Source organism: Heloderma suspectum, chromosome 1, assembly GCF_057233095.1.
Source record: "Heloderma suspectum isolate Gila_16-S chromosome 1, 16-S_ref, whole genome shotgun sequence".
NCBI classification, from domain to species: Eukaryota; Metazoa; Chordata; class Lepidosauria; order Squamata; family Helodermatidae; genus Heloderma; species Heloderma suspectum.
In genome coordinates, this window is record NC_139458.1 from 130,635,868 (window position 1) to 131,132,650 (window position 496,783).

The 496,783-nt window shown below is 42.2% G+C and overlaps 5 protein-coding genes and 1 non-coding gene across 69 annotated transcripts; 4 read left to right on the forward strand and 2 right to left on the reverse strand.

The window, feature by feature from the left end:
• The first annotated feature begins 230 nt into the window (after positions 1-230).
• Positions 231-170,137, forward strand: LRP5 (LDL receptor related protein 5). Its single transcript, XM_084857481.1, has 23 exons — positions 231-373; positions 53,519-53,915; positions 66,842-67,039; positions 71,623-71,819; positions 75,659-75,790; positions 91,525-91,921; positions 92,842-93,013; positions 122,762-122,978; positions 125,455-125,744; positions 126,164-126,390; positions 129,506-129,690; positions 130,907-131,230; positions 134,059-134,261; positions 137,520-137,731; positions 138,335-138,525; positions 146,323-146,532; positions 147,992-148,117; positions 158,172-158,408; positions 158,905-159,015; positions 164,110-164,346; positions 166,176-166,315; positions 168,485-168,582; positions 169,876-170,137. Exons 1-23 carry the CDS (start codon positions 292-294, stop codon positions 170,135-170,137), a joined length of 4,845 nt encoding a protein of 1,614 aa, XP_084713607.1. The 5' UTR covers positions 231-291.
• Positions 170,138-193,294: 23,157 nt separating this feature from the next.
• TRNAA-AGC (transfer RNA alanine (anticodon AGC)) lies at positions 193,295-193,367 on the reverse strand. The gene has a single exon. It is a non-coding gene; the product is annotated as a tRNA-Ala (tRNA).
• Positions 193,368-193,848: 481 nt separating this feature from the next.
• On the forward strand, positions 193,849-300,388 carry PPP6R3 (protein phosphatase 6 regulatory subunit 3). 50 transcript variants are annotated; one of them, XM_084857816.1, is made up of 28 exons: positions 193,927-194,066; positions 205,246-205,396; positions 208,739-208,810; positions 208,964-209,159; positions 209,572-209,632; positions 220,811-220,937; positions 223,568-223,800; positions 225,202-225,388; positions 226,766-226,903; positions 227,964-228,029; positions 228,343-228,455; positions 237,363-237,476; positions 238,393-238,522; positions 245,944-246,096; positions 248,020-248,169; positions 250,006-250,070; positions 250,903-251,018; positions 253,173-253,258; positions 262,552-262,638; positions 264,262-264,341; positions 267,126-267,180; positions 269,130-269,260; positions 271,961-272,079; positions 273,036-273,189; positions 273,382-273,488; positions 274,000-274,150; positions 281,708-281,830; positions 298,912-300,388. In XM_084857816.1, exons 6-28 carry the CDS (start codon positions 220,926-220,928, stop codon positions 298,961-298,963), a joined length of 2,622 nt encoding a protein of 873 aa, XP_084713942.1. In that variant the 5' UTR covers positions 193,927-194,066; positions 205,246-205,396; positions 208,739-208,810; positions 208,964-209,159; positions 209,572-209,632; positions 220,811-220,925; the 3' UTR covers positions 298,964-300,388. The 50 variants fall into 50 exon arrangements, 47 of the variants coding, with proteins under 47 accessions (XP_084713915.1, XP_084713826.1, XP_084713754.1 ...); XM_084857590.1 differs by lacking the exon at positions 298,912-300,388 and adding an exon at positions 287,388-288,336 and having other exon boundaries at positions 264,244-264,341; XM_084857934.1 differs by lacking the exons at positions 208,739-208,810; positions 208,964-209,159; positions 209,572-209,632; positions 220,811-220,937 and adding exons at positions 195,731-195,766; positions 200,104-200,206; positions 200,377-200,539 and having other exon boundaries at positions 264,295-264,341.
• LOC146357872 (solute carrier family 9 member C1-like) lies at positions 300,193-425,156 on the reverse strand. Of its 4 annotated transcripts, none has more exons than XM_084857495.1 (28): positions 424,894-425,142; positions 416,600-416,700; positions 410,753-410,878; positions 401,745-401,910; positions 398,470-398,586; positions 395,786-395,947; positions 395,560-395,659; positions 394,976-395,119; positions 385,965-386,142; positions 382,804-382,885; positions 382,103-382,269; positions 375,777-375,917; positions 366,364-366,461; positions 364,816-364,935; positions 363,142-363,337; positions 362,165-362,353; positions 351,123-351,272; positions 349,934-349,985; positions 340,256-340,348; positions 338,022-338,170; positions 334,756-334,881; positions 333,168-333,266; positions 320,993-321,217; positions 313,940-314,077; positions 307,401-307,586; positions 306,292-306,409; positions 303,633-303,694; positions 300,193-302,130 (listed from the first exon to the last, which is right to left on the reverse strand). In XM_084857495.1, exons 1-28 carry the CDS (start codon positions 425,087-425,089, stop codon positions 302,083-302,085), a joined length of 3,729 nt encoding a protein of 1,242 aa, XP_084713621.1. In that variant the 5' UTR covers positions 425,090-425,142; the 3' UTR covers positions 300,193-302,082. The 4 variants fall into 4 exon arrangements, with proteins under 4 accessions (XP_084713621.1, XP_084713646.1, XP_084713629.1 ...); XM_084857520.1 differs by having other exon boundaries at positions 424,742-425,015; XM_084857503.1 differs by lacking the exon at positions 340,256-340,348.
• On the forward strand, positions 424,899-450,807 carry GAL (galanin and GMAP prepropeptide). 12 transcript variants are annotated; one of them, XM_084857971.1, is made up of 9 exons: positions 424,899-424,957; positions 435,513-435,633; positions 437,981-438,160; positions 438,962-439,042; positions 439,896-439,950; positions 443,355-443,420; positions 444,014-444,094; positions 447,478-447,555; positions 450,335-450,787. In XM_084857971.1, the coding sequence occupies exons 4-9, from the start codon at positions 438,962-438,964 to the stop codon at positions 450,394-450,396; spliced, it is 423 nt and encodes a 140-aa protein (XP_084714097.1). In that variant the 5' UTR covers positions 424,899-424,957; positions 435,513-435,633; positions 437,981-438,160; the 3' UTR covers positions 450,397-450,787. The 12 variants fall into 12 exon arrangements, with proteins under 12 accessions (XP_084714097.1, XP_084714117.1, XP_084714175.1 ...); XM_084857991.1 differs by having other exon boundaries at positions 435,524-435,633; XM_084858049.1 differs by lacking the exon at positions 443,355-443,420 and having other exon boundaries at positions 435,419-435,633.
• Positions 450,808-479,085: 28,278 nt separating this feature from the next.
• LOC146357874 (spexin prohormone 1-like) lies at positions 479,086-493,970 on the forward strand. The gene is made up of 5 exons (XM_084828648.1): positions 479,086-479,197; positions 485,885-485,962; positions 486,043-486,100; positions 491,928-492,008; positions 493,600-493,970. Exons 2-5 carry the CDS (start codon positions 485,924-485,926, stop codon positions 493,683-493,685), a joined length of 264 nt encoding a protein of 87 aa, XP_084684774.1. The 5' UTR covers positions 479,086-479,197; positions 485,885-485,923; the 3' UTR covers positions 493,686-493,970.
• The last annotated feature ends 2,813 nt before the right edge of the window (positions 493,971-496,783 follow it).

A 496,783-nucleotide genomic window follows, 5' to 3' on the forward strand; every position in this document is an offset into this window, starting at 1 on the left:
CGAGCCGGCGCGCCAGCGACAGCCCGCGCTGGGGGCGCGCGGCTGTCCCACACAAGGAAAGAGGCGGGGCGGCCCCTTGGCTTCCGCTCAGCTCATCCTCGGGTTTGAGGGAAGCGGGAGGCTCCCAGCCCCCTTCCCACCCTCTCCTCCGCAGAGCGGCAGCACCGCACCGAGGAGGCGGAGAATCTGGGGAGCGCCCGCCTCCCTCCCTCCCTCCCTGCCGAGCGCGGCGCACACCGAGCATGGAGCCCGCCTGAGCCACTCCGCGGGCAGCTGCTGCTGCGGCACAACATGGAGGCGGCGGTGCCGCCGCCGCGGCTGCTGCTCCTACTCTCCGCCTTGGTGCTTCGGTGCAACTTGGGCTCCGTCGGGGGTGAGTTGAGCGGCGCTCCCGGAGGCGGCAGCTGCAGGACGAGGCGAGCCTTTTGTTGTGGAGACGGAAACTTCTCTGCAACTCGACGAAGTGGGAATGGAGGGTGGCACTGGGACGGAGGAGGCGTGTGTGCGGGGGTTGTGAGGGAGAGCAGAGAGCGGGGGCGCTGGGAAGTGACTTGCATGGGTGAGGGGCACGGCGTCGGGGAGCGAGGGCGCTTGTAGCCGCGGGGGGTAGGGCGACGGGGACGCGGCAGGGGAACTGGGTGTGAGAGAGGGAGAGGGAAAGACCGACCCTTAACCAGATGGGGCAGGAAAAGGAAGGAAGCTCCTTCGTTGTGTCTCCCAGAAACCACAAGTTCTCGTCTGAACAGGGAGGGCGCTTCCGTGACCCCCCTCCCCCAATAAATATATTTCTGGGACCTTTCCCTTTCCCTGCTGGCCGGGAAAAGATTCCTCTCGCCTTTGGCGTGCTGGGGGCTGCTGCTGGGCTTCGAACTCAACCGTGTGCCTCGAGAGCCAGACAAAAGTTTCCCTTTCCCAGCGCTTTGCGGCCCTCAGAGGCAGTGATTTCCCCGGAGTTTGGAGGAGTGGGTGTCGGGTGTCGATCACAGGCTGAATCAAACTTTTGGCATCGGCTTTGGAGTGGGGGTTGGGGGGGGGCGAAAGAGCAGATCTTCTTTCCTTTTATTTTAAAGATGTAAAGGGGGGTGTATGGGAGAGAAGCGGGAGGCGGCGGGGAGAGACTTGCCTGACTTGTGAAACGTAACACTTGGCAAAACAGACTTCTGAGAAGAGTTTGTCTGTCTGGGGGTTTACCCAGACTTTAACTACAGCGAACATTTGTTCCCTTCCTTGACTTTAGGGAGCGTTCAGACAATCACGTACATTTCCATATCGAATAACACTCGTTTTAACGTTTCGAAAGGAGTCTCTCCCCGCACCCTCCTGCGCCTTCTTCTATACATGTGTGTGTAAATTCGGATTGGGAAGTTTGCATTGCTGTGTGGTGTATGTAAGGAGGAGACTGAGGAAGGGGCTGGAGCTGTATTGGGGCTAGAGTCAGCAGGGATGTGCAAGAGGCTTTCCTTCTACATGTTATAACCTTCGCTACACTTCACTATAGTGCACGGAGCACATGGTTTGTGTTCTTACTACCCTGTTTGAGGTCATTTTTAAGTTTTTCTTGCAGAAATTCCCACTTACTGTCAGAATAGTATTATTTGGTGGTGATCCAGGGGTGCCATCAAAAGGGGAACCTGAGTTGTGCGTTTCTGCTTCTCCCTTGTGATATTGCCTACAGAAAAGTTTCAACTTGTGCACAAGGAGCCTCGTGATAACTAGGTTTGTTTCTCTTTAGCTTAGCAGTCAGCAGCAAACTGAAGTCTTGATCCACTAATGAATGTTAATTGTTGTAATTTCCCAAGTAGTTGAAGAAATATAGTAGTGTGGCTAACAGTCAGTAGTGTATCCCCTCAGGGTAATTCTTATTAGGCCACCCACTCCTCTTGAAATAATCTGTAGTTACCAGAACTGTCATTTGGAAGCTCCAACCCATTTTCTTCATAGCCATTGCGTTCTGTTTGCAGTCAGGCTTAACTGCAGGTGTATATTAAAATCTTTGTGCCATCGTAATTATAAATGTGAAAAATCCTTTTCATCCCTGACAATTAAATCTTTCTGATAAAGTCTTTGAGTCAATATTCCTGTAGAGGCTAGACTTCATTGATCCACTAGTTTGTTACAGTGTCAAGGTAACCCAATAATAATTTTTCTACTTTTGATTTTCCCAGTGGCTTCACTCTAAGACAGGTCTCTGAAGCATAATGCCATGTAGGCAGTAGGGCTGCTCTTTGAAATCTTGAGTGGGGCAGACTTGGGCCAAAACAGCCCCAAACAGGAGTTGTTTTCTGGCTGTCTTATATTTTAAATATATCTATCTGTGATAAACTGTCTATATTTACTATGGCCAGCTACAAAAAGGGCAAAGGCTGTGTACCTGTTAAATTAAGTAAAGTTAGTTTGCAACAACATACCCAGTATAAAATCGGTGCCCAATTTACTGTGGTAGTGGTTCAGTTGATGTGTATTCTGACTGTTCAAATAAGGAATTTCCATTAAAACAAAAAACGTTCGTAGTCCACAAAATTTAAAGTAACTACAGTCAATGGTTGGAACTTAGCATAGCTTTTAGCTAATAAGCGGTTTAGGAAATTGAAGTCACAACTGTTCATTTAAGTTAAAACAACATTAATATAAATTTTTCTCAAAAGTGTTTGGCATAACAGAGGTCTGTATTCTTGAACTCTTTTATTTTTCAAAATTGACATTTGGTTGACTATATTGCATTTCTAGTTACAGTTTCCTTTCTCTGGGCAGTTGTTGGTTCGTTTGTGCTTCCATATCAAAGACCGTGGCCAGACCACAGTTTCTCATTTGGATCTACAGCACAAAGCCACAGTGTATAAGGATCGGGGGGTGGGGGGGATAGGTACATCTTACCCAGGGTACCCCATTACTCATTGTGGGGTGTCAGCCATGCAGTCTGCACAACCCACAGTGATCTCTATTAGTTCTGTGGACCACCAGGAGAGCAACGTGGGTGGACTTGTGGAAGCAAAAGTGCTGATATTGTGCTCTAGACCCAGAAACTAGTGCCATGTGGAGTTACACAAAAGTGCATTTCCCCCCTAAAAGATTTATTTATTTATTTATTAAATTGGTTAATCACCCATCTGGCCGGTCATCCAGCCACTCTGGGCAATGTACAATAATAAAAACAATTTAAAACAGTAAAATTCTACATTTAAAAACATCGTATTTCTAAAAATACCCTAACCCACTCCATATGCCTGCCTGAACAACCAGGTTTTTAATGCATGGCGGAAGCTCATTAAAAAGGGGGCATGGTGGAGTTCCCTAGGGAGGGAGTTCCACAGAGTGGGGGCTGCCACAGAGAAGGCCCTCTCCCTTGTCCTCACCAGTCTAGCTCTCCTGGCTGATGGGACAGAGAGAAGGCCATCCGAGGCTGATCTTGTTAAGCGGCCTGTCTGGTGTTGCTGGAGGTGCTCCTTGAGATAGGCTGGGCCGGAACCATATAGGTCAAAACCAACACCTTGAATTTGGCCCGGAAAACAACTGGTAACCTGTGCAATTCCTTCAGCACCAGAGTGATGTGATCACACCAGCGGCTGCCTTTAATCAGGCGAGCTGCCGCGTTCTGTACCAGCTGCAGCTTCCGAACTGTCTTCAAGGGTAACCGCACGTAGAGTGTATTACAGCAGTCTAAACGAGAGGAGACCAGGGCATGTACTACTGATGGGAGCAGATGGTCAGGAAGGTAGGGGCGCAGCCACCGTATCGGATGGAGTTGGAACAGCGCTGTCCTGCTTACAGCTGACACCTGAGCCTCCATGGACAGCTGGGAGTCTAAAATGATAAGTACATTTAAAAGATAAGAACATTTAAAAAAGTACAAAACATAAGTACATTTAAAAGTATCTAAAAATATAAGTACATGAGCTCAAAATACTCTTTGTTGTTAGGTCTCATTTCCTGTTTTACCCGTGGTATATATCGTCCAAGGCCAAGAAATGTTTGCAAAGTGTTCATCCTCTCTCTAGCCACTCACTAAATTGGACTACTACACTGATGTTTTTCATAAAACAGCCTGAGTATAGGTAGTATGTGCAGCAAATAGCACAGTGTGTTGCTTGTTCACATAATACACAGACATTGTCGTCAGAGACAGCAGTGTTCACTTAGGGGGAAATGTATGGAAAATTCACACACTATCCTTATACCCTGAAGTTAAATGTATCCCACTCAGTAAAGTTCCATGTAGAGTTGTCATAGAACTACAGAGTTTGGAGATCATCTAGTCTAACCCATGCTCAGTGCAGAATGCAGCTATGGCATCCCTGACTGATGATTGTCCAGCCTCTGTTTAAAGATCTCCAGCAAATGAGAACCCATCAGCTACTGAGGCAGTTTGTTTTACTGTTGAGGCAGTTTGTTCCATTGTTTCTCATTGTTAGGATGTTTCTCTTAATGTTTAGCTGAAATCTGCTTCTCTGTAATTTCCACCCATTGGTTCTAGTCCTGCCCTCTGGAGCACTATGGAGCAAGTCTACTCCATCTTCTGCATGACTTTCAGATATTTGAAGACCGCTTTCATGTTTCTCCTTAATCTACTTTTCTCCAGGAAAAGATGCCCAGCTCTTTCAACTGTTCCTCACAGAACTAGGTTTCAAGACCCCTCACCATCGTGTTTGCTGTTCTCTGGATGTGATCCAGTTTGTCAATGTCCTTCTTAAAATGTGGTGCCCAGGACTGAACACAGTACTTCAAATGCAGCCTGACTAATACAGAATAGAGCTGAACTATTACTTTACATGACCCGGATACTGTGACCTGAATACTATGCTTCTGTTAATGGAGTCTGAGATTGCATTAACTTTTTTAGTAGCTGGATCTCACCTCTAGCTCATATTCAGCTTGTGATCCATTAAGACACCTAGCTTCTTTTCACATGTTCTGCTGCCAAGCCAGCTCTCTCCAGTCCTGTACTTGTGCCTTTGACACTGGGTTGTTTCCAGTGTTGTAATTCCACTGATGGAAGCAATTCTGTCAACAGAATGGGGGTGGGTGGGGGGTGATTCCCCCTCCCTACTGCACCCCCCTTGGTGAATGTTGGAAAAAGTCTTGTCACACTAGCGAACTTCCTCTAGTGCAACATTAGACTGAACCCTTTACATTTATCTATGTTGAATTTCATCTTGATAGTTTTGGCCCAATGTTCCAGCCTGTCAGTATTCTTTTGAATCTTGATCCTGTCTTCTATGGTGTTGGCATAACCTCCTAGTTTTGTGTCATTTGCAAATTTCACAAGCATCCCCTCTACACCCGCATCCAAGTCATTTATAAAAATGTTCAACAGCACAGGGCCAAGGACAGAGCTTCTGTGGCACTCCACTCAAGACCTCCATGCAGGAGGATGCTGAGCCATTAATGAGCGCGCATTGAGTACAGTTGCGCAACCAGTTCCTCAAGGATATCATTGGAAACCTTGTCAGATGCTTTGCTGAAATCAAGATCTACTATGTCCGCAGGATTTGATTTTATTATTCATTCATTCATTCATTCATTCATTATGTTTATACCCCACCTTTCTTCCATTGTGGAACTCAGCGTAGCTACATGTGGTTCCCAGGTGGTTTCCCCTCCAAGCACTGACCAGACCCAGACCTGCTTAGCTTCGGCAAGGTGACTGCCTCATGTACCTTCAGACTATGACCTGGGAACCCTATGATCTACCAAACTGACAAACCTGTGTTTACTCCTAATAATTAATGCATTATTGCCTAGATGCTCACAGGCTGATCACTTAAATCTCTGTTCTAGAGTTTGGCCCAGCATTGACATCAGACTAATTGGTCTGTAGTTTCCTGAATCCACCTTTCCCCACTCTTGAAGGTATGGAGAACATTTGCATTTCTCCATTCGTCTAGTACCTCACCTGTTCTCCAGGAGTTCTCAAAGGTTACAGATAAAAGTAACCTGAAATAATGTCCACAGTCTCCTTCAGCACTCAGAGACGTAATCCATCTTGTCCTAGAGACTTGAATTCATTTGAAGTAGCTAGATGTTCTCTAACCATCACCTTATTGACCCTGGGATGCAAGGTCCTCCTTCCTTATATCATTTGTTCTAGTTGTTTCAGGCTGAACTAAAATCCCCTTGTGGGAGAGGACTGAGATAAAATAAGAGTGGAGTAGTTATGCCTTCTCTATCACCTGTTAACAATTCAAGTTCTTCCCCAGGCAGCAGACCTACCCCTTCCTTGATCTTCATTTTATTTATTTAGCCAAATAAACCCCTTTGTTTTTAACATTGTTCCCAATCCGCAGCTCATTCTGGGCTGCCTAACACGTCTTTACAGGTTCAAGCTACTCTGTTATACTCCTCCTTGGTTATATGTCCCTCCTTCCATCTCCTATACATTTCCCTTTTGAGTCTCAGGTCATCAGAAAGTTCCTTGTACAGCCATACCGGCTTCTTTAGACATTTTCCATTTTTCCTTCTCAAGGGAACCCTCCCCCTCCAACTGAGCCCTGGAAATTATCAGTTTAAATCTAGTTTCCTATTTTACTTTGAACATTTCTTAGAAGTACATACTCTTGGTTGATGGATAGCTGTAAGTTAGCTTATTTTAAATAGGCCCCTGGGTGCCTGTGAGGACATTGAGCATTTGAGCAAGACCATTGACTTGAAAGCTATATGTTCAGAGCTTTGCAAAAAGCAAGAACTAGTAGTTACTGGACAAAGGAGGAGGGAATCATCAGAGAGTGGGAGGAGGGAATCATGAGAGAGTGACAAGGAAGTGCATGAACCTGCAGTATGTTCCCTCTCTCCAAACCATGATTTGACGATGGGTTTTTGGAATGTCAAGCAAATGTATCTAATGAAGCGTCATGGATCAGTTTGAAGATTGTCTAGGTTTTAATACATGTGTGTTTAATTCAGACTTCTTGATGAACTAGATTAACTGCTAAACTGATTTTTAAAAATGCAGTTTAAATGTAACTTCCCCTAATTTTCTTATTTTAAAAAAGATGAACTCTTTGAATCCACCGGTGTTCAGTTGCATAACTCTGCTTACTTCTACCCTACACATGTCAATGGGACTATTGCTAAACTTTGTTTCAAATATAGAGATTTCCTCAAATGCTTTCTCACTCATCACGCTAAAGTTGACTAGCTTGTTATTTTAAAGGCACCAACAGTAGTATTGATCTTATGGGGAAGGCATTTATTTTAGTTTAGGGTAGGATTTTATGTGGCCATAAGTTGAAAGCAGGCTTGTATCACTTATGTGAGACCTGTAAGTCCTTCTTAGAATTTTGGTCATTTTGGTTTGAGCGTGCATGTGTAGTATTGTTGTTGTTGTTTATTCAGTCAGTCGCTTCCGACTCTTCATGACTTCATGGACCAGCCCACGCCAGAGCTTCCTGTCGGCCGTCACCACCCCCAGCTCCCCCAAGGTCGAGTCCGTCACCTCCAGAATATATGTGTAGTATACTTTTATCTATATGGCTTTGGAAATTCAAACTAATTTACAAGTGTAAAGGGAACATCTTCTAAACATGAAGGCAAGTAGAAAATGGCTACAATTGTTTCAGTTTGATTCAGAAATGTCATTGCAAGACACCCTCAGTATTTCCCCTCCCTTAGTGAGTCTACCTTCTCACTGCCATTGGCCCAGTTCACATGTAACAACATCCCATGGGTTGTATAAACCATGGGTTGTTGGGGCTGTGAGTGAGGGAATGTATGTGCTGACTCCTCTGTGCCCAGTTCAGATGTCCCATCAAACAACCCAGGAACAGGGTTGTCAATTAAAGCAGATTGGAAGCAGAAGCGATGAGAGCATGGGAAGCCACGTGCTCATTTCCTTGCTCACAGACTCATCAATTCAGGGGTTAAACAACCCATGAATTGGTGTTAAGTGGAAACCAGATCAGTGTCACCAGGTACTCTTACTCCTCCTCCTCTTTCTCATTATTGCTACTGCTTGCTTGCTTGACAGGGAGAGAGCCAGTGGCATCTACTGCTCTTCCTTCTCACCACCACTTGTCTGAGCCAGAATGAGAGGCAGGAGAACAAGGAGGTTGCAATGGTGAAGATGAGGAGCAAATCCAGGGGGCTTTTCTCAGTGGGCCCCTGCTGGGTGTGGGCTTTTGGCAAGTGCCCAGCCATGCCTACCCTTCACGTTAACCTTGAGGAATGCCCTAGAGCCAAGAAGACTTACTCAGATTTCCCCTGAAAAAGGAAATTGTATTTCCAAAACACATTGGACTCTTAAGAAATTCAGGCACTTTTGAGCATCCATTTTTCCTTCACCTTCTTGTTTCTAAATTTCAGGCACTTATTTCAATTGTTATTCAGGCCTATTTCAATTGTTGGCACATGGCTGCGTAAATTTGCAGTTAGTTGTTGCTAAATAAGTGCATGTTAAAAATGACACGCAACGCAAACAAGGAAATTTAACCGCAGTCCACCAATTAATGATATGAACTGCTGAAGAACATAGCCACCTGTTTGTTTTGCTACTTTTAAACACTGGGATTAGAATAACATGTGAACTTTATGCTTAAAAACTGCTGTACCTGAGTGTCTACATAGGGCATAAGTCAAGGACACATATTGTCCATTTTTCAGAACTGTGGGAATGTATTATGTCAAAGCCTGTGTGAATTTCATATGTGCTTTCTGCTGGCCTGAACAATTTCTGCAGCTGTTCTTACCCCAGTGGAAACTTATTTAGCAGACTTGCATTTATTTTTTTACAGTATTCATAGGTCATCCTATAAGAGTTCTCTGGGTGGTTCTCATTGAGAAATAAATTAAATAATGTTAATAACAATAGCAGTATGATACAGCATAAAAACATATGCCATGGAGAGTAAAAACATCTTAAAACTAAGACAGATTAAAAGACCTAGGAAAGTAAAGTGGTCTTCGCATGGTGCTGAAATGACACCAAAGTAAGTGCCAGGTGGACCTCTCTTGGGTAGGCATTCCACCACCAGTGATCTGCCATTTTAAAGGCCCTTTCTCTTGTAGATATCAGCCATCCCTCACTTGGCAGGTGTATTCAAAGATTGTCCTCAAATGAAAATCTCATAGTCCAGGTAGCCAGCCACATGTAGGAAGAGGCGATCCTTCAAGTACTGAGTTCCCAAGCCATGAAGAGCCTTAAAGGTCAAACCAGCACATTGAATTGAGCCCAGAAATAGACTGAGAGCCAGTGTAGATGGCAAAGAACTGGTTCAATATGCTCGTATTGCCCAGTCCAGTCAGTGGCCTCCCAGCTATATTCTGAATGGAGTGAAGTTTCCAGACCATTTTGAAAGGCAGCCCCACGTGCAATCCATTGCGCTGTCTATAATTTGTAAACCAAACTAAAACCATATGTCATATTAATTGTGTGTGCTGCATAAATATCTGAACAGATTTTCCATTAGCCAAAAGTAGCTAAACAGAAATACTTGATAAAGAAACCAGCAAAGTGCACTTAACAGCATAATCCTATTCATGTCTACTCAGATGTAAGCCCCATTGACTTCAATGAGGCTTACTCCCAGGTCAGTGTCTATAGGATTGACGACTTGAGTGTTGCTTAAATGTTACGATCAAATTCATAATTTTACCTGGAAACTATTTTTATTGGAATACTTGTAAATATTTTTAACCATGACAACTCAATATCATATACTTCCCTTATATTAGATTTTAAGGGGGTGGGGGGATGAAGGCATTGAAAACTGCTAACATACTAATTTTAGTGTGCCTGAAGAGCTGTGGGCACATATTTATGTGCCTCCTGGGATAGTCACTCTAGGAGTGGTGGGGTGGTGGTAGTTAAATTACAACTTTAATCTTAGATTAGGCTGGTATTGTATCCATACCGCTTGCCCAACTTGTCTTGCATTCATGCTGGCTGCCATATGCTGGGAGTTGTAGGACTGTTTTTTGTCTAAAGATGTGTAGGATTCCACCCCAAGAGAACAATGCTAACTGGGGTTGGGAGGGGAGAGTGAAGTGCCAGATTGCCCATCACTTCCAAGGACAGGAGGTGTCCTTTACCAGGGTTTTAATATGCCAGGTCCAGGTTGGTGTAGCTGAGGGCCCAATCCAGGGTCCTTTTGGGAGAACAGTAACCTGCCTCCAACTTGCTCCCACTCTGCCTCTGGAACACCCTGTTTTGGGGCCTGCTGCCGGTGAGAAGACTGCTGGTGGATTTATGCCTGTGGAGCTTTCCACTGGTGTAACAGGGGCTTCTGGGGTAGACACTCTCACCCTGCCAGCAGAGGGAGACCTTTGCTGCATCTAACCTCCCACTCCCAGTGGTTGTCCGAGGGGGCTAGGATTGCTCTGCAATTAATTTTATGAAAAAACGCACTTCTAAAAGTGGATTTTTTTCCATCCTGTATGATTGGTCTTGAGCATGAGAATATATAGGTATAGGCCTGATTTATTCAAGCAGTTTTGATATGATTTTTAAAAGATGTGTATTGTCATTCATTAGCTATGTTTAGAAGTATGTCTGTGTTTTAGTATGACTATTCCATGCACTGAAATGGGTACTACTGTGACAGGGCACTTTGACAAGTAAAAGTTTAGCGTCTCGGTTCCCTGACCAGTTCTCCACATATTGATGCATGTGGGAGTTCCACAGAAGCTGATTGCAGCTCATGTCTTTAAGCAGGGATTGGAATGCCCAGTGCGGGGAACTGGGCAGGGATGGGGCTTCTTAACAGGCTCTAAAGGCCTTCTACACCAAGTTTTCCACATCTCTCCCCACCCTCACCATCAAGATGCTGAACTGCACTGGGCAGCATCGTACTGTGCCATCAGCTGGTTGGGAGGTAGAACATAGCTCTGCTGGTGGGGGATTATGGAAGTTGTAGTCCAGCACATCTGGAGGGTGTCAGGTTTGGGAAGGTTGTAGTAGGGACCAAATTATGTGGGAACTGTTGTGCTAGGATATGCTCAAAGGGTACTTAAAAGGGGAAGATATAGGTGCAATATTAGTTTAGAGCATTTCAGATTTACTTCCATGTAATTGATTGCATATTTTGTACACCTGGGCACTGTAAAAGGCAAAATAAGATTTGTTACCTGCATTTTAGCAAAAGCTGGGATGGTGTGGAAAAGATCTGACATTCGTGGAACAAAAGAATGTAGCTGTAAAAGTGTTTCATATTATAGTCTTGTATTAGTTTGTTGTTGTTGTTTATTTGGTCAGTCGCTTCTGACTCTTCGTGACTTCATGGACCAGCCCACTCCAGAGCTTCCTGTCGGCCGTCGCCACCCCCAGCTCCCCCAAGGTCGAGTCCGTCACCTCCAGAATATCACCCATCCATCTTGCCCTTGGTCGGCCCCTCTTCCTTTTGCCTTCCACTTTCCCTAGCATCAGCATCTTCTCCAGGGTATCCTGTCTTCTCATTATGTGGCCAAAGTACTTCAGTTTTGCCTTTAATATCCTTCCCTCAAGTAAGCTGTTGTTGTTGTTCAGTCGTTCAGTCGTGTCCGACTCTTCGTGACCGCATGGACCATAGCACGCCAGGCCTTCCTGTCCTGCGCTCTCTCCCGGAGTGTGCTCAAGTTCATATTCATTGCATCGGTGATGCTATCCAGCCATCTCATCCTCTGTCGTCCCCTTCTCCTTTTGCCTTCAGTCTTTCCCGCATCAGGGTCTTTTCCAGAGAGTTTTCTCTTCGCATTAGGTGGCCAAAATATTTGAGCTTCAGCTTCAGTATCTGTCCTTCCAATGAGCAGTCAGGGTTGATTTCCTTTAGGATGGACTGATTTGACCTCCTTGCAGTCCAGGGGACTCGTAAGAGTCTTCTCCAGCACCACAGTTCAAAAGCATCAATTCTTCAGCACTCAGCCTTCCTTATAGTCCAGCTCTCACAGCCATACATTACTACTGGGAAAACCATAGCTTTGATTAGACGGACCTTTGTCGGCCAGGTGATGTCTCTGCTTCTTACTATGCTGTCTAGGTTTGCCATAGCTTTCCTCCCAAGGAGCAAGAGTCTTTTAATTTCATGGCTACAGTCACTGTCTGTGGTGATCTTGGAGCCCAAGAAAATAAAATCTGTCACAGCTTCCATTTCTTCCCCTTCTATATGCCAGGAAGTGATGGGGCCAGATGCCATGATCTTCGTTTTGTTAATGTTGAGTTTCAAACCAGCTTTTGCACTCTCCTCTTTCACCCTCAACAAGAGGCTCTTTAGATCCTCTTCGCTTTCTGCCATTAGGGTGGTATCATCTGCATATCGGAGGTTGTTGATAATTCTCCCGGCAATCTTAATTCTGACCTGTGATTCATCCAACCCGGCGTTTCTCAAGATGTACTCTGCATATAAGTTAAATAAGCAGGGTGACAATATGCAGCCTTGTCGTACTCCTTTCCCAATTTTGAACCACTCGGTTGTTCCATGTCAGGTTCTTACTGTTGCTTCTTGACCCTCATACAGGTTTCTCAGGAGACAGGTAAGGTGGTCTGGTACTCCCATCTCTTTAAGAATTTGCCACAGTTTGTTGTGATCCACACAATCAAAGGCTTTAGTGTAGTCAATGAAGCAGAAATAGACGTTTTTCTGGAATTCTCTTGCTTTCTCCATGATCCAGCGAACGTTGGCGATTTGATCTCTAGTTCCTCTGCCTCTTCGAAACCCAGCTTGTACTTCCAGTAGTTCTCGGTTCACATACTGCTGAAGCCTAGCTTGTAGGATTTTGAGCATCACCTTGCTAGCATGTGAAATGAGCGCAATTGTATGGTAGTTTGAACACTCTTTGGCATTGCTCTTCTTTGGAATTGGAATGTAAACTGACCTTTTCCAGTCTTGCGGCCATTGTTGAGTGTTCCAAATTTGTTGACATATTGAATGCAGCACTTTAACAGCATCATCTTTTAGGATTTTAAATAGCTCGGCTGGAATACTGTCATCTCCGCTAGATTTGTTGTTACTAATGCTTCCTAAGGCCCACTTGACTTCACTCTCGAGGATGTCCGGCTCAAGTTCAGTGACCTCACTATCATGGCTATCAGGGACATTCAGATCTTTCCTGTATAGTTCTTCTGTGTATTCTTGCCACTTCTTCTTAATCTCATCTGCTTCTGTTAGGTCCCTGCCTTCTTTGTCCTTTATCATGCCCGTCTTTGCACAAAACGTTCCCTTGAGAACTCCAGTTTTCTTGAAGAGATCTCTAGTCTTTCCCATTCTGTTGTTTTCCTCGATTTCTTTGCATTCATTTAAGAAGGCCTTCTTGTCTCTCCTTGCTATTCTCTGGAACTCTGCATTCAGTTGGATATATCTTCCCCTTTCTCCGGCTTTATTTCCTGGAGTATGGACTGGTCTGATCTTCTTGCAGTCCAAGGCACTCTCAGAATTTTCCTCCAGCACCACAGTTCAAAAGCATCTATCTTCCTTTGCTCAGCCTTCCTTATGGCCCAGCTCTCGCAGCCATAGGTTACTATGGGGAATACCATTGCTTTAACTATGCGGACCTTTGTTGTCAGTGTGATGTCTCTGCTCTTCACTATTGTATCAAGATTTGTCATTGCTGTCCTCCCAAGAAGTAAACGTCTTCTGATTTCCTAGTTGCAGTCAGCGTCTGTAGTAACCTTTGCGTGTAGAAAGACAAAGTCTGTCACTGCCTCCACCTTTTCTCCCTCTATTTGCCAGTTATCAATCAAGCTGGTTGCCATAATCTTGGTTTTTTTGAGGTTTAACTGCAACCCAGCTTTTGCACTTTCCTCTTTCACCTTCGTCATAAGGTTCCTCAGCTCCTCCTCGCTTTCAGCCATCAAAATGGTATCATCTGCATATCTGAGATTGTTAATGTTTCTCCCAGCGATTTTAACTCCAGCCTTGGCTTCATCAAGCCCAGCACGTCGCATGATGTGTTCTGCGTACAGGTTGAATAGGTAGGGTGAGAGTATACAACCCTGCCGTACTCCTTTCCCAATCTTAAACCAGTCCGTTGTTCCGTGATCTGTTCTTACCGTTGCTACTTGGTCGTTATACAGATTCCTCAGGAGGCAGACAAGATGACTTGGTATCCCCATACCACCAAGCACTTGCACAATTTGTTATAATCCACACAGTCAAAGGCTTTAGAATAGTCAATAAAACAGGAATAGATGTTTTTCTGAAACTCCCTGGCTTTTTCCATTATCCAGCGGATATTGGCAATTTGGTCTCTAGTTCCTCTGCTTTTTCTAAACCCAGCTTGTACATCTGGCAATTCTCATTCCATGAATTGCTGGAGTCTACCTTGCAAGATCTTGAGCATTACCTTACTGGCATGTGAAATAAGTGCCACTGTTCGATAGTTTGAACATTCTTTGGTGCTTCCCTTTTTTGGTATGGGGATATAAGTTGATTTTTTCCAATCTGTTGGCCATTCTTGTGTTTTCCAAATCATCTTGCAAGATTTTAAACAGTTCAGCTGGGACACCGTCATCTCCTGCTTCCTTGTTATTAGCAAAACTTCTTAAGGCCCAGTCAACCTCACTCTTCAGGATGTCTGGCTCTAGCTCACTGACCACACCGTCAAATCTATCCCCAATATTATTATCCGTCCTATGCAGATCTTCCGTATATTCTTGCCACCTTTTCTTGATCTCTTCTGCGTCTGTTAGGTCCTTGCCATCTTTGTTTTTGATCATACCCATTTTTGCCTGGAGTTTACCTCCTATGTTTCTAATTTTCTGGAAGAGGTCTCTTGTCCTTCCTATTCTGTTATCTTCTTCCGCTTCCGTGCATTGCTTGTTTAAAAATAATTCCTTATCTCTTCTGGCTGACCTCTGGAATTTTGCATTTAATTGGGCATATCTCCCCCTATCACTGTTGCCTTTTGCTTTCCTTCTTTCTTGGGCTGCTTCCAGTGTCTCAGCAGACAGCTGTCTTGCCTTCTTGGTTTTCTTTTTCTTTGGGACGTTTTTTGTTGCCGCCTCCTGAACAATGTTGCGAACTTCTGTCCATAGTTCTTCCGGGACCCTATCTACTAAATCTAGCCCCTTAAATCTATTCTTCACCTCCACTGCATATTCATTAGGAATATTAGTGAGCTCATATCTAACTGATCTGTGGGTCTTCCCTATTCTCTTTAGTCTGATTCTAAATTGTGCAATAAGAAGTTTGTGATCTGAACTACAATCTGCTCTAGGTCTTGTTTTTACCGACTGCATAGATGTCCGCCACCTTTGGCTACAAAGGATGTAGTCAGTCTGATTTCGGTGTCGACCGTCTGGTGAAGTCCATGTATAAAGTCGTCTCTTAGGTTGTTGGAAGAGAGTGTTTGTTATGCACAGTGAGTTGTCTTGGCAAAATTGTATCAGCCTATGCCCTGCTTCATTTTGTTCTCCCAGACCATGCTTGCCTGTAATTCCAGTTATTGTTTGACTACCCACCTTAGCATTCCAGTCTCCTGTAATGAAAATAACATCTTTTTTTGGCGTACTATCCAGTAGGTGCTGCAGATCCTCATAGAACTGATCTACTTCTGCTTCTTCAGCATCTGTGGTTGGGGTGTATATTTGGATCACTGTGATGTTAAATGGCTTACCCTGAACTCGAATTGAGATCATTCTGTCATTTTTTGGATTGTATCCAAGCACTGCTTTAGCCACTTTATTATTAATTATGAAGGCTACCTGTTTACAGTAAAAACTTTTAGCTGCCATTCCTTCTTATAAAGACTGCTGGAAACTGTAGTTCCTTATTCTTTCACACGTTACAGGATTAAAACAGGTAATTGAGAACACACTTCAGACTTGACCGAGTCTGAGATCTGGGCTTGAGTGAGAAAGTGTGTGAGTGAGGATGGGGAGTTCATTCCACTCAACCATTTGGGATCCACTTGTAGACTTGACAAACCTTTTGAGCTTTACTTTTCCCTTCTGCTGCAGAAAACACAAGTATATCACATCAGTAGTTAACAGTTAACACTGAACAAGTTTATATATTTTTTAATTTTTAGTGTTAATACAGGTATATATAGGCCATATGTATTTGAATAGTGTTTGAGCACAAATAGCATTAAGTATAAGGAGGGAGGAAAACTGTCTGTCAAAGGGGCTGTGCTACAGGAATGGTATACTGTCACCCTGATGAAAGAAGAAAAGCCCTTAGAAATGAAAGAAGCCCCTCACTGTGTGACCCACCCAGGAAAATGTGGGGCCCGCTTGTGGTTCAGGGCCCACAGTTTGAGAAGCATTAGAGAGGTGGATTTTGTTAAAGGTATTATATTTTATCATGCTGTAGTTTGGGGTTTTAATTTTTGTGAATCAGCCAAAGAACTTTGGCTGTTGGGTGGTATAGAAATGTAATAAATGCAGTGGTTTAATGTACTTGCCTCTTTTGAATTTAATTGTGGGATCACAGGTAATGCATTTAATCTCTTCTTCCTATTCCTCATCTGTAGAACAAGTCTAATAGCAGTCTAATAATAACGTATATAGCACTTTTAGTTCATAATGTGTTTTGTGGTCTTATTGTGAGGAGAGACAGCAACCCATTTTATAGCTGAGAAATAGTCACTTATCCAAGGTTATACAACAAGACCATGGTGTAGGTAGAGCTTGCACTCAACTTTTCCAAATCTACTGGCTCAGCAAGGAAAAAGCAAATGAAATATTGTGTACTTGTCAAGTATATTGTTATAGGATTAAGCTATGTTGTAACTTCATGAGCCTTTTCCTCTCCTAGGAGCTATATTACATACTGAAAGCTATGCTGCATATAAACTATGCCTTTGCACTTATAATATAGGGGACAGAACAAGTAACACTGTAGTTAACTACAGCTATAGTTGTCAGATGTTTGAATCAAAAGCCTTTTACCAGTAGTGTAATTCTGGCTTTTGTTAGGAATACAGTACTGAACCTTAGATTTCAATAAATATAACGTTAATGGGATATTTATTGAAGTCTGAAGTTTAGATTAGTAAAATGCTTCACTCATTTTATAGAAATGTTCTTTTTTGTGCTTTAGATTTCCTAAGTTGACTTCAGTCTTTACATATGGACTGTGTTAGTGGGGTTGCTTAGTCAGTGCTTCTCGGGTTTTTTAAGATTGCTCTCCTTCCCTTATTTTCCCCTCTGCATTACATGTTTGGCTGTCTTGGTATAAAAGAAAATAATCAGTCCTTGCTTTTAAAGGTGTATTTTAGTATATAATGAACCACGAGTAAAGAAATGCATATGAGCCGTAATGTACTTAAGCATGGCATGGATGTGTGATTGGTACCAAAGAGGAAGAAGGGCATGAACATTTGCAGTGAGTCCTGGCTGCTGGTCATTTTCCTTGTAATGCAGCAAACTAGGGTCAGTTGGCAAAATTCATTTTCAGACATAAGACATAATAAACCAATTGGGCTGGCTCAGATGTAATGCCTAACCATAGTTGAACATTACAAGTAAGATCCATTTTTAATTAACTGCAGCGTGCTGTGCCATCTGAACTTGGACAAACTGCAATTAATCTTAACTATGGTTAGTGGAAACAAGCCAACTTCAAACCCTAGCTTTTGAAGTTGGCTTGTTTTCATCAACCATAGTTAAGATTAACCACCATTTAGGGATTAGATGACATGCTAAACTGCAGATAAACTGAAATGAGAGGGGAAGCTTTTTATGTCCTTGCAGGCATACTGGAGGAAGGAGAACATGTGAGCCTGGGGGGTGGGGGGTAGGGAGAGGCTAGCTTATTCTCATAATTCAACACTGTGGTTTAATGTTGTATCCAAACACAGCCTTTTTGAAAGGAAGTGAGCCTTGGGTCACTCATGCCCGACTCTCTTTTCCTGGATAGACAGTAACATCAAGCCCAGCTGAAATACCACATTTATCTGTACCCAGGATCACTTTGAATGATTACAGGTACAAAGCAATACAGTGTTCATGTGGTTCAGATTATATTTTCAATGGTGGGAGAATGGGACATTGAGGCACACAAGCCTGAAATTGACATTGTCTCATACCAGGCTTGGAAAATAATATCAAGCCTTATGAATATTTGGAAGAGCAGTAAATGCAAGTAAGAAATACCTCTAAATTGAGTCTACTTATAGCACTGGTATTGTCAATAAAATATTGCAAGTGTGTTAATTGTCTCCTAAAGCTTGTTTTCCACAACCCATGCCTTCAATGTTTCCAAGATTTTTACATTTCTAGCTATAAAATAACGAGCATTTCAAATTTTATACAGCTGTGGATCATACGAAGCTCTGCACATTTTATGTCTGAAGTTGTAAAAAAAAATCTACCACTTTCAGGGCTTCTGTCTTAATGTGATGCATAAAGTAAAAGAAAGAAAAATCCATATTTGTGCAGATAGTCAATTGGATAACACTGTTGTTCATCAGGCTCTGATTTAGAAGACTAGTCTGTTGCAATAAAAAGATAGTGCTTGGAATTGAACTACCATAAGCAGAAGGAGAAAATGTATTAGTGCTGTACTGTTAACATTTGTGCAGACACTAACAGAAGACTTCCAGTGCTGTGCCACAATGTGGGGATATTGTGTTTCCTTATGAGAAACAGGGTGAATAAGGAAGATACAGGTTTTAGCAGTGGGTGGGACAATATGTGGCCTGTGGGCAATTTGCACCCCGCCCAGCCCCCCAGCATGGTTGTAAAGACTTGACAAGAGAGCGTGCAAATGCAAGTATTTCCCTGGATTTGGGGTCCTTTTTCTCAAGCAGTGCTCTTCTGCTAGGTTGGAAATAGCTCTTCCATGAGTGGAAGAGGCTTTCTGCAAGTGGAAGGGCACCTTTGGATCCAAACCAGTGCCCTGTGGTATTTAAAGGCTTATGGCATGAGCTTTGTTAAACAAGAGCTGTCCTCATCAGATACATGGTATACACACCCCATGTGGGTTGAGGTACACTGGAGGAAAACCATCTTTCCAGTCCACTTCATGCCTAGAATGAAGAAGCCTGTTGCCTATGAAAGCTCATACCACAATAAATGTTAGTCTTCAAGGTACATCTGGATCTAGTTAGCTAAGCTGCATAAAGTGAGATTTAAGTCGAGTAGAGGAAATGGATCAAAAACTGTAGTGCAACAGTAATAAGTCAGATTTCAGGCGCTTGAAACCTGTCCTTTGTGACTCCTAGAATTCACACTGAGTTTGACTCTTTTTCTCTCCCCCACCCCAGCCCTGGACAGCCAGCCCCACAATTCGCTAAACTGATTGGTCCCATAGGAGTTGTAAAACCACACCACAGTAGATGACAGCTACTTAGGGATCTGTTCAACCTCTTAAAATTTGTATTTGCTGTAAATTTGAACACGGAATTTTTAGTTTAAAGCTACAGTCATTAATGCACCTACTCATGAGTTAGTGAGAACTTTCTTTTGGATTTACAATTCCAGAGTAAATGGGCCTGTATTGGGATCCAAATTATTCTTGTTTGCCATCCTTTCCAAAAAAGAAAAAGTCTCCCAGCATGCTATAATTTAATAGGAGGCATGTGCAAAACCCACCAACACTTAAAGCATTTGCAGAAGGTAACTCTGGAATCTGCGCTCTTTTCCAAGAGATGTTCATCCATTTGGGAAAATAAAATTGTTGATGTAGCTTTGAAAAATGGGAACTGAATTACTTGCAGATGACCAATACTTTGTTCACCAAAAGCTAATAATCTGGAAATGAAGACTGTTTTGTGCAGTGCCTGTTGCTCTGCCTCCCCTTTACCGCTGCCGCACATTTTATGAAGCCATTTTGTTGACTTCTGTTTATCTCTCAAGCTCTAGAATTACACTACGAGAGCATGATAGAACAAAGTGTTGGAAACTGGCTGCTGGGTGTAATATAAAATATAACTACCTTTGAAACTTCACGGGAGGGGAGGGATGAGGGCTCTTTCTGCCTTGGATTCCCATTGCTATAGCCCTTTCCCCACCAGGCACTGTGCCATTGTGTTGCTTGCTGCTGCCTCTCATGCTTAGTCTTCTCTCTCCCCTGGAAGGGAAGATGGGCACTGCATATCAGGTGGGTAAGTGGATGCTCGTGGGGATACTACTAGGGTGGGCACTAAACATCTCCCCTCAGTGATCCCAGTTTCTGGGAAGGGGTGTGTTGGGGGTCCTTTGGCTTGTCAACTGTCTCAAATTAATCCCTTTTACTTTATCCTATTTAATTTCCTGAGAGGCTATCTCAGTTCTCAGTCTGCATGGCCCTGCCCTTGGTCCTGTGTTTTGAGCCCAGTTCTTTTTCACACAGTTGGCCGTGCCCATGTTTTTCCCCACTACTCATTGCTACCCTCAAGCTGAGAAGTTGCTTAGACCCTGCTCCTTGCTGTGATGAATGGAGTAGTGAGGAAGTGATGGAGGAGAATTCTTCCTTCAGCCCTCTGCCTTCCCATCTGTCATTGAGGTCAATGTTGCTACCAGGACAAAAGGCAGGATGTTGCCTGGTTTTCTAACCCTGGTTGGTTCTGACTCCACGCCATGCCAATCATGGCCCTGAAGCCCTGAGAAGTCTCCCCTGTCCTTTCCAAGCCAGAAACTTAAGTTCATGATGCATTGGGGTGGGGGGTGGGGGGTGTTTCCTTTCTTCCCCTTTTCTGAACTTGGTTCCTGGGTGTGTGTGGCACTTAAGCCGGAAAGAAAAAAGGGAAGGGGAAAACATACAACGTTAGGTACTTATGATAACAAGAGGTTCACCAACAGTTGGCTAGATAGGTATACTTTTTATCTCTTTTCAGCATACTTGACCTGAGAGTTGTTGTTTCTTTTATCTTTGTTGTTTTTTGTACAGTCCTAAAGTTGTCTTGAGAAGGGTAAAGAGAAACACTTATTAATCCCTCATGACATCTCTCTTGAAATGTGGATGAATATTGAGAATGAGCTTTGTTATATTTTATGTGCAAACAAAAACAAATTTATTTATTTATTTATTAAATTTATTAATCGCCCATCTGACTGGTCACCCAGCCACTCTGGGCGATGTACAACCCACCATAAAACAATTTAAAACAATAAAATTTTACCATAATTTTTTTTTTTTTTAAATACCCTAACCCACCCCAAATGCCTGCCTGAACAACCAGGTTTTTAATGCACGACGGAAGCTCATTAAAGAGGGGGCATGACGGAGTTCCCTAGGGAGGGAGTTCCACAGAGTGGGGGCCACCACAGAGAAGGCCCTCTCCCTCGTCCCCACCAGTCTAGCTGTCCTGGCTGATGGGACAGAGAGAAGGCCATCCGAGGCTGATCTTGTTAAGCGGCCTGTCTGGTGTTGCTGGAGGCGCTCCTTAAGATAGGCTGGGCCGGAACCATATAGGGTTTTAAAGGTCAAAACCAACACCTTGAATTTGGCCCGGAAAACAACTGGTAACCAGTGCAACTCCTTCAGCACTGGAGTGATGTGATCTCGCCAGCGGCTGCCTTTAATCAGGCGAGCCGCCACGTTCTGTACCAGCTGCAGTTTCCGAACCGTCTTCAAGGGTAACCCCACGTAGAGCGCATTACAGTAGTCTAAACGAGAGGAGACCAGGGCATGTACTACCGATGGGAGCAGATGGTCGGGAAGGAAGGGGCGCAGCCGCCGTATCAGATGGAGTTGATACAGCGCTGTCCGGCTCACAGCTGACACCTGAGCCTCCATGGACAGCTGGGAGTCCAAAATGACCCCCAGGCTGCGGACCTGGTCTTTCAAGGGTAGCTGTACCCCATTCAACACCAGGTCAACATCCCCCAGCCTCCTCTTGTCTCCCACCAAAAGTACCTCGGTCTTGTCAGGGTTGAGCTTCAGCTTATTACTCCCCATCCAGCCACTCACCGTCTCCAGACATTTGGACAGGGATTCTACGGCCAACCTTGGTGAAGATTTGAATGAGAGGTAGAGCTGCGTGTCATCCGCATATTGATGACACTGCACCCCAAACCTCCTGATGATAGCCCCCAGTGGCTTCACATAGATGTTAAATAGCATCGGGGAGAGGATGGAACCCTGTGGCACCCCACAAGTAAGTGGCTCATAATATATGAGTACATACATGTATATGTGCACACAGAAGAAAACCCCAAATCTCTCTCTCTCTCAAATCTGCAGTACCTTCAATGTGGCTGTCCCATATACATACACTTATTCATATTACTTATACACGACATTCACATAGCACTATTTCTTTCTCTCTCACACACACATACCCCCCTGCTTATCATCATCATTTTCCTCCTTATCCTCCACCTCATATCCTATCCCAATTCCTGTGCCTCTTGCAATCTGCCCTCCACACAAGCCACCTCATCCTCTGTTGCTGCCACTGAGATCTGAATTGAGAGAGAGGTAGAACCTTCAAGAGGGCTTCTAGAATAGCTACTTCAGGTGGCTGCCAGCATTCACCCGTGCATCTCTGATTTCTTGGACATTCACAAAATGTCTGGGATTGCCAGCATTCACCAAGTCTTGGACACTCACTTTTAACATATTGTTTAATTGGTGATATATAATCTTGTGGGTCTGATAGCAAAGGACTGGTGTCATCTAAAAGTTGTCGCTTTTAAAAGTTTGTTGGCTAAGTGCACTAGTATATTATTTGCACTTCTCCCAATCTCTCCCCCCCCCCCAACACACAATGGCTCAAATCATTTAATGTTCTCTACCAACTGTTGACATTCAGAAGCAAGCAGGAGGGAGTTCCTGCTACTGCAGTTTCTATCATTTCTATTTATTTCAATGTGTTTCATCTCAAGTAAAGTGGTTAACATCCTTCTAAACGGAGTTATTTTAAAGAGTACTGAAATAGCATACGTGCACCCTGTGTTAGTTTAAGTTGTGTCCTGCTTCATATTTTCTCTTGTTATACTGAAGTATTCATGAGTGGTAACTGTAAGAGGAGTGACCCTGAAGCTCTTATTGGAGTTTTTTTTACTCCATGGAAGCTTTTACTTAAGTCTCAGAGAAATAACTAGAAATTAAGATGTCAAGTGTTTGCTCGCCGTTGCCACACTAACTGTGTAAATATAACATATAAGCCCTTTAAAGGAAACAGTGGAATGTTGCTATAAGTGTATCCCAGTGCTACATTCTTAAACGGATCTTGACTTCAAGCTGTCTCCATGTAAAACAGAAAAGCAGTTGAACATTGCACATCCATTTTAAGAATGTGCAATAAATAGTAAAAGGTGCGTCTTCATTCATTGAGATGAGAAGGTGGACCTTGAGTGACATGTTGTAGGCTCTACTTTGTATCACCTCTGGAAAAGTGTTCTGTTTCATATTGCTTTCTGCCCCTTCGATGGTTGGCCAAGAGCTGTAGAACTGAAAAGTGGAGCACTTCCTTCATCTCTGACTGAGAGCAGATTCAAATATTTTACAAAGGGCACATCTACGATTCTTGTGGGACTGCACTAACTTACAGTGCATATAGAGCTTCTGCGTGTTTGTGTGCATTGAAACATGAGTTTCCTTGCATGTGCAAAGCTGCTATGTCAGGGATAAGGCTCTATCCCATGCCCTTTTACAATGTTTTTGAATCTGTTGTGAGCCTGGTGGTAATTGTGGTGCTGGGGAGTGGTTGTAATTCGGTTAATTAAAATAACCACACTGACAAACCTAAGGGCAAACCAGTCAAACAGCATTAATAGATGTGAGAAGGCCGCAGTCACCCTAAGCAGTCCTCAGCCTATCTCCCACTTCCTTAATGATCAGTACTTGAACATCCTGTTTAGCCTGTTTTAAGAGATGGCAGTGGCAGCAGCGGCTTGGACAGTCCAGTAAACAGAAACCTCTTGATTGAGAAGATGAACTGACCATTTATTTAAATAAAAGTAAAGGAACTTTCACTCCATCTCTTAAATCCTAACTGACTAAAGCATCATTGGCAGTTTTTACAGCCTAGAATATCCCTTTTTGTTTTTGAAAGTTACTAATGCAGCTACCTATGTCTTATGGATGTTTTGAAATGGCCTAACTTGGATTCCCCCCACCCTTTGTATAACCATTCCTAGCAATGTAGTGCAATAGAGTAGTGTACTTTATGCATAGCATTGCACAAAAAAGCAGAAGCACAAATTCAGTGGGCTGTGAATTCATTTTTGTGTATCCAAAATACTCTTGAAGAATGAGGGCTGGTCTGCCAACAGGCAACTTCCTTATAGTTGGGTTGCTTCTTGAGGGGGCACTTACTGATAAATCTTTATGTCAGAGAGGTTATTTCCAGGAGCAAACAAGGATTGCACCGCAAGTGTTTTCCTTGGGTGGGTAGTTAACTGCTTGTCAGTTTTGAGCCAGAGCATTATTTTTTTCCTCCTCTTCCTCTCCTTCTTGCTATCAAAGCTGCTTGTCAATGAAAAGAGAACATATCAGGGGGAAAAGCGGTGGCAGTATAGGACTTCACAGTTTCCCACCAGTAACTTGTAGACCAGTCTTGCAAATAGTTACTTAAAGACAGTTGTACACCCCAGTATTGCAGTTAGTTTGTCGTCGTCTGGTGCAGTGTTTGTGTGCTGAATGCTGTGTCTAGCAGGAGATAGAAGTATTTCTAGATTTGTGTGCATGTGTGTAATCTTGCACTTCTGTAGCCATATGGGTGGTAACTGGAATAAGCTTTATTACTTTCTTTTCCACCACTACCCACCCCTTTCCAGAATGTACCATGTCCTCCTTGATTTGTCTCTGTGATTTGTCTCTCTACATTACTCCAACTTAGACATGGCTAACCTGTTTCTGTTTGTCACATTTGAGTGAGACCATCTTTTTCCATGGTTGCCATGCAAAGAGTATCCTGCATTTAGTAATTATCATAGTTGGGCTGTCTTTAGAAATAAGTTAGTCTGATTTGGTTTCCCAAATTTTTGACAAGAACTTAGCATGGATGCGTTTGTATCTTCTTAAAAGAAGAAAACTTGTAATAGAGACTATGGGACAATTACACATTATAATCAAGAAAGAGGAAAGAGATGGCAAGAGTCAAGCAACAAGTGGCAAGACAGAAGATTCAGTTTGCAGGATTGGCTTAGTTTAGATGTCACGGCCAAACCATGATTTAGCCATTTGGAACATGCAGCCGGCCTGTGAATTCCCAATTGAACACTGATTCTCTCTTCCACTTCCTAGCTTGCAGTAACCATAGTTTGCTGTGACTTCTGAACTGGACAAATTTCATGGTTACCACTAAACACAACTTGTTTCCAAATGAGAATTGGAAACCAGTTTGGTTTGTTGTTGTTGTTGTTCAGTCGTTCAGTCGTGTCCGACTCTTCGTGACCCCATGGACCATAGCACGCCAGGCCTTCCTGTCCTGCGCTCTCTCCCGGAGCGTGCTCAAGTTCATATTCATTGCATCCGTGATGCTATCTAGCCATCTCATCCTCTGCCGTCCCCTTCTCCTTTTGCCTTCAGTCTTTCCCAGCATCAGGGTCTTTTCCAGGGAGTTTTCTCTTCGCATTAGGTGGCCAAAATATTGGAGCTTCAGCTTCATTATCTGTCCTTCCAATGAGCAGTCAGGGTTGATTTCCTTTAGGATGGACTGATTTGACCTCCTTGCAGTCCAGGGCACTCGTAAGAGTCTTCTCCAGCACCACAGTTCGAAAGCATCAGTTCTTCGGTGCTCAGCCTTCCTTGTAGTCCAGCTCTCACAGCCATACATTACTACTGGGAAAACCATAGCTTTGATTAGACGGACCTTTGTCGGCAAGGTGATGTCTCTGCTTCTTACTATGCTGTCTAGGTTGGCCATAGCTTTCCTTCCAAGGAGCAAGCGTCTTTTAATTTCATGGCTACAGTCACCGTCTGCGGTGATCTTGGAGCCCAAGAAAGTAAAATCTGTCACTGATTCCATTTCTTCCCCTTCTATATGCCAGGAAGTGATGGGGCCAGATGCCATGATCTTCGTTTTGTTAATGTTGAGTTTCAAACCAGCTTTTGCACTCTCCTCTTTCACCCTCAACAAGAGGCTCTTGAGATCCTCTTCGCTTTCTGCCATTAGGGTGGTATCGTCTGCTTATCGGAGGTTGTTGATAATTCTCCCAGCAATCTTAATTCTGACCTCTGATTCATCCAACCCGGCATTTCTCATGATGTACTCTGCATATAAGTTAAATAAGCAGGGTGACAATATGCAGCCTTGTCGTACTCCTTTCCCAATTTTGAACCAATCGGTTGTTCCATGTCTGGTTCTTACTGTTGCTTCTTGACCCTCGTACAGGTTTCTCAGGAGACAGGTAAGGTGGTCTGGTACTCCCATCACTTTAAGAATTTGCCACAGTTTGTTGTGATCCACACAATCAAAGGCTTTAGCGTAGTCAATGAAGCAGAAATAGACATTTTTCTGGAATTCTCTTGCTTTCTCCATGATGCAGCGAATGTTGGCGATTTAATCTCTAGTTCCTCTGCCTCTTCGAAACCCAGCTTGTACTTCTGGTAGTTCTCGGTTTGCATACTGCTGAAGCCTAGCTTGTAGGATTTTGAGCATCACCTTGCTGGCATGTGAAATGAGCGCAATTGTCCGGTAGTTTGAACACTCTTTGGCGTTGCCCTTCTTTGGAATTGGAATGTCAACTGACCTTTTCCAGTCTTGTGGCCACTGTTGAGTGTTCCAGATTTGTTGGCATATTGAATGCAGCACTTTAACAGCATCATCTTTTAGGATTTTAAATAGCTCGGCTGGAATACTGTCATCTCCGCTAGCTTTGTTGTTACTAATGCTTCCTAAGGCCCACTTGACTTCACTCTCTAGGATGTCCGGCTCAAGTTCAGTGACCGCACTATCATGGCTATCAGGGACATTCAGATCTTTCCTGTATAGTTCTTCTGTGTATTCTTGCCACCTCTTCTTAATCTCATCTGCTTCTGTTAGGTCCCTGCCTTCTTTGTCCTTTATCATGCCCGTCTTTGCACAAAACGTTCCCTTGAGATCTCCAATTTTCTTGAAGAGATCTCTAGTCTTTCCTATTCTGTTGTTTTCCTCGATTTCTTTGCATTGTTCATTGAAGAAGGCCTTCTTGTCTCTCCTTACTATTCTCTGGAACTCTGCATTCAGTTGGGTATCTCTTCCCCTTTCTCCCCTGCTTTTCACTTCCCTTGTTTCGTGAGCTACTTGTAAAGCCTCATCAGACAGCCACTTTGCTTTCTTGCATTTCTTTTTCTTTGGGATGGATTTCGTTGCTGCCTCCTGAACAATGTTATGGACCTCCATCCATAGTTCCTCAGGCACTCTGTCTATCAGGTCTAATCCCTGAAATCTATTCCTCACCTCCACTGTATATTCATCAGGGATATGATTTAGGTCATACCTGAACGGTTTAGTGGTTTTCCCGAGCTCCAGGTCTTGTTTTTACTGACTGTATGGAGCTTCTCCATCTTTGGCTGCAAAGGACATAATCAATCTGATTTCGATATTGACCATCTGGTGATGTCCATGTGTAGAGTCGCCTCTTATGCTGTTGGAAAAGAGTGTTTGCTATGATCAGCATGTTCTCTTGGCAAAACTCTATTAGCTTTTGTCCTGCTTCATTTTGTACACCAAGGCCATGCCTGCCTGTCATCCCGGTGATTTCTTGACTTCCTGCTTTAGCATTCCAATCCCCTATGATGAAGAGGACATCTTTTTTTGGTGTTAGTTCTAGAAGGTGTTGTAGGTCTTCATAGAACCAATCAACCTCAGCTTCTTCGGCCTCAGTGGTTGGGGCATAGACTTGAATTACTGTGATGTTGAATGGTTTGCCTTGGATTCGTACTGAGATCATTCTATCATTTTTAAGATTGTACCCCAGTACTGCTTTTCCCACCCTTTTGTTGACTATGAGTGCTACTCCATTTCTTCTAAAGGATTCTTGCCCACAATAGTAGATATGATAGTCACCTGAATTAAATTCGCCCATGCCTGTCCATTTGAGTTCGCTGATTCCCAAGATGTCGATGTTCAATCTTGCCATCTCATGTTTGACCACCTCCAGCTTACCTTGATTCATTGATCTGACATTCCAGGTTCCTAAACAATATTGTTCTTTACAGCACTGGATTTTCTTTTCACCACCAGACACATCCACAGCTGAGTGTCCTTTCGGGTTTGGCCCAGCCGCTTCACTCTTTCTGGCGCTACTTGGAAATACCCTCTGCTCTTCCCCAGTAGCATATTGGACACCTTCCGACCTGAGGGGCTCATCTTCTGGCGTCATCTCTTTTAGCCTCGTGATACGTTCCATGGGGTTTTCTTGGCAAGAATACTGGAGTGGGTTGCCATTTCCTTCTCCAGTGGACCACATTTTGTCAGAACTCTCCGCCATGACCTGTCCGTCTTGGGTGGCCCTGCACGGCATAGCTTATGGCTTCATTGAGTTACGCAAGCCCCTTCGCTACAACAAGGCAGTGATCCATGAAGGGGAAACCAGTTTGGTACATCACAGCAAACCATATTTACCATAAACCAGGAAGTGGAGAACATATTTGGAGTGTCTGTGAGGGGAGGAATGAGTGTATGAGCCTATAGCATGTTTCTGATGGGTAAACAATGGTCTGAATTGAGCTACTGACGCAGCTTACCTGGTGTTTTCAGTGTGTGAACATAAGAACACGAGAGCCATTCTAGATCAGACCAAAGTCCTTTCTAGTTCAGTATGGTTCGTCAGTGGCCAACCAGATGCCGCAATGGGAAGCTCACAAGCTGGACATGAGCACAATAGCAGCCTTCCTTTCGTATTCCCAAGCAATTGGTACTGTGCACTATACTGCCTCTGATCATGGAAGTAGCGTATAGCCACCATGACTAGTAGCCACTGATAGTCTTATTCTCCATGAATACTATAGATCAGGGGCGAGCAACATGTGGCCTGCTGACTGCATGTAGTCCCCTGGCCCTTTTTACCTTCTCCTCCCCCCCATGCTCCCAGTATGCCTTATTTTCAAGCAAAATTGCAGCGGGGGGGGGGGGTGCTGCTGCTGCTGTGATGTGCTGCCAAATATAGGTGTCAAATTCAGCAGTGGGAGGGGGATCACTTGGTGGGCTTGCCCATCCTACTTGTAGGTGATGCAGATAAGGTGTGTATTACAGATGCTTCAGATTATAAATTATAAACAGAACTATAAATAAGCATTAACCCCCCTCCACCCAAGATTTATGTGCTCACCTCCTATGTTACTTTTCCTTCCCAGCTCCCAATTTATGATCTGAAGATTCATATTCTACCTGGCATTCTGGGAGTCGTTTAAACCTTGGAAACATAGGAATTATATAATTTTAAGGAGGGGGGGATCCAGATATTCCAGTGCCTATCTATGCATCTTTTCACTTTTCCCATTATGTTTTCAGACTATTTTCTGATCTGAATATCTTATTAGAAGTGGCTTTCTTATGAATTTGCTGTGTTTCCTGATTTTTCTCTGTAAACAAAAATATGGCTGTTAACATGCTATTGCAGCAAAGCTTCGCCAGAACTGTGGCAACAGAAGGGAAAGGCTCGTTAAAATATGGATTAATAAAATAAATGCTGGTATCGCCAGATTGGATGCTGATGAGATCTACATAGACATCTGTATATGGTGGGTGGGGTTCCCTCTATCAGTTCACATTACTTCATTTCCAAACCAGGTTGAGATATGGGGTTTCTCCCCTGTCAATGTTGCATTTATATTTACTGGATCTCTAGTGCCTATGTGAATAGTTGGTGTGCTATACTAGGCAACAGGCAAGAGGAGTTAAGTTTTTATTTTTGAATTGGCTTGGTTTGCGTAGGAACAAGTTCAAGTCATTTCTTATTTTAAAAGGTTCCAGGTACCATAAATATGCAAGGAAAAGTGTTCCCTGGACTCCTATTTAAATTTTGGGGTGGGCTTTTTGTGAGTTGTTTTGGTTTGGACGGCAGCTTAGCCAATAGTAGATTTTGTGGTGGGGAAAGTTTTTAATGATGAGTAAATTAAATGATGGTTTAGTTATAATGGAAAATTTGACTTGCAAAAACATTATAAGACGTCAGTAAATAAAACGTTTCACAAAGGTATGCTTGTTTCTGATCACTGTTGTTTCTAGTTCCAGATGTTGGTTCTGCTGACTCCAAAAACTTGACTGGGTTTCAGGAAAGTTGGAAAGATACATTGCCTTTACCATCTGCACTGAATATACAGTGCATATACTTGGAACTGAAAATAATCTGAAATATAGCACGTTGCTCAGAAAAATACACAGGCGAGAAATAATTTATCTGTGAAGTTTCATGGCTGCAAGCTCAGCACCGTATTTCAGCATGTTTTCCCCTTGCCTTATAATATGGCAATATACTCTTAATCTTTTATGAGTGTTTGTGTCAGACTGGTCTAATTCTATATATTTAAATCATTACTCTATATTGTGAATGAAGTGTGTAGTTAATGAGTAAACAAGATGGAGATTTAAGTGGGAATGGTAGGCTTGTAATAAAGTGCTAACATGCGAGGATGGGTAAGCTTTGCTAAGGATGTGTGACTTTCCTTTAGAGAGTGAACATTTCCAGAAATTTTGAAACCATGTAAAAACCAGTTATGCTTCGGGGGTTGGGGGGAGCGTTGGGCTGGAAAAAATCCTGGAAATTTTGGAAATGTACTATCAGTGGAATACTTTCTTATTAAAACCAAGCTTATTTTACTGCTTTAACACCATCAAATATTTTATTTATAATTTAGCATATAAAAGAGTACTATTTGGCATATTTATGAAATTTACAGAGCAATTTTATATAAGTATTTTTAGGCCACCATTTAGGGAAAAAACTTTCCCAAGGCGGCTTATATAAAAGAACCCAATGCTTATTTACTCAAAAGTAAGACCCACTCTCTTTTGATGGAGCTTACTCCCAAGTAAGTGTACATTGGATTGCACCCTCAAAAGTAAAAATTATGTACAAGCAAAATTGGAATATACTGAGAATAGAACAAAGAGAGCTACAAACCGTTGCACCCTATGCTACCTAAGCACATGTATCTTAGTTTTCGCCATCTGGGAAGTAGAAAAAAAAACATGTTGAAAATGGAAACCACACATTTTGTAGCAAACAAAAGGAAGTGAATTATTTAGACAAAAATAGTATTATACATTCACAATATGTATAATAGCAGCATATTTGGATATTAAGCTAAAATAGCTGGATTTTCTCAACTGCTGGTTTTACTCTTTTGGAGACTTTATTGGTGTATTCTTAATCTTTGTTTCTTGTTTAAATGGTTTTGATATTCTGTACACTAGCTAGAGGGCCTTATCTGAAAGGTGACATATAAATACTTTAATTATTTAAATGTTTAACAGTGCTGAAAACATTTAACTCTTTGATAGTATGTTATCCTCCTCTAATGCTGTAGAAGATTGTCTTACATAAAAATCTTCACACTACACATTTAAGTAAGTAAAATTTGTATTAAAAGGCATTTTACTCATTCCAAAAGAGAAACTATTTCATAGGAGCTTTTTTGGTGTTCCTCCAAATTTCCATTTTGTCCACTGGAAATACTGGGGGGAAAAAGCCTGACTGTGGGGGGGAACCCACATTTTTTCCTGAATGTCTTCTGTATTTCTCCTGGGTCTTTACATCTCTGTCCTTCACCTCCATCCTTTAATGGGGCATGCATGGAATACTTGGGTGGAATGATATGGATGTCTTAAACATCTTTTTTGTATATCTTTTAAAAACCTTGAACACTGGAAAGTTATTACAATTATGTTTGATTATTTATCAAAAGGTTCAAGTGATAACAGTGGTATAAATACCTATGTGTGTGTGTTTTTACCCTTCTTTCCAATATCTTGCAAGCCTCTCTCCTTTATTAGATATACTTCTGCTTTAGGCAGAAACACTGATTAAGGCCAATTCATTCCTTAATGGCATCTCCTCTCAAGGGTTAGGATTGCTTTGTGTGTCTGGAACTACATGAAGGAAGATTCTCAATTTCCTTTTATATTGTTTGTAAATCCCAAGTGCTACTTTTAGAGACGGTGACTATGGAGTTTCTGGGACAAGTCTTCTTTGCAACCACACATGGCATAGTCAGATGTTGTTATGGGCACACCAGTGATCAGCCTGTTTGTTTTGTATTGTTGCACCAGTTTGTTCATCAAAGATGAGCAGAACCAGAATCGGTAATAAAACTACATAAGAATAGGTATTATGAAGTCTTCTCTCCCCCCTCCCCCGCTTTCCTCCTGTTCATTCTTTCAGCACTTGTATGCACTGCAGGCTGTCATTGTGATCCAGATAATCGCTGCTTTTATTAACATAAAACCTAGCCTTTGTGGCTCTGTAATAGGAAGTCCGAAAAGTGTTATAGCCATGTATCCTGGAGGCACGGACACTACAAACTTATTTTCAGGTCGTCTGATTTCTGAGTCTGTTTGGCTGAGATGCCTGGCCATTATTTTGAAAAAATTGAGCATACCAGCCAGTTAGAAGAATCTTTGGGTAAGAGGATACTTGAAACGCTTCTAAATGGCCAGGCATTGTTTCCTTAAAAAAACGAGACAGCATGTATGTGGCAAAATCCAAGGCATGTATCTTGGGTGAAGAAATTGCACTTGGCGTTCGAAAGTTTTATTTGTTTTAAAAGAACTATGCAACATTCTGCTTTTTTACTAGCGGTTTTGATAGCGGTGTGCAGTTTGTGTGTGGAGTGGTTTTTTCCCATATCTGTTGAATCGCTAGTGGGGGGTCTCAAATGAGAAACTGTGCAAGTGGCAGCATAAAGTGATTTGTGTTTGTCTGTCCAAAACCTTAGACTTATTATTCATAACACTTTGATGAAATGTAGATACGTAAATTAGCTGCAGTTGCATGTTGTAAATGCAAGTTGGTTCTCCAGTACTGAATGAGTTCACTTATCGTTTCACTAAATGAATTTCAAGTGAATCTTAGGTCATAATCCTATAGTCAAGAACCTAAACGGCCAAGAATTTGAGCTCTGCCATGGGCTTCAGTTTTGACTGGAGTCTGCCCTGTCATTATGGCAACAAAGGCTACCCTACTTGAATTCTTAAATTTCATTGCCCATGCTTGCTGGTTTCTACATGTTTCTTCTGCTTTCTATACTATCACTATACTTTACCTGCTAAATTACCTGCTACCAAAGAACCAAGCATGGGGAGTTGTAGAGTTGACATACCCTTAGTGGCTAAGAATGTGAGCTGGGAAGTGCCCAGATCTCCACTTTGAACACACTATTCGCAACCTCCTCTCTTCCCCCACAATATGATGATAATCATGGTACATGTTATAAAGTTGATGTAAGGATTTCTAAGACAATGTATGTGAAGTGTTTGAACATGCAAGCTCCATATAAGAAGATAATGAACAGAGAAGGGTCCGAATCTCTCTGTCATCTACTTAACATTGACACTACCCTCCTGGCCACAGTATTGTATTGGGTAAAATTAACTATTCTGGCAAAATTCTGACTTTAGCCTCCTAATTCCTTCCCACCCCTCAGCAGTATTGCCAGCAAGTCCCTCTCTGTGCCTTGTACTTTGCTGTAAGTGGTAGCTAGGCAACAGTACTTCCCATCTTCACCAACCTTGTAAGTCAGCTCACAAATTCAGGAATAATGAGGTCAAGGCTTGGACCTTCTGCCATTGATTGAGTAGGGTAGCAGAAACTTGCAGAATGTATTAGGAAGCTAACGCCAGTGCCTGGGTTTTTGAAATGGAAAATGGAATAGAAATGTGTTAAATAAATTTGCTGAGTTGTGGTCAGGGTAGAGGGTGGGCTTGGTATTGGAACCAGACTGCCTGATTTATATGTGTGCGCTTAATTTCAGCTGTGCTTCATTCCTTTCCTTGGGAATAACATATCACAACCTTATCTCTCACACACCTGTATCTGTGATTCCTTTCTTTGTTGTTGAAAGGGCAGAAAGCAAAATGCAACTATACACATCTTCCTCTGTAACTGTCTTTTATGAAGAGTTTCTAGTAAGCTGGAGCCTCTGGACACATCTGTAACTTTTTAAAAAGGACTTTTGTTTGGGCATTTCCAAAAAGGAAGTGAAATCTAGGATAAAAATTTGTATTCAGAAAGTGGTTTGTAAGCTGTCCGCTTAATTTTTGTGCCTTGGTAATTTTAATACAGAGACATGCTAGCGACCCTCTCAACAACAACAACAACAGCAAAGCATATATGGCCATGAAGGATTCTATTCCAGGTGAGCTCCCACCATATGCTTGGTTAGGATGACAATTATTGTTTTGCTAGCTACTGTGCTTTGATATAAAGGATCCAGTGTGATGCCACTCTTCAGTACTACAGAGCCAAGGGTAAAATGAAGCAGAAAAGAAAGCAAATTTGTTTTCTTCAGTGTATCAATACACACCACAAAGGAAGAGGATGAACTTTGACAGGTTACCATGAGAATCATTCCTAGGTGAATTATATAATTCTTTTTGAAACTATATTGTCCAAGCTCCATCTGTGTAACTTGTTTGTCTTACACATTTATATTCATTTGGAACAAAAAAATATGGGGAGGAAAATTTCTCTGGCCCTTTTCTTGATGGTGCTTTTATACTAAATATGTAGTTTAAGGCCTAAAATAACATGCTTTGATATGGGTGATATATAAGCTCTATTCAGGTGTTTAGGTGAACGTGTGGGGGCTTAAACTGGGGAACCACTTCACCAGACCTTTGTGTGTTCAGTGTGAAGGACTGAAGAGGGCTTCTAGGCAAATTCAGCTGAACTTGCTTGAAAGCCTCCCAGCAACTGGGAAACCTGAGTTATCAAATTTCCTGATTGCGGAGGGCTTCTAAGTATGTTTGCCCACACATGTTTGCTTGAAATGCCTGAATAGGCATTCTGAGAGTGCTGGGTACTGAAGTTGTGGGATGTTGTGGAATATTCATGAACATCCTGAACACTTGGGGTGAAGATATTTGTAGAATGTTGAGAAACAGTGCAGCTTCTATGAACAGGTCAGTTTGGATGGGAGGAAAATCTCATGTTGCAAGGCAGCGTGTAGAGCTGTATGCTAGCTGTGGTGTGGCTGGGCTGGATGAGCAAAAGTAGATGCTGGACGGGCAAGGTGCTGAGTAACAAGAGGATCTATTCAAGTTGGTGAGCTCAGAGGCACAGTGTAGCTGAAGGAGTAGAAACACACAGAGAAAGAGTAGTAAAGGGGGAAGTGAATTGAGGAAATGGCCAAGAAGAAGAGATGTGTGTTTGTGTATAGTTAGAAAGGGAGAGAATGGGCAAAGGCACTTTGGGTGAAAGGGGACTGTGGGCCATGGTCAGGGAGCCCTGGTCAGAGAGGCTCCAGTGATGCAGTTCATGACATTCCTTTACAAACTAGGCTTCTGTATATTACAAGAATATAGTAAAGCTGAGAAGCTTTTTTTTTTTTTGCTTTGTACTTTTATAATGCACCTTTGTCCACTCTGCCAGAAAACGTGGTTTTTTTGTTGTTGTTTAGACAATGTCGTTTTGACATTAGTCTCTCCAGGGAAATAAAGTAACTTTGTCCAAATGAAATGAAATAGTATATAATCAGAGTGCTATATTTCGTTGTAAATAATAATGTTAGCAGTAAAAAAACTGTAGGCTGCCAAGTAAAACCAGGATTCTGAAATAAATCTCTCTGGTTTCTGAAACCCTATAATTAGTGCAAAAATCTTAACCTACACCGAAAATGTATCTTTACAAGACTCCTGAAAATGTGCAATGCTTGCCTGTGCAAAACAAATTCCCAGTGCTAGCTGCCCAAATTGCCTAACATAACAGAGGATGATGCTTGTGAAGCGAGGGTGGGGAGAGAGCAGGTAAATAAATTTGGTTTTATTGGCACATAATAACCAACACTTTGGGACATTATATAGTAAAAAAGTTTTGAGATGGAAAAAATGAATTTATAGAGCTTCCCTTTTTCAAATGAGCTGTCTCCTTTATAGGATATCTTGCTTCAGTTCTATCCCTTGATGCTTGTGTTCTTGTGAAACTGGAGGGCAGCTCAAGGGAAAAAAAACTGTATTATTAGTTCCGCAAGAGGGAACTAGTATTTAATATTCTTCAGGGTAGCTAGTTGTTGGTCTGATAAAGTCCTGATAGGGCTGGTTTCCTTTAGTTCTTAACAAGAGCTTCGGGCCTTTTGGACAGAGTATAGGGCTTGGATTTGGATGATGAGTTGAAACATTGGTTCTGTCATAGACTCACTGTGGTGGTGTTAGACAGCTTCTTAAATAGAGTCTAGGGTTGCTAAAGCATTTTATACATTAAAGAGGGCTGCAAATTTTTCAGGAAGTTATGTATCTTATGAAACTTAGGTTGGAAGATCAATAGCCATGTTTTATAAAGAAGTAAGTAGCTCTGAATGTTCTGTGGGAAAGAGAGCTAGTTTGTCAGAATCAAGTGCTATAAGCTTGTACCAATTTTAGCAGCAGGTGATTATACACAAGTAGGATGTTAAAGAAAAGATTCGTCCTAGCCGTCTCCATGATACAATGTTTTTCTCTGTTTGGGGATGTTTTTCATAGGGAACAGTCAACTGTGCAACCCTTTACTGGCAACCTAAAGTGGATGCAGTTCAGAAAAAGGTTTACCACTTCATTCTGAATAATGTATAAATTTACTCTCAGAAATTTGAGGAGCGACTGGGATGTATCCAGTCTAGCTTAAGTCCCATTTATTTCAACCTCTAAGTAGGACTAACATTGGATTCAACCCACTGTCTCAGGAGCTTCTGCCTTAAGGCTGTGCTTTTCAAGCTCCTTGTTAGGTTATGTTCTTTTGATACTTGGAAGATTCAGCCTATCCTCTTCACTAGTATGATAACCCAGCACAATGTTTAGCATACATAAAGCTGACACTAAAAATAATTCATATTTTGAAATGTAGGCTTGGATGAGATTGCTTAACAGGAGCTGGTTGTGCAGAGTAGCCATCTTAAAGTATAGGCTGTTAAAGTTTAAAGTAGGGGTGAAAAACCAAACTCAGACATCTGTTGCAAATCCTATGCATAAATTATTCTTACAGGGCTTAAAATACATTTTCATTTTCTCCTTCTCCAAATTTCTAACATTACTTGCATGCAGAATAAAAAAGTGAAACGAAACTGTCTCCCTTGATAGATGGCATGTTTCACTTTTTTGCCATTTAAAGATGAGACGTACCTCAAAAAAATAGTGAAGCAGAGAAGGCATCTTATCGTGGTGTGGAGGGAGGGGTTGAAATGCCAATGAATGTGGCCTATAATATGTTCTCTGAGGCATGGGCTGCAGTCGATCTAAGATAGCTGCATAAAATCTTCACTCTTGCTTCTACCTGCTGTTTAACCACTCTTAATGGCCTGTAACACCTTTTTTCCATGAGGAAGAGGGGCAGGATGAAGCGGACTGGACCCTTGAGCTGTCTTTGGAAAGTGACCTTACCTTTCCCATCAGGAAAACTCCAATTTCTTGGGCCTGGCTGACAGCTCTAATGGGCCCAACATGGCACCAGGTCTTTCGAGGTCCCTTAAAGCACCTATAGATAAGGGAGTAACGCAAGATGATAAGAATGGGTGAGCCCTTTTTCACCAAATCAGAATGGAATTGTAATCAGATTGGTCAGTAGTGCTCCACCCCCACTATATAAAACTGAGTAGCCTGTCAACACAATTGACAGGCATTTTAAAAACAGCCAATACTGGTATGGAGCAAAGCCTACTGTAGGGCAGACATCTTAAAGACCCTGAATCTTTAACTCTGGATTTACAAGACAAGGCGGAAGATCTGTAAAATAGGAGCCACAGACAGAATATCTGTATTTGAGGCCTGGCAGAGTGATAGGGGTGGTGGTGATATGATTACTCTCCTGGTGACCTGGTTCAACGATATCTGTCCTGGCCTACAGCTCACAGATAAAGACATAGATAGGGCCCATGATGCCTAGGACCATGCAGGGACTCACCTGATCACCCTCAAGATATCATAATCCACTTTGCAAACTATGCCAAAAAACTCCAAACCTAGTGAGTTCTTAACAATCTAAAAACTGTTGAATATAAGGGAATGAAAGTTCAGATATACCAGGTTTTAGCATGTCAAGATGGACACTGAGCCCATAGAACCTCATAGCAGTTCTGATTCTGAGGAGGAACAACCGTCTGTGGGAGAGGAGCACGCTCATCCCTCCCAGGCCCTGCAGCTGGCAGAGATTCCTCCTGTCGGCATTCCAGACATAGATAGCAGTCCTGGGAGTGAAAGAGTGCGGGAGGAGGTCTGGCTGGATGCTCGACGCAGACGCAGAGAGCGACGAGCTATGGAGGGCACGGAAAGGAGGCATAGCGCCCGTTTGGCGTGCAAGCAACGGTCGCGTCCAGAGGACCCAAGGGAAAAGGGGAGGGACTCTCCCTAGCCCATAAGTTCAGGGTCTGCAAGTGATTCTCGTTCAAACGGGGACCAACTGTTTCCAACCCGGGGCATAGATTACTCTGCTGTTCATAGCTTAGTCGCTGGTGATAGAGTTATTAAGTTGTAAAAGGAATAAAGCCTTGAAAAGAATCCTTTGTCTGTGTCTGGAGTTGGCTACTGGAATAGACTGAAAGAGGCCGGCTAGGGCCTCCTGACATAGCAGTGGAGATGCTTCAGAAACATAAGATTCTTTATCCACTCAGTTACCAACTTAGAGAGGTGGGCATTATCAGTGGGGGCAATGAAAGCTGAAGAAGCGGCTCTGTGTGAAGCACTAGATGTGCCTATGTCAAAACTGGCTGAGCTGCCAGAGAGGAGGATACTGGCGACCACCTCCAACTTGCTGACCCTGAACGTGGATGGCAGAGAGTCCATGTAACCAGAAAAAAAGAAGACAGCAGAGAATGACAGCTCAAAGGAGTAACAGTATTTAATTGAGGTTCTTGCCACTATGAAGGTGGTTCTTCAGGGCCTCTTTATTAAGGAAAGTTCATACCTAAAGAAACAAAAGTCCCGAGCCAGAGACAGCCTGTTGGAGGAAATAAAAAAGCTGTCATGCACACCTAAGCAGACAGGTAGCAACAAAGCATAAAAAAATCTCCTAGATAAAAGAGTGGAATTACAGGCCCTTGATCCTGACCGCATTCAAACTTCACTAATATATCTCAAACACTTTTATGAATTTGGCAATAAAAATTCCCAAATGCTTGCTAGGGCGTTAAAAAAGATGCATTCCAGAAACAATATAATGGCCATTAAAAACAAGTCAAGGAAGGTGGAAACATAGCAAAAAGCCATCAATAAAGTTTTCCAGACCTCCTGTACAGAACTATATCAATCATACAATCCTGGAGAGGGAGAGAGTAATGAGCTGTTCAATTCCTTGTGACCTGAGCAGCTCTCAGAAGCCCATAAAACCGATTTGGACCAACTTATCTCTGAAGAAGAGATCAGGACTGTAAAAAATCTGAAATAAGGTAAGTCACCTGGAATAGGTGGGTATAGAAGCAAATTCTATAAAAAGTTCTGTGAGGATCTCATGCCTTATCTTAAAACAGTTCTGAATGCCATATTAATGGATGAGGAGATTCCAGGAATGTGGAGACAAGCCAGAGTGATGGTTGTCCACAAACCTGGTAAGGACTCAGTTGGTAGGCTCCTTTCGGCCCATTTTACTCCTCAGCCAAGATGCATAGCTGTTCATGGCTGTTATGGCCAAGTGACTAAATACCTTCATTGCTTCATATATAAATGACCAAAAGGGCTTCAGGCCTGGAAGGCAGATGGCAAACCCCTATTCGTAGGCACTTAATATCATCCACCACAGGATTAAGAATAACAACCTGTGACTCTTCTGTCACTTGAAGCCTTCAAGGCATTTGATCATTTGGAATGGTCCTTTATTCTGGAGCTCCTGAGAAGAAGTGGTTATGGGGAATGCTTTCTGACAGGAGTGGGACAAGTGTACCAGGCTTCAGAAGCGCTAATCCACACGAATGGTCTAGATTCTCCCCCAATAACGTTACACAGAGGAACTAGACAGGGTTGTCCCCTATCTCCTGCCCTGTTTGCTGTAGCTATAGAACTCCTAGCCCATCCTGAACAGATGCTAGGATCAAAGCAGTTAATATCTGAGGTCAAGAATATCTCAATTTTTTAATACGCTGATGACATTTTGTTATTCCTGTCAAATCAGGCAGAGATGCTGCCAGCATTAAAGGAAATTCTGGAGAAATTCCAGAGCTGCTTGGGTCTGAAAATCAACTATGATAAGTTGATGCTGTTCCGTGTGTCTTCCAGACACCAGATGTACTTGCCAAATGACACCCCTGAACACCCAATGTGCCCTTTAGAGAATGTCTTAGATAAGACTGCAGCATTCATATCTGAGATACTTAGGTGTTTTAATTCCCAAAGACTTCCATCAGTTGGTTAGCAGGAATTACAATCTGGTCATTAAAAGTATTAAACAGGAACTCTGGTCTTGGAAAAATCTGCAAGTGTCATTGTCGAGGAGGATAGCCTCTATCAAAATGATGCTCCTGCCCAAACTGCTTTTTTTTGGGGGGGGGGCACCAAATGATACCTCTACCACCTTCCAGTACCAAATTGAAAAAATGGCAAAAGCTATTGGGGATGTTTATTAACAATGGCAGAAGGAGAAGAATCGCCATGGGTGCAATGTATAGACATCACTCAACAGTGGGATGGTGTATTCCTAATCTCAAAGTATATTGAACTGCTTTTCAGATCCGCCAACTTTTTCTCATTTTACAGGGAGATACTTTAAGTCAGTGGGTATCTATGGAGGCCCCTCAGAATGTACTGAATTATGAGGCTCTTCCATTCTTGATGCTCACAACTGCTCTCTTTAGTAGGGCGGAGAATCCATTTTATGCAGCCACGCTCCATGCATGGAGGCCTTGGGCCAAAGTGTTAGCACCTCCTCTCTCACCACTCTACCCTTTTTTGGATCATCCCCTCTTTTGGAATCCAGACAAATATCTACAGTATCATGAGTGGAGAGGAAAGACCTGTTCGCGAGAAGCAGACCAATTCCGATTGAGGCACTGGCTCTTTCCTTCCAAGAGGGAGAATTTTCCTGGTTGCAAAAGCACCAAATCAGTTCCTTCACTACAGCATTAATCACTAAAGGGGAACTGAGTGATCCTTTACACTTTTTGAGAACTTGTATAGGGAACCACATAATAATCTCAAAGGGTCTGTTTCCCTGATATATAGCTGGTTAGTGAATGAGACTGAGGGGAACTACTGACCTCAGCAGGCAATGGGAAACAGATTTGGATGAGACATTTTCAGAGTCTCGATGGACTCAGTTATGATCAGCCCCTTCACTTAAAACTATTTGGTCCTAGATTAGAGAGTCCTCTGTGAAAGTTTTAAATAGGTGTCACCTTTCCCCTACTACACTTTCTAAGATCAATCCCTCTCTGTTCCCCCTTTGTTAGCGAGGATGTGGCTCTAGAGGTTCACTATTGGACATGTGGCTTTTGTGTTGCAGAATTTTGGAAGATGATGTTAGACGTATTATCCCATATAACAAATCAGGCTATAAACATTATGGAGCTTTAATTTTACTGTCAACATTTCATAATGAAAGTGAACAGCTATTACATAAAGACTTGTTGAGACTTTTGTTTGGTGCTGCACCTTTAGAAGTTGCGGCTCATTGGACAACTGGAGTTGGACTCTCAGAAAAGCAATACATGGAGCAGATTGGGTCAATTGCTTTCCCTGAGAAACTGACACATTATATGAGAGTCCTAAGAGAAACAGGATCACATGATGTTTCCACAGCTACCTGGTCTCCTTTCATCACTTGTATCGATGAAAATAATCAAAGGGAGAGTCCACCAGCTGCCTAACTCAGATTCTGGAGAGACACATTCTAAACTTGTCAGACGTAATATGTTCCCTCAATCTCTGTATGTATTATTGGGTTATTAATAAATATATGTATTTAAATATATATTCTATATTCTCTCCTCCGACCCCCAGTATATGAACTGAATGTGGGATGCTAATCTCTTTCTTTTGTTAATGTAGCAGAATTTATTTCTATAGTAACTTTTGCTAAAAGATCTTAAAAGTATTTTGCAGACAGTTAAACATTAATGGCACTACTGAGTAGGTATTATGATTACATCCTAGCCATGATTTCCAAAGAAGGGCAGTGCCAAAGAGTGTACAAACTACCGTACAATTGCGCTCATTTCACATGCCAGCAAGGTTATGCTCAAAATCCTACAAGCTAGGCTTCAGAAGTATGCAAACTGAGAACTACTGGAAGTACAAGCTGGGTTTCGAAGAGGCAGAGGAACGAGAGATCAAATCTCCAACTTTCGCTGGATCATGGAGAAAGCAAGAGAATTCCAGAAAAATGTCTATTTCTGCTTCATTGACTATGCTAAAGCCTTTGATTGTGTGGATCACAACAAACTGTGGCAAATTCTTAAAGAGATGGGAGTACCAGACCACCTTACCTGTCTCCTGAGAAACCTGTACGAGGGTCAAGAAGCAACAGTAAGAACCGGACATGGAACAACCGATTGGTTCAAAATTGGGAAAGGAGTATGAGAAGGCTGTATATTGTCACCCTGCTTATTTAACTTATATGCAGAGTACATCATGAGAAACGCCGGCTTGGATGAATCATAGATTGGAATTAAGATTGCTGGGAGAATTATCAACAACCTCAGATACGCAGATGATACCACCCTAATGGCAGAAAGCGAAGAGGATCTAAAGAGCCTCTTGTTGAGGGTGAAAGTGGAGAGTGCAAAAGCTAGTTTGAAACTCAACATTAACAAAACGAAGATCATGGCATCTGGCCCCATCACTTTCTGGCATATAGAAGGGGAAGAAATGGAATCAGTGACAGATTTTATTTTCTTGGGCTCCAAGATCACTGCAGATGGTGACTGTACCCATGAAATTAAAAGACGCTTGCTCCTTGGGAGGAAAGTTATGGCAAACCTAGACAGCATAGTCAGAAGCAGAGACATCACCTTGCCGACAAAGGTCCGTCTAATCAAAGCTATGGTTTTCCCAGTAGTAACGTATGGCTGTGAGAGCTGGACTATAAGGAAGGCTGAGCGCCGAAGAATTGATGCTTTCGAACTGTGGTGTTGGAGGAGACTCTTACGAGTCCCCTGGACTGCAAGGAGGTCAAATCAGTCCATCCTAAAGGAAATCAACCCTGAGTGCTCATTGGAAGGACAGATCCTGAAGCTGAAGCTCAAATATTTTGGCCACCTAATGCGAAGAGAAAACTCTCTGGAAAAGACCCTGATGCTGGGAAAGACTGAAGGCAAAAGGAGAAGGGGACGGCAGAGGATGAGATGGCTAAATAGCATCACGGATGCAATGAATATGGACTTGAGCACGCTCCGGGAGAGAGCACAGGACAGGAAGGCCTGGCATGCTATGGTCCATGGGGTCACGAAGAGTCAGACACGACTGAACAACAACTAGCCACGATGCAATAATGGGCTTTGCAAATAGAGAAGAGATGACATGAAAGAGAAAAAAAAGTTTTTAGAGAGAGGGATGTAGTCTTTAGAAGTCCTAATACCATTTTGAAATTACAACGAACTCTTAAATCACAGAGGTTCTTGAACTTTACCTGTTGCCTAAGCTGTACTTTCAAAGGTTTTTATTGGTCAACAAAAGTAACTTGTGATATTCACAGCTTAGCTGTATAGCAACATATTAAGGAGTAGAGGTTCCCTGACCTGATGTGTGGATTAATTTCCCCACCTATGTCTTGTTTGTTTCAGGAGGGAAAAAACACCCTAATGTTCCACTGTGTGCTTCTGTAAGGTGAATTCCCCCCCACACACACACACACACATGTGTGCACACACACTTCTCCAGGATGAAAGGAATATTCTTCCATTCTTTAGTGGACTGTATTCAACAAGTTTAAACTCGGGTTAAATAAGAAGGTTCACTGCGTGAAAATCAACATTTAATCTATCTTTTGAAGTTGGTGATCAATGGATTTCAGGTGTTCTACAGTAGTAGCTGCCAATGAACAGGGCTGGGCTCAAAACGCAAAGTGGTTTAAACATATTTATGTTAAGTAGTCATTCCAAATAGTAAAAGAAGCCTCTCCTTCCCTGCTGTTTGACTGGCTAAAGCTGCAATCCTATGCAAGGTTTCCTGAAAGCAGGCCCCATTGAACACAGTAGGACTCCCTCCCCCCCCAAACCATGTAGCCCAATTCCCATGTTGGCTGAGCGTGACTGTGCATGTGCGTACATGAATGTGCTTCCAAATATTGTATCATTGCAAAAAGTACATACGGTGAATAATGGATACATAGGAAGTTGGTGGCATTCAGATTGAACCCCACAAAGATAGAAACCACCGCTTTCTCTCCTCTTCTCCTTAAATATCTCCAAGACATCTGTCTTTGATCTGCTGAGATGGCCCTCTTCACAACCACATCAGTGTACTAAACTGGAATATAAAATTTTGGCTCCACCTGGATTTATTAGTGTGACAAGTAGATTAGTTTGCTGATTTGGGTCTGCCATTTTTAAAGCTCCTCAAACAAAAAAGATTTTAAAAAAATCATATTCTCTTGTCTCTGAAAGCTCCCCTCCCTTCCATGCATCCTATTCAAACATCCTTTTTTCCACTAATTTCTGCCTCTGTTGGTTGTTACTACCATAATCCTCAGGTACAATTCTTTCCCCTTCCCTACAGGTGGTATTTTTCATTCAGGGGCTATTGAGAGGTCTTTGGCTGCTCCAGTTTTTAAAACCCATTTCCCTTGGAGGCCTACCCAAATCCAAGCATAGTTGAACAACTATTTTTTGTTTGGGCTTGCCTTTGATTGGGGTTAAGCTAGCCAAGACACTGTGTCCTGTAAAACCTAAAGACCTGCTGATAGCTTAGTCAGAGACATAACTGAACAAGAAATTGATGTCTCCGTGTTGTACAGGTAGCACCAGTTTTTCCTGCAAACTACAGGTGTAAGTGAAAATATGGGTCGGTCTCTTTGTAAATGCAGATGTGTTCTAAACAGGCAGTGAATAGGTATGGGCATGATACGTGATTACTCCCAAGGCAAAATACCTAGTCTTGTCTGCAGCAGACCACATCTTGCCATTTTAAGAGGCTTCCTAGGTGCACCAAGTCTCAGTTGCATTTTTCACAGAAAAGGAACTCTGTGTGTACATTTATGTGTGAGCATGTATGTCCTTCCTTTATGGATGATGACTTTTCTTCTTTTGAAAGTGAACTCCTGTCTTAGTCTACCATATGCCACACCTCTCTAAACAGCATTGGTGTATCAGTGACATTTGAGAGGTCTTTTTAAATGTTTACGCAGTTGTTAAGTTTAGATGTTATACCCCAAGGCTGTTGTGCTGCTATAGGGTAAACTGTACTTTCCCAGCACTGAAGCCCTGAAATTTATTTGTAACTAAAATTCTTGTCCAGCAGCACAGACAATATGGGTAATATTTCCTCAGCCTCAATAAGGGTGCTAAATGTGGATTAGAATTGATGGGTATGGAATTCCTTCCAGCAAAACATATTTCTGGGATACTGGTGAAACATTGCAGTCATCCACATATATTGCTGGAGCCTACTTTGAGAAGGTAAAGCACAGAAACTTTTTATGCATCAGGCTGGTTATGATGGACAGAAGTATCTACCATATTTGATTTCTGATGGACCATACATCAGCATCAAGATATCAGCAAATTTATGGCTTGTTTTATTGTATTAGCAGACAAATATGGAACACATGCCTATATGGAAGACTTTAATAAAGTTTCTCATTCTGTTTGGCTTATCCTTTCAAATGCTTCATTCCTCTCATGGGTTGCTCCCCAATTCCCCTACACCCTGTCCCTCATAGATAAACTGGACATCCCTAAAGGGGGCGTAGGACCTGGTAGCTGTCATAGTGATCTGGGGCAGAACTCCATGCTCTCTGGTATTTCAGTTTTCTTTTAGAAGGCTTTCCCACAAATCCTTGGATTGCTGGGCTGCTGGTAATAGTCCTGCCACCTTGGTATTGGGAAGTAAGGAGGGACAGCTTTCAGGTCAGCCATCTTGTACTTCTGTGAGTGACTTCCCATTTTGAGCATTTCTGCATTTCCTTAGACGCAAATGTGGTACTCTATCACATGTGTTTTGGACATTGATTCTATCAGCCCCAGCCAGCATGGCCAATGATAAGGAATGCTGGGAGTTGCGGTCCAGACCTGGGCAACAGGTTGGGGAAGGTTGTGCTACACTTCATTTTCAGTAGTGCATTCATTGTGACAACTGCCCATGTTCTCTCTAGCTGTGAGATTTGCTATACAACCAGATGATTTACATTGTTCTTATTAGTTTCAGAACCATAAAAAGGGATGGTACTTCCTTGACTTGAAAATGTATAAAAGTGGCTTTAAACCTACCCTGCTTCCTCCCTCTTAAAAACAAAGAAACAAAACCCTGAATTCATGCTTATCATTTCAGATAGAGATTGGCAGAAGTGTTTCTCAGTTTGCTTGCTTATGAATGAAATTATATGTGCTTTGTTTCATGCTGTGTAATGCATGTTACATAATTACTACAATTAACACACAAACTATAGTTCCTGAACAGTGAAGCAGGCATCATTTTAAGACAAGAACGGTCTGGTGCCTCTGTCGTTCAGGTTCTGTATCTTGTCTTAATTAGGCTTCTGCGATGGCATCCTCGATATATGCAGTGGATATGTTATGGGATAATCCCTGTTCCTCGCATAATTTTTGGCACAGCACTTCTTATCAATCTAGTGCTGGTGGTGGTTGTGGGAATCTGTTGCTACTATGTGGTAAGGGTGTGGTGTTACCCCTAGAGTTCAGATGATAATTAGTTCCACCAGCTGAATGCACCTTGACTTCCGTATTCAGCTGGCAACACTTCTTGTATATAGGAAAGTGTGAAGGGGAGCTTGACACCACACGCTCCCTCTTGTGTTGAGTTGTGCCAATTGTCTCCCCAACTTCTCTTTTGAATGTTTCGTAAAGCACTGCCAGCCAAGTGAGCAAGTGTCTATACATCCAGGTGGTAGTGCTTCTCTTTATAAACTTCCGAAGCTGCTAGGCCCCTTACAGGTGCATCTGCCCTTCACTGCTCTTAAACTAGGATCATTGCCCTAGTGGTCTCCAAAGAATCCTAAGGCAATGCACACTTACCTGAGAGGAAGTAACACTTCTTGTGACACCAAGTTCTTCCAGACAAGTGCCACCATCATCCAATGCATAATATGGATTGAGAAGATTGTAGGTATCACATATGGGTTTGAAGTTCTAGTTAACACACCAAACCTAAAGATGACAGAACATGGTCTGAATATTACAAATAAAGGCAATCATGTTGGCCATAAGAAAAATTCTAAAACCTATATAGTGTAATGCATTTATTAGGCCAATTCAAAGATCACCAAAAAATGTGCAAGTTTTTGTGATCTCCAGATCTCTTAATTAGGCAAGATGTTACAAAAAGCAAGGGGTGGGGAATAGGAGTGTCAGGGGAGGAAGGCTGAGTTGATATTGTTGTCAGGATGTCTTGTGTACTCAGAGTCTTAAGATGATATGGAGGAGTAGGATTTGCAGACATCCAGATTGGGCTCTGCGAGGTGCCGTGGTTGTTTCAGGTTTCAGTGCCCCTAGTACCACTGGGAACAACAAAGCAGTATAGACTTGTTGAGGATGTGGAGATCTCAAAAGCTTGCACATTTTTCTGGTCTGAATATTGGAACCCTCATTATATAATTATATCATGAATTCGGTACAAAGCCGAATGTGAGGCAATCATAAATCATTCTTGAATAAGTTCTGAATATTTAGTATTGATTCCCACTTACAAGATTGTATACGTATACATACAGTCAGGGCCAGAAATATTGGAACTAGGATAACTGTTTTGGCAGTTGGCCTCTGTACACCACCACATTGAAGTTGAAAGGAAGCACACCCAGATGGGAGCGAAGTCAGGACTTTCAGCTGTAATTCAAGGGGTTTGACAAAAGTGGGGCACTAACCATTCAGGAAGGACAGCCAGTGGCATACACACACACCCATTGTTGGGGGCTCATCAGTAATGGAACGAATGGCTGACAAGCAGCTGCATGGCCAGGTATGGCCTGTTTCCTGGGTACGCTGTGACCAGTCAAGCAGATAAAAGGCCTGGAGGTGGTTCTGAGTGTTACATTTGCATTTGGTAGCTGTTTACTGGAACTCCCAACATGAGGTCCAAAGAGGTGTCCACGCGAGTGAAGGAGGCCATCATTAGGCTGAGGAAACAAAATAAACCCATCAGAGAGATAGCAAAAACAGTGGGAGTGGCAAACACAACAGTTTGGAACATCCTGAAAAAGAAGGAATTAACTGGCAAGCTCAGCAACAGCCAAAGGCCTGGCAGACCACGGAAGACAACTAAAGTGGATGACTGCAGAATTCTGCTCATGGTGAAGAGGAACCCTTTCACAACATCTAGCCTGGTCAAGAATGCTCTTGAGGAGGTAGGCATGTCATTGTCAACATCTACAGTCAAGAGATGGCTTTATGAATGTAAATACAGAGCCCTCACAACAAGGCGCAAACCACTGGTAACGCTCAAGAACCGAAAGGCCAGATTAGTCTTTGTCAGCGAACACCTAAAAAAGCCTGCCCAGTTCTGGAATAAGATTCTTGGACTGATGAAACCAAGATTAACTTGTATCAGAATGATGGGAAAAGTATGGAGAAGGAAAGGAACAACTCATGATCCAAAGCATACCACATCATCTGTCAAACATGGTGGAGGCAGTGTTATGGCATGGGCATGTATGGCTGCTAATGGAACCGGGTCAGTGTTGTTTATTGATGACCTGACTGCTGATAAAAGCAGCAGGATGAATTCTGAAATGTATAGGGCTATACTTTCTGCTCAGGTTCAGCCGAGTGCTGCCAAACTGATAGGACGTCGCTTCATATTTCAGATGGCTAATGACCCAAAACATACAGCAAAAGCTACCCAAGAGTTTCTGAAGGCAAAGAAGTGGGATGTTCTTCAATGGCCAAGTCAGTCACCTGATCTCAACCCAATAGAGCATGCTTTTCACTTACTGAAGACAAGACTGAAGGCAGAAGGACCCACAAACAAGCAGCAGCTGAAGGCAGCTGCAGTAAAGGCCTGGCAAAGCATCTTGAGGGAGGGAACTCAGCATTTGGTCATGTCCATGGGTTCCAGACTTCAGGCAGTCATTGACTGCAAAGGATTTTCATCCAGCTAATAAAGGTATTCCTTAAGTTTGAAATGATGTTGGTTTGTTCCATTACTTATGAGCCACCAATGATGGGTGTGTGTGTATGCCACTGGTTGTCCTTCCTGAATGGTTAGTGCCCCACTTTTGTCAAACCCCTTGAATTACAGCTGAAAGTCCTGACTTTGCTCCCATCTTGGTGTATTTCCTTTCAAATTCAATGTGGTGGTATACAGAGGCCAACTGCCAAAACAGTTATCCTTGTTCCAATATTTCTGGCCCTGACTGTATAACGGGATAAAATTTGTTGGGGCAAAACATGGACAAGAGGAATTTGAAATAAATGACCGCAAAGAAACCTGATTTAGATAATGCTGTATTTTTACTGTAGTGTGTGAACTGAAAATTCTGGTCTAAAGGCACTGCCCAAATCCATCTGTCACTGCTGCTCTACTCTACATGCTCTTAGAGCTGACTGACAAGAGTTTGGATTTAGGAGTCTGAAACATCAACTAGAGCTACAGATTTCTTGTTGAGGAGCCAACAATTGATTAGCAAAGACATCTAGCAGCTGTTGCTAGAACTTGTGGAATTGCTGCAGAGGGCTTGAAGTGACAAATAATTTGGCAGAGAAATGTTCTGTGTTAGTTTACAGTAGAGAGCTGCTGAACTGGGCAGGTCCTGAACAAATTTTTGCTATTTACAGCAGTTAGTGCTCTCTTCTGGAGTATAGATATTTCATTTAGTTAATAACATAATGTTAAGTGCTATAATATATAGGAAACAATCTAATGATGAAGGTTTATCATCTCGTTTTACAGAACTATCTAGACAGAGGTGCCCATGTTAGCGTACAAGCTAATGCAGTTAGAGGAAGTGCTTCTGTGTAGGATGCTTGGCTCCTATTCTATTCCAATTTCAAAAGGAGCTGCATGACTTCAGCAATGTGCAGACTGAGCTGTGCATTTTTAAAAACAAATATGTAGATATTTCTAGTGTAACCACACATTTTGTATACCATTTATCAACTAATAAAAAATATAAGATGAATAATTTGCCTTTTAATTGATTAATACGTCTGCCTATTACAGATTTTAAATATTTAAAATATCTCAGTTTTTAAATATTAAAGCACATGGAGACTGCCAGCTGCCCTTGGAGGTCTTCGGTGCACTCTGTCAAATTTTCTCCACCCTGTAAAGCATGCTCCTGCCAGCCTGCCAAACAGCTGTTTGGCAGGCTGACCTGAGTGCAATTTAGCTGAAGAGGACAATGCAAGGGATGATTCTTCCTGTGTGCCTTCTTCCCTGTCTCAATTATGCTTCCACCAGCTTGCCAGACAGCTGTTTGGTGGGCTGGCTGGAATGTATTTTAGCCCAGGAGGACAATACACGGAGATTGAGAAGGTTTAAACCTCTCTTCCCTGCATGTGTCCTCCCCATGAGTGAGTGAGTGTGCGTGCGTGCGAGCAAATCGGTTTGAGGTGGGATGAGGAGGATGCCAGGCCTAGCCCCACCCACCGGCCCAGACCCTACTACATAATAGTCCAAAGCTACTATTGATAGCTAGAGAAAGGCAAATCGTTCTCATTTCCTATTACACTAACTCACCAGAAATAAAATAAACATGTGGCCCTCATAGTTCTACCAATTAAAGTTGGCATATGCCAGTTTATTTAAATTTAACTGTTAGATCGATCAATTAAATCTTGAAGGGGTATCAGACACATTTTGCAAAAGGTATAATGTATACAATAACTAATATGACATTTGTGGAAGATGGGCCTGTAGCCAGTGGTAGACTGCATGATTTGATATTCAGTCCCTGGTATCTCCAGGGCAGGCTGGGAAAGATTTTCATCTGAGGCTCTAGAGAGCTGCTGCTATTCAGTGTAGACCAGTACTGAGCTAGATGGAGCAATGGTCTTACTTGGCATAGGGCAGCTATGTCCTTAGGCAGACCTCCTAGACATCTACAGCCAGGGCAAGCACAAGACATTGTATCTTCTGAGGTACGGCAACTCCCTCCATCCCCTGCTTGCCCTTTAAAGTTGTTTTTGTTGCTGTGTTAGCAACAGCAACGTGAGTGATCCAAGGATTTAATGTTTGCTGTAGCAAATGCGATGAAGCTCTACAACAGCATTTGCTGCCGTGATGATGTAGGTGCTCTCTGGGGTCGCCTTGCCAACAGTGCTTTGCTCTGAAAAGGGCCCCTTCTTTATAGCAAAGTATGAGTGATTCAGAGATCTCCGTAGAAGTGTCACCAGCTGCTTTTCTGCAATGGCAAATGGAATGTAAGATTATTATTATTTTGTTGCAGTATCAAAGTGGCAGTGGTGGGCTGGTGGATGGTGGCAGCAGCTGGGGGTGTGTAGATTCAGTGGCAGTGCTGAGTAGCTCTGTGGGTGGCAGAGGAGGGCTGCCACCTTTCCTGATCTGCCACCTAGGCCACTTGTCTCATCATGACTCATGGTAGTGCTGCCCTGTATCAGAAACAAAGCTGTTAGTTTAGCTATAAGCATCTTAACTGAAAGTGGTGACTGATTTGTATGACAGATGAATGCTGGAATGAAGGGAGCTAGCAATTTTTGTGGACTTGCTTGCTTGTCTAATAAGAGAATTTGCAGTGCTTTTAAAGGATGTGCAATTTTGGGCTGAAGCAGCTCATTAAAGAGGCAGTTCTCTATCACTGGGGACACAATAGAAAAGGCCCTGGTTCAAACATGAATCAGTTTCATACTCTGGGTGAATAGAACTTGAAGGTCCACTGTGGGAGTGGTCAGACGGGGAAAGGTACCTTTATGAAGTTGAGGATGAGTTTTGTGTTTATGATGGAGTGGTTTTGGAGGAGCACCACTGACTCTAGCATTCCGAGTGGTTTCCTAAGCATTAATTAAATAAGTCCCCTAATTCCTCTACTTTGGGACTAATGAAAAAGAACAATTGGGGCATGGAGAATACTGAAAGCAGTAAATGTTTGGAGGCAGTGTTTTTCTTTTGCCAGATGATTCCAGAGCCATGAAGACTAGACATTTGCTTTGTTTTTGCCTTATTATGGCAAATACAAGATTCCCTGCTTGCATGGCAAATCCTGCAAGTTTTATACTGTTTATAATCCCACTGGACTTAGAAGATTTTAACAACTATTGCCGAGTTGTGAATATACCATTTTTGGATAAGGTGGTTGGGTCCAACTCCCAAGTGCTGTGGGATGATTTTTTTTTATTTTGGCCTATTTCAATTTGGATTTAGGCCAGGGCTAGGCACAGAGACAGCCTTGGGGTGCCCTGATGGGTGACCTTTGTCAGAAGAGAGAGAGAGAGAGAGAGATGGGGGAAATGCAACCCTGCTGATTCTCTTCATCTCTCAGTGGCTCTTGAAACCATTGACTAAAGTAACTTGCTAGGCTGGCTTGGTGGGTTGGGGGCCACTCGTACCTGCAGGAGTGTTTCAGAAAGTAGCAGATGGTTGCTTGACTCCATGGCATTTGGGTTGTGGAGTTCTGCAGGCTTACATCTTATCCCCCATGTTATTTAATATCTATATTATATATTAATATAGATATTAAATAGCAGTAGAGCTGACAGCCAACTCTATTACTCTTTTTTGTCAGATCCAGGTGTGGAGGTGCTGGACTGTTGTCTGAACTCAGTAATGGACTGGATGAGGGGCAGGAAATTGATGCTGAATCCTGGCAAGATGCAAGCACTGTGGGTTGGTGGTTCCCAGGTCTGGGAAGTTGGTGTACAACCTGTTCTGGTTGGGACTGCACAGTCCCTGAAGAAGCAGGCGCGCTAAATTACTGTAATGTACCTTGAAAATGGTTTGGAAGCTCCAACTAGTATAGAATTTAGCTGCTAGAATTCTGGCTGGTTTGCCTAGGTGGAGCCATATTACATCCATTCTGAGGGAGCTACATTGCCTATTTACTACCAAGCTCAGTTCAAGGTGCTGGTGCTTACCTTTAAATCCCTAAATGGCTTGGGGTCCAAATATCTGATGGAGCCCCTCCTCCCATATCAACCTGCCCATGCATTAAGATAGTCTGTATTCCTTCTGCAAGATACATGCATTTATCATCTACAAAAGAAAAGTCCCTCTCTGCAGTGGGGCTCCAAATTTGGAATTCCCTCCCAAGGGTGATGGCATCAATGCTGCATTCTTTTCAGTGCTAGGTTAAAACTGCTTTATTTGCACAGGCACTTAATTTTTTGAATTTAAATTATATTTGTAAATGCTGGTTGAAATAGTTTTATGCCTCTTGATTTTACTCTTTTATGTTTAGGTTATGTTGAATGCTTAATTTTTGTGTAGGCTGCCCTGAGATCCTCTTTGGCATGAAGGTGCGGTATATAAAACTTTAAAAGAAATAAATGCAATAATCATTGTTCTTTTTAATTAAGAAAACATGCAGAAGTCAAGATTTTGCTGCCTTCTTATAACATTTTATTTCTTTTCCCTTTCATAGCTTCTCCCTTCTTGCTTTTTGCTAACCGACGAGATGTCAGACTGGTGGATGCCGGAGGAGTGAAGATGGAGTCAACAATTGTTGTCAGTGGCTTAGAGGATGCTGCTGCAGTTGACTTCCTGTACTCGCAAGGTGTTATTTACTGGACAGATGTGAGCGAAGAAGCCATCAAACAGACTTATTTCAACCAAACTGGGCATCAGGTGCAGAATGTCATAGTTTCAGGTCTGGTTTCCCCAGATGGCTTGGCATGTGACTGGATTGGGAAAAAATTGTACTGGACAGACTCTGAAACTAATAGGATAGAAGTTGCTAATCTCAATGGAACATCTAGGAAAGTTCTCTTTTGGCAAGACCTTGATCAGCCAAGAGCAATAGCCCTGGATCCAGCTCATGGGTAAACATCCTTTCTTTAAACTTTTTGCATTCGTTTGCAGGATCATGGTTGTTTAGTTAGGATTTTCTGTCTCTCTGTACAAAATATAATCTCTTGTTTCAGATTCTGTTTTCTCAAGGTATTTTTTCTCTGAACATATGTTTAGATTGAAATAAAACATGGGAAAGAATGGCAGGCCATATAAGAGTGCGCTGACTTAAGTGGCAAAGAAAACATTAAATCAGCCTAATTTTTCAAGCTTCAGCTTCTCTAGAAGCTAACATTATGAATTTTTAATCTGCAGTTAACATGGCCAGTTAAAGCTGCTGTGGGAAGTTTTGAGTTTAAATGCATGATGGGTTCATTTATATAAATCTTTGTCCTAATCCGTTCTCAGACTCCATGTTGGGTTAAAGGAAGATCCAATAGCTTGGAGATCTAGACTTCTCTTTCAGGTGTTGCCGTTACAGTACCCAAGAGATTTAGGGCGCAATCCTATGCATGTTTAGACAGAAGAAAGTCCTACAACTCCCAGCATGCTAAACATGCCTAGGATAGCACCCTTAATCTACTTAAAGATCCTCTGCAGTAGAGAGGGAAACAGACAGACACCTGCAAACTAGAGATCTGCTTAGAGAGACAAGGTTTGGCTGACTGGCACAGGTTTTACAGTTTTATGACAAATGTGTACTTGGGATAAAGTCTTAACTGTTACAGATCATTGCATTAGCACCTTGCTAATGCATAAGCATTGTTGTGTCAGGTGCAATATAGTTTGTAAGAGGAGGCAATCTGTTTTGACAAGATGGTAATATAAATAAATAGAATGCTAGGCCTGGAACAAGCTTGAACAGGGAGTTGAACCATTAAAAAGTTGAGTTTCATTTTATACCAAGTTCATCAGTTTTTTCTAACTTTATGGTTCAGACACTAACTTAAAAAATGGTTCGGTAAGTATTTCAAATACATTTCATGCAGATTACTATTAACGGCTTGTGATGCACAATTCTATGTGTGTTTACTGAGAAGCAAGTCCCACTGTGCTTTGCTATTCCTACAGAATTATACAATAATAGGTTTTTAATTTGAGGAATTCTTTCTGAAACATGGTGGTTAAGATCCGAAAGGCTATGCGGGGAACTTTTCTCTATTTCTTCCTTTTCTCCCTTCACCCCCCCCCCCCCCCCGTGCATCCAAGAACCTAGTCCCCATATTCAGGAGACTTTTCAGAGACTCATTTGATGAAGAAGCACAGGTGCCAGCAGTTTGAAGTATTATAGAAATTTTCCTGTGCACAGTTAATTGCAGTAGGGGAACGTGGGAGGGGTGTGTAATTCTGATCCTGTTCTTTTAACCATTATTAAGATTGTCACTGTTACATTTGCAACAGGTCTTTTTTGTGCTGGCAAAATGTAGGGCTTAAACAATTTAGAACTATGCTACCTGTGTTGCTCAACTGACATCATTTCAAATCTAGTTGCCTTTGTTTTCCTTCTTCGTATGAACTTGCTTCACCCACACCTGTGTTGTAGTTCACCATTGGTGTAGCCGTACAGAAGTAATGCTGCCAGTTATCTGAATTCCTATCCAAGTATTCTGGTTGACCACACTAAATAAATGTGGTTGTACTGCCATCTAGGAGCAGTTGTTTCCCAAATACAGCTTTTCCCCTTAGGCTGGCTTTTCAGAGGCTAGTAAGGGGAAACATGATAAGAGGTGTACAAAATTATGCATGGTGCGGAGAAAATGGATAGGGAGACATCTTTCTTCCTCTCTCATAAAACTAGAACCCAGGGCCATGCCATGAAGCTGATTGGTGGGAGATTTTAGGACAGCTAAAAGGAAGTACTTCTTCACACAGTACATAGTGAAACTATGGAGTTCACTACCGCAAGACGTAGTGATGGCCACCAATTTGTATGGCTTTAAAAGAGGATTGGACAAATTCCTGGAGCAGAAGGCTGTCAATGGCTTCTAGTCCTGATGGCTATATGCTACCTCCAGTGTCAGAGGTGATATGCCTATATACACCAGTTCCTGGGGAACATGGGTGGGAGGGTGCTATTGCACTCATGTCCTGCTTGTGGATTTCCCGTGGGCAGCTGGTTGGCCACTGTGTGAACACAATGATAGACTACATAGACCCTTGGTCTGACCTAGCATGGCTGTTCCTATGCCCATGCTATCCCCACCCCCAAGACTGATGGTTGCTCCAGACCAACTTTCAAGGGGGCAGTAACAGAATGTCCCCTTATCTGAGATGATTAAACTGACATTACTTGAGTACATTTTGCCTTCTGTGGTAGCTCCAAGCCCTTAATTTTAGTGTGTCCACAGTTGTTTTGGCCCATCTCAAAGCAATTGGATATCCTTACGAAATTGAAAAGAAAAAAGTACCATAAGGTGGCTACCAGCCCTTTGTCCACTACAGTTACCATCTTGCCTTGACCCTACTTTGTGATATAGGTTTCAGGGTCATGGATATGGGACATATTGGCAGGAATCAAGTAACATATTCACCAAAGTTCTTAAAGGTCTGTCATTTTGTTGCAGAATGTGGGTGCTTGGATTTTAGTTGTAAAGCTTCCCTTGTAATGGACATGGGTTGGGTTACATATACGTAGCTGTTCTTCTACATAGTCTGTTTTACGGATCTGTACCCTGCATATAAGAGAGTCCATATATAAACACTGCATATGGAGAGTCCATTAACAGCTAGATGGTACAGCCAGTAGCTTTTATAGCTCAGACTGTAAAGATTTTGATCTTTAGCTTCAGGGATTTGCACAGTTCCATTTCCAGATAAGTCTCTTGAGGAATGACACATTTTGTTTGCTTTTATTTAAAACATTTATATCCTGCCCTTTCATTGTAAAAACAATGCTCAGGGCAGCTTACATCATATTAAAACAATTAACAAAACATAATAAAAACCAGCAACAGAACCAGATACAGGCCATAGCAGGTAAAACAATCTTAAAGACACGGAATCAGCTCCATGAAATTATTTAGCCCAGCAGGCCAGAACCCTGCAAGAACAAAAATGCCTTGGCCAAGCAGCAGAAGGCCAGGAGAATGGGGGCCACGTGAACCTTTCTAAGTAGGGAGTTCCACAAAACATTCTCCCCTCCCACCATTAGTTCTCTGACACATAGGCATTGTGGGGGGAGGACTCTAGTGTTATAAAAGGTGTGCTTACAAGTGCACTGTAAGAAAATATGAGTATGTCATCGGGAATTCATATATTCATGGGGAAAGTTTATCTTCCTACTGAATGTTTATTCCTTACTGGTGATATTTAATATTTCCCATTTATCGTGTACTTGGTCTAGGAGAATTTCAGTCCAGTGTCTGTTTGGTAAATGCCATTCTAGACATTTCCTATATATAGGAGAGCAGGAAAGCTCATCTTAACTCAAGATCAAACTTCTAATACCCATGATCCAAAAGGCTTTGATAGAAATGCGAGGGGCATGTGTATGCTACTATAATTGTCCTTTATTGCTAGTGGGTGATGAACGTTGAGTTGCTGTTCAGCAAGGTAGATTTCATTTGCTAACCTCACCTTTCCCCATTAGTAAAGTGTTTTATGGAGTCATCTTTAGGTTACACATTATGGCCTGTTCTATAAATCTGGCCTGTCTTTCCTAGTGTCTGTTGCTCCAGCTGGTCATGGGGATCAGCTGACTGGATAGGCTGTGAAATGCACCAAGCACTGCTGAACACTGCACCAGCTTTAGCTTAATGTCTTCTGGATTTCTGCACAGCTCTTCTCTCTTTCAGGCGCACCTCCCCCCACCGGCATGGCTGCTGCAAGGGGTGGAACTTTGCAAAGTGGGGAGGCTTTCTTCTGCTGACCAAGAAAAGTTAGCACCTGCTCTCTCTTCCCAATGGTTTCTATTATTTTTTTATTATTAGGGGATTCAGGCCATTAGAAAGGTGGGATCCACTCACAGCTACTATCTTGAGTATTGTGTTCTTAGTGATTTCACGTGGATACCAAGTAACCTGGCATCCATAAAGAGTAGGACCTGAAGGTACAGTCGCTTTAAAAGAAATATTGAACCACCTTGGTTCTTCCAAACAACAAGATACAGCAATGAAGCAATGAAGAAAATTGGTGCGATACTTCATTGTTGTAGAAATTTAATGTTTTTGTTGGAGGGTGCAAAATTTCCCTATTGGAAGCCTTTATGTTAGGGTTTGTTCTAAACCTTGTTGTTGTTGGTCAAAAAAACCATCTTCAAAAGGCTTTCTGAGGAATATATTGCCAAAACAACTGTACATGAGAGGAAGATCTGTGCTTTTTTCTTGCAAGTTACTGTAGTAGCTAAACAGTCTAATAGAAAATCCAGATCAAAGTTAGATGGCTTTCCATCTTGATAAGGCTTTATTTTGTAGCAATTGTGCCATCCTGCCTCATTTTTTTTATTCAGTCATCCAGAGTTCTGGTGTTCATAGTAGGTTCTGAATCCAAGACCTCTACTCTCTAAAATGTTTCGACAAGCCAAGATTATTACACTGTATTGCTTTTTGCAAAAGAGAGAGTGCAGCCCATTAACCTTAGAACTAGCCATGGAACATTTACTGGATAATACTGAATATGTTACTTGTGATTTTTTTATTGCCTTGATATTCATATGCACATCTATTTTGTAGCGTGATTATAAAATACCTGTAGTGCACCTTTTAAAAATAGATTACTTTCTCCAATATAAACATTAGAAACTATTGCTTTTATATTTCCGTGGAAAATATTTGATAAAAGTGCTTGAAGTACCACCTTTACTGAAACTGCAGTTATGATCCTTTAAAAAAGAACATTAATGGTAGCTGGAAGACAATGTGAAGTTTAAAGTTCATTAAGAGGAATTTTATTACATTTACTGTATAATATAATGAAGGGATTTTTAAGAAAATACTGTTATTTGGCAGAGAAGAAAGCTCTTTAGTATAAACAAAATGTTGTAGTCCATTTTGGGGGGATGTTCTGCGAATGCATCACATGCTGAATTTCTCTAAGCAACTCTATTGGCAAAGCTTTACTAGTAATTTGTAGTTGGATCAACACCATGCAACGTTCTACCACCCACTTATAAAAGAAGTCTTCTTACCTTATGGTTTCAATATCTGCAGTACCATCTACTTTCAGACTTCTGGTTTTAATTTAACTTTGGCCTGACATCCTGGACAATGAATATAAGATTTGTTCTGCCAGTATATAGTCTTTTTGCCTAGCCACTTCCAGGGCAGGTGGTCTTTTGCCTGGAATCTTGGCAGTTGACCCTTAAATTCCCTTTAGTTTCTTTTTTCCCTCTTGTGGGGCAGGATGCTGTTTGTAGAGCTTGTATCCCCATTGCTGGGTTAATGACAAACACAGGGATTGTTTACACACATACCTTTGGTCACTGTTGTGAGTCATCCATCTCCTTAAACCTGAAATAATTGCTTTATTGCTTAAAGAGCATAAAAAGAGCCCCTACATAACCTGTGGCTCTAAAGATGTCCACATCTAGTTTTGCCAAGGTGGCTTTGGGCTTGAGTTTCTTGAACTGCACACCCTTGTTCACCCATGGTAAACTGCTTTTGAAACTAGCTGGGCTTTCAACAGCTATTTTTGATATGGTCTGCAAAAGTTCTGCTGTTCAAGGAAGAAAGTCAAAAAACCTGCTTGGCATGCCGAAAGTAGGTCTTTGAATCCCAGCCTTTGTCTTTCATATTGCTTCAACTTTTGATTAAGAGTTTGAGGAAGAGTTTGATTAATATGGCTACTAATATTTTACAAACTCAATTTTGGGAGCCTGAAAAGGAGCCAGTCTTAACTGGTATGTGTTTAATTTCCTGTGTCTTAATTCGGTGCGTCTCGCAGAGGGAGTAAGTGGCATTCAGACCTTTATTCTATCTTATGATGACTACTGTAATGTTTTATTCATCAGCCTTCCTGTCTCTCAGTTTAAACATATTAGCCCTCTTTCCAAACTCTTTGGCTTGTTTAATTTTTCTTTCTTCATGCTTTAATAATTTCACAACGTTATTTATTTCCCTTCACTGGCTTCCCCTGTTTCGTAAAGTTTAAATGTATATCTTCATTGCTTTCTCTCTGTTCTCTTGGTTCCGCAGTTCACCACAGGCTAATCTTCTTATTAAACCTCCATCCCATGTTATTTCTTGTTTCTATGTTTTTTCTCTTGTGGCCTCTTAAGTGTGGAACTAATTTCTTTCATATATTCATTTGGCCTCTTGTCAGTCTCACTTTAAGAAATTACTAAAAATTAATCTCTGCTCTCTTGTGTTTTCCTCTTGACATACTACCTGAATTCTTTTGTATCTTTCATATTTCTAGGTTAATTGATATATTTTTGAACTCTTTCCTTCTTTCACTCTCTGCTACCTTCTGCAAAATTTGTGTTTTCTCTCCAACTCCCCCTCTCCTTTTATCTCACAGTTGTTGTATTGTGTTTTGGTTTTTTAGATTGTAAACCTGCAGGCAGAAGCTTGGCAGTGCTTTTTTCATTTCTGTCTAGTGAATATTACACACCTTATAAATAATAATAATGATGATTAAGTTTTATGTTGTCTCTAGTATGCTTGTCCTTTCTGGGATTCTCAATTTAAATGTTAATAAGCTTTGTATCTAACAGAGGTGTAGTTACTGAGCTTTGGTGTATGAGAGCATTCATGATTTGCACAGCTTTAATTGGCCCAAGAATCGAACTGTGGGTGTACAATCTTGTTATTAAGGTGCAAAATCTTGGGTATTGAAGAAGTAGACCTAGAACTCTCTCTTTGCACTGGATTCTACTTGATAGTTGAAAGGAGAAAAATGGGCTGCTACAGGACTATGTGGTCAGTGCCATCTTGTATGCTTTTAAATGACATGAACACGAAATCTTTGTAATACAGATGTCCTTGAGCCTTGTTGTCGAATTTTGTAATGTAACTGAGCAGCTAGGAAAGGTATTTCCCAAAATGGCTGGAACCTGTACAAAAATGAAGAGGCCCTACCCACAGGCTTACACTCTAAAACTATGTCTTTCTGCCTAGATTGCTTGGTTACATGATTTCTTTAAAAAGGCTTCATGCCCAGATTAGCAAGGCGAATCTGGAATGCTGCCTGAGACAGAATAGTACCAGGCCTTAAAGCAGTTCTTGCCCATGGTTTGTGCTTGTTCCCGAGCATTCAAGTGGCCCCAACAACATTGTGGCTATTGGAGAGAAGTAGTCCTAGCCAGTAAAGCAAGATATTGCATGTGGCAGTTTCCACCAACTTGGTGTCCTCCAGATGGTTTGGACTCCAAATCTCAGCGTTCCTGATTGTTGACCATGCTGACTGGGGCTGCTGAGAGTTGAAGTCCAAAACATGTGGAGGGCACCAGGTTGGGGAAGGCTGGCATATAGTATTGTAGGTCCCATTGATTTTAGTGGATCTACTCTATGTATAACTAAATCTGGATCTAGCCCTATCTGTGGTACTGCAGCAAATGCATTAAAGGCAGTTTTTAAAATTCTGGTAAACCATTACAAATGTTTTAAATCCAACAAAATTAATTAGGTCAATCCATGGTGTGTGTAGGACACAGAATCCCATCACAGAATTGGATTTGAATTAAGAAGTTTGTAGTCCTAAATACCTTATGCAGACTAGATTATAATATTTCTCTACCTTGGACATCACTAAATGCTTTGATGTTAGCAGAGAAGTAAATACCTATGAGACATGGTTCCTTTTAAAACCTAGATAGGAATGGGTACTGGTTTTACTTGGTTCAGTGTACAAAAGGTTCATGAATTTCTAAACTAGCTGATGGTTTGGTGTTGGGTGTCATTGGATGAGATTTAGGGTGCAATCCTATGCATGTGTGGACAGAAAAAAGGTCCTACAACACCCAATGTTCCCCAGCCAGCATGGCTAGCTGGGGAATGCTGGGAGTTGTAGGGCTTTTTTTGTCTAAACATGCAAAGGATTGCACCCTTAACATATCATGTAGCGCTAATATTTGCTCTTAGTAGAACAACTTGGACCCATGCCATTCTTACTAAAAGATTTACTAAAGACCAAAGATGTAAGCTAAACTATCAGAACATTAAATCTGGCCTGCTGTTTTTAATAACAAAAGCAAATGCTATGCCCTGCAGATGAAATGTTACTGAAATGCATGCTCTTTGTATGCTTCTTTAGATATGCTAAACCCTACTTTTTAAGAACGCATTTATAGTGAAACTGATAGGTATCAAGTTTCTTGATTGGAGCAAATGCCTTCATATAGTCCTTATTGATCATTAAGCACTAATAGATTCAACCTGTATTAATCTGTTAATTTGAAGGCTTTATTAATTCTAGCCTGGTGCCCCATACTGATGAATGTGACCTCATGTACCTAATTTGCATCTCTGCAGCAGATCCTAAATTTTGAATGCTAAATTTATCTTGAAGTTGAATAACTAGAATTCCTATAGGAAGCAGGCATTTTTCATTTTATTACTTTCCAGCTGGAACCTGTGTGTGTGTGTGTGTAAAAAAAATTTGAAATAATGAAAGATGAAAACTCTGGTGTGTCCAAACTGAAATGGGTTATTCTCTAACTGTCCCTCTATATTGTAATGAAAAATAGTGTGCTAGTACCATAAGGAATAGTAGTCATTAAGCTTTCTGAATTACAACTTATGTATTATGGTCAACTATTTTTCATGTCAGCCACAATTTGCAATAGGTCATTAGAAAAATAAAGTTCTGCGCCTAGTAGACTATTCAGGTTTCGGGTAGTCCCTAGTACTGCTGAGTCAAAGAATCACACAGTGGTTGATCCCCCAGATTGGTCCTTATATTTAGGCAAAACACAGGCTCTCCTGTACAGGATATAACAAATCAGACCTAGTGTGGAGTACTTGTAGCTCTCTCCTTTCTGAATGTAACATCATCTCTGCGAGCTGAGCATTCAACAAACTTAGATTATCATGAACTTTTTATTTCAAGAGGATTTTTTTCTTTTTGTGTTTTTAACTTTCTAACATTTATGCATTTAGTACATTGGAGGGGGATCCTCAGGAATGGGCAATGGTATTTGGGCTTTCCCAGATCCATTAGGTGAATTAGGATTCTAATTTTGTTGGCTTTTCCCTCCCTCTGGGGAGCCCCTATGTTCTGGAACTTGCCCTCTCCCATCATTAATTTTTGTGAATCACCCAGAGAGCTTCAGCTATGGGGCAATATCGAAATATAATAAATGAAATGAAGTGATCCCCTCACCCCATTGTAACTCACCCCAGGCTAGGGAAATTTGAGTCCTACAGACCTCTTCAGAGATGGTTAAACAAGTAAACAAACACAACCCATTGCATGTTATGGGTGTCCTGTAGCTCCTATTAGAATGTGTACAGGGAGTTCTGTAAGAATTCCCTGGTCCCCTGAGAGAGTTGACATAGCCCCAACTGTTGGGACCCACTGAACAGTAAAACTGTTCTCTGCACCAGCTAGAATCACTTGGTTGTGCTACCTTTATCCATGATATCAAATCCACTTTCTTTCATTCTGTGGCTGGGGTGTCTTGGCTGGGGGTAACAACCTTTTGCCACAGCTGTGTATAGTACAGCACATATCTAGTAGAGCTGCGTTTGTGACATAGGTCATAAATATATTAAAAGTTGTCAGGGTACATGTACAGGGTACATAAACGGTTCATGATTTCTAGTAAGCATTGAAGTGGGCGTGGGGGACTAAAAGCCAGTTCTGAAATAAGTCTACTACTTTGGTTTAATGCAGAAACTGCTGTATCCAAATATTCCCTATGACATTGTGACTCTTCTTCCATGTATGTTTCCCAAGATAAGTCCGTACATGCATTAGTGGGATTTATCTCACACGACTGTCAGCAGAATGGCATTTGTGCGACTGGGGTTTTGGTGGGGAGCAGTGTGGGACAGCCAGAGACATGTAGGGCCACCAGTATTCTGGTATCCTTAATCTGTTTGTTCTGCAGGAAAATATCCATCCTCTGGGAAAGCAGTGGCATGGCTCCTTGGTCACACAAGAGTTCTGATTCCTGGCAGGATCAGAAATGCTCTTGATTTCTGAGCCACGGTTCAGGTTGCTTGAACTACCATGAAGCAAAAATGTAACCTCTGCCTCACTTTTCCCAGTTCCATGGATGAGCTCCTATGTCCCAGATTTCTTCAAGGGGTAGATTAATTACACGTGCAGTATTTTTGGAAATGCCAATCACTTTACATAAAAACTAGTTACTAGCAGTGAGTGCTTTCTGATTTCTTCATCTCTGTGCAGATTTATCTTTACTGATCCTCACTTTGAGTTTTCACACCAGTGGCATAGTAAAGGTCTTCTGTTGCACAGACCTCTTTTGCATTTAAACAAGAAACATGCAGTGATCCGTTTAGCAGAAATATGAGTTATTTTAAGGGCTAGAGTCAAAACCTGGCTTCAATCTTGCAAGTATTAATCATAACTGAAAAATCAACTTTGATTTAAAAAAAATAAAAGCTTCTTTTCTCATGCAACATTGAACTCCTCCTGTTCTAAGGCCCATTTATAATTATAGTTGATTTGACTATAAATTATTCACGGCTCCTCTTGTGGAACTTGTGTGCCTATTGCTTTTGTGGGGATTGCGGTGCGGAGGTTCAGGCTAAGGCCTTGTGGATTTCAGGCATCTGGATAAACTCTACACTCCTTATCTGTCTTCCCTTTCAACCACCACTCCCTCCATCCTTGGCACAATGCAGTAGTCAAGCAAGGCATTACGTGTAAAAGACCCTCTCGGTGTTTCTTCCACACTGTTTAGCTAAATTTATGAGCCTGTCAGTCTTGGAGAATGCCATGGCCTTTCTGAGACTGTTTCACAGGGCTGTTCTGACCTATTTTAATCTGCAGTCTCCTCTGGTAAGTGTTTGTGGTGGTGATGGTTGCTCCTGCAGTGGCATTTGCTAGCGTTGCCTCTTGGTGCCTTTATTATGTCAGTATTTCCACAATAAACCACCATGCTTTTTTTTGTCTCAACTTGGTTGGAAATATTTTAGCCAGACTACAATGACTGCATACATTGTGTAGGGATTTGGTATATTGTTTTGATTTTGCTGTTCACTTTGGGAATGCTTGACCTTACTTAGGAATACTTTGACCCAGTTTGCACCATCAAAACAAGCCACTGTGGCTTGTTTAAATCAGTGGCGCATGCTGGGCACCATTAACCTAATTACCCACCTGGGCATGGCTTGTTGTGTTGTCCAAACTGGGACAGCATGGTTTGTTTGAGGGTGAAAGAGGCCAGAAGTTATTTGAAGGTCATTTTCCAACTCTAGTGCATAGGAGGCAACACGGTTTTCCTTCTAGAGACAGGTTATTGAGGGGGAAATAACCTTCAAATAACCCCTGGCCTCTTTCCCCCTCAAACAAGCCATGGCCTCCGGTTTCAGACAACATGACAAGCTGTGCCCAGGTTATGGGCACATTTGGGCTAATGGCGCCTGGCACGCACTGGCACATTCTGCCTATTTAAACAAGCTTCTTGTTTAAGCCACGGTGGCTTATTTGATCATGTGAACTGGCCCTTTGCGTTTACCTAGCATCCTATTGCATAACTTGCTCTTTACAATACCTTCTGAATAGCTTCTTTAGTTGATTTCGGCACAACTACAATATGCCAACAATTAGCTCTACGGTTACATCTTTGTAGAATTTAGGAAAGAGGGTGTGTGCATTTATTGCTTTTATTACTAGCACATTTATTGCTAATATATAGTACAACTAGTTTTGTAGCTGTAATGTGAGCAGGGTGCCTACTAATAGTAAATTTGCTGTTATGAAATCAGATGTGAAATGTGATATGCGATATTGTACGCATAATACATATCCATTGCATCTGTATTCATTAATCAATGCTCTAGTGTTCGGTTTGGCTCAGTTGATTCCCTGATTAATGGACATAGGTTAATTGATGGTACAATCATATTAAGCCAGTACTTAGCCATCTGCACTGGCTAACAATCCATTTCTGGGCCCAATTCAAAGTGCTGATTTTAATCTTTAAAGCCTTAAACAGCTTTGGGCCAGGTTACCTGAAGGAGTATCTCCTCCCACACCTACGTATCTTCCTAGACCCTGAAGTCATCATCTGGAGTCATCCTCTAGATTCCCCCACTGAATTAAGTGAGGCAGATGGCTACGAGAGAGAGGTCCTTTTCAGTGGTGACACCCTGTTCGTGTAATACTCTCCCCAAAGAGACTCACCTAGAGTCTATGTTATGGTCTTTTAAACACTAAGTGAAGACCTGTCTATTCTCCCAGGCATTTTAAGAACTGTTTTTAGAACTTTGCACTGTTTTATTTTGTTACTGATTTTACGTTGGTTTTATGTGCTGCATTGTTTTTACCCCTTTGCTGATGATTTTATCTTAGTCTTATTATGTGCTATTTTATCATTGTTTCCTGCTTTTTATTCTATGTTTTTAATTTACCAGCACACATTTCCTGATTATTGGGTGTTCTAAAAGTGTAATAAATAAATTAATAATAAGGAAGTTGTTACTCCACTCTGCTATTAGTCAGATGCAATTGTAATTTTTTATTGCACTGAAGGGTTTATCTTACTTCGCTGAAAATAAGACTGTAGATTAAAAGATTGAATTGTACTGCATGTAACCATTCGTATCTTATGAAATATTTGTTAACATATTATAATAGTGCCTAGAAGTTCCACGAGCCTAAGCGCATAGTGGCATTGTATATGGTGCCAAAAAATGTTGGAGAAGATTTTCAACTCTAGTGCATAGGAGGCAACACAGTCAATGAAAGTGTAAAATGTTAAAATGCAGATGCTCACATTTTAAAATAACATTGATATTCTATTTCTTTTTTAATTTCAGTGTCATATGGATTAGGAAGGTTCAGGAAGGTTTCTATTCTGTCACCATAACAATTCTATTTTTAATTTCAGATACATGTATTGGACAGACTGGGGAGAGACACCTAGAATAGAGCGTGCTGGAATGGACAGCAGTGTTCGGAAAATAATTGTGGATTCTGACATTTATTGGCCTAATGGACTCACCATAGATCTTGAGGAACAAAAGCTTTATTGGGCTGATGCAAAGCTGAGTTTCATTCACAGAGCAAATCTGGATGGCTCTTTCAGGTATATGTGTGTGTGTGTGAGTGTTTGTTCCCCCATAAATTTTACATTGCTCAAATGTCACTATTTGTTTGTTTTCTGTTCAAACTTATTTGCTGCCAATGCACTCTCTGGTAGCCATGTCAATGCAATCCTACTTCTCTTCCTGAACCTACATTACTCAACCAAACTGCCCTAGGATATTTTGATGTCTGAGGTGGAAAATTTAAAATAGCACCTGTCTATCCTGTGGCATGTCATGGCTTCTTCCTTTTTTCATTCATCCCTGTGCCCTGATAGTAGCTTGTCTTCACCACTCACACCTTAACCCTGCTGCTAGTCCCCATCCCCTGCTTTTTCCTTGTAATCTCCCCCTTGCCCGAGATTTCTTATACATTCCCTGGCCCACCTTGACTGCATTGTGCAATGTAATATCCTCCAATCTGAGCTGTTTCCAGATATCTCTATTGACTCTTTAGCTCAGTGTAGAAATCAAGTGTGTAAATCAGCTGTGCTTCTTTCGCTCATGATGTCAGTGTAAATCTTCAGTGTGTTCTCAGTCCTCCTCCTTCATGCAGTTCTTTGTTATGTCCAGACTTGGAACTATGGTTTTTTTCTAACCAACGTTAGTTAACAAACCAGAATCTGAAACAATGATTTGTTTCTGGTTTGTTTAAGCCAATTTTGGTTTGAACACACCAACAGTTCCCTGAGTTTATATGTAACATGGAACTATGGTTTTGTTCTACTTACCTCTTCTTGTCTGTGATGGAAGGAAGAGAGGAGAGTGAGGGCCTGCAAGCCCAAGCTTTGCTGTGAATTATTCTCAATCACATAAACCATGGTTTAATTGATAGGACCTAGTCCCTAAATCAAGGGTGGGCAACACACTGGACATGGGATGCATGTACCCTCCCTGGTGTGGCCTCCGCAGGCCCCACCACTGCACTGTCAACATTGATGTCGACAGCAAAAAAATTGCTGATTCATCTGCAGAAATTGGTGGCAAACTGGTACAGAATGCCACAGTGGCCAAATTTAGCTTGTTTTCGAGCTAAATTTGGCCACTGTAGCAGATTGTTGCAAATTGGTGGTGTTTGCTTTTGGTTTTTTTACAACAACACCTCACAGAACTCTGCGGGCTGGTGGTAGTGGCAAAAGTAGTCTAGGGGGACGAAAATAACCCCAGGCCTCCCATAGTTGCCCATTCCTAAATGAACAGAAATTGGTTCAGTAAAAGGTTATTGTTACACCCATTTTTTATTATGAGGTGGGGCGCTACCTGCCTATACCAAACTGATTACGATGTAACAAAAGTATCTGCACAATATTGTAGAATTTTCTGATCTCTTAAACTGTTTAAAAATCTGTTTTGCCATTCTGTTGTGCATACTTTCCTTGGATTAATTGAATGGGGAAATTAGTATTCAAAAGAAAAATAACAGGGAGTTTTTGGACTGAATGCAAGTCTAAAACTAAAGGAAGGTTCTCTAACTGCTCACAGGAACAGTCTTTTTACATTTCATTTTTGCTTTTATTTATTGTAGAAAAGCACTTTCATCTTTTGTGCACTCTCAGTGATTTTAATCTGTTTGATCTATGTCCCGGACACTAGAAGGAAGTGTGGAAAAAGCCCCCTGCAAACTGTGTGTTAAGGCTGCAGGGGACTGTGCACCCCTTGATCTGAGGGAAAGTTCCCAATCTTTGGGTTCAGGGGAGCTATAAATTCTTTGAGCTTGTCTGGCCAAGCTCATGGAAGCTCTTCAGTATAGCTAAGCTAAAACTTGGACAGAGTTCCTTTATATTTGGCAGCACCAGTGCAGCACCCATGGATCACCAGCTAGGTTCTCCGCACATTGGAAGTGGGGCTGGAGGTACTAGAAATGGGGAGGAACATAGGAGCTATAGCTGCCTCACGGGGCACTTCTCTTTACAACACCAGGTGAGGCAGCTGCAGTTGCTGCCATCTTCCTGATCTCCGGTGCCTCTGAGCTGCACCCCTGACATGCACATCAGGGTGAAGCCCAGAGATGTTGCAGATCGGGAAGATAGTGCTGTGCCTGCTCCAGTGAGGAAGTCAGGGGAGGGAGGGAAGTGTGACTGGCAGTGGGGGATAACTGTGAGTGGCAGAAACCTCCACAGTCACAGCAACAGACAAGCCACAGCTGCCAACAACTCTCCCTCAGCAGCAGCAGCAGTGGCATCCACTTCCTCCTCTTCACCACACCTGCAGTTAGTTCAGGTCGCACTCACTTGTTTGCTTGGTTCCCTTCCTCCCTAAAGGCCACAGCAGGAGGAAGAGAAGGCCTCAAAGCTAGCAGCCTTGTTGTGGGGGGCAGGGGGGCAAAAGGGGGGCTGCTTTTACCAGCAGCTGTGAGACTTGCACTGTGCTCTCCAACCTCCTTCCCTTCCTCTCCCCTGCTGGGTGGGTGGTACCTGGGATTTAACCTCTTTCTCTCCATCACAGCACAGGAAAACTCAACCTGGCTCCTTTCCTCTTTATTGTTTGATCCTGGCCTCCCAGGTGAGAATTGAAACCATCCAAGGCTCAATGTCAAGGCTGGATGTGGTCTCTTTCTACCCTCCTCTGCCCTCTTAACCCTTATGGCCACTGATATTTGGATCCTCTGATTTCTCCTGATTTAACATATATGCAAACAAAATAGTCCAATCCTATTCATGTTTACCTGGAAGTGAGGCTTCCAATCGGAATTCCCCCCAGGTAAGTGTGCATGGGGGGGGGAGAGGAAGAGAGAAATCCACATCCCCCCCCATGCAGAGAGAAAGCGTGCACATGCGCGTGCACACAGAGAGAGAAAGAGAGAACAAACCTGCTGTACATACATTCTTTACTTTTCTGTGGGGCCTGGGAAAAAGTCAGATCAATAGAACTAAAACATGTTCCTGAATTGACATGATTTGTACATGGTATCCCCCCAAACCACCTTCAAATTGAAGCTTACAGTAGTATCTAGGAGGCACAGTTGAAGTCACTTGCCAGTACCACCATAGTGCAAAAATGTGGATCTGAGGTGGAGATTTTTACAAGGGAGTTCCCCCTCCCAAACACCATAAACTCATAGGTCACCTCTATCTCCAAAGATGTGTTCTGTGATTTGACAGTGGGTTTTTTTGGCATCCCATCATGAAGGTTCATGAGGACCTGCGCTTAATATAATCTGGGTTGTTTAACCCTTGGTGAAGCTGTGGTGTGTGTGGGGTGCATGCAGCTGGTATTTTGAATATGCAAACCCTGCTTGGGGGTTGTCATTTCGTGTGAACCCAACGAGCGTGGGTTATGCGGGAGTTAAACAATGCTCATATAGCCCATAGTTTGTTTAACTCTTGCATAATCCATACTTGCCAGGTTCACGTGACATGACACCCCCCAAGTGGGGGTTTCAAATGCAACCTGGCACCTGTGTGCTCTTTTAATGGGCATGACTGGGGAAGGCAATGGCAAACCACCCCGCTATAGTCTGCCATGAAAACACCAGCGAAAGCGGCGTCCCTCTAGGAGTCAGCAATGACTTGGTGCTTGCACAGGAGGAACCTTTCCTTTTCCTTTTAATGGGAGTTTTCCCCCCCAAAAAACTTGTTTGAGGTAGTGGTTTGCATTTTACATTCATACTGCCATAAAGAAATGTTACTGTACTGTAGAAATCCAAATAGCATGTTTGCCAGTCAGGATGTTCACCCAAATATGAATTCATCTTGCACCCTTGAAAGCTGCTTTGGAAAGCATAAATAACTCCTCATGTTCCAGGTAAGTACTGTTGGGACAGTACCCCCTCCCTCCAGCCACTCCATCGAGCAAAAGTATTGGCCATGTACTGTGTAACAAAATTAGCTTCAGAATTCCAGTCTGCTTCTGATTTGTACTGCTGTCACTTAGGATAAAGTATTGCAGCAAGACTGTCTCAACTAATCATATCTTCCCTGGATTTGGTGGTTAAACTTTGTGCAGCTCATGTTTATATTTTATGCACAACACAAATAATTTAATTCCTTTCTTTTTATATCATACTACAAACTTTAAATTACTTTGGAACAGAAACGGAAGATATAAATAGGTTATTTTCAAGTATGAGTGTCCTTTAATTCTAATGGTGCTAAATAAACTTTAAAGAAATAAATCCTCTATGCTGCAAATACTGCCACTGCCACTTGCCTGTGATACTGACTTGATGGCATTCCAGAGTGATTTGTATTCTGCATAGAGTGGATTAAACTTGCTGTAGCAGAATCCTTGTGAGGAACCCTCCACTTTGAAAACACATCAGCCAGAATTAGTCAGTGGTACACAATATCATTAAGAGCAAGGTAACAGATGGGAGTTGAAGGTTTGGGAAAAGCCACATGGTTACAAATAGATGTATCTTGAAGTTCTAGTTGTTTCTTGCAGCCCCCGTGTATTTTTCTTTGAGATTATTCAGTTGAAAGAATTTGAGTGGGGTTGGTTGCTGCTGTTTTTGGAAGTCAGTGTTCTTTTTTTAAAAATCCTGACTTAAGCATTTAAGGAGCTTCCATCTTGGTTTTGAGTATTAACTCATAAAATAGTTATGGTATAAATCATCTGTAAAAACTGCTTTCCCCTGAAACTCTAGGCAAAAGGTCGTGGAAGGTAGTCTCACTCATCCATTTGCCCTGACGCTGGCTGGAGATACCCTGTACTGGACAGACTGGCAGACACGCTCCATTCATGCTTGCAACAAAAAGACTGGAGAGAAAAGGAGAGAAATACTAAGTTCACTGTACTCACCAATGGACATCCAAGTTTTGAGCCCTGAAAGGCAACCGTATTGTATGTTTCCTATGTTTATTTGCAGTTTTTATATATTTATTTATATAGGCCCTGTTCAGATGCACAATGGGGAAGCCTGGTTAGGCTAACCATGGTACATGATGATTACTGCTAACCACTGCGAGTGCTACTGCCACAGGTGCAGATAACCATGTTCCGCAATATGGTTAGATGAACCATTTTCTAACTACCCTCTCTGCTACAGCAACCTGCAGTCCTCCAGATGGGCAGCCATGCATCCCAGTAGCCTTTGCGCTTGGGCCTCGGTGGCTACTACTCCTTTGGCTACTCGTGCCCCAGAGCTCTGTGGCAGCTGTCAATTAACCATGGAGGCTGTTCAGACATCATGCTAAGCCATGGTACAGCCCACTAACAATCTTGCAGCAAGTGGTTAGTGAACGTGGTTAGTCTGTGGTTAATAAACCACCACGATTGGGACAGATGCTGTTCAGATATCATGCTAAGCCAACATGGTTAGCTCAAAACTCCTAACCATCATGGCTTAATGTAGTGTCTGAACAGGGCCACTTTTTTCATTACTGCAACGTTAGCAAGCATTGTGAATGGCAAGTTAGACTGAAATTTAGCTGGTTATGTGATCAGCTAAAGTCCTGGATTTGACCATCCTTTGGGGAAGAGTGCTTTAAATTGTTTTGCTGCCACAATGTTTACAAAATACTCATGACCCCAAGCTTTGGAAGCAAATAGGAACTCCCTTGTACTCCGCATCTCATCCTCTGATGTCTTAACTCTTGCAGTAACTTCCTTGATCTCTGCTGTGCCCTACCCCTTGATGTCATTACTAATCTGGGATGTTTCAGTGGGACTTCGCAGGTGGAGGTGCCACAGTTCCTCAAATTGTCGCTGGCTAAGCTGCTGTGATGTTAGTGGGGCCAGACAAGCTAGAGCTTTACAGCTGAATAATGATATAGAGGTGTGAAACTTGGAATTCAAGTTCTCCAAGTCCACAAGTCACTTTCGTTAAATATAATAACTAATTATTGCTTGGGTACCTTGGACTTGTAAACAGTGTATTGGAGCAGAATAGGAGAATGGTTTCCAAGCCTTTAGATGAGATTGTCATTATTTGCTGATACATGTGATTCCTAGTACAAGTAGAACATGTGTTAGAAAGTAGAGCCAAACAAATGTAAATTCTTCATTCAGAAGAGATCTGCAAGCCCCCTTTACCTGTTCGTCTAGACAGCCTTTTATCTAGAATTGATTGCTGATGTTTATCGTATCACCTATACCATTCCTTAAAATAGCTTTAAATGAGTGATTCTAAGGAATTGCTTCCCTCCAGCCCATTGCATTTATTTAGTCTCTTGCTGCTGTTGTACATTATGCTAGAATCTCAAAATGGCTATTGAGATCCTTTGCAGCAGGAAGAGCTAATTTGCTCTGTGTCTGACTTAGGATATGAATTTCTCCTTTTATTCCACGTGGATGGAGCTTCTATCTTTATCAAGGAAGTTTGGGGGGAAAGATGGAGTAGATAACACACCCTGCAGCTTATGCATTGTTCAGGAAATTGTAGCTTGTGGGTGCTAAATGTTGGAAAGGTACGCAGTAAGCTTACAATTTATCCCAGGAATCAATATTCTGTCATTTTAGTAGGCACTTGCTGTTGGATCTAGCATTGAACAAATCTGAAAGTTTTGGTCTCTGTGCATGGTGCTTCCTGTACTTTGAAAAGGCAGGATGGTTGACAGTAAACAGTCATGGAGTAAACAAAGGAATTTGGGATCTGCTGTAGCTGAGAAACAGGTGCAATACTTCAGTAGAAGGCACTGGGCATGTGCTCTGCTACAGGGTGTCCTTGCGTTCCAGATGGGGTTGTGTGGTGCTCTCTGAATTCCTGACATTTCTGTCAGCTGAGGGAATGTCCCGCCCTTGGGTCACAGTATTTCTGGACAGTAGCAAGGAAAACCTGGTGCACAGGGAAATACTATCTGCTAGAAATAGCTCAGATACCACTGTCTCTTGACTAGGATCGGATTTGGATTCCATCTCTCCCAAGTTGTTATATATTGCTGGTCTGATTATGGCCCATGTATCAGACAGTCTGAGAGTGAGCGGAATATTAACTTCTCAGTTGCTTAGCACTCCTGAATTATCATCCCCTTTTGTATTGTTGGATGCCTTTCTTTTTGATGTCATAATCTAGCCAAATCATTTCCAGGAGATGGTGAAACAAAACTAAAAACACCTTAAACTGCTCAGGTGTGAGTGTGAGACACACTGACTACATGCATAGCCACAGTGGAGTGTGTGCATGGTACTAGTAAATGCAGCTTTTGTTCTTCAAGCATATTTTGTAGATGCCACAGGAAATCTCTTTAACAATCCTTGTATTGGGAGAAAGGAGCACTTTTCTCATCTATTAAGGTTCCCATAGTTTTCTACAGATCTCTCCACTCCACTCTAGGTTCGCTAAAGAGGGTGGGTCTTTTGGGGTGTTCAGTCTAAAAGTCTTTAAAGGAGTCTGGTGGACAAAGTGCTGAACTTCACCCTTGAAATTAGACATATGTTTTTCAAGATTTGTACCTAGGGTCATATTGTTTAAATCTATGGGTTCAGACTCTCAGTTTTTTTGTCCCCCAACAACTCAGAGTTCTGGGTTCAGATGTCACAATAAACAACAAAGCATCCCAGGGTTGTTTATCTCAACAGGAGCAGGGGGGCATGCAGGCACCAGCGCGCACACTCACTCCCGCTTGTCTTCTCAGCAGCTCATGGTTTGTCACAACATGTGAATCAGGTCATTGTAATTTTAGATGATCTAAAATGTTTTGGCTGTGATTAAGACTTTGCTTTAAGTTCTTTAGCAAGCATGACTGAGTAGAAAACAGCTGAGCTGAGAAATATTTAAAACATCATAGTAGAGTGACAGATCAAGGGTGCAATCTGTAGTTTGCTGTATGATCCCCATTGAAACAAATGGGGATTGCACAGGTGCAATTGGATTGTAGTCTAAGGCCATGATCCAAATTAGCAGGACATGCGTAGCATCTGCATGTACCCTTGCATTTTTTTACACTTTCAGGCGCTGCCCGACAGAAGCCCCAAGCTGCTTTTTGAACTCCTACAAGTTTTAAGAAGCAGTTTGAAGATTTGGTACGTGCATTCTTTAAAGGGAAACTACATCATGCATCCCAGCAGCAGTTTCCCTTTAAAGAAGTCTGGTACCAAGTCTCCAAACTACTTTCAAACTATGTTTTAAGTTAAAGCAGTTGTGAGAAGGCCAGATGGGACTTTTCCAGGGAAAAATTAGTGGGTGTGCATGCGCTATATGAAATGCCTCCTTTAAGATTGGCCTAAAGGTACCTCCAGATGGAGGGCGCCAGCACTAACAATCAAAAGACATTATGCAGCAATTCCAACTTTTCCTCCTTAATAGATTATTTTTTGAGCAAAGAAAAAAGATGGAAGAAGCAGTGGGAAAACATGGGAGGGTTACAAGTTAAAGACAGTGGACATTAAATTCAGTGAATGAGGCAGGGCAGTTGCAAATGAAAGCCTCACCTGGAAGCACCCTTTGTCTCACTATGCAGCCTGTCCTGCTATCTTTTGTAATATATAGATAGATATAGATACATAGGTATTATTTATTTATTTGTTCATTTGTTTTCAGGGAAATATAAGTTCTACAAAATGTAATAAGTATATAATTTCTTTAAATTATTTTCAGAGTTGTTCAGAACAGGATACTGCAGTGTCTGCCTGCCTGGACTTCTGGGGGGAAATAAAGCTCTTTAGTTCACATCAGGGAATTGAGCTTCCTCTATGTTTTATAAAAAATGTAAATTGTTTTCTGTCTTCTCTGATTTCTGTAGTTCATACACCCTGTGAGGATGATAATGGTGGCTGCTCCCATTTGTGCTTATTGTCCCCAAGAGATCCATTTTACAGCTGTAACTGCCCCACTGGAGTCCAACTTCAAGAAGATGGGAAGACTTGCAAAGCAGGTAAGTAATCTTTATCAGTCATGTCCCTGGCCAGAAGAATGGTTGCTCAAGAGAATTCAGGCATGCCAGAAGATGGGTAGATTTAAAGATTATTTTGGACAAGTTGATTGCTTCTTTGTCTACAGACTTGAAAAGCGATTTATGTAATGACTTCTCTCTGACCTAGTTCACATGATCACCATGGCTTAAACAAGCGACAGTGGCTTATTTAAGCTGTGGTGCGTACCGGGCACCATTTGCCTAATCACCAGCTCAGGTGCAGCTTGTTATGTTATCCAAACCTGGGCAGCATGGCTTGTTGGAAGGGGAAACAGCCCTCAGATAACCCAACAACAGCTCCTTATGTGTGCTGCTATTCCTCCTCTCTCTCTCTCTCTCTCTCTCTCTCTCTCTCTCTCTCTCTCTCCAACCACTACTCTCCCCTGCCCCCAAATTACAGGGTCTTTTGTGGATATGAAATCTGTTGTAGCTAAATTCATTTGACAGAACTTCAAGGCTTCAAGTCTATAGACAATGCTTACGTATTACTGAATTCAGGGTTCGCTTAAAATACAGAGGCTGCAGATGTGAAATACATAATCACATCATATCTTAACATCATGAGGCGAGGGGGTTGAGGGCTGGTATCTCCTAGTTGGGTACATTCCAGTTCTGTTGCTGCTTTCTCTGTTTTTGTAACATCTGCTTCTAATGTATGCAGGGGGTAGAAATTGGATGCAAGTACCTATCTTGGAATGTGGATTTGTGAGCCTGGCTAGTCCCTCATTTAAGCATTCATGCATTACAAAGATTGTGTTTCTCTGTCCATTTTCTGGCTCCTTTCCTGCTTGAGGTTTTAGAATGCAAGTATGGAAAAATACTATTGAAAGGGTCCATAAGCTTATGTTGGTATACAGTCTTTAATGTAACCAGAATATAAGGTCCAGTTCACAAGTAGATCAGGATCTACCATGTATTTTTAGTGAAGGAATGATGTTTCAGCTATTTGAAAAATCAAAATGGTGTGTGACAGGAAAATTGGCTGCACTTTGGATTGCAAGTGGCAGTGCCTTGTATTTCATGTTTTATGACGTCACAAGATTCAGTTAGGTTAAATGGGAATGGTCCACATACAGAAATACCAAACTTGGATTTGAATAAATTTAGTGGGGTTTGTGTATTGTTCAGGAGTGGGGGTGGGGATGGTGTAGGGGAAGGGTGCAAAGCATAATGACAGAGAACATCTCGCTGGCCTAGTTTGTGTTGCTATCATATTAAAAAACAAAAGACTAAGTCCAAGAGCTTCACAAATCTTGTTCTTCTGCACTTGATATGAGGCTGCTATCTACCTACTTTTTATTGCAATAGCAAGCAAGAATTCCAGTAGGGATTTTGTAGTAAAACACAACATAAAATGGAAGCAATGCAGAAGTTTTACCCTGACAAATATACAAAACAGAACAGCAACTTAACAGGCAAGTTAACATGCAACATGTTAGCAAAAGGTAAACCATTTCTGCTGACACGACTTCTTACATTGTGAAAGGGAAAACGGTACTAAAGAAAAGCATGTAGGACTTGAGTGAAGTAGCAGTGCTTCCTCATGTGAGCGCCCTTAGCATCCTGTACTATAACATCCTCCACCATCAGCCTCTTGGTATTTGTAACATACCATGCGGATAATATCCTATGTTTAATTATCTTGTGTGTCATATTGGAGATACTTGCATATAATGAAACAACTTAGTTATTAAACTGTCCATTGATGTTACCTCAGTCTGGGAGAGACACGCTTGGACGCTGGTGTCCAGTGCAGTTGGCAGAGGACAGCTTGTTGTTTAATTGTAGCTTGTGAAAAACAGACAGAATATGCTGTGTTAGTTGTGCTTCTGTCTCCATTTTTCCTTCTGCTCCATGAAACAGGTAACAGATAGGCTGAAGAGGCCTGACTCTGGCAGCAGATTTTGAAGTGCTGTTAAAGGGCAGCCAATGGTAAATTATCTGGTTTGATTACATTTTTACTACCATGGTGGGGGACACCATTTGGATTTTCTGCCTGATGCATCAAAATATCTTGGGCCATCACTGCCATCAAGAAGTCTTCCATAAATACTGCGCAATATCTGAGTACAAAGTTAACAAAATAATATCTGAACTTGTATGGATAGACATTCGTAATCAGAGGAATGACCAATAAGATTTTAAAGTCACTTCCCGCCTCCCGCCCCCACTACCCCAGTTAAGTAGTTGAGAATAAAAATGACTTTTAAATGGGAAAACACATTTAAAGTCAATGATGGGGAATTGGAAGAGGAAATCAAGACGGGCTAAATTAAATATTTCTTGAATGGGCAGTGTAGCCCTAATTAAGATGTTTTTCCTGCTGAAATTAGTATTTCACTTGTACAAAAAATCAGTGTATATTTCCACATTTTAGTTTAAAGAATGAGAGAAATAAGTTTTTAGTTTGGTTTCATTAAAGATTCCAGACTAACAAAGGGCAGTTGATGAAGTATCCTAAGGAGGATGGGGTTAGGTCTGCTAAATGTCAGCCTATATCTGTGTCACCCACCTGCAATTTCTCACTCTGTTGGTATCTAGAATCATAGTGTTGGAAGTGATCTCAAAGGTCATTTATTTATTTGATTTATACCCCACCTTTCTCCCCAAAAGGCAGTGTATAGTGGCTGCTTACAAAAACAATATAAAATACATTAAAACAATAAAACACATAAATTACAAAAAAAACCCATACCAATTACAGAATAAAAACAGCATCCAAACCAACAGACCCACTTATAGGCCAAAGGCTTTGCTGAATAAAGTGATCTTTGCTTCCTGGCAGGCAGACGGCAGAGAACCTAACCTCCCTTGGGAGGGAATTCCACAGTCTGGAAGTGTCCATCAAAAAGGCTCTCTCCCATTTTGCCACCAAATGTGCTTCTTATGGTGGCTGTCTTGAAAGAAGGGCCTCTCCAATGCAGGTAGTTGAAAAAGGAAGCAAGGAAGATCTCAGGGGAGAGAATTAGAACAATTTTATTTTAAGAACCCTTTGGAGTATGTTCTATGGCCTTCTGAAAAGAAGAGAGAGAGAGAGAGAGAGAAAGCATTAGAATAACAAACCAGTATTCTTAACTGTAGGCCTTTTGATGGCCTAGAAGAAAGTTCAGTACATTGTAAATAGTGTTTTGCTTGTTAAAAATCAGTGTGCTGTGGAATATGGTTCATGAAACACTCAATAATAACAACAACAACAACATCTCCCCTAGTGGTCTAGATCTTGATGTACCAAACCATGGTGGCCATTGCCTGCTACATTCCCCTTCTGCCTCTTCCTGTCTCTGTGACTTTTTTAGCTATAGTTTTGTATGGACATATGCAATGCTGCAAATGTAACTTGTATCTGGTAGAAAGCAAGACCAGTTTCATTTACCCCTCCTGCTGCAGTTGTGTTAATGACATGTTTTCTAAGGTACCGAAACAAAGTTTTTTCTGCGTCCCTTAAAAAAAGTCCTCTTTCACAGCTTTAGAAACCCTTGCTGAATGCTCAGAACAAGCTTTTCAAAACATTCATATTGACCTTGTGTTTCTGGCAATGGGAAACAGCCCCAGTGGGCATTTAGTACTTTGGCTAAGGGCACAGAAATGAGTGACTGTTTATATGGCGTTAGCACCTTTGTATTGTTGGGCCAGACATTCTTTCAAGGGCTTTCTGTCAAAAGGGGGGAAAGTGGGATGGGAACAGGAAGTCTGGTTTTGCATAAGAATGTGGCTTTTTAGTTCAGTTTTATGGATTATTTCTTTCCCAAGCTCTGCATCTTTTGTGGCTAGCTGCCTTATGCCAACATCCATGTGCTTTGATTCTTGCTCCTATTAATTAACTCCTTGGTTGCCAGAGGCTGGCTTTAATTCATTATTCAGAGGGAAAGAAATTACTTGGGTTTCAGACTGAATACACATTGGTACAACCTGCATAGGTCAGTTTGTACTTCCCTCAAGAATCAGATCCTTCGGATAAGTACTTTTCACATAGCAGACAACCTCTTCAGCATTGTTGCAAACCTTGATTTAGGGTGAAATTAGATAAGATGTAGGAGAGCCAGGATTTTTTTTTTTAAAGTGAAGAGCAGCCAACCAAGTGGTCGGACCAAGGCCATGGCACTAGGGGAAGGGGTGTTAATCCTTTCCCCCCACCCATTTCCCCTGATTTTAGTATCTCCTTCTGAAACTACTATTTGCCCTATGGGAGAAAGCGTAGTATCGTGTGTCTTATTCTGTCTTAAGCCTAGTGTAGAACTCTTGTGATATTTCCTAGTACTGAATTGAAATGCTGCTGTTCTTGTCCCCCACTGCTCTCTTATTTTAATTTTTTTTTACAGGTCACTTATCGGAAAACCTAACTTCACTATCGACTTAAGAATGCAAATGTCACAACAGCATGTAGTTGCTGAAAACAATGGTGATGCGCCTGATTATCTTATAGGAGGGAGGAAGTAGCAGTGTATTGAAGCTGTAGCCATGACTTAATTGTAAAAACATTAGGCTTGATATTGTGAGGTATAACCTTAAATACAGGGTTATACCTCACAGTGGACATCTTCATTGGTGTTATAAGATGTGAGCTAACCAGTTTGATCGGATGACTTGTTGTTTTCCAAACAGGGGTTTTGTATCCAATGGGTTGCATCCAATGTTAATCTAACTTAACTCCTATTCATTTCAGTGGGTCTACTTTAAGTGTGACTTCGATTGGATACAACCCAAAAATTCAACAAAAAATGAAACTTGCAGCAAGCTTTAAGTGGCTATTAATACACACACTCTGACACACACACATGCAAAGAAGCAGACATATACACAAGAAGATATATCTCCTTTTAGATGTGGAGAGGCTTACGTTGGTGGATAGTAGGCCTCTTCAGCCTGTCTGTTACCTGTCCTTTTTTTAACTGGAAGTAATGGTTTAGTTAACATATATAGAAGCTTATCTCTCTGATTTTTATAATATTTAAACTATCTCTAAGAATATAATAACAAAAATCCTCATTTAAAGAACCTCACTATTTTTATAACAGCTGCCTTAGCTATTTATTGGATTGTAAATGTTGAATGTGCATTTTTCCTCATGAGTCTTAGTGAGGGCAGCAAGTTGTACTGAGTTTTTTTGATGGGGGGGGAACAATTCAAAGTAACTGTTTCAGAGTAAATGTGAAACAATTCATACATGGTGGCATTCCTTTGCCTTTAATTCCCTGTTAGACCCTGTAATAGTAGCATTTATCATGCAGTTCATTTTAATAAAATAAAACTGCCTACAATGATCATGTTGTTTTCTTCTCCATGTGAAGATCAGTGTTAACAACTGGTTAATATGAAACTTCATTGTGTTGAATTTTCATTGTTTGGCATGTTGGCAAGAATATTAACGAGCATGGTAATTTCCCTCCATCCCCTGCATTTCTCTTCGTCTATGTTCTCTCCCAGTACCTGCAGGGGAAACTCACCAGATAATTTACTCTGTTACACATATATACATACATATACATATACATATACATATACAGCTCATATATGTATGGCTCTTAAAAATCAGTTTGGGTTTAATAAAAGTGAAGGTGTGTTCTGTATTTAAGGGGCCCAGATCGTGTAGCTTTACAGTGTAATTACAGTGATCTGTTTTCCAAAGGTGGTAATAATTGTATGATTTGTGAATTAATGTTTTATAAGTTGCTAATCTTCCCCTCCCAAAGTCATTCCCAGCAAAATGGTGGCTGTAAAAGCAGTCGTTGAAGTAGGGGAAGGAAAAGGAAGGGGGCTAGAGAAGCACCCACAATAGAGCATTGTTCTAGTCTGATGAGTAGACAGACAAATGGGAAAGGAATAGCATGGCATTTTCTGGTGTGGATTAGCAAAGGCAACCAGTGCTGTCTACATTTGTTTAGGTTGGGTGAATAAATTGGAACATTTGTTACTGTATTATAGATGTCTTGTCACTTGTCAAATGTGAAGTGGGCCAAGGGGAGAATGACAAACAGCTCTTGTTGAGCTGGCGAGGTGGACTGCTTTGCTGCTGTCAGCTCTGATTGGACTTAATTTTGTAAATAGAATGCAGCTGCCATTTTCAGAGCTGAAACATGAATTTTTAATAACAGCAGCACAAAATAACCAACTTGGAAAGTGCTACATCTAGTGTGGATATTTAAAATACAAAACTAATGAATTAAAGAGAGCACTACTTTGGCTATAAACTATCCCCCCCCCACTATTTTCTGCATAGCTTCTCATTAACTACAAAATGAGAATATAGTGTTCAGGGACTGAGGATAAATGGACCAACACGTGTTTTGTGGTGTGTTTTTCCTTTCAGATTTAGTTATAGTTAGCAGGTGTTCCTAAATGCAACTCATTAAAATGTATAGGCTTATATGGATGTTAGTTTTATCAGATCAGCTGACAAAAGATCTGTGACATTTTGGGAATGGAAAGACAAAACAGGTTAGACAACTTAATAGTGGGTGGTGGTGGTGGCAGATGAAAAAGTTTTGTACTACTAAAAAAAAACAACCTACTTCAGTGTGGGAAATCTAAGGAGAGCCCAGGTTTCTTGCTTACCCTCTTTAACATAAGAAATTTGTGCAGTTTTTTCCCTTGCTAATTGAGTGAGTCATATGGTGTTACATATACATTCTTTTCCTTTTTTTTCCCTAGCAAATAGTTGTTGATGGGTATAGATATAAAGTTTTAAAAACACTGAGAGCATGCGTATTTCCTTAAATAATGCTTTAGATTCCCTTGTTAGCTGGGGAAGGGATTTTCCAGCACAAAGTCAGATTGGCTGGTGAACCTAGATTTTGGGAGCAGGGTTTTTCTCCTGTATACCACGTGAGAAATAGCTGACTGCCTGGCTTACTTTTAAGCATCTGTGGAATGGGCTAATATTTGTATGGTCTGTTTTATATGTAGTGAGTTTTACTTTGAGAGATTGAGGTTGAATTAGCTAACTGTTAGGTATATTGAACTCTACTACCAGCAATGGAAAAATCTCAGGTGCCTCAGAACTTGACCCCTCCCGCCCCATCAATGTTGCCTGCAATCGACTGCATATATGATCTGGAAACGGGATTGCAGCCTTGCATTTTCATAGTATATATCTTCACAGTGATTCCTGGTGTCATAGTTATGTGAATAGACACATCCCTTGATTTAAGCAAAAGCAGAAACTTTTGAGCATGTTTAGTTGAGTTAGTTCCACATTTGAAAATGAGTATAAAGCACGCAGTGCTTAAGGAATTAAAATATGTACCAGATCATGTGTTGGGATATACTAATGGATCATAAGTAGTGGTGGGGTCAGATGGATGGGAACTTCTGAGTGAATTACTAGTTGGTGAGAAGTAAAGGCTGTAGAGACAGTACTGCAGCATAGGAAAGTGTTTGTATTTGAGATTATATGTTTGAAATACAATTTATATGGCAAGTACTTGGAAATTCATATAGAACAAGTTCCAAACACTTGATTTTAGAATGCTTTGTTTTCTGCTGTATTCTGTATTGCATGGGAAATTTTGGAAATGTGTTCTTGATGAAGAAGATAATGTCCTCTTTGCACAGTTAACTTGCACGAAGCTTACTCTATATCTCACCATTGCTGGAGGCAGCATGGGTCCAGCATTTGCTGCCTTAGAAAACAGAGGTCAGAGCAACAGCAACTAGGCCTAGCTGTGTAAGTTCAGGATAACTCAGGGATGTGTACTACTTGCAGAGTTAAATGGGGGATGAGTGCCCCTGTGATACTCCCCAGGCTTCCAGTGCTTTTACCCTGTACTGAATGTACTGCGTTCAGAAATAAGGTTGTATTTACCAACTAAAGCATTTACTTTGTATTTGAATTACTCAGATATATATTTTTTCTAACTCTGTATCTAGCACAAGAGGCTAGAATAGAGTTGGGAACTGGAGCAGGAAGGGTGCATCTGGAATACAAAATTCTGGTGGGTCCCACCTCCCTCAAAAGTCTGACACAATGTTTGCCTGAACCACACTTGGAACTGCTGAGACACAAAATCCCTTTCAACAGTGAATCTTAATTACTCTATTTTTTATATCTTAAATGTTTTACCAAGGTTCTCAGAAAAATTCAGTTTTCCAAGGTCACTGTGCTAATTGGTACCTACCGGTTTATGGATAACAAACAAATTCTTGCAACAGTGTGTCCTGGCTCTGTGTGTCTCCTCTCAGACAGGAGTTATTAGGGCATTAAAAAAAAAAAAACTTATGAAAGTAACCCTCCACCCATATTCTTCAGGTTCTTAGCCTTTTATAGGCTTTTAAACAACAATGGGACTTTCGTTAGTACTTGCTGTGATATTTGTAGCTCAGTATGTTGTTGGAAACCTTGCTTTTGTACTTAAACTATGTCTTATGGAGTTGTCATCAAGGCAGCGATTATTTATTTCAAGAGAGTTCTTTATTTTGGTTTTTCTAGGGAGACTTTTGATATGTTTGGATGTGCATTATTTCATTGTATCCAACACTGTAGGTAACTGCTCTGTGGATCTACCTATTACTTCCTCACTGAAGCAGCCACAACCTGGACTCCAAACTGCATGGGGATCAAGTTAGTCATCAGGGGGTGGGGGTGGGGGCAGTTGGGTGTATGAGTCTGTAACTGCATATGCAAGATGACAGTTGAGGGTCCTGAAATTAAAAAAGGGTCAAGGGGCTTTGGAGAAAAACGTGAGGAGGCTTCTTTTAAGAAGCAGAAGCATAGAACTATCTTCATAGTGGGAAGGAAACAGGAGATGTTATCTGGGGATGGTCTAGCAGGAACTATATGTAAGCCCTATATGCATAAGAGGATTTTCTCCATTGGGAAGGCCCATTAGGCTCTATGTGGTGGATGGAGGACACTCCGTTTTATCCTCCATCCTTAGTAAAGGCAAACAACTTAATAGCTTGTTTTGCTATTTTGGGGACAGCTGGTGTGATGTAGTGAATAGACTTTTGGAGCTGGGCCACAGAATCTGGGTTCAAATCCCAGTGACCTACCTAATGAAACAGGATTACCAAGCTGAGGACACTCTCAGCCTAATTTATCTACCAGAGATGATTTTTTCCTCTCTGATGAGAATGTACCTTACTATTGAGACTTTAGTAATAAGATAGCTCTGTTAAGGGGTCTGTAGTGGTCAAACCTGCTGTCGACTTTGCCTCTTCAGAAAATTATATATTATGTGTTGTTTTATACCTGCTTTATGTTTTTTGTGGTTCACTGGTCAAGGGCATATGGAGTGTATTGTCATTTGGATTTCGTTTTTGTGTGCGAAGCAATGGAGACAGTTTTAAATGTTGTCAAGTGGCATGGTAATGGTATGGGAGATGAACATGGAGTCAGGCGAGCTAGTAAATGGAGCCACTAATGGTACTGGTGGTCAAACCTCTGTGTGCCACGTGAGAGTCTCCACTTTTAATAAATGAGGTTCATTGACTTTCAAAGATCAGTATTTTCTAGATGGTCTGGGTTTAAATTAAAAAATACCTTAAAAGCAGAATTCAAAATACTGGAAAGCACATATTTGGTTTGATATTATAGAAAACAAAGTTCAGTGTAGCCCTAGCTTAAGCAGCTCCCCACAAATGTATGTTTCCTAAGAGCATTTTGCCATGAAACTTGCTGACGTGCCTTCTCCACAGACTTAAACTTTGGCCTTGGTCATGTAAGCCCTATTTAACACACACACACACACACACACACACACACCCTCTTTCTTTTAGAATTGGCGTTTTAATGAAAACTGGGTGAGAATGACAGTGTGGTGTAATCATAGGTCATCAATCCTTGGTGTACTAAGGTTCTTGTGTGGGTCCCAGTAACCCAGTTAAAATAAGAAACTGGCTGTGTGAAAAAAACACGCCCTACTTCTCATTTAAATCAGGCCTAATTTAACCAACAGCTATGCAGTTAATCACTTGGCTTTTGGGTGAGTAGCTCAGCAGAGTCAACAGTTAAGCAAACTCCTGAGCAAATTTAGCAGTCATGGAATAAGAGGACAGGTCCTCTTATGGATTAATAACTGGTTAAAGAACAGAACGCAGAGAGTAGTAATGAATGGTAAATTCTCCCAATGGAGGGAAGTAAATAGTGGGGTCTCACAGGGATCTTTATTTGGACCAATGCTTTTCAACCTGTTCATAAATAATCTGGAATTAGGAGTGAGGAGTGAAGTGGCCAGGTTTGCCGATGACACCAAATTATTTAGGGTGGTCAAAACAAAATGGGATTGTGAAGAGTTCCAAAAGGATCTCTCCAAACCGGAAGAATGAGCATCCAAATGGCAAATGCGGGTCAATATAAGCAAGTGTAAAATGATGCACATTAGGGCAAAAAAAACCCAAATTCAAGTATAACCTCATGGGATCTGAGCTAGCGGTGACTAACCAAGCTGTCCACTACAACCTCAAGAGATCTTAGGGTTGTGGAGTACAGCTCAATGAAGGTGCCAACCCAGTGTGCAGCCGCTGTAAAAAAGGCAAGCTCCATGTTAGGCATAATTAGAAAAGGAATTGAGAATAAAACTGCCAATGTCATACTGCCCCTATACAAATCTATGGTGCAACCACACTTGGAATACTGTGTACAGTTCTGGTCACCACACCTAAAAAAAGATATTGTAGAGCTGGAAAAAGTGCAGAAAAAGGCAAGTAAAATGATCAAGGGGCTGGAGCATCTCCCCTATGAGAGAAGATTACAACAGTTGGGATTGTTTAGCCTGGAAAAAAGGAGGGTAAGGGGAGACATGATAGAGGAGTACAATATTACTCCTCTAAACCAAAAATTGTGGTTTTAATGTTCTATATATTTTAAATTGTTTTACTGTGTGCCATTTGGTTTTAATTTTTGTGAACCGCCCAGAGAGCTTCGGCTATTGGGCAGTATAGAAATAATAATAATAAAAAATTATGTATGGTGTGGAGAATGTGGATAGGGAGACATTTTTCTCCCTCTCTCAAAATACTATAACCCAGGGTCATCCCATGAAGCTGATTGGTTGGAGATTCAGGACAGATAAAAGGAAGGGCTTCTTCACACAGTGCATAGTTAAACTATGCAATTTTCTATCACAAGATGTAGTGATGGCTACCAATTTGGATGGCTTTAAAAGGGAGTTAGACAAATTCCTGAAGGAAAAGGCTACTAGTCTTGATGGCTATATGCTACCTCCAGTACCAGAGGCAGTGAGCCTATGTACACCAGTTTCTTGGGAACATGGGCGGAAGGGTGCTGTTGCCCTTGTGGCCTGCTTGTGGTTTCCTGGTCGACAGCTGGTTGGCTACTGTGTGGACAGAATGCTGGACTAGATGGAACCTTGGTATGATCTAGCATGGCTCTTCTTATGTTCATATGCTCTTAAGCAGATGGGTGTGGGTTAAAATAATTCTCACATCCACCTGGATAACTAATATTAGTCTTTCTTTCTTTCTTTCTTTCTTTCTTTCTTTCTTTCTTTCAGATTTAAACACATCAGAAGCTCTAATCTCTTCCCTTTCTGTCTGCACATAGATGTCTGAATATATTAACATGTGCTTACCCTTTCTCATTCTTCAGTTGAGCCAGTCTGGCAATATTGTCTCTGCTTACTCTCATCCATTAAATTAAGCACCACCTGTCTGGTCCACTATGAATGTAAACAGATACCCATACATTCTTGCGTTTAGTGCTTACTTTTGAATAAATATTCCCTCCATACTAGATTTTTTGATGGGGTGTTCTACACATTCTTTGAAGCTTACATCATGAGGCATGCCATTATATAACTTGTTTCATAGAGAAGCTATTTTTCAGTATTCTGTTAGGGCAGTTTTGTTTCCCATTCTGAGACCTTGATGTCTCTCTGTCATGGCAACAGCAGTGCCTGTTGTCAGTTTGGTTGAGCCACCTGGACTTTTCTCAAAGTTATGAGATTATACACAACTTTGCAGAGCTTAGGTGGCAATGCCATAGTCAGCTGCCATGCCCTGCGGCGGATATTTCAGGCAGTGCACACAGCGATGGCTCCCGTCAGCCCAGGATCTGTAAAACGGGCTTGGCAGCCTGCATCTGGTATGCGGGCTATAAATTACCCATCCCTGCATTGCATTATACAGAGTCCCATATACATTTCTTAGTCAGTAATTACATCTGTATTCTTTGCCTTGTCTCCTTAGTTCAGAATCCATTAGGGGATATTGAGGCAAGATATGAATGGCCATGGTGGAGAGGCTTCTTCTATTCCTTGTGCAGCTTACTCTGTTATTCCAACTTACTCAGTTATTTCAGTCTTTTTTATCTCTCCATACTCCCTGCTCCCAATCCTCAAGAGCAGGCCTTGAACAACATGCTTCTCTTGTCTCAGGGTTCCAAAAACATGAATGATCACTAGGTCTGGATCTGGAGAAAAGGGTTGCAACCTCTGTATTACGTGGGGTTGCTGGAAAAGCAACCCTGACCACTGCTGCAACCTGAGCATCCCGGCACAGCAATGGATCCAGGAGCATCCCGAGTCTGCAAGCCTGAGAAATGGTGGAGGCTGGATTCTTCCTTTGAACGGCACCTCAGTTCTCCCCAAATCAAAGGACCTGTTCATCACTGTTACTTTTCTTTCTTTGTCTGGAATCAGCTTTGGTTAGTAGCTAATTTCAGGCCCCTGTTATGGCCATACAGCGAGTAATATAAGCAGAGAAACTGCAGGACCTGGATTGAGGGAGAGTGAACACGGTTGGTTGGTGTTGAACCTGTAGCAGTGATCTCTGTGCTCTTGTATGGTGTCATTCAGTAGCTTCATATATGTGTTGAACAGGAGGGGGACAGGATGATTTCTTATTTCTGCTGATTATCTTTTGGTTTTTAGTTTCTGTGGAGTTTTGCTACTGTGATTTTGTTTTCTTGTGTTGCTATGGGTTGTCAAGCTGTCTAGGGGATTCATAGAATCAAAAAGCAGTGTAGAATATTTTTTTAGAATAAAAGTCTATCCTGGGGAGAGAAGGGGAACAAAAAGCAGTTGAAAAATGTGGGAAGTATTGTGAATTTAAGTGTCATTTTTGTAAAGGTGTCACTTTTTATTTATTAAATTTATATCCCACCTACTCAAGTAACTCTCTAGGTAGCTTACAAGTTTCAGAAGAACAACCTAAAACCACAATGCAATCGTTTTAATATATATCTAAAACCTAACACCACAAAAGTGTGGCAGTAATCCTGCATTCCTCTGGAAAGTTACCACAGGCAAGGTGTAAGCCCCTACTGAAAGTAGAGACCCCCGAGGCATGCAAAAAATAATGGGTGGGGGGCAGTTGCACTCTTCCCTCCCAAAGGCTGAGGCTTGCACATGCATGCCAGCTTCAGGCCACTAGAAAGTTCTACCTTTTTGGCTTGTGCACACACGCTGTCTGTGATGCGATATATAAGGAAGTGACTGCCTGCCATGCCCCTGCTTCCATTGTGCTGCCTAGTCAGTGTCACTGGCTACTGGGGAGAAGTGCCTTCAAAAGGACTCCTTCCTCTGTCACTAGAGCAGTAAGGAAGCCTGTCTCTTGGAGGCAATTCCAGTTCCTTGGGGTGGGGGTGGAGGAAGAAGTATCACAGCAGCAGAGGTTCAGGAGAAGTTGTAGACAGGCAAGAGTGGATTGTTCCTCCACTTGCTGCAAGTGTGTTTTTATGTTTCTGCTTGAATTGCGTATAAAACTAATACAGAATAAAATGGCCTGTTAAACATTTACACAAAGCAACCCAAATAAAGCTGCTTCTATCAGAGCTGTCCTTTGGTCTACTTGTAAGACAGCTTTTTCTCATTGCCTCCTTCTGACAAGGAGGATTGGACTGAGCCCTGAGCCCTATTCAGGCATTCCCGACATGTATTTATTAAACATGTGGGGAGGTGGAGTGCGCTAGCCCCACCCCCTCTGTCGTTGCTCTTGCCATCCTCTACATGCGGAGGGTGAATTTGTCAAGAGGAGAGTCTCCTCTATTTCCATGCGATCCAGGACTCTCCATGAGATCTGGAATCCCCTGACATCCCACATGATGCTCAACCCAGAGAGCTTGGGCTAATGGGCAGTATAGAAATGTAATTAATTAATAAACAAACAAACCTACCCTACCCTGCCTGTGCTTCCCCTGAAACTGCTTCTCTTCAGGTGTTTTTTCCTCATGGTCAGCAAGACATTCTAACTTAAAGAGTGTGCCACCTTCATGTCTAGTTTGCGCCATAGTAAGTTGTGATTGCTTACCTTTTATTGTGTCTGTTGTAACTTGTGATGTTGTGTTTAGTTTAATTGTAAGCCACTTTGAGACCCCTTTCAGCTACAAGATGTGATAAAGGGAGCCTATTTAAATGTTCTTTTCTTATTTATAGCTGACATACAGATGTAATAAGATGTTGGGAGGAATTTTAGGTATCCTCGAATCTTGATAATATCAACATCTGAGGCCTTCCTCTGAGTGCCACCTCCAAAGGAGGCTCGGAAGGTGGCAACAAGGGAGAGGGCACTGTCATCTTTTTGGCACCAGATTAAAACTATTCTTTACTCCCAGGCATTTAATGGGATTTGATGCAGCATTTATGCCAGCTGTTTAAGTGGTCTGATATTTTATTGGAATTGTTTTTAGCTGTTTAAATTGTTTTAAAATTTTGTATATTTATTTTTATGCTGTGTTTTTATCTTGTGAATTGTTGTGCACTGCCCTATAAGCTTTGGCTGTTGGGTGGTATAGAAATGTAGTAGTAGTGGTGGTGGTGTATCATTTTGTTTAGTCAACTTGTTCATTGAAATCAATGTATGCAATAGAAATTTTAAAAATCTTAAATAATAATTTTTCAAAACTTAGTTACATGAAAGGAAGATAGTACTTGTAGCAGACTCTAAATTACCCCCAAATAGTTACTCAGTGTGCCTCATGTTAAAAGAACTTTAAGACTTGTTCATATCATTTGTTGGATAGGTGTGCTGCTGCATATAGAAACTACATCCAATGCAGTCCATTCAGGAAACAACTATTGGCTGGTTTGAAAGCTGTGTGGGATATGATGTCTGGACATTTTCCCCTAATCCCTTTCTTTTCTTTTTTGTATTAGCAAATGAAATCATATCCTTATCTCGTGTATGTATGTGTGTTTGCTGTTATATAAGTCTTTGTAAAACAATCCATTTTTCCTTTTGCAATGGAAGAAAATGAAATCTAGACATCACTGGGTTGGCTGTTTATTTTGCCAGTCTCAATAATCAAAATCTTGCCTTCTGATACTTTTTATTTTGCTCGAAAGTTGTATGTTTATCTAGAAAAAGATGGTTTCATAGGAAAGTTGTGCTTGGGAAATGTATATTGCTAGGACCAGCATCTTCTATTGTTCACTTCCTCTCCAAAACATTGTTGTCAATGGATCAGAAATCTCCCAAGTATAGTAGGTCCTTCTCCACCCCCACACCCTTGCATTTTTCAGTGCAGTACTTTGGCTTGATTTCCCCTTTACTAACATAGGAATGGTAAAGATTACCAGAAACAAGGGGCATTGGGATTCAGAAACTATAGTTTTGTCTTTCTGCAAATCACTTTGAGGGGCTTAGGAGCTCAGAATCACTATTACATGACCCTTTGCTGAATAAAATGTGAGCATGCTTGTTAAGTCAGTCTTTGTTTTCCCATTATTTCTGCTGCATTGCCTTCTGAACAGTAAACTTACTTAGTGGAAAGTACTGATTACTGCTGGTTATTTTTTCAGGTGCTGAAGAAGTACTCTTGCTTGCTAGAAGAACAGATTTGCGAAGAATTTCATTGGACATGCCAGACTTCACTGATATTATTCTGCAGATAGACAATATCAGGCATGCTATTGCAATAGACTATGATCCTGTTGATGGTTATATATACTGGACTGATGATGACGTCAGAGCCATTCGTCGGGCTTTCCTCGATGGATCGGGAGCCCAGACCCTTGTGACAACAGAAGTAAATCATCCTGATGGTATAGCAGTGGACTGGGTGGCTAGAAACTTGTACTGGACAGACACTGGAACAGATCGCATTGAAGTGACTCGGTTGAATGGGACATCAAGAAAAATCCTTATATCAGAAAACCTAGATGAACCCAGAGCAATAGTGCTTAATCCTGTGATGGGGTGAGTCTTGCAGGTCTTCAATTAATGTTACACAAGTTAAGTGGTAGCCCTGTCTTGTCTTGTCCTTTGTTTTCTTTTCTTTTCATAAGCTATGAAACAAGGTATGTAAATGCTGGATATTCCAACTTAACACAAGTTATGTTGTTCATATCCTTCATTACTATTTAATATATTTGAGGTGATCAAGCATCAAAGCTTGCCTTCATGTTTTGTTGAGCAAGGTTTTGTTTCTCTTTCCCCCTTATTTAAAATTACAAGCATGATGATAAGAACATAAGAAGAACCATACTGGATCAGACCAAGGGTCCATTTAGTCTAGCATTCTGTCCACACAGTGGCCAACCAGCTGCTCACAGGAAAGACACAAGTAGGACATGAGTTCAACAGCACCCTCCTGCCCATGTTTCCCAGCAGCTGGTGCACATAGGCTCCTTGCCTCTGGTACTGGAGGTAGCACATAGCCATCAGGACTAGTAGTCATTGATAGCCTTTTCCTCCAGGAATTTGTCTAGCCCCCTTTTAAAGCCATCCAAATTGGTGGCCATCACTACATCTTGTGGTAGTCAATTCCTAGTTTGACTATACACTGTGTGAAGAAGTCCTTCCTTTTATCTTTTACCCAGCCTGGTACCCTCCAGATGTTTTGAACTACAGCTCCCTTCAGTCCCAGCCAGCATGGCCAATGGTCAGTGATTATGGGAGTTGTAGTCCAAAACATCTGGAGGGCACTAGGTTGCCTACTCCTGCTATTATCTGTTTATGGATTTTGCCAACTCTGGGAATATATAGAAAAATTCTCTGTAGTACCTGTTAATGGGGACACTCCTTACCAAAAGTCAAAACTTGAAACTGCAATAATATATTTTTATAAAGTATTTGTGTGGATGGATGCATGTGTGCCTTTTCTTTGTTCCCAACAGCTATATGTATTGGACAGACTGGGGTGAAAATCCAAAGATTGAGTGTGCTTATTTGGATGGCTCTGAAAGGAAAGTCCTGGTGAACGCCTCACTAGGGTGGCCTAATGGTTTGGCATTGGATCTTGAAGAAGGCAAACTTTATTGGGGAGATGCAAAGACCGACAAAATTGAGGTAAATAAGAAAATGTACATTTTCCAAATAGCTGGATAAAAACTAGCTCTCTTTGAACTAATAGGAGTATTATATGGGGGGGGGGTTGCTTGGAAACTTTGTACTTTTACCATGAATATTTTCTGAACAGGTTGAAATAACAAAGCACAACATTGTTCTGTAAACTAGAAGTTGGAGTGGGGATGAGAATTCTGTAGTTGTATCATGGCAACTAAACTCAGTTTAATAAGCTGAAGCTTAAATTCTGTGCCCACTTGCCTGGTTCAGCTACGTTGAATTTAACAGAACCTACTTCTGAGTAGACATGTATAGGATGGCACTGTCAGAGATAAGAATAAAAGAAAGATTGGAACTAAAATATTAAAGGGAGCTTATTTTATTGAGTTCTGGCTTATTCTGGAATTCAAATATTGTGATACTTTGCAGTTTTTAAAGCAAATACTGTTCTGTTTGAGACTCCTCAGCAGAAAATTTTGTTCTGTATGTATAGCTTATTTGTCTTTTCTCAATCATCCTGGTGGAAATATTTTTTTATAACTTCAATTCTTGCTAATTTTAAGCAACAGATGTAAATAAGTTCAGTAAAAGGTATCTTGTAATCTACAGCTCTCAAACTGGGATCAATAATGCATACCTCTTCCTCAGATGCTTACCATTAAATGCCTTTTTGGAGAGAAGAAAATGAAAAATAGATTAGGCTGTCAGCAAGGTTTAATCCTTCCAAAATTCTGTTTTTTCTCTCTAATAAAAACAGTACAACCGAAAATGTTAACTTTGGGTGTTAATTCTGAATTAAAGGATTACAGGTGTTTTAGCTAAAGTTCAACTTTAGTGGCTCTTTATTACAATTATCCAAGTCCACAGTAAGGCAGTACCTTTATTAGGACCAACCAAAATGCTGCAAAAGAGCGTGTAAGCTTTCAAGTTCTTCAGAACTCGTCACAGTGCAGAACTCTTCAAGGGTAGATGGTATGAAATGCAGAATATGAGTTGGGGTGAGGGGCAGGGACACACACAAAAATGTACAAAGATTAGGACAGATGTTGTGGCCATGAAGTCTGTGGCTTCGACTCAGTCTCAAGACAGAGACTGAAGAATGAATGAGTCACCAGAACCATACTTTTTTGTGGCATTTTGGTTGGTCCCAATAAAGCTATTGCCTAGCTGTGGATTTTTGCTGTTTTCCTCATGGACCCGCACAGCTATATTAGTTTTTTTTATATATATATATAATTACGATTAGTTTGCTGTAATAGTCTGCTTCCTAAAGGGTGTACAGAGAACACTTGTACCCTTTTGCCTTTTTGTATGTGGGAATTTTGTGTTTAAAAGATGAGGGGAGAAAATGAGACCGAGAGAAAATGAGACCGCCCCAATATGAAGCAGTTCTACACCGTGTCAGACCGTTAGTCCATCTGACCTACTACTGTCTGTTTGACTGGAAAACCACATGCCCTACCACTGGTCTGTGCCTTTTCCTTAGGGAATTGTCACTAGCATCTGAAATCCTTAGACATTAACTGCAGCCCAGTACAGTCTGTGCAGCAATAATAGACTAATATAGCATCCATTATGCTTGTGGGTGCTATATAAATTGCATGCATTACCTATGTTACTAGTTCACTTGATGCTGGAACATGTAAAGTGTTTTTCTTGGTATCTCTTCCCTATTTATAAGACTCCCTTCTCCCGGAGTAAAAAAAAGTAGAGAGATTGTTTTAATTGCTCATATTTTAATTAAAATTTTATTACATCTCTGAATTTTTGGAGTAGTACAGTACACAAATTCCAATAAGCTAACTGCGTGTGGTGTGTGTGGGTAGGTCGTACAAAAACACCACCTTAGTCATCAAGGCCTAGAATTTGGGATTGCCTGGCAAGATCTATAGCTAAGGATGCTCAGTTGGTAGCTTTCTCTATTCCCTGGCAGATCACAATATTTCTCAGGTACTATTTCTCTTGCAATTTTTTTTTTAAAAAAGGGTGAATAATAGTTTTTTATTTGGATTAATCATGGATTGCATATTTAGCTGCTGCCGTCCAGAAAATCTTTTCCCCTACCCCATTCCTTGAGGTGGAAACCCCCAAAGCAGCAAAATTCTGCCATATACATAGGCGTGAGCGTGCCTTATTTATGTGTGTAAAACTTCACATGGCAGAAACAGCAGTTACTCTTTCTTGGCAGAGACCTTCCCATCTGCAGCATTCAGCTGTAAATACAAAGGACTCAGTCACTTCACAAGCAGTTTATATCCTGAAGAAACCATTTGGCAAGCCTTGTCAAACTTTGCGTGACAACAGCCTTTGGGGCTTTCACTGCAAATTTGGCACCCTGTGGTAACATTGTTCCCAGCTTTTAAAACTTTTTGCTAAGTTAGTTTGGCAGTATGTGCAAAGGGGAGGGGGAGAGGGGAGGGAGACGAGAAATATAGCAGATTTCACGTAATGTATCTGGAAATAATATATCTGACTCAACAGACTCAGCTGCCACAAAGTAAATGGCATAAATGAATTGAAAGCAAAATTAGGACTTCATCAGAAAAAGGTACTTTCCAGGAACAAACAGATTAATACAGATTACAAGGTTCCAGCAGAGAGCAAAGCAAAGAGCCACTGGCACCCACGTGCAGAAGTTCCTAATACTTTTAAAAAACCAGTTTTGTGGTTTGGTGGTATACCTTCAGCATTTGCTTAATGACCCTGAGGTATATTGGCATAATTACAAGTTGTTGAACTGTTTGTCTGTTACTAGGCATGTTTCTAATTTGAATCTTTTTGAGGCTATAGTTCGGGATAAAGTGCAACATGGAGAATTGTTAAGTGTGGATTCCTACCTTTTTCATTTATAATTTCAAAACCTTTGTAGTTATTTTCCTGAAGGAAAATTTCATACTTTGTACCCAGATGTTCTCTGAAGTATTGTGCTATGCAAAAAGTGTCTGTGAAGTATGACATAGGTCATTAGTGTCAGGCTGTAATTCTGCCCCCTCCATCTGCAGACTCACCAAAGCTCACTTGATACTTCTTATAATCCAATTCTTCCTAGTTTTGCTCTCTTTGGACACATTTAATACATGGTATTTTGAAAAAAATTCTGTAAACTCAGAAGAGGTAATGCCTTTTCTGAATTCCTGTGATCAGAAAAGGCTTATGAAGTGTTGACTTCTATCTAGAAATCATTTTTTCTGAAGTAATTTCTACCATATTAAAGGTAATATTTGAAATAATGGTCTTAAATCTAGCTCAGTGCATGGAAGGATTTCCGCCTATACGAGATAGAAGGAACTAGTGGGTGCTTTTACATTCCTAAATGGATGCAAATTAATCCAGAGTTTTGGAATTCATCCTTTCATCTATTCATTAAAATATAATTATATTCTTGTTTTGTTTCTAATTTTATTCTAGAACTCTAGCTGTTGAAAGATTTGGTAAATAAATGAAAGACAAAATCTGAATAAAAATATTAGTTGCAGGGAAAAAGACATAACACCCTTCCCTGTCCTCTTCAATACTCAAACTAAATTTTCCTTGCCAGAGTGCAAGAGGCAGGAGACCACAGTATTAACAAGAAGAGTGAATTGTGAGGAAGACTTCTTTTGTCTTGAAATTCTAAAGTTCATAGCCTGTGATATTTTTAATTTGTTGAAACTTTTCTATTTTCGGTGTGGAATTGTAAGTAACTTATTTTGTTCTTACGGATGCAAGCTATGCATAGTTAGCCAACATTTTAAAAGTTGTTAGGCAACTTACATTTTGTATCTAAAATTAATTGGCATTCTTTATCCTATGTCAAATTGAGCTTTTATTTCAAAAACTGGGATGGGGAGGAGGAGACCTTTGGGAGCCCTGAATAGGAAGGATATGACCTTTGACCCCTGAGGAGGCTATGTCAGAAGTAAAGCAATTGCCTTCCCACAGTCAAAGGAGAAATGGGCATTGATCATCATGACCGCTACTGAGTTGACTGATCTCCAGGGAACAAATAAAGCAGCCTTCCCCCAACCTGAAGTTGTTTGACTAAACCTCCCATCTATCTGGGGATGAAGTTGAACGCATCTGAAAGGTGTCTGGTTGGGGAGGACTGAACTAATGGACCACTGTGGACTGCAGCTGTACACAACCTGTACACAAGCTCTACAACTGTACACAAGCTTCTACACAAGTCTGAAATTCTGATAACTAATAGATTATTTCCTGTGATGGAAATAGAATGCTAAATTTCAGTTACTTCCTATACATTTTGCCTTTGTCTTGTGTTTTTAAAGTGGAAGCTTCAGGCACGGGTGTCACGTGGAATGAGACCTCACTTGTGTGAGCAGAAGCTCTGACTGTGCATGGTATGTATGTCTCCAGTGTCCTCCCCTCAGCTCCAGAACCTATCTGAAGGGTCCTCTGATCCTCTAGAGGGGTTTTTTAAGGGCAGCAAGAGACTGCAGATGGGAGTACGTGGGATAAGCCTCTCTGCCCCAATATGATCAGAAGAGTGTTCTGCTCACACAATGGGGTGGGGAGTTGGATCCATGCCAGTGTCTGTATTTTATTTATGTATTTATGTATTTATTTATTAAATTTATTATTTATTCTGGGCGATGTACAAGCATATAATAAAACAGTTTAAAACAATAAAATTCTACAATAAAAACATTTTCTAAAATACCCTAATTCACCCCAAATGCCTGCCTGAACAACCACATTTTTAATGCATGGCGTTAATGCATGACAGTTATTTGAACTGTCTCTACCCTGTTAAATATAGTAAGCTTATTGAGAGGAAATCCTGAGGATTCATTAAACTAAAAAACTGGAGAATTATATGAGTTCTACATGGTTGAGGTGCTACTTCCGGTCAAAGATTATTTTTACCTACTTAACATCAGAGTGTACTTTCCTGCTAGTCTGGAAAGAGGATTAAGTGCTGCTGCCTTTATGGGGAGGACGTATTTTGTACATTTAGAAATGTAATGCTTTTCAGAATTTAAGTTAACTTGTAGGACGTCTTATGGGGAGGGTTTTTTTTTAGTACTTTTAGAAATAAAATGAAAAAAGAACAGCTCCAGTCCAAACCGTTACTATCATTAAAATGTATTTCTTTGTTTCAGAGTGTGCTAGGAATACAGTGTTGATCCATGTCCAGAAGACTTGTATTCTGGTAAACTAGATAAGAAGGAGTAAAAGAGAATAAAACAGATGAAGGAAGGAAAGATGGATAACTTAAAAATGGCAGACAAATTTGATGTATTTGGAGTTCAGGAAAGGCCTAGACATGTTTTCTGTACCTTCTGGGATTTGTCTCTTCTCCTTCCAGTTTTATAACTTTGAGAGCTGGTATAGTAGTCAAGTGTGAGCTGTGAACCAGCAAGTTCCTGGTTCAAATCTTATCTTGGCTACAAACTGTTCTCTCTACCCTGCTCCATCCCATTATAGGGAAAATACTGTACTATAGAAAGGCAGTGAAAAATTTGGCCTGAACTTGAATTAAAGATCTGTTAGCATCTATGTGTAATAGTGTCCACATTACTTGTGCTCTTGGGCATATTTAGGTTCTGGAAGGTGATGGAGTTCAACTAAATTTGTCTTCTAAGGCCCAGTATTTTAACCAAGAGTTAACCGTGGTAATATATTTTACAGTATTTTTTTCTTTTCTTTTCCATGCCCTCTGTTCCCTTGCCTTGATTCTGTGCCCTCTAAAGCTCAGTTCAGGCATTCATTCCAGGTAGGAAAAAAATGAGTGTGGAGTGGAAGATAAGGAGTTCTGTCCCTCTCCCCCAATTCTTTGGAATTTGTGCACAGAGCCTATGTGTGTGGACCCCGAAGCATGTAGGCTCCCATATCCAAAACCTGCGTATATCACTTTGTCCTCATGGTACTGATTGAACATGTAGGTGCCTATATACTCTAGGTGAACACGTGACCCTTAGACACAAGGGGGTCAGGAATGGGGTCAGCAAGTGCATCCCTCATTCTCCCTCTTCCATACGCCTATCTAGACATTTTATATCTGTGGGTACTGAACATGTGAAGAGGCCAGCAGGATTCTGTTATTGTGAGTGTCAAGCCATGCCCATTTGATGCTTCTGTGCACTCCAGCCACATTCCCTGGCCATCACATGACTTGTTAGTTTGAAGGGGGTACTTTCTATACAGTGGGATTCCCTTCACAGGGATAGGGACATAGAATGACTAGGGTTCCTTTCACTGTGGAGGAAACCTTATACGTGTAGAAGTGACCCTCTTCAGATGGACATGGATTGTACATGTGCCAGCAGCGGTAGCTGTTTGTGCAGTGATGCTGAGGGGTGCAGTTAGCCCTGCTTGTTCCAGGTGGCCCCTTCATGCATTTGGTACCCATGGGTACCAAACACCTGAATAGGGCTCATGTGTTCGTTTATTATGGTAGGAATGGCTGAGCAGGATTTAAGAGTCAAATGCCTTTGTAGTTGGGAGGTTACATGGTGGTAAACAAAAGTAACATGCATGGCTCCACCATGTGTGCTAGACAGAATGTTTAGTTTGGCTCTTAGTTTCTGGTGTGAAATTAACATCTAGTTCTCCTATAGGTCACTGAGACAACACAAAGTTCCCTTTATCACTGAAAGTAGAAGCTGAAATTCTGGACCAAACTGTAACCAAGCAAAGTCCTTTTCAAGTATCTTACAAATTCCATGTTTGTGAAACCTTATAATATGGATGAAATGGAGGAAGGTCACCATCCACATAGGCTGGGAAGGCACAGCTGTGTGGAGCTGCTATTCCACATCCTGTCTACAGAGCAGAAGCAGCAACTGGCTAAAGATAGAGTTTAATTTTAAAATATTCAGAAACATTATTTTCAAGTGAGAGTGACAGACTAAAATGTAAATCACAAAAGCTGCTCAGGACAGACTCTGCCGGTGGGTCAACACTGCTGGCTCCGAAGAGTGAAGGAGATTGTATAGTGAAGAGGGGCAGCGGTGGACTGTCCCAACACACCTCACTTTCTTCTTCCAATTGCTAAATGGGCTCTCATATGCAGTGGTGCAGCTAGGGCTAGACTTTGGGGCTAAAGACAGGGGCCCCACAGCCCAAGGCCTCCCGAATGGCCACCCAGAGTAGGTGATGGGGGCAGCAGCAAACTGGCCCCAGTGTCAGCACCTGGGCTGGCATTGGCATGCTGGGACCTATTTGGGCTGACAGTGGTAGCTGTAGCATCCTTTCTTATGTTTAAGCACATTTTATAGTTGGAGGCCAGCCAGGGATGTATGTCATTACTGTATGTGGCATAAGCTTTTGTGGACATTGTCCACTTCACCAGATGCATGATGTGTTAACTTCAAATTGGCAGATTTATATACACGTGGTGGGTGGGGGTTGGAATCACTGTCTGTATGTCCTGCATTTGTTTCCTCTGACAACACAGTTTACATCTCCCACGACCACCACACCAGCATGCAAATATAAATCTGCCCGCTTGAAGTTCATGCATCTGGTGAAGTGTCCACAAAAGCATATGCCAGAATAAATGTGTTAGTCTTTAAGGTGCCACAAAACTCTTTGTTGTTTCTGCTGCAACAGACTAACATGGCTACCCCTCTGGAAATCATATTATATTGTATTCACTCATAGAATTACTTTGAACAAGGGACTCAGCTGCAAAGACACCCTGCAAGCAGATGCCCTACAGTAAAGGTATCTTATGCAGACATCCGATACCTTTATTGCTGTATTTTGGCTTAAGTGCCATTTGAATTTGTCAATATGCAGAACACGGAATAATGGGCTCAAGTTACAGGAAGCCAGATTTCGGCTGAACATCAGGAAAAACTTCCTGACTGTTAGAGCAATACGAGAATGGAACCAATTCCCTATGGAGGTGGCGGGCTCTCCCACACTGGAGGCATTCAAGACCAGGCTGGACAGCCATCTGTCAGGGATGCTCTGACTTGGATTCCTGCATTGAGCAGGGGGTTGGACTCGATGGCCTTGTAGGCCCCTTCCAACCCTACTATTCTATGATTCTATGATATATACAGAACTTACCAGACTATAACTGATTTATTTCTCAGCTATTTATCGGGCAGACTTAACTTAGCAAAGGCATCACCCACACCCACACATGCTGTCATGCTGTTTCATATAGGCCAATACACAGTGGAGACCTGAATTTCCACACAGTCTGGATTGTAGATGGCTTCTCTAACTTTCAAGCCCATATTATATGACCCAATTGGGGGGGAAAGCCAGTTGGACTATATGCAGAAAATAGTGTCAACAGCCAGAATCCTTCTGCATTAGTGATTAATAGTAATACTCAGGCCAGTTCCATCTGACTGGGGTCTGCAGTGGTGGGAAGATTTTTTAAAAAATGTGTTTCTTCATCTTTTTATAAGTGTTCAGTGCCCTGATGAGACAGCAGTCACTCAAAGGCGAAGGCTTTGCTCACAACTTTGATTGACTAGAGTCATCCTGTGGGAAAGGAAGCTAACTCACTCTAAACTGTAGGTGACCCTTGCCTTTTTTTGTGAGCAATAAAGACATAATGGGGGCCCAGCTAAGGCGTAGCGGAACCCCCACAGCCATCTGCGCACTTCATTGGCAGAAGTGGCTTTCACTTGAACTTGCATTTGACAAGTGTGCTCTGTCTTTCTCATTCAGAAGGGTCCTTCAAAGCCAGCTAATTGAAATGCTTGCACCCCTCTATTCCTTTTCCTTGTCTCACCCCATCCCAAGATTTGCTTAAATTGCAGGGCACTAGTATTCACTGTTAATGAGCAAAAAAGAAAGAAAGAAAACAACAACCAGCCCCATGCAGTTCTAGAACTGCATTTCTTTTAAAAAGCACAACTCTATAGGAAAGTTTTTAAAAAAGAGTTTTCTCTCACCCCTCATGCCAGTGTCCAAGGATCTAGTTTAGTTTAATAAAGAAGCTTTACACATATACCCCCAAGTTTCTGTTGCACACTTGTTAAAATTCTTTTTGTCTTCCTAGCCCTGGACTTTATGAAATGAAACACAAATAAGGACTTTGGAATGAAAGGTTGCATGTATGCCTTGTGGCATTTGGAATGAAACTATTCACTGCCTGAATGACTATAAATAGAAAGCCAGGAGTTGTCTATTTCTCTACTCAGTGCTCCTTGCAAAGAACCACCCTTCCTAGTAAAGGGTGACTTTTGAAAGAAAACTTTGTTCCATCCTTGTGGGAATTGAAGTGGTCAGGAATTCTTCTTCCTGCACTTCTGATTAGAAGGCATTAATCTCCAGTTTATTTTTAACAGCAGCATTCTCTGTAATAAATGTGTATTCTTGGACCTACAGCCAGATATGCCATCTCATCTGTGGAGTTCCATATAAAATTCTGAATGCAGAACAAACACGGTTCTTTTTGCATTTTGCTCCTGAAAGCTTTCTGTTGGCTCTTTTCCAGCTGTCGGCTCCTTTTTATCTTGTATTCATTCTTTAGTAAGGCTAAATTAGTGGTGCACAGGTTTTTTCAGGTTTTGAGAGACAGAACAAGAATTGTGATTGGTGTTTTTTTTTAAAAAAAATTATAAAAGATTTTATTCTCCCAATGGACTTCTGAAGTTGCCGACATAAGAACCCCAATAGCTTACTGTTGCAGTTCTTCAGGCAATTTGTTTGGTTGATTTGGCCGTTATGAATGCTTAGAAATTCCCCTGTGTTGTGCATTTATGCAAATGCACTGACAGACTTTTTTCTCCTCCCCTTTTAGGTTTTTCTAAAGAAACCAGGAGATACAGGGGTGGGGTGGGGGGGAAGTGCTCATTGACTGGTATATTCCCATTGGCTTTGATGGAACTACATGAGTGAAAGTGGTCAATACATCATCTGCTTGAGCAAACAATTTTTAAAACTGTCTCACCACAATTATTTGAGTTGTGAGAAGGGGAATTCATGCCTAACTTTAAAGTTTTCTGCAATATTAACGTTGAAATGTGAACCATGTTTTGGTTAGACATTAAAGTTTCTGCATGTCTTTTGTTGCTTGTCTATATTGTATTGAAGGATTGTATATATAATTGGGGATAGTTTATGTGTATTTGCATTCTAGTCTGTCTTCATTCCTTGGTTTCTAGTTAACAGGCTTTTGTTACTATGAAAGCTTACAACTAAAACCTACTGAAAGCTAGCTTATTTACATTGTTTATTTTTAAAAATAAAATGGAAACAATTCTTAAGGCATATCAGATTTTTGTACAAGGAACTGATGTTGAACTGCGAAACAGTTGTCCTTCAGCTTGCTGGAGTCAACGATGGAAAACATTTAAATTAAAAATGATTACTCCCATGGCTTAGCCACGAGAAATCCCTAGGTGGCTTAAGTTATTTTTAACTTCTCCTAATTTGATTTATCCCCCTGCTGTTGGAAAATGAGTATAGGCAAAAATATAAAGTATGTTAGTTTTAAAATGATGCCTCCTTCCTTTTAATCTTGGTCAAGTCTCAGTTTTTATGATTGCAGTCATTGGTGTCTCTTCATGCTGATTTCAGTGTGATGGTCCATATGTTTTGCTTGTCACCTTTTATTGTATGACTTCCTTCACCTAAAGTGCCCCCTGCTGCCCTTTTGCATTGACAACTCCTATAGGTAGTCCTGCTGCCTTTTCTCTTTCTGACTTTCCCTTGAGAGCCTGTTGTGAACTATTAAAGACATTGAATCCTTTGTCAGTTTTCATCTTGTTTTGTCTTTGGTGACTTTGTCCAACATTTGCTCCAATTTTACAAGGGGTTTGTAAATGTTATCTATCATCTATTCGTAGACATAATATTTCTTTTCAGTTGCTCACAGGTTCATTCTGTTTATAGTGCCTAGATATAAAAATAAAATAAAATCACCTCTTGGTTTACTTTGCTTCATGTTTGCAGCTAAATTTGCATATGTATTTAACCTTTGTGAATATCCTCTGGGTGTGATGATAATTTTCTTTACAAAAGAACATCATAGCATGGTACTAATTGTTGCTCAAGGTTGTTTGATATCTTAGGTATAAGCAGAAAATTTTCTATAGCTAAACGTTTGAATTTTAAAATATAAAATACTGCAATTGCTTTATTATCCGACACTAGCTGTTACCATAATATATTAAACATATAGAAATTAGTTGAACGTTTAGGTACTGACACATTTTTTTTTAGGATGTTAAAGCATTATCAGTTTTTTTCATAGATTTTTAAACTGTTCTTGCAATTGTTAACTCTGGGCATGTTTCCCAATTGCAGCAAGTTATAATCTTTTACAATAATAGTCAAGTTAGTCTGCAGTGCTGCACACAGCCTGCTTGAAATCCCATTGATGGATTTTAAGCAGACTAACTGTATGCAAGATTATAGCTAGTATCATTACTGATTGCTACTACTATTAGTATGGTTCCCATTACTAGTTATTCTAGTAATTGTCAGTGGATGAAAGCCAAAGATGGATATTTAAAAGGAAAGTCTAGTTGCACAAAAACTGGCACACAAATTTTCTTTCCAGATGTGCACCTAAGCATTCAGTTATTTCACTTCAACACTAATTACTATCTTTGGATCCAAATCTCACTACTTTGGTAGCTTGTTCAGCTTTTGAATTTTTTTGCTGTTCAGCACTATGGTTTGCATTTTGAAGTTCAAGCATTGGAAGACTAATTGCCATTGTGAAATTATTGTGAAAGCTTTCCTTTTGCTAATATGCAAACTACCATTGTGAATTCTTATAGTTCATAAATTATTTGTGAAAAGTTGGAAGATAAGATATCTTGAAAGTGTATGTAATCTCTCTGCCACTGAACCCATTTTGAAGTTTGAAGGACTGCATGATGTTGTCATCTGCTACAACTAAAGAAAGACTTCTTTTAACAAATAACTGCTACTGCGTAATACATTTTCCCCTTTCTGTCTGACAGTTTTTATTGCTAGGAACTCCATATTGAATTTATTTGGCATGGTTTCCTGGGTGCTATGTATTATAAGTGTTTATGTCAAGTTTTATTTGCTGTTGCTGTCCAAGGGTGTGGACTAGAAAGAAGGGTGGTGGAATTAATTTGACCTAAGCTTAAATCAGGGGAGGGGAACCTGTGGCACGCCACATATTGTAGACTTCAACTTCTATCAGTCCTAATCAGCAGATCTGACTAGGATCTCATAATCTGAGATTATGCTAGGTGTAGTCCAAACCATCTGGAGGATACCCACCACAGTTTAAATACTTATCCTTACCGTGAAACCCTATACAGATTTATGTTGATAGGCTTGGAGGAAGTGGGATTAGAAAGGAGGTTGGGATCTGAAAGTTACTTGAGCTCACAGTTCCTCGATTCAGCAGTGAGCTATAATCTTGAGATGGTAACAGCTGAACTCTTGGGAAGGCGAATCAGTGGAGGTACTATTGCCTCCCACAACATAGCTATCTTTATGACAGAAGCTAGTTACTATTATGTCTGTATCACAATACATTTCTTTCAGTAAAATGTTAGTTAAAAAAAAAGATAGCAATGACAGCAAAGTGGAATATGAGATGACCAAGTCTGTCTGGAGATACATTCTTTGGCCCTGTGCTGTGATATGCAAATTTAGTAATCCTTGATGCTTTCACTAATCTCAAGACTTCAATAGTGTAAATCAATTTTTGTTGAGCTTCTTTTGAATGCTGTTCACAGTTTGAAATGGTGTGAAATATGGCATTCTGATTCATGGTCATATCACCATGTTTACACTTGTCTCCCAGTACCTACACCAGCTTCCCCCAACCTGGTGTCCTCCAGATGTGTTGGACTACAAGTCCAGTCATCTCCAGCCAGCATAGTCATTGCCATGCTGGCTGCAGTTGATGTGGACTGTAGTCCAACACATCTGGAGAGCACTAGGGTGGGGAAGGGTGGTCTATACGCCACTTTCTCTTTTGTCTCCAAGCCAAAGATACTCAATTGCCGACCTTGATATAAAAAACCCAAAGTGGCATGGATTATATAAATACATGAAATAAAATCTCTTACTGGCTAATAATTATGACAAAAAGAAGTGCAGTTTTTACGCCCAGAGTGAATATGCCTCAGTCGACAACATAGACAGATATCCCTATTCATTCTCTTTGTATTAATGTAGCCCTGCCGTTTCGCTGGCTGCTGCCAGAAGACAGAAAACTGAGCTAGGTTAGGTTGTTGCTCTGACCTGGCAGACACATAAAAATTCCATGGTTTGTGTAGGTGTGTTTCCAAATGTACATTCCAGTGTGGGTGGTCTATGTGTTCTGCATTGCTTTCCCTGGAATGAACACTTGGATGCATATTGAAATGTGCATTTGATTTGAAGCAACTCATAGACCTTTTACACTGCCCATTTATCTTGGGTGTGATTTATTTGTATATGTGTGTTTGCAGTTTGGACTCTGAGAGTGCACCTAAACTGATCCTCTGAGGCCAATTCCTACGCACACACCAAAACTCAAGATAATCTGAACCTCCCAAAAAACTCTTGTTATTGGGCAGGCTAAAAATAAACAAACAAATTCCTCACCCTCTTTCAAAGGGGCAAATTCACTTTGCCCTTTTCAAAGGGGCAAATTCACCTCACAGTTAGAACTATCCTGTTAGACGGGAGGAATTGGGTTTGCAGGACATGCACCTCAGGGCAGCAATCCTCTATGGCCAAATTCAGAGGTGGACTACAGCTCAGTGGTTGAGCACATGATTTGCATGCAGAAGGTCCCAGGTTCAACCACTGGCATCTCTTGATTGAGCTGGGAAAGATTCCTGCCTGAATCCCTGGAGAGCAGCTGCCAGTCAGTGTAGACAATGCTGAGCGACATGGACCAGTGGCTTGACTTGGTTCCTATGATAGTTTGAATCTTGCCAACAGCATTCTGATTTGCAGCCTTAGAGGACTAAACTTGTGCTATTTAAGGCTCTGAGTTCAACATTATCCAGCTGGCATCACATGAGCCACAACTGTGTTGTAGGAGCCTTCTTCCTAGCCCACTTGCATGCTTTATTCATCTCTCCATCCAGCCTGCAACTGGGAAGACAAGTGTAGTTGGGCCCCCAGACACAAGGTAGTAAGGAAGGGGAAATGGGATTGTGAACAGTGGTACAGTGAGTTGATTTTAGACACTGGATTGAATGATCTGGGCAGATGGCGGGCTAGATGGCCATGTATATTACTTTAGTTGTGAAACACACAGCTAATATTTCTCTCCTCTCCAGCCGCCATTCCATGTTTTAAAACTACTTCTACATTTTTGATACATTAGAACAACAACAAAAATGTTTGCCAGCGCAGAGCACGTGTAGTTTTGCATTTTAGACGCACTTATATCATAGCACCATCATGATTACAGGAGTAAAATGGAGTTTGCTTCTGCTCCTGCCGTGCTCTGGGTGGTCATTTGGGGCCCTCCCCCAGTGCTGCAGTGCCATGGACTTTGGCCCCAAGGTCCAGCCCTAGCAGTACCACTGATGGTGAACAAAATGTATTTAATCTGGGATAGAGGAGTGCAGAGAAGGGGGCATTGGGGCTGGTTAACAGAACCTCTGTCTTTAGTTTGGGGACTTCTGCAAACATTTTGCTGGACAAAAGCTGGCATTCTCAAGATCCTGTTGCCACACCAATATGCTTTTAAGGCTGAAGTGTATTGCCCAACCTTGGTTTTATGAAAGTTTAAGGGTGCAATCTGATGCATGTTTAGAGAGAAAGAAGTCTTATAACTCCCAGCATGCCCCAGCCAGCATGGCTGGCTGGGATATGCTGGGACCTTTTGGACTTCTTTCTCTCTAAACATGCATCGGATTGCACCCTAAGCCTTTGCAAAAAGTGTGTGCCATCTATATAGGATTTGTGTGCCTGTGTTCTGTTAACTTGTGCTGAATAAACTGGACAGATACAGTTATCTGCACGCTCCAATCCAGCCTTCCCCAGTCTTGTTCCTCGTAGATGTGTTTTACTACAGCTCCAATTATCTCTAGCCATGGGGGGTTGTAGTCCAACACTTATGGAGGGCACAAGGTTGGGAAAGGCTGCCCTGATCTCTGTGACTAACTCTACAGAATGGGTGAAGGAAAACTTTACATGACAACCTCACTTGGATAAATAAATCGGGGGGGGGGGTTGTTGGGGGTGGAGTAGGACTTCAGTTCAGTGCTTAAGCTGTACACATGTATAGTTTTAATTTAGTTAAAGCGATAGGTTAGGTTCTACAAAACCTCTGTTTGCAGAAGAAGGCTTTTCGGCTGCAGGTTGCTGCACTGTCCAGAAGCTGGTCCTGAGTGCCAACGCATCCTCCCAACCAGCAGGGGTGTATGTGTGGGGAGGAGGAATTGGTGGAAATTGCTGACCCACACCCCTTCGTAAGCAGAAGTATCTTTCTGTTTGCACAGGGCACCATTGGATCCAAGCCAATTTGAAACGTGGTGGTGATGGTGATGGTGATAGTGATGATGATGATGATGATAATAATAATAATAATAATAACCCCCCTCTCTTGAATGGATAAATAAAGCCACATTTGTATCTACAGGTGTGATCTTACGATATTCACTGCATGGGCTAAAACATATATTGATAACTTTCATATTTACAAGCTGTGGGTCTTGAGTTTAAATGAGGCCATTACTTAATATCTCTCCAAACATTTGGCAAACATAATTGTACTTGTGTAGCTATAGGCAATGAAAGTCCCTGATATGTATTAATTAAAGGTGGGGAGAATAACATGCATTGATCTTTAATTAGTCAGTGGTGCATAGTTTGCAGAGTCTTGTTAGGTATTAATAGAAGTGTGTGTTGCCTGGGGGTTGAGGGCAGGGGAAAAGAATGGGATGTGTAATTGATCCTGCCCCGATCATTCATTATGTCATGAAATTCCAGTCAGACATAATCGGTATATCTTGGTTTGGTTATGTGTTTAAGTAACATTGGCTTCAGCTTGCTATGCTCTTATTTTGTAATGCAGCTGAAACACTACTTGAAATTGAAGTATCATTGGTCATACTTAGGGACAGGTCTTGGTTTTCTGAAATCTTTATTGTCCCCATTGCCGATAAACCAAGGCAAATAGCCGAGATGTGTGTTGGTATACATCCAATAAGTTATGATTCGCCTGAGCTTGACACCTACTAAGCCATGTTACCTGTTTCTTTGTCAAAGGCTTGGTTCTGGGAGTTTATTTTTAAGTGGAAGCCACATGTGTTTGGTAAACTTTCATACTTTACAGCAGTTGTAAAATTACACTCTGGGTTAATTCCCTGCAGAATATGTAAAATAAATTAGTATAGGCTGGACACCTGGAAAGTCTATTCTAGGAGCAGAATACTTGGAAATGCATTCAGTGAATTACTGGTGCAGTATTTATTTATTTATTTATTGCATTTATACCCCGCCTTTTTTCCTCTTGCAAGGAACCCAAGGCGGCTTACATTATCCTCCTCCTCTCCATTTTATCCTCACAACAACAACCCTGTGAGGTGGGTTGGGCTAAGAGTGTGTGACTGGCCCAAAGTCACCCAGTGAGCTTCCATGGCCGAGTGGGGACTAGAACCCGGATCTCCCGGCTCCCAGTCCAACACTCTTGCCACTACACCACACTGGCAGTGGAAGACTTAAGATTGCACAGTTTAATTGAGGCCTGTCAGGATTGTGATCCAATTGACCTGCAATAAAACAAAAAATCCTCGGCGTCATGGTTTTTAATTGAATAAATATTTGAGTGTCTTTACATAGACACAAGGAATTGTATATGTATTGGGTGAAACATACCTTTCAAAATGACTGTTGTGGTAATAGGGACTAATGTTCCCTGTTTTTAAAACATACACACTGACTGGGTTCGGATGACACGCTCTAGCTTGCCATGGATTATTTCACCTATGATGAGCTGTGGCACCCGCTGATGCCAGGTTGCATTTGCAACCCCCCGGTGAATGTGATGAAACAACCCTCACATAACCCATAGTCTGTTTCAGGGTAATGCAAGGGTTGTACCTCACATAACCCATGCTTGCCAGGTTTGTGCAACCACCAAGCAGGGGTTGTATATGCAGCTTGGCACCCATGGGTGCTGTGGTTTGTTTGAACCTAGTCTCTCCCCCAGTGCTCAAGCATGACACTGCATAACTTTTAAAAATGGAAAGGATGAAAGAATGGCTTATTTTTCCCTCCAAAAGCCCCAAACTCAACTCTTTATTTATTTATTTATTTATTTCATTTCTATACCGCCCAATAGCCGAAGCTGTCTGGGCAGTTCACAAAAATTAAATCCAAACAACACACAATAAAACAATTTAAAATATACAGAACATTAAAACCACAATATAACAATACAACCACAATAAAACTTAGCAGCAGTGCAGAAGTTTAAAATACAGATTTAAAACAGCAAAGATAAAAATTTAGAAGGCTAAAATGCTAAAATGCCTGGGAAAATAAAAAGGTCTTCACCTGGCGCCGAAAGGAATACAATGTAGGCGCCAGGCGAACCTCACTAGGGAGCTTATTCCAGAGCCGGGGTGCCACAGCAGAAAAAGCCCTCCTCCTAGTAGCCACCCGCCTCACTTCCTTTGGCAGGGGCTCACGGAGAAGGGCCGCTGATGATGATCTTAAGGTCCGGGCAGGCACATATGGGAGGAGGCGATCCTTCAGGTAACCTGGCCTCAAGCCGTTAAGGGCTTTGAATGTCAACACCAGCACTTTGAATCGGGCCCGGAAATGGACCGGCAGCCAGTGCAGCTGGAAAAGTACTGGCGTAATATGAGCTCGCAGGCCAGTCCCTGTTAACATCTTGCTGCCCTATTTTGGACCAGCTGAAGTTTCCGGACCGTTTTCAAAGGCAGCCCCATGTATAACGCGTTGCAGTAATCCAGACGAGAAGTTATCAGAGCATGGATAACTGTAGCAAGGCTATCTCTGTCCAGATAAGGGCGTAGTTGGTATACCAGCCTGAGCTGATAAAAAGTGCTCCGTGCCACTGAGTTCACCTGTGCCTCAAGTGACAGTTCTGGATCCAACAGCACCCCCAAACTACGAATCTGATCCTTTAGGGGGAGTGCAACCCCCTCCAGAACAGGTTGAATATCACCTAGCCAGGCAGACAAACCACCCACTAACAGTACCTCCGTCTTGTCTGGATTGAGTTTCAGTTTATTAGCCCTCATCCAGTCCATTACCATGCCCAGGCACTGATTCAGAACAGTCACTGCCTCACCTGGTTTTGATGTAAAAGAGAGGTAGAGCTGGGTGTCATCTGCATATTGATTACCTGGGGATCCGATTGGAACTGATTACCTGGGGAGGTGGTGGGCTGTCCCACACTGGAGGCCTTCAAGACGAGGCTGGACAGCCATTTGTCAGGGATGCTCTGACTTGGATTCCTGCATTGAGCAGGGGGTTGGACTCGATGGCCTTGTAGGCCCCTTCCAACCCTACTATTCTATGATTCTATGATGGCACCTCAGCCCACACCTCTGGATAACCTCCCCCAGCGGTTTCATGTAGATGTTAAACAGCATGGGGGATAAACTAGAGCCCTGTGGAACCCCATGGCACAATTGCCATGGCACAGAGCAGTAATCCCCCAGCACCACCTTCTGGAATCGGCCATCCAAGTAGGAGCGGAACCACTGTAGTGCAGTGCCTCCTACTCCCAACCCAGACAACCTATCCAGAAGGATACCATGGTTGATGGTATCGAAAGCCGCTGAGAGGTCCAGGAGAATCAACAGGGTCGCACTCCCCCTGTCCCTCTCCCTAATCTAACCTGAAGTAGAATACCAGTGATGAAATGATGTTTCAACATGTCCTTGGTCTGTATGACAATTAGATTCTGAATATAGAATGGCACCTGTTTACTCTCAGAACCCACTGTAGGCTAGAAATTTGCATTCTTTTCACTTTTTAGTGGGCCACTGTTCAGTTTCCCATCCCACTTAGCTTTATGTAAAAGTTTTGCATGGTGTGAGCTTGTGGCTGAGATCAGATTCATGACACCTAGGAGGGAATTAATAGAAGCTTGCTCATACCACTTTGAGAAGCAGCAGGGTGGACCTGCTTTAGAAGTACCAAAGGGGCATGTAACAATGATGATCCATGAGTAGGACATGCCTCTTGGAATGAACAGCAGAAGATGTTCAGAGTTGATTGTCTAGCTAGCAACACGATTCACGGGTTAACTGAGTCAAGCAAGTGAGAGAGTACTGGTGATTTAATGGACTAGATGTACAATAATTTTCTTACTTTTTTTGTAAGTTGACCTTGCATTCAATCACATTGGACTTCACGAAAATATAGCAGGCTCAGCCCCACAGAAAGCTGGTTAGGCTGGATGTTGCTTCTCTTACCCCACCCCAAATTAATCCCCCTAGTTTATAGACGTATCCTTACTCATACCTCAGACTTTCTCCTCAGAGGAAAATTGGTGGCCTTTTCTACCAACAAATAGGAAAATGTAGCATATGAATCATTGCTAGTAAAATGGCACTGCCCTCACTCTTCTTTGGACTGAGTTGTACTGCTCCTAATAAATAGCTCAAAATTTGACAAGCCAAACAGTGATATTTTGCATTAGTATTGTGATCTCTTTAATGTGAGCAGGCAAGGATCATGAATGGAAATGAACAAACTGGGAATAGAATTTCAGGTTTTTATTTCTACTTCCATATCTAGCAAACAAAGTGCAAAAACAGCCAACAACAAGCTTGGAAACTCATTAAGGAAACTCATATTTATCACAAATACAAGGCAGTGTTTTTTTAATGCTAAGTCTTGCTAGAAGTGACACAAGAACATTATTTATTTTACAGAATAATTAATAAGACAATTCATGCAGTACTTTCAAAACTTAATAAAGCTCCATGTCTCCAATTGCTCCTATCTAGTCACACACACACACACACACACACACACACACTGGTTTCTGGTTTTCTATTCCTGGTTTCTGTCTTTGTCACTCTGTAGGGTAGGGGTAGGCCCTCCAGATGTGTTGGACTACAGCTCATAATCCCTTACCATTGAACACACTAGCTGTGGATTATGAAAGTTGTAGTCCAACCATCTGGAGGACACCAGGTTGTTTAGCCCATCTCTAGTATAAATAAAAAATGCTCAGTTTTCTGTGGTGCTGCTCTACGGGGCAAAGTAATAAAGCAGGCTGTAATTTTGGGTGCAGGAAAGAAGGGAAAACCTTTTCCCCTGACTCAGGCATTGAAGTCATTAAGGGCAGATGTAGCCCCAGTTCAGAAAGCTTCCCTGCTCTCCTGCAAGAGCGAAGAGATGGCCGGAGGGGGCGGGGAGTCAAAGTGCTGCATTTGGATTCATGTGAAGTGGGGGGCAAAACCATCTCTCCACTCCCAACAGTAGTTTTCTTGGACTCCCCAAGCTGTGATTCTCTGGGGGAAAGAGGAAGGGTCCCTGCAGTATGTGAGCATTTTTCTCCCCATCATCCCTGTCCCATGTTTCACAATGACAGACATTTCCATGTACATGTGGAGGGAAACTTTGGCTACTTCCAGCTGCCAGGAGCATGTATTTGTATAATACATATGTTTGCATGCACATTACTGCTTAAATATTCACATAAAAATAATTTGTGTCCATGAGGGCCGCGTCAGTCTAGATGGGGGAGACTTTTGTACTAGAGAACAATAACAAGGAAAGTAAACCTATAAATGCTGTACCTTAAACGAACATTTGAATAACTACATCATACATGTTTCCTGTTTGAGACTACAGAGGCTATTCAGAAGTAACATTTTCATGTTACCATGGCCTAAAGAATTGGGTATTACCTATGGTGACCAAGAACCACAGTTCTGTTACTATTGTTCTTGGTCATCACAGGTAATTTTTGGCTATCTCCCCAGTGACACTTTCCAAATGTGTCACATATACAGATGGGAGTAACTAATCTGCAGCACAGCACTAACTGATGTGGATGAGCAAATGAAGCATCTTCAGAGGCAGAAATTCTGTCTGCATCTGGACAGACGTGGTGACCATCCCCTTAAATTATCCTCTTTCTTTGGGAATATTTTCTAATTCTGCACCTTTGCTAAGTGTAAATTGGGATCTCAGCTGATGATTAACCTCCTTCTTCCTGCAGAACAAGGCAAAACAATGCAGAAATGCAATGTATCCTCCAGCAATAGTTTGAAGTAAAAATCACATTTGTGTATAAATAAAATGTGCAGACAAGCCATGGACATTAAATTCATTTTACTTTTCCAAGGAAGTTCCTTGGTACTGAACAGTTCTCACCTTTTGATTTTTTTTGGGATATCCATCCAGCCTTTAGATGGAGAGAATAAGTGCTCTAGTCTCTGGTCTGACATGGATTTTGAAATTTAAAAAAAAACTATTTTATAGACAAAAAGACAATGTGCAACTGCTATGTAGCCAGTCCTCGCAGTCATCACCTGACTTGGGTGATGCAGAGAAAAGCCAAGCCACGCATCAGTGAGCATGCTGTGAATATGAAAATAGTCTGACAGAAGGAAAACTTCTACTATAAATTAGGCTTTGATTTGGAGAAGTCCCCAGTGTTGAAATCAGTTTGGAATATCTGAGAAGTCAGTCCTAAAATAACTGTAGCTTAATTTCAGGGTGTGTTTTAAGTTGCACCAGGCAAGTGTGCCTCGCTTGTTAAATGTTAGCGAAGCTTCTGTTAAGATTTCCCTTCAACTAATTATCTCACACAAAAGGAAATGTGCATAGTAGATATTTATTATGGTTATACTTGTGGCTTATTAGCTTAATCACACTGAAATGGGGATTGACGATTCCTGTTTTATAACAATGTTGTGGTTCACAGTTGCCATCATGGCTAGTCAATTCTCTGTTCATAGTACATTCCGTATGTGCTGGAGACCAGATTGTGTAGGAATTTACAGGGTACAAGAAGGGAGTGTAAATAGTGGGATGGAAATGCTGCTCTATTGTTTTTTTTCTCCCCTCCCTCCCAAAAATCCATGTATAAAAGGCTTGATAGAACAGCAGGGGAGGTACTTTGTATGTGAACATTCCAGTGCAATTTAATTTTGGTTGAAAGACCACAACATTTGCAGGAGCAGTTGGCTGAACTGGAGATATACAGTCAGGGCCAGAAATATTGGAACAAGAATAACTGTTTTGGCAGTTGGCCTCTGTACACCACCACATTGAAGTTGAAAGGAAGCACACCCAGATGGGAGCGAAGTCAGGACTTTCAGCTGTAATTCAAAGGGTTTGACAGAAGTGGGGCACTACCCATTCAGGAAGTACAGCCAGTGGCATACGCACACCCCCATCGTTGGTGGCTCATCAGTAATGGAACGAATGGCTGACAAGCAGCTGCATGGCCAGGTGTGGCCTGTTTCCTGGGTACCCCATGACCAATCAAGCAGATAAAAGGCCTGGAAGTGGTTCTGAGTGTTACATTTGCATTTGGTAGCTGTTCACTGGAACTCCCAACATGAGATCCAAAGAGGTGTCCATGCGAGTGAAGGAGGCCATCATTAGGCTGAGGAAACAAAATAAACCCATCAGAGAGATAGCAAAAACAGTGGGAGTGGCCAATACGACAGTTTGGAACATGCTGAAAAAGAAGGCATGAACTGGCAAGCTCAGCAACAGCAAGAAGCCTGGAAGACCACAGAAGACAACTAAAGTGGATGACCACAGAATTCTGCTCATGGTGAAGAGGAACCCTTTCACAACATCTAGCCAGGTCAAGAACGCTCTTGCGGAGGTAGGCATGTCATTGTCAACATCTACAGTCAAGAGACAGCTTTATGAATGTAAATACAGAGGCCTCACAACAAGGTGCAAACCACTGGTAACGCTCAAGAACCGAAAGGCCAGATTAGCCTTTGCCAGCAAACACCTAAAAAAGCCTGCCCAGTTCTGGAATAAGATTCTTTGGACTGATGAAACCAAGATTAACTTGTACCAGAACGATGGGAAGAGAAAAGTATGGAGAAGGAAAGGAACAGCTCATGATCCAAAGCATACCACATCATCTGTCAAACATGGTGGAGGCAGTGTTATGGCATGGGCATGTATGGCTGCCAATGGAACTGGGTCACTGGTGTTTCTTGATGACCTGACTGCTGATAAAAGCAGCAGGATGAATTCTAAAGTGTATAGGGCTATACTTTCTGCTCAGATTCAACCGAATGCTGCCAAACCGATAGGACGCCGCTTCATATTGCAGGTGGATAATGACCCAAAACAAAGAAGTGTTTTGGGGCAAAGAAGTGGGATGTTCTTCCATGGCCAAGGCAGTCACCTGATCTGAACCCAATCTGAGCATGCTTTTCATTTACTGAAGACAAGACTGAAGGCAGAAAGACCCACAAACAAGCAGCAGCTGAACGCAGCTGCAGTAAAGGCCTGGCAAAGCATCTAGAGGGAGAAAACTCAGCATTTGGTCATGTCCATGGGTTCCAGACTTCAGGCAGTCATTGACTGCAAAGGATTTTCATCCAGCTAATAAAGGTATTCCTTAAGTTTGAAATGATGTTGGTTTGTTCCATTACTTATGAGCCACCAATGATGGGGGTGTGTGTATGCCACTGGCTGTCCTTCCTGAATAGTTAGTGCCCCGCTTTTGTCAACCCCTTGAATTACAGCTGAAAGTCCTGACTTTGCTCCCATCTTGGTGTGTTTCCTTTCAACTTCACTGTGGTGGTGTACAGAGGCCAACTGCCAAAACGGTTATCCTTGTTCCAATATTTCTGGCCCTGACTGTATATCAAACTTTATAGAGTGCCTATAGGGGATGAGTAGTACAGTGTGTAAAGAAGAACTCGGATTGAGCAGATAATTCATGGATTGTGCAGCGGTGAGGTTGTAAGAAGTGGGTACTCAAATAGGAATGTAGACTAGTTCAGGTTCCCAGCCCACTTATGGATGCCATGTTATGGAACTTCATAAGCACTTGATTCCTGTGGAATTTTAAAACTTTGGGTTTACAGACTTGCACCTACATTCAGTAAATTGTCTCAGCACATGATTCCCCAGTCTACAGTGTTTAATTGGAGGATGAAAAATACGACCACACCTGATTTGAGGATTAGAGTTAATTTGGGCTACTCATAAGGCATAGCCCAAATTTAACCTTCCAGACTCTGCCTATTGTAAATTCATATTACAGCTGTATGTGTGATCAACTTCATATCAGTTGCCTCTAAAAAGTGTTTCAGTGTTGCTGCTTGCCACACCCAAGCATCATGTAAATCTGCAGCTTTAACTTTGCCTTTCCATTTTTCTCCATGGTTTGGAAATTTGTGATCAGGTAATTTGTGGCAATTGGGGTTGGCTGGTTTCTCTGTCGTGTGCATTCACGTGCGCACACACACAACATGCATAAGCAGGAATTTGTAGGCCATTCTTCCCTACCTGCTTGGGACCGCTTCACACTGAAGTTATATCTGTATAGAAATTTGTCAAAGCAGGAAGCTGCATGTACCCTGTGTGTACACCACTGTATGACAAGTGCATACATATCTTTCTACTGTTTCGGGTTCAAGCAGCAGGAATCCTCATTTGGTGGCTGATTCCTAGCATCTGTTCATGTAGTAAAATAGGTATCAATGTGTCCATTACAGGTGACAATGCAGAGTACAATTTCCTATGCTTGATTTATGCCTATATCAAACATTTATGTTTTGTAATGTGGCCCAAGGTGCCTAAAGTCTATTCTGAACTCGGCATACTGGTTCAAAAGGCTGAACTTATATATATGGATTTGTTTCCTACTTTTAACTACAGTAATTTGGGTCTTGGCCTATAGATGGCTGTAGGTTGGCTTAAGTGCTGGTATTCATCAGAAGTACCTTATTAAAGACAAAAATACAGAACACCGTTGTCAGAAGATCAACCACAATGTGGGAACTCAAATCTCAGCCAAGTTTTTTGAATGGCAAATACTAATTCAAAATGGAAAACAAAATAGTTGAAAATATGTCTCTTTACAAACCTATCTTTCAAGGGTTTCTGCAAGTATTTCTTGTGATGCTTTAGTATTTCGACAAAAAATTAGTTTTCATTCTAAAATAAATATTTTAAAATCAAGTTGTAAACATGTGCTTTTGTTTTTCTGATGCATAAAGTAGGCAGTCTTGTAATTAAAATATTTAACCTTGTTGCATGCATTATGCAAAACCATTGAATAGACTTTTCCCCATGGTAATTCAAGCAAGGTTGGACTTAGTTTCCTATGACGATCACACAAAGGGAAAAGACAGCGGTAATCTTTAGACCGGTAGCAATGTAAAATTTTAAAAAATAAATATGTCTTACTGGAGCAAGGTGCACCTTCCCATTTCTTTTTGTCTGTTCCATTCTGCCATTCCAAGTTGCCCTGTGGCAACCTTTCATTTCTACAGGTTGCCTCTGTTTTGAGCCTATCACTTATATGCATTCCTCAGTATCTAGTCTCCAAAATGCATATGTGGTTTAGATGCACACACATAGAGCTTTTCTAAAGCTGTTTCCTTAGACCAGGGGTGGGCAACTTGTGGCCCTCCCGATCTTTTGGCAGAGAACTCTGATGATCCCTCATCATTAACTATGCTGGCTAAGGCTGATGGGAGTTGTAGGCCAAAATATCTGGAGGTCCACAAGTTGCCCACCCCTGCCTTAGGTGATATAAATTGATCGATTCTACATCTTTTTAAGGTTCATTGCTGGTGTTCACTATTTTGGAATAACTGTGTCCTTCTGAGAATACCAACAAATTTCTACCTAGTAAATAAAACAAGCACTGTTAAATCAGTTAGTATTCATCTCTGTAACTTCATAATTTTAGAAATGTGTCAAGGTTTTGTACACTATTAGGGTGTGTTTGTTCAGCACGTCAGATATGTATGCCAGTGTTATAGCTATGAGTGAACAACTGAAAATGGTCATAAATTTTCCTGTACCTTATACTCCTTTTCAGCATGTTTAATACCCTTTAAAAGTGGTATTAAAAAAGTGGTTTAAAAAACATTTGGGGCCATAGGTTATAACTTGCTAATATACTTGTAAATACTGCCTTAGGACTAAGATCTTAAAGACTGGAATATATGATAGGTAGCTGATTTTACTTCTTTATTTACTTTATTAGCTTTTTTTTTCCTAAGCTCTCAGAACAGGATACAAGAATAAAGACATAAAACACAATAAATATCAAGTAATAAAGCAAACCACAACGTGAGCAGATTCCAGCATAAAAAACCCAAAAGGTCCTCAACAAATAGAAAGGGGTTTACCTGCTGTTGAAAAGAAAAGAAATAGAATCCAAACCTCCCTAAGAATTCCAAAGATGAGGTGCCAGAACTGAAAAGGCCCTGCCTCTAGTCACTATTTGACTTACTTTAGATCAGGAGTGGGCAACTTGTGGCCCTCCACGTGTTTTGGCCTGCAGCTCCCATCATCCCTCACCATTGGCTATGCTGGCTAGGGCTGACGGGAGTTGTAGGCCAAACTATCTGGAGGGCCACAGGTTGTCCATTTGGTGGGAATTGGAGTAGGGTCTCAGAGGGCACTCTTCGTGTATGGACAGGTTCATGCAGGAGCAGGCTATGCTTTAGGTACTCTGGTCCCAAACCATTTAGGGATTTATAGGTTAATACCAGCACTTTAAATTGTGCTTGGAAATGGATCAGAAGCCAATGTAGCTGTTCTAAAAGTGGCAGGGTATGTTCCATACATCCAGTCCCAGTTAGTAAATGTGCTGTTGTATTATACGCCAACTGTAGTTTCTGACCCATCTTCAGAGAAAGCCTGACATACAAGGCATTGCAACATTAGGCACGACTTTGGCCTGTAGAGGTGATTTTTTTATCAGCTGCTGATGGTTTTTTGTTTTGTTTTTGTTTTTATCTGCTCTTGCTTTTATTTACTGTTTTTTTATTTGGGGTGGGCTATTACCAGTTGCTGGGCAGCCACAATAGGAGAGGACTAGCAGGTCACTGTGTGAAACACAAAGCTAAACCAGATAGGCTTTTAGTCTGATTCAGCCGAGGTTGTCTTATGTCCGTTTTTTGATACTGGCTTTTATCTTGTATTTGTGTACTACTTTTGTTGACTGACTTGGCACCTAATTGCAGACAGGTGATCTATAAATTTAAATGATGATAATGATAATAAATAAAATAACCCCAGTAAGTTGTTACCGGTGCATGCGTAATTTCATTTTGTGGGTAATACATCAGCTGCAGTTTATGGAAAATGTTTTGTGCCACAGAGGCCTCTTGAGCCTCTAAAGTTAGACCTGAATCTAGTGGCCTGCGAGCCTGATCTTTCAAGGGGATTGCAACCCCATCCAGATTAGGCTGAACACTACCTCTGAGTCTTGATTAATCACCCACCCACAGAAGGTTCGTTAGCCCGCAACCATTCCATTACTGATAGTAAACAGTGTGCCTGTTTGCATGATCAAACAGCCCACCATGGCTTCTTTCAGCCACAGTGAGCTGCAGTGCGTGCCGGCAGCCATTTTGAATATTCAGGCCGTGACTGTGGTTTGTTGCATCTTCCAAATCTGGTGGGGGTGGGTTGTGTGAGGGTTAAATAATCTTTGCAGAACTCATGTCCTGTTTTAGGATTATGCAAGGGTTGTTTAACCCTCACACAATCCATCCCCACCAGGTTCGGATGACACGACAAGCTGCGGTCATGGCTTCAATTTTCAGGATGCCTCCTGTGAGCGCCACAGCTCATTGTGGCTTCAATAAGCCATGACAAGCTGCGGCAATCATACGAACCCATTGACCTGGCACTTCCATGGAAAGAGATGGTTGTCATCAGCAGACTGATTACACCATGCTCCAGATGACCTCATTTAACTGTTTCATGTAGACTTTGAGCAGCATGGGGGACAAAACAGAGCCTTTTGGAACATCATAGCATAATTCTCATGGGGCAAAACAACTCTCTTCCACCACCACTTCAGTATTCTCATGTTTCTCAATTTCCATCAAAATGTGTAACCTTCTTTCAGATGGTGCCTTTTTTTTTAAGTATATTTTCTCCAAATTAAAAAAAAGAAAGAAATATATTGCCTTGAAGTTGAGCACAAAAATTTACCAGACTGCAGTGTGCTACAGGACAACTTCAGCAATCGATTTGGCAAGCTGCTCAAACAAAAGGAATTGTTACTTGTCCAGAGCAACTGGATGATGACATTGTTTGATAAATTTTTGTCTTAAGTCCATTATTCCAAAGAAAAATATACCTGCATTTTTAAATGATGCTTAACCTGTGTCACTTAGTCATCTTTAGGTGCTCAAGTTGTGTCTAGATTTTTTTTTATGCCATCTTAACTTGGTGTACCTTGAATAAGTGTCCCATGGCAGAGTGAAATACAATATGGATACTTGGGAAGAGCTGATACGCTCAAACACTCTAGTGTATTTCTGCTTTGACTAGTATATATCTGTTTTGACACATGGTTTCAAATTGCCATTAATGGATTCCATATATCTTATTTTCTGGAACCTCTGCTATCATCTACTTGATCTCTGCTGCTGTTTTTAACATGCCATTTTACCAAGTAATCTAACCCGTGCATATTATGTACTGCTGACAGCAGCTGATGGTTTAGTTAGGAATTATTTTAAAGATATGTCCTTATTGGTAATAGATATATAAATTGTTTTCAAAGACATAGCCAGCATTGAGTAATCTTTTAGGCGCATTACAATGGGCATAACAAGACCATAGCAACAAAATAAATGTCAAGCTTAAGCATAGAAAAGTACATTTGCAGAAAAATAGTTGTTTTGTGAATTTACCCCAAACTCAACAAAAGGGGGGGGGGAGATTTGAGGTACACACGGACTTTTCTTTTTTTTTTAACCATCTGTCGTTATATTGAAAGAATATATTGAAAGAAAACTTCTCTAGCCATTGGCTCAGCTGTTGAGGTATTATGGAAAATTTGTGAACATTCCAATTGCTCAAAAGTTCGAAAGACTGTGAACATAGAAGGACTAGGAGCAGATGAGACAGTGGGCCAGTTCACACAATCAAAATAAGCCACTGTTATTGGCCAATGGCTTATTGGAGGGGGAAATTACACCACAATAACCATACAACAGAGAGTTGTTTCCCTTTCCAACAAGCCATGCTGCCCAGGTTTGGACGACATGACAAGCTGCACCCGGGTGGTGATTATGGAAATTGTGCCCCACATGCTCCACAATTTAAATAAGGCACCATGGCTTATTTTGATCATGCAAACCAGGTTAGTGTTCATTGGAAGAGATGCAGCAGAGAAGTGAGTAGTGCTAATCAATTTTTACGCTGTGGCTACAATCCTAAACGTACCTATTGTGTTTTGTATTCTTCTGTTTGCCTACCATTTATAGTTTATTTTGTTTGCTTTTATTTATGCTCATTTTATTGTGTTTGATTACGTGGTTAGCCATTTATTTTTTTTTTGCAGGGGGAGTTATTCAGAAAGAAAAGTAGGATATAAAATGCTAAAATACTATAATAATTTAAAGATTATACAGATGCATGGGTTTATCTACTGCTATGAGCTAAATTGAACCTCCATGGACAATATACCTCCATGGAATATCTCTGAATACCATATGCTGAGGAGAAACAGGAATATTGTCCTGTGTGTAAGCTTCCAAGAGGAATTTGGCTTACTGCCATTTGAAGCAGGAAACTAAACTAGATGGAACTTGGTCTTATCCAACAAGGGCATTTTTTAATACCCAATGATCAAACAATTTATTGTAGCTGGACTACAATAAATATCTTCTTTCATTGTAGTTGGACTACAGTAAATATCTTCTCTCATTGCTTTTGCAGGTAATAAACATGGATGGAACCATGAGAAAAACTCTTATAGAAGATAAACTTCCACATATATTTGGATTTACTTTGCTGGGTGACTACATCTACTGGACAGACTGGCAAAGGCGAAGCATTGAAAGAGTTCACAAAGTAAGGGCAAGTAGAGACATCATCATTGATCAGTTGCCTGACCTGATGGGCCTTAAAGCAGCAAGTGTCACCAAAGCTGTTGGTAAGTGAAGGCAATGTATAATTGATTCATACTAATGTTTCACAGTAATATTTTTTGCAATGAAAGCAATAGCCAATGTCTTGTAATGGCAGTGGGCACTATCTAGAAATGTTGAGTGAGCTGCTAATTAAGAAGACAAGCTTGCATTGGCCAAAACAGAGTAACTGAAACCCTCCCTGTGAGTTCCTTGTCTTGACAGGCAAGGGAACCTTGGGAAAGTCAGCTCTGAGACTTCAGAGCTCTTGGATGTGGCACCAGTCCCCTTCTCAACAGTCCCCTAGCCCATCCCCTGCAGTGGGTTTGGGGATAGTGTGTATGTGTGTGGTGGAGGGGGGTGGGACGGTGTGAGAAAGCTCATGTGGGGCTGAGCAAACTGAATCCATTGAAGGGGCTCTCACTTAGAGAGAGCCCCTTGGGTGATGGAAAGCAAGTGGCAGACCTATACATCCACCCAGACGTGTATTCCTAGTTGACAAGGGCCTTGCACCTGCATCCTACTTTAGCTGTCAGGAGATTTTCTTGGCAGCAAAGGGAAGGATGCATGCATAATCTATATGCAATGATAGTTTTTGAGATTAGGGGAGGTGGGGGGAACAAACGGGGGTGTGGCTTGCTTTTGGTCCCCCTATGAGTTTGTAGCAAATATTGGGGTAGGGTCTGAACCATTGGTATGGGCCTTTTCCTAACTTGCCCAGACCCAGTTTCCTATCCTCACTCTCCACTCACTGTATTGGCAGGTTACGCATAGATGATTGTGGAGGGAAGGGGCATCTTATCCAAGCTGTGTCCAAAACGATTGCATGAGCTGGTGGAGTTAACATGATATTAGTCATCTGGTTTCTTGGAGTGCTGATGTTTACCTATTTTTTCCTCATGCTACCTATGTTGTTCTATTAGGTAAAATAAGTAGTTTATCATGCAGTCTTGCAAATGAGAAACGAGTGTGATTTTTAGAGATGCACTGAACAGGCCACAAAATATATGCACTTGTAATACCTTCCCTTTTTAGCTTCTTTTTTTTTTAATGCTTTTTATTCTATTTGTTATCTTTATAAATGAAATAAACAGTACCAATAACCAAATCATTATCTACAGTTTCCAACAATACAGTATTCTTAGGAGGACACAGCAGTAATGAAGAAGAAGAAGAAGAAGAAGAAGAAAAAGAAAAAGAAGGAAAAGGAAGAAGAAAGCAAGAAAGAAAAAGAAAAAATAATAAAAAGTTACTTAAAAGGATTAAATTCCCTTTTTAGCTTCTTAATGGCAAAGGCACGCAGTATTAGCTGCAGATCCCATTATACTTTTTTGGCCTATTTTAATGTCTAGAGAGGCTTTCTGTTTAATTATGATGTCTGAAAAGAGTAGTTATTCATACCCTTCATGTCTGCCTATATATGCAAGCTTTCCTTCTGACTTTACTTAACTGAGCTCTGTTAAGAAAAATTGTTAAGTAAAACTTTACTTAACTGAGCACCTCCAAGATCACTTTGAGAGGTTTGTGAAATCTCCCCTAGAAGTGTGAAATCTACCACCTTTTGTACAGCGTCGTACTCTGCCCACAGTTAGGATTTCTTCAGGAGCCAGGTCTTCTCTATTGCCAAACCATATTTGATAGCTGTAGGAAAGCCAGACAAAATTTGGTCCACCTGCTTCCAAGTTGTTCAGGATTCTCATTTTGGCCCGGAATCTGTTACACTTCAAAAAGTGGATCAATCTTTGGATATCTAATTCAAATATTTAGCTACCTGATTCAAACTTGGATATTTAATTTTGATGCTAAAGTTACTACAGTTCCCAGTATTTCAGGTAGGGAGCTGAGGCTGAAAAAGATAGTTGCTTGTCAAAGGTCACCTAATGAGTTTGTGACTGAAGTGAACTTTAGGACCAGGGACTTCCAGATTTCAAATACGACTGAAATAAATGAGAGGGAAAATGCTTTCTATCAGTTTCCTTCAGAGGAATTCTAGAAGACAAGTTCATGGCTTGGGATAAGGTCTATTTTGAGCTCTTTCAGCTATGTGAGCAGTGCCAGCTTCAAGTTTTTGAGAGCGCTTGGGCAAGGCACCTTCCATGGCCCCCCTCCTTCAATAAGTCTAGCTTCCTGCCACCACTGTCACCAGCTGCTATTGCTGCTGTCCCTCTTTTTCATCATTGCTACCACTGGCTTGCTTGACAGGCAGAGAACCAGTAAGCAAGTAATGCTCCTCCTACTCACCATCCCCATTGTCTGGGCCAGAGTGAGAGGCATATGGACAAGCAGGTTGCAGTGGTAAAGAAGAACAGCAAGTCCAGAGGTCTTTTATTAGTGGGCCTTTGTTGGGGTCTAGGCCCTCAACAGGTGCCCAACCATGCCTACCACTGATGCTGGCCCCGCATATGAGTTCTCTTCCCCAACCACTGCAATATTTGTAGCTATGGTTCATGCAGTTCTATCCTAGCCAATTTCCCCCCTTCAAATAACTGTTTTACCTTCCAGGAACGAATCCGTGTGCGGAGAATAATGGAGGCTGCAGTCACTTGTGCTTCTTCACACCTCAGGAGTGCAGATGTGCCTGTCCCATCGGACTGGAGTTACTTAGTGATATGAAGACCTGTATCATTCCAGAAGCCTTCCTTGTCTTCACCAGCAGGGCAGCCATTCATAGGATTTCTCTTGAAACAAACAATAATGATGTAGCTATTCCACTTACTGGTGTCAAGGAAGCATCTGCGCTAGATTTTGATGTGTCTGACAACAGAATCTATTGGACAGATATTAGTTTAAAGGTATTCATGGCATCTTAACTGAACAGATTGTTGTGATAGCTTGCTGTACACAGTAAGTTTCAGTCCACTATTTCCAGAACAATAGTTTGGTAATAAATGAGTTGTCCTGTAAATTTTACAAAATAAAACACGTGGACTTAGTATTTCTTGTACAATGAAATCAATAGGCATAAATAGTTTATGCCTATGTACTACAAGAATATAAAGATAAATGTAAATATTATCTACCATTTGGTATGAATAGTTAATGTCTATTTGAAATACTGGAGTGGGTTTTTCTTTTTAGCAGTGCTATAGAATTTTTTTTCTAAATATGCATTTTCTTTTTCTTTGGGTTAATAACTTTAGTAAAACAGTTATTACTTAATTTGGTTTGTGTTCCTGAATGCCTATAATAATTCCACAAAACTGTTTTGTAGACAATAAGCCGGGCTTTCATGAATGGAAGTACGGTTGAGCATGTGATTGAGTTTGGGCTGGATTACCCTGAAGGAATGGCTGTGGACTGGATGGGGAAAAACCTTTATTGGGCAGATACTGGAACCAATAGAATTGAAGTGGCACGCCTAGATGGGCTATACCGGCAAGTTCTTGTATGGAAGGATTTGGACAATCCAAGGTCTTTAGCTCTTGACCCATCTAAAGGGTAAGGAAGATTTGTTTTTCTTTTCCAACATAATTTCATTAGAACAGTGACAGGCAATGGGTTCAGCACACAGGCCATGCTTTATATGAAGGGCCACAGCTAATCCATATGTCCTGTCAATTCAAATGGCTTATTTTAATTTGGCAACCATTCAATTGCTGGTGGTAGGCAAGTCATTTCTGACTGATGTGAGTCTTCATGCCAGCTAGTGTGACCAAGAATTCGGATATTGCTTGATGTCTATGTACAAAATGATTGAGCTCCCTAAGGTCATAAAATGGACTTAAAAACGTGTTTCTTGATTTATAAAGATTTTTACCCATCTGCCTTCCAGTTAGGCGCCTCGCAGATACCTTTATCTGCTACAGTAATCTTTGCATTGGTAACTTCATGTTTAGATCTGTAATGTGCTTTATGTGGAGCTACCCTCGTGTCTTGGTCCGGATGCTGTAGCTGGATCAAAATGCATTGGCCAGGATGCTAACTGGAACACCTGGGTGTGTACATATTACACAGTGTTGAAGCAACTGCACTGGCTGCCTGTTACCTGCTGAACCAGGTTCAAGATTTTGTTGCTGGCATATAAAGCTCTGAACAGCTTGGGACCAGGCTACTTGGCAGATCACCTTTCCTGATATAGACTTGTTCTGTTCTTAAGTTCATTGGAGGAGGCCTTGCTGCTGGTACCACAACCATCTGGCAGCAACCCAGAAGATGAGCTTTCTTTGTGGTGGCACCCACTTTGCTCCCTCCCACTTTGTACCTGGGAGGCTCCAATTATGGCATGTTTTAGGTCCCAGTTAAAGACCTGTCTTTTCCCCAGGCCTTCTCTGACTGATTGTGCTACCCAGTTCGTTGATTATTAGTTCTCTGTTTTTAAATGTTTTAATTGAGGATTTTATCTTTTGGTTTTAAATGTGTTCAGCTGAGAAGGTTTGCTTTCTGTTTTTAAATGTTATAACTGTGGGTGTTTTGTATTTTACATTTTTATGTTTTAAACCTCTTCAAGATGTATTTTAGTCAAGTGGTCTATAAATTGATTAAATAAATAAATAAATTTATTCTCATATTCAAATATAATCGTAAGAGCTTGAAACTTTTTTTAAGAAAATGAAACCCAACAGGAGCTTACAGGATGCAAAAGAATGTGTTGATGGCTACATACAGCCCCTGGACTGATCATACATTTCCTCTCCCATCCCCTGCCTGCCCCTCCTCCTGCCCTGGTGTTAGAAATAATTGAAGCCAGATAAATTTATAGAAAAGAGAGAACATTACCAAATGTATTCCAACAAAACTGATTTAAGTGCAAACTGGGATCCAGAGAATCTCAGGTGCTACGCTTTATGTTTTTGTATGTCAAGTTGGGTCTTCCCTGATTTGATTTTTTTTTTTACCTTTCTCAGTTCCTGACTGCACTGTGGGGATAGGACTGAAAGGTGGTTCTCTTCCCCACCCCCAGCCCCCCAAACGTTTTGAGATAAGCTTTTGGGGAATGAAGAGCAGGATTCCCCAAAGCTGTACAGTGTGCATGTAAGCTCCCTGTTGCACCACTTTGGTTCTCTCCCAGCCAAGATGTATAAAGTCAGTAAAGCCGTATTCAGGTTTCCTCTTTCAGCTTCCTTGGAGCCAAATCAAGCTGAGTATCTGTTGAAAGTTGGCCTTGCTGTCAATAGTTCTGCACATTTTGCTGGTTGTATCATTCTTAAGTGTTTACATTCCTTATTTAGTTAAGCTTTGTAACTTCCTGGCGTAATCTCATCAGGGAATATGAAAGTGATCTACAAATATTACACTGTCAAACATACATTGTAAACTTTTGGAATGAGCTATTGCATTTTCCTTTTGAATAAGCTCTTTGCTTGAATGTTTTGACAGAAAACCGAAGGGTGTGTGTTTGTGTGTGTGTGTGTGTGTGTGTGTGTGTGTGTGTTTTGGATACTTTTAGCAGTGCTAACATCTATCCATTTGTTCCGTTTTGTATTCCATTTCATATCTTTTCATGTGAGTAATGCTTATTCTACCTGTGCTTTATTATACATTATGCTGCTCCTAGGTGTGAATGGGAGGTTTCATCCTTTCTCACTTCTAGATAAGAGCAGCACATGGCTAAGCATAGTAGCTCGCCTATTTGTTCTTCACTTGTGATAGTACTCAATGATACAGAATTGCCCAGCACATATACTAATATCTATTCATTCATTTCTCTAATGTAATACCTTGATCTTCAGTCCAAAAAGGATTCTCAGATTGGTTTACAACACAGTTTAAAATTACATAAATAATGTAACTAATAAAACAATAAAAACACAATTAAGCAGCACAGCATAAAATACCAGCACAAGACAGAAATAAAGTGAAGTCTAAAAGGCCTGGGAAAATTAAAAAAAGGGTTTTCACCTGGCACTGAAAGTATGTCAAGCTTGGTGCCAAGTGAACATCCCTGGGAAGAGAATTCCAAAGCTGGAGTGCCACCACCAAGTAGTCCCTCTCTTTGATTACCACTCACTTCAATTCTGCTGGCAAAGGTGTCCAGAGAAGGGCCTATGAGGAAGATCTTAATACATGAGCAGGTTCACGTGGAAGAAGGTGGTCCTTAAGGAACCAGGGTTTCAACTGCATGCCCTTCTATGTATATCAGCTTTGTAGAGTTGAGTATCTTGACTTTTGGTTAGATAACCACTGAGATGTTGGCACCATGCCATTATCTGTTGGTGTCTAAATGTACTGGAAAATATGTAAGCTTTTGAATTGTTTATTGTTCTGTCTGATGAGTTGGGTGCAAATAAAAACCTCGAATCTGCATACAGAAACACTTGTCCTATAAGATGTAGCTGGGATCAATGTGTTGACTAATATCTATATGGGACATCTGCTGCTCCAACTCAAATGTTTTAAGATACTCATTGAAAGATTAGATGTATTATTCTTAGAGTTAGTACTGTTACAAATTACTTTTTAAGCACCTAAAATTGATCTTTACAAAATGTATAATACATTTTGCTATCCTCTTCTTATATGCCTGGGAGCATGTAAACAAAGGTCCAAGCACATTACCTTGATATGGTTAAACAGTGAATCGCTGTCCTGATTTTTGTTACGTTTTTAATTACAGGTACATGTACTGGACAGAATGGGGAGGCAAACCAAAGATTGTTCGGGCATACATGGATGGGACAAACAGCATCACTTTAGTGGATAAAGTGGGACGTGCCAATGATCTTACTATTGATTATGAAGATCAAAGACTCTATTGGACTGACCTGGACACAAGCATGATTGAGTCATCAAATATGCTAGGTAGCATGACATAACTTAGAACATACCAGATGTGATGATGTACCAAGAAGTCCTATACAAATTAAGTGGCAGAATTATTTTAATCCAGGAATTCCACAAATTCAGTCCAGGAGTTCTAAACTTCAGCTCTCCTTTTGGTACAGAGTACTCCTGTGTTAGACTTAGCCTGCAGTTCTATGCACACTTACCTGGGAATAAATGCAATTAAAATGAAATTGGGCTTACTTCTGGGTAGACTTGCATAGGATTGCTCTGTCAATATCTCATAAAACCTTCCTATTAAAACTAACAAACTGAGGGGGGAAAACATGTCCCTGAAAGCTCTTCTAATTTTGCCAGAATGGACAATAACAATTAGTATAATCCACTTTTTTATTGTTACGCTCTTGTAAACCTGCTATGCAAAGTTACCCCTTTGGTTACAATTGACCTGGGTGTATCATAGGGCATCTTTAGCTGCCAATTTAATAACATTGAAAAGTTTTCTCCCTGAAATATTACTTTAAAGTATTTCAAAATATTATTTGAAAAACCCAATCAAATCTTTCAGACATCAGTCGATTTCTGTGTTGATTGTAAGAATTGTAAGAATTTCTAAAGCACCTGTAGCTTCATAAAGCAAGTGAGATTCTGAGATTCACCGATATACTTGGTTTTTGTCTCACTGAAGCATGTAAGGAATGGAGCTTTTTATATATAACCTACCACCACATGCCTTCCTCAAAACTGCCCATGCAGCGGAAGATGGCCTGTCCTCTGGTGGAGGGGAGACCCCTTGCCTGAGAGTAGTCTTTCTCTCTAAGTGGGGTGGGACTACTGGATCCCAAACACTTGTATTGTTATCTTCCTTTTTTTTTAAGGGACTGAAGCATTTATCAGAGATAATCAAGGAAACACTCTGAGCTTTTCTGTGTTTGATAAGTACTTGCTATGGGCTCCCAGCCTAGTCCAGTACTAGTTTTAAGTGCAATCCAACAGATTCTGCTGTTGTGTAAGCGTCCTTGGGAGAAAAATGGGAATTGTGGATGGAAGACCTGTGTCTCCGGTGATTAACAATTATTAGTAACAATTTGGAATCCTTATGTCATCCAATTTGATGTGCTATGTTTTGAAAACAAAAAATAGTTAATTTATCCTCGGCAATTAATCTTTTACTATTTGCCGACCAAGTTTCAGTTGCTGTGTTTATTAACAATGTGTGGGTTATGTTTTTCAGGGCAAGAGAGGGAAATAATAGCAGATGATCTTCCTCATCCCTTTGGATTAACTCAGTACAGTGACTTCATCTACTGGACAGATTGGAACCTTCACAGTATAGAAAGAGCTGACAAGACAAATGGGAGAAACCGGACACTAATTCAGGAGCGTCTGGATTATGTGATGGATATATTGGTTTTCCATTCATCACGACAGGATGGCTTCAATGATTGTGTGCAAAGCAATGGACACTGTGGACAGTTGTGCCTGGCCATACCAAATGGCTATAGATGTGGCTGTGCATCTCACTACACCTTGGATCCCAACAGCCGGAACTGCAGTTGTATGTTTATCTTTTTGCGGTTCTCTAAATAGTTGCAGTTCTTTTAACCCCCAAGTTTTCATATTTGTTTTGTGTGTGTGTGTGTGAGAGAGAGAGAGAGATTGAGAGAGAGAGAATGAGACAGAGAGAGAGAGAGATTGATTGCTGGAACTTTGAGAGTGATCCACAGCCATTGCTGCCAGAAGCCAAACCAGAGCTGGAGAGCATGCTGTTCTGGGAGCCTACCCCCACTTCCCCCCACTATCCTTGTCCCCTCCACCTAAACAGAGTTCTGGCACCCATACAAGCAGGGCAGAGCAAGAGAATGGAAGTGAGGCAGAAGATCCTGAGAAGGAACTTAGAAAGGAGAGGCAAGAGGAAGGAGCCACTTGGTTCCTACTCCAGAGCGGTAGGGCAAATCCATTGCTTCCTTCCTTCCAGCACTGCATGGCTGGACCGGGGTGGTTCCTTCTTCCAGTCCTCCAGGCAACTGGGAAGTGCTAATATCCTTCCCCTGGCATTGGAGCTTGTTCCAGCAATGTAATTATGTTGCTCATTCACAGGCCGGACTTGGAGATTGGGAGTGGGTGGGATTGGTGGTGGAGGGGGGAGTGAGGCAGCTTAAAAAAAAAACCCTTTAATATCCTTTTACTGCAGTTCATAAGTCCTTACCCACAGCAATAGTTTGGATGCTTATGGCTGTAGGTAAGGATTTATGCATACTCGCCTAATGAATGCTTGCCTAAGATGGCCTTGCAGGTCAAGTACCTTTTTTCACACAAATCCTTCCCTCCCATTTCCAAATTCATTATGTCTATGAATGGTTGCTTTTTTTTTTTTAACAACCTATATACAAATGTATATCCTGCTTTCCCTTCTGAAAGCATTTAACAAAGTATAAAAACAAACAAACAAAAATAATATGAACAATAATCCCACTGTTAAACAACTAGATAAATTCCAACACAATTCAAGACTAACATCAGCATTGAAAAATGGGCCCCAGAGAGCAAGGGCTAACAATTAATAAAATTAAACAGCAACAGAATCAAACACTTGTTTAAAAAGAAAAGTCTTCAAATGCTGAGAGAACACAGGTAAAGAGAAAGATTAAACTCCTGGAGCAGTGAGTTTCACATATAGGCTTCCTTGCAGTTGTCTCAGTTAGAAGGGCTATGCATTTCTCTTTACTTTTGTTTGTAGAGAAGCATTTTTACTTTTTTGGTTCTCTAGGGCTTGTTCCTGATACTGTTTAAACACTGAGACAGTGATCAATCTATTAACCAAACTGTAACATCTTAATCACAGCTGTAGTGCATTTCAGAGATTTTCCAAAACCTTACTTTGAGATTTGTAATAATTTCAGCTCCACATTTTGGAGGAAAAAGGCACCTAAACCTCTAAGCAAAAAGTAAAGAACTCTAAATTCATTTTTAATTTATCAGAATTTAAACATCAGCATTATGATTCGAGAGGCTTCTCTTATTAAAGTAACAGTGCCAGATTTTAATATTATTCTTGTTAAATGCTTGCCTATGGATAGAGACAAATACCCTTCTAGCTTACTGTGCAGCACAGAAAGTGAGCTGGAAATGCTATGGAAAAACCTAGGGAACACTTGCTAAAATGTTCTACATAGTTGCTTAGCATAGACATAAGTCCTGGACTGGTGTCAATGGCTGGCATCATTCAGCACCTGCTGAGGCCTATATCCGAGCAGGGAACTCACGGCCACCTCCTAGAGCCCCTGGCCCTCCTGTGTCTCCTCTTTGCTGATGCTGCCTGTTCACCTGTCCCCTCTCAGCAAGTGAGCAGGGACAGTGACAGGAGCAATGAGAAGAAGGAGCAGTAGCCTCTGTTGCCTTGCCCTCTCCTTCTCAGTGGCTGTGTGGAGTTGGGCCCCAAAGGAGAGGGCAGGCAAATGAGCAGGTGTGACAACACCAAGGAGGAGATGTGCCCGCTCAGGGTCCACTGAGGGCATCTTGCCCAAAGGCTTCCCAAAACCGGGAGCTGGCAATGCATCAATTGAAGAGGTTTTCAGGAAGCCTCTGGTCCCAGGGGAGCAAGCCACACAATACTACAGCTGTACAGTGTTCAGTTTTGATCGGGCTTGCATGGATTCCTACATAAGCCCCACTGAAAATCGTAGAGACGGTAGAGGAACACTGCTTAGTGGCTTTCACCCCAAGTCTGAAATATGGAATGTGAAGCAAATATGACTTATTTATATATATCGTAAGTCTCTCTGGGAATTTGTTAGAAAAGTGGGACAGAAATCTCCACAATATATTAAATAAATGTATATTCATGGCTTAAAACGAGATTTTTTTCTGAAGTCTGAAATGCACAGTTGTGTGACGCTAAAAAGTAAAGGGTTTAAAACTAATAATCACATTGCTTGATAACCAGTGATACAGTAATTATTTTATTTAAAACATCATAGTTCTGAAATGTTTTGCTTTTTTTGCAGTGAACTAATTGATTATTTATATACTGGTTGAAAATATTTCCTCTACTACTCAAATGGTCTTGAACTTTTCAGTTGTGCAGTACCAACAGCAAAAATTTACAAACTTAAACACTTTCTATTTATTCTGTGATATTTTCACAAATATCATGCTTGATCCTTCCAGGGTTTTTCCCCCACTAAGGGTACAATCCTATGCATGTTTAGACAGAAAAAAGTCCTACAACTCCCAGCATTGTCCATCCAGCCATGCTGGCTGGGGAATGCTGGAAGTTCTAGGACTTTTTCTGTCTAAACATGCATAGGATTGTGCCCTAAATATATTATATCAGTGTTTTTATATGTGTAGGTGATGATGTACATGTTCTTTGTGTTCTTTTAGCACCCAGCAGCTTCTTACTTTTTAGTCAGAAGTCTGCAATAAGTCGGATGATACCAGATGACCAGCAGAGTCCAGACATCATTCTTCCTATTCATGGTCTAAGAAATGTCAAAGCTATTGATTATGATCCTTTGGATAAATTGATCTATTGGGTAGATGGACGTCAAAATATTATTAAAAGAGCCAGAGATGATGGCACTCAGGCAAGTGTTTATGTCATACTGTATGTGTATTTATTTAAAGCTTATATCAATTGTTGGCATATGCTTGCTAAAAAATATGTTATATAAGTATTGCAGTGAATCTCCACCCCCTAAGGGAAGTGCTTCTTTTCAGGGCTCGTACCAATCTGGAACAGGAACCTTGTAGTGCTGTTCAGGCCTCTTTGGGGGTGAGGGAGTATTCTGAGGAGAGGGGAATGGGATAAAAGGCTCACCAAGACCTTCTCCTGCTGTGTTAGAGAACTGCCATCCTCAAACCAAAGCAGTTTATAGTGGAACAGCACACAGTTCTGGAGAGTGGAAAAGGGAAAAGTTGTCCTTTTTCCTTTCTTCTCCTGAAATATCCTTTTAGAGTGCAGGATGGAGGAGAGCTTTTTAAACTTCAGTGCCCCACCACTTCACAAATCCTAATATCCTCCCTCCAGGGAGTAAGAACTTACTATAAGTTGTTAGGGGTTTGAGAAGGCCAGTTACCATCTCCCCATGCCCTCAGTTTTCCTTCTTGTTGTTTTTGTTGTCAACTGACTTAACATTCTGTGTGCAAACCGCTATCAGCCATAGACTTAATTGATAAATCCCCACAATTTGCCTGAGATCTAGTTCTTTAGACACTCCCCCGCCCCAACCCACCTCTTCAACCACCGACAACATTCTGTAAGCCAGTTCATAGGTCCCTGTCAGGCCATTTTCATTTTGTAATGCGTTTTTCTTCCATAGGGAGTCCCCTAAGTACGTAGGAACTGCTGTCTTATTTGTTGGTGGCCCTGTTTCACTTTCAAGCTGATAGGCACTCGAATGTCTGAGTTTAATATCAGAGGGAATGATACTACACAGTTTTGAGTTTTGATATGTATACCATTTGGAATGTTATTATTCATAGTGTTAGCATTAGGCCTGAGTCAGACATAATGATAAACCATAGTGGGCCGGTTTGCACGATCACCTCAGCCCACTATGCACTGCAGTTTGTCGAGGAATCGGGACAGTTTCCAATCTTTGGGTGAAACAGGAAACTGTGGGTTGTTGCAAACCACTAATGGAACCTTTACATCTCCCCTGCCCCCTTATGTAGGGGTGTGGGAGAGAGTCCAAGGCTCATGCTTGCTTGCTTGCTTGTTCCCATCCTCCAAACATCTGGATGTGGCCTCAGATGATCTGCCTGTGCCTGCCCCCATTTTAGCTTCTTTCACACAAACAGGGGCTTGTACCACCAACAGCTAAAGTGGCATCCTATCTGAGTTAAGTAGGAAAAAGTAGTATTTTTTATTTTTAAAAAAATACAAACCCTTCCACACCATTTCTAAATTGACTTAACAGGTGGAAACAACTAAGGTACTAGAAAGCTGTTGCCTCATGGCTTAGGATGCAGAAAGAAAGCTGAGAGAGCTCTTTCTCTCTTCCTGCCCCACATCTGTGTCAGTTCTATGCTGCTTAGGAGTTTCTCTTTCATTTCAAATCTCTCTAAAGAGCAGGACCTAGTTAGCCTTAATTATAATTTAACATTGGCATTGATGTAATATTGTAAACATAGTTAAGGCAGAGTTTGGGGGAGTTTGTTCTGGGGAGGGGCTAGGGGAAGAAAGCACACAATCCTGCATCTTGCTCTCAATAACTGTACTTATTGGAATCTCTTCATTACGTCTACACTGGCAAACTGGTACCCATTTGACATGTATGGTATCTCATTGGGCTATTCCTTGTACCCCCATGGTTAACACTGGACTAAATGATATTGCACAAGCCTTTCTCTTCCTATATGTGAGATAACCTATATTTCCAGTGTGCTTTTCACCCAGGAATATGCTGCTCATATCCTAAAGGAAAGGAAAGTTTTTTGTTTTTTTTTTAAGAAAGAAAGAAAAAAGTACCATCTGGGCCAATGTGATTAATTTTCTGTAGTATTTTCTTGCCAAATAATGAATTATTGTTTGTAGTGAGGAGGGGCCTTGTAGTGTCAGACCTACCCTTTGAGGGATGCCTGCCAGGCGTTAATTGCTCATTGGCTTCCCATTAGTGGCCCTTCCTAGGTGCAAATTACATTGGAGACTACTTGTTGTGACACGGCTTGTTGTACAGCATAGGCCAAAGAGTTTCAATGTTTGAAGAAGTACCTTCTTGGGACATTTTGGTATCCAGATTTGCGGTTTTAATTGTTTCGTGATTTTTGCTACCTCATTTTCCAATTAATTCTGTTAATTAGGGTTTTTGAACATTAATAAGCATCACTGAATATTACATTTCCATGTTTGTGCTTTAAAAAAAATAAGGAGAGAGATAGGCCTCTTATTTAAATTTCATTATATAACTGCAAGCATGTTTGTTTGCTTACACTGAAACTGTTCTGATAGTTTTTCAAGTCATGCTTGGACCAAGTGAATTAAACAAACTGCATCAGTGATTGATGAAAAACAATATTTTTATACCACTTCTCATTTGCACAAATCCCAAAGTGGTTTACAGCAACACCATGAAACAGACAATAGAACAATACAATAAATACACAATAATACAATATTAGAGATTGTTAAAAGAGTTCATGGCTGGGAAAAAGCCAAAGTAAAAAGATATGTTTTCAACAAATGCCTAAAACATGCCAGCATTGATGCCTGATGTACCGCAGAGGGGAGATAATTCCACAGAGTGGGTGCCACCACAGAGAAGGTCTGTCTCTGGAAATCCATAGGACATGGCACAGACAACAGGGCTTCCCCTGAAGATCATATTGACCTGGGAGGTTGATATAGGGGAATGATGATAAGAGATGTCCAACAATATATTTTAATACATGCATTGTATATTTACACGTATTCATTATTTCTTCCATCACCTACTACTGTCATTTACAATTTGCCATGTATAGTTGATTGATCAGGCAGCAGATTTTTAACAAATCTAAAATTCACAAAATCAACTGCTGGTAGGTGCCATCTTAGAAAGAGATATTTTGTCTTCACTCTGTCATAGCTGGGAATGCCTCACTTAAGATGTTGCCTGTTTCTTCATATGGGTGAAGAAAAACTGCTTTTTCTTCAAAACTACTGTTTTTACTGAAGTAATCAACTGAGGCTGCAGTCCTGTTTGCACTTACCTGGGAATAGGTCATTGAACTCAATTGGATTTCTGCATAGATATGCTTAGTATTACATTGTTAGATTTGTTTTAATTATGTGGCAGCCCTAGTTATTAAATTGGCCTTATAGTAAGACTTATTTACTCTCTTTTTTTTTCTTCCCCTTGCAGCCTTTCACAGTCATGGGTACTCCCAACCAAAGCCAAAATCCAGAGAAGCAGCCACATGACTTGAGTACTGATGTTTTCAGCCACACTTTGTACTGGACCTGTGAAGCCACAAATACAGTCAATGTCCACAGACTTAATGGGGAGCAGATTGGGGTTGTACTACGGGGAGACCATGACAAGCCAAGGGCCATAGTAGTAAATGCTGAGCGAGGGTGAGAATTCTTTTATTTTGTAAGAATTAATGGAGCAGCTACATTTTTGGAACTTCATAAAGTTGCTAAAGCCTGAAATGTACTCTGTTTTCTTTACTTCGGTAAATTCAGAGCAGCTTACATAGGGTTCCCAGGTAATCTCCCATTGTTAGGCCACTGATAGCCTATTTCACCTTTAAAAATGTAAGAGCTTTCAGACCATTTCCTGGGATGTAATCCTTGAAAGGGTGTGTTTATATATGTTGTTAGAAATCTTCAAATTAAAAACCTAACCTTTATTGGCATATCCTATCAACTGCGCAGTGTCCATGATGGAGGCCTGGCTCTGGAGTGGGTGGGGAGAACCTCTCGAATATCCTACTTTTAGCTGCATATATATTTTAATTTGCAAACAAGATGCTTACTAATGTTAGCAGGATTTCCCTTCACCAAAGGGCTGTCAAAGAGCAAGGTATTGATTAATCATTCCTGGAAGCTGAGCAGTAAAATCCTACTTGGGAATACCCTTTCTGAACCTCCAGGTTGAGAATACAGTTATAGATTTTATCCTCATCCCACAAAACTGTGTTACCTGAGCCAGCGGTTGTTCATACTTGTTTTCAGGTATATGTATTTCACCAATATGCAAGAACGAGCCCCAAAGATTGAGCGTGCAGCCTTGGATGGTACAGAACGAGAGGTGCTCTTCACTACCGGCTTGCTCCGGCCTGTCGCTCTAGTGATTGACAACAAGATTGGGAAGCTCTTTTGGGTGGATGCGGATCTCAAACGAATTGAAAGCTGTGACTTATCAGGTGCGTTCTATTCCATTTCAGTAATGTGAAGCTTAAAGAATTTAGATCTCTTCCTTTTTGTGAAATGTCCCAAGACTTTTCTTTGCTTCTAGTGAGCTACAAAAAAAAGAGGGCAGTTTTTTTAGTATCCTGTCTAGGATACTAATTTATCATAATACAATTCTGTAATGGTGCTGGCTGAGATGGTAATACATATTCCCTCAAAGCAGGCTTTCTGTTAGTAGGTATGAAGTTCAAATGCTGTTAGTACTGTTCACATATCATTTTCTTAGTAACTTTCCTGCCCTTGTTCTTCCCTATTTGTAACTAACTGCTGGGTGGGGGTGGGGTGGGGACCACATGTTTTTGACCATCTGCTTCAGATACCGACACTGCAGAATCTGAATGTAGTAGTAGCAGTAAATCATCATTATTATTTCTTTTCTTTTATAATCCTTTTGAATATATTTTTATTTATTTTATCTTTATAAATGAAATAAACAATACCAAAATTACCAGCAACCTGATCAATATTACAAATTCCCAACAATACACTATTCTGATGAGGACACCACAATAACAAAAAGAGAAGGAAAAAGGAGGAAGAAAGGAAGTGAAGAAAAAAGAAGATGCTTTCCCCTTCCCTCCCCCTCTCCCTCTCTCTCCCCTTTAAAGAATTAAGTTTAAACTCCAATACCCCCCGGCCTCCGATGCCATTCTATTTTAAAAACTATATCTATAACCTTAACAGTCTCACAGTTTAATAAACAACCTTACATTTCAATCTCATATCATCAATCGTATATCAAAGAAACAGGTCTACCATTCACTCCCAGAAGCCGCCATTATTATTATTATTATTATTAATAATAATATATAGTGTTATATAATAATAAAACTTAATATAAACCTTCAACAGTCAGTAATATATTTTATACTAGATATATTATCTATTTTGAAATAAAAAATATAAAGAAAAGCAAGAAAAAAAAAGATGAAAGAGAATAAATGAATCATTTATCTTCTGAACTAGCCTGGATCATGAAGACTAAGGATTCCACTTCATGTTGTAACAGAAATCTCACGCATATTTACGTTCAGCCATGCCTCCGCCATTTCATGATTTAGAAACTTCTTCATCTGACCTTCAGACACAATACAAAGTGTAGCAGGATATTTTAAGTAATATTGTAAGTTCATTTGTTTTGCCATATTTTTTGCTTTGATAAATTGCCTTCTTTTATTCACCACCTCTTTGATGTAATCTGGAAATAACGTAACTTTATCATTATTATTATTCTATCCTGCTCTTCTGCTTTCATGCCCAGAGCAGCTCACAATTAATATAGAAAGCAGGGGTGGGCAACATGCAACCCACAGGCTGCATGCAGCCTCCCCTCCCCACCCCGGTGTGGCCCCTTGCTGCCATGTTGCTGAAAGTTGTGGAAGCAGCCAAAAAAATGGCAGTTTAGCTTGAGAACAAGCTAAATTCGACCTATTTACTGCTCCATAGTAGTTTTCTGCCAGATTTCAACTGGCCTCTTTTTTTTGCCACCACTGTCAAATTTGTAGTGTGGAGGCTGGAGTGCAACCTACAGGGAGATCCAGGGAGATGACAATGGTCCCTGGAACCCCCTCACCCACCCCAAGTTGCTGCTACTGAGTAGAGACTAATGAATGTGTGGCATTTTGTGCCGATATAGATATTGGTGAAGATTCAGCCATGGACATGATATTGTTTAGATATTAAATGTGGCAAGTCTTGATTCACTACAGAAAAAATATTTATTTGACAATGATTAAGATTAGGACACCAAAAACAAGGCCCTGTTGGTATAATGAAAAGAAGAAAAGGTATCAGGATAAAAGGGAATTCTACTGTTTGTTAAATAGGCAAAAGGCATCACATATTATGACTCTGATTTCTGTGTGATCATTTTAATGCCACCCACAGTACTTCTGTTTGTTCATAAATTAACACACTTGTGCTGCAAATAGAATGTTCCATATTGTCAACACAGAAGAATGATAGATTGGTTTTAAATGTTCTGCGCAAACCGTGTTGATTTATACAAAGGTGCTGTGAGGGGTCAGTGGGGTTTGCCACCTCTTACTAAGCGCCTGACGAGTCACTCATGGCATTGCTGGTTTTTCCTGCATTCCAAGGAATTGGCATGCCAAGGAATTGCACATTTCCTCTCATGCCAGCACAAAGGGAAAGGACAGAGCAGCCACGGATGGCGACGGTTCAAACAGATGGCGTTGCCAGCCATTGCATGCCTGCAGCTGGCCCCATCAGCCAAAATGGGCATCACCTGAAGTGGGGCGGCAGGCAGAGGAGGGGAGAAGCGGGGAGGATAAAAGGAAGGCAGGAGAGCAAGGAGGGAGGTGGCTGTGGAAAGAGAGAGATCGCCCACGAGCAAGGACAGCAGAGGAGGCAAGCCCAGGCAGACAGACAGAAAGGCAAGAAAGAGGAATTAAAAAGGAAGGAACTTGGGAAAGACAAGGGAAAGGTATATCTGTCGTGGAGGGGAGGGCAACACCCGAATGGGGCGAAGAGGCTTGGGGAAAAGAGAGGCTTTCCAACCTCCTGTCATTAACCCTAGCATGGCAGGATGGACTGAGTGACCTAGTGGCTCAACTGTCAGGCTTTGGAGAAGGTGAATGTACAAGCAGGATTGCATATTAGAGGCAAAGCAACAAGGGGAGTTGTCTGAGAAGAGTGGGCAGCGCTTAGTGCCCTTCTTCAGCTAGCACTCTGTACGAAGACCTTTTCCAGGGAGGAGAATATCCCTTCCTTGAATGTCAGAGATGAGGATGGATAGACTTGCCTGCATTCGTGATCACCGTGCGCCTGCCAAACCATCACCACCACCTCTAATCTTGCCTGTCCATTCACTCCTGTAATCTTGCTTTATGGCCATCATTTCAGTAAAAGGCCTTCTATGAAGAATAATGAGCTGCCATTTTTACACAAAATGTCAGCTCACCAGGGGGCCAGGCAGCTGGGTGCTCATCTGGCCATCCAGTGGCTCATGTCATGTGGGCAGCCAGCCAGCGGAGTCCACAGACCCCAGTCCAGCAGGCAGAGCAGGCCAGAGTCTGCTGCACTCCACCCCAGTGTCAGATGCCTGCAACATCCCTAGTCAGAGACGGTTCTATTATTGTTTATGGAGAGCTAATCCCTTTTGTGTTATAGTTTTAAGGGGACTGTCAGTGAATGTAACTAGCACAGTCCACATCAATAAAAGCTATCTTAACACTCACTGACAGTTGCCATTCTGATGGAGACAATGGATCAAGGGGGTTTTGATGTTCCCCTTCCTCAGGACTGCGAACAGGTGCATATACTGAACTACCTTAAATTAAAGGACAGTGGCTTGAATCCTAAGCTGTTAACTAGTTCCACAAGAGTGTGTCCACGCTCACAAGATATTTTTTTTTCTTTTTTAGTATGGTTGGCTTCTATTATCTTTTGAAAGCAAGAAAACTTTCAAAAACATATTGCGATAAATCCCACTGGTAATTCCTAGCCCTTGAGTGTACCTAAAGTAACTCTTTGGATTCCAGCCAATGTGATTTCATGTCTGTCTTCAAACCATATAAGTACTAGATTTTCAGGGAATTGGTGCTAGGAAGTGCCTTGAGAAACTGCAAGGAGCTTTCTTGAAAATGCCTACCCTTCAGATATTTTCCTCCCTTTAATATAATTTGTATGCTGTGTAGTTTTTCTTTGTACATTGTAATCTTTTGAATCAATTTAATAGCAGCTGCAGTAAGAAGAAATGTTATGTTTGCATGCCTGGCTGAGCTCCAGTAATTTTATTCAGTAAATTAGCTGAGTTGCTTGTTTATTAGCATTTTCCACTCTGCACCCACAATGTAATTTTATTCTGTGTCCATTTTTAAAAGTCAGAGTAGAAAAAGCGGTGTTGACTTACAGACCAGGTATGCATGACCAAAACAGCCCACTGTGGGTTGTTTAAGCTATGGTGGGCTGCAGCATGTGCTGGACAGGATTTGCATATTCAACACCCAGCTGTGGCTTGTCATGTTGTGTGAACCCAGAGACTGTGGGTTATGTGAGGGTTAAATAACCCTCACATACCTCAGCAACAGACTATTGCTTAACCCTCGCATAACCCATGGCCCCTGGGTTTGCATGACATGACAAGCAGGGGCCGGGCAGTGAATATTCAAAATGGCTGCCCACATGTGTGGAGCCCACTATGGTTTAAATAAGCCATGGTGTGCTGTTTGCATGTGCAACCCAACCCACTGTGTTGTCACACAGATATTCTCTCAGTCACATGCACACATTTACACATTTACACATACTTACTCTTGCAGGGCCATTTGTGCCCTGTGAAGGGGGTGGGGGCATTCCTAGCAACTTTCAAAGGAGTGTCCAAAATTGAATAGTTTTCTTTGGGAGGGCCATTTATGGTGGAGTTGCTGTCAAAGCCGCCTAGTGGCATTCCCATTTATCAGTGAATGTCCCAATAGGAATTATGCTATGTCATAAATATGATGGGACAGGTTATTTTCTAGTTTACAAAAAGGAGGGAGAAGAACAAAACCCTCTACTGCCTCACCTTAAATAATTATAACACCCCCCCCAATGAAAATTAATTAATTTCAGATGACCCCTGAACATTATTAAGCTCTTTGGGGGGGCATTTTCACTCTACACCTGCCCTTAAAATGACCAAAAAAGCTGAAATGAATACTTTGGCTCAGCTCTTATTATGCTATACCAGCTGTCCTCGACCTGGCACTTTTCAGATGTGTTGGACTGCAACTTCCAGCATTCCTGAATGCTGGCATTGCAGTCAAATACATCTGGAGAGCTGCAGGTGGGGGAAGACTATACTGGAATGGCTGGAGTGTCACTTTTCTGACAATATAAAACAATTCAGGTTGATTCTTCTTCTTCTTTATTATATTTCTATACCGCCCCATAGCCGAAGCTCTCTGGGTGGTTTACAAAAGTTAAAACATTAAAATACAATATACAAAGTTTAAAAACCATATACATAAAAGGATATGGACAATATATACAAAGAACATATAACTAAAAACAACTTCAAACTAAAAACATTTCTTTTAAATCCAGCAATAAAACACAGCTTAAAACAACACCGCTTAAAAACAGTATACAAAAGTCAGCAAAAGGAACAAGAGTTCTAAACAGGGAAGGCCTGCTGGAATAATATAGTCTTTAATGCCTGCTTAAAAACCTTCAAACTGGTCAACAGGCACATTTCAACTGGCAGGTCATTCCACAACTGAGGGACAGCAAAAGAGAAGGTCCTCTTGCATGTGGCTGCCAGTCTCACATTAGGCAGCCACAGCAGAGAGCCCTCAGAGGACCTTAGGTGGTGGACTGGGACATAGGGGAGAAAGTGCTCCCTAAGGTACCTTGGACCTAGACTATGTAAGGTTTTAAAGGTAAGAACCAGCAGTTTATATTTTGCTCAGAAACAAATTAGCAGCCAGTGTAAAGATTTTAAAACCGGTGTAATACGGTCTCCATGGGATGTCCCAGAGACCAACCTGGCTGCCCTGTTTTGTACCAGCTGAAGTTTCTGAACTAAATATACAGGCAGCCCCAAGTACAGCGCATTACAGAAATCAGGCCTAGAGGTTACCAGTGTGTGCACCACCATTACCAGGTCCACATGTTCCAGGAAGGCATAGCTGGTGTATCAGCCAAAGTTGATAACAGGCACTTCTCACCGTTGCCTCCACCTGGGGTGCCTGGAGCAGGGTTGGGTCAAGAAGCACCCCAAACCACGAACTTGCTCCTTCAGGGGGAGTGCAGCCTCATCCAGAACTGGTTGACATACCTCAATACCTGAATTAGGACCTTTCATGATAAGCACCTCTGTCTTTCCTGGATTCAACTTCAGCTTGTTCTCCCTCATCCAGCCCATTACTGACTTCAGGCAGTCATTCAGAGGAGTCATACCTTCCTTGGATAGAGATGTTAAGGAGAAATAGATTTGGGTGTCATCAGCATACTGATAACACCCAGCCCCAAATCTTCTGATGATTTCTCCCAGCGGTTTCATGTAGATATTAAATAGCATCAGGGATAGAATGGAGCCCTGAGGGACTCCACATAATAATTCCTTTTTTGAGGAACAACCATCCCCAAGTGACACCATCTGGAACTGTCCGGAGAGAAAGGAGCGGAACCGCTGCAGAGCAGTGCCCCCAACCTACAACTCCCTCAGGCGATCCAGAAGGATACCATGGTCAATGGTATCGAATGCCGCTGAGAGATCCAAAAGAATCAACAGGGATGCACTCTCCCTATCAATTCCCAGGTGAAGATCATCCACCAAGGCAACCATGGCAGTCTAAACTCGGTATCCCGCTCTGAAGCCAGTCTGAAATGGGTTCAGGCTTTACTTAAAGCCTTTCTGCAACAATGTTGCAGTTATGTATTTAAAAGCTGTTGAAAATAAACCTACATAGAACACACCTTCTCTTCCACCTTCCCTCTGCTTATCAGTAAGTACAAGTGAGGATGAATCCTATTCAGTAGGACAGTGTCCAGTCCTGTTGGGGACCAAAATTTAAATGAATCAAATTGAGAGAGAGACTAAAACAACTGAATGTGTGATTATGTGTAAATAGTGATACAAGGTATGCCGTATGTCTGTGTGTATGATGACATTTATACTTAACAACCTGCCTAAAAATCTATTGCTGAAATCCCTGTGAGGCTGTGTACTCGCCCTACTCCATGGAACTGTAGTATTCTTGGAAGCTTCCCAGTGCCCCCCCCCCCCTTACAGACACACCCTACCACAAGGCAGTCAGCTCTTCCAGAACTGAGAGCAGTGATCATCTGTTTGGCAGGGGACATAAGACTCTGCATTGGTTTTTCAGGGTACATCCACACTTCTGCTTCAGAAGTAATGTCCCTCAAGGTAAGCAGAATATATCTAATTTTAACCTGTCGCTGCTTACATTCAACATCAGCCCATATTTATGTAGTTTATGAGTGGTTTCCCCCCAGTCCATATATTTCTGGCATGCACTTTGTATATGGGGCTAATGCACAGAGTAAAAAATGTTTTACTCTGTGCATTATGGTAGCCGTATGGGATGGTGCTGCATGTGGGAAGCAACATGTTTTAATTGGCCCATATGCTGGGACCAAATAGTTTGCACAGTCCGTTGTAAGATCTTACGTTTTAATGAAATAGACCACTTGCTGCTCACAAATTGGGTGTGTGTGAGCATTGTACCATATTTGAAAAAACTGAAAAAGCATTTCTATTTTATGTATATAACTTGGTATTTTCAAAAAAGGGGCCAAAAGTCCTCTGAGAAATTGAGACACATTAAGTCCGATCATGTTGAATGTGTTTTCAGCTTTTGTTTCCTACATCTGTTGCCTTCAAGCCTTCTACACGCTGCTCTGGATCCCCCTCTGTCCATCAGGCCAACTCCCTCTGCCCTCCCACTTCTTAATTAGTGTCAAACCCACTTCTATAGCAAAGGCTTCCCAAGACCACTATATTCTCCTCTTTTTCTCCACTGAATGATACTGATTATACTTCCTTCCTTACTACTCCTTTAGTGGGCTCTTGCATCTGCTTCTGTATCCATTTTATCCCTCTGATTTAAAATGTGAGCCCTTTGTGCAAGAATTTCATCACTTCTGTGATATGTATAATACTCAGGTGGTTGATCTTGCAAAGCAAATACTAAGTGGTTATAGTAATTTTATAAACAGTGTTGTTGTTGTTGTACTTTAAAGTAAGTAAGCAAGTAATCACACAGGTTGTATTTACCTTTCAGGAGCTAACCGTGTGACATTACAAGATTCCAACATTCTTCAGCCAATGGGTCTGACTGTGTTGGGAAATCATCTATATTGGATTGACCGCCAGCAGCAGATGATAGAAAGAGTTGAGAAAATCAATGGATACAAGAGGACCAGAATACAAGGTCGAATTGCTCACCTAACAGGCATTCATGCAGTTGAAGACATAGACATGGGGGAATTCTGTAAGTTTATCACAGTGCTGCGTACTTTCAGATGAGGTCACTTTCAATGGTATAGAACTTTAAGCGGATACTGTTGACATGTTCTAGTATGTGACATTTTGGTAATTTTAAAAAGTACCTAAAGATATGAAAGTTATTGTTAGAAAAACATGATACATTTCTACCCTGAATAAATTTGTTGTAGAGCATACAGACAAATACTTTATTGGGTCAAAAATTGTACTCTACACTTAGTAGAACTACAGGAAGGGTATAGAGCAATGTTTGGTTGGGCTTTCCTGGTGGGTCATTGGACTTCACTTGGAATTCCATAAGCTGCCAGCAGCAAATGAAAATTATACAGTGTGAACATAATGATGCAGCAGGTTTCCATTTCCAGACTAAATTTGATATGCAAGTCCTGTAAGATAATTTTTGCTGAGTTCTCTTATTTTAAAAAAAAACTTGGTGTCACTAAGTGTTATAATCTGATTTTGACTCATAAAGATCTAAAGATTATCCGTTATTTCAACCTCCTGCTCTAATGAAGGACGTGCCATATATGAACCCACATCAACACTATACATTAGTCTCTTTAAAGGTTAGCCCACATCTTGTTCCATTACACCACTCTAATTAGAGGCTGTTCATAAGAGAGTGGAGACCCCTACCATGAACTAAGTAGCAGGTTTCATTTGTAAGTCAGGAGTTTAAGTAAACAGGCATGTTCTGTGGAAAGACATATATGTTGAAGGGTCTCATAAATGTGTGACAGATTTTACAGTATTTTACAGTATTTTATTCATTAGTTACTGATTCATTATTCCTTAGTGTCATCGTTCCACACCATGACATAGCTTGCCATACCATACTGAACTTCAGTGTCCCTTTCCTATGACACTGGAAGCAGAACAGGGCCATGGTCAATGGCCAAGGATTGTAGGAGTTGTATTCCAAAACATTTGGATGGCATAGGGTTTCCTGCTCCTATTCTATGCAATGGCATCATGAGCCTGTGTGTTAAATGCTGGCTATTCAACACACAGCCAGGTGGAAGCCAGCTAAAGCTGGTCTCTCAGCTAAGTTGATGGAGTAAGCTCCACTGTCCCATCTCTCCATCAAGTTCAGCCAGGTAGAGTGGCTCCTACTACTAACAAAACAAGCACACAGCTTTGCTAAGTCCCCTAAAATATAAATGTTGTTATTTGAAAACCGCTCTAATCTCTGAGGTATTGTTTTGCTTTCCTTCTCATCTTGTCTAAGTGCTACCTTTGTGTGTAGCAAAAAAGAAAATGAATTCTGATCCAGAGACTGTGATTAAGATGTGACAATTTGATGCAATGTGATGATATGTATATATAAAAGAACGTTGGACTCCGAATGTCTTATGTTTTTATTGTGTTCTTGTATAGTTCTTAGTACAGTATTTTTCTAAGCTACAAACAAGCAATAGTCTTCTCCTTTTTCTTTATTTACAAAGCTGCCCACCCATGTTCCCGGGACAATGGTGGATGTTCACACATCTGTATAGCGAAAGGAGATGGAACTCCAAGGTGCTCATGCCCAGTTCACTTGGTCCTTCTCCAGAACCTTTTAACATGTGGAGGTAGGTGATCTAAGTGGAAGCTTTCCAGATGTGCCTGCAGTAGAGGTTCACAAGCTTTTTTAGGCTCCAGTAGGCAAACATATTTAGATTTCATTGTGCTATAGGCTTTAAGCTGTTTGTTAGGTAGAATTCCATGACCAACTCATGAACACAGTTCCTTTGCTATTGACCAGCAGTGTTTGCACCCAAAACGTGACTGCGGTATAAACTCAAAGGAAACGCACAAGGTGTGTTTTCACACAATGATTGCACCTTGTCCTGACCTCCCCTTAGCTATGACAATGAAATCAACTATGGTTCTTTAATATCTTATTTAGAGGGAAAGAGTTAATAGCATATATTGCTTGTATATATTGCACAGAATTGTCTTTGCAGTTGTATGACAGATCTCAGATGTTCACACTTGAGCCACTTTTGTGGTTCTTTGGCCTTTAGTATGAGGATATGCTTTAAGGAAACACTAGAAAAACTCAGATCTTTATGTACTTTAGTTTCTTAGGCTCCGCATGTCTATGGAATAGAATGGGAAATGAGAAGAAGAAACAAAACAAAGTGTCAGTTTCCCCTTCCCATGTGTAAAGAGCATGTTTGTTCAGCTCTCCTTTTACCCAGTTTCTTATTAAGCTAGTCACTGTGCTGTCGGTTTTCTAAATGTACCTGGAATCTAAATAAAATCATTTGTGGGCGCTATCCAGTGGTAGCTTTGCATTAAAAGAAAGCATTTCTGTTTAAGATGGGGCACCTGATTTTTGCTGATCTGCCTGATCCACTGCAGCCCCCCGCCCCCAGCTGCTCCTAAGAGCTGGGGCCCCTGTGGAACACTGCAGGATATGGCACAGACTACTGAAGTAGATATGGGGGAAATCAGCAAAAATTGGATGCCTTGCTTTGCGTGAGCAGAAGTACTTTCTGCTAGTGCAAAGCAACCGTTGATCGTCTGGGTTAAGTCCTCTGAGTGAGTTGTGGTTTGATCTTCTGAATAAATTTATATACTAAATTTTTATGAGGAGCAAAAGGACTCTTCTGCTTTAGGAATATATAAGAGCCTTGTCTCATGAGCTGAGTCTGGCTTTAAGAGTTCATAGTTGGCTAATATGAGCCTAAATTACATGTAAATGAGTTAACTGCTTAGGAGTTTTGCTTCAGAGTTTTGAATATAGTACATGGGCTTCCAAGTCTTTTCCTAGAATTAAAAAAAAAAGTTATTCCTTATTATGATCATGGTGTGGTAATTAGGTATAAATCAGGATTAAAAGGAGCAACTTTTGCAACTCAGCAGAAATACTGTAGCACTAAAAAAAATTGCCCAGTTCCAGTATACTTTGTTTATAACGTGGTTCTTCATATTCCAGCACATACCCGATGTTTCTTTTACAGCTGAAAACATTTAAAATATATATTTAGTTGTATTTTCTGGGAAGTTAAACATCTCCTCTCTTAAGGAGGGAATCTTCTCCAACAATTTCAGCTTTTTGCTTCTCTTCTCAAGTTTGCTTTGGAAATACTTGTTTCTCTTAAATGGCACATTTGCTGGACTATGAGCTCCCCAGGGAGAGTAATTTCCCTTATAAACAGTTTCTGTCTCATGACCACAACATGCTCTGTGGTACTGGAGTTTTTGCATGTATTCTGCAGAGGAGGAAAGAGAGTCGATTGGCTCATGTTTCTCAGTTTGCAAGAAATTGCCAGTGACAGATTCATTTTTCCTATTGCTGTTGCATGCTTTAACTCCAAAATGAATCCGTGTCCTCTTTTCCCTCCTGATCATTTCAGCTTAATCTTATTCTGTGCCCTGGCTATAGCCATCTGAAGCCCTCAGCCAATAGCTCACAGTGACCGGGTCACAGTGACCTGGTTCACACATAACGACAACTTATCAGTTAAACAACCCGTGGGTTGCCATGCATGAGTGGGAGGGAGCGGGCGCGCTGCCTCCTGCATAGGCACCACTTCTGCTTTTGCTCCACAACCCACAATCAGCTCCTTCATAGGTTGTGGAGTGTGATGTCCAAACCCGGACCGATGGGTTGTTTAACCCCTAAAAAACCCAGTGGTCTGGGTTTGGACATCACGCTCCACAACCTATGAAGGAGCTGATTGTGGGTTGTGGAGTAAAAGCAGAAGTGGTGTTTATGCAGGAGGCAGCATGCCCGCTCTCTCCCACTCATCTGCAACAGCCCATGGTTTATTTAACCCATGAGCTATTGTAATGTGTGAATAGTGTCAGGAGCGCCCAAGCTGCCTCTTTAAGGCCCCTCCAATAGCCAACTCACCACACAGACGAAAGGGATTTTTTCCAAGTTCCTTTACAACTTAATGACTCTTTCAGATGCTAATCACCAGCGACTAAGCAAGGAAACGCACTGGGGTAGTTAGCAGAGTAGCCTAAGCTCCGGGTGAGGCAGTTGGTCCCCGTTTGAAGGGAAAGAGCGGGAAAACTCTGAACTTATGGGCTATGGAGAGGTTCTCCCTCTTACCCGGGGATCCTCGGGATGCGACCGTTGTTGTAGCGCCAAGCGGGCAAAGCGCCGCCTCTTGGCGCCCTCCATCAGGCGCTGCTCCCTCCGTCTCCGCTGAGCATCCAGCAAGATCCCATCCCTCACTCTCTCACTGCTAGGGTCACTATCTCTCTCAGGAATGCAGGCAGGAGGAATCTCTCCCTGCTGCTGTGCCTGTAAGAGATGAGCGAGCTCCTCCCCCACGGGTGGTTGGTCCTCCTCAGAATCAGAGCTACTCTGGAGCTCTATGGGCTCGGTATCCACTCTGACAAATAGCCCCTATAACCTGATATTATCTACTGCCTTTTTCAAACATGATTTTTCATATTTTTGAACAGCTTTTATTTGCATTGTAGCTGTGAAGGGAAAACTCTATGAAAGGCAAACTTCTCCTTTGGGGTAGGAGTGGGGGAGAGAACTAACCTATATCTGTATTGCCTATACTGTATATGTTTGGTCCTGTGAGTGGCAAACCCTAGTTGCAATTTTATTTCCTGCAACTTCTAAATTCTGTAGTGCCTGCACATTAACTACTGTCTTAGAATTTGGTGTTTATACTAATAATACTTTCATTGTCAGGCATTGGATTTATCCTTTTTAGTGCCAGTAGACAACAAAGGGTGAATTCGTACATGTTCATAATTTAAAGATTAAAACACCAGGTGTAACTTGACAAAACTCTGACACTGTTTGACAATATTTCAAAACACAGGAGGTGAGATATGGCATAATATAGAAATGTGTGAATTGGGTCTAATTTTGCTGGCTTTAGCAATTCACAGCATTTCAGTACTGATGGTATAGCATGCTGTCTGCTTTAATTAAATTGATCTAGAAAAAGTTATACAGGGTAAAAAAAAACCCATAATGCTATTATACCTGTCTTCTGAAAATACCTGCTGTGAAGGAATTTGCATTTATATCTGTCTTCTGAAAGTACTTACTATTAAGGAATGTGCATTTTAACATGTATTTATTTTGTGCATGAGTCCAGAGGCCTCAAAACAGAAATAATCATTTGAAAAACAAAACAAACGACCACCAGTAGCACATCCAGTTTATAATTTTACAGATTTTTTAAAAATGTTAAATTTAAAATGTTATAGATTGAATTTTTTTTAATTTTTTTTTAAAATTATAGCTTACAGATTTTTAAAATGTAAAACGTTTTGGTATAAAATACCAGCTTCAACCAGAACAATTCAGGAACAGGCCAAGCCCTAGTGAGGGAACATGGATTAACAGTTAGCACCTGTATTCAACAGCCAATCAAGCTGCATTAATAAACATCATGGCTTGTTTCATCTCGTCCTTTACACTGTTATCAGTGCCCCTTCATGGATCACTGCCTTGTTGTGGCGAAGGGGCTTGCGTAACTCAGTGAAGCCATAAGCTATGCCGTGCAGGGCCACCCAAGACGGACAGGTCATGGCGGAGAGTTCTGACAAAATGTGGTCCACTGGAGAAGGAAATGGCAACCCACTCCAGTATTCTTGCCAAGAAAACCCCATGGAACGTATCACAAGGCTAAAAGATATGATGCCGGAAGATGAGCCCCTCAGGTCGGAAGGTGTCCAATATACTACTGGGGAAGAGCAGAGGGTATTTCCAAGTAGCACCAGAAAGAGTGAAGCGGCTGGGCCAGAGCCGAAAGGACACTCAGCTGTGGATGTGTCTGGTGGTGAAAAGAAAATCCAATGCTGTAAAGAACAATATTGTTGAGGAACCTGGAATATCAGATCAATGAATCAAGGTAAGCTGGAGGTGGTCAAACATGAGATGGCAAGATTGAACATCGACATCTTGGGAATCAGCGAACTAAAATGGACAGGCATGGGTGAATTTAATTCAGGTGACCATCATATCTACTATTGTGGGCAAGAATCCCTTAGAAGAAATGGAGTAGCACTCATAGTCAACAAAAGGGTGGGAAAAGCAGTACCAGGGTACAATCTTAAAAACGATAGAATGATCTCAGTACGAATCCAAGGCAAACCATTCAACATCACAGTAATTCAAGTCTATGCCCCAACCACTGATGCCGAAGAAGCTGAGGTTGATCGGTTCTGTGAAGACCTACAACACCTTCTAGAACTAACACCAAAAAAAGATGTCCTCTTCATCATAGGGGACTGGAATGCTAAAGTAGGAAGTCAAGAAATCACCGGGATAACAGGCAGGCATGACCTTGGTGTACAAAATGAAGCAGGACAAAAGCTAATAGAGTTTTGCCTAGAGAACATGCTGATCATAGCAAACACTCTTTTCCAGCAGCACAAGAGACGACTCTACACATGAACATTACCAGATGGTCAATATCGAAATCAGAATGATTATGTCCTTTGCAGCCAAAGATGGAGAAGCTTCATACAGTCAGTAAAAACAAGACCTGGAGCTGACTGTGGCTCAGATCATGAGCTTCTTGTTGCAAAATTTCGGCTTAAATTGAAGAACGTAGGGAAAACCACTAAACCATTCAGGTATGTCCTAAATCATATCCCTTATGAATATACAGTGGAGGTGAGGAATAGATTTCAGGGATTAGACCTGATAGACAGAGTGCCTGAGGAACTATGGACGGAGGTCCGTAACATTGTTCAGGAGGCAGCAACGAAATCCATCCCAAAGAAAAAGAAATGCAAGAAAGCCAAGTGGCTGTCTGATGAGGCTTTACAAGTAGCTGAGGAAAGAAGGGAAGCGAAAAGCAAGGGAGAAAGGGGAAGATATACCCAACTGAATGCAGAGTTCCAGAGAATAGCAAGGAGAGACAAGAAGGCCTTCTTAAATGAACAATGCAAAGAAATCGAGGAAAACAACAGAATGGGAAAGACTAGAGATCTCTTCAAGAAAATTGGAGATCTCAAGGGAACGTTTTGTGCAAAGATGGGCATGATAAAGGACAAAGAAGGCAGGGACCTAACAGAAGCAGATGAGATTAAGAAGAGGTGGCAAGAATACACAGAAGAACTATACAGGAAAGGTCTTAATATCCCTGATAGCCATGATAGTGCGGTCACTGAACTTGAGCCGGACATCCTCGAGAGTGAAGTCAAGTGGGCCTTAGGAAGCATTAGTAACAACAAAGCTAGCAGAGATGACAGTCTTCCAGCTGAGCTATTTAAAATCCTCAAAGATGATGCTGTTAAAGTGCTGCATTCAATATGCCAACAAATCTGGAACACTCAACAGTGGCCACAAGACTGGAAAAGGTCAGTTTACATTCCAATTCCAAAGAAGGGCAACGCCAAAGAGTGCTCAAACTACTGCACAATTGCGCTCATTTCACATGCTAGCAAGGTGATGCTCAAAATCCTACAAGCTAGGCTTCAGCAGTACGCGAACCGAGAACTACTGGAAGTACAAGCTGGGTTTCGAAGAGGCAGAGGAACTAGAGATCAAATCGCCAACATTCGCCGGATCATGGAGAAAGCAAGAGAATTCCAGAAAAACGTCTATTTCTGCTTCATTGACTACACTAAAGCCTTTGATTGTGTGGATCACAACAAACTGTGGCAAATTCTTAAAGAGATGGGAGTACCAGACCACCTTACCTGTCTCCTGAGAAACCTGTACGAGGGTCAAGAAGCAACAGTAAGAACAAGACATGGAACAACTGAGTGGTTCAAAATTGGGAAAGGAGTACGACAAGGCTGCATATTGTCACCCTGCTTATTTAACTTATATGCAGAGTACATCATGAGAAACGCTAGGTTGGATGAATCACAGCTCGGAATTAAGATTGCTGGGAGAATTATCAACAACCTCAGATATGCAGACGATACCACCCTAATGGCAGAAAGCGAAGAGGATCTAAAGAGCCTCTTGTTGAGGGTGAAAGAGGAGAGTGCAAAAGCTGGTTTGAAACTCAACATTAAAAAAACGAAGATCATGGCATCTGGCCCCATCACTTCCTGGCATATAGAAGGGGAAGAAATGGAAGCAGTGACAGATTTTACTTTCTTGGGCTCCAAGATCTCCGCAGACAGTGACTGTAGCCATGAAATTAAAAGACGCTTGCTGCTTGGGAGGAAAGCTATGGTAAACCTAGACAGCATAGTAAGAAGCAGAGACATCGCCTTGCCGACAAAGGTCCGTATAATCAAAGCTATGGTTTTCCCAGTAGTAATGTATGGCTGTGAGAGCTGGACTATAAAGAAGGCTGAGCGCCGAAGAATTGATGCCTTCCAACTGTGGTGCTGGAGAAGACTCTTACGAGTGCCCTGGACTGCAAGGAGGTCAAATCAGTCCATCCTAAAGGAAATCAACCCTGAGTGCTCATTGGAAGGACAGACACTGAAGCTGAAGCTCAAATATTTTGGCCACCTAATGCGAAGAGAAAACTCTCTGGAAAAGACCCTGATGCTGGGCAAGACTGAAGGCAAATGGAGAAGGGGACGGCAGAGGATGAGATGGCTAGATAGCATCACCGATGCAATGAATATGAACTTGAGCACGCTCCGGGAGAGAGTGCAGGATAGGAGGGCCTGGCGTGCTGTGGTCCATGGGGTCACGAAGAGTCGGACACGACTGAACTACTGAACAACAACAACAGGTTTCAGCTTATCACTAAACACGGCCTCCTTAATCTTTCCCCTTTGGAGTCTCCTTTCGACTGCTAGCACCGAGATCTTCACTGAAGTTGTTCTTCCAACATATTTCTCTCTCAAACGAAGGGTCCAAGGTCTAGCACGTGTTTCATTATGCTGAATATCATCCAAGTGCTCCCTATATCTTTTTAGAAGAGGTCTTCCAGTTTCACCAATGTAAAAGGAGTTACATTCCAAACACTCAGTTTTATAAATAGCACCCTTAACTGCACATTCCCACTTACCGTCCACACAGATAGGGCATTCCTGTGTTCAGCATTTGTTGTCATACAGCTGAGACTTCACAAGATGTTGTTTCAATGTTATTGGGACAGTACAAACAACATTAGCCTTGATGTTATGGCAATCAAGAATATTTTGGGCTTCACAAACAAATCTGTCAGTCACAAATGGGATTTTCAAGACAGGTAGCCCTCTGATATACCTCACACTCCTAACAACTGGAACTGGTAACCTATAACCAGTAGCCTCTGCCAGTTTTACTGCCTTTTGTTTTGATTCCTCAGCATAAATAATGGTAGACACCCCAACAGCTTTCTGAATCATGTTCATTACTACCTGCCTTTTCGCTGGCACAGGGTGTGCAGAGTTACAATTCAATAATATATCCCTCTTCATAGATTTCCTGTACCACCTTGTTTCAAACTGCCCATTACAGATCTTTAATTCTATATTTAAAAAGGGAAGCCAACTATCTACATTTGGCTGCTCCCATGTTAATTTTATATGGTCCACCCCATTCATTGCATCAAACTCTTTATCTGCTTCGATCACTCTATGCATTATAATTATAATATCATCTAAATAATAGCGATACAGGAGGATGTCATGATCAATACAGCATCTTTCAATTGAGTTCATATATGCAATGGCCAATAATGGTGCCAATCAATTTCTCATTGCTACGTCATGTTTCTGTGAAAAATATTCACCATTAAATTGAAATATATTACACTGTAAACATGCAGCTATCAACCCATCAATGTCCTCAGTACTAAAGCCATAAAAATTAATTAGATGGTAATTTTCTTTTAAAAGTTCTACCAAACTGGATCTTGCTCCATTATCCACATTGGTGTACAGTGCTTCAACACCAAAGCTCTCCATGTGTATTGTGTCCATCTGATATAACTTATCTAATAGTTGCTTGGTGTTTTGCAAATGAGCTGGGACACAATTTAACAGAGGGGTTAACATAGTTGTAATCAAGCCAGTGTGGCGTAGTGGCTAGAGTGTTGGACTGGGAGCTGGGAGATCCGGGTTCTAGTCCCCACTCGGCCATGGAAGCTCACTGGGTGACTTTGGGCCAGTCACAGACTCTCAGCCCAACCCACCTCACAGGGTTGTTGTTGTGAGGATAAAATGGAGAGGAGGATGATAATGTAAGCCGCCTTGGGTGCCTTGCAAGAGGAAAAAAGGCGGGATATAAATGCAATAAATAAATAATAATAAATAATCAGCCAGCTCACTATGTCTGCTGGCCCATCACAGCCAGAAATAATAGGCCTTACTTTAAAAGCCTTCACATCTTACATTCCTCAATCTTACGTGCTTTTAACAGGAAATAGATAACCGGGCAACAAGGATTGTTATTGTCCAACAATAGTTTTAAATTATTATTAACCTTCCACCTTTCACAAGTGCTTTTCCAAACTGTCCTTATATTTTTCCCACTCCCTCAAAACTCAGTCAACAATGCAGGAGTATATGTAGTGTGGTCAGACAGATGTAACAAAGCAATTTCTTTATCTTGCTCTTGACTCATTATAACAAAATCTCCTCCTTTATCACTCCAGATATTCTTTAGATGCCCTCATCTTGGAGTGCTTTTAATTGCCTTAATGCAATTCTTGGATCTTTTAGCACATTATCTCTCTGATGTGTTTCCTCAACATCAAATAATTTGTTGATTTCGTCAGCTGCCACAGTCATGAGACAATCAATATCTTGAGAGACTGGGGGTGCCATAGCTGGAACTTTCTGAAAGGACAGCACTTTTCCAGTTGTTTCTGAGAACTGTCTTCCTCAGTTGGCACAACCTCCCTCCATTTCAGTGGATTAGCTAAGCAGTGCAGCCCAGTTTGTAGCTCCATTCTAATATGCTCATTCACTTTTAAGTTCAGAGCAAATGATGGTCCTAAATCACATAAGTGCCTGATATTATCTTTCACCACCACATCTCCAACCACTGTACACCGTGCTTCTCCCACCTTTTCTTTAACTTGTAAATTACAGCCTGTTCCAAAGATTCACAGGAACTTGTATGAACATTCGGTCTTCACAAGTTCTTCATACACCTACGCCACGTAACGCAACGCCATGACAGAATTTCTCAAAGCACTTTTGAAAAGCATGTCCATACATTTTGGGTGCCTGCAGATGGAGGACTCCTAGTGCTACAAGTGAATTGTGCAGCTATTCCATCCTCTTCTCCTTAACAGAGAAGGTGGAACAAGCGGTGGGAAAACATGGGAGGGTTATAAGTGGAAGATGATGACCTCCACCCCTGTACCCCCCACCCTTACCATTCTGTGAATGAGGCAGGGTGATGGCACCATGAAAGCCTCATGTGGAGGCACAGAAACAGCTTTCACTATGGTTATGCATGTAGCGCTTTCTGTATCAAGCTCAGAATTTGGAGGTTGAGCCATAGTTAGGCAAAGCCTGCAGTGTCTGCCTCCACCGCCAGAACATTAGATTGCAACTATTGTCAATACACATAGTGGGTTATGTGTGCTTCGTATCTTGGTTGTAAAATTGGCAAAACACCCTTGTCTAGGCATAGAGTGAGTTTTCTTTCCTTTATAAAAAAACACTTGATATTATTAAACAATCTAACAATCTCTCTTCTACTTTTTTCATACAGTAAAATTCTTTCTTTGTTTCAAGTTGCTTAATCCCTTGGAATACTTTAAAATAAATGTGTGCTTTTTAAATTCCCTTCCCCAGAGCCTCCAACATGTTCTCCAGACCAGTTCACGTGTGCAACTGGTGAGATAGACTGCATCCCTATGGCATGGCGATGTGATGGATTCTCTGAATGTGATGATCAGAGCGATGAGGATAGCTGTCCAATCTGCTCAGTAACCCAGTTTCAGTGTGAAAAGGGGCAGTGCATTGATGCAAGTTTGAGGTGTAATGGAGAAATCGATTGCCAAGATAAATCTGATGAAGCTGATTGCGAAGGTAAGTTGTGTTTTCTTGATCTGTTTGCAGAGCTTGTGTCAGAAGCTGGGCTTTCCTGCAGTCAATCATGGTAGCTGGCAAAAAGGAAGTATAAATGGAAATTACTCTTTGAAGCAAATGTGGCTGCTGTATTTTTGTCTGAGTTGCCCCCAGTTTTTTGTCACAGTGGTAGCCCTGCCTCCCATGCCATCCTCAGTTGCACAGGGCACTTAGCAGAAGGACTGTGGCTGATTAATATTTCCTTGGTTGTCCATTTCAGCTGTGTCATTGCCCTCACATGCCAGCACTAGACACACTATGAACTATTTATGCAGTGGTGACCATTTTTTTTTCAGTGAAGCATATGTTTGGTTTCCATATAAACAGAGCAAAAAGTACATTTGAGTATTTGGGGACCGTTTAAAAACTGTTGTCTAGCTTCATGGTAATGATCTGTTCATTATTTGATTTGGGCTGAGAGTGATATAGAATTGCTCCACTGTCCTTTTCTTTGCAGCAATTTGTCTCCAAAATCAGTTTCGATGTGCCAGTGGCCAATGTATCCTCAAAAAGCAGCAATGTGACTCCTTTCCAGACTGCATAGATGGCTCTGATGAACTTGCATGTGGTAAGAGACTTGTTGTTGTTGTTCAGTCGTGTCCGACTCTTCGTGACCCCATGGACCATAGCACGCCAGGCCTTCCTGTCCTGCGCTCTCTCCCGGAGCGTGCTGAAGTCCATATTCATTGCATCGGTGATGCTATCTAGCCATCTCATCCTCTGCCGTCCCCTTCTCCTTTTGCCTTCAGTCTTTCCCAGCATCAGGGCCTTTTCCAGTGAGTTTTCTCTTCGCATTAGGTGGCCAAAATATTTGAGCTTCAGCTTCAGTATCTGTCCTTCCAATGAGCAGTCAGGGTTGATTTCCTTTAGGATTGACTGATTGGACCTCCTTGCAGTCCAGGGGACTCGTAAGAGTCTTCTCCAGCACCACAGTTCGAAGGCATCAATTCTTCGGCGCTCAGCCTTCCTTAGAGTCCAGCTCTCACAGCCATACGTTACTACTGAGAAAACCATAGCTTTGATTAGACGGACCTTTGTCAGCAAGGTGATGTCTATGGCTTCACTGAGTTAGACAAGCCCCTTCGCCACAACAAGGCAGTGATCCATGAAGGGGGGTAAGAGACTACCTTTCACTATTTTGTGTCTAGAGACAAGTACTACTACTTAGTTCTTGAATATGTCCCTGTGAGATATGACTCCTCAGTCCAGAAATATAAATCCACTTCTTTATTACTCTGTGAAGCCTGATACTTTCCACATTTGTGTGTACGTGCTTAAAAATGTAATATCCTTCAACGGTACTCTGCAGTGTTCAGAAATCATTGGGTGGGTTTTTTTAACCTAACCCAATCCACATCCTGTCAAGGAGCTACTGTGCTGTAATTGGGCCCCCAACAAAATGTAGCCCAAAACCAATTATCAAAAGGCCAAAGCGGATGCAATTATTTTTGTCTGAGCCTTTGGTGGCTGCTCAAATTGGCTTCAGGCCCTGTGTGGTTTATATTAACCATAAATGCTTTAAGAGGCTTTTTGAATATAGATGGTCTGATAATAATTCTGTTCTCTCAGCCCTGGGACCTATGTAAGGAAAAACTAGAGATGATAGCCCTGAGGTTGTCTCAAGAGATTTATAATGGGAATTGAACAGGGAGAGTAAATGGGCTATTTGAAAGGCTGCAGTTAATAACTTTGAACTGCAGTAGAAGTCCTGTGAACCCAAAACATTTTCCCTGTATGAGGAAATGCTTGTTGCTGTTGTTCAGTCGTTCAGTTGTGTCCGACTCTTCGTGACCCCATGGACCATAGCACGCCAGGCCTTCCTGTCCTGCGCTCTCTCCCGGAGTGTGCTCAAGTTCATATTCATTGCATCGGTGATGCTATCTAGCCATCTCATCCTCTGTCGTCCCCTTCTGCTTTTGCCTTCATTCTTTCCCAGCATCAGGGTCTTTTCCAGAGAGTTTTCTCTTCGCATTAGGTGGCCAAAATATTTGAGCTTCAGCTTCAGGATCTGTCCTTCCAATGAGCACTCAGGGTTGATTTCCTTTAGGATGGACTGATTTGACCTCCTTGCAGTCCAGGGGACTCGTAAGAGTCTTCTCCAGCACCACAGTTCGAAAGCATCAATTCTTCGGCGCTCAGCCTCCCTTATAGTCCAGCTCTCACAGCCATACATTACTACTGGGAAAACCATAGCTTTGATTAGACGGACCTTTGTCAGCAAGGCGATGTCTCTGCTTCTTACTATGCTGTCTAGGTTTGCCATAGCTTTCCTCCCAAGGAGCAAGCGTCTTTTAATTTCATGACTGCAGTCACCGTCTGCAGTGATCTTGGAGCCCAAGAAAGTAAAATCTGTCACTGCTTCCATTTCTTCCCCTTCTATATGCCAGGAAGTGATGGGGCCAGATGCCATGATCTTAGTTTTTTTAATGTTGAGTTTCAAACCAGCTTTTGCACTCTCCTCTTTCACCCTCAACAAGAGGCTCTTTAGATCCTCTTCGCTTTCTGCCATTAGGGTGGTATCGTCTGCATATCGGAAGTTGTTGATAATTCTCCCAGCAGTCTTAATTCCGAGCTGTGATTCATCCAACCTGGCGTTTCTCATGATGTACTCTGCATATAAGTTAAATAAGCAGGGTGACAATATGCAGCCTTGTCGTACTCCTTTCCCAATTTTGAACCACTCAGTTGTTCCATGTCTGGTTCTTACTGTTGCTTCTTGACCCTCGTACAGGTTTCTCAGGAGACAGGTAAGGTGGGCTGGTACTCCCATCACTTTAAGAATTTGCCACAGTTTGTTGTGATCCACACAATCAAAGGCTTTAGCGTAGTCAATGAAGCAGAAATAGACGTTTTTCTGGAATTCTCTTGCTTTCTCCATGACCCAGCAAACGTTGGCGATTTGATCTCTAGTTCCTCTGCCTCTTCGAAACCCAGCTTGTACTTCCGGTAGTTCTCGGTTCGCATACTGCTGAAGCCTAGCTTGTAGGATTTTGAGCATCACCTTGCTGGCATGTGAAATGAGCGCAATTGTGCGGTAGTTTGAACACTCTTTGGCGTTGCCCTTCTTTGGAATTGGAATGTAAACTGACCTTTTCCAGTCTTGCGGCCACTGTTGAGTGTTCCAGATTTGTTGGCATATTGAATGCAGCACTTTAACAGCATCATCTTTGAGGATTTTAAATAGCTCAGCTGGAAGACTGTCATCTCCGCTAGCTTTGTTGTTACTAATGCTTCCTAAGGCCCACTTGACTTCACTCTCGAGGATGTCTGGCTCAAGTTCAGTGACCACACTATCATGGCTATCAGGGACATTAAGATCTTTCCTGTATAGTTCTTCTGTGTATTCTTTCCACCTCTTCTTAATCTCATCTGCTTCTGTTAGGTCCCTGCCTTCTTTGTCCTTTATCATGCCCATCTTTGCACAAAACGTTCCCTTGAGAACGCCAATTTTCTTGAAAAGATCTCTAGTCTTTCCCATTCTGTTGTTTTCCTTGATTTCTTTGCATTGTTCATTTAAGAAGGCCTTCTTGTCTCTCCTTGCTATTCTCTGGAACTCTGCATTCAGTTGGATATATCTTCCCCTTTCTCCCTTGCTTTTCGCTTCCCTTCTTTCCTCAGCTACTTGTAAAGCCTCATCAGACAGCCACTTGGCTTTCTTGCATTTCTTTTTCTTTGGGATGGATTTCGTTGCTGCCTCGTGAACAATGTTACGGACCTCCGTCCATAGTTCCTCAGGCACTCTGTCTATCAGGTCTAATCCCTGAAATCTATTCCTCACCTCCACTGTATATTCATAAGGGATATGATTTAGGTCATACCTGAATGGTTTAGTGGTTTTCCCTACGTTCTTCAATTTCAGCTGAAATTTTGCAACAAGAAGCTCATGATCTGAGCCACAGTCAGCTCCAAGTCTTGTTTTTACTGACTGTATGGAGCTTCTCCATCTTTGGCTGCAAAGGACATAATCATTCTGATTTCGATATTGACCATCTGGTGATGTCCATGTGTAGAGTCGTCTCTTGTGCTGTTGGAAAAGAGTGTTTGCTATGATCAGCGTGTTCTCTTGGCAAAACTCTATTAGCTTTTGTCCTGCTTCATTTTGTACACCAAGGTCATGCCTGCCTGTTATCCCGGTGATTTCTTGACTTCCTACTTTAGCATTCCAATCCCCTATGATGAAGAGGACATCTTTTTTTGGTGTTAGTTCTAGAAGGTGTTGTAGGTCTTCATAGAACCGATCAACCTCAGCTTCTTCGGCATCAGTGATTGGGGCATAGACCTGAATTACTGTGATGTTGAATGGTTTGCCTTGGATTCGTACTGAGATCATTCTATCGTTTTTGAGATTGTACCCCAGTACTGCTTTTCCCACCCTTTTGTTGACTATGAGTGCTACTCCATTTCTTCTAAGGGATTCTTGCCCACAGTAGTAGATATGATGGTCACCTGAATTAAATTCGCCCATGCCTGTCCACTTTAGTTCGCTGATTCCCAAGATGTCGATGTTCAATCTTGCCATCTCATGTTTGACCACCTCCAGCTTACCTAGATTCATTGATCTGACATTCCAGGTTCCTAAACAATATTGTTGTTTACAGCACTGGATTTTCTTTTCACCACCAGACACATCCACAGCTGAGTGTCCTTTCGGCTCTGGCCCAGCCGCTTCACTCTTTCTGGCGCTACTTGGAAATACCCTCTGCTCTTCCCCAGTAGTATATTGGACACCTTCCGACCTGAGGGGCTCATCTTCCGGCGTCATCTCTTTTAGCCTTGTGATATGTTCCATGGGGTTTTCTTGGCAAGAATACTGGAGTGGGTTGCCATTTCCTTCTCCAGTGGACCACATTTTGTCAGAACTCTCTGCCATGACCTGTCCGTCTCGGGTGGCCCTGCACGGCATAGCTTATGGCTTCACTGAGTTACGCAAGCCCCTTCGCCACAACAAGGCAGTGATCCATGAAGGAGGAAATGCTACAGATCATTTATTAGTCCAGCCTTTCCCAAACTGGTGCCCTCTGGGTGTGCTGGACTTGAACTGGCTGAGGCATGCTGGGAGTGGTAGGACTTTTTTCTTTATGAACATGCATAGGATTGCGCCTTTAGTCCCGAATATGCTTCTGATTCATTATTTTTCAAGCCCCCTCCCATTGTTCTCTGTTCATCCATTTCCAACTGCTGTCCAACTGACACTGTACAACATGTCAAAGCTCCCTTTGATTTTAATTTTCCTGAATTGCATCCACTGTCTTGATAACTTTGAATGCAAATTGACTCTTGTTTGAAAGTAACAGTGTTAAGGGCTGTGCACAGGGTAGCCTCAAAAGAAAACATGTATATTCTCAAAGATGGCAGCTGAACTCCTATATTTGTATTGTACATTGCTGGAAAAAGTGGTTTGGCGTATAATTATCTATGGCCCCATCTTCAGAGAGTGTGACTGATTGATACTGCTAACAATGGGGGGGGGGGGGCACATGCCCAAAAAGACATTTTACGTTACTGTACTGTTTTTATTCTCAAATTTTGTAAGGCTCCTCAAATGTGAGAAGATAGAATTAAAAAATCCACAAATATGCCATAATCTGGCTTCCTTTGTGGAGCTTAGTCCAGAGCATCTACATCAAATTAATTTTAATTTATCATTATTTATTTTTTACAGGGAAAATTAAATCCTCCTCAGATGAGTCCCAGCCCCACAGTAGTGCTATTGGGCCAGTCATTGGTATCATCCTTTCCCTTTTCGTCATGGGAGGAATGTACTTTGTTTGCCAGCGGGTGGTATGTCAACGTTATGCTGGGCCCAATGGTCCTTTTCCACACGAATACGTCAGCGGCACACCTCACGTCCCCTTAAATTTTATTGCTCCAGGGAGTTCTCAGCACGGCACTTTTACTGGTAAGGATGGCCCAGCGGTTGCATCTAATTCTTAATATTATGTTCCTTGCATTCCCCCCTTACCTTCACAACATGTCAAATAGCAGCTTAATGATGCTTATGATTGTCATTGTTGTATTGTTCCTATCATGATATACCAGAATATATGGCAGCTTAATACTTATTTGAAACAAGAAGGGAGGGCAAACTTTTGAAGCTGACTTGGTTGCTCACACATCTAGATTGAAATCAGAGCTTTGACTATAGACTCTTTGTATAACTCTTGTCAGGCTATTCTCCTTGTGCCTCTGCTCCCCATACATAAAATGAAAACAAGACTACTTCCATTCCATATGAGATACTCACCCCAATCCAGAACAATGGGGCCCTGCAGTGAACGCATAGAGCTCCTCTATATGCAGGCTGTTCCATTCACATCAGTGGAGAATGTCCTTGGCATATGTAACCCTTGTGCATATGGAGCTGCCATTTCCATCAAAATAAATAGAGGAGACCATGTGCACATTTGAGCTCCCTGAAGCCAGTGGTCATTTTGGTCCTTAACCCATTCTTCTATTATTCTCCTTATTGCTGTTGCTAACCTAGCTCCTCTCATATTAAGGGGCAGGTATACTAAAAACTTCTTGAGAACCATGTTCACTCTTGTGTGTTTTATTTATTTATTTGATTGTTTAATGTATTTCTGAGCTGCCTTTCAAGACTGCAGTCTTCCCACGGTGGCTTACGATACAAAATGTACAATTCTATATCAGTGTAACATTCATAAAATCAAATTTTTAAAAACCAATTTAAAAATAAACCAATAACAAGTGCAGCATATATAATACAAAAATCTTTCAAAAGCCAAAGAAAACAAATACAGTTTAAAACCCCTCTTTAAAAAAGGAAAGAAAAGATGGATGTCTTAGTAGGGAAGTTTCATAGATCGGGGCAACCACTGAGAAGGCCCTATCTCGAGTGCCTGCCAACTGTACAGATCTTGATGGCGGGCCAATAAGTAAGGCCTCCAACAATAATCTTAACATATGGGCAAGTTCATAAGGGTGTAGATAATCCGTCAAATAACCTGGACCCAAACCATTTAACTCTTTCAAGAACAAAATCATCACTTTGAATTGGGCCCAGAAACACTGGCAATCAGTGCAACTGGTACAGAATTGGTATAACATGATTCAACCATCTAGCCCCAACAGAGACTATAGCAGCTGCATTCTGTAACAGCTTGAAGTGTCTTCAAAGGCAGCCCCACATAGAGGACATTGCAGTAGTCCAGTCCAGATGTAATTAGAGCATGCATAACTGAGGCAGAACTTCAGCACAGGGATGCTTATTGCTCTCTTCCATGTCCCAACCCCCAGCAATGCCCTGCTGTTTTCTGAATTTTAAAATTTGTTTTAAGCATTAGGGCTACTCTGATCTTATTTGGGAACACACATCAACACATTTTTAGAAAAAAGCAAGGTGGTCAACAGCAGCAAGCCACCCCCTCCCCCAAATCCATTAGCAGTGTGTTTGGTGTTTAGAAAGGGGCTTACTGGAATTTTGTGCAAAGCTAAGATCTGTTTAAGGCTGACTGTGCAGAAAGCCCTTAAGTTCTAATATTCAAGGAAGAATAGAAATTCCTATAGCAAGGGATCCTTCTGTCTGATCACTTAAAGAGAAATGCCTTTATCTTTACATAAGACAAGGAGCTTTGTGATAAAACTGAGAAGGGTTTTGCAGACCACATAGATGTGCATAACTACAATAACTTATTTCAGTTGATTTCAATGAGTATGTAAATTCTTGTCTACTAGAAACTGCAGTCCAATCTTGTTATATCCATGTAGGCATCTCTTGTGGAAAATCTATGATCAGCTCCATGAGCCTGATGGGAGGAAGCAGTGGTGCCCCTCTTTATGACCGAAACCATGTAACTGGGGCCTCCTCTAGTAGCTCATCTAGTACCAAAGCCACTTTCTATCCACAGGTAAGTTTTGAAAAGGATAGAAGTCATTTTCTCCTCTTTCCCCTGTTCACAGCTAAAAAATTAGCCATATAATAAAACAAAAATAAACATCATAACCATGTCCTAAGGATGAGTCAGTCAAGAATAAGGTTGTCCTTGGAAGTTGTAGCCTGTTATTTGCAGGCCAGCCTAGTACCCACTGAAGGTGTTGGGCATCCTCTTGTTCGGTTCACTGAACAATAATGAAACTGTTCTCCAGAACAATCCCAGAGGAGTTAAAATGATCAGTGAGTCTGCTAATGAGTAAACAGTGTAAGATTTTGTAGGACATGTTTTTGTTAAGATTATGACCTTTAAGAACAGTCTTCTGAATGTTTGCGTTCTTGTGTCATGTTTTCTCCGAAAGAGTAATCATTCTGTTCTTTGTGAACTTTTTGATGTTGCTGACCTGCTGGGTCACTTGGTACTGTGTAGTCCCGTGAGCATAAGCCAGAGTGAGAAAACAAAGAGAGGCACTTGGTCAAAGATGATGGGGTGCCTTAAAGGTGAAACATTCCATCTACTGTTTACTTACACTGAATTTGTCGTGGATCTCTATGAACCAGCCAAAATCCTCTGACCCATTTCCCCTTAAATAAAAATCATTTTAGTAAACAAAGCAGGAAGTAGAAAGAAAACTCGAGAGCAGACTTATACTGATTGGTCGAACGTGACCATTTTATTTTGTGATGTGTTTTAGGGGTCCTGCATAAGGGGACAGTGCTTCCCTACTCATCTTCATTCAGTTGTGCCCTTGTCTCAGATGTTGGCAGCTCAGGGTCAAACTAGATATTAGAAGCTGTTTCCTAGTTCTGTTGCTTGCTTCTGTGACCTTGAGCAAGTCACCTCAAATATCTTACATCAACGCTGGTATGGACTGAGTGAAATGTTTAAATAAACTAGGTATCCTTAAACTTTCAAAAGGGGGATGTTGAACAGTTAGAACCTCCAGAAGAAGTCCAGAAGAATCTATAGAATCATAGAATAGTAGGGTTGGAAGGGGCCTACAAGACCATCAAGTCCAACCCCCTGCTCAATGCAGGAATCCAAGTTACAGCATCCCCAACAGATGGCTGTCCAGCCTCATCTTGAATGCCTCCAGCGTGGGAGAGCCCACTACCTCCCTAGGTAATTGGTTCCATTGTTGTATTGCTCTAACAGAAATCAGAAAATCAGAAGTTTTTCCTGATGTTCAGCCGGAATGTGGCTTCCTGTAACTTGAGCCCATTATTCCATGTCCTGCATTCTGGAATGATTGAAGTTATGAAGAAGTCCAAAAACACCCCCCAAAGTCAAGGATAATAGCTCACTGGGTGTGAGCGGGTTCAAGACCACCTGCTTTACATGCAGGAGGTCCCAAATGCAATGCTTGGATTTTCCAGTTAGCAAAATGTGTATCTGGCAGCAGTGCTGGGGAAGACCTCCGCCTGAGACTCCCTGGAGAGCTGCTGCCAGTTGGTGCAAACAAAAGTGGAGTAAGTGGGCCAGTGGTCTGATGGTATCAGACAGCTTCATATGAAAACAGAATATTACAGAAAGTATACTGTCAATATATTAATTAAATGATTAGCAATAAGTGCAGTCAGTATTTCATTTCCCCCCCTCTATTTCAGACAGAAACTATTCTGTATTGATATATGTTAGTGACATGGTTCTATGATCATATTAAACAACCAGGACTTAGAGCAGATTCATACAATGCTGGCTTTCGTGGTGCAGTATCCAAGCCTGCCTGTGCACTAGCAGGACCTGCCACTAGTGCAACAAGGAGTTAGCGGTTGTAAAGGCAACACAAAATGAATAGAAATGCTCATTTCTGGAGCAGGGCAAGTCAGCAGAGCTTACAGAAGGAAGCTCCTCTGACCTGTCTCAATCCAGAATCAAGGGTTTCCGCTTGTTTCCAGAGTTGTTTTCTGAAACGCTAGCTTTCTGTTGTGCAAGTGGTGGGTCCCACTTATGCAACAGATCAAGCGGGAGTACGGCAGCGGTACTGGATACTGCCTAAGGATGCACAGAAAGCCGCTTTGTGAGTTGCTGTTTGTGTGAAATGACACTTCTTCAATGCTGTGCACCGGGGCCAGAGAGATGTCTTTGGCTCCAGAAAGCAATGTGGTATATTAAACAATTTCTTTTCATTTTATTCCTCCACAGATTCTCAATCCACCACCTTCACCAGCCACTGATCGCTCCCTCTATAACACAGAAATGTTCTATTCCTCAAACATTCCTTCAACAACAAGATCTTACAGGTAACAAGCCTTTTGAATTCTTTATGCAATGTTAATATCAGTAAACCAAAATTAACTTCTTAAAACCTTCACACTTTAAAAACTTAAAAATCTCTCCCCTCATTCTGTTTCCACTGTAGTTTGAGCATGAGTCACCTTTTGTTATATTAGTGAATGTGTTATTTTTCTGATGCAACTGTTTTAGAATTGGGATATAGGACTGTTCAGAGGTGTATTCAGACACTGGCAAGTGAGGGGAGACAAGACCAGCAAAGGCCCTGCTTATGGTACTCAAAGAGACACTTGAATGATTAAGAGTAAACAGCTTTTCATTAAGCCTGGCAGACCTTGCTGGCTCTTAACCATTGGCAGTGGGTTTGGCTTTAGCTACAAGTTGTAGCCTCTCTGCAACTACAATTAAGGTTTTGTTTTGTAAAGATTTTCTATACCACCCTTTGCCCGTGCTTCCAGGGCGGGTTTACATTAAAAAATAGAACAAAATAAAATACAAATATAGTTTTGAAAATGCAATTAAAAACAGCAGGAGCAGCATCTAAAAACAATTTAAACTTTAGGAGGACAAAATTGTCTTTGCCTGGCAACGAAAAGATACTGTTGGTGCCAGGCAAGTCTTCCTGTGAAGAGAATTCCACAAGCAGGGCACCACCACCAAGAAGGCTCTCTTTTTTTCCTTTTTATTTTTTTTTAATGTTTTAAAATATACATGCCTAAATGTGTATATATCCATAGCAATGAATACATATGAAACACATATATATATGAAAATATCTTACTAGCAATTATACATAGGCTTCAACAAAAGTGGACCAGATATCCAAATAAGTATCCATTTGAAGATGATGTTCATAAGCCACCTGTTCAAATGTTTAAAGTGCTATAAGGTCCTCAATCCATTGTGTTATAGGAGGTGAGCGTGTATCCTTCCAGTGTTGCAATATCAGTCTTTTAGCTGTCAAGAAGGCACAGAGAATCCAAGAAGGCTCTCACCTCAGATGGAAGTCTCCAAAGATAGTGTCAGTGCACAGGGAGGCTGACGTGGATATAACATCAGTTTTCCTGTATCACTGAAGTGTAATCTGGGCACCAGCTATCATAATTGCCTCCTAACAATTGCCGCCAATCATATTGTTGGTGCAGATGGGGGGAAAGTGCTAACTCTTCAATGCCTATTTCTCCCCCCTTTTTTTCTAACAAGCACACTGTTTGTTTTTGTGTCTATGTAAGTATTAATTATGCTTTTCTCTGTCAAATGTATATTTTTACCACACAAATAACTTCGGTGTTATTTTCCAGGCCCTATCTTATAAGGGGGATAGCTCCACCAACTACTCCTTGCAGCACTGACGTATGTGACAGTGACTACACTACAAGCCGGTGGAAAGCCAATAAATACTACATAGATCTAAATTCAGACTCAGATCCTTATCCACCTCCTCCCACTCCCCGCAGCCAGTATATGTCAGCAGAAGAGAGTTGTCCACCCTCTCCAGCCACAGAGCGAAGTTACTTCCACCTCTATCCCCCTCCCCCATCTCCTTGTACAGACTCTTCATGATTTCAGCAGAAGGAACTTGTCTTTTTTCTGTAAATATATTTTAAATATGAACAAAGATTTTAAAATATATATTTTATGTTCTAAAATGGGGTGGGAACTTTAAAAAAATGTGAATAAAAATGGGTGGGCCAGGGCTGTGAAAACTGTACAGCGAAAGAATATTTATAAGTTGTGTTTTTTTAACTTAATATCCATTCTTTTGTGCCATATTTTGCCTTTGCATTGAAGTCACAAAATTTAAATTGACCTCCAAAGGAGGTGGGGAGCGGGGAATATATACTTGGAGCGTTTTGAAATCACCATTTTGATTCCGTAAAGGGGAATGTGCTGAGTTTATTTTGTTCTGTTCTGTTTTGTTTGTTTATTTTTTTAAGTAAGGGTAGTAAGAAATACTGTGTGAATGAATGGCAATGTTGTTTGAAATACACGCGCAGGAAATTAGTTTTTTTTTAAGGATACTTGATCATAGGTAATTAACCACAAAAATGCCATTTCTTTTGGAATGCTGAATGCAAAAAGAGGCCTCTTCTGTTTTCATTCCATCGTCATTCACTTTCCAGAGGAACCTGTGCATGAGGAAATATGGAATTCTGAAACTTGCACTCAGTTACTTGCTCTCACTGTGATGAAATAAGCATGCAGGCTCACTGGGCACCTGTCATGGTTCTGACAACCTTAATGTAGTATTTAATTGGGGAAGTAAATGAAGCTTCATCATTTAGAAGAAGCCATAAATTCAGGTTAGCAATTGTCAGGAGACATGTGGCCATGAAACCAATGGTAGAAATAGAAATGGATAATCAGATGAGAGATACCACTGTCAGTTGTCTTGCTTTTCTGGAAGATCACAATATTCTAGTTGTATAGATCCCCTCTGCCTGGAGGCATCTTCCTCTGTCTGCTTTTTTGGGCCCAAGCAATCTCTGTATGGAAATTCCAAGTTTATATTTTTGTTTGCAAAAATTGGGACAGCCACATTTAGGGTGCAATCCTACGGGAATAGTTGGCCGCCTCCAAACTTGGAAGCGACCAACTATCCAATGCAGGGCAGGCAGAACAAGGAGGGGATCTTCTCTGCTCTCTGGCTGCCCTGCATTTGTGGCTAGATGGCCGATTTCGGCTGTCTAGCCTGAGAGGCTTGGAGCCAGGGGGGAGAGGGAGGCTGGGTGACACATAGGAAGTGTCATACTGGCGCTTCCATCATCCCACCCCTCTCCACCCCCCAGAAGCACCCCCTTTTCCCCCACTCTGTGCTTCTCTTCCAAGCACAGAATCGGTGACGAACCACACCTCCTACAAGGGGCAGGTGGAGGGGTTAGGTAGGCCCTGGCTCCAAGGTCAGTTCCCGAGAACTGAAAAATCCTATGGCCATCTAGCCTCTGTCTAGCAGCCATAGGATTGCGCCCTTAATGGCTTAAAATATTTTGATTAGAAATGTGTCCCTAAGTCACTGAGCAGCAGATATATGGAATTACTTACAAATGAAATGATCTTCTTAAAATAGGCATTTCTCCTTCTCTCACACACACATAGGAGGGAGTGCCTGTTCTAAGTTGGGGCCTGTTGTCAAATCAGAGTGAGTGCTTTTTTTCTTCAGAAGTATTGTTTTATTCATATGCAGATTTAACTGATGGATCAGCTGAAATATATATGCCTAATGGACTAAGATTTCTTTAAGTGCATGATAGCCCTAGCAAAAGCGTTTCTGGTGCTCAGGATTGGATTCTAGTGCAGATTTTCAAAGCATGCAATCTAAAAGCTGGAAAACCTTGAAAACAAATTTTGAACTCCCGTTGTTTTAGAGGTTTGACTTCTTTCATCTCTTGGAGAAGACATTATCTACATTACTCCAGTTAATAGGGACCAAATTACCTTAGATCAGCCTTCCTCAACCTGGTGGCCTCCAGATGTGTTGAACTACAACTCGCAGCATGCCCCAGCCAGCATGCTAGGAGTTGTAGTTCAACATATTTCGAAGGCACCAGGTTGGGGAGGGCTGCCTTAGATGAAGCAGAGTTGGAGGGGAGTCTTGTAGGCTACCAAGTCCAACCCTGTGCTTGCTGCAGGAAATCCAGAGCTAGAGCATTCACAACCAGATGATTATACAGCCCTGCCAGTCACCCCAGTTGGTTCCATTGTCAAACTGCTCTTACCATTAAGAAATTTCTCATAATGTACAGTTGAAAATCTGCCCTCTGGTAACTTAAATCCATTAGATCTGATCCTACCTTCTGGGGCAGCAGAGAACAGTTCTTTGCCCTTTTGGAGACAATAATACTAGATCTCCTTTCAGGTAACTTTTCTGCAATTAACTGAGGGCCCCTATAATTTGGGAGCAACCTGTTATAGGTCCATATAACATTAAGCCACCATTAATCCTGATCTTCCTGTGATACTAGTACAACTTCCCTGCATTACCAGCACAGCACTGTGTTCTGAAGTGATGTGCTAGCATAGCTGTTATTATCTCTCATCCTAATGCTGGCATGCCAGATTTTAAGCTCTGTCTCTTAATGAGTTTGTACTTTCCAACACCAGGCTGCTGCTAATTAGGACAGAGAGCTCCATACCCAACCTCTGGATGCACATATGGAACTTTTTATTTGGATAGGTTTTTCTAATCACTTTGTATATTTAGAGCTGTTTTCTCTTTGGAACTGAATGTGGAAGCCTGTTCATATACGTTAGCTCTCCCCCAACATGCAAAAAGAGAGTACTGGGTCAAGGGAGGTCTATATTTGTACTTGAAGATGCTAGTTTTCATAGTGGGTTGGAAGGAAAGAGAGCAACACTTCTGTGTTACCTACCTGTACATTTGCTTTTGCATGTTCAGTCTGATTGCATTGCACAGAATGCTTGGAACCTGAGTATTGCGAGAGCTACAATGTGAACAAACAATTACATATGATTGGAAAGGGGGCGGAGGAGAAAACAAAAATTACAATCTGTTTTCACAGCTGCAGAACAGCAGGTGCAGCAAGCTTTTGACAACCTTAAAACCACTGACAAGAATGAAAAATGTTCCTTTTTGAACTTATAGCTGGATTTTTTGCAAATATTTCTGGCAGAGCATGATGTGAAACTCCTCCAAACTCTGGCCAATATTTCCCATCATATTGACAGGGTGAAGTTGCACTTCTTACATTTCTTACCACTTCATTCCTTACATCTGCCTGTTTATCCTAACTATTTGGACCTTAGAGTGTAATTTCAGAGAAGGAGGTGCTGCTTAGACCTGTGTATGGGGTGGGGTGTATGTGTGTGTGTTCAGGTCCAGTCTGTCAATACATTAGTATTTTACAGCCACATCTCCTACTTCTCTTATCAGTATGGTGGAGAAAGATCTATCATTATTTGTAAATGTCAACTCTGTGCCCATGAATACTGCAAACATAATGTCCTAGTCCTATAAACTTCAAGATGCCATAGATGTGGTGGTACTGCTTGCACTTCTAACACAGACGGCACTCACATCCATTTAGTTGGCTCAGGTCAAAGTCATAATAGTGTGTTAACGTGTTAAGTATTCTCAACAAATCTCTGATTAATGATGTAAACCGATGGAGTTGGAAGGCAGGAAAGTCTAGTCCTATGCTACGGTCTCATATCTAACTGAACCATAAGTAAAGCATGCATGTATATTTTACAGTTAAGCGATTTTCATCCAGTTGTTTGACGTTGACATAACTCTGTTTAATCTTTTGTGTGGCATTTGTAAAGAGGTTGCTCTTTTAGCTGTTAACATTACAGGCCTTTAGTACATGTCTATGCCAATTTCCTATTGTCTTACAAGTGACACCGAACATTTAAAAGATAGAGGGTTGGATCCAGGATCTGCCTTCCATGGATGGGAAAGCTTCCACTCACAGAAGCTGCCTCTGCTCAATACTCCCTCTCCACCCCATTCCTCAGGTTCTCTTGACTCTCTGTGTAGCACTTTCAGAGGGTTGGAGGGGCTACTGTGGTAAGGAGGTGGTGGAGAAATGTGTTTCACCAGCCTAACTGCACATACCTAAATCTGGATCCAGCCCAGAGATTTCAGTAAACTACTAATCTTAAAAGAAGGCGGGGACCGGGGGCACTCATGATTTTGGTGTCTTCATCTGTTTTCTCTGAAAAATGCTGTTCTACACTAAGTTGGATACAAAGCACCTTGAGCAGACAGAAAATAGCAATTAGTGCTGTTCAGTAAACAGAGTTCACGTAGTGCTACATAATAAGGTTATCTAGTAGTTATGCCTCTGCTACTGCAAGAAGGTTCATAAGCTGTTGCACAAGCAGAACATAATCTTTTAACTTAATTTCACTTTTCTCACACAGTGTTCTAGTGCAAGATGTAAAACTAGTCTTTACAGAACCAAAAGAAAATAATACACTTTGGGGGTTTTTTTTAACTGAGGACTGTCCCACTGATTTCAAGGAAACCATTGAGTGTTTGCGGGAGTTTAAAAGCTCTCAAATCTGTTTCCTGATCCCCCATACCCGATGTTCATTTCAGTCCATTTAGACCCATTTTTATTAACATTAATTTCAAACCTGTATGAACCTAGGCCTTAAAGTGAATTCAGTGTTGATAACCAACCTGGCATGCCTTTTTAGAGAGAAGTCATAGACCTAAAAGATAGCTCAGTTTCCCAAAAGCCTTGCGTCTAAAAATAAACTATTTAAAAATAAAGCACCTTTAGGCAAGGAGCTATGTTCCCTGGAGGTCCCCTGTGGTTAACTTTTTCTGTGTGTGCGTGCGTGCGTGTTGTGAAGGGTGTAATGTCAAGCTTAACTTGTAAAATAATACTTGTGGAAAATACTTTGTAAATAATGTAATTGAAGTATTTGTAGTTAGAAAAAGAACAAACAGTTGCTGATTTAATTAAATACAAAACCCTATTGGCCTGGAACAAAATGAAGCAAAATTAGAGTTGCCAGGTTGCAACTCTGAGATTCTTCCTATTACCTTTGAACCTACTGCTCAGTTAGGTGACCAGCCTGCCAGCCTGCAGTTCCTCCTACCTCTCCTCTGGCTCTGTTACCTGCCCTACCTGCCTTGCAGTATGTCTGGAGTCCTGCTCATTAGTCAGAGCGGGGAGGACAGATGACAGAACCATGGAGAAATGGAGTAGGAGAACAGCAGCAGTCTCATCACACCAGTTCAGTGGCTATCTTAAAGATAAAAGGGAGAATCTCTGGATTGCAATCTGGCAACTCTGAGTAAAACATCTTAAGGTGGGGTAATGCTTTGCTTGTTACCCATGAAATTCAGAGGGCATTCTAAACAGAAATGAAACCCAGGCGGCTTTCTGTATTGTATCTAAATATTTTGCAATTGCTGCTAATGTAAATGTACATGAATATATACAAGTATTGCCAAGAATTGTTATAATAGACTCGCACCAATCTGTTTTATATTTATATTGTAAAATGTATCCTGCAAACAGCCTAAATATTTTAGCTTTATACTCTTATCCTTTTTGTAGACACAATTTGTCATAAACATTAAAAAGTGCCTTTGGTATTTTTAAACAGCCTAGCGTATTGACTTGGGCAGATGATAACAAAGCCTTAAAAAGCAAATAGCCTTTTATCCATTGTGCTCCATTGGTTAATTTTTCACCAAACATTGTGTTGCAAAAATGTATTAATGTGCTCAATTCATTCCAAACAAAGGCATTCATGAGATGGTGGAGCTAAGCTTATTTGTACATCTTCAATGCAACATCACTAAATATTGACTTTAGAGACTTGATGTGATTTCGAGCAAATATCCTGTGGGGGAATCTTTGCTCAGAAATGACACTATTCCAAGGAACTTCCACTCAACCAACACATTTCCTTTTGATGGAGTCCTAGTCCTAGTTTTACTGATTATGCTATCAGTTTAAAATTATATGTACAGTTAATTTAGCAGAGTATCAGTGCAAAAGTTAAATTAGCTATTTTCCTCTCAAGGTCTGGCACTCACAGCACTGCTGAATTTTTAATACCATGAAATTAAAATCCTTGTATCACAGCAGAAGCGTTATTAAAATCACTGTTTAGAGTATGGCATTCAGCATATAAAAGAGGACTGCTGAAAATATCATTTTTCTTACAAATACCCCCCCCCACACACACACACACACCACTGTACAAGGTACAGCCCCTTGCCAGCAACAAAACAGAGGAGACCTAAAAGTGCATGCCTTGGGCTGGATGGTACCTTTAAAAAATGAATCACACAGTAAGCTCTTGGCATTACAACCTATAATTGTTCCATATCACCAGTGCTAGAGTTCTGTTTGAAGTTACTGGCTTTGTGTATACCTGTAAAGTTAACTCTGCATTTTGTACTATAGATTTTGATTACTTTGTTTTGTAATTAAAACTTTGGGAAAAAATTGTTTGGCACCTTCCTTCATAAATGATTTTTTAATCTAAAAAAGTGTGTGTATGTTTTTCTGCTGGGGTAAACTTTTAAAGGAAATCAGTGCATTTTAAAGAGTATTTGCCTCATTATTTCCAGTGCATACTGGTTTCATACTTGCTTCTGAAGTTTAGAGACTGTCTTTCCCCGTTTCAAATAATTAATGTTGTTGAATGGATTTTAGATGAGCAGATTTACACTTGTGCTGAAGTTTGTGCTGGTGTTCCCACTCTCCTCTCCCCATCCCCCTTCATAATCTCTAGAAAGGGCTTTTCCGAAAATTTCTTAGACTTCCAGTGCAATCACATACATGATCTATTTGAAAGTGAGCCCCAAATGAGTCCAATAGGACTTCATCTCAGATAAGAGTATATAGGATTGTAGCCTAAAGTTCATATAGTGCTGATTCATTCATCCAAGTGCTGATTCATTCATACATTGTTTCATCAATTGTTGACTACAGCAAAAGTTGGTGACTTATGTTGTGACTCATGCACACATCCAACACCACAGCTAGAATTTTTTGTACCTTCTCTCAAATGTGGAGCATGGTTTTAATACCCGGAGATGCCGAAGGTTGATAAAAATTGGTGATTGTAGCTCATAGGGTACCTGGAAAGTCCATTTTTAAAAATACACTTGGTGCTTCTTTCTTCCCTGTATGGTTCTAAAGCAGACTTCTGCTGTAAGGGATTTTGATACCATGTATATTGTATAATCTTGAAGGCTTCAAAGTTATTGCCCAGAAAATAAATACATTGATAATTGGAATGCTGCAACAATATGGCTGATCTCATATTTAACTAGACTTAGCCCAGCTATTGTTGTGGCTTGGAAAGGTTTACAATGCAGTCCTATGTGCTGCTTACTGAGAAGCAAGTTCCACTATGTCTAATGGGGCTTACTCCTTAGTAAGTGTGTTTTGGGTTGCAGCCTAAAACAACAAAACAATTTGTGGTGATTTTGGGATTGGAGGGGCAATGGAAATCGGTCAACATATTTTAATTAAGAAGTAATATATTGAACCTGACTTTTCTCAAGTGCTAATAACTATTCTACTGTTAGAAATGGCAATTCCACATGATACACATTATGCAAGCATATGGGCATAAATTGTATGTGTTCCCTCTTTTTTGTACACGCATGTGTGCGCGCACACACACACACTGCGCGCACACACACACACACACACATTTGGGATGACTGGGATGGGGTTCAAGATTCATCTTGCCAGCTGGTGTTGGCTTCTTGTCCAGAGAATCATACCGGCAGAGTTGTGAAAATGAACAGGATGCTGCAGAGATAAATAACTATACACCCAGAAAATTTCTCCTGCGTTATACAAGAAGACATTGTAAAATCATTTCACTCTGGGTTGCAGCATTTAACAGCTAAGGGCTGCCAGTTCCAGGATAGCAGTCTGTCATTGCTTGCTGCCCTTGTGCTCACTGTGGGGGTTCCAGAGGAAGAGTTGAGGATGTGGTTGCTCAGCCTATAATAAAACCACAAGTTGGCATGGTTCTCCATGAAGAAATGTTCTCTCTAGGCAGTGGGTAGGTTGTTTATATCCCAATATGCAACTGCACATGATGCAGCCTCTCCTGTGCCTGACCTCTCACAGAATCTCCTAACTTTCCCATCCTTTCAATAGCTCTTGGCCATTTTTTTCATGCTTGCTGCAGAACATATGCAGTCCTAGTATCTTTGAATGCTGTTGCCTCTGGTCTGCAGAGCTGGGGATTGGCAATACTGGAGCAACAGCCTATTGAATCTGATTGCCTTTGAAAAAGTGCATGCTTGGCTTAATAGCCCAATGGCCAAAGTCAAGAAGGCAGAATGTCATTTTAGTAAACATAGACAGATGCATTTTTTAAATGACATTCTGGCTTCTTGACCCTCATCACAGTACACAACACGCCACTGGATCCATCACCAAGAATTGCTGCATTTGGACTTAAAGCTCAGCTTGTCCTCTAAAAACTAGCATGTCCTTAAACTACAGGCCACTTCCATATACCTTTTGAGATGGGTTTTTCTTGAAAAAACCTTAAAAATGTGTATGCTGGCTCTGTCTCTGTCCTTCCATCTCTTCCACCCACCCACTGCCTCGCTAAGGAATCTAAACAACTGCATTGTTTTCCTCCCTTGTTAAGACAGGCTGTTGGCTAGATACGTTTTGCTTGCAGGTTGTACGCTCTTTGCCATTTTATTGCATCTGGAAATAATTTTGCTCATGTGGAGTGTTTGTTTTGCTTGCCTCTATCAGGAATCATGCCAGTGTCTGATCTGACCATCACTTGCGGACAGCCGAACACTTGGAATTGCCTGTTCTGCCCTGTTCCAGGCATCCATCTTGGGTTTATCCTATTCTTCATAACAGAAACAACTATTGAAACAGATTTTGAGTAGTTCTGGCTCAATTCAAACATCATGCTGAACTATGATTTGGGCTAGCCGTAGTTAAGAACCCACATCATAGTTTGAGCTTTTCAAATGATTCGACACTTATTTTTAGGTGCATGTTGAAGACACATCTGTTTATGCAAGCCTTCCCTGTGTAGTTTAGTTTACCATCTTCTCGATACGTAGATACAATATATTCTATGTATTGGTGTTTATATTCATACGCTTTTATGATTTGTGTATACCACTTACATCTGTAGATAAATATTTGTAAGTACAACACATAAACCAGGAGTAGGAAACCTGATGCCCTCCAGATGTTTTGGATGACCAACTCCCATCAGCCCCAGGCACCATGGTCAGGGATTGTGGAAGTTGTAGTCCCAAAAAATCTGGAGGGCGCCAAGCTGTCTACCCTGTTGTAAACCATGACTTAGAGCTGCTTGTCTGCTTTCATTTCTTATCTGCTCAGCACTGTGCTTCATAAGCTCATACATTTGCTCCCCATCTCCATGATGGAGCAGACTCTTGAAGGAGAGCAATGGCCAGAACTGACAGACTCCCTTGAACATGTGTTTGCTATATGGAGGGATGCATAGGGGAAAGAGGGGAATCATCTTTAGTGTTTGCATGTATATAAAACATGGGGATTTTTTCCTTACCTTCCTTTGTTGTTGTCTGACCTTTTAATTGCCCCCTTCTATTTTCCCTGTATCTGATTTATAGAATGAGCCCCTTCACATTTCTCTATATATTTATTGTTAGCTGCCTTGTGTCAATAAAATCTTCAGAGTACATGACTTGTGGCACAGTTAAATTTTTGTGCTTTGAAAATAATCCATGCATATGAGTTGAATAAGGCATTACTCAGCACAGGGTGAAACCACTTTCACTGACTACTACTGCAATTATAGATAGGAGTGTGTGTGTGTTTTTAAACACATGCTTAGTTGCTCACATGAAAATTGAGATATGTGGGGTTCCCTCGTCAATCAGTTTAACCAAAAATTGCTCAGTCATTAGTTGCTTCAGAAGATCCTAAAGTATTTCTTTGAGAAAAGACAGTTGTTACTCCATTGCTGTGGTCATCTGTTGTAAGGAAATGGTATTTTCCCAGCACAGAGATGACAGTATTTTGCTACTATCAGATGTATAACTTCTCCCCACTCTCTAATAAACACTTCCATTGTGATGCTGAATATTGTGTGGATTGTTGTGAATGTGAGTATCTGAAGTATCTTATTGGACAGTGCTTATGACATCACTGCTTGAGGATTTACAAAAATATTCCCTCCTTGATCACATTTTGTGTACTTTTTTCCAATTTTGTAATTATTTTTGATCTTTTAGAGCAAAGGTGGGCAGCTTGTGGTCCTCCAGATGTTTGGGCCTACAGCTCTCAACAGCTTGAGCCAGCATAGCCAATGGTGAGGAATGATGGTAGGCCAAAACATCTTGAAGGCCACAAATTGCCAAACCTTGTTTTAGAGACCAAGCTCTTCTCTCTGCACTACTCAAATCTGTGAGTGGGCTGTTCTTTTTAAACAACTATGAAGTAGTGAACAGCAAAGTTTTCTCCTCCAGTTACAGCCATGCCCTTCCATTTCATAGATTACATACACACACATGCGCGCGCACACACACACACATCGTGTACTAGTGCACTTTACCTGTGGAGAAAAGTCTTGTCAATTGCACTGTCCAACTTTTGATAATCAGTTGAAATCGACAACATACTATATCAAAGTACTCTGACATCTTTCCCTTATTCTGCGGCAGCTGGATTAGATGCTATGCGTGCTTGCAGGAGGATTGCAGAAAATAATCATGTGCATTTGGGATGTGCTTTACACAACTGTTTTGAATAAGGTTGCTATGACTTAGCCAGGGAACTAGAAATTGTTGTTCCATACCTCCTACAATTGGTGTATGTAGTAGCTACTACAGAATCTCGAACTTCTTTTTTTTTTAAATAGGTTCCTAGCTCTTATGAGTGCCAAGCAAATTCTGACAACATATGAGTGTCTTTGGCTGAACTAAAACACAAGGAACCAGTCTGAATGGACTGTCCCAATCAATGCGGCTCTTTTATGGATGCCAGCCTCTAGTCCACAAGTTGTTCAGCAGGGACGAATGAGATATGACAGGCGCTGCCTTCTTTCCCCTCACATCTCATTTACGTGGGTGTGTATCTGAGTTTTACAACTAAAGGTGTGCATCATTTTCTCCCCTGCCTGACTCACCTCTGCTTAGGACAAAACTGCCGGCAGTGGAAGAGCACAGGGTGGAAGGGGAGGGAAGGGAGGAGGATTCAGTTCCTTGCCTGACCTTTTTACCCCACTCTACCCTCTGCTTCATGGATGAGGAAACATTTTCAGCCTGAGGGCCAAATTCCATCTTGGAGACTCTCTTGGGAGCTGCATTCTAGTAGTGGGCGTGGCTAAAGACAACAAAGGCAGGGCCAAAATGCCAGCATATTTTAGCTTCTAGCTCTACCAGTAGCTAAAGCTTTAGGGGAGGCATTTCAACCTTTAAAAATGGGGGAAACTGTACAAATGCTAGGAAACCACCACATTCCAAGTGGTTGGGAAGGGGGGAAGGGGTGCAGCAATCTGGGGAACCCCGAAACTCCTGAAGTTCCCCACACCTGCTCTGCTTCACATGGGAACAACAACCGTGGCTGTTCCCATTGCATCTTGCTTGGTCCTTGGCTTCATAGATCATTGAGTAAAGCAATTCTTCCGTACTTAAAAAAAAGAACACTGCAGCACCAGAAGTTAATTCATATTAATTAGAATCAACGTATTATTTGAATAAATCTGCCCTAAAATGGTTGCTGAATACAAAATTTCTGGGAGTATACTTTTAAATTGTTTAATGCAGAATTCAAAACTCTGAAAGCCTGAGATAAAGGTTATGATCATCAGAAACAGCTGTGTCCACGTGAACAACAGACAGTACGTACATCCTCATTTTCCTGATTTCCAAATTCAGTCACAGACAACTTTTATTGTTTAAGGCCCAAGGAAACAGCAACCAAAACCAAAACCAAACCAGAACTAATGTAGAAGCCTAAAATAGAAATAATACCTAGAGATGAATAACCTTTCTCGTAGCTGAGCATCCCCCAAACAGCAAACCCCATTGTGTTTAAATCTCCCTTAGGTTTTAGAGCTGAAGTAGCAAAAATGGTCACAAATAAATGTGATCCATTTAGTATATAAAACACATTTTCTGCTGATTGGCAAACCCAGATAACTTTACAAGAAACAGGGTGATCAGCTTAAAAATTGACTAAAACAGGAAAGAATGTCTTGGGCTCAGCTAGGTTGACTGCAGTAGCAATTGCTTCTTTGGAAGGCTGGCGAGCGTCCACCACCTCAAGAGGGTTAGGATTCAAGTTTACATTTTGCTAAGATTTGCTGTCCCAGGCTCGGGTGTTTTTCTAATTAGTGAAGTGACTGAAGCTATCCTTCTTCCTTATAAAGCAAAGAAGAGACTAGAAGAGTGCTAGATGCTCTCCCACTTCCTGAATAGGGGGTGCTGGCCTCTTCCGATGAACTGAGAATGCATAAAACAATTCTAGGCCAGTCTATGTGGTCCTGGACTATGTATTTAGACAGGTGTTTATCCTAGAGAGCTGTTCCTCTTCTGTCCCTTTCACCAGCTCAAGCAATAAATCCTTCCTTTCTGCAGATGTCTAATAAACATGAGTAAAACATCAATTTGGGCGATTATGAAGAGGCTTGGCAGTTTGCATGGTCTGGTCATCTAGGGGAGCTATTTCCCACCTTAACTTCCTTTTTAGGTGTATTCAGGGAAAGGGGAAAGGCCTTCACATTGATAAGCTTCATCTCTTTCTCTCCATCCATAATTCTGCCCAGCTTCTCCTGCCAGCATCATAATAAGGAAGGCTGAACTTGAGAGATCTTGGGAGTTCCCCCATTTTTTCTCCCACTGGCCAGTCTACCTAGCAGCTCCCTGAATTGCCAAGTGCCAAGGTACAGAGCAGAAATGCTGAGTGTCTCCTGAAAGGGTCAGGCTGGTACCTTTTGCTTCTGCACGGGTTCAAGTAAGACATCAGACTGCACAGCCGACCCTGATCCCATAGCGACCCAGTGCTGGAAGAGCAGCACAGGGGCAGGGGGAATTAAATATGTTGAAACACCATGTTAGTTGAAATTACCTGGCCATGTTCACATATGCAGAGACCTTTACCCCCCCCCCCGCCATCTACTCACTTGTTTGATGTTTGAATGCTTGAGCGTGGTCCCCTTCACCAAAGGGGCTCTCCCACAACATTTCATTCTGTGAAACTCTTCTTCAGATGTAGGAGCAGATTCCCCCTTGCCTCTGTGAACACTGTTCTGTCCCCTCCCAGCATTCATTATGGGAAATATCAAGAGCAGCTTTACCATCAGCCCAACAAATGTAATCTGTGCTGGTCACTGGAGAATAATATGGTGGAAGGGAATGTTTTCTAGCACATGAAGCTTTCAATGATGTGAAAGGTGACAGTAGAAAGCCAGCAAATGCCACCTGTCCTGTGCATGCTCAGTCTCTCAGTTGCATAGGCAGCAGCTTAGTGACCCCATCATGACAACTAAGTTGGTCAGAACACACCACAACTGGGCCTAGTGCTTGTCCTTACCTACCTTGGCTGTTTCCATCTTGGATTTCTCTTCTAGAAATGTAAGACTGGCTTGCCAATTTGCCCTGGAATGTCTATGTGCAAATATTGCTTGCGCAGCTTTGTGTTTCAGCTTTGCCCATGCCAGTCTCAGATGTCTTCATGATGCAGACTCTGGTGGTGGCTGTGTTCTTTTTCAAGTATGCCCAACCCATTTTTTATGGTCTCTGCTCTCAGCATCTAGGCCATCTGTGTGGAGCCCAGGCCAGCTGGGAAGGACCAATGATGCATATGGGTCAGTGCAATAAACACTCTTGTGGTCACCGGCATGATAAGTGCATCCCCTCGGGGAATCGGGGTGACTTTAATGTCCGCTTTAGCATGGCCAATGTTTCCAGCATGTGTCAATAACCAGCTGCAGTTCTGCTGCAGTTGCTGTGCTTGAACAATTCTGCATTATTCCCTGATCCCCCAAAGACCCCGAATTTTAAACCTAGAGCAAGAACTACGGGGGAGGGGGGGGGAATTAAAACTTGAGTCCAGCAGATGGCAGCAGACTAGAGTTCCTGAAGACTACAACTTTGTGAAGTATGTGCTGATCCTAGACTCTGCATTCCCTTTATGAAGTGCAGAAAGGCTTGATCAGGTGGGATTCTGGGGCCCTCAGGTGGTGAATTTGGAAAACTACAGGCATGTCCCTCAACACAGTCTTAATAGTGACATCTTTTTGCTTAAAACAGGCAGGAGTCTTGCAACCAAAATAAAAAGTCTCCAGGAACTTTTTGCTTAAAACAGGCAGGAGTCTTGCAACCAAAATAAAAAGTCTCCAGGAACTAACTCCAGCCTTCTGCTGGAGCTTGCTAGCTAACTAATTATACAAAGTTAGGCCATTATACAGAGTTAGGAAGCACCTTTTCTGCGATCAAGAGGGCACTTGAATGTGTACATGTGTTAGAGTGCCAAGGGGAGGAAGGTGTTAATGGCCTGAGGGAAGGGGGAGTTCACCACCAGATGTCCAGAGCCAATATGTAGGTCACCCATTTTCCCCTTCTGGAACCTGAATGGCTGCACTGCACCCGTGCATAAGTAAGGCCGAGTAACATGGCAGTAGCGAATTTGCTCCATTTCAGGCTATCTCAGTCTGATTTCTGAAAGCAGATAGCTCAGCTGAAGACTCCTTGGCAGTCTCTGCTGTTTTTCAATTGCTAAGCATTTTTTAATGGATTTATGTTTGGAAATTCTTATGCCAGTAGACTTGACGATAATGTTAAGCCAAATAACTGTGAACAATGTTAAAACTAATGATGAATTTCAAAAAAGCAGAACAGCCTCAAATAGATCTGTATCTAAGGAGATTCACTATGCTAAGGCAATTATTGGGAATCCTCCCCCAACCCATCCTTTTCAATTATATAACCATTTTTCCTGAAGTATTAACATGTGTGCATGTGTTTATTATTTCTTAATTATTTTATGTATTTTAATTAAATGATTTTAAAACTGGGCTTCATCAAAAGATATGGGGACAGTGTACATAATGAAACCAACAATGGCCATACGATGAAATACAATTTTAAAAAAATACAATATACAGTCATCAGACCACGTTAAAAATGCAGGAAAATACCAAGGGCAGACTAACCCCTGCCAAACAGAAAAGTTTCAGCCTGTCACTGAAGAGCTAGCGAAGTTGGCACCTGTCTCACTTCTACAGGGAGGATCTTCCACAAAAGGGGCACCGTAACTGAGATGATCTTTCCCTTGTTGAAGCCTACCATTTAGATTTTATTGTAGAACGTACTTTAGGGAGAGGCTGTTCGGCAGATCTTGAAACACAGGGAGGCTGGTACAGAGATGCTCCTTCAAGGTATTTGGGCTTTAAAGGTTAAAACCCTAACTTTGAATTGGGCTCGAAAGCAAATCAAAGTCCAGCTCCACCTGGGTCAGTGTAATGTAACCCTATCTGGCCACACCCATTAACAAGTTAGCAGTGGCCTTCTGCACTAGTGGAGACTCTAGGCTGTGGCCAAGGGAAGCCTTGTACAATACGTATTGGTAGTCCAATTGGGAGGTTGCCCGAGCATGAACCACTGTGGCGAGGAACAATTGTAGGAGGCAGGTCCAGCCCTCCCCTAAGATGGGGTAAATTCCCTGGCTCAGACAGTGGACCTGGAAAGGTAGTAATTTGCACCAGAAGTTGTCAGGCAAGCATCTGCTTGGAGAGCCCTGCTGGCCACTCTCCTGCTGAAGCTGGTAAAAGGCAGTCCTAGCCATCAGTGCCCCTGGGCCTAAAGTGACAAAGCTGGATCCAGGAGTGCCCCCAAGCTACACATCTGCTCTTTCAGGGGGAGTGCAACCCTGTCTAGAACAGCCTGCACACTCCATTCCCAGACAGGAGAACCACTTAGCCATGGAGCCTTTGTCTAACTGCGATTCATCTTCTGTTTATTGGCCTTCATCCAGCCCATGACTGAGTCCAGACACTGGTTCAACTCCAGCACAGCCTCACCTGAAATAAAACTCCTGTCAACAGTATGTTGATAACACCTTACTCCAAATCCCCCAATGAGCTCACCCAGCGGCTTTATAGAGAAGTTAAAAAGCATGAGTTGCAGGGCAGACTTGGTGCCCTCCAGATGTTGTGGACTTCAGCTCCCATCAGTCCCAGCCAATGGTCAGGAAAGCTGGGGGTTGTTGTCCAAAACATCTGGAGGGCACCAGGTTGGGGAAAGCTGTTGTAGAGGAAAAGTATTTGGAAATTATATTAATGAGAAATATTGGGATTTTTACTTAGTCCATTGTAGATCTGTGCAATTTGAGTGAGAAAGTAGGAACAACAAGTTTGGCCTTTATGAAATATAGGCATAAGAACTATTTAGGATGTATAGGAGCAGATGGTCCTAATTATGTGAATACATTAACAGAGAACATGTAGTGCTTTGTACTTTACATCCTATACATATCTACTCAGAAGTTCCACTGAGTTCAATGGGCTTACTTCCAGATAAGTAGGTATATGGCTGCAGCCTAGGCAGATAAGTATGAGCTTTTTTAAAAGACAATCCAGATATGAAAGGCTGCGGATTATGAAGAGATGGGCAATTCCCTAAATAGAGCAACACTGGGCTAAAATAATAGAATTTGCATCCAACACATAATGACAATCATCTGAGGATGCTATTTGTCCTTTTAAGAAATCGTATTTCATCATTTTTTTGTAATGGGTAGTTTTCCTAGAGTTGTGTGTTTGATGGAGATGGAAGCTGTGAACCAGGGATAAACAACCTGGTGTCCTCCAGATGTTTCGGATCACACCTCCCACAATCCCATTGGCCATGTGGGCTGGGGCTTATGAGAGTTGTAGTCCAAAACATCTGGAGGATGTTGCCTGCCCCACCTAAATCAACTTATCAAAAAGCTTATTTACCTCCAGACTCTCTTAAGGTATTATTTAGGTTGGAACCTTATTTTAAAAGGGATAACGAGAGATAAATGGCTGATATGGAAACAGTAATTTCTCCTGTATAATAAATAGGTAGGATTTTATATACCAGTGTGGTATTCTATTCATTCATTCATGAAGTTATTTGTACAGATTTATATACTGCTGAACAGAAAAGTACCACAGTGGTGTACAACATTAAAAACAGAACAAACACAAAGCTAAAACAATCACATAATCTGGCTCACACTACAGGGAAAGCCCAAGTGAAGAGATGTAATTGAAGCAGGCACAACCTGTTGGTGCCTGCCTAATATTCATGGGAAGCGAGTTCCACAGGGCAGGAGCGGCAGACCTAAAAGTGCTGTTCTTGGTGGCCACGAGGCGCACCTCGGAGCGTGTGGCGCCACTGAGACCCATCTCCAGTAAGCCAGTGGTAAGAGCTGACTGCAACTTGGGTGTGCTTTGGAAAAAAAACTTGTTTATGATCGAATCTTTCCCTTTCTTTATGGTTTGGGTAAATGTAGAGCTGCAGCATTCATACGAGTAATGGATTAGATTAATCCATTAAAAACTCTTACAAATCTGTGAGTGGCATGGGCAGCTGCTTTCTCAGAAAAGCATTCTCCCTGCTCTCTTGCCCATATGAAAGAATGTCTCTTCTGAGATGGGGCTCATTGTGACCCATGCATACATCATCTGAAAACAGAGAACTATTGCTTTATTCATATGCAAACGTATATAGATCTAATAGATTAAAACTCATTATTTGGCTATGTTGAAAGACAGCCCTAATTAAGCATGCCCCACACATGGTGATCTGTTGGGATACAAATATATCAATTTCTTTTAAATGATAAGGCATTGGTAGTTACTGAGATTTTGCGGATTTCTGTCCTCTGGAGTTCCCTACCTTGCTAAAAGGAAAAGGCTCTACCTCAACGATTTACCTTGTGTCTACATACTGGAATACTTAGAAATAGGAGGCTTCTGGTAAATGGAAATTGATGTGGGGCTGCAGCTCAGTGGTGGAGCCCCTGCTTTGCATATAGAAGGTCCCAGGTTTGATCCTCAGCATCTACAGGTAGGGCTGGAAAAACTCCTACCCGAAACCCTGGAGAGCTGCTGTCAGTCAGTGTTGACAATACTGGGCTAGATGCACCAATAGTCTAATAAGGTAGTTCCCTATGTTTCCAAGAAAAATCACATTCCTGGGAGGCTTCCAGGAGCATGATTTTCAGCGGAGGTTGGTGGCTCTGATATCAGTGGGGCTGTAAATCAGCACCCTGCATAGCTCCTTAAAGTGGATGCACAGCCCCACTGACATCAGAGCCACCAGCCTCCACTGATGATTTTGCTTTAAAGTAAAATGCCTTCTTTTTTCCTACTGCCAAGATTCAGCAGCAAAGGGCTGTGTGTGTGTGTGTGTGTGTGTGTGTGTGTGTGTGTTTGCTGCTGTTAAGTTTCAGCAGTGGAGGCCATACAAAAGTCTGGGGGCTGCATGTGACCTCCAGGGCATGTGTTGCCCGCCTCTGTTCTAGAAGATTATCTGCTTGTCCAGTATAATGCACAGGCTTCTGGGAGTTGAAGTCCAAAACATCTGGAGACCTACTTTCTGCCCATCCCTGTTCTACAATACTGGCTGGGATCAAGGAATGGGTTAATCAGAGACACTACCTAAATACCTGTGAAGCTCGGTTCTGTGCATTTTTACTTAGAAGTGAGTCCCACCTGTGTCCAGTGGGACTTACTCCCTAGTAATTATGCCATTGGATTGAAGCCTTTGGATTGTCACCCTTTAAGCCAAGTAAGGCAGCAATCTTATGGCTGCTAGTCAGTGGCTAGGCAGCCATAGGATATGTGGATTTCTAGGAACCGATCTTCCCCTCCTCCCATGCTGCCTCACAGGCAGCATGGAACGGCCTCGCCCCCCCATGTTCGGAAGAGGAGCATGGAGTGGCCAAAACAGGGCGTTCCGGGGCAGGGAGGGCAGAAATACTGGTATGACACATCGTATGCATCGTCCAGCAGCCTCCTCCCCTGCTCTGCCTTCCTGCAGCTAGGCAGCTGAAATCAGCTCTCTAGCTGCAAATGCAGGGCAGGAGAAGTGCGGAGGGAACGATCCCCTATGTGCTTCTCTTGCTGTGCACTGGATAGGTGGCCCCCTCCGAGTTTGGAGGTGGCTGCCTATCCCCATAGGAATGCGCCCTAAATCATGGACTGTCCAGCCATTTATTTAATCACGGGTAAAACTAGCACAACATCAAAGGCTTACTTCAAGCAAGTATAGTAATGGTCTAAAACACAGTTTCATTTCTTAATTTTCACTGTTAAATACAGGGTTGGAAGACTGGCTGTACTTACAAATGTGTCTTTACATCAGGAGTTGGCAGACATCGGGCTTGTCTGGTCTTCTTTGTTTTTTATTAGAACTCCGAGATCCACCACCTAGAGCCCAGTACAAAAGCCAGGCACTTGGAATTAACAGAGTGCCTTTAAGCACATTCGGAACCTAGGAATTTGTTTTCAGTACCAGAACTGAACTCCGCTCACAGTCCTTACTCTCAAAATCCCCTCTTGGTTTCTCCTCCACGCTATCTTCATTTCAGCAGCCTAATTTAGGTCAGAAAAGTCATTTTGTTGTTGCTGTTGTTAAGTATGTGGGAGCCAGAAAGAGTGAAGCGGCTGGGCCAAAGCCGAAAGGACACTCAGCTGTGGATGTGTCTGGTGGTGAAAAGAAAATCCGATGCTGTAAAGAACAATATTGTTTAGGAACCTGGAATGTCAGATCAATGAATCAAGGTAAGCTGGAGGTGGTCAAACATGAGATGGCAAGATTGAACATCGACATCTTGGGAATCAGCGAATTAAAATGGACAGGCATGGGCGAACTTAATTCAGGTGACCATCATATCTACTATTGTGGGCAAGAATCCCTTAGAAGAAATGGAGTAGCACTCATAGTCAACAAAAGGGTGGGAAAAGCAGTACTGGGGTACAATCTTAAAAATGATAGAATGATCTCAGTACGAATCCAAGGCAAACCATTCAACATCACAGTAATTCAAGTCTATGCCCCAACCACTGATGCCGAAGAAGCTGAGGTTGATCGGTTCTATGAAGACCTACAACACCTTCTAGAACTAACACCAAAAAAAGATGTCCTCTTCATCATAGGGGACTGGAATGCTAAAGTAGGAAGTCAAGAAATCACCGGGATAACAGGCAGGCATGGCCTTGGTGTACAAAATGAAGCAGGACAAAAGCTAATAGAGTTTTGCCAAGAGAACACACTGATCATAGCAAACACTCTTTTCCAACAGCACAAGAGACGACTCTACACATGGACATCACCAGATGGTCAATATCGAAATCAGATTGATTATGTCCTTTGCAGCCAAAGATGGAGAAGCTCCATACAGTCAGTAAAAACAAGACTTGGAGCTGACTGTGGCTCAGATCATGAGCTGCTTCTTGCAAAATTTCGGCTTAAATTGAAGAACGTCGGGAAAACCACTAAACCATTCAGGTATGACCTAAATCATATCCCTTATGAATATACAGTGGAGGTGAGGAATAGATTTCAGGGATTAGACCTGATAGACAGAGTGCCTGAGGAACTATGGACGGAGGTCCGTAACGTTGTTCAGGAGGCAGCAACGAAATCCATCCCAAAGAAAAAGAAATGCAAGAAAGCCAAGTGGCTGTCTGATGAGGCTTTACAAGTAGCTGAGGAAAGAAGGGAAGCGAAAAGCAAGGGAGAAAGGGGAAGATATACCCAACTGAATGCAGAGTTCCAGAGAATAGCAAGGAGAGACAAGAAGGCCTTCTTAAATGAACAATGCAAGGAAATCGAGGAAAACAACAGAATGGGAAAGACTAGAGATCTCTTCAAGAAAATTGGAGATCTCAAGGGAACGTTTTGTGCAAAGACAGGCATGATAAAGGACAAAGAAGGCAGGGACCTCACAGGAGCAGATGAGATTAAGAAGAGGTGGAAAGAATACACAGAAGAACTATACAGGAAAGATCTTAATGTCCTTGATAGCCATGATAGTAATGTCCTTGATAGCCATGATAGTGCGGTCACTGAACTTGAGCCGGACATCTTTGAGAGTGAAGTCAAGTGGGCCTTAGGAAGCATTAGTAACAACAAAGCTAGCGGAGATGACAGTATTCCAGCTGAGCTATTTAAAATCCTAAAAGATGATGCTGTTAAAGTGCTGCATTCAATATGCCAACAAATCTGGAACACTCAGCAGTGGCCACAAGACTGGAAAAGGTCAGTTTACATTCCAATTCCAAAGAAGGGCAACGCCAAAGAGTGTTCAAACTACCGCACAATTGCGCTCATTTCACATGCCAGCAAGGTGATGCTCAAAATCCTATAAGCTAGGCTTCAGCAGTATGCGAACCGAGAACTACTGGAAGTACAAGCTGGGTTTCGAAGAGGCAGAGGAACTAGAGATCAAATCGCCAACATTCGCCGGATCATGGAGAAAGCAAGAGAATTCCAGAAAAACGTCTATTTCTGCTTCATTGACTACACTAAAGCCTTTGATTGTGTGGATCACAACAAACTGTGGCAAATTCTTAAAGAGATGGGAGTACCAGACCACCTTACCTGTCTCCTGAGAAACCTGTACGAGGGTCAAGAAGCAACAGTAAGAACATGGAACAACCGATTGGTTCAAAATTGGGAAAGGAGTACGACAAGGCTGCATATTGTCACCCTGCTTATTTAACTTATATGCAGAGTACATCATGAGAAATGCAGGGTTGGATGAATCACAGGTCAGAATTAAGATTGCCGGGAGAATTATCAACAACCTCCGATATGCAGACGATACCACCCTAATGGCAGAAAGTGAAGAGGATCTAAAGAGCCTCTTGTTGAGGGTGAAAGAGGAGTGCAAAAGCTGGTTTGAAACTCAACATTAAAAAAACGAAGATCATGGCATCTGGCCCCATCACTTCCTGGCATATAGAAGGGGAAGAATTGGAAGCAGTGACAGATTTTACTTTCTTGGGCTCCAAGATCACCGCAGACGGTGACTGCAGTCATGAAATTAAAAGACGCTTGCTCCTTGGGAGGAAAGCTATGGCCAACCTAGACAGCAGAGTAAGAAGCAGAGACATCACCTTGCCAACAAAGGTCCATCTAATCAAAGCTATGGTTTTCCCAGTAGTAATGTATGGCTGTGAGAGCTGGACTATAAGGAAGGCTGAGCGCCGAAGAATTGATGCTTTCGAACTGTGGTGCTGGAGAAGACTCTTACGAGTCCCCTGGACTGCAAGGAGGTCAAATCAGTCCATCCTAAAGGAAATCAACCCTGAGTGCTCATTGGAAGGACAGATACTGAAGCTGAAGCTCAAATATTTTGGCCACCTGATGCGAAGAGAAAACTCTCTGGAAAAGACCCTGATGCTGGGAAAGACTGAAGGCAAAAGGAGAAGGGGATGGCAGAGGATGAGATGGCTAGATAGCATCACCGATGCAATGAATATGAACCTGAGCACACTCTGGGAGAGTGGGCAGGACAGGAAGGCCTGGCGTGCTATGGTCCATGGGGTCACGAAGAGTCGGACACGACTGAACGACTGAACAACAACAACAACAACAACCAGGCTAGTACTGAATTTTATTCCCAGGTTTTATCCATCAATTTTAGCTGTTGATTTCAGAGGGACTGAAATTCACCGGCATTGGACCACAGCAACTCCTGAGCCATGCTTCCCAACTCCACTGTCCTATATATTTGTGCATTAACATTTTTTAAATGTGAGCTGCCTAGATCCATTATGGGGTTTTCAAGAAAGATGCATGAAGTTTCCATCCTGTTTTCAGCAACTCTTTGACCACAATTTTCTTTCCCTTCCTCTCTCCTCCCCCCAAGAAACGCCGCGATCGCGCAAGGTTTTTAAACGTTGGCATGCACATTCTAAGGAGTAAAGCTATATTTATTTATGGGGCTGTTCCTTTCAAAAAAAGTTCAAAGCCTTTTTAAAGCGTAAAGCCAGGGGAAGAAGATGTTGCGGGCCTGTTACATAATGCTGGTGAGATGGAATATAAATGCAAATTTAAGCTTTTTCTGCATTTATCAAAAGGTTACTACAGAATAGAATTTACACACAAAGAGACATGTGCCACCTTAAAGACTAAATAATTTCTTCAGGCCAGAATAAATTTGTCAGTCTTTAGTAGTGAGTGCAACAGAATGACATGGTTACTCCTCCGGACATTTTTTGAACAGAATTTCAAACCAAACCAGGACAAGCCAAAACTGGAGAATGCGGGCATCGATCCCGCTACCTCTCGCATGCTAAGCGAGCGCTCTACCATTTGAGCTAATTCCCCTACCCGAAAGCCGCTTTTCGATAGGTCTACAAATAGCTCTCCTTCTCAGCCACGTTCCTCTTAATCCCCTCCCCCATCTATTATGGAAGTCGTTGTTGCCAGGCAGTTCGATTCCTTCAATTGAATGACGGGGCGGGCTCTTACGCTGCCCAGTAGGAAAACTTGTTCGCCCATAGTCATTAGTGTGCGGGGAGCGCCGTCTTTAGCTCTGCCTCCGTTAATTCTCATTGGTCTGAGTCCTACGGTAAGTGATTGGACACTACTGGTTTATTTTTAAACGGAACTGAAGGTTTCAGTTGGACAACATGAATGCCTTTCAAAGTGACGTAAGGTTGTTGCTAAGGCGTGGAGGTGGGGAGCCGAAGCCGCCCCTCCGAACACGCTGATTGGGTTAAATGAAGCCGTGACCCCGGCCCTTATCCCTCAATTGTCCAATGGGAAAGTGCTTGTCTTGTGATCGACGACACAGTGGAACCAGTAGAAAATAGAGGCTTTTACCATTGTCCAATGGAAGAGGAGATGGATGAGGAAAGGTGCGATCCGTAGAGGGTTGATTGGCAGGAATGGGGGGGACGGGGATAGAGGAGGGTTCGGAGGAGCTATGTCCGCCATCTTGAAGAGTCGGTGATGGTGGCCAGCAGCAGTTTTCCCGCCTGAGCGGGGGGTCCGCCAGGGGTGGGGGGAGACATACTCTCTGAGGTAGGGGCTGCGTGAGTGGGTCTGCTTTCCCTTAGCGGCTTGAGTCGAGTTGGTACCATCTTCATATGGCTCGCGGAGAGTGAAGAAAGGAAGCGGGGGGTGGTCGTTCCTCCGAGAAATCGCGTCGGGTGGGCGACGGGGAGGGGAGGAATCGCTTGGGCTGAGGTAGTTCTTTCTCTCTCACTCGCCCCTTCACCATCCCTCGTTCCCGTGTCTTGAGTCGAGGGCGAGTGGAATCAGGCCTTCTTCCTCCCCCCCGCTCCCCCCCACTCCGAGAGCAGCGGCCTAGTTGCCCGGTTTGTTTTGCTTCCTGAGATGTGGCCGCCCCCTCCCCCCCTTCTGTGTCGCAGCGGCCTGACCCCCTTCTCTACCGTGGGATGATGGGGTGGGAAGCGAAGGTACTCGATGCCTTTTCTTCCCCCGACGGCAGGGTTTGAGTTAATGACCTTTCCCCCACCAGAGAGGGGATGCGCGTCTCCTCCGAGGAGGGAGCGGGAACACGTATATATGCATTCACACGCACTCATTCTTTCGCCCTTACCGGCTTCAAGGGGCACTTGCTGGTGTGAGAACTCGTGTGGTCTGTCTTCTGGGCGGCGGGAATGCAGGGAGTGCCATTTATATTCTCTGTCTTTCCTACTGGGCGCCAGTTGAAAACTACATTTTTTATAAAAAGTAGTAGCATGACTCCTTTTAGTTTCTCTAATCGTCAAACATAACCTTTGGACTTGCTTCCTTGCCTGAGTCGAGATGTGAAGTTAAGCTTTGCTTAGGGGTAGTAGAAGTGAGATGTCTGAAACCAGGACATGTGAAAGTAGGTGGTGAGAACTGGCTAAGGCTGCAGTCTTTACCCACTCTCCAAGGAGTAAGCCCCATTGAACTCAGTGGGACTTACTTCTGAGCACACGTGCATAGGGTTGCACTGCTAGTGTATCAGGCTCGAGCTATTCTATGACTGTTAATAGAGAAATCACGATGTCAGTGTCCTTCCTTAGGCAGTGTTTTGGCGGGACTTAAAATAAGGTTTCTTGCTGTTCTCCCCCCCCCCCCCTCCACTGTCCCTTGACTTCCTGGGTAAACTTGGGTAGACGTATTAGTTCACTCAGTATTTGAAATGCTGGTTTAAAAAAGCCCTTGAAATAACACATATGTAACACATCTTCAGATTGAGAAGGTGGAGGTTTTTAAATTTACACTTTATTGTAATAGCTGTTGGAAAATTTCTCTGTGCTAGGAAAGTTTCATTTTAAACAACTTGTGTCATGATCATGGTGCAGTGGTTGTGATAGTAGTGTTTGGAATCTGTTTAGGTTGAATTATGATACCATCAATTCCATTAATTATTTTTGGAAGTGTTGTCAAGGACAGGAACCCCATGCTTACTAGTATGGTGGCCATCAGTTTGATAGCTATCCTGCATAATTTCTCCCAGGCTTTAATATTACCTCATTCTCTATATGTACCTGGCCAGATTAGGGTCAGGAAGGATATAGGCTGGTAACTGATTGCTTTTCACGTTTTCTGTTGAATCACGTGGTGTAGTTTGAATCATCTGGATTTTAAAACCATTGATCCTTTCGCCTACATCTCAGGCATTGTGTAGTTTTCTTGATTTGTGATGCACTAGTCTTCTAGATTTGAATGTTTAAATTCTGTTTTTGCAGATGGTACCTCCAGTGGTTCTTGCACCTCTCAATTCTGTAAGTAGAATGAAAAACAATCTACATTGGCTAGAATGTACATAATACATTTTAAACCTTATACTTTACCACACTACGCCACAACTAATCTGTCTCACTTGCTTTTCAAATAAATCTCAAAGTGAAATTAACATTTGCAAGTGATAAACTTCAGACTAAGAATAATTCATCACATCACCTGTAAAAATTTCTTAATTTTCAAAGAGTTAGAGTAGATTACTATAATGTTTTTCCAGCGGGGTGATTTTTGTAAGCTGCTCTGAGAATTTGATTGAAGGGCCGGATAAAAATATTCTAAATAGATTTTGACCTACCTATTGATGGAATTGTTTTTATGGTCAAGACTTTTGTAGAGTGGGAAAGACCCAGTGCCCAATGGCAAGACCAATTCTGGTGTGGCATAGGTGACATGGGCTGCAGGCATTTTTTTTCCACTTGAAATTAAGGCTGCAATTCTAAGCCTATTTACCTGGCAGAAATCTCCATCAAACTCAATGGAACTTACTTCTGAGTAGGTCAGTAAAGGATTGCTTAGCCAGGCTCTTCGACTGTTTTTGTGAATGCTGTTAATCTGAGATAAAAAGTAGGAGCCATTTAAAAGTTTAATGCACATTCTAGCCAATAAAGGTTTTATGCTCTTATGGCAGAAGTGGGAGAAGTAAAACATTTTTTCACATATGACACTAAAAGCATTCTAAAAGTTGAGTTCCAAAATGCTTTAGGCTGCCCAGTCCTATGTAGAGTTATGGTGTGCCTGAGCCCACTGAAATCAACTAATGTTGATTAGAAATCAATTGACATCGATTACATGTAGGCTGTACAGTGCTATGTGTAAATTATTTTGAATACTCACGATGATATATTCCTGTAATCTAGGAGTATGTTAGGGCCAAAGCAAAACAGACATTAGGAATCCATGATCATATCTTTTGTGTCTCTAAATTTTTCTTAAAAGTGGCCATGGCTCCCTGAATTGGATTAGGACCACAGTGCTTGAGGGAATGTTTTTTGAACCATTATCCTGTGCTTTTTTCTTGGTATAACCCTCCATCCACACACGCTATTTGAACAGCCAGTGAAAATGAACAGGTACCCATATGTTTTAGTGGGACAAATTAAAGAATGAGTGACTTGCATTCACAAAAGGGCATGGGGGAAAGACTTCAGCCCTTCATGCCATGGTCTTCATCCAATTTGGGGGGAACTGTGGTTGCTTTTAAGAGACTTAAGGAGATGGGAGGTTTGATCCAAGATACTGAACCTCTCATTTAGTTTTGTCCTTCATCTGCTGTAAAAATTCCAGGTTCTGGCCTCATCATTGAGTTCCAATTTGAGATTAAGGGTTAGAAACACTGGATCTAAGGAGGGTGCATATTGGATCTAACAAGCCTGGATTTTGTGTTTAAAAAAAACACAGTGGTATTAAAGGTTGGTAAAAGGTGATGTGGAATTATCTACGTTCATGATTTTGTATGTTCAGATTGATTTGTTTAGTGAATGACCATCACAAGGACAAAATTCATATTTTATACATGCAAAAGATAGCTTGGTTTACATAAATACAACCATAATATACATTTTTGGAGAGTCGGTGTGGTGGGTAGAATTGACTCGGTAAATCTGGGTTCTAGTCCCCATGCAGCCATGAAGCTCATTGGGTGGCCTAACCTACCTCACAGGGCTGTTGTGAGGATAAAATGGAGAGAAGGATCATGTAAGCTGCTTTGGGTTCCTTGCAAGAGGAAAAAAGATGGGATATAAATGTAATACATACATACATACATACAACTAGTAGGAGCGATCTCCACTGAGAATAATGGATTGGATCCAGCTTCTTTCCTGCTGGTGGTAACGTTTCCATAGCATATATCTGCTCAGAATTCTCTTGCCAGCAGAAGCGGGCGGATGGCATTATTTGTCATTTCCTCCCTCCCTCTGCAGCCCCAAACACTACTTCCTCCACTGTTCCAGAACATCCCTCGGAACATCCCCCAACTTTCTGGTGCAGGTTTTTGGGGTACTGCAGGAAGAGGGGGGAATTGGCAAAGATTGCCTCCTTCCCAGTTCGGCCCCGGGGAGAACCTTAGTGGGAGGCTTTTGCTGGATCCACCCCATTGTGAGCTAGAATTGCTTCTGTATGGAACTTGGAATAGCTGGTTGTTCTGGATTAATCCTTGAATAAAAGACAACTGTGTGTGTCTTAAATACATTTGCATTTATTCATGTTAGTTGAGAGCACAGAATTCTGTGGCCTAAGTACTAGCAGGCTTGCTTGAATGAAGAGTTGGGTAGAAGTTTGCCATTGTTTGACTAAGACTGTTATTGAAAATGCTATGTTCCTTTCCTATTTTTATACTTATTTAATGAGGTTACATTAAGAGTTGAACAAATAATATAGCAGGAAAACCTGCGATAGTATATGCCTAAGCAGCGTTGGGCAACTTGTGACCCTCCAGATCTTTGGGCTTACAGCTCCCATCAGCCTCGGCTAGCATAGCCAGTGGTGAGGGATGATGGGAGGTGTAGGCCAGAACATCTGGAGGGCCAGAAGTTGCTCACCCCTGACGTTAAGGGTAGGCTCTGATTATTTAGCAAACTTCAGATCCTCATGGTTCCACTGCCTTCATATGTGTCAGTAGCAAACTAGTACGTCTGAAATAGATCCAAAAGATTTCTAATCTATGTGTTCTAGTGACAGTTCTAAAGTAGGCTGATCAGGCTTTGCAGACAGATATTGTTGAATTATCAGAGTATCTCAGTCTATGTAATGAGTGCAGCAGGTCGTTCCTAGCTTGCTTATGAAAGTGGATGAAAACAGAAGTGGCGAGCATGTGGGAGCCAACATGCTTGCTCCAGCACAGTCCTGCCAATTCATGGGTTAAACAACCCATGAATTGGCATTATGTGTAAAGCAGGTCAGTGGTTCCTTGAGTTCCATGGAAGGAAGAATATACATACATGACTGGAGAAAATTCGATAGATTCCATTTTAGCTAAGCTGATGGGCTCTCTGGTCTCCAATGTGTGCTGTTTTTTTGTTTGGTTCAGGTTTACTTTGAGCTGCTGAAAAATGCCTGCTAACCTGTAGTTTTTCCATAGTGTTTAAAATTACTTGAGCATAGAAAACAGGAACTTCCTGTACTTACAAATAATAATCAGAAGGTAGCTGTGTTTAGTCTGTTGTAATGAAACGGGGCCTTTTGGCTTATAATGATCCAAACCATGGTTTAGGACAGGGGTAGGCGGACTTCAGGCTTGTTGGATCTAATTTGTTTTTCACTAGAACCCCAAGATTCACCAGCCAGAGCCAGGAGGAAAAGACATCCTCTTGGAACTTAAGTACAGGTTGCAACCTAGGAATTTGTTTTGAATACTGGAAGTTGGCTGACCTTGTAGTCCTTTCACACAACTCTGTTCCTCATTACTTTTTGCTTGCCACATTTCAGCACCATAATTTAGGTGGAAAAAGTAATTTTACTGCTATTGTTAAGTAATTGGAAAACTTTTGCTCATGTACTGTAAGCAGGCCTTGATGGTGACACCCACCCTCTGGAACACTCTTCCACATGTGGTCCAAGAGGTGGAAACTGGCAAGCTTTAGACCCTCTTGAAGACATATCTGTTTACTCAGGCTTCCCTGATGTGTAATTGCACTGCACTGCTCTGTTCTGCTGCTGTTGTAATGCTTTAAATGTATTATTTTATATCAATTTTTACATTATATTGTATGTATTTTTATGTAAACAGCTTTGGATATCAGTAATTTAAATTAATAAATTAATATTAATACTGCAAATCACTGAAAGATCTACTGGTAGGGTGGGATCTGTCTTCTGCCCAACCATGGTTTAGGAAGTCTCCTTGTGCGCTAGCTTTAGCACTCCAATCCTGGTTTTTCGACCACATTTCCTTGTTACATCTGAAACAGGGAACTGTAATTTAATGTCTGTTTACTAATCAGGTTTTTAAACCACTGTTTGATCTTTGTTAGTAAACTGACATTAAGGGCGCAATCCTATGCATGTTTAGACAGAAAAAGTCCTACAACTCCCAGCATTCCCCAGCCACCATGCACCCTTAATCAAAGTTGCCCATCTTGGATATAATGGGGAATTGTGGTTGAAAGAGACAAGGACTGAAGTAAGAGGATGTTTGTGGCACCTTAAAGACTTAACAGCCATGACAAATCTGTCAGTGTTAAGGTGCCACAAGACTTCTTGTTTTAAAAGTTTTGAGTTACTGCTTTTATTTAGATTGAATGTTCTTTTCTAGACTTGGTTTCATAGTTCCTAGCAGCAGTCCAAACACCTTGGTTTACTAACTAGCCATTATTTGTAGTTGCTACTGAGCCCTCCGCTTGGGATAATTTCCTTGTATTGGGCTTCTGAAGGAGGCACTGAGGTATACTCCAACCACCTTCTGGACAAAGCTCAGTGGAAAGGTGTGTATGTGCATGTGTGCGCGCGCTAGGGGTGTTGGGCAGGGGCACCTGCTATTCATTAGGGAGTGGGCTTGGGGAACCCTAGTTTCCAGGTAGGCTATAACACTCTAACTTGTAGAACTTCTTTACACTGTCAAATGAGAAAGGCTTACTTGCTCTTTTGGTTAAAGTGCAGAGGACTTGAGGGGAAAGCAGTGTGAAGGCAGAGAAAACAATCCATTCTCTACACTTCAACCCCTAGTTCTTTTCAGTTCATGGAGAGCTTGGGAAAAAGAAAAGATGTTTCATTTCGACTGGGTGTTGCAGGAGGCACCTAGAGAAGAACAGTGTAAGGTAAAAAACCCTCCTCCCTTTCCCCACCAGGAGTTTTTTACACATGTCATAGAGGTTGGGACTGGTGGTGACCACAAGTAATGCTTTTGCTAATGAAACCAGTTTCAGTGAAGGAATTATCCTTGTGAGGTTGGGGCATTGATGCTGTTAAAAGCTCCCCACTTCCTTGAGTGGTGAAAATTTCCAGGGGCAACGCCTACCTAAGTTTGGCTTACTTTGGAGGGAAAGCTATTTGGATTTATTTACAAATATGTAAGTTGAGCATACATGGATCAAACAGATTAAGAACATGTACAAGCAGCGGATCCTCCAGAGAGAGGCACCCCTATATCCCCTGATGGTTTTCGCTAACAGTTCTCTTAGTCTGCTGTCTTACATTCTGTTCCCAAAAATGTTTGTTATTTCCTGACACACATGCACCTAGCCCCACCTTACAGTTTGAGGTGGTGATGAGTCACCTTTGCCAAAAATGGTGCTCTCCCTCTAAAGAGCAGTTATTTCCTTGCCATTCTGTGCCATTTTACCTGTAATTTTCCTGATAATAGATGTGGCTGCCATGTGGAACTTTAAGCAGTGATTTTGGTCACCCTAGTCTTCTCTTGTCCGTACCCCAGACTCCTTCAGAGCAATGAAATAGTAATCTTATAACAATACTTTCTTTTTGGGAAGTATCGTGACAACCGTTTTTACTACAAGCCATGTGTCTTTGTCAGGCTGGGTAAAATCAATGATTAAAACAAAACATTTAAAATGTCCCTTAATATAGTTTGATCCTGATTTTAATATATAGCTGCATCAAAACTAGACATCCACAGCCTTTGGTTGAAAGACTTTCAACCAAAGGCTGTGGATGTCTAGTTTTGATGCAGCAGGAGAAGACTGTTCTACCCAGTAACCATAGGCTGTGGTTCTGGAAAGTTGAGGGCACTGAAGGGCCCATTTGCAACATTAGGAAATTTGTGATTACTCCTGAAGGTTTTCTAGAAACTGAAATGCAGCTGTGAGGAGTTCAGATCAGCTAATCAGAGCTGTGATTGAGAGTTGCTTAACCCTTTACCTACTGGCTAATTTCAAACTAATTTTAAGCATCCCTTCCCCCACCTCTACTCTGATTGAATTTGGAGCCCCCCACATCTACATACAGTGTTTGGGTTTTTTAAAAAAAGCTGTTGGGAGACTGGTCATGTCTCACCTATTTTGGCTCTTGGTCTTCAAGTAAGTGATCTTGCTTGGTTGTGTCCGTATGTGTACAGAGTGCTGAAGGAAAGACATCCTTTGTTTCACAAATGCTACCTTGCACCTAACCAGATAAGCTTGTAATGCAAAAGAAATATGAGCTGTCTGACCAGAGATTTTTCTGTTATAGTATAAAGGTCAGTTTACCACTAAATAGCACATCTTTAATAATTATAGCAACCAATTAGTATGAATCCATGTTTTTGAAGTAAATATATTATTGTTATTGATATTATTATGAGCTTGATTTAAAATATGAGGGAAAAAGCCAATTTTAAAATAATTCCACCTTGGTCTAGTAAGAGTTCTTCAACAGTATTTTTATATTGTTGAAACTATGCCAGGTAAAAATGACAGTTCCAATATCTAACTTGCTGCTTAAATTGAAGCAGGTCATTGTTATCAGCGGGCATTCAGTAAAAACAGCATCTCTGTTACAAATGTAAACTAGCCAAACCATTCTGGGAACTGCGGTTTTGTAAAGGCATTTTTAAGGCAATCAGTACCTTTACAGAACTGCAGTTCTCAGGGTTCTTGGAAATCAAACAGGATTTAATCTTATGTATATCTATAGTGTATGCATAGCTTTAGAATTGTCATATGATCTGCAACTATTAACATTAACAATTGGTCTCCATACCAGGCACTTGTTAAAGAGAAACCTTGAAAATATGCCTAGTTAACATGCAGTTCCATGTAAATTGTTGAAAGAATACAAAACCAGTAATCATGAACCACTATACCAGTTCTGATTATGATTGTAATGGTCAAGATCGAAATAACTATTCTAGATGTGTTTATGCTCACCCAGTGCTCTGTTTTCTTTGAAAAGCAGGCGATTACCCCCTTGCCATAGCACATACTACTTTTCAAAGTCGCCTTTCAAAAGTGGTTTGCTATGCAGCATTGGGAGCTGCTGTTCAAGAAACTTCTCAAGTCTCCTTGGATACGTAGAATGATTGTCCAGTTATTTTGATCCTGGCTACTGTTCATATCTCAATAACTTCAACCTTAACTGTTGCATGGTGTACAAAAGCATAGATATCTGCTCTTCTGAAAGTGTTCTTTTAGAATTTTAAACATAATAAATAAAAACAGCAAGCAAAGCAAAGTGGCAATCCCCTATGAAAATTTAGTTCCTTTGGAAAGAAGACTCTTCCTTTTGATGCCTATTCCAAGATACTTCTTTAGCTACTGGAGAAGATATGATAATCAGAACAATGACATTTCAGACCTAGAAGTGTTTGGGTATGATTCCAGTGGTTGGTGTAGAAACCTTATGTTCGCTGCAGATGGCCTCAGCAACTTCTCTGAACACAATTTAAGAAATCTACTCCCCCCCCCCCCCCCCCGGTCAGGCAGTCATGCACTTTTTCAGAAACGCACCAACTTTGTATCAGTTGTGGACTACTATGTGGTGATCATTTTCAGATATGCAGGCAAGTGATATTGAATGCATGTTGATAAGTATGGATGTTTTAAAGTAAAAACAAAATTTAACTTTTTCTAATCATTTAATCTAATCATTTATTGTTACGTTCAATGACCAGCATAGCAAATAAAAACACATAAAACACATAAAATTACACATAGAATACATAAGATAAAAACATAAGATGAGAGAAAATGGGGAGAGAAATAGGATAATATTATACAGTTTGTGATCATATTTCAATCTCCCAAGGAGGGTTACAGAATCTCTGAGGTCAGTTCTTGGTGATTTTTGCATGCTGCAGCACAGAATTTGATAACGTTAAGAGTGGTGGCTGCATTTAATAAATTTGTTAATACAGTCTACGACCAGCTCATATGTATAAACAATCTAAAAAATCACAATAAATTAAAATATTCCCAAACGATAGATAAATGAACAATATAAACAATAAATGAACAATAAAACATTTTAAATTACCTGTTACAGATTAAAATTAATATTATTAGGATTTTAAAACATTATATACAATATCCCCACGAATCTTACAAGTGGCTACAAAAAACCTTGCACAAGGATCTGTTAACTGCACATTAGCACCTAAAAGAAGCTTCCTGGCAATCTCAACATCAAATCTGCCCGGAAACCTTCTAAGCAGAGGAGAAATAAACTTTGTACGAATTTCTTGATAGAACCAACAAGAAAAAATAACATGTTCAGTTGTTTCAACTGCTCCAGCACTGCAAGGGCAAATCCTCTCTGCCATTGGAGTCTTACTATATCTCCCCTCCAGAACTGCTGAGGGGAGTACTTGCCATCTGGCTAAAGAGAAAGCCCTGCGGAGAGTAGGAGGCTCCAAAAACAATACATAGGCTGCCATTTTTACAGTGTATCTGGTGTCCTCCGGTGCCAGAAAGTCTGGTACTCTGCTAATATCACACTGCCGTTCAATATCTAACACTCTGTTTGGTAGTTACCATCGCCTTATCCAATCCCATTGTTAGGAGAGTCTGTGAAGAGAATCCTAACAATGTAATCTTTTGATGGACTGCAAGAGGAACGAAAGCTGTCCCGAAGAATTAAAGAAGTTAATCCTTGCGGGCAATAATTTAATTTGAGCCAGAAGTTAATAGAGACAAGGCTTACCCTAGCCTCTATTTTAATCAAGCCAGAGTCTCGTGTAGGGCAGAGTGGTAGGCGGCAGTACTGTTTAACAAATGTCCAAATTTTGATTTGATTTCTAGGAACCTGTGCAGTATTATATGTGGCTAACGTACATACATTTTATCAAATGTTTGCATTGTACGTACGCAGTATATCAACACTTCATAAAACTACAATATATGATCAAATTTATTTTGGAATTTCTAATGATGTTATGAACTGTGTTCATACCTTATGTTGCACAGGAGTCACTGTGTACCAAATTCAAATTGGCTGCACATATGCACACATGTGCAATATTATGTCTCAGTATCAGAAAATGATCATATATTAGTGTACATTTGGTGCTTTTATGAAAAAGTGCACAATTCTTGTGAAATATTATGCCACCACATTACCACTGTTTTAAAATATGATGTAGTAAGGGAGGTAGTGGGCTCTCCCACATGGGAGGCATTCAAAATGAAGCTGGACAGCCATCTGTCAGGGATGCTTTGACTTAGATTCCTGCATTGAGCAGGGGGTTGGATTCGACGGTCTTATAGGCCCCTTCCAACCCTATGATCCTATGATTCTGTGATTCTAATGGTGTGATCCTATGCATGTTTAGACAGAAAAAAGTCATACAACTCCCAGGATTTCCCAGCTAGCTGGCTGAAGAAAGCTGGAAGTTGTAGGACTTTTTTCTGTCTAAACATGTGTAAGATTGCATCCTAAGAAAAGTTATCCTGACCAACTGGGCTCTCATGTTCTGTCTCTTTGTTTGTACCCCAAATAGCTCTCAGTGTAGTACATCGTACATTTCTGTATCTAGTTGAAGTGGCTCCTGAAATCCTTTGTTGACATTATGAAATTGTCTTGTGTTTTCTTGTAGGAAGAAATCTGCTTCATCTTAACCTAATTCAGTCTGCTAATCTGCTAATACTGTAGACTGAAAGATTTTGCTGTTGCCAGGATACCCTGTAATGGGCAAGAAGCCGCAAAGAATAGGATTTTTTTTTCTTTTTAAATTTTTCTGTTAACAGGTAAGACATGTCAATAAGTTTGCTTCTACAGGTGAAGGTTTATGCATTAGTACCTGCTTCTGAAAACATTGACTAAACACATCATCCTTTAGAAATTCCTCCTGTAGCATATACCTTACTCAATATTTGCTTATTTACTTTTTTCTTTAAGGGGTTTTCCTTCTTGTACATGAGGCTTTTGGTGTCTCTTTCTTCTTGTTAGGCCTTTAGTTACAATGCAGTTTATCTGCACTAATAGTGACTTAAATTCACTTTGGGATCAATATGGCATTGACATTGCAAGTTACTAATTTGGTTTATGCTTACAATAGTGGTGCATAACCTGATCTGGCATTTAAGCCCTGTTTGGAACAGGAACTGAAGCATTGCGTTGCTGGGAAATAATACATGATTAAGTCATGTGCACGTTCACTATACTAAATCTGATTGAATAGGATTGCTGGGATTAATTCCTTTTTGTGAAAAAAGTTTTGCCTTCAGTTGAAGTTTGCTTCCAGTTGCTGCTGTTCCTTCACTTGTAGATAGGCTTTCTGGTCTGTTGGCATGTGATAGTCATTGCTATCATGTATATGACTTGTTTACATTCTCATATATTGTGGCAGTGCTACAAGGTGAGGTTTACAGCACTGTTGCTTGCACTAGTGTGTTAAATATCTGCCAACTATCTGGTATAAAACACTGCCTCCTTAATGCAAACATTGTCTGCTACTTGCCATCATCCTGCTCCCATTAGAAGGCTGGGGTGTTCCCATGGAAGCTAGATAAATCAAATGTATAGTTACAGTGACAAGATGTTGAAGCCCCTCCATCCCAGCAGTGAGAGATGGTGCTGTTTGGTAGGCTGAAAGGAATGCAATCTACCTGGTGATGGGATCACTTGGGAGGAGAGGTGTTAACCTCCCCTGCCCCCTGACTCGATGTAGCTAGGGTTGCTGTCCTCACACTGCTAGTATGGCTGATCAGCTGGATGGTGGGGGAAAGTGGGAAAGTCATGGGTTGCCCACCTGTGTATTAAACAGAATGGGAAAGAGAATGATATCTTGCAGAACTATGGAGTTCTCCTATGGAATGCAGCAGAACCTGCCAGCACCACCTTTCGAAATCTGCCAGTTAGGTAGTGGAACCTCAGGAGTGCAGTGCTGCCAACCCCCTTCCCAAATAGGTGCTCCAGAAGGCTACCTTAGTCCAGCCTTTCCCAACCTGGTGCCCTCCAGATGTTTATCTGAAGGGCACCAGGTTGGGGATGGCTGCCATAGTCAGTGATATCAAATTGCTGAGCGGTCTAGGAGAGGTTGTACTCTTCCAGTGAAGGTTATCCAGAAGATTGGTGAAGGCAGTTTATGTACGAACGTCAGGTCAGACGATGGACTGAAATGGGCCCTGATAACCATCCAGAAATGCCTGAGTTGACCTGCTGCCATCACCTGCTTGAACACCATGCCCACAAATGAAGACTGGTGACTGACAAGTGGTAATTTAAAGTCAATTGGTCAAGGAAAGGCAGGTGTAGGAGTACTTAAAATGAAGCTACATGCATTTCTGTTCAAAACTTTAAAGGATTCCTGTAGCAAATAAATATTCTCAACTTTAATGTACATAATTAGTAAAGGTGATTGAACTTGTTCATTTGTAAGTCAGTACTTTGTCACTTGGGCCAGAATTGTGCACACAAAAGGGACTTTGTCACCTTTCCTTAGAGCCCAGAACTCTCAAACTGCTTTTAAAACTAATTACAGTGCAGCTTGCTGAAGCATAAGAGTTGCTGAGAGGAGAAACTCAGTGAGTACATCTTGATCACAGTTGGTAGCTGGAGAAGAAATTGTTACCTTAAGGTCTCAAGATATAATGTTAAGAGTAAGGAAATAATTTCTGAAAATCCATAAAAGTGCAGTTTACAAATATTTAGAAGCCATGTGATTCAATTATGCATGGATGGGAAATGTGATATACAGCAATTGGATTCTGAAAATAGCTTTGTTGATAAAATATCACAGCAGTTAGGATATTGAAGAGCAGTGACATGCTGATAAATTGTTTCGTACTAGCTACTACATAAAAGTACATAAAATGAAGTTTTATGTAGTAACTTGTAAGAAATGTAAGGAAAATTGCTGGAGGAGCTATTTTATTTTTCTGAATGAAATAATGCATATAAAATGTGTGAAAAGTAGGAAGTCCAGATGAAGATGGAAATGGCACTTAAGGTCATCAGAATTCTGAATATATGATAACAGGTTGGCATCTTAAAGAAAGACAGATGTTTTGAATAACTTCAGGTTTTTATCAAGGTAGGCCACCTGGAGCCCTCCAGATGTGGGAGTTGTAGTCCAAAAGAATCTCTTAACATTGCTTGCTGGTTCTGATGGGAGTTGTAGTCCAAGACATCTGGAGGGTACCAGGTTGCCTACTGCTGATTTATATAATATATGTTGATAGGTGGGAAGCTTTCATTTGTATAAAGTTCAACAAGTTTGTTTTCAGAAACACCTCATAATATTCCATCTACACTGGAGTGGGGCAGCTTGTGGCCCCCCAGATGTTTTGCCTGATAACTTCCATCATCCCACACTATTGGCTATGCTGGCTAGGGCTAATAGGAGTTGTAGGCAAAACATCTGCCAGGCCGCAAGTTACCCACCCCTGATCTGCATTAAAGCTGAATTATTTTAAAATACCATGCAAGTAGCGATAATCAAGTTTAAGAGAGTCTTTGGTTTGCAGTGATGTGGTTTTCCAGAAAAATGTCCAGGGCAAAATTAGGTTAATTTGCATAGGATTTTTTTTAGCTTGCATCGGAAAATGTTCTGATACACTAGAGAGAGAGATAATTAACCTGTTTATTTTACTTTAGTAAACAACAGAGCTTTTAAAAAGGACCCCATGTTAATTTTTGTCTCAGTACACCACAAGTATTTGATGTGAAATATTTGATGAAAAAAATTAAAGCACCCTTAATGTAAAGAAAATAGCATGTTCTTCCCTTACATTGTTTAAATTTAAGGAAAAAACCCAAAGGTCCTGAAAACTGTTGACACACTAATTAGTCTGAACAACCCAAAGAACTGTGCATGATAAGCTTACAACCACTCATTTCTTTCAACAAAATTCCACTCTCTTCCACTGAAGTTGTTGGGGCACCTTCAGCTTCGCTATCACTATTTATTAGTTCCATTTCACTCTGGGATATAAATGTACTTCAGTGACATATATGTATGCTAGGGATCATCACCTGAAAAACATTAATTACAAATTTGAAACTGCCAAGTTTGCCTAATACTGTATTTGCAAATTGCATCCATACATTGTTACTAATGAACTTATGAAATGGAAATTTTTCTACAGAAAAATAAAGCACGGGACATTTCTCCACTCCGCATCACTGTTGGGTTGGTATTCTGTCTTTTTAATGCTCAGGTCAGTAGAGTACTACCTATACCATATTGATGATATGAGAACACTGTGGGCCACTGCAGACCTAACACACAGGCTGTTCCTTAACCATGAGGGGGGATTAGAGGCAGACTGTAACCACACTGCCATCACACTCCTGATTTTTTTCTTGACCAGCATTTGAAACCAGCTTCAAACTCATTAGAATGGATCCCTGGCTAACCTTATCCATGGTTAAGGCTGACAAGAATTGTGACAGCGCACATGACATCGTGTGGCCTGTTCCCAGTTTTATAACGGGCAGGCCACACTATTTACTTCAGTCTTCCTCCTACAGTTGGGTCGTACAAAGTATATAAGCAAAAATTTAACTGTAAGTAAGAGTGTGAGAGCGGCGTTTAAGTAGTATAGACTCTACTGCTAAGTTTTTGATGGTGATGGAACAGTGGGTGAAAAATGTGCACATAAGTCCAAAATGTGTTCACCCCATGTTTCTAGTAAAAAGCTGAGTGACCTTGTAAAAACTAAGAGATGGTGGGATAGAGGGAAGCACTTGGGAAACTTAATTGCCTTTTCAAACATGGTACTGTACTTTTCTGAATGCAAGTACCTGACCAATGCGTAATGATGGCCTATGGATTTGAAAACTGACAATGTAATGCAAACACCATACTGTAAAAATTGTGAGCTTTATAAAGAAACCAAGAGTGAGACTCATCCTGCAATATGTAGTGACTCTTATCCAATGAAATGCTTTTTAAAAAGTTGAACATTATGTATTATAGGTGATGAACACTTTCTAGTTCAGGGTACACATTTCTGCTCACCAGAAGTTTTAATAAGAAAGTAAGTAATTAGAACATTTTCTTATGTATCCTATTATACTATAAATATCTACATACAAAAATGTCCCCTTGCATTTTGCACGATGATAGACTTCAGCCAGTGTGCTTAATTTTCTATACGGTCATTGTGTTTTTTTGCTGCAACTGTATGGGGTTTGTAGAAGGAACACATAACTTCAAAACATTCAGTTCTTAGAGCTTTCAACTACTCAGTGTTTGTATATAACTTCACTTAGGGTGCAATTCTATGCATATTTAGACAGAAGAAAGTCCTACAACTCCCAGCATTCACCAGCCAGCTATGTTGGCTGGGGAACGCTGGGAGTTGTAGGACTTTTTCTGTCTAAACATGCATAGGATTGCACCCTTAGAATTTTGAAAATGGTTTATATCCTGCTGCTACATATGCCTCCATGTGGTTCCCCATCTGTGAGGAACAGATTAGGCCCATCCTGCTTAGTTTCAGCAATGCTGCTGCATTAGAAATTTCACACAACTACCCTTAAGTAAAGGTGGCCAGGGCTGGCAAGCAGCTGTAGGACAGGCATACTTTTGGAATGAGGACAACTTGTGTAAAAATGGTTATTGCAGTAAAAATACTTACGAAGTAACTGAAGATGATGAGTTGAAGGCTGCACTGGAAGTACCTTTAACTTAATTGCGAAGGTGTTTCATTTTATGTGTGTTTGCTGTAGAAGCTGACATTCTTGGGACTTTACTAATTGGCTGTTGATTTATGTGCACCTTTTAAAAAAGGCATAAGAACATAATCTGACCTCTAAAATTAAGCTCTCATGATTACATACAGGAGTTGAATGACGACTGAGACAGTCTGGAACTCAAACTCATTTACTCATCTTGTGAAAATCTATGTAGGTAGTATGCATAGCTTCATTTGTCTCTGGAGTCCCACAGATGGCTTCCTAGTCTGCGCAGAACATCTCTAGAACCTTCTAGAACATTAATGTTCATGTTAAGAGGTGTATTTTTAATGAATGAGGATTTTCTATATTATGTTATGGTTGAAAATTGTACAGCACCATGTGAGTGCTTTTATGTCCTGAAAGGTGGTTGATAAGTCTTCATAAATGATCAGGGACTGACAGACTACCATGCTTGGAGACAGATGCTGGTAATATGACAGAAGAAGAAGAAGAGCTCTACTAAATGTGGCATTAGCAAAAGCCTAGACATTCAGGGCATTTAATGTACATGGGTGGAGTAGATCATATGGCAGCCTTGCAAAGTTCAGAGAGAGATCTCAGCTCTTCTTGCAAGGTAGCTTCTCTCTAAGTTGAACGTCTATTATTGGTTAGTATGAGGAGTTTGGCTAACTGGCAACAATAGTGAAGTTCATCCAGTGGAAGACGTTCTTTCACTAAATGTTCTTCTCTTTGTTAAGGGGACTACAGCAAGTAAACGGATTATTGTCTTTATAGATTCTGATGCCATATAGATGTAAAACACTAGTGTCCTGCAAATATTTAGGGGTACGTTCATTGTTTTTCCCTTGTTCTGGGAAGAAGAGTTTTAATGTCTTGGTAGAAGAGTAGTGATGTTTGGTCTGTAGACTACCTTTTATTTATGCATTCTTAAGAAAGGTGAATCGCAACACAAAACCAACAGCTCACTCTTGTCTGCAAGCAGACATGATAGAAAGAAGGCTCTTTTTGAAGCAAAGAAGGTAGAGATCACAGGTAGCCATTCATTCAGAAGCTTTGCCCATGAGTTGAGCAAGAAGATTCAACGTGGTGAAGGTGTCCTAATAAAAGAACACATATTAGATAGTCATTTCCAGAAAGCTTTTTATAAGATGATTTGAAAGTAGGATGACCTTCCGCTAAGGGAGATATGAAGATATCGCCAGGATACAAAGTTGAAAGGAAGAAACAACCCCTTGCAATAGAATTGTACTGTGTACTCCAGAGTTTTCCATATGGAACAAGACGGCGTTTTAGATTATGAAACATGCAGAAATTTGACCACTTCAAAACATGGAATTATTTTGTGGATGGCTTGTGCGCTTTTACTAGCACAGATAACAACTCTGAGGACTGGCAAACTGCTACTAATAGTGGAGATGGAGAAAGATGCCAGGAATTATAGTTCACCAAATAAGGAGCAGGGACAGTACTAGGGAAATGATATGCAGCAGGGAATCCTTTTGAGTTTTAATGAGAGAGGGTGCGTCATGTGAAAGGTAGAATGTATAGATTTAGAGTGATTTCAGGAGAAAGAAAGAAATGGTTGGATCGGGTAGATTTACTTTGTTTCTGAGTAAGGGGAACCCATAGTTAAAGGAGTATGAAAGGACGATAAGGAGTTTACAGAGAAGCTTAATTCTTTGCATCTGTCTTCACTGCAGAATATGTAGAATGAATAGCCATGCCTGAATTGGTATTTTCAGAAAGGGAGTTTGAGAAATGGAGGCAAATGGTTATGACAGATGAAGTTCTAGATTTTATTGAGAAATTGAAAACAGACAAGTCAGCAGAGTCATTAAACTCAAATGTGAAATTGCTGATCTTCAAACAAAAAATGTAATATGTTCTAAGATTGTCCTCTGTACTAGACGACTAGAGAATGATCAGTGTAATGGCAACTTTTAAAAGGGGGATTCGGGGGACATCCGGGAAGTTGCAGACTGGTTAGCTTAATGTCTGTTCTGGGTACATTGGTGGAAAGGGCTTTTAAAGATAATTTTATCAAGCATATAGAAGGACTAATCTTGCTGAAAAAAATCAACATGGCTTCTGTAAAGGTAAGTCCTATCTCACTAACCTTTTAGAGTTCTTTGAAAGTGTTAATAAACATATGGACATGGATGACCTGCTAGACATGGTTTACTTGAACTTCCAAAGGGTTTTTGACAAAGTTGCTCACTAAAGATTCCTAAGCAAACTTGGCAGACATGGGATAAAAAGAAAAGTCCTTTTATGGATTGGTAACTGGTTAAAGAAAAGAAAGAGTTGTTGTTGTTGTTTATTCGGTCAGTCGCTTCCGACTCTTTGTGACTTCATGGACCAGCCCACGCCAGAACTTCCTGTCGGCCGTCACCACCCCCAGCTCCCCCAAGGTCAAGTCTGTCACCTCCAGAATATCATCCATCCATCTTGCCCTCGGTCGGCCCCTCTTCCTTTTTCCTTCCACTTTCCCTAGCATCAGCATCTTCTCCAGGGTATCCTTTCTTCTCATTATGTGGCCAGAGTACTTCAGTTTTGCCTTTAATATCCTTCCCTCAAGTGAGCAGTCTGGCTTTATTTCCTGGAGTATGGACTGGTTGGATCTTCTTGCAGTCCAAGGCACTCTCAGAATGTTCCCCCAGCACCACAGTTCAAAAGCGTCTACCTTCGCTCAGCCTTCCTTATGGTCCAGCTCTCGCAGCCATAGGTTACTACGGGGAAGACCATTGCTTTCACTATGCGGACCTTTGTTGTCAGTGTGATGTCTCTGCTCTTCACTATTGTATCAAGATTTGTCATTGCTGTTCTCCCAAGAAGTAAACGTCTTCTGATTTCCTGGCTGTAGTCAGCGTCTGCAGTAATCTTTGCGCCTAGAAAGACAAAACCTGTCACTGCCTCCACGCTTTCTCCCTCTATTTGCCAGTTCTCAATCAAGCTGGTTGCCATAATCTTGGTTTTTTTGAAGTTTAACTGCAACCCAGCTTTTGCACTTTCTTCTTTCACCTTCGTCATGAGGTTCCTCAGCTCCTCCTCGCTTTCAGCCATCAAAGTGGTATCTGCATATCGGAGATTGTTAATGTTTCTTCCAGCGATTTTAACTCCAGCCTTGGCTTCATCAAGCCCAACATGTCGCATGATGTGTTCTGCGTACAGGTTGAATAGGTAGGGTGAGAGTGTACAACCCTGCCGTACTCCTTTCCCAATCTTAAACCAGTCCGTTGTTCTGTGGTCTGTTCTTACTGTTGCTACTTGGTCGTTATACAGATTCCTCAGGAGGCAGACAAGAGGACTTGGTATCCCCATACCACCAAGTACTTGCCACAATTTGTTATGATCCACACAGTCAAAGGCTTTAGAATAGTCAATAAAACAGGAATAGATGTTTTTCTGAAACTCCCTGGCTTTCTCCATTATCCAGCGGATATTGGCCATTTGGTCTCTAGTTCCTCTGCCTTTTCTAAACCCAGCTTGTACATCTGGCAATTCTCGTTCCATGAATTGCTGGAGTCTACCTTGCAAGATTTTGAGCATTACCTTACTGGCATGTGAAATAAGTGCCACTGTTCGATAGTTTGAACATTCTTTGGTGCTTCCCTTTTTTGGTATGGGGATATAAGTTGATTTTTTCCAATCTATTGGCCATTCTTGTGTTTTCCAAATTTGCTGGCATACGGCATGCATCACCATTAATTCAAGCAATGGAGGGAGGGAAACAATGGGGTTCCCCAAGGATTTGTAGAGATACGTGCTTTCAACTTGTTTTTAAATGATCTGGCATTGCAGGTGAGCAGTGAGGGGACCAGGTTTGCCAATGACAGCAAATTATTTTGTGTGGTTAAAACAAAAAGGATTCCCTCCAAACTGGGAGAATGGACATTAAAATGGCAAATATGGTTCCGTGTAAGCAAGTATAAAGTGATGCATGTTGGGGCGAGAAATCCTAACTTCATGTATACATTAATGGGGTCTAAACTGGTGGTGACTGACCAAGAAATAGAACTTGGGGTTGTGGTGGATAGTTCAATGAAGAGGTCAACGCAGTGTGCAGATATTGTGAAAAAGGCGAGTTCCATGTTGGGCATAATTAGAAGTGGAATTGAAAAGAAAACTTCCAATATTATTCTGCCTTTACACAAATCTATGGTTCAACCACAGTTGGAATACTGTGCACAGTTCTGGTCACTGAACCTAAAAAAAAAATACTGGAGAGTTGGAAAAGGTACAAAAATGGCAACCAGAATGATCAAGGAACTAGAGCATTTTTCCTGAGGAAAGGTTTCAAAGGTTGGGGCTGCTTAACTTAGAAAAATGGTGAATAAGGGGAAACATAGAGGTGTATAAAGTTATGTGTGGTGTGGAGAGAGTGGCTAGGGAGAAGTTTTTCTCCCCTCAGTACTAGAACCCAGGGTCATTCCATGAAGCTGAACAGTGTGAGATTCAGGACAGATAAAAGGTAGCACTTCCTCCCACTGCACATAGTTAAGCTATGGAATTTGCAAGACTTTTACAAGATGTAGTTATGGCCATCAACTTGGACAGCTTTGAAAGAAGCTTAGACAAATTCATGAAGAATAAAGTCACAACAACTACTAGCTGTGATGGCTGTATATTAGCTACAGTATCAGAAGCGTTAAGTCTGTGTATGCCAGTTCCTGGGGAACATGGGTGGGACTCTTGTACTCAGGTCCTCCGTATGGGCTTCCCAGGGCATCTGGTTGGCCATTGTGTGAACAGTGCTGGATTACATAAGCCTTTGGTCTGATGCAGCATGGTTCATACATTCTTATGCCATGTCGTTTCACTGTGATACACAGGTTCCCTGTAGATTCAAGACGACAGGTCACAGATCCACAGTCCCAACAAATGTGGCTGTGCACACCAAATGAAGATCCCCTCATGTACGCCTTCTGACAGCTAACTGGGCTCTGAGTTTGGGTGGGTGACTGTGCTGAAACAGCTGTGGGCAAAATGTAGCAATGGGTACTTTGCACGGTATGACGCTCTGTCTGGACATACAAATCAACTGATCCATTTTGGCATACAAGGCACTGAAGTGGTTCAGGCAAAGGAGATGGAAACTGCCCCTGGAAATGTGGATTAGGCAACAGACTAAGAGGGGAAGAACGCTAAGAAGGTTCATGATGAATAGGCTGAGAGCCAAGTGAATCCAGGGCAGATCTTGGAGCTGTGTGACAAGATGGTCTGTCCACACTGTCCCATGATCAAAAGGAACTTTCTTCAGGTTGGAAGCACAAAGGGGCAACAACTTGGGGCAGACTCAGGATGGGATAGAACAAAGGGATCAATAGCCTGACTCTAGGAAATGAAAGGGAACCTCAAGAAGGTTCTGACTTCTTGATTAAACTAAAGTGAACTGACTAAGCATTACAAAAGGCATGTTTCTAAGAGAACTTCGGCAGAGAGGTACAGAACAAACGGGTGTCATGAGAGGTGCCCAGGTGGTGCTTTAACCTGCTGATCTACCTTGGGGGGAGGATGCTTCAGGATTGGACCATGTTTCCTGCAAAGCTTATAGATTGGCCAATTTCAAGGTACCCTTGTGGGTTATGTGACTAGGATGGTGACTTGGTAGTCTGGAAGGTATTTGCATTTCTTCATAGTTCCCAAGCTCTGTATACTCTAGAAGGGCAACTCCTCTGATTAAGTTACAGTAGAAGACACAGAGCAAAGAACCTCAATTACAATAAAGGCAGGTAGCCTAGCATACTAATGTCAGGATCCTCTTGCTCCTAGCTGCCATGAACTTCCTCGTCATGCAGCCTTTCTGAGAACAGAAATATTAGACAAGTTGCTAGTGTGATAACAACAATACAAAATACAAATGGCACATACACAAAAGCAGTTATGGCTGAACTGCTCAGTTGCAGTTCAGAACCCAAATGAGTGTCTGCACAGATGTCCACTTGAATAATAGTATAGGGTAAGCAAGCTGTCTTTCTTTACATCATAATGCTAATAAAGAACATGCTAAAATTAGCTTACAGTGTATAGTGGTGCAGTTAAGCGAAGAATTGACCAAATTGTGTGCTTTAGGTTAAAAGCATCAAATGTGGCTATGGGCATGCAGTTATAATGCATAAAAAATTCTTGTTATGGATCCTCCCATCTACTCTTGATTTGGAATGAATTAATCTTAATTTTTAAAAAATATTTTTGCTTATAAATGAATGCTCACAGAATGTTCTGAATCCTGGTGAGTGTAAGTCACAACAGAATTAGATGATAAATACAAAATGAATGTTCACCAGACAATGAACATAACAAGGCATGTGTATTCATGGTGTAACATAACTAAACCATATGAACAATATCATTGGTTCAGTAAAAGCATAATTGTTAAGCCTAGTAAGTAATATCTCTGGAAAATAGTGTTTTCCTTCACATTGGCAAAGAGCAGTGCAATTGCAGCTGGCTTCGTTAGCTGAGACCTCTGCATGTTTTTGTACAGTTACGTTGTATTTGCTTCATAGCTCTTTTCCTGCGTTTGGCTAGGAGTTGCTCACTTTGGTTGCTATAAAGACCCAACTCCAATGCGCAGGATCTGTTTTCTCCGTACATGTGCTACCTGTGGTGTTGGGAGTATTCTCCAGGGGTTGTGATGTTCTTGAAAACAGATGCTGCCTTACCTTATTTACTTTGCACAATCCATTCGTTCCATCATGCAGAAGTACTTGCAGACCTTGCAAGTAGCATCATGGTATTATCAGAAGAGTGCTAGGGCTTCTGCCAGAGTCCAAAATGCATTTGAGCCATCTGGAATACGTTCCGTGTATCTCATGACTTGTGACCTCACTCTTTGCAACATCACATCCATATAACAACTGAATCTGTTTGCCGTACTAATCATGATCTTATACCCACTGTATAATGTACTGTATCTGATGGATGCAGCAGTAGGTGCATGTCAGCTTTCTTGTGCAAGCATGTCTCAATGTTATTTTTGTCCTTTCTGCCAGGTAAACATAATACTTGTTTGCTGTATACCTCTTTGCCTTCTTTTTAAAACTGAGGTAACATCTTCCTCCAGCAGATGAAACAGTTCAAATGTATTTATTTTTGTTACATTCATAACCTGCTTTTCCTCCAAAATCCTCTCCATTTTGTCCTCAGGTAGGTTAGTCTGAGAGTCAGTGACTGGCTCAAAGTTACACAGTGAACTTCATGGCTGAGTGGGGACTATGACTCAGGTCTCCTAAGTCCCTGTCCAACACTTTAACCACTACACCACACTGGCAGTTTGCACTGACACCAGGGAAGCTGTGCCAGTTACGGGGCACTCTTAATGAAGGAGCCATCTTCCACCTCAAACCTTTACCTCTTTGTATGCTGTCTTTAGACTCTGTGATCAAGGCATTCCGTACTATGTCCAGCCTGTGTCTGTGTGCTCCGAGCATTGCAACAAACATTCCAAAAGAAGTGTTTGGGAGGTTCCTGATGAAAGCATTTGAGCAATGATGGCACTATCCAGTAACTTCGTAACTTTTGGGGCTTGTATCTGGAGGTAGTGCTAGTGACTTGACTTCCATAAGTAAGTCTGCTTTATTGCAAATCTCATTTCACTGAGCTTAGACCATGATGGAGTCCATGGCTAATTCTTATGCTTGAAAAAATCCTTGAGATAGCATGACAGTCGCAGGACATCAGTGTACGATCTAGAGAATAAATCGGTCATCCTTCAGTATTGTGACATGCACCTTCTGCTTTGGCACTGTTCTAGAGAGCAGTTGTAGTTTTTCTGTGATCTCTAATTGGTTTGGATCACTAAACAAATGTCTGTTTAAGGTCTTATTGTTCCTGAGCCACTATGTATGCACTTTTGCTAGTATCCTTTCTATTGGAACCTATTATGTCCTTGGTATCCAAAGTTAGGTCACCACTGTCTTTCCCAAAAGGGTTTCTGATGTCATTCATGAGAGTGATCAAAGCTAAGACTTGATTGGACTCTTGCTCACCTGGTGCTTGATCATGGTGACTTGTGCATTCCTTGCAGATGACAGCACCTTCAGATTCCTGAATTATCTGTACTTCAGATCTTATCACCATCCAGTGCCTCAGTGATGGTTTATCCGTCAGCCTCATTACATCTCCACCTCTGTTAACTGAAGTGTTGACCTGTTCATGCATCTGATAAGAGTGCCATACCAGAGAATAGGCACTTCATACGATTTGCCACAAACACATCGTGCAGAAATACGCTATGTAGCTGAGTGTGTCTATAGTAAATGACACATCTCTAATATGAACTGAGAGCCACTGTACATGGTTCACATGATCAAGATTAAACACCCATGGGCTGAGCTGTAACAATCTTCCTTCCTAAATTGATCCTATCAGGTCTAGTGTATTAAACTGCAGTTCAAGAACAATTGGCCAATACTGACATTGTGGTTGATCTGCTTTCATTTTTACACACCAAGCAGTGGTATCCGAAGTCTCTCCATTTGGTACAGTTTCCTTGTCTGCTGAGTGCATGATGTTGCATGATGAAGAGGGCATACTTGGTCCTAGTCAGGGGTGGGCAACTTGCAGATGTTTTGGTCTACAAGTTGCCTACCCCTGACTTAGAGCCATGTCAGCAGTACAGATGGCTATTGTCCTACTATTGCCTACAAGCCAGTCTCTTAAGTAATGGAGCAAATTCCATTTTGGAGTATACAAAACATATTTGGTCATATCCAGTGTTAGTTTAAATTAGTCTAATTTACACTACCATTGGATACAACCCTAGGAATGTGTTGCCACCATGAGTATCAGAAAAGTTCAGTTAGATTCTTTTAGGCAAAGCAAGCTGTGGTTGGTTGACCACAAGCCAGGTGCCTAATTTGGTTTCAGGTGTTAAACAGCTGCTTTAATCACAGTTGTGGAATGCTTTATCATGCCAATGAAATGTACTTTCTGAAAACAGAGGTGCAGTTGAGTGCAGTTGCTGTCATAGGGTCTTTTGATTGTGCTGCAACGAAGAGAGAAATTTCCCTCCATGAGAGAAAGTTTTGTTGAGCTCTGGATTTCCCAAGCAGCTGTCTCACGTGTTCCAACTAATTAACATACATTTGTTAATTCATTGGATAGACTATGTACTTCCACCCTTTTGAAGTAACTGAAAGTAGCAGCAGCACCACCACAGCCCCTTACCCTCTCTGTTCCCAGTTCAGAGAACACATGGGAAGCTTGAGTGGCGTAGGAGGGCATGCTGAGGAGAACAGTGGATGTTAAGAGGAGGGGCACTAGGCAGTGTGAAGATGGTAGCAGCTTCTCCAGGCTAGAAGGGGTCACTGCAGGCTCCCTGAACCACAGAGTCTCATCCTAGCCACACTAACATGCACAGTTTGAGGCTTGGATTGGGACCCTCATCTCATAGCACCCTCATGTCAGTCACGATTGTGGCAATTCATATCACTGCCATTCCTTGACTGTAGCACAAAAACATTTTTTCATTTGAAGTATGGTTAGAGTGAGCACAAAAATTTAAGAAAGACTTGCGCATTTTTCATTTTCCTGTCCCCCAGGAGTCATTGTTCACTTGATTACATATCAAATGGTTAGTATGGTGCACTGCATAAGTGTGCCAAGTTTCATACTTTTAACCCAATATGCACAGTTTTAGCCTTAACCACTCCATTATTCCACTCGTTGCAAAGAAATAGCTGGTAATTGCCTTCTATAATGTGTTTAAAAGTGAAATGTGCAGTGCTTTAAACTTCAGTTGAAGTTTTAAAAACGCTTACATTGCATGAAAGTAAGCCAGACTAACCTTGTTAACCAAAACTAAAATATGAAACAATATAAAAAGGGTTTGCTGGCCACAGTCACTGCAACAGTTAAACCTATGAACTGGGATTTTAAGTAGCTAGATTTACACTAACAACTTCCTTAACATTGAGTCTCGTGGCAGTCCACATGATTTGGACTGTTTGGCATAGCCTTACTGAAGAGGATGACACTAACACATGAAACACTTTAGCTTGTCCTAACCTTATTTTTAATTGACACTAGTGAAGTCTTATTCTGTCTGTTCTAGCCCAGGCTGCAATTCTATACATGTTCTCCTTGGGAGTAAACACCATAGAACACATAGGACTTGCTTCCAAACAAGCCTGTATGAAATCAGGCAGCTTTTTTTACAACTAAAAATGGAAGACAAAGAGTACAGATTCTAAAAGTATTTGCATCTATAGGAGCCTTCTCCAACATGGTGCCCTTCAGATGCTTGGGGCTACAACTCCCATAATCCTTAGCCAGCATGATTAATGCCATGCTGGCTGGGAATGATGAGTGCTGTCATCCAACACATTTGGAGGGCACCAGGTTTTTGATTTATAGCAAGCAGTGGAACTTTCATTCCCAAACTAGAACATAGAATCTAAATTTGCAAACTTGATAGTTGTAATGCTATAAGTTTAATAAAGACAAATTCTTTTAAGGGTTCCTGTAATTTGCCCTTTGATCCATTTTGTGGTGTTTTTCCTTATTCCAAGGGTCCTGGTGTCCTGTTGAAAAGTGATGGAGTAATCTGGTCAGCATCTGCCATATTGAGAAACCAGCCCCTAATACAGCTTGCCTGGGAGAAAGTTTGTGAAATAACGCAGTAACATGTTTGCAGTAGTATGCTTTCTTTTTTGTTGCTATTTACTGTCAGTCTTTCCTGAATTAACTCACTGAAAATCCGTGGTGGTTATATGTTGTACTTTGGAGAAGATTTTCACGCAGCATGATCTATGCATGCTTACTTGGAAGTAAGCTGCACTGGATTCAGTGGGACTTACATCCAAGTAAATGAACAAAGGATTGTAAGCACAGGAATTTTTCTGAAACTTCTTACCTGAAGCTGTTCGTTTGCAAAGATTCAAGTTTCTTTGGGATTGAAGTCTGGAAAACTTGCTACTTTAATGTGTGTAGAATTGATCTCGCTGTCTGTATTGAAGTTAAACTATTTGTCAACAAGAAATGGTTGCAGCGGCCTGACAAATAAGCCAATGTTTGACTTCAGTTGTGTGTGTGTGTAAATGATACCTGATGTATAGAACTTGAGCAACTTGTGTAAGTGCACTAATATTTTAATTGATTGGTTAGTCTTTGATTGCTAACTTCTGGCTGTTTCTGCCCTTTTAATCTTTATACATGTCTTAGACTTAAATACTGATGTATATCAAACAGCCAATACTTAACTTTGGGGGCACACACTTCAAGAGTTCCCAATCCCCAAAATGTAATGTTAGAAATAGGTTTAAATCTTGGTGGTGGCTTTGCATGACTAAAAATCCAAATCATCCTTCTGATCCCCTTATTGTGTGCCAACTGAATATAACACACCCTGAATGTGACTGGCACTGAAGTCCTAAGCACATACATTTGGGAGTAAGCATTGTTGGTTTCAGTGGAACTAACTGCTAAATAAGTATGCTTAGAGAACTGCAGCCTATTTGAAAAGGTCTTTGTATCAATGGCAGGGCCCCACAAATTTTGGCTGTGCTTGTTAATTCTGTTTTCTCCACAGAATCAAAACAAATACTCCTCTCTCTTTACTATTGAGAGCATCACACATGCACCTAGATGAGTACTAATCATCTGTGTTTAATACAGGGTGATCCAGAACTGGTTGTATATGCAGTTCTAATTCTCTCTGTTGTAGACTTAAAATGAGAGAATTAAAGATGCCATAGTGCTGAATTAATGCAGAGCAATATGGGAAAATTAGCACATATCACTCTCCATAAAGAGTGTTCTGCATGGGTGCTTGCCAGTGGGCAGTTGCTCTTCAACTCTGGCAGCTGGCAAATTACAAAGGCGTTGATGACTTTGAAATGCTATTGTAGACTACTGTACTCTGAAATTCTAAATTGGTCTATACGACACACTTTAGCTAACTCCATTACTGTTTTTCCTCATAAGTGCGATTTGCTGATGCAGCTGATGTCTGTTTATTTGTAGCAGTGAGAGTTATATATGATCTTTCTCTCTCTCTCTCTCTCTCTCTCTCTCTCTCTCTCTCTCTATATATATATATATATATGTATATATATATATATATTCTGCCTTTCTTCCATCATGGAGCTGAAGGCGGTACATATACTAACTTCTGCTCAATGCAACCTTCCTCAGACCTGGCTCTCTCCATATGTTTTGTACTACAATTCCAATCATCCCTGACTAGTGGCCATGCTGGCTGGCGCCATTGGGTGTTGTAAGTCAAAGCATCTGAAAGGACCCAGGTTGGGGGAGGCTGTGTAGAGAAGGTGGTATATGTGCTGCCTTGGTTTAACATTTGTGGGTACAGATTGAAATTTGGGGAGAATACACTTTTCTTAAAAGGGAGTCTATGATAACCAGTAATTGGGGCCTGGTTTATAACTTTTATAAATTGGGAAATAAATTCTGGCTCTGGCCCCTGTTTCTTTACTCCTTCCTAATTTTTATGTGGATCATGCAGCATTGACTTGTTAAGGAAGTAGTCTGTGTTTCAGAAATTTTATGTGCATCAGCACAGTTTAAAAATATGCTTAATTTGATATGTTTGCATCAGTAGCAGTGGGGAGAAAAAATCACTTAAGGTTGTGAGTCAATGTGAGGTGTAAGGTATATATGTAGTGCTGATGGAATTCCTTTTGATTGTTGGCCTTATAGTGAGTTTCACAAACTCTCAAATCCCAGACTAGGGAAAGCAAAGCCAGATTAAGCTAATAAAGGGCTTAATTCTATTCCTGTTAATAACATTCATAGAAGTAAAGGATAATAGTGTGCATAGACACCTTATGAGAGGATCTTGGCTCAGCAGTAGCGTGAGTTAAAATCCTCTTGGGTTTCTTTATCTGACTCCCAACTAACATTTAGCAATCTCTTTGAGTTTGACCCCTGTAAACTGGCTTAGAATAAAAGGGGCAAGAAGATACTGGAAAATTCTAAGATGAACTAACATTTTCCTCACTGTTGTTGCATTAACATGTCATGTGTTACATGTCAAAGTATTAAAATCCTTCAGCTGGCTAACTATTTTATTGAAAAGTTAAGACATTGGCTTATCGTTCAAGGCATTTTAATATACCCATTTATCTTCCATGGAGTCCATTTTTTTACATTGGTTTATCTTTCCCGGCTTTCTGATCTTGCTTCTGTAGTCTGTTATATGCAAATTGAGTGCAGGGGAGTAGGTGGAATGGCTTTTCTATGGACTATTGGAGTCAACTCCTACTAACTACTTCTTAATTAAGACTGTGTGTGCTTTTCCTTTTCTCTAGACCAGCATGTTTTGGAAATTTGATCTTCACTCATCATCCCACATAGACACACTTTTAGAGAGAGAAGATGTAACGCTGAAGGAATTGATGGATGAAGAGGATGTTTTACAAGAATGCAAAGCTCAAAACCGCAAACTTATAGAGTTTCTTTTAAAATCGGAATGTCTGGAAGATCTAGTTTCATTCATTATAGAAGAGCCACCTCAAGACATGGATGAAAAAATCAGATACAAGTAGGAAATGTCTTTAATGTGGGTGCTTGAAGTTGAGGGAAGACCACAAGGGAGGTTACATGCTGGCAATATAGCTGTAGGTGCCACTCGCTTCAGTGGGGTTCAGAATAAGCCTGTTACATCTGTGTGGTTTAGGGGTGGTGACTTGACTTTCTTCATAGTATGAGTTAGTCCAGCCTTCCCCAACCTGGTACACTCCAGATGCGTTGGGCTACAACTCCCAGCATCTCCCAACCAGTCATGTTGGGGAAGGCGGAGATAGTCTATAACTCATTGGGTTGTATGCACAAGGATGCTCGTGCAAGGTAACTTCTGTGCCCCCTCCTCCAAACTGCAACCTCCTCCCTAAAAGCATCTCCTGAGGGTTGGGGATCCTCAGAAAAGCCTTAGGATGCATGAGGGTGGAGAGATGGAGTGGAGGCAGCTTACACAGCCATCTCTTTCAGGGTTTTCAGGTGGTACACGATTCAGTAATGGGGTGGAGCGGGTGGGAGATCTCTCTTGCATGAGTATTGTCTATAACCCATTCATCCTGTACTTGGTTAAGAAGATTAGTAAAGTCTTCTGCAGCATATTAAATGTCTGAGCCTCTTCCACCTATATATCAGGCCCCACATCAGCTTTGGTCATGAGAGCAGGCCCTGTTTCACACAGAGGAGGAACATGAATTTAGAACTGTTATTGCTAGAAATAGGGTCTTTACTTCAGTTTCCCTAAGGCTGTGGAATTATTTCCTTCTCCCAGAGGTTCATAACTGCCCCCGCCTTGCTGTCCTTTAAGAGGGATTGAAAAATAAATCTTTTCTATTTGGCCTTGGATGCTGCTGGCTAGTCATGGGTGTTTTGTTTGTTCACTATTTTGTGTGAATGTGTGCTTCAATCTGCTATCTGATTTTTGTGAGCTTCCTTGAGCCTTAGTTCATAAAATGGTATTTGAATCAACAAAACATTCTATCTATGAGGGTGACATACCAGTTTTCCAGTATATATTGTACTCAAATTCAATATATGTCCAGAATGGTTCCACTGGAATAATCGTGTCAAATTATTTTGTGTCATTCATGTCAAATAGAAAAGGAGTGAAACTTTCATAGGTGGTAAAAGTTGTCTGTGTTCTTCTAGTCACTTTAAAAGTTAGTAAGCTGCAAAATAGCAAAAGTTGTCATCTGCTTTATTATGCATTCTTGTAGGATCTTAGCTTTTCCAAGTGCAATGCAATGTGTATTGCAATGTATTGATGTATCAGTGCAGTGTGTATTGAAATCAATGTATCAATGCAATGTGTATTGAAACTGCATATGATGATAAATTGATCATTACTGAATATAGCACTTTTGCTAATAAAATCTGCAAGACTAATTTATTATTCTAGTAAAGTAAAATGTCAACTGTTCTTTTTTAGGTATCCAAACATATCTTGTGAGCTGCTTACTTCAGATGTTTCACAGATTAATGATAGACTGGGAGAAGAGGAGTCATTACTAACAAAGCTGTACAGTTTTCTTTTGAATGAGCCCCCTCTGAACCCATTATTGGCCAGTTTCTTCAGCAAGGTGCTAAGTATCCTTATTAGTAGAAAACCAGAACAGGTAAGTAATTATTCCTTTTTGAAGCTCTGTGTTTAAACAGCTGTCTAGCGTAGTTATTTTCAGTTCACTTACTGACCCGATTCGCACATCGTTAACAAACCCTAGGTTATTAGCAACGCAGCGGGAGCGTGTCAGCTGGTTCCCACACAGCTGCCCATTTCTGCTATGATAAACAACTCAGGCCCTCCTCGTCCCTGGGTTGTTTACTGATGTTTAAACCCCAAATTCTGGGTTGTTAGGGGATGAACATCTCAGAGTTTGAATCCATCCCTGGGTTATTTGTCCCTAACAATTCATAGTTCCAGGTTCAAACATCAGTAAACAACCCAGGGACAGGGTGTCCCCAGGTTATTTATTGTAGTAGAAGCTCGCATGCATGCATGAACTAGCACACACACTCACTCCTGCTATGTTTCCAGCAGTGTGCTGGGGACATGCAAATCAGCAGAGCGTATCGAGAAGAACAGCATACATTCCAGCTCTCTGGGTAAAATTGAATAAGGATGAAGTTACATCAACACTATAAGGCAGGGCTAGGCATCCTGGTAACAGCGTTCCGTGCACCTCGGTGTTCAGTCATGCCAGCCACATGACCACGGAAGCATCTTCGGACAGCGCTGGCTCTTCAGCTTAGAAATGGAGATGAGCACCACACCCTAGAGTCGGACACGACTGGTTGGGGACACCTTTACCTTTAGGCAACCTGGTGCCTCCAGATGTTTTAGACAGTTCCTCAAATCCCCATTGGCCCTGCATGATGGGCCTCATAGAAGTAGTCCCAAACATCTGGAGGACACCAGGTTACCTACCCCTGCTATAAAGGATGGGGAAACTTGTAGGACTCCATATTTTGGGTTTTTAACTCCCATCAGTTGTACTTGGGAGTTGTACTTCAACATCTGGAAAGCCACAAGTTCCCCACCCCTAGTATGTGGACACCTTTTAAAAATTGAAAAAAATGTTCAGGTTTTTGGGGTAGGGATGGGGGAATCTATGTAAGTCATGAATGTGACATGCCTTGCAGAACTTACTTTTTTCCTCTGAAATCTGGCATCAGTTTGTAGACTTGTACAGAATGCTGTATATGAATTACAAACTATTGACCAGCAAGATGTTGTGCTGCTGTGTCATGGCTGAGGGAACTCTGAGGCCTTTGTTCCTTCGTGGCTAATCTTCCTAGGACCACATGCCAGCAGTGGGTGGGACCACTCCATACATCCATTTATGCACATGCATCAGTTCAATCATCTATAAGTTGCCAGGGAAAAACTGATCACATCAGTCTGGAAATAACTTGCTGTTTTTTGTTGGCTTCATAATATTTTACAGCTTGCTGTAAAATGTTAGTTATTTCATATTTTTAAAATTCTTTCACAGATTGTGGATTTCTTAAAGAAAAAGCATGATTTTGTAGACCTCATTATAAAGCATATAGGGACCTCTGCTATTATGGACTTATTACTCAGGCTGCTGACATGCATAGAACCTCCACAGCCCAGGCAAGAAGTTTTAAATGTAAGTAACTTCTGGAATGAGGCATCTGTAAGTGTTAACTTGAATGGCATTGTCTTTTAAACCTAAAAATCATAATTTTTGTGAACTACCTAGAGAGAGAGCTTCAGCTATTGGGCAGTACAGAAATGAAATAAATAAAATAAAATAAAAATAAATTGTAACCAACTAATGAGATACCCTTGGAGTTACATTTGTATCTAGAGCAAGAAAAATTATTCCATTGCAAAGAACACAATACTGCACTCACCAACCACATAAATCAGGGATGGATCACCTTCTTGGTCCTGCGGGCTGCATCCAATACCAGAAGGTGGATCGGGGGCCAAATGCACATGTGCATGGAGATGGGATCACTGGTGAAAGAGGAAGTTAAAGCTTCCTCCCCCGCTCTCCTGCCCTGATCAGGATTGTTGTTTCCGTGCTGCCCTTACTGGCTAATAGCAGCACCAGAACAGTGGTCTTCTCCCTGCATCCCAGCTCCTGCAGGCCATATGCAGGCAACCCTTGACTTAGATCATGCATTTGAACTGTTTGAAATCATGCATTTGAAATGTTTCAGCTGTTGGTAGTTTATTATCTTTTGATTGTTGGCCTTATAGTTGGCCTTATTCATTATTATCAAGTATTATTTACTTGATTTTCTCCCTTCTTTCTTTTCCTTGCTGAATTGGTGGCTGCAGCACATGCTTCCAGCAGTTCACATACAGAGTGATTCTCATATGTTACTGGGGTGCATGGCATGGCTTGAAAAGCTGATGTCAGCTCCACCATGCAACTCTGAATCTGTTGAGAAGATGAGCAATTGTAACATGCAGATGCAGGAATTCTCTTATTCTCTGGTTGCTTTGAGCCTTCAGCGTTTCACAAAAGTTGGAAAGGACTGTAAAGAATGGATGCCTGGAATCCAGGAGATTACAAATAGGAAGGGGCCTGTATTTGGCTTGCAGACTTTATGTTATGCAGGCCAGCCCAGCAGCATAAATGTTCAGTAAAGACTTTTGAAGATAAATGAGAAAAGAGATTTTTTAATTTTTTTTTTTTTTACCACATGTCTCCACAGTGGCTAAATGAAGAGAAAATTATTCAGCGGCTTGTGGAAATCGTGCATCCTTCTCAAGATGAAGATGTAAGGAATAGTATTTCACAGTTCATATTTACTTAAATTTTGTATGGCAGTTGAATGTGCTTTGCTTTCAAAATCCACAAGCTTCAATTTTGATCAGATTGTAGGCAGAACTATAAGATTATAGGAAGGTGCTAGGTCCCGAATACTGAGCAAAGTGGACAAGCTTCCCAATCAGTTTATTTAAAGCATAATTAATGTTCATAATTTGTGTTGCTATCTAGGAAATGTATGAATCTGCATTAAACCTAACTTTTGCTGTTAACTTCTGATAAATATTTTAGATCTCTTTATAAACTGTGCTCTTGTTCTTCAGAGACATTCAAATGCATCCCAGTCACTCTGTGAAATTATACGCTTGAGTAGAGACCAGATGCTACAAGTACAAAACAGTTCAGAGCCAGATCCACTGCTTGCAACACTAGAACAGTAGGTTGGCGTAATGTTGTCTGGCTGTCATGGGTATGAGTGTATGGGTATGAGTGTATGTGTGTGTATTTATTGCATGGATTTTGAAATTTTGAAAATATTCCTTGTGTTGGAAAGAACAGTAGAACTTGAGTGGAAGCTTTGTAGTATGATGTAACATTTCCTTGGAGAGGAAGTGCTGTTAAAAAAAAACCCCACCACCAAGGGCTAGAACAAATAACCGAAAGGGGGGAGTGGAAAAGTCATCTGTGTTTAAGGAGGCTTTTTTTACTTGAGATGCACTGTGTTCTGAGTTGGCTCAAACATAACACCAAATCACGGTTTAGTATTATGACGGCGGTAGGTACTAGCATTAGGCTTGAGTGCTCTCCTCTCCCCCTTCCTTCACACACACAGAGGGGGAGGAAGTTTCAAAGGTTCTGTTTGTGGCTTCAAACTGTTTTCCCTACTTGTCAAAATCCAGTGGTACTGAACCTTTGGGTGCTCTCCACTCAGTGGAGAGGAAGGCTCTTTTAAAGAAAGACTTGGCTTGAGGTAGGACTAGGAGGCACCACCTTCTCCAGAGCCAGTCTTTCTCCCGCCTCCACAGTGTAAGTCTCTTGGTTTGTTCTGCCAGGTAGGACAGTTTCTAAAGTTAAAAAAATAAAGTGAAGACAGCTGTAGAGCTGAGCTGTGCTTCACTTTGGCTCTGAACTGTTACCCCTGCCCCCCGTGCCTGGAGAAGAAGCTGAAGGTGCAAGAGGGATGAGTGAGTGCTTAGTGCTTAGTACTCAGCCTTGTGGGCTTTTCTCAGGCAGCCAGGCTTCTGGACAGCGTAAGGAATTCCCCTGCCACCGTTCCTTTCTTGGATCTTTCTGTCCTCTCTCCCATTCTTTGGGTATCCTGGGAGAGGTGTAGCTATGTGATAGAGAGCATGCTTTGCATGCAAAAGGTCCCAAGCTAGAAAAACTCTCTCCTGAAACCCTGGAGAGCCTCCGGCAGTCAGTGTTGACAGTACTGGGCTAGGTGGACCAAGGGTCTGACTCAGTGTAAGGCAACTTCTGACGTTCCTGTGTAGTGTGCTGGGATGCTAGAGAGGGCTGCATGGAGAGGACTGGGCAGGTTTCTGGCAGTGGTTTTCCTACTGCATGTGGGGTGGAGATTGTTTTGAGCGTGTGGGATTCCCAGCTGTTCTGCTCCTGTGCCAGGGGCTGACGTGCTTTGGTGGGCGGGTGGGTGGCTTTTTGCTTATCTCTTCCCTCCTTCCCCCAGGTGCAGGTTGCCTTCATTTGCACCAGGGCTCATCTCACTTCTGAGGAGAGTGCTACATTGTGCCTGGCTGCCTTTGTTTGGGTAACTGGCTCCATACTGGCTGGCACTGGACCCCTTTCTTCCCACAACTAGAGATGTGAAGGCCTGGAAAAACCCAGAAAAATTGAGAAAAGAACCATTTTTTTCTGAGGACCATTTTTTGTTTCCCCCCGAAAAATTGAACAGCTTTGGATTATGAAATATTTCCTTTCAGAATTTAAAACAAAGTATTTATATGTTGTTAGCCAGCCTTTACCCCCCCTCAAAATGATTTCTAAAAACTATGTAATAAGAGCACCCTTATTGAAAGACTAGGGATGTAAAATGTCTGGAAATAATGAAGCCATGGGGAAAATGTTGTTTTAATCTTCTCTGTAAGATTCCCAGCATAGTTATTTCTTTCATTCCTTATTAAAATTATTGATCTAAAATATATTTTACTGATAGACATCTATGCTCTGTTTCCCAACACGTGAGTAGAGTCGCCATTGTTCATTCTTGACAGTAAATGTGCGTTCTTGACAGTTTGGGTTTTGTTCTGTGGAGTCCTGTGTTTCTGGGCTTGTTCTGGTTAAATACTGTAGCAGTCATTTAATGTAGTTTTAATCTGTTCAGACAATAATAACAAATTTTCTAACTTGAGTTTATTTTTAAAAGTTTTAAAATATGATAATTTTATGAGCAAACTTAGTTATACTGGAATTCTAAAATTAGATTGTAATATTAAAATGAATTACAATTACTAAAATTACTGAAAGGACCAAGAAAACAAAATAAACCCTTGTACCCCCCTTCACAGGCAGGCCCACCCACCCACCAAGTATGGAGACTGTTTTCTGACTCTGTAGGAAATGGTATTTAGTTAAGTAATTATTTCTAGTGAGCAAACAGGCAGGTGGAGTAGGAGGGTCAGTAACAAACACTGGGACCACAGGTGGGCGCACTTCTTCCCCTCTGGCAGTCAGTCAAATTGATAGGCAGGCAGGCAGATCTCATCCTCATCTTCTCTCCCACTTCCTCTGCCAGGGTACAGCCTTTTATAGTGTTTCCTTCCTCTAATAACTGGATGCTAACTAAAAAAACAAAAACCATCCAACAAGCATCAGCCTTGCAAAGTGGCAAGTAGGTGCACTGCCCCTCCTTCCTTAAATCATATATATATGCTTGCCCTCACTGGCACCGAACGGGCATCAATCAGGCAATGCCCTTCGGCCACTGCCTTGGGCATGTGCAGCTAAGTAGCCTCTTGCTGGGCCACACTTCTTGGAGCTGCAGGTGGGAACGACTGCTTGCAAACAGACTGAGAAGCAGCAGGCAGGCAGACAAATGGGCCAGGTGGGTGCTCACCAGCTGCAGCAGGTGGTTGCCAGAGCCCCTCTCCAACATAGTTATACATAAAAAATAACTTTAATGACAGAAAGACTGCTTTATGTTCTTAAAGCAACCCTCCCCAACTTGGTGCTCTCCAGATGTTTTGGAGTATAATACCCAGCATTCCTAACCATTGGCCATGCTGCCTGAGGCTGATGAGGGCTGAAGTCCAAAATAGCTGGAGGGCACCAGGTTTGGGAAGGCTGTCTTAAAGCAACCAAGTGACTTTAGATCTGTAAAGACTGCTAAAAAACAGGCATTGCTTGTTTTTCCATTTTCCCCAAACTTTCCGGGGGGGGGGGGGGTTGCAAAAAAACGAACAACAACAGAGAGGGGGGGCGGTTCTTTTTTCCCATGGCCTCAAAATTTCTGGAAATTGTACATCTCTACCCCCAGACACCCAGATCTAGGCCAGGCTACCCTGCAGATTTTGTACTGGAGCTGCATCATGTCTACCTTCTGTCCCTACTGCTGGCTTATGACGAGCTTGTAACAAACTGCCATTTTCTTGATTTCTGTTGACAGAAGTTGGGTACTCTTTCCTTGTAAACTTCTGTTCTTAACGCAGCCTGTACTAAGCTTGCCCTGTGTTTTCTTAGAGTAATGGACTTGGGCCAGGCAGCTTTCTCCAGGTGACTTTAGTCTTCCCTATTTGGGACTGGCTTGTTTGTGAATTTGTTTCCTGAGGTCTCCCTGTTGCTGGCTGGGGCAGTATTAGGCTCCTTGTTGCTGGGCAAGTGGTGGTCCCACTCAGTAACTGTGTCAGCCTCTATGGCTCACCACATAGGACTGTAGCACAGAAGACTTGGACCCCTGGCTCTTAACCCAGCAGCCTCTTACTTCCTTATGCAGAACGTTGCCCTTTCAAAGGCAGCGGGTGGGGCATAGTTCATTGGTAGCACACACAAGGCCAGCTCTCTTATGAGTTTATGTTCCACTTCCATTAGTTCAAATACTGTGACTTATAAAGTGGGGTGGTGGTGGAGAGCTTTTGGAGTCATTTGGCAGTGAAGAGGAGGATGCATCCTAACATTCTTCTCTACTACAGCCCTGTCCAAGTTTCTTGGTGCTGGAGGTCTTTCATCTGCAGAGTTCTGTTTGAGACACAACAGGGCCCTGCTACAAAGGTGGCTAAATTCATGCTCCAAGCTCCAAACTCATAGAAGATTGTGCCTCTGGCTCCACGTTTTCTCCCTATCTGCTTTATCCCACTACAGCAATTGAAAAGATTTATGTAATTTCTAGCTGATTTCAAGGAATTTTATTTATTTAATTGTATTTGATTTATATTCCACCTTTCTGCCAACAATGGCACTCAGGGTGGCTAACAATAATAAAATACAGGTTAAAAACACCATTTTAACTAAAACATAACAACAGATGCATAAAAACACAACTAAAACACAATACACAAAATAGGCAGCACCCAACCAATGAACCTCACTTCAGTTAATGTGTGGTCCCTGTTGATGAGCTCCTCAGCCAGGGATTCCTGCCTTCCTCCTGAAGGTGACACCATACATGGGGATCAGACAGATAGGACTGAGGTTGTGCTCAGATGGAACATGGAGCCTAACAATATGATCTCCAGGATGGTCACTATGATATTTCTAGTCATCAGAGCTTCTTTAGCTTGGACAAAGCCCTTCCATCAAGAACAGTTGTTGGAATTGGTACCCACTGTGGTCAGTGACATATACGATTCCTGTTATCTCCTTGATGATTGGCCTTCTTGGCATACTACATTGTATATGAAAAACCATTATGTCTGCAGTTTCAATAGGAGAACCCTCTGGCTCAGGCCTTGGAGCAAGCTACTGGGTACATAGCAGTTTTTACCTCAGCTAGGTAAGAGGGCTGTTCCCTATTTAGGAAGTACGTGGACAAAGCAGCAACTGAAGCTACTGAAAACACTAAGAAGGTTCTACTATTCTCTTGGAAACGTTCCATCATGAGCTCCAGATCTTAATTGTCCAGGTCCAACAAAAGTGACAGCACCAACTACCACCATTCCTCATGTTGTCAGAAGCAGGCTTGTAGGAAGCCATTTATACCTTCCAAGCCTCTTGGCACTTTAGCAATAGGTCATAAATCTCATGGAATCAGCTGGCAAGCCCTATCACAAAGAGTGGGGTACAGAAAGTATAATTGACTCCTGCTGGTAGACAGCTCCTGATGCCCAACTCTGTGCCACTTTGTACCTCTCTACGTTTGACATTGGGTATGGGAGATGGTCTGTCTTGCATACTCCCTGGATTTCTGGAAGGTACTGGCACATCCCTAGTGTTCTTTACTAGTGTTCACATCTTTATCAGCTCCAACAGAGCATGCGAGCTGCAATCTGCAGACTGTTTCAAATTGAGGCTATTGAATTGTGTGTGTGTCTGTGTCCCAAAAGCAGGAAATGTGCCTATTCCCCCCCCCACACACACACCTCTTCATTCTTCTTGAGGACAACAGAGATGAGTTTTTCCAAGTATGCTGGTTCAAAATGGAAATGTTGTTCTCCATCCTATTGGTGGTTTCCCTAGTCATTTTTTTTTTACTTTCATAAAGGATGCTTACCTCCACGTCTCTGTAATATATACTCATCACAGGTTCTTGTGCTTTGCCTACAGGATTGACGCATACGCTATTGTACACTGCCCTTTGGTTAACCTATATCACTCAGAACTTTCACTGAGGTCCTAATGACCTTACAGACCTTAGACTGGGAAGAGTCCAGGCACATCCTTATCTTTCATGATCGTGCTTGATTGTGGAAGTGGAGAAGCAAATGGTCACCTTGCTGCAAGAAGATGGGTTTGTAATCTACTGGAGCAAGGGGCATCTTGCAGATTGCAACACCTGGGCATGCTCATAGATGCTTCACAATTCAGGATATTTATTTCACCAGAGTCTGTGAGCAATCATCTGTTAGGATAGAGTGCCCAAATGTCTCTCAGCACACTATCTTGTGATCTGGTGTTATGGAGAAGACATCATCTTAGCCCCCTCTAGTTAACTTTACCAGACACTTGTTGCAGCTGGTGGGGACTGTCCATTCTCGGTGTCCCAAAGCCTTGAATCCTCCCTGGCTTGGTAGCTGAAGGACAAGTGCTTTGGGGTATTCTGCTGTCATTCTGAGCCAATGAGAATTGTCATTACATCGGATGCTAGCCTTTTGGATTGAAGGCCCTAGTGCAAGAATGAGGTACTCCTGGTCTCGCTACAAACACACACTTCAGGATCCCACATCATGATCCATATGGGCAGCGTGTCAACATTATCATGTGAACAAACTAGGGGGTGGGGAATCAGGGTTCCTGCCCTTCTCAGAGTGAATTGTCTCTTCCACAGATGAATGGAACAGTCTGTGCTGTCAGCGAGGGCCCTTCACATCAAAGGGATAGCTAACATGCAGGCAGACTGGCTAAGCAGATGGAATTTTGACCTAGGAAGTGAATTCTCCACAATCAGGTTGTCAATCGGATCCCTGCACTCTTCAGGAACCCCTTTTGGGACCTTATGCATCTGCATTCACCATAAAGCAGCAAACCTCACATGACTCAGGAATTCCCAAACTCAGGGCATAAACGTGCTGGTCCTGTTATGACGGAAATAGCTTCTTTCTGCCCTCTTGTCTTTCCCCCCATTTTCAAGGTCTGGAAGGAGAGGGCCAACATCCTCATTGTACCAATAGACCAAGACTCCACTGCTTTGCTGACTCAATCTGAATGCAAACTCATCTGCTCACAAGACTTCCTTTCTGCCCCAGCCTCAGCCAGGAGCCATTCCACTACCTCAAGGTGAAACTGCTTCAGCTCTTCTTTCCCTTGAAAGCTGAAAGGCCAAGACTAGGAAGCTTGTGTTACTCCACTCAAGTGGTTGACAGCCTTGCAGCATGGAAGGGATTCTCCAAATAGACCCTACCAAAGTACTTGGGCCAATTTATCCAGCAGCACCTGGACAGAGGCTGCAGGCCTCTAGAGGTCTTTATGCCTGCTATCCTAGACTTCCTACATGATGATCTTGACTTGGGCCTTACACTGAACCCAGTCTACAGACGGGGCTGCCCTCTGTTCCATCCTTGCACTAGTCAGAGTCACTGTAGGGGCCCACCTCCTATTAGAGACTTCGTTAGTGTCACTGCTTATCTCACCCTTGTGTAGTGCACTGCTTAGTGCCTGACAGCTTAACCTAGTTCTCCAAGCCCTCATCAGGTCTGAAGTCTAGCCACTGAGGGAAGACTTTGTTTTGCGTTTGATTAAAACTGTCTTCCTTGTTGCTATTACCTCAGCCTGTAGAGTGTGTGAACTGATGACCCTCTCCATTATCCCAGCAGCCCTCTCTACCAACCCAGCCTTTAACATGATGGGGTATCCTCTGGGACCCTTCCGTTTATCCCCAGTGTGAACTCCCTCTTAGACCATGAACAGGAACTAGCCCTTTCCTCCTCCTGCCCTAATCGCCAGCACCTGAACGAGGGGTGGCATTACTTAAATATTAGGAGGGCCCTAATGATCTACCTCCCCAGAACATAACCCATCTGGCAGTCTTTTTCTTGCTTACGGAATCAAGGTTAGGAGTTGAACTGCCTCCAAAATCTTCTCGAGGTGTCTCAGTCTTTAAGGCTCTGTTCCATCCTGGAGGAATACTGACATGATCTGTGAAATGACCTGTGACCTCGGCCGATCTGGGGCTCCGTTTGAGGTGGCATGCAGGATCACCTAGTCTTCACTCTACACTTCAGTAAACACTGTAAGGTCAGTCTGTGCTGTTGCGATCCTGACTTCATTTTCTCTCCCCGACTTCCTGGCTAGGTGGGCCAGTGCTCTTTTACGTGTCAGTGTTCTGGACCACTGGATGGCAACAAGTAGGGAGATTGGAGAATTTGCTTACTTGTGTGTGAATTCCCCCTCTACTTGCTTGCCAGACAGTGGTCCGGTTCCTACATGGTCTTATCTGTCATCACTGGACTCCTTGTTGGGTTATGCTAGGGTTGTCTCTTGCAGTTATTGTTTTGTTGCTAGGATCTGTCTCTAGAGAGGATGTGGGAGGTACCTCCCAGTCCAGCCCTGAGCCAAGTCTTTCTTCAGAATAGCCCTCCTCCAGGGGAATGGGGTAAAGAGTCTGACGAACAAGTAAAAGGAAAATTCACAGGTAAGCAAATTCTCTGTTTTCCTTTGCATGCCAATAACTGTTTTAATATTCTGGTTTGTAAGCTAAGTGATATGAACAAATCAGTTTACTCATAGTTGGACATAATGGGGAATCCTAGTGTCTTCCAGATCACAAACAGAGGCTTTAGACTTGCTCCCCTTATGCATGAAATGAGGAAGGAAGGGGAGGACACCTGCTCCTCCTCATAATGCTAAACCATGGCTTACCATTACAGCTTGTGTTGTTGGGCTGTGTCCCGGTGTACTGTTCTTGTACTATCCTAATGAATTACACATCCATTTGGCTAATAATGCTAAAAAAGAATAGTTCTTGGACAAAGCTAAAGTAGATAGTTTGCAAAGGTGATGATACCAAGGAAACTTATTTGAGTTATGCTTTTTTTTTTCTTCAGCAGCTATTAAAGTTACTTTGCCTTCAGCTACACATGTTAAATCTAGGGTGTATACTTTTAAATAGGGCTCAAAGGAATTTTATATACAGTGAGTTAATAACTTGCAGTACATAAATTAGCACACTTTGTCTAGGGTATAGCTTAGTGTGATCCACATAATGGTTGAGACAGCACTAGGGCTGGGCAAGGGAGTACACCTTCTGGCAAGGCTGTAGCCTGTAAGCATTGCATTCAAGCACCTAGGAGAGGTGGTAGGGGGCTAGGTTGTGTGCATAGTTGGTAATGGGCAAACTCACAAATCCTAAATGTTTATTAGCTCATCCCACCCACCCCTAGTTATTTAGTGTCATGTGATCATAGATTTTCTGGTTTGTGAACACTTGCTACCCAAATGCTTGGTACCGAAATTTGCAATTCGCCCTGCAATTGTAAAAATATGAGTTGATACCAAAACAGGTGTCTGGCTTTGTCTGGCTTTTGATGTTTGTTTTAAACAAGCAACTCCAGACCAAGCAGGACTATTTGAAGGCCATAAGTGTACCTTTTCTGTGAAATGTATCTTAAAGAAATCATTAAATGTCAGATTTTTGTGAACTGCCCAGAATTTTTGTGAACCGCCCAGAGAGCTTCAGCTATTGGGCGGTATAGAAATGAAATGAATAAATAAATAAAATGATGTCTTCTCTTTTTAGAAAAGAAATAATTGAACAGCTGCTATCAAATATTTTTCATAAAGAGAAAAATGAATCTGCAATAGTCAGTGCAATTCAGATATTGTTGACCTTACTGGAAACAAGACGGCCAACGTAAGACAGTCTTTATCTTTCTACCCCAGTATTATCCTTGGTGGCATTTTGTCTTGCAGTTGTTATTTGTTAGTTATTCATCCCTCCATCCCAATATGGTTACAGGTGTGTACGCACACATAAAAGTTTCCGAATGAGTATATTTCTGATGTCTTTATTTGATCTTCTTGATTCCAGATAGCAAGAATTAATTTCAAATATTGTACTTATACAGTAATGGGCCTCCTGTTACCCAGCCTGGCACTGATTCATATGTGGCACAAGTCACTGTAGTGCTGTGTTTGTTTTTTTTCATAAGGCAGTAGAGTGTTGCCTTATGAAAAAAGAGACTACTTTGATAGTTACAGCTATCTAAGAGTGCTTTGATAGCTGTAACTTTGAGCAATATTTGGGAATAAGATTGTACTATTTGCATAAAGTAATGTCATGATTTAAATCCATGCAAATGGTGACTGCATACAATAATGAGTTTCATCTTTTGTACATAATTAGCCTTCCCATAGACATTCTTCAAATAATACTCATGCACACTTTTTCCAAGGGGATGCTCCTGAATGAGGTCATTAGTGAATGCATCACTGCAAAAAATAGAGATTATTTGTCATGTTGAGGGTGTTCATGTCAGTTGGAAAGCTTTAGTAAAGCTCTTACATAGTAAAAAAAGATTCTAGCTTCATTTGGCTGAAATGTTTGCTTTGGCTTGTAGAAAGAATAAGACTAAGTAATAGTTCGTATGGAGAGATGAACAACAGAGTGAACAACTGTGTCACCTTTAGGTGAAAGGTGAATTGGATCCTGAAATCCAGTGAGCTGACCATTTCTATGTTATGCTAACAAAAACAGATTGAATCTTATTTTAAGTAGCCTTGCTTGCTGTGTTCATGGAAAAACATTTTATTTTGTGTGTGTGTTTTAGATTTGAAGGTCACATAGAGATTTGCCCCCCAGGTATGAGCCACTCAACATATTCAGTCAACAAGAGTGTATTAGAAGCCATAAAAGTACGACTTGCATCCTTCCATGAACTGCTGTTGGAACCCCCCAAAGTAAGTAAAACACAAAGCCAGGGGTGGGCAGCCTTAAATTGGGGTGGGTGATGGCTGCAGCCAGGATTGTTTTTGCACAAGTTCGGTTGCTATGCCAACTGCATCTCTTCCTGGAGAAGATAGGCCTGGCATCAACTGAGGTTTCCAAACTTTCCTAAAGAGCCCTACATAGAAATGTATTGCAGTAATTCAACTTGATTTAGTCATGCATGGTTTAGTTATATCAAAGTACTGTAATACACTCTATGTAGGATTGTCCTTTGAAAAGTTGGTTGAAAACATATTAGCCAAAGTTACAATATCATGGTCAGTGGCGCTTTACACAGAGCAAGGGAATCACAGGGAAATACCTCAGAAATAACACGGAAACTCTGGGAGGGATTGTGTACATGTGTGCACTGATTGTGAGAAATAATTTTGCAAGAGATCTAGCCTTACAAACCGCAAAAGAAGAATACACAAAGGAGGGATGCTGCATAAGTGTGCCACTGGTGGATGTAGCTTCCATCTCCACTAGGATTTCATTAAGCACCAGAGAGAAACTATACCAGTGTTCCATCTGTGAGTAATGCTTCAGTCACAGATCAAATCTAATTGCACATAAAAGATCTCATGCAGCAGATAAGCCATATTGGTGCTCTTATTCTGAAAGAAGCTTCTCTCAAGAGTTCAGGTCTCATTAGTCATAAGAGACCCACACAGCTGTGAAGCCTTATCAGTGCTTTGAGTGTGGTAATCACATCTAACATCACTCTGATCTCATTAAACACAAGAGGATCCACAGAGGGGAGAAACCGTATAAATGCTCTATGTGCAGGAGAAACTTTACTCAACAATCAAGCCTTATGGACCATGAAAGATCTCTTACAAAGGAGAAGTCATAGAATGCTCTCAATACAGAAATAGCTTTTGTCAGCACTCTTATCTCATTAAACACAAAATGATCTGCACAAGAAATCACATAAATGCCCCCTGTGTGGGAAAAGCTTCAGTCAGAAATCAAAACTCTCAGTCCATGAAAAGTATCACATGGGGGAAGATTTCACAATGGGCAGATCTTCTGCTGGCCTGCAGTGCTCTGTGTGAAGTGATTGACACAGAGAAACCATTCAAATGTTCTACATGTGAGAGAAGCTTCCTTTTCTGATCAACCATTGTTTCACATGAAAGAACTCACACAGAAGAAAAGCTGTTTAAATGCTCAAATTGCAGGAAAATTTTTCTTTGGATTTCATGAAGCAGTGGAGAAGCCACACAAGAGAGAAACGATACCAACGATCCACATGTGGGAGAAGCTTCACTGACGCATCAAATTTTATTTTACATGGAAAATCCCACACCATTGTAGGACTTGTTTCTTTCAGAAACAAGATCTCATTAAACACCAGGAAATCTACACAGAAGAGAAACCTTACAAATGCTCCATGAGCAAAAAAAAAATTCTGTCAGGAGACTGACACTTCTTGTACATGAAAAATTCAATAGGAGATGGAGGCAGCGTAAGTGCTCTGATTCTGGAAGTGGCTTCTGCTGGAACTCAAGAGTTGCAATGCAACTATATCTGTTCAGATTTGTCAGCCGAATAGAACAAACTTATTAAGGCACAGGTGCAAAAGAGAAAACAACAGAGCAGCACTTGTTGTCACCTACAGTTCCCAGCGAAAACCTCTCAGATGTATCATTAATGATCTACAGCCTATCCTAGACAGTGACACTTCCTTCCCACAGGCCTTGGATGGTAGGCCTGTGCTTGCTTATAGACAGTCCCCCAACAGGCCACATAACAAGGATAGAAACATAGGAACTAGACCCTGCAGTAAACCCAGATGCCAGTTCTGTCCCCATATTTACTTTGTAAATACTATCATAGGATCTAATAATGTCACCCACAACATTCAGGGCTCATTCACTTGCTCATCTTCTAATGAGATATATGCCATCTTCTGTCAGCAATGCCCTTCTGCAGCGTATATAGGGCAAACAGGCCAGTCCCTATGGAAAAACAATGGACACAGATTGATAGCAGAAATGGCAATATTCCAAAACCAGTGGGAGAAGTCTTCAGCCTCCCAGGACACTCAGTCACTGACCTTAACGTGACAATTGTGGAGCAAAAAAACTTCAAAGTGAGATAAGTGTGAGTAGAGATTGAAGCTGAGGTTGATCGGTTCTATGAAGACTTACAACACCTTCTAGAACTAACACCAAAAAAAGATGTCCTCTTCATCATAGGGGATTGGAATGCTAAAGTAGGAAGTCAAGAAATCACCAGGATAACAGGCAAGCATGGCCTTGGTGTACAAAGTGAAGCAGGACAAAAGCTAATCGAGTTTTGCCAAGAGAACACGCTGATCATAGCACACACTCTTTTCCAGCAGCACAAGAGGCAACTCTACACATGGACATCACCAGATGGTCAATATCGAAATCAGATTGATTATGTCCTTTGCAGCCAAAGATGGAGAAGCTCTATACAGTCAGTAAAAACAAGACCTGGAGCTGACTGTGATCATGAGCTTCTTGTTGCAAAATTTCGGCTTAAACTGAAGAACATAGGGAAAACCTCTAAACCATTCAGGTATGACCTCAGTTATATCCCTGATGAATATACAGTGGAGGTGAGGAATAGATTTCAGGGATTAGACCTGATAGACAGAGTGCCTGAGGAACTATGGACGGAGGTCCGTAACATTGTTCAGGAGGCAGCAACTCAATCCATCCCAAAGAAAAAGAAATGCAAGAAAGCAAGGTGGCTGTCTGATGAGGCTTTACAAGTAGCTGAGGAAAGAAGGGAAGCAAAAAGCAAGGGAGAAAGGGGAAGATATATCTAACTGAATGCAGAGTTCCAGAGAATAACAAGGAGAGACAAGAAGGCCTTCTTAAATGAACAATGCAAAGAAATCGAGAAAAACAACAGAATGGGAAAGACTAGAGATCTTTTCAAGAAAATTGGAGGTCTCAAGGGAACGTTTTGTGCAAAGACGGGCATGATAAAGGACAAAGAAGGCAGGGACCTCACAGAAGCAGATGAGATTAAGAAGAGGTGGAAAGAATACACAGAAGAACTATACAGGAAAGGTCTTAATATACCTGATAGCCATGATAGTGTGGTCACTGAACTTGAGCCAGACATCCTAGAGGGTGAAGTCAAGTAGGCCTTAGGAAGCATTACTAACAACAGCTAGCGGAGATGACAGTCTTCCAGCTGAGCTATTTAAAATCCTAAAAGATGATGCTGTTAAAGTGCTGCACTCAATATGCCAACAAATTTGGAACACTCAACAGTGGCCACAAGACTGGAAAAGGTCAGTTGACATTCCAATTCCAAAGAAGGGCAACGCCAAAGAGTGTTCAAACTACCGCACAATTACGCTCATTTCACATGCTAGCAAGGTGATGCTCAAAATCCTACAAGCTAGGCTTCAGCAGTATGCGAACCGAGAACTACCGGAAGTACAAGCTGGGTTTCGAAGAGGCAGAGGAACTAGAGATCAAATCGCCAACATTCGCTGCATCATGGAGAAAGCAAGAGAATTCCAGAAAAACATCTATTTCTGCTTCATCGACTACGCTAAAGCCTTTGATTGTGTGGATCACAACAAACTCTGGCAAATTCTGAAAGAGATGGGGGTACCAGACCACCTTACCTGTCTCCTGAGAAACCTGTACGAGGGTCAAGAAGCAACAGTAAGAACCAGACATGGAACAACCGATTGGTTCAAAATTGGGAAAGGAGTATGACAAGGCTGCATATTGTCGCCCTGCTTATTTAACTTATATGCAGGGTACATCATGAGAAACGCTGGGTTGGATGACTCACCGGTCGGAATTAAGATTGTTGGGAGAATTATCAACAACCTCCGATATGCAATGATACCACCCTAATGGCCGAAAGCGAAGAGGATCTAAAGAGCCTCTTGTTGAGGGTGAAAGAGGAGAGTGCAAAAGCTGGTTTGAAACTCAACATTCACAAAACTAAGATCATGGCATCTGGCCCCATCACTTCGTGGCATATAGAAGGGGAAGAAATGGAAGCAGTGACAGATTTTACTTTCTTGGGCTCCAAGATCACCGCAGACAGTGACTGTAGCCATGAAATTAAAAGACGCTTGCTCCTTGGGAGGAAAGCTATGGCAAACCTAGACAGCAGGGTAAGAAGCAGAGACATCACCTTGCCGACAAAGGTCCATCTAATCAAAGCTATGGTTTTCCCAGTAGTAACATATGGCTGTGAGAGCTGGACTATAAGGAAGGCTGAGTGCCGAAGAATTGATGCTTTCGAACTGTGGTGCTGGAGAAGACTCTTACGAGTCCCCTGGACTGCAAAGAGATCATCAGTCAATCCTAAAGGAAATCAACCCTGAGTGCTCATTGGAAGGACAGATCCTGAAGCTGAAGCTGAAATATTTTGGCCACCTAATGCGAAGAGAAAACTCTCTGGAAAAGACCCTGATGCTGGGAAAGACTGAAGGCAAAAGGAGAAGGGGACGGCAGAGGATGAGATGGCTAGATAGCATCACTGATGCAATGAATTTGAACTTGAGCACACTCCGGGAGAGAGCGCAGGACAGGAAGGCCTGGCGTGCTATGGTCCATGGGGTCACGAAGAGTCGGACACGACTGAACAACAACAAGAGATATGAACCGGAAAAATTCGGGGGGGGGGGGGGGCAGACATTTTTTTCCAAGGAGCATTTTTTTCTTTAAAATGGGAAAAATTGAACAGCTTTGGATTATGAAATACTTCCTTTTAGAATTTAAGACAAAGTATTTATATACTGTTGCCAGCCTTTTCTTCCCCCAAAATGATTTCTAAAAACTATGTAATAAGAACACTTCTATAGAAAGACTAGAGATGTAAAATGTCTGGAAATAATGAAGCCATGGGGAAAAATATTTTTAATCCTCTCTGTAAGATTCCCAGCATAGTTAGTTCTTTCATTCCTTATTAAAATTATTGATCTAAAGTATATTTTACTGATAGACATTTATGCTCAGTCTCCCAACATGTGGGAAGAGTCACCATTGTGCATTCTTGACAGTAAATGTGCATTCTTGACAGCTTGGGTTTTGTTCTATGGAGTCCTGTGTTTCTGATGCTGTAGCAGTCGTTTAACGTAGTTCTTATCTATTCAGACAATAATTACAAATTTACTAACTGAGTTTACTTTTAAAAGTTTTAAAATATGATAATTTCATGAGCAAACTAAGTCATTCATAAAGTAACTTTAGGAACAGAAAGGCTGCTTTATGTTCCTAAAGCAGCCCTCCTGAACCTGGTGCCCTTTGGATGTTTTGGACTACAGTGCCCATCATTCCTGACCATTGTCCATGGTGCCTGGAGGGCACCAGATTGTGGAAGGCTGTCTTAAAGCAACAAAATGACATTAGATCTGTAAAGAGCGCTAAAAAAATAAGTATTGCTTATTTTTCCATTTTTCCAGAATTTCCCATTTTTCCAGGAAAAAAACCACAGGAAAAAAAAGTTTTTTCCCCATGGCTTCAAAATTTCCAGAAATTTTACATCTGCAAGTGTGAGAGACTGTTGAGTTAGGTTTCATGAACAGGTTCAATTCTATCAGTAGAGGCTTGAATCGGGATAAAGGAGTTTTATCACAGCAAATGTATTAATTGGCTTACCTAGTGCCAGGATGTTTATGTTAGCTGCAGAAACTGTTTTGTGAATGGTCACTTTTAATAATGTGATTGCCATTGTCAGTACTTTATTCTTCTGACCTCACTCTTTACAATTCTCCCACCATATGTACTTTATAGAAACCTGAAATGCTGTATCACTCCATGCATCTGATGAAGTGAGCTATAGTCCACAAAAGTTTATGCCAGAATAAATTTGTTAGTCTTTTAAAGTGCCACAAGACTGTTGTTTTTGCTAACAAAGGCTAACTTGGCTACCCTCTGGAAACTCATATAAATGTTCTGTGTGTGAGAGCTCTTATCAGCAGTCCTATCTTGTACATGAAAGGTCTCACAGGAGAGTAGCTGTTTAAGTGCTATTACGACTCTTTCCTCTCTCAGAAGGCAGCAGATGTCAATAAACATCGGAGAATCCTAGCCTGCTTTTAAGGACAATATCTGCTGTTTTGTTCTTGCTTTTATTTTCTGTTATGTTATTTTTCTTGTTAAACACTACTTTGCAATCCAACTAGGATGAAAGATGATATATATACATGCTTAAAAATAAATAATCAGAGTGGGCTTTTTAGACCATGTGAAGCTTCATTGGGTTTTGGTTAGTTTTGGGGCCCAATTCAGAGCACTGGCTATTCCCGTTTTACACCCTAAACAGCTTGGGACTAGGATGCTTAGATGAGGGCTCCCATAAGAGTCTGTCCATTCACATGATTGGGAGAGACTGCTTTGTGTCCCGTTCACCATCTGATGTGATTGGAGACAAGGGAGAGGGCTTTCTTCTGTTGTAATGCCCAGGCTGTGGAACTCTGTCCCAGGAAAGATTCTTCTGGTCGTCTTAATAGTGTTGATAAGTACAGTAAACACTTATTTGTTCCATCAGGCTTTTGGCCTGGGTGATGTGTGAACCCCCCCCACGGGGGGGGGGGGGTTAAGCGTTGCTGTTTTTAATCTGTAGCACTGTTTTTGTTTTTAACAGTGATATGATTTGTGGGATGTTAAATTTTTGGGATGTTAGCTGTCTATGGCATCTCAGAAATGATGGAAAGGCATGGATAAATATTTTTAAAAACTATTCCTTCCCTCTCCCAGGTCCCACAGGACCATGGATCTTGTGGACCCCGGGCAGGCGGAGTGTCCTCATTGTCTTAGCAACCAAGTTGCTGCTCTCCCCCATCCTCTTGTTGGGCCACCAGTGCAGGAGTGCTTCCATTGCCAAAGCAACTGAAGGCATGTCCCCCGCTATGTTGCATGACCCTAGTTCTGCTGCCTTCTGTTTCTTGACTGTCAGCGTGACTGGCTACACTGCTCCACCTTCCAGCTTTGGCAGTGGCACTTCGTAGAAGGTAAAGAGTGATGCCAGTATCCACTCCTTCAATGCTTCTGGAGGTGTTGGGGGAGGCAAAGCAACTTGAGTTATTTTTGCTGCTTTTTGGTTTCTCCAAAGCCCTGCACTAAGTTAAATGACCAAGAGGGGCTGAGTCTTCATCTTTGCTCAGGCCTTTTTTCACAAGAAGCACAGCTCTCTCAGAACTTGAGGGAGAGTTGTTCACCTTGGCAAACATTCCATAAAGCCTCTAATGTACCTGTGTAGCCTCAGTTTTCCAGCTCATGAAATAACAGAAAATTATCTCTAGAACTAAAATTTGTCTTTCCCTGATAGGTGTTTTGCTAAATGTTGCAGAATTGACTGTGATGATTACCTTGTGGATAAATAATGCTTTGGGGTCCTGAGTCCTATTTTAATATTTTACGCTGTTCTTCTTGTCTAGAAAAGTATTATGAAGACAACATGGGGTGTGTTGGATCCACCTGTAGGGAATACCAGATTAAATGTGATAAGGTTAATATCCAGCCTTCTGCAGACAAATACAAACAGCATAAACCTGGAACTTATAGAGCTCAATAGCATAGGAGTTATACTGGTAAGGACATAAATATTTGCAAGATTGACTTTCCTATCCTTCATAGAGTAACAAGATGACATTGTTCTTAACTTTTTTTATTCTGGTAATTGCTAGTTATGTCATGACATAGGTGAAAGATATCTCGCTTCTTTGAGTGATATAATGGAACATTAGCTATGGAGTTTCTATTTCTGTGTTGCCTTAACTTTCTTAGACAGCCAAGTGATGTTCTGTGGAACATCCATAATTGGATTTTGCAGCTTGAAAAAGCATGCAAACTGAAATGAAGCCATGAGAGGCAGTAAGCTTGCTCACAGCACTGTGGGAAGAGGTGGGGACATTGTATCTGTATCTCTTCCCCCCAGAGGGCAAAGAGTAGTGTTGAGTGGGGAGATATTTTGATCAGGAAAATGGGGTGGGGGAAGGCTTAAACCTTCATTGTTACGAGCAAAGTTGCGCTCCCATGTCTGTATTTTGATGTTGTGGGTTTCTTTACTGTTGGGAGGTGCAATCATGCATAATATCCTGCATAATATGTAGCTTGGCTCAAATAGCTTAATCTTTTGTTAAGGTCAGGTATAATTGTGGGAAATAGAGGTAGCAGGGTCTCCTGAGCTCAAATGACCCCAAAGGAAGCACTCTAGAGAAGCACACGTCTCCTGGAAAAAAGGGGGAATTACCTCATTAGTCGAGCACCATCTTAAACCAAGTTGAAGATGCATGCAAATTGTTTCATGTTGCATGGAATGAAATGGACTAACAGCTAAATTGGCACATAAAATCTGTGTTTGGGAGGGGAATTGAGGATAGCTTGTGTTTTCATGAGCAACTGCTTGTGCCTATGTAGGGAGGCTTACGTCACATTCAGAATCAAGTGGATATGATACACTCCAATATTCATGTGAGTAGTATAGTCCATGGCAGCTGCAGAAATCCCTGCTAAGAAAAGCTGCTGCATCTTCTATGCATAGGCTTCTCTGGGGTACTGCTTGCAGAAAGAGACTACTAGCGTAAGCTGGTATATGTGTATATCTGGGCCAATGCACAGTATTATTGTCTCTAGAGAGCCCAGGATCAAGGCTTAAATATTACTGTTGCTGCTTTTATGTGATTAATTATGGAAATTGTTTCCTGCATCTCATGAGGTGACAGGTGAGTGATAAACAGAATATGTCTAAGAGGGCTATTGCAAAATTTCTACAGTTCTTCAACAACTGAAGTGACAAGCAGAACTTGTGATAGTTGGGTGGTGTGTTTTTGCATGTGTGTGCTATTACACAAATGAACATTGTGGCTTGGATTTTGAGTTACCCATCAACAAACAGAAGGGACTCCGATCCATCAGAGGATCCTGCTGGCAGAAGGGGGAAGTGATTTTTCCTGATTTCCCTCTGCAAACACCAGTTCCACCTCCCACATTGTTCTGGGGGGGTCTCTCAGTACTGTTCTGGAACCAGTTTTCCAGGTTAGAAGGGAAAAATCTGGGAAAACCACCCTCCTGTTCCACTAGTGGGAACATTCCTGTGAGTGGAATTAGGATATCGGGGCAGTAACAAATGCTGCCCATCCGCAAGTGGGGCTCACCACTGCTTCTGTTCTGCGAATGGCCAGCCCTGCCGATTCTGCTGTGCAAGCAGTGCCTACCACTTGTGCAGTGGAGAGTTAGTGTTTCCGGGGGCAAGCCCCGAACTGAGGGGAAATGCTCATTTCTGGAATGGGGCAGGTTAGTGGAGCTCCCTTATGTGAGCTCCACGGACCTTCCCCATACCAGAAACTAATGTGGGCTGTGGAAGTGCTAAATCTTCGTTGCGCGAGCTGCTTGCATGACGGAATCAACAGGGCTGGCCACTTGTGGGCAGTCACCCTTGGATAGTGCCCTAGGCCTGTATGTTTAGCAGATAATATAGCTACTTCTGATTCCAGTTTCTTTTTACTCTACAGGACATGTTTTTTAAGTACACATGGAATAACTTCTTGCATACTCAAGTAGAAATTTGTATTGCATTGATCCTTGCAAGTCCTTTTGAAAGCACAGAAAATGGTACAATCTCAGATCAGGATTCCATCGGAGACAACCTTTTGCTGAAACATGTAAGTTGTTCTCTGGTTTCATTTGTATAATTTGTAGTACTTAGGATATAGCTGTGTTAGGCTTTCCACAATTAGAATAAAGGGAAGGCTACCAAGATGATGAAACAGATGCAGTGTTCGTATTATTCAAAGAGTTCTTACGCTTATTAGCTCCTTTCCACACTACTTTCATCCAGCAAAAATACTTCCCCTATTTTTTAACAGAAATCTTGTAGCCAAAAACGGAGTCGGTGTCAGTGCAATAAGTATACTTGCCGATCATTTCCAAGTTCTAACTAATACTTCTGGGTCCTTTTGCTTTACTGGATTAAATAGGTAACACTTCCGCTTTTACTCAGCCTACAGTTGGCCCATTCATAGGTTGTTGAAAATGATGTGCAAACCCGGAGCACTGGGTTGTTGAGGGGCTAACCAACCCAGCAGTTAAAGCATGATTAACCCATGGCCTATAGCATGCCTGCTCTCTCCTGCTTGTCCCAGACAGTCCATGGTTTGTTCAATCCATGGACTGTTATTATGTGCAAACTGGCCTATTGTTTTTTAAAAAGGTGTTGACAGGGAAGCAGTTGAGTAATGTGTGGTCACAATACTTGGAAGAAGAACTGCAAAATATAGATAATTTCAGTGTAATTATCTTTTTCAGATATAGAATATTGAGAGCTATAAGAATGGGGAAAAATAAACACAGTCTTTTGAAAATGTAGTGCTGGATTTGGGATTAGACTGCCTTCTAAGGAGGGAAGTGTGCTCAGATAATGCATCTGTTTAACCAATATTGATAGGGGCTGTACTTGGGATGTTGCATGTGCTTTCAATTCCTGTACTTTACATATGTAAAGCTGTACAGCCAGTTCTTAGCCTGCACTATCACCTTGCAAGCTTGCATAGCAAAATGCTTGTGCAAATCCGGTGGTGTTTGCGAGGGCAGAAGCACTGATAGTGCTTTCTCCTGGTTCTAGAGGGCCACTGTCTACAAATCTCCTAGGATTAAAAGCTGAAATGGAAATACGAGAAGCTCCCATATAAACATATACATGGGGATATGAGTAGGCAAAGCAAATCATTGGAATAGTCTTAAGTAATATGGAATACTGGAAACCTGATCTGAGTAATTATCAAGAAGATAGAGCATCCCATAAGAATCCTAGTTCTGTGGCCAGTAAAAAGCATTGCATTTGTGGTGGTGAAACAATTTTTACACGAATTAAATTCAGACTATAATGGCATATGTTAGTCTTTGTCCCAGCTCCATTTAAAAATATCCTGGGAACTGTTTCTTTTTTATATCTTGAATGTGTGATGGACATGGAGCTGGTTGCACATTAACAGTTTCTTCCTTGCTCTTTCTAAAATGTTTCTTGTTAGTGTCTTTAAGTATGTTAACTTTACTCGTTGTGAACCTTAGAGATGTACAGCTCTTGGTGCCAGAATCTTCTGAATATTTGGAAGCAGCTTCAGATGCAGAATTCACAACAGTGATAGCCTGTACACTTAGAATGTTAATACTGGAACTTCCTGTGAAGATGTTTTTATTTGTAGAATTGTGCAAGGAAGTGATATGATTCCCCATAGGCATGCATTTGTAAAATTAATTTCTATGGCTTGAGTGTAAGAGATGCATGACTGTAAACCTGGGCTTTCCTAGGGAACAGACAAGGGCACTGTATACTTAAATTTGTGTTGGAGGACCAGTACAGTAATCCACTGTATAGATGGGTGGCTAGCTAGTCACTGATCTGGTCATTTGTTCTGTGATTGAACAAACTGCTGCGTGTTATGAGGCATTTAATTTGTTGGGTTTCTCCTGCAAAAACTAAAGAAGCTTTTCTTTTATAGCTTTTCCTTAAGTGCCATTTAATAGAACGAATACTTGAAGCTTGGGAGATGAATGAGAAGAAACAGTGAGTAGTCAAAACTTTTGCCCCTCATGTGCAGTTAAGATGCTGTACAACATTTGGAAAGTAACATAGTAGTGGATTTAGTAGTAGGACAAATCAAAACAAAATGCTGTGTAACATAGAATTGGATTTAATTTAGGACAAATCAAAGCACTAACTGTAATTGACAGATTTTCATAAGGCCCAAATTCAGTACACTATTTTTGCCGGTGGGGAGTGGTCATGATCAGATCACAGGATTCTTAGTAGGAAGACATGAAACAAGTTCTCCTTATTTCTACTCCTGCATTGTTCACTGCTGCTCTTTGTGGTTGTGCAGGTTTGCACAAGCAATATAGATTGGCTTGCTGTCACAAATTTAAGTAGATTTATATGAAAAGAGCAAATTTATATTGGGGCGAAGTTTGCAAACTTATATATCAGCCTTCCCCAATCTGGCACCCTCTAGATGTATTTGACTACAACTGCCATCATCCCTGGCCAGCATGAGCAATAATGGTAAGGAGGTGATAGGAGTGGTAGTCCAAAACATCTGAAGGGCACCACATTGGGGAAGACTGGTATATATTGATCTAATGAAAAACACTTTGTGTGCAGAATAGGCAAATATAAGCTTATTTATCCTTAAAATCAAATTGGGGAACAGAGTTTGAAATATTTAATTGCCTACGGATGGATTGGTCCTGTTATGGAGGACCGAAAAACCAAACTGCTCTGCATTGCATAAATGAGCATCTGTTCAAGTTCCATGCCCAGCAACTCTATGCAAGTAACATATATTTTTTTACAAAATCAGCTGTCTGTTTAAATGATGAACTGTGTTCAACTCTTGCAGGGGTGAAGGAGGAAGGCGATATGGCTATATGGGTCACTTAACAAGAATAGCTAACTGTATCGTGCATAGTACTGATAAAGGGCCAAACTGTACACTAGTACAGCAGCTTATTAAAGGTAATATTTTAAAAAGAAACGAATAATGCCTTTACTTGATCTGCTTACTGATTCACACGTGTGGAGAATGAGAATATACGTATCTCCACCCTGCTCCCATGCCAATCTTTTACCTCCAGGTTTTCTCTGAACTTTATCTGCCAGCCTATTCGTTCCAGCCTGGCTCTGAAATCTGTTCCCACATTGCTTAGAGCTTCCTAAGAGTCATCAGCTGTGGCGTAAAACATCAGGGCCCGACATCTAAGCAAAAATCAGACTTTTCTACCTGACATTCTGCTTTGGTGCCATTAGCACCAGATTACTCATGCAGATGAGTTATTTTTGCACTCTGTCCCTACTGGTTTTTGTCCTTAAAATGTAATTTTGTATGCAACTTCTAGTAAAGGGTATGGCTGTGTGTGTATTCAAAAAAAATGTTTGGCTTTCAGGGTAAATTGATTTGTGTCAAGGAAATTTAAACTATGATTTAAATTGCTAAGAAAAAGACATTTCAAATCAAGTTTCCCCGCTTTGGAATAGATATACTTTCTGAACAAGCATGCATACTACTTGATTACTTTTAACAATCACATTTTGGTCTGCGATCAGAGTCTAAAACCTTGGAGAGCCTCTGGCAGTCAATGTCGACAGTATCGGGCTAGATGGTTTGACTCTGTATAAGGCAGCTTCCTATATTCCGTATACCAGGATATGCTTAGGATACTTCTAGAATTGAAATCTAAAAGTGCTTGTTAAGAAATGAAGTTGGACAAGAAGCATTTCTAGATTAATTTGAGCCTACAGGCAACAGTATTTCCAAAATAATCAAGAATATGCCGCCTTAACAATCAACAAGATTATTTGAAAAGGTCGTCACAGGAAATTAGTTGTTTAAATTGTGGCTTATTTTGGTTATAAAAGCTCTCTAGGAATAGATGCAATCCATAACTGAATCCAGACATAATGACAAACCATGGTTTGCCATTACAAACTGAGCAGTTTTGGACTCATGCACACCCTTCTTTTCCTGGTTTGCAGCAAATGAGGATAAAACTTTGATTTGGGATTCTGGTTTGAGGGCAAACTATGGCTTGCTGGAAATCAGGAACAGAAGCAGTTCTAATCTCCTGTCAGGTGTTGAGGGGGAGGGACTGCACAAGCCAGAGGCTGGAGATTGTTAGTAAGAGTAATGAGAAACCTTGGTTTATTGCAGGATTGGGTATTTGACCTGCCAGAAATTAAATCTTTAACATTATTAGAACAATACAGAAGATAATTAATTATTAACAGGTTTGATACTTATGCTGATTGCAAAGAAAGAGTAGATTAAAACAAATTGTGATGTGGTGTTTGTTACATGTTTATTCCACCCTTCTTCCAAGTTGCCCAAGGCAGTGTACATAGTCTGTGCCCCATCCCCATTTTATTCTCACAGCAATTCTCACAGTTAGGTTAGGCTAAGAGTGTGTGTCTGGCCCAGTGTCACCTGATGAGCTTTTGTGGCTAAGTTAAGATCTGAACTTGGGTTTTCTTGGTCCTAGTCTGATGTTCTGTCCACTAGGCAGTGGCTTTTGCCGTTCATGGCTGTAGCTGTTTTGGAGTTGTAGCAGGAAGATGGTGGTAGAAGCTAGCTATTATGCTGGATTTGTCCCCGACTGTTGCCTGGCTAGGGGGCAAGCTGCCTTCATTCCTGCCATTGCTAACAAATAACACTATGATGTAGTAAAAAAAAAAAAAAAAAGGGTAAGCTGCCATCTACATAGTGGCATTCTTGGAATATTTGGCTGGCATGCCGGCCTGAGTTTATTACGTCTGAATGACTTTGTTCTGTTTGAACAGATGAATTAATCAGTTGTTGAAGGCATCATGATGATACATTGAGGTTGCAGACATTTTGGGAAGAGGGAATAGAAACGTTAGCTTAGCTGCAGGATGAAACCCCAACCAAGTTTCCTTGCTGAAGTTAGTCTGACTTTTCGAAGCCTCATATATCCCTTTGGTATGTGGAGAGGAGCAAAGCAGCATATCCCAAATGTGAAGGTTCCATTTAATGTGCTTTGAGGAATGAGTGTATATGTTTTGTAATAATATTGGTAGCTTAAAGTGCCCAGAGTACAAAATAAGGTGCCTTAAGTGACAACATTTTTAGTATTAAATCTCTTTCTGACTTTCCAGAGCTTCCAGATGAAATCAGGGAGCGATGGGAGACTTTCTGCACAAGCTCCTTAGGCGAAACCAACAAAAGAAACACAGTGGATCTAGTAGGTTTCATAACATGTGTTTTACTGTTTTTTCATTGAAAAGCTCTCCATAGCAAAGAAAAAAGGAAATGCAAACAATAGTAGTGATAATATAATAATAAATAATGCATTCCTTTCCTTTCACTGATTTTACTTTAAAAAAACTGATAAACTTCATTTCATAGACACCCCCTTATATTAGTAACCCTTTTTCCAGTTTCTCTGAACCAAACTAAGTGAGTAAACTTCATCATAAGTAGTGTATTCCATACCCTATTCTGCCAATCATTTATCTGCAGGCCTTGTGCATTCTTCTATATATTTGCCACCCCAGTTTAATCTGTAATAATGAAGTTACCCACCGATCCTTGTTTTTCAGTATTTTCTTCTTCGTGGTCTCTGTGCATCACACATAAGGGCTCTGTGCCTGCATGGAGCCCCATTTGGGAAACCTCTATAGCTGAGGAATTCTGGTGGGAATGCTTCCCCACCATCCCAGTGTGCATGTCCCTAGTATGTTCCCACCTATTCCCTCAGTTCTCTTTTGACCACCAGTGTGAAAGCCTCGTTGGAAACTTCTCTCCATTTAGTAATCTAAAATTATGAACTGCTGAGGTTTTATTCGTTTGTCCATGGTCTGTTGTAGGGTTATGTGAGGCTTGTTTAACCTTCAAATAACAACCGCCAGACAGGTTTGCACAACTTGACAACCCCTGGTTGGGGGTTGCATATTCATAATGTAATTATCCAGACTCATTCCAGTCTGGATTTTGACCTGGTTATGGGACTGAATCACCCTTGGTCACCCTGATGGATGACCTTTATCAAAAGAGGGACAGGGGGAATGCAACCCTGCATTAATTCTGCATGATTTCTAATCAGCTTTTGATATCATCAACCATGGTATCCTCCTGGATCGACTCAATGGGATGGGCATTGGAGGCACTGAGTTTCAGTGGTTCCAATCTTACCTTCAGGGCCAATTTCAGACAGTAACATTGGGTGACCATTTCTTGGCCCCTTGGCAACTGAGCCAGTGTTGTTCAAATCTTGTCCCCAATATTGTTCATGTCTATATGAAGCCGCTGGGAGCAGTCATTAGGGGGATTTGGAGCCAAGAGCCTTCAGTATGCTGATAACAGACAGCTCTATCTCCCTGTGACATCTGAATCAGGTGAGGTTGTGCAAGTCCTGGATTAGTGCCTAGACTCAATAATGGGCTGGATGAGGGCCATTAAACTTAAGCTGAATCCTGGCAAGATGGAAGCTCTGTGGTGAGTGGCTCCCAAGTCCGGGAGGTAAGCTCATTGTCTGTTTTGAGGGTTGCAGTCCCTTTAAAAGATCAGATTTGTAGCCTGGGCATGCTCCTAGATCCATCACTGTTGCTGGAGTTCCAAGTGGCCCTGGCAGCTCAGAGTGCCTTTTACCAGATTCAGCTGGTTCACCAGGTATGGCCTCTGCTGAACAGGGACAGCTTGGCTGCAGTGGTACAGGCGCTAGTAACCTCAAGACTGGATTACTGCAATGCACTCTTGTGTGGGGCTGCTCCGGAACCTGGAGCTAGCGTAGAATGCAGCAGCTTGGGTGTTGTCAAGAGCTGCCCCTTTTTGGCATGCAACTCTTTTGCTGAGGGAATTGCATTGGCTACCTCTTCACTACTGGGCCAGGTTTAAGGTTTTGGTACTAGTGTACAAAACCCTAAACAACTTGGGATCAGGATAGCTGAAAGGGCGCCTTCTCCTTTATCAACTGGCCCGGTCATCAGAGGGCATGCTCCTGGTGGTTCCACATGGACCTGTGGCCTAATTGGAATCCACCCAGAGAAGAGCCTTCAGTGTAGTGGCCCCCTTTCTATGGAACTCCCTGCCTCTGGAGGTCAGGCAGGCACCAACACTGTTGTTTCCAGCGCCTCCTGAAAACATCTTTATTTCAGGAAGCCTTCCTTGACTGACCAGCCATGGTTTTTATCGGTGTTCTGTTTTTTAAAATATTATTTATTTATTTATTTTCATTTCTATACCGCCCAATAGCTGAAGCTCTCTATAATAGAATAACAATTTTTAATATGTAGTTTTATTTATCTTTTTTTGTTCACTGCTCTGGAATCTGTCTAGATGTGGAGTGGTATATACATGTTGTAAATAAATAAATAAAATAATGGTGGCCAGTACACACCGCAGCTCCTTGAGGGTAAATTAACTCATAATGGGCTGTTGTGTGGTGTGAACCAGATCAGTATATAGCCATCATTACTAGTAGCTATGGATACCTTTATCCTCTATGAATTTGTCTAATCCCTTTGTGACAAACTGGTATTTCTGCACCTCCAACCTTGTGAGGTGGAGCAGACTTTGTTAATGTTATAAGTACAATCCTTGGGCTTGGATGGTCTTTGCTCCCCTCCAGCACAGCCACAAAGAGGAGATGGGAAGCTTCCACTTCAGTTTTGGATTAACCACAGTTTTGCATTAGATCTGAACCTAAAAGCCATGGTTTGAAGCTGGCTTGTTTCCACTAACCATAATTAAGGCTAAAGGCAGTTTGTCTGGGTTTGAATGTCTTGACAAGCTGCAATCAGTCTAAAATGGAAGCAAACACTTCTGAAGTCCTTGTGGCCAAGTGAGAGGAGGAGGCAGATAGCATACAAGTCTTAGGCTTGCTGTGGCTTGTCCTCATCATGCCATGACAAACCATAGTTTGTCATTATGCACAAACTCAAACAACATATGACTCCCATTGGAATTGGTCTGTGTGTGTTGTTGTTTATTCAGTCAGTCACTTCCGACTCTTTGTGACTTCATGGACCAGCCCACGCCAGAGCTTCCTGTCGGCTGTTGCCACCCCCAGCTCCCCCAAGGTCAAGTCCGTCACCTCCAGAATATCATCCATCTTGCCCTTGGTCGGCCCCTCTTCCTTTTGCCTTCCACTTTCCCTAGCATCAGCATCTTCTCCAGGGTATCTTTTCTTCTCATTATGTGGCCAAAGTACTTCAGTTTTGCCTTTAATATCCTTCCCTCAAGTGAGCAGTCTGGCTTTATTTCCTGGAGTATGGACTGGTTGGATCTTCTTGCAGTCCAAGGCACTCTCAGAATGTTCCCCCAGCACCACAGTTCAAAAGCATCTATCTTCCTTCGCTCAGCCTTCCTTATGGTCCAGCTCTCATAGCCATAAGTTGCTTCGAGGAAAACCATTGCTTTAACTATGCGGACCTTTGTTGTCAGTGTGATGTCTCTGCTCTTCACTATTTTATCAAGATTTGTCATTGCTGTCCTCCCAAGAAGTAAACGTCTTCTGATTTCCTGGTTGCAGTCAGCATCTGCAGTAATCTTTGCGCCTAGAAAGACAAAGTCTGTCACTGCCTCCACGTTTTCTCCCTCTATTTGCCAGTTCTCAATCAAGCTGGTTGCCATAATCTTGATTTTTTTGAGGTTTAACTGCAACCCAGCTTTTGCACTTTCCTCTTTCACCTTCGTCATAAGGTTCCTCAGCTCCTCTTAACTTTCAGCCATCAAAGTGGTATCATCTGCATATCTGAGATTGTTAATGTTTCTTCCAGCGATTTTAACTCCAGCCTTGGCTTCGTCAAGCCCAGCATGTCGCATGATGTGTTCTGCGTACAGGTTGAATAGGTAGGGTGACAGTATACAACCCTGCCGTACTCCTTTCCCAATCTTAAACCAATCCATTGTTCCATGGTCTGTTCTTACTGTTGCTCCTTGGTCGTTATACAGATTCCTCAGGAGGCAGACAAGAGGACTTGGTATCCCCATACCACCAAGTACTTGCCACAAGTTGTTATGATCCACACAGTCAAAGGCTTTAGAATAGTCAATAAAACAGGAATAGATGTTTTTCTGAAACTCCCTGGCTTTCTCCATTATCCAGCAGATATTGGCCATTTGGTCTCTAGTTCCTCTGCCTTTTCTAAACCCAGCTTGTACATCTGGCAATTCTCGTTCCATGAATTGCTGGAGTCTACCTTGCAAGATCTTGAGCATTACCTTACTGGCATGTGAAATAAGTGCCACTGTTCGATAGTTTGAACATTCTTTGGTGCTTCCCTTTTTTTGGTATGGGGATATAAGTTGATCTTTTCCAATCTGTTGACCATTCTTGCTGGCATATGGCATGCATCACCTTGACAGCATCATCTTGCAAGATTTTAAACAGTTCAGCTGGGATACCGTCATCTCCTGCTGCCTTGTTATTAGCAATGCTTGTTAAGGCCCATTCAACCTCACTCTTCAGGATGTCTGGCTCTAGCTCACTGACCACACCGTCAAATTTATCCCTGATATTATTATCCGTCCTATACAGATCTTCCGTATATTCTTGCCACCTTTTCTTGATCTCTTCTGCTTCTGTTAGGTCCTTGCCATCTTTGTTTTTGATCATACCCATTTTTGCCTGGAATTTACCTCCGATGTTTCTAATTTTCTGGAAGAGGTCTCTTGTCCTTCCTATTCTGTTATCTTCTTCCGCTTCCGTGCATTGCTTGTTTAAAAATAATTCCTTATCTCTTCTGGCTAACCTCTGGAATTTTTCATTTAATTGGGCATATCTCCCCCTATCACTGTTGCCTTTTGCTTCCTTCTTTCTTGGGCTGCTTCCAGTGTCTCAACAGACAGCCATCTTGCCTTTTTGGTTTTCTTTTTCTTTGGGACGTTTTTTGTTGCCGCCTCCTGAACAATGTTGCTAACTTCCTAATGGCTATGAGAAAGAAAGAGCTCTTACTGCTTAGAAATTTCTTCCTCTCCATTGTTGGGAGGCCCACTCTAGATGGTGGGATCAAATTGTATTCTGTTTAAGTTAAACAATTTCCTGTAAAATAATTTATTGAACATTAAATAACTGCTTCACTTTCTACTTAGAGGTTGGTGTTTCATATATAATGCTTTCACAAATTGCTTACAAATTTCCCATCAAAGTGGGAATACAAATCTTCTCAATACAAATCTTATTTTGAAAGTCGCAATCTTAACAGAGGCAATATTTTGTGTTTACTGTACTTCAAGGCCAAAATCTGAAGAGCAAACTGCTTTCAAAAGTGAGGTGTCTTTCACAAAGCATACAGGATGAAATCTAGTTAGTCCTCTGCCAGTGGAAAGGTTCAGTCAGCAGAATGGGGGGGGGGGGGATTCCCCTCCCTCCATCTGCTCTGGTGGGTTAAGGGACCCTCTGGAGCCGATGGAAGGGCGGACATGGGAACCAGAGGAAGTTCCATTGCACAAGCAGAAGTCCACTCACACATTGGATGTAGCCCATCATATATGGTGAGCCTGTTCAAAAATCTCAGCTCTTGGGTGTGGCTAACATAGCTCTTTAGAGCTCAACAAATGAATTTCAACTGTAAAGCCTTGCAAACATCATAACCATCCCCGTTTACTGGCTTTTAAAAGATTTTAAAATTCTTACTATTACACTATTATTCTTCAGTAACACTTTAAAAAACAGGTTCCCGGAGTTAGATATACTGAGGTACTGTTAGTGGGTGGTTCGTCTGCCCAGCTAGGTGATATTCAACCTGTTCTGGAGGGGGTTGCACTCCCCCTAAAGAATCACGTTAGTAGTTTGAGGGTGCTCTTGGATCCAGAACTGTCACTTGAGGCACAGGTGAACTCAGTGGCATGGAGCGCTTTTTCTCAGCTTAGGCTGGTATACCAACTATGCCCTTATCTGGACAGAGATAGCCTAGCTACAATTATCCATGCTCTGATAACCTCTCATCTGGATTACTGCAATGCGTTATATGTGGGGCTGCCTTTGAAAACGGTCCGGAAACTTCAGCTGGTCCAAAATAGGGTAGCAAGATTGTTAACAGGGACTGGCCAACAGGCTCATATTATGCCAGTACTTTTCCAGTTGCACTGGCTGCCAGTCCATTTCCAGGCCCGATTCAAAGTGCTGGTATTAACATTCAATGGCTTGGGGCCAGGTTATCTGAAGGATTGCCTCCTCCCATATGTGTCTGCCCAGACCTTAAGATCATCTTCAGAGGCCCTTCTCCGTGAGCCCCTGCCAAAGGAAGTGAGGTGGGTGGCTACTAGTAGGAGGGTGTCTTCTGCTGTGGTACCCCAGCTGTGGAATGAGCTCCCTAGTGAGGTTCACCTAGCACTGACATTGTATTCTTTCCGGTGCCAGGTGAAGACGTTTTTATTTTCCAAGCAATTTTAGCATTTTAGCTCTTTAGACTTTTAGCTTTGCTGTTTTAAATCTGTATTTTAAATCCCTGCACTGCTGCTAGGTTTTATTCTGGTTGTATTCTGGTTGGATTGTTTACTATGCTTTTAATGTTTTATATATTTTGTATTGTTTTATTGTGTGCTCTTTGGTTTTCTTTTTTGTGAACTGCCCAGAGAGCTTCAGCTATTGGGCAGTATAGAAATGAAATAGATAAGATAGATGGATGGATGGATGTGGAGTTAATGGATTATTCTGCTTGAACATAATTTACTGGGCTAGGACATCGTATATTTGAAGCCCCTGTTCTAGAATTTCCTGTCCAGTCTTAACTTGCAAGAAAAATATTAAGCTCCCTGGGTAGCTCATTTCATTGATCAACTTCTCTTACAGTTGACCTGTGCTTCTCATGCTCCTCTGTAACTTAAAACTTTTGCTGCTTTTGCTATCCTTGTCAGATAACACTGAATAATTAACCCATTATTCCCCCCAGATCTTTTAGAATGTTGAAAAACAGCAGAAAATGTGTCAATCTTATCTTTTAAAATCTGAATGTACTAAGATCTGTGAGCCTGTCTTCATTATTTGCTATCTAGAACTCTTAATCTCCTTCAAATCATTCTTGACATTGTTCTTGAACTTGGTGCCCAGAGCTGAGCAAAGCCATTTGAATGAGGACCTACAAGTTCCAAGGCTTATTGGATCTTAGCATGTGATGATTCCATTTGATATCTGAAAACAATACTGGCTGTTTCAGTCACAAAACATTACTTGATGTTCATATGAAGTCAGTTTACCAGAAATAACAGCTTACCTTTTCTCAGATGTTGCTATCCACTTTCATCCATTTTTTACTTGGATATTTGTGGCTTGTTCTGTGCAAGCATATATTTGCCCTTGTGTTTCATTTTGTCAAACTCTGCAGTGTTTAGTGTTCTGTAGACCCATTTGTTAACAAAACTAAAGAATAAGCTTGCACTCCTGTGAACTTGGTGACTCCAAATTTAACTCCAAATATAATTGCATGGCTGCTTCACACAGCACTATGTATTCAGTGTATGGGTGTAATAAAAGCAACACATTGTCAAATATTATCCTTGTTATACCACTTTGTGCCAATAGCACAGTGCACATATTTTTCAAACACATGAAAACCCCCCACAGCACATACACTGTTGTTTTTATTCTGTGAGCTGTCCAGATAATTTGTTGTTATACAGCAGCTTGTAAATAATGCACATGCTTGTGCACGCAGGCAACATACACATAAATAAATCTATAGGTATATATCACATGTGATATTTGACCATTTGTGTGTTGTTGTTTTTTGTGATATTTGATCACTTGCTTTAAAACATGTGTACAGGGCTGTATGATATATATTACATACCCCAAACGTATGCAGTAACAGGTTGATAAAAAATAAGACATGGATGTTTGAGAGGAAAATACGTTTCCAGATGCATACATCTGCTAACCCCCCCCCTTAAACTGGTTTACTCTGTTGATCTATTTGTATTTCATTTCTACCACTTTGACATATTTCCCCTTGTTGCTCTTGTATTTATGCCTAAAATGCCTTCCCCAAACTAGTACACTGTGATGCCGCTGTTTATACTTTGCTCAAAAACGACTTCTTGGATTCGACCTTTAACTCTTACCGTGCTTTCTGCACTCCTCAAATTTGTACTAAGGGATCATACATTTTGCTCTATAATTCTTTCCTCCTCTTTCCTCCCCATCTGATTATTAAAGTTTCAAATAGCTAATAGGATCATATGACTGACTGTTCCTGTGGAGCTAGTGCACAGGTTGATGTGCTGATCAGGATTGCATTTACTATCCATGTAGCGCATATTCTGACCCTGCTACGGTATTACCATTTAAATCTTAAAATTCCTCTCGGCAATGCTTGAAGCAAAACATGATGTATATAATGTTTTATTTATTTGATTTGTACCCCGCCTTTCTACCAAGAAAATGGCATTCAAGGCACCTTGCAATCATAGGAACTATAAAGATTTCAAAAGATTAAAGCAATAATAAAAGAAATACATTAAAAACAATGAAAAACATAACAATAAAATTATAAACAGCACCCAGCCCAACAGAGCAGCTTACACACCATAACTTTGTGCTTAGAAGATTTGGATAATGTCTGGACAATACAAAGAAAGCTTTGGGCTTTTTCAGACTCTGTGCTGAAATAGTGAAGAGATCAATATAAATACAATAGTACAACTGCCTTTAAGTAGGAGTTCCATTTTTTATTGTGTCTTTTGTTTTGTTTTTTCTTCACTTGCATTTTCCTGGTTACAATTTTAACATTGTTCGCATTCAGCCAAAAGTGAGGGCTTTTGCAGCAATAATTTAATGAGGTTGTAAACACGTAAACACTACTAAGCTTTTTGAACTTGTTTCTTTGTTTCATGGCTTGCTTTATTATACCTGCTAAGTTATCATGATCTTTCCTCCGAGGAATTGTTTGTAGCAATGTGACGGTCATACTGTGAACTAATTTAGAGAGCTAATTTTCTAAAGTTGGGTTTGGATTGTGTTTGCAACACTATTTGCTACACTGAAATAAACTGCAGACTAGTCGAGCATGCCTTCAAACTTCAGCAGTGGCCAATATCTTGTACTTCAGGGAAAAGTTAATTAATCTTGCATTGTTATTGTGTGGTGCTGCATAACTGCAACTGATAAGGTGTTGCTAAGAGGCTCCTTTTGTTTAGTGTATACTTTTTTTTAAAAAAAGAGAGGTAATAATACTTCATTAACTCTTTCCAAGTGGTGATTTTAGACATGGGAGTGATTTTGGAGAGCATTCCAGTATTACAAAAATGTATTGCCAGAAATGTATTGAGAGGTTGCAATATTTGCATTACAGTGGATAACTGCTGCACTGTATAATAACATTATTTTTAAAATGGCATTATCTTGTATTATAAGCAATACATGTTGGGTTTTATACATGTCTCCTTAAAACCAGCAGTGGGTGTACTCAGTGTGGTATAGTTGTGTTAGTCTTGCTTTGCTACAAGGAATTTAAAAGTTTCTACCCTTTATATGAGGGCAGAATTTTATGGAAGTACTCTTTTTCCTACGCTAATTCCTTAACTTTTTATCTCTAGGTTACTACCTGTCATATTCATTCATCCAGTGATGATGAAATTGATTTTAAAGAAACGGGTTTCTCACAGGATTCCTCTTTGCAGCAAGTGAGTTAAACTCTGGGCTGTTTGCAGTTGTATGCATTAATACCTTGATTGAAAAGAGCTGCTTGTGAGATTTGCTTTAGGATCTTGCAACTTTTCAAGGGTAGCATATTTAAAAAGAGAAACCAATTTGAGGGCATATCCTGAAAGGTATGTTATCTATTTGGGAATGTATGATCACAAGTTCCAAGGTAATTTTGGTCTCTGATTTGATTAGAATATTTCAGTTCTCTATTGACACTTGTCAGTTCCACTTTCTGAGGGACATAGAAATTTGAAAATAGATGTTTTTATTACTGCATTCCATGTTTTGTTCCAGTTGGCTGCCTTAGAAAAATAATTGGGTAGTTACTTTCTTTCACAAATGTGTGAGTACCCTCGTGCTGGAAGTATTTGGGGGGTATTTCTCTAACAGTCTCGGTGAAGTGAATTCTGTACAGCCTGTTCCTACTTGCTTTCAGGGATGACTTTCATTTTACAATGGAATTAAAAGAAGTCTGTGGTCCATCTTATCCATGAGGGAAAGCAGACTCAAATGTTCACACAGTCATGTGAAGTCCTGACCATTTAGAAATGGTGTTTATGGCAGTTGTACGAATACAGGCATATATGACTAGTTCTTTAGGTGCGACTTGTTCCAGCAGAGTTGGTCCATCCCTAATGGAATGATTGAATCACCTTATAATTTTGGTGGGCAATCTCTGGCACTTTAAAAAATCCCCTGAAAATGTACTTAACTGTTGGAGAAAATGCAGTCTTAGTTTGGCTGCAATTCTAGAATATGGCTCTTCTCCTTCTCTCACCCCTCCCCTCCAGTCTTACTTTGTTTGTGGATTTCTTAACCCATGGCCATCGGAACTGTCTTCATATATACAATGGTATTTTGCCAAATCTGAATATAGCTGTTATTCCAGGAGGTTACTGATGGCTGCTGGAAAGCAACAATGCATCATTTTTACTTAAGGAGCTGCAGTAGTTTTTACTAAGGGCACTGTAAAGTAGGACAGTGGTTTTGCTTTTTTCTGTGGGCTATGCAAAGAATTATCAAATGTCGCCAGCTTAATAGCTTTTGGTGGCTTGGGTTATCAGTCACAAACATCAGAAACATCAGAACTGTTCTTTTCACCAAAAATATACGAATGGATATAGCCTCTTAAAAGTTTTGCTTTGATAATATTCCCTCCAAAATAACTGTTGCTGTTACTGTATGTCTTGTTATATCTCAAAGACTCCTCTCTATCTATTCCTCTGAGTGATGGAGGTGCCATGCTTCTTGTTCTTTTCTCCACACTACTGCAGTCAGTATCCATCCAAACTTGTATTACCTGTTACTTTTTAAAAGATAAGTTTGAGGCCAAAGGTAATCCTTAGTTGAACATATACCAAACATTTGCCCTAAAACTCCCAAGTTTCAATCATCTGGTAGTTTGTAGTCCTTAATGATAAAATAGCTTTTTCCTAATGATAAAATAGCCTTTTCATACATACATACAAACATACATATGTATATGTAATTTAACAAAAGTATTTCTGGAACAAAATGGGCAAGTAGTATTTAGACTATTATTAGAATCATTATATCACTGTCGTTGGTCCTGGGGTTGCCAGGCCTTTTCTGATTATCAGATGCAACAAATGACGTCCAATTTTATTGACCAGTTTGGCTTCAACGATGAGAAGTTTGCTGATCAAGATGATATCGGCAAGTGAGTATAGTTTTCTTTAATGTCTGCCTTTTGTTTTCCATTTGTTTGTGTCACAGTGGTTAGTGGTTGTTTCTTCATTGATGAAACTGTGTATAATCAGCCTTGTTCAGTTTCTTCTTATGCATTCTGCACACTCAGAATATTTCTCTTATTATAAGCCGTGTGTCTAACACCTCCATCCCTATCATTTATGAATCAAGTTCTCTTGACTCACTAAAGTAATAGAATAGGAGGCTCACTGTATGAATTTCTCTCTGAAGTCTCATGAACCTGATTCAGAATACCAATGCTTGGAATGTATTGTGCACCAGGCTTTTGATTGGACCTAGCTTCACAACTTCTGTATGGTGCTGTAAAGAAAGGATTCAAAGCCCTACCTCTATGTTCAGAACCAATTAAGTTCTGACAAGAGAACTTTGGTCATTGGGCAGCATAAAAATGTAATAAATAAATCATAAATATTTTTGGGATAAGTGAAAGTTGTAAATATAGTTCTGATCTGTTTAGAGCAACCTCCCTCAATGTAACAGCCTCCACATGTTTTGGAATACAATTCCCATCAGCACCAGCCAGCATGGTCTGTAGTCAGGGATGATAGGACCTGTAGTCTGGGGGCATCAGGTTGGGAAAGGCTGATTCAATGTATCCCTTTGGTCCAAAAATACACATATTTCATTAATGCCATCAATTTATTATATTTAAATGTGTGACCTCAAAGGCTTGGGCTAATAAGAATTTAAATGATAAATAATGTATCCAGTTAAAGTATTTAAAAGACTAGTTTACATGTATTCTGGTTGGATCTCTTTCTTGTGAGTGGTTGTTCAGTGCTGCGAGCATATGCATTAGTTGTTTCATTTTCTTTTTATGCAAACAAGATATTCTTCCAGATACTATATAAATTGTCTATAAAGGAAAACTGTTAGCTTTGTTAAGTATCTGGAACTAACAGTTTAAAGTACTTTAATAGTTTCTGTAACACTGGCTTGTGCTCTTTTCTGATCTGTATAGCTTGTTTTATATGCTATGATTTTTCTAAACCTTGTTAGGCATGTTTCTCTAGCTTGGATTTTGTTTATCTTCTGTGAGAGAAAACATTATTTTTTTTAACTTACACACACCATACCTTTCTGACAAAATGTGGTAGTCTTTCTTTCCACATATTGATAATAAGGATGATAAATCAACTGGCCATAAGTCCAGTTGATCCAGGTTAACTGAAAGACTGTATTTTCCCCTATGAGCCTGCTTGTGCCCTGAGATCTTTAGCGGAGGCCCTTCTCGCGGTCCCACCACCATCACAGGCTCGCCTGGTGGGAACACGGGAGAGGGCCTTCTTGGTGGCTGCCCCAGGGCTCTGGAACTCCCTTCCCAGGGAGGCAAGAGTGGCACCCTCCTTGGTATGTTTCTGCAGGCAGGCAAAAACTGTTTTGTTCCAGCAGGCCTTTGGGGATAGATAGTCTGATCTGTGAGAATAGGATAGATTGATACTAATGTTTATATTCTTGCTGTCTTTTAAAATTTCGATATTTTATTCAGTTTTAATATTATTGATGATTCAATTATATTTTTCACTTTTGTATATTTCTATTTATATGTTTTAACTGTAAAAGTTTTAATGTTGTAAAGCCGCCTTGAGTCCCAGTATTGGGGAAAAGGCGGGATATAATAATAATAATAATAATAATAATAATAATAAAAAATCAGTCAGCCCTAACAGAAATGTATAAAATTCACTCAAAGTCAGGGCATCTCAAGCTGCATATAAGCAGTTGCTAAAATACAAGAGAGAGAACTATAAGCACCAAAATGCCTAATATATGTACAATAAGATTCAGATATTTTTACACAACTAAATTAGTAATAATTAATCAACCACAAACATACAGGAATAAAAGAATATAAAAGACATAATGAAAAATATAGCTAAATTAAAATCAGAGGCACTGGCTACATATGCATTTGGAATGTAATATATTGGGCTACATAAAACATTTTCTTATTTTAATTTGGTTCTCTGAAAATGTCTGAAATGTACTGCACGTATTAACATAAATGTATCGATCTATATCAGAAAACAGTACGCCAAATGGAGAGACATCCAAAAATAGGTCGGAAGCAGCATGGGCCATCTCTCTTTCCTTTCTTAAAAGTGAAACATAAGGCAATGATTTTTTTCCTATCCAGGAGTAAAAATAATACTGTGTCATTATTGAACTGAATACTTCTTTCATGATTGATGCCTGTCACTGAGACAAGTGGGTTTCCTCCTTCTCCCACTTGAATCTGTTTAAAATAGCTTTCAGCTATTCCAAATCAAGCCACTTATTTATCCTTGAAGTTTGGAGGACCACTTCATGTGTAACCGGAATTAGTAGGCACACAGTTGTACTTGTCTGTTTTGAGCACATGCTGCAGTGACGTGGAGCAAATTGTGGTTCCCTGCAGTGTGTACACATGGTTTTTAAACAGTGGCTCTTGCATATTACACTGCAGAGGTGTGAAGTATGTGGGAGTGCACTTTCTGTTTTTGTTACATGTGAAATTGCACTGAGACTTTCTTGACTGAGGAAGGAGCAGTATTATCAGTCAGGCAAAATAGTAAACTGAAGGCCAGTCGTAGTAAGAGAACTGATAGTCACAATTGCTCCCTTCAAAAAGCTTATATTAGAAGACCTTTCACTGTTTCTGATATAAAATGCAGTAAAGTGAAATATTTCAGAATGTCATTTAGAATGCCATTTTTCTTCTGTTTTAGTGCATAAATTTGTACTTTGTTCACAGTGTTTCTTTTGATCGCGTGTCAGACATCAATTTTACCCTCAATACAAATGAAAGTGTAAGTATATTCTTGCAACTGTATCATTTTGTGTGTTGTTGCTTTTAAAAAGCAGCATTTTTACAGAAGAATTTTCAGTGCTTTCTGTTTGTAAGTCTGCAATGATTCAAGCTACTTTCTTAAGGAACGTATTGATAGGGGCAACATCTAACATTGTGCAAGCGGACTTCTGCTCGCACAACATAACTTCTTTTCCCCTCCTCTTCCTTCAGCTCCCTGTGCCCTTCCAAAATCTACTCTGGAGGATTCTCCAACCCTCCGGAGCAGATTTGGAATGGTGGGGGGATATGGGGAGCTTCAGCAGGAAGGAGGAGTCATTCCACAAGTTGAAGCTGTTCTCCTGGTGGACAGACATGGTTGCATTCAACTCCAGGTGGTGTCCTCAGTTTCACACTCTGTGTTGAGTGTTCTGCCACCCTTTGGTAAACATAACGCAAGCTCTCCTTCCACTTGTGAAGTTGAAGAGGGTGCTGGGATCATCCCTGCTGCATTTGTGGGGGTGGGGGGTAGTCAGAGGGCCTCAAGAGGTCCAGCATTACTATGGGGATGCACTGCACTCCCTCTCCAGTTTCAAGATTGGGAAGAGGGCTGGGTTTTCTTTTGGAGCCTGATTTCCAAGGCACTCAGAGCACCACGGAAGTGCAGTTCAATTCCAGGAATGATCCCCCCCCACCGCACCTCTGTTTGACTTGGAGCTGGGGAGTAGAGCAAGGGATCGTCCCTGACCTCATGCTGCATTTCTTGGTCTTGTTGCCACTTTTCTAGTCGGATCAGAAGTGTCAGCTGTTTCAGGGTTGTTGTTGTTTATCTGACAGGCTCCCCTCATTTTCCAGAGGGGAGCCTTTAAGTTAAGCAGTACCGCATGAGTTGGTCACAGTGCACCACGGGGATGAGTTGTGGGGACTGGGAAAGAGGTGCAGGCTGCTGCTTCCTTGTGGGTGCTTCACCCCAGAAGTGAGCATCTAGAGTGACCTTTTTGGGAAGGATTTTGCATTCCCAGACCGTAGATTGAAAGCAGTGTGCAGTTCTTCCACACTGTTTTCAGCCAAGTTGGCACCAGTCCTTGAGACCAGTGCTGAATTAGCTAAAACCACTGAGAGAGTCAGTGGTCTTGCTGTTTTCAATCCAGCAGGTGTCTCTCTCTTTGGGAAGAGAGGCTACTCTCTGATGTGACCTCTTATTTTCTTGTGGGAAGAGTAGGGTGACTCTCTCATGCAGTACTTCAGGCACTGACTGTTGTCAGCTTAGTGTGTATGTATCTTATGTGTGGGGTGAATCTTCCCAGCTAAGACACTGATGAGAAGGGCAATGATCAGGGTGGTGGAAGTGGTGGTTTCATAGCTAGGTGGAACGTAGCCCCTACAGACAAACTTGCTTAGGATGAACCTGGCCCAAGTTCATTGAGTTGGCTCAAGAAATAGGCCATCCTGTGATATGGCCCAGAAGCCCAGATGAATCTGAAAGTTTGAGCTTTCCAGTACTTAGAGTCCGTGCTGTGGCTAATAGCTGTTTATCCATTCATTAAACTTTATAAAAAAGAGTTGAGAAGAATTGGGTAGAATGTTGCTTTTCAACAATTTCCTCTTACGTATGCCAAATTTAATGCAATCTTTGTCACTTATAAGCTGGTGATAGGTTTGCTGAATTATGTGTTCTGAGAAAATTTGAAATGGTACATTTAGTGAGTGGCAACCTAGTAAATTGCCCCTATTTGAAATTTGCTTAAACCCTGACTATACAGAGGGATTTCCACAGAAATGTAATCTTTTTCTTCTAGTTTGGGATGTATATATTAAATCATGGTGGGAAACTTTTTCTAGAGGCACACCTCATCTGTTTTTCAAAAATAATGAAAATGATTAGACATATACATGGGGTGAGTAGGAGGTTCAGTATTTGTCAATGATGTTCTTAGTCCTCTTCATATATTTGCTTCTAAAAATGCTTAGGGCAATATCGCTTTGTTTGAGGCATGCTGCAAGGAGAGAATACAGCAGTTTGATGATGGTGGTTCTGATGAAGAGGATATCTGGGAAGAGAAACATATTGCTTTTACATCAGAATCTCAGAGAAGATCCAGGTAATTTTAAGATGACAGAATATAAATTAGTGTGTATACGTGTTTGATTGCCTGTGTCATTTGATCTACCAAAGAAACAAGTTCTGGCTCTGATTAAATCTATTCATTTTTAGATTCTTAGCTGGCCACCACTGATAAACCTGTGCAATATGCTTTGAAAGAGTATATAGTACATCATCGTGATGTACTATTGTTGACTTGAGCATGTGAAGAAACAGTGACTGAGATTTGTCTCTGCCCTTCCCATTTTAGTACCATGCCGTTTTTGCTTTTTTTGCTCTTTTCTGATCTGTTGGACCAGATTTGGGAGGCATTTCTCAGCACAAGGCTGACTCTGTGTCTTTGTGGGCTTCCCTCAACTCCATCCCTTTGGTGCTATCCCTTCTTTATTCCATTTTTGTCCCACTGTATTACTGTTAAGCAAATATATCAATTATTACTTGGAAGATCCTCTACAGCCCAAATCAAGTTGAACATTGATTAAATTACTACTGTCAGCAGCACTGAGAAAGAAATACCACTTTTTATTAAAAGCCCTTTGATTTTATGATTGTGGAAGTAGTTAGCTCTAATAATCAAAGCACATTGTTTGCTTTAGAATGTAGGGTATTCCTTTTGATCTTATTTGGAAGGATTAAACAAAAATATGTGTATTGTCTGGCTGATATGCACATAGTTGTTATATGCATTGTAATTAATTGTTTAATTTTTAGAATCTTTTTATGTGAACTTTCTTGGGAGGGCTTTGTTCTGAAAAGCAGCATATAAATAGTGGAATAAATAAATATAAATACCATCCAGAGCACCAGTTAAGTTTATACTGAATTCTTCCAAAAATGCCAAAAGGGGCTGGGGTCTTGAACACAGGATACCTCTTGGGAATCCTTTTAAACAGTATGGTATATATATAATCTCCCAGTTCTTCCTTCTTTTAACCATTTCTTCACATTCCCAAATAAACTCTTGATGCAGCGTCTGCAAGAAACAAATTAGCCAGCTGGTGGTCACTGAGAAATGATGAGAGGATAAGTGACAAAGCGAGATGCTATTAAGAAGCAAACTAATCCATGCAGTGCAGCGAGAGGTCTTAGGTCTTTCATGGAATAAGATGACTTTTTTGAGACAGCAGGACCAAGTTATTTGAGCTATATGCTTGGAAAGCAACACAATTAGAAAGTGAAAGATTGGGCAGGCAGAGAATGAGAGATATCCTATGCATCACCAGCAGGTAAACATCTAGCTTGTCTGTCTCTTCCCTCCCCACCTCTTGTATAAGTCACATCATGCATCTTTTTTCCTTCTCTCTCCATCTGGAGGTAGTTGTAACAGCAGCTTCGGCATCTAGGGATAGGGAGTCACGTTGATTCTCGCAAGGACTTCTGCTCCTAGGGGCAGCAACTGGCTGCTAAGTGGTGGGATTAGTTAAATAGTTGGCAGCTGTCAGACTTCAAGCAGTGAACTAAATCCAGATAGGTTTTCCTACCAAAAAGACAAAGTTTGCTGAAATAGAATGCTGGTGCCTTGAATTTTAAAATGATACCATCATGTCTCGCCTTTCTTGCCTCTGGCTGGCATGCGGGCCAGACACAGCTGCAGCTCCTAGTCTCTGATCGCTAATGATTCCTGGCAGGGTAGAGGATCACAGCTTGCGTATGGTAGAGATTGTCGCCCCTTAAATTGGCTTGGGGCCCTAGCAATTGCCTAGTTGCCAACTCCTATAGTCAGGCATAATCACTGTAGGAGGATAACTTTGTGCTCTTCCTCCCAGGAGTGGAAGTCCCCTTTATTTAAGTTACTATATTCTACTTCTTCCCTGGAGTAGAGTAGTAACAACAGATTAAAAATAATATATAGAATAGCCTATAAATGTTTACACAGAACAGCTAAAACATACCAGATTCAAAATCCCTAACCTTTTATTAGCTAAAACCCACCCAACTACAAATGGTTCATATGATGAGAGACAGTGAGTGCCTGCCTTTCTACCCAGACGTTGCTCTTTAATATGTTGGGTTCAGAAATTTTAGGGTAGTGTAGATCCAAGTGAGTATCTTGAATTACACCTAAAAAGCAGAGGAAGTAAATGTGGTCCACACTCATCAGGAACCAGATGTTTAAGTTCCATGCCGGATAACCCTCCAGGTAGATGATGATGATGAAGATTGTAAGGGATTTAATGATAATCACTTGATCTACATGTGATTAAAGGGTTTCAGCATTGTAATATCTAAAGCATTCCTGGCTACTGCCACAGCCTGGAATTCCAGGCATGCCAGTGAATCCAGGAGTGCTTATGGGAAGGCTAAACTACATCAGTAGCAGTTGATACTTGCATAGGATTCTCCAGGTAGCATGCTCAAGTAAGAGTGTCTAGCTCAGCTGCCTTGTTTAAAACTTACATTCTGTCCCCTCTTAGCAACTTCTGAAATGGAAGTGGAAGAAGCATGCAGTTTTTAACTTCCAAGTTCAAAGAAGTCTGAAAGCCTTAAATACTTAAAGGTTTCTCATACTGTGTTTACTATTGAGCTCCGCAAAAATCAGTGGGATAATTTGTTTTTGGCGGGGTGTGTGTGTGTGTCATCTTTTGGCATCTCGTCATTTGACTGTATTAGAATAAGAGGAGTCAGTTAGACATCGTCCCTTCCTCCTAGTCCTCCCTACGGCTCTTTATATCTCTTTCATTTTTATTTTTTTTTAAAGCTCAGGCAGTACAGACAGTGAAGAGAGTACAGATTCTGAAGAAGAGGATGGAACAAAGCAAGACTTGTTCGAATCAAGCACCAATACAGAAGACAAGATGGAAGTAGACTTGAATGAAGGTTGGTAGCTATTATGCCGCAACTTCTCCCCATTAAGATACTGGATACAGAAATTTGGCTACTGTCACTAGCATAATAACTATAAAAAGCAAATGTGGAAGGCCTTGGCCTTGTTCGAATTTTCCATTGCTTACATTTTAAAAAAAAAAAACATTTTTTTTAATTAATGCTGCTCTTAATGCAAAGACCCATCTTCTTGTTCACCTCATCAGTAGAGAATGTGACATGAACTGTTTAAAAGTTAGAACAGGGTACTTTGGACTTCCGTCTGTTTGTTTTGGGATAAGTTGACAGTGGAAGCAGTAGCATGGTCATTATATCAAGTTAACAGTGGCTAATGCAATCCCAGTGATGCAAAAAGATGTGTGGCTAAAGTTTTGGGATTTAAACAAGGGTAACTCTGAATCAAAACCTCAGGTATATGACCATATAATCGAACCCTTAGAGATAATTCAGCACCTAGTTGGAGCGTACATTCAAATGTGTGGAATAGGAAATACTGCTGGAGGAGTAAAGGCTTGGAGAGATCCAAAATAGGCTTCCACAAAAGTTTTAGAGATAACAAATATGGAGTTTGGGGAGTTTTACGTTCTGATACTGAACTTAGGAAATCATATTTTATATGTTCCTTAATAAGCTTTACATTGTCTCTGTCAAGAAATGGTGTACATGTGTGCAAGTTCTAAAATGGCACAGAACGCTTCCATCAATCAGAATGGAAGCATTCATTCTCTGGTATGGACAGAGGATGGAAGACTGTTTGCAAATGCCCCTAGAAACTATGACAGAGCGCTCTAGCATTAGGACAGCCTGCAAGCTTTTTAGTTTAAATGACCAAGGAACCCCCAAATCTCTAGTTTAATCTGTTTTCTTAAAATCCATAACCCTGTTGCAGATTTATTTCCCAGGTTTTCATTTTAGAGACTGTAGCACTATTAATACATCAATCTTTCTAGCACCTAACTGGTCAGCTAACTTTGATGTTCCGATGGAAACCACACATGGCACCAATCTGGATTCTGTTGGGTCTGATGTATGGAGCACAGAAGAACCTATGCCAGCAAAAGAAACTGGCTGGGCTTCCTTTTCAGAGTTCACATCTTCTCTGAGGTAGGAAAGTATTGCATTAGGAGTATTGTACTCCTAAACTGTCAGCACAAATGTTGAGGCATCTGCTCTTTTGGTACAGAACTGACAATTTGTACCTCACCTATCTAAAATATATTACCAATGTATTTTGACTCCTCATGTCAAAAAGGATTGAAAATAGAACTCATCAAAGCTTCCATTTTGTTTTTAAAGTCCAAAAGATTCCCTGAGAAGTAACTCACCTGTGGAGATGGAAACCAACACAGAGCCAATGGATCCTCTGAGTGCAAATGTTGCTGTGCATGCATCTCAACCAGAAGGTAAGAGCACTGAAATAATGCAGAAACACATTGTGCGAATGGGGAAACCTTGTTTTGTTTTGCTACCTGAAATTATTAATTTGAGACTATGCCATGTTGGATTTCTTCCAAATTGCTTGTCTAATGTGGACATAAGAGGTTATAAAAGCTTGGGATGTGACTTCAGATGTGACTAGCCAGCTATTTTAAAGGGAGCCAAGTTGCAAAATAAACTGGAAAAGGGGTTGTTATAGAGTGTGTTTAATTAAAATAGCTGTTATAAACAATCATATACTTACATTTTGTGACTATTAACAGTTGCAAAGAATACATAGTTCAAGAATTGTACAAAAGTAAATCTTTGGGATCCTTTTGAACTTCTACACTTGCACAGACATTGTTCTTGCTCAAAACAGTATCTGGATATTGTGTTCATTGATCTTAGATATGCTGGTCAGGGAGCCTTTTCAGCTGAAGAGCAACAAACATGTTGGTAATTATTAATCATCCTTATTCAAATTCTTTTTTCCAGCTGCAGGAAGTATTGCAATGGAAGCTGGTTCTGATGGAGAAGATGATGTAGAAAATGCAGATAAGGTGACTGAGACAGTAATGAATGGCAGCATGAAGGAGACCCTTAGCCTTACTGTAGATGCAAAAACTGAAACTGCTGTCTTCAAAAGGTGAGAAAACAAACTCTGCTCTGATTCACTCTAAGGGTGGGTCTTTATTACATCAATCTTTAAAATGTTGGCCTATCATTCCATCCTTCATTCTAGAAGCATTTAAAAATGTAACACCCTGACAAAACCATGAGCTTTCTGAAAAAAGAGTAAAGGGTTTAAAGTGTGGCTTGATTGTGGCTATAAATATTCCATGATCTAGCCTTGTTTCCTGTGAACTACAGTGACTATATTTTTGTTATTAGCAGTGAGGGTTTTTTAATCTCTCCAATGTTCCAGCTTCTGAATCCTGTATCGGCTGTATTTTTCATCTTTGACTTTGTTTTTCTAGTTTAAACAATTATTTCTAATGTTCTAATCATGTTGTAAGCCACCATGAGTTTGTTAAATAGCTAACATAGATATTTGTTTGCATAACCCAATTTAATACCTGAATTAATGATTCCATCTATATTGGTACTATTTCAACTTTTGTTACTTTAAAATGGTGGTGTTTAAATTTAATTTTGATGGATCTTAGTGGAGCACAGAGAATGTATCTGGGTGACCCTAAACTTCTTGGAGTTCTTACTGCTTTTTCTTTAAAAAAAAATTACAAAGGAGATTGCACTGCATTCTCCCCTCCACCTTTTACTATTCTCCTAAGTTATCCCTACTTCTTTTCAAATTCCTCCATCCAGTACAGTTTTGTACTCTTTCCTAGCATTCTCTTCAGATATAGCTTAAATGCCCTGCAGTTGCACTTTTTAAAATAGGTATTCACAGGCAAGATACTTGCATCCTATTACACTGCCAGTCACTTCTTCCTGTATTGGTGGAAGAGGGTGTCCAGAGCAGGGTTATCTCTTATCACTTGTTCTTCAGCCAGGACTTACGTTCATGTGGAAGACAGCCCTTATGTGAAAAAAGGCCACTTAAGGCGAAGAAAGCTTTGTTCCAGCCCCTTGAGGAGTTTAATGGATTGTTTTTTTATTGCCATAGCATGACAAGGCCTAGGAGTCTGCTGAGGAGTGGCCTCCTCTTTCTTATCCAAGGGGTTCAGTGCTCAGAAAAAGGGGCAGGTGCCTGCAGTTGAGTACAGAAATTAGCACCATGATGGTAGTGGATGCCTTGGGGTACTGTAGAGAGCAGCTTTGCCACTAAGGTGCCTCTGCAGCCAGTGGTGTGGAGGTAGATTGTTCTCCAGCAACTTGGTATTCTGTGTGTGTGTGTGTATGTGTGTGTCCCAACCAAACTGTGGATGATATTGATGGAGATGCACCTAACCTGGAGGTCATTTTGTGTAAGCACCAAACTGCCCCAAGCCATGAAATGGCAGCTGCACCTCAAAGACCTGCCAATCCCATTTCTACAAGGACAGTAGGCAAGGGAGATGTGGACACTAAAAGTCCAGTTCATGCACTTCATTGTGGATGTAGTCTCTTCACCCCAACTTCTGCTGTTGGTTTATGAAATAAAATGTTAATGACATTAGAGCAGATCTAGTCAGGTGGGAGCAAGAGAACACCCAAAAGGATGCATATGAGGGAATCTTCATCTCCCTTTACATCTGCTTCTTCCAGCCCCTATTTCTTGTGTATGTGCCTCACACAGCCAAGCACTGTCAAAGAGAGACTTGCTGCAGCAGAGACATGCACTCCTCTGAGTAAGCCTGGGATTCCCCTGACTCTTACTTCATCCCTGTGGTGAGGCAACATAAGCAGACTCAGAATACACAAGGGTGCTCAAATGCCATGTTTCCAAATATTGTGCTTTCCTCAAGTCTCTCCAATAAAGGTAATGGAAGTTGTAGGTAAAAACATCTGGAGGGCCACAAGTTGCCCACCCCTTGTTGTTGTTCAGTCGTTAAGTCATGTCCGACTCTTCGTGACCCCATGGACCATAGCATGCCAGGCCTTCCTGTCCTCCGCTCTCTCCTGGAGTGTGCTCAAGTTCACATTCATTGCATCGGTGATGCTATCTAGCCATCTCATCCTCTGCTGTCCCCTTCTCCTTTTGCCTTCAATCTTTCCCAGCATCAGGGTCTTTTCCAGTGACTTTTCTCTTCGCATTAGGTGGCCAAAATAGTTGAGCTTCAGCTTCAGTATCTGTCCTTCCAGTGTGCACTCAGGGTTGATTTCCTTTAGGATTGACTGATTGGACCTCCTTGCAGTCCAGGGGACTCGTAAGAGTCTTCTTCAGCACCACAGTTCGAAAGCATCAATTCTTCGGCACTCGGCCTTCCTTATAGTCCAGCTCTCACAGCCATACGTTACTACTGGGAAAACCTTAGCTTTGATTATGCGGACCTTTGTCGGCAAGGTGATGTCCCTGCTTCTTACTATGCTGTCTAGGTTTGCCCACCCCTACACAAGAAGAAATTGAAGAGGCTTCCCGAAACCAGTCTGGCAGGGAAGAGTGGGTAATGTTTGGGAGAAAATGGAGCCTTAGATATCCCCTTAACTAAGCTCTTTCATTCTCAGGTTTTTATGCCCTTGTTAGCAAAAGCAGCCACAGTGCTGGAGTTCTAGCAAGAGAAACAGGCTCCTATTCCTGCTCATGATGTGGCTGACTTACGTCTTTCCTAAGATGAAGTTGCCTCAGCATAGTATCCCTCTTCCTGAATGCTTTGAAGCCATAAAGGCACAGACCTGGTTTGCATGTAATGACAACCCAGCATATGGGTTGAGTATGACCTGGTTCACACATAACGCTAATCCATGGTTTATTTAAACCATGCTTTGTTGCCCTACCCATGGTTTGTCTGACAGATGATCAAACAAACCATGATTTCTTTTTTCAGTTCCTGGGTTGTTTGTTTCCATCCTCCTTTACCCTCTCCCTCCCTTTATCCCAACTGCCTTTGTGGCACTGTGGTACTGGCATGTAAACGCCTGTGGGTTTTTTTGACACCTCTTGTCTGCTGCCTCTGTAGCCCGGCAGAACAACCCATGATACTGGGTTCACATGTAATGTTGTTGTTGTTCAGTCGTTCAGTCGTGTCCGACTCTTCGTGACCCCATGGACCATAGCACACCAGGCCTTCCTGTCCCAGAGTGTGCTCAAGTTCATATTCATTGCATCGGTGATGCTATCTAGCCATCTCATCCTCTGCCGTCCCCTTCTCCTTTTGCACTCAGGGTTGATTTCCTTTAGGATTGACTGATTGGACCTCCTTGCAGTCCAGGGGACTCGTAAGAGTCTTCTTCAGCACCACAGTTCGAAAGCATCAGTTCTTCGGCGCTCAGCCTTCCTTATAGTCCAGCTCTCACAGCCATACATTACTACTGGGAAAACCATAGCTTTGATTAAATGGACCTTTGTCGGCAAGGTGATGTCTCTGCTTCTTACTGTGCTGTCTAGGTTTGCCATAGCTTTCCTCCCAAGGAGCAAGTGTCTTTTAATTTCATGGCTACAGTCACCGTCTGCGGTGATCTTGGAGCCCAAGAAAATAAAATCTGTCATAGCTTCCATTTCTTCCCCTTCTATACGCCAGATCCATGAAGGGGTCACATGTAATGGCAACTTGTAATTTAAACAACCCACAGTTCATAAGCGAACAATAACCCATGGGTTCTTTTCATGGGCTGTTCGTGGTTAACAACGCATAGTTCCATGTTCACATGTAACAACAAACTATGATTCAGAAGACCGTGGTTAATTAAATCATGGTTTGTTACATGTGAACCAGGTCAATGGGTTGTTGTTGATCATGGGTTGTTGTTACATGGAAACCCTTCACTGTGATTTAACTATGGGTTGTTAACCACGAACATCCCAGGAAGAGAACCCATGGTTTGTTAGGTTGTGAACTCTGGGTTATTCATGGTTAACAACCCATAATTAAACCATAGTGCAAGGTTCGCACATAACAACAACCCACAATTCAACAATCCATGATTCAGTGACAACCCATACTCAACCCGTACTCTGGGTTGTCATTACATGCAAACCAGAGCAAAGCAGTTTGCCCCCCTTAGCAGTAGATGCATTAACAGTTCTGGTAATAAATGGTATATGTTACCTTAGGCTCAGAGGGACAGGCCTGCTTCTGGTTTTGTGGGGGCCATAAGCAAACTTCCCTTAGCGCCTCCCATCTGATAAACGACAGGCCTGCTGGTGGTGGTGGTGTCACATGCAGTGGCACCAAGCAGAGCCCTTGGCAGTGATGTGGGTTTACTGGAAAATTTTGAATTGGAAAACGTTCCAATGCAAATTAGGTTAATCTGCATAGGGCAAATTTTCAGTTTGCATGGGAAAATTTTCTGATGGCCTAGAGAGATCTAATTTCTAAAGCTAAAAAAAGTACCCCATGTTAATTTTTTCATCCCATTGTACCACAAGTATTTGTCCTGAAATATTTGACGAAAAAATTAAAGTACACTTAATGTAATTTAAATGTTAGATTGTTTAGAAATTTTTATTGGAATACTTGTAAAAATTTAAAGACAATATCATGTACTTCTCTTACATTGTTTAATTTTAAGGGGGGAAAGCAACAGTACTGAAAACTGTTGATACACTAATGTGTTTTAGCAGTCCCAAAGCACCATGCTTGATATGCTGGCTACCACTCCTCTGTTTCAACATAGCTCAACTCTTTTCCACTAAGGGTTGTTGGAGCACCTTCAGTTTAGCTGTCACAACTTATTAGTTCCACTTAACTCTGAGACATATCGTATGTATTTCAATGACATATATGTATCATTTCTCTCACATGCTTGCTAGGGGTAATCACCTGAAAAACATTAATTACAAATTTGGGACTGCCACGCTTGCCTAATATTGTATTTGCAATTGGCATATGTTCATTTTTACTAATGAACTTGTGAAATGGAAAAATTTCAGAATTCAAAATTTCGCAGAAAAATAAGAGCACTGGAAAAATTACCAACCCACGTCACTGGCTCTGGGCTCACATGCCTGTCCTGTACTCACCAGCACTGCCACCTGAATACACCCCCAATGTGTGTATGTTGGGAGTGGGGCTGGTATCATTCAGGTAGCAGACACTTGTGCAAGGAGCTCTGCTCAGCACTGACAGGCCATCCACCCCAGTCCGTGCTGAGGCTAGCAGGGACTGGAGCGGGGTATGGCTGAGCAACTAGCCCATGAGCCTGTACTCACTAGTGCCATCTGAATGATGCAGGCCCCACCCCCAATGTGTCCATGTAGGGAGTGGGGCTGGCGTTACTCAGATGGCAGCACAGGCATACATCCAAGGCATTCAGCTAGGCAGCAGAGGTAATAAGTCCTTCCAAGGATCTGGTGTTTTCCCTTAGCATATCACATACTGACACTGGGTACGTCTATGGATGCCCTGGGTCCCTATGGTAGCTGCTCTGGTAGCTGCTCCATTGGGAGCCATAGTCTCAAATGATGGTGATAGCTCACTTAAGGAACTAGGAGATAAGAAAACAGATGAGGAGATAGCTCACTGGTGGAGCACATGCTTTACACGGAAAACACCTTAGGTTCCACCCCTAGCATCTCTCAGGTAGTAGGGCTGGGAAAGACATCTGTCTGAAACCCTGGAGAGCCACTTGCAGTCAGTTCAGACAGTGCTGAGCCTGATGGACCAATGGTCTGATTTCATATAAGGCAGCTTCATACGTTCAAGTCCTATGGGGTTTTCCTTGCTTCCAGCAGGGATCACGAGATAAACAGTAACCCACTGGAAGAGAGATTTCAGGCAGCCTTGCAGTCTTCATTCTCCATGTTTACCAAGATGCCTTTTCTTCCATGGATGCAGCCTTTGGAAGAAGGTTGCCTTGGAAGGTTCTCTTCTCCCCACCCCTCACCGTTTAGCTGGAGCAGCGAGAGAGCTTGTCTAAGACGTTAGGACTGCTTTCGTATCCTACTCTGGATAATCACCTCCATCAAAAAAGAAATGTTGGATTCACCATGGAAGTTTCTTCTTACTGGAGGTTATCCAACCCCACTGGTGTTCCTTGGGTTGTCTTGCTGTTCATATGGTAAGACAGGGGTGGCCAGCTTTGGCTTCCAGGGTTTCATGCAGCAATAATCCAAATCCTGGGGATTATCTTCAGTCCTATCTCGCTTCCTGGGAAGGGCTGTAGTTCATTGATAGAACACACTAAGGGCAGCTTCCCATGTTTTACTTTCTCCGTTGTAGTTTACTCCAGCATTTTTGATACAAAAATTTAGCTGTCTCAGCTTCACCATGTCCTAGAACTAGGAAAGTCTTCCTCCACGTGAAAGGGATAAAGCTTACTTAATTTGCATAAGTCCTGCCTCAAGAGCAAGTGGGAGGAAATAACTCCACCCTGGATACCCTTCATCCACCAGTGATAAGAAACATTGATGGTGAGTCCAACATTCCTGGCTTCATGTTTGCATTAATCCTGGATGTCCTTTTGTTTTGCCATAATTCACCTGAATCCACAGATGAATGTTATGCTTTGTGAATATGAATGATTGCTTAACCAAGCTGTTTATGTATATTCTTTTAGCAATCTCCATCTTGCTGCCGCTGTGTTCTTCCTGTATGATTTATCTAAGGGCCACTTCTTACAAGTGTCTAGTACTAAGGTACAGATACCAGAATACAAATACATGTATACATCAGTTATAAGGAGTACACATGTGTGTGAATTGCACCATTTTCATTCCTTTTTAGATACATGCAAGTGGTGACTGGGAAACATCAGACTCGTACTTATGTGTTGACTTTCTCAAGCTTACATCCTATTCTTTCCTTTGGGAAGCTCAGAGCAGCTTACACAACATTGCTTATGAGACTGTCATCTAGAGCAAAGCCTAGTTCTCACGAAGGGCAGATAGGGCAGGAAACCTGTTTCTGGACTGTACCATTTCAAACTCCATGTGGGGCTTTACATGATTAAATGCTCCTCCATACAAAAAAGATCCTTTCCTCATACAAAACTAACATGCAAAGCAGCAGTCTAGGTTACATGGATATTGTGTGGACTCCCACCTGCAGTCTGAAGTGGTGAGTCCAGACAGAGGCTTAACACTTCATCTGCTGTATGTGACAAATAGGCCTGAGATTTGCTTAGCTTTAAGAATGTAATAGCATCTTGTGTCCTCAGATCATAGAGAGAGGCTAGTTCATCTAGAGATTTTTAGTAATTGTGTAATAAACCACTACTACTTTGGTTGCTGCATGAATAGGCTTGGTCCAAGGGCTGTTTTTTCTAGAAAAATCTTGATGGTCTTTTTATATTCCTTTTCTGTTTTTCCCCCCCTCACTTTTGGCTTCAGAGTGTTGAAATCCTATCGGTATGTACAGTAAAGGATAATCAATGTTTTTCACGTTGGGCATCATGTACATTCTTTATTCCTCTCTTTACTACTCTGTAATCTTACATCCTGCATTTTTTCCAATCCAGTACCTTTTAAGTGAACATATAAACTGATGCCAGTGATGAATGTGAACAGAATCCACAACCTTGTGCTTGTTTTCCATGTTTCAGTCATATTTCTAAAATCTGTTTGCATGTGACCTGTGGACCCCTTCTCCCCAAGCCTCCCATAAATGCATGATGATACAAATGTATAAAACACCAATGAAACTGTAATCTGTTTCTTCATTAGTGAGGAAGGAAAATTGTCTACCTCGCAAGATGCTTCTTGTAAATATGTGGTGGAGGAAAACACAGAAGCTGGAGAAGAAAATCCTGTCACTCCACAGCCTGCTTGTAGCAGTCTGGAACAGAGGTAGGTCTTCACCCCCCAAATACTTCCACGTTTGTGGTTTGTTTTACTTACGGACGGATTTCTTTATTTATACTCTGCTGTTTAGCTGGAAAGGCTTCCAGTTCACTAAAAACAAGGTATTCTCTGGTTTGACGAAGCATCCAAGTATTAGATTACCTCTTCTCACTGCCCACGAAGGCAGGGATCACATGATCTTTGAAGGAAGTCCGGGTCCTCAAGCTCTACCTCCAGTTTCCTTCCCTGCCTTCACCCAGGACAGTTGCTACTCTCAGAATTCTTCCTTCATTGTCTCTAAAAAGGCTAAGCTACTTCCTCTACCACTTAATTTTGATTATTTACTTTGCTTTGACCTCCATCTTCTTCAGCATTTTTTTAAGGCGCCTTTGTTACTTTCCCATTCCTCTGTCCTAATGACTCTGGTGGGGAAGGTTTCCTCTTCAGCAACCAAGCCTGGAGAGCAGCAGCAGCAGGCAACATCAGTCACACACTTGAAGCTTATTTCACACTGCTGTCCTGTGTTGCCCACCTCCAACCACAGCACACGCCCAGTGCGCTGCCTCACTGCTGCCAAGCCCAACTTGTCCATTGATCCAGAGCCTCCAGAACAACTATTGCAGCCTTGGTGTTAGGAGGATTCACACGGTGGCAGTAGTAGTGGCTCTTTTGCAGCACAAGAGCATGACCAGCAAGGCAGCTGCCTTGGTCCTATAGAGCTTTGAGCCGCCATTCAGGACATTGAAAAGGGAGGCTTGTAGTCCACATTGGTAGAGGTCATTTCAACTCTAGATCAGGAGTTTGCTCTTTTGAGGATTCTAATCTAAGGCTGCGGGGAGGAGCCTTGCCTATTTTCAGCAGTCTGGGATTGTTTGAGCACCAAACAGAAGCGTTTTTGCTGCGGTTCCTTTAGCCCACGTCAGTGTCCGCTGCTGCCCGTTCCTCACCAGCCAGTTCTTTCTATCCAGCTGGGTCAGTCTGGGAATTTCACCAGAACCAGGAGTATTGCTCTGTTCACCCAGTCCCCCCTCCCCCCAATCAGCCAGTTTCCTCATGTTGCAGCCCACCTAACTCTTTTAATGAGGACTCCTTCATTCAAAAAGTTAAATGAGTGGTAGTGGACGAAATTACTGATGGACTCTTACAACAGGATCAGTCTCCTGTTTCCCAAAAGGGGGTTAGATCTTGTGCCTCTTCTGATTCCTCCACTTCTCCCTCTCCACTACATCAACTTTTGCATGCTAAGAGAAACGAAAACAGGCAACTAACCACACTTAAGGGCAAAGCCAGCAACAGGTGCCTAAGTGCAAAACCTTAGCCACTAAATCCTAGGCTCTCTTATACTCAGAGAATTCTAACCAGGCCTCCCCTAGTCCTTCATCTTCATTGCACAAGGGTCACATCTGGATGATAGAGACAGTGATGTCGTTAGCATTCAATCCTTGCATGATGAATCTGAGGAGGAGGGCGAATTGTTGGATTCTACCCAAGTTGAAGAGGCGACAGATTGTTTTAACACTGAGAATTTTCTCCTGTTTCCAAGGCAATAACTTCCGTCAGATTGCAGCCAACATCATAACCCTATGAACCACAACCTTCTGCCCTCATCTTGGAGGCTGCTCCCAGGGGAGCATCTGTCTTGTTGGAACTCAAAACACCAAACAGAGAGGTACCTTTTCGACAAGCTGGTCAAGGCTGAATTGGCCACTCCATTCCAGGGCAGGAAAGGGGTCAACATGGCCCCAACATTACATTCTGTGCCCCAGCAGGCTGTGGATGACCTCAAGGCACCCGTGGTGGATGCCCCTGTAGGTGTCTTCCTGTCAGGCACCCTAACCCCCAAGGAAAGGGATGCCCACCTCAGATTTGCAGGGGGGAAGACCAAATATTGCTCTGAAAAAGATCCACAAGGCGGTAGCCTTATCCACTAGAGCCTCCTCCATCTCATGGGCTTTTGCCCAAGCTCCCGCATTTGGATTGAGGATCTCTTAAATAACCAGGGTCTCAACTGCAAAACCCTACTTGCGGATCTAATTATACAAATCTCTTACTCTTGGTTGACACTATTCAGGATGCACTCACTTTTTCACCCCAGGCCATCTCCACAGCTAGGTGGTAGCTGATGCAGAGGACAGGGCATCTGTAGGTAGAACCAAGATTAAAAACAGCAGGGAAAGCTCCAGCAGAGACCCATTTGAGCAAGGGAAACTGAGGCAAACAGCAGTCACAAGGAGAGTTTTGGTCTGATCCCCATAAAACACAAAAATAGTCCTTTCAGTCTGGATTTGTCTGATCCAACAGCAATCCATTATGCAGAAAAGCCAAATTGAGGCATGAAACTTAAGTTTAAGATCATAAGTGCAAGGCAAATAGTTGAGAGGGGTGTCTCTGACCCATACAGCAACATAAAGGCACTCCTTGGAACCCAGATTTGGCTGATCCACAGCAGTGGAACAGAACACTGAGGGATAACATACAGAAAAGAAGGGGAAATTGATAATATCTCATGTGATACACAACACATCCCACGATCGCTCCTCTGCTCTCAGGCCACCAGTTCAAAAAATTAAAAAAGGTTTTTAAATTAGTTTTAACAAATAGCAAGCAAGGGCCACATACATCATTTTTGCACATGCGCACAAAAACAAAAGTCACAAAGGCTCTCTCACACAGGATGGAGGTGCATAGGTGGGATGCTGAAGGGATTAGATAAAAGAACAACAGTGATGGGGTACTAATATAAGAAAAGTTGAGCAGGGCTGTGGAGGCACTCAAACTGTGCTGGAGCAGATGGCTTCCCTATCACTGCTACTAAGTTCAGTTTTTCTCATATGCTAATGTTGCCTAAATTAATCTTTTTGACTAGCGAACTTAGTGAAGCTCATACATTTAACCCCTCAAACAGACACAGATACATTCTCTGAGTTTCTGCAGGCAGTGTCAGCTCAGAAAGAGCAAATGCCACAGGAGACAGCCAAGGCAAACAGTACCACAGAGCTCTCCCCATGCTGGCTGGCACTCAATAGACTCCAGAGGCAAATGGCGGCTCTCCAGCCTTCTGCTTGCTCAGCTTCTCTTTCCTTGCTTTCCCCCACATCCTGTGCATGCAGAGCAGCCAGCTGTTCCCCCCAGCCATTCCAACAACAGTTTTAATTAGCCAGTGCGGCCTTACTACTGTCCATTCTAACCCTCCTCCAAGTTCTGATTGGCTGCTGCTTCTGGGCAGTGGCCTTTGCTTTTTTATTATTACTTCCCCTCACTTTCTATGTCTGTTGGACCCGCCTCTCATGAATAAAGCCTTCCCCATGTCTTTGCATGGGGAAAAGCTAGTTCCGCTCACGTGTGCTGCAATTAACGTAGGCAGTCACCACTGATGGGAGAAGCACCTGTGTGTGTGGGGGGGGTGTTTTACTTTTTTTGTTTTGTGCGGGTCACTAAACCCCCCACACTCTAATTAGCACAGGCTCTGCTTCAGCTACATCAGCCAGACCTTCCATTTGACGCAAACTTCAGAACACAGACTCTTCCTCCAGAGCAAATTTGGCCAGGGTCCCCTTCAAAAGGGTCTGCGTCTTTGGAGAGGCTACCCGAAAAGGACATACTTGTAGACACTAAAGACAAAAAGAGAACTATGCCATCCTCCCACAAAAAGGATGAAAAAGAGCTTCAGATGAAAAATTTCCTTCCTTTAGGAAGGCTGCATTCTTTAGAGCAGTGGTTCTCAACTCGTTTCAGTCCACAGACCACTAGGCCAGCCAAAAAAAATTTGTGGACCACCCCCATTTATTTATTTATTTGGGTTGAGACATGATTAAAAAGCGCAGACACATTTTGGTTTGAATTTGGATTCTCTTCTCACTGGCAAACTTTTCAGTGTTTGGAGTGGTACTTGATAATGCACAACAAATACTGCTTTCTATTGCAAGCCAATTCCTCTGTTTGGACTTAACATGGAACAAACACAAAAGTCCTGACTCGCACATATAAGTTGATGCAAATGGCAAAAGAAATCCTACTGCGTGTGCTGACAGATTTGGGTAACTCCCACTCATGCTGGCCCCAAAATTCTCTATGGTAGACTGCTTGTACACATTTTGGGTCACAATATCATTTTTCAGATCCAGGAATTCCTCCTGCAGACCCTCTGGAACACTATTAACATCTGTTGTCAATGGATTCCTGATCAAAGATAATCCATCCTTTGTCCTGTCCACTTCCGGAAAGCGTAGTTGGATTTGTCTCATAGCTTCAGTAAATGATAGAGAATTTGCGTCTGAATAGCTTCCTTTTTCCTGAGCATGGCATCCACGCATGGAAATTGAACCAAATTACTGCCTTTGACTCTTACCATCCAGAGTTCCAATTTGTCAAGAAAAGCCTTGATGATGCTTTGGCAAGAGAACAGATTTGCACCTTTCCCTTACAGCTGAAGAGTCAGTTTGTTCAAGATTCTAAAAATATTGACAAGATATGCAAATTCTAAATGTGACTGAGTCAGCACATTTCAGAATTCCTCTTTCCCTTGAGCCTGGAGAAACAAATCCAACTCCTCTCTTAACTGAAAAACTCTGTTGAGTACATTCCTGCTGACAACCACCATACCGAAGTGTAGAACAGCAACACGTCAAAGTCAGAACCCACGTCCTGGCAAAATCTTTTGAACAGCCTAGTGTTCAGAACTGATGATCTAATGTAATTCACCATTTTCACCAACCCTTTGAAAATGGAGTTGAGTTGATCAGGCAATGTTTTTGATGCCAAAGCTTCCGTATGAATGAAGCAATGAACTCCGATTACCATTGGAGCATGCTGTTTCACCAGTGCTCGGAAGCCTGTTCTTGAGCCCAGCATGGCAGGTGCACCATCAGTGATTTGCCCAATCCAGACCATGCACTTCAAAGAAACTGTTAAATTGTTAATAATTTCCATCATATCCTGAGCCTTTCTGGTGGTCTCAGGAGACTTACAAAAAAGAAACTCCTCTTTGAAGTCTCCCTCAACCATATATCACGCGAACACCAATAGCTGAGAGTACAATGCAGTGTTGGTCAATTCATCCAATTGTACTTACTTTTTACAACATAAATTATAAAGAAATAAAACCGCATATTTAGCACAGAATGAATGACACAATAACCACTCAGCATGATGGCAGGAGCTACACTCGTGAACCACACGTATCTAGACGGGTCACTTCCACCTTCCTGCTAAAAACAAGTTTTTAGTTGCAGCCCAGCTGTTAAGTGGCGCTTCTATTGTACAAAAGTGTATGAATGTAAATAATGGGAGACAAGCATGGCCTTCTATTGCGCTGTTTCCCTCATGTAAAGAAGGTTAAATTCTGTAAACATGCTGACTCTAAAATGTTTTTAATCAAACTGTATAAATATAGATACCCACAAACTTTCTCTAAGAATGGTATCTATATTTAATTTTATACAGTTATGTATTTGTGCGGACCACTGAAAACGTCACCATAGTCCACCAGTTGAGAACCACTGCTTTAGACCAAGGAATTAAAAATCCTTAAACCAGCCTGGTTCTGCTCTCATTTCTCCTCCAGGACCCAACCCTCTGCCACCTCCAAGTCTGCAGCTGCTCAGTTTTCCAAGGTAGGATGTCAGCAGTTCTGATGCCAGCAGTTCTGGGACCACCAGTGGGCAGCAGACTTCTGTCCTTTTGGTCAGCTTGGGATCTCCCCACAAAGGACGAACGGATTCTCTACACAATTCGAGAAGGCTATTGGGTAGAGTTCACCCACCTCCCCATGGACAGATTTCTGCTGTCTCTGGTCTCAAAGTTCCTGACCAAGTGGGCAGCCATAGCCCAAGGGGTTATAGAACAGGTACCACCCTCCAGGAACCTTCTCAGGCATCTATTTGATATTCTTCATGTTCCCGAAGAAGGGAGGGGACTGGAAGGCAATCCTGGACTTCAGTTACATCAACATGTTTGTGGTATACCACAACTTAAGGATGGAAACCTTCTAGACCATCCAGAAGGCTCTCCACAACAATGAATGCCTGGCTACAGTAGACTTCACAGTCTTATCACCACACTCCTATAGCCCCTGTGCATAGAAGATATCTGAGGTTTGTTTACAATCACAGTCACTTCCAACATGCTATTCAACATCTATACGAAGCCACTGGGAACTATCATTGGGGATTTGGAGCAAGGTGTCATCAGTATGGAGGCCCAGCTCTATTTCTCTACGGCAAGGGTAGGCAACCTTTTTGGGTCATGAGCACATTTGGCAATTTGAGAAACTTGACTCATAGAATCATAGAACTCAGCCATCTATGGTATGTAGTGCACAGAAGAATATACAGCACTGATTAGCTTTTTAACTGTGTAGTTTTATTATCACAGTTTATTGTCTTGATTGTATGACATTGTATGTTCATCGCTTTGAAACTTTGTGGAAAGTGGTGTATAAATCTGATAGATAAATAAATAAAATTTTAAAATACTGGGCCCTTCCCTTAGGCCTGGCATACAAAAGTATTCAGAAAGCTAATGGTGCCAGTAGTTGCCTTTTTATGGCTCTAAGAGATACACCTCTCTTGCCTAGAGTCACGACTTTGTGATAAAGACCAGGAAGAGTCACCTTTGACCATCCAAAACAATTATCCATATGGGGGCAGATACAAACACACAGAAGGGTCTGATTTCTTTGGCCTAAAGGATTCGAAAGCTAATACCCAAAATCAAAACTATACACAGGCAAAAGACAGCAGATCTGTCAATTTGCTAATGATTTGCTGGATTCAAGTCTTTCCATGGGCAGGTTTTCACTCCCACTAGCAGCAGAACATAATAATGAAATAATGCACTGTCCAATTCTCATCTCCCCAGAAGTGAAGCATTTCTTCCTATGGTGGGGAACCTCAGGAAGGGACTCTCTTCAGGATCCCACCAGGATTGTGTTAACTACAGATACCAGTCTCCTGGGTTTGGGGTGAGGGGGGCATTGTCAGAACCAAGTGGTACAGGAAACCTGATCTGCATGGAAGGCAAGCCACAGTATAAACTGGCTGGAACCCTGGACAATCAGTCTCTCCGTGCAGCGCTTTTCTCAGATCTTCACCAACCACCATGGCCTAGTAAGAACAATGTTTCTGCAAAGGCTGGTATCAACCACCAAAGTGGCACAAAATCCCAGTTGCAAAATTCTTCCTAGAGTGCGTGGGGCAGTCCATTCTATCATTCTCAGCCATGCACATCCAGGGCATCCTCAACACAACCTCTGATTTCTTCAGCAGTCAATATCTTGATCCACGGGAGTGGGCTCTAGATCTTCCAGATCTAGGCCTGATTTGGCATCATGCTTGTAGATGTGTTTGTGTCTCCCAAAAACAAGTTCCTACTTTTCTCATTTCCTGACACCCAGGCAGAGGGCCAGGATGTGCTTATGGCCCCTTGGCCTCCACATCTGTTGTACTTGGTCCCTCCCATTCTTCTTTCCAGGGTCAAGGAAAGTCAGGCTGGAACAAGCTTTGTTAATTCCTCATGGGCAAGGAGAGTGGTTCACAGAAGCCCTGCAGCTGGCACAGTCCACCTCCTAGTTTCTAACCAGCAGGCTGGACCTCCTCATTCAGGGACCCATCCAGAAGCCAGGTGGCTCCACCTAGCTGTTCGGAGGCTGAGCAAAAAGCTCTCATAGCATTGGGTTCTCTGTAGACGTGGTAACCACCATCCTTTCTTCATAGAGATGATCCACCCTGCATATTTATGAAATGATATGGAAAGCCTTCACCTGCTGGTTCAAAAGAAAGCTGGTCTCCTATTTCAAGGCCAGTATCAAGGACTAGGGCCAACCCTAACACATTTACCCATCACTGTGAGCCAGACAGATTCATCTTGGCAGAAGCCACTTTCAGGAGACAAGTAATGTAGAGTGTGGTCCCAAATAGCCAGCCACTGGCCCACCTGGAAGGTAGCCTGGCCACATCCCAGTCCTTGGATGCTTTTTCATACCAACCAGCGAATGGAATGTTAGGTATTCCCCATAAAAGTCCATTCTGGGTTGGTGTGACAGAGGTATCCAACCCCACCCTTCACATGGTTGATATGTTTTTCTCACCTAATTGGCCTGTTCTGTGCACTCCAGTCGTTGCCTTGCCCTCCAGAGAGGTGTCTTCATTTCTGGCTCTGCTGCTCTGTCTTCTTTCCTGGTTTCTCCTCTAGTGTTCTGTCTTGAGCCTGGCCATGTACAAAAACTGGAGGCAGAGCATGAGGACCAGGAAGGACTTCTTTCGAATATCACTAATCATGTAATCCCTGATATGCTGGGGGGAGGGGGGAGACGAGATCAAATCCTTGGATACCTCCATTATACCACCCGAGAATGGACGTCATGGTATACACTGTTCCAGTCCCTGCCTTCAGGCTTACAATCTAAAAAGACACGATACACATGGAAAAGGGGATAGGGAGGGGAAAGGAAACAAGAAAACTCAAGACGCTTAATTCTTAACGTTATACTCATCTTAGAATGGCAAGCTGTAATGGCTATAATGCAGCCAGGAGTGGCTGTCTGGCTGATCATAGCCAGCTAGAATGGAAATAGTTCAATAATTCAAAAGAGGAGGAACCAAAATACATAGTGTAATGCAGTCCAGCCACCCTTAACTTTTTTATTTTATGGGTGTAAAATGTGTGGTGGGTGTAGTCATGCACTGAAGCCAGAAGCACTCTGTCTTTACTGGGATTGCTTCCAGGGAAAGGTGTCAAGGGACAATCGTCAACATGAATGAAAAGATGACCATATACCCAGCCTACACACAGCCTAATTAAGAACTTATGGACAACACTGGAAAACTTAGGATATCGTCATCCCTAGGAATACTCTTGGTTATGTCAATGAAAGGAGCCTGAAGTACAGGATAATGCTGAATTTTTAGCAGCAAAAATAAAAATCTACCTCTAGGACAGGGCCCTCCCAGTCCTTTTGGGCTGGTGGGCACATTTGGAATTTTGAGAGTGCCATGGGCACCATCACAAAAAGTCTGCTGTGGGAGGGGGGTGCCCATTTGCAAAATTGCTGTGTTGGGATGCAGACCCCACCTTTGCTTTGTAGTTTGGTTTTGAAGCAAGTTACTTTTCTTTTAGAATCACCAGTTTGCCTTTTGTGAAATGGGTGACTGGCCATGCCCACTATTCCAGCATGTATTCGGAGACATGCCCATTAAAATGCACACAATTTTTTGTCCTTAATTTTAAAAAAATCGCAAACTGATGCAGAAACAGGATGAAATGAACTTAAGGTTGGAAAAATGAGAAATTGAGTGAAACCGAAATTGACAGATTTGTTCAGCCCTAATCTGGATCCTCATCCCCTCTAGCCAGCTGGAGGGGGCAATGCATGTGAAAAGAACAATAGATGGCAAGGCTGAGAGGGAATGGGAAAGAGACAGAGCTGGGTATTTAGAGTACATAAGTATCTTAGAGTTCTAGCTGATTTCCTAGCGATGTGATGGAGTGGTGGACTGTGGCTATCTGTTGGAGTGTTTAAGTTGTGTACCACCACTTATGCTCAACCTGTATATACCACTAAAAAGCCTCCAGTGAACAACTTCCAAAGGAAACCAAACCTGAGTAAGTGCTGTGTCCCTAAAATTTCTCACAGCCCAGAGAAATGGGAGATCCACCAGAGTGCACTTTACCCAGGGCCCACTCAAATCTGAAAATGGCCCTGCTCTCCAAGGTGCCCACCTGTACTGTACTGATATCATATCCCCAAGGTATCTGTGGCCGCAGCCTTTGCGCAATTCAAGGCAGTAGACTTGGGAGAGCAAAGATCTCCTGCTCTCAATATTCTACTTACCCTCTGGCCTTGTAGGCCACTTCCAACCCTACTATTCTATGGTTCTCTTTGTACTTCTTACACCTGGGAGTTCTAGTACACCTACGTTGTGCTGGCTCTCTTCCGTCAAACTGTTCTGCAAAGCCGTTCACCCTAGCTGAAATAAAGCTTAATAACATGTAGAGACAGGTTGCTTACCTGTAACTGTGGTTCTTTGGTCATCTCTGCATTCATACATATAGGCTTTGCACCTGCTCGGAGCCTCAATTCAGGAACGTACTACAGCTAAGGAAAATTTTCATCGGGAACCCTTCCTCCACCATTCCAGTGTGCATGCACCTAATGGGTTCCTACTTATTTTCTCACCCTGAGACCGACATTGTAGCCTCAGAACCAAAAAGAACCTCTCGGTATCAACATTAAACTCAAATGTGACACCAAGCAGGGATGGTGCGTGGGTTGTGTGAATGCACAGATGACCATGCAGAGAACCACAGTTACAGGTAAGCAACCTGTCTTTTTTGTAGTCTCTTTGCATCATACATATGGATGAGTAGCAAACTGGCTTACTGGAGGTGGATCAGTGTCTCAGTTTAGGATTGAGGAGAGGACCGATCTTTCAAAGGTGCAGTCTGCCCAAACCTGAACATCAAGGCGATAATGCTTAACGAAAGTCTATGGCTGTGATTATGTTGCTGCTCAGCAGAGATCAAGTAATGGAATTCCTCTCTTGAATTCAACTGAAGTAGCCACTCCTCGAGTGGAGTGCGCATTGACTAGGCCAGTAAGCTGTAGGCCGGCTAGGGTGTATGCTAACTTTATAGTCTGCACAATCCAAGCTGCAAAGCATTGAGATGTAACCGTCTGCCCTTTCCGGGCACCCCCATAACATATTGAAAGCTTCTGTGACTGTCAGAATGACAGACATCCAGAGTTTGCATTGTAGACTCTTAATACAGAGGACGAGGATGGAAAGAAAGGTAAAATTATGTCTTGATTAAGGTGGAAAGAGGATACCACCTTCAGTAAAAATGCAACATCAGGACACAACACTACATTGTCCCTATGGAAGACTGTGTATGGGACATCAACCCTCAAGGCATATAGCTGACTAGATCGACAGGCAGATGTGATAGTAACTAAGAAGATGACTTTCTAAGAAAGAAGATTAAGGTCCGTTGAAGCCATAGGTTTGAAAGGCTTCACCGTTAATGTCTTCAGCATTACAGAAAGACTCCAACACAGGATCAGCAAATGAATTGGAGGAGCAAGATTCTTTAGTTCTTTAAGAAATTGGTGTACCAGTGGGTACAAAAAACTGTGAAACTGTCAACTGCAATATGTCTGTCAGAAACTGCTGCCAGGTAAACTTTACTCAATGCCAGTTTCAGACCTTTGTCAAACAACGAATGGAGAAACTTCAAAGTAAAATGGGGCAAGAGAGAGGATCCCCAGAGGATCTCCCTTGCAAGTGTCCCCAAACTAGGGATGTACGAAAGTCACTTACCTTTTCGAAGAGTGACATTCGCGGTGCAGGGGAGGCGCTCTGTCCCTCCCCCCGAAATTCTCTCCGGCTGGCTCCGCTCTGCGGAGATTCCGCAGAGCCGCCAGCCAGAGCCGCCCGCAGCCGGACATCCGGCCGCTAGGCAGCCTGCAGGGATGCAAATGGCGGCGGCCATAGCCACCGCCATTTGCATCCCTATATTTTGCCGTGATAGGCTACGTAAGTATTTACGTAGCCTATCGCGGCTTAACTAGGGGAACGCAAGTGGCAGCAACTATGGCAGCCACCATTTGCGTTCCGTTTTTTTTTTTGCCGTTTTAGCCTACGTAAATATTTACGTAGACTATTACGGCAAAAAAAAAGGAATGCAAATGGCGGCCACCGTAGCCTCCGCCATTTGCGTTCCCTGCATTAGCCGTGATAGGCTACATAAGTATTTACATAGCCTATCACGGCTACATGGAAGAAGCGAATGGCAGCTGCAGACAAGTCAGCCTGGCATCAGCAGCAGGTAGGTGCTCCGTTCCAGGCCCATTTTGTGGGGTGGGGGGGCAGGGGGGGCTTCATTCCGTCACGGATTTCGGGGGGCTGAATGCACTGGCATTTAGCCTCACCGAGATCCGTGGCAGAATTCTCTGACATCCTTACCCCAAACCCATCCATTTACGAGCATATGAGAGCCTCGTCGTTGGTTTCTGTGCAGACTTCAACACCATCTGTATGTCTCAGGAAATAGGTGGAGCAGTATCTATTGTCTTAGTCTCCATGCCATCATGTGCAGTGTAGGGACATTTGGTGTCCGATCCTGCCCTGATCATGAGACAGGAGATCCAGTATGGAAGGAACATAAGAAGAGCCATGCTGGATCAGACCAAGAGTGCATCTAGTCCAGCATTCTGTTCACACAGTGGCCAACTAGCTGTCAACCGGGAACCCACAAGCAGGATATGAGCACAACAGCACCCTCCCACCCATGCTCCCCAGCAACTGGTGTACTGCCCCTGGTACTGGAGGTAGCATATAGCCATCTAGACTAGTAGACATTGATAGTCTTTTCCTCCAGGAATTTGTCTCACGCCCTTTTAAAGCCATCCGAATTGGTGGCCATCACTACATCCTGTGGTGTAGTGAAGTTTAACTAAAAGAAGTACTTCTTATCTGTCCTGAATCTCCCACCAATCAGCTTCATAGGATGACCCTGGGTTCTAGTATTTTGAGAGAGAGAGAGAGAAGTCTCCCTGTCCATATTCTCCACACCATGCATAATTTTGTAGACCTCTGTCATGTCTCCCTTTACCCTCCCTTTTTCTAAGCTAAACAATCCCAGTTGTTGTAACCTTCCCTCATAGGGGAGTTGCTCCAGCCTCTCATCATTTTAGTTGCCTTTTTCTGCACTTTTTTTTTAGGTGTGATGACCAGAACTGTACACAGTATTCCAAGTTTGGTTGTACCATAGATTTGTATAAGGGCAGTATGATATTGGCAGTTTTATTCTCAATTCCTTTTCTAATGCAACATGGAGTTTGCCTTTTTTACAGTGGCTGTACACTGGGTTGACAAACCTCTTTCTTGGTCAATCACCGCTAGCTCATACTCCATCGGGTTATACTTGAAGTTGGGATTTTTTTGCTCCAACATGCGTCACTTTACATATTGTCCCTTCACCTTGCATGGCAATGGGGTGAACCACAGTTGGCAAGGCCACCAAAGGGTTCTCAATATGCAGTTCGTATTGTGCACTGCTATTTCTGCCAGCACACGTGTAAGAAGTGGAAAGCGGGGAAAAGGATGAAAATACTCCTTGGTCTGCTGAACCATGAAAGCATCTCCCATCGAACTAAGTCCGGACCCCACTCTACTGCAGAAAGTGTCGCACAGTACTGCAGAAAGTGTCGGGGGTGCCCTCTCAGTGGAATAGACTGTGTATGACCTTTGGATTCAGTTGCCATTTGTGATTTCCATTATCTTTGTGGTTCACCAAGTCCGCTAGGACATTGCCAGTACCAGCAATGTGGATAGCCACCAGATCGATCCCTCATTGAATACACCAATTGTAGATACCGAGGGTCAAGGAGGTTAGAAGCTGTGAGCAAGTTCCACCTTACTTTTTCAGGTATTGCAAAACAGTGGTGTTGTCAGACACCACCTGAATAAGTTTGTTTTGAAGGCCAATATTGAATGCCAGAAGAGTTTTTTGGAGTGCCAAGAGTTTGAGGAAATTGGTGTGATGGGTCTTCTCATGAACCCTCCAGACACCTTGGATTCTGGGCTCCCCACCCATCGACTAACACATCTGTCAGTACCACTGCTGGTCATGGATGAAGGAAAAGAATTCCTTTTTAGAGATTGTTTGTTGGTCCACCACTGAAGAGACTTTAGGATATTGTTGGGCATGTAGCTGTATCCAACACGGGTTCATAGATGGATTGAAGACCCTCAGGAACCAGTTTAATAATGTTCGCATGTGAAGTCCCACCAACAGTACCCCTGCCACCATTGCTGCCATGAGCCCTAGAAGCCTCTGGATTGAGGTGGCAGTGGCCTTTCCAACCAGGCATATTGTCTCTATCAGGGCAATTAATGTGTCTGCCTGCTCCTGAGGTAAGTAGGCTTGTGCAGTCTTGGAGGTCAAGAGCACTCTGATGAACTGTATGGTATGTGTGGGTTCAAGCGACAACTTCTCCACATTGTGGTAAAGTCCAGGACCTTGGAGTAGATGTACCATCACTTGGATGTCTCGGCGAAGATTGTCTCTTGTAGGAGACACAACCAATCAATTAGGCAAGGATACACTTGCACACCTCAGAGCGGGGATACGCACAAACCACCGGCATGCATTTTGTGAATACACGTGGCGCTGTCGAGAGTCAGAAGGGGAGGACTTGGAATGGGTAGGTGTCGGGACCAACTGCAAACCAGAGTTATTGTTGGCAGATTCCTCTAACGCAATGTGGAAGTATGCTTTTTCAAATCTACCGACGTGAACCAATCTCCCTTATGTAGCAGTGGCAGGATGGTGGATAAAGTTGTGATCTGAAACTTTTCGGTTTAATGAAAAAAAATCTCTTAAATGTAGAATTGGGCAAAGCCCTCCATCTTTTTTCAGCACTGTGAAATAGCAAGAATAGAAACTGCTTTGATGATGCTGAGGTAAAACTGGCAGATTGTCCCTTTGTGAAGGAGTGATAATGTCTCCTCTAGAATCGCTATCGATGGGTGCACTGATGCTGAGGAATGGAGGAAGGGCATCAAATTAGACTCTGTATGCCTTCTGAATGATCAATAGAACCTATCTGTCTGATGTTATACTTTCCCACACCAGAAGGAAAGCAGACAGGTGAGATCCAAAGGAAGGGGTAATGACAGGGCAAAAGTGGAAAGGGCCATTTGCCAGAGTTGTCTCCAGTATTCCTGGAGGTTCATGACAGAAAGGAAGAGTATTGCCTTTCTGATCCTGATGGTGGTTGCTGATGAGTGGATCGTTCCACTGGCTGGCGGGTCTGGTAAAAGGGCTGGCATGGCCAACAATTGTATCAGTACAGCTGTGTTTGCTGATGTTGTTGACCTGTTCCCATCCTTTTAGCTGTGATTCTTGCCTTATGTACCGACTCTATAACATCATCTGTGCCAGTGTTAAACAAGGCTTCACCATCAAATGGCCCACTGATTGCAACCATGCATGCCTTCTCAACACTATTGCCCCTACTGTAGTTTTCGCACTGCAGTCGGCCTAATGTTGCGTGGTGTTAATTTGCTGATGTGATAGCTACACGGCTTCAGATTGGAATATCCATGCCAGTTCTCTCTGATCATCTGGTAGATAGTCACATAAGGAGCCAACTTTTCCCCCTAAAAACAGCTGGTACCTTGGAATGGTGGCTTGGTAATTTGCCACCTTCAGCCCCAGAGCGACAGAGGAGTACAGGCATCCACCCATCAAATCAAGCCTCCTGCCCTCCTTATCCACTCAGGAAGAGTGTATTTTTTGAGATCTTCCTTGAGAAGACTCAACAGTAACAGAACTCAGCTTTGGATGAGAAAACAAGAAGCCTGCATCTTTCTCTTGCATTTTGTACATGGCTTCTAATCTCTTTCATGTCAGGGCCATCCAAGACTGTTTTTATTTATTTATTTATTTCATTTCTATACCGCCCAATAGCCGAAGCTCTCTGCAACAGTGTGGGGAGAAACGGTATGGCAACTGGTATCAAAGTTTCTATGCAGATAGCATTGAACACAGGGTCTATTTTCTGTGCGGGCTGCTGAGTTTCCAAGCCTAACGATTGGCTATCCTGGACACTTCGTCGGAGAAGAGACCCGTATCTTCAGAAGGTGAAGCACCTTCCTGAGTTCCCACAGCTCCATCTCCATTTTCAGAGAGTCCCATAGCTTGAGACCACTCAGACGGTTATCAAGGATTCGTTATTGATGGAGGTATAAATGCACCCAGAGCTGCAGGTTTAGAAAGGGATACAGATGGAACTGGTCGATCCCATGGCTGATCACATGGAGATACAGCACCTAGATACCACATGCGATTGTAATACTAGCCGCTATCTTGATGTGCTGTCCAGTCAATCCAATATGAATGTCGAGGGGGAAGTGACTAGTCTGAACGTCAGTCCCATTCAGACATCAGGGATTTAGACCTGTCATGTTGTGGCAGAGGATGATAGTTGGCTTCCCTTCGCTCCCTCCGGTATGGATCCGAGATAATTTAGTGTGGGGATCCCTCTCAGTATCAAGGATTACTTCAGACCCAAGGGCTCATAATAGAGCAGTTACAGGGCCCGGATAGCATTGTGGGGAGAAGAATCTCTTATTTCTGAGGTTTAAGGGAGCATAATCGGTTCCTGGCACACTTCCTGAGTCAGTGCTGATGGTACCATGGCCATTGGAATTGGCAAATCCAAAGAGGTGGAGGAGCAGGTACAGTGGGCTCCTTTGTTTGGTTTTTAGGCTCTCTGGACTCCTAGTTTTCCTTTTTCCGAGAGTCTGATGACTTCAGTTCTGGCTTCTTTTGCCAGTTTCTTAGCCACCATAAAAGAGAGAGGTCGCCCTGGGATTGGTGGATCCATCTTTGCCCCTTGCAGTGATTGGCCCGGGGACATTGCCTCCAGAGGTGGGGCACCCTGGGCAGCAGGTAAGGGAGAAGTCAGTCACTGCAGTTGAGACATCTTAGGTTTGGCCGTTTGTACTGCCTCGAGTGCTCTCTTCCATAGTTCCGCGTGAAGTCTATCTGCCCTATTTTGTCTAGCCTGTTTTGTAAAAGACTCGCAATGATGGCAAGTTTCTACTATGTGCCCTTCTCCTAGGCGCAATAAACAGAGGGAATGTCTGTCCCTGGCAAGCAGCTTACTCCTGTATCTCATGAATTTGCAAAAGAGAGCCTTTGATGCCATATGCCTCAATCACAGGGAGAGATCACTAACCAAAATAAATATAATAGTTAAAGACAGAAAACAACAGTAAGAATAAGAAAGAACTTCAGAGCTTCCAAAAAACAGTCTTTACAGTGTTCCCTACAAAGCTCGCACAATGGCAGTCGAAGAACTGAGGGAATAAGCAAGAACCCATTGGGACAGTGGGGGAGGGGCTCCCACCCAAATTTTTCCTCAGCTGTAGTATGTTCCCAAATCAAGGCTCTGTGCAGGCGCAGAGCCCGTATCTAATGTAGAGGCCATGAAGAACTGTACTTTAACATTTATCTGTTAACTTTATTGTGCAATTTTTTAATGTTAAGGTGACACTTAGATCTTCTGTTTAACTCCATAGGACTAATCAACAAGCTCTTCTAGCAGAGGCATCTGTTAATGGCCCTGTATGATATGTGATATCAACTGCTGTTGGCTGAGGATTATGAACTGATATCCAAGGATTTGTGTCTCTTGAGGATTTCATCTAGAGCCTATTGGAGCCAGTCACTGCTGCACTAATTTCACAAGGGATCAGGACCAGCAACATTTATATTCTAGATTTTAAGACATTGTACAGAAATTCATAAGTGTAAAAATTGCACATTGAGAAATACCAAGAAATTTTTGCGTATGTTTATATTGTATTGTTCTAAATGATGGGTGGCCTGTGAAATAAGATCTTGCCACCCAAGTAACAATAGTAGTGATACTATAGTTAAAATGGCTGTAAGAATAGTTTTATAAAAAAGTGAATACACAATTCTAATGTATTTGAGGCATAACTATTTGACAATTAGTGACCAAAGTATTTAGCAGTTTTCATAATATTTTCACCCTAAAAAGTCCTGAAGTCCATGTTTCTTTTAGTTTGGCAAAGATTTGTTCAACTGCAATGCCCTTTAAATGTTTTGGTTGTTTTAGATTTAAAACAATGATTTAAAAAGATTTTTTGGTGTTCAACATTTTACAGCAGGCTTTCGATTGGTAATTGTTTTCTGTATTGTTTAAACCGGATCAAAATGTAAGTCTATTGGTAGAGATTTTAAGTATTTATTGCTACAACTTAGTTGACAAATTGATGTTATTGTAAAGCCATACGTTCTGTTCAGTCTTGTTTGCTTGAAACAATACCTTACAGGTGAAACACTATAATATTTTGAAGTGCACATGGCTTGTTGTGTATTTTTAAGTGATTCACCTGTTTTTAACCCATTCACCAAGATGTAGTTTAATTCAAAGCATTATAAAATTAAACATTTTGGAACAATCTTCATATTTAAAACACTGTAATCCTTTTGACAAATCAACTAAATATAATGAAATGCCCATGCTGCTCATGTAATTACAGTTCATGTGTTTTAAAGGTATAATATCTTTAAATATCAAAATTGGGCACTTGAGCATGTTAATTGTTATACTTTCACTGTTTTGATCTGTGTGAAGTTTTTCATTTGTAAGTTTTAAACCAGTTTTTTCATATCTGGCTTGTGTATATATATATAGTGATTATGGAAACTAATTGTAATTTATAATTTTCTATGTCATAAAATTCCAACCGCCTTCTCAAACGGAAGCAATATAATGTATATTGCCACATTGTCTGGTGGAAGGGTAAAGTACTTCACCTCTTGCACTTTTAGATGCAAATCCATTTTTATTTCTTTAATAGAAAGTTATTCATTTATTTTTACATCATTTGTTTTCCTGACCAGTATTTAAAAGCCAAAAGGATACTCTAAACAATGGCCAATGACTTATTTTAGAAAGTGTCCCAAGCTATGTGCCTAATACTACATTGCATACAGAAATAAAGACAAATGTATACTGGTACTTTTATTCTTCCCTCATTTCTTAACATTTCAAAGGGGGGGGGGAAGCAGGTGGGTGTTGTGCTGTGTCCCCTCCTCTCTGAACCACTGCAGAGTAGTTCCAGAAGCCACCTGTAGCTTATAGCTCCTGCTGCTGGGGAAATTACCAGATCCCATTTCTCATGTTACAGCAGCTTAAGTAAATGGTTTCCTAGTGTTGTAAATAATATACACAACTTAGTCACAACATCTTTGTATCATCCTGAAGTATCCTCTCAAACCCAAAAAACTGGAATTTATTGGGGGAATAGTTGAGTAGTGGACACTCTTAAAACAATGTACTAAGAGCTTCAGGTTTCTTCATCAAAGGAATTACATCCTACGTTTTGCTGCTGTGTTGGATTATTATTCATGCTGGAAAAAAGTGCTTTGATAAGATAAGCTTTTAGTTGGCTTTTTACTCTTAGTTGCAGCAGCACAGCCCAACTTTTCAAAACAATCATGCACATTTTCCTACAGCACAACATTTACACTATTTGTGGACTAATACATAACAATCATTTTCAGATCTAAGGCATGTGATATTTCACATCTGTGTGCAAGTGCAGTTGAGCAACTATTTGAGCATGGTACAAACTGACTCATGATACAAATGTGTAAAGTTAATACAAATAGGATAGTGTTGAACTTTTTTACTGAACTTTTGGCTGTGCACAAGCACTAACATTTGATATGTCTAGGTTAGCCCCATCCATAGTCCAGAGCATCTTTTCATAACAGCACCAGATTTACACCACATGTGGGACATGTACTAGGGACTGCACTTGTACCATGAATCTGATGGAACTTCCTTCGTCAAAGAGGGAAGGGTTTTCATGAAACTGAGTCTTTTTAAAAACCTCAAGCATCTTGAATTTGTATATGATTAAATGCTTTTAAAAACTTGAAACTGCTCCAATCATACTTGGAGTGGTGGGAGGAGGTTCTTGCGACAATCAGTCACTGCAAACACCTAGATCTATAAATGTTTACTCAAAGGAACATTCATTTTGTTCATTGGGATGGGCTTCTGTAAGCTACTTGGCCCCAAACTGCTATTCCACTACACATTTACTCAGAAGTAAATTTTATTTTGGACAAGTGCATACAATTGGGCCAAATAAACCCTTTCTCTGTATAATATTTTTACTCCATCTTTCAAGCATAGCCCTTAAAGCAGATATAATTCTCAAAACCGTGTGGGCTATAGGACTAATGGTTTCATATTATGCTCTGTGGTTATAAAAGGCTCTATTTAGTTGCAAACCAACATTTGTATTGTTTATAGCAATCAGTTAGTAAGAAATACGTAAATTTCAAGATGGGAAACAATATCAATAGGCATTGTTTTTGTTTCATATTAATCTAAATATTCTGAAATTTTCTGAGGCATAAAGTCAGTTCAAACTTTATTACACAGATTGTCACAACTGAAATAACATCAAATATTCCAAAACTCTTAAATTTAGAACAGTAAACAGTTTGTATTTATATACTAAGCTGTTGTTTTACTAGCAGTTTTGTCTAAAAATCTTTTAAAACTTGTAAAATATTCAATATGCACAAAAAGTCTAACTAATACAATTAACTGGTTCCATGAGGGGGCTGATTGTTATGCCTTGTTTCTCTGCAAAATCTCATATCCTTGCTCCTTGATACTGGAACATGATGGGCATTTCTCATTAAACTCTTCTCAAGTTGGGATTTTGGGAGCTCAAATACGTATACTCCTGTGTAAGAGGAAAACCGCATGTTTGAACAATCATCTGCATAAACATCCAATTTAATAAATCAGGTATAAGTGATTAGACAACTCTGATACATTTTCTGACTAGCCACTTCTGTAGTGAAACTAAAGCCAACAGATTTAAGTATGCATAACTAGGTGTCACTATTCCATACACAAGTAAGAGATTGGAAAGTGATCAATGATCAGCTCAGAATGTGCAGAAATATAGAAACAACTCATTGGACTTGATGGTCTTATAGGCCCCTTCCAACCCTACTATTCTATAATTCTATGATTCATTCATTAAGGAAATAACTCATTTCATGGTGGTCTCATTTTATGGGAACCTTTTCTTAAAAGTGCTGGAAAGCGTGGTGCACTAGAGCAGGGGCCCCCACCCTTTTTGAGTTGATGGGCACAACTATAATTTTGAAAGAGTATTGTGGGTACTCTCAGAAAACGGCTGCTGTGGGACCATGGGGCTTGCCCATTCATAAGATGTGTGGCATGGCCAGTCACAAAACACTCATTCCTCAGGAGGCAAACTGGTCAAACTATAAGAATAGTGATTATAGAGGGTTTTAGATGCTCAGGTCACTAAGAGCCCCAAAGACCTTTATTTAGCATTATTCATCTTTCTAGGTGCATGGTGTAATATAACATATTTCATAATGCGATCTTACACATGTATACTCAGAAATCCCACTGAGTTCAGTGATTGAGCTGTTCCTGATCTATAATTTGACATAGGGGAGACAAGAGAAGGAGGGAGGGGAGAGGGGAGGCAGTGTTAAACAGGGAAAGGATATGATTATATATGGAGCAGGAGACCGCTGGATAACAGCTCGGTGGAGCTGGAGGAGCAAAGGCTGAATCCAGAAATTGGGATATAAGAGTGGAAAGAGGAGAGCAAGGCCATTTAGGACTTTGGAGATAAGGACGAGGAGCCTATGTTGGATCTGGGAGTGGACATGAAAGCAGCGTAGGCATTTAAGGAGGGGCATAACATTGCATCTGTGCTCCAGCTGCCCCGTATTAGGATACTTGGCAGCCTCCAACTTCGGAGGCTGCCCTACAAACATAGGATTTCACCCGAAGTTCATTAAGATCAGTGGGCATACCTACTGTTGTGTTGGGTTATGCTGACGGTTACACTTCCACAGCACTTTTACTTCCAGACATGCTCTCCTCTCCAGCCCCTTAACACTGGTGTGTTCTTTTCTGAATCATTGTAGTCACTGAGTATGTAGTTACTGGACTAGCAGTTCTTAGGGCAACGCTATCCTATCCTATCTTCACAAAATGAAGGTGATCCTGTGGTTAAACAATAGTTTCCCACAAGGCGGTGTGTTGTGTTTTAATAAAAACAATAGATCAAGCTAGTTGTTTGAGACTGAATATAACTTCTCATAGTTTTGAAAATTATTTCATAAAAAATCTTAACATTACATGGAAAATGTTAGAACCTAATTTGGCTTACATTTAGTATAGATTTATACTTACTAAATCAGAGGCTACTGTACTGTGACTGCTTGTGTCCAGTGCAAAAATATGTCCCATGGTGGCTGTAAATTCAAGGGGGAAAAAGTCATTTTATTTAATTTATTAAGATTTCACCAAATTACAAGCAGAACAACACAGTATTAAAATAGAGAATTTCCCCATATTCATCCTGTTCTACTGTTTCTGAAAGTTTACAAAACAATTGTTAGAAGTAAACAGAGGTCTATAAGCAATCTCTACAAAGATTATTTATCCTGCTTATTTATCCTGTGTTTATAAAGCACAGAAGTGGCATGTTATTTAAAATAAGCTTAGGGTTTTCTTTGCTTCCTACCAATAATATATAGCAGAACACTGCACTAACAGTGCCTCAAATTTTTACCCCAGCCCAGACTGTGATTTTTACATTTCCAGCTGATGGGCACTGCTACATTAAAAATAGTTTAACTACAACTACAGTTATACAACTAACTGCATTTTCGTAAAAGTAATGGGAACTACTTTTGCAATTACTTTGAAGCAGTTAAAAGTAGTTTCAACTCCTTTTTTATAACTTCAACCCAGGGAGAAGAAGTAATTTAAAACATTTCAAATAGCTAAATAGGTAAGACAAAACAGTTTACTGACATTCAGGAGCTTTAGGATGTAGTCCTATGAACTACTATGCTAAAGCTGGAAAATCTGAAAAAGAATCTTCAGTCTTCTGAGTTCCATCTAGCTCCTTACAACTCTTCCGCTTATGACAGATTTCTAAGCTACATAACTGGAGCCTGGTAGTTGCCTGAAAGAAAAGCATGGTGGGTGGGTTGGTGGGGAGAACTTGGGCCATAGAAGAGCTTGGATAGCAAGGATGATTATGGGACTAAAGAAATTGGTATGTGCAATGATGGCTCAATAACAACCCATCACCTCTCTTAAAACTATTCTCTGCTTCTAATAGGGTGAATATTAAAAAATAGTAGCAATGGGCAGTAATTAAATTAAAAGTAGTCAAGCTCTTAATATAATTGAATAGTAGTTACAAGGGTGTGCATTCGGTGTAGACAAATCCTGAACTGATGCAGGCCCCTTTGGAGAGATTTGGGGCTTGTCCGAGATGAAGTAGGTATCCTCCAATCAGGTCCAAACCAAATCAGGCTTCTCTTTCTGATATTTCCAGTTTTAGCATAGAAACTCGTAACCCACTTTTCTGAGTAGCATCCAAATTATATAGTCAATACCATAACAGTAATTACTCATTCTGGGATAGCACAGCATGCTCAATCAGAGGCCTGTTCCCTTACTTTTTTGAGAAGGCCCCAGCTGCTGTTTTTAGGCGGCTACAAGGAAAGCTGTGATTTGGCTAAATGTAGTGGGAAACTGGGGCTCAGGCTTATAGTCTTAATTATGGGCCCCCTACCTTTTCGCCATCATTCAAGCACTGTATCATACATTACATATATAATAATGGTGTAGTTAGCATTAACTAGATAATGTTAGGTGCCATGCCCATCAAATTTCCAGCATGCTACTGTGTATTCAAACCACCAGGCATTTGATTCCTCCTGCCTTTGAGGCCTTCTATATGTAATAATGGCCAGAGGAAAAGGCCTTTAGAGGGGTCAAGTGTCACACTAAACTAAACTGATAGTGCCTATCTCTTTACAAATATCTGCTAAAAGGGCTACTTTCTCCATTGTAGAGAAACTAGCAGGGTGCATGACACTTGCCTTTTCTCCAAAGCCACAGAACAAGACTTTTTTGTGCTAAATCAGTCAGTGGCTGAAGGAAAACATCACCCCGATTTTCAACTCTCCTTCCTACCTTCTGTAATAGCCAGCAATGATCGTCCATCTTCTCAGGCACCCCTGCCAATGTGATGTTTACAACTAACACACTTTTTGCCAGGCCTGATTTGAGGAATTTCATCAACCTGTCAATAACACCCAAACTATACAGAATAAACTTGAGGAAGTTTTCATTATACTTTGTCTTTGACTGGACATCCACTGAGCACCCATGCTGCTAGCATGTAAGTTGTGGAGTCTGGTTTTATAATTGCTCAATACAGGGTATGTTGAGGTTATTTTGTTTATTTTCTATTGTACTTTGCTTGATTTCTATTATCCCCTTTTCCCTTTATGTTAAAATCTTTCTAATTGGACTCTGAGGTTGTCTGCCTAAGTAAGCACCCAGGCATTATCTCCCATGTGCCTAATTGCTTAATTTATGCTACATGCACTGATCCAAAGGACATAGGAGGGTGGGCTGAAGCTTGCATCTGGGGATTTGGCTGGCTGTGTGTCTCTCTTCCCAAACTAACAACCCACAGCTTGTGCATTTCCCTTCACTCCATAAAAGAGGGTAGTTTTTAAGGGTGGTGGAAGAATGATAAAACAATAGTGTGGAAAGCAGCCCGCCTTGGAAGATGATGCCCGCATTTCCACAGCGTGTCTATAGGGAACTATATTCAAAACCATAAAAGGACTACCATTAAATTTGCAAAGTGACATTTGTCATTCAGTCTTGTTTCATAACACTTGTTTCATTCTAATAGCTTGGTCTGTAATAAGGGGCTCTGGAATTCTGTTCCTGTTTCATTTTAAAATATTGGCAATAAAGCCAGAACAACGCATTTCTGTTAATTCTCTAGTTTTAAGCTTCCCAACTACATTCTCACCATGTCTCCGAGCTGAATGATAATGGCAAATGCTACTGCATGTTCCAGTGCTCGTCCGTGCTCCATGCTCTGTAGTTCGTATAATTAGCAGTTTTGTTGCAGATGCAGTGCCTTGTACCTAGAATATCGCTATAGTAATAGTTATTGTTGAAATCACAAGAATTCATTCATCCAGGGATAATGCAGTGGGCTCTACATATAATACTAACTGGGCTGATCCTGGGAGCTATACAATCACCTTATTCCTCATTGGTGGAAGGACACTCTCCCAGCCAGCAGCCTGTCTTCATATACCTTCTAGGAAAAACTAAAATATAGTTGAGCCACATCTGTCAATGTGCACATTCTTCCACACACGAGGGGAATTGTCAGTGGACATGTTTGGGCTTTCTACCCGAAAATATACTCCCACTGCATTTTAGCATTGTGCAACAGTCCCTTACATCTCTTTCAAAAGACAGTAGCTTGATATTCCACCCTGTTGCTATTGGTGCTAAGGGGAGGATTTGGAATACTTGTCTGTTAATCATACTCCTTGGAAGACTTGGGGCTGCTAACTTGGTACTTTGTGACAGGCCCAAAGTCAGTGACAGGCCCAAAGTGACCCAGTGAGCTTCCATGGCTGAGTGCTCCCAGTCCAACACTGTCACCACTCCACCACACTGGCTCATCACACCACAATAAATCAAATAATGTTGACGAAATAGATTAAAATGGAGAGTTAAAGTAATGTTGAAAGAAGGCAGTGAAATGTAGTGCAGAAAGTCAAAGTATGTGAGAGGGGAAGTGAAACTGACAGGGACAGAGTCAGAGAATGTATAGGAGATTTTGAAGAATGGGCATTTCAATATTATAGGAAGATAGGTTAGGAAGGAGGGAATTGCTTACCTACAGAACTTTGGCCTAACATTCTGGTGTAAATGAGATTTTATTATTCAAATTGTTCCTTTCTCAAGCAGAGAAAAAACTAGCTAATTTAAAAAGGGAGTTAGTTCACAATCTCGCCGCATTTTCTTCTTTTATTTTTTTCTTGTTCTTTGTGGGATGTGTGCCTCCCACTCTGCAGTGCCGAAGCTATACTATGGGCTAGTTTTAAAAAATCCTCTTACCTGGTGGCAGGTTTTAGGTAAAATACATGGTGCACTGTAACGCTGTCCCAGTTGACAATCTTGTACTGTTCCATGTACAAGAATGACATCATCCATAGCCCCATCATAGATGTCACATTTAGTGTGGTTTGCTATATCCAGCACATATATGTTAGAAAACTGCACGCATACCTTGTATGACCAGTCCTACAAGACAAAGCCATAAAGTATTAATTATATAATAATTTATAGAAGTTGCAACATGAGAACTCTGTTTAAACTTTTAATTACTACACAGTAACCCATCCTGGAATAGGAAAGACAACATTCAAATATTATTTTGTAGTTATGGTTACTATTTCAAGCCTTTGTGTATGACAATATGAGTTTTTGGTCTCCATTATTTCAGGCCTGTATCTTAAAAAGTAAATTGTAGATCAGAGTTTCCAACATAAGCAGTTTTCTGCAAGCTCAAATTATTTTCCCAATTTTGTTAAGTATTTATTAATGAAGTATCAAAAAAGGAAACCTTGTACACTATAATTATAATCCATTCAGACAAACAGTGAAGCAATGTGCGCACATACGCACGCACACACACACACACTACACAACCTTCATTACACATCAGTTGTAACAGCAATTCATCAATAAAATATGTTAACTGTATTTTAAATCTTTGCAATCCTGCTAGGTTTTATTTTTTTTTTTATTTTGGTTTCATACTGTAGTTCTAAGCTTTTATATTATGTTTTATCATGTTGTATTTCATTATTTTAATTGTTGTGAACCGCCCAGACAGCTTTGGCTATTGGGCGGTATAGAAATGTAATAAATAAATAAATAAACATTTTCTACCACATACAACCACCTCAATATGCATCACCTCTGATGAAGAGAGGGAGGAAAAGGAAAAAGCTATGCTAAAATCCTGTGCAGGATTACTCAAAAGTAAGCTATTTTGAACATTCAGGGACATGACTTGTTTGTGATTTGTTATTTGGTTTTAGTTTTTTTGGAACCCTATAATAATAATTTTCCTTTTTTAAAAACCAAGGAAATTCAATAATAAAAAACCTGCTGGTTTAAGATTAGTCACAAATTATGCTTACAATGTCACAAACTGTGCTTGCTTACAAGCAACAAACAGGCATGGGTCAATTCACAGGAGGATTCCTCTAGCAATACAGTAACATCCAGCTGCTTCATAAAACAGTGTTAAACAAGAGATAAATTTTGTAGTGGAACAGTCTTTAATATTTGCTGATGTACATGTTCTTTTAAGTTATCTACCCACTTCATGGAAATGGTCAGTGTAAATGATTCTTCAAGTCCTTTTAACAGCTAAAAGACTCATATTACAAAATTTGAAGAATAAATGCTCGCCTTCTATAATGTAATGAATTAAGGAACTTACAAGGCTTTCAATAACTGAACAGGTAGGTGGCATATAGATATCACCTTCGAATAGATACTTATCTGGATTTCTGGTCCACTTTTGTTGAAGCTTATGTGTAATTGCTAGAAAGTTGTATTTTCATATATATGCATTTTGTATGTATTCATTCCCCTTCATGGATCACTGCCTTGTGGCGAAGGGGCTTGCGTAACTCAGTGAAGCCATAAGCTATGCCGTGCAGGGCCACCCAAGACGGTCAGGTCATGGCAGAGAGTTCTGACAAAATGTGGTCCACTCGAGAAGGAAAAGGCAACCCACTCCAGTATTCTTGCCAAGAAAACCCCATGGAACGTATCACAAGGCTAAAAGAGATGACGCCGGAAGATGAGCTCCTCAGGTCGGAAGGTGTCCAAGATACTACTGGGGAAGAGCAGAGGGTATTTCCAAGTAGTGCCAGAAAGAGTGAAGCGGCTGGGCCAAAGCCGAAAGGACACTCAGCTGTGGATGTGTCTAGTGGTGAAAAGAAAATCTGATGCTGTAAAGAACAATATTGTTTAGGAACCTGGAATGTCAGATCAATGAATCAAGGTAAGCTGGAGGTGGTCAAACATGAGATGGCAAGATTGAACATCGACATCTTGGGAATCAGCAAACTCAAATGGACAAACATGGGCGAATTTAATTCAGGTGACCATTATATCTACTACTGTGGACAAGAATCCCTTAGAAGAAATGGAGTAGCACTCATAGTCAACAAAAGGGTGGGAAAAGCAGTACTGGGGTACAATCTCAAAAACGACAGAATGATCTCAGTACGAATCCAAGGCAAACCATTCAACATCACAGTAATTCAAGTCTATGCCCCAACCACTGAGGCCGAAGAAGCTGAGGTTGATCGGTTCTATGAAGACCTACAACACCTTCTAGAACGAACACCAAAAAAAGATGTCCTCTTCATCATAGGGGATTGGAATGCTAAAGTAGGAAGTCAAGAAATCACCGGGATAACAGGCAAGCATGGCCTTGGTGTACAAAATGAAGCAGGACAAAGACTAATAGAGTTCTGTCAAGAGAACACGCTGATCATAGCAAACACTCTTTTCCAACAGCACAAGAGGTGACTCTACACATGGACATCACCAGATGGTCAATATCGAAATCAGATTGATTATGTCCTTTGCAGCCAAAGATGGAGAAGCTCTATACAGTCAGTAAAAACAAGACCTGGAGCTGACTGTGGCTCAGATTGTGAGCTGCTTCTTGCAAAATTTCGGCTTAAATTGAAGAACGTCGGGAAAACCACTAAACCATTCAGGTATGACCTAAATCATATCCCTGATGAATATACAATGGAGGTGAGGAATAGATTTAAGGGATTAGACCTGATAGACAGAGCGCCTGAGGAACTATGGACGGAGGTCCGTCACATTGTTCAGGAGGCAGCAACTCAATCCATCCCAAAGAAAAAGAAATTCAAGAAAGCCAAGTGGCTGTCTGATGAGGCTTTAGAAGTAGCTAAGGAAAGAAGGGAAGCGAAAAGCAAGGGAGAAAGGGGAAGATATATCCAACTGAATGCAGAGTCCCAGAGAATAGCAAGGAGAGACAAGAAGGCCTTCTTAAATGAACAATGCAAAGAAATTGAGGAAAACAATAGAATGGGAAAGACTAGAGATCTTTTCAAGAAAATCGGAGATCTCAAGGGAACGTTTTGTGCAAAGACAGGCATGATAAAGGACAAAGAAGGCAGGGACCTAACAGAAGCAGATGAGATTAGGAAGAGGTGGAAAGAATACACAGAAGAACTATACGGGAAAGATCGGAATGTCCCTGATAGCCATGATAGTGCGATCACTGAACTTGAGCCGGACATCCTAGACAGTGAAGTCAAGTGGGCCATAGGAAGCATTACTAACAACAAAGCTAGCGGAGATGACAGTATTCCAGCTGAGCTATTTAAGATCCTAAAAGATGATGCTGTTAAAGTGCTGCACTCAATATGCCAACAAATTTGGAACACTCAGCAGTGGCCACAAGACTGGAAAAGGTCAGTTGACATTCCAATTCCAAAGAAGGGCAACGCCAAAGAGTGTTCAAACTACCGTACAATTGCGCTCATTTCACATGCCAGCAAGGTGATGCTCAAAATCCTACAAGCTAGGCTTCAGCAGTATGTGAACCGAGAACTACCAGAAGTACAAGCCGGGTTTCAAAGAGGCAGAGGAACTAGAGATCAAATCGCCAACATTCGCTGGATCATGGAGAAAGCAAGAGAATTCCAGAAAAGCATCTATTTCTGCTTCATTGACTACGCTAAAGCCTTTGATTGTGTGGATCACAACAAACTCTGGCAAATTCTGAAAGAGATGGGGGTACCAGACGGACGAATTTCCCAAATACGGACGAATTTCCCAAAGACGCAGCTGTGACAGCAGTCGAAAAGGAACTGAGGAGATAGGCAGGAACCCACTTGGACATGTGCAGTGGGATGGTGGAGGAGGGTTCCCACCAAAAATGTTCCTCAGCTATAGAAGTTTCCAAAATAGACGCTCCACAGAGGCACAGAGCCCATATGTGTGATGCACAGAGAACACGAAGAAGAAATACAAAACTATGTATGTGTACTATAAAAAAAAATTAAAATGGGGGGGGGGAATACTTGCAAATGAGGGATATAGTTAACTAGTTGCTTTGGAAATATGGTTCCCTGACAGAAAGGCTGAATTTGAAATAATAATTCACTCCAACAAGTCACAAGGAATATTGAATAGGATTTATAAAATTATTGTTAAAATGGAATAATCTAAAAATCATTATCAGGTAAAGTGGGGAAAAGAACTCTCTTGGACAACATCAGCAGAAACACAAAAATGGGTATGGATTACAGTACCTAAAGAACTCTTAAAGTGAGTTTTTTAAAGATGATTTGTAGGTGGTAACTGAGTCTTCTGCGGCTGAGTAAAATCTATGTAGGCTTGAGTTGTAAGTGTTGAGGATGTGGGTTGGCAAAAGCAGATAGGATTCATATGTTTTGGTCATGCCTAAAAATCAGAAGTTATTGGATATTAATCCGGAAAGAAATAAAAGATTTCACAGGATACTATATACTATTAGACTCACTGGTGGTTTTATTGTGTTATATTAAGGCTTGGTACTGGAGGACTCTGTAATGGTTGTGCATATGTTAACAGCAGCTTGCATGACCATTGCTTATAACTGGAATATAACTAGCCTTCCATCACTTAATGAGTGGATTAACAGATTGTGGGACATGTTATATATGATCAAACTAACTAACATAGTTAGAGTTAGGGAACAGAGACAACATGAAAGTAAGTTCATGGAAAAATGGATTCTGTTTATTTCCTTTTGAATAACTAAGTGCAGGATAATATTAATCCCTATGTATTATTGAGTATGATTGAATGTTGTTTAATTATATTTAAAATGTTTTATTTATTTGTATAATATTACTATTATAGGTATATTATCATGTTATTGGTATGTATTTATATTTTGAATGTGTTATACTTTGACTGAAGCTGTAGAATGATTTTGATAGATTATTCTAATATACTATTAGAATAAATAAACTTTTTAAAAGGGAAAAAAGTACCATGGATGAATAAATGAGGCACAAAACATCTACACCACCCTAAAATGTATGCCTGGAGGGACTATAATTAGATTAATTGATGGATAAAATTTGTAAACAGTTTACCATTTATTATTATTATTTATCACGTTTCTATACCGCCCCATAGCCAAAGCTCTCTGGGTGGTTTACAAAGATTGAAAAACCATTAAAAATACATTATACAAAGTGTAAAGCCATTTACATAAAACATATAAACAGACAACACACACAGAGACAACATATATCTAAAAACAATTTTAAACTATCAACCATAAGACAAATCCAGGACCTGATTAAAAACCCATGCTACTGAATGCCCGAGTGAAGAGATAGGTCTTCACCTGGTGCCGAAAAGATAACAATGTTGGCTCCAGGCAGGCATCGTCAGGAAGGTCATTCAAAACTGGGGGGCCACCACCAAGATAGCCCTCTCCCTTGTTGCCACCTTCCAAGCCTCCCTTGGAGGAGGCACCTGGAGGAGGACCTTAGATGCTGAATGTAGCGTACAGGTAGATTCATATCAGGAGAGGTGCTCCATCAGGTACTGTGGCCCCGAGCCATGTAAGACTTTATAGGTTAAAACCAGGCATTGAGGTAATCTAACTTGGAGCTTACTAGAGCATACACAACTAATGCCAGGTTATCCCTGCCAGATAGGGGCGTAGCTGGGCCACAAACCAAAGTTCACACTCCATGCCACTGAGGTCACCTGAGCCTCAAGTGACAAAGGTGGCTCCAGAGGAGCTCCCAAGCTATGAGCCTGCTTCTTCAGGGGGAGTGCAACCCCATCCAGAACAGGTTGAACATCCTCCATCTGGTCAGAAGAACCACCCACCAACAGCATCACAGTCTTGCCTGCACTGAGTTATTAGCCCTCATCCAGTCCTTGTTGCAGCCAGGCACCGATCTAGCACATCCACAGCCTCACCTGATGAAGATGAAAAGAAGTAGAGCTGCATGTCATCAACTTACTGATGACAATGCACACCAAAACTCTAGATGACCACACTCAGTGGTTTCATGTAGATGTTGAATAGTATGGGGGTCAACACCAATCCCTGCAGAACCCCATACTGTAGAATCTACAGGGCTGAGCAATGTTCCCCAAGCACAACCTTCTGGAGCTTACTCTCCAAGTAGGCGTGAAACCACTGCAATGCAGTACCTCAGAGTCCCAACTCAGACATTCAACCCAAGAAGATACCTTGTCTGATGGTATCAAAAGCCACCGAGAGATTAGGGGGAATCAACAAGGTCATACTCCCCCTGTCTCTCTCCTGACATAGGTCATCATACAGGGCAACCAAGGCTGTTTCTGTGCCAAAACCTGGCCTGAGCCCTGATTGAAAATCCAGATAATCAGTCTCATCCAAGAGTGTCTGGAGCTAGTTTGCAAACACTCACTCAAGGACCTTATAGATGCCCAACACAGATCTAAGATGCAGATTTTTCTAATTTTATGAAACTTTTCTCTAATTTTATGAAACATGTTAATTATTACACATACAAGCATGCATACATACCTACCTGGTTAGGAAGGGTTTCCTTGAAAGTTTTGAGAGCAACATCAAGAGCCAGTTTCAGCCATATTTTATATTCTAAGGAGGGTGGTTCTAAAAACTTATCAAAAGCTTCAAGTAAATCATCTATAGAGATAAAACATGTCTGGGGAAAAACAAAACAATGCCAGGAAAAATTATAACTGTTATTAGAACCTTCTGTTAGAGCAACTGTACTGGCATATTTCCATGCATTTGGCGTTACACAGAGCTTGCTACATTCTGCAAAAGATTTAGTGAAGTTCTTTGCAACTCAAAAGTATTTTTATGTTTTATTTAAAATATATCTTCCTTGGGAAGAAGACACACATCTATGTCTTTTAACAGAATTATTTCAAGAGAAGAAATTTGCTGCCTTAAATCATACCCTTTTAAGTCCAATTTGAAAATCATCACAATGAGGTGATTGCTGCAGATTGCTTCCACAAAGCCATGGCTCCTCTCGGCAGTTAGAATTCAAATGGTTACTTTAAATGTGTAAAAAGCCTTGGGCATGCCCAGGGAGGTTTTTGTTTTGTTTTCTTTCTTGGAAGTGGAGACTACCCATATTGCATTACAAACAGATTTTGAAAGTGCCCTCAGTTTTAAAAGCAGTTTGCCATCTCACATAGAGGGCTACTCCGTGGGGAAACACAAACACAATACCCTCTTGGGTGAGTGGAAATAATTGTGTGATTCTTTGGATCCCAATGGCAGTAAAATCTGGATTATGGTTGCTTTCTACACCCTGAAAACATTGAAGTTTACAAAATTAATAATGAAATCATGGCTCCCAGCATGGTCAGACAGCTGCCTATGGCCCTGCACTTGGGGGTTGGGGAGAGCGATCGGTACTTGAGTAGGGCTCTCCCACCCAACTGTACTCCCTGGCTTGAATTTACTGAGCAACAGCAGTGGCTGGGATATGCTATACCAGGGCACTGGGGGAACATCAGGAAGGTGGGCAGCTTGCACGCACCACCACAGATCAAGCACCGCTGATGCCACCATTTCCAGTAAGTCCACAGGATGGCAATTTGTTGCAGGTCCCCTCACAGATAACACCAGCTTTGAATAGAATACTGACATTTCTGAAAAACGAATTCCTGTTCTCTGAGACTCCTGGAGAGCATTCCAAAACATTGGGATAGCACCTCCACCTGGATCAGCAGGAAGGGTCAAAATCCTAGAGTGGCTTCTTCTTGAGTAGGGGCTGCCCTGCCCTCCAAGACTAGTAAAGCAGAAGCAACCCCTCAACACAAACTGTACTGGGGGCAGGGTGGGTGTGTGCGTGTGTGTGGGGGGGATGACAACATTCTTAACAAACAGCTAACAGATTAACATTAAGTTTCAATGGAACAAATGTCTATGAGATATTGAATAGCATTCAAGAAGGCATGGTGATTTGCTGGATTTCAGACTGATGAGGCATTACAAACCTTTCCTCAGGTATTGCATGCAGCTCCAGGGAATATCTTCTGGCAATAGCCGCGTAAACCCGCATGTTCAACATGGCCTGGGTCCACATGTGCACAGAATTGTGAGAATAACCCCCAACTGCCCCCAGACATGGAATCTGCCTGATGTCAGATGGAGGAGAGCTTCTTTGTTCTCTTTGTTCTGCTATAAAAGGAAGCCAAGGACAAAGGAGGCTGAGATGAATTGTTGGGGAGCTTTGGTTGGGACCATTTGGATTTGTATCCATCATAGGGGCAAGATCTGGGGGTTTCTTTGATGGTATGAAAAGATTGCTGAGTCAGTGATTTATTTTTTTGTAGTAGCCAAGGCTTTCATTTTGTCCTGCATCTTCATGAAGACTTCCTCCAGAGGTTCACAGAGTAGTTTTGCTCTGATAAAGGGAGAACTAGCTAACTGAACTTGGGAACCACACCCCAATTCTGTAGCAAAATGTTTGTTCTGGCTAGGGATGTATGAAACCCCTACCTTCCGTTCCGGGAAGGGGGGGGTCCATGTGGGGGAGACAATCTGTTCCTCCCTCCCGGAATCTTCCGGAGCGACTCCGAGGATTTTGCAGAGCCGCACTCCAGCTCCAGATCCTTTATGATACGGTAATGGCAACCACCATTACCGTATTCCTTGGAGAAATACAGCCACAAATGGCGTATTGGACGCCACTTGCGGCCGTAAAGCCCTGAGTTTAACTAAATGCAGCCGTTTATGGTTCTATTTGGGTAAAAAACAGTGCTTTACAGCCGCAAGTGGCGTCCACTATGCCATTTGCAGCCGTATTTCTCCCAGCGAAACAGTAATGGTGGTTGCCATTACCGTATCGCAAAAGATCTGGAGCCAGAGTGCCGGTCCATGGGGAATCCTTGGGAGGCAGAGGTGAATGGTGCTGTTCTGCCGTGGAATCCGGAGGCCAGATTCCAAAGAATCCAGTCTCATTTGAGTCCGTGGCGGAATTCTCCGCCACCTCTAGTTCTGGCTACCAAATAAGCAGCCCTAGGTTTGTATTCAAACTTCCCATCCAGCAGTGAGTCAGCTGCTGGGAGCACGCTCTTCTTTATTTTGTCTTTTATTGGTTTGTGTTGGAATCCAAGGAAGTGAGTTCTTCTGACCATTGGTAAACTGCTCAAGAGAAAACAGATACAAAGAAAGCTGGTGCCAATCCCTAATTCAGCTGCGGAGGCCCCTGCGGAAGTCCCCAGACCCTGTCTAGGAAATCAAGGAAATTAAGATTCTTAAAAATAGTTTAGAATTTCCAACAATGGAAAAGCCTCCTAGTGCTCAACTAGTTTGAACATTTTTAGCTAGACTGGAAAGGAAGCAATGCCTACTGAAGGGCAAAGGTTTTTTTTAAATTCTACCCGATGGCCTTCAATTAGAAAAGAAATTTATCCTTAATAAGTATGTTAAGTAAAAGAAACAGAAGCATTCGATCTTCAAAACAGAGGGTTGTCTCTAGCAGTGTCCTTCTGCCAGCAAAATGGTTACTGGCAGATCAAATTCAACCTCCCCCTGCAGTCCCCCAGGAGATCCCCAAATTTACTCTGGAGCATTGGGGACTCTCAAGAGCAGATGTCGCAGGCATGTGGGGGGCTGCAGGGAGTGGAGAAAGGAAACTTCCCTTAAAGAGCAGACTGTAGCCACTGTAGAGAAAAGAGTATGGTTGACTCCTACAGGTGAAGTATGTATGAAGTTATTCTTGTCTTTGTGAACACTGGAAAAGACGAAGATCTTCTGCTTATGACATTTTAGGACTGAGAGCAAAGGCAATCTTAAATACAAGGTAACATCTCTGGCACGCTCTGAGTTTCGGGCAATCTTTCTATTCGTATCACACCATAGGAGGGAGGTATTCCAAATGATTCAGTACAAACAATTTCTTGAAGAGTAATTTATCTCTTCTAACCATTTCTAGAGTCATACAAGTGACGACATTTTTACCTGTGCATGCACTTGCAGAGTCCCACAGCAATGGAGTTCTATCCACCAAACTGCAGTGCTTACTAGGTTGGAGCCCAAAAATATTGTTTCAAGCATTATGATGCAAGATCAGTGTCCTGGATACCCTGACAGGCTAAGTCTCACTGGCTTTGGGCAAGTGCAACGCATTTAGGGTGCAATCCTATGCATGTTTTGGCAAAAATAAACCCTACAACTCCCAGCATCCCCAAGACAGCATGGCTGGCTGGGGGATGTTGGGAGTTGTAGGACTTCTTTCTGTCTAAACATGCATAGGATTGCACCCCCATTAAGTATTAGTGAGTCATGTATCTGTTTCCAAGCTCATATCTACTTGCTGCACCATTGTTAAACTGCCATGTAGGAGACTTACGCAATGGATTTTAAATCTTTTGTTACATTTTGAGCTCCTCCATTATGGAGTTATAGAAATGGTGTTCAAAAATCACTTCCATAAACAAAGCAACCTAGTAGGTTCTGTACATTTTAATCCAAGATTTGCTAAGCAAACAAATGGGGAAACCAGTTAAAGGATCACAGACTTTGTGGAAGCAATAATACGGTAGCACTATACTGTAATGGGTTATGCATCCAGCCATTATTACAGCAATAAAAACTACAAATAGCAGTTTTGGCACATAATGGTTACCAAAGCTTACAGAAATTCATATTCCAGTAAAAATAAGGACAACCCATAATAAAAAGGGCACTTTCATAATAAGAGATCTGCTGGATCAGAGCAAACACCTATCTAGTCCAGCATTCTGTTCCCACAGTGACCGACCAAATACCTATGGGAATCCTACAAGTATGACATGAGCACAATAGCACTATCCAGCTCATGTTCCCCAGCATACTGCTTCCGATACTGGAGCTAATATAGCATCATCATGACTAGTAGCCATTGATAGCTATATCTTCTGAATTGTTGAATTCCTATTCTCAGAAGATACAAGAGGGCATTCTAAATAATTTAAATGTTGGCCCTCTATACACCCCTACTACTGATGGGGCTCCCTTCTTCCCTAGATAAACTGAAAAGAGTAGCAACCAACACCCCACCATAGTGATCAGAAGAAACTTCTATGCATCCCTGAAAATACAAACAAGTAATAGAACAAAACAGTGAAAAGGGAAGAAATATACAGCCCAGGTAAAAAGACAGTTCACCCTAGAAGGCCCAAACTACCACTTCCATATGTACCTATCAGCCAGAATTATGAGCCAAAGAGAAAAATATGAGAAACTAAAGCAGCAGAGAGAATATCCCCTGTATCTCCAGAGAATAACAATTGCCTTAAGAAATCCTCCTTTCCCACCAAGAGATAGAGAGCATTCTATACTATTTGGGATATAGCAGAGCAGTAGCCAGAAGGGTATTTAGGTGGAAAGTGAGTCCTTACTGGATTAGAACCCACCAAGCAACTCTTTTGTCAACAGCTGCCTCAGTGGAAGAGCAAACAATTATTTTCTAAAGTAAACTTGTGCCTCAAAATGCTCATGGCTGCCCAGTACATCTGTTCCAAAGGGGTCCTCCCCATTAAAGCAGCCGACATGCCCCCCTCCCCCACAAGACACAAACACACAACCAAATGGGCTGTAACGTGCCCAGGAGATGACTTTTCAATGGTACAGTAGGCCATGTCTTTTCAATACAGGCCCACAACCACATGGAAAGGTAGTTTTTGTGATCATCTTCCCCAAGAACCCTGGTGAAAAGACATAAACAAAGCTTGATACTTTCTGGTAGGGTGCAGTCCACTATTATCTAGGCAAAAATCGGAAGGCCCTCTGCATAATCAGCTTATATCACTGTCATTCCTGCTAGTGCACAGGGTGAGAACAAAATGAGCCCGCCACTCTATGCATGCTTGCACCACATCATCCCAGCTTGGAAAAGGCTGAGTGGGAAGGGGAAGAGGTCTTGCAGTTGTGTGCAGCTGGGACAAGCTTTGGCATGTTTTTGCTTCTTCTTGTTCCCACCAGCCTGGTCCAGGGAAAAAGGCTCACCTAGGAAAAAGGTGTGGGATTTTTGCTCTTGGCTCCTTCCTAAACCAGCCTAGCCCAAAGAGAAGGGCCTACAAAAGCGTTGCTCAAGATCTGCACTACTCAAGTTCTTGTGCCTTATTCCTTGTTCATTCCTAAAGCTTTGCTAGGACATACATAGAAAAGGGAGTAGGAAGGAAGAGAGAAAATGAAAAGAAAATTGCAAGTGGTGAATGAACTTTCCTATAGCTTTCATTTCTTGCACAAGGAAAAGGAGGTCCAGGAAAGGGAGCCATTCAAGTAGGGATAGGGGAGAAATCCTCCATGGACCCCAGTGAGGCCAAATTCAAAAGAATCCGCCCCCCCGGAGTCTGTGGAGGACTTACCTCCGCCTCCTGAAGAAATCCTTGCCAGCCAGATCCTCCCTGCTGGCCAGCTCCGGAGCACCAGCGATACAGCCGCCACTGCCGTATCGCTGGCTGGACGGATTAACTGCGGCTGCAAATGGCGTCCGTAAAGGCCTTAGTTTAAGGTAAATGCTGCCGTAAATGGCTGCATTTACCTTAAACTAAGGCCTTTATGGCCGCAAATGGAGTCTTGGATGCCATTTGCAGCCATGCTTTTACTTAACGTGATAGGCTGTGCAAATATTTGCGTAGCCTATAGCGTAAAAGCAGGGTCCCTTTGCTGTAAATCAATTTGGCGATTTGTTGTAAATCAATTTGTTGTAAATCAATTTGGCAGATACTGATTGCCTTATGTCAAGAATGAAGGCCTGCTCTGTGCCATGAGAGTAGGCTGGGCTGTCACATCCCAAGTGACCACCTGGAGCTAGTTGTTATCTACCCCTTTCTCAACTCTACAGCTCAAGGCGAAGTTAATTGGGAGAGAGATAACAGCTGCATTTGGTGAAAAGATCCTGCCCCTTCTGAGATGAGGGTGATGCGTCCCGCTGCTGAGCTTTGATTGGCTATTCGACTTCTGTCTTGAGTTGCTAGAGCTGCGCCCTAAACAGAGGGCTGAGGAAGAGGTAGGCTGTCTCCGGTTGTCCTGATGGTGCTTGTGTGTGTTGAAAGCTGGAAGTTGTCCTGGAAGGCCCATACTTCGTTATGTATAGGACAGACTAGCTAGCTTTACTGTTTTGCTTCTTGGGAGCGTGTACAAAGGCTCTCAGTGTTCCTAAGTACTTTTGTATTTGTAATCTTGCTTGTAATTTCCTGTACAACCTACCACCTCCTCCCATACCTTCCCCATTGTTCCTTCCTTTTAATAAACGTTTCCCCAACTTTTAGTTGGTGTGGTGTGTTCTGCATAACTTCAGTGCTAATTTCAGTGCCTACTGGCCAGAGGGGAAGGCTACTGGGCTTTGAGTGGATTTGTGGCCATGTTTGGCCTGTCCTACCTTGCAGACTTGTTGGGTCTAGGCCCAGTGATCCTTCACACCTTAAATCTATTGATAGGGCTTAATATTTAATTTTAAATGTCCTTGAATTCAGTTTCTAAAATCAAAATGTCAAAGATTCAGGTTTTAAATATATACAGAATTTCATTTCAGCTCTAACCCAACCCTCCTGTGATTACTATGTAAAATAAACCTCATGAAATATATTGAAAAGCAGAATTTTCCAACCTGCACAGCAGTTTCACAAGTAACTCCATATTCCATTTCTTGCTTAGTTAGGCAGTTGAGCTCTCCTATTATAGCCCCAGTGACCAAGTAGTCTGTATAGGAAGACACTGCATGACCTTTCTGGGCTTCTTTGTTAACATCTTTCTGGGCTTCTTTGTTAACATCTTTCTGGGCTTCTTTGTTAACCTCTTTATCAACTCCATAACGAGGAGCGGAACCAGAAAGCTAGTAAACAATTTTAAAAGAACAAAAATAGCAATTACTTAACTAGAAAATGTAATAAGATATAATACCTACTGTATATTATATTCCAAAAATAACTTTCAGATATACATTTGGTAGACATCATGCCATAAGTCCAGAAATGGATCTGACTGAGGCTGTAACCCTACACACACTTACCTGGGAATAAGTTCCATTGAATTCAGTGGGGCTTATAACTGAATAGACATGTATAGGACTGCACTATTAGATAGGAAGGTTGCCCTGCCTTTCTCTCTTAAAAATAATGATCACTTTAGTATTTCTTACACTATGGACCACAACTGTAAAGGGTAATGTTTACAATGTAACCATTTATAAAGGGTAACACAGACACAAGATTCAAATCTCCTGTATAATTGTCACACAGATCTACACTTCTTAATATATATATATATAGTAGGACTGGATGTGCCTGATCTCATCTGATCTTGGAAGCTAAGCAGGGTCAGCCCTGGTTAGTACTTGGATGGGGGACCGCCTGGGAATCAGGCTTCCTGCATTGAGCAGGGGGTTGGACTCGATGGTCTTGTGGGCCCCTTCCAACCCTATGATTCTAAGTCTTTGAAGTTCAGCACTGATGTCACTATTAGGGATGGTAGAGAATTCTGCCACGGATCTTGGTGAGGCCGAATGCCAGTGCATTCGGCCCCCCGAAATCTGTGGCGGAACGGCCTGCCTGTGGTGGAACGGCCCCCCCGCGGATCCCCCCCAGGACGAGACTTACCTGGGGCGGATCTTCCGGGCGGTGGCGGCTCTGGCGGCAGCTTCAGCGGCGGCTGGTCTTCCAACCGGCTGCCACTGCCACCATTTGCAGGTTTTGTTGTTTTTTTTACAGAGACGTGATAGGCTAAGTAAGTTTTTACGTAGCCTAAAACGTCTGGGTAAAAAAAAAAAAAAAGGCGTACGCAAACGGTGGCGGCTACAGCCGCTGCCATTTGCGTACACTTTTTTGTTTTTTTACCCAGACGTTTTAGGCTATGTAAAAACTTACGTAGCCTAAAACGAATGGGTTAAAAAAAAAAAAAGGCGTATGCAAATGGCGGCGGCTACAGCCGCCGCCATTTGCGTTTCTTATTTTGGGCCGTCTTAGTCTACGTAAATAATTACGTAGACTAAGACAGCGAAAATAAGGGGAACGCAAATAGTGTCCGCTACGCTATTTGCGTTCCCCTTATTTTCGCCATCTTAGTCTACGTAAATATTTACGTAGATTAAGACAGCAAAAATAAGGAACGCAAATGGCGGCGGCCATAGCCGCCGCCATTTGCGTACGCAGGTTCCCCCCCCCCCCCGAGCCCTCTGCGGCCGGAAATCCAGCTGCCGACGGCTCTGGCCTGGCCAGAGCCATGGAGAATTCCGGGGGGGAGGAATGGATCGCCTCCCCCACCATCCAGGATTCTGGGGGGAGGGACGGAACGCCTCCCCCCCCACCATCAACATAATCCGCGAAAGGTAAGTGACTTTCATACATCCCTAGTCACTATGACCCATAGAGGCACAGTTGTCAATTGTCTGGTTTTTGCATGGTCCAGCCATCTGGTGGATTTAGGGATTGGCTGAAAGAAAATACTAACTTTTAAAGGGAGGAAGGTGAATCATCCTAGTGCCTGTACTTAAATTTATTTGGAAAATGTGTTTATTTTGTTCATTTATGTGTTGCATATACATGTGTACTAGGGATGGGGGAGGCTTCCAAAAGCTTTTGTTAATGCACATGGCACTGGCCTCCCACACAAAATTTGAAATGGCTATTGTGTCCTGATATGGGCATGCTCACCTCCATCACTTAACTACTGGTCTGCCACCCAAAGTGCACCACAGTCTGCCCCTTGCTGCCAGGCTCTACATCCACATGTGCAAGACTCCACCCAGGCATCATTTTATTTACTTAAAGAGTTGGCAACTCTATGCAGAACAGGACAGGGAGAAGCTATCCAGGTATGACCCAGGTCCAAGTTTCCTTGTCTTTCCTCAATAAAGGTTTGGTAGTTCATTTGTGCACTTCACTATTCCTGGAACATGCTGCCCCTCCCCCATGGCATATCTATATCTGAACCCTAAGAAGACACCTGTACTTGAAATAATTGCATAGAATTTCACCAGGTGTGGCTTTTCTTGCCGTAGTGTTACAATGATGGGAGATGCAGCATGTTATAGAATTTTCTTTGTACAAAAACACTCAGGTTTGGATTTGGCAATTCTATCCCCCTTTGCATCTGTGGCCCATCATCCTCTGGCTTCCAAAGCTTACTTGCCTGTACTATTGTCACCTCTTTCCCAGTCCTGTACATTTAACAGTGGATGACAGAAGAAATCAAGTAGACTTTCCCTATCACTTTATTTCCATGTTAATGAAAACTTTATTTCATTTGTGACAAGGAGTCACTGCCATTAGAAACACCACTACAGAAATGTTAAGTCACTATCAACATTTAGGATAGAGTCTCAAAAGGAAACCAGGCAGGAGCCCCAAGTACAAATTAAATCCCCTCACTGGAAATTACATATAATAGGTGAACAACTGATCTCTCCTGTATGAAAAAAATACGAAGATAGAAGAAGGAGATGTATGACAGCTGAAGATATTAGAAAACAGATTACTAATCATTAAACCTTGTGGTAAGATTCCATTTGAGAAAAATATCTAACACCAGACAAGATATCTCAAGTATAGAATTTGGGGAATTATTTGGGGAATTATTACAGGTGATGGAACAATCTATTCATGGAAGAACAATGAGAAGCCATGAGAATGGACTTGACCTCTTTTGCAAACCTTCATAACCTCAGATCAAGGTCAATGCTGAAGGCCAAGGGACCTCAGGATGCTAGATATTATCAAATTGCTCGATGGCTAGAATAGCACCCTGGAAATTCTTTGCATTTTACTGTTCATTTTATGGGCAGGGCAATTATGAGTTAAAAGTATTCTTTTGCTCATGAATCAGAAGGTTGGCCTTGCTGTGGGAAGAGATTAAAAAGGTGCCAGTCTGAATATTCAAGTTCAGAAAAGCCAGTGCTAACGCACTGTCTACAAGAACTATAATTCTGTGACAAGTTAATCACTCAAAACAAATCAAATTATCTTGAACTTTAGTTCACTTATTTTTACTCCTCCATCTTCTGTGTGGATCAAAGCTGGCAAAAAGATTTACTTATAAGGTACATCACAAGGCCCCCCAAAGCAACTTATAACTTCCCTCAGGCACAATCCTATGCATGATCGGACAGAAAGAAGTCTTATAATTACCAGCATTTCTGGCTGGGAAATGCTGGGAGATGTAGGGCTTTTTTCTGCCTAAACACGCATAGGATTGTGCCCTTAAATAAATAAATAATAAAAAGTATTAATAGTGTGGGGAGTGGATAGAGTGCAATCACATACTAGAATGTAGATGACCCAGTGAAACTGATTTGTGGTACGTTTACGACTATTTTTATTTAATACATTTATATACCACTAAACATATTTAAAAATATCCCTAAAGACTTTATCGGAATGATGATTTATGTAACTCCATCAGTGTACATGGTGCTTTATCAACTGGCATAAACAAAAAAGACTGATCCCTGCCCAAAGAGGTTCATAATGTAAATGTGGACAGTGAAGGAGGCAACAAAGGGGGGTTGGCTTTTCGTGCAACCCATGTACAAACCCAGCTACTTATCCCCTCTTGGATCAGAACTATTGTGCCAAGTGACCTTTCGTGGATCCTTATCTCTTGTACGGATGTCAGAGAATTTCACCACGAATCTCGGGGAGGCCGAATGCCAGCGCATTCTGCCCCCCGAAATTGGTGGTGAAACAGTCTGACCCCCCGCCCCCCCTGGGACGGGACTTACCTTGGGCGAATCTCCCTGGCGGCGGCAGCTCCGGTGGTGGTGGCTGGTCTTCCGACCAGCTGCCACCGCCATTTCCAAGTTTAAAAAAAAAACAAAAACGTGATAGGCTATGTAAAGATTTACGTAGCCTATCACGGCTAGATTTTTAAAAAACACCGTGATAGGCTATGTAAATGTTTACATAGCCTATCACGGCTGAGTGGGAAAAAAAAAAACCGCACGTACGCAAATGGCAGCGCCCATGGGCACCGCCATTTGCATATGCGCGGTTTTGTTTTTTTTCCACTCAGCCGTGATAGGCTACGTAAACATTTACGTAGCCTATCACGGCTGACTGCAGGGACACAAACGGCGGCAGCTACGGCCGCCGCCATTTGCAGACCTGGCAGGACAGGATTCGCGGCGGGAGGGACGGGGCGCCTCCCCCCCTGGGCAGAATTTCGGGGGGGAGGGACGGGGCGCCTCCCCCCTGGGCAGAATTTCGGGGGGAGGGACGGAGCGCCTCCCCCCCACCGTGAATCAAATTTCGTCACAGGTAAGTGACTTTCGTACATCCCTAAATTTGAGGTTTGTTGCCGAAATCGTGGCCCTAAGCTTTATTCAGCATTTGGTGGGTGGGAGGTAATCATCTTAGATGCATGTTTTACATGTAGTGTTACCTTTTAATCCTCATCTTACTGATTTTATTTTATAAAACTTTGAATTCTTTAGCGTTCAGCAGCCTGTAATTCAAAATAAAAATGTTGTCTATTTCAATTAATGTTTTAGAATATGAACCAATTTCATGATACAATGCAAGATCTGAAGAATCTCTTTCATGTAATATAGGAGCAAACATAATTTTCAGAGAGCATACAAATGATTTAAAACAGATGTGAAATTCCCTCTACGTAGACAATTATAGGCACTGGTGATGACATTAGAGACATATGACTAATCATGGTTAATGCTTTCTGTTACCAATTAGCCTTATTAGCACAAGCAATTTGTGCACAGGATGACATTACTTTAATTACTGTAAGCAGCTTGTTCATTTATTGAGTAGGATACATTTGTAAAAAGGTTACTTTATCCGCAAATTAATCATAACCTTCTTTATTATGAATTCCAAAAAGCTGAGGGAAAAAACTTCTACAGGCACAGCAAGAATGTAGGTGATGAAAGTCTAAATGTAATTTACTGTTATTTTAGTAGCATTCTTTCTGTCGAGGTGAACTAAGGTATTGTGTCCTTTTTATCTGAAAGCTCTATGTATATAAGTGGGAGACAAAATTGCTAGCATTATGACAGCTAGGGGGGACAGCAAAGCAAAAAACTATCTTATGAACATTATGTGTGTGCGTGCATGTGTGCGCGCATGCATACACACACAGTAAAGATATGTTGATCATTCTGATATAAGTAAATTAGCATACAGAGAATTTTGAAATATTCTGATCGCTGCTTAGCCATAATCAAAATTACTCAGAAATATGAAAGAATGTGAAAAAGAACACCGAATTGTATCAGCTGCTCTCTTAATACAAGTTCCATGTTGACTCAAGCTGCAATTTTGACATCAAAATAGTTCTTGAAATTTCTGAAAACAGATTGATAAGGTACATTTAGAACTGGAAAATTATTAATCCCCTTCTCTCATCCCTTCCTGAACCTAACTTTTCATGCAATTTAAGCATGGTGGGAATTTAAAGGCTCCGTGAAAGAGGTGATTCCTGCTTTTTCACCCACCTATGCGGAGCCAGGAGAAGAGCGGCCAGCTGTGGCTTATTCTGAGAGTAGGGGAGATCACTGAGGTGTTATCATAATTCCCTTATTGCAAGGAGTATGACTTTTTCTGGTTTGAGACAGTGATTCCACACTAGACATTTAGGTGGAAACCCTCTCCAATTGGGAGGAGCAGCACCATGGAGGGGAAGTGCTCCTACAAACATCTAATAACCGCATACTGGAAATACATTTCAGAGTAATTATTCCATACAACCTATGTTAGTTCAAAATGGCCTTCTAAATGCTCATCTTAAAGGAGATTATGCCATTATCCTAGAGTTTTAAAAATAAGAGTCATTGAAGGAGACAGATAACTTGTCTCATTCAAAATGAACATTAAAAGAAGACTAGTAAACCAGTTTTATCAGTTTACTGACTTTACGTAGCTTGGAACGTTTTGAGGGAGAAATTGAAAAGTGTATTTTCTAGTTTTAAAATCTGACTCATTCATTCAAAACAAACGATGCATGTTTCTGCAAATACATTTTTTTGCTTGTTGGCAACATAGCAGGTACATAGAAGAAGGAGGTGCAGGTTTTTTCAGTTAAGATTTAATACAACCTGGAATCCTGACGTAACTGCTTCCATCAGTGGAAAAACACAATAGAATTCCACCCCATACATTCTGGCCAGACAACATACAATACAAGGTTATAATTATACACAGCCATCATATAGGACATATGTGCTGAGCTGGCCACTCCCAGCCTCTCGCCAAGCTCCGGGGCACCTGGCGGCCAGGTCCATCAGTGCCCCACGGCTCGGCAAGTGGGGTCTGGGTATGGGGGAGTCTGCCGGCCTCTTAGACCAATCCGAGCACTTGTGACACCCCTACTCTTGGGCCACAGGACAGAAGAGAACCTGATCTAATGGGCTGCTTTCTGGAGAAAGACACTGTAATCACTGAACTCTGACCTCACTCTTGTGGCGCAAGCAGCAACCACATCAGCCTGGCCAGTTGGGCCAGCGGAAGAAAGATCTTGGAGTACTTTAAAACATAAAAGCAAATCAATTAAAAACACATCAATAATCAGAAACAAACAGCACCTACCAACTAAAACCTACAAACAGCTTAAGAACCAAAAACCTGCCTGAATAAAGACAGGTTGCTATCTGTAACTGTAGATCTTCGAGTGGTCATCTGTGCATTTACACGTATGGGATCTGCGCGTGCATGGAACCTCAATTCAGAAAACGTCTATAGTTGAGGTGTTTTGGTGGAAACCCTTCCCCCACTATCCCAGTGCACATGTCCCTGGCTGGTTCCCGCCTATTCCCTCAGTTCCTGAAGACCAACATTCTAGCCTCGGAACCAAGAGGAAATACCTTCGGTAGCCAACATCGAACTCTAATATGACACCCAAGAGGGGATGGCGGATGGGTTGTGTGAATGCACAGATGACCACTCGAAGAATTACAGTTACAGATAGCAACTTATTTTTCTTCTCTGTGGTCTCTGTGCATCACACATATGGGCGAGAAGCAAGCTAACTTACAAGGTGGTGGGTTGGCATCCTATCACAAAACAGAGGAAAGGACAGCACGACCAAAAGTACAGTCAGCTATAGTCTGAACATCCAGTCTGTAATGTCTAACAAAGGTAGATAGTGTCAACCCAGTTGCAGAGTAGCACAGTTCAGGGATGGCAACCCCTCTGTCAAATGCGACTGACAACGCTATTGCATGAGCAGAATGAGCTAAGCCTGGGGAAGACAGTTCAAGTCCCTCCAGCTCAGTGGTCTTAACGACCCAGGAAGTGAAGCTCTGAGCCAAGAGAGGCTGGCCACCGTAGCAGACAAAGAGGCAAGGCAAAAGTCTGAACTGCTCAGTCCTTGACTTGTAGAAAGCCAAAGCACAGCGCACATCAAGTGTATGCAATGTTGACTCCAGAGGTGTAGACAGGGAAGCAAAGAAAACAGGAAGAATAGCGTGCTGGTTTAAAAAGTCCAACACTACTTTAGGCAAAAAAAAGGGGTCATGTCCGAGAACCACCTTGTCTCGGTGAAAAGTGAAGTAAGGCTGGTCTACTCTGAACGCACAGAGTTCACTGACACAACGTGCAGAAGTAACAGCCACCAAAAATGCCACTTTCCAGGAAAGGAGGTACAAGCCTGTGGTTGCCAGTGGCTCAAAGGGCTTGGACGAAAGTGTCTTTAACACTACCAAGAGGCTTCAGCTTGGTATCGTGGAGTGAACAGGTGGTGCCAGATTCCTGATTCCCGTTAGAAATGTCTTTGTTGTTGGATTATTGGATTAAGAGAAATCTCTTGTGTTGTGCAAGGTGATCTGGACCAGTCTGCCCACCAAGTCCAGCTCGAACACTTGAAGGTTCTTTTTCACTGCCCTGCGCTCCAAGAGCTTGATATGCTGTTTCACCTTCATGATCCACCATTGTCTGTGGACATGAGGCCTGAGCAATGAGCTCCCCATCTTGAGAGCAATGCATCTGTAGTAAATACTTGGGATGGTGAGGGTTGAAGGAAGGGCATGCCCTCTGATAAACTGGCTGGCACTGTCCACCATCGTAAGGAGTCCCTGACATTCCTTGGAAGCTGCAGCCTGGTCTGACAGGCATCCTCCGTGGTATCAACGCTGCATATGAGCCAGTTCCAGAGAGGCATATGTTCCATATGCAAACGAGCATAATAAACAACAGATGTCATTGCAGCCAGTAGGCGTTGGGTCTTGAATGCAGAGGTGGACTTGTGGTGAATGAGCTCCACTGCCAGCAAAGTCAATACCTCCATTCGGTCTGGAGGAAGAAAGGCTCTGCCCACTCTGGAATACAGCAATGCCCCAATAAACTGAAGACTTTGGGTAGGCTGTAGATGAGCCTTCTCCAGACTGAGAAAAAGTCTTAGGCACTGAAGGAGATTGCAGGTCACCTTTATCGATCAGAGAAGATGGTTTCATGTCGACACCACCAACAACCAGTCATCAATGTATGGGTATACCTTGACCCCTTGCATCCGAAGGTGGGAACAGACCACCGCCATGCACTTGGTGAATATTCTCGGAGCAGTGGCAAGACCAAAGGGTGTCACCAAGAACTGGTAGGCATTGGTACCGATGGTAAAGCGGAGGCAGCATTGGTGCGACTCCTCTATGGCAATGTGGAAGTAAGTGTCTTTGAGGTCTCCTCAGGAGAGAGAGGAAACAGAGATGCCAGAGGAAACTATGTGGAACTTCCTGGGCAAAATATACAGGTTTAACTCTTGAAGGTCCAGGATCGGCCAGTGTCCTCTGTCTTTCTTCAGTACCGTGAAATGCCTTGAGTAGAACCCATCATGGAGATGCAAACAAGGAACGGGTACAATGGCTCCCTTCCTGAGTAATGTGTCAACCTTTTGGTGGAGAACAGTTGATGGAGCCATGTCTATACCGAGTGGAGGGACGGTACTGAACTCGATTCTGTAGCCCCTCCATACAATGGAAAGTACCCAGGAGTCCATGGTGATGTTGGTCCAGGTAAAAAGAAAATGGAACAGAACAGTGCCAAAGATGAGGGGCTGGGCAGCTGGACGATGAGAAACGGGTTGCCTATTTTTTCTGTCACCCTTCTGGTGGAAGGAATGGTACTTCTATGCTGAGTAGAGCTTGTTGAAATGCGAAGGCTGCTGTCATTGCTGTGGGGCAGCTGAGGCAGGATGTTGGTACGGAGCAGCAGATGGTCAGAACCACTGTAGCTGTCGTGTGGCCGTAGGCTGAGGCTAGATCCCGATTTTATGGGTCATGGTTCTGGCTTTTTGCACTGAATCCAACGCCTCATCTTTGGCATTAAACAAGATTTGTGTCAAAGAGTAGGCCTGAACCGAGCCTCCCAAGAAAGTTCCACTGACCTCAGCCATGAGTGTCATTGAAGTGCAAAGGAGCTTACCAGGAGCTTGGCATCACAATCCACCTGGTGTCTCGAGGTGTTTATGACAGCTTCATCACCTCATTCTGAAACACACGGGCTAAAGCTTTCTTGTCCTCAAGTAAATGTTCAAAAATCTTTCCCACCTTGTTCCAAAGGAACAACTGATAACTGGACATAGCCTGAAAGTTGGAAACTTTAAGGCCAGGTGCAGCAGAGGAGTATATTCTCCATCCCAAGAGTCAAGTCATCAGCCCTCCTTATCAACTGGTGAGGAGTGAGCCCTAAGGGATTTTCCCTGAGCCGCTTTGACGACAATCGGATTCTGCGCAAGGTGGTTAATTAAGAATTCCACAACCATCTCCTGCAGCTAATACATCCCCTCCAGGCACTTTGATGTGGGAGGCATAGTGGAGGGGGCCTTCCACAATTGTTTAATCGTGTCCCACAGTGGGATTGCCACCGGTCTGGTTGCATCCATGTTGATGGAATTGAAAACCGGGTCCTGAACTGTTAAGGCGGATTGTTGGGTGGCAAGCCCCACTGATGCCACCTGTGATTCCACAAATAGTGCTGAGTCCAGGAAAACTTCCAAGATATGAACTTGATCCTTCAGAAGAAGCACAGCCCCATCCAAGACTGGTCGTACACCTCCATCCAAATCAACTGGCTTCTTTACTCACAATTTCTCTGTCTTGTCTGGATTAAGAGTCAGCATGTTCACCCTCATCCATCCCAAAACCATCTCCAGACACCTTTTAAAGAGTTCCACAGCCTCCCTGGGCTTGCAGGTAGAAAAGAGAAGTAGAGCTGGATGTCATCCACATATTGTTATCGTTCTCTCTCTCTCTCTCTCTTTCAGTGGTGGAGAACAACAAAGAGATGAACACCAGTACTGGTATAATAAAATTTGTACTTTATTATAGTGCTAGCTTGAAAACATGAGAAACAAATCAATAATTCTGTGCTGGAGATCAGACAGGATGGGCCACAAGCTCACAGATACAATCCCCGAAGTTCCAGAGTCTGTGCCCTACAGGTAATGTCTTTCACCCCACAAATATCTTACTGTTGCTCACAGACTTTGGGTTTGAGCTCTGTCTATGCTCCAGAACTAGTTTATGGAACCCCAAACTCCATGTTAGTTTCACAAATGACCTCACTTCAGACATATGAAAATTCTTCATATCTAAACATGTAACACCACTGTTATTCACAAGGCTACCTAACATGGATTCCACAGAGGCCTCAATCTTTCACTGAGCAATCTTACCAGACCTTCCGGTAAACTGGAGGAGGGGTTAAGAGAAGAGATATACGAGGGGTAAATTGTTAGGTGAGACACTCAGACACAACCCAAGTAGGAGAAGAATTGCTGCGAAGAACAAGAGAATGCACAACACATACATTCCAGAGATTCCTCAGGATGACATGAGGCATCCAAGTTATGCTGGGGCTGGCTGAGTAGAAACAAACCCTGAAGAGGTTTCATTTAAGAAGAAATATTTTCTGAAATTAAGATAAAGATCAAGGTAGGGTATGCATAACCACAAGGAAAACAGAAAGTTTAACCAAATTTTCTTTTCCATCCATGCTCATAAGGTTGAAAAATATTATTCTTTTGCTGTTTTTTGTAGTTTTAAGTAGGGACATGTTCTTTTTATAATTCTTTTTAAGAACAATCAATACTGTGTTGCTTTATTTTTGGTTTTTCATTCTCAGTCATTACTAAATTACTTTAGGGAGGTAGGAGAAAACACTTCTGATCTGCAACTGTTATTACCAGAGGGATGCCTAACAATCAGAACTTTCAGCACATAGTGAAGCGGGGAAATAAGGCCAGAGGAGTAACACAATGGCAAGGGAGACTTTATAGCCTTAGATGAAGAGATTACTCCATGCTGGGAGCTGTAGGACCTTTTTCGGTCTAAACATGCATAGGATTGCACCCTAAATGTACAGAAGCATTTAATTTGAAATTACTCCATTCTCCTGTTGGTGACCAACCTAAGGATACCAACCTTAATATCTGGGATGAAGGGAAAGGACGGGGGGTGAATGGAAAATTCTACTCACTGAAATCTAGCAACTTGAAGATTTAAAGCTGAGTGAAATTTCTACCATGAGGAAAAACTGGATGTGTGCAACCAATTTTTACCACAGAGCTTATTTGCAGGTCTAATGAAATGGTTATCATGGTTTACAAAAGGTTATTCTTTCTGTTACAATTACATAAGGAGATAAATAACTATCATGACAAAAACATTCCACTAAAACCTGGAAATTTTTAGTCCAATAAAAATGTATGTCAGTCAAGAAAAGTCTGCTGAAAGAGCAGCATTGAAGTTACAAGCTGTATTTCATACAATTAGCGTTACCATTTTAAGTCATGGTCCTTTCCTCTTTGCCAGTTACATTCTTAGCTGGTTGGTCTATAATCCTTACCTTAATCATTCCTGATACAATTAAATGGATTCCTTGTGGCAATTCACCTTCATCAAATATGATATCTCCATAATCATAATAAAGAATTTTTGCTTTTTTCTGAAAATAGAAAATACATGAAGAGCATACAGAAAGCATTACAGACCATAGGGCGTGCAGTTCACACAAGGATAAGAAAAATATTTTAATATTTTTGAAAGGGTGCTTGAAAGTTTACTTTGAGAGGACAGCAAGAAAATAAAGGAATACTTTCAGTACGATTTTTTAATTAGAAGACAGTATGGGAAAATATTTTATAGATAAATGGGAGAAAGACACTGGGCAGGTAATATCCAAAGAATCCTAAGATATGTAAATTTAAAGCATTTAAATGTTTTAAATACATACAGAAACAGATTAATATTTCAAAATTTATATGACATATTTGTCTAAAATGTTTACAATATACTGGACTAGTTCAAATAAATGTGAAAGGGAGTGGTGTGAAGCTGATTTTATACATGTATGCTGCTTATCTGGGGGAGATGAGAAAATACAACAAATGACTGAAAGTATTTCTAGGTTATAAATTGTCTGATTTGTAGGAATACTATTATGACCAACCATTATTTACACACTAGCAGCAAAGATGGCTGTAGCCTCTAACAGGGGAAAAAGGAAACCTAGTAATTGAGAGCTATGAGTATCAGGGATGCGGCAATAACGAATTAACCAGTAACGTGGGTTCAGAAAGCTAGACAACAAACCCCCAAAAAGTATTCACTACTATTTGTTACATTTTGGAATAACAAATATAATGACAGAAAGCAGTCTATGAAATGTTTACACTGATTTAAAAGTTAAACTGAAATACTGACATATTAATGAAAGTTGACAAACCGATGGACAAGTTAGACATTATACACTAACATGCAAAATGTAGTTCCAACAGTTTTAAAAAATGAAAAGTATCCTCAGGAGCTTGCAATTTGGTAAAACGAAAAGTGGATGTTTAACCTTTTCCCTTCTGGCCATTTTGTCAAAATTGCCTCTCACAATCCACTCCTCTTACCCCAACTACGGTTCCAGATGCAGATTAACCTTGTACAAACATAAGGAAACCCACATGTACACAAGAGAAAGGTGGGGGTAGAAGCCACCAGCATGTCCATCAAGCTGAGAAAGTGGATGAAGGCCAGTAGATGGAACAGCAGCAATTTTCAGAAGTATGTAGGAGGTGAGGAGGTAAGAAGCAGTAAATGGGTATGTATTTTATAAATGGTAATAATTGGCTGGTCCACACCATTGTGCATTATATCCCTTCGAATCCATGTGCATAACAGCCCTGTGTGTGCATTCTGATCACATTGCATAAATGCAGAAGCAGAAATGCATCAAAAACAGGGACGAATAATTGTGCAGAATTCTGAGAGCACAGACCATATTCAAATGACATATTCAATGCACCAGTACAAGACAGGCAAAACAAGTGCACCTGGTGAATGGAGCAGCGAGGATCCCACTCCCCCATGGAGTGTTGCATCTACACACTTGGGCCTTGTGTGAATAGGGTGTAGGACATTTTAAAGTACTGGAATCGAAACATTACCTGAATATATTCTATCTGGTTTTTGTCATTCTGTAGCCACATAACATTACGCAGAAGATCCTGTGCCGTGGGCGGTGCAATTGTAGGTGGAAGTGTTGCAAGCTGTTTTCTTTTAATTAGAATCATCTAAACAAGAAAAGTACTCTTATACAGACAATTAAAATTTCCCTTTAGACTTAAAATAAGAGCTTTAAATTCAAATTAGTTCATTAAGAACTATCCATTATTAAACTGTTTTTATACATCTAAGACCAAGTCATCTTGAACCACACAGATTTAGAGGTCTCCTAAAGTCATGCGGAGAGCAATCCTATGGCCACTAGATAGCATCTAGATGGTCATAGGATTTTTTGGTTTCTGGGAACTGAATTTGGAGTGAATGCTCTGAGCTTGGTTCCCAGAAACTGCGCTCCCTGCCCCCACTGCCTTGTAGGTGGCACAGTTCTTCCCCGTCTCTGCGCTCATAACCACAGCAAGGAGCAGGCAAAAAGGGGGTGTTCCAGGGGGTGGGGAGGAGACTGAGGAAACGTTGTTACAATGCCTCCTATGCACCATGCAGCCTCCCTCCCTGCTCTGAGGTCCACAGATAGATAGCCAAAATCGGCTTTCTAGCCACAAGTGCAGGGCAGCCTCTGAGTTCAGAGGGGGCCAATTATCCTGATAGTATTGCGCCCTTAAGTAGAAAGCTGAATTTAAAAAATGAGAAACAAAGATATATGTAGAAGAAATATCATGACTGAATAGCAAGGGCAAACAGCAGCTCTCTTAACTATAAGAAAATTTATTGCCCCAGTCCAGAGAATGCAACATGCACTTACAGAAAAGTTTCTGTACATGAATAAGCCAGATGTGGAAATGCCAGAGATGGCCTGCAAACCATAGTATGTCTTCTAGAATTCAGTCTCACCACGATCCGGTGTATAACATGTGTGAGGCAGAACAGAAAGAGGGAGTTCTCCTTTCCTCTGTTCCATCTAACAGGTGTTTGACATTATAGGAATAGCGGTGTGGGGGTGGGGAAACCACACAGTGACTCGTTGTTAATGCACTATTGTTTATAGGGCATCCCCCATTAGAACTGAGACACTTCATTCTGTGATTGCAAGGAGATGGGAGAGTAGAACCACCTTGGTTATTGCTGAGCCAAAATGTGGAGGCACATTTGCAAACATTTTCACCTCCCACAAAATTCAGCACTTTTCAGCTATTTTCATGCCATTTGTGAAAGGGTGTGAGACTTTTTGCAAGGGAATATGTGTCAGAAGAAAAAGTGTCCCTGCTGGCCAACTCTCCCTCTCCCCAATCTAGTTACGTTTAGTTGGTCAGCTGGGACAAATGTAAATGGTGGGGTGCATCTGAATGTACATTTCCATCTATATTCTGCCTCAATTAGTTACAAATAACAACACATTAGAGTTAAATTGAGGAGAAAGCCTTGCCAGGCAGAGGCAGCCCTCCAACTAATGTTACTAGATGGAATGCATTACAAGGCAGGGAGCATTGGCCAAGATCACAGGGAGGCAACATGCAGGCTGCATGCAGCCCGCCCAAACCCCACCCACTTCCCCTGCGCCCCAGGTGATCAAGCATCAGCTGGGTGGCAGAGAAAAGACTGCTATTCTGGGGCACTGCTATTAACCTCCCTATCCCCTAGAAATCTTGAGGTAGCAGAGAATGTTGTAGCAGCAGGGAAACAACAATCTGAATCAGGACTGCTGGGGGAAGGGGGGAAGCTATTTTAACCCCCCCCCCCAATCCCATTCCCTGATCTCAGCGAGCAGAGAGGAGAGATTTAAACCTCCCCATTCCTGTGTATCAAGATATGGATGGGTTTGGTGAAATATGTGTGCGTGCACACACACACACACACACACATATATATATGTACACACACACACATATGCACCCATCACTGCATGCAGCCCTCAGGGCTGAAAAGGTTACCCACTCATGTCCTAGATACCCGTGCAATAGGGATATCTTATCTTTCCCCCCAGCCAGGCTCAATGTCAGCACCTGGCATGATTAGGCAAATGCCAAGGCCCACAGACTCCAGAGTGCCCCTCAGCGGCTGATCACTGGATTTTTAAAAAATTTAGTGTTAAAGGCCCAATGCTGAATGGAGAAACGCAGGGCCAGAAGTAGCAGCAGCACCATCTCTTCATCCTTGCATGCCTCTGGCCCCTGACCTCAACCTAACAACACTACAGGCATTTGGAAGCCACAGGCATTTGGAAGAAAGAAGATTGCAGCTGCTACAGTGGCACTTCTTTTAATGCTAGGCTGACTTGAAAGACAAAAATAAAGTCTTGATGGCCCAGGCCAGATCATCACCCCTGCAGCTGGTATGCTTGCCAGCCAAGTGGACTCATCGTGGTACTTTGGGACCACCAGAGGACACTTTGACCAGGACCACCTCAAACATGCCCTATGACCTCGTAAAGGGAGGGTTTCATTAGTCCTCAGTGACATCATCTATGTAGCCAAATCTGACTGGACATATGGTGCCATGACATCATAATGTTCACTACATGATCCCCAATTGGCTGCGATCACACTATTAAGGTCCTTTCAAAGTTTTTAAAAAATAGTGCTGAAGCAGAAAGTTTGAGAAACAATGGCTGCAAACAGGCACAATGACTGAAAGGAATTTAGGACGGGAAGTGAGTTTTGCAACCATTTTCTCAGTGGAGTGGGGGGTCCAAACAGAACTTTCACAGCAAAAATTAAACCTCGTAAAATTTAGCTCATGATTGATCTTAGGCTCTAGTTCACAGTAGGAGTGAAGTTTTCACTGGGCCTATAGAGAATTTTAACTACATCATATGCATACAGCCTTGTACTGTTCCCACATTTCTCTTAATCAAAGTATACTGTTATAATGTACTGAGGTCAAATGTAGTATTCATTCACTTTTTAACACTAGCCTCCTGGAGTTTTACTCAGGTGATGCTGAAATCCAAAACTACATGTACAATAAGCAGAGATAATATACCTTGAAGATTGTTTATTCAGGGGGGGAGGGGACCTTTGGCTCTTCAAATGTTGTTGGACCCCAACTTCCATCATCCCATACCACTGGCTATGCTGACTGGGGATCATGGGATTTGGAGTTCAACTTCTGGAGGGCCGCAGGTTCCCCACCCCATTCTACAGTAACAAAACCACTGTAGATATTATGAGATATGTATATTATGTATATATGTATATCTCATAATATATGTGTAAGAGTGAATATACAAATGGATTGGTTTTTTAAAAAATACCTGTTGCAGTTCAGTTCCTTCATTTTTATCAACAATTCCTCCTGATATCATAAACCTAAGTGTTTCAGAAGCTGTATTCAGCACTGTTTGGACTGCTTGTTTGGTTTTCACAGCAGTGACAATATCTGGATAATCACGCTGCATTAACCCTAAAACAAATACAAATACGTTTTTTAATGCAGGAAATGTTAAATGCCTACTCAACTGAAGAAAAATGATTTATAGGTAACTGTTTACCATAGTGATACCTTACATTATTTACTTAGGAGGCAATCCTATGGTTATTTAGACAGAAAAAAGCCCTACAACTCCCAGCATGTGCCAGCAAGCCATGCTGGGAGTTGTAGAACTTTTTTTCTGTCTAAACAGGCATAGGATTGCACCCTCAAGCTATTAAGTAACCTTACATCCTAAAAACTTGTCTTACTGACATGAATTAATTGATTTATATATGGTTATGGCTGACAATGGAAAAAAAGCTTCAATCCAACTACTGCTTAGTGGAAAACTTAGTGGAATTGATTAATTACATGAGACTGAAGGACAATAAAACCATAATGGATTTTTTCTAAAAAAAATGGGAAGTTCTTTACTGATGTTTAGCAAAATAAGGCACACTTATCTACAGTGTGGATCATTTAATTTACTTCATAATAAAAAATAGATGTCTGAAGAAATACATTATAACCTTGTTTTTCTTTTTAAAACTACTAGAATAAAATTTGTATTTAAAAAAGTAACACCATTTCTTCTAGTCCCAGAGACTTCAGTAGGATTTATTTGGAATAAAACGGGAAGTTGCCTACTGTGAATTCCCTCTTTCTCCCAAAGGTTATTCCATAACCTTCAAGACAGAGCCTCTCCCTGGACAACAGACAAGGTTCAGTTGATCATCTCCACAGAGAGGGGCTACAGTGCTCTATTAGACTGGACTGGAACAACAAAAGAAACCTATCAAAAATCCTCCGTCTGAATAAATAAAAACTACCTACAACACAACCAGTCTTGACCTGCTGAAATAAAAATGCAACATCTAACTGTAACAAGGTCAGTCATGGCAGGATGGAACTTGCTCAGAAACCCCCATCTACCTGCCACATGTATAAGGCAGAAGCCTTAGGAAAAAGTAATGGTCCACTGGAATACACAGTGATGGGTGGAATGCCATCCAGGAGACACAAAGAACAGGAAATCACAATAAGAAACTTCCCTTTCTCCTGTGGCTGCCAGAGGGCACTCCATAAAGTGTCCTTGCTGGCTGACTACAGCTGGTATGCAACGGTTGCAATAAATCACTTGCCATTAAGCTGGGTAATAACCCTGCCAAGGCCAGGAAAAGAGAGAGAATGCACAGAGCTGGGGAGTTCACCAGTTCAACAGAGATGAGTCAGCTAGGCAGAGAGAAGTCCTTTTAGCAGTCCAGAGTCTAAATTCAAGAGTATAGGGTGAGGTCCAGGCTCAGGGTCTATTGCGAGGTTGACAAAGTCTGACATGTAGGTATGATGTTTTTCTCCAGAGTTTTGCCCCTGCCTGCTTCCTGCTTTTAACTACAATGTCCTGGAGCAGCTGCTGGAAATTAGTCCTCTGGCTTCTGGGAGCCTGTCTGTCTTAAACGGACAGAGACTCGCCCCAGTTGTTCCTTCACATGAAGCCGCCTTCGCTCTGCTGGGGTCAGCAGGGCTTCACCCTCTGAATCCAACGGAGGGGCTGCAGTGGGGCATTGATCATCAACAGGTGGTGAGGGGTCTCAAGCTGCTTCTGTGCTAGTCCCTTCTCCCGGGTCTGGAACCTGCCATTCCCCTTCATCCTTGGAGGCATCCAAGGGAGGCATGACATAAAGGAAGGTTGCTTACCTGTAACTATAGTTCTTTGAGTGGTCATCTGTGCATCACACATATGTGCTCTGCGCCTGCATGGAGCCTCAATTCGGGAAAGTTCTATAGCTGAGAAACGTTTTGGTGGGAACCCTCCCCCACCGTCTAATTGTGCATGTCCCTGATGGGTTTCTGCCCAGGTCCTCAGTTCCATGAGACTGCCTTTTATGGCCTCAGATCTGAAGATTTCACACCTCAGTACCAACATCGTTATCGACATTAACACCAAAGCGGGGATGGCAGGTGGGTTGTGTGAATGCACAGATGGCCACTTGAAGTACAGTTACAGGTAAGCAACCTGCCTTTCTTCTTCATGGTCTCTGTGCATCACACGTATGGGCAATTAGCAAGCTCACTTACTGGAGAAGGGTAGGTGTACATCATCTCTGTTGCAGCAGTGCTGACAAAACAGCCCATCCAAAGCTGCAGTCTTGTCAGGACTGGACATCCAGTCTATAACATAAAATAAACATAGAGGGCTTTGACCACATTGCAGCCTACAGAGTTCTGCTATTGAGACACCCGTTCCAAAGGTTGTTTACGTTGCCATTCCCCTTGTGGGATGTGCTCTAATCAAGCTAGGTAACTCGAGTCCCACTATTTCATATGCTAATTTAATGGTGTCCACTATCCAGGATGACAGCCTCTGGGGTGAAATTGGCAAACCTTTTTTCACACCTCCATAGCAAATAAAAAGACGCTGAGTCTTATGAAAACTCTCTGTTCTTGATCTATAAAAAGCAAGGGCTCTCCATACATCCAGGGTATGGAGGGTCAATTCCAATGCAGAAGAAGGAGACTGGAAATATGTAGGCAGAATAATATCCTGATTAATATGGAAGTCTGAGACTACCTTCGGTAGAAATGCCAAGTCTGGGCGAAGCACTACCTTATCTTTATTGAAGACCAAGTAAGGCAGATCAACATGTTGGGCACACAGTTCCGATGACCCCCTCGTTAATGTGACTGCCACTAAAGAGGCTACTTTCAGAGACAGCAACCGAAAGTTAACGGTAGTCGGTAGGGAGGGGTTCAGACGGCTTCGATGTGAGAGCCTTGAGTACAACTGACTGTACTGCAGGACTGGAGGACGTGATGGTGGAGCCAAGGTTTTTAGCTCTCTCATGAATCATTTCACCAATGGGTGAGTAAAAGCAGAGAAACCTTGTGTTTTCTAATGATAAGCCGAACGGCCACCAAGTATACTTTAATGGACGCAGATCTGGGGCCTCTCTTGAAGAGTGTGTTTAAAAAATAAAGGAGACTATCAACTGGCCCTTTAGCTGGGTCAGAGCCAGAAGCAAAAGTGAAAGTGACAAATGCCTTCCATTTACTAGCATACAACTTCCTTGTCACCAGTTTCCTAGCAGCCTCTAAAAGTAGGGATGTACGAAACACCCCTTACCTGGCTCCGCCAGGTTCCGCTGGGGGGGGGGAGGCACTCCGTCCCTCCCCCCGGAATCCTCGCTTGGGGGGAGGAGCTCTGTGACTCCCCCCCCGGAATCCTGGCCGGCCGGCTCCACTCCGCGGAGATTCCGCGGACCTGCCAGCTGGCTCTGCCAGCAGCCGGTCATCCGGCCGCTGGCTAGCAGAGACGCAAATGGTGGCGGCCGTAGCCACCGCCGTTTGTGTCCCCGAATTCAGCCATGATAGGCTACATAAAGACTTACATAGCCTATCATGTCTGGGTTAAAAAAAAAAGCGTACGCAAATGGCAGCGGCTATGGCCGCCGCATTTGCGTTCCTTATTTTGGGCCGTCTTAGTCTACATAAATATTTATGTAGACTAAGACGAAGACAAGAAAGGGGAACGCAAATAGCGTCCGCTACGCTATTTGCGTTCCCCCTTAGTTTCGCCGTCTTAGTCTACGTAAATATTTACGTAGACTAAGACAACCAAAAACAGGGAATGCAAATGGCAGCAGCCATAGCCGCCATTTGCGTACGCGGTTTTTTTTTAACCCAGACGTGATAGGCTACGTAAGTCTTTACGTAGCCTATCACAAATGGGGGGGGGGGAAGACTGCAAATGGCGGCGGCCAGTTGGAAGACCACCCGCCGCCTCCGCCGAAGCCACCGCAGTCCGGAACATCCACCCCAGGTAAGTCTCGTCCCGGAGGGGATCCACGGGGGGGCAGTGGGGTGGCAGGCTGTTCCGCCATGGAGTTCAGGGGGCCGAATGCACTGGCATTCAGCCTCACCGAGATCCGTGGCGGAATTCTCTGACATCCCTATCTAAAATAGCCCTTAGTTCTTGCAGGAGGGATGAGAGGTCCTCTTCCCACAGATCCTCTACGCTGTTAGCTTGAGTATCAAGTTGTCTGGTTGTCGAACCTTCCCTTTGTCTTTCATTAAGAGGCTCAGTGTCGACGATAGACAAAGGGTTTGGCTCAAGCTAGTTTGAGGAGGGTTGCAAACCAGAGTTGTCTCGGCCACCATGGAATTATAAGAATGCAATTCATCTGTTCTCTCTGATTTTGACAATCACCTTCGCCAGAAAGGGAAATGGAATTAAAAGGAAGACATCTCCTGTTCATGACTGAAGAAATGCATCCCCTACAGAGTCCCTGCCCAGACCTGCCCTCATGCAGAACTTGGAGCACACAGCGTTCATTTCAGATGAAAATAGATCCATCATTGGTAGGCCAAAGGGGAACACTGTGAATTCAAACATGTATGGACCAATGACAAAGTATAGATGCTTTTGATGCGACTGATGGACGGCTATGTGAAAACAGGAATCCTTTAAGTCCACAGCTGCAAACCAGAAACCTTTTTGTAATAGAGGAAGGATTGTAGCCAATGCCACTATCCGAAACTTTTTTGGTGTGATAAAAACGTTGAGGTCCCTGAGGTCCAAGATACAGCAAAGTCCTCTGTCCTGCTTCAGTACCGTGAAGTATCAGGAGAAAAACCCATCTGTCTCCCTGTATGGTAGAACTTGTCAAATGGCACCCTTCAATAGAAGGGATTTTGTTTCTAATTGCAGTACCTCTGAAGGAGGAGTCACTCTCATGGTACCAAGGAGAGGGAGGACATTGAATATCTTTTATCACATTAGGATGTGATACATAATCACATTATCAAGGACCCAGGTATCCGACGCTATCGAATTCCAGGCTGGAAAAAATTGGAAAGTACAGTTACGAATATTAGCGGCAGTCAGGGTGGTTTCAGACTGTGGCTGAGAGTCAAAGCCGACGCTAGGAGTCAGCATCTGATGTCAGTCTAGACTGTTGGAACTGACCTGCAGGTGATTGCTTTTGCTGCTGCTGTACACTTTAGTAGCGAAAAGTACAGCCTTGTCTTTGACAGGGCTGAAATTGAGGAGGCTGATGATACCATTGCTGAGGCTGGTAAGGAAGTTGTTGCTGGAGATGTTGCTGGCCTAGCCCCACCTTCTTTGTTGTAATCTTAGCCTTTTGAATGATATTCATTGCATCATCTTCGAACTGAACAGACCTTCCCCATCAAAGGGAAGATCTTCAATACAGGAATGTGCCTCTGGAGTCAGACCCTCCAATCTTAGCCAGGCCTGTCTTCGTACTGCGGCAGCCCCCACCATATCTTTAGCCCCACAGTCAGCTTGATGTTGAGCTGTACTGATCTGCTACCTAGACAATTTTAGTGCTTCATCCTGAAACGCTCTCACTGAACATCAGGTAAGTATGAGCATAGAGAGGTCATTTTGTCCCACAAAAACAGCTGATACCAAGCCATGGTGCCTTGGTAATTTGCCACACGTAGACGCAGAGCTGCCAAGGAATAGATCCTATGTTCCAACATATCCAGCCATCTGCCTTCCTCATCCAATGGAGAAGTGTGGAGCTTTTATGAGTGGCCCTGTGACGATTCAACAATGATTGAATTCAGTTTAGGATGCGTAAAAAGAAATTCAGCATCCTTTTGCTGCACTCTTTACAGGGAATCAAGCCTTCTTGATGTAAGTGTCATCGACAATGGGGCCTTCCACGACTGCTGCACCATCTGAAGGAGCATCAGTAAGAATGGGATGGATACAGGAGCAGAGGCATCTGTAAACACAGCATCAAAAACAGGATCTTGGATGCGTTCCGTGGGCTGTTGGGTGTCGATACCCAAAGACTGTGCCATTTGCAAGACCTGCTCAGTAAAGTGAGCCATATTGTCAGATGGGGAAGCTTTTTCAGTTCAGTTCCCATTCACAAAAGATGGGAAGAATGTGTTTGGCCACAGCATGAAGTACTTCAACAGGAGGGCTTTAAACTGAATCCTATGGGGAAGGGAGATGTAAAGTTGGGGATAACAATGGACGTAGGCTCATGCACTGCAACGGAGAGAACAGTTCTAATAGCGCCCAGTAATAGTCTTCAGACACATGTAGGAAGAAAGCCAGACTATGAAGCACATGGTCTTCGATGTCTATATACTAACGCCCAGAGTATGGGAAACAAACAGAATGAACTTGAACTCTTAATACAAGAGGGAAATTATGACTTGATAGGTATAACTGAGACTTGGTGGGATGACTCTCATGACTGGAATACCGCAATTGAAGGATATAACTTGTTCAAAAAGAACAGGAGGAAGAGAAAGGGAGGTGGAGTTGCACTGTATGTGAAAAATACATATCTCTGCATAGAAATACAGGAGGATGAGCTTGGTAGCCCCATCGAGAGCAACTGGATCAAAATAAATGGAGCAAAGAATACAGGAACCTGGAGGTCGGAGTCTACTACTGGCCACCCAATCAAAGAGAAGACGAGGATGAAACTTTTGAAAAGCAAATAGCCAATGTTTTAAGGAAGCATGATGTAGTAGTAATGGGGGACTTCTATTTCCCCGATATTTGATGGGAGACAAATTCTGCAAAACATGGCCCCTCTAGGAAATTCCTGACTTGTGTGGCAGATAACTTCCTCCTACAGAAAGTAGAATCATAGAATGGTGGGGTTGGAAGGGGCCTACAAGGCCATCAAGTTCAACCCCCTACTCAATGCAGGAATCCAAGACAAAGCACCCCCGACAGATGGCTGTCCAGCCTCGTCTTGAATGCCTCCAGTGTGGGAGAGCCCACTACCTTCCTAGGTCATTGGTTCCATTGTCGTATTGCTCTAACAGTCAGGACGTTTTTCCTGATGTTCAGCCGGAATCTGGCTTCCTGTAACTTGAGCCCATTATTCCGTGTCCTGCACTCTGGGATGATCCAGAAGAGATCCTGGCCTTCTTCTCTGTGACAACCTTTCAAGTACTTGAAGAGCACGATCATTTCTCCCCTCACTCTTCTCTTCTCAAGGCCAAACATGCCCAGTTCTTTCAGTCTCCCCTCACAGGGCTTTATTTCCAGTCGCCTGAACATCTTTGTTGCCCTCCTCTGAACCCTCTCCAGTTTGTCTGCATCCTTCTTAAAGTGTGGTGCCCAGAACTGGACACAGTACTCCAGATGAGGCCTAACCAGTGCTGAGTAGAGGGGAACGAGTACTTCCCGGGATTTGGAAGCTATGCTTCTATTAATGCAGCCCAAAAGAGCATTTGCCTTTTTTGCAGCCACATCACATTGTTGGCTCATATTCAGCTTGTGATTGACAACAATCCCAAGATCCTTCTCGCTTGTCGTGTTGTTGAGCCACGTATCCCCCATCTTGTAACTGTGCATTTGGTTTCTTTTTCCTAGGTGCAGAACTTGGCATTTATCCCTATTCAATGTCATTCTGTTGTTTTCAACCCAGCGCTCCAGTCTATCCAGATCACTTTGAATGTTGTTTCTGTCTTCCAAAGTATTAGCTATCCCGCCCAATTTGGTGTCATCTGAAAATCTGATCAGCATTCCCTGCACCTCCTCCTCCACGTCATTAATAAAAATGTTGACGAGCACTGGGCCCAGGACTGAACCCTGAGGTACCCCACTCATTACCTCTCCCCAGTTTGAGAAGGTCCCAGGAAGGAACTAGAGGATCAGCTATCCTTGGAGGACGCCACACGGTCACCGATGAGGGTTGTCGGAGTCGAGGTGATGTCGCTCCCACATACCTAGCCTACTCAAAGTAGAAGTCTTGATCTCTATGGGATTGCCAGTCATCCCAACCATAAAGTCTACGGTGGGGAAGTGACCACTCTGAGCATCTTCTTTCCCAATCATGTAGTGCAGATCGTGAGCACCTGCTAAAATGATCTGGACATCTGTCTCTCTTCCTCTCATAACAGACTGATCTAATTGAGTCAGGAGATTCCTCTTGAAGGAGTCTTATCTCTAGGAAGAGTCCAACGAACCTCTGGCATTGAAGGGCTCGGGGAGCAGCACTCTCTCTGTGGAGATTTGTCCTCAATCTCTCCCTCTGAAATGGAGGCTGTTAGCACCGGATCTGACCTCGGCACCGACACCATTACCAACGGTATCGGGGAGTTTATTAATGGAGGCGGAGGTGGTATAACAGCCACAGATACTTGTTTGGGCTATTTCCTTGTCTCTTTCTTTCTCTTTTTCTGGGCATCTAGAGAGGACTTATGGTCTCTAGCCCTTTTAGATATTTTCTTTGCCATGGCAAAAGTCAGTGAGCATCCTGGAGCTGAGGGTCTGTGCAGCCCGAGATTGGGACCGAAGGACCCGGAGAGGCAGTCTTGGTGGAGACATCCATTTGGAATATGGGTCTTTCTCCTTAGGGTGCGATTCAGCCATTTTTGCTGTTTTAGGAGCATCCACCACTTCCAGGGCCCTCTTCTACAATACCGCCTTAAGACAGTCTGATCGATTGTGACAGGCTTGTTTGGAAAAGCCCTGACAATGAGTGCAGGTTTCCGCTATGTGTGCCTAGACAAGGCAAAACAAACCAAGTGAATGTCTGTCTGTTGTTGGCAATTTATTACCGCATTTCATGCATTTACAGAAGGGCACTTTTAATACCACGCACAGTCCCCTCAGCGATCAGGGACAGTGAAGTAAAGTATGGAGAACTATCCTAATGACCTTTTTTGTTTTTTAAAGAAAGACAAAATAACAATGAAATAAACTCAGCTAAAGATACTAAACACTCCAAAGGAGGAGAGATGCTCCCTACAAGGAAACCAGCATGGTGGTTGAAAGATAACTGAAGAGCTCGGCGGGAACCCGTCAGGGACATGCACAACTGGACAGTGGGGGAGGGTTCCCACCAAAACGTTTCTTATAGAAAATTCCCAAATCGAGGCTCCGTGCAGGTGCAGAGCCCATGTGTGTGATGCACAGAGACCATAAAGGAGAACCTTCAGGATGTAGCTGAAGAGTACCATCCCCAGGGCAGACTTCCAAATGGACCAGAATTGGGAAATATGCACTTCCTGCAAAACCTTTGTACCGAAAGCTGCATCCACAGATCAAAATACGTATATTTTCTAATGTCTTGCAAAAGTGTGCAGAGAAGCCAAGTGGCTGCTTTGCAAACCTCCTCCCAAGATACATTGCCCCCAAATGCAGCTAGATAGCCGCAGTTCTGAGGAAGTGAGCAATGACACCCAGAGGAGACATCTTCCCCAGGTTTTCATATGCCAACACTATGCATTCCCTAAGCTATCTGGAAACAGTAGAAACTGGCACTATATTCTGCAGTTATTTGGGGTTGGACTTGATGGCCTTGTAGGCCCCTTCCAACCCTACTATACTATGACTATGATTTGTCATGAATAAATGGATATGGCTTCAGTCTCTCACTCTGAAAAAGTCCTATCAAAATAAAGATGAAGAGCCCTATGTTTGTCAAGCTTCTGCCACTCCTGTCCTTATGGGTGCACTGGTTTGGGTCAAAAGACAGGCTTCTTCGGACCTGTGAAAAATCAACTTCTTTTTAGGAATAAAGGTAGGACTGATTCAAAGAACAACTTTATCCTGGTGAGAAATGCATAGTTACAGATCCAAGAACAATGGCCCTACCTTTGAAACACATCTGACCAAGGTAAGCAACCAAGAAAACAGTCTTCAGGGTAAGAAGCATAAGAAAAACAAATAGTCAGTGACTTGAATGGGGTGTCCCATGAGGGCTTTGAGCACACAATTAAAGTTCCAGATGGGAAATCTTTGTACCATAGAGGGACTACATATAGTCACCTCCCTAAGGAAACTTCTCATATTGGAGTGACTAGTAATTGGTCCCTTCTCCCTACAACCAAAAATGTTGTTTAGGGTTGTTGCCTGTATTTTCAGAATACTGGTGCCCAAATGCTTACCTAAGCCAGCCTATACCAGTATTCCCTTATGTCTGAACCAACTGGAACTCTGCCTGACTTCTTACACTATACAATAAATGCTTTTCAGATGTTACAATAGATCTTACTAGTGAATATCCTAGCTGACTCAACTACTGCTGCTCAGCCTCCAGGCCAGCATTTGGAAGAGCTATGGCTGAAGATGGAATATCACACACTGTGATAGAAGATCTTTCTGGCAAGGTACAATCCAACTCTTCCAAGTGATTCAATCCCAAGTGATTGATTAAATCTGGAAACCATGGTTTTTTCAGCCAATGGGGAGCCATTAGGATTACCTGCGCCAACAACTCTTAGGTCCTCTGAACTACTTATGGCATAAGAAAGAATGGGGAGAAGGTGTATACCAGACCCCTCATGGCCATTGCATGTTCAGCATGTCCATATCTACAGCTCTGTGAATGGAGGAATATGCCAATCTGAGCATTTTCTGGTGTGGCGAAGAGATCCCATATCAGGAATTCAAATCTGATTGTCAGCTACTGAAAAACACAACAGAGCCTTCACAAGGATGGAGCCTCCATTTTGACTCCTAAAAGGTCATTCTACTGAGTCAGTTCACTTTCATGTTGGATGTCCCCACCAGATGTTCCACTGTGATGTACAACAGGTGAGTCTCGGTCCAAATCAACAGTTCATGGGCATTTCCGTGAAGCTTTTTTGACCACATACCTCCTTGCTTGTTACCTGTTGTCATAAGCTTTGGCTAATATATGCTCAGATGAAACTATGACTGTTGAAAACGTAATCCTGGAACACCAGAAGGGCCATGGCCAGTTTTATCAAACACAAGTCTAGTAGGTTTATACTTTGCCGGGATTCCAGGCTCTACCAGACCTACTGAGTTGCATGTTCTCTCACACAAACTGGTGTCCATAGTAATCACTATTCTGGATGGTGTCTCTAAGCTGATCCCCTGTGAAAGCCTCTTTAATCCATTGAGTGATACAGACTTCAGGGAATCAGTAGCCACAGTCATGAACAGATGGTTATCTGATCCTGCAGTGTAGTATTGTCTGTAACCCCCTAGCATGCAGATGTGGTCATATCACTAAATCCTGGCAGAAGACCATCAGACCTTTTAGGTGAGTTAAGACCTGTAGGTCTGCTCTTTGCCCACACAGCTTGCACAATGATTTGCTACCATTCTTCCATCAAAAACAGACTCTTGTCCAGTATTAACCCCAGCTGTTCCAGGAATTAATATGAGGACAACAGAATTTTGTCTGTGTTTACCACAAAACCATGATCTTTCAGTTAACCCAACATGGATATCTAAAGGCACATCATTTAGTTTAGACCCTTTTCTCTGGAAAGTGAACTAATCAGTATATTGTCCAGGTATGGATATAGTTAAATAACCAACCTCAGGTGAGCTATAAGTGTAATTTGGCTCAAAAGGGCCCTTAGGACAGTTTACATCCATAAAAATGTTCCTAAAAGTCTGCATGTAGCAGCTTATATAAGGAAGCATCAACTGAGAGCAAGCAAAATAGCACCTGCAGCAGTGTAGGTGGGTGAGTTGTGTGACTGCACAGATGACCAGTTGAAGTACCACAGTAACAGCTAAACAACCATTTTACTTCTTCGTGGTTTCTGCGCAGTCCCACGTAGGGATGAGTAGCATGCAAACTTACTGGAGGCAAACCAGGGGCATAGGAAGCCATGGAGCTCAGCAAGGCCTTCTAAGAACAACACTTTAAATCCTCCTCAGAATTTTGGAAAAGCTTTGGAAATTTGATCTAAATAAATGTAAATTATTTCCATAGAACTACCAATTATAACACAGCCATTTATATGTTTGATACCTGTTTAAATGCATACCTAACTCCTTCATAGCCTCCTGTTTGTTTGTTTCCAATATTTTATTTATTTCCTGTTAAAAAAGGAACATACATCTTATGTTGAGCAAAACACATATTTCTTTGCAAGATAATTTTATCTCTATAATCAGGAGCAGCCATTCTAGCAGGCTGCACAGCAGAAGGAAAGCAGAAATGCAGGGACATTCCATCCCTTGTGCTCTGAGACTGACTGCTTTGGCCATCACTCACCTGTCACCAGCAGCAACTATCCCACCAGGCTACCTGAGCTGTTTTCATCTTAGCTGGTTGTTATAAGAACTGTAACTTTATGAACTGGTGCCTGAGTTTGCTCCCCCCTCTCCCTCTGTCCTTTTTTCCTTGTATGCATATCTTTTAAACTATAAACCTGAGGGCAGGGACTGTATTACTCCTAGTTTATATAAGCTTTTCTGGGAGCATCTTTGGCTAAAGGGCAAGGTTAAAATGCTTTAAATACAGAAGTAAATATAATCACCAATGAACAATTATACCAATTACTAGTGATAATACAGAAGAATTTATTTATTTATAATTATTTATATTTTATTCTTGCCCCCATCCCAAAGGCTTATGGCAGTTAAAATAAAGAAAACTGGAAAAGTTTCCAGTACAAAACAAACCATGTTTGCCAGTGCAGACATAACACTCCACCACAGTTATGGCAACCAGGGAACAGTAGGGAAGTTCATGACACTGAGGGAAGTGGAAGAGATAAGCCTGTGGAATGTCTCCTAACTGTTGCTAGTATCATATCTGCACTGGATTTTTATCAGAGGAGACATTTTTCCTTTAACTTTGGAGAAGGGCATATATGTAAAAGATATTCATTTCCTTACTGCTGAGCAGTACCACATTATTTGGGGCAATACTTCTACTATGGTGGTGAAGTGCATTATCTTGTGGATTGCACTTCTCATGTGGTTGCTTGACTGAACCTGAACTGCTTTTTAGAGTTTAAGTTCCCTAGTTTTGGTCTTGTAATCTGTTGCTTTGAGAAACTCCTAGAAACCACTTGTACTCTGACTTCTTAAATGTACACAATATTTTAGTGATCCCACTCTACACAGTCCTTCTCAAAATATATTCTTGACTTCTTAAAGAATATAAATGAAGAACTATGTCACAAATAATTTACTTTCCCCATTAGAATATAAGACTATTTTACTCACTATATAAACTTTCTCATGGCCAGCAATCTGTCCAATTAAACATTTTATATCTTCTTCACCTTGAACATATCCTTTGGCAATATCATACCGGAATGTGAGCTGTCTGTTTATTTGTTTATCCAACAAGTAAATCGTTTTGGGTATCACAAGCTGAAATACGTAACATATTTAAAATCACGTCTACAAAAATATGTATATTATATGTGGCAAAGTCAATGGCCATACTAGCCCATTGCCAATCCTTTAATGGCACCTAGCCAAGATCATCATGAGCCCTGGACATCCAACTGCTTCTGGGATAATGATCTACATCCACACAAACCAGTTGTTTGAACAGACTGGCAAGAACGTCTCATAAGCAAAGGTGCTCACACTGAATGCAGTGAATTCTCCCAGAGATGGGAGTTGTGTCTATTAAAACTTGGCAACACTTGTCAAATCACTTCTGGGTCTGTGGGTTAAAGAGGATGGCTAGGAACCTATCAAAGGAATGTGAGGAAAGTATAGAAAGATGTGAGACTGCAGCGACATGTATGTCTCTAGAATGAAGTACAACAGTTGTATGCAGAAGTCCACAGTAGGGATGGAGGTGATTTTGGATATACCATGAGGTATCTGTCTATTAATTTAAAACTTTCTTATACCACTCTTCGACTAAACATTGCCACTGGAGCTACACTATGTCATAAAACAATAACAAGGAGAACAATTGACAACGACAAAGAGCGGCACCAAAATCACAGCAGAAATACAAATATATCAGAGAGAAAAAGGTGTTTGCTAGTTGCCTAAAAGACATCATAGTAGGCGCCAGAGTTCCCCAAGCACAGCACCATCAAGAAGGCTCTCCCCATGGTTACCATCCACCTCATCTTAGATGGGAGGGAACCCAGAAGAGGACCTCCAAAGAAGAAGTTAATGTACAGATAAGTTCAGTCATTCCTTCAGGTACCTGGGTCTTTAGAAGGTAAATACCAGCACTTTGAACTGTGATTGGAAATGAAACAAAAGCCCATAGAGATCTTTAAGCACTGCTGAGATGTGTTCCCAACACCAAGCTTATTAGCTTGGAAAAAAGGAGAGAAAGGGGAGACATGATAGAAGTCTACAAAACTATGCATGGGGTGGAGAATGTGGATAGAGAGACATTTTTCTCCCTCTCTCAAAATACTAGAACCCGGGATCATCCTATGGAGCTGACTGGTGGGAGATTCAGGACAGATAAAAGTACTTCTTCACACAGTGCATAGTTAAACTATGGAATATGCTACCACAGGATGTAGTGATGGACAGCAATTCATTTGGATGGCTTTAAAAGGGGGTTAGACAAATTCCTGGAGGAAAAGGCTATCAATGGCTACTAGTGCTGATGGTTATGTGCTATCTCCAGTACCAGAGGCAGTGAGCCTATGTACACTAGTTACTGGGGAACATGGGTGGGAGGGTGCTGTTGTGCTCATGCCCTGCTTGTCAGTTCCTGATCGACAGCTGTTTGGCCACTGTGTGAACAGAATGCTGGACTAGATGGACCCTTGGTCTGATCCAGCATGGCTCTTCTTATGTTCTTAAGCACCAGATAGTAGCCTAGCAGCTGTTTTGTAGTTTCCAGTCTTCAAGACCAGCCCCACTTTGCAGTAGTCTAATCTGAAGTTTACCAGAGCATGCACAACTGTGGCCAAGCTATCTCTATCCAGGAGGGGTCACAGCTGGCACACCAGCTTTATCTGGTGAAAAGTATTCCGTACCACTGAGGTCAGTTGAGCCTCTAATAATGGAGATGGATCAATAAACACCCCTGTATTCCTATGTAATCCAACGTAATCCTATAGAGGTAGCGAAACTATACCCCAAACAAGCTGAATAGCACCTCCCTGGAAAAATAAATCACCCAGTAATGACTCTATTTTGTCAGGCTCAAGTTTCAATTTGTAGGTTCTCATCCTGTCTATTACTGCTTCAGCATTTCCAATGCCTCATTTGAATCCAATGTAAAGGAGTTGAGTATAAGATGTGTACTGATGACACTCACCCTCAAAACTCCAGATGACCTCAGTCAGTGGTTTCACGTAGAAGTTAAAAAGCATAGAAGTCAAAATGGAACCTTGTGAAACCCCACAGCACAGATGCTATGGCATCAAGCAGAAGTCTCCCAACAGCATATTCTGGAATCAGCCCTCCAGATAGCAGCTGCTAAAAAAGTGAATGTAATCTTAGGCTGCATTAACAGAAGCATAGTGTCCAGAACATAAGAAATAATCACTCCACTCTATTTTGAGCTGGTCAGATTGCATCAGGAGTACCGTGTTCAGTTCTTGGCACCATATTTTAAGTAACATGGTGGCCCTGTTCAGACACCACGCTAAGACATGATGGTTAGGAGTTTTGAGCTAACCATGCTGGCTTAGCGTGACATCTGTCTGAACAGGTGTCTGTCCCAACCATGGTGGTTTATTAACTATGGACTAACCACTTTCACTATCCACTTGCTGCAAGATGGTTAGTGGGCTCTACCATGGCTTAGCGTGATGTCTGAACAGCTTCTGTGGTTAACTTACAGCTGCCATAGAGCTCGGTAGCAAGAGCAGCCAAAGGAGTAATTGTTCTTTCCTAAGTGGCAGATTTCTGTGGTTGGGATCTGCCTAGCAGCAAATGATGCGGCTGCTGCGAGCCTGCCAATACGCCGACCCCCAGCAACATCCCACTGCACGCCAGCAGAGAAGCAAGTGTAGAGCTGCGGCTCGTGGCCACTTGCATCCTGGCCCGCCACCACTATGGGCATGGCAGGTGCCACCATATGCAATGGCAGCTGTTAGAATGTGACTGCAGAGGCAGCATGGACTCTGGCACTGCACCTGCAGCAGCAAAAACAATTGGCAGAAGTGATGGAAACTGATTCCTGATGGCTGCCCATGTCCATCTGCACCACAGGGGATGCTTGAATGTGCTGTGCATCAGAGTGGCAAATTACAGCGGTGAGCATGTAATGGAAAACAGCCAAAGAGGCCCATGTGGCCGCCTTGTAGATCTCCTTCACTGAGGCACTGCCACAGAGTGTAGCAGTAGTGGCCACTCCTCGAAGAGAGTGTGCTGTTACCCCCGATGAAAATTTTCCCAGAGATTGGTAGGCCAAGGCAATGCATTCCCTTAACCATCTGGAAATGACAGATATTGAGACCTTCTTACCCAAGGTACTGTCGTGGTGAGAAACAAACAAGGCCTCTGTCTGCCTGATAGCAGCCAGTCTGTCCAGGTAAAAGCAAAGGCCTGCACACATCCAGTTTATGCCAGGCCTTCTCCTGGGGATGCACTGGCTTAGGGCAGAAGGAAGGCAAAACAACCTCCTGCTGACGATGAAAAACAAAATTAACCTTAGGCCAAAAGGAAGGATCTGTCCTAAGTACCACCCTGTCCTGATGGAATACACAAAGTTGGGAGTCAGAGGACAATGCCCCTAACTCAGAGACTCGCCTGGCTGAAGTGAAAGCCACCAGGAAGATGGTCATGGTCTTGAAAGTCAGAATCTTAATAGGACAAGTGGTCAAGGGTTCAAAAGGGGGTGCCTTCAGAGCTTAAGTCCCAATTCAGGTTCCACGTGGGAAATCTGTGAACCACTGGAGGATTACTGGGAGCCACCCCCCTCAAAAATCTCTTGACATGGGGATGGTTAGCAAACGACCCCCATCCCATGCTATTCAAAACACTGTTCAAGACTGCCACCTGGCATTTTAAGTGTGCTAGTACTGAGTCCTTTCTGCAGTCCTTCCTGAAAGAACCTCAGAATTTCTGACAAATCTGCCTCCTCTGGAATTCTGCCTGAGAGTCGACACCAAGAAATGAAGGCCCTCCAGGTATTATTGTACACCCTATCAGTAGAATTGCACCGAGAGGCCAAAAAGGTGTTCAGGACCTCATCTTAATATCCAAGGTGGCCAAGCCACCTTTGCTCAAATCTCCAGGCAGTCAACTGAAACATTTCCAGCTGAGGGTGCACCAAGGGACCCTGGGTGAGGTCCCTGCAAACAGGAAAGTGCCAGCTCCTCTGAACAGACAGCTTCACCACATCTGGGAACCATGGTCTCCATAGCCAATGGGGAACCACCAAAATCACCTCAGCCGCCAACTGTCGAACTCATTGGATAACACATGGAATCAGAGGAAATGGAAGGAATGCATGCAACAGCCCCTTGGGCCATGCGCTGGTCATAGCATCCACTCCTGCTGTCCCTGTGCAAGGATTTCTTGACAAGAAGTGAGGCACATGGGCATTTTCTACTGTGGCGAAGAGATCCACTGAGGGTTTTCTGAAGTGTCTGACCAGTTGTGAGAACAGCCGGGGGTGTAATATCCACTCTGCATCCTTTTGCCTACTCAGCCAGTCTGCGATCGTCTGTCCCTACAAGATGGACTGCCAAGTGAGAGTGAAGATTCTCTTCTACCCAGTTCAGGATCTCCAGGGCCTCCTTGTTTAGCCTTCGTGATCTTCTGCCTCCCTGTTTGTTTAAATAAGCTTTGGATGACATGTTGTCTGTTCTGTTCAGCACGTGGCTGCCGCTGATCATGGCTTTGAAGTGGCGAAGCACCAATTGTAAGGCTCTTGATTCAAGAAGACTGATGCTGAGCGAGGACTCCTGCGCAGACCACACCCCTTGAGTGACCAAGCTGTCCAGGTGAGCCCCCATATCCCATCTAGTTGGCATCTGTTGTGATGACTATCACCAGGCTGACTCCTGTGGACAACCTCTGGGTGGTCAGCCACCACGTCCAAGACTCTTGAAGGGCTTGCGGAAGGGATAGCTGTAGCTGGGACCTGTTGGCAATCACCTCTTGTACGGCAGCAAAAGGCTCTGTAGCTGCCTGCTGTGTAGGCATGACCAAACCACCAGGTCTTGCCAAGACACCAGAAGACCCATCAGATGGGCCAGACTGTAGATGCACCTGCATGGATCCCTGAACTGCATGAATGGCCAGAAGGATACTGTGCTGCCGTTCCTTCGTGAGAAACATCCGGAAGCATTTGGTCTCCAGAATCACTCCCAAATGTTCTAGGGACTGCATTGGAACCAAGATTTTCTCCTGATCCACCACAAATCCGTGGCTGCTGAGATGTTCCAGTGTTGCCTGGATATCCTCCATCCCTTTTTCCCAGGAGGGAGATTTGATGAGGATGTCATCCAGGTAGGGGTATAGGTAGATACCCCTCATCCATAGATGGGCCACAAGGGCCACCAAAATTTCGGTGAAAACTCAGGGGGCTGATGAAGGATAACTCTATTTAGCTGAGATTGCAGAGCTCTGTGTGGACCCTGTTCAGTCGATGCCAGGAAGCGCTTGTCTGGGCAAGCTTGATTGCCCCTCCCCTTGGAGAAGATTGTTAGATTGAACCTTGCCTGTCGTCCAATTGGAAGGGCTAACCCGAAGGTCATGGAATGCCCTCCAGAAGATACAGGAGAAGTTGTATGTTTAGCCTGGAGAAGAGAAAATTGAGAGACATAGTAGCTGTCTTCAAAAATCTGAACGGCTGTCACATAGAAAATGGAGCAGTCTTTTTTCTGTTGCTCTAGAATAGATGGAAATTGCAATGAAAAAATCTTGATTACATAGTAAGAGAAACATCCTAACAGTAATAGCTGTTCTATAGTGGAACAGACTGCCTCTGGAGGTAGTGACCTCTCCTTTCATGGAGGTGTTTAACAAGAGGTTGGACAGCCATCTGTCAGGGATGCTGCAGTTGCAAGATTTGCACTGAGCAACGGAATTGAACTAGATGTCAGGGTGGAAACTGAGCCCATAGAGCCCCAGAGCAGTTCTGATTCTGAGGAAGAACAGCAATCCGTGGGAGAGGAGCTCACTCATCTCTCACAAGTACAGCAGCTGGCAAAGATTCCTCCTGCCAGCACTCCTGGGATAGTGACCCTGGCAGTGAGAGAGCGGGGGAGGGGGGTTGCTGAACGCTCGGCGCAGGGAGCTGTGCCAGATGGAGGGCGCTGAAAGGAGGCACTTCACTCGTTTGGCGCTAAAACAATGGTCGTGTCCCGAGGACCCAAGGGTAAGAGGGAGGATCTCTGCATAGCCCATTAAGTTCAGGGTCTTCCCATGGTTCTCCTTCAAATGGGGACCAACTGCCTTACCTGGAGCTTAGGCTACTCTGCTATCTACCCCAGTGCAGTTCCTTGCTTAGTTGCTAGTGATTAGTATCTGTAAGAGTCATTAAATTATAAAGGAATAAAGCCTTGGAAACAATCCTCGTTGTCTGTGTCTTGAGTGGCTATTGGAGGGGACTGTAAGAGGCAGCTAGGGCGCTCCTGACACTAGATGACTTCCAAGGTCCCTTTCAACATTAAAATTCTATGATACTAGGAGCAAAACTACAGAAACAGCATGATACCAACTCCAAAATCAGAGAACAGATAGATACCACGCTTCATAATACTGGAAGCTGCTGAGAGTACAAATTAATAGAGTTGTACTCCTCCTGTCCTTCTTTTGGTATATTTTGAACCAAGGCAATTTCTGTGCCAGAACCCAGAATGAAATGGATCCAGGTAATTACTTTCATCCAAGAGCAACTAGAGTTGCATGGTGATCAACATCTTGAGGACCTTCAAAAAAAGGGGTCAGCTAGCATCCTTTCACATTGAGGAGAGAGAGGACTGAAACTGCAAGTCAAATCATCTCCAGTAGGAACCTGAGAGCATTTTGTGCATACTCACTTGAAGCATGCACAACATATTAATACTTGGAACACATGTACAAAAATCAAGCCATTTTGTAACAAGCATAGAGATGTTTATGCTTCCCTGTTGTATTACCCCCTGGTCTCAGCCAGTCAACCCTCCTCTGCTATATATAATAAGCCAAAGAGTCAAGCAAGCACATGGTATGGCAAACTCCTTCAAGCAGCTTCTTCAAATCAGGCTGCAATAACTGAAATTCATTCCATAACCCAAGACTGAATGGTGTTCTAGAAACACCCAGGCTGAAATGCTGAACTAGCAGAGTACAAGTCAAGAAGCATACAAGTAACTTTATCCACAAAGTGCTTAGCAAACATCATGGAGGGCCTCTGAGGTTTCCCTAAATCATCCCCTTGTGGGCCAGGTTGAAGATGTATCACTGAATAAAGTTTCACTGAACAGCGATGGTGATGGAGACGTATTACTTGTTTGCTGCCATAATTGCCACAGAGTAACACGATGAGCTCTTTCCTATGTTTGGCTGGATTTGTTTCAGGACTTCTGCCACACTTGCATTCTAGTCATCTTCCAGTCTGCTTTGTTTCCACTAGCTCTCCAAAGAGCAAACAGCAGTTTGAGCTCTGTGGAGTGGGAGAGGGTACTTGGTTGTGATTGTGTCTACCACCCAAGTAATCTACGTATTCTGCAAAGACCAAAACTTCAATAGAACCATCCATACCAACTGAAAACTGCCCAAGAGCAGTAAGGAAGTCTTCACATTTTCCACTTCATCTGAAACCAGGAGTTGCAATGTTCACTAGTTCCAGTCGGCAGGAAAGGTATATTGCTTTGCAACTTTATTTTACAAATTGTAGCCTCTACCCCTGCTCCCCCACCATGGGTGTGTGTGTGTAATTTGGATATAATCTTGAACTTGTTAGTGGTTGGACCTCCAGCCACTTTTGTGCAGCCTGCGTAGGTTGGCATGAATTGCAGCCAGGGTCCCCTTTCAAATTGGTATCTTTTTCCTTTAATCCCCTCCTCATACTCAAGACGAACCCTCTATAGAGAAGTTGGCTGGAAGGACAGTTACATTGCAGCGGGTTGCCCCACTGGCAAGTTTAGAGGCTTCCATAGACAAGAGATACCAGAAAAATATACACATAGAATTGGATGTTTCAAGCCTCAGTAAACTCGTGCCCATGCTCTTGCACGCTGAAGTGAGCAAATGCCAGGATAGCTGGATCACAGTTCCCCTTCCTTTTCGAATAGCTTCCTTTCCAAACTGCTCCTCCTACCCCACTCCAAATCCTTCTCCCCAATCCTGTGCTCTCCTTCTCTGCCATTCCCATGACTGTAGTCCTATTTACCCAAACCTCTCCCCTTTGCTCTATCACCTCAACCTACCCCTTCCCTAGCAGCACAAGCAGTTCATGCATGTCCACAACCTCACTTCTAGGCCTGGTGCCCAGCTTAGCTGAGAACACAGCTAATTTCCCCATCAAAGCACAAGTCTCAGTGCTTAGTAAAACCCAAAATTGGTAAAACATTTAACAAATGCTTTGCTCAGCTAGATTCCCTAGAATCAGCTCGTGCATTTAAGATCTTTGTAAAAACTCAATAAATACGACAAAGTGGTGTGTCTTTTCCAAGTGTGGATCTTCCTTGGTGAAAATTGCCTTCTTTGCCATAGAGGCTATATTTGACAATGTTGAAAGCTCCCTTAAGGGAATACGAGTCATGTGGGAACATGCGCAAGCTTGTACGCATACCCCGACAGGAGCACATTCCATAAAACTACCTCTGAAAGTCTTCTCTCTCTCTCCCTTTCTGCTACATGTACAAGTTGGCTTTTGAATCTGTCCTCAAAGGCAAATAATTCTTTATTGACTTTATAGCGATTTCTTCGCTGTAGATATCTTCAAACCCTGGGAGAGAACTCCTCTTCGGAAAGAGATGCATATTTGCTTCTGAGTTGGAAAAGGATTTAACCCTTTCCTTCCTTCCTTCCATCATGGAATTACCCCTGTCCAGGATCCCTGTCTGGTCAAGCTCGAGTTTTGAGTGTTCATATGTGCTATTGGGCACTAGGGGCCGACTACCCTGCTGCCTAACATTCTCCTTACCTGAGCTGACAAAGGTAGTTCAAATGTAGTGTTGAAGTCTCCCAGGCTTGTTGGATGTGGTTATGCTCCCTTGAAGAATCAAGCTCATAGCTGGGTTAGGGCAGAGCAGGGCAGAACTGCAGCATCTACTACTTGGGTTAGGCTCATTATCTGGGCTTGCCCAATACTGGTGGGATGCTGAGTTTGCATTTCTCCCCAAACCTTGCATTTCAGCCCAAGCAATCTTCACCAGGGTGAGCTCTTCTGAGTCTAGGCAGAGTCCTGTAGCAAGGCCACCCCATGGAGTTCCAATCAGCCATGGTTGGACACCAATTCTCCTAGGAAATATGGTGACCTCTTGCAACAAAAATCCTACCTTCTTATACTTTTTACACAAAAGAAATGACACCACAACCCATATGACAATTTTGCTTAAAACTTACAGAACTTGCTCCTCGTACTGGGAATGGCTGTGCTGGCTGACAGCAAAAGACCTAATGTCTTTTCTTCCCTCATAATGAAGGAGGGTGCTTGTACTGAGTTGGTTGGTGTGCTTCACAGTGTTCCTATATGCTGGTGGTATACCTATGTAATTTGGCCTAATTGGCAGCTTTATAGTTAATTAATTAAGAAGCTCTTTCACACAGGCCAGTAAATCACAGCCTGACTTGAAGCGGTTTATGCCAGCTAGATTATGTCACCTTAGACATAATAGGTTTTGCTTCCCATGCTAAACTGTTGAGGCCCTGTTCTCAGAGAGGGGGTGATTGATTTCCCAGCCTGCGATGCTTCAAGCACCTTTGGGAAAGAGAAGCCCCCCTTCTCCTGAATGTGTGTGTGTTGACCTGTAACCTTCTGAGAAGGAGGGAGGCATCTAGCAGAGAAGCTTATAAAATCCAATCCGTGGGCTTTGCATTTTGGTCTCGCTCTAAGGGACAGCTTGAAGAACATTTGCAAGTCCTGAGGGAATGACTTCTTTTACTCTGTTGGGGGGCCCGAGAGTACAAACAGTGTGGCAGAGAACTGTTTTGTCAACTGAAGAGAGGTGTGAGCTTTCTTTGCATATCTATTTTGCATCCATTTTCTTTCAATAAACTGTCATTCTTTTGCACAAGTAGCTTTGTTTCATCTTGGTAATCTAAAAGAATCTATTTTGACTGGGTCCTGACAGAAACAGAACCCCAGATCAATACAATGCTTGTGGATTGGTAGATTGAACAGCTAACGAACAAGCTCTATTCTGGGCGAAAAGCAAGGACAAACTGGCAGGAAGGAGCCTGGGACCAGTAAATTACACAATATTTTATCATGTGGGTTCCTACTTTTCCTGGGCAGTAGAGAGATTTAACCCATTGTGAGATGCCTTCCTCACACCAACCCGCAGAAAGAGATGTTCAGAAGTGGTTCCACATCCCAGGCCAGTCACGCTCTCTCAAAACGAATGTTTTCAATAGCTGTTCAGGCATTCAAAACTGGGTTAACAGCAATACGTGAGAAGGAGCAATCCAGCCCTGCCCCTCTCCTTTGTCGTATTTGTTGCTCCGTACTTGTGGAGGGTGGCTGTCAGAAGAGAAGAGCCTCCTGTATCCATGGGGCCTCGCCACATGAGCCAGCAAGCTGATTTTCAGCATTCTGGCCCACGTGGGGGGTCTCCTCTTCAGTCACCTCCTGAGTACACAGCCACATATGGAGAAGAGGGGTGGGGCTGGAGCACTCCTTTTCCTCAAGCTTTGCTGTTAACCCTTTCTGAACGCCTGAATAGCGCTATTATCTGCCGCCTGATGTGCCTCTGAAAAGAAAGCAACTGAAAAGGTGAATATGTCAAGCTTATAATGATGTCCCCAAATGGAAAGAAAAGCCTATGTGTTTGTCTTTCAAAGGTATACAATGGATGCACTGGTATGGAGAGTCCCTGCTTTTCAGACAGAATACTTATATCCCCCCCAGCCCCCCCCCCACACACACATATATACTGGCATGCGGCTTATGGTAAGGGGGAGGGTGGACATAAAGGAGAATGGCTGGAGCGTTGTTTAGTGCCTCCTCCTTCTCCCTAAATGAAGTCTGGTAGTATTAGATTATCTTCACAGTTTTAAAAGCCAAAATATAATCAAATGGATTTAAGCTAAACCAATATTAAGGAAGAAAATATTTTAACCCATTTAAAAAGAACTTTTAAAATACTTTTTAAACATAAAAAATACGTTTTCAACTAGCACAACATAACACACATTGCTGAAAAATGACAGATATATCTTTTTACCTTCAAGAGCCGCAGAACTCTTAAAAGGCGAATAATCCTGAATATCCTGATAGTATTAATCATAGGGTATGATGGACTAAGTGATTTAAAGAGATTAATAACCATGACATCTATAACTCCCACTACTATGATTAGAATATCAAACTGATTCCAGTGGTAATAGAAGTAGGAGCTGCCCATTGCAAAAGCCTGTTAAAAACAGATATGAAGTTGAAATTAAATGTGTAGAAGACATTAAACTTCGGATACTAAGCCTTGTACTTTAAAAATGCATTCAGACACTTATTTACAGGGCATACTTTGTTTAACCTTTGTGTAACCCATGACACCTGGGTTTGCATAACAAGCCACAGTGCCCTCCCGCCACAGCTTGCATATTCAAAATGGCAGCTGGCACACACCAAAACCCTCTGTGACTTATTTAAACCACAGTGGGCTGTGGTGATCATGCAAACCTGGTCACGGCTTATTTGTGTCATCTGAATCCAGGTGGCATAGCCTGTTTGAGGGGGAAACAACCCTCAAATAACCCATGGGTTGTTGCTGGGTTATTTGAAAGTTGTTTCCCCTCAAACAAGCCATGCCACCTGGACAACACAACAAGCCATGCCTAGCTGGGTAATTAGGCTAATGGCACCTGGCCCACGCCACCTATTTAAACAGGCCACTATGCTAACATGCCTACGATGTGAATTATCGACATTTGTGCAGCCACGCAGAACTTAAACAACTGTAGTTGTTTCATTTAAATCATAGGGAGAATCAGAATATCAACTGAAGAAAAACAATGAATAAAAAACTAAAAGATGATACTAATATAGGGAAAGTATTGTACTGTTTCGTATCACCAAGAAACAAGAGCTACAGTTTTACATACTCTTGGCAAAATGAAATTCAAATTCCATTTTGTAAAAATATAAGTCAGTAATTAACACTGCCATTAATATAAACATTTCAATATTTTATATTGTCAGTACCTTCAATAAGGCTTCCAATATATATAAACCCAAAAAATAGTAGTTGCACAATTTTAGTTCTGGAAGATATGACGAATTAACACTTGGTATAAAGTGAAGAACAATAGGTATGCAATTCAAATATGTTATCATGGTACTTATATATTCAAATTCATCCATAAACACTATTTGGTGGGACAGCCTCAGCAACTTGTTTCTGTGGAGGGGAAAAAAAGATTTTGACTTTTGAGTTAGTTACCACTGAGTTATTTAGAAAATTGACATCACTATATTAATTTCTGCTTTTTTATATCATACATAGCCAGTGATCAACATGGTCAGAGAACATGCTGAGACCCACCAAGAGGCAAGAGTTCATCAACAACTGAAGATGCCAAGGAGATATGTAAAAACTCATGGAATGAAACAGAGTGCATGAGAGTCATCCTCTGCTTCCTCTGCTACCCCTGGGTACTGCTCCAATTGAGAAAAGGGTGATTTCCATACATCACTGCACATGCCCTCGGGGTCACTCACCTATTATGCACAAAGGGAGAGCACAGAGTGGTAGCAGAGGAAGAGCAGTGCAAGACTCCCGTGCTCCTTTTGGTCTCACCAACACTGATCTTCTTGCTCCAGAGGTTTGGGGCTCAAGTAAGGAGGCAAAAGAAGTTTGGCTAAATATAGCACTCCACCTCCTCCCTTACATCTATCACTGTCATTACAACAGCCTTAACCTCATTATCCAGGCTAGAAAGGGTAGAGATATGTCAATGGAGGGCATGGGCAGCTTTCATGCTTAGAACTGGTCTTTTAAAACAGGCCGGGATTGAAAAGGCAGAGACAGTAGGAATGGAGGAGGTGGAGGCAAGGAAGGAAGCAGTGGATGTAACATAGTGTACAGGGAGGGGAGCTCACAGGGAAGTCTCCTGTCTGAGCCTGAAAACATCCTGTACATACGACTGGAGCATAGCACTGAGCTGAAGAGAAGAAAAGAAGTCTTAATTGAACTGTATACTGATCCCTTCCTCTATGTGCAGCTGAATCCATAGGGGCATGGACTGGTGCCAGATTTCTAAAGTCAACAGTCCCAGCAGACAGGCTCCTATGCCTTAGCTTCTGTGCCATGAGGGCTGCGTTTCCTCCACCGGCCTCACAGACTGAACTGTAGGCCTCCAAAAAACCGTCCCAGCTACAATATATCCCACCATGTGATTTAGAACTGTCAGCCGACCCTGAGGACCAATTTAGTTCCCAGCTTGCTCATTCTGAGCAACTTGTCTCAACAGATGGGCCCATGTCTGGATAATCTTCCGCTCCCTTCCCCACATGGCTGCCTTTGGAATCAATCACTTGCCTATCTTGTCCTTCCTCATCTTCACTTCCTGATGTTAGAACTTGATCTCCTGCTATTGGGAGCTTCAGCCCCTTCAGATCTTTGCTTGCCATTTTGGGACTTGACCTCTGACTGGCTGGGACTACATTTCTCACCTCTTGCCCAACCTGATTGACAACTGGTTCTCCACAAACCTAGAACTTTGATTTGTTGGGGCCAAACTCGCAACAGACCTTGACAGCTATGTCAACATTTTTATTATTAATCCTATCACATGAGACTGTACATGACATTTTTATTTTGAAAACATGCTACCTTTTCCTTCATTCATATTGTAGCAAACGTTATTATATACTAACTTTGGTAGCTTAGATGTTTCATCTTTCACACAGTAAACCCAATCAGACAGCCATTTCTTCATTATTACCAATATTCCTTTGCTTTCCCAATATGTCTTTACTTCATGAATATTCATAAATCTAGAATAATGAAAATAATATACAACTGAAAATAGAAGCCAACTTGTGAATACAGTATAATCCTCAAAATAGAATACGAAAATACAAGAAAAATAAAACAGCAGGAAAGCAGGTTGAAATCTATGCTAAAATTTCTTTGTTTTTTGTTTTTTTAAAGCCTGGCAAAAGTCCTTAGAGAAAACATTCCGGGGGTGGGGGTAGGGAGATGGGACGGGACAGGACGGGACAACTCTCTACCTGATTGCTATCCATCACAGCTTATTCAGTGGGGACACCTAGAGAAAATAAAAAAAATTCTTACCATGAATTTCTATTCTCTGAGTGTCATGGAGGGCATTCAACACCTTGGGATGGTTCCTCCTCCTGGAGTAAGTAGGCAGGGTCTACTTCTGGATCTTTTCCTCTCCAGGGGGAGGAGTCAACCTGCTTCCCAAGCTGGACTGAAAATCAAGAGCACCCTTCAACACCTATCACAGGAACCAATTCATTCTATGATCAAGTGACCTAATAGTAACTAAAAACTGTGAACAATAGTGTGCAAAGAGGCATATAGAGAAACGTTTGATTGAAAGACTGTACAAGAAGCAGATTAGTCATTCACTTTACTACATATGTACCTGCCAGTTCCTCTCAGATTTCTCTCTATAAGAGTAGTTTACTTTGTCCTGATGGCTCTTTTCACAATAATTTCAAAACCTAGCTATATTATAGTGCTACAAATGAAGCGGCATGCTGCAGATGCGGGTTCTGCGACATGTTTAAAGAACAGCAATAATGAGACAGTTAGCAGTCAAAGAAAAGGCTGTACTACTCTCTCCCCTCAGAGTGTTAATTCTCTATGGAGGAGCTCATAAAGGGAGGTTGCATGCCCATACTATGATGAACAGATGAAAGAAATAGGTATGGAAGCAAAGAAAAATGGAAGGTTTGAAAAACTGAGCCTTTTAAATAATGTTTTGGAATCATTAAGCATAACATGCTGTTCAGTCTTTTTCCCTTCTGTGTTTTCCCTTCTTTTATTACTATTGTGTATGTCAGTAATTTACTATTATATACTTCACCATTCTGTCTCACTGTATTCTTTATGGTGTGTGGGTCTCTTACCGAATCACCCAAATCATGAGCTGAACTGAGTCTTGTGGTTCAGGCACATGTCTAGTTATAATGATTATTTAAGAAACCACGGGTTGGATCCAACTGTGTCCTTCTGCTAGTGGAACAGATTTCCCACTCTGCTGCAGCCCACTGTGGGCCTACAAACCTGTTCTGGATGGTTGGAGGACCCTGTGGAGTAGATTTGGGGCACGCACAGGGAGCTGCCAGGGGGAGGAGAGGACAGGGAACTCCCCACAGTTGGATCCAACCCCATAGGTGCAATTTAAAAAATAATTCAGATGTCTTTTTCTTTGATCAAAATGAAACACTTACTTTCCTTCAATATCAACGTAGCTTTCTGCTGCACCTATTAATGTTTGGGCAGCATCTTGGTTCAGCATTCCACTGTTGTATTGCTTCTGATAACTGGCCTATATTTTGACAAATGGAATAGTTGCTGAATAAATCAAAAGACAGAATTACTGATTTCTTTATTTGTATAGCAATATGTACCCACTCAACATACCTATGCAATAGCCTCGACACAAGCACACACACTTATCCTTTGATGCTGAAAATTCACTGCTGAATCAGCCTACTCCATTGAAAAGCATTGTCTGAGGTGATGAAAGCTTTACGTGTGGTGCTGATCTGTGAGGTCACATAATTCACACATGCAAGTCACCACTAGATGTTGCAATCATCAAACGACCCAGTTGATAATATTTAATTAAATAATTAAGTCAACCTTTGGACTTCGTTCTAAACCCAAGCCCCAAACTAGATGGGATGGTGGCAGACCTATTTGTTTAAAACTGGGTCAGCCCCAATATCTATAAAGCATGTGTGTGGCCAGTTTTTAGAGCAAATGGGGTGCTCAGCTGGCAGATAATAAAACCCTCTCCCTGATCACAGCCTTTCTTCCCAGGCACGTTTCCCCTTAGATCTCCAGAATCATGTATTAGCCTGGCTGGGAAAAGAGCACTGGGCAAGGTGAAGCTACAGAGAAGTAAGCAGTGCATGGGGGTGGGGTCTCAACTCCCCTCAAATAACTAGTTACAGATAGCCTGGTGTGTGTTTTTCCTTTGTAGTATCTGGGAGAACAGCAAACTGACTATCCAAACCTGAACAAGTCTATAGGGCTAGACAAATGTTGAGCCTACAACCAATCAGCAGCACAACAAAGCTCTAGCAGACATTCCCTTGAGGAAAGCTGTAGAGGATGCAATGGCCCTGGTGGAGTCTGCACGCTACACACCACAAAGGAAAGGTCTGGCCAATTCGTAGCAGAGCTTAACAGAAAATGAAATCCAGTGGGGAAAACACTGGGTGGAGACTGGAAGACCATTCCTGGGATCCTCATAGCAAAGGAACAGTCTGACTGAATCCTGTTGGCCTGTACAAGTAAATTGCAAGTGCTCGCCAGGCATCCAAGGTGTGGAAGGACAGTTCCAATAGTGAGCAGCAATTGGGGGGAGGGAGAAAATTAGGAGAACCAAGTCTTGATTAAGGTGAAACACAAAAAACATCTTAAGGAAAAAAATAAACATCCTGCTTCAGCCTATCTAAGGCCAAATACAAGGAGTCTAAGTGCAGCATATGAAGTACACTAGCTATTCTAGCTGAGGTGATGGCCACAAAAACGTGACTTTGTAAGTCAGCAGATAGTCACAGGAAGCTAAGGGATCATATAGCTTGGCCACTAATTGAGCAAGTACCACAGAGAGGCTCCAAGTAGGCAGGGGTGCTCTAACAGGAGGGTAGAAGTTAAGCAAGGCCTTCATAAAACGCCCCACCAAGTGAGAAAAAGCAGTATCTGTCAACAGGACAGTGAAAATGGAGACAGTGCTAAATAAACATTAACAGAAGTAAATACAAGACCCTCAGTCTTAAGACATTGTAAAAATATCTTATATGGGGCACATCCATCCACCAAACTCATGCTGCACTACAAACATCAGAAACCAAGACCACTTTGCCAAGTAGGAGGTTTGAGTGGATGCCTTAAATGCCACTTCCAGCACCAATTCTACCTCCTCTAGGAAGGCTGGCATGAAACTTGGTGTCAGCTTGTGCCTGAGGATGTTGGGATAGATGATTTTGCCTCAATTCCAGGACAGCGGGCCTACTGTATCCTACAGCTGGCAATAATAGTCATATGGGGAGAGGAGGAGCAGGACCTCTCAGCCACCAAAGAATGACAATGATACAGTTGTCCTGTCCTGTTGTATCTTGGCGATTGAACTCGTGATGAGCAGGATTAGTAGGACTGGTCCACCTATAGCAAAAGGCATCCACCAAAGACCTCGGATCCACTCTCACTCTGCTGCAGAACAGGTGGCATTGCTTGTTATAGAAGATGGCAAAAATATCCACATACAGCATCTCACCATACTCCATTCTGGCTGCTGACCAAGGACTTCAGGCCTTACATCTGCTCTTACAGGAGCAACCGGACCAATCCAAGCAATCAAATAAATATTTTGCAAATAAGAAATGGCAACTGGGACCCCGCCCCTTGCAGGCTGGGGATCAAATATGACTTTGTGGATCCACAGTTGGCTACAGAATCGGACTCAAAGAGTGCTTATCAATGGGACCTTCTCAAGCTGGGGAGAGGTAACGAGTGGGGTACCGCAGGGCTCAGTCCTGGGCCCAGTGCTCTTCAATATTTTTATTAATGACTTGGAGGAGGAGGTGCAGGGAATGCTGATCAAATTTGCAGATGACACAAAATTGGGAGGGATAGCTAATACTTTGGAAGACAGAAACAAAATTCAAAGTGATCTGGATAGACTGGAGTGCTGGGCAGAAAACAACAGAATGGCATTTAATAGGGACAAATGCCAAGTTCTGCACCTAGGAAAAAGAAACCAAATGCACAGTTACAAGATGGGGGATACGTGGCTCAACCACACTACGAGCGAGAAGGATCTTGGAATTGTCGTCGATCACAAGCTGAATATGAGCCAACAATGTGATGTGGCTGCAAAAAAGGCAAATGCTATTTTGGGCTGCATTCATAGAAGCATCGCTTCCAAATCCCGGGAAGTACTAGTTCCCCTCTACTCAGCACTGGTTAGGCCTCATCTGGAGTACTGTGTCCAGTTCTGGGCACCACACTTTAAGAAGGATGCAGACAAACTGGAGAGGGTTCAAAGGAGGGCAACAAAGATGATCAGGGGACTGGAAACAAAGCCCTATGAAGAGAGACTGAAAGAACTGGGCATGTTTAGCCTTGAGAAGAGAAGACTGAGGGGAGATATGATAGCACTCTTCAAGTACTTGAAAGGTTGTCACAGAGAAGAAGGCCAGGATCTCTTCTCGATCATCCCAGAGTGCAGGACACGGAATAATGGGCTCAAGTTACAGGAAGCCAGATTCCGACTGAACATCAGGAAAAACTTCCTGAGTGTCAGAGCAATACGGCAATGGAACCAATTACCTGGGGAGGTGGTGGGCTCTCCCACACTGGAGGCCTTCAAGACGAGGCTGGACAGCCATTTGTCAGGGATGCTCTGACTTGGGTTCCTGCATTGAGCGGGGGGTTGGACTCGATGGCCTTGTAGGCCCCTTCCAACCCTACTATTCTATGATTCTATGACTGTCCACTCATCATCTGCTGACATGCTAAAAAGGTAAAGGTGTCCCCAACCAGTCGTGTCCGACTCTAGGGTGCGGTGCTCATCCCCGTTTCTAAGCCGAAGAGCCAGCGCTGTCCGAAGATGCTTCCGTGGTCATGTGGCCGGCATGACTGAACACCGAGGTGCACGGAACGCTGCTACCTTTCCCGCTGAGGCGGTACCTATTTATCTACTTGCAATTTCTTGCTTTCGAACTGCTAGGTTGGCAGAAGCTGGGACTGAAGACGGGAGCTCACTCCGTCACGCAGCACTCGGGTCTCGAACTGCTGATCTGCCGACGACCTTCCAGACTGCAGTTCAGCATCTTAACCACTAAGCCACCACAGCTGACATGCTAGCCAAGCTGTAAACTAGACGCCCACTTCATAGGCTCCTTTCCCATGACTACTCAGATTAACCCAGTTACCTAACACTTGCCATTGCCACCATCCCTGTGCATTCATCCCATGTTCCATTTTTTGGCTCCTGCCACACTGGACCATCCTTTCTCTGGCCAACCAGCCCCATCACCTCCAGTGATCTTAGAAGGAGAAGAAGAATACGATGTGGCCTACATCTGAGGTTGAAATCCCATTAAGTGTTTAGACAGAAAAAAGTCCTACAATTTCCAGCATGGCCCAGCCACCATGGCTGGCTGGAGGGATGCTGGGAGTTGTAGGACGTTTTTCTGCCTAAATATGGATAGGATTGTGCCCTTAAACTCTCTCCCACAGCAGCCACCTCCAATATCTCATTGATTCAAAGGGTCACAGCCCTGAAGAACTATCATGGGAGGTTGCCATCACTGATTCCTGGAAAAGCTAACACCACAAATCTGTCAGGCGCAATCGTGGGGAGGGAAGTGGTGTCATGTTCCCATTGGAGGAGTCCTCTTCAGAGGAGGTACTAGAGCTCCCAGAGACAAACCACAATGAGGAGCAGGCCATTTCAGAAGACCTGGCCCTTGGGGGATATGGTCATGGGGGTCCATCCTCAAAGGAGAAGGGGAGCTCTGCCTCCGAAACGGGGGGCCGAGTGACAACCTAGTCCCCAAGAGAAGCAGGTCAGAATGATCACTGTGAGAAGTACCCACTGTAAAGGAAGGCTCCTCATGAGTAAAGGGCTCATTGTCAGCAGAGCCCTCCTCACAAGGAAGACATCTTCCAGAAGCCTCTGATATGCTGCAGCTGAGTCCTTGATGGGGCTCTGGAAGCTCCAGCTTACAAGCCTCAGTCGTAGGCAGGGAAGGCTACTGGGACAATGTCTTTACACCAGCTCTGTTCCCTGATTACCTTGCCTCTGACTTCCTAGCCCGTGGACATCCTGTGAGTAGATCCTGGATCACCTTGTGACTTTATGTTTGAACTCTTTGTTGCCTGGTACTGTTTGAGCCTTGCTGGCCTTGACCTTAAGACTGCCTGTTGACTTCATGTTTGTACCCATCCTTGCCTGGTGCTGTGCTTTTTGTGTGAATCCTGCTGGCTTAGACTGCCTCTGACTCTGTGTTAGGACTTTCTCCAACCTTGGCTCCCCCATGAGCGGGACATGCCCCCAGTGAGAATGACAGAAGAAGCAAGAATTGCAATGGCAGCATCCATCACCTGAACCTTGAGAATCTCCATGACCTCCTCCGGAAGGGAATAGATTTTGTTAGTGGCCCTGAGTGATGGTTTCCCCTTGGCCATGTTGGTCCATTCTGCCCTCCTCACCCTATCCATAACTTCAGGAAAGGGTACAGTTAGAGGTTTGGAGGCCGCTGTGGACTAAGACTACCTTGCCCCCTTGGCACAGCCTTGGCAGAGGGGCTTTTTACTATTATCTCCAGCTATAAGGTATGGATTATCTCAGCTAGCGTTGTAGGTAACTGATCTAAGGGGAACAGTCACTCTTAGCTGGGCAAGGCAGATTCATATCCTCTTCCAAAAATTTCCCCTCCTTCTTCACATCCAGTCCTACTGAGACTTCAGAATGGTGGGCCTGATTCCCACTAAGTTCTGGCTTTAATGGACAGAGATGGGTGGAACCCCCAGCACAACTCACTATTCCCAAAGTGTTTGATGGTCATTGCTGTGGGACTGCCTTGAAGGAGCCTTCCCCAAGTGCTGCTGCTTTTGCTCTCTCAGTCATTTTTGGGGTGGGTTGTTGTTGTTGTTGGTAACTTGACTGTAAGCCTTGCCTGGGCCCTGGCTAGATGTAGGCAGGCAGAGGGCAGCAGCAATTCCTGGCATCCCAGTCCTTGGATGCAGGGGCTTGACACTGCTAGTCTAGGTGCTTTTTGTGCCAAAAAGGCATCTCTGGCAGCCTGGCTACCACCTGAGTGGGCAGAGTGCATAAACCAAGGACGTGTTTCCATGCTATCGGCTTCACTTCGTTTGCACCTTTGTTGCGATGTTTCCCGAGTTGCATCTTCTCCTTTTCCTGTTTCCACAGCCCTTAAAGACCCGGCTTATCATCGCTGTAGCGTGGGGCTCTGTGCTGTTTCCACTGAGCTCTAACCTAATTATTTTCTTGATGGCTGGGTGGCATCTGGGTTGGGTCTGATTACCTCATCAGTGTTCCCACCTCCTCGGCCATGTTTCCAGGACAACGGAAGGAGACGCTAATGGAGGAGTACTGGATTTTTTAAACGGAATCAGCTTTGCTATGAAGAGAGGCTCCCCCCCACCCCTCCACTTTCTCCTTTCCAGATGCACCTGCATTTCAGGAGCAAGCCTCATTGAGCACAGTGGGAGTTACTTCCAAGTAGACACACATATCTTGTGCTGGGGAAGGGGGGGGACACACAAAGAGGGAAACCAGCCCCCATTTTAACCCAGAGGACCTCATTGACCACAATGGGAGTTACTTCTGACAAGACGGTAATGGGTTTGTTGGGGGAAAGAGAGCAGTAAACTAGGGATGTACGAATCCCTTACCTTGCTCCGCTGAGGGTCATCCGCAGTGGGGGGGAGGCGCTCCGTCCCTCCCCCCGGAATGTTGTCCGGCCAGCTCCACTCTGTGGCCAAGCTGCGGAGCCGCCGGCCGGCTCCGGCTGCCTGCAGCCGGACATCCGGCCACTGGGCAGCCCTGCAGGGATGCAAATGGCAACTGTCGTAGCCACCGCCATTTGCGTCCCTGTATTGAGCTGTGATAGGCTATGTAAATTTTTTTAAAAAATTTCCCCCTGCCGTGATAGGCTACGTAAATACTTACGTTGCCTATCACGGCTTCCGCAGGGACGCAAATGGCGTCTCTGCGTTAGCCGTGATAGGCTACGTTAAGTATTTACGTAGCCTATCACAGCTTGAAGAGGAGGAAGCAAATGACGGCCGCAGGACAGCCGCCATTCGCAAAGCAGTGCGGACAGGAGCAGGTAAGTGCTCCGTTTTGCGTGCCTTTCGTGGGTTGGGGGGGCGGGGGCTTCGTTCCGCGACGGATTATGGGGGGCCGAATGCACTGGCATTCGGCCTCACCGAGATCCGTCGCGGAATTCGCTGACATCTCTACAGTAAACACAAAGACAGAAACCAGCCCCCATTGTAACCTGTGGGATCTCTAGAATGAAGCTGTGAAGTCCTTTCTTCCAAAGGCAATTCATCACAGCCTCGTAATCCTGCTTGGTCACTTAATCGCGCTTAAGGAATTGGGCTTTAAAGTGTGCTATTTTAATTGAGGGGGAATCTCTTTAAGTTCTGATGTGGGCATTCAAAGGCAAGCCTCATCAACTGCAATGGGAGTTACAATGGGAGGAGACACTAATGGATTTCTTGTGGGAAAGAGATGGAACCCAGCCTCCATTTTAGCACACAGGATCTCTATATGGAAGCTGTGAAGGAGTTACATCCTAAGGAAATGTACCAGGGTCTCGAAATCGCGCTTAATCGCATTTAAGGAATTGGGCTTTGATATGTGCAGTGTCAATTGAGGGGCTTCTCTGTTATTTCTGCGGTCATTGAGAGCGCAGGCCTCATTCAGCACAATGGGAGAAAACACCCCTTGACTGGGGTCATGGGCTGTGTTCTGGTGCTCATTTTCAATGATGTTTTAAAAGTTGGTCCCTTGTCATCCTGCTCCAAAACAGTGATGAAACTTCCAGAAAACAGGGAGAGAAAGGGTTGGATCACTGAGGTCAGAGCAACACACCCACAAAGGCTGGGCTAGACACCCCATGGGAAGGACTATGATACTGAACCCAGTGTGGTTGTGGAAACAGGTTAGTAACAGAGCCAAAGTAAGCCAGAAAAGTCGGACTATAATCAGTCTCAGAAGAAGCAGTTTTTCCGCATTAAAATGCAGGGCTGGTGCTGAATGACCACGACGTCATGGAAATACAGAGACCACACCACGCAGCCAGGTTGGAGTAAATCGCTGGTGGAAACACAGCCCAGGCTATCACCAACAATGTGCACAATGGGAGGGTCTGTGGAACCGGTTAGGACAGCATGGCTGTCCACACTGGCATGCAGACACTTTTGATGCTAAAAAGAGAAGGCTCTGTTGGTCCGGCTGCCTATCAAGTGGAAAGAATAAACAGCCCAGCTTAACACCAGTTGCATGTGCACCTGAATACCCACTGACCGAGACAGGGTGGTGCAGTCTTCAGATCTCCTTGTGTGGAGTCCACATGGTGTTTGACCGGTGGGGGGGAGCTCTCAGGCCTACCCCTATTCTCAGCACACACACATGCTTCCCACCTAGGATTTCAGGTAGGAAAGTGGGGTGGGGTAGTGGGGAAACCACAAGAAAATCTAAAGATGAAAACGTAAAGAAAAGCCAAAGAAAATTCCAATTTTAACTGCTGAGCTTACAGAGCTCAGCATAGACCATGTGTAGCTGATACTAGGCAAGACTGGTCTGGGAAGGCTAGGAGGCCACTCCCACTGGAGAGGGCTTTTAAACTGGACTCTGCCTGTTGTCCAGTGGGAGAGGCTAAGCCAAACATCATGGAATGTCTGCCAGAAGAAGACAGAGAAGAAAGCCTAGTTCATGTTATGAGGGAAAGGAGCAAACTGAACATCCCTGATGATGCTATCACAGTAGTGGTCAAAAAAAAACTGACCGGGAATGCCGAAGCCTTGAGCATGTGCACTGAGGGTGAGGGTGGGCTTCCCACATAAATGCTTCCCTGCTTATAGAAAGTTCCAAACATAACCCGTGCGTGGACTGCACAGAAACCATGAAAAACCACAGCATGTCCTATATGCATTTAAGCCTGTAGTCCCAGGACTACAATAACAGCATGATTTTCCATACATACTTAGGATAGCCTTGCATTAGGAGTGGCACATCTGTCAGCCATGCTGCTGTTTGCCACTCTTTTTCTTTAAGCATTGATAAAACTGTGCTCGGAAATGCAGATGATTTTTTTTAATGGCTGCAGTCTCTAGCTTTGTCAAAGTACCTCCTAGCACCAGATCAATTTTATATTCAGAGAATAGAGGGAAAATGTTACTAGAGGAAGAATGTTAAAAGTTTTGAAATTATAGTTGGGAGATGGTACAGTGAGATTTATTTTTAAAGCTCTAGATGCATACACACACTGGGTTCCTCTGGATTATGGCCAAAACACTCAGAAAAATATAATATATTGCTGTAGTAGTCCAGTTTAAAAGATTTCATGGCGCATTAGGGAGTACAAGTGGTTCTCGGAAGTAGTATCTTTTATGACACAAACACACCATGTATTTTAGATTAGTTCCCACTCCTCAACTGCTTTGATTACAAATATAAAACAGGCAGGGAAAGTGTATTATGGAATAGTTGATCCATAATACATAAAATTCTCTAAACATGCATCCTATAGCAAAGGAGTGACTTCTAAGAAGCTTCATGTTTATAACCTAACATTAGACCCAATCCTCAGATTCACAAAGAATTTATTTCTAGGATTAAGAAGATAGTAATAAAGGGCACATAAATAAAAGGCTTGTTCTTTCTTAATTATGGGGTAACTAAAATTCTATTTATTTTAATAGCTGTGGAACATACCTGAGAAAATGTATTTTCAATTCATACTTAAGTATACATCTTAAGATTCAAGGGTTCTCAGGAGCTAGGATATTTTTTCTTGAAGCATCATCATATGCTTAATCATACTAAGTGCTGAAATTAGAATAAAGGGCCAAGAGAATAAAAAATACGAACTATTTGTGCAGTTAAGAGACGTAACCTCGCTTCTTCCATTATGTCAGCAATTTGTTGAGGACTTCTCTCAAATGTAATATCAGTATTACAGTCTGGACATCTAAGTGTTTTGATCAGTTGATTAACTTCTTCTGAATCTAACTGCAGAAGGAAACAAGAAAAATAGAAAATAGCAAGTCTTAACATCAAACCAATGATAATGGTATTAAATTAACATAGCTGGTACTGCCATAATTCTGCTTTTCTTTGGTGGCTTGATGGCTTTAACTATGTGCCTTGGTGTTTCTGTGAACCTGGGGAAGAATGGGAGTGCCCCTATAAGAGTGGTTATAGATAGGGGGTGATATGGCATTGAGGTTTGGATAAATTAGATGAGAACAGCAATCCAACATCTGTTTGCTCTTCTGGCTGTTCCCTCAGATGAAAAGTCCCTGGTTGTCCCACCAGCTTGCTGTATGTCCTGCTGCTGCTATTGCTGTTGAATGCCAGGCTGGTCCAAATAAAATCTGTCACAAGAAGGGGCCCACAAAGCTTGTATCAGTAAGACCTGTGTAGGAGTCTCTCCCAGCTATGCCTGTCACTTTACATTTGCTTACATGGAACTGCATTTGCCATTTTAATGTCCATTCCTCCAGTTTGGAGAGATCTTTTGGGGGCTCTTCACTGTCCCAAGACATTTGCTACCTGAAGCACAGCCCAAACGTTCCCCCCACCCATTTCTAACGCCAACACTCCAAAATGTCGTGCTATACCATTCAGACATCAATTCCTGCCTTTGTTTATCACCTCATGGGGTAACCTAAAGCAAGCTGCTTCTCCTTGCTACATGGCAGGGCCAGCCCTGTTTAAATCACATTGGTGACAATGTTAAGAGTTAATGGCAAGGCCTTAACTTTGTCTGGATTGTGCCCTAGGTTACAAAAGCAGTATGCCAATGACACCAAAGTCTACCTCTCCTTTCCAACATGTTCCAGGAAGGTTGGAGAGGCAGCCTCTCTCTTGTGCTGGAAAAGGAATCCCCACTCTTATCTCCAATCACTAAAAGGCTGGCTTTCTCTAGTGCTGGGAGAGGGGGTGGCCCTCAGTGTTCTCCAGTTCCCATGACTAGTGCAACCATTTCCAAAGTTCACTTCTTCTAAAGCCAAATGCCTACATTATGCTGCTGTCAATCTGGTTTTCAAAATTGTTTTTCATATGAATAAGCATTTTCCAGTCCCTATCAAGTCCTACATTAACTATTTTCACCCATTAATCAATTAAAGTTACTGGCAGGTCAATTATTATATAGAAAACTAGAGAAAGGATTCGGCTTGGCATGCGTTAGAATAGCTCTTAGTGTGATACAATGAAGAAAACTTCAAGCAAACTTATTCAGCTGTCAGAGTTGAACACATTGTACCTGCCCTGTCTCAGTGAAGCCATGCTCACTGGCACCCCTAGCCCCTCACAGATCTCATAGAATCATAGGGTTGGAAGGGACCTACAAGACCAATGAGTCCAACCCGCTGCTCAATGCAGGAAGCCTGATTCCCTGCCATAGTGCACCCCTTTAGCCCCGAGGGAGGGGTCTGTACATTCTTTTCCCCTGAGGGCTGCCCCCCAATAGGGGGCAGGTGTGTAACTCTGTCCCTTGGCCTACTAATCATTGCATGGACTGGTGAGGGAGGTCCGCCCGTAGTGGCTAAAGAGGTTACTGCAGGCTTTAACCACACAGACATAGGCAGGTTGCTTACCTGTAACTGTGGTTCTTCAAGTGGTCATCTGTGCATTCATACATATGAGCTATGCGCCTGCACTGTGTCTCTTTCAGGAAACTTCTAAACCTGATTAACATTTTGACAGGACCCCCCCCCCCATCTGTTGCACATATCCCAGCAGGTTCCCACCTGTTCCCTCAGTTCTGTGAGACCACCTAGTGTGGCCTTGGATCCGAGGGAAAAAACACACCTCAGTACCAACATCGGAATTGACACTGACACCCAAGTAGGGATGGTGGGGGAGGGTTCCTGTCAAAATGTTCATCAGCTTTAGAAGTTTCCCAAAAGAGGCTCAGTGCAGGCGCAGAGCAGGTGGGTTGTGTGAATGCACAGATGACTACTTGAAGAACCCCAGTTACAGCTAAGCAACCTGCCTTTCTTCTTCGTGGTCTCTGTGCATCACATATAGATGATTTGCAAGCTCACTTACTGGAGATGGGTAGGTGCCACACTATAAGATCGATGACAGCATGGCTCGCTCAAAGGCACAGTCTAAATGTGCTTGGACATCTAGTTTGCAGTGCTTTACAGACATCGAGGGTTTTGACCATGTTGTCACTTTGCATAAGTCCAACAATGGAACAGCTTTGCCAGATGCTGTAGATGTGGCAACTCCTTGCGTTGAATGCGCCCAAATGTGAGACAGGCGCTCCAAGCCAGACAGCTCATAGGCTAAAAGATTGTACAATCCACGAGGTGAGTCTTTGAGATGATACAGGAAGAACTTCCTTAGGGCCCCTGTTGCAAATGAAAAGTTGCTGTGTTTTATGGGAGGATGCTGTTCTTGACTTATAAAAAGCCAATGCCCTTCTCACATCTCAAAGTCGGTAGTGAAATAGATTGGTTGACATGGCAATCAGAGACCACCTTTGGTAAAATGTCAGTGTCTGGTCCCAGGTCAGCTTTGTCCCTGTGGAAAATCATATAGGGATGATCGACTCTTAAAACACAAATTTTGCTAACATATCTGGAGGAACTGATAGCAACCAAAAAGGCAACTTTCCACAACAGACGGAGATTCACCATGGCCATTGGCTCAAAGGGCTTGGAAAGTAAAGCATGCAAGACAACCGAGAGACTCCATTGAGGCATCAGAGTTCTCACCAGAGGTACTAAATTCTTTAACCCATGCAAAAACTGATGTGTAGTGGAATGTGTAAAAAGGGAAAAGCCTTGTACTTGCCCTCTATAAGATGAGAGGGCTGCCAAATAAACTCTTATGGATGAAAGCTTCAACCCTTCCTGGAACAAGTGGTGCAGGAATAAAAGAACATTTTCAGTTGGTCCTGTGAGTGGATTGAAACTGTAAACTTTTGTAAAACAAGACCATTTAGAAGCGTAAGATCATTGCGTGGCAGGTTTTCTGGCTGCATCCAAGACAGTTTGGAATTCTGACGGGATCCGAACAGGGTTACTACTGGATTCTCCAAGCTGTGAGTTTCAATGCGTTGAGGTCTGAACGTTGGATTCTGCCCAGAGTCTGAGAGATTAGATCTGGAATCTGTGGGAGACATAGAAATTCCCTGTTGGACAGATGAGGAAGGGTCATGAACCATGGCTGTCTTGGCCACCAAGGAGCGATGAAGATACAATCCATCCCATCTTCTGTCAATTTCTGGAAGGTCCTTGAGAGGAGTGGGAACGGAGGGAAGAGGTAAAACAGCTCTCACTGGAGTTGGAAGGCATCACCCAATGTTGATTGGCTGATCCCTGCTCTCATGCAGAATCTCCTGCAAATCACATCTGATGGAGTTGCAAATAGTCCGTCATTGGATGACCCCATCTCCAGAATAGGCAATGTAGGATGGTTTGGGACATTTGACACTCATGGGAAGATTGATACAGCTGGCTCAGAGTATGCACAGTAGATGGGAAGAGTTCCTACCAAAACATTCCTCAGCTTTAGAAGTTTCCCAAAAGAGGCTCAGCACAGGAGCAAAGCCCATATGTGTGATGCACGGAGGCCACAAAGAAGAAATTTAAATAAACGTGTTTTAAAAAACAAAATAACCCTGAGGTGCACATGCCAAGTTTCCGGTGTCTAAGTTTCATGGTCTTGATGCTATGATGTTGACAAACTGACAGGTACACATCCTCTTTTATTATTATGGATAAAATATATATATTTGTGAAATGTGAAAGTTGAAGTATGTAAAATGCCTGCATAGGTTGAAATTCAGCAGTACATGAATGCAAACAAACTGATGTCTTAAAGCAGGAGTGGGAAGCTGCACTCCTCCCCCAGAACCTACCAGGTTCTTACCACTGCCAAAATTGCAGCAAGGAAATAAAACGCTGATTTTTCAAGAAAACAAACCTCCATAGGATGCGTTCTGCTCCCCACATACCCTTAGGGATGTATGAGAATTTCATTTTTGCTCACAAAACACGTGAGCATGCTCTGTTTGAACCCTGCAAGTGACCATGAACATGTGTCTGCCAAAAATGTTTGCAAATTTCAGGACATGTGCTAGCATTCAGTTTGTGCAAGTTTCCCAGTTCACTTAGCACAAATTTCCCCTGTAGACTGAACTAGCCCGTTTTAGTCTATGGAAGACAGTTGTGCAATACAAACAATTCACACAAACTGGGGAAAATTTTGCGCAAATTTCACATTAGAGCACTGCTGGATTTGCACTATTTTCCATTCGCAAGGAGCAATAGCAAATGCAAACAGGAATCAGGCATGAGATAAGCGGCGAGACGATGTTCAGAGAATCTTAGCGATCTCGAACATCGCTTGTTTGCCCATCCCTATATACCTTGTTTTATTGAAAAATCACTGCTTTTTTTGGTGCTGCAGAAAATGCTACACAGGAGGAGCAGGTGGGTACCACAAAAACAGATGGGGGGCACAGTTGGTGGGGAGGAAGGATTAAGGTATTGGCCTGGGTCAATTTAACATTTCAAATATCAATCAGAGCACTGACAGCATAACTTGCCAAGTCCCACAGAAACTCCCAAAGAGCCAACTAGAAATCCTCGGGATCCAGACATTCCTTGGACAATGATTTCTGGATTGAGCCCATGGATAAACCCAGTCAATGGGGGGATCATCTAGTGAATGAGACAATGTCACAACACCGCATAGCAAAGCAATTTGGCTACATGCTGACTTCGCTACAGCAGACGAAATGAAATCAAAGTGAGAGCATTGCTTCCTTAATAGGTAGACATTCTTGTATGACCAGGAAAGAGATCTTGGAATTGTGGTGGACAGCTCAATGAAGATGTCAACCCAGTGTGCGGCCGCTGTAAAAAGGCAAACTCCATGTTAGGCATACTTAGAAAAGGAACTGAGAATAAAACTGTCAATATCATACTGCCCTTATACAAATCTATGGTGCAACCACACTTGGAATGCCATGTACAATTCTGGTCCCCACACCTAAAAAAAGATGTTGTAGAGCTGGAAAAAGTGCAGAAAAGGGCAACTAAAATGATCAAGGGGATGGAGCATCTCCCCTATGAGAGAAGGTTACAACAGTTGGGATTATTTAGCTTGGAAAAATGGAGGACAAGGGGAGACATCATAGAGGTCTACAAAATGATGCATGGTGTAGAGAATGTGGATAGGGAGACATTTTTCTCCCTCTCTCAAAATACTAGAACCCGGGGACATCCTATAAAGCTGATTGGTGGGAGATTCAAGACAGATAAAAGTACTTCTTCACGCAGTGCATAGTTAAACTATGGAACTCACTACCACAGGATGTAGTGATGGACAGCAATTCATTTGGATGGCTTTAAAAGAGGGTTGGACAAATTCCTGGAGGAAAAGGCTATCAATGGCTACTAGTGCTGATGGCTATGTGCTACCTCCAGTACCAGAGGCAGTGAGCCTATGTACACCAGCTGCTGGGGAACATGGGTGGGAGGGTGCTGTTGTGCTCATGCCCTGCTTGTGGGTTCTTGGTCAACAGCTGGTTGGCCACTGTGTGAACAGAATGCTGGACTAGATGGACCCTTGGTCTGATCCAGCAGGGCTCTTCTTATGTTCTAACAATTGCAAAACTATAACTAAAAATATTGCCGAAAGGAGATACCACCTTTCAGGCCTGCTAAAAAGATCCACAAAAAGCAATCACTACTCCTGGTTCAATTGTCAATATTAATCTAAGAGGTTTGGAAGTAATGATCAAAGAATCATATTTTGTGGCAAAATGCTTCTATGTCTTTGACAACTATGTGATGCTATAAATATACAATAGCAATGCTTTCTTCACTGCAAAAAGGACATTTTGTGCATTCAGTTGATCTAAAATGCTAAACGAAAGTTGAGATAATGCCTCTTGTGTCTTTCTTGCTGAGTTATTGTGCATACTGGTCCATAATTTTTATTCATAATAAATAAGTAAAATTTGGCTAGCTATCTGATAACAAAATATAAGATGGTAGAGATCTTAGATAATGTAGTGCTATATCAAGTTGCCTCCACAAAATCATAGACCTAATAGATGAAATCTAGGTCATCTATGCTGCATTTGGTAGGAGCAACATTGTGAATGACATTTGGCTTTCTATATTTTCTAAATTATATTATTTCTTTAACAGTAACATAATACTCACTTTATAAGGATAATCAATTTTAATTGCTTCTTCAGCCATTGCCCAATTTGCATCAGCCAAAAATCTATCAAGCTTCAACATTGAAAAGGTATTGGCCTCCATCTGTCTGATACGCTGAACAGCATTATGCATTGCCATACGCTTTGGAAGAGTAATATTACAAAGGCCTGTAGAAACAAACAAATAATTAATTGGTCATTATGAGATGTGTAAGGGAGTAGCAACAGTCTATGAGACTTGCCCAGGAAATCTTTATTTGAAGGGTAGGTTATGAATACATACATACATAATAACAATTTCAGGAAATGCATAAGGGGAATAGTAGGGGCATTCTTCAGAGTCTTAAGCTATGACAGTCATGCAATTTGCCACTAGCCTGGGAAAGACAGAAGTTGCTCAAGAAAACATGCAAATGGAAGACTACCCCTGCTGCACACATGAACCAAGCATGAAAGAATGTGAGAATAAACAACACGAACGTGTGGTCTCTGACTAAATGAGACGACAAAATGATTATTTTTGGGAGAACTGGAAACCCTTTATTAATTACCAGAAAAGCAAATTTCATCATCCTATCAACAATGACTATATTTTTCACTGACATCAACTATTTCATGGTTCTTTGGTGTACTACGTCAAAGCATAAATTAAAGACATTCATTTTCTAAAAGAAAAAAGAAAAGATGTATTAAATGCATTACCTAATGTCATAACTAGCTTTTTCACAGTGGTGGAATTAATTATCAAAGTTAACAGAGATGCTGTCCCAGAATGCAATAATATCTGAAACACATAACATTTGGCTAATTAGCATCTTTATCATCATAACCAGTAAAAGCAGTAATATAACATTAAATGTTAGTATATTTTATACCACTTCAGTATAGGGGGCAGGATAGAAAAGCAGTAAGACAGAATGACGTAGTACATCACCTGATGTGATAAAACCTGAATTACTTCTCCTTTTCAGCAATATGGCAATAGGAAAAATGTAAGGGCAGTATCCAATACTTTACTGCACCCCGGATCATTCTGTTGTGCCTGCAGGACCAACCATCAGTACAACAGGAAGCTAGTACTTCCTAAAGCAATGCTTGAAACGAGCCGAAATGCTAGTTTTTGGAATGGGGCAGGTCAGCTGAACTCCCTTCTGCGAGTTCTCTCCCATTTTGGAAACCAGCATTTCAGATAGTTTCCAGTTGCTTTAGGAAGTACTAGTTTCCCATTGCACTAGCAGTAGGGCCCACAGGCAGTGTTGGATACTGCCCTAGGCTTGAAATCTGCATTGGAAAAACAAGATCTCAGTTAAAATGGAAATATATGCATCCTTTTGTAACCAGAACAATAAAACATTTACAACTAGAAACAGCACCTGATATTATCTTAGAATAATTCTTTAAGATTTCCAGTTGTTCTTATATCCACGTTTATATTGGCATGTTAAATATTTCTATCGAAAATATACCGTAGCAGAAGTAAAATAATAGGATTTCATTACCATTTTTAAAGAAATTTAAACAGCTGTTTATTTCCCTGAAGTTGTGACAGAATCTAAATGAGCAAAACAAAAATCTGGTATATTATGAGTGTAGAAAACCTGGATAAAAACAAGTGGGTGCTACACTTCAAGGGAATACATTTCAACTGCTGTATCTCAGCCATTGCTTAGCCAGACATTTTAAAAATTGGCCATCTTATGGTGCTCACCATGGAGATTCTCTGCAATTATTTCATGAAGCTGGGACACATAATCTTGATTTTATTATGATTAGAATGTTTAGGCATTATCAACTGCTGAAGTAACTGTAGTAGAAAACATAGAATTTCACAACTTTGGAAATGCCTACTTATAACCAATAAGTAAAAAACCTACAGTTATAAGCAGAAACCATCCTGATAGAGCTGGTATTGTCTTTATTCTAATGATAGGACTTTTCTCAAGCTACAAACATTGTATTTCATTAACTTTAAAATTTATCACTGAACAGGAAAAGCAACAAGTATTTTTATACCTGTGCTTATGTTTGATTAGCAAACAGATTTGGATTTGGCAGGTCAAAAACCAAAAAGCATTCAAGCAAACAAATTTCCTTTAAATAGCCTAAAAACCTGGGACATTTTTAAAAAGAGAGAGAAAAAAGAAATAATTGTCCACAAAATGGAAGAGCACTGCTGGACAGGAGGCAGTCTTTTAAAGTGTATTTATTAATAGCCTCTATCCCACCTCTTCAGAAAATGCTAGAGGTGGACCTGTAAAACAAAAATGAAGAAGTAAAACAAAAATGAAGCAATAAAACAGTCAACTCCAAGACAATCAAAGCAAAATAAAAGAAATAGTAATAATAAAAGTAGCAGTAATAAAGCAGCAGTAATAAAACCATATGAGAAGACTACGTAGCAGTATACTAGAGAGGTGGCAAGTCCCAGGCTCTGAAGGTATTTCAAGGTATTTAAAGTCAAAATTAGCACCTTGAATTAGTGTCTACTATACTGACTGGTAACCAGTGCAGTTGCTGAAAAACCTGTTATATATACCCCACCATCTACTCCAGTGAGGAGATTCCAAAGTACTGCATAGAGTTGGAAATTCAAAAATATTTTTTAGGGTAAAGATATTTAGTATATATAATCTATGGCCCGGAGAATGGACAGTTAACATCATTGTCCCCCCTCCAATGCTTCAATCAACCATGCTGCTAGAAAGAGCGAAGACTCGCAGACTATCCAGCAGCAAAAAGGGGGTGCCACACCCCTAGATAAAAACCACTGGTGTTGCCTGGCCCTGGTAGCTCACTTCTGGGGGAAAAGGGGAGAATATTTTTCTCCTGTGAAACCACAAAATCACAACAGCTGGTGCAGCAACAGTAATGTCTAAAGCCTTGTAAGTGGACAGTTAACATCATTGCCACTTTTGTTCACCACTGCAGCCAAGAGGAAGAGCCAAGAACTACAAACTTATCAGCTGCCCATGGATTGAAATTATGTTGGGGGAGGGCTTGTTTCCTATGTGGTAACTGTAAACTGTTTCAAGACCAAAACATTGGAGCACAGTACCTTTTTTAGTCACAAATGTCTTCTTGTTTTAAAGAAATCTTATATTTATTGTGTCTTAATTCTCCCTTATTGTTAGCCTACCATGGAGGCTTGTCATCGTGCAGAAAGAAAGGGAATGCTTTAAACAAACACTTTGAAGAGGTTTCATGAGTGTTCTATGCTTGACTAGTTGGTAGCTAGGAAGCAACTACTCTCCTAAAGGCATTTAAAAAATATTTAAATGGTCACAAAAGGCACCGCAATGGGTAGAGATAGTTCTGTCATACCAGTAATACCAGAAGCACTATCTAATAGGTGCTTATTACACTCTCTCATTTACACCGTACATAGCACTTACAGGCCCACATTAGATGTGGTGGGAAGGGGGCTGTATTTTTCCTATCAAAAAATATTGAGTTTTGAGTTCTAGGAAATGAGATTTTGCAATAGACCACAAACTGCAGGGGAGAAAGCATGCATCAATACTAAGTCATCATACAGGCTGAGAAAAGCACAAATAAACAAACAAACAAACAAATAAAAACATTACCTTTCAATATATTTTTCAATATAAACTGAGATCTTATTTTTAAGGTCAAAATTAAACAAATATTTCAATTACCATATGCAATATACTGTGTGTGCCTTTAGTAAAAGTTTTCATAAACAAATTAGTGATATACATACATTTTATATACTTATAAACATAAATGTGACAAAATGGCTTCAAAATAATATACATCTTCCTATACAAATTTCCAAGCAGTTTTGTAGCACAAATTGATCATAAGTTTTGATAATACTTTCCAAAATACCGATTTATCTTTACCATGGTCTTAATGTGAACCTCAGCCGGAGTTACACTTTCTGTCTGGCTAATTCCAAGTGCCATGTTCAAAGTGAAAGTGCCCCTCATTCCGCTCCAAACAATAATAGCTCCCCAACGCCAATTAAATCCATAACCAAGACGACTCAAAAAAGGGCTCAATGCCAAAACAACTAAAGCCCTGAGTGAATAAAATAATGATTAGTAAATATGCCTTTAAAATATTAAGCAATGTGTTACAAAATAAGCAAGAGATTAAAAGACACCTTTACTGGACAACAGATCCAAATTAATTATATCCTGTGTAAGGCAAAAAAAAAAAGCCTTTATTATCCAAAATAAAGTTCCTCTTTTTTTCATAACCTCTAGTAGCATTGCTGAAACTGCCAGAGCTACACAGGGAGCCACTTGTACAGACGAACTGCCAAGAGGAACTGATTCTACCTGCTTGTATTTCAAGCAGGAACCATGCTGCTATACTATAAGATGAGTTAGCTAAATATTCTATATATACCTTTAAAAAAAATACTGCTAATCTTAATATACCCTTGTGTTGTCTAAGATCATCCTGATTTGTTTTGGAATATGCTGTACTTTACGTGTTTGTTTGTTTTTAATAAACAGCAGGCACAGCGGGGGGGGGGGGGGGCTAAATCATATTGAGGCATAGGAGCAGGGGCTCTTTGCACCTTACCATAGTCCCAATCCAAATCAGGGGGACTCATGCCTGATATTTGCAATGAAGGAAAAGCAACAAGTGTCTCATTTCAAGACATAATATACTTTCTAATGCTGCCAAAAAACAGCTCCAGTGGAACTCTATTCAGAAAGCCTGCCCATTGTTTTCAATAGTGAAAGAGAATTCCCAGCTTAAATCTGGGATAGTTTCCACTACGTGATAAATCTATGAAAATAAACTAAACACAAATTCTAGGTGTTATATGACATTTGAACAAAAACTGCAATATTTTGGCCTCCTTGTCTTCAAAACCTTTAATCTAAAACCCCATGTCAAGGTATTTACCTCAGAAGTGGCCATTTAAACATCTTACAAAATAAGATGATGAAACAAGTGATATGTGAGGCTGAATCATCAGCCATAGCTCCTATATACTAACAGCAAACTCACTGAGATGGAAACACCCATGGTCACCCTGTTGAATTACTTACACTAGGGAATGGATTCTCCTGGACCTCTCTGGCTTTCAATACCATCAACCATGGTATTCTTCTGGACCATTTATCTGGGCTAGGATTAGGAGGCATGATGTTATAATGGTTCCAGTCCTTCCTGGAGGAATGGTCTTAAAAATTACTGCTGGGGGAATTCCATTCCATTAGGCTATGGTGTGCCACAAGGCTATGGTCTCTTATCCCCCATATTTTTCAACATCTTCATGCAACTGCTGGGGGAAGTCATCTGGAGGTTAGGGCTGAAGTGTCATCAGTACATGGCTGATATTCAGCTTTACCTCTCATTTCTGCCTAATCATTGCAAGGAGCCTATAGAAATCTTGAATCAGTGTCCAGAATCAGTATTAGGGTGAATAAGGATGAACAAATTGAGGTTTAATCCAGACAAGACAGTAGCACTGTGGGTAACGAAACTAACTACTCTGGTTGCAGGTTTACAACTGGTCTTAGATAGGTTTGCACTCCCCGGGAAGGACCAAATGTGCAGTTTGGGAGATCTCCTGGACTTGGCACTAACTGGAAAAGCTCAGGTGGCAGATGTGGCCAGGAGTACTTTTTACCAGCTTAGGCTGGTTCACAAAGTGCAGCCTATCTAAAAAAGCCACTCCTTGCTTCAATTATCCATGCACTAGTAACAACCATGCTGGGCTACTACCATATGCTCTATATAGGGCCACCTTTCAAGACACTTTGGAAACTTCAACTGCTGCAGAATGTGTCTGCCCTAGAGTTGGAAGAGAGGTTAGGCCGTTGGGTCATGACCTTTAAAGCTTACCAAGTTACATGGTCTTCACCAATATCAGCCTGCCAGAGTTTGAGATCATCATTCAAAGACCTACTCACATAATCAACTCTGAGAGCAACTAGGTCAGTGGGTACTAGGAGTGGGCAACTTTTTTAGCCCCGAGGGTCACATGCAGTGCCAGATGGTGGGTCAGTGGCCAGACATGCATGTGCATACATGCATATACACACAAACACTCCCCACCCCCGGCCGCCCTTAGCACACAGGGATTGTGCTAAGGATATTCCCTTAGCACAGAGAGATTGGGAAGTTTAAGCTTTCCCTCACTGCCTGCTGGATGGGATTGCTGGCTGGGTGGGGGAGGTTAAAGCCTCTCTACCCCACTGATCCTGATCCACTTCACCGTTTCCACAGCTATTAGCAACAATCTCTGCGTCGGAATTGCTGGGAGGGGGTATGGTTAAAGCCTCTTCCCCCCTTCCTCCCAAAGTCCTAGATCAAGATCACTATAGTAGTGCTGGAAGAGAAGTCTTTTCGCTGCTGCCCAGCTGATGGCTGATCAGCTAGGCAGTGGGGAAAAGTGGATGGGGGAGAAAAGCAGAGAGTCGAAGATCAGAACAAGGTAATCTGCTCCCCAGAAAAATGGTGGTCTGGGACACAGCAAAGAACTAAATACTGAAACACTGAAAATAAATTAGAACGCAAATGGATAGTATAGAAAAACTGAGAATATACAAAGAACAAAACAAGGGAATATCAGAAAAAAAAGATTCATTCATTGTGATTTTTTCTTTGGCATAGAGCAAAAGTTCCCTGAAGCTTCCAAATGCTTCATGCTCCTTGACCCTGCAATTAGATGGAGGGGGCAATGACCCCACCAAAAATTTAAGCTAGATAGAGGTTTCCTAGATGGAGCTCTCACAAACCCCACAAAGTTAGGGATGTACGAAAGTCACTTACCTTATGACGAAATTGATTTGCGGTGGGGGGGAGGCGCTCCGTCCCTCCCCCCAAAATTCTGGCCGGGGGGGAGGCGCCTCGTCCCTCCCCCACAAAATTCTGGCCAAGGGGGAGGCGCCCCGTCCCTCCCCCCCGAAATTCTGGCCGGGGGGGAGGCGCCCCGTCCCTCCCGCTGCGAATCTTGGCCGGCCGGGAACACAAATGGCGGCGGCCGTAGCCACCGTTTGCATCCCTGCAGTCAGCCATGATAGGCTATGTAAATGTTTACGTAGCCTATCACGGCTGAGTAAAAAACAAAACAAAACACTGCGCATACGCAAATGGCGGCGTCCACGGGTGCCGCCATTTGCGTTCCTTACTTTGGCACGTCTAGTCTACGTAAACATTTACATGTTTAGTGTCTACGCTATTTGCATTCCCTTTATTTTCGCTGTAGTCTACGTAAATGTTTACGTAGACTAGACGTGCCAAAATAAGGAACGCAAATGGCGGCGCCCATGGGCTCCGCCATTTGCGTACGTGCGGTTTTTTGTTTTACTCAGCCGTGATAGGCTATGTAAAGATTTACGTAGCCTATCACGGTATTTTTTTTTTAAATCTAGCCGTGACAGGCTACATAAATCTTTACGTAGCCTATCACATTTTTTTTTTTTTTTTTTTACTGGAAATGGCGGTGGCGGCAGCCAGTCGGAAGACCAGCCACCGCAGCCGCCGCCGCAGAACCAACGCCGAACCGCTGCCGGAGCCGCCGCCGCCAGGGAGATTCGCCCAAAGTAAGTCCCGTCCCGGGGGGGGGGGGGGCAGACCATTTCACCACCGATTTTGGGGGACCGAATGCGCTGGCATTCGGCCTCCCCGAGATTCGTGGCAAAATTCTCTGACATCCCTACACAAAGTATACCAAAATCTTCAGAAAATTTTTTTTAAAAGGCGGGGAAAAAAACCAAAATCAGCACAACAAGGCATAGAATGCTCAGTGACCAAAGAATGCTGTACTGGGGTAGACAATGGAAAACTGGGGGAAGAGGAATGGAATAGATTATCCTGAAAAACAACATGGCTTGCTGACTGGAACTCTGAACAGAAGCACTCCTGTTAGAGGGAGAGGATATACTGCAACATGTGGAGGTTCTAGTTCCATATACTAATAATAAATTCAGGTGGTCAGGAGCCTATCAGTTTGGAAATAAAACAGAGCCAGCTACAAATCTGGGAGACTCCTCACATACACAGATGTTTTGTAAATTAAAAAAATAAAGGGAAAAAACCCCAAACAGCTCAAAGAGTATGCTAAGGAGCTTCCAGGAGCAATGACATATTGTGTGCCAGTCAGAAAAGAAAAATGGAAAAGTGGGCACCGGGGAGTGAATTGACTTGCTTGAGCCTCTAACAGCTTATAATATCCCAAAGAGAGGCATGCTGGCTGAAACACTGAACCTCCTGTTAAGGGGTAAAGGTACAATGCAACATTTTGTTTCAGGTCCCACTTGTATATACCAACAGCAAGCTCAGGTCTTTGAGTGTGTATCAGTTCAGAAGTGAAGCAGAGCTACCCCAAAATAACGTAGCAGTTTCAACACATCTCAGGAGGCTCCTCAAGTATAAATAACTATGTAGGTTTGTAAATCAAAAGAAAAAAAAACTAGCCCAATGTAGACTGAGCACACTCAATGGTCTCTAGGAGCCACAGAATATTTTCAGTTGGAAAAGACAGAAAACTGGAGGGTGCGGTAGGAGGAATCAGCCTGCTTGAAACCCTAGCAACTTATACGCCACCTGCACACATTATTTTTTTAGCAGGATCATTCTTCTTTATCACTGGTTTTCGTAGGACCTTTAAACGACGCTGCTGCTCTCCTGCTGCTATCTCACAACTTCCCCTCCCCCTTCCCGTGTTATCTGAGAACGGGGAAAGCCCGACATTTTCTGTGCTTGCAAGTGAAATCACCACTTCCCCTGTGTATTTCCCTTTAGCACTTTGTCCCACTTTATGTGAGTGTGTGCTGGGAGGAGGGTGTTGATAGGCGGTGTTGAATAACACTGTCATGGCAACACATCAGTGGGAGAGTGGGGGCAGGTCACTGACCTCGCTTCCAGTGACCGTTTCTGCCCCCTTCCCATTCCACTACGGGCGCTTGAACTGTAAAGTGGTTAACCATCCCAAATGCTTCTCTGAGACCCCCCTGAACACAGCAATGCTTACTTCTGAGTAAACACATTGGCTGTAAGGCTTTCCTTTCCTGGGAGTGCTATTGAAACCTATGTGGATTGCTTCTGAGTAGGCATGCATAGGAGTGCATTGTAAGTCTACTTAAAGTAGCAGACTTAAAGTCTCCCATCCCCTTCAATGCATTTACTTGGAACTTCCCCCTCCCATTGATTTCACTGACTGCTTCTTCTCCCTTTTGCTCACCAGTTTGATTGGCTTTGTTCATACAGCCGTTGAATGGACTTGCACTCATGCCTGTAAAAACATCTGTACAATTGGGAAGCCAGCCAGCCACTATCTCTTCTTCTAGCCCACCTTGCAGGGTCATTGGGAAGCCAGAATAAGGGGGAAGAGCAACAACAGCGCAGGGAGGGGAGAGAAATCCCGCCACTATCTCTTCTCCTAGTCCACCTTAAAGGGTTGTTGGGAAGCCAGAATAAGGGGGAAGAGCACCAACAGCGCAGAGGGGGAGGCAAGCCAGGTCTAATGAAGAAGGTATCCCTGTGAAGTGGTCGCCGCAGGGGGGAGGGGCTGCTAGGGATGGCTTGGTGCATTGACTGCATACAAGTCCATCTGTGGATTTCTTACTTCTGTAGAGGGGAACCTGGAAATCGGTATACCCTTCAAACTCAGTAGTGCAAGCAATGTACTTCATTTAATTCCATCACACACTGACGTATTTAGCAGAGAAGGACTGGAAGTGCCAGCAACCTTGGGGTAAGCCACCGAGAAGACTCTCTCCCTTGCCACAAAGTCAGAGGAAGGAGGTGGGCAGAGAACCAGCTCCCATAGCCCGCTATCCCAGTCACTAGAAGGGCTTCCAACTTCTCTCCTGCTGTGGAGGAGTGGAGGGACGGGTGGAGCCATCAATCATGTTACAGGAACCAATAATCAGGGGAGAGGAGGGTGCATGGGGCCAGCAGCCCCCTTCTGTCCTGATTTTTCCATGCAGCTCTGCCCAGCCATGAAAAGGTATAGAGCAGAGGGAAGTACTACGAGAGATGCCTGTATACAGGGCCAGTCTAAATCCCAAAAAGGATCTAAAATCAAAATGACCGGTTTGTAGTGGGTTAAAATGCCAGGTGCGAAGACAGCCATAGTATACTTGAGGAAGCATTTTTTGCAAGTCCCACTTACACTTAAGTGTATATAATTGTCAAGTTCCTTCTTCCTTTCTCTCTTTGCAATCAACACACTCCAAGATACCAGGCTTCAAGATTACTACTTTATTAGTTAATGACCAGGTTCTTTACAGATGCAAATTCTAGGAAACTTTCAGGCTACAAAGAAAACAGCTACTCCACACTATTACGAATACCAATAGAGGAGCCAAAGTGGAAGTTAGAGAAGTTGCCCAGCCAGACTAACTTAGGGGGGATGCCCCTCCCTTACAATTGCTCCCCCCTACGTAGGTTATCACGCATAGCCAACCTGGAGGAGCGTCTGAGCTCCGCCTCTAACTTTTCCTACTTCGCTCTGCAACGGACCCTAGCATCCCTCAAGTCACGCACCTCACTCTCCTCCTCCCCTGAGACCTGGGTTCTCATGGAGGAGGAAAGGGGGGAGGGCTTCAGGTCAAGCCATCTGTAAGTCAAGGTCTTGGGGAGAAGGCCTTGCCAAATCTGAACTCACTAGAGAGGGACCCTCCCGGTTCTGGCTGTTCCCATTCTGAGTCTGAGCTGCTAACTATCTCCACACGCTTAGATTCATTCCTGACAATAATTCTGAATTGTCCAGTCTGACAGACAATATTGGGCTTTAATTCCTGTCTCACCCCTTTAAACATAGGTAATGGAGACCAATTATTTAAGTCATAAGGAACATGGCTAAAATTGGTTCCAGTTTGTAAAGAGCACCTTCCTATATCTTTATATCTATCGCTATATAGATATATTTCTATATCTGTGAATTGCTTAGAGATTTTATTATATTAAATGCTATAGATGTTATGATATAATAATACTTTAAAAATTCACTTAACTATTTTATATAAGCCTGACTCCAAATCAGACAACATAGTCGGGATAAGCGCATGTCCTTCTCCTAACTTCTATATGGAGGCAGGTGGAGAGAATATCAGGCTCCTGCTGGCCTGCTTCCTCCTACACCAAAGGGCCATCTAATACCAGTTCCTTTGTGGTACAGAATCCAAAAGGGGGATGAAAGCAAACAGAGAAGAGCAGGTACTTACTCATGCTCCACCTGGGCTGGTTTTAAGTGTATGGTTTAATGTAGCCACTGCATTTTATAAATGTTTTGAGCTACTTTGAAGACTCCAGTCATAAATCAGTATATAAGTCTACAAACAAACAAACAAATAAAAAGCCTCCCTTTGTACTGATTGGGTAAGCACAGTAATTTCAGAATTCTGTAGATTTTTTAAAAATCCGTTTGGAAATACTTTGTACAGAAGCTATAAATTATCAATGTAAAAAAATCCTCTGCTTTGACTTTTACTAAGGGAGTAAGTTGTTTAAAAAATCATGCTCCAACCACCACTACACCTGATCCAAACCACCCTTGATATTTCAAATATTATTTTATATTAAGAAATGACAATTTGTAATTGCTAACATTTTATCTTGTACAGTATTCAACAACACATATTACTTGTTCCATCAGTGTCCTTATCAGGTAAACACTGGGCCCCAGAAGCGGTGTATAGGGGCTGCCACCTTCTACATGCCCAAGAATTCATTCATAACACTGACAGTTTCGATGATGCTGGAAAGTTTGTAAGGTTTTTAAATAGCCAAACCTTCTGCTCCTTAAGAAGTAACTATCTCAGCTTCTGATTGCTTTCTACAATCTCTGGGAGAGGTTAGGCAGATGGACAAGTGGTTAGACTGGTGGGACTCAGTGCAAAGACTTGTACGTATTATCTGTGCACAAAATGTGGACCAAAAGGACTCAGAGGTATTCTCAATGACTATTCCGCAAATGCTAGAATGTTTAAGAGGTTAATGGTGAGGAAATCCACCTCCCTGGTTAGAATAAGAATTGGGTTTCAGCAAACCAAGCTACTTCACAATATATCAGAAAATAGCTTGGTTAATTCCAAACTCAATTCTGAGATCAATTCAGACCCCAAACCACCTTTCCTGGTTGCTGCTGTGGTGGTCAATGCTGCTGCAGTGGTGACAGTAGCAACAGCAGCGAGGGACATTTTCCCCTCCTTTTCATGCTTTCTTTCCTCCCTTCCCAGTGTCTACCAAGCCCCTGGAAAAAGTAATTCCCCTAAGACACCTCACATCCTTAAAATGGATGTCAGTTGCCCTGAAAATTATGGGAGATGTAGTTTCCAGGACACCTGAAATACAAAGGAAATCAAGCACTCTGAGGCAAACTACATTTCCCCAGAGGGCCTGGCACCTGGAAAATTGGAGTAGCGGTGTTCCAAGCAGCAGGAAGGAAGAGGGGGAATTGAGAGAATGAACGCTTCCTCCCTGCTCCTACGCTTGCAGAAGCAGGAGCAGCCAGATGGATGGGTAGGAAGAGTTTGTCTCCAGCCTGTATTACAATCCAAACTAGGGGGGAAACTGTGGGGGTGGCCTGGTTTGGAATACAGGGTGGCTTGGTTTGGAATGTGCTTTATAAGCATGCCAAATACATAGTCCAAACTGGGTAATTATGAAGTTCAGAGACATCACTAATAGAGGTCCTGTTCACACCCTTGGTGGCTCCCATAAAAATATGTTGGGCTTATCAAAGAATTTTGACAATTCTTTGATAATCTAAGAATTCTAATAACACAATCCTATGCATGTCTATTTTAAAGTACTATTGAGTTCAATGGAGCTTGTTCCCAAGTAAATGCATATAGGATTCCAGCCTAAAACTATTAGCTAGGCTTTGTGAATCCAGCAACATTAATCAAGAGAGAAAAAGCAGAAAAACAATTCTTACCGTACAAGGTTCAATGAAAGGTAGACTGTTATAATATAAAAAAAAGCACGAGTATTTATATATGGAAATGTTTTTTGAGCTATAACAATTCCCATTATAAGGTATATCATAATGTGAGCCAAAAATGTCAACATTGCCCAGAACCTGTTTAAGAAAAAACACATTAAAGCACATGTTAAACCACGCCCATGAGGAAAAGTGTTACAATTATGCATCATGGACAATGACAGTGCAGCGAAAGTACAAAAGCTTTTTTCTCTCTCCCCTCATCTTCCACCAAAATAAATGTCCTAAAAAGGTTTCTATGCTAAACATTTTCACCATATGAACATCTGGTCAACAATATATTTTGGCTGAAAATATATAAAAAAGCTGGAAGTAGGGATGGGCAAAACTTTGCAATTGAAATTCTATATATTGAATATTCTTTATTATAAAGAAATGGAATTAGTATTATCAGTCTGCTAAAACCACGTCACTCCTATAGGTTCAAGTACCTTACATGACATGTAAAAGGGAGAAACTCAGCTAGCACAAATGTTTTCAAATTGATGCAAACAGAAATTTAAGGGATCAATACTTACTTATAAAGAAACACATCCATTCCTGGGCTAAAGCTTACAGAATCTAAAAGAAGACCCAGAATACAAAGAGCAATAACTCCAGACATCCCAAGCCATTCAGCTAAAGTCAGAAAGAAAAACAAACATTAAAATTACTATTATTTGGGTTTATCCAAGAGTAGACATGCCTACTTTAAAAGTTAAACATTAAGCATTATATTTGGTAGGGATAATACGGTCAACTTACCCAAGAAAAAAATTATATATGCCATTGAGAAGCTCAAAACTACTTCAATAACTCCATCATTGAAAATGTGTTGCAACCAGAAAATAACAAATCTTGAACTCAAAAATCCAAACACGGCACTTGCAAAGAATTTTAAAATCAATTTTACAAAAATCTCTCTAACTGTAAAAGGAAAAAAGCAGTTATTGCCAGTTTGCATTGCAGTTGTTAATTTCCATAAAATTACAGTTGCTATTGTACAACTAATTGTACTGATATCCTTCTATATAAAACTCACCAGGTTAGGAGTAGTAGGCATGATGTGATGGTGGTTCCACCCATACAGTTCCAGCTGGTGGTGCTGGGAGACTGCTAGTTGGGGAAAAGGGAATGGCCATCTGGGGAACCCTGGAGGACCAGAATGGAACCCCAGATGGCTCATAATACTAGAAACCAGGGTTATCTCATGAAGTTGATTGGTGGGAGATTCAAGACAGAAAAAAGGAAGTACTTCTTCACACAATGCACAGTCAAACTATGGAATTCGCTACCATAACATGTAGTGATGGCCACTAATTTGGATGACTTTAAAAGGGGGTTAGACAAATTCCTGAAGGAGAAGGCTATCAATCGCTACTAGTCCTGATGCCTCTATGCTACCTCCAATATCAGAGGCAGTAAGCCTAGGTACACCAGTTATTGGGGGATATGGGAGGGAGGGTGCTGTTGCACTCATGTCCTGCTTGTGGGTTTCCCATCAACAGTTGGTTGGCCACAGAATACTGGACTAGATGGACCCTTGATCTGATCCAGCATGGCTCTTATGCTCCACATCACTACCTTTTGCAGTGTGTGTGTTTTGTTCCATCAGTGTCCTTATTAGGTAAATATTAGGCCCTGGAATTCTGATGAATCATTTTATGGATTATCTTTTATTTGATATATATTGCATTATTATGAATTGTTCTATTCTATTTATTGAGATACTGTAGACTGGTGTAGGCATCATGACACCTGCAGGCTGCATGCTCTGCTCATTGATTATAGTAAAAAAAATTAAAGATGCCTCCAGCTACATGATGCTTCTACCCTGCCCATACTGTATTGTAGCTGTAGGATTGCAGCCTATGCCCAGACATCCAAAGACTTCATATATCTTTGAGAGGGACAGGGGGAGTGCGACCCTGTTGATTCTCCTGGACCTCTCAGCGGCTTTCGATACCATCGACCATGGTATCCTTCTGGATAGGTTGTCTGGGTTGGGAGTTGGAGGCACTGCACTACAGTGGTTCCGCTCCTACTTGGATGGCCGATTCCAGAAGGTGGCGCTGGGGGATTATTGCTCTGTGCCATGGCAATTGTGCCATGGGGTTCCACAGGGCTCTATTTTATCCCCCATGCTGTTTAACATCTACATGAAACCGCTGGGGGAGGTTATCCGGAGGTGTGGGCTGAGGTGCCATCAATATGCGGATGACACCCAGCTCTACCTCTCTTTTTCATCAAACCCAGGTGAGGCAGTGGCTGTTCTGAACCAGTGCCTGGGCACGGTAATGGGCTGGATGAGGGCTAATAAACTGAAACTCAATCCAGACAAGACGGAGGTACTGTTAGTGGGTGGTTCGTCTGCCCAGCTAGGTGATATTCAACCTGTTCTGGAGGGAGTTGCACTCCCCCTAAAGGATCAGGTTCGTAGTTTGAGGGTGCTCTTGGATCCAGAACTGTCACTTGAGGCACAGGTGAACTCAGTGGCACGGAGCACTTTTTATCAGCTTAGGCTGGTATACCAACTACGCCCTTATCTGGACAGAGATAGCCTAGCTACAGTTATCCATGCTCTGATAACTTCTCGTCTGGATTACTGCAATGCGTTATACGTGGGGCTGCCTTTGAAAACGGTTCGGAAACTTCAGCTGGTCCAAAATAGGGCAGCAAGATTGTTAACAGGGACTGGCCTGCGAGCTCATATTACGCCAGTACTTTTCCAGCTGCACTGGCTGCCAGTCCATTTCCGGGCCCGATTCAAAGTGCTGGTGTTAACATTCAAAGCCCTTAACGGCTTGGGGCCAGGTTACCTGAAGGATCGCCTCCTCCCATATGTGCCTGCCCGGACCTTAAGATCATCGTCAGCGGCCCTTCTCCGTGAGCCCCTCCCAAAGGAAGTGAGGCGGGTGGCTACTAGGAGGAGGGCTTTTTCTGTTGTGGCACCCCGGCTCTGGAATGAGCTCCCTAGTGAGGTTCGCCTGGCGCCTACATTGTACTCCTTTCGGCGCCAGGTGAACACCTTTTTATTTTCCCAGGCTTTTTAGCTTTCTAAATTTTTATCTTTGCTGTTTTAAATCTGTATTTTAAATTCCTGTACTGCTGCTAGGTTTTATTGTGGTTGTATTGTTATATTGTGGTTTTAATGTTCTATATATTTTAAATTGTTTTATTGTGTGTTGTTTGGTTTTAGTTTTTGTGAACCGCCCAGAGAGCTTCGGCTATTGGGCGGTATAGAAATGAAATAAATAAATAAATAAATAATAAATATCCCAATCTCCCAAATTTAGGAAAATATATTTTCATCGTATTTCTTCTTCAGAAGTGTTAGTCTGTGTTATAACCTAGTTAACCTAGGTTTTAACAGTTAAAAAATCGGGCTCAGAGCACAATACAAATGGTAGTTTTATTTAAGTAAACATTACAGGAAACAATTGACTTACCTACTTCATGATGACTGCGATTTACAAGGTCCCTATATAACTCAAAAATAATTACTGTGGTAGCATCATTAAACAAAGACTCGCCTTTAATTAAGTTGATAACTATTTTTGAAAGGCCTAAAGACAGAGAAAAAAAAAGAAAAATAGCGAAGTAAACCACTTAAGTTTTTACACTTGACAACTATATAGGTGACTTAGGTGTAACAACTGGGGATTTCCCACAATTTGGATGTGCTTCTATTTTTAATGTATAATGTTCTTAAAGACAATAATGAAAGAACAAACCCCTGATTCTCTCCATGCACATCCCATTAGCACCTCAGAGTCACTGTATATCGCAATGAGGCCACTATAAAGTTCCCATAGTTCCTGTCATCCTTCCACTCAGAAGCCCGGCTGAGGTGCAGACTGTATATAACAGGGATGGGAGACTTCAGACATTCCAGGGGCCAATTGTAGTTCTAGCACCAAGTACTGCTACCTATATTTCACAGTCCAACAAGAATAATTTCTAATCAATTTTTATTTTCATAGAAGTGCATAGATACGCACATATACCTTCACATATAGGTATCTGGCATTGCCTGAGTAGTATAAATAAGCATGCACAAGTCTTCCATTTTGGAGACAGGAAGGATCCGTTAAGGTTACCCCTCTTGGAGATGCCTCCATCAATGGTTATCATATAATGTTTCATAGAATCATGGAGTTGAAAGGGACCTCACAGGTCATTTAGTTCAACCCACGGCGTATTTCCTTGGAGACTTTAAGTTACATGTCTCTACCCCCCTCACTCAATACCCCTATCCCCAGGCTGGTTGAATCTGAAGATAGGACCACTGGTGATGTTAACCTATGGCAATGGAGCAGCAGCCAATCCCAAAGCAAGATATACTTAAGGAATATTCCCTACTCCTCTATGGGTGAGTTGTACCACCCCCCTGCACATACCCTGTGGAAAATTGTGCACTGGTTGCTCTAGTTTAACAACAACAAGTCTACCCTCAAAACATACAAACACTTAACCTAATAAAATATGAAATTTTATATGAAATAAAATATGAAATAGAAGATTCTATTTTGAGTAATACAATATACAAAGCAAAATACAGTCTCTTGCCACATTCAGATTCTCCAAACTAGGGGTTGGAAGACTGAGGACAAGCAGGCACAAGCCTTTGGCTCACTCATTCATTTCTCCAAGTTTCCCCCTGCCCCACCCCATCATTCACAAGGGGAGAAGATGAGAAGCTTCCAATCATGGTTTGCAACAAACAGCAGTTTCTCATTTCATCTGAATACAGAAAAGAGTAATCAGATTTGTGCAAACTACAGTTTGTTCACAAGATAGGATATCATGTTTCCACAAACCAGTGTTTCCCATATTTGGACAAAATGGGGAAATTGAAATCTGTTGAAAGCCATGACTGGAAGCTTATTTATTATTTTATGTATTTATTTATTATTAACATTTGTACACTGCCTTATCTACTAAAAAGCCATCAAGGCAGTGTATAACAATTTAAAACAATAAACCCCTGCAAGAGTTAAAAGACTATTAAAAACAGTAAACACTTTAAAACATTAAAAACTACACATTTTAAAAGACTAAATTGAAAAGATGCATCTTTACACCCTTTCTAAAGGGCATTCCATAATTTGGGGGCAACACTGGATGAAGTCCTTTCACATGTGCCCAACAAACGGACCTCTGTGGGTAATGGTGTCCTTAAAAGGGCCTCTCCTGCAGATCTTATTAGTCGAGCAAGTTCACAAAGAGACAGACAGCTCCTTAGATAGCCAAGTCCTAAGTCATTTAGGGCTTTAAAATTTCTCGTCCAATAATCCATGCAGTGTTTACTCCCTTTATAATTCTAAAGGAAGTACACTGCTTTGGCTCAAAAGTGTCCATTTTCTCAGTAAATGTAGGCTGGCATGGTCTGATAAACTAGGATAAAACAGCCATGAGTTTTTTTTAATACTCTTGTATTGTACTGTAATGCGCACACGCACACACAGACCAGGCACCATTCTTCTGTTAAGTAGGAAAAAAACAAGCATCTTTTCTTTTTTTTGTACCTGGAAACTGTCCATTTCAGGACCCCCCACCCTTTTGTATTGTTGTTTTCTAAGAGAAATAACTGTTGTTGGAGACTAGAACCCAGTATGACTTTCTAGAGAGCTGCCTTGCTGGAATAGATTCACTCTGGCGGGCTCCTAAGCTCCTGGCTAAGTGCCCATTCTTGCACCTCTGAACCCTTCAACTCAAAGTTATTCCAGAAGAGGTATTGTGGGATAAACATAGCCTGAATAACTCTAGACTCCTGCCTTTTGGTCCTTTTTCTGCACTCTCATATCTAGTGGTCCTCACTTGTTAAAGCCTTGATATGACCAAGGAAAACCTTTGTCTCTTGAACTCTGCTCCTCTTCCCTTTGACATTGTTCTCAGGCATATCATTAGGAAAGGTAGACATCTATCTCTTTCTTTTTTTTCTTTTGTCAGCTTTCCAGTCTCCACTGCTACAACCTCCCTCTTTCCCCCCACCCCCAAAAGCTTAAGCACCAGTGCTCAGCCTCCTTTGACTCACCATCATCTTACTAAATTCCCCTTCTACCCCACCCTTCGCTACAGCAGCCTGCAACAGTTTCCTGAAAATAGCCTTTTGTTTTATTTTCTCTATAAATCTCAATTTCTGGAAAAGCTCTGATCTCATTTCTGTTGTTCCCTCCCAAGTACTTTATGAGGGTACTCCACAACCAAGACTATTTATACTACATTCCTAAACTTAAGTACACTGTGTGAGTAAATGTGCTAGTTTCTGGGCCAACTCTACTGGACTGGCAGCAGTCTGTTCTTCAGCAGAATAGAGCTTCAGTGGGAAATGATATCCCAGCGTTTGAGCTAAATTCCCCAAAGTCATTCATGTTTCGGAAGGGCATTCTCTCTGAAAACAGAGTACTTTTCAGATGTTTATAGTCACATGTCCTGAGCAAGCATGGTAACACCATGCTGCCACAAAAAGGTAGACATACTTGAAAAACGACAGCTAACTGACTTGTAACTCGGACCTCAACTCAGATTTGATTTAACGTTGGGGAGGTCATTCTTGTTCATGTCCGTAAGATGCCCATGTCTCTTTACTTTTTTATTACAATTCATTATCAATTAATTAAGCTCTGTGAAGCTAAACTGTAAACAATATGCTACAAATTCTATAGTACTACACAAAGGGTTCAATGTTATGTAAAAAAAATAAATGTAGAATCTTACCCACCAATGTTTCTTACAGAAGCCACAGAGAGGACAGGATCTGTTGTGCTAAGAATTATTCCAAACAACATGCTATCATCCCAGGACCAGTTATACTTATTAATTTTATAAGTTAACCATCCAAGGAAAGCACAGTTCATCAAAAATCCAGGAACTGCAAGAATTAACACCTGTAAAAACAAAGTATATATATATATATATATATACACACACACACACACACACACACACATCCTATTGGAATTAAAAATATTGATAAGTATTTACATCATCTCAAAATCATTTGCTAGATACAATTATATTAAACTGAAATGGGTAGGACTGGAGATTCAATGGCACAGTGGTATGTATGACATGACATTCAACCAGCTCATTTTAATTGAAATGTAAAGAATATAAAAATGTGGGTTTTTTTAATATAAACAAACAATATTCTTACAAAATTCACAAACTCAGAATATCATAGACAACGATTCCCTTTTACCTTTGGCTGCTTGCAACTAGGGATGTACGAATCCCTTACCTGGTTCCACACAGGGGCATCCGCGGTGGGGGGGAGGCGCTCCGTCCCTCCCCCCGGAACCCTCGACAGAGGGGGAGCGACCGCCATTCCCAAAGCAGCGCGGATGGGAGCAGGTAAGTGCTCCGTTTCGTGCGCCTTTCGTGGGGTGGGGGTGGCGGGGACTTCGTCCCCCGCGCTTTCGTGGAGTGGGGGGGAGGGGGCTTTGTTTCATGACGGATTTTGGGGGGCCGAATGCACTGGCATTCGGCCTCACCGAGATCCGTTGCAGAATTCTCTGAAATCCCTACTTGCAACTCCAAAATAGTTCAGCCTATAAAGAAGTTATACTTATTTGGGGCAAGATAAACAGGTTGTTTACAATAAGTAGTTCTTCAAGTAGTCATCTGTGCAGTTACATATATGGATTATGTGTCTGTGCAGAGCTCAATTTGGGAAACTTCTATAGCTAAATTAGAGTTCTGGTAGGTGCCCCACTCCCACCCTTGCAGCACATGCTCAGAAGGGTGTGATTCCTGCCTTCCCTAGGGATGGCAGAGAATTCCGCCACGGATTTCAGTGAGGCCGAATGCAGTGGCATTCAGCCCCCCCAAAATCCGTGGCAGAACGGCCTGCCACCCCCGCCCCCGCACGGATTCCCCCCGGGACGAAGCTTACCTGAGGCGGATGTTCCGGATGGTGGCGGCTCCAGCTGGTCTTTCGACCGGCTGCCGCAGCCTCCATTTGTGTCTGCTGTTTGCCATGATAGGCTACATAAGTATTTACGTAGCCTATCACAGCAAGCAAAAAAAACACAAAACAGCGTACACAAATGGCGGCGTCTACGGCGGCCGCCATTTGCGTTCCCTATTTTTCGCTGTTTTAGCCTATGTAAATATTTACGTAGGCTACTACAGCGAAAAAAGGGGAACGCAAATAGCGTAGTGGGCGCTATTTGCGTTCCTTTTTTTTACACTGTAATAGCTTAAGTAAATATTTACGTAGGCTAAAACAGTGGGGGAAAAAGGAACGCAAATAGCACCCACTACTCTATTTGCGTTCCCCTTTTTCTTCGCCGTAATAGCCTACGTAAATATTTACGTAGGCTAAAACAGCGAAAAATAGGGAACGCAAATGGCGGCTGCCATAGCCGCCATTTGCATACGCTGGTTTGGGGGTTTTTTTGCCTGCCGTGATAGGCTACGTAAATACTTACGTAGCCTATCACGGCAGCCTATCTGGATGTAAATGGTGGCCGCTACGGTGGCCGCCATTTGCATCCGCACCAGCCAGTCCGTGGCTGGAACTCCGACTGCAGACAGCCCTAGTCGGCTGCTCTGCAGAGCTGCCACGGAGTGCAGCGGAGCCGGCCAGGCAGAATTCCGGGGGGGGGGGGAGACCAAATCGACTCCCCGCCCCTGTGGAGGATTCCGGCGGAAGGAATGGAGCGCCTCCCCCCCCCACCGCGAATCAATACACCAAAAGGTAAGTGACTTTCGTACATCCCTAGCCTTCCCACTCAATTCCACTTCCAACCGACATAAGGATTATAAAAACAAGCAATAACTGAAATACAGTTACAGTACTACCTGCAATAGGGCAAGTTGTCTAATTGCATAGATGACCACTCGAGGAACTACAGTTACAGGGAAGCAATCTGTCTTTCTTCTTTGTGATCTCCAGCCAGTCTCACATGAGCTTACATAAAAGAGGTTGGGCAGGTGCTAAGAAGTCAACGTGCTGATCATGACCCTTCCAAACAAAACATGAGTCCTGGTCCTAACATTAAGCTGGAAGTGGCAGATGAAACAGGAGGGCTAAGAAGTGAAGTGTGTTGGTGAGGTAGTTGAGGAGGAATTGTCATTAAGGTGCCACCAAGAACCAGTCATTGATATATAGAAAGGCACTGATGCACTGTAGATGGAGGTGGGCACATACACACACACACACACACACACACACACAGACTTCCACCGGCAAGTGTTTCTCTTGCCAGGTGGGGTTTCCCTTGCCAGTGCTAGCAAGGGAAACCCCAGGCTTTCCCTAGCTAGTGCTAGCACTGGGAACAGAAAGCCTTCTGTTATCTCCACTCTCTGATTAGAGATAAAGAAAGGGTTGCTAGCACTAGCCCCAGACATTCCTTAGCTCATGCTTGAGAGCAGGCTTTTTCCAGCTAGCACTTGTGTTAACAAGAAAAACTGTGCCCTTATCTCTGATCTCTGGGCAGGGTCTCCACAGGCTACCTCCATATGCTACCAGAGGTCATGCACCCCTGGCTTAAAGGTTTTAAAGAGAATGTTGAGGGTGATAACTTGAAAAAATATTGGCCGGACCTCTTTAAAGATTCTACTACTTCTGAGAAAAAGGACAAGATATATATAGATTCCACTTACAGCATTAATAGCAAGTTTGCAAGTAAGAACAAAGTTCCCAGAGATGTATTGGTTAAATTCATAAGTCTGGAATCATGAAATGAAGTTATGGACACTTTTCAGATTCAGCAAAGGATCATGGTGGGAACAGAGGTATCCACGTTTGCAGATTTATCTTCTCATATTAAAACAGAGAAGGTGGATGACATTTTTAACATGGCAATTAAACAAAGAAGATATTTCATGTACGTGGGGCATTCCCTGTTCAGGTAATAATTAAGTACAGGCATAAAATAATAATTTTAAGGACAATGAAGGAGGCTAAGAATTTTTTAAATACAGCTAAATAGCAATGAAGAGAAAGTGGTGGCCGATGAATGATATTGGTGTTCAAGTTGATCCTCAATCAAGCTGGGACTCACTCACATTTACATATGAAGTAGGAAAATCTGCGGAAAAGAATAGGAACTCCAATGGACTGATCCAATACATATTTTGTTTCCGTTTGTTTTCTCCCTTAATTTCTTAAACACAATGAATAAAAATATATATTTTTGTCAATGAACATAAATGGTTTTTGTAGTCCATATTTAAGGGAATTTAAAAAAGACTTTACATAAGGACAATCCAGACTTTTTCTTTTTTTCAGGAAACACATTTAAAAACAGAACAGGAAAAATTTCTTGGGACATTATTCAATGGGGTTGAGTATCATACAACTTCTTCTACCGAAATGAAAGGAGTTATGCTTGCCTAGAGAAAATATTTACCTTTCTCTATAAGCATAGCATTAAAGGATATGGAGGAACATTCTGTCTTTAATTTTGTCTATGTAAAGATTTACGTAGGCTAAAACGGGGAATCAAAAAGGAACGCAAATAGCGCCTGCTACGCTATTTGCGTTCCCCTTGATTTTCGCCATCATAGTCTACGTAAATATTTACGTAGATTAAGAGAGCAAAAATAAGGAATGCAAATGGCGGCGGCCATAGCCGCCATTTGCATACGCGGTTGTTGTTGTTTTTAACCCACCCAGCCATGATAGGCTACGTAAAGATTTACGTAGCCTATCATATCGTTGTTGTTGTTTTTTAAACATAGTCATGATAGGCTACGTAAATCTTTATGTAGCCTATCACGTCTTTCTTTTTCTTTCTTTCTTTTTTTTTTACAAGAGTGGAAATGGTGGCGGCGGCAGTCGGTCGGAAGACCAGCCGCCGCAGCTGCCGCCGGAGCCGCCACCGCCCGGAAGATCCGCCCCAGGCGAGTCTCGTCCTGGGGGTGCGGGGGGGCAGGCCATTCCACCACGGAGTTCGGGGGGCGAATGCACTGGCATTCGGCCTCACTGTGATCCGTGGCGGAATTCTCTGCCATCCCTAGTCCTGTATGCCTCTGGCCAATCAGAATGAAGAGATGAGGCATGGCTGAGATATCCGTTCAATGGAGGAAACCACTTGCAGCTTGAGAAAAAAGCACGTTGAAACATGTAGAGCTGCTGTGCAGTAGCTTGAGAAACAAAGCTACTACTTTGTGATCAGCTGGTGACGCCCGTATGAGGTGTTGAAATTTTTGCTCCTGATTATGGGTATTATCAAGTGAGCTCACTGAAAAGGCCCTTGCCATCAAAAGCGAGGTCTTCAATAAAGTTCATTGCTTACTAAATAAAAGCAGCTGAACTGAGCCAGGCATGGCACTGCAAACTTATGGCCACTGCCATAAACTTAGTACCACAATCAGCCCTATGCTATAAGGTTTTGATTTGCTGTTTGGTAAGCAGACTATCAGATTATGGAAGACTTGCACAAGTTCTCACTTGACTTCTGGTAAGTGGTCAAAAACCAAAGCAGACTTTTCCCAATGGAAATGCCAGTACCAAACCATGCAACTTTCACTACTCTGACAAAGCCTCAGTTGACTACACCAGCCTAAAATCCTGCATTTAAAACGGGGCTTTCCATTTTAAATGCAGGATCACAAGTGACTTCCTTTACACATGCTTCCTTTCCTCCTCCCCCTTCCTTCTCCCCATATTGAGTCTTCCATAACTTTCATTGATCTTGCTCCTCTTCTTGCCGCTTTTCCTCTTTTCATGGAGGGAATTCAAGCGGAACACAATGGGGTAATTTGATAGCTCATTATCTGCAATCTATTTAAAAACGGAACAAAGGGCATTTAGTGCAGGAGATGCCCTGGAGGTTCACTGCGTCATGTAAAGAGCCTGCAAACTTCCGAGAGAGAGCCATCTCAATCACAGGATCAAAGCTCCGTGTGAAAGAACCCTAAACCTTACAACCTCAGGTATCCAATCTGTGATCCTGTTTGTCCATGAGGGCAGAACTGATGGAGTTCCCTCAAATATAATGGAATTTGGCAAAGACTGTTTAAATAGAAAGTCACAGTCCTTATCTTGTACCCAATCCTCTTAGGCATTCATGGTATAAAGGAAGGCTTTGGCCAGGATTTTTTTTTGCTACTTGCAGGAGGGCAGGTAACATAGGAATAGCAACCAATACTGATGTGTCAGTATGTACAAGATCAAAAACAGTCTTGAATAGGGGTGGGGAGCGAGAGGGTGTTTTGCCTGTGCAGTGTGTGCATGTGCATTTCCTTTTTGGATGTGTTAATTGGCTTGATTGGTGTGTTGTTTTGCCTGTCTGTGTGTTGTGTGTTTCTGAGCATCACCACTTTGCTGAGAAATGGGCATTTTGTTGTGCATTGTGGGGGCAAATATGTGATTTGACATTTGAGACTCCGACCCCACTTCTGTCTTGTACTCAGTTTTGTGGCCAAGTTACTTGTTGCTGAGCCTCAACAGTTTGTCTTTTGTAAAATGAGTGCCGAAACAGACAAATGTAGATTCAGTCTTTTGTTGCTCAGACCGCACCTCAGCCGTGTACTTAGAAAAGTAATTCACCCAAAAATCTTTTATTCTCACCAGTTTGCCTTCTGAGAAATGGGTGTTTTCTGATGAGCCACATCCACTATGGCAGCCATTTTGTGAGAGTGCCCATAACACTCTGTCAACATTCCAAATGTACCCCCACTGACCCAAAAAGGGGGGGGGGAGAGTTCTGAGTCCTATTTCCAAGGTCCCCTCCTTTCATTCCAGCCTTAAGGAAAAATAAAAAGAAAGGCACTTTGGATTTTCTTCCCAAAGCCCAGACATACAGAAGTTTACAAAGGTTTGTAAAAATCCTAAGAATAGAAATGGTAGCTTTGTAACAATGTATCTTTCATGTGGCGAAGAATTTTTAGTGTGAAATTCCTTTTTAAAACAACACAGCCAAATGTCCAAATATAAAAAGGAGTTTATTTGGGGGGAAAGTAAAAAGGGTAAAAACAAGCAAAGGCAACAATCACACACACACACTTCCAAATAAAATCAAAAAAGCAATCTAACTTAGCTAGTTCCATGTTAACTACTTGAGTCTTATGTTCCAAAGCATATGTAGAGTTCATTGCAAAGAGGATAGTTGAAAAAGAGCATTTGGTCTCCAATTAGATGGTATATAGAAGGTTCATGAGGAGTGAGCAACCTCTTACTTTTATGGGGCTCAAAAGGTCAGCAAAAGCCAGCCCCTTAGCAGAGACTGACTATTGTTTTGTCCAATAATGCAATACCCTCTATTTCAGTAGTCAAGCCAACAAATCAGGAAATTAGTAGCTGGACCCTCCTAATGGCCCTAAACTTACATCTCAAAAGAACCAGCTGTTGTGAACAAATTAGTCTATCATTTATAAGCTCGTGTTTTTGGATGCATTTTGGAGAACAAGAACGTGTTACAAACCTTTTCCGGTGCTCTGGCATGGTGTCAATCTACCAGATGCTCTAGGGGACACTGTTGAGCTACATAAGAGTACAACGGGGATTGTCACAAAGCCAGAGAATGACAATCCAGAATCTGACAGTGGTTTCGTTTCTCCACTTCAAAAGAAGGCAGTACAGCAGAGGCCAAAATAGCTATGGCTGTAGAGACCAGAGCCACAGACATTGATACTGACTATTGTTGCTGCATAGAAGACAAATCTGATGCCGGAGGAAGGGAAAATTTACCGATGAAAAGCTCATATCCCAGAAGATATCTAATACAGAGAATGTTGTAGCCGGAACCAAAGTGGCCACTACCAAAGTCAGTACTGACTGCATGAGACGCAACGCCACCAGAACAGATACTGCAGTGTAAGCACTGCAGGTGCTACAAATGTTTTTTGAGGTATACATACTACAGAAGCTGAAGACTTCAGGTCAAGTAGCACGACTGAAGTATGATCATGCCTCTCCACAATCCTAGTATGAGATGGAGAAGGGACAGTAACTCATGATATCAAAGTAATGGTGACCTACTTCAACACTGATGATTGTGGGGAGAATAAGAAGAAAGATTATATAAGACCAATAAACTTAGGAAGCCTCAGAGTGGTCATATTCATGGTAATATTTCTCCAAGACTGACCAGCAACAAGAATGGGAGGCTGACAATCACAACAGACCAAGGGAACAGTACCATGAACAAGAACCAGGATGGACATCATGCACCTGATGGAGTGAATGTGGACTTTCAGGCATAAGTTCAATGACCTCTCCCTTTAATGAAAGTTACCCTGGAACTGGTCAGTACTGAGTAACAGGCCAGGCTGTGCCTCTTCCACTGGTGGAATCTATGGGTACATTGTGGCAAACTTATCCAAGATCAGTATGGAAAGAGAGACATGTCAATCTTGACTCAGAGAAATTCCCAGATGGATTCAGTTCCAAGAACTGTTTTGGTGCCAGAGATTGCTTTGGTACTGATGGGATGATCTCTACTGACTTGTCCTTCTTTTTCTTAGAAAAATATCCAAAACCTTCAAACCATATAGCTTCAAAGCAGACATACTTAAAAGACCCAGAACTTGGAACCATAGCCAGGGCACCAGGAAGTACAGGGCACCTGTAGTAGCAAGGTAGAAAAGAAGCCTTCAATGCTGAAGGCAATCTCTGAAGAAACACTGCCAATTCTCCCTACTGGCAGCAAGTTGGCTCATCCATTAAGATAGCAGTGGACAGAGCCGGACTTGAACAGAGAGTAGAAAGCCAAGGTAAAGCTGATTTGTTTGAATCTGAACCTGAAGAGCCTTCTCCCAGAGGAGCGTATGAAGCCAAGATGTTCTTTTTCTCCTCACCTTTCTAGTAAACGCTTGACAGAATCAGACAAATGGCGTTCTCCCAAGCCAAGTAGATAGAGGGAGTGGCCACCCATTGATGGCACCGTACTATCACAAGAGCAGTTGAGGGGGAAAAAAGCCACCTTTTGAGCCATAGCCCAAAAGGCCCACTCAGAAGAACACACTGCCAGTGCTAAGGAAAAGACAGAAAAACAAACGAAAAACACAAATATATAGTCAGAAAGACTGAGGGGATAGAAAGTCTGAATACATAAAGAAAAAAGTTGAAAGAAAAGAATGTGGATTTTTTCTAGCCTAGAATGAGCAAAGTTCCTGATGCTCTTACTGTGGAGGTCAAAAGAGAACTGAGCAGGAAGGCGGAAGCCACACCCACCTGAATGTGTACTGAAAAGGCAGGGCACAGACTACCTGCCAGAACTCTAGCCTACAGGTTTCAAATTTGAGCTCTGCAAAGAAACCTATTTGGGACTGCGCAGAGATTACCAAGAAGAATCACTCTTTATCAATATCTCTGATTTATTTATGTGGTCATTTATTACGAATATTGCATTTGTATCCCATCCTTCCTCCAAGGACCAAGGGCAACATACAGGGGGTTATTTAACGTTATCCCCTGTAAAACAAATTAGCCTGATGGATAGTAACTTCAGGAAGAGCACCTGCTAAGCAGCAGAACAAGGATGAATGTGGTATTCTAGCAGGAGAAAGGCACCATCTAGCTATGCCATAATATAGCTGCTCAGAGTCCCTCCGATCAGCATACTGAAGAACAAGAATTAAAAAAGCAAGTGTGCAAAATCTTTTCTAATCTGAAACTTCTAAACGTTTTCTGTGCAGACTGGATTTAATGGGTATCCTCTGAAAGGACAGTTTCAGGGTTTGATTATACACATTTGTCAACAATGTGCAGTTATAGTCTTATATTTATGGTTAAAGACCACTTATAAAAAAGAAATTGAAAATTATACTCCTTACCTGCCAAAATGATTTTCGAAATATATAAAAATCCATTTCAAATGAAGCTGTAAATATTATAACTGGTGTAAACAAATGAAGGAAAAGCACAGGATCTATATCTGCAATGTTCTTCACAAAAGGTAGCTGGCAATATAAATGAGCGGAAGATATTGTTAACCAAAAATCATTTCTACGATAAAATACTACATTTTTCTTTCCCTCTCAGACACACAATCAATGGAGTGGAAAAGGGGCACCTGGGGTCTCCACGAGCGATTTACTCTGAGCTGGCTGCATTTGAATGTCGTTAGGGATACATGACGTCATGGCCATCTCACAGCCACCCCAAAGCTTATTGTGCAAAACCCAGTTCTTCAAGACTACTTTTAGTCCAATTGTTTTCCTTAATTTGGCTTGTCTGCACTTCTGTTGTGGTGTGCACCACCTTCCGCATTTACTCCAGCATAATAGCCCTGCCCAGGGGTGTGTCTTTCACCTGGCTGTGACCTCAATGACCCCAGTCAAGGGGTGTTTCCCCAATGTTTTCCCCACCTGTGTTTCCCCGATGTTTCCGCCATTTCATGGCTGGCCGTCAGAGTTCTAAGCTACTTCATGGCATTTACTTCACCTTGTCTCCACTAAACTCTTGTGGCTATCCCTGCAAAGTATAGATGTGTTCCTGGCAGCCTGAAACTTTTTTTAAAAAGTAAAGAATTCAAGTGAAATGGCGCTTTTGTCTGCAATACCTACACCCCCTATCTCGCATTTGCCAGCTATTCCTATACCCGCTATCTCAATATCTCGCATTTGCCAGCTATTCTATATCCCCTATCTCACTATCGCACTATTGTGTGATAGTGAGATAGGGGGCATAGCTTTGCTGGACAAATGTGTGATAGTGACACAGTGACATTCAAAACCTCTTTGAAGGTATGATTTCTTTAACTACTTACTTTCAGGATGGGTGATTTTTTTCTATCTCACTATGCCTCCATCACGCTAATGCTCTATCACAGAACTGTGCAATTGCACAATTGCATGATAGAGCATTTGCGTGATAGAGCAATTCCGTGATAATGGCATCGCGAGATAGCGGATGCAGGTGTTGCTGGACAAATGCGTGCAAGTGACAAAGTGAAATAGCACTTTCAGAGGGGAAGAAAAAAAAGAAATTGGTGGCATCAGGCATAGCTTGGGGAAGCAGGTGTCTCCTCAGAAGTAACTCTCATTGTGGTCAATGAGGCTTGTTCCATAAATATCCATGCTGCGTGCCTTTACTGTTTGTTTCGTTGAAAGGAAGTAATTAATGGGGGGGGGAGATTGATTTTTGGCAAGACCATTTCATGGGAGGACACCTCCCAGGATTTTATGAAGTAACAAAGGATCTGCAGCTCTGTTTCCTTACTGTTTGCTTCATTGGTGTAAGGAAGTATTTAGTGCTAAGCTTCGACCCATTGCATTACAGGAGTATCAGCAGAAGGAGAAAAGAGAGCCTGGGGGGGGGGGCTCTTATTGACTGAGCAGCCCCCGCCAGTCTGATGACTTTTACTCCAATCCCCCCACCCCACCCAAAAGTATGTTCTGTGAAGCGACTTATACTGGTGCGGTGCACTTGCTTGTGGAGCCCTATGCGGACCAAAGCACACCAAAGCCGATTCCTTGAAAAAATCGGGTAATCCTCAATTCGCTTCTCCTTCTGTTGTCGTGGAGAAACCCTCCTCGTCTTCTTTGACCTCTGTACAACATGAAAGGCAAGTGGGGAGGGGCTGGATTCCTGGGTTGGACACAATGCCAGGTGGGAGGCTGGATGTCTGAAACTCCAACTTTGTACAATAGCTTCTAATGCCATCTGATGGGGCAATCAGTCCATGGATTTTTGAAACAGGTATTTTAAACATGTGGAGCATGCAGGACAGAGTAACGATTGGGTTCAATTTGGAATTGGGTTTAGCAAACCAAGCTATTTTCTTTTTTTTAAAATCAGAAAATAACTCAGTTTTTCCCAAGCTCAATTCCAAAATTCCGATTTCATCACACAGCTGATGATGCAAACAGAAGCATGACGGGATCCAGATAACTCCAGCAATCCCTTTCCCCTGCGAGCCCTTGTACCCTGCTTGGCCACCCCCTTTCCTTTCCTCCACTTCCCTTCTCACTTATCTTCTGGTGATGAGAAAGAGCTCTTGCTGGAGGCCTAGGCGGCATCCATTGCTCCCTTCTTTCTCTGGTACCTTAAATGCTGCAAAAATAGTATCTCAGGCACAAAGAGCCCTGAAAAATATAATTTTTCAGGATGCATTCGAGTTCTTAGCATATGGAAACTACATGTCCCAGGGCTACTTGCTCCTCAGATGTGGCCATAAGCAAGCCAAACAGTCATCACCCATGGGTCCCATATTCCCCCTCCCCTAGAGTCAATAAAACTAAGTCTAGCCACACTTACAACACTACTGCTTGCTTGCCTTTTCTTCCAGCAGCACCAGCCTGGCAGTGGCTTCAATGCATTAATTGTGCATACACGACAATTGTGCATGCACAAATCATTCCCCCTAGAACTGGGGAACCTCCTGTAAGCCACCTGGGGAAAGATCGCACTAAAACTAAAATTTGCCATTTTTGGCTCTCTCAGCCTTTGCAGACAGAGGAGGGGCATCACATTCTGCTAGTAATGGGTGTCACTGTGACTGCACGGTCCAATCAGGGACTGAATCGGGGGGGGGAGGCTGTGCAGGTTTGGCCTCCTCCTCGCCTCCTCCTGCTAGCTTGTTGCTTACAGAAGGTGGCTATGTGAGGCGAGCAAGTTGTCCCTCTCGCTGAGAGCATGTTGGAAGAATATTATTTATAAACTGTTGAATTTGATGTAGAAAACAAGGAGTGAGAAAATTTGCTTGCTTGCTATTTCTCCGTTTGAGAACCCAGACCAGCACAATCTACTCCCAGTATGTAAACTTGCTCTAATGTGGGATGGGCAGGTTCCTCCTTTTCCCTGGATAGTATGTTATTTTTCTCATTAAAGATAATTTCAAAACCCTTTTCTCTTGTTGGGTGCTGGTGCTGCTACTGAACTTTTTAAAAATGTTTGTGTTGATTGTGAAGAATTAGGCACTGATTTTGATTAGTTAATTGGTGTGTATGGATTTTTATTTTTTTCTTGGGTGAGTGTGGATTTTTATTTTTGCTTTGGGTGAGTGAATTCCACACCACCACCACTGCTTTGTTGTTGGAATAAAAAATGTGACTTCAAAAGGAGTGCTTCTGTGTGGATGATGAAGATGATTACTATTATATTACATACAAAAGGGTACATACTCTCAGAATTTGCTGCTGGGTTCCAAAGACTGCTTTTCTGTGTGGCTCTGGGATGATGATGATGATTCTGTGGTGTGGCTGTGTGGATTCCCCCCTCCCCCATTTTGCACTACTAATCTTAAGGTTACTTGATTGTCTGAGCAATGAGTTGTTGCTAGATCAGGGCAATGTGGGCCCAAATGAGTCCTTTTGTGTGGCTGTGGTTCTGCCTTTCATGACCCTCTTGGCACCGCCTATCACCCTATCCTTCACCCCACCAACCTCAGTGGGCACCAGCCACCACTGTGAAACAACCTTCTAGATGCAAGAAGCCCCAAAGACATCCTGTTTCCATGGTACATGAAATCCATAACATAGACTCCGATGCCCTGGAAATAACATTTTCCAGGGTCCCTGGCACCTGGGAAAAATAATTCTAGTGTTCAAGATACCAAGGAGGGAAGAACCAATTCACTTTAAATTCTGAGCCAGAGAACTTTTGGGGGGGACATCTGGCTCGAGGTCTAATGCATTTAAGCAGGGACATTAACAAGGAGAGGGCTAGGAGGTGTCCACCTTCCAGCAAAGGGCATCCAATAAATGGTAATAGATTAGTATTTATCAAGTATATGATCTGCCTACTCATATCTACAAATATGAACAAAATGACATAAGGAAACAAATGATATGCTGTATGTATTGCACTGGCAGCAGTTATCTGCCAATCCATCAGCACTCACAGTAACACTAGATAAAGATAGTGGGTTGTATCCAATGCTGGCATTCTACAAGCACAAGGCTTCTATGACTTGCGGAAACCATGTTTTTATCCTTGCAAAAGCCATTGTGCATGCTGATGTTCCACAAACCGTTGCACAAGGCACTGCGCAAAGCATTGCAAAACTCATTACAACTTCTCTCAACCTGGTGTTGCTTGCACTAGTTCTGCAAGTTCTAATAGCAGTTGCTCAACTGTTAGCAGAACACCAACTCGGCATTTTTCCTTTAATGTTGGATATAACCTAGTATTACTCTCTACTGAAGGTAACTGTGGATGTTGTGGTAGATATGAAGCTTCTAGTGAAAAGAACTCTGACATTTATAAGTGAAAATGGAAAAGAATTAAACAATGAAAAGAGATGCGCTGTTGCAGATCCTATAGGAATCCAATACGTCACTTCATCAGAAACAATACATACTGTATATAGGAGTGGTTGATAAGAAAGTGGTGAATATATAAACTTAATAGCAAATAAACAAAATAAAAATGGGCTTTATGATGATTGCATTTGACAGAGAACAAACCACACCTATGATTTCTCAGCAAACCATTCTTAACTCAGTAATTTTGGACTGTTCTGAATGACAGAATTTATATTCAAGCAAGTATGCTGAGGACCTCAGTCCAAGTTAGCAACTTTAAAATCTTATTAGTTTCATGAGCCACCTCTATTTTACGAACAAGACATTTCTCATTAATGATCAACCCCCATTATATTATATAATTTTAGTAATTTCAGCATCATGTGGACTCACATGTTTAGAAATATCATATGGCCAACAAATGTTCTGTCGATCATTACCAATCTACAATCCCCACTTCATAAATTGTTGCTTTAGCCTATATTAATTCAGAGCTCAAAACCAGTATGTGAACAACTAAGGAAATAGAAATGATCCCAACAGTACAGACCTTGTAGGCTTTCCCAAAAATATTGGGGGAGGAGGCATTCCCACTTATCACCAACCACAAACCTCTCTTACGCTACAAACTAGCTATCACATCAATACTGACCTCAGCCAGCTAGTACTTCAAAGGCTGATGTGCATATGCTGGCAAGCAATATAGTCAAGCATATTAGGTTGGGGTGGGGCTGCCACTCTATTCACTCCGGCTTTACTGAATCCCCTGCACACTGTTGGAGGGTAGGGGTCAGTTACTGCACCAACTTTAGGCAACCAAGACTTCCCAAAAGATGAGCATGGAAAATTGACACAGGCTGGGAGAGAATGGACCTACTATCCATTCCCCAGCCCCCCAGCCTTAGTAAATCCTTTACTCCCTAAACCTTTCTCTTTCAAGGGGGAAGAAACAGGCACCAACTATCACCACCATAACAAACCATATCAATCTGGTAAGTTCCCAAGCTGAGTGGTCTTGCAGTGATAGCATCAACTGGGTCTCTCTGAAAGTCATCTTCATGAAAGCAACTTGAAAAGGGGTCCACCAAAACCAACCCATCCTAGAGAGACCAAAGACTGATGGACTACTGTTACCATCTGCAAGCAACATGGAGGCAATTTTTATAGGGACCTACTGTCAGAGACCTGCAGAAACAGCAAAAAGATTGAGTCTCTTCTCTCCTTTTGCCAACTCCTGAACTACTGTATTTTCATCCCCATTTTCTACTTATAAAACGTAAGAAAATATATTTCCTGGTTTCCTTGGGCAGTACCTAATGGTAGTCCTATGTAGATGAGTCCCATTCACTTCAATGGGTGTACTCTGTGTAGAAGTACCATTGGATACTGCCCCTTATTTTCCCCCTTTTTAATAAATAACTAGTAATACAGTACCTCATATGAAAAATGGGCTATTATTCCAAGGATAAGTCCGATGGAAAATATAATTACAAGAATAGGAATTTTCGTTTCCTTCAGAACAGTTCGTAACAGGGCTGGAAAAAAAAGACATTACTGTTATATATGTAATCAATACTACTTTTTACACAATTTCAAGATAGAGTCCATGTGATAAGTAAATAAAACTCATTTTGATTTAAGTGTTGAAGACAAGACAATTGACAATTCATATGCATGATACAAAGTCACTTTTTAACCATAAATGCTGCAAGTTATATATGGTTAGTATGGCCAGACAGCATCAACCAAACCCTAATGTATTTTCCCCTAGTAAAATGCACAGGCACAAACTAAAAGGATACAATTAACATATAAAAACAAGCAAAGCTGGCTTGGAAAAATGGTCTTTGCCTGATGCCAAAAACACAATAAGGTCGGTACCAAGCAAGCCTCTCTACAGTGCCTTGCATAAGTATTCACACACACATCCCTTTGACTTTTCCACATTTTGTTGTGTTACAAGCTGGAATTAAAATAAATTTAATTGGAATTTTTACCCTTTGGTTTACACCACTTTACACTGTGAAGGTGCAAATATTTTTATTGTCGCGCAAAAGTTAATTAAACAAAAACAAACTGGCATTGGCATTTGTTGGTTGCATAAGTATTCTCTCTCTCTCTCTCTCTCTCTCTCACACACACACACACACACACACACACACCAGAGTGAATACTTCGTAGAAGCATCTTTGGCAACAATTACAGCTGTGAGTCTTTTTGGCTCTCTATCAGCTTTGTGCATCTGGATCCTGCAATTTTTGCCCATTCTTCTTGGCAAAATTGCTCAATCTCTGTCAGGTTGGATGGGGACCATTGGTGAACAGCAATTTTCAAGCCTTGCCACAGATTCTCAGTTGGATTGAGGTCTGGGCTTTGACTGGACCAAAGACATTCCAGTGCTTGTTTTTAAACCACTCCAGTATAATTTTGGCTGTGTGTTTAGGGTCACTGTCCTGCTGGAAGGTGAACCACCACTCCAGTCCAAGGTCCCTTGCAGAATGAAACAGGTTTTCCTCTGCAATTGACCAGTATTTGGCTATATCCATCTTACCCTCAATCCTGACCAGTTTTCCAGTGCATGCCAATGAAAACCATACCCACAACATGATGCTACCACCACCATGCTTCACTGTGGGGATGGTGTTCTCAGGACGATGAGCACTGTTGGCTTTGTGCCACAATTTTGGTCTCATCAGACCAGAGAACCCGTTTTCACATTTGCTGTGCCTCCCACATGACTTTTGGCAAAATCCAAATGGGATTTGATATGGGGGCTTTTCAACAATGGCTTTCTTCTCACCACTCTCCCATAAAGCCCAGCTTTGTGAAGTGTCCGGGTGATAGTTGACCCATAGACAGTGTCTCCCACCTCATCTGCGGATCTTTCCAGCTCCTTCAGAGTTACCATTGACCTCTTAGTTGCTTCTCTGACTAATCCCCTCCTTACCTGGTCACTGAGTTTTGGTGGACGGCCTTCTCTATGCAAAGTAGCAGTTGTGCCATATTCTTTCCATTTTGTAATAATTGATTTAATGGTGCTCCAGGGGATGTTCATAGTTTGGGATATTTTTTATAACTCATTCCTTACTGGTGCGTCTCCAGAATGTTATCCTGGACTTGTTTTGATAGCTCCTTGGTCTTCATGATGCTGTTTCCAACAAACTCAGTGACCTTCCAGAAACAGATTTATTTAATCTGAGATCATGTGACACTTGAATTGCACACAGATGGACTCCATTCAACTAATTATGTGACCTCTGAAGCCAGTTGCACAAGACCTTCTTTAGGGTGTCACAGCAAAGGGGGTGAATACTTATGCAATCCAGACTTTTCAGTTTTTTATTTGTAAACCATTTTGTAAAATATGTAGATTTTTTCCCCACTTTGACATTATGGACTATTTTGTGTAGATCAGTGACAAGAAATCCTAATTAAATCCATTTTAATTCCAGGTTGTAACATAACAAAATGTGGAAAAGTCAAAGAGGGTGAATACTTATGCAAGGCACTGTAAGTTGAGCGTTTCACAACTGAGGTGCCATCACCAAGGCAGCTTACTCCCTAGTAGCAACCCGGTTCAATTCACATGGTGGGGGCACCCACAGAAGGCCCTCTACTGAATAGGGTGCAATCCTATCTAGACAGACGGCTGCCTCCAAACTCGGAGGCAACCGCCTATCCAAAGCAAGGCAGGAGAAGCACGGGGGGATCGTTCCCTCCGCATCTCTCCTGCCCTGCTATTTCTGCTAGACAGCAGATTTCAGCTGTCTAGCCGTGGAGGAGACAAGCGGGAGGAGAGGCTGCATGCACATAGGATGTGTCGTACACGCAGATCTGCTCTCCCTGCCCCAGAACACCCCCAGCCCTGCCCCTTTTCAGCCTCTCTGCGCTCCTCTTCCAAGCGCAGAGCACAGGGCTTCCCTGCGCTGCCTGCGAGGTAGGACAGACGTGGGGTGAGGTCAGTTTTCCAGGAACCGACCTCAGAGCACGGGCTCTTGAGGTCAGTTCCCAGAAAAGAGCATATCCACTGTCTAGCGGCGATAGGATTGTTCGCTTAATGTGCCAGTTCACATGTCACAGCCAATTCCTAGGTTGTTTAACCCATGTATTAGCAGGAGTGCACTGCCTCCTATCTACTTGCCATTTCCACTTTCAATTAAAAACCTGGAAACTCTTAAGCTGTTTAGGGGTTAAATAACCCCAAGTTATCCCAACAACAAATCATTAACCTCTAAACAACCCAGACTTTCTGGATTCGCACATCATGAACCCACATATGTCCTGGAGCCAGGCAAGTGAGCAGGAACAAGCTCACCCCTACATCCTCAAAAATAACCACGATTAACAAAGCATGGGTTGTTTGACCATGCGAGCTGGAATAATATAAAGTTAGGCACAAATGGAGGCAGACATCTTGGTCCTAAGCCATGAAGGGCTTTAAAGGTCGAAACCAGAACTCTGAATTGGGACCAGAAACAGACTGGGATCCACTGCAGCTGGCATAGCTCAGGTATATGGTCATTTCATCTGCAGAAGAAACTAAACTAGACACCATACATTGCTGCTGGAGTCATAAGATCAGGACATTACCTGCGCCTATTTTATTTAATTTGTTTTACAAACCTTAATGAAAAGAAATTCAATTTCATCATTTTTGCTTTTAGAAGTAAGATTCAGCAAGGCAGATGAAGAAAAAAAAGTCATGTTCTTTTGGTAAAGTGCATTCCTGAAAACAGGGTAGCGTTTTAAAGCTAAATTGCTGCTCTCATTTCATTTTCTTGATAAATAACTATTACATTTTAGGTAGACTGCACAACAGTACTACCAGCAATGCTAGAAATAAAATAATCAACAACTCTGAAATATCCTGCCAGGCAAATATACAGAAAACACAACATGAATATACTAAAGAGACTTTTTGACTGACAGTCTAGATCAGAACGTTCCAGGCACAACTAGATAAATAACAAGGCAAATAGCAGCTTCAGGGAAGTGATTTTCATTGAAAAACAGCAGAGAGAAAGGATTAAATCCCCCACCCAGCACTGCTATCTGAGATCCTACCTTTCCCATGGCCACTATTAAACTTTTTTAAAACACTGCGCAGTCCAATCACAGATCCTACACAGATTTCATGTGTAGTTAGTTAGTTAGTTTATATTACATTTACATCCCACCTTTCTTCCATTATGGAACTCAAGGTGGCTACATGTGGTTCCCAGGTAGTCTCCCCTCCAAGCACTGACCAGACCCAAACCTGCTTAGCTTCAGCAAGGTGGCTGCCTCATGTGCCTTCAGAGTATGCCCTGGGACCTTAGTTTGGCACTAAGGACGTCATTTGAAGCCTGGACCAGGCAGGGGAAGACAGCGGGACATCCAACAGAGGCAGGTGGGCCAACTTACCACCTTACTGGCCCTGCCTGAGACTGTGTAGCTGCCACTGAGAAGCCCCTCCCACCCCAAGCTGGAGCTGAGGAGGGAAAGAAAAACTCCCCCAGACTAATTACGGCTGATTCGAGCTGGCTGGGCCCAAGCTCCCTGGGAAGACTCTTATCTGCCCAGCTGCGACGTGGGACAGCAGCGCCCCGGCAGCAGCAACACTGAAGGCGGTGTCACCCCTTGGGGGGATGGGCAAGGGCCACCCCCCTAACACTGGGTTGACTGGTTCTTGGGGTTTCTACGTGTGGGTGTTGGTTGTTGTTGTTTTTGTGTTGTTTTGTGTCTATTTTGCTTAGGATCCTGTTATATGCCTGGGTGAGAGGATATATGGCCAAGACGGGGCACTTGAGGGGCCCCCAATTAGTGTGGTTACGGGTCAAGGGAGATATGGAGTTGGGAGGAGGGCTAGCCAGGTTAGGGGAACATGGCCCAGACAGTTAATGGCTGTGCCGTGTTCCGGCCCTACCTCCAACCACATGCATGGTGGTTGCCCTATCAGCCTGCCCTCGGGTCTCTGGATGCTACTTTTAAATGCTGGATCAGTTCAAAGAGCTCCCTCATCCATGACTTAATAGTGGATGAGGCAGCCAGTACAGCATGTATAACTAAGACCTGGGTGGGTGAGCAGGGAGGAGTTAGTCTGTCCCAGCTCTGCTCACCAGTGTACTTCGTTCAGCATCAGAGAAGACCTGAAGGCTGGGGGGGGGGGGGTTGCTGTGGTCTACAGGAATTCCATCTCCCTCTGCAGGCTCCCTGTGCATGGGACTACTAGTTTGGAGTGTTTGCACCTTGTGTTGGGCCAGCAGGACAGATTGGGGACTCTGGTGTACCGCCCACCCCGCTGCTCAACAGACTCCCTATCTGAGCTGGTCTCTGGTGCGCTGTTGCGATCCCCCAGACTGTTGGTTCTGGGGGATGTCAACGTTAGTGCTGAGGGCACCTTGTCTGAGGCGGCTCAGGATTTCATGGCCTCCATGACGACCATGGGACTGTCCCAACATGTCATTGGCCCGACTAGGGATGTTAGAGAATTCCACCACGGATCCCAGGGAGGCCGAATTCCAGTGAATTCGGCCCCCCAGAATCCGTGGCGGAATGGAGCAACCAGTCAGGGTGGAAACTGAGGCAGCAGGTAGGTGCTCTGTTCCGGGTCCATTTCGCAGACAGCAGCAGGTAGGTGCTCCGTTCCAGGCCCATTTCACAGGGTGGGGGGGCGGGGGGCTTCGTTCCCCCACGGATTTTGGGGAGCCGAATGCACTGGCATTTGGCCTCACCGAGATCCGTGGCGGAATTCTCTGACATCCCTACACGTGCTTCCTTTCCCCCCTCCTTCTCTCCCTTATCTGAGTCTTCCATGTGTTTCATTGATCTAGCTCCTCTTCTTGCAGCTTTTCCTTTCTCACAGAGAACACAAACAGGGTAATTTGATACCTCATTATCTCTGATGTATTTAAAACTGGAATAATGGTCATTTAGTGCATGAGATGCCCTGGAGGTTAACGGCCTCATCTAAAGGGCCCGCAAACTTCTGTTAGTGAGCAATCTCAATAGCAGGATAGAAGCCCCATGTGAAGAAGTCTCTGAAAAGGGAAGGGAATAAAAAAAGAACATGCTCCTTCTCAGGGGTTTCCAAGGCTGGAGAGGACGGGAAGGCACAGGACGAGAGCTAGGCCATGTTGCTGCAGCTCTCATGGTGGGAATCATAGAATAGTAGGGTTGGAAGGGGCCTACTAGGCCATCGAGTCTAACCCCCTGCTCAATGCAGGAATCCAAGTCAGAGCATCCCTGACAGATGGCTGTCCAGCCTCATCTTGAATGCCTCCAGTGTGGGAGAGCCCACCACCTCCCTAGGTAATTGGTGCCATTGTTGTATTGCTCTGACACTCAGGAAGTTTTTCCTGATGTTCAGCCGGAATCTGGCTTCCTGTAACTTGAGCCCATGATTCCGTGTCCTGCACTCCACAATGATTGAGAAGAGATCCTGGCCTTCCTCTCTGTGACAACCTTTCAAGTACTTGAAGAGCACTATCATTTCTCCCCTCAGTCTTCTCTTCTCAAGGCTAAACATGCCCAGTTCTTTCGGTCTCTCTTCTTAGCGCTTTGTTTCCAGTCCCCTCATCATCTTTGCTGCCCTCCTCTGAACCCTCTCCAGTTTGTCTGCATCCTTCTTAAAGTGTGGTGCCCAGAACTGGACACAGTACTCCAGATGAGGCCTAACCAGTGCTGAGTAGAGGGAACTAGTACTTCCCTGGATTTGGAAGCTATGCTTCCATTAATGCAGCCCAAAAGAGCACTGGCCTTTTTTGCAGCCACATCACATTGTTCGCTCATATTCAGCTTGTGATCGACAACAATCCCAAGATCCTTCTCGCTTGTCGTGTTGTTGAGCCACGTATCCCCCATCTTGTAACTGTGCATTTGGTTCCTTTTTCCTAGGTGCAGAACTTGGCATATATCCCTATTAAATGTCATTCTGTTGTTTTCTGCCCAGTGCTCCAGTCTATCAAGATCACTTTGAATTTTCTGTCTTCCAAAGTATTAGCTATCCCTCCCAATTTTGTGTCATCTGCAAATCTGATCAGCATTCCCTGCACCTCCTCCTCCAAGTCATTGACAAAAATGTTGAAGAGCACTGGGCCTAGGACTGAGCCTGCGGTACCCCGCTCGTTACCTCTCCCCAGTTTGAGAAGATCCCATTGATGAGCACTCTTTGAGTCCAATTCTGTAGCCAACTGTGGATCCACTGGATCGTTGTTTCATCTAGCCCACTTTGAACTACTTTGCTCATCAGGATATCATGGGGCACTTTGTCAAAAGCTTTGCTGAAGTCGAGGTGTATTATGTCCACAGCACTCCCACAGTTCACAAGGGAGGTTACTTGATCAAAAAATGAGTTCAGGTTCGTCTGGCAGGATTCGTTCTTGACAAATCCATGTTGGCTTCGAGTAATCACTGCATTGTTTTCAAGGTGCTTACAGATGGATTGCCTTATCATCTGCTCCAGAATTTTCCCACGGATATCAGACTGACTGGTCTGTAGTTCCCAGGTTCCTCCTTTTTACCCTTTTTGGAAATAGGGACATTAGCCGTCCTCCAGTCATCTGGCACTTCCCCCATCCTCCATGATTTCTCAAAGACAATAGACAGTGGCTCTGAGAGTTCTTCTGCCATTTCCTCTATTACTCTAGGATGCAGTTCATCTGGCCTTGGAGATTTGAACTCATTCAAAGTAATTAGGTGTTCCTCAGCTCGTTCTCAGCTTTAGCCTTCCTGATGCCATCCCTGCAATTCTGTGCTACCTGTCTGTACTCTTCCTTTGTTGCTTGGCCTTCTTTCCACTTCCTATATGTGTCCTTTTTTGTTTTCAGGTCATCCCTAAGCTTTTTGTGACGCCACATAGGCTTCTTCTGTTGTCTTCCACCTTTTCTTCTTGTTGGAATTGTTTGTAATTGTGCCTTGAGAATTTCCTTTTTTAAAAGCTCCCACCCATCTTGGACTCCTTTTCTCATTAGAGTCACTTGTCATGGGACCTTACTTATCATTGTTCTGAGTTCATTAAAATTGGCTTTCCTAAAATCCAGGGTACGCGTTTGGCTACACTCGGCTTTTGCTTCCCTTAGAACCAAGAACTCAAGTACAACATGGTCGCTTTCCGCCAGAGTTCCTGGTGGAAATCTCTATGAGCCATGTGCCTCCAAGTTGCCTCTTTTCACACTTACTCTCCCTTACCTGCCCTATTACCCAGCGAGGGAGTTGGCCTAGCCAAGCCCCACTGGGAGCCGGAGCCCTGAAAGCGGACAGGCACTCTGGGCTGGGCTGGTGGTCAGCAGCACTAGCGCCTGCCCTGTAGAACGGTCTCCCCTCTGAAGTACCTCAGGCCTCAACAGTGGCGTCTTAGGCATTTATTGAAAACCTATGCTTGCTTTGGATTTCTCCTAGTCATGAGCCATCTTTGTACCAAACTCATGATGCGTGTGCGTGTGTGTTTTCTGTTTGTTTTTAATCTTTGTAAACAGCTTTGGGATTTGCTTCAAATGAGAAACAAATATTGCTAATAATAAACAAACACCCCACTTCATGTTTCAGGCCATACTTAAGGCAAGTCTCCCTTAATCCTCACACCCACATTGCCCTCACCCACTCAGCGGCAGCATAAGACATCGCAGGGCAAAGGTGCGCCACACACACTCTGCTTCCCTGGAGACCTGAACGGCAAAAGCCGCCTCCAAAGGCGCGGTTCTGGGAAGGAGGCCGAGCTCTTCGCCATGAAGCAGTTAAAGCCCTCCTACCTCCCACGGCACAGCTGAGAAACACCAGCAGCAGGGTGATCGGCCGGTTCTTACGGATGATGTGGTATGTGCCATAAAACAGTTCCCCGTTATGGAGCTCAACGTCTAAATCGTCGCCCCCTGCGCCGCGCACGGACACGGGGTAGGCCGGGCGGGCGGGGCCCGTGATGGCCAAGCTGACGTTGAAGGAGCTCATCGCGCCTCCGCGGCCCCCAAAGGGCGGGAGGCTCACGCGGCACCGCCTCTCTCCCTTCCCGCCAAGTCGGCTCGCCGGAGGAGGGTGGCGTGAGCGTCCCCCTCGCGCGCAGCCGCCTTCCCCAGCAGCGCCCTGGACGCGCCGGCCTTCCACCGGGAGGGCCGTTGGGGCTGGCGCGGGCGGCCGAAGCCTTTTCAAGCTCTGCGCGCGCCGGGCCTAACGGCCGCTTCCCCGCCCCCGCCGTTCCGAGGCCAAACTCCAGCCGGCCGTGCAGGGTTCGACCCCAACGCGCGAACAGCCGCGGGGTTTCGAACCCGTCAGGGCATCTCCGCCAGCACGGGCCGCAAGTCTCGTGAACGGAACGCTTTGGAAAAGAGCGCGGCCGGGTGCGGGTGGGGGCGGGGCACTGGGGTGGAACCCAACAAAAGGTTCGACCTACTTGGAGGAGACCCATTGAAATGAATGGGACTTCCGTTAGCTGTGACTAACAAGTCCCGTTCATTTCCATGGGTCTCCTCTAGGTAGGCCTTTTGCTGGGTCCTTCTACCCCATGAGAGAGGCCACCGTGCTCTCTGCAGCAGCTGACCTGGGGCCCGCTTCAGTGGCTGCTGAAGGAAGAGCGGCTTGCGGCTCCCGAGTCGCCTGGAGCCGAGCCTAACACGCCGAAGGCCCGCTGCGAGCTGCGCATTTCCCGAGAGTTGCCGCAAGCCTCCTCCGCCGCACGATAGCGTGCGGTAGAGGCGGGCGCGGCCCCGCGCCCCACGGGCAAGCACCGCCTTCCCTAATCTGGTGCCTTCCAGGTGGGTCGGACTACAACTCCCAACATCCGCCGGCCGTGCTGGGCGTGGTAGCCTAACACCTCTGGGAGGCCCCACGTTGGGGAAGACCGAGCTAGTCTATCCACCCGTGATTGCCAACAGTCGCGGACAAATACGACAGAGCCCTTGAAGGCAACGTGGCGGTCGCATTTCCCATTAATTTCCGAGCAACGTCGTCGCTGCGAAGGGCGAAATGAGGCGCACTCTGGGCCTTCAGGAGGACTCGCTCGCCGCCAAACTGGGAATGCTCGAGCTCATGTCAAATGGGAAGCGAGAAAAACGCCCCAAGTCCATTCACCTCACAGTCGTGTTTCCCCACACACATATGGCTTCTAAGCACTTTTAAACGTTGCTGGCACCTCTGTTTAGAGAGATACTGCTGCTTCTCCTAGATACCAAGAGCGGTATATGCGTAAAAAATTACTATGCAGCTCAACGCACTTTTGCCCAAGAGACTGGCAAATATGGCTATGTAGTGAAGCGGTCAATCATAAATTGAAAGTTTGCTGGGCACCCAAATAACGGCTATTATTTTGAGCTCACCAGTCATGTAAATCAAACGTTGAGTGTAAGCAAAGCAGTAGAACTAAGCAACTACACCATAACTGCTGTGAACATGAAGCTAACCCACACTGATGAACCAACACAGTGGTCCATCCTTGGTTGGGCAGTGGTTCTCCAGGGTCTCAAGGCAGAGGTGGTTCTGTCTCTGCTACCCAAGATCCTTTTAGCTGGAGGTGCCAGGAACTTCTGAATACAAAGCTTGTGCTACCACTGAGCTGCGGTTGTTCCCATACTGAGGCACCCTAGAGATCTACTAGTGTTCCACAATAAGGGCACAATCCTATGCATGTTTAGACCGGAATGCTGGGAGTTGTAAGACTTATTTTTCTGTCGAAACACATACGATATTGCCCTAAAAAAAAATTTTAAGAGCCCCTGTCAGACCAAAGTATCCACCCACAGAGGAGGCTGCTTGCTGTGCATCCTCATGATTCACTTGCTCTGGCCTCCTTTGAATCAGCCTCAATTGGAGGTCAAGTAATTCTACTGCAGCTCTACTTTAGGTGTGTTTGGATCAGAGGAGGCTGCCCATTGTGTCTCTGCAAGAGTCACTGTGCTGGACTGGTTTTCCAAACAAGCATTTCCAGATCAGTGATTCATGAAGAAACATAGGATAGATGCTCCACTATGAATGGGTAATTCTTACATTTAAACACTCTAAAATTAACCGTTGGGGGAAGTAAGAGTGAAATGCGCCTCCAATCTTAGTGCTTTAAAAGCATGTACCTCTACTATCTGATGTTAGGGGAAATGCTGATCTGCTCTATATACGCCTTTCCGAGTCTGAAATCCCAATGTGCTGCTCAGAGCCTGTTATGCAAAGCAGTACTCTTTTTAGAATTTGGTCCAGTATGGTCATTGACAGGGGACACTCATGGGCAATGGGCCACAGCAAGAAATTCTCAAGCATCTGGAATGGACTATACCCATTTGCCAGAGTGGAGGTTGCAGCCAATTTTGCCTAGTCTGGCAGAGTGGCTAAGAGGGTTTGGGGACAAAACAGTTTTCAGGATTGATGGTCCTGATAATGCTTTGGGACTAACGCTGCCTGCCCATGTGCTTGCTTCTGCACCCCCACAACGCTTGAACAACCCATGCATTTGTAAACAAATACATTGTTACAAAGGTGTCCCCCCGGACCCCACGTTCTCTCTTCCAAAGGATATCTCCTGTAAAAGGTTCCCTGAACTTCACACTGCGGGAAAGGAGAGAATATGAAACAATAGTATTAGAATAATGCTGTAACATTAGACTGCTGGATGGAATGCAGTAGTCCTTAGATAAGAAAACAATAGATTTATACTGAAGATTAGCCGTGTATACCTTGCTAATTAAAGAAAACCTTTATGAATATTATAGGTGATACCATAAGTCTCCAGTGACCTCCTTCTAAGGACACCAACCCTAGGGAAAAATGCCTGCACCCCTGGAGTTCTTAACCATTTGGAAGATTGGGGTGCAGAGAGGTGTAACAGTATATTCCATTTATGTCACTGTATTGTCTTCTTCTTTGTGACTAAAGAAGATTAAAGATTAAAATCATGGATAAATCATAATTCCAGTCCTTTCTATAGGTCAAAGAGAAAGTCTCTAACAATTTATTGCTGCAATTTAACCATCTCATTTTTAAAAGGATAGTATTTAGATTTAACTCTATTTTCAGCATTAGAATATAGTTTAAGGAATAATATATGCTACTGAAAGATTCCATTCATTCAACCATTCAAAACTAATAGTTATTATAGTATATACTAAATAATAGTTAGGCTCTCATATAAATGCAAAATTCTAATTCAATAATAGGACTCTATTACATCCTGAGTCATGAGTAGAGTTTAAAGGCTTTCTATGCAGCTGCAGAAATTTCTATTGAGTTATGATGCCACTGCTTTTAAATAGAACTCAATATTGTTTGTAATGTAGCAAGAAAGTTTAAGAGCAGTTAGTCTTCAGATTGTTTAGCATTAACATTCATGGTAGCAGCAAAGGTTGCCTCATATGGTATGACAAAAGGATATGAAAAAGTATGATGTATGAGCAACGAGGTCTTTTTTAAGTTTTTAAAATGTCCATTATAGTAAAATGGAAACTTTAAAAACTTTTTTTCAAAAACCTGTTCATATTAATAATTATTAATCCAATTCCATGCAAGACACTTTATTCATACTGCTGCCAAATTGTTGGCTTAAATGACATATTTCTGTTAACCATCTCGTTTCTATAGTATTAAAATTAATAATTTTCTTCTTCCTTTCTACCACCATGATCATTAAGAGCCATTGTAATGTTTTATCATGAGTATAGTATTGTGAATATTTAACATTTTATATTAACCTTTTAAAGTGAATAGATATAATAGTATGATGACTTAAAAGGTAAAAAAAAGGTAAAGGTGTCCCCAACCAGTCGTGTCCGACTCTAGGGTGTGGTGCTCATCTCCATTTCTAAGCCGAAGAGCCAGCGCTGTCCGAAGACGCTTCCGTGGTCATGTGGCCGGCATGACTGAACACCGAGGTGCACGGAATGCTGTTACCTTTCCCGCTGAAGCGATATCTATTTATCTACTTGCAATTTCTTGCTTTCGAACTGCTAGGTTGGCAGGAGCTGGGACTGAAGACGGGAGCTCACTCTGTCACACAGCACTCGGGTCTCAAACTGCTGTCCTGCCGACCTTCTGGTCGGCAGTTCAGCGTCTTAACCACTAAGCCACCGCTTATTTTAATTACTACAAAATTCCGTCATCATGGGAGTATATTGCAAGGTCCACTCTGTGTGTATCTCTGTGCACAGAAACACTTTGCACCCTCTGCAAGGTCTCTCCCAACCCTCTTCAAACTCCATTCCCTCATATAGGAATGGGTGAACTAATTAATAAGTGAAAATTACAATGTGAACTTGTGGCAGGAGCAAAACCTGTCCTTGCTGATCAGAGCCACTGAGAATCCAGACTGCTATCTACATAGCCCCACCCATCCATCTGCATAGATGCACCCTGGGTTTGATTTCTTGGAGTGACAGAATATTGGGGACTGGTGTTTATTTTTTATGTAAAATATTTACCATGCCTTTTTAGCTTGAAAATCCACAAGGCAGTTTACAGCAATAAAACCAATACATGTAAAACCATAATAAAACAATAATATCATGAAGGTAGCAGCAAAAGGTAATACAAGTAGTAAAAATAACTATTTATTTTAAAGAGTTGCGCTTTTCTGAAAACCAAATCTCTGTCATTTAGGTATCCGGTTTATTAATCTAGGATATTCAGGGTGCCAACATTTAACTTGTATTAGGGATACTTTTATCCCTATGCTGGGCACCCCACAATACAAAGTTGTCATTCTGAATATATCTACCTGTCCAGAAATGGTTATATTCTAAAAGAACATTTACAATTTTCATTCATGCAACCTTCACCATTAGAGAGAGGGATATAGTATTATTATTTATTAAATTTATGCATCACTTCCCACCACAGTACTTGCATACTTATGAAGCTATTTACATACACAATACAGAAATCCATGATTAATGTAAAAGGGAAAAGCCCTCCAAAAATGAACAAAAATCAATAATACCAATAAATGCCAATATGAATATGCAATAATTTTGAATAGAACAGAATCAATGGGACACTTTGTGATAATGCTATAACAGGCCCACTGTGAAATTACATCCCAGTGCCCCCTGTCATATTGGTAATGTGTAAAAACTCCAGTTGTGTCATCATCATCACAGAGGAAAGCAGTTTTTCAGTGGCTGCCAGACTGCAAAGTGACAAGCAAATTACCCTTAATTCAATAACACATTGAGTGACCCTCCCACATGTACAACTCCAATTATATATAACACCTTTGATGTGTTCAGAGAGGGGCACACATAGATGTGAGGGGGTGAGGGGTGTCCACCAACTCCTTCCCAGCTAACCCCCCTGACGATGACACAAAATAGTGGCTAGTCCTAGGCACAAGTATATAAGGAGCTGTTTTGCAGTGAGTCAGACCATTTGTTGCTCTAATACAGTACCAGCTCTCTGACTGACAGCAATTATTTTCTAGTGCCTCTCACAAAAGATTTCCCCCAGTCCTGATACATAAGAAGAGACTACCTGGAAACTTCTGTTTCTGGTAGTGTCCAGCCAGATGTTTATGAGAAGCTTACAAGTTTTATTTGGCTGGTTTAATTATCAGATAGATGGGAAGGTGGGGTATAAATGTTCGGAAATAAATAATTTCCCTACATTGTTCAGATGCCGCAAAATAATGGCCTGCTCACACTGGTGGCAAGTGAAAGGCTCACCCAAAACATATTTTACATTAGAACATTTTACATTAGAACTAAATGTACAAAACACATCACAAATACGAGGAGAAAAAATGGTGATACAAGCAAAATAATGTGGCGGTGTGTGGCAATAATATGGGAGAATTAGGTTCCAGTGCAGGCAAGCTTGTAATTTAGCACAAAAGCATTACAATCTTAGTTCATATGTTCCAGAGTTCAATCTACCAAATATACTGCTTCCAGGGCTGACCCCTTAATTCAGATCAAGTCCTTGGTGTTACATAGGATGCAGTTTGGTTTGTTTTGCACCATTTGATAAATTATGCCATTGTTAATCCTGAATTAAATGCTGCCCTCAACCTTTCAAGTCAGTTTTTGCAAATGAATTTTGCCCTGAATGGCCAGGAAAAAATGTATTTAGGGAATTGATGCTCTTCCTTGGATATCTAATATATAATTATCCGTCCAATTCACAATCAATTAAACTGAAGTATTTGAACTAAATTATTTTGATCCAGTCTTAATCCTTGCCATGTTAGAACACAAGTGTCTAGGAATAGCTTTACAAACAGCTAAGTCAACGCAAGATTACAAAGCCCAACATTGTTGTAGTGTTATTGCAGTTTTACCCAGGCCCCACCAGGACCAGACTGGGGATGCTGGAAGCTATGGTTCAATCAAGACCTGATGCAACATCAGCCAGGGCAGGAGCCTGAAGTGCAACACGAAGTACTGATATCTCAGAAGGCTACATTTATACTAGGCCTAGCCAATCCAGATGCCTGTGTACCAATCACAGGGGCCGATTTGCACACCCTTATTGGAGTTTTGTTACAGTTTTACTTGGAGCTGTCTGTCTATAGTTCAGTACTTTGGAAGCCTTTAGCTGCCTGTTTAATCTCTATAGCAGATTAAAACACTTCTTTAAAAGAAGTGCACACCTAAGATTGTTTGGTGGGTCGCAGTCCAGGTTTAGTACTAACAGTAAAGGAATACTAATAGTACTAATAGTAAAGGAATCTTTGCATCCATTTCTTTCTTTTATTGATACAAATACATACAAATCTAAGTTCCCAGTTAAAATACAAGTAGTAAGGTATTTAAATACAATTAAAGTTATATTTCCTAAGCATTTCTTGTGGTTACAAAAGAGAGCATTGCTGAGTTTATTTTGCTTACCAAGACTTCTTTAGGGAGCAATCCTATGGCTGCTAGTCAGTGGCTAGACAACCATAGGATAGGTCAGTTCCCCAGGCTCCAAGGTTGGTTCCCTGAAAACCAACCTCCACCCCCTCCCGCACTGCCTCATAGGCAGTGCGGAACGGCCCCACACTCTGCGCTCAGAAGAGGAGTATGGAGCAGCAAAACTGGAGCATTCCTGGGGGCGTGTCAGGTCGGGGAACTCGGAAATGCTGGTACGACACATCCCATGTGTCATCCGGCTGCCACTTCCTGCATTCCAAGGTCCCACGGCTAGACAGCCTAAATCGGCTGTCTAGGCATAAATGCAGGGCAGCTGAAGCAGAGAGGGGACAATCCCCTCCCCACTTCTCCTGCCCTGCCTTGTGCCCTTATAGGGATATCTGGCAGTATCACCTGCAAGGAGCTTCAATACCAAAGAAGCTCCGGCCCACATATGTATACAGTTTCTAAAATTTTACACTGCCAATATGTCAATACTAATTGCTGTTTCATAAATCTAAGTTCACAAACTTGACTTCTGAAAGAATCTTTGATGATCAAAAGACACATACCAAAACCTAAAACATACACTTTTCAAGTTAGAAACAATTTTGATATATGTCTTCAGCAAAGCCATTTCTCACTCAAAGTTTACCAATTAAACCTAAGTACATGAATTCTCCTACACATCTATATATCAGATGTAATGTTTACACATCACAAAATATTTTTTGTTTATTAATTGATAAGGAAAAACTTTTAAGTTAGCTCTGACCCTGAATAATACAGTTTGATGTCTCTGTATTTTTCACATAATCTTTTTCATATCTGGTGATGAGAATAATTCAGCATTATCTCTTTGGATATTATCCAAACTGCTTTGCCAATTACATTTTGATAGCAATTACCTAAAGTTCATTGTGAACTCACTTCGTATCCTCCCTATAAGCAGTCACCTTATTATTTATTTAATTATCTGGATTCCTAATTACCTTCTATTTGTTGTTGTTCAGTCGTTCAGTCGTGTCCGACTCTTCGTGACCCCATGGACCATAGCACGCCAGGCCTTCCTGTCCCAGGGTGTGCTCAAGTTCATATTCATTGCATCGGTGATGCTATCTAGCCATCTCATCCTCTGCCGTCCCCTTCTCCTTTTTCCTTCAGTCTTTCCCAGCATCAGAGTCTTTTCCAGAGAGTTTTCTCTTCGCATTGGGTGGCCAAAATATTTGAGCTTCAGCTTCAGTATCTGTCCTTCCAATGTGCACTCAGGGTTGATTTCCTTTAGGATTGACTGATTTGACCTCCTTGCAGTCCAGGGGACTTGTAAGAGTCTTCTCCAGCACCACAGTTCGAAAGCATCCATTCTTCGGCACTCAGCCTTCCTTATAGTCCAGCTCTCAGAGCCATACATTACTACTGGGAAAACCATAGCTTTGATTAGACGGACCTTTGTCGGCAAGGTGATGTCTCTGTTTCTTACTATGCTGTCTAGGTTTGCCATAGCTTTCCTCCCAAGGAGCAAGCGTCTTTTAATTTCATGGCTACAGTCACCGTCTGCAGTGATCTTGGAGCCCAAGAAAGTAAAATCTGTCACTGCTTCCATTTCTTCCTCTTCCATATGCCAGGAAGTGATGGGGCCAGATGCCATGATCTTAGTTTTGTGAATGTTGAGTTTCAAACCAGCTTTTGCACTCTCCTCTTTCACCCTCAACAAGAGGCTCTTGAGATCCTCTTCGCTTTCTGCCATTAGGGTGGTATCGTCTGCATATCGGAGGTTGTTGATAATTCTCCCGGCAATCTTAATTCCGACCTGTGATTCATCCAACCCGGCATTTCTCATGATGTACTCTGCATATAAGTTAAATAAGCAGGGTGACAATATGCAGCCTTGTCGTACTCCTTTCCCAATTTTGAACCACTCGGTTGTTCCATGTCTGGTTCTTACTGTTGCATGCTTAATTGTCCGGGGCTTGCAGCAGCAAGACAAGACAGCTTTTGCTTTTTTGTGGGGTGGAAATAGTCCCTTTCTTCCGTAATCATTTTGAGCACATTGAGAAGTGTGCCACTAAACTTTTGTGGCAGATCCATGACAGTTTGGCACAGCTTTAGTGCAATGTAGTTCTTCAGGAGTTAGTATTTCTTATGTTTGGAAGTAATACATAAGGTTGTTGTCTCTTATGTGTCTCCTGGAGAGCAGAGGGCTGGACTGTAAACTGGGTAAGTAAGCTCCCTCCCCATACCAGCTATGCCTAAGTTCCATTATGCACAGCATCCAAGGTTCTGACTCAGCCTCAAACCATGACAATTTTTCTGGATCATCATGGCAAATATATTTAAGAATAGGTACCAAACAAGCCAAGCTCGTTGGCTTAACTGAGTTAAGAAACAGATTTTATAAGTCCTTTTCATCCAATGTTATTATTTATTTTTAATATAATACATCCTTGAATGTATTATGGCTTTGATATAAATGACATTTTTATTTTTATTTTTTTAAGTTCTTGTTTAAAGTTGAGCACTGATTCTAAATAATAAACAAAAAATAAATAATAGACAAAGAACAATCTGAATTTAATAGGGTATAGTAAAGATGTATTGCTAAATACCTGTCACAGAACAAACTGATTTTCATAGTAGGTGGAAATTATTACTGAATAGATATAACTTGAAAGAGAAAATAGGCTTTTATTCAACAGATATTTTAATATTTAGCTCAGTTTGACACAGTGTTACAGGTACAAAATGAGCAAATGATTCACAGAGGTTAGGCTATCCATGCTCCCCACCACCCCACCCGTATTAGTCAAGACTAACAAGATTGGATAATGAGAAAACAATGGCAAAGGCTTTGGAAAGATGAAGAAAATGAGCCTTCCTTTATTACCATCCATTTTCATGTTTTTCCATCAATTTTCTTTGTTCTTGCTTTATTTAAAAAATCACAATTGTTCTCACAAATGTGACAAAATGAAAGCCTCTGAAGCTGTTGTGGATGATATATGGAATAAATATCACATACAAAAATACTTCAGGGCATTAGAAGATTGCAGATGGCAGGCCTACAGCATCTTAGTGTCAGGTACAACTGCTATCTCCAAAATATCTAATTCCTTGACTGAAACCCCTAAATGGATGGACAATAATGAGTTGAAGCAAAAGTTCCAGGAAATCTCAGTAATGTGAATGAAGGGAGCTTCAAAGGACTTCAAAGAGCAGCAAGAACTCGCCACATCTATTACATCATGTCCTTGTGTGTGTAAGTGCTTGAGTCATTAAAATAGCCTAGCACTTGTGGTCTTTGGGACTCCCCGTAGTTTTTGGATACTCACACTGATGGCACCAGAACCATTCTTTAATCCTGTAATTTGCACCTAGCCATCCATCCATCCATTTATAACAATCAGTATTTATTATATAGCTGCCTTTTAAAAATGACATTCATGATTCAGAATGCAATGTGTCCTTTTCTCAAAACCAAAAGGTGCAGAAAATTATTACTCAAGTCCAAACGACAAGTTATGGAGAGATGCTAATAACAAGTTTAAGAGTAATTCTTGAAATGCCATCCATTTGAGATCTCTAATAGGATACAAAGGAAATGGATTGCCCCATGAGTGTGGAGCTGGAAGGTATCCCCGCAGAACCAAAGACACAGAGATGGTTGGATCCAGACAGCAGAGCTCCACACACACTGAAGTAAGGAATTACCAGTTTCTCTTTCCCCTTTTATGCCTCCTGAAAAGCTGCTCCACAGGGTTGGGGGACCCTCCCACACAGTGCTGGAGGTTGCAGAGGAAAGAGGGCATTGGCAACAATTGCTGCTCTGCCCACTTCCTCTGGTGGGAAGCCTCTGTGGATCCTGGCTCTGTCCACAAACAGAGCCCTTCCATTCATTATGGCGCAAGTCAGGATCCATCCCAGAGTGAAGGGGGTGAGTTGCGGAGCAAACCATGAGGAGGCAGCAGCCTGGCTTTACAGGTGTGGAAAGTCATGTCTTTCTGGGAGTAAATCAGCAGTGCTACTGGTGTTCTGGCCCAAAATGCTTCCTTAGCTAAAAGCAGAGATTATAGTTTATGAGCAAGGGACTACACTTCAGCAGAAGGGATTGGCCAACAGGGAATTATGTCCTGAGTTTCTTCAGAATCAGAGGAAACACAGAGGTGAAGAGAAAGAAACATGGGGCAGGGAGCAGGGGTTGAGAGTGAACCACACAATCCTTGCCCCACAGAAACTGTTATTATAAGAGAAAATTCAGCATGCATAGAATGTGTAATTTCAAAATAACTTTCTGAAGTTATTTTCATGGTGAACAACTGTAAGAAGTAAATGTACTGGAAAGTCAACCCAATGATTAAACTGCAATTTTATCTGGACAAATGGCTCATTTGAATGCTAACACTGAATGAGCAGGCACGAAGTCGGCTGATGGTGAATTACTTTGCCTGAGTATCTAGACACGTCATTCCTGTATGAGATTTGTTTAAAGGGCTATATTCTTGACAAGCAGAACTGAGATAACAATATACATCTGTTAGTAAAAGAGTAGAAAATGACTGAATTTATTCTATCCTGACAACATAGGTTGGAGGGTCCAAAAATGAAGTGCAGAAATGCTAGATTGAAGCCTTAATAGTAAAAGAGACTGTCATAATCTATTCAGTTGACAAAGATAGATTATTTTACCAATGATTTGATGAAGAAATGCATAAATGCATAAATCACCCAATTTCAAGTAATGGGTTAAAATAAACACACATTGTTCCAGTATTTTTGATAATAAAGAAAATGAGCCCAGCTAATGACAGCCAAAATTAAGATATTTTTATTGTAATGTCCCTAGAATTCAGGATTTGGCACATCATTTTTTATTTTTGAAAGGGCAAAGGAAATAAATTTTACTGACAGGCAACCCCCCACCCCTGCAAACAGACAAACAAAAAGCATAGCACAATAGCTTCAGTTGTGAAGTTTAAAAGGGTAAAAGTCAACATGTAATTTTACAGAGCCACTTCGTGTGTTTTTAGACTTCATAAATCAGTCGTATTTAATCTCACACTACCCAATCCTTAAAGGTTGATTTTTAGGTAATGGGTCATGTTAGTGCTAGAGTTTAGCAAGTTCCTCTTCTGTCTTTTAAAATTTGGAATTCATTTTGACAATTCAAACCACTACTGGATACGTATGTGTATGTAGATGCAAGTATGTGTTACTGTGGCTGTGTGTATGCACTATGATCACTTTAAAGGTGATAACAAGAAACATAAAATGACTGGATATAAGTAGCAAACTATAGATATAGATATGGCTGCAGGAACAAATCTTTGATTTCAAGCATCAGGAATGTATAGCTAGTCACACCCATCTGCCACAGTTGAGATTGCAGCCAATTTTGCCCACTATGGCAGAGTGACTAACATCTCAATCCAGAGCATGTTTACTCAGAAGTCCGTCCCTCTGAGTTTAATGGCATTCCTTTACAAGTGTATCTAGGATCTCTTTCAACCCAAGAAGGATTTGAAGAGTGCGTGTGGGAGTTTGTGTGTGCACACGTAGAAGTTCTCTTTGGATTCCAGTACGTTGATGTTCCATTGGGACTAACATTCCCTGGTTGTGTACTTGCTCCTGCCCTCCATAATGCCTGCTCTACCTGTACATGTATAAACAAGCACATTATTTAAAAGACCCCCTAAGTTCCCAGTATTCTTTCTGCTCCAAAGAAAAGTGACCCTGTATGCTTCTGATATTGGGCAATATGGCCAATCTATATTTTACACAAGAAATAAAGCAATGTAATCTTCTGTCTTGAAAATGGAAAACTCGATGTCATCAAAAGTAAAGAAAGTAATATCCTTCCTGGCTGATTCAAAAGGATTTCAAAGGAAACCTGTATCATCTGGAGTTGTGATAGCTAGATCTCTGAGAAATGAGGCTGAAAATCCTCCCTGTGCCTGGATGCAATAACAAATGTTGTAATTGACAAGACTGTGAATCTTATGGAGGAGTATAATCATAACATGAAAACTCCTTTCCCATTTCATTCGAGTTCGGTGCCTGCTCCTCCGACGAGGGAGCTCTGTTCAATTTTCGTCGCCACCGCCTCCTTCTCAAACAACAAAGAACTTCTGAAGTTGCCGGAGGAAGAAAGGAGCGAGCGAGGCCAGCCTACCTCAGCAGAGCTCCTTTCACTGCGCAGCCACAGCGGCCCCCCCAGGCGTAATGAAAGGTAATTGGCCGGGCTGTTATCCATCTGCAGCCTGCATCTTGCCTCCAAATGCCTCTAATTGGATTGCTGTAATTTTTTGCCCTTCCTAATGCACTGCCTCGGCGAGGGGAAATAGCCAAGGGGTGTGGGCGGCTCTTGATTCTCCCCGGGGGAGTGACAGGCAGCTCCTGCAAGGTTGGACCACAGCTCATAAATAGCTGAGAAAAGGCAGGCTTGGGTACCACTTAGACCACCCCCACTCCTTCTCGCTCACTCTCTTTCGCTCCCCCAGCCCCCACGACACTCCATTCCGTAGGCACCTCCTCCCCACAGGCGGGAGCCATGCAGTGAGGGAAGACTCCCAGAGGAGATCAGCCAGCCCCGCAGCAGCCTGGGGACAAATCCCTTGTCCTGTCGCTAGCCAGGATCGAGCCCAGCGCATTGCCTATCAGAGCAGGGCATCGCCCCCCCCCCCCACTCCAAGGTACTTTCCTTTTGCATTTATGATCTCATCCATCGTTTCCATCTTTGGCTACAACTTTTGGAGCGCCTGTTAATTTTCGAGAACAGGAACTCCTTTACACCCCTACTGTTTAATAATAATTTTAAAAGGCATCACTGGTGAGGGGAAAAGAAAAGCATCACAGACTCTGATCTCTGCCCCTGTGTGTTCCTGCTAAAATTTGTTCGTTGCTACAGAGAGCGCTCTCTTCCCTTTTTTTTTCTGGGATAGTGGGGACTGGAAAGGGAAGAGGGGCCCTCAGCCCTCTGGGCTGACACGCAGGAAGGAACAGGAATTAAGTGAGTTTTGTCTCCTTTCAGATGCAGCGGTGTACTAGTCTCCTGTTCGTCTGCTTAATCTTTTGCGCTGCCCTCTCAGAGACGTTTGGACTGGTTTTATCCGTGAGTATGGCTTTCAGCTTTTCGCATGACTTCTAGCGCGCACAAATCAGAACTGCACGTGCTCTGACTTGCCCCTCTTGTCAATTTCAATCTCAGGAAGTAAATCTAAGTTCGAATTGGGGGGCGAAACAAACCGGGGATTTCTGAGAACGCAGTGCAATGTTAAGGCAGGATAACAAACAATAATATTTGCTAAAATTTGATTTTTTCAGGCTGGGGAGAAGCAAGTAATTTGTTGAAAAATAGCAGGAACCCCCCCCCCCCAGTGTGTAAATCTTTTGACCGATTTTAATAGCAAGCAGAATATGAGGTACCTGATACTAAGATGTTGATTTAATGTTGAACACAGTCCTAAGTAGACTTCTACTGGAAATTAGTGGGACCTACTTCTGAGTATCCTGAAATGACAAATACTTACAAAAATAATTGTAAACATTTATACATAACATATACCCAGATTGTTATTAATATTCAAGCATATTATTCAAATGGCACTGTAAATATTGGGCTGGATCCAGACTGAAGCATTCTTAGAGGAGAAGCATTGAAATCAGTGTGACAAGTTAGTCATGACTAGTTTAAGGGCCACTGATTTCAGTGGCTCTACTCTAAGCATGCATATGTCTGGATCCAGCTAATTAAAAATTAAATGATAGATAGATAGATTACACTTATTTTCCAAGTAAATAGATTTAGGATGGAGGTGGCTGTTTTATTTTATGAAACATAAAATCTGACCCTTATAAACTATAGTTATAAATGATCTATTTTCCCAGGCTGATCTTTCTGTCTTTTAAAAGAGATGCTCTGTAACCTGTACAAAAAATAATCTCACAATTTTCCCTTTTGTAAGGCTAAAGAGAAAAGGGGATGGACTATGAATAGTGCTGGTTATCTGCTTGGCCCACGTGAGTCCAAATGTTTTATATTATTTGAAATCAGTCTGGAATAACAGAATTAGCAACTTAAGGTTTCCAAAGCTCTTTGCTTATGGGTTGAAGTGCTATAGAAATGAATAATACATATAATATCCCATGCTAGCTCTCATTCCCAGCTTTGGGGGAGGGGTGTACTAAATCACTCACTTGCTGCCCTCTCATGTTTATTTTAACCTACTTACAGTGCAGTACTTCGAAGGAACAATTGTGCTATTACCACACTTGAATTCTGAGAGTAAACCAATTTGATCTGAAAGCTCATCTTTCAGTTCTAAAGCAGTGCTATGCATAGATGCATTAAACATGCATACTGGCATCTCTCTGGACATGCTTATCAACTTACCTGAATTCATTTGTTATAGTTCATAAGCAGTAGGAATATCATTCTTGAAAAGGATATCTTTCTGCTTTGGAGCTTGTATCTGTCTGCTTTCCTTTTCTTTGCTTTCTGTTATTTACTTAGGATTACCAGCAGAAGATATGGATAGCTCCTTTAGAGTTCTGGCTGAAAGCTGGAGTGGACTCACCAGCCCACTGACATTGGCGCCACCAGCCTCCACTGAGAATTACATATTTTAGATTGTCTGCAAACATCTGGGGCACCAGTGGCGCCACCAGGACAGGTCTTCAGAGCAAAGGTCCAGGGTTCCACTCAGCAGAATGAGCGGGAGGGTCCCCAGCACAGCAGGGCGGGGTTGCCACATTTTGAAGTGAATGAAGTAATATGTCTGACCATCTACAGAGGGGGCCTCACTAGAAGACCATGAAGGCCGGAGACTAAAATGACATAACTGCACCACTGTGGAGGGCACAATCCAGTAAAGTGACTTAGTCCCACTGAAAGTATTGAAACAGGACATTTGCTAGATTGTGCGCTTGGTTATTGTTTTATATAGGTATACGGTACTTGAGTTTGGGAAGTAATCTTGTCATTATCAGGCCATTTAACATTTTGGTAAGGGAGAGGGCAAAGATTTATTGGGGCAGGCAAAATTCACAGTAAGGTTCAAAAGCCTGCTCTTGGATAAATGCAAGATGCTTTCATAGTAGCCTTTTTCTCCAGCGTTGTCACCATTTGCACATTCATTTATTCCTGAGAATCCAAACAACATTCTCCTGCATTCAGATTTTTTAAAAATTCAAGTTTTTTCTATCCAAATTTGAAGAAATTTGCTAATTTTGGTAAATTTGTATCAAAAGCTAACTGAAACAAAGTTTTCACCCATCTGCACAAATTCAACAGGTACAGATGGAGATGACCAAGTTGTACTTGCCTGTCATATAGCTATTAAAGATGAGGAGCCTGTCCAAAAATAAGAGGTGGCATCCCTAATTTATCACCACAAACATGGCTGAATACACAGGAATTCAAACTCAGATTTTTAACAGCTAAGCACTCAAAGCCCTGGGCCTGGATGGACAAATCTGCTAGTTTGGGTTTCTCTCGCATTCAGAATTTAAATCTCAAATTCTTTCCATCCTGTTTATGAAGAAATCTGCACATTTTTGTAAGTTCTTATAAAAACAGTAACAAACAAAATTCTAACCAGTCCCTAGGAAGGAGGTGACTGGCTGAAGTTCCTGTAGCACAGGGCCAGCCCTACCATTAGGCAGACTGATGCGACTGCCTCAGGTGGCAGATGCTGGCAAGTGGCAGTGAGGTGTTGGAGGGCAAAGCTATGTGTACCATACAGCCTGCCCTGCACTACCTAAGCTAGCCTGCTGCCCTTGGGTACAGTGAAGGATGCTGTCCCGTCACTAGTGTTGGAGTAAGATTCAACTGCCAGTTAGGTTGGGTTGTGTACATGGAGTGGGGGAGGGCGCCGTCTTGTTCTTCATCTCAGGTAGCAAAATTTTGGGCTGGCTCTGCTGCAGCAGCAGCATTTGCTCTTGTTAAGGGCGGGGGGAGTTTTCCTAGCATAGCTAACCCTTCTGAAGAAGGTGGTCCATTGTGTGGAGATGACATATCACTCAATTAGCACTGAATTAGGCTAGCACTTATATAACGTTAGCAACACCACCACCCCGTGCGCACGCTTTTTTCTTGTCAGATGGAAGCCCCCACCTTTTGTGATTTCTTGTTAAACATAATAACCAGAGATGTCACTGTTTCTAAGGAAGAATCCTATGTGGCTTGCTTGAAACTTTGGTGGTGGGGGAAACGGACCCCCTACACTAATTGGCTGCCCTATCAATGAAACTGGCTGCATGGGTTTTTCTGCAGATGTATTATTGAAATGTAGATCTATTACAATGAATTCTGAAGGGGAAAAGAGTTGAATGGGCAGTCTAGGGGTGGTGGTTTTAAACTATAACTGCCTAAATCACCATTCAGAGTTCAGGTTGTGAATAAGTACACCTAATACACTTCCCCATATAGACACCCTTTCGTAACCTGCAGCTGCATCAGTTACAACTAAGCTGTATTTATTTAACTAAAAACAATTTTGGAAAATAAACCTCAAATAGGCCCCTTGCTGCTTCCTATGTGTGTTACAGTTGCTCAATAGTTCAATTACGGTAAACCATCTATTCGGTGTTGGAATCATTTTAAAGGTCACAAGGGTGGGTGGGTGGATGGTCTTGAGTTACCAGCAATAAAGCATAATAAATACTTTAAGGGTTGGATCCAGATTTATGTACATGCAACTGGGCTGGCGGAAGCAAGCTTCCCCACCCCTCCTCCCTGTATTTACCTCTCCAGCCCCCTGAAAGTGCTGTATAGAGGACCAGGGGATCCTGCTGAATGGGTGAACTGGGAATGGATTCCCAAAAGTCAGAGACAGGCTCCTTCCATGAGCAGAGCTCTTCTATCTACAAAAGGCAAATCCTGGATCCAACCCTAAGGAATACCATCCAAATCCATATACGCCGAATGTTTTATTTGTTCTGTTTGTGTTGGCTTCAAATGAACAGTGACCGAACAGACCAGGGGTAGGCAATGTGGCACCTGTAGGCACCAGTGCGCCCTTGGACACCTTTTGTGGTGCCTACCAAGGTGCCCTACTTTGACTTCTTTGTTTGTTTAATAACAAAATGGCCACTGGGATTGCTTCAAAGCAGAGTGAGGGCCTCTAGCTGCTCCCTTCTTCTTTTCCCATGAATATCTCTGGGCCTCATATGGAGCTCAGAGACATTCTTAGGAAACTAGATGGCAGTTGGCTGCAGACTGATGCTTTTATCTGCAGCATGCCTGTGTTGTGGTGGTGCCTGGGACAGTTTCTCAAACTGCCCAGTGTGCCCACAGGCCCCCCAAGGTTGCCTCCTCCTGGAATAGACTGTGTAGACAGCCAAATCTCCATTCAGTACAAAGGGGATTTAATTATAAAGCTCCAATTTCTCTAAGGTTGGGTAATAGCCATCATCTGTTTCAGGTCGTATTGAACAGCTCCTCAAGGAAATGCCCAGTGCAAGGGTGAGAGAAGAGCCACCTGGGGAATGTAAGATGGCTTTTGGAGGTTATTCGTGTAAACCAACTGCAGTTTACTGTCAAAGCAAACTATCTGACAACTTGCTTCTCAAAACCAAGGGAAGCAACTGCACTACTCCATTTCCTAAATTGGACACAGTGGGCCCAAGACTGCATGCCTTGTGCATCCAAATGTGCTCGCCAAGGCTTTTCAGGGATGGACAAACAAGGGCTATGAACGAGACGTTGTGCAGGAGATGCCTCTCTTTAATTTGGTGCTAATGGCTCAGTCTCACATTTGGCTGAGTCAGCGCATAAGTGGTTAGGATGCATTATGCCAACAGCTTTCACCACGACAACATCACAAAATGTGACATTGTGGTGGCAGCGCTGCTGCTGTTGTATGCCAGTGTTACGTTCAGACACATTGGTTCACAACTGGCATGCCAGTTTACGCAGAATGCTTCTTTTTGTTCATTCACTGTGCATCATTCCATCGCGACATGTCCATTATGTTCTTGTTGAAAACAGAAATCCTTTAAACTCGTGTAGTGACATTTGCGGATCTCACAGTATTCTAGTAAATGTTTGCGTAATAAAATTTCTCTCCTCTCTCATTAACAGATGCGATAGACAGAGTTTTTAATGACAAACATGGTCTAGCTGGTAAACGCAACATGCCGCCTGAAGAAAATATAAAAGCAGGTAAGGAGAGCATCTCCTTCAAGTGCCTTTGAGGTGTTTGGCTCCCAGGGATGTCTGAAAAGCTGCCCACCAAACAGAACCTGGCACCTTCCTAGTTTCTAAGGGGAGCCTCCCTTCCAAAGTTCTCCAAAGGGGTGTGGTAGGCTTTCAGTGGTCTTAAGGTTTCAGCAGGTCTAGGCAATCAACTGGTGTGTGGGTTGTATTGCTCCTTTTTTATATGCTGGGGCTGGGAGTGTTCCTTCCCCTACACTGTAGAGTCTACAGGCTTCCACGTTCATCAGCCTAGCCAGAAAGTCATTGGATGCTGCCAGTTCCATCTTCTATTTATTGGCCAAGATTAAGTCCTATCCTTCATTCCAAATTCCTGATCTTTCTGATCACCTGTGCAGCAGAGAGGGGTGCCCGGTAATGGATTGTGTAGATGTTTCATCTCTGCTTTGGCGGGTTTCCCTCACCATCTCAGGCGCTTTCCTCAGTCTTGTCTTTCCAGTTTCAGTCAACTCTTCTTTCCCAATGAATATTTTAAACTTTACGAGAGTTACATCTCATAATGACTATACTGTATATATTCTCAGTGTGATGATATTATTCTTCGTTATAATACATTATATAACCTATAATGTTATATCAGTTATGATCCTTCTGTTTTGCAAACGGATGGATGGGACTTCCTGTTCTAGAATTCCCTCCCCTCAGCCCCACAGACCTTTAAAGACAAGAGAAAACATAACTGTGAAGTAATTCAGCCATGGATGTACATCTTTAAAAATCTTCCTGGCATATTTTTACTATATACAACATGACAGACATATTCATATGGCTCAAGTCTACCAGCTTCCAAATTCTAGATACATAATTTAGGTACTACTTACAAGTGCTCTACCTTATATCAAACCCATTACCCATTTTGGAACTCTTCGAGTTGGTTTCAAGTGGGCATGCTTAGAATTCACTACATTCAAAATACCGACACTAGGAGTATCTCTACACCAGCCTAAAATCCCACATTTAAAATGGGGCTTTCTGCTTCCGTTTTAAATGCAGGATCACAATAGAATTCCTTGACATGCGGTTCCTTCCCCCCTCTTTCCCCCCTACTTTCCCCGTTATCTGAGTCTTCCATATGTTTCAGCAAGAGCTTTAAGCTACAATATGCTGGTATTTTTGGCCCTGCCCCTTTTGCCTTTGGCCCACTCACCACTGGAATGTGGCCCCTGAGAGCTTCTCTGAAATGGAACTTGGCCATGGGCTGAAAGACGTTCTGCACCATTGATGTAGGGGTTGGAAACTCCACCCAATGACTCTTGAAAATCCTTTTCAGCCCCCATTCCTAGCTTCTGAATTTCGCCAGGAATTGCTGTACACTCTCACGCCCATGTTGGCAACCTTAAGGGCTAGAAAATTGTTATTTTAAAAATGAGAGAACACAACTGACAATGTACCAGCCTGAAGCTGAGCCCTTTTGTGGAAAGTTGTTTTGCAAGTAGAATTTTTAGGCAAAGCAGACTTTAATTCTGAGACATGTTAAGCATCTGCAATTGTGAATGCTGTGAGCTACTCCTCAAGGATTATTCTTAAAGAAATGCACCCCATGGTAATTGTAACTGAACTTTAATAACTAAATATGTAGAAGCTCCATGAAGAGGGCTGTCCAGTTGTAGCCTCCAGCCATGTAGTGGGGTGATCATCACCAGGAAGCAGAGGAGCCTGGAAGCAATCATCTCATTTGGCCAGAGACTTGGCCCCATCAGGAGGCCCATAACAGAATGTAAAAGCAGTTGCCCAGTCCATGGGACCCTTCCCTCTTTGAAAAGGGAGTGGGGAGTGGGAGTCCAGTTTTCCTACGTGTGGGCCTCTGCCTGGTGGGCCCATGTTACCTATGACTAAGTTCAGCTATGTGGTGGAAAGGAGGGGCATCAAACGCTCAGCCTTCCAAAATACGGACATGGGCACTGTTAGAGCAAGTGTCTGAAGTCTGAACTAAGTATGTAAGAGTATCAAATTACACTTCTTAATTCTTAATAGTTATTAAATGTAATGTTTATCTATTAATCCATCAATTAAGTTTTGTTCTGATTTACCTTACAAAAAGGGGCTTTAAGTTATTTTTAATCTTTTTAATTAACATAAAATATTTAGAAGTGCACACAAAATTGTCCATGCACTTCCCCATAGTCTTGGGTATTGTTACTTTTCTGCCCCTCTTCATATCCAATGTTTAAACTATACACACCAGTAGTCATGACAATGGTTGCTAAAAACACACACACACACTCTGAAGATATGGAGACCCTGCTTCTTTTGGTCTGCTATGGAAAGTTGCCTTACTGCTTCTTCTGGTTGGCCAGTGTAGGGCAAGTGGACAAGGTGTGTGTGTGTGTTTATATACACAAGATGCTTGTGAATAGATTAGCATGTGAACTGCCCCTCAGTTGATGGCACTAAATCACTCTCATGATACTTTTAATATTGCTTCTCATTTTTTATTCTCAACCTCATTTTTAGTGTAATGTTTTCATAAAACTCTGATGCTGTCTGGGCATTGACGATTTCATGTGTATTTATAATAGAGGGGTATCACAGCGGGAGTTTTAGCAAATTCTCATGTGAATGGCTTAATGTTTTAAAGAGTTGATTTTAAAATGTGAATTTTATTTTTCAGTTACAAATTAGCGCAGAAGTTTATTTTTGGGAAGTGATAAATATGTTTCTTTTCCCCTGTGGAAAACCTCAAATTCTAGAGAGTCTTGCAAAATGTAAAAAAAATGGGCTACATCCAACGCTGTGCCAGTGGACTTCCAGTTCTGCAGCAGGATTTCCCCTCCCTCCCTCCCTCCTCCCACAACCACTCTGTGCCCCACAAGTCTGCTCCAATGGGCACCCCAACCTTGCAAAGCAAATCTGGTGGGCAGGGAATCCGGTGTTCATTCCACTGGTAGACAGCCACCAGGGGATACATACAGCCCAAAGCTACCTATTTAGGCATCAGAAATCTGCAGTGCATTTGCTACATAGCAGAAGACTCTTTATATAATTATTATCAAAATAATATGTATGACCTAAGAAAAAATAGAGGCGTAAAATAATGGAAACCAGTAATTAATTTTTCATAGAGGACTACAAATTCTAGCACAGTGTTCCAACCAGCTTGTTACAGCAACTGACTGTGTTTCTAAGAAATGACCCCACTGCTGCTAGAAGGTATCAGAACACTCTATTGTTGCAATAGAGGCCTACTGTAACTATACCCCTAACCAAAACATTGTCTAGTCTACTGATTTCCTCCCGACACTTAAATCTTAATGTACACTATTTTTGCAGTTATTTCCCCCTTAATTCTCTTATTCAGCAAATTCAGTAATACTTTACTGAAATTTTTCCAGGTACTTTTGGAAGACCACTGAGCGATGACAATATTATGCGTACAGTAATTGAATTTTTGACCTACTTACGTCTTAAAGGTTAGTAGACCTCCCTTTTCACTTTGAAATGAATAGTTTTGTTAGTACTTGAAGTATCTGATTACTTAGATAATATCACTCCCTCTAATAGCAAACTCACCTGGTGAGTGCCGACAGAATTGTAGCCAAAATGGGGCCACTGAGAAACAACAAGGAAGTGTCAGCCCCCAAATCAGCTAATAGTAAATGGAGCGGGGCGGGGGGCGGTGGCGGTTAGAATGGAGTCTCCTGGAAGAGGGAATGGCACACTAGCATACTGAACAGAAAAACTCCAGACTGCAGCATTTTCTTGCAAGTGCCACTTATTGTTGAATATATTTTATCAAATTTACCTGAATATTCTAAAAGTCAGTGTTTACACATTCTTGTCTACTCAGAAATAAATGGGCATGATTCACCCCAGCACCAAAGGGCCTAGCTATATGTGCAGGAGGAGATTGGCACAGAACCCGGTGGAGCCCTGTTCTCTCTCTCACCTTGCCTCATCTGGCTCCTAGCCAGGCTCATGTGGCCAGCCGTGTGACAGTCATTACTTGCAATGAGAGACCTGTGCACGTCTTCCCTATATGCACCCAAATTACTCATGTTCGCAGCACAAGTCATCTATGCACTAGGACCCTGGGAAGGAGAGTGATGGCTGATGTGCACTGATCTCCCATCAGAATGAATGGCTGGTGTGTTGCAACAGTCAGTGTACATGCAACCAACTGAAGGCCCACCGGAAACGAGAAGGTGGGGAAGGGAGCCATTGAGCCCTGTGGCAATCCCTTTCTGTGCCTACAGGCATGCCCGAAGAGGGATGGATTGCATCTAATCATAACATTTGGATATGTGAATAATAAGGAGAAATGATGTTTCCTTTGACCTGAAATCCTGAAATTGCAAACGCATTCCCTTTGGAAGGAATTGCAGCCATGCAGGCAAACTTTAATTGAAATCATAACCATTGTGCTTAAGCAGAGAAGCAATGTAGAGGTTCACCAGTCAGTAGGAAAGCCGCTCCAGGCTTACATATACAGCCTATGCTGGATGGATTGTACTTCTCCTGAAGGACAGAGATTGCAGTTTGGGGGGAACTCCTAGCAGTGGTGTAGCAGAGCTGAGGCCAGCACACTTTGAATAGTAGGAATGCTGACATCGCCTGCTTCCCCCCTCAGCGTTCCCCCTTCCCTCTGAGCTTAGCTACAATCCTCACAGTAGTTGGGGGAAAATGGATTTTCCTAGCAATGCTACATAGTTGTGAGCTATCCCTGTTATAACATGAAGTATTTTGGGGTGACTTGATCTTGAATGGGCAATTAAGACCCTTTAGCTTTACCAAAGACCTGCTCCTGGTAGAGATGAAAGCTGCTAGAACTGCCTTGTTGATATGGATCAAAACAGCTGCCTGCATTTTTGGACTCTCCTTGGGGGCTATAGAGATGGCCATGATGAGCCCCTGCACTTCAAAATGTACCACTTCACCATTGGCTGCAGGATGTTCAAGTTGCCATTGTGGCCAGAAGTGCCTTTGCTCAGTTTCAGTTGCTGCATCAGCTGAGTCAGTTGGAGGAGAAAGGAGATCTGGCCACAGCTTGTTATTACCCACAAAGTTCTAAATGGTTTGGGACCAGGATATTTGAACCTACCCAGCCCATGTGGCAACACTGGCAGAGGTATGGTTGGCTAGGATGTGGGACAGGGCCTTCTTGGTTGTGCCCCCCTGGATCTGGAACCAAAAATCTCCCAAGAGAAGCTTGGTTTGGCCCATTCACAGATTACTTCTAGTGGATAGTAAAAAATAAAAATCTGCCAAGCCTTTGACCTGTTTTAAATTCTTGCATGCTGTTTGTTCCCTGGCTCTATTTTATGCTCTCTGCTTTTAATTTGTCCATTGTATTTTAAAGCTGTTAGCCACCTTGGGTGCCTAAAGGGCCCAAAGGTGGGGATACAAATAATGTTATAAATAATAATTTAGAAGTAATAAATCATTACCAACTATAGTTGACATTTTCGCCATGGCAATAGTAAATGTGCCTTCAATCCTAGCTGAGTCTTAAGATATTACTTGATGATTTAGTATAAAGAATGGAGGGAGAAACTAGGGTGTGTGTGCGTGTGTGTTTTAAACTACTCTTTTCCACTGGTGAATATCTTCCTAATTATTTCAGGGAAATTACAAATGAAATAAATTGGTTTTTATGAATTCAAAAAATTATTCAGGGTTTTAGGCACTGTGAAATTTTCTCTAAAATGTGTTCTATGTTGAAAATTATTTGTATGCTGAGAGAATAATAACAGCAAGATGAAAGGCAAGGACTGTAATTGCGAGCCTAATGATAGCACTGCTATCAGTGAGGCAACCTTTGTGTCGAAGCCAGCCAGTCCCGCAAAATGTGTCTTCTCGGTAATGCATTCGAGACACCTAGGCTGAGATATGAGGTGGGCCATGGGTGGGCCAGCCTCATGCAGTGGCATGTAGGAAGAGAAGTGTATTTGGAGCTTGTCATATCACTTAAGCCCTGGAACATGTCTATGTGACTCAGTAAATGCCTCAACTTTGCATCCATACATAATTGCAAGTTTAAATAGGCAAGGAATTTCCACAATAAAAGTAGTGATGTATTGCTTTTCTTGATTTTTCTGAGGAAAAAGAAGAAGAGAATGCTGTTTTGTATCAGATTTTTTTAAAAAAGAAATGAATAGTAGATCTTTGGATTTGTTGCGGAGTACCTCCCCCCCTCCCCGTGATCTTTCCTATATGTACATACATGTTAATTTTAATTTTAATTTTTTGCAGAAGCTGGCGCTCTTGATAACCTATCTACAACAGTTTCTTTAGAAGATACAGATCAGTCTTGAAAGAGAATGTATTTATACTCTCTGTTATAAATTAAGACATCTAATCGGAATTTTAAACAAAATTAGATGTTCTTTATTGTTTACATTGATCTTATACACTGTTACTCATAGTCCATTTATTTCTTGTCTTTCCCTCCCAGTGATGTCATATTGTAAGATTTTTCCTTGATAAAAATTTTACTTTCGATAAATGACAAAATAAAAAAAATTAGCAGCGGCATCTTGTTTCACTTTCCCTAGAATACTTGGAAGCTTATGCATGAGGCTATATTCAAGAGGTCTTCTATCACAGTCACATTTTCTTTTCCTTTCAAGGGGTGGTGGTGATAGTGGAACACCTATTGTGATCCAAAGGAAATCTCCTTTGACTTTAAAACAAATAAATATATGCAACAAATAACTACCTATTTCAAATAATGCAGATCCTTTCTTGATCTCTTCTCAGGAACCTTCAACAGGTTCCACTTTTGACCAGCTCTAGAAACAATTCCAAGCCTTAAAGCCTACAGGCTAGTCAGTCTCTGCTCCTGTGCATTCTTTATACCAGGGAAAACGAGATGCTGCACTGAGTCCATCTAATCACAGATGTTAGCTTCCATCCAGTCATCCCACTTGCTGCTCTTTTCTTTTCTCTTCCTTCAGCTCACAGTGATGATTGACAACTCGGCTAAAGGGCTATGAACAACATAACACTGCAGAGGCTTGGTGTGACAGAGCCTTTCTACACAAGGCATTTATTGTGCACTCGTGATTCCTCACTCACGGTATTTTGTGGGTCCTTTACACAATGTCAGCATCCTCCAGAACCTCTCCCATGTTTGCAACCGTTTTAGCAGGCTTTTTCCCTAATGAGGAAAGTCTGATATATCCAGAATGGTGGCATGAAACCTTCTGCATATTTCTGCAATTTCGCTATACCACAGCACCACCTAGCGGTTGTGTAATGGAACATATAGAAAGGCAGAGAAAGAAAGCCCCAGGGGAAAAACATGTGTAAAGGAGCTGAGCTTAATCCCACAAAGAATCTGGAAACGGGAATCTCGGTAAAGTTGTGGGTTAAAAGCCTCATGTAGAAAAGCCCTTAGTCTGCTGTAGCAAAAATACGCACACGTGTACAGAGAAGCAAGGCTTGTAAATAGTGGGGCCAAAAAGGCCATAAAATGCATGGGGTAGCAATCGGCTGGTCACATATCTGGCAGAGCCAAAAGTAATGTGAACAGCGTAATCCACTGGCGATAGTAAGCATTGGTGATAACACTCTTTTTCTTGGGGCGTATTTAAAACCCTGCAGAAGCAGGGGGTGAAGGGGAATGCCAGTGGAGATGGTCGGGATCTGGAACACTGAAGCAGCAAGTGGGGAAAGAGATGAAGCAGGCCTCCCTGCTACTTCACTACTGTATTTTTTTAATTAAAGCATCCTCCCACACACCCTTCTCAGCCAAAATCCCCCTGGAAACCCTGCAGCTTGAAAAGGGCTGTTGGGCTACCATGACATATAACATGGTATATGGTTTGGTCCTAAATGAAGCCATCTATAGGCTGTGTTTTAAAATGTATGTAGCTTGAGAGTTAAAAGGCCAGTTTAATTGTGCCATTATTAGCACAATTGTTAGAGTCTTGTTCACTGCATGGTGTGGCCTCTTCTCCAATCTGAGGCCAAATTATGCTTTATAATCTTAGGCTGTAATCCTATGCACGCCTGAGAATAAGTTCCATTGAACTGAGTAGGATTTACTTCTGCATAAATGTGCATAGGACTGCACATTAGTCAAATGTATAGAAGCTTCTGTGCACACCCATTCCATCTTTATTTCTTGACCTTTCTCTGACCCTGTTGTTGGCTTTGGAACAATTGAATGAATGAGGGTACCCTCCTGCCATAAAATGCACATGGTGGGAGTTAAGCTGATTCAAATATTCAAGTTGGTAGACATTTCTCACAGGGTTTCACAAATTCAATTCCAATAGGTGCTTTAGGAATGATTGTGCAATAATTGGATCCACATGGAATTGAGACATGATGGGATGCTCCAATCCAAACTTAGAGACACTGTAGATACCATGGTGAGCATGGTGAAGGTGGCTGCTGAGGCTCAGAGATGGGTACTCAGATATGACTGTAGACAACATGCCTTGCTATGCTGGAAGACCTAGAGGCTCACAGGAGGCTGTACATTTCATTTGCAGGAAAAGCCAGAAGGCATAAAATCAGGCCTTGTCAATCCCCCTCTCTCATTTCCTATGAAAGGGTCAGTTGGAATATACATATACAATCCTATCCTGTCCAGGCTGGAATTTGGTCTAGAGGTGTCCGATATCTTTAATTCTTTAGCACAGTGTGGCAAGATGCCCCAGGAACCTTTCAGATAAACAACCTAGAGATACCATGGTTAATTTAACTTACGGAAAATAATGGAAGGAAATTTTCCCAACCTCTCTTTCCCCATGCAGTCACCTCCACCCCCACCCCCCAAATCCCTAAAGGGTTGGGAGGCCCTCCTGGACAATGTGGGATGGGACATGGGGAGTTGCTGGAGGAATGGGGATTGACCAAAATCAGGCCTAAGTTAATTTAGGGTGAAATCTTATGCTGGCTGAGGCATGCTGCGAGTTGTAGGACCCTTTTCTGCCTAAACATGCATAGGATTGTGCCCTTAAAGAAGTTCATGGAAAGTTTCCGATCCACTTCTCTCCTATGCAGCTCCCTGCACCTGACATTGTTGAGGAAGGCCCCATAACCCTCTGGAGAGAGTTTTCAGGGCTCACAAGGGTCTGCGGGGTGTGTGTGTGTGAAGGGACAGGAAACTTTCCTTCCATGAACCTCTTCAAGTTAATGTACCTTAGGATCCAAGCCAGTGTCTAGAAAGCTGGGTCACTTAAGCTATGAAAGATCAGAAATTAAGGTATTTTAAGATAGGTCACAGGGAATCCAGTAGAAAAAGCAGCCGATCCAGTCTGTAACAGAATGACTGGAACGCAGCGCAGAGAAGGAACTATATTGTTGGGTGCCCTTTAAAAGCCCCTACTTTTAAAGGCAAAATTCATTCTACATCTTCCCCACGCAAGGATGCCTATTTTTAGTGGGCTTGGATAGCTAACAGAGGCCAGAGAACAACAGGCTCTGCCAGTAAAGGTACTGCAGAGTAAAGGAAAAGGGCATATCCCATGGAAATGGCAATGGGAAATAGAGCAATGTACCTGATGAGGCAGAAGCCACACTGACCACTGGCTTCTTGGGGGCCCATCTCCACTGGACATAGAAGAAGCAACTGCAGTAAAGGTTGGCAGGAAAAAAATAACAGCACAATAACAGCCGAATAACATAACCCTGTGAGTTATGTCTGACTACGGAGCACTTTTCCTCTGATGCTTTATCACCTAATGACACCAGAGGGTACTGTTGTTCTAAAGAAACAGCCAAAGTAGTTGCATCTATGATTCTGAGGCAAGGCAGAACAGGGAGGGTGGAAGCAAAGGAGTGGGATGCTAATGGGCTCCTGAAAGGGTAGATGTGGCCAGGAAGGTGTGTAAGCACATGAGCTCTAACCACACAGGCAGGCGTTGCACAGAGCAGTGAGAGTGGAATGGCAGCAGCAACAGGATACAAGCAAGAACCACTTCAGTGTGAGTAATGGGTGAAGAGAACTGTTGAGAAGTCCAATTGCCCTGCCATGGTGGGGTGGGGGTGAGGGGTGCCTTACACACCTTGACTCTAAAATCTCCATGTTGTCCCAGAAGTCTAGCTGAGCAAGGGTTAAGGATCAGCCAGAGCCATCATAGTCATACTGATTGACCAGTAACCCTAATCACTTTCATCAGGAGCAAGCCTGGGATGCAAAGACAGGGGGACACCAGAACTTGGAAATGTCTCTGATTTCTGGGTCACTATCTTAATCCAGCTACGCAAGGTCAATTTCAAACTGATTGATTGATTGCATTTATGCCCCGCCTTTTTTCCTCTGGCCTCCCCTTGTCCCTTCCTTGCTTTCCCTGCATCCATGTCCTTTATTTCGGGCAAGGCTCCTAGAGGGCAGGCAGCCTTATGTTCCCTTCCAGGCTTTCCAGCAAAAACCTCAGGATGTGCCAAGTTTAAAGGGACCTGCAAGGGTCTTGCTCACCTTTACACAATTGCAGAGGGACAGCCCTGGACCAGGCTGGAACTGAGATATGCAGCATTCCAACCCCTCCCCTCTTTATAGCCCTCCCCTGGAATAGGCAAGCATTAGCACTCCTATTTATCTTTCCATTTTTTCTCTGTCATCTCTCTACTCAGTCCCTCATGCTGCCCAACCCCGTGTCACAACATTTTGAGTTTCCACGTTGCACTCAGACCTCCAGTTTTGTATGTATATTCCAACTGACTCTTTCATAGAAACTTAGACAGAGGGATTGGCAAGTCCTCAGTTTTTACTCCTTCTGGCATTCCCTGCAAATGAAATGTACAGCCTCATGTGATCTCTGCCTACCCGCGTGGTCATACACTAGCTGCAAGTGCAAGCTTGATTGGGTTAACTAGCCAACCTCTCTATTCATATCAAAGTCATATATTGGGGTATGCCCCTATATTTTGTAATACAGCTTATATTCTTTGATTTCAGTCTTAGGCTGTGTTTAATAGCCAAAATATGTGTAAAGTACAATCTCCCTATGGCACACCTTGTCTCTAGGCCCAAGATCAGCTTTCCCCAACCTGGCGCTTTCCAGATTTTTTGGACTAGAGCTCCCAGGATTCCTGACTATTGGCCAAGATGGCTGGGGCTGATGGGAGTTGAAATCCAAAACATTTGTAGAAGAGCAGGTTGGGGAAGGCTACCCAAGATCAATACTTACATAGTGGCTATTAACATAATGCTCCAAGGATTCAATTTTTTAAAAATTATCCCGATGTCGGTTTCAGCGCACATCAGTCCAGTGAGAAAAAGTATCCCTCAGTTCTGGTGTACAACAGAAAGAAAGCATTCTGCCTTTGATGGGATGTCATTAAACAGATGGCTGTAATATTGTCCCATATGCCCATTAAAGTAAAGGTCACATAGCAACTGTCAGCTGCAAAAAATGGGATAGGGATTTGGAGCATCTGGAGAATTTGGCTTTGAATTTTTAAAAGCCACTAATAATTTGGTGTGTGTGTGTGTGTGTGTGTGTGTGATTTCAATTGTCAATTTTAATGGTATGGTGGTACAAGGGAAACCTGCCTCTCTCTCTCTCTCTCTTTAGTTGGTTTGTTTACTAGATCAGGACATTGGAGCTACTTAGATAATAAACCACTTCAGCACAAATGTACTCAGGATCATATCAGAAAATGTATTTCAAGATACTACGAGCTAGGATTAATGAATATAAAATAAATTACAGCATCTTGGCACAGAGAGTAATCCTTCTTAATCCCATTTCATAATGAAAGAGCAAAAAGAAATGAAATTAAAATGGAACAAACTCAACCTAGGAGAAAATGCCATATTGATATGTTGTTGTAATCAGTCCCGACAATGTTCAGTGCTTCGGAAACACTGCATGGCAAACCTCACGATTCAATACGGGTTTGGTTGTATTGCCTGAAGTACTTACAAATAACTGGGCAGGCCCATGTGGAATCTTAAGATGACAACCCTTACCGGCATGGGTGCAGCACCCGCCCCACAGCACAAACAAAGTAGGGTTTGATATAGCTCTTTTCCTCCCCTTTCTGCTCCCTTGGTGTGCTTGCAGAGAGCACACTGGGGTGTTTCTGGATGTGGAAGTTCACTGTGTGCCTCCACCCAGCCTGCCCTCTCTATGGCTTTCTTCACACGGAGCTTTCATCCTGCGACTGAAATGGCTCCTTCACGGAAGTTTGCGGGCTCTTTACACGACGCCGTGGTCATGCAAGGCACCTCCTGCACTAAATGCCCTTTGTTCTGTTTTTAAATAGATCGCAGATAATGAGCTATCAAATTACCCCGTTGTGTTCCGCTTCAGTTTCCCCCGTGAAAAGAGGAATAGCCGCAAGAAGAGGAGTGAGATTAAAGAAAGATAATGGAAGATTCAGATACGGGGAGAAGGGGGGAAGGGGGTGGGGGAAAAGGAAATCGGTGAAAAAGGAAGTCGTCGTGATCCTGCATTTAAAACAGAAGCAGAAAGCCCTGTTTTGAATGCAGAATTTTAGGCTGGTGTAGAGATGCCCTATGTGATGTAAATTACTCATGCTTCAGAGTGCAAGTACTTGCACTGCATGGAGAAGGAGGCATGGGTGGACACCTTCCACTTCCCAAAATGTCCTGGTGCACTGCCTACATGTCCACCCAGGGGGAAAGTGGGGAGGAATGGAGCTCTATTGACCCCCTATGGCTATGGGGATCGCTCTGTATGAAAAGCAGTGCCCCTGCTGGAAGCTGCCTTATCTGGAGTCTGACATCAGATCCTTTTAGCTCAGTATTGTCTACAGCAGCCTTCCCCAACCTGGTGCCATCCAGATGTGGCATAGCTGGCTGGGGGATTCTGGGAGTTGTAGGCCAACACATCTGGAGGGCACCAGGTTGGGGAAGGCTGGTCTACAGTGACTGGCAGTGGCTCTCCAGGATTTCAGACAAGAGTCTTTCTCAGCCCTGTCTGGAGATGCTGAGTATTGAACCTGGGACTTCTTGCAGGCACAGCGTGCCCTCTACCACCACGTGGTGGCCCTTTCCCTTTGTTCTACATGCCAGCAGTGTCCCAAAAACATTTTTTTAATAACTCTGACAAAAAATTATTTATTGAAAAAAACAACAACTACAAGGCACTGAATGAGCTTCGGCTGTTAGGCAGTATAGAAACAAACAAACAAACAAACAAGCAAACAGACTTGTAATTGCATAGAAGTACAAGCAGTCCTTACTTAAAAAAAAAAGTAGTCGGTCCACCTGAAGCATGGGGGAAGGGCCAAAGCCAATGGCTAAATCAGCGTACAAAATAGAGATAAGTATATTTGTTGAAGGAAGTGGGGAGCTGAACTCATCTTGTTGGGAAAAAATCCCTGCACTGATCCCTGGTTTTAGGTGCATCTGCTTAGGAGCTTCTTCACATGGGGCTTATGTCATGCAATCAAGATTGGTTGCTCGTGGAAGTTTGTGGGTACTTTACACGACATCATCAACTTCCAGGGCCCCTCCCACAGTTAATTACCTTTATCCCACTTTTGAAAAGATCAGAGATAATGTGATAAGGGACATTAATCCCATTTATCAGTTGTGTGTAATGATAGCATTCTACTGTAATCACAGTGCCATGTAGTGGCTGTAAAATTAAACATATAGAAACATATAGAATTTACCAGGAAAGGAAGTCCTTGATTCAAAGCACATGTCTGCCCATGTAAAGGAGCCAATCTTAATCTCACAAAGAATCTGGAAGCAGAAAGCCCTGGTAAGGATGCGGGATTGTAGCCTTCTGTGATTAATCCCTTTGTGTCTGAAATATTTAAGACCTACCGTTGTCTTACTTTGGCTGGATCTACACTTACCACCTTTTTTCGCTTCCAATGAGGTTTCACCGCCCACCTTTCACACTATGCAGTAGCTGCCTCGAATTGGAACCGGAATTTCCCACTTCTGTGCTCCCGCTTTCAATACCCTAATATCCCGGTATTTCCCCTTAATGTGCTCTGATTTTCCGCCTTCGCTACTATATCCAGTCATAGTCCCCTCCCCCGCCTGTCCATATGTGGTGGTGTTTGTATTCCCCTCCTGTCCAATCACAGCTCTTGACGGCCCCATGTCTTCTTCCAGCTACCGATTGCATAGCTTCCTCAGCAGCCCCTGTTTCCTCAGCAACAAGCAAAGGGCTGGATGTGTGCGCGCTTGTCTGATCTCTGAAGCTAAGCAGGGTCGGTCCCAGTCAGTTCTTGGATGGGAGACTGCCTGGGAATCAGGCTTCTTGCACTTTGCAGGGCGTTGTTGTATCCCTTCAAATGAGATTAAGTTTTACCCCCTCCTATCCCCCACTCTGGATGTTGTTGTTTTTTAAATTCAGGCATTATCCTCGCAGAATCGGGGCTTCTCCGCGGTGTTTTTTTTCTAATTGAGGCATGATCTTCAAGCTTCGAAGTTGTGATGCTTCACAACTTCGAAGCTTCGAAGATCATGCCTCAAACTCAATTTGAAAAAAAAACATTGCGGAGAAGCCCCGATTCTGCGAGGATAATGCCTGAATTTAAAAAAGAACATATCCAGAGCGGGGGATAGGAGGGGGTAAAACTTAGCCTCATTTGAGGGGATACAACAACCCCCTGCTCAATGCAGGAAGCCTGATTCCCAGGCGGTCGCCCATCCAACTACTGACCGGGGCTGACCCCGCTTAGCATCCGAGATCAGACAAGCACGCGCAGGAAAACAGCAGGAAAACAGCACAGCACTCGAGTGTGACCGAGCTTGTGCATTCGATGAAGCACTGCAATGGGGAAAATGGGTAAGTATGAATAATCACGTTTTAATGCGAGTGTGTTTAACCTGACGGGACACCGAATTCATTGTGATGGTGGGCGCAATGTAGATTGGCCCTTTGTAGACCTATGGGGTGGTGATGTTATGCCACATGAAACAAAGTAAAGTCTGTTGAAGGAAATAGCTTGCATTTACATAGATTTACCACAGTGTTCCACTTACTGTCACAGGATAATTTGACAGATACTGAAAATTAAACTACCACACTTTAGGGATGTGACTGCACTGAAAACGTTGGAGACATTTGTGAATAATCTTTAGGGCGAGTCAGGCTGTCCTGGGAGGCAGCATGGTGGACCAAAGTCTTCTGAGTAAGCTAGTTTTGCTCAAAACGGCATGTCTGAGAGAGTGGTTTGTAAATGCCTTTACAGACTGGCACATGATAATTTGAGGAAAATTGAACATTGGGTAACTGGCAGAATATAGTTTGGTTTTTAAACCAATCACAAATGTTCGATGCACAATATTGGCCTGGATCCAAAGGAGCAGTCAGTGTTTCACATGTCCACATCCCACTGTAATACTTTGTGTGTGTCCCCCAAACTGTTCCAGAGGGTTGGGGACCCTCTTGAACCTTGTTCAAGGAAACATGGGGGGGGGGAACTATGGCTTGGGGGGGGATCAGTGGGATCAGCTGTGAATAAAAGTTCCCTCCACTCTTTCATGGGATACTTTGGATCCATCCAAGTCCTTCTGCTTTTAAGTTACTGGTTATTTAACAATGGTAAATATCATATCATAGCAGATCATTCCACCATAGAGCTCCCCACTAAAATGAACATTTCCAAAGTTTGCATAAAATAAACCAAAGCCATTTGAGAATCAAACACAAAGACAAAGTTGTAGAGAAGTTTTACCACATATGAAAATTGCTAAGATTAGTTAGGTTGCCTTTAAACAATTTAAGGACTTTACATTCACATCTTATAATAGCAGGTGGTGTGTGTGTGTGTGTGTGGGGGGCTCTTAGTATACCCCTCCCAAATCTCATGTGGCTAACAACATATTAAACCCAATGCAGTAAAATTTCCACTAAAATATAGAAGGCCCAATCCAGTGCACTGCAGCTTACACAAGAAAGGATCTCTGTGGGTAGCCATTTCCACCAACCCTAGCCAGAGAAGGAAGTCACAAGTAGCAAGTCAGAGTACCAGGCGGTCTGCCTGGACCAGCCAGGGAGACGTCCAGCAGGAACTGAGTAGCAAGAACAGGATTGTGTCCTGGACCAGCAGAATCTGAGCAAACAGAGTGAGGTCTGTGAAGGCACTGATCAGCTCAGTGGAGATGTTGCATCAACGCTGAGCACGTAGGAACTCACAGGTTTTTATAGTGAGTTTCTGCTTCTGAGGCCCTGGCAGTGTTGAGGGAGGGTGTTGGGCCAGGGAAGGGGTTCTGACAGGGGGACTGAATACCTTGCTACTGCAGCCTCCTCAGGTGGATGGGGTGCAATTTGGGGGGTGGGCAGCTTCTAGCTGTTCCTCAGAAGGTGTTAGCTCACCAGGTTCCCTGCCTGTCCTGGGGGCTGCTACATCCTGCTTCTCCACTTGGGAGGGCATCTTGTCACATCGAGGGCCTGAGCCCCAGTGGGTCCTGACAGTAAGGGAGGATCTCCACAACAATGGGAGGAGAAGCAAATGTAGGATTACCTAGATTTTTCAGAGAATCGGCTTTGGTCTGCGCAGGGCTCCATGAACAAGTGCACTGTACCATTCTAAGTCACTTCACAGTAACATAATTCTGGGTCGGATGGGGGGTTTGGAGTGGACGTCATCAGACTGGCAGGGGCTGATCAACCAATGTGAGAGGCTTCCCCCACCCTCCAATGCGAGAGGCCCCCCCCCCCAATCCTTCCTTACAGCTAAGCAAACATTTGGGAAACACATAATGCTGCGAAGGAGCAATGCTGTGAATTAATTACTTCTGAAAAGCAAGGAACCAGACACCAAAGACACACAGCTTCGACATAGCTTTAAGGCTCCTAAATGTGTTATTTTGATTCATGGGGATCTCAGTAACTTCGGGAGTGCACATTTCAGGAACAAGCCACATTGACCACAATGGGAGTTACTTCTAAGTAGACACACATATATTTGTGCTGGGAAAGACAGGGACAGGGAACACCACTTGTCCTGGGTCACGGTGAAAGGCACACGCCCGGGCAGGGCTAGCATACCCAAAGTAAATGCAGGGGCTGGGGCACACAACAGCTATAGTGTGGAGAACTCAACTCAAGGAAAAGAATCAGACTTTAAGTGGTCTCAGGAAATCTGTTTTTCCCGTGAAAAGCTCTGGGGTGGCTGTGGAACTGTTTGGAGCAGTCCGCGTGTGCCCCAAACGACCTCCAAACACAGCCAGCTTGCAGCAAATCACCTGTGGAGACACTCCCTAAGGCACAATAAAGCCACAGCCCTGTGTGCACTTCCCATATCCCTATCTAGCGCTTCATTCAAGGAACACAAACTTTGTGTGGAGGGCTGGTGATGGTACTATGGGAGATACACACAAGCCTTCCATTTCCTGTAATGGTCTGATGTGGTGCCTGACTGTCCCCATGTGTCCCTGCTATATGAGTTGGAGTGGGGAATAAGGCTCTGTTTTGCCCAAAAGCAGGGGGGGGGGTAGATTCTAGAGTCTAGAATGGTTGGAGAGGTACCCCTCAGAGCTTGGGAAAGGGGACACCCCCCGGCTGAGGGAAGGAGGCAGAGAGACATTTGCCATTTTAATGGACACAGAGAGGAGCAGAGGAAGACTGGAGAGTTTCTAGCTGGAGATAGCTGGAAACTACGGTAGAGCTGTGTGAGGAGGCTGCACAACTTGTTCTCTGGGGATCCATGGGCGGCTGTGCCTGCCATTTATGCCCTGATAGTATATTTTGGGGAGAGAGAGAGAGAATGAGAGAGAGAGAGAGAGCGCGCAAGCGAAGTATTACTCTTGCTGCAAGATTCTTGTGCACTTACATCCAAAAGAAACTAAGAGTGCAATCCTATGCATGTTTAGACAGAAAAAGTCCTTGTAGTTGTTGTAGGACTTTTTCCTGTCTAAACATGCATAGGATTGCACCCTAAGCCCAGTAGTACTACTCTTAGAATTCTTTCTCACCCCTCTGGGAAGTGAGGAACATCATATAAAGGTTAGTCATTCCTCCCCTGCCCCCTTTTGTGCTTTTCCAGCAGCTCTGCAGATTTTTCAGAGCAGAGTAGTTTTTGGACAAGCAAATGTATTCTCGCTCGGTAGGGATGTCAGAGAATTCCACCACGGATCTCGGTGAGGCCGAATGCCAGTGCATTCGGCCCCCCAAAATCCGTGGCTGAACAAAGCCCCCCGCTCCCCTGCCCCACGAAAGGTGTGCGAAACGGCACACTTACCTGGTGCCATTTGCGCTGCTTTGCGAATGGCGGCCGCATCTGTGGCCGCCATTTGCTTCCTCATTATAGCCATGATAGGCTACGTAAATAATTACGTAGCCTGTCACGGCTAACGCAAGGACGCCATTTGCATCCCTGCGGGGGCCGTGATAGGCTACGTAAGTATTTATGTAGCCTATCACGGCAAAAACAACAACAACAGTGACTGCAAATGGCGGCGGCAACGGCGGCCGCCATTTGCGTTCCCTTTTTTTTTTTGCCGTAATAGCCTACGTAAATATTTACGTAGGCTAAAACGGCAAAAAAAAAAAAGTAACGCAAATGGCTGCCGCTGTAGCCACCGCCATTTGCATTCACTGTTGTGTGTGTGTTTTTTGCCATGATAGGCTACGTAAATATTTACGTAGCCTATCATGGCAAAATACAGGGACGCAAATGGCGGCGGCTACGGCAGCCGCCATTTGCATCCCTGCAGGCTGTCCAGCGGCCAGATGTCCGGCTGCGGGCGGCCTCAGCTGGCGGCTCTGTGGAAACTCCGCGGAGCAGAGCCAGCCGGAGAGAATTTAGGGGGGACGGACGGAGCGCCTCCCCCTCACCGCGAATGTCACCCTTCGAAAAGGTAAGTGACTTTCGTACATCCCTAATTCTCAGGGTTCTAATCCCAGTCTGCTCATTGATGGCCATAAAATTCCAGACGGATGGAATATTTCAGTGGAACAGATATAAATTTCCCCAGAGGATGAATACCTAAACTAAACATGGGGCTTCAGGGAAGTGTTTTATTTTCTAAAGCAGCTATAGCAAAACCTCTCAGGTAGGCACAATATAGAAAGCACAAAGAAACCCCTTCCCCTCCTACCGTCTCGCACACTTGTGCACCGCAAACAAACAAATGCAATCTAAATGCAATAAACATGTAGTGTTCAAAGCTAACCTGGCAACTCATAGGTTGGAGCTGCCTCCTGTGATCAGAGAACCAAGGACTACCAACTGGGTCTTTGAGGGCAGCAAGAATTGAACACCCCAATCCCACAGAAAATGAGAAATAAGTGAACAGCCTATAAAGTCTTGGGAGAAAATACCCTGTGTGTGCACATATGAACAAATGCAACTGGGTTTACTTTCTATGTGAGCTGTGTGTGTGAGTGTTCTGCAGGGAATACATAACCATAGATTGAACCACCCGGAATGATAGCGGGTGTGAGGAAAAGGTCACCCTGGCAGCCCTTTTAGGTACCAAGCATCATCACCAGATGACCGTCGTTCTGCTCCACCTGTAAACTAACCATGCAGATCATAGTGCAGAGATCATCCACAATGTCTGCTTATCAAATGCTCAACCATCAAGTATAAGAAGAGGTATACAGCTATTTAACTTCCAGGATGCACATGCAGACAATTATGGCCCCATCCTCTAGTGTAGTACTGTTATCCATTTTGTGCATACGTGGGCATAAACTGTGTCAAAATGGGGTAATGTAACCATGAGGTTACCCTCCTGGAAGCTGCAGATGATCCCGTTCCATAAGGAATTGGGATGTAATCATTAGGAAAGCTGAGAACTAGACATTACCAAAATGTTGTACTCTCTGCCTCTTTCTGGGTCACATAAGCTGAAAACTGAGAAATCATCTGGGCTTGGATCCAACATCTTCATTCCATCAGTGGAAGGATGCTGCTGGTGGAACAGGTCTTCTGCATCTTTCCTCCCCTGCATTCCCTTGCACACCCTCCAATCTGCTCCAGAGGGTTGGGGGACCCTCTGCAGGAGATTTGGTGTGTGTGTGTGTGGGGGGGGGGCTGTAGGAGGGAAGAGGATGCCGAAGTCCCATTCTGCCAGAGGAATGCAGAAGCATTCCTTCCACTGATGGAATGACATTGCTGGATCCAACCCCTGCTCTTTTATGCTATGATGAAAGATGTCTACAAAAAGAGAAGGGAAGGGTTACCTCAGAATGACAAAGCAGCCACAAAAGGGTAACCCCAGTAACAGTAGACTATGAAAGAGCACAGTCAAGCAACTACTGTATACTTCTAGTAATGCTTCCAGGTCCAGGATGATAGCTGTAATGATCTATATGGAAAATGTACCAGAGGGCAGGGGAGCTTTAATTTGCTAGTCATTTATGGACTTTTCTACATGAGGCTGCTAATCTGCCGCATCTACTTTTGGTTTTGGCACAGAATTGAGATCTGAGCAGTTCATGAGGGCCGTTTCCTTTCCTGGTTTTCTGCTACATAATCTCTAGGTGGCACTGTGCTATAGCAGAAAAATGTAAATACACCAAGGGGCAATCACACTTTCTTTTGCCAATCAGAAATAATACCCCCATTTTCCCTGCTCTAATAAAACTCTCAGAAAGTGCTGTTTTCAAACAGAAGTGAAACTGGAGGGTTGCTACGTTGTCTAAAGAGTAGGGAATGATGAGTGCACAACAAATGCCTTGTGTAAAAAAAGCTCTGTGTGCCAGAGGAGAAGGACATCACACAGATAATAATGCAAATAATGTAACTCCCAAAGTCCTACTGGAAAAGTATAATTCAGAAGTGTCTATGTTTCCGAAGGACAATGTAATCATCTTCCAATATGATGCTCCATATCCATGCTACAAATGTGCTCCAATTTGTTTCAGTAGACTGAAGAAAATTACATTGTACTTTGGACACACAGAAACTTTTGGATTAAACTGTGCAGTGTGACTTCCGGAGTTTTGTCATTATTATTGGAGTTCATTATTATCTACATTACATTGTTACAATTTAGAGCATATATGTAAAATATATCATTTCCACATTCTTTCAGGGACTATTAGTTTACCTTGTTCTGTGGCTTCATGATTCAGATGTCCCAAGGAGCCTTTAGGTGGCACTGTAACCTAAAACATTTAAAAAATCAATGTCTCGGAAAAGAAAACTGGGGGAGGGAGGGATACATTATTCTGGATGCAAATCTTGCTATATCATTTAGAGGAAATAAAACACTGCTGGCAAGTAAAATTAATGGTTTTACTCTCCAGTCCAGCAGCTGGTTTGCCTGCACAGTAGTGGACATTGTGTGCATGGAACAGCCATTCTGCAGTGCAAACCCACACTGTGTGCTGCAACACATAGGCAAAAAGGACAGATCCGTAAAGATTTGCCTTCAGCAGGGGCCTGCGCTGTGTGGAGGTAAGCCAACTGACACGTGTGGGTATGAGTGTGGTTCCACTGAGGTACAGGGAGGTACGCCCACTGAGCTGTCAATTCGGCTGGACAACCAACCATTGCTCTATTATTGCGTACATATATTATTCCCCTATTGATCTAGTTTTCTAGGTGATATACAATAAAAATTAAAAAGCAAATAATAAATGAAAATATCAAAACAAACAAGATACGTGTATTTACTTGATTCACTTTATAAGCCACTCTATAACACTAATTCCCTGGGTGACGTATGAGGTAAAACAATAACGTTAAAAGTCACAGTGACATAAAATACAGTTTAAATGCAGGGGGGGAAATACACCTTAAAAAATCAAATCAGCATGGCTGTGCTTCAGATTCAGCCAAATCCCGAACTAAATCAGGCTGGTTTGGGCAGATTTGCCAGATGTCCAAATCGAAGCAAGAGTCCTCTAAAGCAGTCCCAATCTGAACACTCCTGAAGATTTGGGATTTAGAGGAACACAGAGACACAGACTGTGTCCCTAAAAATTGCTACATTTCTCTCCCCAAGCTTTTGTATAAGGAAAATACCATGCTGGGGAGAGAAGAGGGTATGGTTTTGTGATTGGCAGCTCTAGCTTCTAATCACAGTGAATGGTTTTACCAGACCTCTCCAATTCCAGTGCTTTGGAGGAGGGAATCTGAAGTAATATATCACAAGGCAAGGACTGATCCATTGCTCAGTGCTCTTTGCTAGTTCTCTCTCCCAAGAGCAGGGTGTAGCATTCAGTGCTTGCTTGGAATGCTAGATGTTCAGATCCTTCTGCCTCTGCCACAGTAGTCTCCACATCCATCATCCACACTTGTCCTATTGTATTTCCTGTGACTTTGGTGCCAATTGAGTAGAAAACAAAAATGTCTCATTCATCATAACTCCCTAGCCCCTGCACCAATCTTCCTGAAACATTAAAGGTTTTTTTTTTTTTTGCCTAGAAACACCTCTATGGCACATGCCATCTTCATGCAAATTGCCAAAAACAACAGGGGAAGTCATAGAATCATAGAATAGTAGGGTTGGAAGGGGCCTACAAGGCCATCAAGTCCAACCCCCTGCTCAATGCAGGAATCCAAGTCAGAGCATCCCTGACAGATGGCTGTCCAGCCTCGTCTTGAAGGCCTCCAGTGTGGGAGAGCCCACCACCTCCCTAGGTAATTGGTGCCATTGTTGTATTGCTCTGACAGTCAGGAAGTTTTTCCTGATGTTCAGCTAGAATCTGGCTTCCTGTAACTTGAGCCCATTATTCCGTGTCCTGCACTCTGGGATGATTGAGAAGAGATCCTGGCCTTCTTCTCTGTGACAACCTTTCAAGTACTTGAAGAGTGCTATCATATCTCCCTTCAGTCTTCTCTTCTCAAGGCTAAACATGCCCAGTTCTTTCAGTCTCTCTTCATAGGGCTTTGTTTCCAGTCCTCTGATCATCTTTGTTGCTCTCCTCTGAACACTCTCCAGTTTGTCTGCATCCTTCTTAAAGTGAATCACCCCCCCTCCAATTTCAACACTCCCACAACATACGCCAACCGATCCTTCTGAAATTCTGCAGGTTTCTTAACTAGGGCCACCTTTGTACCATATTTCATAAAGATTGCCCATAAAACACATAGGGGGAATAAGCACATTGTTTTAGGAAACCCCCAAACTGTAATGGCTGCTCCTGCACAAGGCTCCCTGCACCTATTTATTTTATCATTTATTTATACCACAATATTGCTTAATATCCTAACATTTCTAAGTGGTTTACATTAAAAAAAACCACATATAATACACTTGTCAGAGATTTTGGCAGGCATAATCCCTTCATAAGGAATTACTATGACTTCAAATTTCATTGAATCCTGACAAAAAGGAAAAAAAAGTTATACTCATTTGTTAATTTCCAATAATAGTCAATAGGAGGCATGAAGATTTGGATTTCCAAATCAAGATTCAGACCTGAGTCGAAGTGGGCAGCCTCTGATTCAGTGTGAGCTGAATTGGGCTGCTTTCCAGATCGCTGAATCAGGGTCCAAATCACTGAATCATGTGTGAATCACACCCCTACAAAACACTTTAAAAGAAGGACAAGCAGTGCTGCAACAATTAAAACAGAGAGCAAAGAAGTAAAGGATGTCACAGAGATAAACCTGGGCATAATAGAAACTTAAAAGGCCCTGGAAAATTAAAAGTTCTTTCCTGGGTGCTGAAAAGACATTCAGATAGGTGTTAGGCAGGCGGCCTCTCTGGGGAGAGCGTTCTACAGCAGAGGGCCACTGTTGAAAAGGCCTCGTTTCTCATAGCCACCCCCTGTGCCTCATTTGGTAGTAACAGTAGAAGAAAGACCTTAGCTGATGATCTCAATGCACAGGTAGGTACATCTGGGAAGAGGCAGTCCTTCAGAATCAGATACTATGATTCTTGGCACATCACTACTCAGTATTGGTATGAAGTGGATACACATCTCCTTCTCTCCCTTGGCATGGATAGGAATGTGTGTCCACATGTTTGTTTATTACATTTATTGCATGTACTGACAGGTACCACTGCAACCTGTTTCCCTATATATATAACTTGCTGCATTCAGTGCCTTTGCCTTTGTCAAGCTGTCTCTGTGCTGGAGCCAATATGATCATATCATCATTCTTGAGTATCCTTTTGTCGTTTAACTAGTGTTGTGGTCACACTGCACTTGTAATATGGTAAGTTTTGCAATCTACCTATCATGTTTGCAAAACTTCCATAACAACGAGGAGCTGATTGAGAAAATACTATGTTTTGGCAATATTTCAGTTTCTTCACATCACCAGATGGGGAGGCTGGACAAAAACATACCTGGGACAAACTTCCACATACATTATAAATGGGGATACAATACATATAATTCAGTGCTTGCATACTAAATTATTATATCATTGGCCGTAAAATGTGAATGTTTGCCTCTGAAGAGTGGAACAGAGCACGCAAATACGTTACTGATTACCAGAGTCTGGTTCAGGAAGGGCACCTTCTCCACGCCTTTGAGCCCCTGTGCTGATTGGCTAGGTTCAAGGGCCGGAGCAAGTGCCTTGGCTTGGCTTATCATAAACAGGCTGTTAGCCTTTACTTTACTGTTAGCTTGCTGGCAGCTAGTCCTGACATGTGTGACTATATAATGCTCTAGGCGTTCCTCTATTCCTCTTAGAACTAACTGAGAATTTGGATCCAAATATTGCAGAGATGAATGGCGTTTGTTCAGCCCGGTTCTGCAATCTTTATTTACGAGAGAATTGCCTGGCTTTCCAAAGTACTCTCCATTGAACAACTCCATTGTGTGACTAGAAATTATATGCAGCACAAGAGATCTGATCCTTTCTTCTTAACCAAAGGAAGCAGAATAATTAGCATCAATTAACCAAAGAACATGAGATCTTTTAATTATGTGTGTGTTCCCCAATGTGTTCCCTCATCATCTAATGGAGATTAATGAGATTTCTGAAAATCTTTTTTATCAGAAAGACCCTACTTTTTTTTTTTTACGTCACCCAACAAACATATCAGGATTTTATTCCACTTTACCTAGGAGAAAAGTAATCTTCTCTCAGAAAAGGTGTTGATTTAGTGAAAAAGCAGACAGTAGTTAGTACATCACCTGCTTCCTAGCATTTTGCTTTTGTACATGTACAAAGACCCATTCTTCAACCATCTGGAGAAAGAGTTGCTGTACTTTCATTTGAGACTTGGGTGGTGGTTGTTGTTTTTCAAAATCACAGTGCTATTATCCACCTTAAGCTACAAATTCTACACAGGACTTTTCCCTAGCTTTCCTGTGGCTTTAAAAAGCCCCTGCCCAAAGTTGCAAGTTATGTAAGGTGCAAGCAGAGACATCTCCCAAGCCCCCCGACAAAGTGTTATCTTGTGGTCCTCCTGACATCATTGGCCTCTCCAAACATCACTTGGTTTTACCAGTGGTCGCAGGCAGCAGCGCTACCACCATGATTGCACCAGGTGGCTGTGACAAGCTACTCACCATTTTAATTTAATTTGTTTTACAAATGTCTGGATGGTTTAACATTTAGAACTTTTGCTATATTGCAATTATCAATTGGAATTAAAACAAATGGTCCATGAAGTAGTCTGGCACTGCAGTTTCGTAAGAAATGCTTCCTGGCAAAGGGTGCAATGCTATGCATGTTGAGACAGAAAAAGGTCCTACAACTCCTAGCATTCTCCAGCCAGCTATGCTGGATTGTGCTTTAAAGTATTATATCTTATGCACAGGCCCATTGTTCAGAAGTGGAAATGGAGACACATGTTCCACATGTCAGAAATACACCTTGAATCTGTTTGATCTTTGGGGATTTAAAAAAAAAAGTAACATCTAAAGGTAGTTTAAAACTGCTTTTTGTTGTCAATTTATGGTTTTTTGTTTAGAAGTAAATATACATCAGTAAAACGGTTCTATCCTTAAAAGGTAAAGGTGCCCTCAGCCAGTCGTGTCCGACTCTAGGGTGTGGTGCTCATCTCTGTTTCTAAGCCGAAGAGCCAGCGCTGTCCGAAGACGCTTCCGTGGTCATGTGGCCGGCATGACTGAACACCGAGGTGCACAGAACACTGTTACCTTTCCCGCCAAAGCAGTACCTATTTATCTACTTGCAATTTCTTGCTTTCGAACTGCTAGGTTGGCAGGAGCTGGGACTGAAGACGGGAGCTCACTCCGTCACGCGGCACTCGGGTCTCAAACTGCTGTCCTGCCAACCTTCCGGTCTGCAGTTCAGCGTCTTAACCACTAAGCCACCGCAGTTCCTTAACCACTCACAAATAAGAAAACAACATAGGTTTAAGGAATATTATGTGTAATATATATATATATATATATATATATATATAAATAAGCACTAATAATTTAGTGTTTAGAGTTTTAAAATAATAGATTTAGGGCACAATCCTATGCGTGTTTAGGCAGAAAAAAGTCCTACAACTCCCAGCATGCCCCAGCCAACATGGCTGGCTGGGGCATGCTGGGAGTTGTAGGACTTCTTCTGCCTAAACACGCATAGAGTTGCACCCTAAGTAAATATAGCTGGCAGAAAAGACAGGGAAGCACCTTTTTTACTTTACTTCTAGATCCATCAATGGATAGCACTACTGAGTCCTGGAATAAACCAATTAGGAAATAGGAAACACTTGAAATATAAATTATGATGACTCTTACTCTTTCCAGTAACATGAAATTAAGATGAAAACTTTAGATATGCATCTGTATTAAAGGTGTTTTTAAAAGCCCTTTTTAGCCCCAAGCAGCCCTTCCCCAATCTTTTGAAGATCAAATGGGTAGTTGCCTCCTTAAGTTGCATTTATGGATATTTTATTTTGTTCAAGCCCTGCCAGAAAAAAGGCTGCTCTCTCTCTCTCTCTCTCTCTCTCTCTGCGGGATTAACAAAACAAGTTCAGTAAAGAAATGGGTCACGACCTATTTCCAGGACTAAATTAAGGATGACCAAGAATTCGCCTCCAAAGGGGCTTACAACTGGGCAGCTCCACTTCATGTAGATAAGGGAGCCAATTTCTGCTGCTCATCCTCAACAGCATGAGGACAGATATATATATATGTATACGTATATGTATGTATGTATATGTATACCTGCAGTGAACCCTCTGTGATATCCAATCAGTCGAGACCATTAGTTTTTGCTGGATTATATGCATCTTCAGGTCAAGGGAGGACCTTGAGATAGACAAGAGTGCTGTGGACCACTGCTTAGCTTGAACGGTGCATTCCAACTCACTGTTCCACTCCTTGCAGAGGTATGATGTATCCATCTTAAATCTATACAAGAACCACTGATAGAAATAGGCTGCTGGCCTTTGCAAGCCAGAAGTAACCTGATCAGATCTTCCAGGAACTCTGGGGGCATAGATGCTGCACACACAGCCAGTCCAAACATGAATTTGAGAAGGTTTTCAAGCTGGGGAAACAGCCAATTAATCATGTTTGGAAAGAAAGCCAAATATACAGGAAAGATCTTAATGTCCCTGATAGCCATGATAGTGCGGTCACGGAACTTGAGCCGGACATCCTAGAGAGTGAAGTCAAGTGGGCCTTAGGAAGCATTAGTAACAACAAAGCTAGCGCAGATGACAGTATTCCAGCTGAGCTATTTAAGATCCTAAAAGATGATGCTGTTAAAGTGCTGCACTCAATATGCCAGCAAATTTGGAACACTCAACAGTGGCCACAAGACTGGAAAAGGTCAGTTTACATTCCAATTCCAAAGAAGGGCGAGCCAAAGAGTGCTCAAACTACCGTACAATTGCGCTCATTTCACACGCCAGCAAGGTTATGCTCAAAATCCTATAAGCTAGGCTTCAGCAGTATGTGAACCGAGAACTAATGGAAGTAAAAGCTGGGTTCCGGAGAGGCAGAGGAACTAGAGTTCAAATCGCCAACATTCGCTGGATCATGGAGAAAGCAAGAGAATTCCAGAAAAATGTCTATTTCTGCTTCATTGACTACGCTAAAGCCTTTGATTGTTCAGATCACAATAAACTGTGGCAAATTCTTAAAGTGATGGGACTACCAGACCACGTTACCTGTCTCCTGAGAAACCTGTACGAGGGTCAAGAAGCAACAGTAAGAACCGGACATGGAACAAACGATTGGTTCAAAATTGGGAAAGGAGTACGACAAGGCTGCATATTGTTGCCCTGCTTATTTAACTTATATGCAGAGTACATCATGAGAAACGCCGGGTTGGATGAATCACAGGTTGGAATTAACATTGCCGGGAGAATGATCAACAACCTCAGATACGCAGACGATACCACCCTAATGGCAGAAAGCGAAGAGGATCTAAAGAGCTTCCTGTTGAGGGTGAAAGAGGAGAGTGCAAAAGCTGGTTTGAAACTCAGCATTAAAAAGACTAAGATCATGCTATCTGGCCCCATCACTTCCTGGCACATAGAAGGGGAAGAAATGGAAGCAGTGACAGATTTTACTTTCTTGGGCTCCAAGATCACTGCAGACGGTGACTGTAGCCATGAAATTAAAAGACACTTGCTCCTTGGGAGGAAAGCTATGGCACAGCTAGACAGCAGAGTAAGAAGCAGAGACATCACCTTGCTGACAAAGGTCCGCATAATCAAAGCTATGGTTTTCCTAGTAGTAATGTATGGCTGTGAGAGCTGGACTATAAGGAAGGCTGAGTGCCGAAGAATTGATTCCTTCGAACTGTGGTGCTGGAGAAGACTCTTACGAGTCCCCTGGACTGCAAGGAGGTCAAATCAGTCAATCGTAAAGGAAATCAACCCTGACTGCTCATTGGAAGAACAGATACTGAAGCTGAAGCTGAAATATTTTGGCCACCTAATGTGTAGATAAAACTCTCTGGAAAAGACCCTGATGCTGGGAAAGATTGAAGGCAAAAGGAGAAGGGGACGGCAGAGGATGAGATGGCTAGATAGCATCACCGATGCAATGAATATGAACTTGAGCACACTCCAGGAGAGAGCGGAGGACAGGAAGGCCTGGCGTGCTATGGTCCATGGGGTCATGAAGAGTCGGACACGACTTAATGACTGAACAACAATCCAAAAGTTGTTCCAAAGTCAAACCTGGGAAGATGTCCAGGCCTTCCATATAAAGGTATTTCTGCCTATTTTCAAATCTGGGTTGCACCATAAATGTACATATGGATCAGCCCTGACTCCAATAATAAGCTCTTCCCAGGCAAGATGAGTTGCATGAATGGTCAGAGGTTTAGAAGTTGGGAGACCTGGAAAGATGGGTCAGAAGGCCCTGTCACTAAGGATGGACGAAAGTCCCTTACCTGATCCCGAAGCTTGCTTCGCGGTGGGGGGGGAGGCGCTTCGTCCCTCCCCCCGAAATTCTGGCCGGGGTGGAGGCGCCCTGTCCCTCTGGCCGCGAAACCTCCTCTCCTGCTGAGACGCAAATGGCGGCGGCCATAGCCGCCGCTGTTTGCGTCCCTGCAGTCAGCTGTGATAGGCTACGTAAATGTTTACGGAGCCTATCACGGCTGACTTAAAAAAAAAAAAAGCGTGTACGCAAATAGCGTTCCCCTTATTTTCGCCGTAGTCTATGTAAATGTTTACGTAGACTACATGTGCCAAAATAAGGAACACAAATGGCGGCGCCCATGGGCGCCACCATTTGCATACGTGCTTTTTTTTGTTTTTTTCAAAGTCAGCCATGATAGGCTACGTAAAGATTTACGTAGCCTATCACGGTGTTTTTTAAAAATCTAGCCGTGATAGGCTACGTAAATCTTTATGTAGCCTATCACGTTTGTTTGTTTGTTTTTTACTTGGAAATGGCGGGGGCGGCAGCTGGTCGGATGACCGGCTGCCGCAGCCGCTGCCACCGCACCGCCACCGGAGCCGTCGCCGCCAGGGACATTCGAACAAGGTAAGTCCCGTCCCGGGGGGGGGGGCGGGAGGGCAGACCATTTCTCCACCAATTTCGGGGGGCCGAATGCGCTGGCATTCGGCCTCCCTGAGATTCGTGGAGAAATTCTCTGACATCCCTACCTGCCACCTTCAAACAGGGCCAGATAAAAAGTTTCAAATGGAGTCCAAGCAGGAGACAGGGGTATGGATGAGTGATGCCACTAGAGTGAAACAACCACAAGATATACTTAGTGATAAAGGAAGATGTTGGAGAAATTGAAACCTCCTTCTATAAATGCCAATGGAAAATTTCCTTCAAGCTCAGGTATGGGGTAAGATCCAGCCCCATATGCACATTATGTACAATAATTCAGAGGTCAGTGTTTCTCTAACTTTGTCCTTTTAGGACATTGCCACAGACCCCCTGTACACAATATAACCAATGAATGGTCAGTTAACACAAACAATTTGCTCTCTGCAGATGAAAATTGCCTAGGGTAACGTGTGACCCCAAGCATGAATCCCATATCCCAAGCCCATGTTGTCCGGCTGTTCAGTTAATTGGTCAAAGTTGGAAATAATGCCAATTGGGGACAGGATATACTCTAGTGTATTAGCCAATTGGCAGTTTTGACGGTGCCCATAGTTTATTACTTATTTGGGAATAATTATCCCTAGAGATATATCTCAAATAATTAGGTTAAATTTAAACAAGTTGATTAATGATATTTCACGAGATATAGATACATGGGCATCTTTAAAGTTGAGTTTGTGGGGTAAGGTGAATACACTTAAGATGAATACCATACCTTGAATTATTTATGTTATATGTGGGATCCCTATACTTATATTTGGCAGATAGTTCCAAAAACGTAATGCCTTGTTTCATAAATTCTTTTGGGGTTTCTTTCCATCAAGAATATCTTTGAAAAGGATGCAACTTCCAATTAATGAAGATGGGTTGGGTTTTCTGGATCTAGCTATGTCCTATCAGGCCTATTTGCTGAATTTTGTTTTTTTCCACTCAGATTTGATTTTCCACCTTGGTCAGTGTTGGAATCTTCTTGTCTGGAGCCTCTCTTTAAATGGATGGCATTAGGTTCTCAGTATATTAAGGCAGACAGAGCTCCTCCCACAATTTTGGCAGTTAGGGGAGTGTGGCGTATAATGTCATGTCAATTACAGTTTGATCCATTTTCCCATGCTAAATTGACTTTATGGGGAAATCCAGATTTAAGAATTGGAAACAAAATATTTTTATGGTGGACCTGGACAGATAAAATTATCTTTACCCTGGATCAATTAGTGGGGGGTTGATGATGAGTTCTTGTTATTTTCAACTTTGCGAGATCAATTTGATTTGCCTGCTACAGCAGAATGGCTGTACTTGCAACTGAAATATTTGTTGGTATCAGATTCGGTCCTGCTGCTTTAACTGCTTCAGAGTCTCTTTCACTACTAGAAATACTCATTAAAGCTGATCAGATATATCGACCTACTATTCATGTTTATAAATATTTATTATCAATGAATTAATATGATACAAGGGGTTTACAGCAGGAATGGATCAGGGAATTGGAACATCCTATTTTGTTTAATCAAATTAATCAAATCAAATCAAATTAATCAAATTAATCAAATTTTTGTTTAATCAAATTATTTTTGTTTGTCAAATTCAGCTAATTGTTGGGGGTGTAATGCAGTCAATGCTTTTCTTATTCATATGTTTTGGAAATGCCCAATGGTTACCTCCTTTTGGGAGGAAGTTATTATATGGATAAATTTTGTATTGGAAAATTCTTTAATATTTACTGATGTAAATGTTCTTTTAAATTACATATCTGTTTCTTGGAATGTAACACATGCTCAGTGTAAATGGATCTTTCATGCCCTTTTGGTTGCTAAAACACTGATACTACTATATTGGAAGGATAAAAGCTCACCGCCTATAATGCAATGGATTGACAACTTAACAACACTAGCAACATTTGAAAGAGTGGTACAGAGGCATCACTTGCAAATGGACTACTATGTGGATATTTGCTCTGCTTTTACTGAAGTTTATGTGTAACCTATTTTTTTTCATTTTTTATCTTTCTAGAATATTGTAATGTTTGAAACTGAGGATTTTAGAATATGTTGAACCATATATATATGGTTTTGTTATGTTTTTTGTTTGCTTGTTTTGTTGAAATTCACAATAAAGAATTGGGAAAAAGCCCACGTTAATGATAGGAGCAAGTTCTTACCGCAATCTAGTTTCTGCTTACAGGACTTGCTTGGACATGTTTGAACAGTTTGGGTTTGTACCACTTCAGGGGTCACGGGTCATTCAAAGGATTAGGGTTGCTTTCAGTTATCCATGGCAGTGAAACGTTACGGTTTTACTTTGTTTGAACTACCTATATTTCAGTACTCTGGGAGCCTTTGGCTGCCTGTTAAATCTGTATAGCAGATAAAAACACTTCTAAACAAAGTGCACAACTAAGTTTATTTGGTGGGTTGCAATCCAGGTTTAGTACTAACAGTACTAATTATAGCACAGGAATCTTTGAATCCATTACTTTCTTTTACTGATACCAATATACATTCCCAATTAAATACAAACAGTAAAGTATTTAAAAGCAAGGCTGAGCGCCGAAGAATTGATGCCTTCGAACTGTAGTGCTGGAGAAGACTCTTACGAGTCCCCTGGACTGCAAGGAGGTCAAATCACTCAATCGTAAAGGAAATCAACCCTGAGTGCTCATTGGAAGGACAGATACTGAAGCTGAAGCTCAACTATTTTGGCCACCTAATGTGAAGAGAAAATTCTCTGGAAAAGACCCTGATGCTGGGAAAGACTGAAGGCAAAAGGAGAAGGGGACGGCAGAGGTTGAGATGGCTAGATAGCATCACCGATGCAATGAATATGAACTTGAGCAAGCTCTGGGAGAGAGCGGAGGACAGGAAGGCCTGGCGTGCTATGGTCCATGGGGTCACGAAGAGTCGGACACGACTGAACGACTGAACAACAACAAAAGTTGTATTTAATAAGAATTTATTGTTGTTACAAAAGACAACCTTGCTGAACCCGTGTTACCAAGATTTCTCTGTAGGGTTGTCTGGCAGTATCACAGGCAAAGACCTTTGATATCAAAGAAGCCATCTGGCCTCTGAATCAAACCATATTTATAGAGTTTCTAAAATATTACCTCACTGCCAATATGTCAATACTAATTGCTGTTTCATAATAAGTTCATAGTCCTGACTTCTAAATGAATCCTTCATGATCAAAACACACATACAAAAGCTTAAACATACACTTCTCATGTTAGATACAATTACTTTTGATATATGCCTTTAGCAAAGTGATTTCTTACTCCAAGTTTACTAATTAAATGTGTGTGTATATATATTTCTAGACATCTATATATCAGACTTTTTAATGTGTATACATTACACAATCTTTGTTGAGCTCTGTATTTTAAATCTCTGCATTGCTGCTAGGTTTTATTCTTGTTGTATTGTTATATTGTGGTTTTAATGTTTTACATTTTATATTGTTTTATTGTGTGCTTTTTGGTTTTAATTTTTGTGAACTGCCAGAGAGCTTTGGCTATTGGGTGGTATAGAAATGAAATGAATGAATAAATAAATCAAAGTTCACTTTGGCCCTGATCAGTATGGTTTGATATCTTTCCATTTCTCACATAACCCTTTTCATCTTTAGTATCGACAGTGGATATGCTAAGAACGACCGCACTCAGTCTGGTTTACTCAGCAGCAGAGTACTGTGCCCCAGTGTGGTTTAATAGTCCACACACGAGAAAGATCGATACACAATTGCATGAGTCAATGTGTATTGTTAGTGGGATGATACGATCTACTCCCACATACTGGCTGCCTGTTTTGAGCCATATACCACCTCCGGATGCAAGACGGAACAGCGCCCTTCTTCAAGAATACCGGAAGATTATTGACAATCTCCAGCTACCAATATTAAATGACGTAACCTACTGGGAGCGAAACAGGTTAAGATTGAGACATCCAGCCATTTCTGCTGCTAAAGCTCTTCTAGAAGATTATTTCAATATCCACAACATGTGGAAACAACATTGGCTAGGAAACTGCCCTCCACAATGCCGAAGCTTGCCCTGCATCTTGGAAAAACCACCTGGATTTGACCAGCCCCGTGCGATATGGATAACCTTGAACCGAATTCGCACGGGTCATGGTAGATGTGCAGATGCCCTTTATAAATGGGGCAAAATGACATCACCAAATTGTGATTGCGGGGCTGAAAAACAAACTATCCAACATATAGTGACAGAGTGTCAAAACCGAGCCTACAATGGAGACTTTGCTGATTTCCTGGCTGTGACAACAGAAGTAAAAAACTATATCTGTAACCTAGACATACGTTTGTAATATTCCTGTCTATATTTTATATTTTACATTTCATATTTATTATGCTCTATGTTTTTATTGCAATGCGATGTAAATGTGCCATATGATAAATAAATAAATAATCTTTAGTGATTCGGCATTTTCTCTTTGGATATGATTGTAGATGTTATTTGGATAACAATTACCTAAGTTCACTGTGAACATTCTTTGTATCTCCCCTATTGGTACCAGTTACCCTATTATTTATTTAATTCTCTGGATTCCTAATTACCTTTTATGCAACATGCTTAATTGCCTGGGGCTTGCAGCTCCAAGACAAGACAGCTTGTGTGTGTGTGTGTGTGTGGTGGGATAGTCACTGTCTTTAGTAATAATTTTGAGCCCATTACGGACTGCGTCGCCAACCTTTTGTGGCAGATCCATGACATACAGCCTTGGTCACTCTGTAGGATGACCTTGGCTGGGAGAGAGATGTCCAGTCCTGTTGATTCTCCTTGATCCCTCAGTGGCTTTCAGTATCATCAACCATGGTATCCTTTGGGAGCGGCTATTGGAATTGGCTGTGGGTGGGACTGCTTTGTGGGTAGTTTTGCTCTTATCTCGGTGTCGGTGGACATTTTCAGAAGGTGGGGAATATCTGCTTGACTTCATAGTATCTTCACTTTGGGGTCCTGCAAGGCTCCGTCTTATCCCCCATACTGTTTAACATGTTCATGAAACCACTGAATGAGGTGATTTGGGGCTTTAGAATGCATTGTCATCAGTATGCAGGTGACATGCAGCTCTATTTCTCCTTCTCTTTGGCTGTTTCTACACTAGGCATTTGTCGTGAGGGAGCCATCTAGTGGCTCTAATACAACTGCACCATCTAGTGGCTCTATAATGAAACATATAGACCTTGCTGAGGAAAAAAAGAAGGAAAAGCCACGTGGAAAGGATTGGATATAATCCCACGAGGAATCCGGATGCAGAAACCCCAGTAAAGTTGCAGGATTTTTGCCTGGTGTAAAAATGCTCTTAGGAGCCAGGTGAGGCTGAGGGCATGCTGGATTAGTACCTGGCCAAAGTGATCAACAGAGCTAACAAACTGGAGCTCAGTCCAGACAAGACGGAGGCACTGCTAGCGGGTAGCTCCTCAGACCAAATGAGGGGCATTCAACCTGTTCTGGAGAGGGGGTTGCACTACCTCTGAAAGATGAGGTGCATAGATTGGGGGTGCTCCTGGATCCATCGCTGTCATTAGAGACTCAAGTGGACTCTGTGGCATGGAGTGCCTTTTACCAGCCTGAGTTAGTATCCCAGCTATGACCCAATCTGGAGGTGGAAAGCCTACCTGCAATTATCCATTCCCTCTGCCAATTTCCCTCAACAAATCTTCAGCATTTTAGCCTGTCCCTGACCCTACCCCCACTGGGCTTTGAAGCTGAAAATGAGCTTATCTGGGGGCGGGGGGCTTCTGGGGGAAGAATTGCACGGGACATTCACCAAAGTAACATGTACTTCTGCTCTATTAGTGGCCCCATGGATGGCTTCCAAATAGTAACAGTGAAACTACTTAGAATTACCATTTTTTAGCTGGAATCCTACGCCTGTAACAGCAGCACAATAGATAGAAATTGGCTGTTGAAGGTTTTATTTATTTATTTATTTATTTATTTATTTCTGTACTACCCATTAGCCAAAGCTCTCTCTCGTTTATAAGAACAATCATGCAGTGATGGGGGAAGCTTCACTAGCTGATTTGTGGCATGACTTGAATGGTTAAAGTCAGAGGAGTCTGCTAGAAACCCTAACATTACTTCATTAGTTTGTGTAGGGCGCAATCCTATGCACAGAAAAAAGTCCCACAACTCCTAGCATGCTCCAGCCAGCATGGCCTAAACATGCATAGGATTGCACCCTTATTTTATTCATCTGCATGTACTCTGTCTTTCCCAAAAGCTCAATAGATGCCTCCACCCCACAAGCTCAGAAGTGTAGGAGACAATCTTAAGTAAGAAAGAGTTAAAACAGCTTGCTGCTTATAAACGCAAAAGCTCCATCAAGCCATTTTACATTCAATCTATGCAAGCCATTTCACAGCTGTTTCTGTCTTAGCATAATGGATATGTCAGTTTACAACACAGAGACATCTGCTTTCCAAGGTACTTGCATCATTTCCTCCATTTTAATTTAATAGCTGAACATTTAAAAACCCATTAGGAAATCTTCTTTTTATTACCTGTAGTATTGGAGGGACTGTTCTGTTAAATGGTAACCAAAGATTAGATTCTGAAACATCAGTTTGCTTTATAACAGGTTCATCAAAGAAATAGACATTGTTTATAACCACCAATTTTTCCTAAGCATCAGAGCCCCAGGATTTAATTTTTAAAAAAAATTATACCCCACCTTTCCGCCCCGCCCCCCCAAAAGGCACTCAAGGCAGCTAACAGTAATAAAACAAAGATGAAAATAAACTTAGTTAAAACAATCATAAAAACAAATAGACCAAAAACACAATTAAAAAACACAACAATAAATGAAATAAAAATAGCACTCATCTGAATGGAACCTGCTTCAGCACAGACCAGCTTACATGCTAAAGGCCCGCTTCCATAAAAATATATTTGCCTGTCAGCGGAAGGACAACACAGAGGGAGTTCCAGAGGCTGGGAGCAACCACCAAGACAGCCCTATATCATGTCCCCATTAAACTTCCAATGATGGCAGGACTGAGAATAGAGCCTCTCTGAAAGACCTTAAAACTCAGGCAGGCTTGTGTGGGAGAATGCAGTCTTTCACGTAGCCTAGTCCCATGCTTAGTGGTCTGTTCTGTTGTGCTTATTTCTAATGTTTTAAGCTTTGAAAGCTGCCAGTCATTAGAGATGGCTAGTGTGATCCTGCTTATCTATTTGCTGAATTCATATCACTTGCTGGCTAAATGCTCCATTAGGAATAGACTTCCCTGTGGCTGTTTTTAAAGTATTTTTCCTTTAGTCCATACAGAACATGCTGTGGTGTCCTGTTGGTTATCTGAAAAGCCAAAACAAATGTAATTTGCAATAGTCAAATAGCCTGGAATTAATCCCATCAAAGTTATTAAAAGTGAATTCCAATTGAAAAATTAAGCATGGGCTGAAATTTGTCCCATTGAAATCAGTGGGACGTCATAAAGGCTAGCTTTGGCTGGATTGTGCCTATTGCACTTTCAAGAAAACATCTTAAAATCATCCTTACTTATTTGTCTATATTTATTTCAGAAGAAATAACATCCCATTTTCACATCCCATTCTTCAGCTCAAAGCCTCTCAGAGCAGCTAACAGTGGCTAAAAACAATACAGCAGTATATTAAAACAGCAAATCAGTCAAAATACATTAAGAAAAACCAGTGTCACACCCAGTTAAAAACTTCAACCAGAAGATCTAAAAGGCCTGCTTTCATCTCTGCACCCACCTTGTCTATACAATCTGTATAGGTTCAAAGTTCATGCTTTCCACGTTATGCGATTCCTTGTTTCCGAATGTGTCACTAGTGCCGTGTAGCTGATAAAGGGTTGGTCTGAACTCAAGGGGTTGTTGTTGTTGTTGTTCAGTCGTTCAGTCGTGTCCGACTCTTCGTGACCCCATGGACCATAGCACGCCAGGCCTTCCTGTCCTGCGCTGTCTCCCCGAGTGTGCTCAAGTTCATATTCATTGCATCGGTGATGCTATCTAGCCATCTCATCCTCGGCCGTCCCCTTCTCCTTTTGCCTTCAGTCTTTCCCAGCATCAGGGTCTTTTCCAGAGAGTTTTCTCTTCGCATTAGGTGGCCAAAATAGTTGAGCTTCAGCTTCAGTATCTGTCCTTCCAATGAGCACTCAGGGTTGATTTCCTTTAGGAACTCAAGGGGACACAGGTTCAAATCTTAAGTAGAAAAAATATGACCAGGTGACTTTGGACAGTCACTGTCTCTAAGGCTAGCCTACCTCATAGGTGGTTACAAGAATAAAATGAAATAACCCCATGAAATACCACTCTGCACTGACTCGTGAAAATGCAGGATATACATGTGATAAAACAATATATTTGGATCAATTTTCTGCCTTATCTGTTAAATGATTCTAAAGATTTGCATAATAAGTTCTTAAGTTAACAATCACGGCAAATTGCTCAGTTCTTTTTAAAAGTTCTCAGCGTGTAATTTCCCATTCCTGCCTGTGGAAAGCCCACAAGCAGGACCTGAGTGCACGAGCCCCCACTCACTCATGTTCCCCAGCAACTGGCATACAGAGGCATACTGCCTCCGATACTGGAGGTGAGATAGATAGATAGATAGATAGATAGATAGATAGATAGATAGATAGATAGATAGATAACACCATCATATCTAAAAGCCACTGTTAGCCTTTGTGGCATGATACGCTCTGGTTCTTCATGAGTTAGGGAGAATAAGAAGGAGAGGTGGAGTTCAATAAGGAGGGGCTATTTCCTCTGGGACAGGCACTTCGGTTTTATACTTCAGCGTGGCTGGTGGTATTTTTTCTTACTCTCTTTTCTATAGCCTTATCCCCCGTGAGACCGCCATGCTGAGGTATTGGCCAAACCAGTGCATGGGCAAATGGGGCTTAATTTAACACAAGGTGCCGCTCATCAACCCTCATCTCCATTACAACAACACAGGGATAGAATTCCCACACATGCGAAGCAGTCACATGATCTCCACTGTGTGTTCAGTGAATGATCATGCAATGGAGCGGATTGATGAATCTGTGAAAGTGACAAGTTGGGTGGGGGTGTCACTGAGACCACTTGTGGACTGTGATTGTTTTTAAGGAGAGTTAGTACTAAAGCCAGGGGAAATATTTCAATAAGGATTCTGCAAAAACTAGAACTGATTAAAGAATTTTAGGGTGCGATCCGATGCATGTTTAGGCAGAGAAAGGGCCTACAACTCCCAGCATGCCCCAGCCAGCTGGCTGGGGCATGCTGGGAGTTGTAGGCCTTTTCTCTGCCTAAACATGCATCGGATCGCACCCTTAGTTGATTAATAATCTCCTGTTTAATTGACTAATTAATGAATCAGAGCACAAACTAAACTTACTACTTATTCTTAGAAATAGCACCATTAATAGTTGGTTCTTTCTTCAATGAACAAAAATAGATTATTTGCTCTTGCCAGTTAAAATTGATCGCCGCTGTGTTAGTTTGATCAATGAAAGCTTTAACTGATTCATCTACAGATTAATCTTGCTGCCTCAATACAAACTAGATCCAAACAAATAAGTTTGGTTCATATAAAACTTAAGTCAAATATTCTAAAAAGAATGTGTATACTTTCCTATGCTAATAAAATAAGGTGGAAAACCATTAAATGGACATGTTTCTGTAAGCAAAATCTCCTAGTGTATGAGAGACTGGCTGTTAAATTCCACCCATTTTCTTCACAATTCAGTGTATTTTAACGGATTCATGCAGTGATTATTGTGCACTGCAGAATAACTCTCTCAAACTGTAGTTGAACATTCAGAATAAATCAAACCATTTGGTTAAAAACAAAGCCAAAAAGCCACAAGTACAATTTATGTAATTATTGCTAAAGAAAATGATTAGTTAAATACCATCAGGCCCAAGCTGTCCTCATAACATCAGCAATATTACAATAGATGAGTTGTTCAATGCCTTGAACAGAGGTTGTTTTGATATGAGTTTACTAGGCAACAAGGAAATTATATTAAATTGACAGACTACAAAAGAAGGAAAATAATTCAAAGGAAACCAATTTTGAAAGTATTAATTATACGTATTCAATATTCATCCTGCCCCCCAGCCTCTCTGTCTTAGGAAAGTAATAGCTTTGTAGGCATATCACAATACTGTAGAGTGGGTGTGGACAGAATGATTTACAAACATGTCCTATGAGATCCTTATCATAATGCATGATGGCTTTAGCTGTGTGTGTCTGTCTTGATTTGGACTGTAAGGGGAATGTTTGATAAAATTAATCTGGAATAGAAGGGAGAATGGAACTTGGTGAGACAGTAACTAAGTGTTTAGATCTGCTGGACATGAATCTGAGACAAGGTACAGAGGAGCGACATGGTTGAATAACAGGGCACATGACTAACATACCTACTTCTTGTACTTTATGTTGGTTTTTAAAAATAAGACTGTTGAGTAGTTCTTCAGAGTGATCTGTGGTTATCTGGAATACTGGAGCTGATACAATACTTGAGATGACTTCTACTCCACATCCTCTACTAAACGTAGTTTTAAGATAGGGATATGTGAATCAGCAAAACTTGAGTTCAGTGGGGTTCTCCAATTTTTTTCTTGAAGCTCGTTCTGACTGCGTATATCAGACTATGAACTTTGTGGGGGACGGGTGCATGAAAATTTGGGCACATTTCCATGTGCATTTTCCCCAATATGCATCAGTTGTGCATATTTTTGAAATGTATGCATTTTTCTCCCATTGACAAAAGTGTGTTTGAATGCATTATTCAAATGTGTGCATTTTTCATGGGCATTTTTCAAATGTATGCATTTTTTGTTGCAAGAATTGCATCACAAGTTCAGAGATGCTTGACTTCAAACTGCAGATTGCGTTCCAGTCCAGGAGGTATAAATTGGATAAATTCTGGTCTAAAACAAACTGAAAAAAATTTCTCAGCCACTCCTATTCTCAGCTGATGTCTTCACTGGCAGTTCAATAGCACTGACAGTTGCTTCAGAATTGCCCCTCCTCATCAACACCAGGATGAAGGACAGCTTGATGTGAGCTGCCATAGTAACAGCTGTAAGCATCCCCATCCCAAAGAGGGTGGTCTTTGAGCTGCTTTCCAAGCCAGCTATGTTCGTAAACCATATGTTTACGTTTTAAACAACTATGTTGGTTTTAACAACTGTCTGAACATGGAGAGTGATCCTCCAAGTGTTCCTTGCACAAAGGAAAAGGCTGTTGTTATCATCAGTCACATTCATTTATTTGTATATATTTAAAAATGATCTCATTCTACCAGCAAAGCTTTCAAGGAAACTAATAATAAGCAAAGTAATACAAACCCCCCTAAAATCAATAGAAGGGAATGTATAAAATGGTAAAGTGTTGTATGTTCCTTAGCTGATGACTTAGAATAGATTGCTGAATAGGGTGCCAAAAAATATTTCCTTAACAGAAAGCACATTAACAACAAAAAATGCTTTCTGCTTAACTTTCTCCCTGACCATATATTTACTATAGCAGAAAATGAATGGGAGGTTCAAGTAAAATGTACCAAGTACAAATGCTTGACATTTAGTCACCTTTTATCTCGCTGTTTTCCCCCCTATGGGTACAGATTTTTTCTGGACCTCATGGGAGCAACTATCATTACCTACCCTTTTGTCTAAGAGTCTCTGACATTAATGTCTTTGCTTTGAATACTGAGGATGGTAAATTACTATATATGTAATTTCCACCTATCAAACTTGGCATAAACCCTTACCTGGAAAACAAAGTCTTTGAGAAAAAACACACAACCCAAACCAAAACAACCATGATCAGCTGAACGTGCGCATTTTATCATCATCGGCTGTTTAAAAGTGAGTGCCAAACCAAACCTTTGATAACATTTGGGTGACAGAAGCAAGTGACAAAAGATCTGCTGGCATGGTAAGATGCTTACTGTGAATGCATGAGGCATGATTTGAAATATTTGTTTCAGTGTTTTATCTGAATAATGAAAGAAAAGAATATATACTGTTTCTCTTGCAGAAAGTTAAAACTGCACTAGTTTGTGCTATTACCATCACGATGGTCTTTTTGGTCGTTGAATCATCGCGTGCCCCGAAGGTAAAAGTTAGAGCTAAAAAAAATCTCTGGAACAATACAGGACATTTTTCAGATGAATAATGACAACTTTCTTTTTTCAGAGTAAACTCATAGCAAGAAATTGGGGCCCACAATCAATGCTATACCTCAAGGGACGATGTAAGTTAAGTTTAGTCTCTAAATTTCATAAATAAATAAAATTAAAAATATTTGGTTCATTTAAAATGATTATCGATTGCTGTGTATTTCTACTACATTAAATAAATATTTCCCCATATTATTACATTTTCTGACAGATCATTCTTACAAAACAGTTACCAATATATTAGAATCAAAGTACTGGTAAGTATGCAGCATTTGTAAATAAGTATAGGCATTTATTCCTAGAGTTGGAGGTATTTATATGTTGTATTACTTTCAGTGGCAAGCATTGTGTTCTAAATACATTGTACAGAATAATGAAAACTATCCTTAGCTCAAAAGCTTTGGAATAGCTGAAATTTCACAAATATTTGGTACAGTGTTAATCTCAAAAGAAAACATTTTACTTGTATTTTGACACTAGTTTGAAGTACTTGGGGAGGAATTGCTTGTCATCACTACAAAATGAATCATAGCTTCCTGATCAGTTTTATAAAAGCAACATTAAATTGGTTCACAGTGGGACTATGTCAAATGAGTACTTGCTTAATTGTAATTAAGAAATAACAAATATGTGTGAGTAACTTGTAAACTAATTTACAATTGTTTAGTTATAACTGTGTAAGAAGGAATATGCAATCTATCTGAAATAGAGCTTGCTAAGTTTAATAAGAGGATGTCACAGAGAAGTCATTAGCAAAGTGTAAGAGATTTTCAAGATGTTAGAATAAACTAGGAGCTACATTTCTATAATCTCCTTAATGTGCATTTACAGTAGCTATGCCATCATGATATGTCATACTTTGAGGACTTTATGCAGAGTACTGTGGGAACAATACATTTTAGGGAGAAAGTTGTGGCTAAATGTAAATAAATCACACTACTCAGATAATTCCTCAGAGATATCTTCTCCTAAAAATCTGAGTGGTCTGATTTGCTTCCATTTTGTTTTCTTCAGATTTTGTGCTGAGGCATTCAGTGTATACAATCTGTAGTAAAATGAATCAAAATTAAAACTGACAATACTTTAGGAGATACATTTGGTCTAGATCCTCCAACCCACTGAGCTAATTTCCCCTACCCTACTCATTCTCATTGTTCCAAAAGGCAGGCAAGCTTCTCTGAGGAGGGCACGCTAAGCTTCTCTGGACCATTGAGAGGAATAGAACGTCTTTATTTATCTAGTTAGTCAGTCAATTGATAAGCTGCCCTTCAGTAACAGGATTCTCAGGGCTGAACTTGATTTAAAAACAAATACAATAAAATCATAAAAACAATAACAATAAAATCACAGGAGCAAAAACTACTTTAATCTGGCAAAGTTATAAAACAACCGCTAAATTAAAATAAGCTAAAACCACCCATTGGGCAAATAAAATGTCTCTGCCTGTCATTGAAAAGACATCAAAATGGTGCCAGGCGAGCCTCTCTAAGGAGAGCTTTCCACATCTGAGGCACCACAACTGAGAAGGCCTTCTTTCCCATCACAACCCACCTAACTTCAGATAGTGGGTGAACCCAGAGGATGGCCCCCAATGAAGTGTAAAGGGCTTGAGTAGGCTATGCAGAATAAGTTGGTCTTTCCACTAGCCAAGCTCCAAGCCATTTAGAGCTTTATAGGTAACATCAATCTTACCCAACCCAGTGACCTACAGATGTTTTGGTCTTCAATTCAATCAGCTCCAGCCAGCATGGCCAATGGTCAGGAATCCTGGAAGTTGTATTCCAAAACATCTGGAGGGCACCAAGCTAGGGAAGGCTGGGAATAAGTAGCATGTTGATTGTGTTTGGAATTGGCCTGGAGGCCAGTGCAGTGAAAAGCACTGGTGAAAAGTGTTCTCTGTAGCTAGACCCTGTTAGTAACCTTGCAGTTGTATTCTGTAGCAACTGAAGGCTACTAGGGCATGGATTACTGTGACAAGGCCATCTCTGTCCAGGGGGAGTCACCACTGGTGCAGCAGCCTTAGCTGGTGAAAGGCACTGAATGCTGCAGGCCTCCAGTGAAAATCCTGGTTCAAGCAATACCCCCAAGCTGCAAACCTGATCCAGTGTAGAGGGAATTTAACACCATCCAGAACAGGTTGAATGCTACCTCCCTAGTCTGACAAACCTACCAACAGGAACTCCATCTTATCTGGACTAAGCTTCAGGTTATTGGTCTTCAGCTAGCCCATTACTGCTTCCAGATGCTAATTTAGCACCTCTACCAACTTAAATAAATCTGAGGATAGGATAAATTGAGTTAGGTGCCATCCATGTACTGATGGGACCTCATTCCAAACCTCCAGATGACTCTATCCAATAGTTTAATGTGGAAATGGAGACAAGGTGGAACTCTGCAGGATCCCATAGCATAAATGCAGTAGGGTGAGTGGTAGCCTCCCAGAACCCCCTCCTGGAATTGGCCATCCATGTAGGAGCAGAAGCAGAGTGTCCTCAGTCCTCAACACAAACAGCCTCTCCAGAAGTATACCATGGCCAATGGTCTCCCAAAAGGTACCAAGAGATCCATGAGAATTCGTAGCATCACTCTCTCCCTGCTCTTCATCCTGCATAGGTCAGCCATCTTTCCCACCCAGACCTTAATGGCTCTGTTTCTACAAGTATTTTACATTCAAGGCTATTAATCATTTAGAAAGGGCTGGCATTTCATCTCATTTCAGTCATTTTCATCCTCCATGCAGCCAAATTATACTCTATATTTAACCTACTGAAATATATAAGCTAATTCTGTGTGAGAAAACCTGTTCCTATGGATGTTAACAACAATTTCTCTAATGGCTGTGCTGGGATCATATCACCTTCCATGATACTATATATAGCTAGGGACAGCCTGACCAAAGAGGCAGGTTGTACCAGGGCCCAACTGGATCCAAGCCTATGTTTCACATCTGGACGTTACAGAAATGCCATTGTTGTCACCCACATAGCATAAATACTGTGGTAATTCTAGAAGCTGCTACATCATACAGGTGCTAAAATGCAATAGGGCCTGAACCATGAGAGAAACGTAAGGATAGGAAGGGACAAAAATGTTTTGTTTTTTTAAAACAAAATAAAGTATAGATTCGTTTTTTGAAGGAAGAAATTCCATTGTTCCGCCATCAAATGCCGGGTTGCTGTAGTGGCAGTGCAGCAGGTCAGGCGAATGTCTTTCAGCCCAAGGGCCAAATTCAATTTCCAAGACGGTCTCAGGGGCCACATTCCATTGGTGGGCAAAGACAAAGGCAAAAAGGGCAGGGTCAAAATTCCAACCATGCCGGCATATTTTAGCGTAAAGCTCTTACTGCTGACAACTAAGCTTTAGGGGAGGCATTTCAATCTTTTAGAATGGGGAAGAACATGCCGAAGCCAGGAAGACATCAAATGATCGGCAGTCAAAGGAAAGGGGCTGTGGCCAGGAAGAGCGGGTGTGGTCATTTGGGGGCCCCCCGGAAGGCCAGATTGGGGCCCCAGGAAGGCCAGATTTGATCCACAGGCCTAAGGCTCCCCACCCCTGGTCTATGTCATCATGATTCTGACATCCAAGCCAAGTTGCTTTTGTATGTGACTTCCTTATTATCCTAGCAGACAGGGCAGGTCTGCCAGAGAGTCAAGGCGGAATGACATGTTGTGTTAAATGCCTTGATCGTATTGAAATGCATGACCGCATTTAACACATCTCATTCTGTTTGTTTGTTTGTTGTTGTTGTTGATAGCAGCTGTGTGGTGCGTGGGAGTACGTTCAGGACTGTGTTGTGTGTGGGGGGGATTAACATTCCCCCCCCATGCTACAGTCCTTATTTAAATATGAAAATCCACCCCCTCCCCCAGCTGCTATTTGCTGTCAGAGGGAAGCTGTTTGAGCCAATAGCAGCTTCCTTCACCCAGCAAATATCAGCTGGGTGGGGTACTGGGACCATAGCGCAGGGAATGGGGTAATCCCCTCTCTGTGACCTCTGAAGTTTGGATCCTGCTTCCCATTCCTCACAGCTTCTATAGAAAGAAAAAGACACCAATTTGATCACCCATTTAGGACACCATCCTATGGGGATAGGCAGCCGCCTCCAAAGTTGGAGGTGACCGCCTATCCAATGCAGGACAGGAGAAGCATGGAGGGGATCGTTCCCTCCACACTTCTCCTGCCCTGCATTTGCGGCTAGACAGCCGATTTCGGCTGTCTCGCTGTGGGAAGGCGGAGCGAGGGGGGACAACACATAGGATGGGTTGTACCGGCATTTCTGCCTTCCCTGCCCGGAACGCCCTGTTTTCGCTGCTTTGCACTTATCTTCCAAGTGTGGAGCACGGGGCCGTTCTGAGCTGCCTGCGAGGCAGCGCCGACATATCCTATGGCTGTCTAGCCACTGGCCAGCGGCCATAGGATTGCTCCCGTAACGTAATATGTAGTTTGACCCTTAGTGCTTTACTTAATGCCTAACGCTCTGAGATCAGGGTCAACAGTTACTGAGGCAAAGATGGTCAGCCTTTCAGTTTTAGGGCTCTGGGCCCTTCAGTTACTGTGCAGACGAGTGCAGCTTTTCAGGTTTAATTTTTTTAAACAGTTGTTAAAGTTGTTGTTGTTGTTCAGTCGTTCAGTCGTGTCCGACTCTTCGTGACCCCATGGACCATAGCACGCCAGGCCTTCCTGTCCTGCGTTCTCTCCCGGAGCGTGCTCAAGTTCATATTCATTGCATCCGTGATGCTATCTAGCCATCTCATCCTCTGCCGTCCCCTTCTCCTTTTGCCTTCAGTCTTTCCCAGCATCAGGGTCTTTTCCAGGGAGTTTTCTCTTCGCATTAGGTGGCCAAAATACTGGAGCTTCAGCTTCATTATCTGTCCTTCCAATGAGCAGTCAGGGTTGATTTCCTTTAGGATGGACTGATTTGACCTCCTTGCAGTCCAGGGGACTCGTAAGAGTCTTCTCCAGCACCACAGTTCGAAAGCATCAATTCTTCGGCGCTCAGCCTTCCTTATAGTCCAGCTCTCACAGCCATTCATTACTACTGGGAAAACCATAGCTTTGATTAGACGGACCTTTGTCGGCAAGGTGATGTCTCTGCTTCTTACTATGCTGTCTAGGTTTGCCATAGCTTTCCTCCCAAGGAGCAAGCGTCTTTTAATTTCATGGCTACAGTCACCATCTGCGGTGATCTTGGAGCCCAAGAAAGTAAAATCTGTCACTGCTTCCATTTCTTCCCCTTCTATATGCCAGGAAGTGATGGGGCCAGATGACATGATCTTAGTTTTTTTAATGTTGAGTTTCAAACCAGCTTTTGCAGTCTCCTCTTTCACCCTCAACAAGGGGCTCTTTAGATCCTCTTCGCTTTCTGCCATTAGGGTGGTATCGTCTGCATATCGGAGGTTGTTGATAATTCTCCCGGCAATCTTAATTCTGACCTCTGATTCATCCAACCCGGCATTTCTCATGATGTTAAAGTTAAAGAATCCCTAATATTGAAATGCTGTCTGAATGGAATCCCCGAGCTGCGGTATTCAAAAACAAAACCCTTTCAAAGCAGTGGCAGTTCTTTTTCTACATTCCTTCACATTTTCTCTCACACTTCCATTCATTTAGAGAGGAACAAGCCATGGATTTCCCTTCATATGAACAATCGAAAGGCCATTTTCCATGATTATACCCTTTTCACCATATCAGGTAGATTTTATAAGAAGAACGAGTGACCTTGGAATAGTTACAGGAATTTTTCTTACTGTAGTGTGATCTCTGTAATTCAAAAGAACAAGTTAAAAGAACTCAACTTCAGATAACTTTTCTTAGGGTCATACAAAGCAATGTGAGTTAGACAGCAGCTGTGTAACACACTTTTTAGAAAGGTAATGATTTGAGTTTTTCTTTTTATTATAGATGGCAGAGGATATGCATCTTCTGATAATGAAGAACAGTGTTACAAGCTTGACTTGGATGAGCTGAATACAGTCCTGAAAAGTATTTATATGCATAAGGAGCATTTTTGAATCCAGTCTGAATTGGGGTCCAGAAATGCACCCTAATTTCCCCTGATGTTCAATATTTAAGAAACAGCTCATTAATTATATAGAGAGAATGTAGTGGTTTATATGTAAAGTATACGTTGCACTAGTGTAAGCAACCTCTAGCACAATGCCAGTAGTGTTTACTGGCACAACGGGTTTTCTGGGGAAACCCATTGTGCCAGCAAATGGTAGCACAAGATAATTTTTGTTAGCGGTAGTGTCAAAGTGGAGACTTCCCCAATTCTCTATGCAATGCACAGTTCCAAAAATTAAAACTGTAATGGTATAATAAGGGCGCGATCCTATCACTTCCATGCCCAGTGCTCATAAGCCTCTGAACTCGGAGGCTTACAGGTACCTAGCGCAGAGCTGGAGGAGCGGTGGAGGCGATCGTTGCCTCTGCCACTCATCTTGCTCTTCATTTTAGCTAGATGGGCATTTTTTTGCCTGTCTTGCTGGGGTGCATCAGAAGGGGAGGGAAGGAGGATGGAGAGGCCAGGGGAGAGGTTGTATCACGTCCTCTCCAGGCCCTTCCCTTCCCACCAGAATGCCCCCTCTACCCCCTCTCTAAGGTTGCTTTTGCGGCTGGGGAAAGGCAGCCGGTCTGGTTCTTTCCGTGCCAGCTGCGAGGGGGAGCAGGTGGGTAAGGCGGATTCCCGGCTCCAAGGTCAGAGTGGTATGTCCAACAGATCTGGGAATCTGAAGTACCGTGTATCCCGTCTCCCCCAATGCTGTCTGGGGGCCATAGGATTGCTCTCCAAAGCACAATTAAGCAATAAAATCCAGCACAGCAAAAACTCCTCAGCACAGGAATAAGAATAAGTCAAGATGGAGAAAAGGGGGATAAACTGGGAAGAGGGGGAAATTAGCAAGGTCACATTTTATTTGTTCACCACTATTTAGGATACTTTTATGATGGCACGCACACAGCGGAGGATTTCTGCTGCTCTACTTCATTCTTTGTGTTGTGGTCAGACACAAAATGGGTTGGATCCAGAATCTACCTCCTGTTGACAGAAGGGCCCTGCTCACACAGAGAGGCTCCACCTGATTTGGGGGGATCCTGAAAAGCAGGAAGTGGGAAAGTCTGCTTCCGCCAGCCCAACTGCACACAACTAAATGTGGATACAACCCAGTGCCACCAGGCTTCACATGCCTGGCATTTGGATTTTGGCTTGCGAAGGCCTTTTGTGACTATCAGACCCTGCTAAAGCAAAGTTCCTTCTACTTCTGGCGCATAAAGTCACAGGAGTGGGGTGCAGAGTAATTTTTCTGGTAGAAAGAAGGTGGAGAGATTTAAATGTTAGAATTGGGAGCTTGGGGCATGTGTGGAGAATGACAGGGAGCCAATGAAGAGTTTTAAGTGGAGCAGTGTGAATTTACAATTAAATGTTGAATATTATGTATCTATTAAAACATTTTTGAACCACCCATCACCTTTGCAGATACCAGGGCAATGTACAAATATGTTTAAAATAATACACAATGCAATAAAAACAGTAAAACCACATAATCATACAGATATGTATCTTTTTTCAATATAGGTTACAAACGTTCAGCACCACTGAAATTCCTGAACATCAGAAGATTAACACCTCAAAATACGGACACTGATGACTACTTAGATTAACCATCTATTTTACTTGTCTTTCAAATTTTCCAAATACTGTAAGGGTGCAATTCCATGCCTTTTTAGGCAGAAAAAGTCCTAGAACCCCCAGCATGCCCCAGCAGAAGCTGGGAGTAGTAAGACTTTTCTGTCTAAACAGGCATAGGATTGCACCGTAAATATTTGAAAAGTGTTCCACTACTATCTTTTCTTTGTGAACTTCTGTGAAAAGTTCCATCAGATATTAATTGATTACTCAGTCTGTTTTCATAAGCATTGTTATTTCATCTATTAAAGTTATATTTGAAACATTTGCATGTAATGGAGTTCATAATCTTAATAATAACAACCCTTGTTGGTCTGGAGCAGCCTCCCCTTCCCCCTGGGTTGGGGAGGGGGGAGATGGGGAGAGATTTTGACCACCTGATATTTTTCTGCAAAGTTAGGGGGTCTCTCCTGCCCCCCCCCCAATTTGGGCTCCCAGTGCATCAGCGCATGGGATACCCACTTTGCTAATGTATTTTCCAGCACAATCCTATGTGTGTTTACTCAGAAGTAAGCATCATGTTCCATGAGACTTACTCCCATGTAAGTGTGCATAGGATTGCAGCCTGAGAGGTTAAAAATCCAGAACTCCTGTTGTCGTTTAAAGTCATACCAAAACATGCTACTTTCCATCTCTACCACCTGCAGTTAAATGTCAGACAGCCAGACAATTGTAGGTAACCAACTGGTAACTGTTTTGCAACCAACGGCACACCAAACATCTCACTGCAGAAGAAGACCACCATCTTTAAAACAACATATTGGTTTTGCAGAATGCAAAATATTCGCTAGTTGTTACCATGCACACAGCCCAAATACACGATGTCATGTTCTGCAGGGGCAGGGGCAAGGAATTACTACTCACCTTGAGCAAGTTGTTAACTGCAGGATAGCAATATACATTGAAAAAAGTAAGGACAGCATTTTACTTCAGCCAAGTATTGATCAGGGTAGCTCTTCGGGTTAAATTCTTCCCTGTGTTTCACTCAGATGCCTTATTTAAATGAAATTACTAGCTCCATTTTCTCACAGCATTGAAGTATCCCTGGCTTCTTAACCTTTTCCCAGAAATCTTCAAAGAAAGTTGATATCATATATATTTTTAGCTCATGGGGATTATTTTATATTGCTTACAGGTCTTTTTAAATAGATTTTATTCTTCTCATTGCAAAAGAACTACATCTGAAAGATCATTAAAAGCTTTCAAATTACTGTAAACCTACACAACCTTTGTAATTACTCTTTCCCTATTCAGTGAAGTTCCATTTATGGAAGATGACCGCTTGTTACTGCTGTTATCTTCACACTTCTAATATACTTCCCAGTAAGCTGTGAAGGGAAATGAATATATAATTAAGAACTAATTGAAGTGAATGAAAATGAAATGCAGAAGATGTAAAATATGTTTTGACTAATGCAGCCTACCCCTGTTATTCAAGACCTTTTTCTATTTTTACACACGAATGGCAGAGGTGGGCAGGGGGCTACATTTCACTAGTACATGACAGTGTGATCTTCTAACCACAGTAATGTCATTCCCTAGCAAAGGTTCTTAATAACACATTATGATAGTCTGCATTTTTATAAAGCCTTCTTTCAAATAATTGGAATGTGCTTCCCTTTGGGTTGATTTGGCTTCACCAGCAGTGAGCTGAGTATTTGTTGGGCTGGTCAGCTTACGATGAAGTATTAGCAGCCATTAATTTTCATTATGATAATGGCACACTGGGTTCAAGCTACAATTCTGATAAATTATTTGACAGGTTTTGCAAACTCAAGTACACATCCACTGATTGGAACATTAGTCACCATAATGACTATTCGCTATAGAAGGCCCTGTAACTCAGATAGATCTAGACATTAAGTCAAAATTCAACTCTTGACATTCATATTCAACATTTATGTGACCATCACTGTAGTACCAAATGACCCAGAGACTTTAATACATTTCATGTACATTTTTCAAGGTAGGAAGATATGCTTTTCCATTTTACAAAAGTGAATGTGAGACATACACTGTGACTAACAGGTGGCATACTTTCAAAGACAAAACCTGCATTTATTCTGAGCATCAGCAGGATTTAGGATGGTACCATTTTTTGCTTTTAAAAAGATCTGCCCTGTCCGTAGCACCAACATGCAGGTAAAAACAAATAAATCCTAATTTCACATACACACACCTGGGGTGCTGAACTGGTTATGACTAACGAGGAAAGATATCTTGGGGGTTGTGGTGGACAGTGATGGCTGGTACCCATTGGGACTGGTAGGGTGGAGGGCAGGGTGGCCAATGTTAAACTAAGCCAGAGGCAATGGTAGGAGGAGCAACTAATGCTGGTTTTGTCCCCATCCTCCTCCCTTCCAATTACACTAAGGACATTTGAGCACTGCAACACAGTTCCTTAACATTTAACGTCTAACTGATCTTAGGAAGAGTCTCTTCCCATGGTTCAGTAGGCATCTGTGATATTGTAGCTGATTCTCTGCTGGGGGGAAAGGGGTGACTTCCACCACCCGTTTCAGGGCTTCTCCATGCCGGGCTTTTATCCTGCTATTGAGATTGGTTACTCATGGAAGTTTACGGGTCCTTTACATGATGTTGTCAACCTCCCGTGCATCTCCTGCACTAAATGTCCTTTATCCCACTTTTAAAAAGATCGGTGATAATGCGCTATCAAACTACAGTGTGTTGAGTTCCCTCATGAAAAGAGGAAATTCCGCAATAGGAGGAGCTGGACCACAGTGCCGTGTAGTGGCTGTGTAATGAAAGATATAGGACACGCAGATAAGGGGGGAAGGCGGAGGGAAGGCGAGGGAAAGGGAGGCATGTGTAAAAGGAGCCCATAATGCTCCTGCATTTAAAATTGAAGCAGAAAGCTCTGGTAAAGTTGCAGGATTTTAGCCTGTTGTATAAATGTTCTCTGTCAACCCTATCCTCCAGTTAGGAGCCCACCATTCCTGGATGGAAAAGGGCAGGCTTAGGGATAGAGTGGTGTCAGGGACGTGTGTTCAGATCACAAAGCCGCATGCCTGTGACAAACCCCTATACTCTGATGTAGCTCAACAGTATCCCC

What these genes read in the sequence shown, in the direction of transcription:
- LRP5 (XM_084857481.1), top strand. Translation starts at nt 292, where the DNA reads ATGGAGGCGGCGGTGCCGCCGCCGCGGCTGCTGCTCCTACTCTCCGCC. An exon ending in GTGCTTAATCCTGTGATGGG is followed by an intron (nt 91,922 to 92,841) that starts GTGAGTCTTGCA and finishes TGTTCCCAACAG; the next exon opens with CTATATGTATTGGACAGACT. An exon ending in TCAACAACAAGATCTTACAG is followed by an intron (nt 168,583 to 169,875) that starts GTAACAAGCCTT and finishes GTTATTTTCCAG; the next exon opens with GCCCTATCTTATAAGGGGGA.
- PPP6R3 (XM_084857530.1), top strand. Translation starts at nt 208,721, where the DNA reads ATGGAAATTTTTCTACAGAAAAATAAAGCACGGGACATTTCTCCACTC. An exon ending in TCTGTCTTTTTAATGCTCAG is followed by an intron (nt 208,811 to 223,567) that starts GTCAGTAGAGTA and finishes CCTTTTCTCTAG; the next exon opens with ACCAGCATGTTTTGGAAATT. An exon ending in GCATGCATCTCAACCAGAAG is followed by an intron (nt 273,489 to 273,999) that starts GTAAGAGCACTG and finishes TCTTTTTTCCAG; the next exon opens with CTGCAGGAAGTATTGCAATG.
- LOC146357872 (XM_084857495.1), bottom strand. Translation starts at nt 425,089, where the DNA reads ATGAGCTCCTTCAACGTCAGCTTGGCCATCACGGGCCCCGCCCGCCCG. An exon ending in GGCTTCTGTAAGAAACATTG is followed by an intron (nt 398,587 to 401,744) that starts GTGGGTAAGATT and finishes CTCTGTCTTTAG; the next exon opens with GCCTTTCAAAAATAGTTATC. An exon ending in CTTGTGAAACTGCTGTGCAG is followed by an intron (nt 314,078 to 320,992) that starts GTTGGAAAATTC and finishes GTTTTTCCCCAG; the next exon opens with ACATGTTTTATCTCTATAGA.
- GAL (XM_084857971.1), top strand. Translation starts at nt 438,962, where the DNA reads ATGCAGCGGTGTACTAGTCTCCTGTTCGTCTGCTTAATCTTTTGCGCT. An exon ending in TGGTTATCTGCTTGGCCCAC is followed by an intron (nt 439,951 to 443,354) that starts GTGAGTCCAAAT and finishes CATCTGTTTCAG; the next exon opens with GTCGTATTGAACAGCTCCTC. An exon ending in AGAAGAGCCACCTGGGGAAT is followed by an intron (nt 443,421 to 444,013) that starts GTAAGATGGCTT and finishes TCTCATTAACAG; the next exon opens with ATGCGATAGACAGAGTTTTT.
- LOC146357874 (XM_084828648.1), top strand. Translation starts at nt 485,924, where the DNA reads ATGGTCTTTTTGGTCGTTGAATCATCGCGTGCCCCGAAG. An exon ending in AATCATCGCGTGCCCCGAAG is followed by an intron (nt 485,963 to 486,042) that starts GTAAAAGTTAGA and finishes TTCTTTTTTCAG; the next exon opens with AGTAAACTCATAGCAAGAAA. An exon ending in GCTATACCTCAAGGGACGAT is followed by an intron (nt 486,101 to 491,927) that starts GTAAGTTAAGTT and finishes TTTTTATTATAG; the next exon opens with ATGGCAGAGGATATGCATCT.